The sequence below is a fragment of the Parasteatoda tepidariorum genome, chromosome 3 (assembly GCF_982258835.1).
Source record: "Parasteatoda tepidariorum strain Cologne lab strain chromosome 3, Ptep-v5.0, whole genome shotgun sequence".
Taxonomy (NCBI): Eukaryota; Metazoa; Arthropoda; class Arachnida; order Araneae; family Theridiidae; genus Parasteatoda; species Parasteatoda tepidariorum.
In genome coordinates this window covers 108,737,118-109,301,729 of record NC_141757.1, presented here as the reverse complement: position 1 = coordinate 109,301,729, position 564,612 = coordinate 108,737,118, and the positions used below count along the sequence as shown (strand labels likewise).

Sequence of the window (564,612 nt, the reverse complement as noted above, 5' to 3'; positions counted from 1 at the left end):
ATTTAGATAATTCAATCTATTGATGGAGATTCCTGCCGATCACCGATGTCTATGCCGATAATTTTTTTTTTCTTTTTCAAATTTCAATATCTCAACCTACATTTTTATAAAAATGTTTACATATTAACAGCTTTTTAAGTAAATTTAAACTTTATTTGCATTAAATTGTGAGAAAAACAGAAAAGCTTAGTAGACCGAAAATAATATTCTAATTCATAATTGCGTCTGCAACTACAGATGTGCCAGTATGTGACCACCGAGTTCATGGAATATATATACGAAATAAACTAGCATATTATGGGAATTCATACATTGGTTATTTATGTCAAAAGTAAAGGTTACATCGTCTTAATCGTTACACTTTGAATTAGTATATATTATTTTTATGACGCACTATCATGAGATCTTGACCTTACCTTCTGTTGTATTGTGGCATACTGACAAACACTAATGCGTAATCTCCAAAATAAAACAAACCCGGTTTGAGTTCAGTGGTGATAGCTGATAGATTCGTATACTTCTCTCGTCTCACACCGACCCAAGTACACAAGTACACAATAAAATGTCTACAATGGACTACGGACCAAGAATTAGAATCCCCTTTCTCCATGTAATGTAAGTATGGGTTATATCTATCAAAAAGTCCTCAGCGAAAGCGAGTTTGTTCATATGCTTGATACAGGAGTTCCCTTGTCTTTTGGGCAGGGTTCGAAACTACAAGGCCAAATTACAAGTACATTAATAGTAGCAAATTCACTAGGAATCAACTGTTCAACGACATATAAACTCTTACTCAATAAAAATTCAACTATAGTTTAAAAACACGGTGAAAAAAAATCATACTAGATGTTAATTCTCTAGATCTTAGCTCTAAACGGTTGAGAAGTACACAAGATTCAATTTGTTTTGTCAAGTTTTCTTTTCAATTTCAGCAGAAAAATCTTGTTTGTAAATATATTCGTCAACTTTTTTACAATTTTTAAAATGGTTACTCCAAACTATGTTATCTTACTAAGCACGTTTTATAGTGAATGGTCCTCTTCTGTAAAACTAAGGGAGAGTTTAACTTATCCTTCATTTCATTCTTGTTATTCAATGAGAATATTTTCCTTATTCATTAAGTAATTAGCAAATATTTATGAATGTTTATCGTTTTACTACAGTGATACGTTCTTATTCAATTTTGTATTTTAAATCTTTTAAAGATACTTACAATTTTAAAATTTGAGATCTGATATCAAACTTTATTCGAAAATATTAATTAGTAATTTAATTAAAAAAAAGAACTTTCTTTCCCGTAATTCTCCATATGTTAACGTTAACATAAAGGAAGTAGAATTCTTTTCTTTTTAAAAAAAAACTTTACATTTTTTTAAAACTAACTAATATCAAGATTCATTAGTGATAGAACGAAAATCAGTGAAGACAATACTGATCCGACAAGTAGTAAACATGTCAAAAACAGGCTGCTAATTTTTGAAAGAAAATTACTAATAATTACCATATATATTATAAAAGTCATCAAGTCAAAGCGTATAAAGTATCTATGTCACTCATTTCTATCAGAAGATTTCAACCTTACAAAGGTATTGACCTTCAACGAGCCAGGTGGTACTGAAGAGCGGGAAAGACCTCCACTTGATGACATTGAAAGCAGACAGTCAAAAATTCAGGATCAAATTTTTAAAAAAATAAATAAATAAATAAAAAAGTGCCGGCACTCAGGGTGCCTGTACTGTTTAGCGTAAAATTCATTTTTACCGGAACATGTTACGGAATAAACATCTGATATACTGTAATTTTCTCAGTAACAATTACCATAAAATCACTGAATCACTCGAATTTGATAAATATTACTGTAAAAAATATTGTACAATATTTTACAGTAAAAATGAATTTTACGAAAGATATTTCATACCGTAATTTAATTCAGGATTTCTTTACAGTGTAACTAACAAGAGAAAAGCATTTGACAGAATCCGCTGGATGGAACAGCTCTGGCCTGTAGTTCCAAGAAGATGTTAGGTATGAATATTTATCTCAAACGTTATACTTAATTACGACACATATTTTGCCGATGTACCGAAAATGATTTTACTCCCGTATCATTTTTCGAAGCCTTTTGTTCCTATGTTTACATTCTCTGCAACGACGATGAACTTTATGAACTCGTTACAGTAACCCAAATGAACCATCATAAAATCGACAATAGTCCTTTCCAGAACCTTAATGAATGCACACATGCTAGCACATCAAATTGCTGTGAAAGTTAGGAACGCGTCACAGGCAAAAGAATCCTTCGTTCCCTGATACAAGACCTTCACTTGACAAATCTCTTTCATCCTATCTGAAGATCTCTCTTCAGCCATCCATCCTGATTTGATGAGATTCAGGTTTTGATGATGACTCTTTATCGTAGGTTCCATCAAAAAACAAACAAATGTTCTTGGTTCCCTTGTGCGGGACCAGAACAGTCTTTTCCAAGTGAATGAAATGCTCGATTCCGTGGACAGGTCACGTGGGACATTTTCATTCGAGCATCTCATAATTAGATATTCGTATTCGGCGGTCGTTCGCAGTTCATTGTTTGGGGGAATTTTTATGGACGATGTGGTCTACACCGCAACTACTACTATTGTTTGAGATCCGGTGGATCTGCTTTGCTTTTGCCTCACTTTCCTTTAGGGGGAACCTCTCCTCGATGCTGGGAGCTCAATTCCAAAGGTTGAAATTGCTGTGCCCTCAATATATTCTTTACTCCTAGAACTATCATGACAGATTTTTAAATCGTGTAGTTAACTTTTCCTACAAACCATCAAAATACAAAAAAAAGAGCTATTCTTAAAACCTTTTGTTCTAAATTAGAACATTTTCTCTTAGAGTGCCGCAGTATACACAGTTCTAGCAGACTTACTTTAAGTTCGTGCTAGTTTGTAATAAGATTGCGAAATCAAACACTCAGAACTAACTTTGTCCTAGCAAAGACAAAAAAAATCCTAATTTCTCTAAATGAAAAAACTCGAAAGAGAAGTAATATTCAAAATTTAAAAATATTACTCCTCTACTTTACTCACACATACTGAAAAGTGCTACTTTTGCTTTTCGAGGCTTCGCAATGTTCAGTGTTGTACATTTATGGGTTGAGATGAAAATTTCTGTGAGAAATAGAAAAAATAATTTATCTGGTGAGAAATTAATATAAAAAGTAATTTTTAATATTGATTTGTTTTGACATGATGAATATCATCTGAAAGTTCATCAATTTTTGTCTTTTCTAAGCCTCTTAAGATTACATTGCGAAAGCAAAAAATTTTATTTGATAAAAAAAAAATAACGCTTAGAGTAGAAAAATATTGCTGTTTAAAAAGTATTGGTTGTACAATTCAATCCTTAGTCTTAATACTGAAGAAAAGGTATTTTTAATGAGAGTAAAAGGCGAAATTTTACATACATTCGAAACAAACGCAAAATTTTACACACAAACTCAATTGTAACATACATGATGGAATACTTCAGCGATAAAAATTGCATTTATCGATCAAAACATGAACCGATTTTGGCTAAAATCTAAGTTTTAGGCATAGTTTTCTAATTTTTATTAAAATTTCACATCCATTGATACTGCTAAGAGTATTTTGTATATTTTTATGAACATCCTCGAACAGCCGACCTAATTTTGAATTTACAACTGCCTGTGTCCAATGCCGTAGCCTTGTAATTTTGAACCCAATCCAGAAGACAAGGATCAAATATTGGGAGAAATATGCACTCATGGAGGACTTTTGATGGAACAAACTGTAACAAAGATTTAAAGGAAACACCCATTCAAAAAAGGTTAAAAGTTATTAGAAAAATACAAAATAAAATACAAAACTGCCAAAAGCAGTAACAAAACTTTTCACAAAAAAACTCTTTTTTTTTCTTCATGGCAAGAATTTTGCCGGAGCTACACAGCAATTTTCTTTTAATCACATTCCCTACGGTGTGGGGGGTGTGGCATAAACATTTTTGAAGTTAAAAAATTGCACAATTACATTTTTCATGACTAGTAATATCCATTAAAATGATTATAAAATTTATTTAAACTAAAAGAAAATTTATCGCTACTCAAATTAAAATGCTATTTTGAAAATACAGTGAAAAGTACTAAGTATCTAATAAATTCTTTCTCAGGTTATGGTATGCCAATCTACAGTATTTGTGCACACAATGTGGTAAAACAGAATTTTTATAGTGGAAGACTTAAAGAAGAATTAAAACAATTTTAAAAAATAATAATCTTCATCATCATAGTTGGCCAGAGAACCTAATGTGGGCCAATACCTTCCTCTGAAGATTTATCCATAAGGGCTTCCGATTTATCTTTGATCTCCAATTCTTTTCATTAATTGCAGACCAGACTCCCACTCCCCCGAATCAGACCATCTCAACCGCGGCCTTCCCCGCTTTCTTGCTTCAGTAGGTCTAAAAATAAATAAAAAAGCAATATCTTTTTTATTATATTATCATCACTCATTCAAATCACGTGGACCATCCAATTCATTCTATTTATTTTATGTATTTAATAGTATCAGGTTGTTCCTAAATCTTGTGCAGTTCAAAGTTAAATATCCTTCTCCTGTTAAAATAATAAAGTCCACTTAAGGAACTTTCAAAATCAATACCCATATGCAACTGAATACGACAAAACCGGAAATGGAACAGATTGACAACAATAGATCAACGTGATGAATCTAACCAGCACAACGAACATGTATGTTTTGGGAGCAAATATTTTCTGTTAAGAACATAGTGAAATCAAAATATTATTCAACACTATCTGAGATCTATACTTAAAAACTGTGCTTGCATCTTTGAGAACTAATTCTAATAGAGATGACTTTGTATGAACGCTAAAAATTCAAAAGCCATATCACAGTTAGTACTTAAAAAGCCATAAAAATACTGTTAAATAATTATTTAGAACTAAACGTTTCAAAATATACAATTTTATTTTAAGCATAATCTAACCGATAGAACTTTTAAAAATAATTTCAACAAGAATAATACCCAGGTGTAGACTTTTGTTTTATTTTTATATCATTTATTAAATCTCAACTACACTACCGTACAAAATTATTGTGTTTTCATGTTTTGAAGAACCTTGAAAGTGGCATTGTTTGATGTTTTCATGTTTTCTAGTGGCCACTACTGCCTTATAAGAACTTTGATTGAAAAAACTTGTTTTTTTTTGACAAATTCCTTTAAATCTTAAGGTAATATATTCGATAACATTAATTAACAGATCCTTATTTTATCATTGCGATGACTGTTTGTATGTGGTGACAATATCTCTACTACTTTGATTATAATAAAATACAGTTAATCGGACATTTAAAAAAAAAACGTACCCACTGCAGATTGAAACATTAAACTTCTTTTTTGTTATTCATCTATTTAACATTTATTGAGGTATTCACTTGCAATTGAAAACCTTCAATAAATTCTCATCTAAGAAGAGAAAAAGAGCCCCTATTTTATTTAGTGAAACACATTCTTAAAGAAGTAAAATTCATCTTAATACAACTACTTCAAGAATTTACTTCTTTTTGTTTCAAGCCTCATTAGTATACATTAATGAATCATACATTCTTTAATGTTAATTAACAAGTCAAAATTTCAACTTTATACTCTCAATCATTTTATGCATGGGCCCTAACACTTCCCCTATCACACTGTCTATTGATACAGGAAAATGAGTCGCATCCTCTCTGTCTTCCTCAACTCTCCTGAATGCTCTTCCTCCTCCCAAAAGATAAGAAGGATGTTTGGATTCTGATATCGCTTATATTCCCTGGGATGGCCATAAAAAAATTCACCACCTTCAAGCCTTTATGCTTTTTCACGAACCCTTTGCTTTTATTTATTCGTTCTTCCCATTTTTTCCTTCTTTTTCTGTACTTCCATTTTGTTTCAAGTTGTGAAAGACAATCTTTTTTCCACATCACCCATAAAATCTCTCGATTCAGTTGGATTCTGCGGTTTTCAGAGAGTAGATATTTTTTTTAAAAAAAAGAATAACTTTTGTAGAGTATGTGATAAGGAAATGTGGTGTTATCGAAATACAAATACAAAAAGGAATACCAGTGATGGGTTGGATAGGGGAACTTAAATTTCACTACTTAAGGCATTTTAGATTCTTTTATCACATCAATTTTCAGTTTGATGTATCGATTAGCATTTTTTTTAAATTGTAAACAAGAAATGATTGAAACTTTTAAGGCTTTCTCTATGTTTGTTTTTAAGCTTTAGTTTTCATAAAATGAAATGATTTTTGTTATAAGTACCTAAATTCTTTTCACATATTTAAGGATGTTTATTTCACTTCAAAAATGAAAGTTCCTCAATGACTTCTTACTGACTGTTAAAGTGCAATCTTTATGAATGAAATTTATTTCTTTAAAGTTCACAAAAATTTATACTACGAAATTAAAATATTATTTTAAAATGCATAGTTGTAAATATCGCAAAATGGTCTCATGAAAAAGACTTTATTCGGTTTTGTAAATTTACAGAAATATTTACAAGAATCGAAAAAACGCTGTGTTCTCTTTAACCTTGTTTTTAGCTAGGTACATGGTCCTATTTTAACAAGTAAAAAAATGAAATTTACATTAAATAATTTAGAAGAAGTTTCAAGTAAATTTATAGAAAATTAAAAAAAAAAAACGGAAGTTTCTGTAAAAATAGGCAGATATATCTACAAGAAACTCGGCTATTTAGAAGTAAAACTCTTAAATTGTTTATAAGCTCTTAAATGCCTAGGAACATGACTGTAGAGTAAAATTTAAACTACTAAGAGATGATCTAATGAGGTAGCACGGGATTTGAATCCCGTCCCAGGCGAACATCTTGCTATGCAAATAACTTTACCAACCACACTTACTGGAGATCTAAGTACTCATTAAATAAATAAAAATACAGTGAAATATTGAAAAGAAATGCCTTTTAGATAAATGCATTGAAAAAAATCGGAAAAAAAATTTCAGTAACTGTGTTAACAAGACACTCGTTTATGGAAGTTTAAACAGAAATTACTCTTTTATAGAGATTATTAAGAGCAGGAAAATAAAAATGATGTTTAATTTTATTTGCATAAATACTTGGTCTTAATAGAAAAATGAAAATTAAAAGAAAAAACTAGATCAATCGAATAACATATTATTTGCATTGCTGAAGTACTGTATCAACTGAACAAGTAATTTTGAAAAACTATTCTCAGCTCACACAAAAGTTTACAATGATCAAGTTAAACATTTTTAATGAACACACAATCTTTGTGAATTCTAATTTGAAATGCTATAAATTATGCTTATGTTCTATACGAAATTCCGAAAGGTGCTATAAATTATGCTTAAAACTAAAGACACTTATAAAGGTAACTGCTTATTAAGATATTTAATCTGAAATTACAACAGTGAAAATAATTAAATTATGCGTAATGATTTCAAGCAACAAAAGTGAAAATACATACAATGATAGAAAAATAATCTATGTTTACTACTGCAAAATAGACTATGGCACGTGACGCATGATACAATAATCAATACAATTTCCCAAATTGCGTAAGAAGAAAAAGAATAGAGAGAGGGGGGGGATTTCACTAATTAAGGGTATTATTACAAAGAGTTTGGCACATTTTAAAAATTTCAAAACTTTCAATATTTTTCCGACATTTTTAGAACCTGAAAGTACTCACTAAAACCAAAATATTTCGTGTAAGCTTTTTTTTCTTCAACATGTTGTCTTGTGTGTCTAAATTAAGAAAAATATACAAATGTAAGAACCTTTTTAACTTGTCCTGAAATACCCGTATATATGAGTAGTATAGAATTGCGATAGTATTAAAATGCACTAAGTTTTGAAAAACAGCCCATGTTCACAATCTGTATGGAATTAGATGAAGAAGAATTGATTAGTAGATTAAAAGAAGAATCTCTTGTTTTACATTCAACTACAATATTTTGAGGAGAAAACAAATATATTTTATTAACATAAATTTATAAGACAAATTCTTATAAAATAAAAAGTGCATTTTATTATTATTAGTATTATGTTATAAAGGAAAAAAATAGCATGAGATACATAATTTCTTATTAATTAAACAAGTACTACAGCATTCACCTGCGGTTCCAACAGAAAAAAAATCACCCAAATTTTTAAATTTTTAAAATTTGCTCATACCTTAATTTCAATAACTTACAAAATTTAATAGCTGTACTGAACGAGAGGGAAGTTATAGAAAAAGGAATAAAAGAATACTTCATCGGTAAAAAAGTCTGTTCTATAGAACATCCTGGTGTGACCCATTTCATAGGAAGCCTTCTAAAGAGCTCTTTAAAGTATGGAGAACTAAGGGGAAATCTTGACCCTTGATTTTCTTCAGGGACCATCTCAAAAATTCTGAACTAATATTCATAGATATTACAACAAATTTATATGGAACGAAATTTATAAAAGTGAAAATCGTATGTAAAGGCGTAGAATAAAAATAAAAAACATTTGTTTTCTCAATCACCTTTTTTTTCACTGTAAAATGACGTATTTTTATATTTGAATTGTGTTAATTGCCAATGATGAATCAATTTGAAATGAAGGGAAGAATATGACTTTAATATTTTACTTTATTAATTAATAAATTTTTATGTATAAACTGCAATAATTAATTTTTCAGTTCATTTAACCAATTTTGATTTAATTTAACCATACTATTTATATTTATTAGCAATCTTAGCATTCATTTGTACCTAACTTATAAAGTATGCCTATAATTTGACATTATTAAATTAAAATATTCAATCTGAATATTCACGAATAACTTAATATCTCCTATTGTTGAAAACAATGAATAGAAATAGCCTGAAGTAGCAATTAAGAAGGAGATTAATGATTTAGATTTTTTCACTCCATCAGGAAAATTTATTTTTCTATTTTCTACTTAACAATCAGACATGTTGTCAGACAACTTTTCATCCGAAGAGTAAAACTGTTTTGTAAACCTGTCAGAAGTTTTAGAGAAATTTTAACTGGAGAATAAACGAAAAATTCCAGCTGTCCACTTTAACCTCATGTCCGCATTATCCCTCTTCTACCCTTGGCGTCAACTCTTTTAAATAAATCGAATTTTGACTTTAAAAGCAAACATCTCACTTATATAATTTGTTTTGAATATAAATAACTTATATAATTTATATTTTATTTTATATCATAACCGTCGTTGAACAGCCGATCCAATTTTTTGGGTTTTACGACTATTGATGTTCAACTCCGAAGCCTTGTAAGTTTGAACCCAAAAGGATAAGGGAGCTCTTGGATCAAGTATTGGGGAAAATTTGCCTTCGTGGAGGACTTTTTGATGGAATGAACCCGCATTTGCGTTACATAGAGAGGAAGACCTCGAGAACATCCCACGGTTAGCCTGACGTCAAAGGGACTCTAACCCATTACCCGTCTACCACTGAGGATATTTCACGTCAGCACTGTGGTCGGCGCAAGCCGGATGCGGATTCTTATCGATCAGCCATCGGTGGGATTCGAACCAGGTTCACCTCATTGGAAGGCGAACGCTCTATCCCATGAGCCATCACGGCTCATATAATTTATATTATGTAATTTTATAGGTATAATTTCAGAAAAAGCGATCCTGAAATGGATAGTTTCAAGCACCATCCCAAACAAAGTACATCAATGCTCAATTAAACGAGTACTTCTCGAAGCGGACTTGAGTTTTACTCTTTAAAAATTTTATCGGCAGTGAAAATTCCCCGCAAATTTTTATTAAAAATGTTAGTTTTTTTCCTGTTGTAAAATCAGGAGAATCACTTGGAAAATCAGACAGTAGAGTGACAGTCACATTTTTCATGTGTTCTGAATTTAGGAAATTCTAATTTTTAATGTTCTAAACATGCTCATAACTGCAGTTGCTTTATAAAGAGATTTTTGCAATTCACAATGAAATCAAATCTGAAACGTTAGCGTTGAAGCAATTGGATGATGTTTCAAGATTGTTTTATAAAGAATACCTTTTTCACGACATCAATAACATCTTCAATTGTGACACGAATTTTGAACATGTTGTTAAAATGTAGAAATAAAAAATTTAAATCTATTTATTTTATCAATATATTTTATTTGAAACCTCAGTCCAATTAATCCGCAAATAGTGTAAAAAAATTGAAAATAAGAATAATAATATGTATTTTTAATAAATATTCAAGCCTTAATTCTAGTGTATTTGCTTTGTATCATTTCTATGTTTGGTATAACATAATCTGTGTTATAAAGTGGCAGTAATTTACAAACGTAATCTCGATTTTTAAATCCCTCTCTCTAGTTCAAAAGTCAATCCTTAAACATTAACCCTTTCACAATGAAAGTTTGTATTAATTTAGATCATAATAAGTGAAAAAATTAAATTTAGCATTTTAATAATTTATCGTTATAAGAAGCAGCATGAAACACCGATGCCTTTTTTTCCATTAATGGTAAAATTTTTCAAACATAGTTCCAAACAATGATTTTTCAATTTGCACTTATTTGCAGTTATTTGGATCTAAGAGAAACAGTTACTCATCATTGAAATTTCTTTAATTTACATATCAATTCTTGATAAATGTTTCAATATGAGCGGGGGAGGGGGGGAATTTAAACTTCTTTTTTATGGATTTTAGTACAAATATAATCACGATAAACTAGTAGATTTTTTTAGTAACTATTAGACTGTTTTTTTATAATTAAAAAATAAAATATGCTCTAAAGAGTTAATAAGTGAACGCTCACAAAAAATTGGGTGTTTTTGAGGTTGCTTTGAGGGTGACAGGTGTAAAAGAACGTATCTGAGATAGAAAATGAGGTTATTTTACGCACCAAAAATAGTCTCATCTCTAAACGTCACTTTCAACCTCATATGCACCTCATAAAATAAGTCTCATATTATAGCTCAGCAATAATTTTAGTCAAAATTGGGGGAAATTATTCATAACACAAATATAATGTAGCAAAAAATAATGTGGAAAAATAACCTGTCATGCAATAACCTTGTAATGTAGAGAAAAAAAAATGTGCACCTCAAAAACAACCTATCTCAGCTGGGTGCTCTAAGGTAGATTTCTATCCACCTCAAGACAACATCAAGTGTGAATAAAATAACTTCACGCACCTTGATTGTAAGTCTTTAGAGGTTTTATTTTTTAAGGTTGTTCTTGAAGTGAACCTCAAATTAACTTTAGTCATTCAAATCACCTCAAATTAACTTTAATAATTCAAAACACTTCAAATAAACTTTAATAATTCGAATCACCTCAAATAAACTTTAAGGGAAATAACGCTTTCTTCGGATAACACTGATTCCAATCATCAGCGAATTTTATAATCCATCCCCCTCAGCACTCTTCACAATGAACGAGATGGAAGAGTTCTTCTAAGTTTCTTCTGATTCTTTTCTTCTGAGGGGAATCCTATGGACAGAAGGCAAACCAATGAGGAGAAGAGATCTCATAGAATAGCGAACACAGACGAATGACAAAGTGAAGTGGTCAGGGGGGCCTCGGGCCCCATTCATTCGGCCAGGTCATTTAGGCTGAGTGCTCAAGCTCTTCTGAACGGAAAACCAAGTTCTCCATTTTTTTTCTCTCTTCCCTCTCTCTTCCCATTTTTCCAATGTCCGTCGACATTTTTTTCACAAAAAAAAAAACTTATTTCATTCAATAGAGAGAGGGGGGATATGGATGGATAATGGTCATCTCGAACTGGATCTTTTTCTCCTTCTTTTTCCTTTTCCTACGCAAAGTAATGATTTGCGTTATTATTCTATGACGTCTTTGCATTCGAATTTAAGATTTTCTTTTAAGATGCATCGTATCATTTAAAAGCAAGCAGTTATACGCGTTCAATATTTTATTCAAGCCGAGTCCGTCTCAGCCTGCACTTACATCTCTTTTGAAAATGGTACAATAGCTCTTAAAAAAGAGTTGCTTTTCAATTAAAAGGAATTGTTTCTAAATGAACCATGTGTTACACTTTTGTTTCGATTTTTTATATTTCATCATCTGAAACTATGAAGAATTATTTCGAAATTTTTAAAATGGAGCCTTTTTTTTGCATGCACGTATAAGCCAACCTCATCCTGAACTGGATTACCACATTAAATTTTATCGTGAAAATTTAGAAGTATAAAAAAAAACTTTAACTTGCAAATTTATTCGCTAATTTTTATTTATTTCTAATTGTATTTTTTTTTTCATTTTTATTCAGTTTTTCCTCAGAAAGATTCCATAATAAGCAAAACAAAGGCGAAACTCATCAATAACATGATGAAGAAATTGGCTTTGGAATGCTTAAAAATCTCTCAGAACTTTACCTATCTACTAAAGAAATTCGGAAACAAATTGCTTTATTTTTGCAAAGAAAATAATAATAAATAAATAAATAAAATAATATTTTCATTTGAAACTTAGCAACTTTATCAAAAAGAACTAGAAGATATCCATATTTGTTTTAAAAAAGGCAAAAAAAAAATGTTTTAGCCGAAAATTGAAAGCAAATTGAAAGTATGGATGTAAAAGCAAATTAATTTGTAGCATTGTATACTAGATAATAGAATAACATCTTGTTTCATTCAAACTAATAAAACAAATTATACTGAACTTCTAGTTCTGTTTTAAAAGGTTATATCTTTTAAAATTTGTATATAATACTGATGTATTTCAGTTAAATTATTGAACAAGTTTATATAGCAGCGTTAAAGTTTTCTTTAATGTACAAAAGTCTTGATTTTTACTTCTTTTTTCTTCTTTTTTCAACCATTACAATAAAATCATGAAAAATGAAGAAGGACATTATCCTTAAATAAATTTTATTTCATTTTATTTTGTAACCGAAGTTGAACAGCTACCTAAATTCTGAGTTTACAACTATCTATGTTGTTGAACTCAACCCAGAAGGCAAAGAAACGCTTGGATAAAGTATTGCGACAAACTAGCCCTCGTGGAGAACTTTTTGATGGAACTAACTCGCATTTGCGTTACATGGAGAGAAAAACCACGAAAACCTCTCACGGTTAGCCCGATGGCAAGGGGATTTTAATCCATGATCCGTCTACCACTGAAGACATTTTGTTCGGTAAAGAGCACTGTGGTTGATGTGAGCCGGGTACAAAATTCGTATCAACTTGTCACCGCTTGGATTCGAACTTGGGTCTCTGCCGAAACTGGGTTTTGGCAGGCAATTGCACTATCACCTGCATCATCACGGCTCCCCTAAATAAATTTAGCAAAACTAATATTTTTCTGCTTGTTTCTAGAATTAAAATAAAAGTAAAGTATTCCATCAACAGGCCACTGTAAGGAAGGTCATAAAGGTTAAGCCTCTATAATTTCGAGTCCAAAATCATGATTAGGGTCAGCATTATGCGAAGGCTACGTTTACTTTCCGAACAAGCTGGAACCCATCGATATGAAGGTGGGTTGAATTCAAATCGCCACTGAGGATCGAACCCCAGTCCTTTTCAATGACAGCACAGTGCCTTAAACCACTGAGTCATCGTAGCAATATCAAAATAGCTGTACCCTTTGGTATCAGTTCAAGGATTTTAGACACAGGGGTATTTTCTTTACAACAGAAAAAACAAGAAATGCACAAGGTTTTTTTTGTTGTTGTTGTTTTTACATGGGTTACTGGCTATTGATTTTCTATAAAACTCGATTGTACCATATAAAGTATTAAAAGATAAGAAAAAAACTTATCATCAAAGTTGTTATCGGACCTTCCCTTTAAAAGTTCACAGCGAATACTTCTGGTTTATAAAATAAAAGAAGTTTAGTAGTTAGTTAGGGAATATTTTTTTGTGCTGTCCCACACAAAATCTTTCGCAACCTATTACAGTATGACCTCAATCAATCGTTTCTCAAGGGACCCTTCATTACGAACGATAGATACGGGAAACGACAAATGCGAGTCAATTTAAAATAATAGACAATGACATAAAAATATATGAAAAATAATAAAGAAGTAATGGATTTGAAAATGAATAATTTTATAGTTAGTCTAAAAACTTTAATTGAAAAAAAGGTATGTACTTAATGCAAAAGAAAGACGAATAGAATCCATTTACTTTTTTTTTTTTAAATATTCGTAAATGTTGGTTTAAACATAATATTTTTTGCTTAGACAATAAAATTTCGACAAGCATAACTGATTGCTGTTCATTTCCTGTAAGTTCTTATAAATACAGAAATCTTATTATTAGTTCAGAAGCTTCGAGACTTGATGATGGCTAAGAGTCCCTTGTCTCCATCGGTATCACATAGCACTTTTTCAATTTCTGCAACCATTTTTTGAACCGCCAACGTCACAAGTTTCAACATTTTCATCAATCGATGCATGAACATTAAATGTGATGCTTGAAGAATTTGTTCCTTAATCTAACAAATCCCCTTTCTCTTCTTCATCATTATCATCAGGAGTTACTAATTTTGTTCTCAAAACGAATGAGCTCCAAAATCTTTGAAAAATGTCAGTAGAATTTCTGAACTATAGGAAAGGGAAACTGCTAGTTTCAAAAACGAACTAAACGGGTATTATTAACATTGGCGACGGTCTGGGAAACATCTCTGAGGATGATCTGAAGACATTCCATCGCAATTTTGATGTTCAGCAAAGGCGATGGGTCCCCTGCACGCAGAGTTTAACGATGACCGATACCGCACACCCTCGGTCCCTACGCAGGCTGATCAAAGTGGTCACCCACCCGCTTACTGACAGCAGTCAGTGATGCTTGACTTCGGTGTTCTACTTGGGAGCCGTGTCTTTACGATCAGTCCACTACTGGGATATTAACATTATAAGATTAACATTTGGGACGGGGTCGTTAAAATAAAACGATAGATACGGGAAAACGACAGATGCAGGAACGATCAATGGAGGTTCGACTGCAATGTAAGAGATTTAATTTTTCAACAATATTTTGAATATTAATAATTGGTGTCGTGAAATCAGTTTGACAATTACTGGAATAGAAACATACCTTTATTCTATTTTAGAAAGTTTAAATATTCATACACTGACAAAAAAATATGGTGAAAACTACCAGAATATAGTAAAATTTACCGTATTTCTGGTGGTATGGGAACACCAAAAAGCTCGGTAATTTTTACTGTGGTGCTTTGGTAATAATTGTGGTAAAATAAACAACGAAATATGGTTTTATAATAAATGATAAAATTTGGTAAATGTGATAAAATTTGGCAATTTCATCGTAATGCCTTAGAATATGGCATAAGAACTATTTATTCGGTTAAATTTATTTTTCAGTTTTCTATTTTTCACTAAGTATGTCATACTAGGTACTAAAATTTTGAAAACCAGAATTTCCAGAAAATTTTTATCATATGAACGAAAACAAAACCAAATGAATGGTTTAAATACCTCATAGTTTGATTTTATTAGCCTTAATTATGTTATTTTCATACCAAAAATGTCATTACCATACAATAAGTCATTTTACCAGATTTTTTTCTTCCTCCGTTTATGATTTAGAAACATGATGAAAAATATCTGAATACCATATGAATCTAAAATAATGTGAAATTCTCTTTAAAAAATATTATTTCCTTTCGTGATATTTACTAATATGTTTAGTGAAGATAAAAAAAATTAATAAATAATTATTCTAAGAAGTGAATACCCATCTTTTGGAGATTTCTAAGTAGCTACTTTTAAATTGGCAATGAAAATTAAATACAGTTCATTAAGTTTGATACAAATTCGGAAGCTAAATTTATAATTGAAAAACAATTTCTAAGAAAGCATTTTTAGAACGGTGTTACAATTTATATTATCAAGTTAATGGTAAAAATTACTGTTAGCTCTTTTTCACAAAAAAACTGTTTTTTGCAAGAAAAATTAATGACAAAAATAAATCACATTTGCAAAGTGAGGATTGTTTGTATAAATAAAATTATGCCAATGTATAAAGTATACTCTGATAAAGTACGGTCAAAATTATCAGAATATGGTAAAATTTACCATGTTTCTGGCTCTATAAGAGCATCAAAAAGCTGGTAATCCTTACCGAAGCGCTTTGGTAATGATATTGGTAAAATTAACAATAAAATATGGCTTTATAATCTCAGATAAAATTTGGAAGATGTCATAAAATTTAGTAATTTTATCATGATACCTTAGAGCATACCATCAAATCATTTATTTAATTAAATTTATTTTTCAGTTTTGCATTCTTTGCTAAATATGTGATATTAAGAACTCTAATTTTTAAAACGAGAACCTAAACCGTTACCATATGAACGGAAATATTACCAAATGAACAGTTTAAATAGCTTATATTTTGGTTTTATAAATTAGAATTATGATTTTTTTACAAGAAATTCCGTTAACATACAGTAAGGTAATTTTATTAAAAACAATTTTCTCCACGTAGAAAACAGTTGTTTCATTTTGTCAAAAATAGTAGTTATGAATTCCGCTTTCTTCAAAATCATAAATAGTTTTCTTAATTAACATTACCTGATAAAAAAAAGTATTAAAGTTAACCAACTGGTTTTCAATTAACAAATGATAACAATTAAGCAAAAACCAAATGAGTGTAAACAGGGTAACTGCAACACTTTTGCACTCCATTTTTTTAAAAAAAATACGAAAACTTAATTATATTTACTTTCCAAAAAGAAATAAATTGTATTTGCATTAAACATAAAGCTTAAATCATTTTATACTCATACCTACAGAAATAAAAGCAAAGACCCCACTGTACACTTGCACACAACTATATATCTTATCTTTTCCTAATAAGCTTACAAATGTAGCTTACAAGGAAATAAAGGCCAAAGACAGGACAAAAAAAGGCTAAAAACTTTTCCAAACTGGAGATTTATATATAGCCATAGAATCTCAACAGGAAGATGCTCCCCAAGAAATATGCCCCGCTCTTTTGTGAAAAGATTTGGGCAACTCATCCAACCTTAAAAATCTCCGCCTACGTCAGCAGCTGTCAAGCGGCCAAACTTCCGGTGCTTCTTTCTGCTTAGCATATCTGAACCTCAACCTCAGCCCTGGCATGGATGGAGCCTGCCACTAACTTCCGGTCAGAAATGTAGCCTCATTCATTTCTTTCTTTTCTTCTGTCGTTACGCAGTGGGTATATATTAGAATGAATGTCAACCATTTGATATGAAAATGCAATGCTATCTCTTTTGCAGAGCTACATTTTGGATGTTTGTGAGGGTTGAATAGAATGTTTTTTTTTCTTTTTCTCTTTTTGGTAGTTTGATTTTGCGTATATCAGTTGGTTTGTAATATAATGTAAATTTTAATTTACATAGGGTAATAAACTGATATCTAAACTTAACACAAAGTTTGAGAAGGGTTTTCAATTGACTCATTATTTATTTATGGACTTCAGAATCGGATATTAAAAAATTTTGATTACTTAAATCAAACATTAAGGTTTTTATAATAGGTGAAATTAAAAATTCGGGACAGAAAAATGCATATTATATAAAGTACTTATAGAGATGACGGGACACAAAGTGATTAGAATAACCTCAGCCCAATTTTTCTTTTGTTAAATATTTAAATGTGCAAACATAAGATGTAAATATTTGTTTAAAAAATACAATTCATTTCGATATTAACATGAAGAAATGAAATTAAATTAATTTCTAACATTTGAATTTATTTAATTTATTTCTATTTTTCGAAAATTAAGATAATGTTTATTACACAATTTTTAAGTACGTATTTTTACTGATTTTAATAATTTATTATATACTTTTTAAATACCAATACTAGTCATTAATCATCAGTCACTTAACCCTCAGTATGTTCATCTGCTTAAGACTAAATACATAAACCGCAACTCCAAAATACCCTAACATTCATACCTCACTACATTATTTTCCGGATCCCATCCTAGACAAAGTTTGCAGCACTGATAAACTTTGTAACCATTAAGTTAAATACATAACCGTTACTTTAACTTTATAATGTTACAAAAATTGTGATCACGAGTTTGGCGCAGTACAACTTTTGTGCCTTTAAAAACTAGCCAGTCAACCAGTTTTAACATTTCAGTAACTGATTCTTTGTTTCATTGACTAAGATTACTAAGCTCTTTTTATATGTTATAACTTGTAATATTAGAAGACTAATACTGTAAATTACGAACAATAATAAATTTTAAAACGGCAAACAAATTTTTTACACCACTGTGCTTAGACTTTTTCTTTTTGTGTGTGTACAAGCTAACTGTGGGAGATTTTCGTGGTTTTCCTCTCCATGTAACGCAAATGCGGGTTAGTACCATCGAAAAGTCCTCTGGGAAGGCAAAGTTTATCTCAATGCTTGATCCGGGAGTTTCCTTGTCCTCTGGATTGGGTTCAAAATGACAAGGCTACGGAGTTGGATATTGGTAGTCGCAAACCCGAAATTGGGTCCAACAACGGTTATAAAAATATCAAATAAGATAGCTATCCTATACTCAATTTAGTGAAAAAAAAGGACGCAAACCGTCCTTCCCCCCTTCATCTTCAGCTGTCAACTGTATAACCAGTATACTTTCAATTCGTTAAAACAAATATAATTCTTTTCCAAAAAATAAAATAATTTTTTCTGCATGTTTTTGTATAAATAACACTAAAAGTCTACATAATACATTTTTTGTTAACACAATGTTATTTTGTTTGTTGTGATGAATTTTACTTAAATACTGGAAAAATTTCATTAAATAAACTTTATCAAACAGTGACAACTGGCGCCTTCGTTAACGAACTTAGACGTGCATTTTACGTTAAACAAATCGTGTCAAAAATCTTTCGTCATCTTTTGCATTCAAAATAAAATATCCCAAACTAAAAAAATAAGAATATTTTAATTTAATTTTGTAACATAAATCCTAAGACACCTCGCCGTTGAATTATAAAGTACTCAAAGTATAATATTATAAACTACCCAATGCAATGCACATAATATTTATAAAATCCCTTCAAACATGATCACTTTTGTTATTTCAACATTTTGCTCTCTTCATCCATCTATCCCAAACATTCCCATTTCCTACTACCCTCTTGTCCTGATACTCGCATATTTTGAAGCAATACTCTTCACCCCAGTTTTGGCAGCATTGCGGTGAATCGTAATTTGACAGTTGACATGTATTGTATAGCATGGAAGAGCTTGTAGGGTGGGTCGTGACCAAGAGAAAAAGTGCAATCGACCAAAAGTTAGAAGTGGAGAATGCATTTACTTTTGAATATGTTTCTTTACATATTTCAGAAGTAAGTATCCATGGTGAGAAATAGAGCGTACACGTCACGTTTCCTTTTTTTTTTTTTTTTTTTTTTTTGCTTGTTTATATTTGGACGCGTCTAAATGTATGATTCGTATTTATATCTTTTATGGTGAAGAATACCATGAGAATAAATGCGTAAAGGAAATATTCACTTATAATGCAGCTTTAGAGACATTATTATGGTGCTTAATAGTTTAATATATAGTTAAAATATATAGTTGCTGTTACGTTTTATCTGTTTTTAATTATCATTGCTGACATAGAAAATCAATTCTCAATGCAACGTTGAATCTTTGAAATTCTTGTGACAAGGGACATCCTACATTATGTACCGGTACAACCTCCACTACCTGAATGACTTCTGCTAAATTATTTAATCTTGCATTTACTTTAAGGGAAAAAAGAACTCAACGTATAGAAGATTAAACGCATGGTCGTTACCTCTATTCGAGACCATTATAGGTCCGTGTGAAGACAACTCTTAGCTGTAACAATGTACGATTTCAGTTACCTCTGCGACCCTTTTATGTCCGTGTGAGGACAGCTCTTAGCTGTAACAATACACTATTTCAATTACCTCTCAGACCATTCTATGTCCGTGTGAGGTGAACTCTTAGCTGTAACTATATACGATTCCAGCTGCCTATGTCACGACATCGAATCAGCATCGTTGACTCGAAGCACCACTGGATGACCAAATTTATTAAACATTAAGTACATACCAATCGAAAAGTTTGCAAACATAATGCCCTATCTGCATTGTACACTTTCTGATAAGTTGCTTTTCATTGAATAGTAGTGCAACTTTTTGAACGAAAAATTAAACTGTAAAGCGTCTAGAATGCCGTATTCAAAAACATGGTGTATTTAAAGAGGGTTAATGTCATAGCAATTTGGAGAATTTGTAAAACGTGTGCGTCAAAAAGCTGTTTGTATAAAATCACCTTTTCTCCAAAGATAACTTTATTTAATCATGCAGAAAAACAAACTAATATTCTAAGTTTGCAACAAGTCTGCAACCGACCATGGCATGTTCTTCAACTCGAAAATCGTTTTTAAAACAACACTTATTAAATTTTACTACTCTCTCGGAATTTAAACTCTCGCCTTTCGCAATTCACCAATGCGTCAGCTGTATTTCGCTATTTTTGACAGAGTATTATTATTCATTATTACTATTATTAACTATTATTATTAACTATTATTATTAACTATTATAATAAATAATTGTTATTATTATTTTTCACATTTTGTCACGAAATCAAGTGATTCTTGACAAATATAATGTTTTTTTTAAGTAATTGGCGAAACATACATCGCATGTTATTTTTCACTGATTTAATTCCACTTGTTAGGTTTAACATTATTATAAATTTAACTCTTACAAAAACATTAAACCTTACAGTCGACTATATGGAAAAGGTAGTTTAGATTAATTTCACTATAAAACCATGTTAACCTCTCATAAATTTTGACATCAGGATGTTTTCCCAAGTTTTTTTTAAACTGTTTGGATTGTATACAGCATCTGTACAAGTATTAGTGCAGTCACTTGTGAAACAAGTCTCCCGATTTAGGTTCCTGACGAAGACAGAGTACTCATATTCCCATCTTAGGTTGTATTTCCTATTTAATTAATTTAATTAAATTATTTAATTAATTTATTTCCTATTTAACAATTCAATATGTTGCATTAGTCCTAATATTTTAGAAAACAAGCAAATAGTAATTTACTCAATTTAATGAAATGATTACTTAACTCGGTCATGCCGGATCACGCGACATCGCGAAATGAAATTCATCCTACAGTTTGCTTGTGGTAGCCAACAGACATATTATCATCCAACTATTTTTAAATAGGATGTTTTCTCATGACCATAACATATTTTTCATTAAAATAATCCAATTGCAGAATTTGAAAGCTAAAATCGCTGCTAAAATAAGAATTTTAACTCTATAAAATTATCTTTATAAACTATCACTCTTCAATAATATATATAGCATAACCCCCTGCACTCGGTTGGAAATGAACATTTTCAAGCCTTTCCTAGGAGACGGTTACGTCAAAAATGAATAAGATATGCCGAAATTTAAGCATTCACATTTCACAACAAAAATGATCTTAACTAGCTTAAAATTTGCTAAATTTTAAAATGTTTTCCCAAGATCTATAAGTATAAAATGATTAAATACTAACAAAAATAATTTTGAAAAAGAAGGAAAAAAAAGAAAAGATCTTCTCTCAAAAGAGGAAATCTCAAAAGCCATAATAGCAAAAACAATTTCAAATTCAACAGCCACATCTGACAAAATGCATTGTGAAAAATCTGCGGAAGAGATTACGTTATTTTTCTTTCCCTTCTAGGCAAAGATCTTTGCTCCATTTTCGTCGCATTTATCTTGATCTATAAAGAACCCTTCGCTTATATCTATTTCATCCACTCTCCAAGCACAGTACTGTACTGAAATAGAAATAAAACGAATCCGTCACATCGCCAAATCGCGATAAAGAACCCAGCCAATCCACTTTTCGTGTTACTTGCAAACGTCTTTTCATAGTGGGGGTACCTGGACTCAGGGAAGGGGATGAACGAAAAAAAAAAAAGTTTTCTATCTTTAAATCTAAGAGTCATCAGTCTTTATAGATTCGAGACACCGCAGATTTTAAGCCGAAGCACTATAAATTTTTGATGATTTTAAAGTGCAGCGCCATGTTTTTTATTTTTTCGAAACTTTCAGTCCGCAACAAACAGAATGGGTTTTTCTCCGCATATATACCCCCAAAGTTCTTCTTAGGTAAACCCTATGTTATTATCGGCATATCCGTCAAGATGTTTTACTTCTTTTGTTATTTACTGTGAATTTTTTTGAGTGTTTTTCTCTTCCTGAAGGTGTTTGAAGTTTAAAGTGTAAGTGAAACCTCTTTAAAGTTATAGGGTGAGACAGTGTACGGCATTAGCTGGAAACGTGATCCGACTCATATTGAAATAAAAACGCTGTTGTCCTAAATTGTTAAGAATAAAGTCCTCAAGGAAAATAGAATTGTGATAATTTATTGAGAAAAAGTGACCCTTAGGGAGTTCAAATTTAAGTGGTCTTTCTATTTTTGATCTTTAAATATCTTACAGTAATTGAAACGTGCTATATACAAATAGTTTAAAATAAACAGATTACTTATTTATTTTCAATTTAAATTGAGCTTACGGGAAAAGAAAGTTTTAGCTTGCGTAATTTACTTTTTTGAAATTATGAGAACAGACCTACACTAATTGTAGGCAAAATTTCAAAACATAGAATTATAATACTTAATTTTAATGCTTTTTTTGCTTTGTATTAAAGTTTCAAAATGGCGTATAATTTAGAATAGATTTTTTCAAATAGTGGGATTCATCCTCATTGGGTTGTTGAATTTCAATTTTTTACCGTAAAATCCGTTTTTACCGGAACATGTTACGAAACAAAAAATTATATACCGTAATTTTTACAATAATAATTACCTTAAAATCTTTAAATCTCTCTAATTAAATAAGTATTTCTGATAAAATTATAGTATACTATTTTACGGAAAAAAAATCTACTGTGAAAAGGATTTTACGGATCATGCACCGAAAGTGTCGGTACTTTATTCCGTAATTTGATTCGGAATTTTTTACAGTATAAGAAGCTCCACTCTCTGCTCGTTTTGCCCCCAGTAGATACTTCTCATTTATCTATCAAGATCAAGAAGGAAGCACGGTTTGACTCCCATTTTTACACATATTACTATTATATAGGACTCTGTTGCATTTTGAGAATTAATAAGAATAGGCAAATCTATAACGTGGAAAATCGGTTTACCCGAGAGTTATTACACAGTGAAGATAGGCCATGTTGTGGATACAGTTCTTGCCCGTGCACAAATTTGTTTTTTTTTTTCTCAGAATCAGCTTTCATAAACGTAAACTGTTCTTCCATCTTGATCTTTTAAATATTCTTTTTTTTTCTTAAATGCATGAAAAAAAAAGATTCTATTGTAGACAGGATAGCTAGATTTTTAAAAAATATCTACGGTACTTCAAAAAAAAATTAGGAATGCTACATATCCGACAAAATAGGAAGTAATGAATGAAAAGTAATTTTACTTAAATAACGATGACCTTATCAGTTCACATTGAAAACAGTTTTTATCTCACTTTAGTCTCTATATTTTTTAAAAAAAAAGTCTGATATAAATTAAAAGTTTGATTTAAATATCTCTTTCTTATTTTTTATTCCTTCATTTTTATTTTTTATTTTTTTGTTGCTATTGACATTAAGTCAAACACGAACTTATAAAATGAAATTTGCAAAGGAGATCAATTTTTCTACAACAATGGATAAAAAATTATTATTTAAGAAGAAATTACAAAAAGAAAATGCTTAAAATTGCAATAACTTTCACACAAATAGGAATTTTGAAATAAATCTCGATAAGTTTATTATTCAAAAGGGCCCTAATCAACATATGAAATTTCAACTCTGTGATTGCATTTTTGCTGACAGTAGATGGCGCAACATGGTTTTTTTTTAACTACAAGTTTAACAGTTAATAATTGTCAAACTAATAATCGAACTGTAGTTTTATCTTGTTCCGTCAAACTTCTGTTGTTGTTGTTGTTAATTTACGTCGCACTAGAGCTGCACAATGGGCTATTGGCGACGGTCTGGGAAACATCCCTGAGGATGATCCGAAGACATGCCATCACAATTTTGATCCTCTGCGGAGGGGATGGCACCCCCGCTTCGGTAGCCGGATGACCTGCACGCGAAGTCGAGCACTTTACGGTAGAACAGTTTAACGAGGACCGATACCGCACACCCTCGGTCCCTAAGCAGGCTGATCCAAGTGGTCACCCACCCGCACACTGACCGCAGCCAGTGATGATTGACTTCGGTGATCTGCTGGGAACCGTGTCTTAACGATCAGTCCACTGTGGAACCTCAAACTTCTGTAACATTTTTCTACACACTGACAGTTTCTGCACTGTTTCAAAGTCTCATAAATTTTGTGCAGCAAGAAAAAAAAAAAGTAAGAAAAATTCTCAAAAAAGCATCATTTTATAAATAATTTTCAAACAAATTGGGATTTTCAGAAGAAGAAAAACTCAGAGTCTTTGTATAAATTTATAAAGGTAGAATTGAAATCATTGTGAAGGAATCTCTGTGAGAGAATAAAATGTCTCATTTAAGAGATTGATACTTGACAATCTTGGCTTACTCGAAACAGAATGGAAAGAAAAGTTGCTATCTTACACAAATGCCACGGTTCAACAACCAATCAGGATCGAGACACCCACACTACATCACTCGCGGGTCTTTTTTTAACCAATAATAATTATGTTTGTATTCAATCAATAATACTTGACATATTTAATATTTCGGTTGTTTAAGTGAATTTGATTACGTGAAATGCGAAAAGAAAAATAGCAAAATTAATTTTTCAATATCAAATATATTGAATAAATTATGAAAAGATAACTCATATATAAAAAATTCCGTAAGTATTTCTCATCGAGTCTCAATTTAAAATGAAATAACAAAATTCAAGAATTAAGAATTATATGTTTCTCTGATAACTATTCTCAACGATTGCATCGGCTCATTTTTGAGAACCATCATTCAGCTTATTTCATTCATTTTAAGCATATCCAAACACCAAGAACAAATTCAAATATTTCATTTTCGTCACATTAAATGTTTTCAAAAAGGATTAGTAGACTTGCTAATATTTTTTTCTTTATTTCTTCCATTGGAGGGGTTCCGCTTAAAGAAGCTCGATCATTTAGGGTTCCATAGCTAAAGAAATAGGGAATCGCCATTCTAAATCAACAATCAATTCTTAATTCAATCAATTCCAATCATTTTTTAATGTAGACAGTTACTCTATATGGGCCATCATTTCAGTAACGCTTTAATAAACTCATCAGATGAAAAATCATGAATGAAGGTGCTTTTTTTTTAAATATGGATCAGTTTCTTTTACTCAGGTTTCACTTTTTTGCTGCTTTCTCTCACTATTTTAACATTCTGAATGTATCAGGCTTTAAATTTTAGTCAACTTGTTTATGCTGTTGATAATTCTACATTTCAAGATAGTAGCCTCAAAATTCATTGAACACGTGGCTAGTTCTACTAACACACTCTTCTACATCTCGATTGGTCTTCAAAACTTCATGACATGAATTAAATAGAAAGTCTGAGAGATATGATGCAGCGAATTCTTATGTGAATTCATATTCTAACCTAACTAAGCAGCTATGATGTCCTGGGTGAATTTACGTGATATTTAATTATGCTTTTCATAATTTCTCTTGGATGGTTTACTTATTGCTTCGTAAGCTTATCTTAATTGGTTTTATTGTTTTTAATATCACTAAAAATATCTTACCAGCAATAATGAAAACTATGTTTATTTAAATTATGCACCCGGCTCATACCGCAGTGATGACGTAAAATATCCTCAGTGGTAGACGAATCATAGGTTAGAGTACCTTTGTCGTCAGGCTAACCGTGGAATGTTTTCGTGGTTTTCCTCCCCATAAAATGCGAACGAAGGTCAGTTGTATCAAAAAGTCCTAAACGAAGGCAAATTTGTCCCAATACTTGATCAAGAAGTTCCCTTGTTTTCTGGATTGGGATCAAAATGACAAGGCTACGGAGTTAAAAGTTAGCAGCCGTAAACCTTAAATTGTTCAACGACGGTTATAAAATAAAATAAAACTAATATTTGATGAGACAAATTCAGGGGAGGAGTGTCTCCGTTCGAAAAAGTAGTACCTTTGATTTCAGAGCCAATAAATGATATAAAATTATTTTCTTAGACCTGCTTGTTCTAAAAAATGTCGTAGTAGCTGTAGATAGAATCATTTCTCTTAAATTATCTTTCATGAGCAATCTATCAATTGAGGAAGCAAATTTTCTTTAAAACAGAAATAAATCCAATATATTTTGAATCAAATTTTATGAATTGGCAAGAATAAAAGACGTTTTCAATTGAGAAAAAAATTAATTTGCTCCGTTGAACTAGAGAAATAAGGTCAATTGATCTGAATTTTTCATGAAGAATGATTGCTGATAGTTGAATCATAATTTCAAGCATATTTTAATATTTCTTTGTTTTGAAAAAATTGAATGGAGAAAATTTTTCTCATCTAATTTATTTAATTATGTATACGTTACAGAACATTGAGAATTGATGAAATAATGCAGGACTTGTAAAAAAATATAAAAGAACAACAAAAAAGCATCATTTAAAGTTGTGTCAGAAAGACGAAATTTTTATCAACTTGAATAACATTTCTAGTTTACGAAATATTTTCTTTTGTTTCAGCAAAATTTCACTTAGTGATATCAAGTTCAAAAAAATATGTCTTGAATTAAAACAAATTTGATGGTTTAATTTATGACGGGTTATATGGGTGTTAAAATTTGGAAACAAAGTGACATTACATCAAACTTTTATTAATTATAATTTTTATTGTTTTTTCAAAACATTTTATTAGGTTTTTATCTATAAAAATCAAAAATAATAACCAAAAGAAAATTTCAAGTTGTTACACATTTCATAGAGTACCTTTGATTCTTACAGAAGTTTATTTAGTCGATTAAACAGATTTTTTAGTTTTGCCAAGTATTGATTTAAAAATATGATTTCAGTCAAAAAAAATTTGTTTGATGTATCTGAGTACGATAAATAAAGACTGTTATTATTTCTTTTAAATATTCAATAGATTTCGATTTTTTAAGCTTTTTAAGTGGATATTGGAAGTTATTTTCGGAAAGTAAATCCAAATATATTTAAATTCAAAATATTCTCTCTGCCAACCTTTAATATTTCATCAACCAAGTTCTTACATTGAACAACATATGTATCATATAAAAATGAATTGCATAAAGGAATATTTTTGCTTAAAGGCCGTTTGAATAGAGCTTTCGTAAACAGGTTAATATTTTATTGAACTTCATGAAATATAAGAAATATATTCAAACGCAAAATATTCAATTTGCTAATATTTAATTCGTTAGTAAGTTATGAAATCGAAAAACGTATTTTACTGTACAGAATTTAAAAATGTAGAGAAATAATATTTTTACATTAAAACCATTTTAATAGGACTTGCGTAAAAAAGTTGACACATTTCAATAAATACACTTAAAAGTAAAAAATATTTACTCTGCCAATAGTTAATGCCTTATTGACTAAGTTCTTAAATCGAATAACCTGTGTATTGTACAGACAATCCTAAAAAAAAAATGGAGGTAAAGAACATTTTTACATAAAGACCATTTGAATAGGACTTACGTAAAAAGGTTGACACTTCTTAGACTTTAGAATGTGAGATTATTCACTATTTCAGTTCTTTCTCGACATGCGTGTTCTTTTACAGTAAGCCTACAAAATGATGAAAAATACTCTATCCGTATTTTACATACTTAAAGAATTTACACAAAGTCCTACGTTCTTTTTGGGGGTGCGGGAAGAATTTATGGGTACTTTACTTTAGCTTGGAATGGTTTTTATACGAGAAAGAAGAAAGACCGTGGAAGCATTTTGTTATTGTAGTTTACAAACCTACGAGATTTTTATTTAATTTAATGCTAGAAATATTCAAACTTTAATGCAACAGAAAAGTTAGCCTTAATTTTTAAATAAAAATTTCTTAAAGCATGGAAATAAATTACTAATTAAATTAGATTCGATTATTACTTTTTTTAATAAATGCTTTAATGATTCAGTCACACAAATAAAATTTTCCTAACTGCGATGAAATACATTATTTCTTATAAAATTAATTAATGCAATACAGTACAATTATTTGTTTATAAATTCTAAAGCTCCAGTTTCACAATTATATATATTTTTTCCATTAAGTAAAACTAAAATTTAAGACGCGTGTATGCAATGAGAAATAAATGCAAGTACAATGCACAGACATAAACGAACCATCCTGAATAACTTATGATCCAAAGATCGGATTTTCACGTTTTAGGACTCAATCTTAATGGTTGAAGGGGCTGATCTCAAATATGCTAATTAATTATTGCAGATAATATTTTATATTCCGAAATCAGGCCAAAACCCTTACTTACTCTGACTAAACATACCTTTTTTTAAACGTATTCGGATTTCTGGCTTCAAAAATATAGGGGGTAGTCACAATTTGGAAAATATGGCTCCTATAGCCCAGGGGAGTGATCCAAAGTTTGGACCCCTTAATGTTATTTCACTTTCTGAGTATTTCACCATATCTCGATAACATTTTAAGCGAGTTGAAAAAATTTTGCACAAAATTATAAAATTCGCTTATCTCAAGACAATTCCATGTTAAATCTAACTTTTAGTGAAAAATTATTATTTGATGTAATAATAGAAATTAAAATGAATTAATTACAAATGAAAAAATTAATTGAATGCAATTTTTACATCATTTTTAAAAATGCAATTTTGAATGTCAAAATTTGTGTGATATTGGTCGAATAGTTCTTGAAAAATCTAATTTTGAAAACACGGCTTTTTAAAATAATATACTATACAAATTAAATATTTAAAATTTAATTAAACTTTAACTGATTCATAGACAAACTGAAAGGGAATATGAAAGCAAAAAGAGGTAGTTTTTTTTTCTTTAAAAGAACTTCAAAAGATCTAATGAACACGAGTTATTAAGAAAGTACCTGTAAGGTTTTAGTACAATTTTTATTAAATTTGAATTTTTGTTACAAACTGATTAAAATAAAAGATTTTCGTACCGAAAGTGCAGATAACAATATCTTTCCTTTTTCAAATACAATTCCTATTTTCTTTTCCCATTGCTTCATTATAATTATAAGAAATAGTATCATTGCCAAAAACATTTTATACAAATTCTTTTTAAATTTAAAGTAACTATCTAACTAATCCATAAAATATTTTATTAAATATTTGCTATTGAACATTAAAGCTTACATACGATAAAATTTGCTTTTAATTTTGCATAAGAATGCTCATAGGTTAATTTTTACCTTTGAAGTGGTTTTATACACTTAAAAATAAAGAAAATACTGCTAGAATGCTAGCTGGAAACAAAACATTTGAAAGTTAACAAAGATTTGTTGTACATTTTATTCCTTATCTTCATTAGCCTTGAACTATTCAATCTTTTTCATTGCCCTTAAAATATTTACACTCCTTGTACATTTTCATCGATTACAGTTAAAGCATAAAGATATTATATAGGCGTTTTTTCCCCCCATCCATTTGTTCCATCTCGCAAAAATACGAAATCCGATTTTTTGTTATCAAAGCTACCCTTGAACTTTATTTATTTTTTAAATCATTTTCTGAAAAGATTTTCTTATTTAGCTCTGAAATTTCTGATTTGAAGAGGGTATAGATACTATTCAGACTTGTGACTCGTGGAAAACTGCATCGATTTCTGGAATCCAAGCAACGGAAAATATTTACCGTCAACTTTATTTGTGTTCCTTCAAGACTGAAGACTAACTCAGAGCTAAATCTCCGAAGAAAATAATGCCCTCACCGCAAAACGAGCAAGAAAATATACTTATAAATCCCAGAACCCTTTCGTTCTTCTCCAGGAACTTAATAAGAGAGGCTGCACTCTCCCCACATCTAAACCTCATTCATTTCCAAGGGAATATAATATCATTCTGGGCTCAAGACCTCAACATCGCTTCAACTACACCCCCCACGAGAAACGAGAGAGAATCTTATAACCCCTTTTCCACTTTTAAAAGTTCCAAGAAGCGTGGGCGAAATGGGGGGGGGGGTCTTCTCGGCTTTCGGCAATTTGCATATTTCCTTTGAGGGAAGGCGACGGTTAATTTGGGCTCGGTTTTAGCAGTGGCGCAGAGGCGACAATTAAGAGAGGTGCATGTAATTAAGGCGGCCTCCAGAGAACTTTCTGCACTAGAATGGAAAAGGGCAAAAGGAAGGGAGAAAATTGATGGCGGGTCGGGGGGTCGAAGATTACTCAACGGGTGAAAGGAGAGTATTCCACACCTAACGCTCCGATTCCCTTTTCGTATGGAAGAGAGAATGTAAGGGTTCTAAATCGACTTCAAGGTAGTAAACTTAAGTAAAGTGGTTGAGGTTAAAGCCAACACACTGAAATTTGATATCCCTATTGGGATTTTTTTTGTTTTATAAATTCTGTAGAATTTTTTTTGATTTTACGCCTAATCTTTTTTTTTCTCGAGATAAATAGTCTTTTATTCATTAAAATTTAAACGCGCAGTATAAAATTTGGAATAGATTACGCTCTAATGCCATTGTTTTGAATTCGTCGTTTATGAATTTATGTTGCTAATATAGATGAAAATGTAATCCCACTTGTTGCAGAAAAATATGGCACACAAGTTATTCATATCACTCATATTACGCATCTATTTCTACCAAGTTCAGAACAAACAACAAAAATATTTAGCCACTTCATAAAACGTAATGTCCTATCCCATACTGTATTTTACAGCTTTATTTTATATAGTTTGCCTATAGAAAGAACTCCCCCGGCACGAAGTCCATGCTTCTATGGAAACAAGAAACAGAGCATTTCAAAGAGGGGAGCATCTTTCAACCCTGACACCCTTTCTCACGCCTACCCGAGCCAACCCCTGTCTTAATGACTCAACACTCCTACTTTAAATGGTTAAACCTGGTAACCATAGTCACCACCACTACTCCAGACGAATGGCTAGGGGAGTTCTTCACATAGGCTAACTATAGTAGCTGAATACCCGTTCTTCGTATGGTTGAAAAAATAAATAAACAATCAATAAATCAGTATGGATCAACACTACGAAATCATGCACGAAACTGAAATGCATATACAGACACAATTAACTAAGCTAAAACGATTCCAATTTCTTTATTTTTATAATTTGTCGCCCTTCTCGGAGACTTTATGTTATCAGATTAAGCAAATCATATTTTTAGAAGTTCATCCCTTCAAAATTAATTCGTTATTTTCAATATTATTGGGCATAATGTGACTACTGTTCAATTTGTACCTATTACCAGCTTTAATGAAGCCTTCTTGAAAAGAATTAGTAACGAAACTAGTTTGATAGTCATTTTTGACAAATTAAATTTCTAAAAAAATCGCCAAACAATCAAAAATCATAAAACATCTTACACTATAATTGACGCTAGTACTATTTAAAAAATGTGGCATTAAATACTTTCGGTATTGTCGTTATTAGTACTGTGGTATTGAGAATCTATTAGTACTGTGGTATTGAGAATCTATTATACCAAAGTATATAATATAGGTACTGTGGTAATAGATATTTTTACCTTGCCTCCGAAATGGATAAGTACCCTAATAATACTATCCTACACATTTGTGGTACCTAATATACCATCTTTATCTTTTAATATTTGTTGTATATTTCGGTACTGCTTCATATTATTAGATTTACCATAACCTGACTTAGAAGTTCCACTGATTAAAAGAAAGATCAACTATACATATAGTATCATTCAAAATGTGGCATTGAGAATTTGCCATAATCATCGTTGCATTGAATAAATTTACTCTCATGTTATTGATTAAAATCATGAGAATAAAGTAAGATATTTCGACGATAATACTTTATTAAAAAAAACATTATGTGAAACATTCATCCACTAGTTCTCATAATATTCAAACTTAATACAGTCGTATGAAATCACAGAAGTTTAAAAGGAAAACAAATCTTCATTTATTGGCTTCATTGCTGACATAATATTAGCAATGTAATTCTAAATAGCAAAAAATTCATAAGTTGAGCAAAATTGTTTAGTCTATTTCTTAAAGTATATCTATATCAATTTTTAAAAGTTACATGATAACAATTTTATTTTTCAATGATGATTCAAGTAACTTCATTTAAGTTCTGAAATGTTTTTATTTCGAAATTGCATTTAAGAAAATATAAAACCCTGTATACCGTACAATTTTTAAAAAAAATTGGCGCAATTAAACTAAACAGTAAACAATGCTAAAGGTAAGGCAAAATGTATCTATGTAATTTTCCTCTAGCTGTGTATGTTCAAAAAACCGGAGCTGATACAGGAACATTTTGTACAAAATTAATGCAGAAGGAATAAATCATGTTTTCTGAAGTGTGTTGAATTTTGCTTATGTTCATCTATAATTTTAATAATGATAACTTCGAGAACTTCGCTTTAACTTCGAGAATAACGATAAATTCACTAACTCACTTAAGTGATTTAAAAATACCATATTGCAGTCTTCGTAGAATACTTAAAATTTTACAATTTCTTCCAAAAAGGTTCTGCAGATAAATATTATTTAAATATTGGAGTTTCAAAATGACGGATTACTATTTAAAACTTGAAAAAATGAATCAATATTTTAAAAAATTTGATTTTATGTTACTGTGATTTTAATAGTTTTATTTTCAGCATTATTATACCTCGGACACTTCACACAACAAAGGCGGCATTGATATGTACTGTTAATTAAAATAGTTTGAGATATAAGTCTGATATCGTTATGAACGCTAATCTCCTTCCCTTATAGCTTTTAACAAGAATTGGAGATTTAAATTAAAATATTACATATGCTGGTTCACCAGTGAATGATCTTCTATTATTAAACTACGAATGAAAAGATTGCAATATATTTTATGGATACACAAACCATTATATTTCTAATCCGAAATGGCTGATTGTATCGAATGTTTTTAAAATCTTATATGTTTAAAGAAATTTAATGGAATGCTTCTTCGATCATAGCTGTGGATGATTTTGTTGATCTTGGCTAATCACGAAGAGTGAAGTCAAGGCTCAGTGTGCTATTTTTAAGCATACTCGCTAAATTATTATTATTCAATCTGTTAAAATGCGTGCAAAATGCAATACCAGGATTCCACATTGATCACATGGACTGAATAAATGAAACGATATAAAGATAACATGTTTTCTAAAAGTATTTATTAAATTGTACACTTATGGGAATTCTACTGTTATATTCCTCTATAGAAATTTGCTCTAGCTGTAATGCCAGAATTTGACAACTCACATAAATTCCACATCACAGTGAGGTAATGAAACAGTAGAAGAAAGATATTGCTTAAACCATGTAATCGTTAACCCGAAATTTTCGTAACTTGGACCAACAAGCTTTCCTGCAGGAAAAAACGTATTTCTTTATGTTATTTACTGAGGAAATAGTGTCTAGCAGAGAAAATTTAGAATAACTTTTTCGGGGTTATAGCTTTTGGAATGTTTTAAGAATTGTCACACATATCAGTTATGCCACTAACACATTCGTTTTCATCAAACCTTCGAATAACATTATGGAATGAATCTTTCTAGAAGACCTAATAAAGAATTATATATGCCTTATAATTTTTACACAAATAGTATTCAAATTATAAATATTTACTCTTAACTTATAAGAAAATCAAAACCAAAAACAGTGCCTTTCAAAAATAAAGGCAAATACCACTGATAGAGATTATATAGTTATTTTATTAAAACCGTTTTGCTTCCTTATAATGAGAAGAATTTGCCCCACTTATTATAAGAGAGCTTAAGCTCCCCCTACTTGATTAAATTTTCAGGACATGCTTCTCCTTTTGGACTGTAATTTCTCCTAAGACGTTTGAAGGTGGAATTCGTTTAAGGCCTTCCACTTTAATTACCACAACCGCAATTAAACCCAACTTCATTTTCTGCCAGCGACTATTACCAGGGGAAGGAGGAAAATATCTCCCTTTTCTCTTCGAAGTTCTTCAAGAAAATACTAAAGGGAAAACGAAGGGATCTTGGCGAGGAATGGGAGGGCGACGGCATGAATTGTTTAGCCACGAAATCACCAAATTGATTAACAGTAATGGCTCTGTGGTCGGAAAGAACATAATGGACATCATGGTTTTACTTACTTTCTGGCGTATTGGGTAAATCAGTAGATTTCTTAGGATGGCAGTCGATCCGACAGGGTCGACTGCAAAGAGAATTAGTTTATTTAAAGAATAATAATAAACGCTATATAATTATTGTTTAGTCTATGTATATGTAAATAAATTATTTTAGAGGTAGAATCAAAGTAATGCAAACGAACAGAATAAAAGACAGCATAAAATAAAAAATAGTGTAAAAGAGGTACAATAAAAAATACATTTCCCCTAAAGTACCTAAATTTATTATGAATTTGTGTTTTTAAAATATTTTAAATGTTCAAAAATATTTAAAAAAAACTTTTTTATTGAAGTTTTTAAAAACTGAATGTTCAAATCCTGCATTATTTCTTATGCTACATCCGAATTGCATACAATATTTAATCGTTTCTTCGTGATGAGCTCAATTCTATCATTAAGAAAATAGTCTAAATCCGGTTGCTTAAAATCCATTACTTTATTTTCGAAAATATGGGGGTATTCTATTATTATAGTATTTGTGTGTATCCTAACAGATATAACAAATGTGCACTATAACAAAACAGTTGCTTTTGAAACTCTTTAGTGCGGCTTTTCTATTTATCCCCAAAGCTGCTTTTCACTTAATAAAAATATTTCTTAAGTAAACTCATTAAAATAATCCGTGTGAATCCAGTCACGTTTACATGTTACGGTGAGACATTCTTCAGAATTATCTCAAAACTTCCTTGCATTAACTTTATGAAAATGTTTCGTACTCAAATACAAGTGTATTGAACATCGCTAACACTTTAATTATTAGTTACTAGGAGGCTAAGTCCCCTGTTTGCTGCAGCTCACCAGCCCCGATGATTATTTCGCAATCCTTGTTGTTTATTGGAAGAAAACAGTTTTTATTATTCACTTACAGTTAAAATAAGAGCAGTTAAATTATTCACTTGACATATATATACCATTTCATTTAACATATACAATTCGCGATCGCAACGAACGATAGGGGGCGTTGTTGTATGAGACGCATACCTGCCGACGATTTTGATGGAACTAAATGAAAACGTGATAAATTAATGTCTGATATTTACAGGCTCCCGATAGAGGGCGTACTCGAGCGCTGCGATCGCGAATTCTGTTGTGCATCCACTTCCCTCGTCCAAATATTATTATCTATTAGTATTATAAATATTTAGATCTATTGGTGAGCAGAAGAAAATTTTTCTAAGTAATCATTTTTTTGTAATAACATTTATATTGTTATAACATTATATTGTTTACAAATTTTGCGAATTTACAACATTAATTTAATATTTTAGCTTACCAAACGGGTAAATATATTAAATACTATTTTTGCTTGCATCTTATTGTGCATGAAGCTGATCGTTAAGTTCTGAATCATTTTACAGATCTTTTTAACTGTAATTATGACAGTACATTAATGTTATTTGCAAAAAAAAAAAAATAATTGTAGAACTATTAATTAGATTAGACCACCTTTCTAAATAACTTTATCTTAAAATGTAGGGCAGAATTGCATTATAATAATAATAAAAAAACAATTACTACAATTCTCTTAGTTTTTAACTCTTGAATTAAAAACGTAATAATAGCAAATTTTGGCTATATTTCTTTTCCGTCGGTGGCAACGTTTTCTTTGTTTTGTTTACGTTGCTATTTCTCTTACACGACGACAAAAAAGACTCATTACAACTCCCCGAATGGCAACGCTAGAAAATCGACCAATGATTGCCGCTAAAAATGTCGCATGCCAAATCTAGCTGAGGTGGCTCAACATATAGCGCTTTTAAAAACGGAAACTGATATAATCAGAGAGCATCAGCTGCGGCAATCTCATACTATTAAGCTACGCAGAAGTGAGTAGTCTTTCTCGATAGATCTCTATTTTAGTATTTTGTCGAAAGCGCTTTTTTTTTCACGAATTTATGCATTACGAATTTATTAGACGATTTTTTATTTATATCACGAATTATACTATAGCACATTTCTAATAGGTTTAACGAATTACATGTCATTTATTTGAATTCAAATTTATTTTAATGACTTAGTATTTACTAAAAATATGTAATTTTTTTTTAAAAAAAAAGTTTTTATATGGATTTGAATGATTGTTTTGAATTCTTAGAATTTTGTGCATTTGCAATGTACCTAAGTTAGTAACGAGCGAAGCGAGCTTGGTTTGCGAAGCAAACTATATAAGATTGCGTAGCAATTTTCGGGGGTTGGCGAGCGTTAGCGAGCAGGGGGCGCAGCTCACTAGTATAGGAAAATAACTTTAAATTAGGGACACAAAAATATTTATAGAAAAACAATACCTTTACGACTTTTATTAATTTTATGCTTATGACAACCGAAACAAAATGGAAATGAATGAGAAAAAACTGTATACTATCACGTTATTTTCCTGCCAATAAAAATGCGCGGAACAATGGAAAACTGCGACACCATATCAGAACAAAATAAAAATGACAACAAGCTGTAGCTGGTAAGTTTAGTTGTAACATTTCAGCAGGCAGCATTATTAAAAATTATTTCCTTTTCACATGCATCTGCTCTCAATTTTGATTGGCATTTCTGTGCATTACTAACCACAAGTTATCTGTGATTGGCTATGTGTTATCATTTCACTCTCTCTTATAGAAGATCTAAAGATATAAGATTTCTATTTTTGCTTCAGCTGTAAAACTGACTTTTGCTATTGTTTTTAAATCTTACCTAAAGCGTATCTAATAAACTATCTGTAAAACTACAAAAAAATTAAGATACAATGAAGTTTAAAAAGCAACGCAAAAAATTTAAAATTAAATTTTCTGTTTTTTTCTTCTCTTTTTTTCTATTTTTATAAACAGGTTTAAAAATTAATGGTTGATTTAGAAGGTTCCAGGAATATTCGCATTCTTATCATTTACAGTTATCCACTGGAACGTAAATTTTTAAAACAAATGAGAAAGATCTCAAATATTTATTAAAGCTCAAATAATAATTTTAGAGAATGTGAAATTCCATCTTATAGTTACCTCCATTGCTCGGAATTTTAATTATTTAGCTACTACGATTCGCTGTGCTCACAGAGCTGACAGAAATGTTTATACATTCTGACTACTGCAAAAGATAAACTATAATCGCAAAAGAAAATTCTTTCAGAGATGAAAATTGAAATGAAATGATGGTAGAGATTTAAGTATTTTGGTACGTTCTTGATGACGATAATTGCTCAAGTCACATAGAACAATAACTAGAGCGAACCTCCCCAAGACGAGTTTCTTCTAAAAGTATCGCTTAAATCTTAGGAAACAAAACAGTAGTCTTTCAGATTGTCTCATGGGAGGACTAATTGCCATGGAAGAAAGTACTTTCGATATCTTTCTGTTCACTGCCGTATTTCTTCTTCCGCTCCAGGAGCTGTTTGTAGAAAAGACTATTTAAATCCAATTGTCCTGTAGGCAGCTATTCGAGAATATTTTTCGAAATAATGACTTTTATGTGTACTTATTCGTGAAGTTCTCCCGTGCGACTCACTCGAATGTTATGACACGTGCAACATTTTTCGAAAATGCTTCTCGATTTTTATTTCAGCCATTAACCCTTTCCTCGTGCCATGATATTCCCCATTGTAGAATGTTGTCATCTGCAATATTCTAAAATGGTCCCAAAAACGTCTTACGACACCCGACAGCTTCCGTTTGCCGTCTTTTATCGGCTTAGAGAAATGAAAAGGGGTAGAGAGGAAGCTGTAAGGGTGAGCTAGGGGATGGTTTTTCATTTGTTCACATTAAGAAGTAAACGTTATTTCCGCATTAAGGAATTCGAACCGGAAAAATCTGTACTTAAGAATTCTTCGTTCTTCTTTGGAAGATGAGAAGGCAGCTCGCAGTTTTGCCCATTAATTTCGAATAGGGCAGGGATAGGCAAGGCAGGGTGGACGCGTTAATGACAACGCATTAGAGTAGGTTTCCGAATGTACAGCAAAATCACTTGCCGCCGCCGATTAAAGCAGGGTGCGATCAAAGCAGAGAAAAACAATGAAGTGTGAAGTGCTACCAGCAGCTAACGACTGGTGAACAACGTAGAAAACAACCTAGGCCAATAACAATCCACCATTTATGCCCTCCCCCTTCTGCTGCATAGGTACTCAGTTAAAAATCCGATATATATATTTTAAAAGTTAAGAATTTCTTAAATGCTTTTCCTTCTCTATCCGAATGCGAGAGGCGGTTATAAGATCTGGAAGAAAATTGCAGAAACGCTTTAATTTTAGGGCCATTACAGTCGTGGAAAAAGAAGCAAAGGCCGCGAGAAGGCTTCCGCTCCATTTAGCTGAGAAAACATTAAAAACGTTAAAAGGGAAGTGTAAGGCTCAATTTAGCTTGTAGCTTCCAGTGAGGGTTTGGCCAAAAGGGTGGCTTTCCTAAAAGAAGTTTCTCCACCACCCCGAGAGCGGTTCTCCCACCATTTGTCACGTATCCGCAGGCGCCAAATCGACAATTACCGCCTTCAAATTAATTTTAATTGTTTGTTTGTTTTAATCGCTGTGCAATGAAGAGTGTGTCTTGAGTGGTTAGGTAGATTTAGATTTTTAAGTCTTGACTTCATTACGATTTCGAACAGAAAGGAAGAAATTTTATAATTTTTCTAGAATTATTTTTGTAATTGAGTCGGAAAATTTAACCTTTTTATGCTATATTTCAATCGTGATGAAGTATTAGTATATCATACCCATTGTGAGAAACTAAGTTTAACCCTTATTTATATCATTTTAAAGCGATTAATACTAAAGAAAGATAAAACATAGTGTGTGTTTGTTCATAGGATTCAACTTGAATGAAAAATTCTTTTAAATGAGAAAACATATTTCAGTACAGAGGTAAGAATAAAGTTTGTATTCTTAACTTTAATTTTCGAACGGCTATGCCCATAGCTCTAAAGCCATTAAAAAAGTATACAGTTACAGTGGAATGACAATAAGATACCAAATACTTCGCCTAATAAGTTACTAAAGCCTGCAAAATTTGGAATTGTCAATGTTATATAGTAGGTGACACGATTCTAAAAAAAAAATTAATTATAAACCGGGACAGTTGCAGATTTAACCAGTGCCATTTTAGCAGGAAAAGAAAAAAAATTCAATTTTCTTATAAAATTTTGAAAACAGAAATGTTTATGCACTTCGATTTTGAAAATAGAATGTGAATATGGCTTGTATTTTTTAAAGCAATTTCCTAAGCTAATTAACGAATGTTACATTAACCCTTTTTTAAATTTAAATAATTTCAGTGGGGTCTGTTTTGTCCCTCAAGGAGCTTCTAGAGTATCTGTGAAGAATACTGGTTGCAAGCGTATAATGCGCAAAATAAAAAATGGACCACCCTAAATAACTTTTGATCTAATGATCGGATCATCACGTTTTAGGACACATTTTTATTGGTTCGAAGGGGTAAACTCAAATATGCTAATTAATTAGTGCAGTCAATATGTTAAGTTACGAAAGCAGACACAAAAACGCACTTTCACTGAATCAACATACCTTTTTTTCGACGAATTCGGGTTTCTGACCTCCGAAGCATAGAGGGTAGCTGCAATCTGTGAATTATAGTCCCAATAGATTGATCAAAGTAGCGCTCCAAAATTTGGACCCCTTAAATTTAATTTTTTTTTTTTTGCGTATTTCTCCTTATCTTGATAACTTTTTAAGTGTACTGAAAACTTTTTGCATACACTTATAAAATTCATTTATCCAAAGATGCAAAAAATAGCTTTCAGTAAATATTTGTCATTTTCATTTTTTTGTTTAATATTAGTCGAAGACTTTTTAATTAAAAGGTATAAAAAAAATTTATATCATCCTAAAGAATATAATTTTGCATGACAAAATACAAAATTTGAATGAAATCTGTCAAATAGTTCCTGAGAGAATAAATTTCAAAAAATTCGTATTTTAAAAACTCTATTTTTCAGGCACCATTCAAAAACTTAACAATTACTATTCAAAACATTTTCACAACCTTACAGTTCAAAAGTTTTCGACTAATATTAAATAAAATGATAAAAAATGATAAATAGTTATTATTTTTTGCATGGAATTATCTTTGCGTAAATGAATTTCAGAATTGCGTGCAAATTTTTTTTAATTCACTTAAAAAGTTCTCCAGATTCAGCGAAATATGCAAAAAGTAATTAAAGGGTCCAAACTTTGGACCTTTCTCCTGACCAAACTAGTATGACCCTATTTCCCTGATTGCGGCTACCCCCCCCCCCCATGCTTTGGGGTTCAGAAATCTTAATCCGTCAAAAAATAGGTATGTTTATTCAACAAAAGTATGTGTTTGTGTCCAATTAATTATCATATTTAAGGTGATTCCCTTAAATCATTAAGAATGAGTTCTAGAACGTGAAGATCCGATCATTAGATTATTAAGGGTGGTCCGTTTTTTATTTTGCACTGTGTACATCTGAAAAATCTGAATTGAAACGAAACTTAAATGAATGAGCATTGTTTTAAATCATGGATAGGGTAAAAATTTACACTACTGCTGCTTCTGTGGTAAAATATGCCCTTCTTTAAAGTTTTAGTTCATTTACTTTTAAAATAATCGAACTTTTCTGCGCCAGGGAATTTTTGACAGAATGATTCAGCTGTCCATCTTCTACCTGAAAGACCTTATATTGCAGTTGAGGTTGCGATTGATTTATTCGATATATAAATAATTATTTTTTAATTTAAATTATATTTTACAAATTTTAAACTTTAAAAAGTTTAAAAAATTGATTGATGTTTTGTTGTTTTTATTTTTTTAATTAAAATAAATGAATTATTGAAGAAAATTTATTTGTAATTTATATAGTAATTTAACTTTTTAACCGTGTTTAGCCAAATTCATTTTGCATAACCACAAGTATTATAAGTCTTTATTAAATTAAACTTTTAAAATATAAACAAATTACATAATAATTCTTGTTCAAAAAGAAAGAAAGAAGGGAAAAATTGAAGAGAACTATGTATCATTGAAAAAGATAATGTCATTGAAAATACAAACTTCATTGGTAATACATAATTACTTTATAATAGTTATAATGTAATTTTCCTTCCGTTTTCATAATTAAATTAAATAAAAACTTAGAATATTTGTTACAAAATGAATTAAAAAATTTAGTTAATTAAGATTTTAAAAAGTAAATCAGAGATTTTTATTAATAATTAATATATTTTCATTAAAAAATAAAAATAACAAAGCATCTATCATTTTTTAGTTTTTAAAAGTTTAATATTTGTTTTGTAAAATATTAATTTTAATTAAAAAATAATAATTTATGCATTGAATAAAATATGCTAAAGAGTTATCAATCTCGTTAGATCAAAAGTCTTGAAATAAAAATAAAATATCTCAGATGAGATTTAAACCCCGATATTTCAGGTAGGGTGTGGATAGCTTATCCATTGCACCACCAATACACGGGAGTTAATAAGTTTTATTACTTTATAAGTAAATGAACAAAATATTTAGATGAGTATATTTTATCCCAGAGGCAGCAATAGTGGCAAATTTTTCCCCTATCTAAGGTTTTCAACCATGCTTTTTAAATTAAGCTTAGTTTCATTTCAATGCAAATTTCACAGACGTAAACTGCCCTTGCATGACTAAATTCACCACTCTAAATTTCAACTATGAAGAAGTAACTCGGCTTGTTTCTGGCTTTATTTTTTTCTCATGCTGAAACAACGTATTGCTAATCAATTGCGTCTTTTGTGCCAAAAAAAAATCCGAAGTTTTACTTATTTTCTTCATAGTTTTTTCTCAGTTGTTTCTTCTTTTGATTAAAATAAATACAAATATGCATCAATTCTGAAAGATGAACATACAATCATATCTATTGAAAGAATTATATTCAGTCAAAAGAAGTCCAATATGACAATATATATCATAAAACAAACAGCATCCGAAATTTAAAATAACAATGAACGAAATGCAACAAATAGAACGGATAACTGAAGATATACTCTACATCCTTCAAACGTATCACCAACAATTTTGAAGCAATATAAAAATTTGAATCCTTGAAAACGAAAGCAACTCCTCCATTCTTTTACCTAAAGTCCAAAGACATTACCCAGATATAACAAACGTCATGCAATATTTTCAGACCCTTCCACTTCAGAACTACATTCCCTTCCATTTGCCACCATATCTTTCCCCATAACGTCCATAAGTCCACTCTCTGGAAGAATCCAGTAAGGACAGAGTTGCCAACGGAGCGAGTCCAGTGACATCTTGCGCAAGCCGCAATTCCGAAACCCATGTTACTCAAGAGAGTAGAAGCTTTCCTGGTTGTCATATCCAATAGTTGGGGCTATAGGGACCACTAAGAGACCCTTCGGGGGTGGAGCGGGGAGGGGGAAAGGGTCTTTCAGTCGAGAGAGAGGCAAAAGCATTCACAAAGGTCCATCTTTGCTCTCTAGAGTAGACGAATGATGACTGGGGAGAAGGGAATGGAGTGTCCTAGGGGTTTGGGATGGAGAGGTACTAGGCAATGGATGCTGAAGTGGATGACGGAGGTCTGAAGAGGGCCTGGTGGAGTGGTTTTATATGCAAATGTCATATCGCAAAGTAACGTAGAGAGGAATGCAGAATATGGAGTGCAGATGTATCTGTGGCCGTTTAAATCGGTTTATTTGGGATGGGTGAGAGTACTTAATGTGATATCAGCCGGTAAAGAGCTTGGAATCCTGATCTGCCGTGTGAAAGGAATTAAATGAAAATAGTTCTGCAATATTCCAATGTAGTTCCGCAATATGTTATATTTTTAGAAAGTTTCTTTTCATCGTCAGGTGAACATTTTATTCTACTTTGCATGGTTATCTACAAACAGCCACTGCTGAGAAAGTTATCGAGGTTTTTACATTTTCTTAGTGATTTTGAAACTTCGTGCTTGTCTACGTACAGAAAAAAAACATGAGTATTTTAAAAGAAACAAAACTAGCTTCTTATAACTTTACAAGTAAAACATAAGAGTTTTCATGTTCTAGAAGAAAAGAAAATAATGAAATATTTTCGATTTCATACTCGAGCACAGCTGAAATAAATTTTTAATAATTAATTAGGCTATAATTTCATTGCTTGTCATCTTTAAAAAAATAATAAAAAAACGATGAAACAAAATGAGTTTTATGTATCGGTGACATATGAGGAAGGGATATTTTTCAATAGTTTTTAGATACATATCTGTATTAAATTAAGATTAATTATTTTCTCTGACGATATATGATAGGTAGAGATGAATATCATATGAAATATTTTACCAAATCTAATTACGAACATGAATAACAAGTAAATTTCAAAGCGTGGTAAAAATCCTTTTCGATAATTTGTTTTGCTAGTTACCAACTAAAGTTCCGCAAAATTCAATAAAAAATGTCGATTTTCAATTTCTTTAATGTTATTTAACGCAAACATTCATAGAAAAACTATTGAAATTGACAACTTAGTTTTTCATTTGGATGATGTTTTTATTGCTTTAAGATAATATCGAATCATAGCATGGAAAACAAGTTAAGAACTCTTATATTTACCGAAATCCAATTTGAAAATATTCTAATTCAAGATAAATTTCTTAAGATAAATAAAAAAAATAATATCCAAACCAATAATAGATTAGTGGGGAAAAGCATAAACTGCTAAATACTGAATTTGTAAAGCACTATAAATTTTCGGTAAAAAAGAAATTACGGTAAAAAATACTGGCACGACCCTAACTGCAACATTCGAAAAATCAACTTTTACATTAAAATTTTATGCAGTAATTTTTACTGTAATATTCAATAAATATTACTGTAAAAATTACAATATAATTATACGGCAAAAATGCATTGTACGTAAAAAAGTACCGACACGGCAACATATATTTTTATAACACTTTTTTTGACCTAACACCTTACAAACTGGAGTTTGAGTCAATCAAATCCTTCTAACTCTTGAAAAATTGACTTAGACTCTGACTATACTGATTTAAGAAAATACGTTTACATAACAAATTATTGAGCTTTAATTTGGAATTACTGGGCAATTTAGATACAACTTTAGCTAAATCTAAATGAATACTAAAAAGAATATAGGTGAAAAAGGAAATAGGTTGGTAAAATTTAGTATAAAAAGTCCATTGCCATAAATTTCGATTTTTATTAAAAAAATTAAATTAATATTTTAAATTAATAATAATTAATGAAAGTTAGCTTTCTAACCGTCAATTTTTTAAATTATATTCCTTTTTTTTATCATTACATTATTATTAATGAGTTATTTTTATCACAAAGCTTATTACTCATACATTATATTTTTATCCCATCAAAAACGTTTATAAACAGATAACATACCAACAAAATCTGAGTTATGAAAAAGTGATAGGAATATAGTAACTGAATTTTATATTATTTGGAGAGTTAATTTTAAATATGGTATCCATTGCTTTTTAGTCGCATAAGGATTTTTGGAAAAACTGGGCTTGAATATTTTGAGAAAGATACCTATTTTACACATTCTGCTTTAAGGGCTGAGGGACAAAATAAATTACTTCTATTTACTAGTGAGGCATTGTTTCTGATATATAACTTTACACTGATTTTAATAAGATCAAACTCAAATCGGTAGGTCTAATAATTTAAAAAGTTGTTAAGATTTCGTGAAGTAAAAGTACAGTTTTGTAGTCATAGCTTTCAATGCGTCTGACTCACGGAAGTGAATTTACTGTTTCCTATGATTATTTTACACTAAACCAAGTGAGGCCTCGTGGAGAAGTCAATGAAACTAATAGTTTAAAAATTATAACAAGTATTTTTTAAATTATTAGTTCCATTGCACTTTATGCAGAAATGCGATTTTGTACATGAAGTCAATTGTCAATTGCGTACTATGCACACAATTGACGCGTAGTTTCGAATAATTATTAGATTTTTATGTGTAGACGAGTATAAATCAATAATATTCATACATAAAATCCGTTTCTTTTAAACGATTGATTCTACCAACTTTGAAACTTGACTTGACTAACAACTTGAAGTTGAAGGTGTTTTTTATTATGAAATCCATTTTTACCGCAACATGTTACGGAATAAAGTATGAAATACTGTAATTTTACAGTTACAATTAGAGTAAAATCACTGAATCACTCTTATTAAATAAATATTATTGTAAAAATAATAATATAATATTTTACGGCAAAAATGAATTTTACGGTAAAAATGAATTTAACGGTGAAATGAATTTTACGGATGATGCACCCAAAATGCCGGTACTTTATATCGTAATTTGATCCGGAAGTTTTTAAGTGTAGTTGTAATTACTTATGGTAATAAATGCTGATCCCTTTCACAATTTAGAACAATAGCTACGAAAATCATAATTTTCGATTTGGGCAAAAAATAATGCGTGATATAATAATTTCACAATTTTTTTTAAATCAGCAGTCAAAAATATAGAATTAGTCATTGGTTTCTTTACACTTTTTTTTGGTTGCAGGCTTGCGTAATTTAATAGAGAAAATCAGAATTTAAAAGTAGTTTTGCACCCATCTGAACACAGATGGCGCTATGAACGAAACATACCATTTTAAGTTGAAAGAAAGATATTGGGGCATCGTGCAAGAGTTTTAATATTGAATCATGATATCAAGTGATATCCCCATTATAATACCTATTTTTGGACTATGTAAGAAAATCCTACTCGTATAGAAGCTCAGTAGCTTCTAATATACAATCTCTAAGAGAAAAATATTTTATTTAAGAATTATGCATATTTTATGTATTATATTATACGTATGAAAAGCATATAAAGATTAGAAAAAATTATATATAAGTGTAAGAACATATAAGTATTAGAAAAAATTATATATAGGTATAAGAACATATAAGTATTAGAAAAAATTAATAAAATATATAATGAAGTTAGTAAAATATATATTAATGATAAAATAAGAATAGTTTATGAAATTTAGATTTTTAAACTCAGAAATTTTTAAAAATCCTAATTTTTTTATTACTTTAAAAACTGGTCTGTAGTTTAAATATATTCAATTTGCTTATTAGTAGATAGCCCACAAAAAAGTGAAGAAAAAAATGCTTTGACATGATTTTTAACAAATCAACTGAATTCTTCATTAAAATTTAAATTCTTAATATACTATTTTGACTTTTATTGTTGTTTTCTATTGAATAAAATTAATGTATAATGACATTTTAGCTCGCTTAAAAAAATTGGATTTAGGTTATATTTGGAGAGCATTGTGAAACTTTTCATGAAAAAAATCACTATTTTACCCTCACTATCCTTATAAATACAAAACCCGTTGAAGATTTTATTGATTTTCTTCACAGTTGATTGAGACAATTGTGCGCATATAAGTATGATAGTTATTGGCAAAATTATGTGCCGTTTTCTACAGCGAATCCCTTTTGTTTAAGTTACAAGACGAAAAATGATGGTTCTAAATTATGAATATCCAAATCTTAACAGACAAAGAGAAGTTTTAATGTGAGTTTACAGCTGTTTATTTTCTCATGTCTCGTATACTGTTTACCAAGGAATAGTAAACTGCACCGAGTGCATAATTACCCTCTAGGAGAAAAAAAAGAGGTACGTCCTCTGATGTTTATAGGCGTTATCTATAAGCAGAGCAAAAAAAATGACAATGATTTAAAAGAATTGTAATTTCAACACTACTTTTACTGAAATACTAAAGTATTTACAGTTGTTTATTTTTAATATTCACTCGAATACTTTTCATTTTAGATTAATAAAAAGATAGTAAAATGCAAAAAAGGTAAAATAAAACCTGTCCGGAGAAATAAAATTTAAAATTAACCTGATTTAAAACCAATAAAGCTTTTGTAAATGATGTCATAGAACAAGAATTTCTCTTATAACCATGATTACAGAAAATAATTAAACATCAGGAGTCACCATAATTTATGCTTCATAATTTCAAAAAACATCCTATTTACAAAAACTTTTTCAAGTCGAACAGAGTGTAGAACATCAAGCGATTGTTTCATTAAATTATCTTCAATATAAATTATAAGTTCAAATTAATCGCACCTTTTTGCGTAAGCTATTGCTAAGACAGGACGTTAAGCGACGCATCAACTAATAAGTGTAGATTTCGCTCGAAATCTTTGAAAAGAAAATTACATTTCAATCTAGTAAATGTAGTTACAATGAAATCAGTTAGGAGACGTGCAGAAACTTAAGGTATTAAAGCATATCCGAAAACAGCAACTTATTTAAAATTGCAAGATCCTGAGAAATTCATTTTAACGAAGAAAAAAAAAACCTTCTCTGACTTTTACATTCTTTTAAAAAACCGACGAAGAGTCTTCGAAAAGGAGAGAAGCTGGCTTCTTATTTCTTCTACGGGGGGTTTCGAATTATTAAAAGAGAACAGTTGTGAGGAATCAGCAACGGAATACAACTTTTCCCTCTTACCACCTCCCTTTTCCCTTTCATTCTACTCAAAGCACCAGAAATCCCCCTTCAGCAATTTGTAAACGCTCTATATTGGGAAAGTACTCGAAGCTGACAGGGAATTTCTCAATTTAACGCGAAACTTAATCGAAAAGACGACGTTGAGCGACACTCTTCTTCTTTTTTGGAGTTTTAAGTAAAGAGAGTGGAAAAAATCAGGCTGCAAGTAAAAAAATTCCATCATTGGGGTGATGGCGGGTATCGTATTTTGATCCAATTCAATTTAGGCAGGGAACTGGGATACCTTACCTTCGACGGTTAATCAGGCTGCAGTGCCAATCTCCAGCGCACATGGGTTCCACATATTAGGTACTCGGGATCTTCAGTTGGAGCTTCCTATAGGTGGTATGGGTAGACTCCGCCAAATTTCTGTTCTGAGCCTAAATCTAATTCCGTAGAATTCATTCACTTACAAGAAGAAGAAAAAAAGTTTTTCATTTTAATATACAAATGCATGAAAAGCATATTGCAAATCGAATAATTTACTCGATATACTGGGTCTCTACTTGATCCAGTATTGTTAGACGTGAGAGAATATAGAATATTTTTGTCAGATACAATCGAAAAATCTTTGAAAAAATGTGGCATCATAAAAATTTAAAATGATTATTTTCAACTACCAGTTTATAAATTTTTTCCTTTTTGAAATTGCATGTATGATTTTTAATTGCCTTTCTTTCTTAATAATGACAATATCATTACCAAATATATTAAAGTCATATGACATCGTCTAACAAATTCATCATTAAGTCAAAAAGTAGGCGCGCACTTCTAACTATTATGCTTCTCTTTAAAGAGAATTGAGCACTCCAAAGTAAAATCTTTTTTCCTATTATACTTTACACTATTTGAACATTATCACCATTTAAAAATACGAAATTATTATCACGTTAAATTATTGTTATTGTTTCAATTATAAACGTAATTACAACCGTAACTAATTGAGCTAAAAGCTTCACTTAAAGCACGCTTAGTTTTTTAAAAACTCTTTTACGAACATAAAACACATAGGTTTTAAAGGAATGAAATAAATATAGGTTAATATATAATTATAATCACCAAAAATAATCATAAGAATCTTTATGAATTTCTTCTCAATTGCTTTATTGCACTTGCACAGCTACAAATTAGCTTAATTCAAAGAGTTCTATAAGAAATATTATTTATTCTAGTTGTTTTGTTTTTCTAGTTGAATGTGTGATTAAAAACCTTAAATCCACTCCATGGATTTTAAGTAATTGAAAATAAACGAGAAAAGGAAATAAAATTTCCAATTTCTTAAAGAAACATCATGATTTTAATTATTTTCCCAGCGTTGCACAAAATCAAAGATCTAAACCCAATATACATTTATTACAAGTTATGTTGCCAGATCGAAAAAAGAAAAATGAAAGAAAGAAAGGTTCCATAAATCAAACATTTCTACCAATGGAAGAAAACAAATGTAGCTCACGATCATTCTTCGACGTAAGTGACTTCTTCAGAAATGGTGTTCGAAATTCGAAGTGTCTAGAAATGGATCCTCGGCTAGTGGTCAGCTGTCAAAACCACAAACAATGTAGTATCGTTCTCTTCTAGTATGGACATTGAACAACTCATTCTTCTTCTGAGAGGGAGGAGAAAATGTTAGAAATGATGAAGAGACTCCAACGACTGTCAAAAGGAAAACAAAGAAGGGACTTGATTTCTCTTGCGAGAATAAAATTCTGACTTCTCATTCCCTGTCACTTTGGTTCGGTTAAAAAAGTTGTTTTCGTATGTTTTTCAATCGAATGATCTTTATTTCATCGAAAACTTATAGTTAAAGATGCCTCAACCCTCTCTTCGGAAATAAAAGAAGATTAACTGGCATTACTTGTTTAGGCTCTATCTGCTTCTAAGTTGCATTCCTTCCAATGTATCCATTTATCTTTGAGTAAATAATTAATAAATGTATTGTCAACTACGTATATTATTTTTCACAAATTTGTGGTTCATACGATTCTCGGTTAAATTCTAAAAATTGTTTACTCTTGTATCTATTGTGTTTTCATATTAAACTGTTAATCCTGAACTGCTCGGGACACAATTTCGCAGACATATTTGAATGCCGCTCAGACTCATTCTGTGTAAATTCTTTTGATGACTGAATAGAAATTGGCAGCCAATCGAGATCAATAAATAACATTTTCGGATTGGTACTATGGTGTTTGAAGGAGATTGTAAGCTGCATCATACACCCGTTACAGATTCACAAGTTCAAGTCCATGATTTGAAAGCTAGGCTTTTTTTCAATTTTATATGAATAGTGAATGAATCATTTATATTGCGTGGAAGACATTCTACAGTCTTGTACAAGTCATTGGGTACGTTGACAATGGATTGGATCCTTTTATCCCTAACAGGTGATCAACACCCAGTTGTCGTATTTGCATAAAAGGGGTTCGGAGAGCCACCATTCGCTCTTTGGTAGGGTTCAATTCTCTCAACCACTGTGGTACTTCTGTGAGGGACGAGCTTTATGCTTGCGTTTACGAACGGAATCCTTTCGTTTTTCCGTTTGTGTGAAACGCCTAAGGTATTCCCGTCTACGTTCTTTGGCTTAGGCTGCTTCAACTCTAACTTTTGGGACCATGTCAATCAGTTTGGACCCTCTTTATACGTGATATTCACCTGAATTAGTATTGAAAACGATCCAGTTTGACCTGTAGGTTAGAATTTCTGATTCTTAATTAAAACACTAAAAACAAAAATATCATTCAAATGATGAAGTTCTCTTTTATTCACAACTCAAGAAGTATTTATGGGATTTCTCTGGTCCCATAACTCAAAAATAAACTCATCAACTTAATGCGTAACAAAATTAAAAGTGTAAAAAAGAAAGCTAAAAAATTTATCAAACGGCAGCAGTCGCCATAGCAACGTATGCAATGACGACGCATGCGCGCTGTTCACTATTACTCTTGATTATTGCAACTGAAAAGTGTGAGGACGCCGTCAAATCCGAACCAAGACCCATTTTGACAATGGGTAATAAAATAATGATTGAAATTGAGAATTAGATTTTTCTGTATAATCAATTCTCAAAAATCAATTTAACGAAAATTACAAGTTTGCGGATGAAAGAGGAATGAAATTTATCGTAAACAAGACTTTTCCAGAATTTTTTTAAATTTTAAACCTTATTTTTAAGTATTTTTTAAACGATAGAAATTATTAATATAGATTTTTAATATGCACCATAATACATTTACAATTTTTTTAAAAGGAATTCGAAGGGAAAAATTTCAAACTATTCTTTGGCAATACGTTCGTTTTACAATAATATCTATGAATATAGGGGTTAGAAGTGGATAGAAACAAATTTTCTTAGATATTCTTTGTTTACAAAATTTCCGTAATATTTCGAACTAGATCTTGTACTAAAAGTTATCTTTCACAAATATACAACTTGTTTGAAAAAAAAAAAAAAAAAAAAAAAAATTGGGCTAAAAAAAATTTTTTTTTTTTTCAATTTTAATTTTAACCCGAATTAGGCTGAAATTTTTAATTTTACAAATCTCTTTACTTCATTAAAATGAAATAAAAATAAAAATCTTTTAATAGAAAGTGTAATAATAAGTGGTAGTTTTTTAAAGAAAAGACCTTCGTAATAAATATTCTTTACCTACTACAATTTGGTAAAGTTTAGTGGAAGAGTTCACTCTTTGACAAGTGGGAGAAGAGGGAAGTTAAACCTATTTATTTTGGCGAGTGAAGTGGTGGAACAAATATGCTTAAGTAGCCGTAATAAGAATCGGTAGAAAATGCTTATTAGTGAGAAATTTTTTTTTTAGTTGAAATGTGAAAAGGCGTGGATGAAAAATTAAATAAGATGTCTATGTTCAATTTCCCCTAATTCTACGATCTTTCGCTTCGACGTTTTTTTGCCTATTTTCCCTATAACTGCTGAAATAAACTCTACCTGTTCGCTTTACGCTCACTTTGCACACAAAGACTCGTGATGGGAGAAATATATAAATTATACGCTCATTAGCAAATTATGTATATTTTTATTTATTTTTTTTAAGAAATCGATCACAAGGCGAATCTACCACACTTACTTACTTTTTTCAAATTCCATAATAAAAATTTAGAAAAAAATATATGTAATCGTTACGTATCCAACAAATTTACCCATTGATAGAAGAAGGTTTCCTAATTCGTACAACTCTTTACATTTACTTTTTTATTTTGCTTGTGTGACATTTTATCTGTCACAAATCATTAGCAGTTAGATTTGAAATATTTTAATAATAAAGTACAGCTTTTAAACGACTTATATTGCTTTTTTGGTTATGATTTTGTTTGCAGGAAATACTAAAAATTGTTTCCACGAGGTCTACAAGAGGTATGATTTAGGAAACCGGTCGCTTAACTCGTATCGCCTGCTTCATAAATCTTACCAAACTCAAAAATATTGAGTATTAAGAGAATAAATTGAATAAGAAATTAAATTGAATATTTATAACGGAACAGTTGAAAAATAACAAAAATATTTAAATTTATAAGCCTCTAAAATGTTAATGAAACATAATGTTACCTGCTGCAAACTTCATTGTGACTTTTATAAGTGCTGCTTATTAAGACTGCATCTTTTTGGTATCTAAAACCAACTTTTTTCTTTTCCGATTTTAGAGCATTGATGCATGATAAACTGTTTTGATTGAATCCTTTAACATTAAAAGTACGGGATTTAATTGGTCAATCAAATCTAATTACTAACAAATAATTGCCCGATAATTACTTGACTAACTAGAAGGCTCATTACTTAGATGTTTTTCATCTCTTTAAAATTAAATGACGAAAATAAATCTAAAATAAAGATATTAAATCTCATTGAGTTTCTATGCATAATTTCGGTTCTGTAGATGGAGTTTTATTGCTATCAAAATAAATTTAAAAAAAGAAACAATTTTATTAAAGATTGACGAGCCAGAATAGTTGAATCTTTTTAGATTCAGTTTTCAAATGTTACTGTCTTATTATAAGCATCAAGAGATGAAAAATTTGGTATCACGTTTGGAAATTTGGTGAGATTTAGTCCAACAACTTTTCGACAGTTTGGGTGCTTAAAAAGACTTAAAAATTGTCCTGTTCAGTAGTTGAGGTTGATACATTAGTCCTAAATTATACCGGTACGACGCATAGTTGTATAGGTATGATTCAAGCAGCTACAACTTTTGTCATACTGCACAGCGTTATTCCTAGCCTCAAGCAATAGTCATCAAGCATTAAAAAAATTAGAGAAGTTTGCTAAGAATTATATGATGTATTTAATAATCAGTACATTACTTTAGTTCATATATATCCTTACACGAGTTGTTCAAAAATTACGTAGAAAACATGTAAAACCGATTAATTTAAATAAAAACTTAACGCAAATATGCAGTAACTTGTTTTCCTTTTTCTACATGGATCTCCTATTAAAATAAGCTTTTTAATTTACTCGCTAAAACGTTCCGTTTAATTTTTTTTTAAGAGAGATTAAAGGTGACGATTTTGGAGAAGAAATGATTTAGGTAACTTTTCTCGCATCACTTATTATTTATTTAATCCAAGCATTTTTTATTAGAATTCCAACCTAGGTTGCAATATATAAACAATACAATATATTAAATTTTAGAAAAATTTTAATTTTTTATATGAAGTTTGAGTTACATCCAAATTTACCATAAATTTCACTAAAACTTCTAATAAAACAAACTACCATTGTGTATGGATTTGGAAAACGGCATAACTCATACCACTAAATTGCTTTGAATCTCCCTAGTTTTATTCCAAACTATTTTAAGCGAAGATTTAGGCTTATTTCAATATGTAAACTCACCAAATTTTATAGAATGGAGAGAAATAACAGTAAATAAAAGTAGAAACTTCCCCCTTGGGAGAGTTTTATATGCGGTGCAAGCGGCTGGCCTTAATATGACAAACTCCTCGCCATAAAAACAAATCACGATTCATGTAAAGCCAAGCTGGCGAGTTATTTTCATACAATAGACAGGAGAGTTAAAAAGCTAGTGATAAAACACGGTTTTCGAAAGCCAGTTACACTTGATAGGATCCTAAATTTTGCATTTGGCGTGCTTTTTCAGGGATTTTCCAGTTTCCTTTCTTATCTTCCTGAGTTGGTTCGTTTTCCCACCTCAACCCATATATCAGAATTGTAAATGTGATGCCCTGATATATAGCAGCACGCGTTGCTATAATCTGAAGCGACCAGATAGGGTAGCTACTGTTTTGTTCGAGTCATTGCATTGTATTTTGAACTACATAAGAAAAGGGGTTTTGTATAGGCATTAATAATATTTTTCTTTCTTGAAGGCGTTTGCATGGAAATGTTCGTTTATTGTTTCAGAAAGTGGATTCTAACTCATACAAAAGCTTTGGAAGTAAAAGATATAAATAGAGTACGATCTGAGCTCCGGAGGATTTTCCTTGTATTAATATTTTGCATTATAAAGCATTTTTATACTCAATATATAGCAATTTATACATTTTTAAAAAGAACGTAAGGTAATAAAGGATCGTAAAATAAAACTTAAAGGATAATAATTTTCTTATTTGAAGAAGAATTATAAAAGATTATTGAATAAAAACCATATATTAATGTTTCACAATTTTCAGTAATTCTTACTTTTTCTTATTTTAAATATTTAATTCGATTTACATTTCAGATAAAGTTTTTGAAAAGTGTAATTTAGTTGGAAGTGTTAAATAAAAAGAACTTGTACAATTGCTTGTTATTTAAACAAAAAATATATAAATGAAAAAACATTTTCTTAGTGCCGCTCCCCTATTGTATAAAAATCGAATGCTAGTCATTGAAATTTTTTCAGAAAGTACCAATTTCATTTTTGTACTGATATAGCTATCACTCTGACCGACATAACCTTAAATTGTATAAATTTAATAAAAATATAGCAATTAAACAAAAAAAAAACTAAAATACGAAGGAAAAGAAATCACTAATGCATGTTATTGAAAATTTTAAGACAAAAATTACATTATTGATGCAAAATAGGAACATTAAGCAAAAGGATGCGTGTATGATTTTTCCTCGAATATTTCATCATATTTTTTTTAATTATCAAACTGATTAGTTTTTCCATCTTCATTTATATTATGAATTTAAAATTCCAAGTTTCACTTAGATTAGTTGATTATATCAGCTTTGTACCAGTAATCAGTAGTTAAGTTACATAAAATTATTGTTTCAAAGTCCCCAAAAAACTAAATTAAAAACATATTAAAAAGTACAGTTCTCAAGAACAGTAATTCTAATTTCTTAATTTTCATGAAATTTTCATGTTTATTTATCCAAGCCAAGCAATAAATTATATATTTTCTGCAATTGAAATATATTTCTAAAATCGAATATCGAAATATTAAGAGCAAGACTAAGAGCAATTATATGAATTCAATTATCAAATATTCCGAATTTCAGATTATTTGATTATATTATTAATTACCTTTACTGGTATTAATCCTTTATTTTAATCCTTAATTATAGGACTTAATCCTCTCAATCATGCATACTTAAATCATGAATAAACAACCTTTCACAAGCAATTGCTATATATGATTGTTAATACATAAAAGTCTCATTTTTAAAATTCAAATTCGCCAAACTATTCAACCGATTTCGTTCAAATTTTATAATTTTATATTTTGGCATATAAAATTGCATTCTTTAAAATGATGCAGAACTTTGCATACACTACAATTAAGTTTTTTTTAACCATTATTAAATATAAAAATAAAGTAAATTATTATAAAAAATAATTTCATGGAATTGTCCTTGGATAAACAGATTTCATAATTGCGTGCACATATTATGAGATATACAAAAGTAAAATTAATACACAAAAGTAAAATTAACATTAAGGGTCCAAACTTTGGGCCGTTCTCTTGATCAAACTATTGGGATCATATTTCCCAGATTGATACTACACTCTATATTTTGATAGTCAAAAATCCAAATCCGTCACAAAAAAGGCACGTTTTTTTAGAGAAAGTACTCTAAAAAAATTTTTTTCGCAGCTTACAATATTGTCTATACTAATTAATTAGCACATTTGAGATCACCCCTTTGAACCATAAAGATTGAGCCCTGGTACGTGAAGATTCGATTATTAAATCAGAAGTTATTCAGAGTGATTCGATTTTTTCCCCTTGCACACTGCACTCTGAGCATAAAATGAATATCAGATATTATTTATTTAGTCCACAAAGGAAAACTATAAAACAATATTTTCTTATATAGATATATTTGTGGGTTCAATTAAACACCCTATAATTGTATGCCACCGTATTTATTCGTACACTTACGTTACAATGTTAGTAGAAAATTTAACTGCTTAAAGTATAGTCGTTATAGTAGTTTGTTTCAATTTTATGAAAGTAGTTAAATTTATCATAACACTTTAAATTATCAACTTTGTTTTTGTGTAAAGAAAAATAAACATTGAAAAGAAATAGCTTTTTCAAAATAAAAACAAACTTCTATATAAAGTTCAACTATTCTTTACGTTTTCCCATCTGTATGAGATATGGAAATCTGACCCTCTTCTTAAGCGAACAATACACGACAATAAATATGCTTTTCCTGCTTTCTTCCACTTTATTTTTGTGACTATTATAATTCTAAAGTAGAAACTTTCTCCCTTTTTTTCCGGGAGATGTATTACGGTATTACTATCCTCGTTCTGTCAACCCCTGATAAGAAGCGACATCCCTTATTCCACCCCCATACTTCCACACTTCGCCTCTTCTTTTTCTTTTCTTTTTTTGGGAACCTTCTTTTTCTTTTCTTCCTTCTCTCTTGCTTTGTTTTGATTTCTTTGGAGCACAGTTATTTTTCTTACGGTGGCGACAAGAATGACCAGTAGGTTGGTCCATGCTCAAACCGCGATTATTTTTACACTCTGGAATCTTCGATGTCATGTGGCGGGGTATTGCGTGGGAGTAGGGTGGTCCAAGCGATCGAGGAGTCAACCGACTGAACTGCCGAAATATTTGGGGAGCGTGTATAAGGCTCTGTATCACATCTTTAACTGGGATGTCCAGGCTATTCTAACTATATTCTAGTAATTAAAATTATCTTTGCTTGAATCCTTTCTATGTGGTATCCTATAAGATAAATGTTATTTCGCTTCATCATTAAAACTCTGAATTTTTTTTTTTTTTTTTTTTGGGGGGGGGGGGGGAGGGAATTCTATAACATTATAATTAAAACACATTTTATTAATATTGTTTAAAAAAAAAGGCCATTAAAAACGAGTCTGTAGAATTAATTTTTTGAATACAGACACGATTCAAAATTAAACAATATCTGAGAAAATTGTTTCCTTTTCTGTTCCTCTTCCTCTCCTCAGTCACTTGGTTTTTGAATTCAACAACTTAACATAAAACGAATTTTTTCCCCTCTGTTTTACAAATCTTGAATATCTGTCTTAGTATCCGGTTCTACTACGTAAAATTAACTAAATTAAGTTATTAACTAATTTAAACTAAAATTATTGACTAAATTAATCTGTATTTTATTTAGTTACATCGGTCGAATTTTCATTCTCTAAATAAACACTTTTTCTAAACTTACTAGCACAAGGGATTGTGGATTCATATTTTTATTTTAAATCTTCAAATGCCTAACACAACAGTGCACGCCTAATAATAAGTGTGTGGTAAACACCTTAGCCTGCAATTTAGTTCCTTTTACATGTTCCGGGTTCATATTTTAGCCGAAAGGCTAATCTGTCAATTTCCTGAACGGCAGAGCAGAGGGTTCGAATCACAGCGTTAACACCGCAATATTTCCTTCGACACATGGCCTACACTCCTCAATGGGGGAGCCTGAACTACAGGAATACGACATTCTCATCCATGCAGGGATGGCAGCACCACAAAGCTGTTAAACACAAAGTCTAGTATTTACTGTCTCCCGCAATAGGTGGCACATCCAGATAAACTAATTAAGTCCCATTCTCCGACAACCTTTGACAAAACACAACTTAACCACAACCTAACTATAATGTCCATTGCCTAACATAACTTAACTCCATTATCTAGTTAAATTTTATTTTACAATAGTTTTATATTCACACTTTTTTAAAATATATATTTCTAACTGCAAATTTTACAGTTAATTGGACGGGCAGACTGCCCTCTTAACTTTCCCTTAATTTTAGAATGACAATTCTGTCAGTGTATATAATTTATCATAAAGCAAAGCTCAGTTATAGTTTCACTTTAAAATTATCATTAATTTTTTAATATTCTGTGTTCTATTCCAGAAAAATACATTTTATTAAATAATTACAGAAATTTTTATGAATAAATGCAAGTTAATTCAAATTTAATATGCTTTATTATATTTTAAAATTTTGACTAGAGCTGGTTTATTGCCAGTAAATTATGCTATAGTTATACAAACACTATTTCTGTTTTTTTTATTTATGTCTCCCAAAATGTAAACGTTTGAGAAGCTCTTTCGCATTGGTTCATGTATTCACGAAAGATCAACAGAGTCTGTAAGAGTAAAAAAATTATATAAATTTTATAAGCTATATATAGAATCAATAATTTTATATGCACTATGTACTGACGATACAGTCCCTAGAAAACGACATAGTCCCGATGATGTGTTTAGAGGTGGTGAATCATCGACTCTAGTCCGACCGACGCCAATATCCTCCCTATTCCCCCTCACCCCCCATGAAGGAAATAGGAGTGGGAGGGCAAGCAAAAGGGACAGAGGGACAACTAGACCGGCCAAGCGTGACAGCGGCGACACGGACTAGCCACATGTTCTTCCGACTCACTGCAGCCTCTATCATCCCTTGCGGACGAAGGATGCAAGTGTTTGCTCCTCCGCATCCCCATCCCTTATCAGCGGCTTCACACGCGCTCTCTTCAAGATGAGGGGAGGGATGGAGATTTTCAAAAGGGGGGATACTTTGAGTTGCTAGAAAGAGGGTCTTTCCTGTCTAGAATAAGGAAGGAGAGTAGCTTCTTTTTTTTCTTTACCCTCTCCTCTTCTTTTGGAGCGTGTTTTTATGTACTTTAGTGGAGAATATTTTCGGTAGAAATTGGTGACATGCAGTAACATCGTGTTTGTTGTTTTTCATGCACCTGATGAAAGATGGATGATTCTTTGACTCTATTTTTTTGGCGGCATCATAAAAAAAATATATCACATTAGAGTGTTGTAAACCTCTGAAAGCTTGAACGCATCCTGAGAGGATATTAAATTATTATTTTGATTTCATGGTATGGTTTGGTATCAAAATAATACATTAAACTATTCTTGAACCAAGCCGTGAACTATATGTAAAGAAATTTAAAAAAAAACATAAAAGGGTTAGAAAATAATATTCAGAAGGAAAATTGTTTAAGATTTTAGTATTTAATTATTTACAACAGTTTAAATATAAAATACTCACTATGCCATTTTTCACTCTTGCTTGTAATTTTTGCCTATTGTACTGAATAAACAGCATAAAAAATATTAGTAAATAAGTTGTAACTTTAAAATGGAAAATTTACAATACATTTGCAATTAGATTGCAATAAAATTTGTAATTTAATTTCAATGTTTAAGGTATGCCCATTTCATATATTTCATATCGTACAAAAGCAGTTCATTATCATTTTCTAGAAAATGCTCATTAGTCTAATTATCCATGTAAATTCATTTATAAATGATCAGTTTGTTTCATATTTATAAAATTGACGTTAGTAGAGTAGCTCAGTGTCTTGAGTAAAATGTTTAATAAAATTGATTCAAAATAATCTTAAATACCAAATTCATTCCTCCATTATTTGTTTTAAGCATTTTTGAAATACTTAAATACAAAATGACATTGTAGTTGTAAAGTAATTGAGTCACTTTCTAATCGTGTCTGACTAAGGAAGTTTCATGCATTTCAATTTTTTAAATTAATAAATAATAATCTTTCAATTAATGAATTTTGATTTTAAACCAATCGTTAAATCAATTCCTGTCAACCGACCATTAAATCAATAGTTTTTAATTCAAAATTTTAGAATTAAAAATGAAGATCAAAACCAAAGATGGCTAAATGTACAAAACCTAATCATTTAATAAAATATATAAAAACAATTTATTAAAAAATATCTCACAGCAAAAATAATACCTTCATTATTAATAAACATAGAAAATCAATGTAAATATCACATAATTGCCCTGAAGTCCACTAGTGAATACCATTAAACCGGCGTAATATGCACTAAGCTTGAAAAGTATGTGAACACAACCAATTTACTACGATAGGAATTTCCAGGAAGGCATTCGGCTACAGAGGAGAATAACGTAATCATTTGATAAGAATTCTCATCAAAAGAATTCCGGTGGAAGGAATTTTTGGAGAGAATTCCTGACACCGAGGAAGGGGAGAGAGGAGATGACATTTTTGTAACCTTCGGATCATAATTTCAAGAGCCCCCACTCTTGCTGCCGCACTAATTCATATTTGATATATAGCTTCCGATATTAGTTGCAATATATGAAATTGATCCGAGCGTTTGATGTCATTTAAGCTGATTTACTGGCACATACAGATTGAATGAAAGGGCCCCACCTGTAATGAAATATCCTAACGTACAGGTATCGAATGGGTGCAATACAGAGACTCAGCGTTTAATTGTTACAATTCTTAACGATGAAAAAAACTTTCAATTAAAAAGTTTTGACATAAAAGTATATCTCATGGATTTTTTTTCTTTTATGAAAGTTTAGAGGAGTAACTTAACGTTTTTCGTAAAAACGAAGAAAATATATAATTTATGTTTTATATTTAGTTTTTTCATACACATGCAAAAGTCATATGCGTATAATACATAAACTATCGTACTGTATTTGTTAATTGAAAGTATTTAATATTTATATTTTAAGAAATATCGGGTGTGACTCAGTGAGTTTGTTCTTACGTAATCAACATATGCTAAGAAAATACCTTATTAAAACTTTGAAAAAATTAATGTTAGTTATATTTCGACAAACAATTGGTCAACAATATCACCCGGCCTTTCATATTATGGCGTTTGGTAATGAAGACATCAAAAGTCATGAATGCGTACGATCTTTACATTTCATTACGATGCATAATTATTCTACATTCACACATAATTTAAGAATACTAATAAAAACTCTTTTTTTTCAATATATAAAATGTTTTTAAGGACATACAATGAAGCCATTGGATTTTTAAAAATTCGCATGCATAATCGATAAGCTTATGAATTTTATAAGGCATAAAAAAACTATTTGAAAGTATTCTGATAATATTGTTAGCAAAAACATTAGGAGAAAAAAAACATTTTCAACCATTTCCAAATCACAACTGAGAAATTACCCTTAACTTACTCTCAAATAATTCTTGAGCTAAATAATTTTTGAATCTAAATAAATTTTCAGTTATGAGTAATTTCCACGGGCCATATAGTTATTATACATTTTTAATTTAGAAATATAAGCAAACGAAACATTTAATGTTAGCTTTAATTTCTTGCACCTTCAGTGATAACAATTTTGTATGTAATGTCAGTAAAAAATAAATAAATAAAGTTTTAATAATATTTTTTTAATTCTAAAACAAAACTTCATCTCTAAAATGAAATCGCATAATTTTTTTTTTTAAAAATTGGAACTTTTATGTCTTTACACAAAGTAAGTCTTTATTAGAGTAATTTTAGTAATCATAAATTAGTATGTTGTTTAAAATATAATTATGTAGTACTATAACGCATAAGAACAACCTTTAGTGAGTTTAAATATAACTATGTCGAATATTCATTTCTGTAAAAAAATTTCAAACAGTTATCTAACATAAATTATTCAAGAAGTCCCAGCAACATACTTTTTTATAGCATATGGACATGCTAAATAATTGTATCTTGCATAGTGTTTAGTATAAAATTTTAAGTGCACTCAAAATTATTAAAACATCAGATCAAAATGATGTTGCTGCTGTTGCTAAACGTTACATCTAACCAAGCTAGACTAAATCCATGATGTCGTACACTCTCAGGAAGTCAATAAAGAATATATTATATATACAATTATGCAATTAATGATACTGCAACAGAGATTTGTAGAAAACTTAAAATTAAATTACATATATATATATATATATATATATATATATATATATATATATATATATATATATATATATATATATATATATATATATATATATATATATATATATATATATATATAGCACAATAAAAGCAAAACTGAACTAAAAACGGAAACAAAAAGAAAACGGAAGTAAGGTAATAGTAGATAATATCAAGCGCTAAAGCTGCTTTAAATATGATCACTATAACATAGCACAAAAAAACAAAGAGAAAAACGAAAATAATTAATAAGTTTTATTAACTGCGCATAAGCTGCAAGTATATAGAACTCATATAATAAGCTAAAATATTGAGAAAATATGGAAAATAATAAAAAAATAATGACAAGAGAAGAAAATTATTAACAATAATTTTTTAAAAGTATTTAAAAAACATAATTTACAATACCTTTAAAAAAAGTAAATAAATAAATAAATAAATAAATAAAATTTGGAGAACAAAACTAAGAAAAGAAAAGATATAACTTTTCTTAGTTTTGTTCTCCAAATTTTATTTATTTATTTTTTTTTTTATTTTATTTTTTTTTAAAGATATTGTAAATTATGTTTTTTAAATACTTTTAAAAAATTATTGTTAATAATTTTCTTCTCTTGTCATTATTTTTTTATTATTTTCCATATTTTCTCAATGTTTTAGCTTATATATATATATATATATATATATATATATATATATATATATATATATATATATATATATATATATATATATATATATATATATATATATATATATATATATATATATATATATATATATATATATATATATATATATATATATATATATATATATATATATATATATGATTAAGTAAAAATTAATGATACTGCAGAGATTTGCAGAAGACTTGAAATTAAATTTTACATTATGTGCTGTTTTAAACTTCGATAAGTTAATTGTTTGATAGGAAAAAAACTTGAAATACTTAGAGTAAATAACTTAAAATTATTCAATTATTAACACTTGAATGTAATATTGTATTAACTGAAAGTACGTAATTGTTAAAGTAATGAGTATTGTAGAATAAGTATTTTTAAAACATTATTATTGAACAATTATTTTATTTAATTTTGTCAAATTTTGATTTTTTTATAAATTGAAATATTTTTAACTTCGTTTTCTTATTTAGTTGTTTTTGAATTTTAAGCTGAATTTTAATTAAAACTATTTTTTCTGATATTTTTTTACAATGTTCTCTAAATTTTAAATTGATTTTTTTTCTTGTAAACTTAAAACTTCAGATTCCTAAAATTGATTGCGGTATAAAAATTTGAAAACTAAATTTAAACTTGAAACTAACAATTCATTTTAAATTTTTTATATTCATTTGATTTATTTTGTTTAATTATCTTTAGTAAAACCTCTTATAACTATATCTCTTTACATTTTACTGAAAATGACAAATTTTTTTAATATTCTTTCAAGTTTAGATAAGATATTTTGAGACATTCCGAGAAAAGTATGAAAAACTTAAAAAATTCTTGATAAGAAACAGTTCAAGTCTCTAATTAGTTAAGTAAGTCAAAACTTTAGTGCTTTAATTTTTATTTAATAAATTGAAGAGGTCTATTACATAATGAAGAAAAGCTATAGCATAAAGTATAAATTATGTATGGTCACTTTATCAAACACTTGTTGGAAAAAATATTTTAAGTTAACTCTTACGTAACTTATGCTTTCATTCTTTGATTAACTACTACATGACTCTTGTATGTCACATTCAAAATGTTTACTTTCAAGACTAAAATTTTCTAATTCTTTCAAAAATTTTATTTTTAGCTTTTATAAAGATGCTGCTACACTGTAATATCATTTACTACATGATATAACATTTTCAGTATATTTACAGAAATCCAATTTCTGTACAAAATGGGTGCGAGTCCTGTTAATGTTTATTAAGCTTTTATTTAGTCACAAATTCTTTTCAAATAATTAGGAGGTCGAACCCCTTTTTAATTTTTTTTCTTTATGAATATACTTTAACGTGAATCAGACTATGGGTATTTTATTTAGATTTTCTTAACCATATGATGTCGGAATCCAAAATTGGTTCCTAACTATATTTCAGAGTTTGCGTATATTTTTACACTCTGTATATAATTACAAAAAAAGAATCTTCATTGTTTTCAAAGGAACTTTAAAAAATTAAAAAACAGACTTATTTATTTTGTTACTTTATTATCCTTGATTTCGTTGATCTATCTAAAAATAGATAGAAATAGGTACGACTATTCATGGAAATGCATCAACTATTTAATTAAATTATAAATGCTAAAACACAATTTTTATCAACAAAACATTTTTACTTTTCAATTGTTACTTGAAATGAATATAAAATTATATTCTCAAGGATTTATTATTTTTCAAAATTTCTGATCAATAAGTTACATTTTAATGAGATATTATGAAATTATCTTTTTTATTCCATTAAACTAAAACTATAAAAATACAAATAATATTAAAAGATGTGTAATTGGAAGTGTTTAAGCAATCATTCACTTTCGCCAAATTGAGAAAGCCGTTTAATTAACGTCGTTAAAATTATGAATAATCTTATTTAGAATATACCGTTTTCAAAATGCAGTTTTTAATCTTGTATGCTTGGATTATTTGACAACTCCATCTAAGCTTACGAACAAGCAAAAAAAAAAATACTCTTTAAATAAGCACAAAATTGAATAAAACATTCCCTTTGAGTTATTTAATATTTATTACTATTAAATGGGATTAACTGAAACAAATACTGTTTGAAATAAATTTAATGAATCCATTGTAGGAGTTTCTTTCGTCGTTTTTGTTGCTCACTGCCAGGAACTTTCAATTTTTCTACGTCCCCAAATGAATCCAGTTTTATATCACCCCTGTGCATTAATAATCCTATTAAGAGTGTTAAAGAGGAGTTTAAAGTTAATTCCGACTTGTTTGCGAAGACGCTTTTTTTTTCAGTTCCTCAAATTATTTAATTTTAAAATAGGGAGTAACGTATTTCAGTCACACTCCTTTTTAGTTATTTATTTCTAATATAACAAATCTATTTTGATATATTATGAATATTAATTTCAGCATGAAAATATACAGCATTTTAATTATAAAATATTTATTTTTTTTATATTTAATTCTTAAAAACGCATTTTAAAAACGCATTCAGCTATTTTGCAGTTATTATACATTAAACGTAATGCATTCTTTTATAAAGATATTAAATAGACATTATAAATTAAAATATGTAAATGCATATATTAGCCCGAATATGTTCATTAATTATTGTATACATATATACTATTTACATACATACATATATGCATATATATTATTTTCAAAAATGATATTTTGTTCTGAAATACATCATATGCATATTTATTTTCATCAATATCTACTTTCACAATTTAATATTTTTTTACAAATTGTTTCATTTTTTTATTAATTTGTCAGTTAAACGTGAAAACAGTTACAATTGAAGTTTAAACCATAAAAATCACTTTATTTGTGGGATAATGTCCAACTTCTATCTTATTAGTTTCTATTTGCGCAGATAATTACACAAAAGACGAGTGGAATAATTTTTACTGCCAATAGATTGAAACTTAAAAGGGAATGTTAAGGGACTGAAATCTCAATACAGATTCCTTTTATTTTTTGTCAGAATTTCTCAATAGCATTTATGTTCATTAATTATGTTCATTAAATATTCTAAATGTTCATTAAATATTTCAACATTTTGAGTGTTGTATTATGAGTGTTGTATCAAGTGCTTTGAGAAAAAAGCCTGTGCGTGTTTTGTCACTGAAAAAATCCTTTTAAATAACAGATTTTATTTCGTGACAATTAAATATATTTAATTATATTTCGTAAAAAAAGAAAGTTAAAATTTTTAAAAGGACTGTTTTTAAGAATTTGTAATCAAACAAATGTGCCAAAATAGCTAAGAAACAAATGCAGTTGAATTTAAAAACTCTATAAACTCGTTGAGTATAATGACATGATCAAAGCAACATTTACTTACTTTTGGAACTATGCCTACTCTTGTTAAAACAAATTACTCAAAATGATTACATGGTATATCAGTTTTGAGAATATGCATTTTTCTCAAGAATGAGTAAGTGATATTTAGAGTATGTCACTATATTCAATAACGTGTACATGGGAGTTGGTTTCGGAGCTATTTTGACACATTTCTGCTCAAGTTTTAGAAACAATTTTTACATTACAGCAGGCCAGTAGGCTCACAGATGTTAAGGTTAGAACATTTTATGACTAATGGCATGATCGTGGAAAGTGGTCAGCATTGAGCATCGACCCTACCTTTACTTTCAAAACAAGCTGGTACCCATCGATTTGAAGCTGGATGGACTTCAAATCACCAACAGGGATTTTAACTATGTCCTTCATAACGACAACTCAGTGCCTTTACCACAGAGACATCGCAGCTCTTTTAAATTAAGACCCACATTATCTGAAGGTTGATCAAAATTTCTTTTCTATAAATTTCCTATTTCTTTTATTCCATTCCTACTTGCATAAAATTTCATAAAATGAGTTGAATAATCTCAAAATAGTATAAACTTTATCCATATTTTGCTTAAAATTCCTTTTCAAATGTATTATTTGCCAAATACAAGATTTCTCCGTCGTAACTATTGAAGTATATTAAGCATTATCGTATAAATTCCCTTCAACCTAACTAAAAACCCAAGTTAAATCATATTATCATGATTATGGTTAAATCTAAACATTATATGATATTATAAATTATTAGTTAACAGCTTATTAGGATTACAACAAATTTGCACGATCTTATATAGTATAACGTTGAACTGGTTTTCAAGGACAGAGTTAGGTAACTCCTTAAAACAAAACTTTAAAAAAATTTCGGTAATTATTTTTCCAATATTCAGATATAATTTGTAATCAAAACGTTCAAATAAAATTAATGCTAAAATTAGGAGGTAACTAACTTCTAATCATTGTAATAGGAGCTAATTATTGTGAACCATATTATTTTAACTATTTAAAATTATACTTTCTTACTGTAAAATGTAACAATTTCCTAATAAATTAATTGTAATTCAAACTTCTTAAATGACAAATTAATTTTGCTTCAAGTTTTAGATAAAAATATTTCTTTACCTTATTTGCACTAACGTATTGTAATTAAACGTTATTTTTTGAGAAATATTTAAAATAAAACCATTAATTTATTAATTTTTCAATATTTGCATAAAAACTCAAAAATAATGCTACAGTATATCTAGACGCACACTCATTATACTCATATAGCATAAATTTTATTTATTTTTCTATGCAACATAAAACACTCGTTTTACTACATAGAACTGTTTTAGAATTAAAAAAAGAGAGCAATATTCCAATGGAATCATTTTTCCCTTTAATCTTTAAAGTAGTAAAGATGTTAACTGCATTTCTTAAAGGACACTCTTATAAATACTGCGTGATAGGGCGATTTATTTTATTTAATAGTTAATAATAAAATTTATTTAATTATAAAAACGCTAAATTACTAGATTATGTATTTTAATTTATAAGGTAAAGCCTTACCTTCCGAGTAAACAAAATGATTTTATTATGTTAAAATTTAACTTTTCAGATATTTTCGAACTTCAGCAAATTTATATTTGTCATTTGACATAGATTTAAAAAACATTCTCAAATTGACATATTTAACATCAAAAATATTGTTCCTAAAATCAAATGCATTTTAACAAGAATAAAGTTATTCTTATTATTTGTTACATAATTACTACATTACAATATCTTATAAGAATTTCTAAAAGTCAAGAAACTGAGTTGACTAAAGAAACAAACAGTTACACATAATATCCCAGGAAAACTGTAACGAAACATTAAAAGAGAAACATACCTATAGGTTTTATAGGTTTTATAACTTTCCAGTTTCCAACTACATTTTGTAATTATTTTCACACTCAATTTTTTTCTACTTCTGCAAGATAATTCATTTATTTCCCAAATTCTATTTATTTCACAGAGAACACAAAATCTGTAAACATTTAGAACGACTTCATATTAACAAATCATCGTTTACCAAATCATCTAAATATCTTTTGCAAAATATTGTTACGTTCTTACATTTTATTAATTGGGTATATTATAGCCTACGTCACAGATCGTGTTATTCCTACTAAATTTAACTAGTAAACAGCATTTTCTGCGAACCTGATTTCTAGCAACAAGTAAAAGCATCAAACGAAGTGTCTTGTTTATAAGTAGCTACTCGCCAGGTTGGAATTGTATTAGTCTAGTTCTTTTGGAAATAATTTATATTGTTGTTTTACCGAATTTTATGAATTTAGTAAGCATATTTAAATCTCAGTTTATTAATTAAACTAAAAGGTAAATGTTATTCCTAGTAAGTGGAAGTAGTTGTGCTTTTTTCATATTATACCCAATTATATCTCACATTTTATTAATTAATTATATTAACTTCATTAATTACAATTATATACATTAATTACAGTAAAAAAATATTTTCAGATCAATTTATTTTAAGGAATGATATTAGTATTTTAGTTTTAAAAGGCGTTCGTAGTTGTTTTTGTCATTTTTGTTGCTACATCTTTTGAATAAAAATATTTGATTGTAAAATATCGCTTGCTGATTTAATTATTTTCAGATATTTAAGTTGCACACATTTTAAACATGAAAATTATAACTGAAAAATTATCGTTTATTTTTTAAACAAGAATCGTAAAATAAAGAATCGTTTTTGTTTTATTTTAAATTGGAAAGTTATAATTTTTCAAAGCAAACAAAACTATTTAAAAAAAACAGTAGTAACCTTATTGTGATTTTTTAGTTTGATTCAAAGTTACATATTTTAATCTTGGGTCTCTCACGTTTTCCAATTTTTAACTCGAAAAAGATCCCTGAATATTATCGATATTGCTTATCATTGAACATAACTTATCTTTGAAGGCATTTATTGGCTTTTCTTCCGTTATTCGGTTGCCGTTCATTTATTAGCAAAGTTATGTGAAGCCTTACCTGGTAAAATATCTCCCACTCAATATTTCCAAAATAACACTTTATGAGACCAAATTTTTTACTGAATTCTTTCAAAAACATTCTTGTTCAAATAAAGAAACATATATTCAATTTGATTTCTAATCTTCGACAAATACTGATACTAACATTTATTTATAGAGAGATATAGTTTCTTATTGCGAACATTCTTTTGAAATGATTGTCGAAATCATTTTACTTTCTGTATCAATAATTAAGCTTTATAAATTACTTGCATGAAGCATTTTTTAATATCCCATTTCTTGTTAATATCTTACAGTAAAAATGTTTGATTATATTTTTAGATAAAATCTTCATCTAACCATATATTGCCTTAAAATATATTTTTAAAAAAATTTATATTTTGAAGCAAAAATATAAAACATAAATTTAAAAACGTAAATTTCGTTTATGTATAATACACAAACAAATTAATGAAATACTCTGAATAGCTGTTGATTTAATGATCGGAGTTTTGCGTTCTAGGACCTAAAGGTTTGAAGGGGTAACTCCAAAGAAGCTAATTAGTCATTGTAGACGATGTTTTAAGTTACGAAATCAGATACGAAACCGTACTTTCTCTGAATAAACTTACTTTTTTTTCCAGAGAATTATGATTTCTAACCCCCAAAATATAGCCGTATTCTGGGAAATATATTTCCAATAGTTTGGTCAGGGGAGGGGTCTAAAGATTAGACTCCTTAAGGCGAATTTTACTTTTTGCGTACTTCTCCATTCAAATGCAATCACATATATTTTTTAATCAAATGACATATCGTTTATTCAAATATAATTCCATACAAAATGTAATATTTATTATTCTCATTATTTTATTTAAAAATGGCTCAAAAACTTTTAACTGAGCACAAATTTTTGCATAATTTTAAATATTGCAATTTTATATGTCAAAGTACAAATTTTGAGCAAAATCGTTCATATAGTTCTCGAAAAATTTAATTTTCAAACACTCAAATATTTAGAATTTAATTTTTCAGGTACTTTTTGACTGATTTTGCACAAATTTTATATTTAATCCTATAAAATTACTTTCTTCAAAATGGTATTTCATTTTTTGAAAAAAATAAGTGTAGGAAATATCGGGCAATGGCACTTAGTATTAAAAAACCATTAGTGCAGGGAATGCCAGGCAGGTGTATACCGGCCAAAGATTTTTATTCCACAGAAACATTAGATAGGTGAATACCGGTTGTTATCTCCACACGTGACCGGCTATCCAAATCGGATATTAGGATACCGAATAAATATTTAAATATTAATGACTAAATTAATATCAAATCATATCTAGTATATATTTCGTTCACCGATGAAAGTCGAGACTCATCGATTTCGGTATTATACAGTGACAGTTGTGTACCACTTATTACAAGAACGATTTATGTTAATGTTCTGTAACATACAACTATTTCGCATTTTATCAATGAGGACAATTCAACGTGAGTTCATACCTACCAAAGTAATTTATTAAATATCTTTGACGCTTAATTCTCAACAATTTCAAATTTAACTATTACTTTTCTATTGAATCATTCCATAAAAATAAAAATAGTTTACAAATGGTTAGTCATTTCACTAGAATGTTTAATGATCGAAAAGAAAACATGATTCTTCAACGTAAGCTATTTTCGAGTATTATCTGCAACAAACGAATCTTAAATCCCAGCTTTGAAAACATACAAAGTATTGGAAAGATTAAATCCAACTATTTTTCTTTTCACTTAAATTGCAAGGTGAGAAACATCTTCGGTTTTTCCTACGCATCCAACAACTCAGCATAAATCATGACAAACTTCATTTTACTGCACCAGGTATATTAATTTAAAACTTTCCTTAAGTCATTTCTTACCATGCGCTTGTGTGTTTACCCAAACCAACGTTGTATAGAAATTCAGAAAACAAGCTTTTGCTAATTCTCTTTTACCTGAAGCACTTTGCGTAATTACATAAAACTCGGAAAACTGAGCAAAACCGGCAGCTAATCCTCCATTATTTAATTTGCATTCACACTCCACGAATTAGTCTCTCTAGAAGGGACGGGGGGAAGATGTCACAATCTCTACTTCAGCAAACCTTTCCCCACCCCACTTACATTTCCTACTTCAAGGAAACAAAAGACTTTTTCGCGTTCATTACCAATTAAATTCTCCCGCGTAAAAGAATAGGATGATTCAAGAAAAGGGGATGGGGGATCTTTAACAATACAAAAGGAGAGACTGTTTGGGGGTCAAAAAGAAGGCTGCGAATGCTGATCCTCTTAGCTTTAGATAAGAAGGACTTGGCACAAAACGGACAGGAAAAGTCTGTCTTTCGAAATGTGGTTATCCCCAAGGGGAACTAGGAACCCAGCGTTAACGAGACAAATAACAGAAGTTGGCGAGGAATCGTGGAAGCGATAAAGTGTGAAAAGGATAGGATACATAAGCATCTTATTAAAGGAAAAGACTGGGGAGGAATAGAGGAGGTTTTTCTAAAAACCTCTTCTCTTTTCAGGATTTTCTCATTTTAAACGTGTGGTATTAAAACGAATTTTCGGGAGTGTGCCTTGTTATATTCATCTGAAGTAAGGGATTACGTTCAAGACGACGATGCAGTAATTGAGATGAGGCGCTTGAAGTTTTGATAAAGTTTAATCCACATGCTCCGAGTTCTCCCGTTTTAGTTTTTTTTTTCTTCCTGGAGCAGTTTCTGGAGCATCTCTCTCTCTCGTCCGTGTGCTCTGCCAGCTGGGTTTTCCAAGTTAAGCCAAAAGGCTTAGGAATACACAATTTTTATCCCTTTCTCCTTGCTTTGCTTCCAGAAAACCAAAGGTGATGATTCGGTGACCGTGTTTGCCGATTGGGGTGGGGAGGTGAACTTTTCAAACAGAAACAACAGGTTGTCTTCGATTTCGGCTTGTCGCCTGCTACCTCTTGGGGGACATTCCAAAAATGAGTTGACAACGGTACAGAATTAAAAAGGATAGTTAGAGTAGTGTGTCTTTCCATTTTAATTTCAATTGAAGCTTGAAATGTGTGAAGTGCTCTCTTTCATGCGGAGGATTACTAAATGGCTTAATATCGTTTAGGCAACTTTTTAATTTCTCGATCTCCTGCAAAAGATTATAAACATCACGTCTTCGCGAACAGCTATTGTCGGAAAGAAGAGTAGATATACTGTTACGGTGATTTTGTAGTTAAAAATTTAAGCCCTATAATGAATCGAGCCATTGGTTGTGATTTAATAAAAAGTAAAAACAAGTAAGCTGCTTTAAAAATGTAAGGAATACGACGTAATGATGAAATTTTTAGCTCGTCAATGAGGAAAGATTAGATATTTCTCATCTCTTAAGAGCTTTATGAGAAAATGCATAATAATACAGGTTTACATTTTATTTCAAAAGTATCTGATGTGTGACAATGTAGAATAAAAAAAATCAGGAATTTTGAGATTTTGCACTTTAGTTGTTATATTTTAATGGTATTTAATCTCGTAACTAAGTCAAAATTCCTAATACCCTAAAAAGTATTAAGGCTAAACTCATCATTTACAAAACTTTAGAAGGCTTTAAAATAATTCCATAACTCTATCTGACACGAATATTTAGAGAAACGAGCTGCATTAATCGCATACAAAAATTAAACTGTGCAAAATACAAATCACCATAAATGAATTGTTAAAGGTTCTTATAATTTTCAAGTCTGTTATATTACTTACTTATAATCAATGTGTAATTTTTAGAGCTGAGTGACAGATCAATCTTTCGGCAAATAACTATGATAATTGAATATTTCTATGAAAAAGTTTTAATAAGTATTCTCAATATTCTCGAGAATACAACGCGATAACTGTGGAATTCAAATTAATTATAGGGAATGATAAATATTGAATTCGATAATGAAGCAAAAATTTTGATAATGATAATGACTCGATCATTATCGTATATCATTATCGTTTTATAATTATCATTTTATCTTTTAGGTATAAACTGTCCTACTACTGTTCAAAATAAATATTTCCATTGTGAGCTCAAATAAGTTATTTTGACCAATTTTATTATACTTTGTTGAGAGCCGTGGTGGTTCAGAGGATAGAACGCTCGCCTTCCAATGAGTTAACGCGGGTTCGAATCCCAGTGATAGGTTGTCGATACGAATGAAGCACCTGGCACGTGCCTACCGCCATGCTAATGTAAAATATTCTCAGTGTTAGACGGATCATGGGTTAGAGTCCCTTTGCTACCCATTGGAGGTTTTCGTGGTTTTCCTCTCCATGTAACGGAAATGTGAGTTAATTTATCAAAAAACTCCTCCACGATAGCACATTCTTCCCCTATATTCGATTCGAGAGTTACCCCGTCTTCTGAATTGGATTCACGAAATTACAAGACTACAGAGTTGAAAATTGATTGTCGCAAACTCAGCATTAGGTCGGCTCTTCAAACACGGTTATAAATTAAAAATGTACTTTACGGAAATCGTAGTCACATTATATGAAGTTCGCTAGTCTCCATTTCGAAAATAGCAACCATACTGTCTACGTGAAATTGCCAGAGAGCAATTAACAAAATGTCCATCAAAAGTACTAGTTTTTTGCGCCTAAACTGAACGAAGAAAAAATTCTGGTAAAATTACCGCACTATATTGTAAAGTTTAAAAATATTAAAGAATTTATAAAAGCAGACGATTGTAAAGTCTAAAAATATTAAAGAAATAATGGGTTTGCAAAATCATAATTAAAATAAAGTAAACGCATAAAGAGATAAACTTAAAATAAAAGCAGACGATTAAATTAGAAGTCAATATTTAGAACGACAAAGTTGTTGATTCTTTTTTTAGATTAGTTTTATTGTGGAATTTGAGTTTCCTTATATCCCGTTACGGGTTTTCTAGTTGTTTATGATGTTTTCACTATCCCGTTACGGGTATTGCATATTTCTTAATGTTTGTGTTTGTTAATAAAAGTTTTTATTTAAAAGAAAAACTGAATAGTTCTTGATATAGCTTATGATACGTTACAGCTATATTTAATTGGTGGCAGCGGCGGGATCGATTTACCATTTGATTTAAAGGAATTGTGTTCCAAATATTATTCCTTATGGCTTTCTTGGGATGAGCAAAAAAGTGTGATTTGGTAGAATTATGCAAGGAATTGGGCGAAACTATTATTGAAAATTTTACAGTATGTAAGTTGATAAATCTTATAAAAAAATCTGAAAATTACGAAGTGAATCTAGTTAAAGAAATATTAGAAGCAATTAAAGAAAATCGTATCGAAAAAGAAGAAAAAGAAGAAAGAAAACGCCAAGAAAAAGAAGAAAGAAAACGCCAAGAAGAAGAGGAAGAAAAACTACGCCAAGAACGGCAAAAACAAGAAGAACGCCAATTTGAACTCGAGAAATTAAGGCTTAGTGCCCAATTAAGTGGCCCTTCAAATCAAAATATTGGCACTACTCTGCGGAATAAGTTAGATATTCATAAGTTAATGCAGAATTTTGATCCTAAGGAAGATGAAATCAGTCTTTATTTAGTAATTTTTGAGCGTCAAGCAAAACGAGCAGAAATACCAAAAGAAGAGTGGGTTACTCATTTATTATCTTTTCTTTCACCTGACATAACAAAATTAATAGCAAGAGAATCTGAAGAACAAACGTACAACTATGATCATGTTAAGGAAATTTTAATGAAGAGGTTTAAGCTAAGTCCAGAAAAATTTAGGATCAAATTTATTCAGCACCAAAAGAAGTTCGATAATAGTTGGAAAGATTTCGTTTTTGAATTAAGGAACTATTTAAACGAATGGGTTCAAGGATTGGAAGTAAAAGATTTTGAAACTTTGCTGGATCTAATGGTTACTGATCAAACTAAACGAAGAGTTCCCAATGAAGTGCGTGATCATTTTATAGACACTTGGTCAAAAATAACTTCATCTACAAAGCTGGCAGAAATACTTGACGAGTACGAGAATGTACGCGGAAGTCGCAAACGAATTGACTTGCAGGTAAATTCTGAAAATCGGAGATTTAAGTGGTGAGAAAAAAAACTGGTAAAAGAATATTGACATCTACAAAACAAAAGAAATCATGGCACTACGAAATTCGCCAATTACCCCAAATTTGGCTAACGTTTTAAGAGTAAAAGTAAAAATAATGATGAAAGTATGCTCTTTAAATCGCCAAACGATAGTAGTAAAGTATAACGATAATTAAGATATACGTTTTTGTTATTAAACTATAAAACTAAAACAGTTAAAATAGTATTCAAGATAGGTTTTATAAATTATTTCACTTCAAGTGATTTTTATTTAATTAATAAGATATTTTTGGCTATTTCTTTAATTCTTTTGCTTTGCTTTAAATCTTGTTTATTTAACTGTAAACAGTATGTTGTGATGTTTTGTTCAGATTAGTCATATTTCTTTATTCATATGTATGACTTACTTTTTTTTAAAAAATTAACTCGTAAAGAAAACAGTTGCTATTAAAATTTGAATTAAAGCTTTAATTAAGGTGGAAATAAAAAATAAAAATGTATTGAAGTTTTTGAAATTGAACCAGTTAAGTTTAATTTAAGAAAGAGTTTAAAAATGATTATATTGAAAATGAAACATAGGTGTTAAGCGAATTTGTTTGTAGAGAAAAGTGCTAGTGTTCTTAAATATGTTATTTTTTATGCACATAAATATTAACAAGATTGAGTAGAATCTAATTATGTGAAGCTTAAAAATTTTAAGTATATTGTTTGGATTTAAAAAACTAGTGATACCAAGAAAAAAAAATAAGCACTTTGAAAAAAAAATCTGGTTAGCTTCAGTTTTTAGATATTGTTGTATATATGTAAATAGTTATGTTAATTTGTATTTATTTTGTGTGAAGTTAAATTATAATATTTATTTACATTCTAATTTTATTTCGAATATTTTACTTTGATATCAAAATTGAGTTACAAGTGAATTGTCTATTAATGTTTACTGCAAGAGTCTAAAAATAATTTAGAAATTTTAAGTTTTAAAGTTAATTATTGTACATCACTTCTAATGTAAAAATTGTATCTTGCATTTAATTTGACAATTAGAAAATTTAAATTTAAAAGTGAAATGTTTTGATTATAACATAATGCATTGGTTTCAACCTAAAGTTTTAGAGGACACAAAAAAGTTCATAATAAACTTTTCCCCTGTTTTCTATGGAAAAGTTCTTCCAAGGGGAGAGGAGTTGTAAAGTTTAAAAATATTAAAGAATTTATAAAAGCAGACGATTGTAAAGTCTAAAAATATTAAAGAAATAATGGGTTTGCAAAATCATAATTAAAATAAAGTAAACGCATAAAGAGATAAACTTAAAATAAAAGCAGACGATTAAATTAGAAGTCAATATTTAGAACGACAAAGTTGTTGATTCTTTTTTTAGATTAGTTTTATTGTGGAATTTGAGTTTCCTTATATCCCGTTACGGGTTTTCTAGTTGTTTATGATGTTTTCACTATCCCGTTACGGGTATTGCATATTTCTTAATGTTTGTGTTTGTTAATAAAAGTTTTTATTTAAAAGAAAAACTGAATAGTTCTTGATATAGCTTATGATACGTTACAATATGCTGATGATATTTCTAATAATAATAAACGAAATAAAAATAAAATGAAAAAAAAAACAATGAACTAAAAAAATAAAAATGAGAACATAATTTTAGTTAATAAAACCTAAATATACGGTATTTAAAACATTCTTATAGTAAGTTTTCAGTTCATATGGTAACGGCTTACCAGTAATTCTGGGTTTAAAGTTCTGTAGTAATTGTAATTCTTATTATTACACATACAGTTAAAAAAAAAAAATTGAAAAGTAAATGTGATGAAATAAATGGTTTTCTGCAATGATCTAAGGCATCAAGAGAAAATTAACGAATTTTATCACATTCACCGAACTTCATCACATAAAGATTTTAACTTTATAAATTGTTAAAGGTTGAAAAAATACTGTAACTGTTTTTTAATGGCTGTAACAATTTTGTTTAACTGAATTTTTGAAGTAGAAAAAGGATTGAAACTATCCAATGCACACTTAAATTTATCCCTTGAAAGCTTAAACTAGCTTGGCCGAAACAAAATTGCAAATCATACTAAAACTCATTTCTGTTTGAAGTTAATATGAAATTATTTTAGGTAGAGAATGAAACATATAAATTTTTCTTCATATTAATGTATTTTACGCTATTTTTATCACTTCATTACTAAAAGTATGCATAAGGAATTACTATGCATAGGGAATAATTTTATTCACATTAAATTTTAAAAAATAAAGCGTTCTCTTAAGGAATATGCAAATTTTTTAATTAGATATCGAAATAAAATGTTATAAAAATAAGCACACCCACTCTCATTTCATTAACTAACATACATACATCATTTTATAAATACAGAGACGCAATTAATATTTATAGTATTAAAAATTTAAAATGCCACCTCGAAAGCAATTTATTTACATGTAAAATAAATTGCATTTTCTTTTAGTATATTATTGAAGACAAGAATGATGCAAATAATTAAATTTATCCCTAACTTAATTGTTCTCAAAGAAATCAAAGCTTGAATAGTAGTTTTTAAACCTTCAAAATAAATACTCAACGACAGAAAAGTCTGAAGAGAAAATAGAAGAAATAAAGGTACTTTGCTTTCTTATTATTTGCGTTTATTTTAAGTCCACAGATTAACATTTCATGAATTTAAAACTCTTCCGTAAAAATGCTTTGTTATTTTTAACGCATGCAATCTTCTTAACGGAAATCGGATTGCAATTTCTTTCCACAGAATTCGATTTTAGGAACTGGCAACGCGTACAATGCATTCCCAAGGTACGATCGAATACCTTCACTATTGATAGCGGTTAATTTATAGACGGTACCCTCAGGAGAGGAGAAGTATTAAAATCGTAGGTGACGTGAAATAAGGGGAGAGGGTAAAAGAAGGATACCGAGTAAATTTTCGAAAGGAAACAAGCGAGATACGAACTAAGACGTGGAAAAAAGTCGTTTACACGGGCAGAGATTGCACTTGGTTCGTGAGGTTGCCCGCTTTAATCCTTTCCATCAAGGGAGAAAAGATGCAAAATCTTCCAAGAGAAGATCTTCCTTCCAAGGAAGAATGTGGAATTTTGTTAAGGAGGCTTAACGAACTACATCTCGGAAATGTTCCAGAGATAGATAAGGGCACGTGGGGAAGGGTTGGAATTGAGAATATCTTCCCTCCCTTCATTCTGCTGCTTCAAAACCTTTTGTTGACTCGAAGAGGATATAGGCTTCCAGGAAAAGTATTTGTAAGGGAATCCCGGTGTAATTTCGCGGTGTTTGGGAAAAGGAAGCCCTGGAAGATTAAGGAGGGTTTCACAGTCGGAAGATTTAGAAATCGAGAAGATATCGCGGGAGGTACGGCGATTAGGAATCCTTTGTCAAATTAAATCTTCTCTATAAAGGTCCCCCACCGACAATTTTCATGGGTGGAAGCGGGGCCTACCGCTCCGGGACGGAATTTCGGGATCTCTCCTTCAGGAGAAATGAAAGTAGAATTTGAGAAACGTAGGTAAAGGTGCACATACCAGGACTCGGAAAGGCGAGTGAGACCGCGAGGGAGTTGGAACGACAGGAATCACTCCTGATTTCGGAATCTTAATTTCACCCAAAGCATAGTTATGATTCCCTTTTTCAATAATCCTCATTTTGGGAGCATCTGCTCTCTATGAATTCAAGGAATTAAATATTTTGGATGAGAATCACAGCAGCAGACAGAATCATTCCCTATCGGCACTACACTATTGAATCGTGTTCAGCCATGATATCAAACGTATTTCCGGTTCCCATTAAGGTTGAATCATATATTATCATACTTCTTAAACTTGATTGCATGAGCTGCAGCGGCTTCTGAGATATAGATGCGATCACCCAGGTTTGAATCGCAGCGATGGTTGGCCCATACGAATTCAGCTTCCGGCTCGCACCCACTATAGTACTGACGTAAAATATTCAACAAACGGATAAAGCGTTAGAATCCTCTCTCATCTGGGCTAACCGAGGGAAGTATTCGTGGTTTTCATCTTCATGTTACGCAAATGCGAGTTAGTTTCACCAAAAAGCTCTCCGCGAAGGCAAGTTCGCCGAAATAATTGATCCAAAAGTTCCCCTGTCTTGCTTGTTGGGATCAAAATAACAATAAGGCTACAGAGTTGAACTTTGATAGTCGTAAACTTAAAAATAGGTTGATTCTTCACCGACGGTTATAAAATAAATATAGAATGAAACTGGACTACGCTGTCACTATAGTTCAATTCAAGCGCAAGCATGTTTCAATTTAAAGTTGCGGCAAATTTGGTTTCAAGCTAGCGATATTATGGTTTGATTTAGAGATATTAATCTCTAAATCTAACCAAAATATTGGAATATAATCGAGTGTATCGGAAGTGTTTTGGGAGTGTTTAGATAGGAAAGTGTTTCAGAACTTCACCTAAAGCATTATTGACTACACTTTCTAATGATATTATTTACATTCTGTGATTTTATGAATTGCGCAGACAAGAAATATCTGTTTCAGAATTTCATGAAATCGAAATCAGGCCTAATGAGCTTTCCAGCCTTAATCTTTTTCATATGTGAATCAAAATCACTGATCAAATCACCTAGGCAACTAAATATTTTTATTTTAAAATTCAAAAAAATTCCCAAAAAGTTATTTAGTTTTCATTTTAGTTCAAAATTCAAATATTTTCCAAAATTATAATTTCAAATGTAAATTCATTATTTTTTAATTAGAAATATGGCATGCAGCATTGCAGATAACTGCCTAAAATTTGTACAATTTTTTTTCAAATTTTTAATTCTCGTATGCACCTTAAATATAAAAGATTAAATAAATTAATTCTTTAGTGCATATTTAACAAGAAGCCTTGTGTATCGGTAACTTGAATCATAATGTAGAGCGTATTGACTGAAAACTTAATAAAGGGTTAAATAAAATCACTTTTTTCCATATTGAAACCTACTACCGAGAAATCAGGATTAAGTAGAGCGATAATCAAGTTAAACTTTGAACCATGCAGCAAATTTGATAGGAATTATGGTTTAACGTACCCTTACAAAAAATCGAGGTGTTTTGAGCTTAAAATTGAAATAATGTTTGGTGCAAAATATAACCTCATTTTCAATCTCAGGTGTATTTTTTACACGTGTCATCCATTACTCATCCAACCTGTTAGATCTCAGGTTTTCTTTTTACACTTTAAGTAATTTTTTTACAATCATATATGTCAGTGGTTCTCAACCTTTCAGTATTCGCGGCCCAGTTTTCAATCATAATTTTCATCGCGCCCCCCACTTACAGTAAAATATATACAACAATAATGTATATTGAGTATTTTGAATTCTGCCTTTAAAATATTTTTAACTAACTGCCAAAACAAAAGTAAAGTAAAAGCCAGCAGCAATTGAGATTGTAGAAACTATGTTTGGGGTTAATTTTTCAGAAGAATTGCAGTCCTCTTTCAAATGATACTGTTGCTCGTCGAATTAGTGATACAGCTGGAAATGTAGTGTCAGCTTTTCTCGATGTTGCGTGACAAAATGTTTTCAATACAGTTTGATGAAGCATAATAAAGATGCTCATTTAATTGCCTATGTTTGATTTTGTGATAATATGTCAGTAGTAAAACTACTTTTCTGCAAATCAACAGAACTTAGAACAACAGCGCTAGCATTATGCTATTTCAAATGCAGTTATGAATGAGGCACACATAGAATGCAAAAATTGCATCGGAATATGCACCGATGGTGCTCGTTCAATATCCGGAAGGTTCGAAAGTAACAAGCACTTGTAAAAAATCGCCTCAATGCGTCTGGACACATTGCATGATCCACAGAGAAGCTTTGGCTTCGAAAGAAATGCGCCCTGGTTTAAATATTGTGTTAACTACGGTTGTAACGATTGTAAATTATATAAAAATGAGAACCCTGAGATAAAGAAACTTTTCCGCTCTTTGGGCCCAAGGAAGTCACTAAAAATTATTAATTTCTTTTTTAAATTTAGTATGTTTTGATCAAGTAAGGTGGTTAAGCCAAAGGTGGTCAGTGCTCCTAACGTAGCCCTACCCCCAAAGTAAAATTAAATTTATGATTTATTTTGAATCTTAAGACGTCCCTGCTGCATTGTAAATCTTGTATCTGAGGTGCACGAGGCTGAATTGGAAGATATTTCCTTGAATGGCCTCCATTGTATGAGGTGATTTAATTTTTTGCAGTTGTCGTTCTAATTTCCGGGAGAGAAGATATTGTAATTTATATGTGTTTAAATTCTTAGAACTTTGAAAGCTTATTTCTTTTTCTTTAACCACATTACTTTAATTCGAATTAATCTATCAGATTAATAGTTTTAAGTCGTGCAAATGGTGATCATATGCATGTTCCCAAGGTGGCGCGACCCCGGTGCCACCTTGGGGACACAGGGGCCACCTTCGGAAACAAACGTGAAATCTATAAAAGAGTTCATTATAAATCATTACGTAGCATGTTATTTCTCAAAGAGGAAGGATTGAATTGAATGCCAATTTATTTATTTCATTTTACACAAATGTGGAGCTTTGGTATTTTTTAAACTTTTATAATATTTTGACGTTCTCTTCACGATGAGTTTGCGATATTTTGTTACAAGTTTTTTGTATTGTTTGCATTTTAAAGTAATTTTTCCGGTATTTTTTTTCCTGGTAGTTATGAGTGTTTTTGTGGTCGATTCTGGTATTTTCTTGTAAATTTGGGTATTTTATACTAGTTATGGGTTAGGTTAGTTAACTCTAGTATGGTTATTTAACTCTTGATAGTTAATCCTTTTGAAAAAATTAACTCAGTAACAAAAATTAAAAGAATCGCTAGTGACTTCACACAAGAATTAACAATGTAAAATCAATAGACAAATTATACACTTTAAGAACAAATATCTTTTTTTAGTTCCTACTTAGAAACTTTAGTTCCTACTAGTAAGACACTTAAAGTGCCTTTTTAAAAGACGTTTGCCAGTCCAAATGTTTTTTCTAAGGATAATTTGAGTAAGTGAACAAGTGATTTCAATATATGGCTCACCTTTGGAACCTGTGGGAAACCTTAGGCGCAGAAGCTACAATTTTGAAATTGTACTGTAAAATAAATGAAATTTTATTTTACAATTAAAAGTATACGTGATGTATATTAGAGATAGGTGTAAGATGTTACAAAAAAATTTTCAGCCACACAGACTTAACCAGAAAATTAGGAAAAATCCTCAAAGCAAAGCCATTTTTGGCTCCCTACCTTAAGTTTTGATTCAATAGGTTGTTTCACTTTAATAAGTTATTATATATGTCGAAATGTATTTTGTTTTCTATGTGTATGTGCGTTTTCCTTTCATGTAGTTAATCAATTTTTTTAAATAATATTTTCTCTTGAATATTCTCGAGCCACCCCTCTAGTGTGCTCGCGCCCCCCTAGGGGGGCGCGCCCCACAGGTTGAGAATCACTGATATATGTTTTATTTTCCACTTTAGAAGTGATAAATAAACATCTTAGCATGCATTTTTACACCTTAAAAACAACTCTTTTAAATAGGTGATGAGACACCAGTGGTTGGATTTCTATCTATCTCAAACAAGCATAAGTATCAATAAGAAAAAAATTCCATCATCATCATCATAGTTGGCCAGACAGCCCATTGTGGGCCAATGCCTTATTCTGAAGATTTCTCCGAGACTTCCGATTTATCTTTGACCTCCAATTCTTTTCATTAATTACAAGAAAATCAGACTCCACCGAGTCAGCCCATCTCAACCGAGGCCCTCCTCGCTTTTTCGTTCCAGTTGGTTTAAAAAGCAGCATCTTTTTTATCGTATTGTTGTGACTCATTCGAATCACGTGTGCGTGCTATTTTTAAGTAAACAATATGCATTGCTTTATGCAAATCACACGCATTTCTGCATTGAAACTAATATGTGGACGCTGCTTAAGGAAAAACAGGTTTTTTATAATTTAAGTTGTTAGAAAAGTACTACTGGGGAGAACAATCTGATACTTCTAAGTATTTCTGAAAGAGAATTTCTTTTGCATTAAGAAAGAGAAATTTAGTTCAGAAGTTGAAAGTGCTTGTCAAACATTGGTAATTAATAGGCGTAAAGCGTTATTATGGCGTTTTTCGTTCAAACTTCTTTCATAATGGAATGTATGAGCCATAGCTACGAACAGTTAAGAATCGAATTTTAATTGTTCCTAGGCTGAAATCCATAGAAAAAAAAAATTAAACAGCTCTTTAATTTTCGCTAAAAAAATTGATATAAAAAGCAAAAATATATTTAGTTCTTAACTTTCTTTTGGCCGAAAATCCTATAGAAAAACGAAAACTGACTAAACCATCAAGAAAAGGAATTTGGTGATTACTTGCTGAAAAAAAAAGTTCCATATGCTCTCCACCGTTTTCTTGTTTAAGCTGTAAGTGCAAACAGCATTTTATTGAAGAGTTTTCATAATGTGTTTTCAATTTACCTAAATTCAGATTTTTTGCCTCTGACATATCTCCCAGCCAGTAGTCTAACTGTTCATGTCAGGTGAACGTGACATCTAGATTGTTGAAAAATTGCAACTCATAATTTTTTATTATTATTTTGCAGCATTTCTTAGAGGTGCATAATTTTATTATTCTATATAATATGAAAACATTTTAGTTTTACTCTACCAAACTTTACGATGTTTAGCACTAATTTTTTCATCTTGCTTTCCTAACTTCAACTTTAAGACAGTAGCTGAGTTTTAAACAATAAATTTAAACTGCAAAATTTATACTTTCTTTTGAGTATACCGTACAAAATATTACAAAAACGCACGCAACCGTGTATCATAAATAAAATGTAAATTAAATTCTCGTCTTAATCTACACTAAAGTCTACAAACCCTTATGGAATTTTTCTAGAATGTAATCTCTAATATACTATCACAAGAAGTAAAATACGTAATTAAACGTGGTAAATGGTGGATGGGAATTTACTATTTATTATAGACTCCAAAAAATCACGTTTCGAAAACTCTCTATTTTGTTGATTCTTAAATTAAGCAATGCGCATATCTTAAACGTGAATCAGCAAATATATTTTTCCGTTTATCACGAGATGAGACAGAATAAAAATGACATCCACTGTTTGTTTGTTTTTTTGTTTTTTTGAAACAGTGAATTGAAAATACGTGTTCTTAAAACAAAAATCTAAACATACACCTTTAGAAGGAGAAGAAGAAAAATAAATAAATATTCAAGTTGGAAAAAAAAAATCCCCGAGTGAATGATGGAGAGGAAAGACGAGACGAAACTTGAATCTACAAATAAATAGAATCCCGATCCGGTAGGGAGGAAAAGAGAATGCTCCCGAAATGGGAAAAGAAAAGCGTAAGGTTTGGAGGAAGGTTTAAATCACAATTTGGATCTTGATCCTGGGATGTGGAGGAGCAATAGGATCCTCAGAGGCAAGAGGCAGGCAAACCACAAAGGGACACCAGCTCACTGGGTTCCATCACAATAGATAAGTCCGAGGGAAATGAAAGCAAACCTCAAATCCCCAGGTGGAAAAGGAGGACTTGGAAAACCTTTCTATCCGGCTGCCGGATTGCATCCCTTTTTCCTGAAGCAGTCGGGGATCAAGAAGGGGGTCAGGATACAGGATTTGCCCACGAGGGAGAGCGTGTTTTCTGGTTTCCAAGGCAACCTCTTTCTTCAAAGCTAGCCGTCTTGCAATCCTGGTAAGGTGACATTTAGAAATTGAAGTCCAGTATCTGCAGGTGTTTCATGGTAGCAACAATACTGAAAAAAATGAGTTATAAGAATATAAAGAGACACCGGCGTGGAAGTTAAAATGCCTTGTCCTTCACATGCAATGTCCAAAAATGAGACATTAGAAATTTTCTGTGCGCTTTCCGTTTCGAACGTTAAAAAGGGTCCTTCTTTAGTGTCTTTGTGCTCCATTCATTTATTGTTATCAATTAATTTTAAACAAAAGTAGGCAAATTCAAATAGTTGCAATATAGTTTTTTAAACACAAACAAAGACAATGGTGGATTAAAAGTCATACTTAATTCAGCACGCTATTGAATTTATAAAGAACCTAAGTAACTAATTGCTTGAAACTCGATGATGGACATAAGCCATTTTGCTGTAAACTGAAATTCCTCAACTAGTGAAGCATGTGAATGTATTTTATTGAAAGTACCGTGCCTTTATTCAATGGTGGGAATTCAGGAGACAAAATTTTTCACATTTATAATTTTTGGTGGAAAATTCTATGCGCAAAATAAAGTCAAAACATTTCAATAACTTTTGATCCAATAGAAGGTTTCTCTCTGACTCAGATACAACCTAAATGATCCAAGAGGCTTAACTTATTTATGTTAATTACTTTGTACATACGACATTTTTTGTCTTATTATCCTTAGACGATGTTTTATACAGATGATATTTTTGCTAATTAATTTGTACAAGCGATACGATATACCTTTTTTCGGAATATTCGGATTCATGATCCTCGAAATATGGTAGTAGCTGCCGTCTGAAAACCATGTGGAGTCCTCTTGCCATCAGGTTAACCGTGGGAAGTTTTCGTGGTTTTCCTCACCATGTAACACAAATGCGGGTTAGTTCCATCGAAAAGTTCTCCACAATGGCAAAATTTCTCCCATTACTTGATCCAGGAGTTTCTTTGTCTTCTGGATTGGGTTCAAAATTGCAAGGCTACGGAGTTGAATATTGGTAGTCGTAAATCTAAAATTGGATCGGGTATTCAAAGACGGTTTTAAAATAAAATAGTTTAGCTTAGACAGTGGTCAAATGGTTGAAACTCCTAGCTTTAATTTCCCTTTTTGTCTCTCATAACGTACACTGCTGGTCACTAACTCATGCCTTGCGAGTCACTGTTTGCCGACCACTCACTTACATGATGCGACAGAACAATATTATTCTGAATCATGATTTGCAAATTTTATAGGGAAGACAATTCAACCCATTTATGCTTAAAAAATCAAATTTCGATGATAAATTTTATTTTAATTATAATTGTTGAGAACTATATTGGAAAATTATTTTTCAAAGTAGAAGTGAACACTTCATAAATGATTTGAAAAAATTACATAATTTTATGAAATTAAATTGTCAGTATTAATCAAACTAAGACAATGTGCTACATTCCTTTTTTATGTTATTGTTATGAAACAAATGCTGAATTAAAATTACTTAATTAATAAACAATCACACTAACTTTTCACTTTTCTCTTGGACAAAATTACTTTTGAGTCTAACTTCATTATGAATCCCATTTGAATGTCTGTTCCCTTTCATTCATGTGCTCCCTTTCAAAATTTATTCACTTTCGCTTTTGTTGTTTTTTTAAGCCGCCCTTAATTTAGGACTAATACATAAAAGGAATGGTTGAGCAAAATTTATATATATAATATTTTTTATATATATATATATATATATATATATATATATATATATATATATATATATATATATATATATATATATATATATATATATATATATATATATATATATATATATATATATATATATATATATATATATATATATATATATATATATATATATATATATATATATATATATATTATATTTATATATAATTTATATATATCAAATTTATAATAAATTTATATCATAATATAACTTTCAATTAGGTATACGACTGCAAATTACTTAGCAATTTTACCGAGTACATCAAAACCAATATCAGTAATTTCATAGTGATGAAAGCAGTGATATAATCTGTAGCAATGAACATATTAAAGAGAAAGATGGTATAAATACATGAAAGAGATTCTTAAAAAAATTAAAAAATTAATTTATAATAAAAAGGAAAGTTTGAGTGTCTGAGTTTCTCTCTTATAACATCTGAACCGTTTGTGTCAGATTTCTGAAATTCGGATAGTATGTGCAAAAGGAAGTTTTATTCATTAATAGCTAAAATTATTAAAATATTTTAATTTGTGTGTTCGGAAGGTACGTCCGGGAAAAAAAATTTCGCATAGGATTAGCATTAAGCAATTTTGAAAATTAAACTGCAAACGCTTATTCATATTAATTATTTAAAATATAACATGTGATGCTTGAGAGTTTACAGCTCTTATTAATCAGAAACGAATTCGACTAGGAGTTTATTGTGCTTATCTTTGGTATTTTCATCATATATATATATATATATATATATATATATATATATATATATATATATATATATATATATATATATATATAGAAACATTTACCTTCCCCCACTCTAACGCAACTTTGTGGGTTCATCCGAATCATTGTCAATTTTTGCCCAATTTTTGCCTTTGCCTGTGTATAATTTTTAAACAAAATTTCTCAAATTAAAAGTTTTCTAAACTCTTCTGTGAATTTTCCTATTAAGACAGTCATTATGTTTTCGATTATAGCATCTCTCTTCTTCTTTTCTGTTAAAAAATGAATACACACATTTCTAAAATCATAAAACTCTTCCAAAAGATGCTAAAAAGGATCAAAGTTATTGTGCGCAGATTAAAATTTCACTCATTTTAAATTATTAGCTGACTTTAATTAACGTCGTTTTTCGAAGCTCTGTCACCAAGGAAAATAAAAAATAAAAAACATAATTTATGTAACTTACACTAGAAGAAATGCAATAATTTTAAACTATATACAAATAATCTTTCCGTGAAGAATATCTGGGCTTTAGAACAGAGAAATAACTTAAATATTTTAAAAAATATTAAACTTTTTCGAAAATCCCCAATTTGGCGAAATTTTTCCACCTTGATGATAATTATCAAAATCACTGCCTTATTCTTAGTATTTGCAAATTTTTATGAGCTTTTAATGCTTTCCATTTTTACTAAACTGGGGATTTTCCAAAACAAGCGTAGGCAGCACCTGACTTTAGATAGGCTAAGTTAACCTAACAGCCATGAGTAACTGTTGCAAACCCACAGCAGTTATTAAAAAAAAGCATATTATTCGAAAAAAAGCATCATTTCATATTACGACGGAGCCTTCGAAAAACAGCCTTAATTTAAAAATAATTATTTATAATTTTCAATACGTAAAAAAAATTTTAAAATTTTTTTACCATTTGTTCTCATACATGTAATGTACACAACGAATAAGAGAAGTTGAATTTCTTATTTTTTCTTCCAATTTTATTCTTCACAACTCTGGTTTTCGAAGTTAAAATGTATCACTGCTCTCTGCAAACAATCGCTTTTTCAAGTTGAAAAAATTAAAAAGTGTTATGTAAAATAATGCTTTACAGAGAATAAAAATTTACTTATGAGCACCCATCAGAATATATCATCGAATGCAGAAGAAAAAAAGCAGTGCGTTGAGTCCCTCCGCGCGGAAGAAGCTAAACTTCGTAACCTGCGACGTTAATTGTAGAAGAATCAGCAGTCGTAGAGGGATCACTAGTTCTATTCAACGACTCTTTTTCCTGCTCCGCTCGCTTCCGTGCTCTGTAATAACGGTAATATTGTGCATCGTTCCCTCGTGGACCTCTTGAACCAGTGGAAGTGCTTGTGGTTGCCTCATCGTCTCGCCATGGAAAATGTATTTGTATTAATAATGCATGTGAATGCGTCATAATGTTATTTCAAAAGAGAAAACCTAACAATCAATTGATATCCACAAGAGACGTACCTTGACATAACCTTAAATCCGTCGCATTGTCCGTGGGATTGTATTCACTCATTTTTTACAATTGTTATCCAAAATTTGAAAATAAAAAATACTATCCTATTAAATTATATGTGCATCAAAACAAATTAAAAAAATATTTATAGAAAAACAATACTTTTATTATTTTTATGCTAGTGAGAACCAAAACAATATGGAAATGAATGAGGGAAAACTGGATCCTACCACGTGATTTCCCGGCCAATAAAAATGTAGCGTTAAGCGTTTAACGCAACATTGTTGAAAGTCGCATAAGAAGTATAACTTCAAAAAATTCAAAATTCAAAATTTTACACATATAATACTTCCCAGCATCTAAAAGTTCCGATAATCACTTATCTATTAAAATAATAAACCTTACTTATAACAATGAAGCAACTTTATAGTTGGCAGATTAACCTTCGTCAGTTTTACATAGATATTTTCTGCATTGTAACCACTGTTAGCATCGCAATTAGTGTTAGCATATTATCTTTTATTAGTGTTGTGCAGCCAATGTTAGTTTCGTGTAGCTATTGTTAGTATTATAACCCTTTTTAGTATCGTGTAACCATTGTTTGTTTATTTTAGCCATTGCTTGAAATGTAATCATTGTTAGAATCTTACTATCTAAGTATCTCATTGTTAATAACGATACCATTGTTAATATCGTATACATTGTTAATTTTTTAACCATTGTTAGTATTTTAACAAAAGCGTTTCTTAAACCAATTGTGCAAATAGTTTTATTAATTTTATATCTTTGCAACATAAGTTCTGACGAAGATCATACACAGAAATTAAATTTTAAAAAAGTCAGATACTTAAAATTTTATTTTTAGGAACTATTAGACCAATTTTGCTCAAATTTTGTATTTTGCCAAGTAAAATTACGTTCTTTAAAATTATGCAAAACAAGTGTATGCAATACAATTCAAAAATTTTTCGACCATTATTAAATAAAATAATAAAAAATAATTAATATTTAATAAGGGTTATTTTTTGCATGGAGTTATCTTTGGACAAACGAATTTTATAATTGTGTGCTCAAACTGTTCAATTCGCTTGAAAAATTCGCGAGATATAGCGGAATACGCAAAAAGTAAAAGTAACATTAAAGGGTTCAAACTTTGGACCGCTTTCCCGGCCAAACTATTGGGACCATATTTTCCGGATTGTGGCTGCCCTCCATATTTTGGGGGTCAGAAATCCGAATCCGTCGAAAAGAAGGTATATTTATTCAGAGAAAGTACGTTTTCGTGTCTGATTTTGTAACTTAAAATATTGTCTGCGCTTATTAATTAGCAGATTTAGGGTCACCTCCTCGAGCCATTAAGATTCCTAGAACGTGAAGATCCAATCATTAGTTCAAAAGTAATTCAGAGTGGTCCGTTTTTGTTCTGCGTACTGTACGTCAAAATATAACAGAATATTATCTATATTAAAGTATAACAAATTCCTCATTCCAGAAGATCGTATGGAGTTAATAACAATTTCTCCCAGTAACCTTTGTTTAGTCACAAAAAAAGCACTAAATCATTTTTTTTTATCTTTTAACAGTTTCGTACTTACCCATAACAAAATAGTGAACTAAAATATAACAGATCACTACCCACATTTAAACAAAAAATATTTCTTATCGCATAAGGTCCTATTTTTACTATTAATACTGCTTTAACTCTTCACAGAAATCAAATTTGAAAACAATATATTGGTACATCAAAATGAAACAGAATAATTTCTATAATGAAGTTTAACAAATTCCTCGTTGCAGATAGAGTATATATAATAATTTTACCCATCAAACTTTATTTCGTACCGAGAGATGCACTAAATAATTTTACATCTTTTTAACTCTATGCAGAAATCAAACTTGCCAACAACCCCCCATATTACATCCGTGATAAAAATCTGAAAGAACCCAAAAGAAAATGAAAGGCGAAATCCAGTGGCACCCCTACCCCCTCTCCTTCTCCTAAGAGCTCAGCCTTGCCGCTGCCGGACAATAAATTCGGCAGCGGATTACACACTCTCCCTCTCTTACTCGTCCTTTTTCTCCCGAAAACAGGAGAAACAGATACGGAAGAGGAAGATGGGGATGCAGGCAGATCCTAAAGGAGGCGCAAGAGCATAGGGATGTCGAGATGCATCCTTTCACCCCTAGGGGATAAAGATCTCCTCCTCTTGATTTTGGTCATACTTTTGGTGACGAGCTTCTCAACAACAAAGAAGACTAAAAGAAGGACTCTAGAAAATACGAAAGGAATGAATGGACATAAGAATATTTTTTTATTTATTTATTTTTTGTCGTCTGGCCTCTTTATTCCGCTTCTTCTTCTTCTTCTTCTGCCTTGAGAATAGGTATACACTTCTAAGATGCGTGTGTCCAGATTCTTGAGTAATCTGAAGTTGGTCTTTCTGTTGGAATTTAAGCCTCCAACCCTACCAATATGTCAAAAGGATTTCGAGAGGAATTTAAGACCTCACTGACCCCCCTTCCAAGGAAGTAGATATTATTTATTTATTTTTTTAAAATATGAAAGGGATTTCGATAACATAGGAATAACTCGTCTTATCATATCACGTCTAGCTGCCTTCTTCTTTGAATGTTATAAGAATATTTATTTAAATAAAATTTATCTTTCTTTAAATACACTAAGAGGTGCCACCCTCTGCTCGCTTCACCGACAAATCCCCGTAAATGCTTCCCATTCCTCATTGTTTCCTCCGCTTAAACGTCAATATTTTCCTCAAAAACGCAAAATATTTTTTTCCCACATATACATTTATCGTAGCATTTTACTAATTGACGTTATAACAATTTAACTAGAGATCGGATCTTATGACTCTGTTTTTACATTTAAAAATTTCAATATAAATATTAAGATTTCTAAGTCATATAGTTTTTTCGCGGCAAGACAAAACATAACGTTGCGTTGAACCTCCAAAATAGTGGCGCTGATGGCGACATCGCCGTTGGCCCTTACGATTTCTTAATGTAGAGAGACATTAAAAACATAGCGCACTTTGACTATATTAATATTTGGCTTCTGGGGCGTGATGGCTCAGGGGATAGGGCTTTCGCCTTCCAATGAGGTGAACCGGGGTTCGAATCCCCACAATGGCTGGTCGATATGAATTCAGCATCCAGCCTACACCGACCACAGTGCTGACTTAAAATATCCTCAGTGGTAGACGAATCATGGGTAAGAGTCGTCTTGACGTCAGGATAACTGTGGAAGATTTCCGTGATTTTCCTCTTCATATAACGCAAATGTGGGTTAATTCCTTCAAAAAAGTCCTCCACGAAAGCAAATCTCTCCTAATAGTTGATCCAGGAGTTCCCTTGTCGTCTGAATTGGATTCAAAATACAAGGCTACCGAGTTGAACATTGGTAGTTGCAAACCCAAAATTGGTTCGGCTGTTCAACGATGGTTATGAAATTAAATATTTGGCTACTGACTTGAAGAGAAGTATGACAAATTTGTTCATTTATTTATTTACTTATTCTATTATCTGAATCTTACGGAGTCTAATACATCATATATATATATATATATATATATATATATATATATATATATATATATGCACTCTGTTTTGCGGATATAATCGTGTGGGCTGAAGAAAAGATTATATCTTTTTTTCCGATTTTTTCCGGTTTTTTAAATAAAATTTCATCCTTTTTTTTTCTTTTTTTTTTCATCCTTTTTGTTATTTTTTTACTTATTTTTTCCCCCTTTTTTTTCATATGTCAACTTAACCTTTAAACTCACAGAAGGACGGGCATGCGCAAATTAGATATGGGAGCTGTGAGGTGGGGCTGTTGTCGATGTGTAGAGTGCAAAAAAAAGTCGATTAGCTTAGAAGGGTAGTTGTTGTGTGGCGTTAAAGTGAGGAGTTTCGTTTCCATCGCTCTAAAGCATGTTTTCAAAAGGTGATCAGCGGTCGTGGCTTACAATCGAGGTTGCCCGTGGCAAAAATGCAACAGAATGCTATCGAGGATTAGTGGAAGCCTTTGGAGCAAATGCTTTACCATATAGGACAGTAGCACGATGGATTCAAGCATCTCGTCTTTTTTCGTCATTAAGCCTTTTCACAACATGCTTTAGAGCGATAGAAGCGAAACTCCTCACTTTAACGCCACGCAACAACTACCCTTCTAAGCTAATCGACTGTTTTTTGCACTCTACACATCGACAACAGCGCCACCTCACCGCACCCATACCCTATTTACGCATGCGCGCCCTTTTGTGAGTTTCAAGGTTAAGTTGCCACTATTTAATTTACAACCCTCGTATATATATATATATATATATATATATATATATATATATATATATATATATATATATATATATATATATATATATATATATATATATATATATATATATATATATATATATATATATATATATATATATATATATATATATATATATATATATATATATATATATATATATATATATGCATGCAACTGTGTAAACTGTTTGAACAAAGCTCTGTCAGTTCAACCCTCGTCGTGTTTTTACCTTCCGAAATGCTTTTCGTACTCCCGAATATATTCAATTCATATGATCACAATTTTAGATACCAATAAAAGACTAACATTTGACTCTCAGCTTGAATCTCTAATTGTTTCACATGGTGGTTTTGCATAAGTGTTCCAGCACAACAAAGGACGGGGGACATTCCATCTTAATCAGTAAAAATGCAAAACATAAAAAAAAAAACTCGAAAAAATCCTTGGCAAACGAAAAATCGAACATATACGCCATACTAGTTGCGTTCACAAATGTTAAACTTATAAAAGTATGTTAAGAATTTGCATTAAACGTCAAAACTATAAATGGAATTTTAACTTAATTCCAAATTCGTAACTTCAACCTACAAAATCAATATTTTGAAGTTTAAACAGCACTGTTTGGAACGCGTAAATATTCATATGCAAAATGTAAATAGAATACAGTAGCTTTCTAAAAACAGCAATGAGTACCTCACGAAAAGCGTTAAATCTAGATAATTGGTTCATTTACTAAATCATTTGAACATGCTTAGAATATCATTAAACGCGATTTGCAAAATGCCATGTAACTTCAATCTATCAACGTTATTTTAACATTCTATATTTATTAAATATAAGAAAACGCTGCATTTATATTTTACTTAAAAAAATTATAAAACTAGATTTCAAGTTTATAGATCTATATTGCAATTTTTATAATTAAACTTTATGCGCATTTAATAAATTTATTTTCGATTTTTCTATTTTACATGCATTTTATTTCTTATTAATGTGTTATTTTCAAAATGAATACTAAGTTATTGATATGTGCTGACGAAATTGAAAATTGTTATGAATTTTTATTAAGAACTTGTTTCCTAAGCAGAAAGCGGCAAACTACATTTTAATTGATTTTTTAAATTATTGGTTATTTTTGAACACCCAGTATTTTTTGTAGCGAGGGGGATTTTAAAGTCCAGGAGGCAATCAGGAATAAAGAGAATCAAAATAAGAACAAAGAATATTGAAAGAGAGATACGTAAGACGGAAAAACTCTTTTCACATTTCTATCCTCATGTTTTGATGGATTATGTCCCTTATGTTACTCTCTTGATTCATTTTTCTCTCCATCAGCACTGAAGATGTATTAGAAAGAAATTTACGAAAATCAGAAGAACAAAAAAAAAAAAACTTCTATCTTCCAGAAAAACATTCGCCCATGTTTGAAAAGTCTTAAAGAAGTCTTCAGTTGGGTTTATTCTCTTTCCTTGATAACAGGCTTTCTGTGAAATGACCCGTGACAAAGAAATGAGACTCAAGACTCAAGTCTGACCAAAAGGCACTCGATCATGATTCTAAAGTGATGTGAAAATTGAGAACATTTCGGGGCGTGGAATAACTACAACTTTTCCTACGCCACTAGCTGTAACAATTGTGCGACTGCGAAAAAAAAGGGAGACGTTAGCAAAAAGAGGCGAGAATTTGTGAAATGAGGCAGAATCGTACATTCCTTGCTTCCCAACCACCGCCATTTTCTATATTTTTCTGAATGAAAACGCTTCCCGCTTTTTTTTTCCAGAGTTGAGTTGTTATTAGAGAAAGATTAGGGGAAAAAACTAAAATTACCTGGCTTTGGTCAAGCGCGGTTGCATGTGAGGGTTCAAAGCCAACCATTGAAGATGGTATGTGTTTGGAAGCATTTTTCCGCATCTGAGGTTCTGGCCAAAATTTTAGATCTACCGTAGTTTTTCTTCAAGAAAAAAATAAACTTTGATGCTTCCAAGTATTTACCATTTAGTATAACTTATAGCAAGCTTAGAATATTATATTTTTATGAAGTTCTCGCTAATTATAAGGTCTTTGTGTGCAGTGCGCAAAAAAAATGAACCAACCTGAATAACTTTTGATCTAATGATCGGATCTCCACGTTCTAGGACTCAATCGTAATGGGTCGAGGGAGTGACCTCAAATAAGCTAATTAATTTAAGCAGACGATATTTTTATTTACGAAATTAGACACAAAAATATTTTTTCTCTGACGCTTTCTCTGACGATTTTTCACCTTTTTTTTGACGGATTCGGATTTCTGATCCTTAAAATAAAGTCGTCTGGGAAATATTGTGCATATAATTTGGTCAATTGGGCGGTCCAAATTTTGGTACCCTTAATGTTAATTTCACTTTTTGTGTATTTCGTCATATCTCGAAGGTTTTTTTTAAAAAGAAAATTGAAGAATTTTTTCACACAATTATGTAATTCGTTGATCCAGATTTAATTTAATAGAAAAAATAATCTTTGAGAAAAAATGTTTATTCTTATTATTCTATTTATTAACTTTCGAAACAATTTTTAATTGTAAGATACACAAGTTTTTGCATTATTTTAAAGAATTCAATTTCCTATTTCCAATGCAATTTCCTACATCCTAATTTAAAATGATTTCACTGCGCATTATTATAATTAGTTTAACTTCCTCATTGGAAATATTATACATGTACAGTACGAATAAAACTGGACCACCTGGAAAACTTTGCATTCAATGATCGGATTTCCATGTAATAGGATGCGAATTTTAAATATTCTTTGAAATTCGATTTCACAGAAACTATTCGATCGATTTCGATCAAATGTTGCATTTTTAAGCAGTAAAAGTTAACTAATGGTTTTGATAATTGAGAGGTAATGATTGATCCAGGTTCGAATCCACCTCAGAAATAAGGGGTTGATTCCTATATTGATCTGGCCACCATCAGATCAAGAGACGTCTCCTTACATATACTTACGGATCATGGTTTAGACGGATGATGACTTGAAATATCTCAGGTCTACTTCCTTCGAGCCAACAAAGATAAATTTGCATATTAATAATGAATTCAGAAGAAATCATTCTAAATTTTACGCAATTAAAATTAATTTTATTTTATTTCATAGCCGGCAATGAACAGCCGACCCAATTCTGAGTTTACGACTATGAATCTTCAACTCCGTAGCTTTGTAATTTTGAACCCATTCCAAACGACAAGTGAACTTTTCTGGATCAAGCTGCTAACTTTTCGAGGGAACTAATCAACATTTGTATTACATGGAAAGAAAAAACACCAAAACCTTTCACGGTTATCTCGACGACCCATAATCGGTCTACCATTAGAGATATTTTACGTCAGCACTGTAGTCGGTGCGAGCCGGAAGCAGAATTTGAATCAAGCAGCCAACATTCTTATTCGAACCTGGTCACCTCAATGGGATGTGAAAGCTCTATTCCATGAGCCGACGCAGCCCCAATTAAAATTAATTAAATATTGGGGGAATAGAATGATGGGGGAATAGTGGCCCAGATTGTATCATATAGCTGATTGATTCGTGTATTTTATTCTGACACGCACCCACCAGTTGCTGACATGAAAATTTTCGGTGGTACTTGAATCAGTTCCATTACCGTCGGACTAACCATGAAGGGTTTTTATTGTTCCCCTCTATACCACAAATGCTGGATAATTTCGTAACTAGCTAATTAATACATTATACTTTGCAGTATGAAACCAGTGCAGGTAAAGCGTTCTCATCTAAAGATATTATACAAACTGAAGAAACATGCCAGAACAAATGTTTAAGAATTATTTTAAAGACCTTCAGGCCTTACACTATTTCAAATAAAGATCTGCTGACGAAGGAAAAATTAGCAGGAAGTTCGGAAGAGAAGATGGAGACATACGCTGCGTGTAAAACGGGATAGCCCTGATAACATCGCACTTACTTGGTCACCCTGATGAAAAACGCAAAAGAGGAAGACCAAGACTTACCTAGCAAAGGTGCATGAACCAAGATTTGTGGAAAGTAAATTTAAACGGAGGATCAGGAGGACAAGGGTGTCTGGAAAAAGAGACTTATTGTCTTAACATGCGCTAAGAAGAGACGTAAGTAGGTATATTAACCAACCTTCTCAAAATAAGCCAAGGAAGAATTGTATGAATGCAATTTCCTTATGTATTAAGTAACTAATTAGTATTTTTAAATAGTTTTGTTAACTGAAATGTTTTTGTTTGAATTTACATATCTTCCAAACTTTAAATATTCCGAATATTTTCAAAACATTATCTAAGCTCAATAAAGAAATAAGATGAAATTCTCTTTTTTGTTTATTGAAAATGGGGTTGAAAATATAGGTCAGTTATACTATCGAAACACCTGTACAAATAAAAATTGATCTTAAACCTGAACAGCTTATGCTACACACCGCGCAAATAGTTTTTTTTTTCTTTTAAGGAATAAAACGTGTTTAGAAAGTCTATAGTTGTCTTAGATGTCGGAGTTGGCAGAGTTTAGTGAGTAAAGATCATCGAATATCTGGAAATCTAGAAAATAAGTTATTATTAAAAAAAAATTTTATAGAAAATAAATTATTGTCTGCGAATCTAGAAAATAAAATAATATAAAACAGAAGAATTTTTTAAAAAATGCAAGAATATTTAAACACTGTATACTAGATAAGGCATCAATAAAACGTAATTTTTTTAATTTAATAAAAAGAAAAAATATTTTTATATTTATTTAATAATGATTAAGGACTGGGTTCAACGGAAACAAAAGACTATCTGTTCTTAACTCTTTAGATCTTAAAACTACCTCGAGCTGACCATTTTGAAATTTTATTGTACTGACTTATGTGTAAACTTTCTGGAAAATGCGTGTAACAAACAACCTACTTATGCTAAATTCTTGTAAAGTAAGATTTTATTTTTATTAAAAGAATTATTTTTAATCACATACCGGTAAAAAAGCTTATTTTAGTTCCAATAAAAAGTATTCCAACTATTCTGACTAAATAATTAAATCACTCAATACAAATTATGAGAAATAAAAATCAAGACCCTGTATATATATATATATATATATATATATATATATATATATATATATATATATATATATATATATATATATATATATATATATATATATATATATATATATATATATATATATATATATATATATATATATATATATATATATATATATATATATATATATATATATATATATATATATATATATATACAGGGTCTTGATTTTTATTTCTGGGGTCATATGAAAACGTTGGTTTATGACACCCCTGTTGACAATGCTGAGGAGCTGGTTGCAAGAATCACAGTAGCTGCCGGAGAAATTCGAGATATGCCTGGAGTATTGCAGAATGTTCGGATGTCCATGCATCGGAGATGTTAGGTGTGCATTGTAGCCGGTGGCAGAAACTTCGAACACTTACTTTGACCCATGTGCCTTATGCTTTTTTCAATGTATTATTAAAACGATTTTTCACTTACGGTCTCTTTTCTTTATGGTGCTTCTGTGTACGTCACCGCTTCAGGAAAGCATTTACGACTCCACATTGCTATATGATTTCGAGTTGTCAGGATGCCCCCTACCCCTCTTAGAAGTTCTGAAACGCTTAACTGAGATACCCTGCATATATATATATATATATATATATACATATATACATACATATATATATATATATATATATATATATATATGTATATACATATATACATACATATATATATATATATATATATATATATATATATATATATATATATGTATATATATATATATATATATATATATATATATATATATATATATATATATATATATATATATATATATATATATATATATATATATATATATAGTTTGCAGAATTGAGTCAGTTGTTCAAAGCCGGTTATAAAATAAAACATACTGTACGCTTATACATTCCCAATAACAGTACAACGTAAATCAGGGAGACGAGGAGGTTAAGTTTCTACAATTTTGTTTACCACTGCCATGAGGGAAGCACTAGGAACGATATTTAATTTTATGACCGTCGTTGAACAGCTGACTCAATTTTGGGTTCACGACTACTAATGTTCAACTTCGTAGCCTTGGAATTTTGAACCCAATCCAGAAGACAGGGCAACTCCTGAATCATGTTATGGGAGAAATTTACCTTCTCGGAAGACTTTTTGATGGAACTAACCCGAATTTGCGTTACATGGAGAGAAAACCCACGAAAACCTCCAACGGTTAGCCTCACGGCAAGGGGGCTCTAACTCATGACCCGTCAGCCACTGAGGATATTTTACGTCAGCACTGTGGTCGGTGCAAGCCGGATGCGGAATCCGTATCAACCAGTCAACGCTGGGATTCGAACCTGGTTCACTTCACTGGAAGGCGAACGCTCTGTCCCCTGAGCCGTGATGGCTCAGGGGACAGAGCGTTCGCCTGAGAATAATATTGAGAACTTGTCAGATTTATTTCAAGACAAGCTGGTACTCATCGATCTGCAGCAGGTTGTTCTCCTACCCTTTGCGAGGAATGCGCCTCAGTTTTTCATAATGACAGCTCACTGTGTTAACCCAAGTGCTATGCCTTCACCTCACGGCTCACTATTATTTTAACTCAAACACGATGCCATCACTTGTCTTAATCCTAGCACTATGCAATCTCTGCTCACTGTATCATTAAAAAAATTAATAATTCATGAAAAGCCTGTATTTCTTACTAAAAATAAATCTTTTCGTGAATTTTGGGATGTTCTATAATTTTTCTTACTCAGCAAAGAAAGCCACTAGTTGAAAAGTCACCAAAAGAAAGACATAGATTTCTTTTTAATTCCCATAAGAGAGGAAGTGTATCCGAAAAGCGCGAAAAGTTCTCTTCTTCTGCGGCCAGAGACACAACAGAAAGCACTTGGCTGTCCCTACCCCGTGGGAAGAATCTATCCTCATTAGAGTGGCCCAGTTGGGGACCACCGATCCCTCATCACGCTAACGATGTCTCGCTTCTTTAATGTCCAGGAATCAATCCGGAAGATCCATTCTCACTCCCGGACAAGATATAAATGGGAAGAACACTTCTTCAACAGTTGACATGATGGGTCGAGATGAGCAAACTGGATGTCTTGGACGAACAGTAATTATCGCTTTGAATGCAAACAAGCGTACTTTTAGCTACAATAAATCATAGATGTATTGGTGTACACAAAAGTACAGATATTTCAGAGCAGAAATTTACATAACTGAATTTGATTCAAAAACAATAGATGTAAGGAGCTTTATTAGTTTAGACTAGCGAATCAAATACGATGAAACTATGTAACTAAACAGGTAAGACTACATTCAAAATCAAATAGTTTCGCTAAATAATGCGAATTATAAAAAAATAATAAGTACAAAAAGTATTTTGTGGATCTTTCCCTCGATGGAAAGCTCAAAAGCAAATTGTTGTTTATGTTGTTACCCGTGCTATTGTTATTGTTGGTGTTTCTGCTGCTAGTGTAATTGTGGTTGCCTCGGCAGTTGATATTGCTGCAACTGTTGGTGCTGTTATTATTGCTACTGCTGTTGTAGTTAGTATTACCTACTAATTGTTTTACAATGTAATCAAATAGCTAAAAACTTATATTTTATTTCTAAGTGTAGATCTATTTTTTAAACAGATTTTGAAGCCCATATGATATTACAATTCGCATCATAACCTGAAAAATTTTTTGTCAATCAGCAAATTAGTTGATAATTCTCAAGTGAAACTAATCATTGAGACTCGCAAAAGTAACTAATGCAAGAAAATTATTCAATTTTCACACACTTTAAATCTAATAAATCATACTCTAAAAGTGTTCTGAATGCTTTATAGTGGTGTCAACGCAAGAAATAACTGTTAATCGCTGTTCCGTGACTTAGGGCAAAGACTAAATTTTTTGGTTTTTAAAACGCATTTTATTGTTTACGATTGCTAAATAATATTGAGTGCTTTATTGTTATATTGCTTAATCACTATATTATTGCCTTTCAAATTAAGTATCTTTCTATAATACTAAATATTAAGGGTTACATATGAGATCACGATATTTAAATGTGTCAAGTTGGGTAAATCAGTAACTTGTAAGGTTTGGTACAACACTGTAAAAAGTTCCGGATCAAATTACTGTATAAAATACCGACACTTTGGATGCAGCATCCGCAAAATATTATACCGTAATTTTTACAGTAATATTTATTCAATTATAGTGATTCAAGGATTTTATGGTACTTATTACTGTAAAAATTATTCCGATATTATATTTTATTTCGTAACATGCTCCAGCTAAGAATCGGCAGCTAATTTATAATTCAACGACTAGCTCTCTTTTTTTTGCAGATTTTCTTCTTGGATTTAGTTTGGTCGTAATTATGATGCAAACTTTTATTTCTTTAAAATTCCTTATCGAAACCAAAAAATAAATGAAAAATGATGTTTTTCTTAATTTAAAAAAATGCCAATCAGAAGAGCGGGTCGTTAAAAGCGGCAGGAAAGGAAAATCTTGTACCGGCACCCTGAGTGCTGGGTTTTTTTCCGGAATTTTTTTTACGGTGTACACACATCACAGTTGTGTCAGCATCTGCATGCTACAAAAAATAAATAAATAAATTATTAAACAAATGCCAGCCATTGACTATTAAGTCATTAGGCTAGTAGATCTCCAGTACTTCTTAACAACACAGTCAAAGTCTCTTAGTGCAAACCACGTGTTCAAATAAGCATAAGTCATGGCTTGTCCGGAGTTATATAAAAGACAATCTGATGAAGTAGTCAGCTTGAGGCGAAATAAATGAGAACGTAGACAATCATGTCCGGTCAAAAGTCTAAACATGGATAGCGCAGTAGAACAGGGTGAATCCGGAACACCGTGTCCTCAGGCTTTTTTGACTGTTCAACAGTAGAACGGGCAATAGAGGATAATTTTTTTAGAGGTGCAAAATTTTTCATTCCAGAAGGATTTTTAGTTATGCTGCTTTCCTCTGGGAATTCATTTTTTTGCAATATCAAAAACTATATATGATAATCTATCAAAAGTCTTGTCGATGCTTTCACTGGATCTACAAAAACTGGAAGTAGTGCCAAAAATAGATTCAAGTTCTAAAGTAAAACTTTTCCAGTTAGCTTTGGTAAAGTTCCATCTGCTTCCATAACATTTTGTTGGAGTGTTAAACACAGTGACAATCATACGGTGGCCAGAGCCAGGATCATAAATAACTTTTCTCATAGCTTCATCAGCGATGTCTGCAGATGCGAGTGTCAAGTTTGGATTAGTGCCGTTACCATTATAGTGTAGATAGGTTGGAACATCAGAGTCATTAAACAAGAGTTCATCAGAAGCATGAAGATCCTCCATCGGGCAGAATTCAGATCACTGTCATTCCAGCGTTGGCTATCAGCATTAAAGTCTCGTCATAAGATTGTGTTATGGTCAAAATTCAGGTGACTAAAGTCAAATTTGATGTTACCAGGTGGACTATAACAACCGTAAATTTTGAAACGCTTCTTCATCTTCCACAGATCTAATTTTACAATTTTCCTTCGGTCATATGAAGAGAAATTACTGATTTCATGGAAAACAGATATTAAACCATTCTTGACGCCAGCTAGAATACCACTAGAATTTCTTCTCGATTTAAGAAGAATCCTAGTGCAATACTATACAAAAGCATGAAATTTCAATGAATCATAAGATAAGTTAGCTTCAACAATGATAAAGACATCAATATCGTATGAGTTCAAAATCATCAGTATTTGAGTTCTTTTTTCGCGAAAAATGCCACCAGCATTCCACTGCAGTCATTTTGCGAATCCTTAGAAGGACGGTTAGAACTAGAACTTGAATGCATCATCAGAGTCAGAGGAGAGCTGCAGTCACTGTAGAAAATTTAGCATTACCCAGGGTGCACCAACGAGAAGGTCTGCTACATTACACCCCAATAAATAAATAAAAAGATGCAACCCGTTGAAAACGTAATGGCTCCTTTTAACTGTTTGTACTAAATAGTTCTTAATGACCGTCTTCGACATATGTTTTTAGAATCCTTGTAAAAAATGAAGCTACAATGTATGCACCTTAGAGATCACAAACTAATATTTAAGAGCGAAGAAAAATAAAATCCAACGACCTTGCAATTGAGGACAGAATGATGTTTAATTACGATGTAAACAGGGAGGAGTTAAAAAGTGATTATTAGAAAAAAAAATCTGTAAGTTTCATCCGCCATTTAAACTGATTTTGATTTTATTAGTCCCGCCTTTCTCAGTAGTAATTTGGGAGATATCTGTAAAGTTTTTATTATTTCTCACTAAAATATTAATTTACCTGACGCTGTATTTTTTTTCCAATCTTGACTAGGACTATAAAAGTATAAATTTAGAGCGGTGATTTATGGAACCCCATACATATTTTAATGACATTTCTGATACAAAACAAAAGTAACATAAAAAAAGAACCAAACCTTAGAATAAGCACTATGTAAAGGCTATAAATCTAGTGGAAAAGAGAAAAAAAAAATGGTGAAAAAACCACTTAATTTCTTACTTGTAATTCATAACTCTTCACTTTTTGTCAGGTGAAAGACGGGTTGGTATAAATGCTAAAAATGTTAATAAGTCGTACTATTATCAGTAATATCTACTCTCCCAAAAAACAAGCAAGATATGAAAATGCTTTACTTCCAGTTTTTAATTTTTTGCTTAAAATTCATACGCAACCCCTCTATCTAGATTATAAATTAAATAAAATTTGACCTAACTTTTTTTGTGAAAAGTGTACTTTTTAGACTCATGAAAAATAATTAAATCTCTATTTATTTTTCATCTACCATTTTTTGATATTTAATCAAACATAAAGACTGACGTAACTCTGAAACTGAAATACCGTAATCTTACACAACTCTAAATCAAAAATATCACAGATCATTTTTTATTATCTTTCATTCTCAATATTTGAGGTTTATGAGGTACAACTTTTTTTTTTCATTCCCCCAACTCATCAGCGTCTTATATGACCACTAACCCTGATCCGCAACTAACGGACAACTAAGGCTAAAAAGAAGCCCGTGAAGTAGTTTCTAGTGCATAGTAAATATTGATGCGGCGAAGCCATATTTACAGAGCACCTAAAAAATGCCCGCATAACATTCGAGAGGTAATCATTCCTCCGATGCTCTCGAATACGGTGACAGTTTTATCTGAGCATGAAAAAAAAAACTATACGGGAAAAAAATCTCTGACATTTCGGTTGAAAATAAGACACTACAACTCAAATATTTCTGTATGCATTGCTGTTCAAAAAATGGTATTTGTCGTGTAAAAATTACTGTTCTTATTTCGAAAGATTTATTCGTCTGAAAGAATATTTAAGTTGGGATTATGGCAGTAAAATGCCCTTATTTATTTTTAGAGGAAAAAAAAGTTTAATCCTGGAAAAGTTATCTGTTGAAATATTTGTTTTATGATAAGTTTTAACTTCAAAAATTATATTTCTTTAATAATAAAAGTAAGATATTGTGAATGACATTTGTAAGTTTTTTTTCTAACTTAGGTTAATAAAAATTAATGTCTTCCCGGAAAAGAGGATTAATAAATAAAACGATTGTAGAGCTTTTAATACATCGTTATCTAAATAAAATAGTCAAACAAGTATCATAAAAAAACTTAATTAAAATATATTATCAATTACTCGTGTAAGTTCATGTAGTCATTTAAAAATCTTAATTTGTATATTAATTCTAAATAAATGAATTGAAAGTATTCACATTATTAGAATTTTAACGATATGTTCAATAATATATTTTCCTGATCTATATCATTTTTTTAACACTTCGTATGGAAAAGGTGAACCTAAAAAGATGCAAGATTTTGTAACGTGTTTTTGTGATTTATTCTTTCAGAAGCAAATATTACTTTTTTTCTAATTAATATTCTTATACACACGGAATCATCCAAAACTGTGTATTTAATACAAAGAGTCTAATTTTAATATTACATATATAATCTTTAGAGTTAAATTGGAAATGCCTATTAAGCTGATTCAAAACTAAGAGTTTTCATGAATTCTAGATTACCAACCAATTAAATCTATATTCGAGAAAAATTTCTTAATTTAAAATCGGTTAATAATTTCTGACTTTGCGAAATTACCCCAAAATTCGCTCCAAATATTTTAAGCTTGAAAGATATTTTTAAAAATAATATTAGGCTAAATAATCCCAAGCCTCAGACTTTTTCAAGTCTAAAAATATTTCATTCGTAATAAAATTTCACATAATGTTCAGTTATTCATAAAACAGATTTTAATCCAGCGATTTTTAGTAAATTAAATTAGGTAAGTCCATTCAACTAAATTAAATTAAGTAAGTCCATTCAACTAAATTAAATTAAGTAAGTCCATTTTTCGCATCGTCATTCAATGAGAATAATTATTACCAATGTTAGATTCGTGGAATAATCTTTTATTATGCAAAATATAAGTTAAATTTTAACGAGTATTAAAAGAAATTTATCATTGCAAGACGTAAATTTTTAATTTACTCCGGAAATACTATGAAAAGTGATTTTACAAAAAAATAATAATGACTTACTAACAATTGGATACTTGCAAGCTACGTCACCCGAGCCGTGATGGTTCAGGTGATAGAGCATTCGCCTTCCAATCAGGTGACCCGATTTCGAATCCCAGCTATGGCTGGTCGATAAGAATTTCGCATCCGACTTGCACCGACCGCAGTGCTGACGTAGAATATCTTCAGTGATAGACGGATCATGAGTTAGAGTCCCCTTACCGTCAGGATAACTGTTGGGGGTTTTCGTGGTTTTAATCTCGGCAAATGCGGGTTACTTACATCAAAAAGTCCTCCACGAAGGCAATTTCTCCTAATACTTGATCCAGGAAATCCCTTGTCTTCTGGATTGGATTCAAAATTATAAAACTACAGAGATGAGCATTAGTAGTCATAAGCCCAAAATTGAGTCGGTTGTTCAACAGAGGTCATAAAATAAAATAAAAATCTTCGTCACTCGTGGGCCACCCAATCAAGTTTGGCAAACACGCGTAACGCCACTTGCTGGTACCCAATTAAACTAATCCATCATGATAATAAGCCCAAGCTTTAAAGCTGTAACGTCAGCGCACCAGGTATAACCACGTGATTGGACACAATCATGCGATTAGTTGCAAGAACTCAATTAAATCCTTAGAATAAGAGTAAAAGTATTCTAAAAAATTAAAATTAGCTTGGGTACTAGCAACTAATCGCATGGTTGTGTCTAATCACATGGTTGTGCATGGCGTGTTAACGTTACAGCTATAAGACTTGGTTTTATTACATCACTCTGAATCAATTTTCGGATGCAATTTAATTGGATAACTGGAAGTGACATCATGCATGTGTGTCGAACTAGATTGCCTCTACCAACTTGTGATGTTGCTTGCCGTTTTCCATGTCACTATAATTTCATTTTTTTTCTTCTTGATTTTCACTATTCATCTTCTGACTATAATTCAGCTAAATATAAAATTTTTAAATTTGTGCAACTCCAGAGTTAGTCAGAATTATGCTTGTGAACGTTTCTTAATGATTAAAGTATTTCTTTGCTTCTTTTTATTTATTTATTTATTTATTTATTGCACAAACAAAGATTTTTCAAACCGACAAAAACTCCTTTTCAATTAAGCCTGTTTCATGTAAAAAAAATAATAATAATTACTTACTTTTAAGTGAACGTGATAATAAAAATATAAAAATTAATTTAAAATTCGGATTTTTGCGTAGTTTTATGGAATTTTAATAGTTCAAGGCGCAGAATTGAACTATACATATAATTAGTACAAACGATATCAAATTTACGAAATCAGTCATAAAAACGTACTTTCTGTGTATAAATTATGTTTTTTACGTATTCTGATTTTTGGCTTATTTCAAAATAATGAAATCAATAATTCTTATGGCAATATACTATTTTTTAATTCTTAATTTCAGATTTTTTTGAAGTACAAAATCCAAATTTTGAATGGAATCAAATAGTCTTTTGTAGTTTTATTCCTTTCAACTTTTCCATTCATGTAAAACTAGAAACTCTATTTTCCTAGAACATTAGCGACATCTATCGCCATCTTTAAAAAAGAGTTTCTACCTCCACTCGAGTGAATGTTTATTACAATAAATATTGAGTGAATAAATATTTATTATTGAGTGAATAAATATTATATTTATTTAATATAAATATATAAACAAATATTTCATGTTTTAACATATTCATTTAGTGAAATATTCAATTTATGAATATCAATTTGAAGTATTGATCAATTGAAAGGCAATTTGAAGTATTTATAGAAAATTTTTAAAACAATTTAGTTTTGTCCAAAACAGTAGGATAACATTACACTATACTATATACCACTATCGCTAATATGCGATTCGACTTAATGTAAAATGTTTACAATTTTTTGAATGTATAATTCGTTTGAAATTAGCTTCTTATTAAAAGGAAAGCGTCAGTTTGATTTTAAATACTCATTTATGGAATAGAACAAGATTTATATTGAACTTCTATCTAAAACAAGATCGATTTAATAATATTTTTTATATAAAATACTATTAATAAATATTATTAAAAACTTTTTAAAGTGATCTTGTTTAATCCATACCATACCAGGTACCAAGACAAATATACCGCTAAAATAAGGATAGAAACTTTTTGAATTCTTTATAACTTTTTGAAATAGGGAATTCAGTTTAAACTTGTTTTATAAGAGAAATAAAGCTTAAATTTGTTTGAAAATAATCATATACTTCAGTTTGATTGAAACATCCATATAATATCAAAAAATATTTATAGAAAAGTTTTGAAACATTAATGTTTTTTTTTTTTTTTTTCAAATTAAGCTATGAAGAAACCATATATATAACTTACATAAAATCGGAAAACTTGAGAAGTTTGTTATAATATTTTGAAAAATGGAACTCACTTAAAACTCATTTAAAACTTGAGAAGTTTGTTACAATATTTTGAAAAATGGAACTCATTTAAAACTTGCTTCAAATTAAAAAGTGAGCACCAGTCTGATAAAAATAACCATATAATATTTAAAAATATTTATAAGGAATTCTAAAACAGTATTGTTTTGTCCAATTTAAGCTATGATGAAACCACAAAACATTTCCTTATATAAGAGATTTTTTCGATTTATTGCAAAGAAGAATTCCTTTGAAACATGTTCAATATTAGAAGATGAGCGCCAGTTTGATTAAAAGAATCCATATAGTATCAAAAAAGTTTTTATAAAAAAGTTTTAAAACGACATTGCATTGTCTAAATTAAGCTATAATAAAACCATGCACATAGATTATATAAACTCAGACAGTTTGAAAATTTTTAATAATTTTTACGAAATAGAATTCATTTGAAGCAAGTTCCATGTTGAAAGATGATCGTCAAATTAAATTAAACATCCTTATAATATCAAAAACTAATTTATGGAAAAGTTTTAAGACATTAACGTTTTTTCCAAATTAAGCTATGATGAAATCACATATGTGACTAATAAAAAGTCAAACAATTTGAGAAATTTATATAGCTTTTGCAAAGGGGAATTTTTTCGGCAATTACTTTATGTTAAAAAGGGTTAGGCTATGAAAATACGTTATAGATAGCTTATATAGAGCCGGACAATTTTAGAATTTTTTACGGACAATTTTAGAATTTTTTACGAACAATTTTAGAATTTAAACTTGTATCATTTCAAAAGGTGAGCGTCAGTTTAATTGAATTATTAATGTAATTTCAAAAAGTATTTATAAAAATGTTTTAAAACAGTTTTGTGTTGTCTAAAATAAGCTATGACGAAAAATATGTACATCGATAGAGTCGAACAATTTGAGAATTTTTTTTTTTTTTTTTTTTTTTGCATTTTTTACTTTATTTGATTCTTGTTTCATGTTAAAAAGAGAGCGTCAAATTGATTAAAATATCCACATAATATCAAAAAATATTGATAGAAAAGTTTTAAAATAGCATCGTTTTGTCGAAATTAAGCTATCATGAAACCATATGTACAACTTATATAACGTCGGAAAATTTGAGAATTTTTTATATCCATAAAAGTTTTAAAACAGTATTGTTTCGTCCGAATTAAGCTATGATGAAACCATATATATGACTAAAAAAATTCTGACTATTTTTGAAGTTTTTGTAGTTTTTTGCAAAGAGAAATTAATTTGACAATTGTTTCATGTCAAAAGGTGATCATCAGTCTAATTAAAGTATTCATATTTTTTCAAAAAATATTGATAGAAAAATTTTGAAACAGTACTGTTTTGTCAAAATTAAGCTATGAAAAAAACCATATATCGCTAATATAAAAGCGGGCAATTTAAGAATTCTTTACATTTATAGAAATGTTTTAAAACAATATAGTTTTGCATAAATTAAGCAAAAAGGAAACCATATATTTCGCTAATATAAAATTGGACAATTTAAGAAATTTTTAAAATTTTTTGCTAAGTGGAATTGATTTGATACGTTTTTCTATTAAAAATTGAGCTTCAATTTGATTAAAATATCCGTATAGTATAAAAAATATTTCTATAAAAGTTTTAAAACAGCATTGTTTTTTCCAAATTAAGCTATGATGAAACCATATACATGGCTAGTATGAAGTTGGACACTTTTATAATTTTTTATAACTTTTCGCAAGTTGAAACTTGTTTTATGTTAATTCCACTTGTTTCATGTTGTTCATGTTTGCTTTCATTACATTTAAAACTTACTTTTTAATTTCTAAAATATATTCGAACTTACGATGAGTATTTCTTTCTTTGTATATTGTTTAAAAAATATTCTCTTAAACAGTATGAAATAATGAATCAGACCAAATTTTTACTCCGCGGAATAAAAATGAAGTTTCTTTGAAAAAAAAACCTCGCCAATTATATCAGAAATGCAAAGATCAGAATTCTCGCCTATTCACTTTTGAAAGAAAAAAAAATCACTTAATTGTATTCATCAAAAGCGTTAAAACAATTCTTCCTTGCATGACAATTAAATAAATTTTTGAAACAATCACCATTTCTTAATTGAATCATTAAAAACAACGTTTGTATTCACAAATACAATCTTAAATAAAAGGCATACTAGAATTTATCGAAAAAAGTTCATTAAATATTGTAACGCTATACTTAAACACTTCAAACTTGCGCCAAATAAATCAAAATATCCGACTTTTTTCCCGGAAACATTTTCCCGAACCCGAGAAATCAAGAACAAAAAAAATAAGAACAAAAAACTTTAAAACTATGAAAAGAAAGGATTAAAGAAGTCAAATTAATTGAAGTTTTTATTCTTCATTATGATGACAAAAACAATGAGTTAAAAACGCTGTAATTAACAACGCGAGCTATTTTTAATTAACACTTGACTCAAATTTACCCCTACGCTCATACTTAAAAACAAAAGGTAAAATTAATGCAAAGAATAATTCTTTAGTTTTTTTTTTATTACTAAAATAGCGGGTCGGAAAAAGTAATGCATAAAAAAATATCCAGGTGTTTTAAATGAACGGAACAGTATTAGCAAAACTTTTTTGTGAACTTTTTCTATAAATATTAGCAGATATGAGAACAATGGAAGAAGGTTAAAAGAAGTTTTTTAAAAAAAATCTTTTTTTTCTTTTACTTAAGAACAAAAAAAAAACAATTGAACAATTAGATAGAATGTTTTAAGCGGAAGTTTTTAAAGATTGCTTTGAATAAAGTGGAAAATAAATGAAATATTTTTTTATAAAAAGCTTAGGAAGCGCAAAAAACACGTTATTAAAAAAGGAAGTTTGAAATAAGAAAAGGAAGCACTTGTAGGAAATATTATTAAAAATTTTAATTTTTTTACAATTTTTATAACATTTAACCAGAATTTTTTTTAAGTTTGTCAAAATCCTTAAAAAAAATGTTAAAAACAGACTATCGAACTTTTATTATAGTAATAAATCAAAACTTTTCCAAACGTGACGTTTTTGCAAACTTAGTATTGTTTCCAGATAAATGATTGGGTAATGATAAATTATGAATCATTTGATTCTAGAATTTCTACTAGATGCACAGAACTATGTATTATGCAGCCTATTGAAGTATTTTATTATTATTACGTCTACGTTTTATCAAATCAAATGTTTGCCGTTCAATCAAAATGTTTACCGCTTTCCGACTAGCTAGTGTGCCCAAACCTTCACTGGAGCTGCGTGCTGAATTACAGTACGGGTAGAATATAGTCATATTTGAGGGTGCCCTTTGATTCTCGCCAAGTTGTGATAGTGGTTGATCGCCAAGCTGGGCGATGTTGAAACCCAATCGTGATTTTGATTGGTTTAGATTTTATCGTTATTTTTAAATGTTCAACGGTATATGTAATTTCAGAGGTCCGTTAGTTCTACGTTGGATACCGACTGGTAAGGTTACTTTTGCTTCTGATCAATAAGATCGAAGGTATGTGGGCAGTCATAAAAAGAGACTTTAGAAAAAAGTGTCACCGCCAGTCCGGTACCACCGACGCCATTTTCGATGCGTATTTCGTCGAATTTATGTGGCGATGGAGATACAAAGATTCCATTCATGATAAATTTAGACAGTATCTAACTGCTATTAAAGAATTCTGTGCACCTAAATCTGAGAATATTCAAGCTTAATGAAGAAGTGAGTTGTTTTTTTCCTTTTCTTTTTGTGCTTACTCCATTAATTTTTGTTTCGATTCAAAATACATTTTATAAGGTTTATTAATTTTGCTTACATTGGGTTCGTTGCAATTTTATAAAGTTTTGGCCGATGTTTCGTTGAAATTTTCCAATGTTTTACTGAAATATCATTATGTTTTGGCCGCCATTTCTATTACCACGGTGTTCCGCGCAAACAAAAATGGCGAAAAACATAAGTCGCCAATTTCGCAAAGGGACACCCTCAAGTATATTTTTACCATTATGCAGCCTATTGAAGCACTTTATTATTACTTCTACGTTTTATCAAATCAAATGTTTACCGTTTAATCAAAATGTTTACCGCTTTCCGACTAGCTAGTGTACCCAAACCTTCACTGGAGCTGCGTGCTGAATTACAGTACATATACCAATACAATACATATACCAATCTTTTTCCTACAAGCAGAACTTATATTGCCATATTATCGACACAAGAATTTATTATTCATCAAAGATTTGACCACCTTTCGTGACCCCACATAATAATCCCCTCGTCTTTCGAAAATGATGCGTCCAAAATTTTTTCTTTTAGATATGGCAAGAACAATATTATTTTTCTTCTTTTTATCTATTTGAAGAAGGTAGTTTTTTAATTATTTTTATCACTGTAATTTTCGTATCTTAAAGGGAATCCCCATCATCAAAAAAGGTTTGTTTCTCTTAGTCAACCAGCATTAATTACGTAATAAATTAAAACGCATATACTGATACTATTTCAAAATATTTAAAATAATTTAAAGAAACTCGATGAAGTCAAAAATATTTAATACGTTGCACGGATGTTAATTTTATTCGTTTGAAAAATTTCATGATAGAGAATCCTCCAAATTCAACAGGTTTTCATCTGATTTACATTTGCGGCAATATAGGGATAAACCAAACTTTTTCAAACTCGTCGTTTCGGCATCGAACTATTGCTTAGCAATAGTTCGTCTGAACTATTATGCAGCCTATATGAAAATCGAGGTATTTTAACTAAACAACACTCGCCTGGACAATTAAAGAACCTGGTATACCATTACATAGTCCCAAGCTCATCATTTTTTTTAATAGCGGGAGCTTGGATTGTCCCATTGACCACAGAAATGCCAGAACTGCTACTCTCTTCTCTTTACCCTGTGGGCATCTGTGGCGAAGCCACGGCGATGGAGCAGCGTCGCCCACGTCACACAACCACAAACCCGTTTATAGGGCGGATCACATTCACACAATCACACACAAAGGAGAAAGGACATAGAACACACAGAAAGATAAAGAAACATCCATGCCCTGAGCAGGATTCGAACCCGCGACCATCGGCTACGCAGTCAGACACGCTAACCACTCGGCCACCTGGCCGGCCCAAGCTCACCATATACATATTTCATTTGATAGCTGTTTCATAATTTGTTTTGTGTTACTTACTTATTCAATAAAATAATATAAATGCTTTTTATTCAAGCTTAAGTGGTATATTGCATCATAGTTAATTTTTTTTATTGTCCAGTTGGTTTATATTGCATTTATTTGCGTCTCAATTTTTATACTCTAAGCCAGAACCTACTTACACCATTGGATCCTGTAGTAAACATTCATCATTTCTGAAATGTGTAGGGGCCTACTTTCTAACCTTGGTACTTGAGGAATAAATAGGATAATATGACGGAGGCCCAGAGGAAAAACGAAAAAAAAAATGCAATCTCTTTGCTGCGTGGAGGGTTTTTCAAATATTGTTTTGATTTTCATTTTTTTCCATTTCCATTCCATTTTCCATTTTTTTCGTCCAGTAAAAAAACGATTGCTGGCGACGTGCAGTGGAATTTTGATAATTATTTATTTCTGGATAAGAACAGACCTATAATTTCTCAAAATAATGCGGATGATCCTGAACGGAATATGGAATGTTTACACTTGCCCGGTATATGCCTAAGACACCATTGATTTTTAAATGGTAGCTACCACTGCCCGAGACAAATTTGCCCGGTATGCCCTACACTGATTTCTTTTTGAAGCTCAAGTGCCACTCTCCGGTATATCATCACCTGGTATACCCTACACAGATTTTTTTAATGTTAAGTGCGACTGCCCGGTACAAAGATTTCGGCGACAATATTTATGCAGGTAGCTATTGTAAAATGCAGTCACATTAATTAATTAAATGAGTAAAATTCCTTTAGTAATGATTATTTGTCTTTTTTATTATTATCTTCTTTATTTTTAATTTTATAGAAAATTCAAAAATCAAAAGCCCAACTGTCCTTATGCAATGTTATCAGAGTAGGGAATTTTCCATACAGCTTTTAAGCAATGCGCAAGCGCTAAGCTGGGTACATTAATTAATGCAGCTCCCAGAAATGTGTCATCATTTCTCGTGCCTCTTAAATAGATACATCAACTTCTTTATGTCTTCTTCTCAGAAAATTAATAAATAAATTAACGCAATATATTTTAGAATATGAAAGATCTCGAAAGCTAATTGTTAATTTACTAATAATTCCCAAGCATTATCAAATGTCACGATATATTTATTTGGAAATATTTAGCAATAAAAATCTAAAATTGTTGAGAAAATTGTGAAAACAGCCAGGCTGGCATAAGCATTTTAATGTTGAATTGTGCAAAAAGAATTTTAAGTTAAATCAAAACAATCAGTTCTATTTCATGGAGTTCAGTTTTATTTCATGAAACACTACAAAAATGCTGAAAAGGAAAACACGTACCAAAAGCGTGTATGAGCGACGTCGCCAAATAAGTGTAGGAGGTTTGACTGCCATAGGAGATGTAAGTTCTGTTAAAGCAACGTTTAACAGACACATCCATAATACTTTAATTAAAGACAGAAATGTCGCAACTATGAGAGATTATTACGATGCGTTGTCACATACAGTACTGGATGATTTAGCTGGAAATTGGATAAGAACTCAGCAAATGTATTACCATGCTGATCCAAAAAGAGTTTATTATTTGTCGTTAGAGTTTTTTATGGGGAGAACATTAACGAACGCGATGATAAATATTGGAATAAAGGATGAATGTGAAATAGCCATGTATGAGCTTGGTTTGGATTTGGAAGAGTTAGCTGATCAAGAAGCAGACGCTGGACTGGGTAACGGTGGATTAGGAAGATTAGCAGCTTGTTTTCTCGATTCCATGGCTACTTTAGGTATACCTGCTCATGGATATGGCTTACGGTACGAGTATGGAATATTTGATCAAAAAATAGTGAACGGGGAGCAAGTCGAAGAACCTGATAATTGGTTAGCTTACGGAAATCCATGGGAAAAAGGAAGATCGGAACATGTAAAGGAAATTCATTTCTATGGTCGGGTAGAGGGTAAAGGAAAACGTTATAACTGGGTTGGCACCACTATAGTGAATGCTTTGCCCTACGATTATCCTATTCCAGGCTTTGAAAACAACGTTGTAAACACGATGCGACTTTGGTCAGCCATATCTCCACAAAGTTTTAACTTGCGTTTTTTTAACGATGGGGATTATATTCGAGCTGTTTTGTCAAGGAATGTTGCAGAAAGTATTACAAAAGTTTTATATCCCAGCGATAATTTCTTCCAAGGAAAACAGTTGAGACTTCAACAAGAGTACTTTTTAGTGTCGGCTACAATTCAAGATATAGTACGGCGCTTTAAACAGTGCGAGTTTGGAACAAAAGGAAATGTAAGATTCGAATTTAATATGCTGCCACATAAAGTTGCTATTCAGTTAAATGATACTCACCCGTCGCTAGCTATACCTGAATTAATGCGGATCCTTGTTGACTTAGAAAACGTTCCTTGGGAAGACGCTTGGAATATAGTAACAAAAACATTTGCGTACACCAATCATACGCTTTTGCCAGAAGCTTTAGAGAGATGGCCGGTATCAATGGTTGAGAAACTACTTCCTCGACATTTACAAATAATTTATGAAATTAACCGCAGATTTTTAGAAGAAGTTGCAGCGATGTGGCCAGGAGATGATGATCGAGTCCAAAGAATGTCTCTGATAGAAGAAGATAATATTAAGAAAGTAAACATGGCACGCCTGTCAGTCGTAGGATCACATTCAGTTAACGGAGTCGCCTCTCTACATTCAGAATTAATTAAAAAAAACTTGTTCAAGGATTTTTATGAGATGACACCAGAGAAATTTCAAAATAAAACAAATGGCGTCACACCCCGTCGTTGGATTTTGTTGTGCAATCCTCATCTAGCTGCTGTCATCACGGAAAAAATTGGCGCTGAATGGATAAGATATTTGGAACAATTAAAGCAGCTAGAAAAATTCAAGCAAGATTACCAATTTATAGACTCTATCATGACTGTAAAAAAATCAAATAAAATGAGATTGGCCAGCTATCTATTAGAGTACTATAATGTTCGAGTTGACATTGAATCCATGTTTGACGTACAAGTGAAACGAATACACGAATACAAACGCCAACTTTTAAACTGTCTCCACATTATTACAATGTATAATTATATAAAAAATAATCCTCAGGCACCATTTACTCCTCGTACCGTTTTGTTAGGTGGTAAAGCAGCGCCCGGATATCGCACAGCTAAAACAATCATCAAATTAATTTGTGCGGTATCATACGTCATAAATAGCGATCCTGATTTAGACCAAAAACTGAAAGTAATTTTTCTGGAAAACTATAGAGTTTCTTTAGCTGAAATAATTATCCCAGCTGCAGATTTAAGTGAGCAAATATCTATGGCCGGTACAGAAGCTTCTGGAACAGCAAATATGAAATTTATGATGAATGGAGCATTGACGATTGGAACTTTGGATGGTGCAAATATTGAAATGAAGGAAGAAATGGGAGCAGAAAATATTTTCATTTTCGGCTTGACCGTTGATGAAGTCGAGGAGAAAAAAAGTGATGGATATAATGCATGGGAATATTACAACACCATACCTCCTTTAAGAGAAGCCCTCGATCAAATTCTGGAAGGTTATTTTACGCCGAATGAACCCAATGCATTTCAAGGTTTTATAAGAGATTTATTAAATAATGACAGATATCTTGTTTTAGCCGACTATCAAGCTTACGTAGAGTGCCAACAAAATGTTTCTGAACTTTTTAAGAACAAAGAGGAGTGGGCAGTGAAGACGATTATGAACATTGCTTGCTCGGGAAAATTTTCTAGCGACAGAACAATTGCTGAATATGCGAGGGAAATATGGAATGTAAAACCAAATCACAATGTATTTCCTGCCGCAGAAAAACTCAAACAAATTTAAGAATAATAGTAGTACTTATGATTTTTTTATAGTTGTACCTAAATGGCTACGTCAATAAAAAAAATATTCTGCAAATTTGATGTCCTTAATAAAAATTGATTGATTTAGCTCGCAATATTTCGTAATATCATAACCCTTTCCTTAAGAGGCCCTTCCTCTCCTGACCGAACTCAACCGTCAAAGGGGAGAAAAAAATTCTAAATATAGTTTTAATTCTCTTTACTTATCATTTCATTGTTTCATTGTTTTAAAGTTTTAAGGAAATATTCATGGAGGATCTAAAAATTATCCAGCACTATTTTTTCTAATCTAATAAATTGATCCCTTTGTTTACTACTTTTATTGAAAGGTATTGTGCTGTCTAATGATACTATGTCATCAAAAGTTTGTTTATTACAAAACAACATCAAGAAAACACAAATTTAAAATTTAACCTAAATTCCTAGGTGACAAGAATAGTCAGTGACAAGAAAATTTCGTGGCAAATTCTCTTTCGCAAATTGCAAATTTAAAATTTAAAAAGAAAGAAGTGAGTTCAGGCAAACCTAGAGTAGTATGTTGCTGTTAAAAAAATTCAAAATATAAATAAATATTATAATTTTAAATAATATTAATTTATAATAAATAAAAATAAATAAATGAAATTATAATAGGAAGAAAAAAGAGTTGGCTAATTAACTTCGCTTTACATCAGTGTTTTTTTTTTTTTTTTTTTTGATGGAAATGGTTAATTTTTATATTCCATTATCAAGGAGTCGAAAAAAAATGCAATTTTTCTCCATTTCTACATGAATTTTAAAGCACTATAATGACCGTTTCCAAACTTTTAAGTTAATGTTTGAAAGTCATTCAATAATAATTCATAATTCAATAATATTTCATTTTAGTTTTACAACTAGAATGAAGAATACTATATAATCTAAAGCATTTTTGATTGTCCTAAAATATAATTATGGTAAAAATATTATTAAATATTTACTAGGCTTGTCATGAATGATTTGATAACTTTCCTCAAAGCACCCGATCAAAATAAAATAAAAATTATTACAAATTTACTTTTTTCCTAACTGTCAGTTGAAGTTTCAGTAGAGTTGTGCCCGCCATAATGTGCATTAATAATTTAACCCTATAATTCTTATACTTGAGATGACCTAAAAAACAAAAGAATAAAACTTTTACAATTTGTATAATCATGTTTTTTAGCACTTTTAATTTGTATAAGTTTGGGGAGATCCAGTCTTCACCAAGTCTCATGTCAAAATTTAAACATTCATTTAATAATTTAATTAAATATTTTGGAATATAATCTATTCAAATCGTACGCTTTATTAAAAATTAATTTGTAGTAATTTAAAAAGCATATCTCGTTTCAAATGAAATTTACTACAATTACAGGTTCAAAATAAACACAACTAATCTGTCAAATTTCCTCCAAGAAATTATTGCTTCAAAAAATTCCGAAAATAAATCTCAAATTCAAAAAATGCTGTAAGTTCTGTGTACAAAACATTAGGAAACAAAATGGCAGTTTTTAAAAATCTTTCAAATGCGTATTAAAAAATTACACTTAATTGAAAATAAATTTTAATTAAAAATCTTGAGTTGTTTTCATAAGCTACATTAAATAACTACGAAATAAAATTACAATAAAGTAACTATCAAAATTTTGTCTGATTTAAATATTTCCTTCAAAATTGTAACAAATCGGAAAAAATATATATAGCAAATGGATTTTAATCTATCACTTATATGAAGGTGATATTCATGAAATTAATTCGGTAAATAAGCCAGCTAAACATTTAATCCATAAAAAAATAGTTTTAGAATTTTAAAAAAATATCGTTAAAGCAATTCAAAAGTTGTGAAAAATTATTAGAGGGTGGGCACACGACCCCTTTGTCTCCTCATTGTTCCAGCCGTATGGCCAAAGCTATTGAAAGTAGAAGTTATTATCCAAAAAAAGAGTTAAAAAATATTTAAAAATGGGTAACTTTTATTCACGATCGCAACGCTCGAGTACGCCGTCTAGCGGGAGCCTGTAAATATCAGACATTAATTTATCACTTTTTCATTTAGTTCCATCAAAGTCATTGACAGAATCAGACGCCATTTTTTAGCAGCAAATAAGAAACAAAATTTCCCGAAAGAAAAGGCCGAAGAACTTGAAAAAAATCTCCAGAATATTAGTAAATCTTTCAGGAACAGAACACGCCAAACATTTGAAGAAAAATTCCTCAATAATTTTTAATTTCTATTATCAACAAACTTGCAACTGATGACTTCCGATTTCGGATACTGTTACAGATGTGTGTATTAAGGTAAAATGCATTTCTTCTGTCTTCAATTCATTACGAATTAAAGTGAAGTCAACATTGCTTTCGTCATTCCAGTGAATAAATATGAATTCAGAACATACAGATTTGTAATAGTTATAGCATATTCTTCTTCGTTATAGAATAGTATATATTTCTGTATCCATATAATTCGGAAAACAACAATAAAAAATTATCCAAGTTACTTGAAATAGTGCCATTTGTGCTGATTCTTAATTAATTTTAATCGTTTTCTTGGTAAGTTCGTTTTAATTTTGAAAGAATAAGTTCAACTAGAATTCAGCTACTCGGTTTTTAGCTACATATTCAAATTCTTATCAATTATAAAATTTTGCTGTGTAGTATGTTATCTAAAAGTAATGAAGAGATAAACTATGTATCTATTATTTGAGAATAAAGTTTTCAAACAAGGAACTTATCATTTTGGAATTCTCCGGGAATTATAAATCAGGTAAGTGCAATGATTTTTACAATAAAAAATTTGCTTGTAAATATTTTTTTTTTCATTTGATGATGGTTCTCTACAGAATGGTTTTTTACGTCTGATTAAGAACTATAAGAATAATAAACAAAGAAACAATATGAAAGTTTTTATTTCAATGTCAAGAATTCTTAAAATCGTTTTTTTATCCTATGAATTCTTTATTTTCCGTTTTTTAGTTTATAATTTTTTGATAAAAATTGTTCTCAAAATACTTTTTTTGAAAAATTAAATGGTATAACATTATGTGTTTATGTATACTTCTTGTATATTCCAATGTTTAAAGTAATATGATTCAGAAAAATATGGAATAAAAATTCGGTACTTACGTATTAACTCCACCGCCGCTACAAATTTGGCCGTTTTTAAGTGCCGCCAATCTACACTTAAACTTTTTGCGACAATTCATAAAATAAAACAATTTATTTAAAATCAAAATAGTCAATCGGATTTCGGTGGAAAATGAGCCGATATATAGAGTTTAGCATAAATTCAAAACAATCATATCGCCATATGAACTCTGATAAATAAGATTCCAAATGAAATAACATTTCCAAAACGTACGTTTACCAAGATAAAGTTTCATGTTGTGGGAATTGGTACATTTTCGTTTTTTCGGTAAAATATTTCCCTCCTGAAAAAATAAAATTGCATCTTGTTTTGTTTTTGGCAAATCCCAAAGACGAATTTTCGTAGCACTAAAAATGGCGACAAAAAAGAATTGTTTTTTTGTTTTTGTTTCGTCAGCATTCTTTATTTTACGTTTCTTAGTTTCTAAATAATGATTTTTATTGAAACTTGAAATTTTTTGATAAAAATTGTTGTCAAAAAACTTTGTTTACAAAATTAAATTTCATAAAATTATGAGGCTTATGTATAATTTTTGTTCATTTTAATTTTTGAAGTAATATGATTCTTAAAACTATAGAATGTAAAGTTTAAATGGGCCTTTCATGTTATATCATTAAATTTAGTAATACTATTTCTCGGGTATTAGGTTTTAACTCTTATAAGAATATACATATTTTTTTCTGTTAATGTACAAATATTTTTCCGATGTGTTTTGGATATTCCTTCTCTAATAAAAAGAGATACCATTTTGTTTTCGATTGCATAAGAAAGAATATCAAGCATTTTTCTTTTTTAAATTTAATAAGCCACATTAAAGAAGGAACATTGCAATGCTACACGCTACATTAACGACGTCTCCAGAGTAACTGAATGACGGTTCATATAGAAATCGCAGGTATGCGTCTCATACAACAACGCCCCCTATAGTTCGTTGCGATCGCGAGTTGTATTTTATTTATCCTGAAGAGGTAAAGACGTGAGTTTTGTTTTCAATTTCACTGTAAACCTTTTTTCTCAATAAACACAAACATTTTCACTAGCATCTTAAAAAGATCAAAACCTGTTTGAATGCTGGAGAAAACAGAGAGCATATATTAAAAAACTTCTAAATGTTTCTTAGAAATCTTGTTTTTCATGTATTATTCCTACCTTACTACTGATTAAAAACATTTTAATTGCAATTCTTGGTTTATTCCTCGGTTAAATCTGTAGGAATGTCATACGTCACATGTCTGTTCATCTTATTTTTATGAGAGTTGCGAATGGCAACGAGAGAAAAAAAAACAGATAAAAAATAATTATAAAAATGATTGTTCTAAAAAATGTCTTCAGATTATTTATCCTATATTCCTGTCGCGTACAACTGGTGACCCGGATATACTACTGATACTAATATGAAAAGTATTCACAAAAAAACCTAGAATTTTCTAAGGTAAATGATGGAGGAAACCACATCATCTCTAGCATCCAATGAAAAGGAAGAAGTGTGCAAAGTTGGCGTTAAAATTCCACCGTTCTGGCCTAAAAAACCTGAGATTTGGTTTTATTAAGTAGAAGTGCAATTTTCTATCAGTGGAATTTCAGCAGAAGAAACTAAATTTAATTACCTGGTCTCGCAGTTGGAGCCTAAATATACAGAAACAATATGGGACATTATTATAGCCAAAAGTACCACTAAATACAGCAGCGCAAGAAAGAGACTACTGAATATTTTCAAGGAAAGTGAAAACAAAAAGATCAAACGACTCATATCTGGAAACGAGCTTGGCGATATGAAACCCAGCCAATTGCTTCAAACGATGAAATCTCTAGCACCAGATGACATATCGGAAAAAGTATTGAAAACTCTCTGGCTAGACAAGTTACCTGATGCAATTAAAAACATTTTAATTGTCAATGAAGAAAGTCTTGAAAAACAAGCTGTAATGACCGATAGAATCGCTAAAATAAATCCGAGAACGGAAATGTACAGCATTAATCAAGCGTATTCTACAGAAAATCTCATCGCCAAAATTTCTTCCTTTTAAGAACAGATAGCAAATTTGGCGGTAAGAAAACCTCGCGATATGTATCGAAGTTACAATAGAATAAATTATAGAAGTAGAATCCGTTCACGAAAGAGATATAACCCAACAGGTAAATATTGTTTTCATCATTTTCGATTTGGTTCAAAATGTTTTCCTGGTAAATGCCGCCAACCATGTTCTTATGATTCTGATGCGGAAAACAGGCAAAAGCAGTAGACATGGCAGCAGATTCTGCTGCTGAGGAAATAAATGATTGCCGTAAATTTCGATTGTATGTTCGAGATAGGAATACAGGAATAAACTTCCATATCGACAGTGGAGCCGATGTCAGTTTATTACCATTACCCGCCAATAAAAGTTATCAAAGTGCAAGTGATTATAAACTATATGCAGCAAATGGATCCGAGATTACAACCTATGGAATCAAAATATTAACTGTTGATTTAGGACTTCTTCTTATATTTTTAGCGAGAATTCTAAAAGAATATAAATAAAGACTAACATTACAGAACAACCTTTAAACTGAGGGGAAAAGAAAAAAATTATAGGAGATTTTTTTTTTCTTTCAGAAAACCCTTAAAAAAAAGAATCCATTTCAAAAATACAGTCTTTAGTTCAATTTTTATTATATTCCTCGCAACTGTAAACTGTATTATAGTTTTATCTTTGTTACAAGTGTAGTTTTTTTCAACAAAATATACCTAATAGCCGAAAATATTCTTTAAGTTATTTTTTAACTTCCACACTAGATATTATCACACCTTTTATAATCAAGTACATATTTTAACGCTATAATAATGATAATCCTCTCAAAACTTATTCAAAAACCTTTAACTTTTCCATCGAAAATAAAATTGCGCATCAAATTAATTTTCAGTAACAAGCTAAATTATTGAAAACATAATTGAAATTATATAGCAAACCTGAAAATAGGAAATTACCTACATCAATAATTCCTATTACAAAATGTTCTTCTCGTCACACTATTAATGTTTCACAAAAATAATAAAGCTTTAGTGATCATCAAAAATATTAAAATTTAGTATAGTTTGTATTATTAATTCCTAGCAATAAGAAGATTTAACACAAAAGATATCTTTTTGCAAAAAAAATCGTTTGAAATTTTTAAAAAAAATATATTAAATATGGTTATTTAAAAAGTACGTCAAGCAAAAGAATTTAAACTGGAGATACTTTTTAATATTTTATTTAAATAACTATATAGATTTTTGACCCTTTAATGTTTCACAAAATTCAATAATTAACAGAAGAAGAAAAAACATTTTGGAAATTTTGATGGAAGAATTGATCTATTTAAAAAAAAAGTTATTTATTATAAGAAAAATATGCGGATGAAGTTATTAATCATAATAATTTTAGTATTCCACCCAATTTGTTTTGATTAAAAACTTCAGAAATATATAACAGTGAGTTTTGCGGAATTTGTTGATGTTAATGAATTCGCCGTCTATGTAAAATGCCGCCAAGGACAGACCAACCTAGCCGTTCTCTCTTACTACGCTACTGGGATTTAAACACAATTTTTTAACTCCCAATTCGCGACAAGGTAAATAAACTTGCTTTTTTCTCATTTTTCTACCCTAATTTTCGCGAAAACATTGCGCAGAGCTTATCAACGCAAATGCGAAACTGATGAAAACTAAGACAAACTTAGTCAATATAGTGAGAATGTAAAATACTTGATATGAATGGGATACTTAGATCTCTCGGCTATGCTGTGCTTCAAACTTTTTAGATATATTTTTTTATTATGATGGCAACATTATATCAGTTCTGATTTAACTTTCGGAGATCGCCATTTGTGTATATGGTGTATATATCACGCGAAATATTGTTTTTTCACAATTTCTAAATTTAGTTATGAACCATGGTTTGCAAAGAGGATGTGTATTCGTGGTTTCAAAATTTAAAAGCATCCAAACGTATCGAAGCGATATGTGGCATTTTAAACATGTGCTATCCTATAGAATTGAGATTTTACGGAACTTGTATTGAAGATTTGGGAAGGAAAGATTTTTATGTTTTTAAAGAAGATGAACTGAAAGCTAATGATATGAATGAAATTATCAAAATTAGAAACATTCATGAATCTTGCATGCGAAGCAGACTAATAGTATTGCTTAGTCTTCTAAATTCATCTAATTTTATCTGTGCAAAAGAAATCTTTAAAGTTTTATGTGAAGAAATTAAAATTGAAAACTTGGCCATGTCGGGGTATCTCTTAGATTCAAAGGTCGTTGATCAGTATTTATTGTTATTGACAATAGCTCAGCATCATCCAGCATTTACATTCGAGCAGCAAAATTTTTTAACCGACTTAAGTTTAAATTTGGAGTCTTATGTAAGAGAGTTGGAGAACTCAAGGACTAAATATGAGGTATGATTCATGCGCGTAATCCTAACGTTGAACAAAATTGTGATCTGTTTTATTTTAAAATGTTTGTTAATTTATTTGTAAGTTAATACGTAGATGATTTAAGTCTTGCTGGGTAAATGTGCCCCTAAACCCTAGAATCTTAACCCTGTTTACCTAATGTTTGGTAATAAAATAAGAAAAATTTATAATAATGAATTTTTAAATGCATTAACCTTCAAGAGGTGTATTATTAAATTTGTCAAGTGAATATTATAAAATTTGTTAGAAATATTTTTCATTTAACTTGGTAAAACCCTGAGTAACTTTTAATTATCAAGGTCAAATTCAAGTTATTACAGAAATTGAGGTAATTGTCTGAGTTAGGTCTATATTATTGAAAACTTAAGTTTATAAACATTTCATTTTCCTTGATTTAAAACATGACTCTATAAATGTTGAACGTTTGATCTGATAAGTAAGTGTTCATATAACTACGACAGTTTTTCGACAAAATATTTTGCAAATAGTAGGAAATCTGAAGTGGATAGGGTAGTCTACTGTATTTAAAACAAAAACTGAAGGGAGTTAGGTGACATTTAAATTTTCCTGCTTTAAAATTGTCTTTATAACAGCTGTGGTTTGGAAAAGTAATATATTCTAATTAATCTTTGAGTTAAGCAATTTTAAAAAAAATATTTTTTATAAATAGCTTTCAAATCTTCTTATGCCTTAAGTTGATTTTCTTAGAGACGTTAAAATATCTATGAACAGGTTCTTTAACTAGTCTTCTGCTAGGTGTTTTCATCATCGGAGTAATTGTGTAAACATACATCACATTTAAAGGAAACAGTTGATAAAGTTAGTTGTCTAGAATCACTATTAGTTAAGGCAATAATATGTTTTCTATTTTGAATAAAATGTATTGTTTCTAAAAAGCAAATTTTGGACGAAAGAAGTAGTATAAAATTAATTTAATTTCACACTTGATACAATTAGGCTCTATTGCAAAATATTAGTTTATAATGATAAATGCATATAAATGAAGCAATTTATACTATAATTGACTAGGGATGAGACATTATGTTAAAGTATTACATTATAAATACCAAATTTGAACTTCTCAAAAATTTAACCCTAAATTGGGGTGCACAACCTGTGGACTGTAGATGTGCGGCCCGCAATTTCTGAAAGTAATGAAAAATTTCTTATAATTCGGTTTTTGTTTAAACATTATAAATTTCTTTAATTACAATATTTAATTCAAATTTATGTAACTCTATAAAATGTGTATATTTTTTGCATTTTCTTTCTGTAAGCTACTTTTTGGTTAGAATTTATATCCCCCCTCCCAATATTTATGAATATATATATATATATTTGATAAATTAATTATTCTGAAAAATGGAAAAAGTTTTTCAAAAATGTATCAGTTTTTTTAGTTTTAACTAAATGCAAATAATTAAAAGTATATTTAATTTTCTGCAAATATGTTACTAAGTTTACTGATAAAAATATTTAGTATTTAGAACACTTATGTTTTTATAACAAATTATCATATTTGCCACTAACAGGGCTAATGTGTGGCCCTTCATTAATTTAGGCTACTGTGCAAGTGGTCCTTCCCTCAAAAAGTTTGTGCACCCCTACCCTAAATGGTCATTTTTGTTCTGCTATTCAGCTATCAATTTTTTTTTTTTTTTTTAACATTGTCATATAATCAGTGTGAATTTGTACACATGAAAATTATAAAATATTTAATTATTTTTATGTATTAAAATATTGCTTACTTTGATGAATATCATGTATGAAGAGAAAAATATTTGATATATATATCTAATTCTAGATATGTTTTCTCACAGGTGAGCAAAAAATTTGTTCATTCGTTATGTGCTTCACTTTAATTATTGATAGTTATTTATTTTTTAAAAAATCTTTTTTCCTCAAAAATAAATGTGTAGTTCAATTTGATTATAAATATTAAAGGGGAATTTCCCTTCATTTTCCACTATTGACTCATTCACAAATTAAGTCTTTTTTTTTTTTCATCCAAAAATTTCACAAAAAATATATTCTGTAAATAAAGATGTATTTCATTAGCTCGCAGAATTATAATAGGTTTGAATTTTAGTAGTATTTTGTAACTTTACATTATTCATTGAAAATTCATTGCATCCTTAAAAAGTTTACTAATTTTCATGGAAAGCGAAAGTTTGTTTTCAAATGAACACAAAAAAATTTGAGGTATATTTTTTTTAAAAATAAAAGTGAAAAATTACAAGTTAAGCATTAAAGTGTTTTGGATAACAGTACGTATGGTAGTGTAGGAAAACATGTATTGTTTGATATTGAGGTTCTAATTTTGTGAGCATTTTGAAAGTATTAGAAATTTAAAATTTGCTAAATTATTTATTATCTTTATAGGTGTTATTTCTGTGGCTAGTGTTTTTGACTTTTGCCAAAAGGTCTGAGATAAGCATTTGTTAAAAGTATAGCTGACAGTTTTATTTAATTTTTCTGTAGACTTAGCAATTGATTTTTCCTGTTCCTAAAAATGAGAAAGTCAAAATAGATATTTTTATTGTTTATTGCTAACTTGAAAAAAGTTTACTGTCAATTTAGGTATACTTCATCAAATTATAAATTTGAAGCTTTTTTTTTAAAAAAAAAAAAATATTCTATAATTTATTTAAAACATATTTTATAATTTTTTTAATCAATTGAAGAATGTCAGAATTTATTATAAAGCATGAAAAATATCTAAATAATAAAATTTATAAATTAAAAAATCTAATTAGAGTATTTTATATTTAAGTCCAATTAAGGTGAATCGAAACTGGAAAGTATTGCACTCAACTTAAATTTGCAGTTATTAGCAATTAGCATTATGAAGTTTCTTTACTTTAGTGACTTAAAAAATCCTTAAAATTTTCTGTCGACAATATTTTAGATGTTAACATTGAGTTAATATCATTTCATACAAACTGGACTGATTTTTTTTCTTTCTCTCATGTTGACAGCAATAATTTTAAAAGTTTTAATCATTCCCCACTAATTGAATAATAAATTTGGAGTTTCATAACATTTTAAAAAGTTAATAATGATAACTACTGATAATAAAGCTGATAACTTTTTTGCCTGTAGATCTATATGAGAAATTAAATGTAACCTGTCCTCTCTCCTTTTTCATTACTTGTTAAACATAGAAAATGTTCAAGATTTTTATAAATAATTCAATAATAAATTACTTCTGTTTTTCTTATATGTTATGGTCATCCTTTTATAATATTTAAAGATAATTTTAAATATTATATAGATATATAATATGATAGATATATACTTATAATAGATAATATTATTATCTTTTATGTGTTTAAAGTAAATTTATTTAACTTTATTTTTCAAGTAAAATTGAGTTTTTATTTGTTTGTAATTCACAGTTTCATTCATATTAATGAAATTTTTTTAGCTATCAACTGGGCTACAACAATCTAATCTGAGTGATAAAGAAATACCTAATACAGCAATCTCTTATCGCTATAATTCTTCTCAGCAATTAAAGTCTTGTGATTCACCCTTTGAAGGTAAAATTCTTTTTTTTTTTTTTTTTTTTAAATTTGTGTTGGATATACACTGCTGGACAATTGCTAAGGACGGATCACAAATTGCATTGTAGCATAACATTAAGCGAGACATGAGGTCTAGTAGGATAAAAAATAGTTGCCACACTGTTCAGACATTAGAATAAAGAATATTTATTGTTCTGGAAAGTACAAAAGCTATGAAACATCTGAAAGAAAAAAACTGTTCATTTGATGCTGCGTACAGAAAAATGGAACAATGTATCTAAATGTCAGCAGGCGACTTGAAGAAAGGTGTCAGTACGGGATATGTCTGCGGTGGAGTGTGATGCAACATTCTACACTTCGTATCATACTTTGCACAACATTATCCAGCAGTTGTTGAGGCAATTTATCCCATTACTCTGTCGGTGCACGGATGAGGGTGTTCTTGTTTGTCGGAGGATAGTTTCGACCAGCAAGTTGCCTCCCCAAAGTATCCCAAACATTTTCAATGGGGTTTAGATCTGGAGAACGTGATTGCCATACGAGGCGCTGAATACCCTCGCTGTCTAGACAATCCTGAACAGCGAGCGTTCGATGACATGTTGCGTTGTCGTCCATAAAAACAAATTTATCACCGACAGCACCACGGAAAAGACGAACATGAGGAAGTAGAACTTCATCAATGCATCGTTGGTTCGTCATAGCATCATTCGCAACCACATATAGGCGCGTGTGGCCATTGATCATGATGCCGGCCCACACCATGACACTGCATGTCGGATAATGGTCCCTTTCCTGGATATTTTCTGGGCGATGACCAGTACCACTCTCGCGCCAGATCACTTGGCGTCTACAATCCGATGACAGACAAAATCTACTCTCATCTGAGAACAGTACGCATGCCCAGTCCTGTTCAGTTCAATTGTGATGCCCACGACACCTTTGCAAACGGGCAGTAAGGTGCTGTCTGGACAATAGGACACACACAACAGGTCTGCGGGTGCATAGTCCTCATCCCCTCAAACGTCTGGCAACAGTTTTTCGGGAGATCTGCTTTCCTGTGGCAGCAAGAAACTGATTTGCCACCTGCTGAGCTGTGGTGCGCCTGTTCCTTTTCGCTTATAGGACGATGTATCTATCTTCTGCAGACGTCGTACTTCTAACACGACCTCCCCCGTGCCGCTTACTACACATTCCAGTAGTTTTAAAGGATTTCCACAGCCGTGAAATAATGCTGTGAGCGATGTGAACATCTGTTATTTTTCGCCTTTCTTCGATCTTTCCAATAATTCTGCTACGCTTAAAATCATCTAAGTGATATCGGGAAGACATGCCGAAAATTTCAAGTACGTCAACTAAATCTTTCCTGTAAAACTTTGACTTGAAACAACAACTCTCCACACGCGTCAAAACCTTTAAAGCCCTTATCAGCGCTATCACGTGATCAGCAGACGTGGAAAAAAAATTTGCATACGCATACCTCTTCTTACTATATCCCGCACTTATTCTTATTTTCCACATTTTGCTTCCTTTCATTTTGTGGTTGCTATGGATGATAGTGTTATCCGTCCTTAGCAATTGTCCAGCAGTGTATTTATTTTTTTACATATTTGCTTACCTTCCCGCAGTTAAGTTTCTCTAATAGGTGGAAGGCACTCTGTAACAGCTCAACATATATTTATTGATTACATATTTATTAAATTTTTTTAATATTGAACAGAGTTATTCAGATAGAAAATAAAAACTGAAATATTAATCATTTGAAGAATAAAATGTTCTTTAGAGGATTTTTAGTTCAAAAAGGAGAATTATTTCATAATTTTCTAACATTTTGCTCTAAAAAATTTTATTATTCGTGTATAGGGTTAACATTGTTTAAAATTATAAACTAAAATATTTATAAAAAACATCTCGCTAACGCCTTAGATTGTCTCACTTGATTTTAAAAATTGAATGCAGAATGTGTAAAATAATTTCAATTTAAATGGTATAAATATATTAAATATATTTTTAAGAAATTCCATGTGATGCTTATACCGAGAAATATATACGTTTAAAGCAGGAGATCATTCTATGTCAAGGGTGCAAGTCTTCTATTCACAAGACTAATTTCTCTTTTGAAAGTGACCGCGGACGGAAGTGAAACTGAAACAAAAGTGATTCGAGGGCAGAAGAATTAACGGAAATGTTCGAGGGCGAAATATTTTTTTTCTCTTTTGTTTTAAAAAAACTAATTTTTAAGTGCCCGCAATATTTATTTTCTGTTGAGTGGGTAAATGTTAGTGTATTTTATTCGCTCCAAAAGATTTTCCTTCGTTAATAGAATGACTCATTCCTCCCTTTCCATCCACAAGTAAGCTCAGACCTACAGAGGAATCTTGCCGATCAACAGAAGGAGTCTAGATTTCCCCCTTCTCTCTGCGAGGTGTACTGAAAGCGAAGGCGTGTTGAACCTCAAAAGCTTGGGAGAACTGAGGAAAAAATTCAAAATTACACTTCCTCCCAGCTTTGGACATTCGGTGCTGCGGAGCGAAAGTGAACCATTACAGATTCTGCAGTTTGGCTAATTTTGCTCCTTTTCTTCTCGTTTCATCCGTATTCGCTTGGTGCTTTTTCTGTCATTTTCAGTACTGGTAAACAACGCTAGATTGTGTTAATTGGTCAAAACATAATTTCAGTTTGGAAATTTGTTTAGAGTGACACCCCTCCATGATTATATATGTTGGAGTTCTTGACAGAAAAAAATTTCAGTCTTTGCCTTTTTTCTAACCTGCACCCATTTTCTATGTCTCTTATTCAATAATTAGTCAATGTCTGATATTAATGCTCGTTTACAAATTTTGACAAACAAAATGAAATTCTTATGAAAGAATATATGAAAAATAGATCATTCTTCATATGTTAGGGCTTTAAAATTCTTCAATTATTCCAGTCAAAGAAATTCTATATGAACCATTAATTATTCCACTTATATTGTGGCATTAAAATTCTTCTGCTATCTACTTATTTCATGTTATTACATTCACTTATTTTTTGAGAAATGAATTTTTAGCAAAAAAGTTATTTTATCTTATTCTTTAATGCCATTCGTACTAATTTAATTATTTTAATTAATATAGCTCAAATAACAAGCTTAAAGGTTAAGCCTCCTCATAAAAGGATGTCTATCAGAATAAGGGTATGTATATACCATCGCAATGTTTCATAACTTGTCAGTATGTTTTATGAAAGCAGACTCTCTTTAATTTGAAAAATACTTTTCCTTTTCAGGTGGCTTGGGGAAGTACTAAAGTTACAGATGCCTTTAAAAATCCTCATGATTTATTTGTCTTCCACAAAGAGGTAAATATTTATCTAATTTTGAAAAGTTTTCTTCACTGGATCTTGAATTTATTTACCAAATAATTATTTTCTTTTGTAGTTAGTACGTATGTTTCCATGCGAAGCGAAGAGTACTAACCAAGATAAATGTATTCCACCCATACCAGGTAAATTTTATAGTTTTTTTTTTTTTTTTCTTTGTTGTAAATTATGCCTTAATTGTAACCCAAAATATTCTATAATTGATAATAATACTTTTCTTAATTCAATACAATAAATAAAAGTAAGAAACACACGCAGAGAGGGAAAAAAGTGAACAAGTTCCCTTTATATCTGTAGGACGTTTACAAAATTGAGTTTATATATTATGACTAATAAAATAAAAGTAGATTTCACTGCAGTGGCGTACGCAGAATTTTTTCAAGGGGGGTGTTCATAATTTTCTGAAACTACTAAAAGAAATTCGAGTCTGTAATAAAGCACTATTATTTCCCTAATTTAGACCGCTAGACAATTTTAACTTTTTATTTAGACAACATTGCTTAGTTAAATTTTGATTTGATTTTTTAAGTTTAAGAACATAATGCAATATCTTCTGAAAAAAGTCCAACATCATATGGGTGGGAAGTAACACTTTGGGGTCACTTTCACATTCATCAAGTTTTGTTATGCTAGAAACCCTTTCTTCAATGGAAGTATCACATTTCTGTACAACAGAAAAACTTACATTGGTACTAGATGCTGTCACCTCACTAATTTCAGGTCATGATTTTTTCGCAAAATAATTAAAAAAAATTTAAATTCTTGCGTTTTGACATCCTAAAGATCCAAGAACAGCAAATATATATATTGGCACAGAAATATCCGCTATGCTACGATCTCAATGTTTCGAGCTGGAATGAATAACTTCAACGAGCACAGTATCTCCAATGCAGGGTTCCCACCGTTCTTAAAAGTCCTTAACCCTTTCGAGCCGACTGTCACATATATGTGACAGCAAGAAACGCGCTCACTTCCCGGCCGACACACCCGCGTGTCAGAGAGTTTTTTCGTTCACCCCCGACCGTCACTTATTTGTGCCAGCGTTTCGGAACGTTTTAAAAAAATGAAATTTCTTCCAAAAGATGGCATTGTATGTCCATATGGTTTCAGATACATGTAGATTTGACCTTCTACTCAAGATGAAAGTACATTCACGTGGTTTTTAGGGGAAGGAGTGGAGGGGGGGGGAATGTTTTATGAGGGCTCTTTAAATTAGCACGTGATATTTATTTACAGTAAGTAAGGGAGTTTTTTTTATCTCTCGCTACTTTCGATTTTCGGATTAGTTTTTAGTGGATAATTAGATCTTGTAGGCTTGAATTTTTTTTCTTTTTACCGTTAGAATGTCGAAGCGTCGAAAATTTTTAACTGAGCTGGAAATAGAGGAAATTATGCAAAATATTTAAACTTATTAATATTTATATTACATTTAAACAAGAAATAACTTAAGTAAATAAAGTATCCATAGAAATATATATAAAGCATATGTCACTTAAATACTCTACAGAACAATATTAAACAAAGCGCTGATATTTCGGTAATTTCATGGAATTAGGCTTAACATCAAAAAACCCTCCGGCCCTGGGGAGACACACGCTAGAGAGACTGCCGGCCTCAGCGGTAAGCGCGCTTTCGCGCTTTGCGTCGCGAAAGGGTTAAAAACTGCTTAGTTTTTATTTTGGAAAATAAGGGCCCTTAAAAGTACTTAATTTTGGTACAAGATTCTTAAAAGTCCTTAATTTTTCTGCGTCACTATTACTTGATAGGAATAATTTTTTCAGTGTTACAAAAATATTTTTAAAAAAGTCATTCTTTTATCACCTAGAATGAGACCATGCATTTTAGAGAGACTAACTTTTTGGTATTACTTAATATTTGACATTATTGGCCCACAACTGAATATGTTATGCGTGCCTAACAGCGAAATATAAAAACTGGTTTTAATTTTTTCAATATGTTCCCAAATTTCATTATTTACTCTTTTTTTTTAAATGTGTGAAAAAATGCAAATTTTAATTTCTGCACTTAATTTTACGATTCAATTTCAGTGAAATCATTAAAAATGGAATACGGTTTTGCTTCATAGATGTTGTTAACATTTAACAATCTGAAGATACTTTTTTTAAAAAAAAACCAACTTGCAGAAATTACCTGGTCCTACTTTACTGAACTCTGTTAATTAATACAGTTATATCAGTACTTACATTATAATAAAATTGTTTCTTCTTATTTTTTTTTTATTACTTGATTTTTTTAAGAAAAGTAAATAACTGTCACTGGTGGTATATTTGATGAAAATTAATCATACTATTTTTAAGGTGCTTAGTTTTTCGAAAAAGTCCTTAATTTTTTCAAAAAAGAGTCCTTAAAAGTCCTTAATTTTTGCTTTGTTTAAAGAGTGGGAACCCTGCAATGGTACTGTTACTGATTTCTTCACTAGTCGAAATAGTGGCGACGACGCTTATGGCGATTGAAGGAGCTTTTTGTTAAGACAAAACAAATTTAGCGACAAGTTCCAAAAAACAAGAGGCAACCTGACTCTTAGCCTGACTAACTAACTCCATTGTACTCCGTTTCCCCTTTCATATAATTTGTCACTGCATCTCCAAAATTCTCGAATTGTCTCAAAGGCGACAGAACGTCTAGGATTCCAGAATCATCGCGTAAAGAACTCTCGAATGACAACCAGTTTCGTAAACTATACTGGCAGGACAGAAAGGAACCAGTCCGTAACAGTATCACGTGAATTTGGTCTTAAAATTACAACCCTATTATAGTAAATGTTTTTTCAGTATTCTGAGAAATACCGTAAGGGGAAAAAAAGAAGGCATAAGGTAAGTAAAAATATATAGTCTTAAAAAATAATAGCTTGCATGATTTCTACTAAAATTTTTATTTTTGCAATTTTGTCTGAGCTCAAGGGGGGTGTTTAAACCCCTCTCTAGCGTACGCCACTGTTTCACTGTATTTAATTTGCAGGCACTTCAATGTGTAGTAAGACCCAAACGCTACTCATTACTGCTACGAGTCAAAAAAAATTACTTAAATTGCATTATTTCATCCAAATAAAACAAAATTTAAATTTCGCACTTTGTTCTATAATTTATTCTCAATTAATGTTTCAATTAATTTTAATATTTAAAATAATTTTATTTCTGCCTTTTTAGTCCCAATTTAATCTGTTCTTTATATTTAGTTCGTGTTTTATATGTTTAGTGTACATTTGATAAAAAATAGTTATACTTCATATTAGATTGTATTTTATACTGGAAAAAAGTTATTTCTTTTACTTTCTTCCACCATATGTTACATCTACAAATATTGATTAGTTTCTAATCAATATTATTCTGATTATAATAAATGTGTATTTATATAACTGATAATATAAAATTAAACTTGTATTTTTAAGATTTTAAATAGGGTTTTATGGACTAAAATTTTTTAAACCACTCTCCTCTGCACTTAATTATAATTTTATTGAATTTTAACTACAAACAACTTCAATTTATATAAGTGTGTTATGGATACCATCTTTTACAACAAGCTTTAAATTTGTTATTGCAAATTTTATAGTATGTGATGTCCAATTTATATTTGTTTTTAACTTCAGGAAATTTTAATTTCAAAATTGTATAAACTTTTTGTATATTTCTATAGTTGCAATAGCAACCTGGAATAAGCAGCACACTCTAAATGAAAGTATTATAACGTGCATGGCAGAATATATACAGTAAGTTATAAAGCTTTTTATTTTGAAATTTTAATCATTTCAATGTAGTTTATAATGTTTGTGTTTATTTTTATATATATATATATATATATATATATATATGTTTCTGTGATTTACAAATGTTGATAAATGTCCACCTAAAATGAAAGAAAAGCAATTGTCTTTTTAAAATTTGAAAAATAAAGTATTTGTTTTCTTTTGCAATGTTATTATTACTCTTAAGGGTTCCTCTTTTGACAAAAATGAGATTCAATGTCTTCTTTGTACATTTTCAATTAAATTTGAGTCTGATGATAAAGAGTTATTTAATTGAGTTTGAAGTTGATAACTATACGTAATGTTAGTTGCATTTTATGAACAAATATGGTTAATATTGAAAAATAAAATATTATTTTTATACTTTTTTGTCATCCATTTTATTTATTTTTTCTTATCTACTAAAGTATAATAATGTATAGTAAGTTGAGTCATAATTGCTTCGCCTATTATTTAAAGACTTAAAAATAATTCATTTTAATTTTAGAATAAAAGTGGTAACTCTGTATTATGACAGTTTATATAAACATGTGTCTTAAGTATGTCTTCATTTTTATTTAATTTATTATTAGTTTTTGAATTAAATAACTTCATAATTATCAAAAAATATTTGCTGTATTTTGTTTTTTAATTTATAATTTTTATTTCCTTTGAATTCACTTTCTTTCCAACCTTCTATAGGCAGTTAAATTTGAGACTACCTGGATATGTATTGGAGAATGATTTTGTCCGAAAATTCTTCATGCCTTCTAGCTCTAATCGAGCATCCATCTCCAGAAATACCAAACATGTAGACCATAAGCAGGGTGAATTGCCTCCCAGAAGCTCTCGTCTGCGTTCATTAACGATATATAATTCTCAGATGTCTGAAAAGTCTCCTGGCCACCATCCGGAAAGTAGACAAAAAGTATTACCGAATTCATGTCCGAGAAAATATGCTGAAGTAAGGTGTGTCCTTTTCCTTGTTTGATGATAGAGATTTTAAACAGAACTCACATATGAGCACTTCCTTGGTTTTTTATTGGTGCTTCTTGGTTCTCATTTCTTGGTAACTGGAAAAATACCGGGAATTTAGTCTCTTATTTTGTAAAATGGTGACCACTCAATGCATAATCTATGGGATATTTAAGGATGATATTTCAATTATACTAAGCTATTTCATACACTACAGCAGGGGTGACCAAGCTCCTACATAGTCGAGCCATTTTTCAAAATAAGAAATTTTTCCCGAGCAGCAATTAAATACATATTTAAAAGGTATTGGATTTTTTTTTTACATAAATCATATTTATTGAAATAAATTATAAGTACATAATATGTGTATTGAATTTAAAATTAAACACACTTATTTTACTTACTGATAATTTTTTAAAATCTAATGAATAATTGGTGACAGCACTTCTCGGTAATTCTTTGAGACGCTGGTTAGTTAATACTGATGGGTATTTGAATTTCACGACTTTAAAAGTGGAATAAAATGATTCACAAAAGTATGTTGTTCTGAATATTGAAATAATTCAACAAGCAGCCTTTTTCAATTGAGGATACTTCGATTCTGGTACAAATTTCCAAAATTCAGTAAACGACGTCGACTTATTTTTAATTGTAGAGCTTGATCTTCTTGTATCTCTATTAATTCAAATTCTCCAGGTGCTTTTTGTGTCATAATTATATTGGAAATGGAAAACTCACCTTGAATTGAACAACGTTGCAATTAGTCTTTCATATTTGTTCTCAGTAATTTAAAAGACAATTTTAAACACATACTGATACAGAACGATAATAATTTTTTTGAAATATAATAGCACAAAAATGTAAGGGAACTCGGGTACATTTATCGAGAGTCACAAATAATCTTTCAAAGCGCTGCAGGTTGCCCACCCCTGTACTATAGCATTATTTAAGTATCTTCAGCTGTTCCTTTTTTCCCTAAATTAAAGCTAGTATAGTTTGCCCAATGTAGCTCACACAAGAGCACAGTAACTGTGTTTCCTCTTAATATATTGTGTATAATATGTACTGGGAAAACAGAGGGAGTTTTTTTTTCCAGATTTGAGTGACAACCCTGATATTTAAATGTCTGTATTTTATTCATAACAGTACTTCTCCATAAATAAGTAAAAAATTGTAAATTTGGATAGGGGACCATCCACAAATTCCAAGGTGATTGAACTAGTTTGTATATTTGAATCAATTTATTGTTTAAGAATTTTTAGGACTCTTAAGTGATATTATAAGGGAGGAAAAAGTGATATTATAAAGGAGGAAAAAACTCAGTTAATTAAACTTTTCTGTCATTAAATTTTGTCAGAGAGAATTTGGAGTGATATACTTATTTGTTATCTTCAAAAAAAATCTGAAAAATTTGTCAGAAGAATTTCTGTTTGCTCGGAAGAATTTGTTATCTTCAGAAGAAATCAAACCTTGCATAACAAAGTTAAGTTGCACCATAAATTTGAATTGATGTCTTTGTACAGTTAATTTGAAATGATTTTTAAATCATTAACAATTCATTTATCACAGAATTTTTAAAATGATGTACTGTGGAATCACATTTTTTTTTAAATATTTATTTTTGATTAAAAGAACATGTTAATCAAATTGCAATTAATATTCTTTTAGTAAAAAATAATTACAGTTGAGAATTCAATAGGTAATTGCATTTTAAAACAACCATCAATTATCAAAACTTTCATGTAACTAAAAAGGGGACTGTTTTAAAAAAAAAAATATTTAATTTAGCTTATGTTTTAGTCAATATGGTTTTTTTTTTAATTTTTATTGTTTTATTTGTAATTTAAATATCATTATTTTAAAGTTTTATGTTACAGTTTGTTTTGTTTTTTTGTCGTCCCGAAACTATCGGTATCATGCCTTGTAATAATTTCAATGCAGTTGCATTGTATCAATAGCAGTATAGTTATATGCTAAGCTGTCAGCTCTACTGGATTTTGCAGTAAACTACTGGATTTTTCCAGTTTCTTCTGGTCTACTAGTTAATTAAAATTCTCCCGATTTTTGTACACATTATTCCTTGCTTGCTTGAATATTTAAATAAGTATTACATAATGAAGTGAACCTCGTTTATAGATATCAGTTCAGAACTTTTTTTCGTATAAAATGTTCAGTTTATTTTTATTCCAAACTTTTTAAATGAATTAAAAAATATCTTTTAACTATCTTTGATGAATTATATGTGTTTTAATATTCAAAATTATGAGTATACATAACATTTCAAGTATGTTTAATGTCAATCATAACTGTAAAATATTGCGATTTTTCTATTTTGATAGCTATAAAAATCCCTTAAATACCCTATGTGTAAAATATTATGCAGCATGTGTAAATTAGTGCATTATGCACAATTATTATGAAATTTATACCTTCATGTGTTTATATCATATCTTTTATATTAAGTATTATACCAGATTTTAATTCCTACAGCAACTATACTCCAACATCTCCAGCCCAGTCTCCTCTATCTTCTCCTTATATGTCTCCTGAAAATTCTGCTACTAATTCTCGTGCACCATCTCCATGGAGCTCCTCCGTGGATCGAAGTACAATTGATGCTCCTACAGATAAATTCTTAACAAGGGAACCCATTATTGAACATTGTGGAACTGGTAGAAATTATAGGGAGGAGGTATTTTACCTACTTCTTTTATTTAAAAAGTTTAATACATTCTTTTAAATCCTGTATGCTTTGAATAGTAACATTTCTCATTTTAAAAAATTTTGGTTTTACTGATTTGGAAAATTTGGCCTTGTAATTTTTTATGAAGAAAATTGGTATCTATGCCTTGCATAATGTGTTCTGCTTTGTCTTTATGATATCAAGTCCTAAATTCCATTGAAGTATGCAGAAGTTATCTTTAATAATAAATATTTAACTATATGCTGCTGATGTTGTACGGCGTTTAAAACAATCCACAAAAGAAGGTATAGTGCGGCTCTGAGGTGAACTCCTAGATTGAAAGTCTGGGGCTGTCTGCTGCTATGGTAACAAGCAAGAACACATTTCTAATGGGGGTGGAATGGAGGAAAGAAGGTGTCATTTGGTTTACTCACGACGACCTATGCTAAGATTAAGACGAAACTATTCACCCCGCACCCCTATTCGAAGTGACCTTTCCTCGTAACCATAGTACCCGCCACGACTGGTGTCTGGGGGAGTTCTCCGGAAAGCCGCACTGTATCTTTTACGGATGGTTGACTGAATGTAAACAATTACACGCTTCTTAAAACCGGAAGAAATATTGAAAACTTCCGGTGTATCCCTCCGCTTATATTGTGCCTACGAGTCGATGTGTGAAGAGGCTTAATATTCTAGGAAGTTTTATTGATGTGATTTATGTTTAAATTTACGTGTAATATTACCATTCATAAGATCTTCCCATAGTTTATAAATTCTAAATGTTTGTGAGCCTAACACAAATTTAGGAAAATTAATATCGCAACATAAATAAGTTGTAAGGTTGGCTATGTTTTGAGTTTAATCCCTTGTTTGGCTACATTTGTATAAAATATTAACGTTAACTATTTTTTGAGTTTCATCTTGTAGGGCATAGCATGCTTATGAAATCTTCCAAATTCATACGTGGTTTGTTTTGTTGAAATTTAAGTTGCGAAAAGGCATTATATTGTAAGATTTGATGGGACTTTTTTTCAAGCTTAGGCTTAAAAATCTATTGGAAACAGTAACCCAGAAGTCTTACGTCGAATTTCAATCCCTACGCCATCTATGCTTAGTTTTAGGCGGTCAACCATCCATACTAGTAAAAAATAGTTAAAGTTTTCGGAATTCATCATTCACAGGGTTCCCGCGGCCTTGAAAAGTACTTGAATTTCATTTTGATTTTCAAGGGCCCCTAGAAGTACTTGAAAATGATATTAAATCCTAGAAAAGTATCGAAAACTCAGGAAAACAGCCCTATTTCCAGTATTTCTATGTTTAACTTTTTGACGCGCGTAAGTGTGAGAGAATGACTTCCCCGTCTTTCAGATGATGACACGTACTGTTTGATTTTAGGATTTTATGTACGCTTGACTGATTTTAGGAATTTTAAATATTGGGAACTGCGCCAGATTCTGACAAAATCTCGATTCTTATTCAGGCGATTTTAAAATCAATCATCGATCTTCGTATTAGACTTATTTAAAAATTATGTGTTGCAGGGATGAAAGACTTCCACAAAAAAGCGGAAATCCGCTTTTTTTCCCCAATTTTGAAAATTTCCGACCATGTTCCAAAAACTAAAATTTTTAGGAAGTCCTATTGGAGAAACCCAAGCCGCCCGAACGATAGTCGGATACAGCGACTTCTGCTATAGAGTGGAAAGGAGTCTTAAGCGTTTCGTTACGAGCGCCGATATTTGCTTTTTTTTTTTTTTTTTTTTTTTTTGGCTGATTTTTGGAATTTTAAATATTAGGAACTGCACCGGAATTTGCTAAAATCGCGATTTATAATCAAACGATTTTAATATCAATCATTGATTTTTGTATTTAACTGATTTAAAACTTACGTGTTGCAATTTTTTTACGCTATTTAAAAATCGTACTAGCAATTCCTATTCACTCAATTTCAAAATCCAATATCGCGATTTGTATTTAAGCGTTTTTAAAACCCAATATCGCGATTTGTATTCTCGTAAGTTTAAAATCCAACGTCGCGATTCGTATTCACGCATTTTTAAATCCAACTTTGCGATTCGTTATCACGCAGTTGTAATATCATATCGTTTTTCGTATTTGTACGCTATTTAAAAATTACTCACTGCGATTCGTATTCACATGATCTAAAAATTATGCATCGTGATTCTTATTTACGCGATTTAAAAATTCAATATCGCAATTTGTGTTTTCGTGTCTTTAAAATCCAACAGCGTGATTCGTAATCACGGGATTTTATAAATCCAAAATCGCGATTCATATTCACGCGATTTTAAAATCCAATATCGTGATTTTTATTTTCGTGTTTTTAAAATCCAAAATCGTGAATAATATTCACGCGATTTTAAAATCCAATATCGTGATTCATATTCACGCGATTTTAGAATCCAATATCGTGATTCATATTCACGCGATTTTAAAATCCAATATCGCGATTCATATTCACGCGGTTTTAAAATCCAACAGCACGATTCATATTCACGCGATTTTAAAATCCAAAATCGCGATTCATATTCACGCGATTTTAAAATCCAATTTCGTGATTCATTTTCAATCGATTTTGAAATCCAAAATCCCGATTCATATTCATGCAATTTTATAATCCAATATCAAGATTCATATTCACACGATTTTAAAACCCAATATCGCGATTCTTGAAAGTAGTAGAAGTAAGCTTTCTCTGGAATTAGTTACTGTAAAGAAGTGATATATTTTTCATTAGTAAGTAATTTAATAGTCTCGCCTTCCTATAATTGCTTAATTTTTTTTAATATATTAGTGGTCAAAATTTTAAAATTATATTTAAGAAAAATTTAAAGTTAACTGTCTAAATGCTTCTGCCACTTTAAATATTGAATAAAAGTCTCCCAGCATAGTTAAAAGTTGCTTTTATAAATCTCAGTATCATATAGAGCACTCCCCCCCCCCCCTCATCCTAGTGACCTGCATTGTAAAAGTTCAGCTTTTTTTATTTTTGTCCACTTTAATACCTGGTGTTGCACTTCGTTTTCGCGTGATTCAAAAATCGTACTCGCTGTTCCCATTAAAGCAATTTAAAAATCTAATATCGCGATTTGTACTTAAGCGTTTTTTTAGCGCAATTAGTTTTTCCGCGAGTTTAAAATCCAATGTCGCTATTCGTATTCACGCATTTTGCGATATCAAACATCGATTTTCGTATTTATACTCGATTTGAAAACTACTCGTTGAAATTCATATTCACGTGACCATGTCAAGTGCGTGTGATCGATGCTACTGAAAAAAAGTTAATTCAAGTATGAGTGGTTAATTAAAAAAGTCAGTGACCAAAATTGTTACTAAGAATCTATCAGAAGGTATTGAGGTTAAAGTTGGCAACTGTTTAAATTTAAAATGGTTGACTGGTAATAAATTTAAAATGATAATCAAGCCGCAACATCCAATAATTGATTAATTTTCTTAAATAGAAAAGTGGTCGAAATTTCAAAATTATATTTAAGAACAATTTAAATTTCACTGTCTAAATGCTTCTGCCACTTTAAATATTGAATAAAAGTCTCCCGGCAGAGTTGTTTTTAAATATCTAATTGATATCACAGTATTATATAGAACATTCCCCCCTACCCCGTCTTCTGCCCGAATCTTTGCTTATTCAGACTTTGTATACCTAGCTTAAAATAAGCCTTAATGCAAAATTCAAACCTGACGTTTTTATGCATCATGAATTTTATTCTCTACTTGATGCCAATCACCCTTGTTTTTTTTATATATGTACTTAGATCACTTTCCGAAATCAAGAGAGAGCAATGGAAGTCTTATTTTTCAGTACTGCTATTATCGACTAACATTTATCGTCAAAACATTTTAGTTTAAAATGTTAAATTTTAGTCTATCTTTAACTGAAATTTAAGTCCTTGAGAATTTTATAAAAAGTCCTTGAAAAGTACTTGAATTTTATTTTTATAGTAGAGCATGAACCCTGCATTCAGTACTTGATAATTGCTAATATTCACCTCGCTTGTATTTTTTTAACTGTGAGCAGCTTAAAAATTGTATATTATATTGCATTGCAAGTATGTTGCATTTTTATATTGATTATTTTTATGTAGCATCGAACTGTGCCTGTTGATGAACTTCAATCCTTAAATATATCTAAAGATAGTGCATCAAAGCTGAACAAAGCACCTGATTGCAAAAGGTAAATTATTTATTAGCTAAAATATAAAAGGAAAACGGACAGACTTTGTTTTTATTAAATCCATAGCTGATCACTACTGTCCTACTATTGTTTAGTAAATATTTCGCATAATTCATATTGTCAAATCTGTTGGGTTTTATTATAATTTAATTGTATCGTTTACAGGGCTTAGTAAAAAAATTTCCAATGATAAAGGCTGAAATTGAGAGGTCGCATATAATCGGCTAGAAGAAATGCTTATATTTTTGACGTGCATTAGCGATAATTAGTAAAAATCAAGAAACTTACTTACAACACATAAAAATACATTAAAGAATAGTTGGAAATGGAATGCCTAATTGTAAAAATTGAAAAGGGACAATTTTGAAAGAATACTTCTATTTTTTTTAATTTTATTTTTTTATCTTTTAATTATGCATTTAGAAAGTTCATGTTTTAGAACTGGACAATGTTAATATTTTGGCATCATTATATTTCGATACATTTTTAGATATGCTCAGAAACATTAATGTTTTACGTTTGGTATTGCATAATATAGCATTTTTGCTCTTTTTTATCAGTTATCAACGCTATATATTCCCCCCCCCCCTAAGAAAAAAAGAACTTGTGCAGGAAGAAAGCGTGTAGCCAAAATTGGCTTGCTGCAGCCTATGTCATTAAATAAGTAATTATAAAATTAAAACACATATTGAGCCAGCATTTATACAAATCTTCATAAGCAGAAAAATAAAAAATTTGCTGGTGGATTGAAAAACACTGAAAACTAAAAAATAGCTGGCATCAAAAAGCACGTGAATTGCAAATCTTAATCATCTTAAATATTGTTCATTACTATCATTATAAATATTATCATACCTTACTAGTCTCCTGTATTATACGACTATCTCCTGTTTGCCCGTATATTCTCAAATTTGTTGGAAAAAAATAATAAATTGTGAAAACAGGATTGCCACAGGTGACTTATTTACAACTTTTCGAATTTGAATAATCACTTTTAACAAGGAATATGTGCATATATATTTGCTAAATTATTGATAGCGGGGGAAAATTTTTAGGAAATGTATGTTTTTTTTTTTAGTAAAGTAATTTTCTGCAAATATACAAATTTGTTTGATATAAAAATTTAGTACTAGGACACTAACTTTTATTTAAAAATTATCATAAATTTTCGGGAACTATTTTCATTCTTTAGGCTGCTAAAAACGCCAATTTGTTCCTTTTTTGTGTGTGGCAGCCCTGTGATAAAATTTCCGCTGATGGCAAAAATACTTCTTTTATTCCTCAACAGATACTGCTATCGCCAGTACTGCAGTATGTTGAGTGTTAATGGTTTAAGTCCAGCCATACTGGCTCAGGGGATAGCGCGTTCTCCTTGTAATGAGGTGAGCCAGGTTCAAATCCCAGCAATGACTGGCATTACTAATTCTGCTTCCAGCTTGCACTGACCGCAGTGCTGACGTTAAAATAACTTCAGTTATAGACAGATCCTGGGTTAGAGTCCCCTTGATATCAGGCTAACTGTGAGGGTTTTTCTCTTCATGTAGCGCTAATGCTGTTTGGTTCCATCAAAAAGTCCTCCATGAAGGCAAATTTCTTCCAATACTTGATCCTTTTCTGGATTCGCAGTTAAACTTAGTATAGTCAGCCCAATATAGCTGACACCGGAGCACAGTAATTGTGTTTCCTTTTAATATATTGTGTATAATATGAACAGGGAATCTTTTTTCCAGATTTTAGTGGCAACTGTGTTATTGCATAATATCGGAATAGTAGCCTGGAATTATCAGGGAATTTTTTTTATACTGGAAAAATCATTGAAATATGGATAAAAACCTGGAAATTTTAAAGAAAAGCTGGAAATTTTTTCTTAGATATTTTTTTAATTTCACTAATTTAAGTTATTTGCTAATTTTCTTAATTTAAATTGTTTCATCCATTATATCCACATTTTTTAGAGGGAAATGTATCTCCAAACAGTTAAAATATCATCAACTTGCTTTGCTTTCATCAAAATTTGCTCCATTATAACCCTGTTAAACTAGAATACAACATAAAATTCTCCTATGGTTGCTGACCAAATGTAGAAACCTTTGATCTCTATGCAGACTGTGCAATTTAGGAAAGGCAATATGGTGGATGTGGAAGACGGGGTTAGGATTTGGTTTTTAAATTCTGTCCGTGTTCACACACTGATTCAAGTTTGTTCGCAATTGAGAGTGGTAATTTTTTTCTATTTTGACAAAATGAGTATAAATGTTTTTGTATTTTTAACTTTATTAAATTCTCTAAAAATTAGTTGGTTATAATTTAATAATAATAGATTTTATATTGCACTCTTTTTCTGAAAGCTTTTGAAGTCCCATTCAAAGAAATCTGTAAATTATTTTTTCTCAGCAAACCAACCAATCACGCATTTTTCCCCATCACTAACAGCAATGTTTGTCGACAAATTGTTACAATTCTTGCATTAATGCTGATTTTTTCTATTTCATTTTAACCTTTTATAGTATATTTTTATTTTGAAAAAAGTTTTTTTTTAAGAACTAACTATATATCAATATCAAATTTTACGGTTTTGTTGGTAAATATTAGTTTTTTGATTCAAAATTCGAATTGTATAGTTATCACAATATCGAAAGTTCGTAAATGAAATGTTGCTTGCATTCCAGAGATGATATTTCAAAACTATTCCTCTTTTTACCTAAAAAAGCTGACAATGACTAAGGAATATATAGGAAACATATTAAATGATGTATATATACGTAAAATATAATTTTTTTTACTCATATGTGTTTAGTCAGAAAGAAAACGAAACTTAGTGTTTTAGTTCTGCACTGTAAAAAATTCCAGTTGTTCAAACAAAAACAATTAACTATGCTAAACTGAAAAACCGCGTGTTTAGATTGGAATTCTTTAAATGTTTTAATTTCAAATAAGAAAAAAAAAATCAAAAAAGTATAAATTTTAAGGAATTTTATCTATTTTCTTTTTCTTCTATAGAGTATAGAACTAAAAATTAGACAATTTTACATTTCTGACATTTATTTTTTTATACTGAATTTCTTAAAATAAAAATGATATTTCAAAATACCATTATTTAAAAATTTGACTTGAGATATTGGTTTAAGGAAAATATGATCAGTGAATTTTATAAAAAGCACTGGTAAGATGAAATACAGTATAATGCTGTATACAGTACAGCTTTATATTGAAATGTAATTACAGTGATTCACAAAAGTGTTGATACACATATGCCAAAGGAAGCTCCACTAAATGTTAATTTAAAATCTACAATAGCTTTTAAAGGTTGAAAATACGTGTAACTATTGCAAATTTATGAATTTTTCCACAAAATTTATAATTTTAATCTCTGATATGAAGTTCTTTTAAGCATTTTATCACATATTGCACAGTTCAATTGAATACAGTAAACTAATTTAACATATTCATTACTGATTTACCTCTTATGAAGACGAATAATCAAATTTGGTCTATTTTATTACGACCACAAGTCATTTTTAAATGATGAAATAAAGTATTACGGAGCTAGCAAGCAAAAATTAAAATATAATTTTGCTATTATAGGTTTGATTCTAAATTGCTAATGAAGAAATAAAAAATTTAATGAAAAATAAATAAATAGAAAAAGCAATTGACGATAATTTTAATTTTGAGATCCAAAACATTTAAATGTACAATGACTTTCGTGGGGTAACATTTTTGTTACTATTTGATTAAAAAATTAACTTTTGCTTTGTTTTTAAAATATTCCGTGCAGTTTTGCTAAGACATTATACATCTTATTATCAAATACCCATTGTGAAATAGTCATTTTAATTATTGAATTTTTATTTCCTATTTCTATATAAGTTATAAGTGAGTGAGCACTTTTGGGAGCCACTGTAATTATTAAAAATTATTGATATATAATCACCTGAAACGGTTTTCTTTTTCTTAATGAAAATATATTAAACAATACTTATCCAAGGTTCTATTGGTTATTCTGATTTTTGTCATTTTGTAGGTACACTTTGATCAAATACTACTTAAAGTAACACATTAAATTCAATAAAAACAATATATTCTGCAAGCTAAACATATTATTTTCTCCACGTCTTAATTTTTTAAAAATTAATGTTGTACCAGAACATTAAAAAATAATAAAAAAATATCTTGTAAAAAATTTTAATTTTTTTTCAAGATATGTTTTAAAAAAATGACATTTTGAATAAGATATTTTATAATACACTTTTCTTGTACACATCCTACACTTTATAAGAAAAAAGGGTAGAAAAACACAATCCTGGAAATTTTAAGATTTTTACCTGGAAAAATCAGGGAAATTTGAAATCTGTTTTGAGTGGCCACCCTGTATAATTAGTGTTAATTTGCTTATAAATGTTTCTCCTTGAAAGAATAAGAAGACAGTAAAAATGCCTGAGATTAATACTTGATTTCGAATTTCTGCAGGTTCACAGAATGTCTTTTTTTTTTTTTGAAGATTTAATCTATTTTTATTTATTTAATTGTTTTACAAATATGGAGTATGTATTAAATTACATTTATCGCAGAATTTATATCCTATATGATAATGATTTAACAGCATGGTGTGGAAAGGTTATCTTGTCATAAGGCAGTTGATCCTCATTACATGTATAATTTTTTCATTTCCTTCAAATTGTATGCAATGCTTTTAATTACTTTTAATATGAATATGCTTAACGAGTAACATTTTTTTAAATAAACTAAAATTTCCTTTCCTTTTGACAAAATTAAATTTTTTTTGTGAGCAGGAAATTTATTTTGTCTTTATAAAGTCAGTCTTCACTATTAATGTGTCAAGGATTGGTGTAAGAAAGTAATTTTCACTCGTAAGGAAATCTGACATAAATTACCTTTGTCTTAAATTAATTTAAAAGTTATCAACTCAAGCATTTTTCTGATAATAAAATTATGATTGCTGGAGAACAACAAAAAAAATTTTGTTTGGTGGGTAAATGTTTGCATTTTCCAAAATTTTATTTAGTATAAAGTTTTACAAAAAAAAAAAAAAAAAAAATTCTCCAAATTTACATTGGCTACATAAAATTAGTACTTTTCTAAGTTGAATTTTATTCTATTACTTTTAGTCCCCCCAATGGCGTAATTGGATGTTATGTTCCTAAAAAAGTTCTCATGCAGAAGTCTATTCTCAACCAATCGAACAGCAACGATAGTTCTCCGATATGTTCAGAATATTCAAGTCCTCCCCAAAGTCCATCACCTGGCGACACATGCAATCAAAGTAGCTCTCTCAGTTCCAGTAATGATGAAAATGCTGATAAGAGTAAGTTTTTTTTAATGTAGGTTAAATTATATTCTCTGTTTATTCTGAGAGTAACCAAGTTCTTTTCAGTATTTTGCGGTTTTTCAATTTGAAATGATTTTTATCATATTTAATTTTAACTTTTGACAGGATCTTTGTCTAATTTGACATCAGAATTTGGTAAAAGTGAGGATTCCGAGACAAATACGTCAGACAGTTCTGTAATAAAGCGTGACGACGATGCGCTTAACGTGAAAGGCAGCGTAAACCGTACTTCTTTGTCTGTGATCCCATTGGCAATACCTTACAGTACTATTGTCACTCAGATGCCACCGCTTCCAAACGTGAAACCTGCATATTTACCGATTCCTTGTCGAACGAACAGTGCTCCTCAACATTTAAGTCCTAGTGCAGTTGTTTACGATCATCAATTTTCAAGAATTCCCTTGGCAAGTGCTCTTACATTCATACCTGGTCCAACAAGATCTCATCCAGACAGGGTGATGTCATCTGTGAGTGTTTCTCCATTCCCTGTGGTCACTTCTGGTTGTTCCACTTCTCCAAGTGCATCTTGTAGTATCACAACATATAAGAGCAACAATATGACTGTAGTTACAAATTCTGGAGTGACTAGTAACAGGATGACACAGAAAAATCCTCTTAGGGATTGTGATATGACTCCTAAGCCTCTGATACAGACTTCAGATACGCCGTATGTTACAGGATACATTTTGAATTCTTCTTCGCCTTTGACAGCCGTTTCATGCCCGTGCTATACTACAAACTCTGCAAGGCCGTCCCCAGCTCCTTCACCATCCATAGGAGCTGCCCCCCAGCCTTCTGCTGTGCCAGTATCTTTATCTTATCTTGGAATGCCATACTTATTTCATCATTCCTTACCGTTTCTCCAAACACAACCGCCATCTAACGGTTTTGTGCCACAGCCAGGCATAACGAATCACGGACAAGGCTTCACTTATACTTTGCCAAATGGAATAACTACTTTACCACCTGAGCTTATATATCCTGAGCAAACGTACTCTGTACAGTCCCCTTCAACTCAGGGTAACCCTAGCCAAACTGCTAGTCAAGGGTCTCAATGCTACGGGGCTTACTCTCAAACAACTGCTCCTCCTCCTCAAAAGTTAGCAACTTGTTACAACTGTGGAAAAGTTGGCCATAGAGGTCCAGATTGTAAGGAGCCAACCATGGAGGATCTAAGCAAGTCTGGTAATTTAATTTCTGATTTTTCTCTTTATTTTTCATTCATATGCATAACATGACAGTAAATGTTACAGATCATTATCGGGTTTTTCTTCTCATTCAAATAAACATAAGCGATATTCTGCAAATTACCTGAACTGCTTAGTTTTTAGCATGCAAATTTTAAACGTGCTTTTTCTATGGGTAGTGGTATATCCTCCTAATGTGTGAAAATGTAAATTTTACTTGATTAATATCGCACAAATTTTGCTGATAAAAGTTTGGTATTAATTATAACATATTACGTTAACAGTTGAAGTAATTTGAATGCCATTAAAATTATAGTTCATTCAGCCATTACAGCACCCTTCCCTTACAACCATTGCATGACCCTTCAATTGCAACAACCGTTTCAAAGAGACCTGTTTGCGATTACGTTGGCACGATGTACATCCACACTGAACCTTTTATTCCAATAGGGCATAGTGTTTTTGAAAAGTTCTTAAAGGTGCTTATTTTCGTTTTTTAAAAGCCTTTAAAGGTGCTTTTTTCATTAAGTGTTTTTAAAAAGTGCTTCATTTTCCCTTTTCGAAAATGAGATTTCTTTTCTTTACCATGTCTATTTTCGACACGTATTATCCAAAAGCGTGCTTTTCCCATTGTTCTATTCAGCGTTTTCAGAATTCATTCAGCCACTGTCTATTTCGGCCATGGGTGCAAGTCTTCCGTCCCCAGGACGGATTTCCGTCTTTCGAAAATGTCCGCGGACGGAGGTAAGACGGAAACAAGACTGACTCGAAGACGGAAATCGGAATTTTTTTCTTCTGTCCTTAAAAATATTTTTTGGGTCTACGTTATTGGTCTACCTTCTTATGTCCTGTTGTTATTTTTATCAAAAGACAGATAAATAAACATTTTTTGTACAGTATTTAATCTTGATGTATTATGGTAAAGCTTTCTTAGATAGTTTGCATATGTCGAGGGGGTATTGCGTATGTTAGGTATTTCAGTCAAAAAATTTTCAGTCTTGGCCTTTTTTCCAACTTGCACCCATGATTTCGGCGCACCATAGGCCCATAGCATATGAAGCCATCAATCTGCATGTGCGTCTACTGAGCTGGGATCGGGGTGAGATTCTTGCACTCTCATGTGCAAGTCTGCTGCATTTTTCAAGATATTCTCCATTTCAGGCTTTATTTTCCACCCTCTGAAATCGAACCGAAAAATCTCTTGACCTTTTTATAGTGGCTAATATTATCAAGAAAAGAGTTATTTGTCAGATCATGTACAATCTTTGAAAATTATTTTCTTAATGTATAGAGTGCTTAAAAATATTTTTTTGGTGCTTAAAAAGTGCTTATTTTTTATTGAAAGATTTCGCTATGCATCCTGTAAAGCAGTGTTTCCCAAAGTGTGATACGCGTGCCCCCAGGGGTACAGGAACAGTTTAACGGGGGTACGCGTTCTTATGCAAAATATCTTGCAACAAACGAAAATTTCAAAAAATTTTATTTAAAAATAAAGCTAGTCATGAAATGATTACGTATTTTTCTATTGGCTATTTTTTTCGCAGAGTTAACAGTTCATAATTAGTGGTATCAACAGCCAGTTGTGATTTTTAACTTTATTGAAATTTTTTTGTAGTAAAAAATGCGTTCAATTTTTTATTAGTGGTACACATCGTTACGAAAAATTTAGGAAGGGTAGACAAAAGTCATAAGTTTGGGAAACACTGCTGTAAAGGGACCGAAATTTAATCATTTGATTCTTAAAGTCTGAGAGGAAATTATTTAAATAGTTATTTCCTTGGATGTTGCCACACAATTACTGTGAAACACCTCGAGTGATCTGATCTTAATCTTAACCTAAATCCTAGGTGGTCGTATTAATTTATATCTCGTGTAAGTTGTATTATCTTTTTTTGAAACATTAGTCCACTTGTATGGCATATTTTCAACTTAAGGGTCTTTGCAGTTATCCTAATATAAGTTATTTATCAAAAATGACAGATTCGACCCAGTATTTTATTCTTAATGCATTTTTCACCTGTGAAGTATCATTTTAAAGGGTACTTTTGCATGTATTTAATATTGGGTAAAAAAAGGGAATGACTACTAATTTCTCCCAAATTCTTATTAAAATAAAGCATTGCTTTGTTAAAATTGAATTTAGCTATCAGTTAATATTGATGGTATATTTTGATGCTCTCTTAGTATAACAACCTCATATTGTAACATCCGTTTTCACCTGGTCCAGGGAGGTCACCCTATCGAGCATTGACTGTAGTACCTTTAAGTATGAAATTAATGTATCTATTTTTTGTGGCAACTAATACACTCCACAGAGAAAACCTAAAAAATACACAGAATTTTAATTAACTGGGAATTTCGTTTATTATTTCAATGTTTTAAAAAATGGTAACCTCTCAAAGTGCAATTTGGGATATTTAGGAATGATATTTCAGCTATATTAGACTAGTTCATTTATTATAGCATTATTTGTTTTAAGTATGTTCAGCTGTTCCTTTTTTCCTTAAGTTTTTTCAGCAATTATAACTAGTACAGTTAGCCCAATATAGCTGATATAAGAGCACAGTGATTGTGTTTTTCCTGTTAATATCTTGCGTATAATATGTACAGGGAACTTCTTTTTTTTTTTCCAAATTTGAGTGCTAACCTTGCTGCATAAAACAATATTAATATACACTGTATAGTAATTTTAACTGAAGAAAGTTTTTTTCTTTAGCAACAAATTTCTTTAGGTAAAAATTTATATTGTTAAAAATCTGCATTTCAAGTATATTTCTAATCTAAATGTAGTAGCTTTGTTTACTATTATTCATATTTTTCAAAATTTTCATGTGATTTATTGATTTTTAAATTTAATCTTTCAGGTAAATTTCACCTAAATTTTATTCCAGTCAAAGCACCTGATAGTCATGAATAACTTCTGAATCTGGAATGGTTACTAAATGTTAAGACTGTTGAGTACCAAATTGTTTGTTATAAAATGTTTATAACATTCGAATTATTTATTTGCTTTTTGTTATACTGAGTGAGTTTTAAGAAATCTGTTGCTACGTCTTTTGTTTACAGTCAGCTGTTTAGGCCAAAGTTCTTTTAAATGCTGAGATACTTCCTCAATTTTTTTTTTACTTTGTATGATGTTTGTTATATATTTTATTGTAAAAAGTTATTAAAAGAAGTGAGAATTTTAAGAAAAGAAATGTTTTCTGTCGTTATATTGTAAAGTGACCATTATTTCTGCCATGTCTGTAAAACATAGCGTACAATGTCAAGTGAATATGATTCTAATTTAAGTCTAGTCAAATACTTTACTAAAGTTAATAATTCTGTTGTTTTTTTACTGTTAATTGTCTTTATTTATTTGCAAATAGGTAATATTGCTATTTTTAATACAGTGTGTTTCAAAAGTACATTGACAAATTATAAGGGTTTGTCTAAGCATTCAAAACAAGTACAAACTATGGTTGCTGAGCAACCGCTTAAAAGTTTGTTCAAAAAATTATCTGTATATGGTTTTATTGTGAGAAAGTCAAGTTTAAGATGACATATTAAAGATGTAAAATATCAAATATGATGAAATTTTTGCACCATGTTTATCTAAATTTTTTCCCTCTAATACTTAAAACTTGGAAGATATATAGGTTACATAGTCTTTGAGAAGTAACAAAGAACAACGAAAAAAAAAGTGGTGGTAACGGAATATTACTTGAGAAACTCTGTAAGGGTGTCCTGCATTTGCTAGTGTGTTCTTTGATAAAAATTACTTGTTTTGCTGTCCTTTAAAGTCGCCTGAGTAATTCTGAATTATCTTATTTAGGCATTTTTTATTCAAACTTTTTAATCACTGTAGTTTCACAAGTGTATGAAATCCTATCGTAGCTTCAACTGCTTTTTAAATGGTTAAGGATTACAGATTTGGCTGGAATTTATATTAACTTTTGAAATTTTATTATATTTCAGTGTTCCATTGTCCGGTTTTTAAATTGAAAATGCGTTTTCCGTCATGTAGTTTTTTAATTATTCATGTGTAGTTTTTATGGGTTTGAAATGTCCTAAAATTTTTTTTTTTTTTTTAAATTTATTTTTATCTTAAACATATGATGAGATATCTTATCATACATATGATGAGATATCTTATATGTATGTATTTTAAAGAAAATTTTATCAATTTGAATAATAATTGTTTTAAATTCATTACTAAATGTTTTTGTAAAGTGAAATCTTATCCCTGTGTATCTAAGAATTGTTCATTTGAACTAAAATCATAGTTATTTGTCGCTAAATATTTTCAACAAAAAAATTTCAAAGTGTGGTACTTTGCATAGTTTGATAGAATAAAGAAAGAAATGATAATCTTAGAAACTGTTTGCTTAAAATTTATTATTTTTCTTAATAATCGATTTCTGGTATTTTTTATTGCACAGCTGCTGAAAATGTTTCTTATGTTAAGTAGAGCTGGGGGGTGTACCTTTAAAATATCAATATTTCTTAAATACTGTCGTAATAATATGTTTCTAAGTTAGTATTTTGATATATTTTGAGTGCCATGTCTTACTATGAATATCAAATATGATATTATACTGAGTGTTAATAAATTTTATTTGAATAGTAAATATATTGGTCAATGTAAAAATAATGCAAATAAGATTAATTGACAAAAATATTGCTATATGTGATATGTCGATATTTCCTGACTCTGGTCCAGCTCCACCACTAAGTTATCATTTCTCAAGGCCTTGTAAATTAGTTTCCGCTTCATCGTATTTTTTAAAAGATTTAATGTAAATCATAAGTGAGCAAATTTATGTTTGCAGCAATAAAGAAATGAGAAGAAGAAAAAAAGCAATAAACTTTAAATCTATTTTTATCAGAAAAAGTTCAAAGTTATTGCCTTGTGTAAAAATCGTGTGCATCAAATCAGGAAGCAATTGTAGTTGTATAATTCAATGTACGCAAGTGTTATGAATAAATTTAAGAGTTGATTTTAGCAAGACTTTAACTGTTAATCATATTGTATAAAAATTGTTTGTAACATTTAGATTTGTATATAATGATTTGTGCTTGAGTCTGTTTTAAATTATGAACTGTATATAAATATACAAAGGTTTTTGTGTGTTTGCATACTGTGACTCAGAGATGAATTTTTAGTTGCCAAATACGGAATGAAATATATTTCTAGGAATGCCTGACTGATATGCATGATACTTTATAATTATTTTATGAATTGATGAGAAACTGTTTTTATGTAACTATTATACAATCATTGAAATAAAAATATTTAATCATTTTTCATTTTTGACTTGTTCTTTCAAATTGGATTTATGGACTTATTATTTACCTTTCTATTTTTAAAAGAAATAAGCATACAAGAAAAGATATTTTTAAATTTCGATATTGATGCTCTTAAAATTATGTCAAGTGTTTAACAATGAATTTAGTTTTACAATGAACCAGTGGCTCCTATGGAAAATGTTTTTGTACTTACATAATTTTTTTTAAAATTTAGAATTGTAATTTTATCTGAATTATTACTTAATTAGCAGACACTAATGTATTAAATGGATTTCTTACTTTTCTCGAAAAATCTTAATCTACTAAAATTATATACACTCGTACCTCGATTTCACGAATTTTTCGATATCTCGAGGAAGAAAAAATTCGCTTCAAGTTTCCTATACACTCAATGTTTAAAAAAAATTGATTTCACGAAAAAAATTTCTAATCCCTCGATAACTTGAATTTTTTTCCATAAATAGTGTAGATTTTTTTTTCTAAAATTATAAAAATATTCAAAAAAAATACGAAGTTTTTAGAATGGCTGAAGAGGCATGGAATAATGTGTCTTCCTCTATGATAATGAATGGCTTTAAGAAGTCTGGATTCATTAAAGATCACGAAAGTAGTCAAACAATCAATATTGTTAATTCTGCTGAAAACTACACCGAAAATGATTGGAACAAATTGACCGGACTCATGAAACTTGATGACATCGAATTTCATGACTGTAAATGTAGATTATGCTGTAACTGTTTGTGGTCAGAGGGATGACAATGATATCAACTCTCAAACAAAAGCTTCTTGTGAACTATCAGAAGAAGAGGATGAGGAAATCGAAGATTTACCGCCCAATGTTACTAACAAACAAGCTCTTTCTGCAGTGGGCACTGTAAGGAGATTCATTGAGAAGCAGCGGAATATGTCAGAGGAGACATTTAAAGATATAGTCCACTTAGAAAGTGTTATAGACAAACTTTCTTACACATCTCTAAAGCAAACAATAATTGAATCTTTTTTTAAATGAAAGTGTAAAAAGTGTTTTTAGAATAAATATGGAATAGTAAATAATAAGGAATGTAAAGAGCATTTTTCTTTATTCTACCATCGATAACATACATTTTTCGATATCTCGAATTTTTTCTCCTCTCCCTTCAAGTTCGAGATATCGAGGTTTGACTGTATATTTATAAGTTTGTCTTTGTATTCTGGTAAAGAATAATGCATTTTATTTTAGACTACAGTAATTGCAAATAAGAAGGTATAGTACTAAATTGCCTTTTTAAAAAAATTGGATGAAATTAAAAAATTTCATTATCTATGTTAGAGATTAAAAAGTGAATGCATGTTTACAAAGTCATTTTATGTACTTTAATATGTAAAGTTTATTACATCAACAACTGCAAAATAAGTAATTTTGTCTTTTTTTTTTTTTAATGAAAAGTTACAAGCAATGCTGAACAAAGTTTCGACTGTTGTTAATTTTATGCTGCTGAAAATAAAGAATTCTATCTTCTTTTTTTTTATCATTCTTAATCGAATTTTAATTAAATTAAACCAAATATTTAATTTTTATTACATTTTATAAGAAGCTATTATAAATAATTTTATTCATTTCTTAAGAATCATTGTAGCGACTAATTTTTAATTTCAATACAAATGTAAAACTCATTAATTCACTGTCGCAACTAAATCGCTTTATTTTTTATCCACAAAAATTTTTCAGTTACATTGATTTTTAAGAAAAGAATAAAATATTTATATTAGCTTTTTATAAAATGTAATAAAAAAATTTTTTTTAAATTTAATTGAAATTCGATTGAATGCGACAGTGAGATAATTAATGTGTCATTTGGAAGAAATTGTATGTTTTAATTATACTTCGATAAAATGCTCAGTCTTCAAATCCAAATGATGAAAAATATATATAGCTGGGACCAAATTTAGTAAGTATTGCACATTGACAATCTTATTCATTATGATTTTAAATGAATATCATTGTGATTTTCAAATTCTAATTTTGTTTTTATGTAGTTTTCATATTTAGTTAAAATAGTTTTCAACATTAGATTTCTGAATTAGCATGTTTTTCTCCAAATTCAACGTTTGTCTTTTGTAAACACATTTCATCTTTTCTTAAGGTGTCCACTTCACTAAGGTTTTCCTGATTTAAAATTCTACACAAGATAAAATATGCTGTTCATAAACCAGTTATATTACTTGATTATTAAATTACGAAACTAATGAGATCTCCTAGACAATATATATATATATATATTTTTTTTAATAGTTTGAACGTTACTATAAATAGTAATGTGGTGGCGAGCATAAATGAGTTTTGCCCGGCACTAGATACCTGGTTAAATTAGCTGGTCCTGGGTAGTAAGATTCTTTTGTCAGGTGCGGGTAATAAAAATCTAGCCATGTAATTGCCGTGTATCCGATACATCTCTGACCTTAATTAATAACCTTAAATTTAAATCTCTTTACTCTTCATATCTACAAGCATCCTACTAGCGTAAAGTTCTTGCATAACTATTTAGTACAACATTGTAAATTAGTTCTTTGTGTTTCACAGTCATGCTTTCATTGTTGATCAACAGAAACTGAAAATTGGCACAAAGTCATTATCCAAAGTGCAATATTCAAAGTTATTGAGATATATAAATTGAAGTAAAACACATCTTTTGCTGAGTATAAGGTACAGTAAAAGTTTCTAACTGAAAATAAAATACGTTCATCTAGAATTAAAATACGTAATGCCCAGAATTTGCATGTTAATTTAGCTCATTGATAATATCGAAAATATGAATTTCATTGACAATCCTACCAAATTACCTTATACCAATACCTGGATTGGACTATATAATGTGACTCTTTCGCTTCAAATTGCGCATTATAACATACTCTTGCTTTATTGTATTGTGCCCACAGATAGAAAAAAAAAAAAAATGTTATTTTTTAAGATTTTTAAACATTTTAATTGAAGATTTATCACTTGTAATCGAAATTTAATTTAAAATTATAAACACCAGTCCCATTATTAACGCTTTCGCACTAAAATTATTCGTTATAAATAAGTTTTCTTTTTTTTAATTTTACAAACATTAGCAAAGAAATAAAATAAATTGATCAACAGAATAAGTTGTAAACAAAAATAATGCTGTTTTAGTTTGATTGTTTTAGTTTGTTAATAGATGGCGACACGACTGTCCTGCATTAATGATGAAGTATAATATTTCTACTGAATCGAAATGTGAGTGGATTAAATAGTTAATTTTATGTACTATTTTTTCAGTTGGAAGCTAAGATTTTGCATTAATTGCTAGCTAAAAATTATTAGTTTTTCTAAATTCTAAGCAAAATTTCTGATAATTTTTTTCAAATATAAAAAATATTACTAAATGTAGCAGATTACATGCTTTTAGTGTTAGTGAATTTTAAACACACTAGATGTCAGCATTAGAAAAATTTCTATTTGAAATGTCTTTTAAGCAAAAAGTTGTGCCTTCAAAAATAATAATATTTACTACATAAACAATAAATGCATAAAATTTATTTTTAACAAATTAATTGAAACCTATAAAGTCTGTCACAAATTTGCTAATCCACCGCCACAAAGTAACATATTTAGGTTTTGTTCGTATATAATTTGATTTATTTAAAAAAATCGTGTTTTATATTGTGAGGTACAATTTTGTTTCGGAGTGACATTTTTATTTTTTTCTGAATAAACTAACTTGAAAAATTTACTTGAATTAAAGATGACAATGGTTAGGATTGTAATGTAGATCTTGTTTAATAAAGGATTTAAAATATAATAATTTAGATAACATTAGCAATAATGTTTTTATCGAAGCAATAAGAAAAATAGTGCATCCCTTCAATGTTTTTTTGCAATAAAATGTAATTTTTTGCTTGGAACTTAGTTTTAAGATTTGGAGAAAAAAATCAAAGGTATGATATTAAAAAAAATTTTATTAAAAAACGAGATAGACCCGTAGCGACGAGCCAGCCAGGATTCGAACCTGGAATCTCCTGATCCGTAGTCAGGCGCGTTATCCGTTGCGCCACTGGCCCTTGATCTTCGAAAGTATAAAACTGTTTTTAAAAAAGAGATGGTTATGCTTGGAAGTTTTATCTTAATTTTTAATTTATTGTTTATAAACGTTAAAATAAAATAAAAAATCGATTGAAATGCTTCATAGTATTTAATGTTCAATTAAATAAGTTTGCTACCTCATAATGATCAATATTGGAAATTTTTATAATAAAAGAAGAGATTTTCCTTCCTTAAAACACTTTCACACCCTTAAACAAATTGCACACTTTAAAATAGCAGGGCTTTTGCAGGAGAATGAAAAGAAAACAAACAACAGCTATTTTTAATACTTAATTTAACAGAAGTCACTTTATTGAAATGACCAAGAATTTGTCCCAATTCTGCACGTGAGAACGCATGACGTCACTCTCTTTACAAACATACGGGACAGTTAATGGGTGCTCAAAGTTGTCTGCATTCAAATGTTATTTCAGTTTGTTATTTCGGATTAAATTTTTATATAAAATTACTCATCAATGATACAACAAGGCAAACATAACTGAAAAAATGTCTTTTATAGCACTTTTAAACACTTTTCATCAGAAATATATGTGAGAATCACGTTGTCGTTAAGGAAAAGAGAAAGTTTTTTCTTAAGGATTTGTTTTGTTTACTTCGTTGCCAGACCAACTGTTTCATAAGCGCGCCTAATATGAAGATATTTTCAAACTGTGATCAATTTTTGATGTTGTGTATTGAATAACGAGGAATAAAAATCAATGGAAGCTTTTAATTTTGACTGTAGAGCAAGAAAAAAAAAATTGTTTCAAGATAATATTCATTAAATTACTATTCAAGTAAGTGAACAATTATTTACATTTTTCTTTTGTCTATAGTAATGATTTTACAAATAAATATTTATGTTTTATAAAAATTAAGAAACACATGAAATTAAATTAAAAATTGTTTATTTTTCTTGAAATATAAATTTGAATTTATATTTTCATATTTAAAAACCGTGAGCTATTTGCTTAGGAGGAGTTTTAAACGCCTCTTTTCGAATTTAAATAATAAAAGGAAAATTGTTTTAACTGTTTCGTCAGATATGTCATTTTTCCATTAAGTTTAGTTACACAATGAAGCATCGGTTATTTTTATTTTGTGATTGCTCAGAATTTGAGGCTTTATAAAAATTTTAACAACTTGTTTCTTTTTCCAGATGGAAAGTTTATATAAAATTTAAAAATTAGCATTTTATTTACAATAAAAATTTTATATTTTCAAAATGTTTCATTAGAAATGGAAACTTGATTTGTGTTATTAACCGTGTCCAGCGGCATAATCCCGAAGTGCTGGCCCGGGCCCTCTGGACTCACGGTCTTTCACATAATTTTGTGGTTAGAACAAATTTACTTGTTACATTTTTAAAAGGCCCTGCTTGCTTCGCTCAGTCATTGCATAGAAGTCAATTTTATTTCTCCTCTCACAGCATAAAAAAAAAAAAAAAAAAAATTTCAATAGAAATTTTTTTCTATATATTATATTTATTTCGTAGATAAACTGCTTTCCGCACTTGTAATTTAATAATGATTACGTTTCATCTATAATATTTTTGAATTTGGTTGTAAACGTCCCACCCAGATCTATACTTATGGGTTATTGGCGACGGATAAACCTTATTAAAGATATGAAGACAAAATCGGCGCAAGCACACTATACACACACAATTTAAATCGGAAGGCCGATGATGAATGTTATACACTGAGCTGCGGTGGTTCAGGGGATAGAGCTTTCGCCTTCCAATAAAGTAAGCCGGGTTCGAATCCCAGCGATGGCTGGTCGATTCGCATTTTGCACCCGGCTCGCACCGACCACAGCGCTGACGTAAATTATCCTCTGTGTGCAGGCGGATCATGGCTAGAGTCCGTCAGAAGATTTTCGCAGTTTTCCTATCCATGTTAAGCAAATGCGGACTAGTTCCATTGCAAAGTCCTCCTCGAAGGCAAATTTCTCACAATACTTGATCCAAAAGTTCCCTTGTCTTTTGGATTGGGATTCAAAATGACAAGGCTATGGAGTTGAACATGAGTAGTTGTAAATCCAAAAAAATTAGGTCGGCTGTTCAACTACGATTATAAAATACAAAAAAAAAGAGAAGAAAAAAATTTATACACTGACCTCCGCATCACGCTCCCGTGTTATGACTTTTTTGGATGCGAGTAGTTTGCAAACCACTAAGACAAGATCGGAGTAGGTGCAACGCAAAAGTGAACGCAATATCGAAGAAGAAATTCTTCATGGCAAATTCTGCTTCACCTGCGTAAGTAATTTGAAATTTAAAGTATAAAAAAAACGTGTTCAGAGAAATCTCGAGTAAACCGTAAAGTTTCAAATGTTGAAAAAACGTTTTTAAAATATCCCAATGCAAGCAAAATATTTCAGGATCATATCCCCAATGTGCTATCTTAAGTTACAATATGACAGGATTATGCATTGGAGATAAAGTTCTGAAATATTTTGCTTGCATTAGGATATTTTAAAAACGTTTTTTCAACATTTGAAACTTCACGGTTTACTCTAGATTTCTCTGAACGCGTTTTTTTTATACTTTAAATTTTAAATCACTTATGCAGGTGAAAGAGAAATTGCCATGATGGGTGATGGGTGTTTGCCGCATTATAGGGCCTTTTTAACCTATTGCATGGGGCAAAAACTCTATCCATCCAAACAATTTTACGGTATACTATTTTTTCTACCATTTTCTCTAGGGCCATATACTACCATCTCTGTAATTAGTGCATACACAAATCCAAATCAGTGCAGAAATTAACTAAAACAAATGTGCACTTTGTACGGATATTTGACATTTCTGCAAGTTTTACGCATGCGATGTTGCTTTTTATGTTTTATTTATTTATATTTTATTTTTTCGTTATTTCAGCATTTTTGCATTAAAAAAAATTATACTTCTCGATACAATATCAAATTCTTTTTACTTTTTATACGAAAAAAGGGTGTTTAAAAGCTTTTTTGGAATATTACTGCAATAATTCAAATTTCTTACTTTTAATATGCTCAAATTAAATAGATACTTGAACTTATGTTTGTTAGATATTACCAAGTAATAGTATTATTGAAACTTTGTTCCCTTATTTGAATTAACTCTTTTTGTTAGGGATTTTAAAACTTTTTTTGCAATGTATTGCAATAATTCTTGTCATTTGACAGGATTATAAATTATCTTCAAACATTTTAGTATAAATTTGAACTGTGTTCAACTCCCACTTCCTCAGAACTGCCTTTATTTGACATTATTCTTTCCTATTGCATCAAGACTTTTTTTCCCCCATTTTATTCAAATTGTGTTCATAGAGGCCTTGAATATTTTTTCAAGGTCATGCCTACGTTATGATTTCCATTCGGCAGACAATAACTCTTTTTCAATCTTATGAAGATCTTCTCATCACATAAACTGGTTCAAATTTTTATAAAAAAAAACATAAAGTTTAATATTACTTTTACTATGCAAAGTGATAGGTCGGAAACAAATAATAAATGGTGTTTTTATGTTTATCGGTAAAATTAATTGGTACTTATTAATTTGAAAAATGAACAGCGACTGTTTGTTCTATTATAGAATTTCTATTACTTGCTTGCAATAGAAATTCTATTACAAGCAAGTTATAGAGCAGTGTTTACCAACTGGCTGCCCGAGACAGACGCCTTTATTTCTGACCAGTGAACTAAAATATATTAGTTGTAATTTTTTTAGGACAATTTTCGTAAAAAAATCTGTATGGGTTTTAAATACTTTTAAGTTTTATATCTTAACAATTTGATATCTGTTGCACATCAATTGTTTAATACATAGGTGCACATTAAAGTTATTGTAGCCAGAATTTTTTAATATGCAATAAAATATTTTCAAAAATCTACTTCTTATTTTTATTTGTAATTCAATACTTTTGTTTTGTACAACTTGATAAAAATCTGACACCAATATTCAATGTTCCTTCAAGCATAAAAGAGTCCTATATAAAATTTTGATAAAGTTGCGGCCCGCCTTTTGACTGAAGTTTTTATATGCGGCCCCCGGCCTCATGTAAGTTGGAAACCCCTGTTATAGAGCGTATTCAAATTGAACTAAAACTCTTTTTATAAATAACCACGGACTTATTTATACTAATTATTCAAATTATTTCTTAGTAATACTAGCGGATACGCCCCCTCTATCTGACAATAACTTTTTCAGTTTTTTTTTTTTTTTTTTCGTTTCCGAGGAACCGACTTTGTCCGAATCAAGGAAAAAAATTTTTAGAATCTTTACTTATACTAATACTTAGAATATACAATCCATTGTATAATCTAAGTATATTAATTTTTAAAATAAATGAGAAGTCTTCGTTATAATAAAATGCAAATTTGTATTTTCGAAATTATTGTAAGTTACAATGGGTTATTTGAGAATAAAATTTCGTGATCCTGTCTTAAATCCCATCTTCTCATTTTTAGATCTAATTCACTTAGATAAATATGTTTAAAAAAGTTTAATTATTGAATTTTTCCAAGTCTCAGTTTTAGTTTTTTAAAAAAAAATTTCTTTTATATCTTCTATAATTATATCACGCTAAATTGACACTTTTTTTAATAACTCAAAAATAGCTCTCTAGTCATCGATGCCTCAATAAATAAATATATAAATAAAATAAATAAATAAAAATAACAAGAATAATAAAAAGTAAAATGTTTTCACTTTGTTTGTGTTATGATTGATTAAATACGCTTAGTTTTCATTTTATGCAAATGAGGAAAACAAATGTACAGAGCGCAATATAAAAAACGGACCACTCTCTAAACAATCATATTATTCGTTTATCAATAGATAATTCCATGCAAAAAATAACCTTTATTAAATATATATTATTTCTTACGATATTTATTTACTAAGTGCCGAAAAAGTTTTGAATCGTAAGGTATAAAAATTTTTGCATCATTTTAAAGGATGCGATTTAATTCAAATTTTGTGCGAAATCGGTCGAATAATTCCTGGGAAATTGAAATTTTAAAATACTGCCTTTTTAAATTTAATTTCTCGGGAATTATTTTAACCTATATCGCGAAAATTTCGTATTTTTCCATTTAAAATTACATTCTTTAAAATGATGCCAAAAATTGCATACCTTACAATTCAAAATTTTTTCGACTATTATTAAATAAAATAATAAATATTTACTGAAAATTATATTTTGCATGAAATTATTTTTGGATAAACAATTTTTATAATTCTGTGCAAAAAGTTTTCAGTTCGCTTAAAAAGTTCTCGAAATATGGCATAAATACGCATAAAATGAAATTAACATTATGGGGTAAAAACTTTGGTCCAGAACAAACTATGGGGGGCCATATTTTCCAAACTGCGGCTGCCCCCTACATTTTGGGGGTCAGAAATCCGAATTCGTCGTAAAAAAGGTATGTTTAGTCAAAGGAAATACGTTTTTGTGTCTGATTTCGTAACTTAAAATATCGTCTGCACTAATTAATTAGCCTATTTGAGGTCACCCCCTTGAATCATTAATAAGACTGAGTCCTAGAATGTGAAGATCCGATCATTAGATCTAAAGTTATTCAAGGTGGTCCTGTATCTATTCTTTTCCATATTTTGCATTTATAATGAGTATAATTATATTCTACTGTTTGTATAATTAGATTACGAACAGCATTTCTTTTGAACACGTTGTCTTCCTATGTTGGATGTTGTTCTTGGTCATTTGATTATCGTACAATCAAAACTCCATAACACATTATTGATTATTTGTTTATTTCGCTTGTTTCAAAATCAATGTGGTACTTATTCGCACACTGACAACCTCAAATAAATTGACCTCTAGGCCTTTAGGTTTATTGTGCTGTCATTTGCAATGTTCTAATTCTGATAACGATCACCTTACCCACAATTTTATTTACCTCCTTCAACTTCTCATTTTCCCACTTTATTTACTTGAAATTGATTTTTTTACTGTTCTTATGACTAATAATATTCAAATATCCCATTTTAATAAATCTTGAAATTGAGCCTCGATAGCTCAGGAGATAAAACGCTTGCCTGCCAAAGAAACGACCCAGGATTCAATGGTTGGTTGATTCGAATTTTGCTTCCACTTGGCACCGAATACAGACGTAAAATATCTCCACCCTAGCAGACGGATCATGTATCAGAATCCCCTTGCCGTCAGTCTAACCATGGGAGGTTTTTGTCGTTGTCCTCTCCATTTTATTACGGGATAGTCACATCAAAAAGTATTCCACAAAGGCCAGTTTGTCCCAATACTTGATCCAGAAGTTCCCTTGTCTTCTGGGTGTGGTTTAGAATTATGAAGCTAAGGAGTTGAGCAATGATATGTTCAACGCCGATTATAAAATAAAATAGAACTTGCTATTAGCAATATATTTGATACGTTACTCCTATTACGTTTTACGGAACAATCCGTGGTTTCATATTTTCTTAAATTTATTATGTAGCATTATCTCTTATAATTTAATTTTCATTACTGCCGGCACCCTATAAAATAATATTCTATTTAAATATCATTCTTTTAACAGTGAGATAGGTTGATAAAATTAAATATTATTAATTCTGAATTCTCAAGCGGAGGAAAACGAAACTAACTGTACTTGTCAGTTTTCAAATGGCAACGCTCTTGATTTTGTTCTAAAAAAGATTAGAAGATTAGGGTCTGAAGTGTTCGTAAAGTAAGTAGAAAATAATTCTTAAACAGAAATCACGCATCAGAAAGTCTCGTTACGTTTAAAATAAATGGCCTTGCAAATCGTGACTCACGTTTTATGTTAGAACAGAATTCTAGATTGAATTTTGCTTCTGGTTTACCCCTCGGTCACACTTATAATAACATGAACTGGAGAAAAAAAAACAGGAAATTTAATATTTTTGTTGATTCCTTCTCAGAACTTATTATTATTTATATTTATTTATTTTATTCATCTTTTTTTGTATTTTTACAAACCATTAATAATCTATCTAGATGTTATGTACTTTTATAACTACATTGTAAAACTCCTGGAATATACTAATTTAAACCACTAACATTTTATTTCCCACTAGATTTTCAACCCATAGTCTCTTTATTTTTCTTTTTTATGTTTTTTTGTGACAGTTGTTATCGTTTTAAGTTTATAGGCAATTCCATACGAGAAATATTTCCGGAAAATTTCGAAATTTCCTGCTGAGAGAACGATTTTTAAGTAGTTGTTTTGGGTTAGAGGTATACTGTTCAGTACTAGCAGTTTTATTCATTGTAATATTAAGTAAATTTAAAGTAATTATAATATTTAGTAATTTTTACAGTCAGAGTAAATTGTAGAATTAAGTAAATTTACAGTTATTGTAATATTAAATAATTTTACAGGTCAACTTTTATTTATCTATTGTGTTGTGACAGACAATTATGAACGACAACGAAAATTATTTCCTCTCTAGTCTTGCTTGACTGTACAACGTTAATTTATTTCGCTAATCTTGAAATTTGACATATCTCAGTGAATATGACAATCATGAAGTTTTTTCGGAGTAAAAAATATTCCAAGTGTATTTGGCAACAAATAGTCACCGAGTGAACTTAGAAAGCGTCTCTTTTTTTCAAAAAACTAAAACGCAAAGAGTGCGAACGTCAAGTCGCGAACAGTTTGTCTGCTACGATTTTTTGATTTCGCCGATTACAAACTCCAAGAAATAAAGCCAATGCATAATCTTTATTTTTAGAAAGGTTGTGGGTTCGAATGCCGCACTCCTTTATTTCCATAGGATCTTAAATAAATCGGTTCATTTAAACCTTATTTGATTTATGACAAAGAGGCCGTTTTAATGTTATGTTAGCACATCTTTTTGTGATTTGCTTATTTTCGCCGGCAAGGTGGAAAGACGTTAGAATTCAGTTATTTTAGTTTTTTTTTTATTAAAATGCAAAAAAAAATTTAACTAAAAGATTACAGTTAGAAAAATTTCGAACTCAGAATTTGGGAAAAGAAGGAGATGGAAGAAAAATTTTTCGAAGAGAAAACGATTTTATAATGTTAATAAGTTCTGGATAAAGTTGCATCTTTTATTTCACTTTAATTTAAAAATAGATTATTATAATAGAAATTAAAACGAAAAATCATCAATGTTTTTTAAGGTCAAGTGCCACTGCCCAGTATGAATTTAACCGGTACTACGAACACTGATGTTTCTCCTAATCTATTCTCAGCAGATATTAAAATATCGAATAAATATATCAACGAATAAATTTATATCAAATCGGATATAACAAATATTTAGGATATTCTCCAAAGCGACTATGTGATTGTTGACATTCACCGGTGAAAGTCGACATTCTCTTGATTTCGAACACTCACGGTAGCATATGCACCGAATCCAATAATGTTACAAAATAGTATTCAATGTTACATGGATAGTTGATTATCACTTACTAAAAAGTTTGTCGTTTAATAAATTTGCTTTAAAGAAATAATAATTTCATTTAAAAATGGATATTAAATCTAAAAATAAAAATCTATGAATGATTCTTACTGCAGAAGTATTTTTAGAATATTCTTATTTTTATTTTAGGTCATCAACACCTATCCCCCTATTATCGTAAGTTTTTTTGTTTGATTTCTTGAAAGAGATTGCGTGCGCATAATTTCAAAACTATTTCTTCATCTGAGGTGGAAGTTTTTTTTTAAAAAAAACATCGCTTCTGAATAGTTCTTAATTACAACTCTTACTCGCTATCCTTAATGATTAACAAGGGTGTGAAACCTTCTGAGTTAATAATCATTTTAACACCTCTCTTTTACAAAAAAGATATGTATTTAGCTCTTGAAGACTTGTTGACAGATCCTGTATAAAGCTGTAATTGTCCCCTTCACTCGCTATGACCGAGTTGTTTTTTTTCTCCCCTTTATTTATCAATGGCGACGAAGAATTATAATAAAAAAATATGCTCACTTTACATGCTTCATTGGTGGTTGGGTGATAATCAATGCTCCTGATGACGTGATGATTGATACAATAAACTAAAATAAGAGAAAAAAAGAAACGCCCTGATATTTGTATTATTACTTTTTTTTACATTCTTAGAATTTTTCGGAATGCAATTAATGTGTTCGAGTCATACCGAGTTTAGTATTTATATAGCCACTGAAGCGCAAAAGCAGAATTTAGTTATTCTGCAGATTAAATCGGGTGGTCCGGAATCAGGAGTATTTTGCAATTAAAATGTGGTGGGTGACCACTTGGATCAGTCTGCGTAAGGTGTGCGGTATTGGTCCTCGTTAAACTGTTCTACTGTAAAGTGCTCGACTTCGCGCGCAGGTCGTCGGGCTACCGAAGCGGGGGTGCCATCCCCTCCGTAGAGGATCAAAATTGTGATGGCATGTCTTCGGATCATCCTCCGGGATGTTTCCCAGACCGTCGCCAATAGCCCATTGTGCAGCTCTAGTGCGACGTAAATTAACAACAACAACAGCAATTAAAATGTTCGATTCTTTGCATTATGGTTTTTAAAGTGATTGGTTATGGATTCCATTCACTAATGTGTCGAATGTTTGATTGAAGTGACTTGATTTTTTTTAGATTTTACAAAAATTTAATGGCATTGTATCAATTTAAGTGCGAAGAAACGTAGCTCTTGTTCAAGCAAAGATCTTATTTTCACACCAGTAAGAATGTTCAGTAGGTAATGTACAGATTATATGGAGATTAGATTTTTTTTCCCCCGATGGCCAAGGTTACAAAAGACCACTCATCACAAAGGGGGGAACAACAAATAAGCAAACACAAACAAAAACAAACGTGGCAAGAAAAGTCTATGAACCCAATCTCTTGCGCGCCAGTAACGGTCACACAAGGAGGTGTCCCCCAGTGCCGGGCAAAGAAGAAGGTGGTCTGCATTCATCTCCGCTTGAAGGTCACAGAGCGTACAGAAAGGGGCTTGATGAATTCGATGGATATGTTTGAGGAGGCAGTCGTGTCCGGTATGGAGATTAATTGAGTGATTTGAGAAAGGAAAACAAAAACCGTTAATGTGCATAGAATATAGCTAATTTACAGTTTTACTGAGGTGATCGGTTAAAATGCGGAATCAAGAATTTTCCACAGTTTATCTAAGTTATGTACGCATCGTCTTCAGTATCATTAAAGTTTAAAATTTTGTTTCTCTCATTTCCTTTCTCTACTCTTGCCCCCCCAAAAAAGAAAATAAAATAACCTTATCATAATTTAATCGATTGTAATAATATTTCTAACCGTTTGATACTTTTTATGATAGTTTTTTAATGGAATGATTCTATCAATTAATTTGCCGATTGTCTGATTGCATTAACGTGATTCTTTTAATAACGAAAATATATAACATTTTTCTTAATTTAAGCGTACAGAAACGTTGTGGTAGTTCCAGAAAAAGTTCTTATTTTCAGTTTAATCAGAACTTGTAGGTAATGTGTAGATTAAGGAGTGCCTCTGTTTAGTAGGAAATGTGCAGAAAAATGAAGCAATATTCGAAATGGATGAATCCTTACTTAGATAATCTCTCGAATAATCTGCACATCGGCTGCAAATTTTATATTCAGTGACTCTCATGACAAATAATTTTCTCGGGAAAGATTTATTTTCTAATAAACGAATGTAATAAAATTAAAAATATTTTTTATTCATTAAGAAAACTGTGAAATTGTATTTCTTGCACCATTCTATTGTGAAATAAATACTTTTTATTTTCAAAATATTAAAACCGATTAACATGTTTTTTTCTTTTTTTTTCCTTCTTTTTTTCTTTTTTCTTTTTTTTTTTGGTATTATTCAACAAGTAGAGTTTGTTCTCATCAATTTTATAATACAAAGCATTTAAGTTAAAACTTGCTATGGCACCAAGTATAAATTTATAAGGTAACTAGCCTCATTTGGTGACCAGTTTGAATACCTTTCAAAATTGTCTTGTACAACCAATAAACTTTAAACCATAGCACAACTGTATTTAAAAATTCACATTTTTCAACCTCTCCTCCAATCCTAACACCTTCATTAGTTTTAAGCAATACTTAGAAGTACAAACTTAATCAAAAGTTATACTTAGTCAAAGTACAAATTAAAGTTAAATCAAAAGTTAAACTTAGTCAAAGTGCAAATTAAAGTTTAATCAAAAGCTAAACTTAGTCAAAGTACAAATTAAAGTTAAATCAAAAGTTAAACTTAGTCAAAGTATAAATTAAAGTTAAATCAAAAGTTAAACTTAGTCAAAGTAGAAATTAAAGTTAAGTTAAACTTTTTTGTTTTTGGCTAATTTACTGGCTAATAATTTAGCGGGGGCCATGGGCCATGTTGTATACATTATATATAAAAACTGTGAAATATGAAATTGTTGTTCTCTAGTAAAATTGTATTTTAGAAATCGCTCTTGAATCGGATAAATTAAACTACGCTAGAAGAAAGGAAATGCGCTTTTCTATAATTCGATTCGTAACACATTTTAGTATCACAGAATGTTACCAATAATAACAATAATTTCTTTCTTTTTGTACAGATTTTACATCACTTTGTTGCAAACATTTTATCATTTGCGAGGGTCTCTAAACTGTTATCAGTGAGTCTATTATATCATATCTTTGAAATTTATCGATGTGTGTTAGCGATAGTCATTATTCTTAGATTTTGCAATCGGACAATCGCTTTCAGATAGAACTGCCCCACCCTTCAACCAGTATAAACATTTGGAAAAACTGTCTGACATTTCAATTCAACATAATTATTTTACGGCAACATTTGATTTATCACGTCAGATAAAATTTCCCTGGTTTCTGTTCATAATAGAATTCTAAAATTACGTTTTGTTTCATTCATCTTTGAACTTTTTCACGGGAATATTTAATATAATATTTTACAAACGATAAGCTGAAACATTTAAAACGTAAACATTTAGGACGGTTTTTTCTTTCTTTATTTATTTTACTTTTATCGTATTATCAATTAATGTCTGCTATATCTTCGCGTTAAAAATTTAGTTTAGGGTCGTTATAGAGAAAGTTTTGTACTTTACTAATGGATCAAATTTCAAAAATAATTACTGTAAAAATTGCTTTTCTCCCCTAACCCTTTCATTACTTTCGATTTGTTTTGATAGTGGAGTACTAAGCTGTCAAAAACTAATTAAAACTTATTTTGAAAACTTGCTTTTTGGTATAAATGTTTAACTATTTTTTGTAACAATAAATGCTTTATTAAATCGTTACTTCGATTGAATACGGAGATGCAATGAAGCAAAATTTAGTGTTTTAATTTCTTACCCAATAAAATTTGACTGTCTAAATCAAATCCCTTTGGTTTTTTTAAAATTTTAAATTAGGTTTTGAATTCAACATAATTTAAATGTTCCTTAAAACTCCTATTGCCAAAAAATATACCTTTTACCACAATACCAGTATTACCTATTACCCTAAATAATCAAGCATCATTGGAGTCCATAGTAGCAATTGGTCCCAATGCGGGTAAGTACCATTTTTCATTGACTTAAAATCACCTAAGCGATTCATTTTTCTTCAAATTTTATCTTTACCTATTTTTTAATGCTACCTCTGATAACATCTAATGTGGTGTAAAATATTTAAATAATTAAGAAGGAAAATAAAAAAAAAATTTCCGAGTTGTGGCGAAAGTAGAGAATAATTTTACTTCCATAACAAATTTATCTTGGACCCAGTGGGCCACAAAATTGGCTCAATAAAAGTACTTCAAGAGTACTTTGTCCCAATAGACTTGGATAAACTCGGGAAATTATATGTATGTCCTATTTAGGCTCAATAGAGGTGGAAGAACTGAATATGTGCTGAGTAATATCTATAATGTCTTTGCGTAAAGTCTGAGTAATATCTTTAAAGTCTTTGTCTACAGTCTGAGTAATATCAGTAGTATACACCGTTGTATAAGCGGCGGAAGTGACGTCACAGTCAACCGGAGCTTGTTTCTGCCCCAACCGGAAGTTGCTTATTTCTGCCCGCCCATAAACCGGAAGTGACTTATTTCTGCCCTCCTATAAACCGGAAGTTGCTTATTTCTGCCCGCTTGCTTATTTCTGCCCGCCTGAAAATCGAAACTTCGTCTGCAACGTCATGGGGAGCTTATTTCTTTTTTTCTTAAGCCTAATATATTTTTAGTTTCGGTTTCTGTTTTTAATTTAGTTTCGTTTTTTTAAATATTATTTAATTTATTAGTTTTTTGAGGGTGGCAACACTTATTATTTTAATATTAGTTTTTAAGGATGGCAACACTTGTAAACTTTGTTATTTGGGGGAGATATTGTATATTATGAAGTTATGACGTCATCTTTTATGACATAACACATAAATGATATCATGCTTTTGATCTAGTGGTGCCATCTATGTGGAGATTTTATAAATAAAATAACTTTATATCTATTTTAATATTTAAATCTGTTTTAATATTATTTATTAAATATAATTAAGGCTGAGGATCGAACTCGCGCCATTAAAAAGCCTTCGCGGGTCAGTAGTTGGATATCATAACCACTGACCCACGAATGCTTGGTTAGATATGTGTTAATAAGTTTAACTTTTGTATTTTGAACACGTGTATAAATAAAAACTGTTTGATATCGATATCTTAATACAGTTTAATCGATATAGTTTCACTTAACCTTTGATAGTTATTAAATAATTATTTCTGCCCCTCTTAATGTTATTATAACTTTCTCTGGATGGCAACGGTACTGACCATACATGTGGTTTGTGTGACGTGTTTTGTGTGATAACACAACTACTGATTACAGAGCGAGTCATTCTGATAAGGTATAACAAGTTGGATCTTGGTCTATGACGTGTGTGTTGAATTCAGTTCCTTTCACTTGCGCTGGTAAGTAGTTAAGCATGTGACAGTTTCATATTTTTCTGATTGGCTGTTAGAGTTATATTTCCTTTGTTGGCAACGATTAATACTGTGTTGATTATAATTTCCCTATCGTATATAACAAGTTCCTTTGCTCTGGCGTATGTAGTTACTTCGTGAAAATTGTTAATATTTATTTCTTAAGTGGAGTTTTACAGTCTTTAGATAGTTATGGAAGCCAACTCTTCATTAAAAAGAAAACACGATGAAATTCAAGTAAGTACTTCTATATTTTTTTACCCTTATTTTATCTTCATGTGTAATAATATTTTTATTTAATGTTAATAGATTTTCCAGGCTAAACATAATTTTTAACTTCTTTTACTAAATGTTTTTAACACTCCTATTCGAAACTTATCCTTATATTTTACTTTTAAACTTTACATTAAATATTAATATACAATTTGCTTAGAAATTATATTTTACTCTTAAACTTTACATTGTATATTAATATACAATTTACTTAGAAATAGTAGATCGAAATAATGTAGTTAATGTCTAAACAGTAATTAGGTTTTGCTTGTTTGTTGTTCTTGGTGACTCAAAAAAGTGTTTCTTTTTATTTTATTAGGATGAACCAAAGAGGAAAGGTTTGTTCCAGGAGGGAAACTTTCCAGAGTATTGCTATCCAATTGGTGAGGACTTATTCGTTTTGGCCAGCACGTATAACAAGAAATCAGCCATTCATATACGAAGGTTTAACAGATATGGAGACTCATACTATCCTTCAGGATATGGTATAACTCTACAGCCTGAACAGTATAATACTTGCTTCTGTCATGGTCCACCGACATGTATCTTCGGCATTGCAGACATCAACATGGCTTTGGAAGAGATCCCTCCAGCTAATCCCCGTGAAAAATTTTATGTGCTGATGAATGACGAGGGGAAGTATCTGCTAGTGGACGAATATACCTGCAGAAGTGGCCGCGTATACAAGCACGAGACGGAAATCAGTTTCAAACAGTGGAGAGAACTACAGAAGTGTCGAGATAGTGTGACATTCGGCTATATTAATTTAAAATACAGGTCCGTGGACTTTTTGAACATTTTTCAAGAATCCACCCATCAACAGTGTCCAGTGGTGCCAAAGAATTCAGACATCAACGAAGCGGGTCCTGTTATGAAAGATTGCCTGAAAATTGTGTTGTATAAACATATTGGACTGAAGAAAGGTCTGAAGCCAGTAGACAGATCTGCTGACTTTCTAGACCAGGTTGTGTGCAGTGTTCACGATTTCAATGAATCTTGTTTGGACTTACATGTGGAGAATATTGCTCTGGATTTTAATAATGAACTAAGTGAACGAAGGTTGTTTAGACAACCCCTTAAAGACTTTTTGTGTGAAGGTTTTTTAAAAGAAATCAAATTAGATACTTTATTAACTGCTGCTAAAAATGATTTTTGCAAATAAAATAACTTAAGTTTTAAAATATTTTGTTGTTATTTTTATATTTTGTAAAAATTACTGTGAACTTTTGTTTTCAGAGGAAACGAGATTTCTTTTTTTCAGCAGGCATGAATTTTCTTTTTCAAAATAATACTTTTTTCAGGTTCTTAAAATAGAAGAAGAAAAAATTATTGCTGCAATACAATAAGGAAAACTATTTTATACTTAAATAGGTATTATTATTTAATTTTATTGAAATTATTGTATACCGTTATTTTTTAAGAATGTTTATGAGAGTTAATTTTAACTGTTAGAAATAAAACTGTTATTAGAGAAAAAATATTTTTGAAATAGGTTATGGATCATTTACTTTCATCAGTTTATACGAAACCTGAACATCCAGGAAGTTTTGGAGGTGTAAATGCTATTTATAATTCTGTGAAAGGTAAAGTGAAGAAAAGTGACGTTAAGAAATGGTTAGAGACTAAAGATTCTTATACTTTGCATAAACCTGTGAGGCATAAATTTAAACGTAATAGAGTGATTGTTGGAGGTATAGATGAACAATTTCAAATTGATTTAGTTGACATGCAATCTTTAGCGAAATTTAATAATGGCTTCAAATATTTGTTAACTTGTATAGATTGTTTCTCAAAGTATGCGTGGGCTATTCCTATTAAAGACAAATCAGCCAAAAATGTATTGCCAGCTTTAAAAACTATTTTTAGAGAAAGAAAACCTGAGAAACTGCAATCAGATAAAGGAACAGAATTTACTAATAAACTTATACAGCAGTATCTTAAAAATTTAGGAGTTCATTTCTTTACAACGAATAATGAAACTAAATCAAGTATTGTTGAGAGGTTTAACCGTACTTTAAAAATGAAGATGTGGAAATACTTTACAGAATATAATACGAAAAAATATATTGACGTCATTTCTAAATTAATCCATAGTTATAATCATACCAAACACAGAAGTATAAAAATGGAACCAGCCTCAGTGAATATCGATAATCAAAAAGAAGTCTGGAATAATTTATATAGTGATAAGGTGAATATTGATAACCCTGTTTTTCAAGTAGGTGACACTGTTCGCATCAGTAAATCAAAACTTACATTTGAGAAAGGATATGAAAATAATTGGACTCGAGAATTATTTGTCATAGATAAAATAGTTCATCGAAATCCTGTAGTGTATAAATTGAAAGATTTAATGAATGAATCAATCGAAGGTACCTTTTATGCAGAAGAATTACAAAAAGTAGTCAACTCGGGCTATTATCCCGTAGAAAAAGTTATCAAAAAGAGAAAGAAAGGAGGAAGCACGGAATATTTTGTTAAATTTCTAGGTTATCCTGAAAAGTTTAATGCCTGGGTGAGTGATATTCAAAAAGTATAAATAGTGAAACTTAACCTATGAAGACTCATTCTCAAAAATGTCTTTCTATGTGACGCTACCCTCTGATAGCTCCATGCAGTTTTTTCCTAACAACAAAATTTCCCATTTTAAGACGCAGTTACCGATACCAGTGGATTTAAGAGGTGAATGGGAAGTAGGCCTATCTGAAATCATCTATCCGCATTCTTGGCTGAACGTAAATGAAAATAACAATTATTTTCATTACAAGATAAATAATGGTAATATCATATCGACTGCTAAGCAAACAATTGATGTGGGCTGTTATGAATCAATGTTCGATATTGTATCAGCTATACAACTTGCTTTACCTAAAAATCCTAGTCGATTTACAATAAATTACAATAAAGCTACGAAACGAGTTAAAATTAACGCCGTTCAAGGTTGCAGCCTTCATTTAGAGAAGTTAGGCGAATTGTTAGGATTTCAACGAGATGCAGTCATTACGGGTAACCAGAAAAGCGAATTTGTGGCTGACGCATGGTCTAATTTTTCCGTTTTTTACGTCTACTCAGATTTAATTTCACCACAAATTGTCGGAGATACGCAAGCTCCTTTACTGAGGATCGTTCGAATAAAAGGATATGATGGTGAAACAATTAGCCAGTATTATGATAGACCTCAATACTTACCTTTAACGAGACACTCCTTTCAAACTATCCATGTGGAGCTCAGATTGAATTCAGGTGATTTCGTACCTTTTGAAAGTGGTAAAGTGATTATAGTTTTACATTTCCGCATGAGACAAATACTATAAATAGTACGATGCGTTTTTTGAATCATTCATTTGAAGAGAAGACGTCAAGATGAGTGTACCGTACGTTTGTTGTGCTGAAAAATTCGAAGATCATTATGCGAGTCAAATTGGCTCGGGTTTGTCCTATTATAAAGGTGTTAATTTCCAAAAGGGCTATGGACTTGGTGGTATATTTCGTCGATTATTTAGAGCAGCACTACCCTTTTTAGTAAGAGGTGGTAAAACTATTGGAAAAGAAGTTTTAAAAACAGGAACTCGAGTAGCATCTGATGTATTATCTGGAGAAAACTTTGAGGAAGCCGTCAAAACAAGAACTAAAGAAAGTGGAAAAAATCTAGCACGAAAAGCTATTGATAAAGTGCAGTCTATGGTCGGGAAAGGAAACTATAAAAGGAAGCGTAAGAAGCAAAAACGATTCATTTCATCTAAAGCACGCAAAGTGAGTGGACGTGATATTTTTGATCCATAAAATGGCATTTTTGTTGAAAGATTCTCCTGAGTGCGTAAAATCGGAATTGGAACTTTTTACTTTACCTGGAACTCAAACAGTTATTCAAGATGGTCAATGGATACAATTTCATCCTCTTTCTAACGTTTTTGATAATGCTCCCGTAGAGTTTCATGTCTCTGGAAGTGTAGAAGATTACATAGACCTCAGTCAAACACAATTGTATGTGAAAGCGAAAATAGTAAGAACGAACAATACAGCTATCACTAAAGATGATGTTATAGGACCTGTGAATTTATTTCTACATTCATTATTTTCTCAAGTAGATGTGTCTTTAAACGATCGTACAGTTTCCAATTCAAGTAATACCTATCCCTATAGGGCCTATATTGAAACTCTCCTAAACCATGGGTATGATAGCAAAACATCTCAATTAACTGCTGAGTTATTTTATAAAGATTCTGAGGATGGTTTAAATAAAAGAACTGCTTTTTTCAAAGAAAGCGCAACAGTGGACATGATTGGCTGCATTCATTCAGATTTATTTCATCAAGAACGTCTTTTACTCAATTTAGTGGATTTGAAAATAAAATTAATAAGAAGCAAACCAGAATTTTGTCTACAAGGATCTGAAGGATTTAAAGTAGTATTGGATCATGTCTCTTTATTCATTCGAAAAGTTCGTGTGAACCCTGGAGTGCTTCTTGGACATGCTAAAGCACTCGAGAAAACAAGTGCAAAATACCCCATTAATCGAGTCCTATGCAAAGTGTATTCAATTCCTAAAGGGAGCATGTCTTTTATTCAAGATAATATATTTTCGGGTCAAATGCCTAAAAAGGTTATTATTGGTTGTGTAGATAATGAAGCTTTTCATGGAACATTGACAAAATCTCCTTTTGATTTTAAACATTTTGATTTAAATTTTATTGGAGTGTATGTAGATGGACAACCTGTCCCCCATAATCCATTGGAACTCAACTTTTCACAAAATCAATACATTCGTGCCTATCAAACTTTATTTGATGGAACGGAACGAATGGGTCAAGATAGAGGAATATTTATTTCCAGAGAAGACTACAGGAACGGAAATACATTATTTGGATTTAATCTCTCCCCAGATCTATGTTCAGGAGAACATTTAAATCTGATTAAGCATAGCAATTTGAGATTAGAACTGAAATTTGCCAAATCACTGGAAAAAACAGTATGCGTTATCGTTTTTGCCGAATTTGAAAATTTGATTGAAATTAACAAGTCAAGAAATATTTTATTCGACTTCGGAAATTGAAGAATGGATGGATTGCAACTATTCTACATTTTATCGCAAGATAAGATAACAACACCTTACTTTCAAGGCGTATATTCAAGAGATACGCTTCCGAGTCTCCGAGAAAACACATGTGCTATCACAAATTCAGATGACTCATCACAACCTGGAACTCACTGGCTAGCGTTATTTGTGAATGATCAAAGACAATTAGAGTTTTATGACTCATATGGGAAACCTCCCGGATTTTACAACGTGAATACCGCTTCCTACACGGACGTACTATGGAATTCCAAAGTGTTTCAATCACCTACATCCAATGTATGTGGACAATATTGTATTTACTTTTTACTCAAACGCTGTCAAGGCTATTCTATGTATCATATTTCAAATCAATTATATGTAAATGATTTTCAGATGTATCAATTTGTAAAGAAAAAATATGGTGTAAGATTTGTGTTTAGAAAATAAAAAAGGAATGAAACTAAATCTAGTGTCTCTCATGTCATTATTATAAAATTTTACATTTAAATATTGTTATGTAGGCAATAGTGTAACATTTTTAATTCTTTTTAACAAAATTTTCAGAAAATATTTTTATTATTGAGGAAAACTTTCTATCTTTTATGAAAATATTTGTTTTTTGCAAAAAATTTTCTCTTTTAAGATAACATATTTTTGTTTTTGTAAAAATATTTCAAACGTTTTAACAAAATTTTTCTATCTTTTAAGAAAACATTATGTTTTTACACAAAAATTTTTTATTTTAAGAAAATATTTTTACTTTTTGTTAAAAATTTGCTAGTTTCGTAAAAATATTTCAAACTTTTTAACAAAACTTTCTAATTTTTCAGAAAATATTTTTATTTTTATAAAAAAATTTAAGAAAGAAAGAGAAAATATTATATTTCTTTTAAGAAAATATTTATTTTTTGCAAAAAGGAAATTTCCAGTTTTTCAGAAAATTCTATCCCTCTTTCTAAAACTTTTTGTATTAATTAATAAAGGGTGAAATTTTTCCTTGATAATATAAACTTTTTCACCTGTGAAAAAAAATGATCAATAAAGACAAAATACATTTTAATAAAATAAATAAAATTTTATTCAAAGTTTCACCCAAGCACTTCTGCGGGCATACATCATAGGTTTCTTAACAATTTTATTTTTACTATACAATTTTTTATTTACATCTAAATGTGATGGTAATTGAATATCATTTAATGTTTTTAAAAATACATTTCTCCCCACTGGAGCTGATTTTCTATTTCGCAAAAAGTCATTGATAAGATTTACTATATTACTTCCAGGAACAGTTTTATCTTCATGAATAATTTCACCTTTAGCGTTCCAAAGGAGAGATTCATTATTTTTTAAGAATTGATACATATCTTTAGCTTTTTCTTGAAATCGAACTGGAACAGCAGTTAGAATTTTTCCCTCCAAGTCTTCAGTTTCTTTTTTGATATTTGAAGAGATCTCTTCTGTAGACTCTACTGGAGAATCGTCTATGTTCGTAATTTCCTCCTGAACGGTTTGAGGTTCTGGTTTTTTCGGTCTCGAAATTGAAAAGTGCGTATACTTCTGCAATATTTGTAAATACAGGGTTGCTTTCTCGTCATCTGCTAAGTCCTTTTTCCGTAGAATATTCTTCATTTGTTGATCCAATTGTGATAAGTGTTCCGCAACTTGCACTCTATCCTCCGGAACCAACACAAATTTCTTACTGTACTCCATGAATTAAAGAACTAATGACAGAAATAGCTGCAGGTAATAAAAATGATAAAAATCCTTCTCCTTTCTGTACAAGAATTCTTTTCTTCTTATACAATGGCAATTTCTTCTTAGAAAGTTTTCTTAAACTTTCTTTATGAGGAGCTAATTTATTTTTCTGAGATTTCGTGAGTGGTATATTACCACACAATACATTCAATACACACTCACACAAAGTTTTTATTTCACTTTTTGAACACTTTTTTAAAAGAGACTTGCAATGTTTAGTTTTAGAGATCAATTTCATGAGCTCTAATGTTCGCTCATTACATACAGACATCTTACTTTCAAATGATTTGAATTTCGAGTGCTTGTCCTATTTATAGGTGTTGATAAAAGTTGAAAACCTTCAAAAACAATGGTTAAAGTTGTCATCTAATTTCCTTGAAATTCACAGTTGAAATGAAGTTATCGAGGTTGGTACACATAATAAGTATCTCCAGGAAACATACCAGTACGCATGCGTAAAGATTCTTCCGTATCACACTTTAAATCAATGAGTAAATAACCATAAGATTTTGATGTGGCATCAGCATAACATTCTTGAAAAAAATTAACTTTTCGAGGGTACAATTGACGTCCTAAATGTGTAATTTGCGATTGATCTCTACGATTCTTAAATAATACAAGATAATGAGCATTTAAGGATATTTCTCTCATTTCCTTTCCTTTATGAAAAATGTTTTGAACCACAAAAATAATGCTAAGAGATTTATGGTGGGAAAATTTTGTAAATAATTTCGTCAATTGAGGATCATTTCCCAATTCACTCATGAGATCATCAATCACAATTAATGCATCTGAATATTGATTCAAATCGGATGGAAGTCCTTCTTGAAAAACAACATTAGGCATCTCATCATATAATTTTTGATAAACACCATAACACCATACTACATGTTTTGGGAAAGGCTGTATCATTTGGTTTTCAATCACTTTTTTTATAAAATAACTTTTACCACTACCTGTTGGACCTGCGAGGACAGCTGTAAAGGGATGTTTGAACTTCAAAAGATCCATGATGAATGAAAAACTTTACTCTCGTAACCTCTATTTATCGTTATCTCTTATCACCACATGAAGAGTTCAATCCTCAGCAAATAATTATATTTAAATTAAATAATAAAATAGATTTAAAGTTATTTTATTTCTGACATACCCTCATAGATGGCGCCACTAGAGTGAAAGCATGATATCATTTATTTATTATGTAATAATTAACGCGTGTATGGTCAGTACCGTTGCCATCCAGAGAAAGTTATAATAACATTAAGAGGGGCAGAAATAATTATTTAATAACTATCAAAGGTTAAGTGAAACTATATCGATTAAACTGTATTAAGATATCGATATCAAACAGTTTTTATTTATACACGTGTTCAAAATACAAAAGTTAAACTTATTAACACATATCTAACCAAGCATTCGTGGGTCAGTGGTTATGATATCCAACTACTGACCCGCGAAGGCTTTTTAATGGCGCGAGTTCGATCCTCAGCCTTAATTATATTTAATAAATAATATTAAAACAGATTTAAATATTAAAATAGATATAAAGTTATTTTATTTATAAAATCTCCACATAGATGGCACCACTAGATCAAAAGCATGATATCATTTATGTGTTATGTCATAAAAGATGACGTCATAACTTCATAATATACAATATCTCCCCCAAATAACAAAGTTTACAAGTGTTGCCATCCTTAAAAACTAATATTAAAATAATAAGTGTTGCCACCCTCAAAAAACTAATAAATTAAATAATATTTAAAAAAACGAAACTAAATTAAAAACAGAAACCGAAACTAAAAATATATTAGGCTTAAGAAAAAAAGAAATAAGCTCCCCATGACGTTGCAGACGAAGTTTCGATTTTCAGGCGGGCAGAAATAAGCAAGCGGGCAGAAATAAGCAACTTCCGGTTTATAGGAGGGCAGAAATAAGTCACTTCCGGTTTATGGGCGGGCAGAAATAAGCAACTTCCGGTTTATGGGCGGGCAGAAATAAGCAACTTCCGGTTGGGGCAGAAACAAGCTCCGGTTGACTGTGACGTCACTTCCGCCGCTTATACAACGGTGTATACTACTAATATCTATAAAGTCTGAGTAATATCTATAAAGTCTGAGTAATATCTTTAAAGTCTTTGTCTAAAGTCTGAGTAATATCTATAAAGTCAGGTGATTTGAACAATTCTATATCTAGAGCCGTCTCTGCTCTTTATTTGGCCAAAATGCATTAATATTGATTGATGTATATATCACATTGGTTGGTTGGTGTCGTATCCTCTATTGAATCATATTTCATGGTGTGCTTGAATAGTTTTTGTTATTTCTATGGCATTAAAAGAATACAAATCCTCTTCTGTGGGGTAGTTTAAGAGGTGAAGGCCTGCAGCGACTGCAGCGCAGTTAAAAACATGATATGGTGTCAGTTCCACATTAAGACAGTTGCCACAGTTTTGATATTTTCTAGTCTTATCTGTAGAAATTTTCATGTTTTTATGATGTTTTGTTCTTAGTCTGATGAGAGTAGTGGCTGTCTTCCTATCGATGTCAAGATTAGTTATTTGATCGTGGGCTTTGATTTTTAAAGGGGTGAATAGTCTTGACTTTGCAAAAGCATTTGCATCTACCATATATCACATTGATTGATATATATGTATCACATTGATTGATACTGGCCGTTATACTTCTTATTTGGCTGAGATGCATGAATATTGATTGATACAGATTACACATTGATTGATAACAGTCACTGTATTTTCCTTTGGCCAAAATTCATGCGCATTGTTTGATACCGATATCATTTTGATAGATACCGGCCACTCTACTTCTTGGCCAAGATTCATGCACATTGATTAATACCGACTATTTTACTCCGTATTCGGTTAAGATTCGTGAACATATTTGTCCTATGGCAGCCAGAGTTATACTGCTTCGAGGATAATTGAGCGTATTATTTTAGTTTTTCTTCTAACTTATTTAATTTTGCTCTCAAAAACTATGAATTATCATGTTAAGTTTTAGTAATAGAAAATGTTAAGTGTGGTCTGAGTGAATTTCAGACACGATATTTACAATAAATATTTTACAATTGTACTTGTGTTTCATAATAAGGAGATATAATTGTTGCAGGGGCATATAACTGGCATCTGAAATGCGACTATTTACGAGTAAAATCGAATCGGGGAGATTGTGGATACTATTTTTTTTTAAATAGCCAAAAAGAGAATGGAGACTCAGGAAACTGGTGACTAATTTTGTATGAAGGTGAATATGTTTAAAAAAATTGTGGTTGTCAAACTACTTACTCACGCCAAATCTAGTTTTCGAATTCATATAGAAGTATCGCATTATTTTTTATGTGGGCATCACAAAATAACGTAGATTTGCAGTGCAAACATTAGGAATCAAGCGTATCGACGACAAGTGAGACTCAAGTTCAAAATTCGCGTGCTGTAAGCCCGTCGTATTAAAAATATCAGAATTTGAAAATACCCCGTGGAAATTTTTGAGAAACTACGTTACAATGGAATATTTGCGAATCAAGCGCTTAAGAGAGGTGTGCCTGAATTGAGGTATCTGATATTTTGTACTTAGTATTTCAAAGTATCCGGTACTCTAAATGAATGTATCATCAAATTGAAAAATACATTTTATATCGAGATTCCTTTCAAGCAAGTAAAAAAATAACTTGCTAATCTTATAAATTTATCATCTAAATGCAGCACTATTCAGAACTTTGAATTTTGTTAGTTATTACGTACCCGCATTCATTTAGAGGAAATGAATCCATCGCTTCGTACCAGTTTAAAAAATACAAACTCGCAGAAAAATGGATTACTTCTAGGAATTGCATTCATTTGGAGATTTGGATCAACTTGCATTCATCTGCGGATTCTGATCAATTTGCATTCAGTTGGGGATTTGGATCAACTTGCCTTCATCTGCGGACTCAGATCAACTTGCATTCATATGCGGACTTTGATTAACTTGCATTCACCTGCGGATTCAGATCAATTTTCATTCATCTGTGGCCCCGGATCAACTTGCTTTCATCTACGGACTCGGATCCGCTTGTCTTTGTCTGTGAATTTGGATCAATTTGCATTCATCTGCGGATTTAAATCAATTTGCATTCATTTGCGGACTTTGATCAACTTGCATTCATCTGCGGATTAAGATAAATTTTCCTTCATCTGTGTCCCCGGATAAACTTGCCTTTATCTGCAGGCTTGGATCAAATTGCCTTCATCTGCGGACTCGATCATTATGTGGATTTCTATCAATTCGAGGATTAGTCCCGAACTAGTAGATACTTTTTTGAGCTGATACAGGGAAGTAGATACTTGAAAAATGATACAGGTATGATACAATGAAATAATACAGAGTCGATTTTATTTCTTCACAGGCTATCGTAATTCCTGATAATGACTTTCTACATGATTATATTTTCTTGTTTAAGTCAAATCTTATTTTATTTTCCAACTCTTAAAATTATAAAAGTATTTCCATAAATACTTTTAGCAAAACTAAATAAGATTTTTTTAAAAAAATATTTTACTTTAATTTCTACATGAACTTTTTTTTAAACATTTTGACAAAAATTACCAGCTATTTGTTTCAAATGTTAAATTACGAAGATGAGTTATTTTTACTAACATAGGCATTAGACATTTAGACGAAGAATTTATTTTAAACCTTAATATTTTCTCATAACTGACTGGATTAGTCAGATTCTCTTGATATTTGATAAAATTATCCAGACATAAATAAACGAAAAAATTTTTGTTAAGTATTTTATTTAGTTTATTATTTAGCCATAATAAATATATGGATTTGTGCTATTTATGTCCTATTCGAGTGCGTGGATATATTATATTTTTATAACTTCATTATAAGTAATACTAGTAAAAACATGTTAAATATGTTATGATTATAACAAAATATTTCTGATTTTGTATTAGATTTAATTCAACTATTGAAAATTACTTTAAAAATGAACGAAATTTTTACTTTATTTTTTTCATCTCTTGTATAAATTAAGACTGGTATGTATCTGACACTAAAAGTATCAGTTTATATTTGATATTTTAAAAAAAAATTGGTATTTACCCAGCTCTACTTAAAATCGAGGAAACTCAAATTTAAAACTTGCGTGTTGTAATAAAAGTGTATTAAAAAATATCAACATTTGAAAGTTTACGCAGAAATAACAGAAAAAAACGATCGGAAATCCACTTGGACCATTATTTATCTTATTTTATTTTATTTTCGAAAATGTTTCGTGTTCTTAAAGGTAGGGAGCAGTATTTGTAGAGGTTGTTTCAACTTCAGGTAAAAGATTTCATTGTATTGATTTCTCTGTATTTTTTACACTATTTATCGACTTATTTTTTTAGTACCATTATTTGTTTTTGATGAATGGCAAAAAAAATATTTTGCAAGTGGCGGCAATAGTTCTACTTGTGGGTACATTATGAGTCAAAGCAATATTTTTTTTTCTCTCGTTTTTTTCTTTCTGTGAGTTTCTAAAGCTACTATTTTGGAATTCGAACTTCAGTGGAGTACCTGTTATCGCCAAGAGTAAATTTAATCAGCGCTGTTAGATCATGTCCGCGTTCGATATATCGATGACGGCGATAACTCATTTTCAAAAATTGCTTATCTGTTCACGTAAAATAATTTGCATAAGCTGCAGCAGGTCGAGTAAAATTAGAAGTCTATGGTGTAACGCCTTAAATTTAAGCGCGTTAAGAGAAGTGCAAATGGCAGGAGGCGGTAAACAAGTGTCAAGTGTAGTTGGCGGCGGATTCTAATAGATCATTTAATTGAATTCCAATTACCTCCACCCTTAACTGCAATAAAGCGATACTTGTCACATTAACAAACTTTAGCACTTTCACGGATAGGTACTAAAAAGTATACGCACATTTAAATAGGTGTGTGATAATAAGATTTAAAACTGTGAGGTGAAACTAAGGTGCAAACGAGGTGTAATTGCTTTTCGGGCAATGGCTCAATAAAACGTAATTTAGGAATGTATTTCACAAATCGTTAATTATTTATTCAGACGAATCCTTAGAAGTATACGCACATCTAAATAGGTGTAGCATAATACAATTTAAAATTGCGAGGTAAAACAAATGAATATGAATATAAAATTTCTGGCAATAGTTCAATAGAATTCAATTTATGGGCACATTTGATGAATCGCTTATTATTTTTTTTTAATTCAAATTTTTGACTTTCTAAAAGTGTTAATAAACAAGTTTTTATAATTACAATTGCTAGATTCAAGAATTTTTAACATATATGTGAAGTATTTAAACAATCCAAAAACTTCCTACCAGTCATTTTGCTTCATAAGGATCTGAAAGTGAAACAACAATCTCCTTTTCCTGTCCCATTGTTTACCAATTGACCCTTTATAAAGCCGCGTGGAATATCCGAATTCACTAACTTTTAAATGTCGATTGGAAGCGATTTTCCCACTTATGATTTGAGTGATCTGTTCATAATTGCAGAAAGCGGGGGAGGGATATATGGTTGGTTTGTTCTAATGACACTTGCCACACGGGCAAGCCTGCTTGGTGAAACCGAGCAAATATAAGGCAAAGTGTGAGATTCTTGTTTTTCAGTGGCGCCATCTATGGCCAAGAATTCGACTTCACCACACCTGTTTATAAGGCGGACCCATTGGTCCATCCATTCATTCAACCACAAATCGTTATTTTGACCTGAATCAGAGAACGGTCGATCTCCAATCCAGTAACCCCAGAGGTATTGATTTGTTATGGGAACATGGAGGACTTTGCGACTCGACAGAATTTTGACGTGCATCAGTCACCAACTACAACACTTAGGCCGGCGGAAATAATATATGGGCATGGGAACAAGGAGAGAGGCTGACACTAGGGTGCTATTTTCACTTGTGTGTTATGCGTTCATTCATTTCATCGTTTCTCATTGAATTTATTTGTATTTATTAATAGAGAATTTATAAATTCGGTTGTTTATAAGTATAGAGGTTCAAACTTATGGTAAACTCATTACAGTTGGTAAAAATTTTGAAAACCCTCCACACAACTTCCTACCAAAAATGGTCTCAAAAATAAAATTAATATTAGGTAATGAGCTGAATGAATTTCTTTTTATAAATCAATCTCAACCTCAAAATTATTTTAGCATAGCAGTGTAAAAAAAATGACCCTTTAAAGGGTTAATATAGTTTCCGTTATATTGTTAATGTAGTTTTCGTTGTATTGCTAATGTAGTTTTCGTTATATAGTTTCCGTTCCGTGTTTGAACTAATAAATGATAATTTTTAAATGCATTTTGTTCAATCTCTGGAAAAAAATAACACTATACTTTCTAAAAAATTAACTTAATTAAAATTCTAAAAATTAAATTATTAATTGTTCAGAAAATTTGATAGTTTAAAAAGGCATTAAATTTTTTTTTACTCGGATAAACCTTTCAAACTTCGTGTTATTAAATCTTTCAAAAAATGTATAATTTTTTTTTATCCTTTTGAATTTTAGTTAAAAAAATGAATAAACAGAATAAGCTTTCTTTTGATTTTATCTTTGAATTGTTAGATTACTATGAACTTATTCAATGTTGTAGATTAAGGTTGTTCTCAAACTCTATAGAGGTGTGTGAATGCCTGGAGCATTCTCCTAGGTTAAATGTTCTTCAAAAACGAAAACGGAGTATAATCATTAGGAAAGACAAATAAAGACCTATTTAAATATTAAACCTATTTAAAAACATACTCATTAGCTAAATTTAATTTGATGGAACATCTCGATTTTAGTGTTTCAAGGGTGTCATGAATGGAATAAAAATAAATGAATTTTTTACGTTAGATAACGGGTTGATTTCCGACGCTAAAAACTTATGCCCTAGTTTTCTTGGCAACGAAAGAGTAAGAGAAAACATATTTTGGTATGTAACAGCATTGGTACGTTAATGTTATGATGTTTACTGAGAAGATAATAAATAGAAGAAAGAAAATAATAATAGACATTTTAAATTCGTTTTTTATGTTAATTCGAGCGAAAATTGTTCTGAGGTCAATATTTTAACCTATTTGTGATCTCCCGCTTCAGTATTTTGAAGCTCTAAAACTTTATTATTAAATTTATTTTAAAGTCATATGACATCCATCATAAAACTTTTGTCCTTTTACCGGATGCTTAACGTTATTTAATATCAATTAAGAATAATAGTAAATTTTTTATGTGTAAGCCATGGATTTGGATTAAGGAGTATCTTGCTTATTATAATTTTCTTTCCCCAGTTGTAGTAAGTGCCCTCGCATCACATTTATTTGAAATGGAAGGATGAAAAAAATAGCTAAAGAATCGATTGATAACATTCATTCCTAATCAATTGTTTTATTATTTACACTGAACCATGATATGATATATTTATAATTCAAATTCCGTTGACGTATATTTGAAATTATTTCATATTTATGTGGGGGGAAAGAGCTAAAATGTTCTTATCGCGCATATTACTGAACTAATCGTGAACTAATCAGTGGACTGATCGTTAAGACACGGTTCCCAGCCGAACACTGAAGTCAAGCCTCACTGGCTGCGATCAGTGTGTGGGTGGGTGACCACTTGGATTAGTCTGTGTAGGGTGCGGTATGGATCCTCGTTAAACTGTTCTACCATAAAGTGCTCGACTTCACGTGTTACCGAAGCAGGGGTGCCATCCCCTCTGCAGAGTATTAAAATTGTGATGGCATGTCTTCGGATCATCCTCAAGGATGTTTCGCAGACCGTCGCCAATAGCCCATTGTGCAGCTCCAGTGCGACGTAAATAAACTACAACAACTACTGAACTAATCTGCAAATTAACTAGGGTGATCCGTTTAAGTGTGGTATTATGGGTTCTCCACATTTTACAGTAATCGCAGTAATCGCTTCCGTATTGTTAAATTTCGGAAGTCCCTGCAAAATTTCCACACTCTTTCTCCCTCTCACACTTAGTTTGGTTTCGCCCAGTGTCTCGATCCGAAACGATTTCATTTCCATTTTAGTAAGTAATTTGCAGGTTAACGGATACTTAGCTGCTTAGTACGTCTTGTGCAGATTATCTACAGTTTGTCTACGGTAAGAACTCCTCCCTCCACAAAGCCTAAGGCCGTCTATGCAATGGAAACAAGAATAGCGCACTTCAGGGAGGGTAGCTTCTCTTCACTCTAGGGCTAACACAATAGACCGCAGAAAAAGATTCCCGTTCTCTCGCCGACCCGAGCCAAGACCCATCCTAAACAATGACCCCGCACCCCTACTTGAAATAGTTATACCTCATTACCATAGTCACCGCCACGGGTCCAGACGAATGGCTAGGGGAGTTCTTACTTTCGACACACTATAGGTAGTTTGCACACTGTCTGGCTAATTTGAGAAAAATAAAAAAATTTCGTTATTTTAAAAGATCACCTTAGCTGATACGCCTATTAGCTAAATAATCTGGAAACTGACTGATTTCTACACTTAAGCGCATTTACATTTTTATTCTTTGAAGAAAATTTGTCAAAATTGTATACCTCCTATGACTGTATATATCGGAGGAGACTGATAATAATTTTAGATTAGAACCCGTATCAGCATTTTTGCGTGTTCAAAGGCAATTGTCACAAATGTGTGTATTCATATAAAAAAAGTTAATTTCTTCCTAAGTAATACGATCCATTATTACTTACTTATTTCATAGGCAGCTCTCTCATTAGTTCGATATAATTATGTATCGATGAATCGATCTCCCATTTGATTCTGTAATACGTAGTAAATTCTTTTATGGATAATATCTCATTTAATAGCCTCTATAAAGATGTCGGTTGAAAAAATATTGCCTGCATATCTCAATTGCATTTTTCCTTCCCTATGATATCATTTTCCATTTGAAGAAAAGAAAAAAAAAAAGGATTTAAGGATTTTTTGACTCATCTCAAAAGTGTACGTGACAGGGGGGTTAACACCCATCGGACCGCGTTACCGATTTGTTTGTAGATAACGTTCTGCGGAATAAGAGGGATTTGCGCCGCTAATGTCTCTGTAATTTTAGGAAAATAATGCGATGTTTTCACACTAAGTAAATAGTACCCTTATTTTCATCAATTTAGTGTCTTTTTTTTATTAAACTGCAATGGCCTCCAATATTATAGAAACTATCTGCTACAGGGTAAAATTAACTGTCGCCACCGGCGCATTTTTTTTTTTTGGCCAAAAATGCATCCTATGTGCTACAAAAAAAAAAGTGTTTTCAACATCTCGTATTATTTTTTTATGCGGAAAAATTGTGATCAACATTGGAATGATCATGTTAGTTTACACTGGTTCAAAATTTCGGGGGGGGGTCTGAATAGGGTTAATTTATGGGTAAAATTTGATAGTGGTACGACTCTTTCCGTGTTTCTCACCAACTGACCTTTAGGACAGGGGTCGTTCATATGCGTAGGAGTGGAATTAGAGTCCTGACCCTCGATGTCCAAATTTCAGGATCTTATCAGAAACTGTTCTGGAGCAGAGAGAGACGTAGAAACTCTTCCTTTTATTATAATAAGATAAGACATAGAGTTCCTGAAGTAGATACGACATATCAAAAGTAGGAGCTTGTATATTGTTTATCACATTAAGAAACCAGATATTTATTTTGACCAAATTTCAAAATTAGTTATAAAATTTGTCAAAAGATAGCGCTGTTAATCTAAAAAAAATAAATGAAACAATGTTTCAAAATAACCACTACTCGCGACAACAATGGAGTGCAGTCTAAGGACAAAATTAACATTTATCCGTATAAATATTTCAGTAGGAACAGTTTTTGACGTGCAGCTGAAAACATTTTTTCATAGCTCGCTGATGAGCGGCTTTATCCAATGGCGAGAAATTATCTATTACCGGGGCAAAACTTCTCAATGAGATGCCTCTGAAAAGATGAGTGTAATAATACAGGGTGATTCTAAAAAGATGGGCAAAATTTTAGGAAGTGATAGTACACACCCAAGCAAAAAATTTTTATCAAAGAATGCATGGTCGAAAACAAAACGCAAAACCGCTAGAAGGCGTCAAAATTTATGTTCTTATATGAGACAAAAATACACAAAGAACGATGAAGTTATGTAATAAAAGCAAATTTAATGGCATGTGATTACAATAAGTGTTCTAAACAGTGGCCGGCAGTTGCTTTGCACGCAGTACAACGAAGAAAAGATAGGCGAACATTCTGAAACACACCTGGCATATCACGAACTTTCCCTGCAGCGGCCGAAAGCTTGGCGACAAGTAACGCAGCGAAGTAACTCGCAACAGGAATGGAGCGTTCACGTTTGCATCAAACAACTTTCCAAATGCGCCAGCACCTTTGCGTTTTGTTTTCGGCCATGCAGTCTTTGATAAAAATTGTTTGCTTGGGTGTGTACTATCACTTCCTAAAATTTTGCCCATCTTTTTAGAATCACCCTGTATATAGTCTCTGAAGGAGTGGGACGAATTGCTTAGTGATGTAAATTAATACTATAACTTAATTTTTAAATTTGCATAAAAAATCATTTTTTTTCTTCATAAAAAGGTTTGCTAAAACCAGAACTTTATAAAAAATTTGTTTTCCTGATAAAAAATAAGTTTAGTATCTAGCAACAGATTTAAAGCTGGGGAGAGTGTGGCGTAGGCAACGGTTCCAATAACTACACGCCAATAGCGCCATCTATTGACAAGTTAGTAACTAATTTTGAAACTTTTTGAGGATAAATTTCTGGTTTTCATAAGATGAAAACTGCAAATTATATTTTCTATCAGTTTATCTTAAACAGTTTTATCAAATCTAGCGTCATTTTTGAGAAACTTGATACCTTTTCATGTACAATAGAACCTCAACTATTCGAAGTGGGAGCCTCGATCAAATTCACTTCGGATAATTGGAATCATAATTCATAAAGGTAAAAGCCGTTTTCATACCCTATATACATTGATCAGTATATTTCTGATAGTATGTCAGTAAGTTTGAGAACGGAATATTACTTCATGCAGTCAGAAGGCTCAGAAGAAAAATTAACTTAGTTGCTTTTTAAAAAATTAAGCATTCCAGGAAATTTCACTCAATCAATCCTAGAAATCATCTTTATCGTAACTAAATGAAATTAAAAATAATAAACAGAAATATATTCGAGTTAATTAACGTCAACTTGAAATTCTTTGATGAAAAATATTACATTTGAAACAATGGTAAAAAGAAAAATTAAATTGCATAAGAATTCATCACATTTTTTTTTCTTTTAAATATCTGTAATATTCGCTACTTACTCTCATCTATAAAGTCTTGTCACATCGATCGTGATGGTTATCTTTGGGAGGGAGGGTTTCACGAAGAACAAAAGTCACTTTAATTAGTTGTCAGCAGTTAATTAAGACCTTATCTCTCTTTTTAATGACATGGCGATTATTTTGGCGATGGATTTTCTTGTTGTTACAACGATCTAAGAACATTGTTTTATTCGTTGTTCGTACATCCCAAGGTTTTGACGAATGAACCTACCTAGGTAATGAAAAAATAAAGATACGTGGAGGCATTTAACACTGTTAGATGTGCTGAAAGTATATCTGTTATTGATTAACTGTTTGTGGCTTTTGTTTTAATTACCCGAAAAATGAGTCGAACATTTATTATTATTTTGTCAGAGCCATCAATTAAGATACAAAATATTTCTAAATTGGATTCTCTTCGAAGTTTGAAATTTATGTATTAAATGTAACCATTGTAATTAGTCTTTATTTTAAATTCAGAAAATAGCAAAAATCAAATCAAATCGAAACTAAATAAAGAAAACAATAGCACGAAATTTTTAAAAAAATAAATTTTTCAAGTAGTCTAAAAAAGAGAAAATAATTTTATTTTTGTGAAACTTAAAATAAGAAGCATAGAATGCATCATTTTCATAACTATTAATGTCAACCCCTAAAAGAATTCCCAATGTCTTTGAAAAAAAATATGCACTCAACGTTAATCGTTTTAGATCTGAAAAAATACCTATATTTTCTCCTTTTATTTGAAAAAAAATGAAGTTTTTAGAATTTTTCTTTTATTTCCTTTCATTGCTTTCTTCTTTTTGTATTTGTTAGTTTGCTTATGCCAAAAAAATGAATGAATTTTTGATTCACTATAAAGTTTGCTTGTACCATTTAGGAAACAATTATAACTTGCAACTTTGTAATCTAGGAAACAATTGTAACATCAACCACAGTAGAGCACTCACTAGAAAGTGATCGAAATTTTGAAAGTAATAATAAGACTAATAAGAAAGTAAGTAATAAGACTTATGATCACAGACAGACACGAAAGCGAGTTTATGAAAATGTTTTCAAAATTGGTGGTAGTAGGTCTTATGACCAAATAAGTAATTTCGTTCACAGGGGCAGTTTGTAATAGGGCAACTTCAATTAAGTTTGTACTATTAGAATTTTATTTTATTTTTTATAACCGTTGTTGAACAACCGACCCAATTTCTGGTTGACGACTACTAATGTTCAACTCCGTAGCCTTGTCATTTTGTACCCAATTCAGAAGACAAGAGAACTCCTGGATCAAGTATTGGGAGAAATTCGCCTTCGTGGAGGACTTTTTTTTATGCAACTTGCCCACATTTGCGTTACACGGAGAGGACAACCATGAAAACCTCCCACGATTAGCTCAAAGGCAAGGGGACTTAAACCCGTGATCCATCTACCGCTGAGGATATTTTACGTCAGCAGTGTTGTCGGTGCGAGCCAGGTGCGGAATTCGTATCGACCAGCCATCGTTAGGATTCGAACTTGGTTTACGTCATTGGAAGACGAACGCTCTCTATCCCCTTAGCCACCACGACTCTGTACTATTAGATGGAGTTGTACGAAAGTTCTGGTATTTCCCTATAGTTAACTAGCTGATTTGAAGATAGTTTTTCAAACAAATACTAACCAAAATCTATAGCCAAAATAAGTTTAAAACATATTTTACTTTATCAAATGTTGTTATAATTACGATGCTGAAGATAATTATGATGAAAATAATGTTGGTATAAGATATAGTTTTTTTTTTTTTTTTTTTTTTTTAATTTTTTTTATAGTTTTCTGAATGCTTATTAATGGAAAATATAACTCCAAAATCCCATCACGTACCATTACGCATTTCATTAACTAGTGTTAAACTCCGTCATAATACAAATAATGAGTCAGGAGTATGACGGGGCCCGGCAGCTGATGAAACTTTTTATGAAGTTCGAATTTCAGCTTGTTTTGCAGATATACGAAAGAAAAAAGCTTTTTTAAATTATTATTTACTAAAATTATTACATTAAAATACGATTAAGTATCAACGTAATCAGAAACATCCTGTATGAAATTATGAATCCTAAGTAGTAATGAGAACTATGAAGCAAACAAATTTATATAAAAATGAAAAAACACAATATACAGAACAAAATTGAAAAAAAAAAAACACATTATACTAAACAAAATAAAAAATAAGAGCTATCAAACATACAAAATGAAACAAACTAGAATTTTCCGTTTTTACTAAAATTGTTATGTTTCTGCCAACCTAAGTCAGGACCTACACTGATGAGGCGAGCTGTAAGTATGCAACATAAGAATAGTAGATTCCCATGCGCACATCCCCGCTGCGCAAAAATATTGGAATTTGTCAACTGTATGCCTCTTCCTTACCGCTTGCTTCTTCAGTGTGTGGCCTGCCTAACACCTCAGGAAGTGTTTCATAGGTGGTTAGCATTGTGACTTGAATCAATAGATTAAAATTAGGAAGTTGGCTGAGGAATGGAAGGGGGGAAAAAACATAACTTTTTTTTTCTATTTTTCGAATTTTACCCTAAAATGAAGAAGAAAAAAAAATTTTTTTTTTTACGATTTTGAAGGAAGATTGCGCAACATTACGCTTGAAAATACCGAATAAATATTCAGAAAATTATAAAAATTAATTTTACTTTGATAATTGTTTAATGGTTCGGTTCGATCCTAGCGATGGCTGGTTGATACGAATTCCGCATCTGGCTTGCACCACAGTGCTGACGTGAAATATCCTCAGTGGTAGACTGTAACTCCTCCTTCTTTCGAGGCGGCCCTGGTTAGAGTTCTCTTGCCTTCAGGCTAGCCGTGGGAGGTTATCGCGATCTTCCTCTCCATGTAACACAGATGCGTGTTTGTTCTATCAAAAAGTCCTCCACGAAAGCTAATTTCTTCCAATACTTGATCCAGGAGTTCCCTTGTCTTCTGGATTGGGATCAAAATTACAAAGCTGCGGAGTTGCCTTGTAATTCCTTTAAAATATGTAATTTTTTTTAAATAAAAATTCTTTACGTGATAGAACAAAATGGATTTCTTTTTTGAAATAAGCTCTGAAAATTAAATTAATTATCGAAAAATGATATTTATTGATGTGCGTTATTATTTATTAATAAAATGAAAATAAAAACTCTTAAAATACACTGAAAGATTTGTAACAATGCGTCATTGCATCAGTATTTCGGTTGTGAACTCTATTTAATAAGGTGATGCAATTCTTTACTTCTTTAGGTTGTGTTTTCTTACCCAATCATATTTGTTAATCATTTAAATTAATCTGGATGTGTTGTTAATCATTTAAATTAATTAATTCAGGGAATAAAGCGTTCTCCTTCCAATGAGGTGAACCGGGTTCGAATCCTAACAATGGCTGATCTATACGAATCCCGCACCCAACTCGCACCTACCACAGTGCTGACGAAAATTATCCTCAGTGGTAGGCGGATCATGGGTTAGATGAGTTAGTCCTTTGCCATCAGACTAACTGTGAGAGGTTTTCGTGGTTTTCCTGTCCAAGCGTTTCGAATGCGCATTATTTTGAATGCGAGTTAGTTTCATCACAAAGTCCTCTATGAAGACAAGTTTCTCCCAAAACTTGACACAGTAGTTTCCTTGTCTTCTGGATTGAGTTCAAAATGACAAGGCTACGAAATTTAATATGAGTAATCGTAAACCCAAAACTGTGTCGGCTGTTTAACGACGGTTAGAAAATACGATGCGTCTTATCCACATTGTTAATTCCGCTTAATTTGCATGCTTTTTTAACATACTTTCCATGAAGTCAGTTATGTCACATCTCATTATTTCTTGAATGAAATTAACCCCTTAACGCACAGTTGAAAAAAGCAGGCCAAAGAAAATCAATTTTTTTAATGTAAAAAAACACACTTTAGAACATTGTCTTTTTTTTGTGGACAATTTTGATATACTGCGCTTTTTTTCCATGGAAAAAGGCTATATTCAGAGATGTCAACTGCTCCGGATACGTCAAAACAATTTTAAAAAAAACTGTAAGCAACTACAAAGTAAATTTTGCAAATATTTGACTATTTTTGCTTGCTTTTTAAAAGGTATAGCATGACATAAGTACTATGAAGTGGTGAATTATATAAGCTTACGAATTATTTAGAAATAGTGGTGGCTAAAAATCTACTCAATTGAATTTACTAAACCAAGAATCACAATTGATAACTACCACTTTAAAATATATATTTGCTGTCCAGAACAAGTTGGCATCTCTGTATATTTTATTCTTGAATAAATAAGTGTTATAGCTTACAATCCTATGTAAATATCAATAAAACGATTTTTTTTCCTTGGGTTTCACTTTGTTATTTTCAATTCTTGAATATATTCGAGTGTGAAAAATTATAGCAGCATAAAATACAACGACGCTCAAATTATCTCGAGTGTGCTCAGTTTGGCCTGTTTAGCGAGCTCGAATTAACTCGAGCACACAAAGTTAAGGGGTTAATAGCTTAAAATCCATCAAAAGTAAAGGAAGTAAACTTCAGTGAAAAGTAGGGATAACAAGTTTCTTCCATAGTTAACGAAAACCATAACTCATAGGAATCGACTTGATATAGTCAATTTATATATCATGATATAGTCTTAGTCATCGAATAAATTGTCAACTTTTCATCTGCTTTTTTCAGAAATTTTATAAGAAATGAAATTCTTACAACATATTTTAGGATAAATTTAATCTGAAATGAACACAGCATCTGAAAAATGAACTGAGACTATATCAACTCGATACTCCCAATATTTTATCCCGTACTTTATTTTTTCAGAACATAAAAAAGTTTTTTTTTTTTCAAATGATTTCATTAAATAAAGGAAAATTAAAAAGCAGCAATTGGGTATACTATAGCCTACGTCACAGGTCGTGTTATTCCTACTAAATTTAACTAGTAAACAGCATTTTCTGCGAACCTGATTTCCAGCAACAAGTAAACATTAAATGAAGTGTGTTGTTATAAGTCGCTATTCGGCAGGTTGGAATTGTATTAGTCTCGTTCCTTTTGAAATAATTTATTTTGTTGTTTTATCTAAGTTTATGAATTTAGTAAACATATTTAAAACTTAGATTATTAATTAAACTAAAAGGTAAGTGTTATTCCTAGTAAAAGTTTCGAAGTGGAAGTAGTTGTGTTTTTTTCATATTATACCCAATTGGAAAGAAAGATAAATTTGAAGAAAAATTCTTAAGCTATTAAAATTACTGTTTTTTTCTATCAATTTTTTTATAAAGAAAATAAATATCATTGAACCTAATTTTGCAATTTTATAAAGAAATGTTAAAATATCTCAATCGAATTATGTTTATGCAATTAAATTTTTAAAAAAAAATAACACACTTTAAATCACAACATACAAATAACGAATTAAATTCACAAATACAATATAGCATTATAATTTGTTCAATCAAGTACTGTTAAGCATGAATACTCATCCCAACTCTTAGATAGATTTTAAAATTCCGTATAAAACTGAAATAAATAATAAATTTTAAAAAAAATAGACGTGAAAAATTAACTTTCTATAGCTATGTTAAATTTTATTTTTTTAAATGTAAAATGTTCATCCCTCAAAATATTGTTTATTTTTTTTCATGAAATAATATTTTTATCATTTAAAAAATTGATTGCATTTTGATAATTTTTGTGATTGCAAGAATTTACCGAAATATTAAGTACAGAAGTGCTTTAAAGCAAGCCTAAACCGGACGATATCAAGATGACAAAATTAGCTTACAGCTTGCATGAAGAGATAAACTTAAGGGATTAAAATGGAAGTTAACAAAGTAAAAATGTTTAACTGAGTAATGGGTAAAATAAAAATAGGTAGAAGGAGAGAAAGTGTGATGACAACATCACATAGCGCTTACCATATTTTGAGAAATGTGTTAAAAAAAACTTCCTATTAATCATATCAATCATTTTTTCAATTTTTGTTCCACTTTTAAAAATAAAAACTTAGTGCTTTAGTACAGAATAACAAAAGCTGAATGGCTGTTTTCTGAATTGGCTCTAATTTGGCAGTAATATTCTATATCCATCAAGCTAATCATACTATTCATGATCGCAAGATTACTATTAGTTTTCTAACAAAATCAGTCAATGAGAATTATTTATATTTTTTATCGCCAAACTTTTGAGAGCGGCAACCATCACAAAGCCTTCCAAAATATAATGCTTAAAACATTCTTTCTCACCTTCTATAATGGCCAACTCACGCGAGACGTCAACCGTCAGAATAATAAAAGCTACGAGAGAGCGAAGGGTGCCTTCGGAGAATACGTGACTCCACTCATCTGCTCTCGGCAAACAAATAGAAAATTATCTTCGTTTCGATTACAGTAATTGCCACGGAATTAATCTCAACCTTCCTATCGATTCAACATTGATACTTATTCATTTGAATTTGTTCCATTCGGTTTTGGAAATGAAAAAGTGATTCTGTAGATTTAGTCGGCTACTTTATTTATTTATTTTAAATTTTGATTTTTTTTTAAAGTTCGATATGAGTAATCTTAAATAAAAATAATGTGAATTCATGTAATCTTTTTAAATGTGATTATTTAAAGAATAATAAGTTATAGCTTAAGTATAAAAATCAGTCATTCTACAAATTACAACGTGCAAATTCAATAGGAGATCCGTTAAAGAGCGGAATCAAGAGTTTTTCGCATTGTATTTAGGTAATGTGCGCTTTAACTGTCTCCGTATCGCTAAAGCTAAGCAGTTTTGTTTCTCACATTCGAATGACCGATTTGTTAATTATTTTGATTCGATTTCGTCGATAGTGAAAAATAAATAAATGACAAAATGTAATACTAGAATGAAATTATTTTCGGTAAGTGTTATTGTTAAAATAAAAAGGTTTTCTTTCTTTTTTTAATACCGTCTTGTAAATGAGAAGAGATTTATAGAAAATAACGAACCCTATTATTTATCTCGAAACTATTGTTTTAAAAGTTATTGGAATTTATAAAACTATTATATCTATAAGACTGCTAAATATTTTGTGAGGTTTGGTTATCATCTTCAACTAGAATTAAATTACTGACAAAAATAAATCTTGACAGAGTGACATATTCGAATATGAACGGGCTATTTATCTTTCATTTAATAACCGTCGTTGAACAGCCGACCCAATTTTTTGGGTTTACGACTATTAATGTTCAACTCCATAGCTTTGTCATTTTGAACCCGATCCAGAAGACAGGGGAACTCCAGGATCAAGTAGTGGGAGAAATTTGCCTTCGTGGAGGAATTTTCGATGGCAATAACTCGATGCAGAGGAAAACCACGAAAACCTCCAATGGTTAGTCTGACGGTAAGGGGACTCTAACTGATGATCCGTCTACCACTGAGGATGTTTTACGTCAGCACTGTGGTCGTTGCAAGCCGGATGCGAAATTCGTATCTACCAGCCATCGCCGGAATTCGAACCTGATTCACCTTATTCACGACGCTCTATCCCCTGAGCCAACCCGTCTCGTCGACGGGCTATTGGCCATATATATTGTACCCTGATATTCAATTCCATATATTTTAAGTACAATATTTTGCGTAGGTCTTTAAATGTATATTATTCCGCACTATGGGTTATTTTCAAATGAAAGGTATTTTCGGAACTGAAATCATTATAAAAATAAAATGGATCATTGTCGGTGATTAACATTGATTCTTGTACACGTTTTGCACTGGTTGCAATAATTAGCACCAAGATGGAATTTAAATTTAGACCTTTACTTACTCAAACAGCACTACAGACCACTTAATATGCTTTGCCAAACAATATTGTTCCAGACTTTTTTATTTGTGGCTTTCGACTTTCACCTTCAAGGTTTTTTTTATGGTATAGCCTAACTACCTCTTTTTCAGTCTCCCTCCTCGTCTCGAGTTTAAAGGTTTCTAATTTAAAAAATTTGGAGTAAATTAACAATGATTATTCCCACATACTGAATCATGAAAGCAATGGTACTATCATCTACTGAATTTTAAAAAAAAAATGATTATCTTTGGCAACAGAAAACCGGACACTTTTCTTGGGCAGCACAAATTAATTAGTATCTTCTACAACAATTAATTTACATTGGTTATGTTTAAATGCGTGAAAGTTATTTTACACATTGTAAAAAGTAAAATATAAAAAAGGAATTTGACTATGTCATTTTTAACTACCTATTTTCTTGGATTCTTCCTCTTATAAAAAATGAAAAGTGTGTGAAACTCTTATAATATTTTACATGATATCTCTTAATCGTATGTATTTCTTGAAATCACAAGCATCCAAGCCAATAGGCTATTAAATTCCATAATGAAAAATGTCCTTTTGTGGGTCATCAAAAAATGCTTCGAATTTGAAATTCACCCATTTGCTAATGAAAAAAAAAAACGTTAAAAAACCACAACTGAAAGTACAGAAATGAACATACTATAGTTTCGGTTCTATAAACAGGAACTCGGTGTCCAAACACCAAAGCTGTGTTAGACGGCCAATGCCCATTTCTGTACTTTCATTTGTGCTTTCTTAACGTTTTCTTTTTTTTTTTTTTTTTTGGTCTTCATAGCACAAAGTATAGCCAATAGATCCCCTACTCACAATTCAAATATTGGCTATGTGCAAAAGTGATACGCGTTTGTAATACAAAAGCATATAGAGATTCCCCTCTCGGTTCCTATTTATTCCCTCGGTCTGCGGTTCGCTATAATTCTTCTCTATTCCCAAGGATGACAAGTTTCTTCCACAGTGGCAAAGACGGCGGGGGAAGAAAAAAAAAAACAGTGGGAAACCTTCATGTAAAAAATAAGTTTTTTCTAACCAAAAAAATTGAGGAAACATTTGTTTTCAAAAAGAAGCATCTGCCGTCATCCTAACTATGGGAGGGTTTCGTGGTTTTCTTCATGTAACGCAAATGTGGGTTAGTTCCATCAAAAAGTCCTCCACGATGGCAAATATCTCCCAATACTTAATCAAGGAGTTCCCTTGTCTTCTGGATTGGGTTCAAAATTACAAGGCTACAGAGTTGAACGTTAGTTCGTAAACTTAAAAATTTGGTAGGTGGTTCAACAAAGGTTATGAAATTTTTAAAAAAAAGCACCTAATTATAACAATTTTCTAAACATTTTATAATTGAAATCTAGTTTAAATACTAGTGATAATTTCCCAAGCCATATTATATGACATCCATAAATAAGAAAAAAGCTAAAAAGCACAAATTGAACAAAAAAATGAAATTAATTTCTTAAGTATTTAAAATAACAATATTTCTTCAGTTTTCTTTTCTTTCTATTGAAAGGAGTTATAGTAAAGCCTAATCTTATATCAATTATTAAAATAGCATAATCAAATTTTATTACTTAATAAACAGATTATATATTAAACAGATTATATATTAAACACACATTAGTACAAATATCTTAAATATTAAAGTTTATACATTGAATTTAGAATTAAAAGCAGCATACTAATTTTTTCAATAACATTCTTTGTTCAAACTGAGTTCAAGATAAAATGTTACATAAATTTTAAATTTTGTAATAAACTAAAATTAATAATATGAATATAGTTTTTTTTAAAAATAGTTCCTGTAAAAAAAAAAAAAAACTTTCTAGTACTGTATTAAATTTTATTTTTTTACATTTAAGCTATTCTTATAACAATTATTTCTAAACAATTATATTGATCATGTTTACTTTCTTCCATTTCGTCCTGGTTTTGCCGACTTTTTTTCCGATTTCTTTCAGTGTTCTGGAAGAAATAGGTTTCTTCAGGATTAAATCGTTCCTGCAACATATTTCTAATCTGGGAGAGGTAAATCGTGATGATTTAAACATAATTGTGTTTTCCAATATTTTGCGCAGGCATTTTTTCTTGAAATTGTAAACGTGTAATTAAGGACATTGATCAAATGAGGCGTACTTTTCCTCTGAATATAAAAGCAACTTTTCACAGACTCTATATTTAAATTCGATATTATTCGTCAATTCACATTTATTTTATTGAAAGAATGAATGTAATACCTGATAATTTAATTTCAATAGCTCAATAAAATCCTAAACATGCGTAAAGAAACGAACGACTTTTATTAATTTTTTTTCTTCCTTTCTTCAAAAGATTTTTTTTTCTCTCTTTTGTAGTTACATGAAACCTCACCCAGTTTTCTAGTGTCGGATAATGGAATGATAAAAAAAAAAAACTTATTAGAGGGAGCAGATGAATTTTGGAATAGTCAATAGGTTATTGCGTGATTCTTGGAACAAACCAAATAAAAGAACCCATTACATTTCCGACATATACGTTTGAAAAGCTGTCTTCTCGATTCAGGTAGACGAAAGGAGAGTTGAGTTGCCCGGGAGAAAAGAGAAAAAAAAATCGTTTGGTATTTACAATAAGTGCACGGCGGCGGATTTTGCTTAATTCTTCTTGTAAGAACTGAAACCTGAGGGTGAATAATAAACAACAGAATTAAAAAAAAGGGTTAAGATACGAGTAGACAACCTCGTTCCGATGTCCACCGTCTATGTTTTTGAAGCTCAATAAAAGTAGCATGGGCGCCGCAGAAAAAGAAAGGCTTCAATCATGGGGCGTTACTACGACGTGTTGGCCCGGTCAGCCTAACCCACTGCCTTGGCCTACAAGAAAGGTATTGGTGACCGCAGCGGCACCCTGAAAAATGATTGCTAAAGCTCTGCATGTAAATTATTTTTCTCGCACTTGTTAATTATGCCTTTATTGATGATGCAAATTATGAAAAGAAATTAGAATTGTAATTAGATATTACATTTTTTTAAAGAATGTAAATAAATTTTCTACTTTCAATCGTTCGATTTTAAACTGGGAGTTCAACATTTACTAAAGTTTAAGAATTTTCATTTCGAGCATTTTCTCTTTCTCTCTACCTCCTTTATTTAACATTTGTAAACTTATACTTTATTCGTTTTTATTTTATATTAGACTTGCACCTTTAAGTTAATTTCTACTATGCAAGCTATAAGATAATCTGCAGTAAGTTCTAAGCTCTTCGATAAATTTTCAAAGCAAACAAAAAATAAAATTTCCGTTAGGAAACAGTTCTAGTTACTACTTTTCTGGATAATTCTAAACACGTTGTCTATCTGTAAATAGAGGTTAATATAAATAGGATCATATAAATATAAATAGGGGGAATAAATAGGGTAGGAGAAGAGAATTGAGTTTACAATATTTTGATGACATAACAAGTCAGATTTAGTTATTTTGCCTTAGATTTTGATTATATGAATACGATTTGATTAGAAAATGTTTTGTACAATTATGGTTTTCATTCAAAGTTGATGACAATCGTAATTAATCAATATTTTTCAATTTATTGGATTAAGTGCCGTTACTAGAAAGGGCAATTATTAACTATAAATAAAATTTTGCTGAAATCATGTCTTAGTTTTGTTTGAGAATCTTTTTATCAGCAAATCACAATCATTTGTATATAGCGGTTCTCTCTATTGAGAAATAGAAGAATAAAGCAATCAAATACTGATCTATAAATTACTGATCATGAATTACGACACTTGTTTCTTGGATTTGTCATTCAATCTTTATCTCAAGTTTCAATAATTTTTTCTATTTTTTAAAATTTTATTTTAGTTTTTTTTTTTTTTTTTTTTTTTTTTTTTTTTTTTTTTTTACAATAAATTATGTGTAAAAAAATTTAAAAATAAAAAAAGTTGCGGGAGTGAACTATTTTGAACACGTTCATAGGTTCCAAACTTTCACTCGATTTTACGAACTGCAAAAGTCGAAAAATAGACTTTACCTTAGCATGCTAGGTTTCCAAATAGCGTTTATTTTATTTTACTTGTCGAAAAAGAGAAAAATACTTATTGGTTTTAAAAATGACTCAATTTTTTTAGGTAGTGAAGCTAATTAAATAATATTTTTAATTCGAGTACTAAAATTGATTCTATTTAAGCGAAATGCTTACTTAATTTCAAATAGACATTATTAAATCTATTTGCATTATCGTCTCAATCTCTACAAATGTTTATAAAGTTTGCAATCTAAAAATGCTAATTTTATTCCCAATGATTTGCAACTAAATAACCTCATCATGCAATAAAAACTTACTCTTTTATGTTCAATCAATGCTTTGAGGGTTGTTTATTACTTCTCGTAAGATAATAATACGGAAATAATTCGCAAAAGATGAAAAGTGCTGAGGAAATTAATAGCTAATCGAAACTTTGTTAAAATGATTAATTGTAATTGTAGGCATCGGAAGCAAATAAATGAGTCTCCCATTGCTTGCTAAGGGTGGGGATGAACATTTTGTTCGATGTTCAATTAACGGAACTCCATAAAAAAAAAAAGGAGAACACTTTTCGAATGCTTTAGGGTAGTAAAGAATGATTAAAGGTTTTCTCTGTGTGCATTGATAGAGTGGTAAATGGTGAGCTAATTGGAGTTTAATATTTCGTTTTTCTTCAAACATGCCACCTGTACCTGGACTAATTTGATTGAATGCGCGATCTTGAACGAGCAAACGATTAGTGCAAAGTACGGGAAAGGTGAATGCGCTAACTGTTCCATATTATTTTGCTTTTCCATCCATTGAAATGCTCTTGAATCTCTAGGAGTTAGCAGTCTCTGTTATCGCTCAAGTGTAGATATCAGTTATTCTACAGATTACCTAATTTATGTGAAGATTAACCAGGATGATCCATTCAAGTGCCAAAAATTGCTTCATTTCTCGAATTAGATAATTCGCTAGCTACTTAAATAATCTGCGCATTGCCTACTTAGCACTCGTTAAAGTGAAAATAGATCGTCGAACAATAGCAATGTTCCTGTATGCTTACATTTATTTTTCTCTTCTAAAAAAATCATGCGACTACAATAAAACAATTAGCACATTAGTGGATAGAATCAATCTTCAATCAATGCAAAGACGCAAAGGGTTTAAAATATTACTACAATTAAGGAAGTTATGGGCCCATATCCAAGAGGTCGTGGGTTCGATCCTCGCCGGCCGAAGACTCCCCGTGTAGTAAATGGTGACTGATGCACGTTAAATCTGTCGAGTCTCAAAGTCCTCCATGTTCCCACAACAAATCAATACCTCTGGGGGTACTGATCCAGGAGTTTCCTTGTCTTCTGGATTGGTTCAAAATTACAAGGCTACGGAGTTGAACGTAAGTAGTCGTAAACCCATGAAATTGAGTCGGCTGTTCAACAACGGTTATAAAATAAAATAAAATTAAGGAAGTTAATATAATGCCATTTATTTATTTTTCAATAATTTATCAATAAATACAACCAAATAATCAACACATTAACAATTAACATCACAACTAAGATCTTACTTTATAAGGTATTAATCAAGTCAGTTTTGACTTATGCTTCAGAGACATGGACTTTAACAAAAAGGGAAGGAAAGTTATTAGCAACCTTCGAAAGGAAGGTCCTACGAACCATCTTTGGCCCTATACTCGATAACGACAACTGGTGGAAAAGATAAAATTTTGAAATATATAGGATCTTTGATGGCGATGATATCATTAAATCTATTAAATTAAGTAGAATGAGATGGGCCGGGCATGTAGTGAGAATGAGCCCAGAACGAACAGCATTGAGAGTCTCTAATGCAACCCCCTCCAATAAAAGGCCAAGAGGAAGGCCCAAAAAGAGATGGAAGGACTGTGTAGATGAGGATTTTGCCATCCTAAAAGTAAAGAACTGGAAAACAATTGCTGGGAGAAGGACAGAATGGGAAAAGCTTCTGAGGAAGGCCCAGGCTCACAAAGGGCTGTCGTGCCAATGCTGATGATGAATCAACACATTAATTGACACAGCACAAACAAACTTTTTAACTTAAACGATACGAAAACCGTTAATGTGCACATGAGTTAGTAAAATTGCAGAAAATTTTTGATTTCGTTTTCAAATGGTTTAACCTAGTGTTATTGTGCAGATTAGCTTGGTAATCGGCACAATAGCTTTAACGGCTTTAGAGCTTTAACGGTAGCATATAGTCTCATTTTATTTAACATTTTCATATCATTTGTAAAAAAATATATCTCAGACTCTTATTTTACAATATTTAAGGATTTTATCGAATGTTTAAACACGGTGAGGATTTTGTTATTTCTCCATCCTTCCCAACAAAAAATAAGCAAAACACAAATTTCTCCGACGTAATTTTTTTAAAACTATCTTCTTTTTTTTTTTTTTTTTAAATTTTTTTTCTTCTAAATTAAATTATTTTTGTAAATTATACGCGATTTTTTTCCTAGAAAAGAAATCTAATGTTTTCAGGAATTTCTCGAACTAAAAATTCAATCTTAATTTTTTTTATGCCATATTTTCTGCACGCCTTTATAATTTCAAGTTTCCAAGTCGTATAGTTTTGCGCAGAAAAGCGCAATATAAACATACAGCAAAAAAAGTAAGTGCAAAAATCTCAAAAAAGCACGGTAAATTGCAATAACTAAGGAATAAAATGTATTTAAAAGAGAAAAAATATAAAAAAGCTCGAGTTAAGTTTGTCGTCAAAAATGTCCCTTTCAACAATGTCAAATTTCAACCCTGTTGTTGCATTCTTGCAATCGGCAGAATGGACCGTATATTATTTTATCCTAACAAGTTTAACAGCTATTAATTCTCGAACAAAGTACAGAGAATGAAATTTTTTTTATTTCATCGTAATTTTTGTATATTTTTCTACACCCTTTCGTAATTTCTAAGTCTTATGGAGTTTACGCAACAGAACAGAATGTAACATTAAGTTGAATATCTAAAACAGTGGAGCGGCCTTTACTGCCTTTACTTTCTTATTACTGCCTAATTATTCTCTAATACAATGAAAATTCTAATGCTCTGATCTTTATAAGGTATTTATTAACATTTTATTATATTACATATTTGTTTTATGATTTTATCAACAAATTAGGTTTTTTATATATATATGATAGGGTAGCAGTCATGGTGAGTGATGTTAGGCCACACAGATAGCAGTTGGAAGGCAAAAAATATTTTATTAGCTTCACATAGTATATTTAAGACATTTTCTAGCAAAGGCGGAGCTCAAATTCGCCCTCAAAAACTGTGTGCTTAAGTTTTTATCTTAGGGAAAGTAGCAAAGGAATTTCCCTCTATTTTGTTATATTTGAGGGGAAAAGGGAAGTGATAAGGGTTACTATTGGTTTATGAAAGAAATCTAGCGTTTCCCACACAGAGCATAGGGAGATATGTCCTGCTCTTAATTAAATGCATAGTTGAGCCAAAAATAGATTTAAGAACAGGGTGTGGCTTTTAAAAGTGTGAGAAAGAATTTGGAATAGAATAATTAATTAGGAATAAAGTAGGAGTTGTTTTATAGCAAAGAAACTAACATAAAAAGATTAATAGAAGCTTTTTATGTTACATCCCCCCTCGCCGAAAAATTTTATCTAACATCAATAAATTTTAAAAATTATCCCTTTGCAAAACTTTCCTTATGATGACACAATTAAAATAATAATAATAATATTTGTAATATCAACAAGATATAAAGTAACATGAATTATAAAAAAAAACACATTTGCACACTATGCAAAAAAAAGTTTCATACAGAGTTAGAGGAAGAAAAAAAAATTTGAAGTAGCGCTACTATCGAAATGAAGTGTTAGATCTCCATTTTCAAAAATTTTTTGTGATTAAGTTTTTTCAGTCCTTCTTTATAATCACAGTAAATAAAGTTATTCCTCATACTAACACAATTAAAATAAACTTTTCACTTAAGACAAGAAAATCTATAAAAATTTCCTAAAAGATGTAAATATTCATATTCAATAACAAGAAAGATACAAAAATATGAAAATGCAAGTGATATGAGATATAAAAATACAAATTGACACTTTTTATCAAAAAAAATTTTCAATATAAAATGTAAAAATTTTTTTGACACAATGGTCTTTAATCTGAAGTTTAAGACTTCAGTATTTTTATTTCAATGAGAGAATAAAAAGTTTGACACTTGGTCTTTAATCTGAAGTTTAAGACTTCAGTGTTATTAGGGGAAATTGTTTTGTTGGATTAGGGGCTGTATTCCCCAAAAGGAGGAAAACAGTCCCTATTCTCAACAATAATGTGCTGGAAGATCCTAGATTCAACAAGGTGCATAAATATTTATTTTTTTGGTTTTCACCAGAGACAAAACTACCATCGCCCCATATCCTACTAGATTTGGGTAAACGTTGAACTTGAAGAAAATTTGAAAAGTCGGATCTTCCAGAAAAAAGGGGACCACATGTTCCATTGAACCATGTGTATTAATGTCATATTTGGTATTTATAATTTTATTTTCATGAAACAAAAAAAAAAAAATTGACACTGGTAAATTTGATGGTTATTTTACCCTTTGAGGTTAAATTTTTATTGTCTCTATAAACTATTTATTTTTAGCAAAAATATCTGAAAAATTTCTTAAAATTCCTGAAGCTTTTTTTTCTTCATTATCTTGAATTTGCATAATTCCGTCAACATGATTATGACAATGTTGTACACCATTACCACATTCAGTCTCGTGAACACTTGAAAATTCAAGATTATTTTCAGTTTTGCTATTTAAATCTTTATTTTCAGTCTATCTTTTGTTTTATTTTTCTTTAAACTCACTTTGTTAACATTTTTCTTTTTACTATTCTTTTTTTTATGCCCAAATTTTAATTTTCTTCCTTTCTTTTTGTTTTTCTTAGATTTGAAATTTTTTTCTTTTCTATCTACTTTCTTTTTTGGTACTTTTATTGCAAACATTAACCAGGATTTCAGGAAAAAAAATGTGTAAAAACAAATTGCTTTTATAATTCCGAAAAAGTGATCAGTTTTCTCCGATTTTACATTACAACCCGTTTAACACAATTAATTATTAATTGAAATCCAAAACAAAGCTCTCAAATTCAATATGGTATTAGCTAAATCAGTTTTTTAAAATTTGACTGACCTAGCTATTTTCCTTATTTTTAATTTGAAGTGCAAGTTAGGTTAATTTGCAAATTACATTTTGTTTGTTTTCATTTATCTTTTTTTTTTTTTCTTTTTGGACACATAACTTTTCGAAAATATTTGTTGGGTTTATTTTTAAAGTACCACCTGTGTTAGTATTTAACAAGATAGTTTTCTTAGTCACCATCGGGTAGTTGTTACTTTTATTATTTTTATTTTGAATGTATTTTGAGTGTATCCGGATACTATTCATTCTCAATTCGTGGTTTAGTCACTTTATGTTGGATTTGACTCTTTCTCTTATAAACTTGATCTGTTAATGGGATTGCCTGAACCTTCATTTAAATTTTAATTTTGAAAAATTTTGTATTGATTTTCAAAATTATTTGTTGCACTATTTTTGATTACCATCTTTTTTGTAATTTTTTCCACTCCGCATTCAAATAACCAAAATAAATTTTCATAATTAAATATAACATTTAGAAGGAAAAAAATTTAAATATATGAATAACACATATTTTGCTTTCTTAAACACCATAATTAAATAAAAATTTAAATTTTACTTCTACAATCAATATAATATACACTGTGATATATAATGCAATATAAAAAGTGATTCCTTAAATAATAATTAAAACTATAATCATACTGAATCATAAGTGAAAAAATAAAAATATGTGATAGCACTAAATTTTAATATCATTATTTAATTTAAACAAATAATATTATAAACCATTGAATAATAGCATCAATAAATGGAACTATTATCAAAATATAAATATCAATAGATAAATATAATATTACCGGAATAAATATTTGGAACAATAAACATTAAATTATATGTTCCTATTTCACTATATGAGCGTAAATGAATCAAAAGTATTCACGTTTAAAAACTTAAACTTTTGAGAGTAAATACCAATCACATCTGTAATTAATCACCAATAAATCACTTCTAATATTTGATGAATCACGCACACACGCGAGCAGAATCATAGCTACCACTTGAGATCACATTTTTGGTCATCTTCCGTTCAAGGAAACACAGAAGAACACTCGAGAAAATCGCCAGAAAACGAAATCAATTCGATCATATGCTGAACCTTTATCAACCCTCAATGAGACCGACAAGCAGCAAGCAAGAAGGGCAACACAGCAAGCACCTGCTGTAAATCCGCAAGAGGCTATTTGTTGATGGTAACACACGGTAGACGAAAATGAAACAAAACAGCGACAAAATCAAATCACTAACGGCAATTCCGGTACAACGGTAGAGGCAATGTCTGGACCCATTATGAAGGAAAGTCCCGAAATTCTCTTCTTTTAATTTTATGGCATCATATTCTTTTAGTCAGGATATCTGTTTCACGAGCAACGCCGGCATCTCCTAAAACTTCATTCCATTATTTTCTTCTTTCCTTTTATATTTATATATTTTTAACTTATTTGAAAAAAGCATTTTTTTAATGGAGCCAGTGAAAAAAAAAGTGCCAAACCAACTGCAAAATTTATCCTGCAAGGCTTGAAAGGGTAGCAGTCATGGTGAGTGATGTTAGGACACGCAGATAGCAGTTGGAAGGCAAAAAATATTTTATTAGCTTCACATAGTATATTTAAGACATTTTCTAGCAAAGGCGGAGCTCAAATTCGCCCTCAAAAACTGTGTGCTTAAGTTTTTATCTTAGGGAAAGTAGCAAAGGAATTTCCCTCTATTTTGTTATATTTGAGGGGAAAAGGAAAGTGATAAGGATTACTATTGGTTTATGAAAGAAATCTAGCGTTTCCCACACAGAGCATAGGGAGATATTTCCTGCTCTTAATTAAATGCATAGTTGAGCCAAAAATAGATTTAAGAACAGGATGTGGCTTTTAAAAGTGTGAGAAAGAATTTGGAATAGAATAATTAATTAGGAATAAAGTAATATATATATATATATATATATATATATATATATATATATATATATATATATATATATATATATATATATATATATATATATATATATATATATATATATATATATATATATATATATATATATATATATATATATATATATATATATATATATAAAACCTAATTTGTTGATAAAATATAAGGATAAAATTTGTTGACAAAATCATAAAACAAATATGTAATATATCAACGAAATAAAATGTTAATAAATATCTTATAAAGATCAGAGCATTAGAATTTTCATTGTATTAGAGAATAATTTTTGATATTTAAAAATTAGAAGGTCGCCTAATGTCCAAAAGGTAATCTTGAAAAACTTCCTTCAACATCATCATTTATTATTGGAAGATATTTAAAATAGCAAGATTCAACGCAAAATTTACACTAATTTACACAGAAAATTTTTTAATCCATAAGCGAAATGCTCTTTAAGGAAACGTATCATTTAAAAACGATTACAAAAAATCTAAAAGAAATTAAAGAATCTAAAAAAGAAATGTTTGAATAATGCCCTATAATAGAAAAAAAATAACTAAAAATATTACATTATACAAGAAAAAAATTTATTTATCATTAAGGTCTTAGTTTATTACATTATAAAAATACTTTTTAAAAAAAAATCCTATTATATTTTACATCATACATAAAGTACGCATTTTTCGCGAAGAAGTTTAGGGTTAACTTTTAAAGTCGGACATTTCAATTAATGAATTGAAAGATACAGCGTATATTTAACAAGTTGTTTCACCATGGCGAATTGAATAATACTTAAAAAAGAGATGAATTGGAGGTGCCGCGGCAGACGCCATGGTGTGTGCCTGGACGCGCCTTGCTCATTACCCTTATCCGAAACTACATCAAACGTGTTCGAATTGGTTTGTTTCTAGGGTCGCAGATCAGAGTGATATGTAGTCGAGATTAAATAAATAAGAAGAATAAAAAAAAAGAGTATTTAATTAAACGAAGCAGAAGATTTTTTTTTAGCGAGGTGAAGAACATGCTTGAACTCGTTTTTTAACAGTCTCATGAAGAGTTCTAATTGAACATTAAGTACGGAATAAATAATCGATTGATATCTGTTATTCTACAGCGTAAAAAACACATTAGATGATGAATTGAATCGTTACATTGCTTGTTATTAAATATAATAATTGATAAGATTATTTACTTTAGTCGGGGTGGCCGGAATTAAAATAAAGCCCTCTGGGAATTTCATGGGAAATAAACTGTTATATTAACTATTGCAATTATGTTTTTTTTTTTTCTTTTTATCTGTGTACCTAAAATTATACAGCAATCTTTTTTAGAAGCGCTAGAATCATCTGTTTTTATGCATAAAATGCCTATTATTTCATGGTATTTATCGGTTATAGAAACCAGGGTGTCGAGTTTGGAAATACAAACGAGAAGTCCCTGATTCTGGTGGTCAATTGTTCTTGTTTTGTTATGATTTTTACACAGATTAAGATATCGGTATATTAATTGTCATAATTAAGTACTAATTACCAGTTTTCAAATCTTATTAATTATGACATTTAAAATCTTCATCGTAGTTTCGAGAAATATATAGCAAACAATATGCTTTAATGTGTTGTAATATGCTTTATGTGTCACAAAAAAAGGTCAAACCGCACATTAGTATGAAAAATAAGATTTTAAAATAGTGGTGAAAGTTCTTCCAGTCCTATTTCTGTCACACGGATGCCATTAGCTGAGTCCTATTTACTCTATGTATTCATGCTTTCTATAATTGTTAGATTTCACTTTGCGGTGTAATATTATTGCAGGCAACAGTTAACTTTAACCATATCCTTTTTTATAAACCCCACTGGGGCAGCATTCATGATTTTTATTACAGGAAAACACTCAAGGGGAATTGCAAAAGAGGAGGATATTTAATTTTTTAATATTTCATAATTGTTGTTTTTTAAAGTTATGGTTTTTTTTATTATTAAAATTTTAATTTATAATCAATTATTTTCTCATGGTATTATGAACTTATTTGAGTATTAAATAATGGCACTTGACAAAAAGAGAAAATAAAAAGAGTGGTATCAAATTTAGGATAATGAAACTCGTTTTAGCAAGCAGTTTAAATTTAAAAAGCCATGTCAAAAGAATATCGAACTAAAGTTATATGTTTCGTTGCTAATTAATTTTCACTTTTATATCGCAGGAAACTGATAGCAGTTAAGGAATTTTTTCAGCTATTTCCTTATTCTTTTATGACGTATAAAAACATAAAAAGCGGCTTCGTCTTACTTATTTCCTTTGCATCTTTTATACATTGTATAATAAATAGAATTATGAACATATTCGTATTCTACACATTTTAAAACTATTTGTAACATATTCTCCGAAGGACATCTATACATAGTTCTTTACTAAAAAATATTTTTACTGTGCAGTCACCTTTAAATGAGTTTTTGGCGTTTTTCATAATAATAAAAAGCGTGTTTTCAGACGTTTTGTGAATGGTCTTTTTTTTTATGAACTTGTGAGAAATGTATTCATAAATTTGTGAAAAATCAGAAAACCAGTTGTTTGCTCGGACATACTGTATAAAGTTCTGTTTTTGCGAATTACGAAAAATGTCTTCACGATTTCCTAAATCTATAACTTGCCTAGACTCAGGTGATTTTTTAATGGGTTCTATTTTTGCGAATTTTTGAAAATAATGTCATGTTTTTATGGGGAAAAAAATGTCTTTCAAGGAATATTAGTTTTAAAATTATTCATTTAAGATGTCGTTGACTCCATGAAAAGTGTGTTTCTATAATGAAATATCCTGTGAAGAATTCGTTTTTATGTTAAAATGACTTGTTACGATTCTTCATTTTTACGATAATATATTTTGAGTGTTACGATAATAACTTGTGAAAGATCCATTTTTAAGATAAAATGTTTTGTGAAGGGTTAGTTTTTATGATAAAATACTTTGAAAGGAATCGTTTTTATGATAAAATAATTTGTTAAGGGTTCATTTTAATGATAAAATATTTTGCAAGGAATCGTTTTTATGATAAAATAATTTGCAAGGAATCGTTTTTATGATAAAATAATTTGTGAAGGGTTCATTTTAATGATAGAATATTTTGTGATGGATCTGTTTTTTTATTGAATTTTTAAACAATTTGTGAGCAAATAAAATAATTTGTGAGCGGTAAAACAATGGATAAAACAATTTGTGAGGGATCCATTTTTAAACGATAAAATCTTTTGTGAAGAGTTCGTTTTTATTATAAAACGATTTGTGAAAGTTTTTTTTTTTTTTTTTTTTTAGGATAAAATACTTTGTGAAGGCTCCGTTAAGAGTTAATAATATCCGTTCAGATTTAAATTTTCCCTAACCAGTGTTATATATAACATAATTTTCACAAATCTTTCACTCACTAAGTTCCCTGAACTATTTAAAAGTGTTGTTTTAACTCTGCCTGAAGCTAATTTTGTTGAGGAGAAATTTCATTATTCAAAAATGTCGAAATTTGCAACGCTATTAACTTTGCTTTTCATTAATCATTCCTTCTCGCAAATGGTGACCTAAAGTGCAAGTAGGGCACATCGCAGGGTGCCCCAACCACCGAACCAATAGCGTCGTCGAGAGGAGTCGACTTTCTGATTCGAAATGACCAACTGTCAATGTGGATGACCAACTGCCCAATCGGATGAAAGGGAGGTGATCTTAAACGGGGACACTTTGAGGTTGCCCTCAATTTGCCTATTATTATTATTTATTATAACTCGAGGGCTCTGAAAAAAAATCGATTTGGGCGCATTTTTATTTCTCCTTCCCTCCTCCTCTTCTACAAAGTACTCAAGAGGTCATCTTTTGCCGATACCCCTTTCCTCCACCTTTTTGTTTTGCTTCTCTAGGTGAAACGTGTTGCGCTGCTTATTTTTGCACCTTTTTTTTTCTTTAATCCTCGCCGCGTGGTGTGGCCTTTTATTTTTGACTTCATATCAACACCGCGAGAGAAATAATAGGTGTTACACAATATCAACTGACAGAGTGGAGTTAACGGTTTCTTTATCGTCCATCTTGTCACAATGTAGTGGCTACCCGTGGTGATGCCCCTAGATGAAGAATAAAAAAAAATACAAAATGAATGTCCGATTTATGTTGGAGTAAGCAATGATTTTCTTACTCTCTCTCTCTCTGGATTACCCCTTGCTGAAGTGTAATCGGTAAGATATCTTTTATTATTATACTAGCTTTTTATTTATTTATTTTTAAGCTTAATGAATTCTTTCCCGTGTGATTCAAGTTCAATTTAAATGAATTGTTATTAAGAAAGAAAGCTTGACTCCAAAAAAGTGATTGCTTTCCCAAAAAGTGTAAAGTACTTTTTTTTTCTTAAAATAAAATTTGGTTTAATTTTTTAAAAGTAATGTCAGGCATTGTGTTGTTTGCTTTAGTAAAAAATAAGCAAAGTGAAATTAAAAAAAAAAAAAATTAAAGCGTGTTAAGTGAAATTTAAATTAATTGCTGTTATTGAGTTGCCCTGTACAAACAAAAATTCTTCTAAGAAAAGTAATATAAACTCATTTAATTCAAATTATTTGTTTTTCTCAATGCTAAAAATATAGTATAGGGTCACCGCTGTTTTGGATGTTCATTGTAACGTCACATTTTGTTTTGGTCTGCAAAACAGAACTGAAATTGATTTGAATTAATTGTGAATTAATTTAGAACTGTGAATTAATTTGCAATTTTGTAAGAAAACTGTAAAGACTTGGAAATTTGAAATGACGGAGGTTTATAAGAAAAATGCACAAATAGTACAGCGGAAGTTAAAAAATTAAAATTCGACCCATAGTTCGAGAATTAACTGTTAAACTTGTAAGCAAAAGTACCCTGGTTCGCCGATTTGTAGACGCTGAAATGCAACTGCGTTGTTAAAATTTGACGTGATGAAAAAAACATATTTTATTTGTTAACTTAATGCTAATTTTTATTCGACGTTCTAATTTGATCGAAATTTATTGCGAATTTAAGCGCTCTTCGGAAATTTTTTTTAAAGCTTTTTGTTTATCCATTGTGGTAGAAAACTATTTTTCACTCACGAGATCTCTATTTCTTTATTTTATAAGCTCGCACTCGAGTAGATGTCAATAAAAAGTAGTGGAAAAAATAACCGAGAGAAAGTTGACACGTTGCCAGATATAAATCTTAACATCTATAAGGAAATTTTTAAAAATCGAAATAACTTAATAAATAGCGAGATAAGCCTTTCCCTATTTGAATCATCGTACCTAGTCAACGACTAAAATTACTTTGAATTTATTTCTTCTTATTGAATGACACAATCTACATTCCTGGAGCCGCGATGGCTCAGGGGATATAGCGTTCGCCTGCCAAAGAGGCGAATCGGGTTCGAATCCCAGTCGATACGAATTCCGCATCCGGCTTGCACCGACCACAGTGCTGACGTGAAAAATCCTCAGTGGTAGACGGATCATGGGTTAGAGTCCCCTTGCCGTCAGGCTAACCGTGGGAGGTTCTCGTGGTCTTACTCTCCAGGTAAAGCAAATGCGGGTTAGCTCCATCAAAAAGTCCTCCACGAAGACAAATTTCTAACAATACTCAATCAGCTCCTTTGTCTTCTGGATTGGGTTCGAAATTATAAAGCTACGGAGTTGAACATTAGTAGTCGTAAACCCATAAAATTGGGTCGGCTGTTCAACGACGGTTATAAATTATAAAATAAAATAAAATCTACATTCCTGTGGTTGATCTGCCTTCCTTAGGTACAAATCTGCTTACACAATCTGCATTCCTTTGGTACAAATGTTTTTTTTTTTTTTTTTTTCAAATCTAGGTTTTAACAATCTTCTATTTCAATACAATTAACATCTTAACAAAATGTTTTTACATACAGTTACAATAATTGTATATTTTGGAAACAAAATATTATGTGTTATTATTGACGTTTAAGAGAGAGAAAAAAATGATAAATGCGAAGCAGTTGCAAGGGCTGATGAGCGAAACCTTAAGTAAAAGAAATTTAAAGAAGAAAAAAAACTGAAAACGATTTGAAACTTAAATTAATTGTAACTGAGAATAGTTTTTAAGTAACTCCACTTTAGAAAATCGTTACGTCATCCAGAAAATTGGAATTCAAGTATGCCTATTTTAAAATGTTATTGGAATCTAAGTATGCCTATTTTAAAATGTTATTGGAATCCAAGTATACCTATTTTAAAATGTTATTAGAATCCAAGTATGCCTATTTTAAAATGTTATCAGAATCCAAGTATGGCTGTTTTAAAATGTTACTGGACACCAGAAAATGTTCTTTAGACAAAATGTAGTTTAAAATCATAAAAAAATGACATTTTGCATTTTGATTTAGATTAATGCAATGCAAGTGATTTGAATAAAAAAAAATATTTTAGCCGTTGTATGGCATTTTAAACTTTTTTTAAAAATTTGTATTACAAAAAAAAAAAAAAAAAAATAACTTCCAAATTGAAAAAAAAAAAGAAACAAAACATATTTATGTATTGGAATTCAGGGCAAAATACTTCACAACAAACAATTATTCAATTTAATTTAACCGATCAACAAAAAAAAAAATTTGTCGATCAATGTAATCAGAGATGCTGTAAATTTTTTGTAAAAATTCCTTTTTCTTTCATAGATATAAATTGAATAAGACGTGTGCAGTCCATCAGATAATACAGCATAAGGACTGTTAGCAGCAGGCTGAATTAAACAGTTTGTCTGAATATAAATAATCGGCCGGTTCCGCCTCGCCGATTATTAGAGTGACACCATATAGGCGTGCGTCTCCTTGAAAGCTTTTTATTAATACCTTAAGCACATGTTCTGCTCATTCATAAATATAAAGTTTAGTTGTTGCTGACAACTTTATAAATGTCGTTTGCTCGACAAGATAAATCAAAGTGTTACTTCTACAAGAAAAAGTTTCGATTTTTTAGTGACGCGTTGTTGAGTTTTAACTTTAAAAGTAAGTTTGTGATATAATTATGCATTTATGATTAACTAGACGAATTTATTTAACTTCTTCTTTAAATGTTTGTTTTTTGTTTATTCCTTGTCATCTAAAGAGATATTTTTTTGTGACATCTAGGTAAAATATGGCATTTATAATGTGCTTGTTGTAAACTATTAAAAATGTCAGATAATGCCGATTTAAGCCGATTATGCGCAATTTTTTTGAATCAATGTAGGTTCAAAAATTGCATATTTTTTATTACGTATTTCAAATCTGCAAATATTTTAGAGTTAAAATACATAGACATTTTTTGTAGAAGAGTTTTTTTTTTTAAATAGAATTCATAAAAGAAGTAGGGGAGAGTGGGGTCAATTGTAACAGGGTACGATTGTAACAGAGCAAAAATTTCGAGTGTCGGGTTTTAGATTTGGTTCTTAGGTGGCGCACAAGGTGTATTTAATAAATCTACATGTACACCCCTGCTGGCAACCATTTCTAGGTACTTTTGAAAGAGTTACATCACAAAAGATATTTTCAGGCTACGCAAGTAATTTTTTTGATATTAGAATATTATATTGCAACAAAGTAATTTTGTTTAAATAAATAAAAATTATTAACCGAATATGTAAGTGGACACCTTAATTAACATTTCAGAAAAAAAAGATTAGTTTAGTTAATTAACTAGCATTGTTTTTAACAAATGAAGCTGAAATGGCGTCTTGGGGACAATTGTAACAATAAGTAAAGGGACGATTGTAACAGCTGAAAATAAATAATCTTACGTTTACAAACCATTACTTAACTCTTTAAGAACCACCAATAGTTTCCTATATCATTTATATTATGTTGCATGTGTATTATTTTATTTGTCACCTTTCACAGCATAAATTAAAATTTTTAACCCCTTAAAGTTAAAAGTTTAACCCTTTAGGTCTCTGCTCATTATTATTTTTACTCCTAAAATATCACTACTATTTTGATCAATAAAAAAATATATCACAACTATGATAATATGTATAATTAACTATGTTTTAGTTGAATTTATGAACTGTTACAATTGGGACAAGTGGGGACAATTGTAACAAGTGCACGACTGTCGAAAATTGTTAATTACTAATATAATAACATTTAAAATAAGGTATTTATTTTTTTTTCTAGTAGAGAATAGTCTACTTTACTCGTCTGTCAATTAATACTGATAATATATTGGATTTTTTGTTAGTTAAAAATAGTTAAGTGAAAAATGTTACAATTGACCTCACTCTCCCCTACGTATTAAGAAAATTGAAAGCGAAGAATATTCATAGAAAAGCAAAATTTTGAAAAAATATTCCTGGTTAAATTATGATTTATTCTATGGAATTCAAAAATCAAAAGTTTTTATTTAAAAAATATGCATAATACTTGCAAAAGATTTTTTAGAAATGAAGTTTAGTATGATAAGTTTCGAAACAAGGTTCGAGGCGAAATCTACCTTGCAATCTTTGCGCAAAATTCGCTTTTCTTTGGGAAAAAATGTTTTTCACGAATTTCATTTTCTTTTCTGAGCAACGAATTTAAAAGAGCGCTCAAATACTACAAAATATGCTTGCATATTTCTTAATTTCGCAGAAATATAGAAAACTAACTCAATCTGTTAACCACTATTAAACATCACAGAAAAACTAAAATGAAACCTTGAACGGTAAAAGAGCGGGTTGCAAAGTTACATAGACGGTAAAAAGATGCATACCTGGGGAAATCGCAGATTGCGCACGATAGGGTGTTTTTCGAAAAAATTTTTACAAAGGAAAGTCACCGTTTGAGTCACCAAAGTTATAATTTTATGCTGTATTATGCCAGCATGCCGTGAAGAATTGTCGGAGCTTTAAAACAGAAAAACAGCTAAAATACCTAAAAAAATTCTTCAACTTTTTTAAAATTATTTTTAAAAAAACTTATTGGAGCATATTTTTCCACTAGATGAAAATCATAAAAATCTATTAATAATTCTTAGTTTTTGTATATATTTATAATTCCTGACAAGGCAAAATTGGAAAAAATATACATAAATGAAAAAAATAAAAATTAAAATATTATATTTTTAAAACTGTGACTTTTCTCAAACTCGTCGCTACACTAAGCAAAACCTTTTACGGGTCCCTTTTAATATTCTCTTACCTTATAATGTTTCCTTTATCCTTTAATATTCTTATGTATATTAATACAGGGATGGCGAACCAAAGGCACGCGTGCCATTTATGGCACCCGATGCAATATTTCGGGCACGCCACCAATCACATTTGTTATTACACAAATGGTATTACACTATGAAGCATATGTAACAATTAAATTAAAATTCACAAAAACACACCAAATAATAAACAATTATTAATAAAAAATTAACAATTAATTCTAAAAAAAAACAATTAATAGCCATAAAAAACAAGCTAACAATAAATAACTAGCAAAAAAATTAACAGTCCTGCTTAAACTAACATCTTACAACCTAATATAAGTTATTTGTCATCTAATCTGCAACAACAGAAGTCACACTGATGTTACTTGAAAGTTGAATTACGCGTATAACTGAGACACTGCAAAATGTTTTTTTTTTTTTTCAATGTAAATAAAGAGTTTTGAGTTGATAGTATTTAGTATTATTATTTTCCCAATAATCACGAAGTCAAATCTATTTGACGGCACGTCTATGACCTTATCAAACAATGTTTTAGAAAAAATTGAACGTTGGTGTGGTTCGCCACCCCTGTCCTAACATATCTTTGATTATATATTCTAATATATTCTTTTTAATATTCTTAAAATGAATCACTTTTAGCAAGATAAATATATATTTTTTCTTTCTACAAACTTCTTCCAATAAACCAACAACTTCAAAGGGTTTATTTTTTCTCCGACCATATTTGTTGTTTTGTTTTTTTATATTTCGTATACATAGTAATATAAAAAAAAATTTAATAACATATTTTATTAAATTGTTATTACAATAGACATTCTAAAATTTTTATGAAAATAAATTGCAATTTTTTAGAAAATGTTTGGAAAAAAAAAGTGGTTTTCAAGAGTCTTAAAATGCGATGCCCATGGCAAATGCCCCTTTTAAGTCAACCTTATGTTGGCTGAGGCTTTTCTTTATTTTGCACCATTTTCACTATTACAATAGAGGGCTCTGACTAAAGATGGATGAAACTTAACAATCAGGAATAAATGACGACACAAATGACTACTTTCGTCATATTAAAGCCCATTTTGACCTAGCGTGACATATACTTCGCGGGCATTTTGAGAATTCTATGAAAATTCTCCTGATTTTAAAAAGGACTGCTTTCACATCAATTAAATGTTTTTTATTCCTTTCAAAAAATAAGTAGTATCTAACAACAGAAAATATTCATTTAGTTAAAAAGAAAATCTCTTGTTTAATATTTCTTCCTGTGTCCCGGCATATAAAAAAAAATCTAATGAGTCAATTATTGCAGTCTTCTGCAATAATACCGATACTGATTTCCCAGCCTTCGAAAAACGCCCTATAAATACTTCTATCAGTTAAAAAAAAAAATTAATAAATGAAAATGAAGAAATCAATTAAAATATATGTACATAACGAATTCCCCTCGTCTTACGATTGTGATGTGGCCTACACTGTTTTAGGTCTGAAAAAAATATTTTTTTCTTTTTTGTTCACTTGAAAAACATTTTTAAATTTTTATTTAATTATTAATTACTATTTTATTCACCGAGATGTAACTTTGTAAATTATTGTGCTATTGATAAAAACTACATTTGATTTATAAATGTAAAAAAATCACGCTAAAAGTAACAATAAGGCCCTTTCTCACCCTATTACTTCACGCGTAGAACGATTCGTTTTCTACGACACGTATTTTATTTTGATGTTTATAACTGTTTATTTATTATTAAGTTAAGAGTTGCTCCAAATTATCTATTCAATATAAAAGGAAATATTTAAAATAAAAAATTAATTAAGGGTAGGTGCAGCTAGCAATATAAAAGTGTGGGACTCACTAGAAAGGAAGTGCCCTGAAGAATCAGGAAGACATTATCGTCAAACTTTTTCATGCTGGGCGAATGAAATATTATGAATTTCTGAAATGTGTACCTAACCAATTTGACCTTCCCTACTCGATTTGAATTTTCTGTCGTCCCCATTATTTTTAGTATAATATAAAAAATAAAGCATAGTTTATTTTCAAAATGAAAGAAAGATAAAGAAGCGGTAGCTTAGAGAGGAAAATAAAAATGTTTTGATAAGGTCCTACCTTAAATAAAAATGTAACGCAGTAGCCAACAGAGACGAACAAAAACCCAGCTGTGCGGATGATTGTGGTTAACAAAGTGTTGACTAAAATGTTCCAAATTAGTTTGAATCGGGCTTAGTGGGTGCGGAAATTGAACAATGTATTCCTTCTTTTATTAACAGAAAATACTGACATGATTTTCAGCTTTTGTTATGCGCGCATAAATTGTTAATGACAGGCTAGTAGAGGGTATTTAAGGTTATTTTTCCCTCCTGTCTAGTTTAATCGTTCCAGTTGTTTCTCTCAGCCACCTAAGTTTTATTTTTAAATTATTTTTTATTTTATTTTTTTACCGTTCCAGTCGTATGTTTGTTCTCAGACACCAAAGTATTTTTACTGTTCTAGTCGTATGTTTGCTCTTAGACGCCAAAGCTTTTTCACCGTTCCAGTCGTATGTTTGTTCTCAGACACCAAAGTATTTTTACTATTCTAGTCGTATGTTTGCTCTTAGACACCAAAGCTTTTTCACCGTTCCAGTCGTATGTTTGTTCTCAGACACCAAAGTATTTTAACTGTTCTAGTCGTATGTTTGTTCTCAGACACCAAAGCGTTTTTGCCACTCCTGTCGTATGTTTGCCCTCAGTCATCAAAGAATTTTTACTGATTCCAGTCGTATATTTGTTCTTAGACTCCGAAGCTTTTCTACTGTTCTAGTCGTATGCTTGCTCTCAGACACCAAAGCTTTTTCACCATTTCAGTCGTATGTTTATTCTCAGACACCAAAACTTTTTTGCCACTCCTGTCGTATGTTTGTTATCAGACGCCAAAGCTTTTATACTGATCCGGTCATTATGCCTATTGTCAGCTACAAAAAGTTTTTTTCTTCTTTTTTTGACCGTTTTAGTCGCATGTTTGCTCTTAGACACCAGAGCTTTCTTATCGTTCTCATCGCATGTTTGTTCTCAGACGTCTAAACTTTTTGAACGTTCCAGTCGTATGTTTGCTCTCAGCCACCAAAGCTAAGAACCATACTGATCTTAATTGCATTGGAGATACATAAAATTCGAAGTAATATTTTAAAAATTGCGTAATTACGTTTTTTTTTTAAGCTTAATGAGAATTTTTTCCCCTGCATTTTATATATTCTTTCCACCAAAAAGTAATTCCGACCGATATGATAACTACGTATAAAATTAATATGACCGCACAGGATTTAATAATCTTCTGTATCCCCAAGGATGTTTACGACTGGAAAGTTTAAAATAGTATGCTTTCCTGAACAAGGAAAGAGTATCTATTTCTTTTAATTTACAATAATTTCGGTATCTCTCCATTGATTACAATAATTTTTTTAATATTCATGTAATTCATCTTACATTTTAACATCGCCTGCACATTTTAATTATTCTTTACTATTTTAGTTATCTATACCGCTCGTCATGCATTTCAGGATCAACCATAATTTTAAATTATTTGCGATCTAATATTATTCGTCATAAATGTTAATATCATCTTTACGTCATTAGATAATAATAGATGTAATTACTCGTTAAGATTTTAGATATCAGTGTTGTTCGTCACACATTTTAATAACAGCCACGTATTTTAATTATTCGGTGAGATTTTAGATATCTTTGCAATTCCTCATACATTTTAATGCCAGCCATATTTTTGTACTATCTGACATCTATTATAACTCGCCCTACAATTTAATATCATCTTTCTTCTTCAGTGGCTCATCAGCTCTGAGTGGACCCTGATCTTCTCAGAAGATTTTTTCAGGCATCTCTACATCTGTCGATTACTCTCTAGTATGAAAGTTTAGGTCATTCTCAACACACTTGAGGATCTGCCCCGACGTCTTTTTTCTATGAGCTTTGCTAAAAAGAACTTTCTTACAGCCTCGATCTTCACGCACTCTTGCCAGATAGCCAGCCCCGTTTAATTCGCCACCTTGAAAATCCTCTAAATAATATCTTCTTCTTGGACCGTTTACATAAAACACACCAAGATTCGCAACATTTTTCTCTCTAAGCTCCAGAGCCTCCATATCAGGAAAATTCAATGCTCAAGTCTCTGGTGGATATGTCAGGATCAATCTTATAAGACTCTTTCTCGTAGTTTAGTTCTCAATTTAAGGAAGTCGGATTTTGAAAATTTCTTCAGGTGGCCATAAAACATTTGTTTGCAAGTTTAGTTCTTTTGTTAACTTTTTAAAATTTATAATTTTCAATTTCTAAGTGGATAATTTGTGGATCGGACTATAGGCTATCATCTTAAGATGTGGATTATCGTTATATATTTTAATTATTCATTAAGAAAAATGTTCTATTCGTCATATATTTTAATGTCATTCACGAGCCGTGATGGCTCAGGGGATAGAGCGATCGCCTTTTATTGAGATGAACCGGACTCGAATCCCAGCGATGGCTGGTCGATACGAATTCCGCATCCGGCTTGCACCGACCATAGTGCTGACGTAAAATATCCTCGGTGGTAGACAGATCACGGGTTAGATGCCGTCAGGATAACCGTGTGGTGGTTTTCATGGTTTTCCTCTCCATGTAACGCAAATGCTGGTTAGTTCCATCAAAAGCAAATTTCTCGTAATATTTGATTCAGTAGCTCCGTTCCCTTGTATTTTGGATCGGGAATAAATTACGAGGTTATGGAGTTGAACATTAGGAGTCGTAATCTCCAAATCGGATCGGCTGTTCAACGGCAGTTATAAAATATCAAATGCCATTCACATATTTTAATTATTCGTTAAGATTTTAGATAATTTTGCGCTATTCGTCTTGCCTTTTGATATCATTCACGTATTTTAATTATACGTTAAGATTTTAGATATCTGTATTTTCATCATACATTGTAATATCATCCGTGTATTTGAATTATTCGTTGATATTTGAGATGCATGTGCAATTCGGATTACAGTTTTGTGTCAGCCCTATTTTTGCCTTATTTAAGATTTAATATTATTTGCCATACATTTTAATGTCATTCACACATTATTCGTTAAGATTTTAGATATCTGTGCAATTAGTCATTCGTTTTAATATCAGTCATAAGTTTTGAAGGATTGTTGCTATTTGAGAAGAAATGTCGGTTTTGTATTTGTAAACAAAATAAGGAAGAAGAAAAAAAGCATAATGATGAATTATCTCTGGTCAGATTACTCTTCGAACTCGTACAAATCATCTTAATCGTAATGAAATGCCGCTGGCTTTCTTGAATATATGAAAAAAGAATTATTATTTATTTTTTCTCCAAGTGATACTTCTTTCCTTAACCTAAATCACAGGCTGCATACAAGATAAGGGGGTGCTGCATGCACCTTATCTTATTCCTATCGTTTGGTGCTACGACCTGTCCATTATTGAGATACTCGAATTCCGGGGTGTGCCGATGACAATATGTAATAATTGGTCCTTTGGAACCTTTTGATAAATTTGTTACGGTTGCTATATCGATGTTGAAAGCATGTATTTGCCGGTGGATGGTTACGCCCAAATTTTGATTTCAACTTAGAAATTGGAAATCTATTTTCGATGCAGATTAATTTATCATATCAATTTCTCTACTGTAATTATTAATAAATAATGGCAACATTGGAATGAATAGTTATATGCATTGACAGGTCTCTTTTTCTGCAGATTAGCATACATTATAGTTACAGGCCGTTAACATGTTGACACTATATGCAATGAGGGTACATGAATGCAAAATCGAATTTAAATAAATTAACTGTTAGAATGATTTTTTTTTTTTAATTCTAAGTTTTCCGTTGTGCTGTTTCTTAAAAGGTATTTTTTGTTACAATTAGATTAATGTTTTTAATTTTAATACTTGAAGAAAATACTGTGGTTGAGACCCTGATTTTTAGCGTTAATTTAGATGGGTTTTATGCGAAATAACTTATCAAATTCGAGACCGTTCAAATATTAATAAGAAAAAAGTTTTAGATTCCCCCTCCTCTCCGTCTTTAACAAAAATAAGTAAATCAGAAAACATCTCCCACGCTTACGCAAGGAAGTTGCAAACTGGGTTTTACTTTTATTGTAGTACTATAATTTTAATGATTGAGTTCAAATAAAAAGATGTAACTTTGCATAAAACAAAATTTACGTTTTAATTCATTTTATTGAACTTAGAGTAGAATCTTCTTTATATTCTTTAGGTGTTTGAAACCGTTGAAGAAATCTGAATCCTCTGAAACTGTTTGAAGAAATTTCTTCTTTTCCCAAATTCAACTTTTATTCCAAATTTAAAATTTTCCCACTCGTAAATTTTTGTTAAATTTCTTATTTTGCTTCCCAAAATTTTGAAAATAAAAGGGTTTTAATGTCTTACTTTAGCATTGCTCATATTCTTCCCCTTGTCAACAAAAATAAGCAAATCACTAACCAATAAGTGCTTTTTGAACGACCCCTTACTTATATACACATTATATAAGCTTATGAAGCGTTGACTATCAAAATTCGCCAAATCTTTAGAAGATTATGAATCAGACTTGAAAGCGATGCAATTCAAGATGAATCAAAATTTAAGGTTTTGTTCATCGTTTAAAGATAACCTGAAAAGACAAATCTTTAAGAGTTGAATGGAAGATATTTCGTCTTTTCCTAAGTAACAGGCTTATTTTTTCTAGCCTGATCATGTAATGATGACGCAAATTACCACTAGCTGATGCTCACTAAACTGTATCTTTAAACCACTCGACTGTCTCTTTAAACTTTAACCACTTGACTGTCTCTTTAAACTTTAACCACTTGACTGTCTCTTTAAACTTTAACCACTTAATTCGTTGGATTGTTAAAAGATTGTTGTAAGAATCGTGAGCGGCTTTATGCATCAAAGTTCTGGCTCAAAATTTAAGGGTGATATTTACAACATTTAAGGGCGATGCTTACGTCATATTCGATTTTATTCACAATAATAAAAAAATGGTTTGCCAGTGTAAAAAAAAAAATAAAGAACTTAGGGTTTTCAGTAACTTTGCGACGTCAATTCTTAGTCAGTAACTTAAGGGCATCTATTTACGATAATATAGCAAAATAGCAAAGCTGCGTTTCCCAATGAAACTTTCCAATGAAACTAAAGATTTCCTTATATACCCAAAATCGTACGGTATTTTAAGGTTCTCACCGTAAAGTATTCTTATACTCAAAATTTTGACTTATTTTTAACTTGCAATAAGGTCTTGAATATTGTACAAAATAAATGGAACAATAAATGCGTAAAATATAATAAAAATAAATAAATGAATGAATTAATAAATCAATAAATAAAAGTCATTCCGTTATAATTGAACTTATTCAACATGAAAATTAAGAGGATGCGTCGCACATAATATAATAAAAAGGATCAACTTATTGCAAGAAAATTGATAATCTCAAGTAAAAATGACATTTTCATTTCGAGAAGTTTCAATTGTTAAATTTTCAATTTAATCATGCATTGGCACTAAAATTGGGCGTAAGTACAGAGTTGGTTTATTTATATCATATTTATGGAGCAAAGGTTTTAAATTAAAGTATCGAGTTTATTGAGCAAAATCCAAAGTATTTCAATTAAAGTGTTTCAATCCTCCAAGTGTTTCAATTTACAGAACAAGGTATTAAGGTTAAATTTTACATTGCCTCAAGTCTAAAATGTCGATTTTATAGTGCCATGTACACAAGCTGATATTAACTAGTTTAACATCTAATGTAAAGCATCAAATTTAAAGTGCAAATTATTCTAGTTAACGTTTACAATTGTAAAGTATCAAATTTTTAGTTCAAGTTCTTCAAATTACATTTTGCAATCGCTCCTAATGCAACCAAGTTAAATTAGAAGCTTCTAAATTATAGTTCCATGCACCAAGCACACTTTAAATTAGAATGTAAATCTAAATTTTACAAATTCTTAAAGCGTTGATTATAACATTATCCTTGGTTCAAGCTTATACCGTGAATTTTGTTAAAGTAAATTTTATTAGCAATATTTTTTTTAAATTTAAATCAAACTCTTATACTTGTCTAACTATCAATTTAGAAATGGTGCCAATTGAAAACCAAGATTGCATTGAATCAAATGTAAAATATCAAATTTATCGTACTAAGTATTTAAATCGAATTGCACCAAATATAAAACATAAATTTTTATTAACAGGGCATATTATATTAAAGTTTGCATTGCTTTAAGCGTATACTGTTGAAACTTAGGTGCAATTATGTACTTCATAAAATGTAATAAGTGCAAGCAGTTTGAGTGAGACGTGGTGGCTCACGGGATAGAGCGCACGTCTTCCAATGAGGTGAACCGGGTTCAAATCTCGGCGATGGCTGGTCGATACGAATTCCACATCCGACTCGCACCGACCACAGTGCTGACGTAAATTATCCTCAGTGGTAGACGGATCATGGGTTAGAGTCCATTTGCCGTCAGTCTAACCATGGGAGGTTTTCGTGTTTTTTTCTCTGCGTGTAACGCAGAGGCGGATTAGTTCCATCAAAAAGTCTTGCACGAAATCAAATTTCTCCCAGTTCTTGATCTAAGAGTTCCCTTGTCTTTTGGATTGGGTTCAAAATTAAAAGACTGTGTTGTTGAGCATGAGTCGTCGTAAACCCAAAAAATTAGGTCGGCTGTTCAACGACCGTTATAAAATAAAATAATTTGAGTTTTCTCATAATAAGAGTCTCATAAATTTCACGGCCCCAATCGATAATGACACAAACAAAACAAATAGATTCGAAACATTCCAGTGTATAAAAAAAATCATTGTAATACAAGTTTAGAAGTAGTGTTTTTTTATTGTAAGTGGAGGGCTCATTTGAGACCTTTTGATAGCCAAGTGATATCGTGACGGAGTGGCGAATAATTAGGACGTCGTAAAGGGTGCTAATCACCCTTGGGGGAACCCCCCCTTCACTATATCGCTGAATGGGAGTGAAAAGCGTTTCCTCATGTCAATCAGCCTGGAAATTAAAGTCAGATAGAATTACACCAAACTTATTCAATGAATACAATTCTCCTCCGAGCGAATCTCTTCAAAGATGCCTGAACCACTTTTTTTTCTCTTCTTCCTTTCTGTTATAATAGCTTGTTTGTGAGAGGAAATAAATAGCTAAAGACACCAGATATTTTATACAAATCAGGGGTGCTTTCAACCTTTTGAATGCCCACAGCTCACATTCAAAAGAACAGAATATGGATGGTAATAATTTGCATTTTAAAATTGGATCAAATTCCCTGTCAAATGAATAATCTGTACTTAATAATAAAATGTAACACAGAAAAAATATTAATATTGATTCTCTGTAATTGATTTTATTACGAATGAGAAGAAAAAATACAATTTTTACTAACTGAGAACAATGCTTTTTTATTTTACTTTAATATATATATATATATATATATATATATATATATATATATATATATATATATATATATATATATATATAGGTATCCAATGGGCGCTGAATATTTACGTAGAAAGTAATGCTCTTAATTTATAAAGTTTGATTTTTGCGTTACTCAAATGTTATGCTTTTTAATAAATTTTTTTGGAGTATCAATTTGAATTATACGAAACGAATATTTTCTATTAATTTTCTCTAAATAGGCTGTTTATCATTTTCAGAATTTTAAAAATACTTGTCAGCAATACTTTTTATTTGGAATTTTTATGTTATTACATGGATAAGGGCAAAAAAAACAAGTGTGTGCGTGTTAGTGAAATACTAACAAGAAAATAAATACTTTGAAACATAATTAATGACTAGCTCCTGGTCATTAATATTTTATCACTCACTTGAAAGTTGGACCTTAGTATTAAAAGATCATCGCATCCAGCCAGTAAAGAAATTGTATTTTACATAAATTGGTTTAATTTTGAGGAATGGCAAGCAAAAATGAAACTCCGAATTTTTCCTTTAAAGTCAATTTACGATATAGTTCATCCCATTTTATTGGTACACACACGGAAATATTGAGCCGTACTTATATCATCAAAATAAAGTCTAAGGGAGTCGGAATTTATATGTTCTTCCGTAAATCTTAATAATAATAAAATCAACTTTAAGTCGGCGAGCATCAAATAAAGCGGTCAGCGGTCCAAAATAAATAGCTTAAATAGCGGATATATATATATATAAAGAAAAAAATCTTCAGCATCACCTCGTAAGTAATTCTATTGACCAAGGTGTGGCAAACATAATAATCATTATTCAGGACATTCGGCGCTGTTGTTCCAATGAATTTAGCTTCGAGCTCTAAGCGAAGGTATAAAATAACTGACGAAGACAAATCACTGCGGCTGATTACGGCTATTGAAAACACAGTGACTTAGACTGAAAATATTAATGAATAATAATGATGAAAAATAAAAAACAATAAGCGCGTTGATGACCGGTTACTACGTAAGACTGGGTGGCTAACTAACTCGAGATAATAATAATTTTCTAATTAAGCTGATTAAATGGACTACCAAGAATATGTTTTTACCTATCAAGTTTTTAAAAATCTATTTATTATCAACATTTTTTTTAAAATCTTTTTAGCGTTGATGTGCACAGCAGTTAATTACTAATATAAATCATTTCATATTCAGATTCTTATAATATAATTTTTATTGTTTGTCGTAAATACAAGCTAATGTGAAGCGTGCAGCTTTTGATTTGAAAATTTAAGCACTCCAATCTCTAAATCAGCAAATTTCCAGTTTTTTTCGGTTATGGAACTCTGAGTGATCTATCTATTTTTAAAGGAACACTGAGACTTTATGAATAAAGTTCATTAGGAACTAATTAACGACTACTAATTATTTTGAAAATGTTTAATGTGAAGATTTTATTTTATTTTATTTTATAACCGTAGTTGAACAACCGATCCAATTTTTTGGGTTCACGACTACTAATGTTCAACGCCGTAGCCTTGTACTTTTATTTCAATCCAGAAGACAAGGGAACTGCTACTGGGAGAAATTTGCCTTCGTGGTGGACTTGTTTTGGTGGAACTAACCCGCATTTGCGTTACATGGTGAGGAAAACCATGAATATTTTCCAAGGTTAGCCTAACGGCAAGGAGACTCTAACCCATGATCCGTCAACCACTGTTGATATTTTACGTCAGCACTGTCGTAGGTGCAAGCCGGATGCGGAATTCGTATTGACCCACCATCTCTAGGACTCGTAACGGTTCACCTCGGCTCTTAATGTGAAGATTGAAATTTTTTCTTCGTAAGGTTTTTTAAATACTAGTCCTTAAACAAGAGTTCATGCTTTAAAATAAGTTTAATTTAATAGTGTGGCTTATACACTAAGGTAAGTCTCAAAATAAGGTTTGTGATTAACGGATCTGGAGCCACTGCTAATTTAGTTCTGAATTTGATTTTAGCGCATGTACGAACTGAAAATCAATAAGATAAATTATAGTTTTAGTTTAAATTAATACGAAAATGGACGAAAATTAACATTGTAAATGGTTATCAGAGAAATATATTTTGCTACAGTTGAATTTGATTATTTTATTTTAAATTGAAAGGTTCGATGCTAAATACTAATACAATTCTTTTTACAAACGTGTGTTCTTTTCTTTGTTTATTCAATATATTGTTATTAGAAAAAAATTATTTTTAAGAAATTTTTTAAAAACAATCACAATATTAAGTAAATAAAGAATAATTGGTTAAATTAAATTTAGTTACAGGTTTCGGAAATCAAAACTGTTTAAAAAAGGTTCAAACTTTCAGAACCTCTGTAACTCTTCCACGGATCCCAGAGTTTAAGCGCATTTTTTTTGGGGGGGGGGACCACTGGACTAAGTAAGTTCGAGGATTAAACATGTTTAAAAAATATTCAATTCTTAATTAAAATAATTCCAAAACATTACTTCTCATAACAAACAATTTGGTTTAAATTGAAAGAAAAAAAGCTTTGGACATTTTGTCAAACTTTTCAAACTTAACTACAAATTCATTATTTTTTCTTAAATCTTTTGAGTGTTCTCCATTTTATGCTACTGTTCAAGAACTGATTTAGGAATGAGCATTTGCGGCAAGTGCTCACAGCTGCACGCGGTATCACGGTTGCCAAAATTTTGAAAAATTTACCTTACTGTCTTTAAATATTGTGTCTTTACGTCTCTGGCTATATTGATACACTATTAGAAAGCACTCCTTTTTGCGGATGTAATCGCTTAAGCTGATGAAGAAATTAGATCCTTCCTTTATTTTGTTTTCAAGCTTTTTTTTCAAAAAAAAAAAGAATTTAAATATTTTTAAAAATATTTTATTTTAATAATTTTTCTTCTTCTCTTTTCATTAATCTTTATTCTTTTTTCATATTTTCTCTATGTTTTTAATTTGTATTACTTTAACCGAACTTCATTTTAAAATCATGTGTTACATCAATATGCTTCCGCTAAAACTCGAAAGTCGTTAATGAGCCCATTGGCTAGCTAATCATCAGGTAATTAACCAGGATGAAGTTCGGAATTAAGATTTTTGCACATTTTACCTTAGTAATGTGCACATTAACGACTTACGTAACAATAAAATTGTTAAGTTTGATCTTCTCATTTCATTTCTCTTACTGTCTATGCCAGTATCTTGTCTTTATTTCCCACAATCTGAGTAAGCATTCTCCTCATTTGTTCCAGAAAAGATCCTATTTTATGTTTAACGAGCGCCTTGTTGATAATGAGTCGATGAAACTTGCGAATAATTTTCTTTTTTTTTTCTATTGCATGAGATTTTTTTAAACAGATCTTAGATACTTAAGTATAGCTGATTTCAAATCTAGAATCAGTTTCACTGTCCGAGCTACAGTCATTTTTTTAAAATGACATTTTTAGTCTTTTTTTTTGTCGAAAAATGTACAAGTTTAAAAACGTTACACATAACAAGGGGTCACATAAATGTTGCTACAAACTTTTAGGGGAAGGCACAACACCAGGATTAAAACTGCATAGGAACCCATACCCGGAAATGTCACCATACGCTGATAGGGATGCGAGGTGCTTACCTATCATGAACCCTTTCTTCTTGTGCTTTTGAACAGGTCATAAAAAGGAAACTACTCTTGCCGACACCATTTTCGGGCATGGGTTCTTATGCAATTGTTATCCTGATGATGTGCCTTTACTCCCCTTGACGTTTGTCGCATCATTTATGCAAGCTACTGTTATATATAACATTTTTAAGCTTGTACATTTCGACAGAAACTAATTTCAGATTTAAAATCAAACACCCGAATTAGGTAAGATTAAGTATATTTCTATGAATGCAACAAAACATTTGTTCCTAAGTCTTATCTAGGTAACTTCTAGAAAATTAGATAATTTTTGTCACTAATCACGAATTATCCTAGTTAATCTTCACATTACTTAGATAATCTGCAGAATAACTGATGTCTGGACTTCAACTCTCGACGAAATGACGAATTTTGTAACACTATTTATTAAAAAAAGCAAACCCAACCACGTTGTCGTCATAAAAAGTGATAAAGAATCGAAGAAAAATTTTCACATCCGTTATAATTGCCACCCATATCGCTTTTTTCTGGAAAATTTTCCTAGAAATGGAAAATTTTATGCTTTAGTATTTAATTTTGGGTTTCATATATTTGTTTTAAATAGATTTCAACCACCACAATTCATAAATAATTCAAATTTACGTTTAAAAAAAATCCCTAATAATTATGAAATTATAGTTTTTAGTGTTAACGGGATTAACAAAATTCTGCTTACTTCAATAAGTATTAATTGTTATAAATACTACTATTGGAAAAACAAATTCGCTTCAAAAATGTTGTACCGTAAACCGGGGCGAGTCTACCCATTTTAGTTTTATTTAATTTTCACTATTTTAAATTGCAAATAAAAAAATTTTTACCGACGGAGGACTTAGTTCAGACTCTAAAGAAGATGGCGCTGTAGTAGTTTGATCCGTTTTTATTTATTTGGTGTCTTTTTAACCGATCTGTTCAAACGTCTTTTGAGAGATTTGTATTGAAAATCAGCAAACTTTTAGTTGGTGCTCCGTAAGTATATTATTATTATTACTATTTTCACTTTGGTTAAGTGATAAACTTATCTAAGACTAAGATTACATTAATTTTATGTGAAAAAAAACAAAAAGAATGTAAGTTTTGCTGTTGTAAACAAAAAGCCAGAATTCGCGGGGCGAGTCTACCCATTCGTATTTAGTTTTAATAAAGCATAATAATATAATTTAGAACTTTGTTTATACTAAAATTAAGTCATTTTAAATGAATTTGAGTATATTATTTTAAGCATTGATAAATTTATCATTGATAAATTTATCATTAATAAGAAAATTTATAGGTTAAATATAAATGTAAATATAAAATATGTTTATTTTACCTATTTTTTCAATTTTTATATTACAAAATTAACTTTTTTTATTTAATGCAAGTTAAATAAATTATTATTTATTATTTCAGATGGTTCGAAATTATATTCGCAAAACAAATGGGTTTAAATGTTACAAAAAAATGCCACCTGAGATGGAAAAAGCTATCCAAAGGATAAAAGCCAAACAATAACAATATTAATTTTAATTTATTTTTATCAACAATAATCAGAAAAAATGTTATTTTATAATGTTAATGATTATAAAAACAAAACTGTGATCAAAATGCGATAATCGATCAAATACTCAATTTGTGTTATTTTATGAATAAAAAAATGGAATATATAATAAAGTTATGAATTTTACTTCATAAATATCCTATATATTAACTAAAATAACAATTTAATAGTAAAATTTTATTATTTACAATGTTAACATTCATTTTAGTAGAATGGGTGGACTCGCCCCATACGAGAGATTTGTCAGCAGTTCTATAAAAATATACAGTAACAGCGTAACTGTTAATATTTTCTAAAATCGATTTCACAGCTTTAAAGAGGGATAAATAGCGATTCCGAAACACCTATTAAAAGCCTTTTTTCTTTAATATTTACAAAAGTTTGACCACTTGAAAGTTGGCAAACTGAAAAAATGGGTAGACTCACCCCGGTTTGCGGTAAGTCATGCTTTATTTATTTTCGACAAAACATATGAAAAATAAATTACTGACTAACTATTCGTATAGTTAACTTCTTGTTTTCAGAAATAATTAGAATCTGATATTTAACGTTTATCGTATGCAAAATGAATGGGAATTATTTGATCAAATTAAAATCACAATAACTACACATCTTACATTTCCCTCTGTTACTGCTATTTATAACAGACAAAATAGCAAAACTATATTGTCTGTTACTTATAGCAGTTACAGATTGAAACCTAAGGTAAAACATAAAATATAATTTTAAATAATGAAAGATTATTTACAGTTTCATGAAAAATCATATGCTTCTTATAAGACAGAAACCTTTGAATATTGTTTACTGTTTCATTGAGATATTGTCTTGTATCTAACTTCGAAATAATGGGAATTTCCGACTAAAATTTAAAGAATTAATAGTAACCCTGAAAGAATGTGAATATAGATTATTTGTCACTGTGGCAGTCCGAATGGTCAGAACTCTGAAAGAATGCTAACTTCCGATTAAAATTTTAAGAGTTAATGTAGTAACCATGAAAAACTATGGATATGAAATTTATCTTACATTCTAAGTCCAAACTCCAAAGGAAATTTCTGCTAAAATTTTACAGAACATAAAATTTCAAAGGTTAAGTGTTACATGTTAGTAAGTAGTAGTTAGTAATAAGTTACATGTGACCATCAAACGGTTTGAACTCCGAAATCAAACCCCGATAGTAAATTAAATCCATAAAACAAATTTTCTTCGAAAATGAATAAGTAAATAAATAATAAATAAAAATAACAACGACAAAAAAAAAACCTTTGAATATTGTTTACTGTTTTATTGAGATATTGTCTTGTATCTAACTTCGGAATAATGGGAATTTTAAACTAAAATTCAAAGAATTAATAGTAACCCTTAAAGACTGAATATAGATTATTTGTTACTTTGGTAGTCCGAATGCTCCTAACTCCGGAACTATGTGAACTTCGTGCAGAAATTTTTTAGAATTATTATTAACCCTAAAATACTGTGAATATAGATTATATATTACTGTGATAGTCCGAATGGTCCGAACTCCGAAAGAAATGTCTGCTAAAATTTTGCAGAGTTTGGCAGATGTTACCATGAAAGTTCAAATGGTTTGAACTCCGAAATCAAACCCTGATAGTAAATTGAATCCATAAAAATGTGTTTCTTCTAAAAAAGAATTTCGAATTATCTTTTAAAATAAGCAATAAACGACTCGCGTGTCCAGTGTTGTATGGGTTCTCCTCGACGCGTGTTTCTATGAAGCAATAATTTGCTAAAAGTTTAAAAGATTAGTTCGGAAATCGCATGACCTGTCCTTCACCCAAAATCATTTAAGGGACGTTAAGACCCAATTCATCTCAATCATTACTTCGTGTTGAAGTCTCAACGTGTTTTGGTAGGCGGAGAAACTGTCTTGCACTGACTTTTCTAAAATCGCCCCAAACACTCCTCGGTCGCAGTTTAAAATTTTTCCTCTTCTTTATTTTAAACAAATTTATGGATGAACTCTGTGATAATTAACTTTGAAGTTTAATTTAGAGTATCAAATACATTATTTTTTTTTTAAAAAAAACTGATACTTAATTTGATAAATCAACTTATATTAAAATGGATCAACTGATTTCAATTTGATAGCTAGCAGTTTTCTAAATCGATTCATAGTTTTTTTTTTTAAATTTTTTTTAAATTTGGTTGTTAATATTGCCATGAAACAGTAAACATTTTAAATTAAGTTAGATCAACTAATTTCAATTCGATAGATAGCAGTTTTCTGAATCGACTAATATATTTTTTTTTTTTTAAATTTGGTTGTTAAAATTGCCATGAAACAGTAAACATTTTAAATTAAGTTAGATCAACTAATTTCAATTCGATAGATAGCAGTTTTCTAAATCGACTAATATTTTTTTTTTTTTAAATTTGGTTGTTAATATTGCCATGAAACAGTAAACATTTTAACTTAAGTTAGATCAACTAATTTCAATTTAATAGATAGCAGTTTTTCTAAATCGATTGATAGTTTTTTTTTTTTTAAATTTGGTTGTTAATATTGCCATGAAACAGTAAACATTTTAACTTAAGTTAGATCAGCTAATTTCAATTTAATAGATAGCAGTTTTTCTAAATCGATTGATAGTTTTTTTATTTTATTTTAATTTATTTGTTAAACATGCCATGAAACAGTAAACATTTTAAATTAAGTTAGATCAACTAATTTAAGATGATAGATAACAGTTTCCTAAATCGATTGATTGGTTTTTTTTTAAAATTTAGTTGTTCATCTATTTTATACTTCAAATACTATGAAACTCTAGAAATTTTAATGCAAATATTGTAACAATATTTTCCTTCGTTTTTAAAATAAAGATTCTTACTCTTTCGATGACTTATTGAAAGTTGCATAATGTATGTTAAAATAATATTTTACAGGGGATTAGTAACTTAACCTGAATAAATTAACCTGTTTTTTGAAGCAAAAAAATTTAATGTATCATATTTACAAAATCTAGGTGGACTTGGACATTAGAATGTAAACCACCGATGTTTAAAAATATTTAAAAAAAAATTTTTTTTTATTGAAGTGAGATCAACTTTTTATAAGAAATAGTTTCCTTTATAAATCACTTTCATTAAAGAAATCAGTTCAAGTATGATCTAGAATTAAATGTCTTAAAAAATTATACAGTCTAAAATTGATTTTTCTGAAGTATTTTCTACTTCAATTTGTACTATAATTATGCACAGTGGTCGGAAATAGCGCACTACACTACTACGTTTTTAAAAATAAGTAGTGTAGCGAGTAATACGATACAAAAAACAGTAGTTTGTATAGTGATTCATGGCAACTATTTCTTAAGTATAATTTAGTAAAGAAACAGGATTCAAACGCAACTCATTTTGCGAATTTGATGGGTGCAAATCTTCGCGGGCCAGTCAATGGATGCAATTTAAAATGCTCGTATGACTGACAGGAATTACGTATCGACACCTAAGTCACTGTCGTTAACAGGAATTACCTATTTAGAATCACGTAAATCTAATCATTAAGCTAGCAATTACAAATAATAGACAATTTATGACTGTGGTCGCATTTCACATGCGAATGAATATTGTATTATTGTTGTTATTTCAAAGGACGGAATCATATTTTCGATGTACTTAATTTTTTAGAGGAAATAAAAGAGCATTCAAAACTTAACGAAATTACAAGCATTTGATAATTTCCTAGCATTTCTAAAATTAAATATTCGCTTTCGAAAAGGGCATAAAAAGTTGAAGATAAAATTAACAAATTCGAAAAAAAAAATGCTTTAGAATAAGAAACCGGATCAGGTATACATGAATTAATATTTTTAAATAATTCTTCATATTTAATATGAGCTAATTTTTTATTCAAAACGATTTTGAACATAATCTGTAAATTAATTTCTCCAGCAGTGTAAATTATGCAGGTGTAAATTTATTTCTCCTGCTAAGTTGGATTTCTTAGAGTAGTGAAGTAGTCATTGCATTTCGTAAGTAGTTTGTAGTCAACTACAATTATAAAAAAGTAGTTGTCGTTAACTACATTTGTAACAAAGTAGTTGTAGTAAGCTACAAAAATAATGCAATTTTTCCGACCACTGATTATGTGCACAATGAAACTTTGTGCTTGCTGTATAATTTAAATTTTTCTTAATTTTCTACCTTTGAAATGTATTTGATAAATAATTAGTATACAGTGGGTCTTGAAAAGGTCTCATTTTGCCTAGGTTTTGATATATACGGTTATAAAGGAACTAAATCTTATATTATTTACAGTATTTTTTAAACTTGAAATAATTTTATCATCTGATTTATAAATATGTTATATTTTGTTTTAAGCATCACTTGAAGACCAAACAGGTCGCGCGAATAATGAACGAACATCGAAAAGTAATAAAAAAAAGAGTTAAGTTATGTATTTCTAGAAACTATCATACTGATCGTTTAAATGCAACACACTTACTCCTTTTTTGTTTTGAAAGTATATCGCAATAGAAGCAGTTCACTTATGTAACAAAAGTGCATAATTCGAAATCAAGAAATACTGTTTTTTTCTTAAATTCGATTTCCCAGGGACTATTCGACCGATTTCGCACAAATTTTGTATTTTGCCATGTAAAATTACATTCTTTAAAATGATATAAAAATTGCATACCTTACTATTAAAAATGTGTTCAACTCAAAAAAGGAATAAACATTTACTAAAAGTTAAGTTTTTGCATGAAAATATATAAGTGGATAAACGAATTTTATAATTGTGTGCAAATAATTTTCTTTAAAAAGTTATAGAGATATGGCGAGATACGCAAAATGTAAAATTAACTTTAAGGTGTTCAAACTTTGGACCACTCTTCTGACCATACCAAGGCCCTATTTCCCAGATTGCGGCTACTCCCTATTATTTTGGGAGTCAAGAATCCAAACACGTTGAAGAAAAAGGTTTGCTTATTCAGAAAAAGTAATTAGTGCAGACGATATTTCAAGTTACAAAAAATGTGACACAAAAACGTAATTTCTTTGAATACGTTTTTGTGTCAGATTTCGTAACTTAAATTATAGTCTACACTAATTAATTAGCATATTTGAAGTCATCCGCTCAAACCATTACGATTGAGTCCTAAAACGTGAAGATTTGATCATTAAACCAAAAAAGTTATTGAGTAAATCCTGTTTTTTACGATTTTGTTTAATAATCCATTGGTGTAATGCTAATATTTGATGAAGTATTTAGTATTTGCTGAAAAAGTTTGTCACTTTTGTTAGTGAAAACTACCGATTTTTAACTTTTTAAAAATGTGTGACAGAGGTTTTTCCAGTTACTTTCAATGTCTTGTTTTGAAGTGGATTTTGAAGTTGGAATCGAATGAAATTTTGAAGAAATTGAAAAATTTGCTTTTAAAAAAATTTGCTCGACTCCGGTAGGTTAAAAGTTAGGCTCTGTTTTTTTTCTTGCGCAAATTATTTAGTTAAATATTTATAAGTAGTATATAAACAAAAATATTACACCAATGAAAATTGTGGCAATTATTTAAATTATTATTTATCAAAAATTAAAATTTCGTCATTTAAACTCTTCTGAGCTTTCGTTTAATTAAACTTTTATGTGTACACAAATTCCAAGAACAAATTTACTTAGATCACTTTGACTGTTAATTAAAAAGATACGCAAAAGAATTTTGTATGCTTGTTTACAGAATATTACCAAAAAGATCTTTTTTGTAATAAAACGTTTATAAATTTGCGAGTGTGCGTGTGAGACATTAATTTCTAGCACTTTTTCTTATAATGTACTCGAAATATTTTGTACAAATATATTTTGTAAAATTTATTTCTTCACCTGTTATGTTATAGCTTGACTTTCTTGGCGACCAGCTTGTCTCCATTCAAAATTATATTGTACTACGAATAAACTTTAATGGTAACCAAGCCATATGCGCAACGAAACTGTATTTAAATATTCCTATTTTTCACCAAATTGTGTCTCAGTCTACTTGTTGCTCGAATGAAAGCAACAAGAGTAAGTCACAAAGAGTTATAATATAGCTCCCTTAAACAATATAAAATGTATTTTCCTCAACAAAACAATAAAAATTGTCGTAATAGTGGGAGGCTAGTAATTTTTTAGCTCGTTATAACCATAAGATTTTCGCATTTTTATAGAAACAATTTGACGGTGACTTGAAAATATGTGGTAATAATTGACATATGAATATGCTGTACTCGTTACATCGAACTTTTATTGTATAGCTATTAAAAATTTATCAAATGTTTATTAAAATCTTTGCTGAATACAAAATCATTAATAAACAATTAAATAAATTTAATTCCTTGGCAATTTTGAAAAAAATAATTGATACATTGTGTTTAAGAACTTAAAATATGTTTTCAAAACTAATTTATGTCAACGAAAAAAAAACTATTCGTGTGAGCTCAGCTTAAAAAGATCCTTTAAAGCTGTTCTTTAAAAAAGATCCCATCTAGAATTTATTTATTTATAAAAATATTTTGTAGAAAAATTGTGTTAATTAAAGTGAAAAGAAAAACGTTTTGTCTGAAGATGCTTTTAATTTGAATTATTTTGGTTCATTTCAATGATTAGATAAAAAAAAAAGTTTTTATTTCAATACCCATAATTTCTATCAATAAAATTCTACAATTGAAAATCGATATCCTACAATTGCGGGAATCTGTATATCCTCCATACCAGAACACCCACGCTTCTTTTAACCTTTAACCCGGTGACTGTTATTTAATGCGAAGAACAGAAACTTTTAAATGGAGATAAATGATTCTCAAGATCATAGTGTATACAACCTTTAGTCTCGCTTCTTATGAAACATGAGCTGATTCCTGTTGCGAAATTGTCAGGGCTGCTTTTTAAAATTCAGCTCAGATAAAATACGCTAAAATAGATTTATTATTTTTTTTTTCTAATTTTCATTTAAATATATAGCTTTAAACATTCAAAAATTCATCGCCTAAAGTTTAGACACCTCATAATATTAACACTAATAAAATATTAGGTGCAATAAACAATGCATATTTGCATATTTTTTCCCCCACCCCTTGATCACTTCCACTCCTGCTAGTCAATCTGTAGCCCGTTGAAATGCAACAAGGGAGATGAAATTTATTGCTCTGAAAGAACCATTTTTATTTGTGAACTTGACGCGAATTTCGTTTCAAAATTCCAATTTGTTCCCAAGTTATTGCAAATTTAAATGCATGTTCGTGTTTTTCCTTCACTTTTTTTGATTATAGAAATATTGATTATAGAGTCATTGTTGTAGAAAAAATTTATTTCGTTCCCTATTTTTAATTGTAATAAGTCTCTTCTCCCTCATCTGTATTTCTTAGATATTTTTTTTTCAAGTGCAGATAATTATTATTTAAATCTAGGTAATCGTCAATTTCGTCACGATTAAAATATTAATAAATTGTTCTTACATAAAGCTACAATAATTGTATATTTTGAAAAAATAAGGCTCTGAGTTCTTGAGAAAAATATTGACGCTTAAAAGAAAAAAACAATGATGAATGAGAAGCAATTACGGGGCTTGGTGAGCGAAGCCTCCTAGAAGACATAAAATTTTTTAAAATTAATTCGAACAAGTTTTGTCATTTTGAAAGAACGTTCCAAACAATTGCCAATACAATTTTCCCCCCAAAAGAACTTTTTTGTAATACATTATTAGAAATAATATTCAAAACATTTTCTAAAAACCAGAGCACTTTCACGATAAAAAAAATGAATTTTGTTTCTTAAAAAAATGTATTAACATCAAAGTTTCCCCGAGTCGCGAATGTAAATATTATGAATGTAAGGTAGGCAGGCCACATTTAGTCGACAGGGCTTGTGTTGACGTTCCTGCGTTTAGAGTCGTTGTAGAAAGGAATGGTAGAGTAAGGCCAGCTTAAAAATCTAAGAATATTAAACGAACATATGTTTAAAAATTTGTTTAATTAGCAAAAAAAGAAAAAAAAGAAAATGATTCATTCATTCCTGCGTTTGCAGTCGTTGTAGAAATGAATGGTAGAGTAAGGCCTGCTTAAAAATCTAAGAATATTAAACGAACATATATTTAGAAATTTGTTTAATTCGCAAAAAAAAAAAAAAAAATGATTCATTCATTCCTGCGTTTGCAGTCGTTGTAGAAATGAATGGTAGAGTAAGGCCTGCTTAAAAATCTAAGAATATTAAACGAACATATATTTAGAAATTTGTTTAATTCGCAAAAAAAAAAAAAAAAATGATTCATTCATTCCTGCGTTTGCAGTCGTTGTAGAAATGAATGGTAGAGTAAGGCATGCTTAAAAATCTAAGAATATTAAATGAACATATATTTAGAAATTTGTTTAATTAGCAAACAAAAAAAAAATGATTCATTCATTCCTGCGTTTGCAGTCGTTGTAGAAATGAATGGTAGAGTAAGGCCTGCTTAAAAATCTAAGAATATTAAACGAACATATATTTAGAAATTTGTTTAATTAGCAAACAAAAAAAAATGATTCATTCATTCCTGCATTTGCTGTCGTTGTAGAAATGAATGGTAGAGTAAGGCCTGCTTAAAAATCTAAGAATATTAAACGAACATATATTTAGAAATTTGTTTAATTAGCAAACAAACAAAAAATGAATCATTCATTCCTGCGTTCAGAGTCGTTGTAAAAATGAATAGTAGAGTAAGGCCTGCTTAAAAATATAAGAATATTAAACGAACATGTATTTAGAAATTTGTTTAATTAGCAAACGAAAAAAAAAATTATTCAAACATTCCTACGTTCAGAGTCGTTGTAAAAATGAATAGTAGAGTAAGACCAACTTAAAAATCTAAGAGGAATATTAAACGAACATCTGTTAAGAAATTTGTCTAATTAACAAACAAAAAAATGATAGCACATAACAGCGCAGATCGATTATTAAATTAATTAGCTGAGGAATACCTTGAAGCGAGAAAATCACGGATGTAAGATGAGATAATGAGGCTATTAATTTCACCATTTTTTTCACCTGATATTTCATTTTCTTGAGTTGATAATTGCTTTCGCATTTTTCGTCACGTTAGTCATATGAATATTTATTTTTCTTATTATTCATATTAAAAAAAAGTTTACTTGAATTTTATTAGCTTAACTTTTAATATTTTGTTAATTGCTTGCAAATATATTCGTGTTATTTTTCCTTTTTTTTGCGTCAAAATATTCCGAACCTTAATACAGTTACTGCTTTTATAATTAACTTGTTTTTGTAAATTGATTGTGATCTTTTTCCAAGAATAACATAATAAATGCATTGGTGCAAAACCTTAAAAATTTCACATTACCTTATACGTGAACTATGTGTATATAGTTTAATTTGGAAGTAATACTATTGTTAATACGGTAATTTAAAGTAAAAGTATTATAGTTCATTTTTTCAACAGTTTATTATTTTGGCTCACATGAAGAACGTTTTTTAACATTTTGGTACTAAACTTCGAATATTTTGTTAAACATTGTAATAGTTCTTTAGTTGCACTTTAAATGCAATCGTAAACTTTATTATAACACGAATAATTGACAATATTATTTCTACTATTATTATTACAGCGTTTTTATTAACTCACTAGTGCTGGAAAGGGTGGAAGCTAGAAAATTAAAACTTTAACCATTTCATATTAAGTAGAGCACTTAAATCTCGATAGTATTTACCTGCCTAATGACACTATAAGTTTCAATTGTTTACTGCAGAATATATGACTAAAAAGAATTTATCGAACAAACCAAATTTCGATCACTGTCTAGTCTTGAAAAGTCAATTTAGTCTTGAAAACTGAACTAGATCTTTGTGTTGGATGATAATTTTCTGACCTGTAGCAGAATTCCTAGCGCCATTTTATCTCCGAATAGAATTTGACTTTAAATCAAATTTTCACAATTTGTTTGCTTCCATAATTTAAAATCAAAGATCTTTTTATAATAAATATACACGAAAAGCACTATTTTATTTATTTATAGATTTTTTACTTTTCTCTTTTGCTGCTACAATACTCAATATTTTAGCGTTATTTTAGTGATAATTAAAAGTAGTCAAATGAAAGTAATTTATAAAACTGTTCAATAACCAATATTATCATAATTGCAGTATGCATCGTTAACGAACACGGCAATCATTATTAAAATAGAGAATTTCAGTGGTCGGAAGAACTACATTATTTTTTAGAGTATTACAACTATTTTTTTTTAAACGTAGTGACTACTAACTACTTTGAAATTTCAGTAACTACTTCACCACTTTAAGGAGACGAACCTAGCTGAAGAACTTAATTTACACTTATGTTCAAAATTATTTTTGAATAAGAAATCAGCTTACACTTCTTATTCAAAACACACAACAGAAGGTAATGATTATACACACAAATATGAGGTAATCATTAAGAAATATTTATTCATGTTTAAATGAGTCAGTTTGTTTTTCCAGAACATATTTTTTTCGTTTAACCTTCAACTTTTTACGCCTTTTTCGACAGCGAATATTTAATTGAAAAAATGAGAAACTATATTTTAATTGCTCTTTTATTTCCTATAAGAAATTAAGCACAACGTAAATGCATTACCCTTTTTTAAAAATAACATCAATGTTTCACGATTCGCATGTGAAAGTGTGACCAAAGTGATTAATTATCTATGTTTTGTAATGGCTAGTTTAAAATATGGATTTGTATCCATCAAATTCGAAAAATTAGTGGCGTCAGAGCCGTGTTTCTATTTTAAACTAACGTTAAAAGCAGTTTCCAGGAATCGCTATATACTATAGTACGGCTGTGGCTGTCTGCTGCTATGGTAACAAGCGAGAGCTCATTTCTAATGGGGGTGAAATGGAAGAAAGAAGGTGTCGATTGGTTTGCTCACGACGATTAAGGATTAAGACAAAACTATTCACCCCACACCCCTATTTGAAGTAACCTTTCCTCGTAACCATAGTACCCGCCACGACGCAAGACGGGTGTCTGGAGAAGTTCTCCTGAAAGCTGCACTATACTGGTTTTTTGTATCGCACTACTCGCTACTCTACTTTTTTTAAAACAGTAGCACACTACACTACAAACTAAGAAAAAAAGTAGCGACTACAAGTAGTTTGACAACTTATAGTGCACTACTTCCGACTACTGCAGAATCACTTCTCCCTATTTTTTTTATAAACATATATGTTAATGTCTTTTTACTCCCATAATTAACTTAAAACATGTCATGGACTGTCTAAAAACTTTAAAAACACCACAAACATTTTTTTTTCTTTACCATTTTCATTTAATTAAAGGATGTTCGCCATTTTTATATTGAATTATGACATTGTCATTGCAACTGACAAGAAGCAAATTCAGTCTTTTTTATCCTATAGTATCATGAAGCATTTACCCCACAACGTTTTCGAAATTAGATCGTGCAAAATTTTGTTCTCCGCAAGAATTTTTGGTGGGGTCAAATATCGAGAATGGGAACAAATTTCACAAAATGATATTCGAATGTGAACAACAATTCTTTTGGAAACTATTAATACCTGATTTGTCTGCCATTGTTGACGGTTAATGATCCGTTATTGTATTTCCAAATATCGTTTCAGTTTCATAAATAATAATTTAATATTCGGACCCTTAAATGATAACAGAATGTCCCTGAAATCAAACAATAACTATCACCAAATGCCACTTGCGATATTTTGGTGTCAGTGCCTGATATTTACACTGTTAAAAATTCCCGTTCTTTTTACAGACTTTCTTTCTCTGTACATTTGATTGTTTTATAACTGTTTTGTTGACAAAACGGTTTCTGTCTGTTTTTGATCTTAATCATTAAAGAATTAAACATGATAACTCTACCTTTTTTTTAAAAAATCACTTTAGAATTATTTTCTTTACTTACTCTTATTTTTCAACACTTATTTTATGGTTTTGAATATAGTTTAGGTACAACTGCGATTCGTCTTTATTGTCAAATTGATACTCTACCTAATTATTATATTTTCTTAAATACAATTCTTGATAAATCAAGTTTGCTAACATTTTTTTATACAGGTGGGCCACAATAGTTTTAAACGTTTTTACACTTTAATCATATTGAAATGTTTTGCACTAAACATTTCAATGTGAAAACTTTTAAGATAGAAACATATTTTTCTTTATACTGAGACACTGAGGTAAATGAGGTAAACTGAGTTTGAATCCCAGTGATGGCTGATCGATACGAATTCCGCACCCGGCTAGCACCAACCACGGTGCTGACATAAAATATACTCAGTGGTAGACGGATCATGGGTTAGAGTTCTCTTGCCGTCAGGCTAACCGTGGGAAGTTTTCTGCTTTTCCTCGCCCTGTAACGCAAATGTGAGTTAGTTCCATCAAAAAGTCCTCCACGAAGGCAAATTTCTTTCAACACTTGATCAATTAGTTTCCTTGTCTTCTGGATTGAGTTCAAAATGACAAGGCTGCGGAATTAAACATTAGTAGTCGTAAAGCCGAAATTCAACTACGGTAATAAAATACTGAGACACTAGACCCGCTGCAGCTCGAGACCGAGCGCTCAACGCCCAATGAGGAGACCCCAGTGTCGACTGGTCGTACGAATGCTGCAGCCAGCTCGCACCGACCATAATGGCTGACGTACTTATTTTAAAAAGTTTTTTGTTAAAAATTACAGAGTATGTAAAAATAACAGTATTTTTCTGGGAAATAAACGGTTTTATCCTTTCACACCAATTGAAAGCTTTTTTTCCATAAATTGACCACAAACATTCTAATTAATTAGTGCAGACGATATTTTAAGTTACTTTTTTAATTCGATTTCTCAGGAACTATTCGACCGATTTCGCTCAAATTTTCTATTTTGCTATGTAAGATTACATTCTTCAAATTGATGTAAAAAACTCTATACCTTAGAATTAAAATAAATTTCTACAATTATTAAATAAAATAATAAAAAAAATAAATGCTTGCTAAAAGCTATTTTTTGCATGGGGCGGGGAATTTTATTATTTTGTAATTTTATATTATTAAACAAATTTTATAATTATGTGCAAAATTTTTCAATTCGCTTCAAAAGTTCACGAGATGTGGCGAAACACGCAAAAATAAAATTAACATTAAGGGGTCCAAAATTTGGATCGCTCTCTTGACCAAACTATGGAAATGCGAATCCGTCAAAAAATAATAATAAAGGTTTGTTTATTCAAAGAAAGTAAGTTTTTGTGACTGATTTTTTAACTTAAAATACAGTCTGCATTCATTAAATTGCATATTTGAGGTCACCTCCCCAAACTATTATGATTGAGTCCTAGAACGTGAAGATCCGATCTTAAGATCCAAAGTTATTTAGGGTGATCTTTTTATTTATTTATTTTGCCCACTTCCATAAGGACATCGATTGGAAAACCAAAACTAATTGAAAGTAATAGTAAAATGTCTGGGACAACAAAATTAAGTACGTTCATCATCGAACGGGAGACCGAAGATTATAGTAGGTATAAGTGTACTTTTTTTTTCTTTCGCCCTTGTGTAATATTGTTAAATATAAAAAGAAAAGAAAATCCTAACTTAATCGTCTGCATTATTTATAAAAAAATATCGTCTGCATTCGACGTATTTAAGATCTATCAACAGAGCCACTAAGATGACATTTTGGTACCTGGAAATCCTATCATCAGATTAAAAGTTTTTTTTTAAGGTGTTTTTTGTTATTTATTTATTTGTCCACTAAACAGAGAGAACCTCTAGCGAGCGTTGATAAAATCATTCGGAAGAGAAGAAGAAAAAAAAAAGGAACGAAAATAAATAAAAAATGAACGCTTTTGATGTTTCTCCTATGGATTTCCTCAGGTGAGAAGATATCTTGTTTTGTAAACATAAACTCTCATCGTTGTCAATCTTTTTATTCGATTCTCTACGGGTGGCCATTAAGTTCTCGGTGCCTTCAAGCCCGGCGCCCAATTCCTCATGAGGTCAATTAAAATACCTCTCCGCGATTGAATAGTATTTTTTTCTTTCTTTTCTTTTTTAATTCTTCGGAAATAATCAGTAGAAGCGAGAATAAATGTGAGTGATTTGAAATTATATTGACCGGCAGTTTGTGCCATTGTTATTTAAAAGAGAAAAAAATCAATTGAAAATTCTAATCAATAGGAAGTTAACTATTATTATTTTAATGGAACGGATTTGACATTTTGTAGATAGAGCCCTAATATTTAAATACCATAACTGAATTACATTGATGCATCTCTGAAGTTTAAGTATCTTAATATATTCAGATGTGAGGTGTAAATTGAGGTGGAATTAAAAAAGGAATTCGGACAATATTTGTCGATTTGTTCCGCTTACGAGTGGTTTTTTTTTTTAATACCACTATTTTATTTGATTTCGATTATAAAAAATGTTGCACTTGTTAATCTGTTTTAAAACGCAGTACCTCTCTGAAAGTTACAAAAAAAAATCGAATTTAATTTACTTTAGTATTATTATTTTTTGTTTTTATAGTACATAGAACACTGTCTGCTCGATCGAGATATGATGGGGGTTTCCAACTGGCGGCTCGGGGGCCGCATTTGGCCCGTGAAGCCTTTTTTTGTGGCCCGCGAACTAAAATATATTAGTTGTCATTTTTTTGCGGACAATTTTCGTAAAAAATCTATATGGGTTTAAAATACTTATCTCGTTAATAAAAACCAAATTTCTTCATTTCTGTGAAATTTAACATACCAACGGTGCAAAAAAAAAAAATTTTTCTCAGGTTTTGCATCCAAGAAAATATTTATTCAAATACAAAAATAATCGCGTATGTTGCTCTTTTTTATTTCATTTTTTTGTATTTTGTGAATATAATTTAGCATGTGCATATTAGAAATTCTCTCGAAGAAATTCTCCGATTTAGCTTTTTGAAACCACTTATTTTGGACGAAAATATTTACACACACACTTGTAAATTTTAAATTTAAAATGTAAATATCTATTCTCTGGTGGTTGTAGCAAACAAACCTCAATTTTCTCATTAAACATTTTGTGTGCTACTATGTAAGTTTTAAAACCAACCTTTTTAAAGTTTTATGCCTTAACAATTGGATATCTGTTGCACATTAATTGTTTAATACATAGGTGCACATTAAAGTTATTGTAGCCCGAATTTTTACTATTTCATATTTTTAAAATTTGCGTTATTTGCGTTATTTAATTTATAACAAACATATATCATTCAGTCTGCTTTAATTTTATACGGAATAAATATTTGGACTACCTTCCATAAGGAACTATAACTTCTGAATGTTTTTATAGGAAGAAGGTGTTTCATTTTTAACTAGAAAATACACATTCCTTTTAATAAAAAATCTGATGGGCTAATTTATCTTCGGAAGAAATTAGCAACTATCAAACCAGCTCACGTAGAACGATTTATGCTTGTTATTTAATTTACCAACTTTTAACTGAAGTACCTGTAATACGCTAAATTTATATTCTCCTTTCTTTATTTTGGCCTTTTTTTTTTTAGGAAGAAAAAATTGTTGTTTGTTTGCATTATTGTGTTCTGTAGTAAGAACTGCTATTGTGTGATGGCGCTTTATTGATGTATTATTGTTTTGTTTTTTCTTAGGGTTAAGTAACTTTTTTTCTCTTAAGTTCCGGGTCTCGAAGGCGCTATTTATTCTTGTTAAAGAACAGCCTCCCAAAACCTGTTTATTGGATGAATAATGATATCAATAAGTGGATCAAATTACATTGGATAAAATGTTCTTTTTTTTTCTTTAGCTTTGGTTGAAATACCGTTACATTTTATGTTAGATTTTCCCATTGCATGAAAAAGAAAATGAGACGAAAATTTACAAAAATTGAAAGTCATTTCTCAAATTTAATGTCCCTTTATAACAGTTTCTAAGGTGCTTATCGTTTACAGATACAAGAGACTGTTTTTCTAAGTTGTCTACAGTAGTATTAATGAACATGGTATTGTCAAAAATAATCAATGTTTAATAATATATTGCGATATTTTTCCAATTTAACTCATTAGTATACTATTGTTGAATTAGTCAATATTTTTACTATTTGAATAAAAGTATTAATTAATACAAACGTTAAACAATAATTAATTATTAACACTCACAATAGTATCGTATTCAATATCGCAATATTTTTTTTAAAAAAATTTTATGTTAAAAATAATTATAGATATCAATAATGTTAGGGGCAATATCGCATTCGACAATTATTGCTGTCTGTAAAGATCGCGATATTTTGTTTTCGATATTTATGGTTATCATTAATAATTGCATTTGATACTCCTATGTGTATGACCTGTAGTTGGTCACAAGTGTATCTGTTACAACTGAAATAAGCACTGTCGACGAACTGAAGATAACGCATATGCTATAATCATTATAGTCAATAATTATGAAAATAAGTTAAAAAAAATAAATGAATAAAATGCTACTTTTCTGACAATTCAAAATAATTTTTAAGAAGGATGGAAAATGATTTGAAAAAGCAAGAAACGCACTCTCTACCTTAAAAACTTCCTCTTGGTTTTGAAACAGACTTGCTGATATTGGCAAGTGGCATAAGTAACAACTACTAGCTGCGGTGGTTCAAGAGATAGAGCGTTCGCCTCACAATGAGGTAACCCGGGTTCGAATCGCAGCATGTCTGATCCGTACGAGTTCTGCACCACCGACCTTAATACGGACGTAAAATATCCTCAGTGATAAATGGATCACAGGTTAGAATCCCTTTGACGTCAGGCTAAACACAGGAGATTTTCGTGGTTTTCCTCTTCATGAAACGCAATCGCGGGATAGTTCGAACAAAAAATCCTTTACGAAGGTAAATTTCTCCCAATGCATGATATAGGAGTTCTCTTGACTTCTATATAGGATTCAAAATTACAAGGCTATGTAGTTGAAGGTGGGAGTCGTAAACTCAAAATGGGTTGGACTGTTCACCGATGGTTATAAATATAATATTGTAATAAAATATTGTACCATAGTATCGTTTTATAAAATTTAGGAAGGATTATTATAGATAGATACTCTTAGGAATAAATATTTGATTATTTTCGAATTCCATGAGGGGAAATGTTAGTCACTAAGCTTCTTGTGTTTTGTTACCTTATTTTATTTTCTCACATTTCGTTTTATGTTTCGCAATGGTGGGTTATACATTCATAATATCAGCTATATCATTCACTTGCTTTTTTATTTCTTTCTTGAAGCATTTAGGCTTATGAAAGGCTTATTCTAGAAATTTCAGCTTCTGTTGCTAATAAAGATGAAATCTATTTCACAAATCACATTTTTTTTATTGTAACTTTAATTAAGATTAGATTAATTTTAGAACTTCTGCGGTAAATATATCCAATAAATCAATACAACTAGCCACATTTTTTTTATTAATTCTAAGTTGAGTTTCATAAATTTGTATCTGCTTCGTGTGCGACTTCTTTCACAAGCACTGGTTTTTCTGAAAATCGGTGATTGCTAATCGGTAATTAGCTCGCGTGAAGCTAATTTCAATTTTTTTTCTTCAAAATCAAATAGACTCTTTCAAACATTCTAATCACGATTGCATTAGATTTATAATAAAGGTTAAATTGAGATGGTTTGATTAAGTGTTACACGCATAATCACCTCTACTGATAAATCTTTGGAACGCACAGATTAAAAGACCGCTACTTGGTGACGCCCTGAAGTGTTTGTTGACCACCTAGTTGGTGAATCGAATCTCGTAATTTCGGCCAATCATTACGAGTTGCGTCCTGATTTGATTTATGACGTTTAGCCTGGCTATTTAAGAACGAAACAAATTGGGGTGGTGGAATAAGAAAACCAAAACTTTCTAATCCGAAAAGCGAGTTAGGTGGCTGTCAAATAATTAATTCAATGTAGTCTAGATGGGTGACCCTTTTTTCAATACACATGTCCGTATTCGTTAATTAATTATTGAGTAGGAATTAATTCTTCAGTATTGAGTTTTTTTTTATTTATTTTTTTCAAGAAAAAAGATCAACAACAGTGTTTACTTAATATATATATATATATATATATATATATATATATATATATATATATATATATATATATATATATATATATATATATATATATATATATATATATATATATATATATATATATATATATATATATATATATATATATATATATATATATATATATCTTTATATATATATTTCGACTGTTCGTGTGTATGTCACTGAACTCCTCCTAAACGGCTGGACTGATTTAAATGAAATTTTCTGTGTACCTTCAGAAGGATTCGAGAATGGTTTAGATTCACAATGGAATATTCTGCCACAAACCGTTCCAGCGGTATCAGCGAAAATCGAAACGGAATTTTCTGATTGGTTAAAAGTTAGCCATTGTTTTAAATTTTGCTGTACACGAATCAGTTTTCAAATATCTTGAAGATAACAACAGTGATATTTTCTATCTTATAGCTCTATTCTTTTAGAAAAGTAAATTACATATACTTTAATATTTAATCATAATTCGGTTCTTTATTTCAGGTGAGCACAAGCACGTAAAATCAACGAGAATAAGTTTCGTAATTATTGGTTTTATCACGGATTTAGTATTGTGAAAACTGTGTAATAAAAATCAAGGCAAAAGCAAATTTTATTCATCTTGCACGCTTTTAATAATTATTTATATTTAGTATGCAATTTTAGCTCAATTCAGTATGCAATTTTTCATTGCTGACAGTTGTCATTTGAAAACTATTAGATTGTTTATTATTACAAAGTTTGCGAATTCACATTCATTTTAATTATTTCATTTAAAAAATAGGAGTAGACTATATTTGAGGGTGCCCCTTGACTCTCACCAAGTTGTGATAGCGGTTGATCTCCAAGCTGGCCGATGTTGAATCCCAATCGTGATTCTGATTCGTTTAAATTTCAGCGTTATTTTTAAATGTTCAACGGTATATGTAATTTCAGAAGTCCGTTAGTTCTATGTTGGATACCGGCTTTCCTTTTCTTTCTGTGCTTACTCCATTAATTTTTATTTCGATTCAAAATGCATTTTATTGGGTTTATTAATTTTGCTTACATTGGGTTCATTGCAATTTTATAAAGTTTTGGCCGATGTCTTGCTGAAATTTTCCAATGTATTATTAAAATATCATTATGTTTTGGCAGCCATTCCTGTTACCGCGGTGTTCCGCGCAAACAGGAATGATGATAAACATAAGTTACCAATTTCGTCCACGGGCACCTACAAGTATATTTTTACCAAAAATAGATTTTTGTTTTAAATTTTATCATTATTATATTTCTTATTTAATTTATTTCATTTTTATTGCTTTTTTATTATTTAAAATAAATACGTGAATTTTCGAATTAGCAAATTTGCGACCACTGTCAACTTCTACATTTCTTTTTGTTTGAAAGAGAATATTTGCAAAAATATGCCGCCTAAACGAATCGCTCTTACATCTCAAGCACGCAAGAAGAGAACTAACCGTGTTTCAGAAAAATCGGAGCAACGGGAAGAAAGACTTGAAACTAATCGAGAACACAATGCTTTAGCCCGTTCCTTAGAAACGTCTGAGAAACAGGAAAGAAGACTGTTAACAAATCAACTACGCACTACTCAAGCCTGTTCCTTGGAAACATCAGAGCAACGGGAAAGAAGACTGTTAACAAATCAACTACGCACTTATCAAGCCCGTTCGTCGGAAACATCAGAGCAACGGGATGCAAGAATAAAAATCAATCAAGAACGCACTTCGCTATTCAGACGCTGCCAATACTCTGATTTGAATCTCAGTGCATTTCACTATGATCCGACAACCAACTATAGTCTTTCACCCAAGCGTCATCATCGGAAAAATGGATCAATTATGTATGTTTTGTAGTGCTCTCAAATTTAAGAATGAAACAGCTGGAATTTGCTGTTCTGGAGGCAAAGTATAACTACCAGATTTAACGTCGCCAGCCGAGCCATTATCAACGTTGTTATCGGGTCAAGCAAATCAATAGAAACTTTTCTTGGCGAATATAGGTCAGTACATTCGTGTTTCCAAATGACTTCATTCGGTGCTGCTACAAGTATCGGTGCGCCTATGGACAGGTAGAGTTATTTATTACATTCACATGCAATCCTGCTTGAGCTAAAATTAAAGAGCTTTAGTAACTTAGGCAAACATCATCGGATCTTCATGATACATTATCACACGTGAGTTAAAGCAAATATTAAGCTCTAAACTTGGTTTTATTGCGAAAAGTCATGTTTTTAGAGAGACACGGTGTTTGATGCATTTTATTGAACGGCAGAAAAAGAGAATTGCCATATGATTTGGCTTATTGAAAAACTCACACCAGGACAAATTGGTCAGCTCATATCAGCAGAAATATTCATGACGCCATTGATCCAGAATTATTTCAGATCATCATCCAAAATATGTTTCATGGTCGGTGTGCATCAAAATACATGTCTGTTTAAAAATGCACTAACGATATCCTGGAGAATTAACTGTTGAGACTATCACTGGTTTTTTCACCATTAAATAAAATTCTCTATTCAAATCATAATCACAAATCCACAAATCTCATTTACACACTTAAATACAAAATTTAAATTCAAACTGAAAGCGTTGCAACGCACGCAGGGTACAGCTAGTATATATATATATATATATATATATATATATATATATATATATATATATATATATATATATATATATATATATATATATATATATATATATATATATATATATATATATATATATATATATATATATATATATATATATATATATATATATATATATATATATATATATATATATATATATATATATATATATATATATATATATATATATATATATATATATATATATATATATATATATATATATATATATATATATATATATATATATATATATATATATATATATATATATATATATATATATATATATATATATATATATATATATATATATATATATATATATATTGTTATTGGCGATGGTTATTGGCGAGTAGGGATGGGTCATAACAGCTATATATAGGGAAAAAAATATACTTGGCCTGTTAAGATATGAAATCATAGCTGTTATAAATATTAACCACACTTGAAAAAGTAAAACTACTCATTCGTATATGAATTAGTAAGACAAAAAAAAATCTTTGGATTTTAAAATATCATTTTCTCATCTTGTAAATATCAACATTAACCGAAACTAAAGAATGTACTTTGGACTTTGAATAAAATTAAAACTAGAGAATATAAATAAAGCACAAATTAAATCACAAAAAAAAAAAACTTGCTGCATTTTCTGTTCGATTATCAAGAGCATTCCTCTGAATCGAAACACAGAGTGGCCTTCTTCAGCATCTGTGTTTTAATACTGATGAAGGATGTACAATAAAGGACCGAAATTGATATGTTTCTGTGGTTTTATTTGTGCTTTATTCAGGTTGGTTACCTTTATTTTATCTACGCACGTGCATTAATCCAACATCTACGCACGCATCTGAATCCATCAGCTATGTGATCGTTGCTCATTTCTCCCTCGGTGATACATATTCATGAAGAAAAAAAATTATTCGAATCTGCTGCTCTAAATTTATACCAGATGTTCGAATCAGCATTGGAATGAAAATAATAATTGTCGTCGTCGACTGGAGAAGTACCACAAACTATAGGTTCATAAAACTTTTTTTTCTTTATAAATATGAACTAATGGATCTAATATTACGAACGGGTAAATCAGATTATAAATAAATTTATAATCTGATTTTCCCGTTCGTCGATTCTCGGTTTCATTCATTTGCTTCGATTTTTTCCCCTTGTCTTTATCTTCGATGTTTCAAAAATCCTTCTTAATAGACTCGTTTATCATAAAAAGTAACTATGGTTAAAGCTAAAGTCTACATTCTGAATTTGGTTTAAAAACTTCGCTAAATCTGCTCTAAATTTTTTTTTCTTTCATAAAATGCTCTAGACTTGACTGGCATTGGAAAAACTGAAAAAGTATTGCTTATAAAATTGTTATCTAAAGCAGCACCTTAAGTACAAAGCTACTTCAAACTAATTGCCCGAAATCAATAAAACAAATCCGCTAAAATAGAAATTATTTATACTATACTATACTATACCATACTATACTATACTATACGATACGATACGATACGATCACCGCAGTTTTTGACATTTTTTTTTTTAATTTCTCGAGAATTACTTAAATAATTATTCTATAACGTTAGAGGTGTTTAGGTCATACGATTTTTCATATTTATGAATTAAGTTTAAAACTTTCAGAGGGTGTAAAAGATCGGCAATAAATTATGAACGGTAAAGAGCGTTTTTGTACACTCCATGCCATAAACAACCCTTTAACTCGTACCGATTACTTTGGTTATAATATTAATTTGGTTAATGTTCGTAAACTTAGCTTATATTTTCACGCAAATATGGACATTTTTATAAAAAAAGAGAGATTTTTTTTTTGTCTTTCATTTTCTCATTTTAACTGTAAAAATATTCAATAAAACTAAAAAAAATATTTGGAACAATTTTTAATTAAAAACAGAAATATTATTAAAATTTTTTTTAAAATATTATAAAAAATCGCTCTAGAAATGAGCATTTAAAGTTTCCCTTTCATACTGAGCATACGTGGAAAACATTAAAAAAAAAAAAAAAATTCTAATTTTGTTGTGAATTGTATTTGGCAACTTATGAGAAAAGTCCGATTTGAATATCCCGAAAATTTAAAAGTTTCTAGCAATTTTCTATAAGGTTATAAATAATACATTTTAAAAGAAAGCTCCAAATGATAAGGGGTTTTCTACCAGTTTCATTTTGCATTCTAAAATTAAATTCCATTGCCAAACGATACTACACAATAATAATTTATCTAACATCACGATATGATGGCATAAGAGACAAAAACACGTGAAACAAAACATAATGTAATAGGGTAGGGTTATCCATATGGCCGGTGTCATTTTTAATAAATTTTGTTTCCTATTATAGAATGAAATTTGTGAGAAAAAAAAAACTCTTATTATTCTGAGCTTCCTTCCAAAATTAACAAGAACAACTTTCTCATTTTCAAGATGTAGAATTTTTTTGTAAGTTACCAAATACGATAAACAACAAAATTACGGAAAATGTTTTTTAAATATTTTCCGCGCTTGCGCAATATAAGAAGATAACATTAAATAATTATATCTTGCGCAATTTTTAAGGAATTTTTTTTCAAATTTTAAAATATACTTGCTATTAATTAAAAACTTCTCAAGAAATTTTATTTGTTTTTACTGAAAATTTCTACAGTTATAGTAAGAAAACATATAGCAAAAAAGCTAGTTTTTTTTTAATATAAAAATGTCCATATCTCCATGAATACTTAAGCTAGGTTTACGAAATTTTGCGCAATTACTGCATATAATATTCGAAGTAGGGTAAACTAACCAGTGAAGGAACATTTCATATATATTGATTAAAAATGAGAATTTGAAAGTTTTTCTTTAGATTGATTGGTAACAATAGCTTACTGCCCAACAATAGGAAGTCATCTAGCAATGTTTTGGATTACCTGGTCAAATAGACTTTTCTGGAAAATTTTTTGAATTTGTTATTATCTCTGCAACACCTTGTTTCTTTGAAAAAATTATAAGGTGAGTGTTTGTATTTACATGTTTGAAGTGGAATTAATTGCATGTAACAGTTTTATTTTTCTCACTGTGAAAAAGAGAATTCAAAATATAGTTATTGAAGTTACGTTTTATTTTTTAAGCATCATAGCATAATAAAGTACTGAGATGAGGAGGTGTTTATTCACTGGATCACCAAACGATGAAAAACCAGTGAAGGAACAAGTGTTCCTTTACTGGGATTTTTTCCAAGTTAATGAAAATAAAAGAGAAACTTTAATTTTCTTGTACCTTTAGTGATGTTCCGCATCAAAAGTATGTTAAAAATACGAAAAACAACTTCTAACCAGTGAGGGAACTGGCATGTTCCTTTACTGGGTATAGATTTCCCAGTGAATGAACAGTATGTGTTAATATGTTGACACTTTAATTTTCAATTCATAATTACAAAAAAAAGTTAACATTTTCCAAGTATTTATTTGTTATAATTTCAAGAATAGGCTTGCTTTTGAATATTTGTATGACTTATAAATTCTTAAAGAGCATTAAAAAACAACCAAAATTAAGTGTTCCTTTACTGGGTGTTCATTCACTGGTAAGAGCTGTTCCTTCACTTGGTCTTCTTACTACTTGTTATTTGAACCTCCAAAACTTTAAAACAATATTATGTAAACTCTCTACAATTTTTTTTACATAATTTGCAATTAGTAAAAAATATGTTGACACTGTCATTTAACTGAAAGTACGAATTTTGAAATTAATATGATTTTTTAAAAGGCAAGCTCAAGTGTTCCTTCACTGGTTAGTTTACCCTAATTGATATAAGTTAAAAGCTATACTTTTGGGCACCCTTTTTCGTGTATTTTATTGCCGGTCCCTCAAGCCTCAAAAGCCGTATGATTGATGTGCATGACCTAAGCAACACTAAAGTTATAAAATAATTCTCAAAGTATCTCTAGAAAAAATTTAGTGAGGCATTTTAATTAAGCTTTTATCCCCGATAAAATTTTTTTAAGTAGCATTAAATTGAAAATTATTACCTGTAAAATTATTATGACATGCTGAAATACAAAACTTTACCTAATATGATATGAGTATGAATATGGGCTGGACTTGCTCCATTAAACTAGATTTTTTGAATCGTTTTATTTAAGATTTTTATCACCCATAAATTTTGGAGATTGCAATAAATTGAGAAATCATCGTAATATCACAATTAAAGTAATAATCTGCTTTCAAATAAATATTTTATTGTATAAAAGTTTCTTCAAGAAAAAACTTTAATTTTAAACAAAAACTGAAATTCCTATGACCGATAAATTGTCGCTAGCAAAAATGTAGTTTCAACTCCTCAAGTAAAAAAAAAAAGAAGAAAAAAATATTTTTACGAACGCCATAAACCAATTCTTATGACTTGCTTTATAACCCATGAAAATTGCTACTGCAAAACACCGTACATCATTGTTTAATCTATAACTTGTTCTTCTCTTTCGCATAGTTTAAAACGCGTATAATAACATTCTCCATGAATTGTTCTGACTCCTCCCCCCGTTCGATGTCCCGAATCTAGATCGTGAATGTCTAATCGTTCATCAAAGCACTCATCTCGCATTTCATCAGTTTTTATCCCTTAAGTATACCTTACGCTTAATTACAGAGGCGAGGTTATACAACCGAATTATAATAGTGATAAAGGATTAATACCCAATCATGGCAATAATAATAATGAAACATAAAAGTGCCATTCTCCGATATGTCAGTATTAGGCGCCTTCTGGGATACGAGTAATGGATGATACGGGAAAGGGTAGGGCCCGAAGACAGCAGAGTGCCCGGGCCCAACCATTTGTCAACCCATGTGTTTCATTTACTCACCCATCTACCTATGGAGGCGTGAGTTCTGGTAATGAACGTGTTCTTAAAATAAGATACGGATCTGTTTGAGGTTTTTTTTTCTTCTTCTTAATATAACAAAATTATTTTTATAGAACAAAACAAAAAAAGAATCCAGGTGTTATTATTTATCCTTGTTTTTCGGACAACACGCTCTGTTATCATGTTATTATTGGTGACTGTAATAACATGGAAGTTAGGGTTTTCCATAAAAATATAAATAAGACAAAAAAGTTTTTTTTTTCTATTTACGTTTAATTTTTTTTAAAATCTAGTATTAATTTACTATCAAGCGAGGTTAGTGTTTATTTTAACAGACATTCTTTAAAGGGATGTTTAAAACGGGATGAAATGTATTATCCAACATTTGTTATTATTGGTGACTGTTCATAAATTGTAGGGACGAAAGTTTAATTTGGATCACATGGAACTTTGTGCTTTCAATGAAAATATAAATAGGACAAAAAAGTTTTTTTTTTCCTGTTTACCTCTATTTTTTTTTTTAATCTGATGTTAATTTACTGTCAAGTGAGGTTAGTGTTAATTGTAACAGACATTCATTTTTAAAAAAAAATTTTAAAACGGGATAAGATGTAGTATCCAACATTTGTTTGACTCGGTGTCGGGGAAATAGAATGAAAGTATTCATTTATTTATTTCTTTTTATTTTATGTTTGCGTGGAAAAAAAAGTTAAACAACCCAGTCGCACTCCAGTATGCCAGTATTAAATCTATAAAATATTTTAAAAACTGAAACTTTAGTGATTTTTTTTCGCGTCCATTGGTCGGGTTAGCACTTCTTTAGAGCAGAGATTATAAAAAGCAGTAATACAAGTTCTGTATTGTTAAGTACGACAAATTTAGGCTTAAATTTAAATGAAGATGGAATAAAATGCATTGAATAAAAATCTTATGATAGAAATGTATTTTCAAAGAAATATAATTAAATAGTGCACACAGTACTGTTTATCAATAGTGTAAAAATGTAGAACAAATCACCAATAAATAAAAAGAGAACTTTTCTGCTCCTCCCAAGAGTGGACGGGAAGAGAGAAGGGTGCGAATTCGTTTCATGAACCTCTGCTGCTGTGCTAAAGGATATTCTTTCCTTTATAGGGATTCTTACACCCCTATAAAGGAAAGAACCACATTTGTTCTTATACAGAGATCACACCAAATGTTGGAGGACTGGTTTACATTATGTCTATGGCAGCTAGCCTTCTGTCTCTATGTATATTCTTCGCTGTAGATTGGGTCAGGTTAGAACGATAATTTGCGTTCAGTTGCATACCCTGCGAGAGTAACCAAATATTGTGTTAAGGACTGCATCAATATCAATCACATGAGTGGCAGAGCTCCAGAAAACAACATTGCCATCAATAATGTCCATGTCTATTTATTTTGGTATGTTTTTTTTCCACTCCGACCACAGCCATATGAAAGAATAAAATATTGCAGATTTCTTGAGATTAACGTTGGTTGCAGTTGAATTTATCTCAAATATTTCTGGGACTCAATCCGCAACCCCAACGATAGCGTTATCTTTAATATTGAGAAAAAAAAATTGTTGTTTAATGGATAGTTTGTCTTTTCAGGCTTTGTTGAACACCTTAGACAAATCCAAAAGAGCGGTGTGCTAGTTCGTTTGAAATTTCATGCTTGACAAAATTGGTGCTGGTACTGTGACCTTTCTGCACCCTTGTCCTATCTTGTTCAGATGGTATTTGACAATTGAAGCACGGAAAGTAACGAAATTTTGTTAGAAACATTATCTCCATTTCTTTATTATCAACTACTATAAATAAATAACATAATTAAGGAACGAAAAACAATCGTTCAAATGTTTGAAATATTTATTTACCCAATATAAGTTATTAATCGCAAATATCGACCTACATGTTTGGTAACTTTTGTCTCGTGTACTTTATGTTATCAAAATCAATGACGGCTAAATAAAATGTTATTAGATGTAATAGAATCATGCTAACGGCATTTCATTGTAGTAATCTTTCAAATAGTAACGAAAAAACTTAACTTAAATTACCTTAAGTTGACGTTTGTCAATAATATTTATATACCATGATTTATGTTCTAAATACTATTTTTTTTTCAGTCAATATAATACACAATTCATTAAATTAACAACTGAAAAGAAGCAATAACTGCATGAGTTGTTTTAGAAAGAATTCTGTATCATTTTAATTCTTAAGTTGAAAATCGATCTATTTTATGCGTGACACTCTAGGCAAGTGATCAAACCTAATCCATCTTTATACGCCTTTCTTCAAATACAATGTCATCCATCATATTTAAGCTTCATAAACATCAATTTTGCGTTAACGCATTATTTTGAACTACTTTTGGTTGAGTTTTCGAACGGTTCCACTGGGTTGCATTTAAGTACTTAATAATGTATCGTACTATGAAAACTACAATTTATAGAAAATATTAATTAACACATCTCTGTAACGGTTGTAATAAGGTGTCTAAAGGGTTTTTCCAAACAAAAATGTTAAAATTTAAAAAAAAAAATTTTTTTTGACCTATTTTATTTTGAAAAATTTGACACCAAAATAAGATAATACTCTAAAAATTTTTAAAAAAACAGCAAAAATAGTGAAACTCACTTATTGAAAACAAAAAATAACACGCCCATATTTTTAACTGCAATGGTCTTTAACCTCTAGTACTTTGTAAAAAGTTATTTATGCAAAGTTTTGTCTTTAAATCCATTTTCCTCTAATCAAATTTTTTTACCTGATCGTTAGAAATTTCTCGGAAAATTTTTTAAATAACAATATTTTTAATTATTATTTACCATACTCAAACAAAGCAGTCAAATAACCATAAATAAGAGGGTAATAAAACTGTCAACTATGAGAAAAACCATTAATTATACTGCTTTTCACTTTATAAAGTTAAACAAACAGAATTTTATCTCACCAACTAGACTTAGTTCTTTGCAGCTTGTACATATTATAGTAGGGAGGGCTTATCTGTCAATCTTTATGACCAACAGAACTGGGATTCGGGACCCAGCGTTGAAACAACAATATTTCCTCCTTTCCCTTCAACATATGAAGAGTTTCCAGCGTCTTACACTCCCCAATTTGTGACCCTGGACAATTGAAATACAATGCTCTTATTCACGCATAGATAGCAACACCATAAAGCTGTTTAACACAAAAAAGTTTAGTATTTTGTAGCTAGTTGTAAATGGTTAAAAAACCTTATACTTTTGTATTCATTGTTTTTTAACCATAGTAGTTGCAAACAGTTTCAAAACTGTAAAGGTAAAAAATGTTCTTAACCGTAAACTGTACTGTTAATTGGATGGACAGACTGCTGCCGGTTATTTCGCTGTAATTTTGGAATAAAAATTCCAATAGATTTTCATTCCAAAATTACAGTTAAATCACAGGCGCACGATTACTCGACTTCTATTGAATCTATTAAGATAAAACTTGGTAATTTGTTTGAGTATATCATGTAGCTTAAATTCATTCTAGCCTTTAATATTTGTAAATAATGAATGCTTTTCTTTGGTCAAAAAATTTTTTTTTATAAAAACTTCTAATTTTTTTTATTTTTTTTATTTTAAAAATAATTTTATATTCCAATTTCTATACGATAACATGGCTTTTAAAACTGCGAATTTGATTGCTAATTCCTGAAAAATTTTCAGATCCTAAGTTGAATTTTAGATGAGTTATGGTAAGTCAAAGAAAGTTATACATTGCTTTTTCTTAATCAAAATCTCTTGGATCCCTTAGAATCGAATCTTGCTTATTATTGAGTTATTTGATGATTTATACGGAAGTATTTATCAATTAGAGCAGTTTTCTTATAATCTTTTTTTTTTTTTCTTAAGAAAATTTGATTTAGGAAACTTAATTTTCGATTTCAATTCCAGTGGATAAAAGAATCTGGAACAAAGTTAGTTGTTTGATGCTAAGGGGTACAAACTTTAATTTGCATTCGAAAAAAAGAAAGAAATCTTTTCACCTAGACAGAAATGAAATAAATGAAAAAGAGAGATTTGATTATGTATCTGACAGAGGGGACACTTCCTTTTCTTCTACTGGGGAGGAAATGAAGCGGGTTTGTTTTGGGTGAAACATTCTCTCTCTGATCTTCTGAAAATTGGGTCAGAGAAATCAAAAGAAGGTATATAAATCAATCGCGAAATTTCACGCATTACATCACATTAAACATATTCAGGACAGTGATAATCGCCTCATGAAAATGATATCGGCGGTCCCCTCATTTTTTTTAAAGGTGTGGATATTTTTCTTTTTTACTCTGACAAGTAGGATTAAAAACAAAATTAGTGGAACATTTTTCTTGATAAAATATTACAATTGCTGCGATCGCCTTACGCGATGTAATCTATCTCTTTTTTGGCATGTTTTTAGATTAAAAAAAAAAAACAATTTTATTATGTATAGAAGAAAGGATATTTTTGTTCTAGAATATGAAGAAGTTGAAAAACATTATACATAAGCGCAAAAATAAAAATATTTAAAAAAAAGTCAGCAGTTTTGATACTGTGACAAGCTCCACTATCAGTGCCATTTAAGGCTTAGGATGAAAAATAAAAGTACAAAAGTACTATGGACACAGGTTGTTCTTCAAAGGTGTTGTCGTCACATACCCAACATCAGTGCCATAAGACACAAGATAAAAAATAATAATAAAAAATAAAACTACAGAAACATAATGGGATAAGATTGTTCTTCAAAGGTGTTGTTGTCACATCTAATATCAGTGCCATAAGACACTAAATAAAAATAAAAATTTAAAAATGAAATTCACTAAGATAGCTCTTCAATGACGTCAATGTTCATCAGTGCTATAAGACACAAAATAAAAAAATTATAATAATAAATAAAAATGTAAAAATACAATGGACTAAGATTTATTTTCAAAGGCACTGTTGTTATATTCAGCATCAGTGCCATAACACACAAAATAAAAATAAATAAATAAACAACAATTATTCATTGCATTATAACAACAAGGAAGTATATGTCGCTGCTTTAGGACATATATTAATTTCGCGTAATATGTAACGTGATTATATTACATGTGGTTAAAATAAAAGGCTAATTTTAAGAAAAGACTTCGAACTTTCAGAAACTAACATACCTTTTACTTAAATTCTGAAAGAATCAACTGAAAAAGAAAGTATTAAACTCATCTTTCTCATACGCAGAAATAAATTATAAGTTTTAAAAATAAAACATACACAAAGAAATTGAAAAGAAAAATGTTTTAATTACTGTACACAAAGTTTGAAGACCATATAGTGCAGAATTCTTTTAATTGTCTTTCTGTACTTTTTTTAAAAAATTTTTTAATGCATGTATCTATTTTTTACTACCTTTTTTTTCTCCCTCCTTTCAATTATTTTCTGCACTCACGCGATACTTTTTTTACTGTCCTTCAAACGCCCCTCCCCTTTAAATATTAACCAATCCTCTTAGGTTAAGAGTAAAGATCCAATCGAAAGAAAACTATTTTAAGCAAATCCGGAATTAAAAAGGGCAGCTCAAATGATCCGTCCACGCATTTAACCTAGCTGGATAAAAATTAACTAAAACCCCTTAATTGGGACTCTTCACAAAGTTGGACAGGTAATCTAAAAGGGGTCAGCAATATCGTCCCCAAATCAGGTGATCACTAAAACCGAAAATCTATTTATCTTAAATCTTAACTTTAAGTAAAAGAAAAAGACAATTAAATAAACAGTTGAATTGAAATAATAATTTGATTAAATAAAAGATGGAGGGACCGCGCTAAGAATTCGTCACCTCGCCAAATGAGATAAATTCGTAAATTTGGCAAATGAAATTGTGTTTTAGTGAAATTATTGGCGTATTAGAATTGGAATAATCTATTAGAATTGGATAAAAATAGTATAATCCTGAAACAAACTACTGTAAATTTGTTTTCATATGGAAAAAAATTACTCATAAAATTTTTTTAAGATTTGCATTCGACAATTGGCAAATACTTTTGATATTTGGCTAATTTACTGGCTAATAATTTGAAATCCTTAGAGCGGGCCCTGATTAGAGTATAAATTAAGTTACGATACGGTCAAGATCAACGATATCGTAGCGAAACATTATCTCGGTTTGGCAGAACCTCCAGCAGCAAAATAGTACCAGGAATAAATCAATACCACTGAATCTATAATCGCTCGAAAACCAACATCACGTTTGCAAAATCAAGTACTTAAGAAATAAATATCCCCACGCCATGGGTTTACCTCTATACATTAGAAGGATAACGAGCCGACTTTACCATTTCAATCGGGTATTGCTTTTTTAATGGGGTTCTCACAGTTAAATCTATAAATAATTATCAATTCTCTTGGAATCGGAATAACTGTAAACATACTCATAAAAACTCCTCCTTTTTAGTAACACGCAGTTTTATCTTTTCCAATGACTGCACCCATTTTACTTAGCTAAATAATAATCTTTGAGGAGGGTTTTGAATTCAGTTGCGTCACGAATATTTCTTGATGAGTTCATCGGCAAATCATTTCTTATTAAGTCTTTCGCGTGACACAGGAGAAAATTTTCCATTCATTTAAATTCATGAGTTTTTATGATATGGAAGTCTTAAAATAATATCCGTTTCTACTTCCTGTTCTGCGGGATTACTTTATTTTTTTAATGAAAACAAACATTTTTTTAATGATCTTTATATTTTACTAAGATTCATATTTTTGGAATCAAATCTCTTGGAATTCGAATAACTGTAAACAAATAACTTCTCCTTTTTCAAAAAGAATAGACATTTTTTAATGACCTTTATATTTTACTAAGATTCATATTTTTGGAATCATATCCCTTGGAATTGGAATAACTGTAAACAAATAACTTCTCCTTTTTCAATAAAAATAGAAATTCTTTAATGACCTTTATATTTTACTCTGAGATTCATATTTTTGGAATCAAATCTCTTGGAATTGGAATAACTGTTCTGTGGGATTACTTTTTTTTCAATAAAAACAAACAATTTTTAATGTTCTTTATATTTTACTAAGATTCATATTTTTGAAAGAGTAAACAATTTTATATTAATTTTTTGAGATCATATTTCATAAAATATGAAGTCTGTCCATTAATAAAAATACAGATCAAAATATTAAATTCAAAAATGTTAAATGAAAAAAAATATATGTTAATTTTAAAAAAAAATGCTCAAGTAATTTTTTACGACAAAACTGAGTAACTATATAAATAGTGATAGCATGATTGCGTTCTATAATATGATAATAATATGCTTTTATTTAACAAAAAAACAATAAGACATTTTTGTAGATTTTGTTTTTGTAGTATCATAACTCAATTTGTATATATCCAACCCATTGCGCATTCAGTCAACGGACTCAATCAAATATTAATGATATGAGATATATTTTTTCGGTTCTCAAAAAACATTACATTTTCAGATAATAATTAAAAATACAGGTTTATAATTCTGAAATAAAATTTTCTATTCTATTAAATAGTATAACATTTTGTCCAAAGACAAATATAGTAAAAATAAATAAATAATTATTGAAATTGTTTATTTACTGAATATACCAATTATGCCAATAAAATAATTTGTAATACGAGAATATCTTAATAGTATTATAGTTAAAAGAGAACCTAAAGTTAAAAAAAATATCTTATCGGAAATTACCATTGCTTCAAAATCGCTTTATGATTTTCAATTTTTAATATTGGATGTTTAACAAAATAAGGCATATCTAGGTATTTTTATTTAAAAAAATATATTATAATTAATATCTTATGAACTGTCTTAAAATTGAGAAATAATTTTAGTAGTTTTTACAAGCAAAGTTTTTCCAGGAAATGATTTTTTTGAATAGTTCTCTTCTTAAAATTGGTGAGAAAAAATTATTGTAAAATTTGAAATAAAATTGTAGTTTAAGAAACTCTTTTAGTTTTAATTTCTCACGATAAAATTGCACCGACTACAAACACACTGACAGCCTAAATAATGAACTCTGCTGAAATATTTTATGTTTAAATTATTTAAATTTGAAATAATGTAGTTTTCATATTTCATTACCAAGCTAGCTTTTACTCTTTAGCCCATTTAAGTTCGAGTTAAATACTTAGATGATATGTTTAAAGTTCCCTATTTTAGAATGAAAGGTTTTAATTAGATTTAAAATTTAATAAAATCTTTACTATTATTAATAAAATAATAAATGAAATATTCTGTTTCATTCATTCTATTATTCTGAAATGACTCATTTTAATCGTGCAAATGTTCTATTTCTAGCAAATACTTTTAGCACATATTATTTTACACTTTCAAACAGGAATCATTCAAATATTACGCACCAAAGTATGTGATTTGCTTATTTTTGCTGAAAAGGTGAGAGCAATAGTATGAGTAAAAAACTCATACAACTTCTCTCGTTTTATAAGTAAAGGGAGAGAAGTAGAAATGATTTGGGACACTACAAACCACCTTATTTTCAACAAAAAAAAAATATTTAAAATCTATACATAATAATAAACGCGGCTGTGCGTTTGTCTGTCTGTAATCACAATATATCGCCCCAGAAGCCTCGCCCAGGCACGAAACTCGGCACATAATTGTGTTTTGACATAATGAAGAAGTATTTTTTTTCTTTTTCAAAAATTTGGATTAGTTTTTTAGTTATCAGTCATTTTGTAAGAAAATCTATGCTTTTTCGTCTTCAAAGAGCCCATATTCAAAAAACTATTAAAAAATGAATATACTTTTCTCCACTCTTATAAATGTATGCTAATGCGAACCTTACAATTGAAATATTAATTTTCGACAACTTAAACCAATAATATACGAAGGAATTAATAATTTAATTATAAGGTTCGCATTAGTTTACATTCATCAAAGTGGAGAAAAGTTTAACTTTTGTATTAAAAATGTGGCAACATATTCGATACGTAAATAGAACGCTTCGCTTTGATATATTTGTCGCTGTTCATAATTGTTATAATAAGTTTTTCTTCTTCTTTCCACGCTCTATTTTTTTTTCCTTTAGCGAAGACGATAATTTTTGTAGCGATATAGAAATAGAAATTGATACCATAAAAATTTATATAGAAATTGATACCATAAAAAATTAATTCGTTTTCGTGTTCTTTTCATGTATTTAGCTTTTTAGTTTTTTTTTCTTAAGCGTTGTAGCTATATAATTTCAAACATCCTCAAGAGCTATAACACATCTGCAGCAGAACTGGATATGAAGACAAAATTGCAGGACAGAAACAGTTCAATTGTCCACTAATCTTCAGATTTCCTGCTATGTTTTAAAAAACTTTATTTGTGAAAACCTTTAGCGTGGTGGACAGCTGGCCGCCTTAGGCGGCTAGTACTAAATAAATGCAACAAAGAAATTTGGAAAAATAACATTCGGAAAAAAATTTTTTAATTTGAATTTAAAGCTTGGAATAAATATTTTAAAAAAGGTTTTTTTAAGGAGTTTAAGAAAAAAATTGTTTTTTGAAAAATAAATGAGAAATAATTTTTTTAAGTAAATTTTGTTTTTGCAAAGTTTTATCTTTCATTGGACTTTTATTACAAAACTTTTCAAATTATGATATTACAGTTAAAGTTAATGTTTAAGCAAAAACAAGGGGGTGGTTCTTCCGCAAGTATGGTAAGGGTATTGTTGTTTGCTTATTCTTGTTGACAAGTGTGCCAAATATATATTTAGGTAATATTTTTACGGCACCAAGACAAAAAGAAAAAAAAACTAGATTTTTTGAAAAAGTAGATTTTTTTCCTTTGAATTTTATCTGCTTCTAAAATAACTTCAATTTTAAACCTATGGTTATAAATAGTACAGTAATTTTTTCCTTAAAGTAAGAAATATACATATTTTTAATGCTTAACGAAGTGTAATGAGAAAAAAGGTATGTGGCAACTGCATACTTGGCAGGAACTGATGATAAAGAAACATCAATATTTGCTTAGGCATATCAACGAAGTTTGATGCCTCCGGCACAATTGAAATATTTTGATAGGTGACGAAAATTTCTTTTTATTTTCTGAATCAATAAGAAATGTATTTGACCCTTTAAATATTAAAATATGACCAAAACTTCTTTAATCTGAGTGCATATCGATTTTTCACATTTGTTTCTATTTTAAAACCTTAAAAAAATAAGCGGTTACATAAACGAAAGTTGAAGGGAAACGTCCATGAATCACGTGATTTCATTAAGAGAGTTTGTTCAAATATCATGCTTATTCACAGTGGGGAGAAAAGGGGTTTCCCATTAAAATCGCGTGAATTATTTTTTACTGATTTTGCAAAATATTATTTATTTATTTATTTGTTTTTTAAAAACTGTGAGTGCCAAATTACGTGATAACTCAAAAGGATATTCTAAAATATCAGATAGATCGCGTGATTTATGCGAAGCCCTTAGAAGGATCACGAGTTACACGGGGATCACGGGGAAGAATCAGAAATTATTGTTAACTCTCATTTTTTTAGTTTTGATTTAATACTTAAGAAATTTGAGCTAGCCCGACATTCTCACATTTTTTTTAAAGGCATTAAATTCAGTTAAATGACACGGATGCTATAAATTCAGGTGTAAGCATATGACACTTAGAAACGAAACGCACCAATAACTTCGAAAACTATTACAGCTGAAATATAAATAAATAAGAATACTAAAAAAAAAAAACACTAAATAAATAATGCAACTAATTAATACTACACTCATGTTTGTGAAAATTGCAACACCTGAAGGGATTATGCAAATTGCACCAAACTTAGATGGAATCTAATGAGACATCCAAAAGAATAGAATTACAAATCGCTCGTATCACTAATTGTGCATGTTTCTTTGTATCAATATCAGTAATATGTGGAATTATTAATTTCTGACAATTCCTCCATTATGATAAAATTTTCACAGTTAGTGGTTATCATAAAGGGTGGATTCAGTTAACTTATTGTTGTTTCTGTGAGGTTGTAATATTGGAATTGCAATAAAAATTTCTACCACTTTTTGAATAGCATTCAAATGTTAACTGAAGCGCCATGCATAATGAAAATTTAAGTTTCAATCGTCTCCTGTCAAAAATCAGAATTTGATGCCATGACATTTGACGCCATAATATCGTCAGTCAAAATTCCGACTAGTCCTCAATACTGGATCTTTGCGGGAGGACAACATTAGTTGTAGTAATTGTTTTCGAAATGGCGCAAGCAAAGTTCGTCGTCATTTTAACCCCTGAACAATCTTATTATTTTCAAGAAAACGGTCATAAAAGTGCCTATTTTTTGTTCACGAAAATTATATTTAAAAAATGTGTAAGTACAATATGTGCATTCATTTTTTATTTTTGGATTGTTTTTAATCTTGAAACAATTTTATTTCCACTTACTCACAGTAACTTAATCAAATATGTAAACGCACGCTTTCTTTTTTTTTTATTGGTATCTTGTTACTGTCCTAGTTCTTAATTTTTCCACCTGAAACCTTTGGTTTAGCAGGTTCAGGAACCTGCAAAATATATTTTATCATACAAACTTATTATTTTTATATTATTTATAAAATCCTGCATACTGTACTTTTCAATACATATTTAATTTATGCTATATATAAAATATCCCGCATACTATATTTAATTTTATATTATGTTTTTGAAATGAAAAAGTTTTGGAGACAGATTTTAAAATCAGTGAAATCAACGTACATAATAAAAACAAATCCTAATATTAATTTCTAAAACTCTTGACTTCTTTTCTTTTTTTTTTTCAATCGAAACATTAAATGTTTCGTCTTTTCTTTCTTTGAATTTCTAAAACAAAAATATAAGACTTTAATTTTACATTTGTATACAAATTCTTTTTCTAAATTCGGAAAATTTATCGCTCTACAACGGTATTTTAACTCGAATGGTAACACTTACAATAGGAATACCTACAGTAACAGGAAGGAGAAGGTAAAAAGCTAAGCAATGAAAAGATTTAAGGTGTGTCTTTTTTATATAAATGATAGATAAGGTAATTAAGTAGCTATAAATCGGCTGTTTAATAACCCCGATTATTTTTTTTTCTAGTTTCAGACTTAGCAAATAAAATAGTTGAGAAATTCAATCTGATTAATTCAAACGAAATTTAGCAGATTGAATTTCTCAACAAAATGTCTATTCGCAGATTTATCAAATTAGAAAATTTAGCAAATCAGCAGCCTTTAGCAAATAATGGAAAATATTCAAAGGAAATTAAACAGATTAAATTTCTCAACGAAATGTCTTTTGAGCAGATATAACAAATTGTGAAACACCTGCAATTTCATATTGGTAACACGGTTCGGAAGGAGAAAACTGAGCAAAAGATGCGTAGGAAGACCGGTCTTGTTTTCATTCATATGTTTTTCAATGACTTACTCGACCTAATGATAAAGTAAATAACGTATTCTTTCACATGTGTAACAATCCAATACATGACAGCAATACAAATATTATCATGGCCGCTCAATCGATTCTAACACGTGTTAGCCTCATTCAATTTATTCAACCGGTCCTCTGAATATCTCTCTATATATCGGTGAGTATTTGTTCTTTTCTTTCTTTCGTTTTAAAGGGAAGTGTTTGTTGAAATGAGGATTCGATGCAATGTTTGCATAATCAAAGATAACTGGGAAATTAACTGAGGAATGACAAGTTCTCATAACATTAAAAATTTGGAAACATTGGGCCTCGTAAAAAAGCACCTAAAATAGCGCCTAAGTGTTAGCCTATTTGACCGAATGTTATTTTTACTACTTACTAGTAGGAAAAAAGGGGAGTAAGTTGTAGTAGTTGGGTAAAACGTGGTACGTTGATTTGAGTAACAATTACAGTATTTTGTGCTGAGTTTTTATGTTGTAGTTTACTCTACCAGTCCTTAACAAACCTGTGTCGTATTTTTGTGTTGTTATTGTTTAATCCATGACATCGTTCAGATTCTTTTTTTTAAACAATTTCAATTTTTATCGCTCTTCAAGAGATTTGCTTTTTACGAGTAAACCCCGGTTTTAAAAATCCATTTTTACGTTTTTATAACCTCTTCGCAATTCGGTGCGCAGCCAGAAGATATAATAAACCTCGGAAGAATAACTAAAAATACAGACTTTAGTATTTCGCGTCAAATTAGCATTAGTCTCTCATAACTCCTCATCGTATTATTAGTTGTTTTTAATCACTTTCAAGTGCTAGTAACTCCATCTTACTCTAAAATTATTTGTCTCCAGTAGGCTTTCAAATATTAATCACTCCATTTTAATCCACTGTTTTTTGACTCTGTTAAGCATTCAAATGCTAGCCACCCTATCTTATCTCACTATTGTTTGTTGTCGGCTAGCATTCAAATGTTGGTCCACAAGTCTTCCCATCTTAACCCATTTTTGGCTCCAATCGGCATTCAAATGTTAGTAACCCACTTTAAACCTTTATAGTTTGTTTCCAGTACGTATTTAAATGTTAAGTTACACCACTTTAATTCTCTATTGCTTGTCTCCAGTAGGCATTCGAATCTTAGTAATCTCATTTTAAAACGCTATTGTTTGTTTTCAGTAGGCATTCAGCCACCCAAAAGGCTTTTAGGTGTGAGGTATTCCTTTTTACCCCTCTGTCTTTCACATATCTTACTTATGTTCTCTTCGGCAAGCATTCAAATGTTAGCCACCCAAAGGGCTTTTAGGTGTGAGGCATTCCATTTTACCCTTCTGACTTTTACATGCTGTTTTAAAGATAAGATTCGCACCGAATATTAAAATAATCCTCCTCTTTTTTTGTCGCAGAAGATGAAGACTAAAATGAAGAGAGTGAGCAGCATTTTCTGAAAAATGGATAAGTGGACTATAATCTATCATATCCTGTTGAAAGAAATGAGAATGAATATCCAAAGAACATGATGGATGTCTAACAATTTCTTTTGAATCTTCCAACACAATTCAATATTATTTTTTTATAAAAATGCTCACTATTTCTACACTGTGTCTTCAATATCTAAAGCAAAAAGAAAGTAATTAATTTAATATTTGGTGTGAAGTCTCGCAAACGCATGATTCCTATAAACCTTTCACTTTTTTTTTTTTTTTTTATGAACAGTGCGAGCAGGTTCTCAGCTTTTTTCGTCATCTCTGCAGATCAACTGCAGATCTTATTTCTGAAAACCTAACTATCCTGCCTAGTTTTTCTACATGTTAACATGACCATCCAGCGATCATGTTAGCAAGATTCTGTACCGCAGACGAAATACTTCATGGTAAATTCTTTTTTACTACATCGGCAATTTAAAATTCAAAGTATAGAAAAAAAAAGTAAATTCAGTTATACCAAGAGTATGCCATTAAGTTTCAAAATGCTTAAAATATTATTTTTTTTATATATAAAAAGGCTATCAATTTATGCCACAATTGCGGCATTAGGAAAGTAATCCTGTTTTATTAAATTGTTCGCATTTTAATATTGTGAAATTTTTTTTTAACATTTGAAATTTCGTGGTTTATTCTTGGTTTACCTGAACTCAATTTTTCTATGCTTTAAATACCAATGGAGTAAAAGAGAATTCACCATGAAGTATTTCTCTTTTTCTTAAGGCTGCTGTTTGAATTTTAACCGGAGACATTCTTAAAATGTGAGGAATACATTTTCTCCTTAATTTTCTTAATGTTATTTGTGAGTGACTCTCGTTACGTAAGCCTCAGTTTGGAGAAGTGGTTATGATCAGATTGTTTTTAAAAAATTTCTGAAGTATCTGTTTTTCCAACTTTCTAATTTTTTTATTTCGTTGTTTGACTAGTTTCTATTTTTCTGTTCCATAATTGTGTTCTTATTATAGATACAATTTTTAATCAGCATTTTCATCTGTTTTTAATAACTGAAATCAATAAAGTAATTAAGAATTAGTTATTTATTCCGAATAGTTCATGTAAGAATGTATCCGAGGGCATCTCTTTATGAATGTAAATCATAGCCTGCCGAAAATGGAGGGGAAACCGACAGGCTCCCCCTCCATTTTTGACAGTCTAGATTATGTTTATAATTTTTAGCACTACGGCCTACTACGACAAAAAAAAAAGAAGAAAAAATTATTTTAAACAAAATTTCAAACAAATGTATAATTAGTATAAAAGTAAAGTATGGTAATGTTTCCGAGCAATTAAATAAATTAGTATTTTTTATTGAAATTAATTTATTAACTATTATATTAATTACTTATTATTTTTTATTATAATAATTTTTTTAATTACATTTTTAATAATGGTTCCTTTTTTGTAAATAAGCGCAGTAATTTATATGATGTTAATAAATTATTTAAAGCGAAACATGAACTGAAACAATTTTTGTGTTCATAAAGAATTTTTAAAAAAAAATATCTACGAAAACAATCGCGTTGTTAAGTAATATTGATTAACATCTGAAGTAGAATAATATTTATACTCATAATTTCTCATAAAATATTTTTAAGGTGTTAAATAATAAAAATTAAGATTAAAGATCTTCTTAGAAGACTTTTAAAACGGGCTACACTGAATCATGTTATGCATGAAATTGAAACTGGTTGTACAGAGCGTAAAAATGTACGGACCACATTGAATAACTTTTGATCTAATGATCAGATCTTCACGTTCTGGGACTCAATCTTAATCATTCGAGGGGATGACCTCAAATATTTTAATTACTTAGTGCAGACGATAATTTAAGTTACGAAATCAGTCACAGAAACGTTATTTCTCTGAATAAACATACCGTTTTTTTTTATTCTTATCCTACAACCTAGATCGTATCCTACAGCCAACCTGAACACAAGGAAGGGGCGGCAACAATCTGGGAATTATGATCCCAAAAGTTTGGTCAGGAGAGTAGTTTGGACCCTTTAATGTTAATTTTACTTTATGCGTATTTTGCCATGTCTCGAGAGCATTTTAAGCGCATTGAAAAATCTTTGCAATCAATTATAAAATTCGTTTATAAAAATTTTAAAATTTAAATCTATCCCACCCCCTTTATTTTTATGTGTACACATTTTTACAGTACTTTATAGCATTACATCTATTAAACGGTACTGAGCCTTCCACCCTTTTCAATGAATTAGAAATTAAATATCAGTCCGACGGTTTTTGTTGAATTTTTCATGAATCATAACTCTATTAGGGTTTCCTGTGACATCAAGAAGAAGAAAAAAAAGGTATTTATCAGTCTCTCCCAGAAATGATAGAGTCTTCCGGTTGAGCAATCTGGTAGACACCTTGCGCATCTTAAGTCCAGACATCTCTCTCTCATTTAGAACAATTTCCTAACCACTTTCTCGAACATTATAGTAGCTTATAAAATAATTCCTTTGAGACCGCGCCTTAGCTGCACTTAAATTTTCTTTTCCTGTTGTGTAGGTGGGTAACCGAACTGAAATAGTAAAGAGCAACATGAGCATAATGATTGAATAAGACTCCAATCAATTTGATAATGCAGGTAGGCTTTGGATCTAATAATGTTAAAACTGAATTGTAAGTACTATAATGCTGAAAAATAACATTAATCACAAAAAGTAGCAACACAAAAATTATTATATTGTTACCTTCCATTTTGGAATGTAATAACTTCCACACAGAGTACTAAAACCCATAATGTAGTAAGAAAATAATTTCACTTAGGATCCAATAATTTCAACGATTAATGGCAAATCACATATAAGTAGAATAATGATAATTGTCTTAAGATCAAATAATTTTAAGCCAAATTATAATAATGTAATATCACATATAATTTATTAGTTCATCACATTAGATTGCAACATTATACTGGTTTTACTTAAAACTTTGTATAACTACGTATAACTTGAATATATAATCAAAAGTCGCAGTATAATTATTTCACTTATGATTCTGTAATTTCAACATTCAATGGTAAATCACGTAAGGTTGCAACATATTAATTTGACAAAGTATTCGTTAAATTTTAACTAGGAGTAATTCATATACTACATCAAATTCACTACTGTCTTAAGATACAATAATTTTAACATTGAATCGTAAATCACAAAATGTATAATAGTAATAATTTGACCTTCATTAATGAATCTAATAATTTAAGCACTAAATAACAAACCAAATAAAGTAGCAAGAAAATAATTTGACTTTGGTTTCAATAATTTTAACATTGAATCGTTAATCACGAAAAGTTGCATCAGGAAAATTATTTTGTTGTTACTTTCCATGTATGATTCTAATAATGAATAATAAATGCCAAAATGTAGCGGGAATATACTTTGACTTTGGATCCAATAATTTTAATACTGAATTGTAAATTCAGTATTAAAATAATGTAGTAAGAAAATAATTTCACTTAGGATCCAATAATTTCAACGATTAATAGCAAATCGCATAAAAGTAGAATAATGATAATTGTCTTAAGATCAAATAATTTTGAGCCAAATTATAATAATGTAATATCACATATAATTTATTAGTTCATCACATGAAGTTGCAACATTACACTGGTTTTGCTTAAAACTCAATAATTTCAATATAAATCTACTAGCTTGGCAAATATAATTAAGAAGAGGCAAATAAAGTTTAGTTTTACATAGATGATAAAATCTGTAGTTTATTTAATATTTATACATTTCGCCGGCTCGAAGTAAATTCTGCTGTTTTATTTATTTATTTATTGTTTTTAATTTTTTATTTATTCAAAAAGGAAAAACAAAAGCAATTAAAAAAAAAACAGTTAAATTTGCTGTTTTTTTATTGGCGACTTTATAGCTTGCACTGGTGAAATGAATAAGTACCGTTTATCTTGCTATAAATATAGACTCATTTACATGTATTTTTTTATGTTTAAGTAATTTTTTGCATATTTGTTTTTTAAAAGGAAAAATTTTTAAATCTGTTTTAGAAATCACGTATTTTTTTTTTAATTCTTAGAAGCAGATGTTTGCCTAAGACCCAATAATTTCAATATAAATCTACTAACCTAGCAATGCAGCACTAATATAAGATTTAAAGTAAATAAAAATAAATGTTTTGCATATAATATAAAATGATACGCCAATAATTAAGAAGAGGAAAAAAATTAAATTTAATTTTGCGTAGATTACGAAATCTGTAATTCATTTAATATTTATCCATTTCTCCGTCGCAAAGTGAAGCCCGCTGTCTTATCTGTTTATTCATTATTTTTAATTTTTTAATTTAAATAAAAAATAAACAGTTGAATTGGCTGTTTTTTCATTGGCGACTCTATTGCCTGTGTCTATGCCTATGAATAAGTACGTCCGTTCGTTTTGTTATAAATAAAAACACATTTACATGCATTTTTTTATGCTTAAGTAATTTTTGCTTATTTGTATTTTAAAATTATTTTTTTTAAATTCTTATTTTTAATAATCGTTTATTCTTTTTTATTAATAGAAACAGATGTTATAAACATAATCGATATAGTTCATTGTTCTAAAATCCCTTAATCGTAAATGGGAACGGAAACTCTTACTAGGAAGATTAAAAATATAAAAAAAACTCTATTAGTTTTTATTTTTTTAGGCCACTTTTTTATCTTTGTCATTACCTTTTCCTTGCCCCCGCATAAACATTTCTTTGAGGGTCAAGGCGAAGTGATTTTTGTTTTAATTCTTTATCACTCCGAATTATTTATGGATATCATCGCCTTTGTTGTTACGTTTTCTCTTAGCATAAAAAAAAATAATAAATAAATAAGAATAAATAAGGAAAAAGAAAAGGTATGGTAGATAGGGCTTGAGCGTAGGAAGGTTGCGTCGCGTGAAAGTGATGAGATTTGGCATATTTCCTAGGAAAAAAATGTCATGCGTCTTTTTTTGAAGAAAAAAAAAATCATTTCATGAAAAATTAATATTATTATTGGTGGCGCATTTGTTTTTTTCTTCTTATTATTATTTGAAAAAAGAGTTTTCTTATTCACATGGATAGATAGATTATGTATTTATAGGAAAAATAAATTGTATATTGATGCCAATAAATTATCTGTTCATCATTTAACGATGAATTAAGCTGCTCATACAGCTAGAAAGATATTTAAAAAATACAATAAGAAAATTATTTCAATTAAAAGCGTTTCACTGGTCAGAAAAAGAGGAAGGCCAAAAAAAAAAAAAAAAAAAAAAGCGATGGTCCGATTCTGCGAAATCGGATTTCAGAGTGATTGGGGTAAAAAACTAGCAGTCCAGGTTTAAAAAATGATTTGCTCTAGAGGAATCCACAAAAAAGGCTTTGGCGCACCATGAGCCGTCGTGCCAAGTATAATAAAATTTTCTCTTTAGAGAAAAAAATATTAAATAAATGCATGTTTATAAAAAAAATGCGATTTTGAAAAGTACATTCTTCATGTAGACTATAAGGAATATAAAATTATATTTCAGACCCAACGCTGAAAACCTGGGGCACTTCCCTTTAAAATACACGTACGTGAAGAGGTGAATACGATGGTGCCAAAAATTTATTACGAAGTTATTATTTATTATTGTTTATTATTCATTATAATTTGTTATTATTTATTATTCTCGTCATTCTATGATTTTAGTTTAAGGTCTGGAACAAATGAATTTATGTTCTCCTTTTGAGCCTAATTAAAAAATGTTCTTCTGGAAGGTTTTGTTTTCTTGTTTTCTTCTTTTTAGTTCTGCATTTTATATTGGAAAGAGGTCCAATCTTGACTGGCAATGAAATCGTAATTAGTTTTTATCGCTATTCATTTTGGAAACAATTTTAACTAGCATTAGCATGAAACATTGAGCTACAATTGAAGTCTGCCAATGGGTAATAAAATGGAAGAAAAAAAATCGCTCACTTTTTTGTCATACCTTCTATTTATATAATTTTTTAGATGCTATTCGTACTAAGAAAAATTCTTACTGGTCTAAAATTAATTCACGAAAGTAATTCGTGAATCTATTAAAAATCGTTCTCTCTAAAATTACTTTCTGAACTTTTTAATTCTTTTTTCATTGACCTGCATTTGTACCAAGCGTAAAACGAATGGGCGATACCGATAAAAAAAATTTTTTTTCTTCCTTCGCCAATTCTTCTCACGTGAAGGGTAGATAAGTAGTAGATTTCGTGATGCTCCTGTGTTAGTAGTGAAGTTACTACTCAGGATGATCTTCCTCCTCCGTTTCCGGTCCTCCATCCGACCTTGCGTAGGCGACCTTCCTCGGCATCTACCACAAAATGGTCGCTCTACTCCGCCCACGGCTCTCTGCACGTGGTTCGAACACTAAAAGCCAAATAACTTGCCTCGATTAAAAAGTTAACTTCTACTTTTGTAGTAAATGCATACTACCGAATGACCGGTTAAATTGTCAAACGGGTTCCTCAATTCATTGTTGAATTACGGCCATCAGCAATTCATGGGGTTAATTGAGTAACGATTTATCGTGGACAATACGATACTTAATTAAGAACTTGATTATCCACACATTGAATGAGAGTGACGGTTTGTCATTTATCATCTAGTTAAGTGTCGATTTCAACGCGTTGAAGCTTACATTTCGCGAGGCCGTTAGCTTCGCGATGAAAGTGTTAGTTTGACAAACTTAACACTTCTATGACGTAAAAGTGTTCAGTTGTTATGTACGTGTAGTGGCGTAGCGTTAATGTTTATATATTATGTATATAATGTAACATGAAAAGCTTCAACTGAATCTTTTTATGTTATTCCTTTTCTGTAAATCTTTTTCTTAATTTATTATTCTAAATAAAACGCTCCTTCCCTCACTTTAATATTCACACCCTGTCTTTTAATCTGTTTTTAATTCAAGTATGCATTCATTAACATTTTAACGTTTTTCCTTTTTCTAACGGGTGGGAAACATATTTTTCCCTCGACCTATCTAATAGACATATTATAATTATTAAGATTGCCCTTATTCCCCAAAACGAAATATTTTAAGAATTTATATCGTAAGATTTTCTCTAACTTTTATTGAGGAGCACTCCGATTTTGTGTCGCTTGCATATTCATTCTCTAACTATTGTGAGTCAATAATATTACAATAGAATTCCTATTATCCGAGTTAATGTGGACCACGACTCATTCTGATAACCGAAAATCTCGGTTAAAGCGATGTGTATTAAAAAGGAACGAAAAACAATAGGTATAAATGTAATAGATTTAAGAAATATTAGATAGGATAAATAATAATAAAAAATAGATTTATACGAGTACACCACATACATTTCATATTCTAATTAAAAGCTTACTTAAAAACACTTAAAGAGCATACTTCACGAGAAATAAAGAGTTTTTACTTAAAGAAGTCCTTAATCGTTTCTTGTTTTACATTACTGTGACGCTTTTTTGCAGCTATTTTTCGCCATTTTCTTAGGGATAACAGGAAGGCTGGTGTAGCCTCTTCTTGTTGTTCCATATATTCAATAGAACTTTAGACAGCTTTTCCATCCATCTGTATGAGAGATTTTAATAGGTTGATTTTCGTCGTCACTGTCTTCATCATCTTCGCTAGATTCACTATCTTTATTGACAATTAGAGATAATTTCATCGCTCATTTCGTGATGTCCGACAGCTTATTTTCCCGAGTGTTTGGTAGATATATTTCAGAATTTCGTTCGGTGGTAGTTTTAAAAATAAACTAGAACAAAAAAATCCTTGAAATATTTGATAGTTCGGTTAAAGCGGAATCTCGGATAATCGGGACTCAACTGAAATTTGCTTTTTTTTAAAATCTTTATGCCTGTTTGTCTTGCTTGCACGACTGCCACCCTTCGATATGTACACATATATTAAACTTTTAAATTACGAAATATGAATAATGAAAACTTTTTTTGTATCTGCATCCTACTTACATCGAGTTGATAAAAATGAAGAATAACGCATTTGTATGTAAATTTAACGAAATTTGGAAAAACAAAAATTTAGATTTTTTGCGGTGGATTGGAAAAGAGCTCTGGATTATAAAGCATCGGAAAAAAAGCTCCGAACTTTAATGTAAGTAAGTATTTATGCGAATGAAATTAGATACTTTTTTAAAAATTAATTAATATATAGTGATTAATTTAAAGTTTACTTAAAGTAAATTTCCCCACAAAATGATTAGGACTCTTAAGCAGTTCTGAAATTATTTTAAGCTTTTCTAATTACACCTATTGTATCGTGTTATAATAATATGCAAATAATACTTTTCCAAACCATTTTTTTAAAAATTTGTATTCAATTGAAATGCATTATAATTTTTGTTAATATTTTTTACTTATCGAAAGGTCAAGTTGCTGAGATACTAGTACTAATTGGCACGTTAATTTTATTTTTAAAAAAATATCGAATTACTTTCGAATAATTATTTTATTACATTAAATTTGGCTTCAACAGCCTGAGTTTATATGATAGTTAATGGGGTGCTTTTCCTTCAGGCTCTTTATTTATTTTTTTTTTCGTTCTTTTTATTCCAGGCCCTTTTTTTATTCGCGCTTCCTCCTTGCATATCGTGCAAGATCGGCATGCTCTTGTAAAAGTCTGTCTTAAATTCTGAGTTCGCATATATCTTATTTTGACCCGTGATTTACAATTGATTTTAATGAAATCTTTTCAAATTTTTATAAAAAATTTTCTCTATAAATGATTACATCATTTTTATTTCTTTCTAGCATCATGTTATTCACAGTTTGTTGCACAGTTTGTCGACTATGTTAAATTTTTAAAAATCTGGCGAATTTGGCACGGTTACAATAATCTAGCCATTTTGGTTCGTATTTCTATGTAAGAAACATTTTTTTAAAGCAGTTCATTTCAGACGATCTAAACGGTTTATAGTTAAACGAACCGTGCTTCAGCGATCTTTTTTCAAACGACCGATAAATCGTTTGATTTATCGGTCGTTTGAAAAATTGACTACAAACTTAATCGTAATAATCGACATTTGTTTTTTCGAGAGAAAAAGTGTAATAGGAGCAAATAAAATAATTCTCAAATAAAGCTATTACCCTTCAAAAACATTTAAAGGTATGAAAACTGCTTTCTCGTTTTGCAACATCGCTGTAATATGTATGATTGCTATACAACGAATACATTTGACATTTTTATAAAAAGGAATAATGATATTTCAAATGTCGTAACACCTAAATACAAATTGCACCATTTTCCGTTTTTCAAAACAAATTTCAAAGAAATCTGCATTTGGAAATATGACCGCCAATGCAAACATATAACACCTAACATATTTATTTATTATTCTATTTATCATAAATGGCTTCCCATTAAGCGTTCTCTTGACAACCAAACTGAGTGAAGAAATAATAGCTCTAAACTCTAAACGATATTAAGAGCGAAGAAAATAAACCGTACAGTCGAACACCTCCTAAATGATCTCCGTAATTTAATTTTTTTTTCTTCTTTCGCGTACGCCTTTCTAAAGAGGTCGTGATATGCATGGGCAGGGTCAAGGGGTCGTTACAGATTGCTACACCCACATCTCCAAGCGGGGCACCCTTATATCATTCCAAGAAGTGTTACTCGCTTTTTCATAGTGTTTTTTTGTAATGATGATACTAAAAAAAGAAAATGGCATGTAAGAGGTTGCGAGGAATGAAAATAATAAAAAGTGAAATCTCGTTACAGACTCAGCTTTTGCAATTGGTTACAGTCACAGTTAATTTGTGTGTTTTTTAAGTGTGTTGCAATCGTGGTTGGTTTTTGCTTAAAGGAAGAGCTGGGGTTTGTTTTTATTGTATGCAAATGCTTTGGAAAGAAATTATCCCTACGAGGATCCTGAAATGTAATTCAGCAATTAGTTTCGGTGTTAAGGCTAAGATAAAAAAGAAAACACTTTGCTAGTAAAATGTATCGTGATAGTAGTTGAACTCTTGATGAATATGCAATATGTGTTCTATTTCTTCTTAATGTAGAGTTCTTATGGTTAGAGTCAGTTGAAATCAAGAGTGGCTGATAATTATTGGTATCTGACTCATGCCCAAGGCATGATTCTCAACCTCTAATAAAAACATATAAAATAATTTAGTAAAATGATGCTGTTTTATTGGTATATACAGGACTATTTCAAAACCACTGCCGGGCACTTTATCAGGCCTAGATTAAAGAGAGCATGCTAAGGTTGTTTTTCGAAGTCTTTGTCTACACACGAAATAACAATTTTTTGCGAGTTGTGTGATATTTTTGTAACTGCTTTAAGTTTGCAACAATTATTCTTGACCGCTAGGCCGCTTCTTCGTTACACGACACGATACCGACAAAACAGACCCGTTTGTCGTCTGACGATACAGGGTCTAGTTAAATACATTGCAGGCGCATACAGGCTTTCTCACTCACCGATACGATAGCATTTATGTCAACTCCGACATAGCGATATCGTATATGGAGACAACATGCCGGATGAGCACCCACGTTGGGAGGTACTTTATGTACGTCTCACTAGAGCTGCACAATGGGCTATTGGTGACGATTTGAGAAACATCCTTGAAGATGCTTCGAAGAAATGCCATCACAATTTCGATCCTCTGCAGAGAGGATGGCTCCCCTGCATTGATAGCCTGACGACCTGCCCGCGAAGTCGAGCAGTTTACGGTAGAACAGTTTAACGAGGCTACGCTCACCCTAACTAATGCCGCTCACCCTCGGACCCTACGCAGGCTGATCAAAGTGGTCACCCACCCGCTTACTGACCACAGCGAGTGATGCTTGACTTCAGTGTTCTACTGGGAACCGTATCTTTACGATCAGTCCAGTGCGGGACTGATCGTAAAACAGCACCCACGTATCCAATCAAATCATTCCGATATTTATTTTTTTACTTTTGCATTTTCCTTTACTCTTTTGTCTTATAATTTACTAAGAAATCAGTGCCATTAAAAATTAACACGTATTTGTTCGTTTTAAACTTCATAATCCTCTCTTTAAAAAATAAATAATATAATAACAAATATTATAATATTTATTATCGAATTAGCCCGAAATAGTGCATTAAATTTTTGATAAGTCCAAAATTGTTTTAAAAACGCGTTAACAATTATTTTCATTTTTGGCACAACTATTGTAGTTTGTGTTTTCAACAAAATAATATATATTTAATAGTTTGCTTTAAAAAATCGTCAATAAAATCATTTTTTTTTCACTTCCCGAAATTCTTTAAGTAAGGTTTTAATAATAATTTTGTTTTAAGAAAAAATCACAATTCGTTACGGTCAGGAGTACTTTCGTTTTTTTTCGGCTTAAGCAAACAGTATAGGACAAATAAAAAAGTGTTTTCCGAACCATCTAACAACGATGCAATTGTTCTGTCATGTCATTAAATTTAATTTTATAACTTTCGTTGAACAACGACCTGATTTTTGGGTTTACGACTATTTATGCTGAACCAATCCAGAAGACAAGGGAACTCCTGAATCAAGTATTGGAAGAAATTGGCCTTCGTGTAAAACTTTTTGATGGAACTAACCCGCAGTTGCGTGACATGAAGTGGAAAACTTTGAAAATCTTCCCCGGTTAGCCTAACGGCAGGGGTATTCTGGCCCATTATCCGTCCACCGCTGAGGATATTTTACTTCAGCACTGTGGTCGGTACAAGTCGGATGCGGAATTCGTATCGACCAACCGTCGCTGGGATTCGAACCCGGTTGACCTGAATGCAAGGCAAACGCTCTATCACCTGAGCCATCACAGCTCGATAAACATTGACAGTTGTAAACCCAAAAATAGATTTTTGCTGTTTCATTGCCCATCGTAAATAAGCCTTCACTACTCTATGTTCATTGCAGATTAACTGCAATAAATCAGGTTAACTGAGCAATGATATATTTCCAAGCTCACGACTACAATGAGCCTTCAGAATATCCGGCTAAAAAAAAAAAAAAAAAAAATACTGGAATACAGAATAAACTTATTCAGTTAGTTTATGACTAAAATATTCATGTTTTCGATAAAGATCTTTTCTCTATCGTTTTGACTTGGACGAAACCCCTTACATGACACTTCGGCAAATGATAATGACCAGGTTGTGAGTTACTGAAAGTCATTTATCACATTGGTATATTTTCAAATTTATTCATTTCTCACTCCTTTAATAAGATAGTCAAAGAAACACACTAACTGTCCCTTCGCGTGTCCATATGTGTGTCTGTCTTAATTGATACATTTTGTGATGTGTTTTCTTTCACTTTCTACCACCTCCTGTGTAGAATAATAATGAGGTAGACTTGTTCCTCTCATCAACCTTCCATTTTCCCCCTGTTTTCTAATGTTAAAATGGTGCTCATATTTTTTTAAACGTTGTTCATTTTTTGATATTCAAACGGAAATAATTTTTCTTATTTTATTCGATCGATAATTGCGTGTAACATGGATAGCATATTACACGATTGATACTTATAACATAGTATGCAAAGTACGATAGCGTATTAAACAACGTATACTTATAACATAGATAATTTTAACACGTGTTATACACTTTCTAACTCCTGGATAGTATATTAACGAGTTGAATCTTATCTTTAGAATTGACGCTGTTGTTCAAATGAATGAATTGACTGCATATATATTTTCTTTAACCCTTGACGCAAACGAGACACCGGTGTCCTTTACATATATATACATTTTTTTCTGACTCTCGAATTCCAAGCAAACACATATTTTAATATTTTTTTTATGTATGAAAAACAGTCTAATATTTATTAAAATATCTGTTACGATTGTCGGAATTATATTTGTACAAAAATATTCTTAAAAAAATAAAAAATAAAAGAGTTTGATTTTTTTAAAAATTCATATTCAAAAATTTATAGATAAATGATTTTGTAAATTAACTAAATTTCAACGATGAATAACTGTTTCTCTTAGATTAAAATAACTGGTTAAAGATACAAATTTGAAAAATTGTTGTTGGGTTTGTCGTGTTTAGAAAATTGTTGTCGTGTTTTGAAAATTTTACCGTCAAGGCAACTTCGGTACTTCAACGGTAAACCTCTTCAAAGTGAAGTGACCATTTTTTTTTTCTACTCCTCATTCAGAATATTTATATTAATAAATAATTGGGAAACAATTCAAATGTTTACTTTTAAGGTTCAATTGTACTACAATAGGAGTATTTAAACATAAACTTTTTTTTCGGAAATAAGTACATTATATTTGTATGAACAAAAAAGAAATTCAGTTTTCAAAAAATTGATTTGATTAAAGTTAGGTTTTCTACTTGTGTAGAGAATTTTATTTTTGTTATGTAATTTCAGTCACGAGTTAATTTTATTTTAATTTTACTTTTCTTATATTTTATTCCACAAAAAAGTCAGTAAATAAATAAAAAATAATATAAAATAAATTTTTGATAAACCAGTATGTTTATAATTATATGATTTTAACCATGTAAAAATTCATTATTTTTTATTTAGAATTATAGAAAAGAAAGAGCGAAAAGAAAAAGAGAGAGAGAGAAATCTAATTTGTTCGTAAAATTTTAAGATTTGTCGAACAATAAAAAAAAAAAAAAAAAAAACAATGCTTGGCATACAAAATAGTTGAGATTCCTTCAGAGCAAGTATTCTATCATTTGCATACAATTAATTTGATGCCCCTTCAAATATGCACCCATTATTCCTTTAAGCTGAAAGAATGATCGTAGCACCAATGCTCTGTGGCGGCACCTAGTGAACAAAAAGAATTTCTAATAGCATAAGAAGTTTTTAATCCATGTTGCGATTGGTTAATACTAGGTTTTCATTCTCGCTGCCAGCCATCAGCAAATTATACTTGATTAATGATCGTTTGCTCACAATTATGTGGGCTTGTTCTGCGACCGACTCCTTCTCTCCTAATAATTCATTTCGCATTCTATTTAGGTTTCATGCGCCATTTTCTTTAACACTTATTTCCCCCGAGTAAATATATGTTTAATTTGATTAGAAAATTCTCACCAACGGTAGTTCTATTTTATCAACTTTTCTTAAGTTATTCTTTAATATGATTTCAATCAAGCAGAAAGCGAATTCAATTTGTGGTCTTGTGTTCTTTACTTTTTAATCAACACTTTGAACACTTTTCTTCGCAATTTATACCGGTAGCTTTATTTTGATGAATGGAGTAATAGTCGACACGATAATTTCATTCTCGTACCCTCTCTCCTTCCCCATAGTAAATTATAGAACTTAGTACTTGTCCTTAAATTGATTTTCTGAATTTTATTCTATTGTGTTCTGAAATGAGATAATTGGACCATGGTCCATGTTTCAATTAATAGAATTGTTCGTTTTGGACTCCATAAAAAAGGATATGCATTAGACATACGTACTATGGAGTTGTGAAAATTATGCACCATTATCAATTATAAAAAAAAATTTAAACAAAATTAACACAAATTCTAAAGCTTTTATTTGATTTTAACCAGCTACGAATTATAAATAAATCATTAAAAGGAATTAAAAAAAGTTACAATATTGTATTAAAATTGTGGTTATAACAGTTGAAAGTAGAGAAACATTGTTTTACATTGGGCTAAAAAGGAAGTAAAATAAATTTTAATAGTTTAGAAACTCATTTTAAAATGCAAGTATTGGGCAAAAAGAACCGATAGAGAAAGAAAGAACGGAAAAAGTTATTTAAAAAAATTAAATAAAAATGCTTTTATTTAGATCTAAACACAGAATAAGGTTGTTTTTATTTATTTATATAATACTTTTTTTTTTTTTTTTGTTCTGCAAATTTTTTTAACCCTAAACCACAAAATAATAAAAAAATAATCGGAAACAGTTTTATTCATCTTCTCTTCGTCTTATTACTGATTTTTACTTATTTTACTCTCCCCCCCCCCCGAAATTTAAATACACTTCTAATTTTATTTCCACCATTGTTAATATAATTTTAGATTTTTTGCTTAGATATTATTTAAGAATCGATTTTGGTAGTTAGTTTTGTGAACTGTAATTAGGTAAATGTTCCAATCAATTAAATTAAAATGGAGAAGGTGTATGAAATCAAAATTATTATTTTTCCCGTAGGAGCCCCAAAAAAATATCAGGCAGATAACCTCTAAGAATGTTTTATTATTCGTGAATTTTTTCTGACACACGACTAATTTAGAACGTTGTTTAATGCGTTGAAAATTAAACTAGGAATTTTTTTGATTTAGGTTGCAAAAAAGATACCGGCTTAAGTGAAAAAATTATAATGATTTAAGTCAATTAATTGTCTTCTATTAAAAAAAAAAAAAAAAAAAAAAATGTTTTTTTTTTTACGGTTACTCTCGCCAAATATGAGTGATCCATTAAGCAAGTTAAAAATTTCACTTAGTATGAGAAAAGTTTTAACCCTATCAAAGGTTCGCAGCATTGAAGTTTATTTCCTTCCCTTCATTTATTTTAATTTTACTAAATTTATTTTACTTCCCTACCCTCATTTAACTAATCTTTGTGACAAAACGAAACGCCTTCAACCATTCATTTCTTTAAACCACGTTTCCATTGAAATTTGACGTTTATTTATTCGTTTTAATTAAACATATCCGAAGACAACACTAGTCCTAGTAAATATTTATTTCATTTCATTTTTAAAGATTTAATGAGACTCTACCGGCTGTCGCCCAGACTAAACATTTTTTTCAAAAAGAATAAAAGTAAAGAATGTCAAAAATGAAATTTCTTCGTGGAATTGTTTTGCATTTCAAATGTTCTTTGCAATACTTTTCAAATGAATGGACGAAGATGTTGCCATTTCCCTCGAAGAAGTTTAAATAAATAATGAGATACACAACATTTCCCTTTTGTTTATGTTTCCTGTTGTGTTATGTCTGCTGGGCGTGTCTCAATTCAAACTAAAAATTTAACCTCTGTGTCTCAGTAAATAGAAATCGCACAAAAATTGTTTTTTCCCCCTCTAATTGTATCCGGACAATCTTTTTAACTTAAATTCTATTTAAATACTCTTATAATTTGCGGTGATTGATTTCTTAAAAAGTTCAGCCTACATCGTTCCTTCAGTACTGATTTTAAGTCGTATAATCACATTTATTACCAGCATTATTAAAAAGAAGAACGAAAAAGAAAAAAATGACTGAAATATACTGCAATAAGTGTTGCACAACGATATTAAAAAGTGTCTCCAAATTCAAGCAAAGTTCTAATTTTGTGCCATTTGTACGATAAAATATTCTCAATGATGGCGGGCAGATGACCGGGGAGATTTCCGTATCGTGATCTGTCGCGCCAACTACAATCGCCAAGATGCCAAATAGATTTTAAACTTGCAAATTTGAAAAAAAAAAAACATGTAGATGTTTGCCCGGGGGTGGCAACGAGTTATACCTTTCAAGTTGGTCCCTTTCTGTGATGTTTTTTTTTTTTTTAGTTTGCCGCGGGCCACTGCCCGGAAATTTCCAAGACTTGGCGATTATTCTGCCACAGATCACGATACGGAAATCTCTCCAGATGACCTCTCAGGGTTTTTAATGACACGAGCCAGTAATTTGAGCATAGCTAGTCATGCAATTTTTCATGTTAGTGATGATATGCTATTCCGTACATAACTCTATACTGAAAAAAAAATTACATTAAATTGAATAGAATTAAAATTACAAACTAGCGATCGCCAAGTTTGTGTTCTAAGAAATGGATAAAACTTCGCCAAAATCAAACATTTTATTTCCATTATGTTTTTATAAATGATCCTTAAGAAGGAAGCGTAAAGTCTATTGATTTTATTCCCTACTTAAAATAAAACAGTTTAATAGAACTTTCCTTTCTCTAATAATAAAAACTGTCCCGAAACTATCTGCTGAACTTGACATTTTAGAAATGAGATGTAAGGGCAATGGCATAAATAACATCCCCGCAACCCCCGTGATGCAGACGATGTTTGAAAGCACACTCGCCTTAAAAATAATACTATGAGTTCGATTTAAAATATATTTTAGTTCACTTTATACATAATGATAAACCTTGTCTAAACTTTGAATATAATTACTATGAAACAGTGAGTTATTTTTGCTTATTATTAAAAAAAATTTTTTTCATCGCAATTACTATTTTTATTTTCTTGAGTTAAAATAAAATTAATGAATATAAACATCCGAATATCTCTTAACCACAGTGTTTTTGTTTCATAATATTTCATATCTTTAGTCTAAGATAGGGCTTACTTATAAATCTTGAAGAGGGGCGTACCTAAGTCTATGTACGCTATTGTATAAGGGGTCGTAATGAACTACAATAGGCAGATTTAATACTTTCACTTAGAATCTCCCGCTCGTTTGCGTACTCATGTTCTGCACAAGTTCTGTAGAGCAGCACTATTGCTGTATAGTTGATACCGTGAATGTCCAAAATCAAGAGAATGTCGACTTTCACCGGTGAATGTCAACAATCACATAGTCGCTTTAGTGAATGTTCGAAATATTTGTTATATCCGATTTGATATTAATTTATTCGTTGATATTATTATATTTATTCGATATTTCAATGTCTGCTGAGGGTAGATTAGGAGAAATATCAGTGTTCGGAGTCCCAGTTAAATGCATACCAGGCAGTGGCACTTAACCTTAAAAAAACATTTTTGTTAGGGGTACCGGGCAAAGTTATACTGGGTAATGGCACTGAACTAGATCTAGTATATACTTCTGACATTTACCAAAGCGACAATATGATTGTCGACATTCACTGGTGGAATTTAAACAACCACCAATTTCGGTCATACACAGTAAGTTCATACACATAGATACTGCGCTCTACAGAGCACACAGACGTGAAAGCGTGGGATGCTATGTGAAAGTTCTAAACCACTGTTAACCATCTCGAAAAGAATAGTGAACAAAAATCATTCTCGTAATTTAATAGCTATTATCTTTCACTATTTTGTAATTACGCAATACATAGCCATAAATTGTTATTATTGAATATTAACCTTTTATTAATTTTTGTTGCATTTTTTTATGTTGTATTTTAACTTCCGACTTTTCTATAATAATTATTCGGAAAACTTTTATGTCCTATCAGTATGAAGTACCCAACTTCAAATGATTTTTAATAGAATTAAATAGTTTTAAACATATCTTTCCCTCAGATCTTTAAATTTTTGAATTGTTAAATATTATCGAGTTTGATTTCATAACTCATTGAAACATGCGTTGCTGAAATTAAAACTATTAGCAATTAAACTCCAAAAAGCCAATTATCGCTGTCACCTATAATTGTAAGCGTTATTAAGAGGAAATTGCAATAAAGATGTTAAATCAGAAATTATTTATTGCAGTTTAATGTAGTAAAACGTCAAGAGATGCAATAGTTAATTTCAGTGACCTAGTTACTTTAATTTAAATATTCATGTCAACCGCAAATTATTCTCTTGAAAAATACATAACGCGACGGCGGAAAATTATTTCTAATTAGTTACCTTCAGCGAAGTTTTTCAATATTTCTGCTCTTACAAAACCTTTATGACTATGTTGAAGTATGGGGAATTTCATCATATAGGTAATCAGTGGTACCCACAGGGGATTAACGAAGGGGGCAAATCGCCTTAGGCATTTTTTTTCGGGGGAGGGGCGGAGTTACTTTTTTTAAAAAACATTTTAGATACTTTGTTACTTACAGTTAACTTTGAAGTAGCCGAATTATTTGTATTGTATTCAAATTTAGCCAGTTGTGTAGTTCTGGGAAAGGTTTGGGGGACAAAATTTTCAGAATTAAATGAGTAATGTTTATTAAATTAAACATTACTTGTTCTTCCATCCTTATTCTACTTGTTATCCATCTACCACCGAGAACGTCAGCACCATGGTGGTCGGTGCGAGCCGGGAGCAGAATTTGTACCAACCATCCACCGCAATCGAAATTTTTTTTTAATCCATTGTTGAACAGCCGACCCAATGTTCAACTCCGTAGCCTTGTAATTTTGAACCAATTCTGAAGACAAGGAAACTCCTGGATCAGTACCCCCAGAGGTATTGATTTTTTTATGGGAACATGGTGGACTTTGCGACTCGACAGATTTAACGTGCATCCGTCACCGTTTACTACACGGGGAGTCTTCGGCCGGCTGGGATCGAACCCACGAACTACACATGGGCCCAGTGCCCTACCAACCAGGCTATCCCGGCCTCGAAATTTATTTTTTTGAGAAAACCTACTTTATTTCTTACGTTTTGTTAATTTATTTATTTTTGATAAAGTTATGTTAAAAATTATTCGCGTTTCGCCTCTCTCTGTAGTAAAATCATTTTTAAGACGGTTTATCATTTGAAATAATATATGAGAGTAAATACTGTCTACGAGTTTTTAGTTTTCTTTCAACCATAATGGGAATTTATTAGCCAATTATAACACATTGAATAATATTTCGAATATAAATCTTTGTTAGGTTATGCTTCCAAATGAAAGATTTAAAGACCATCCCTCCATTATTTACAATTGCTCTTTGCATCATTGTAAATGTAGAGAAGACTTTTAATTTTTAACAACTGAAAGAGTTTTTTTTTATCACTTATAACTCATTAAAAGTTGTGTTATTAATTTTTATGAGGATGCAAACAGATTTAGTGTCTGAAGAGTGTGATTGAACACTTTTATTGGGCAACAAATGACTGAGTCTAGTAATCATTCTAAGAATATCATAAATTCCACGTAACATTGAAGACATCAATCACATTGTTTAAAGTGATTGAATGAACTTCCTCATAGCAGAAATGACACTTATGAAGAAAAGGATGATGATTTTTATTCAATAGGTCAATATAAAAAAAAAATATCGATTAAATTAAGTGATGATTGCGCTTTAGATAAAATTAAATAGGAGAAACAAATTAACAAATGATTAACTCAGTCAAAATTATGGCTAAACATTTCAAAATACAAAATAATACATTAGAATCGCTTTTTCTTAACCTTTCTTTTTTCTGGCTTTTGTCGTATGGTCACTTTAAGAAGACAGGAATTAAGAACAGACTGAACTTAGATATTGGCGTCGTAGAGTAATTGGAAAAGTCTCCATTATGTTTCTATTCAATTTGATAATTATCAGGCTAATTACAAATAACCCATATGTTTTTGGGTTAATTAAAGAATATATTTAAATTTACTTATCTAGCCTGAATTTGCGAACAAATTGAAACTTTAAAGAAAAAAAAACTCATTAAGTTCATAAATGTAAATGGCTCTTTCAGCTCGTCTAATTTCAATCCATAGGTGAATTTTACCAGGCTGTATATCGGTATTTTTTACTCACAAGTTTAACAGTTGATAATTCTCGAATTAGGAATGAGATGTTTATTTTTTTTCATTCTGTCATACTCCTTGTACATTCGTCATTTTAAGTTTCGAAGTCTCATAGTTTTTGCATAGCAAGACAAAACGTAACGCAAAGTTAAACATTCAAAACAGCATCGGAGCATGACATAGAGAGTCAATTTTAACAAACGAAGGTCATTGTTTAGTAATATTTTATACAGTTAACAATTTGTGAAACAAGCGATGCACTTTTTATTGATATTCTATTTAAGTTAATTTATAAAAAAAGACGATTTCAAGTTTCTTTTATTCTTTTTTTTTTCAAAAAAAAAAAGCTTTTGTCTATTTTTAGGTGAATTTTTTTAAATGAAGCTATCAAATGACACTCCATTTTATAAAAGCTTCGCTATAGAATCAAACATTATATATTGAATTATATATTGTCCATTCGGGTCCAATACCTTTTGCCATCTTTCTGGCAGTAACATAATTCTTAGTTCATAAAATTTTCGCTCCTTACTGTCAAAGAAAAAAAAAAAGAAACTGATCCAGGTGATTTTTGACCTCTTCATTTAAAATAAAGGTAATGCTGTCTAAACATTTTTGTAGGACTCGAACAAGTATTTTATACAACCCATTTCTCATCCCCAGTGACGATGCGCTTCAAAAACGTATCTTCTTAATTCGTATCTTCTTAAACGTATCTTCTTCTAATAGCTCTTCTTAATGTTTGAGAAGCAGATTACTAAGAACTTGAGAAGCAGAGGACTTTTTAATGGAACTAACCCGCATTTGCGTTATATGGAGAGGAAGACTACGAGAACCTCCCACGGTTAGCCTAACGGCAAGTTGACCCTAACCCATGACCCGTGGACCGCAATTCTTTAATCTATCTCGTTGCCGCCGAAGCGCAGAGCATAGGTTCCTAACGTGGGCTCTTTGAAATTAGTAATTTCATTTTGTTTTGTTCATATTTAACTCTGCATACATTACATTTTATGAAAGCAGTTATTAATTCAGCAATTTATAGAGAAAAAATTACTTACCAACTTTATAGTGAAAGTAAAACTTTGGCTGTGCAATACAAAAAATATTGCATGTTTAGGAAGTTTGATGTGACTTTTTACCGCTTCTCTAAATTCAAATTATTCTTTTTAAATTTTTAGCGAAATATTTTTATTTATTTTTTTATAATGAGCATAATATTACAATAATTTAAGATTTTTAAAATTATTTGTTTAAAAGTTATTTTACGCTTTCCTTTAACGTTTGCAGCATGCAATTCTTCTTAAGATCTACTTTCAAAAAAATAAATAAATATAAAAGCTAAAAATGTGGAAACATAGAATCATTGATCAGTAGAAATTTATAATAAATTAATAAAATTATTAAATGTATACCCATTTGAAAATAAAGAAAGTAAAAAATGTTTTTTTTTTTAAAAAATGCTCATAAACAATTTTTAAGGGGGCTTTGAAAAAAGTTTGTTTTGATAAATAGGCGATGAACCAAAAAAGATTGGGAACCTATGCTTTAGAACGTGGATCTATTGCCCCACAGAGGGCAGTGAAGACTTAGTGGGGGAATGACAAGATTTTGGATATTTGAGGTTCATAAACAAACTATGGATGAAATTAGTATTCAATAAATAAATTTAAAAAAAAAATTTTTTGCATGCAAATTTTTTTTTTTGTTTTGTTTATTTGTTTACTTTTCTGCGTCAGCATATAATATTCGTCATTGAAACATTCGTATTATTAAAATTGCTTGCCAATAAATAAATAAATAAGAACTTTTTAACAATGATAGGCTTATCACTTTATGTTTTCAACATTAAATGATGGTGTCCTAATCTTCAGATGAATTCGAAACTTCAGTATACTTGTGATTTCTCTGAATATCACCTAAAAAGCCAATCTAAGCGTTAACTTAACTAAACATGCATTTTTCTTTTAAATAAAAAAACTTTTATTAGGGAAGTATAAAGTTTTTAAAATTTTGTTCACTTACTGGTTTTATTTTCTGGTTTCACTTACTGGTATTGAATAAATTTATTTGAGCAATTTATATCAAATTTTATGAGTTTCCTATTTGAACTGATGTAATAATGTGAAAGTCTCGTTAACGAGTAATATTAGTTTCTTTTTTTTCTATTATTTCTTCTTCCTGAGCCACATAATCCATGTTCCAAAGTTTTTTTTTCAAGAACATTTAATTATTTTTCAAATTCAGATAATTATTCATTTTGATAAGTTTAATACATATCAACAAAATGTTCTTACACAAAATTTTAGTACAGACATGTTTACTAACAAAATGCTTTTTGCTTTTGTGCAAAATATTGACTTTTAACAAATAAATAAATAAAATAAAAATACAACGGTGAATGTGAAGTAACGACTGAGTGAGTGAGCCTTCTATTTCTACTACGAAATGCAATACTTTCGACAGTAAAATGAATTCTGTACTCTATAAAATGCGACACTTTGTACATAGTTTCCTCTATAAATTGCGACACGAAAGACAGATATTTTTCACTAAAAAACGCTGTAGTTTCTATTATATTTTATGCGATATTTTTTACAATGAAACAGATATTTTCTGCCATTAAAATACGATACTCTCTATTGTTAAACGGTTATTTTTGTTATAAATAGGTTGATTTCTACATGAGATCTATATGTTTTCAGCTGCTTTACTTCATTAAATAAAACGAATATTTTCTGCATTAAACAAGTTACTTTCTTCAATGAAACGGATATTTTTTGCTGTAAAATAGGTTACTTTCTATAAAAAAAAAACAATAATTTTCTGCATTAAAAAAGTTTTTTCTTCAATGAAACTCATATTTTTTGCTGTAAAATAGGTTAGTTTCTACAATATAGCGAATATTTCCGGCCATAAATTAAGTTACTCTCTACAACAGAACGAATATTTTTTTACTGTAAAAAGGGTTAATTTGCTGCAATACAGCAGCAACCTTCCAATATAAAATGAGATACGTTCTACTTTTAGAGCATCAAACACATCATGAGTTACTTATTATAATCATCATAGGTGCATGCTGTTTATATAGTTCATTCATATCAAAATTTAAATACGAAGTGTTCGAATATTTATTACCTAGTTAAACCAAAATGCAATCACATATTACACATTTTTAATTTCCCTAAACTAATTTTCTTAATAAAATCATCATCCTTAAGTCCTCATAGATTATCCTAATAATGAGACTATACAAACCCCATTCATAAAAAAAACATCTTTTCTAATCAATCTACTCTAAGGAGGAAGTAATCAGCATATTAATAAGATAGCTTACATTTTCTGCGCCTGGATCTTTAATAGAGAGCAAAATTATTTTAAACGATCTTTCTCCTAACGATAGAAAGAAAGAAAGAAAAAAAAGGTTTGTTTTATATTATGAATGGCTGTAATTATGTGCTGTAATTACAGCCATTGGGTGACAACCTTTTTTCAGGTTAATGAAAAGTAGTTTGGTACGTGAAATTTCTCATTACTCAATATGCAACAGCCTGTCTCGAAGAACATGTCATTTTCACAAGATGTTGCCATTTGCTCGGATTTTATTTAGTAAGGCACGCTAGCGGTTCTAAATTCACTCAGAACTGCGTTTTTTATGAAGATTGATTGTATAGATTTTTATAGAAAGCTCGTTGCATTTTTCTTTCTTCATAGTAAATAATTTTCTCATAAATACATTTCAACACATTTTATGCATCAAAATACATAAATGTTAAATTTTTTTATTGTTTTATCATTCAAATTTTGTCCTATAAATTATAATGCTGAGTTTAGAACATGTCGTATGGATGGTTGGCTGAATGTAAACAATAACAAGCTTCGTAATACCGGAAGAAATTTAGAAAACTTCCGGTGTATCCCTCCGCTTATGTCATGCTTGCAAGGCTTAATATTCTAGGAAGTTTTATTGATGTGACTTGTGTTTAAATTTACACGTAATTTTACCATTCATAAAAGCTTTTTGTAATTTATACATTCTAACAGGTCGTGAGCCCCAAAAAAAATTTTTTAGCAAAATTAATATCACATCTTAAAAATTTTTTAATGTTAGCTATGTTTTGAGTGTTATCCCTTATTTGACTATATTTGTGTAAAATAGCACCGTTTGTAATTTTTTGGATAACATCATAGCAAGCTTGCGGTGTCTTCCGAATTCATTTGTTGTTTGTTTCGTTAAAAGAACGCGTTACATTGGAAACACGCGTTATATTGAAGTATAATTAGATTGGATGGTGAAATTTCCAAGTTTAGGCGTAAAAAATAGTCCCGAGTGGTAACCTGCCCAAAGTGGTAACCCGGAAGTCTTACGACAAATTTTAACCCCTAGCGCCATCTGCTCTTAGTTTTACACGGTCAACCATCCATATAAATATATAACTAGTAATATTTTATGTAAGCATATATTGCTAATGGAAACGAAATTAAAGATAACCGCGATTTGAAAAAAAATCAACTGTATTTGAAAAAAAAAATGTTTTAACTAATACAGAATGGCCAATATAATAAGGAACAATAAATAAGAAATAATTTTACTTGTTAACCATATCTAATAACAACCTAATAACGCATAACACTTCAAATTGGAGATCATATACGAGTATCGATGGTTTTTATCTTTCTTGAATATTTTATAGTTTTAAAAATATCGATATAAATGTTAATAGATATAAATGTTATTAGATATTTTGTTTGACATAAATGTTATCTGACAATAACATATAATTTCTCTCTCTTAATTTTTTCATTTTATTTATTTAATTTTTTGTTGTTGTTACTTTTGACATTAGTTGAACCCGACATTAAGTTGACATTAAGTTGAACCTGACATTAAGTCACATTAAGTTGAACCCGTTGACATTAAGTTGACATTTGACCCGTTGACATTTTGACATTAAGTTGAACCCGAGTTCATAATCCCTAGAGTGATAAATATTTCTACAACAATAGATAAGTAATTACAACAAAAAAAAGTGAAAAATAAAATATTCACACTTGAAATTAAAATGATTTTTGAACAAAAATGGAATATCGAAACAAAACTAGCATTAAGTTCTTAAATAAAAATCCCTTTTTAGCACGTCAAATTTCTACTGCTTAGTTTCATTTTAACAGGTAGTAGAACAGCCAACACTTTATTTAATTTTTTTTTATCAGTTTGACAGTTGATATTTCACAAGCTAATAATCAAGTTTATTCTACCGTACTCCTTCTGCATATTTCTACACATCGCAGTTTCTAATTTTTATAATGTTTGTGTAGCGAAACAAAATGTAATGTAGAGTTGAACACCCGAAATAGCGGCGGCGGCACTTATTTCTTGATTTAGAAAGATTAAATAATGAAAAAGTACTCCCACAACAGTTCGTTGTGGGTCAGAGGTGTCATTAGAGGTTAAAATTCCGCAATTTTGTGGCCAACGACGTTATGGTGCCAATGATGTCAGCATTTTGCGTCGGCCGCCTTTACTTCCCAGGCAATCGGGCACACTTCGTTCTGAAACTGTGTGGACTTATCTGTCGCCATCAGAGATAATAAATCTCCAGTCCTTCACAACTGAGCCGTGGTGGCTCAGAGGATATACGGTTGGTTTTTTTTTTATGGTTTTTCCCTTCGGGTAACGCAAACGCAGGTTAGTTCCACCATAAAGGCCAATTTCTCCCATTACTTGATCCAGGAGTTTCCTTGTCTTCTAGATTAGGTTCAAAATCACAAGGCTACGGAATTGAACATTAGTAGTCGTAAACCCAAAAAATTGGGTCGGCTGTTCAACGACAGTTATAAAATAAAATAAAATCCTTCACAACTGCAGTTCAGGTGCTTTCATAACTGTAGCATCGTGGCTGTTAAAATAACTTAAACACGTCAATAGTGAGAAAATGGTTTTTTTTTCTTCGGAGAACTTTTAAACTTTCATACTTAACATAATAAAGCTTTTTATAAAAAAAAATCTTGGGTATTAATTTTTTCAAAGAGAAGTTCTAATTGTACTGGACTCTTATTGAAACTTTGGATTGACGAGGAAGAAAATTCTGAATGAAAGCATTTTAGCTAACCTAACCTAATCACAACTATAATTAACATTTTTCGGCTAATTCAATTATTTTTTCTTAAAAAATAAGTGTTTTTTTCCCACTTAAATTATAAAAAGAGTCGAAAGCGTTTTTAGCTCTTACTTAATCTTTCTCTGACAAGCCTCATAAAAAATAGAATTTTTTTTTCTTACGAAAGTAATTTACAATAGCGTCTTTCATACTGAAATAGTTTTAGAGGTAAGGTGATAGTTTGATAGATTTGAAGAGGATTCTACGAACTCTGACGCTTTCAAATACCGTTGATTACTAAAAACTCCTACTCTCTCTCCCCCTTCTCTTGTTACGTAGCATTTATTGTAGTACTCATTTTCTAAATTCGAACTTCCTCTTTTTTATATTTTATTTATTAAAACCTATAGCATCGTTATAAAATAAATAGTTAGAAAAAAAAGAAATGAAAAAGTTAAGGCCGTTTTTAATATTCATAAAATGATTGACTCGCTGATTCTTACATAGGAACTTTTTTAATTGGAAGATTTCCAGTCAATGCATACTTTTATACTTAAATACTTTTTTTGTTATTGTTCTTATAGAAAAAATAATTCAAATACGTTTATTCTTTTTCTCGTTCATTATTTCGACGTCGAAAAGATTATAATGCAATAGAAGCGTATATATTTTATTTGGACTAGGAGGGATTGACCAAGATTGCATGGCTGCTATCGAAAATAAAAATAGGGCATATTAGAATATGCTACTAAGAAAGCATACTAGAACAACAGTGGATGGCTACAAATGTGCCGGGAAATTTAAATAGGAGCTCCATTAAGCAAAAAAGTAGGTTTTTCATGAGAATCTCCTTAAAGATGCTGAACATCTTTAAAGTAGAGAAGAGCAGAGTGTTTTTTGTTTTGTTTAATGAAATTTATTATGGACGAAGAAGTTTCAAGCCAAGAACAACACTTTGCAGGGGAAACGATGGCAACTAATGAGTGATAAATATGATATCCCATAAAGAACATCTAGATGAGATGATGAACTCTAATCTACCCATGATCTACAGAGAATAGTGAATCAAGAAACAGAAATCTTGAGGTTGTTGATTCCCCTTATTAAGAAACTAAAAAACAATAAATCCCCCTGATCTGACAGCATTTTATCTGAGTTAGTAAAAGCTTCAGGACGGCTTTCAGGAGAACTCCTCCAGACACCCGTCTCGTGTCGTGACGGGTACTATGGTTACGAGGAAAGGTCACTACGAATAGGGGTGTGGGGTGAATAGTTTTGTCTTAATCTTAGCATAGGTCGTCGTGAGTGAACCAATCGACACCTTCTTTCCTCTATTTCACCCCCATTAAGAATATGCTCTCGCTTGTTACCATAGCAGCAGACAGCACCAGACTTTCAGTCTGGAGGAGTTCTCCTCAAAGCCGCACTATAGCTGTGCAGAGCTATTCAGAGACAACAGTGAAACCTCTCGGGATTCTCGACCATTCTCCGTTTCACAGTAAAATGGTCGTTGATGGAAGCTGGTCGTTCTTAGAGGTTACCTCCATTGATTTCAAAATTGTTATCGAAAATACATGGTTTTTCCCAAACGATTTTAATTTTAGTCAGTGTCATTTTCTTAGTGCGGAAATGCCACTTCTGTTTTCGTCATGAAAAGACGTATCGATGGACAAAATTTAGATTCTATAAAAATGATCCAAACTGATATAATTATGTGTAAAAACAAATTTGCCAATTATGAATGATAAAGCTATTTTAATAATTACGTTTTTTGTTTAAGTTTGCATTTAATTTTATATCGTGAAAAATGAGTTCGCTTTGAAAGATGAGAAAAGGTGTGTTTGTTTTTCCTAAAATAACTTTTTTTTTCCAATTTTACTTTCAACTCTGGAAGTAAATCATTGATAGAATCGTTTTTACTGCACTCTGAGTGCAACATGGGGTTGTATCGTCAAAAAGAGCTCTCTAAATAAGAGCCTCACGCGAATATTTTGAATACATCTTCTTATTTGTTTTGTTACATTTTTTGTTTTTATATTTTTTCGTGTTTCCTTATTTGACCTTTTCCGCACTTAGTGCAGATGTTTGCCGGGTCGCTGGGAGAGGTTTTTAATGATCTCTCCTAGAGGTTTACTTCAACGCAAAGTCTATGTAAAAAATTCCGTACCTCCCAAAATTGGTAGTAAAAATGGTCGCTACATAGAAGCTGTCTTTCCTGAAAGTTTCACTGTATATGGAACACTAAAACACGACCCACTGAAACACTACCACCAAATAATCCCCTTTTATAATGGAAATTACCTGTTTTATGATGTAAAAAAATCAAGTTGTTAGTGGAATATATCTATTTTATAATGAAAAATTTTTGCCTTATAGTGGAAAGTAATTACCTGGTTGCGGAAAATATTTGTTTTATTGTAAAAACATTTAATTTTATGGAGATGAAACATTTATTTCATGACGCTATCCTATTTAAGACTGAAAAATAACTGTCTGGTGCTGAAAAGTACCCCATTTTTTAGTGAAATATGTTTGTTTCTGACTAGAAAATATCTAATATTATAATATCTAAAATCATTTTTAATGTTTTATTTCGTTGTCAAAGTAACAATATTAAAACAAAGCTGCAATTAATTGCCACTTTTCATCTTTAAAGTGGGCGTGTAGTGATTTTTGCGAAAGGCGCAGCTTTTAATCTGTTGCTTCCCACAATTTCACTAAATGTTCGAATAATTCAGAAAATGGTTACCTAGTAAGCATATCTAAGACATTATCTGAGAAAAATCTTAATCTTCATAAATCTTAGCACAAGTTGATTTAAATGTTCAAATAATTACGAAAATAGTTGCCGAGTAAACAAATGAAAAATTTGAGGGAAAATAACGGTTTGTGTTCATTTTTACGATAAAAAATGATAATTGATCGTCATTATGTGCATTTTGAGGATCACTAAGTTTTTACAAATCAATAAAGTGGAAAATCTGTTTTCCCGAGAGTTATTACACAGTGAAGATGGGCCCGGTTTTTAAAAGCACAAGAAGAACAAAGAGAAGTATAATGAGGAAGTATTGCGATTTTGAGGAGGAAAAAATGGTTTTGTCCAACCCAATTGTGAAATTTTGTTCTTTCTTAGCATCCAAAATTACAAATTTTGTTTTGAAATTTTTAGGGAATGTAAATAAATGCTTGTAACATTTATGTATATTTTTACGATTTCAATCGAATGCTTTCTCCTGAAAATCTTCGAAATTCGAAAATCGTTTTTCTTAGAATTAGTTTTCATGGAAATAAACTGTTTCTCGCTTGTTCTTCAAATACAAGATATTATCCAAGAAAATCTGCTGAATTTATATGAGCACAAAATGAACTAAATGTTCAAGTAATTAAGTGAATTGTTCTCATATAAGCAAGTGTAAGACGTTATCCACGAAAATCTTTTGAATTAATATGAGTTAAATGTTGAAATAATTTAGAAAATTGTTTTCATATAAACAAATGTAAGACATTACACACGAAGATTTTTTGAATTAATATGAACTAAATGTATAAAAAAATAAAGTAGTTGTTCTCATGTAAACAAATGTAAGACCCACGAAAATCTTTTGAATTAATATGAGCACAATATGAGTTAAATGTTGAAACAATTAAGTAATTGTTTTCATATAAGCAAATGTAAGACATTACACACGAAAAGTTTTTGAATTAATCTGAGCTAAATATTAAAAAAATAAAGTAATTATTCTTATAAACAAATGTAAGATATTGTCCACGAAAATCTTTTGAATTAATATGATCACAATATGAGCCAAATGTTGAAATATTTAAGTAATTGTTTTCATGTAAACAAATGTAAGTCATTATACACGAAACTTTTTTGAATTAATATGAGCTAAATGTTCAAAAAATAAAGTAATTGTTCTCATATAAACAAATGTAAGACCCACGAAAATATTTTGAATTAATATGAGCACAATACGAGATAAATGTTCAAGTAATTAAGAAAATAGTTGCCGTGTTAACAAATGTAAGATATTATCCGGGAAGATCTTCTAAACAAATATGAGCACATTATGATCTAAGAAAATAGTTGCCATTTAAACAAATGTAAGAGATTATCCGAAAAACTCCATGAGACTGTTTGCCGAAACTTATCGCTATTCTGTCAAAATTGCATAATGACTGAAAATGAAAACTTCATAAGATAATGTAGCAAATTGCTGAAGAAACTATTTTTTCTTCCTTCTTTTTTATCTCTGTGGTTCCCTTCTTTGCTGACTTGCGGTTGTTTTTTGGATGTGACAGCATCTGCGCTGATGTAACTTATTGCGTTTTCTCATTTCATCAACGGTTACAGGTAAGGGAAAAAATAAACTGTCCCAAATAACCTCCCATTTTTAACTAAATGAGAATGGCTTAAAACCTTTATTTTTTTTCGCAAGTAGACTCTAAAAAGGGTCGTTCAACTTGGGTTTTCAATTTACCAGCATCTCTTGTTGACAAGTTTTTTTTCTCTCACCTCAACTGTCTTCTTTAGAGAATTTTTTTTCTTCTAAACTCTTCACTGACATCACAGTAGCTCCCCCCCCCAACCCCTCACTTGTTTTTGAAACGAACGCATATCTTTTAATTACGTTTTTTTTCTCTGTCAAGTGGTGTTTTTTATTTTGTAAGTTATGAATTACTTACGTTATACACCTATTCTTTTTTTTTCTAAACAATTTTTCGAATTATTAAAGACAATTTAGAGCAGAGGATTCCTTGAAGTTCGGGACACCCTTTCCTTACAGTTGATTCTAAGAGGTAAAAGGACGTGCGCCCGCTTCTTGTAAAAATTAGAAATTTTCAATCATTAATAACGATAACCATATTAAGTTGAGTCGTAAATACATAAAACTCGGTGCAGTTCATTAACGAGTTTGAGAAGAATTTTTTAAAGATTACGTGCCGAAACCTGGAGCATAAATAAGTCTGCAGTATCGGGAAAATTAGAAGTTTTCATCATAAATAATAATAACCATATTAAGTTGAGTCGTAAATACATAAAACTCGGTGCAGTTCATTAACGAGTTTGAGGAGAATTTTTTAAAGTCCGTAACATAAGTGGATACATGAGTGGCACCTAACTTAGCTCTTATGTCCTATTCTGCGGTTTTACAAGTGGAAACACATCATCCCAGTCACAAATTGTAATCCTGAAATAAATTCTGGATCATAAAGGTTTGTGAAAAATGTCATTGTGTTCAGATCAAAAAGTTAAAAGCCAAAACTAAACAATTTAATTGCAGTTTAGAGAGATATCGATAATTTTGTGACAATTATTTTTTACTATTCTGTTTGAGGAACGTTATCCCAGGCACATGCTCCTAAAAAATAACTGTTATTATATCTTACTCGATTGTTTACGAATAGAAATGAAACCTTATAATCCTGTAATAAATTCTGGGTCATAAAAACATGTGAAAATATCATTATTGTCTTCATTCTGACGTTGTCTTCATATTAAAAGGTTAAAGGTCAGAAATAAACAATTCAATTGTAACCTAAAGAGAACCATAAAAACGGAAAACGTTAAACGATAATTTTGTAACGGTTATTTTTTATTATTATTTTGTAACTATTATGTTTAAGGAACGTTATCCCTGGCACATGTTCTTAAAAAATAACCGTTACTGTGTCCTACTCGACGGTTTACGAGTAGAAACACATCACAGCTTATAATCCTGAAGTGAATTCTGGGTCATAAAAACGCGTGAAAAATGTTCACAAGTGTATTCATGGAACTGTGTTGTAAGTATGAAGCAGCAGCGCGGATTAATTCACAACTTCCGCGCTCCATAACTCTCAGAAAAGAGACAATAATTTCAAATCATCGTCTCGCGTCCTCTAAAAACAATGTTTTTCTAACCTAACATTTAAAAACTCCTATTCCACGCTCGGAATTCTTCCGCCACGATGGTTATTTTCAGATTTTTCGTTAGTTAAATGCAAAGATTTTTCACTTTAAAATTTCGACATAAATCATTTCAATTTTCACGTTCTAGGGTCCTTGAGATGAATGCTGTTATACAATGCTAAAATTAAAACGACGAACATCTTCAGTAACTTTAGTTCTATGGATCAGATCTTCACTCAAATCTTAATGGTTCGAGGGTATAGCTTTAATAATGTAAATTAATTACTGAAGACGATATTTTAAGCTACGAAATCAAACACAAAAACTTTCTCTAACGAACATAATTTTTTTTCGACGGATTTGGATTTTTGATCCTCAAAATATAGGGGGTAATCGCAATTTGGGAAACCAATAGTTTATACGGAAGAGCAGTCGCATTTTGAATCCTAAAATGTTAATTTCACTTTGTGCGTATTTCACTACTTCAACTTTTTAAGCGAATCGAAAAATTTTTGCTCCTGATAATAAAAATAATTTGTTCACAGATGCAAAAAAAACAGTTTTTACTGATTATTTATTATTATTTTATTTAATAATAGGCAAAAAATATTTGAATTGTAAGGTATAAAAAGAAAAGAATGTAATTTTTATGAATTTTAAAGAACGTAATTTTAAGTGGCAACATTCAAAATCGGAATGAAATCGGTCGAGTGGAAGAAAATGAAAGTTCAAATATACTTTTTTAAACATTTATAACTTGGAAGCCATTAGCCCGATTTCATTTAAATTTTGTATATTGCCATGTAACTTTTTAATATAGAATTAATTATTCAAAAACTCAACTTCCATCTTTCTATAGTCCCCACTTTTTGATGTATTTTTTTTAATTTTATGCACGAAAGCTTATTTTTCTAACATTTTGTAATTCGGATACCAACCCTAATTTTTGCTTTCGTGTAACCTTATTTTATGGGTCAGACAAACCAATTTGAAGTAATTTTTATTCATTCGAAAATTATTACCTTAACCAAGTGTGATCCTAGCCTTTTACGATCGAATCAATTTTATTTTAGTTGTTATAAATGTTTTCGAAAAAAAATATTTGGGCATTGTATTTGTACTCTGACATATAAAAGTTTTGATATTTTTCCAGTCCTAGTGCTTAGTACAATACGTATAGTACACGTTGAGGGTCGAAGAAAGAAATGGGTACGTGGAGAAAAAAAAATTAAAAAATTCTGACTTACAGCACAAGTTTCTACACTACTTCAACATTTTTAAAGGCTAATTTTCTTGTTAAATTTCTAAAGATGCGTATGCTACTTTATTGCAGAATGTTTTTTCCGTTTTTTAATGTTTGTTTTTTGCAGTTTTTTTTAAAGTGTTATTTTCGTCCATGCTTTTTTAATTTTTTTCTTTCTTTTTTCTTTTTTTTTTTGTCCGATGCTTTTTTTTAGTGCTTTTTAAGTGTTTTTTCCTGACTTTTGGTGGTTTTTTCGTGCTTTCTCCACAATGACTTTTTCCAGTGCTTTTTTTGTTCGCTCACCATTGCAGAATACGTCGGAGTATTACAACGGAAAAAGGAGTCCCAAGAAATTCACGACTTCCTAATCCCCCCCCCTTTTTTTGAGAAGGGGACCCCGGGGGGAGGGAATAAATAAATCCTGATTTACGTCGCATGTTTTCACTTAATAGTTTTTCTAGCGCCTTATTTTCTCGGGCAATTTCTCTAAATATAGCAAAAATAAAGTCTTATATATAAAGTTGTCTTATATTGTAGTCAGACCGTTTTGGAGACGCTTTTATTGGCTGGAAGATCACGTGGTAGGATCCAGTTTCCCCCCACTGACTCCCATATTGTTTTGCTTTTCATCGGCATAAAATTAAAAAAAGTTATTTAGCTATCGCTTTCCTTATAGAATATTTTTTGTATCTTTAATTCAAAGGTAATATAATATTTAATTTTCTTATTTTCTGCTATTATTGCGTTTTTGATTGTTTTCTAAATTAAGGTGTTTAAAGACTAACGAAGTTGTTTCTTTATTAAAACGTAATTTTGTGATATTGCCTTATTACGCTAGATTTTAAGATAAACTTATTTGAATGGTTGTCTAAACTTACAGTTATTAACCGTTTCACATTTTGTTATTATTTAAGTAGTAAATTACATTAATACGCTATAATAAATTGCCGTTAATGAGTTATGTTTCATGGTGCAGAGCTTAACGATCAGCTTCATTCACAATGTATTTAATATATCAGTTCTCTTTGGTGAGCGAAAACATTATACGACGGTTATGAGTTCAACAAACCTTTAATTTGAAATGTTATTTTGAAAATGATTACTGAGCAAAATTATCGATGTTCACTAATAGAAGAGATCTTAATCTTAAGGGAAACGCTTGGAGGTGGGAAGCGTAAGCAAGCATTTTAGTGCATATGCAACTGAATAGTTTCAACTTTCGTAGGAAAAAAAAAACTGTTTCAGGTAAAAAATTCCGATAAAAATTATTGCTACACTGTATGCTGATATTTTTTACCTTAATTTTTACAGTAACATTTCACTGAATTGCTGTAATTAAATAAATATTATTGTAAGAGCTACGGTATAAGAATTTACAGTAAAAATAGATCTTACGGTTAAAATGAATTCTACGAATATTGCAGTCAGGAGGGTGCCAGTACTTTTTCTGTATTTCTTACAGTGATTAAACAACGATTATTGGGAAGCAATCTTCGGGATTGATGTGGGGCAGAGAACAGCACTCCAGAGTATAATAAGCATAAGAAGGCTTTCAGTAACTTTTCATTACTTTTCCGGAGTTTTTTATTATTTATTATAATTACCAATGCTTTTTTCTGCTGCTTTTTGAAGTGCTAGCGATGCTTATTATTAACGCTATTTAATCTGTTTTTTTTTTTTTTTTTTTTTTTTTTTTTCTTTCCGGATTGTTTTTTCTGATGCATTTTTTTGTACTTTTTTCCGATGTATTTTTTTTTTAGAGCTTTATTTCAGGACTTCTTAGATCGTTTTTTCAACATTCGATATTCCATCCACCATTGCGCACCTTGGAGTATAAGAAAGAAATCCTGAGAAAATCAGGATTTCTTTTTTTTTTTTTTTTTTTTTCGTGCATGAAAACGGGATATGAGGAGGGGGGGATTAAGATGTCTTAATTTATACCACACGTTTGTACCTTTTTCCTTGTTTTTCCTAGCTGCTAATTCTGTGGGGCGTTTTATAAGTAGGGAGGGGAATATGTATGAAGATGATATCCTTAACTGAGTGGAGACAAGGTTCTTTTCCTTCTGAAACGTCAATTATCTGTCTTGTCAGCCCCGCTTCTCCTTGAGGAATCTCTTATTTTTCTCATCGCCTGAAAATTAGCGAAACTCACCAAAATAGAACAAATCTCGATGGGGCTTTTCTTTAAAAAAATATTCTAAAGGTAAAACGAGGAACACTTCTTGCTACTGTTATTTAAAGATGTGATATCATTATTTTCAGTTGTTCACGATTGTTATTGTAAGTGTTTGAATGCAGTATTATTAATGTTTTGTTTTCTTTCTATTACTTGCAATTTGAAAGGTAAACATATTATTCAATTTAAAATAAAAATGGTTTCGTGTTTAGTTTTTTTTAAATATTCTACTGTCAAAAACTTATTTGGTATTTATTTGATATGCTTATAGATAGAATATTTACTATTATAAATAGTTATTGTGACTTTTCAAATTTGATTAAATTGCTTTAGAAAAGAAAAAGTTAGGAAAAAAATTTCGTTCAGAATTCAAGAGCTTTAATTTAAAAGAAAGAAAACATAAATTTTTCCTGAAGAATATTCTACGTGAAATGCATTGACGAAATGAAATTTTTCGAAAATTTCACGAAATGAAATTCTACGTAAATGATATTTTTTTTTAAATGAATTGACCAATACATTTGTTTTAGTCAAAATTACATTCTTTATTTAAATTTGAATGCGCACTTTTTTCCTTTGTGGTTATATTACATTTGCTCTTTTCTTTTTCTTAATTTTCCTTTAAGTTTTCATCGGTTTAATATTTCACAAACAAAATCTATTTGAATATCTTTTTTTTTTTTTTTTTGCCAATAGAAAATCATTATGATGTTGTTAATGCTTACACAATTTAGAGATATTTTTTATCCTATTTATTTCACTTCAAAATATCTTATGAACACAGAAATTATAGTAATTTTTTTCTCCCCAAACGTAATTATGCTTAAGGTTCTTGTTAAATTCGGTAGTTGTTTAGTCTATGATATAATTACTATTTTCTAAGAAGGTAATGATAGATCTAACTTATTTATATTTAGAACTTAACACGATACATTATCCAGTTTCCTTCTACTTGATTCAAAATTTTACACAATATGTATGGCAAGGGTTTCTTATGCATATAGGATTTGATTATTAATTGCGTCCCTAGCTTTATTTAACAAAAATAAAATAAACTCTGAGCCTTTATTCATTAAAGTTAAATTGACTTCAAAGAATTAAAGTTGTTGCATTAATGAAATAATCTTACACAGACTTCAAATGACGTTTTCTTAAAACAATTTTTTTTTTTTTTTTTTTTTTTTTTTTTAATGTTCGTAAATACGATGCATTATCCAGTTTTCATTCCTATTTTCATTCTTGTTTTCATTCTTATTCCAGTAATTTAGCACAATGTATGTTGCAAATGTTTTTTTTTTTTTTTTTTGCATATGCAGAAGGACATGAAGGACTTCAAATTATATTAGCCAGTAAATTAGCCAAATATCTAAAAAATCAGCCAAATATAAAAAATAATACCCAAATTTCAAAATTCTTAGTCAAGCAATTTCTTATGATTAATTAGAAAACTTACACTGAAAATATAAATTTACTGCAAATTGAATTATTTTATAAAATTCAAATCGAGAGTCATTTTACAGTTGGGGGTGGGGGAATAGTAAATGAGCAATGAATGGCAAATGCTTAGCGCCTGCTCTGCATATAGATTTCTTTTTGTCTATTGCTTTTCTAGTGTTAGTTTTATTAACTAAAGGAAATACTCTTAAACTTCAATGAATATTCTTAAACGTTTGGTGTTAAATTTAATTCTAAAAAAATACTATGCACACAATTAAAACTACTCTACTTTTAGCATAAACAAAATTTGAAAAATATTACATAGTGTTAAATTTTGAATTGAATAGTTATTTAAGTAATAGTTTAATTATAATCAAAAACTACGCACACGATCCTACTTGCAACAATTACGTAGTGGTTAATTTTGAATCAGATAATTAAAGAAGTTATCTACACCTATGAACACTACTGCTGGTTTTCAAATGATTCTAAAGTATTATTATTATTTAAATTTATCACAAAAATATTGTTTTGAATTTTTCTTTGGTCTTTCCTCTTTAGTACCGAAATCGTAATTTTTTTAAATAAAATTTTATATACTGGTATTAAATTATTTTATTTATTGATTCTAAAGCTGTCAGAAAATCGCTGAAAATAGTTTGCTTGATTTTTTTTATTTATTTAAGCACGATCTCATAATTCAAAATAAATTAAGTAAAAATATGTATTCTTACAAAATTAGTTTTTAATAAAATATTTCTTAAATGAAGGCATATTGATTAATATACACATTTGAACAAAAAAGCATTTTTTTATTATTTTGCATTGAAAAACTTTTAAATTTTTTTTGGATAAAATTTCTATTTAACCATGGGTGTAATGGAAGAGGTACGCGGGGAATCAGCATAACCCACAAGTTTTCGTTCAAATCCCATTTTGTTTTGTCAAATTGTAATTTTTTATTTGTAGTTTTTTACAAAAATGTAAGAAATAGTAAAATTTCATAAATTTTTGTAAAAAAAATATTTTTGAAGCTTAAACAGAATAAATGTGCAGTGTTTGAATTGTATTTGCAAGAATGTTTTTTTTTTTTAATTTTTTTTTTACTAAGAGTTAAATTTTGTTATAAATTTAAATTAAGTGCAAAAAAACCTACTTTGGTTATAATTTAAAGAATTCTAAACCAAATGAAACAAAATCGAGGAACACCAAGAAGAAATTAAAGCTTCTACAATACTTCCAAGTTTAAATTTCTACTTGAAAAAAAAAGAAATTGCAAATAAAATTTTGAAATTTTTAGCTTTTCCCTACTGAAAACAACCGATACAACATGGTTGCTAAACATTCGTGTCATTAAACAAAAAGTAGGGAAAAAAAACGAATGCTTAAAAATGATTTATGTAAATTGACCCTTAGGAAAATTTGCCATAGGTTTGCCATAAAAAAATGCCATAGGATATTCCTATGGGGTTTTGCCTATGGCAAAACGTTTGCCATACACTTTTGCCATATACGTATGGCAGAATTTTGCCATACATGTATGGCAAATTTTTGCCATAGGCAAAACCCCATAGGAATATTCTATGGCATTTTTTTGAATGGCAAAATTTTGCCATAGGCAAAACCCCATAGGAATATCCTATGGCAAAGTTTTGCCATAAGTGTATGGCAAAAGTGTATGGCAAAATTTTGCCATAGGCAAAACCCCATAGGAATATCCTATGGCATTTTTTTATATGGCAAATTTTTGCCATAAAACTAAGATGTGCTACAGTTTATGAAGAAATATTTTTCCATAGGTTATGGTACACCTTTGCCATACAGCTATGGCAACATTTCTCGTTGATATTTTACCATACGCCAAAAAATAATTACTTACAAGAATCTTTCGCAATGGATAATATTAAAAATGCAAAACTTAATAATTGTGGAATAAATATATATCCAGAAAGCTTTTTTTTAAATTTCTTTGATAAACTTCTCCTGTTTTACTTGCAGAATCCTTTTTGTATGCGGTTCTTATTCAAATAAATTTCAAACAGTTAGTACTAACCGCTAGAAAATGGATCCGGTGGACGAAGCGAGTGGGGAAAATAATGGTTATGTTGATTAGGAACAAAATATATTGAGTACAGGCAACTAATATTTGTTAAAGCTGTTAAAACAAGAAAATAGAAAATGGGTCCGGAGGTCGGAGCGAGTACAAAAAACATTAATTTGATTGATTGGTATCATAATTAGTGAGATAAGCGTCAGATATTAGAGGAACCTAAAAGAACGCGAAGCAAAATAACGGTCCGATGGTCGGAGCGAGTATGAAAGTTCTTTAAATTTCGATATGTGATACTAAACAAAAAATTAAACAGACTACTAAAACAATAAAATACTATTAAAACTGAAAAGATAAAGAGTGGGGCCGGCGGTCGAAGTAAAATTAGTTTAAAACAGACCAGACGGGACAAAAGCTGAATATGTAACGATGCAACCAGTGGTGGCATGTGAACAAAATTTTATCTATAAAAAAGAGATGGTATTAGACTATGAAAAGCTAAGAATAGAAAACAGGCTAAATTAATTGATCCCCTACTAGTGAGGAATATAAAACTCAGAAAATTTATGTTGAGTTGTGATAAGCACATTTAGAAAAGAGAACACAATATAGAAACATTGGTAAATACAAAACATGTTTAAGACATGATTAAAATTGGTAAAATTAATAATTGTTATTGACAAATTGACACTTGGTCAGGGATAGTAAATAAAAATTAATTGGGTATAGGGAATCACTATGACGAAAAAGTTGTAAACTTAAGTAACGATTAAATTGTTAAAAGCATTTTTGGTTACAGCAGCAGATGATATGGCCAGGGACTGTCCAGTTGATGATATTGAAGCAAAACAATTGTCAACCAGTAATCCAGCAAATCTAGTTAAGTGATGACCCTAAGCTATGTATAAACATGTAACAGAACATTGTACATATGTGGATACTTAAGAAATATTAGTTGTAAGATAGTAAAACACAGCGACATGATAAAAAACAATTTAATGGCAAGCAAAAATTAAACACAAAATATAAATATAAAGCCCTAACGTATGTAAGATAATGTAAAAAAGCATTGCAGGAACCTAAGTGGAATTAAAATAAAAAACTAATGAGAATGTAAACACTGATAAAAGTACCAGACAGCCGGAAATTCAAAAACTTAATAAATTCAGATAGATAATTGCATAGGCGTTTGCAATAAAATGTTTTTGACCAAGAATGAGATCGAAAAAATATTAAAATAAGTAGCCAAAGTTAGCGATCTGATACACTAAGCCTAAATCAATGGAACATCGGATTTTAAACACTCAAAAATGGAAAAATTGGCCACCCGGAGGCCGGAAAAGACTCACCAGGAATGCCTTGTGGGTTTACATGTTGAATTTAATTAACTTCGGGGTGAAATAATGGATATTTATTTCTTTTAGAAGATGTTTTTGAGGACTCCATAGAAGTTGTTGTTTCGTTGGTGGAGATCTAGATCAGCTCTTCTCTATGGTATACTGCCATACAAATCTTTAAGGTTACCATTGGCCTATGGTATACTGCCATACAAATTTCTGTGGTTGCCATAGGCCAATAGTGACGTGCCATACAAATCCTTATGGTAGCCATTGGCTTTTGGGGTTTTGCCATACAAATCTCTATGGTAACCATAGGCGTATGGTATCTTGCCATATAAATTTCTATGGTAGCCATAGGCTTATGGGGTTGTGCCATACAAATCTCTATGGTAACCATAGGCTTATGGTATCTTGCCATACAAATTTCTATGGTAGCCATAGGTTGCCATAGATTACCATAGGCTTCTCTATGGCAAATTTTCCTAAGGGGAAATTTTAAAATGAAAAACTGTCACTTTTCTTGTTAGTAATGCACTTTCGTAATCTCAGAAACAGCGCGTGGCAAATTGAAAGCAACGGATGAACGAAGCACTAAAATAGAAACTAAAAAAAAAAATGCGGGGCTGATTAACTAAAAAGAAAATAATACTCGGGCGATTTTCTTTCTTCGGAACCCGGAAGAAAACTAAGATGACATTTGTGTAACCGAGGGGAGGGGGGATAGAAGAAAAAAAAAGAAAGAGGGCAGCAGAAAAATCAAGCAAGAGATATGCGAGAGAGAAGAAAAAAAGAATCATTCCCAAGAAATTCTCGTGTTATTCCCGAAATTACTCTAATGAGCTTCAACTAACTGAGAGGGGGAAATAGAAACAAACAAATAAAGGTGGGGGCAAAAAATACACCTGTACTCGGGGACCTTCTTTCTTACACTACGTCTCATTACCGACAGGCTGGTTACTGGATAAAGCTTAGTTGCCGCATCTCATTCATCAAGCCCCCCCTTCCTATCTCTCTCTGTGGGTGGTTCTAGAATATTTTTTGGAGTCAAAATAAAGAAACAAAAGAATGCTCTCGTTGCAATTTACGCCTTTTGTCGGTGTCGAGAATTTTCAGTTAAATTGGATTTAAGGCCCGTTTAAATGAGATGTCCCAATTTGCTAGTTGTCAGAACAATCCTCCGCCGCCATACTGATATTTTTAAATAATGATCTTTTGATTCAGAATAGAGTAAGAGAGACAGTGTGTAACCGAACGGTTGCCATTTTTTTCTCATAATTTTGAAAAGATTTTCAGATATATATATATATATATATATATATATATATATATATATATATATATATATATATATATATATATATATATATATATATATATATATATATATATATATATATATATATATATATATATAATACAAAAAGTAAATACTTTTGTATTAATAAAAGAATTAAATCTCTTTTGGTTTCATAAAATGTCTTTGTTAAAGAATAAGCGTAGAGAGATTCTATTTTGGGAATTCAAGGCTGAAAACATACCATTGAAATATAAATAGATTTATATTTCAAGGGAAGAGTTATTTTTAGAATCGTTCCCTTTTTCAATTCCATATAAGGAAGCAGAAATGATTTTCCTTAATGCGTAAGGATACAAGGAATGTACGAATGTGCATTTTTACCTCAAATCTATGTTGGTATAAAACGTAAGAACGCATAGTTTTGCGTGTCCTTTTCATCTTGATGTGATCCCGATAAGCTGTTCCGGGATTGTCCGGAGTCTTGTCCACTCCCCCTCCTTTGCAGGAGTGGGGACGTGATTTTTAGCAATACCAGCCTACATTTCAATAAACCTGTTTAGAACGTCTGATGGCTTATGACTGCAATTATTTTAAGCTAAATACAACACTGTTAACAGGGTTGGAGCCCTGTAATATTACATATATATATATACTAACTTGGACAAACAAAAGAAAATTATAGACATATGAAAAAGAGGGGTGGGGGGAATAATAATTAAAAAAATAACAAACAACTGATTAAAAAAAGAATGAAATTTTATTTAAAAAAACCGGAGAAAAAAAGAGATATAATCTTTTCATTAGCCCATCCGATTATATCCGCAAAAAACTCCCACACTCTTTTTTGCGGATATAATCGTGTGGGCTGATGAAAAGATTATATCTTTTTTTCCGGTTTTTTTAAATAAAATTTCATCTTTTTTTTTTTTTTTTTTAAATCAGTTGTTTGTTATTTTTTTAATTATTATTTCCCCCCACCTCCCTTTTTCATATGTCTATAATTTTCCTTTGTTTTATCTTCATTTTGAACTTATCGAGTCAGTTCTGTTTCCTTGCAGCTTATGCGCAATAAATGAAACTTATTGTTTTTCTTAACTTTCTTCGTGTTTTCTTGTATTTATTTATTTTGTTTTATTTGTAGATATTTGTTTTATTTGTAAATATACGACCTGCAATAGTCGTTTTAGTCTAGTCTTGGATATAGTACACGCAAATAACACTTTAAAAAGTTCTTGAAAATAAATTCAACCCTTTTCTTTCCCCCCTTTTCATCCCCGGAGCGTAAACGATATCGATATGTTCGATTGTAAGGAAAAGATAATCCAAATATATTTTTCTCCCAAGGAGACTAAAAAACATCTCAGTGTGCATTATAACGTGGTGCTGCTAGCACATAAAATGTGATAAAACTAACAGCTATAATGTAAGCCTTCATCTCACTGGGTTATAAAAATAATATTTTGTTTATTTTATATGTCTCGCACGTGCATCAACACCATTCTTTATCTATCCTTTATTTACATATATTATCTATCGATGAGGTGTGAACTATTGCACTTCTATAAATTTTCTATCTCATTTTTTTTCCCCTTCTCTATCTAGATTTATCTAAGGGTCGCACGTTGTAACCCTTCACCCTTTTTTTTTTCAGTACAAGTTCTTTTTTCTTACTTATTTTCAAACAAACTTTTCGTGACGGAAGCTGACCATGTTTTTCATCAAGTACAGAATAAGAACCGGTAATGACCACACGATGCGAAAGCGTTAATAGTTTACAGAACTTGCATATTAAATAAAGTGGTCTGTCTTAATTCGAAGAATCTTTTTACATTTGTTATTTTAATGTTGCCATTTGCTTTGCCATACATTTAACTTCATAATATTCGCATAAAATTCTGTTATTTTTGCTTTAAAAAATGGATTTTTCTCTTTGTATTACCATGGCGCATTGTTGTGATTCAAACTACAGATTAATCTTAAATTTAAAAGATAATATCCGGGACATAAGTTAATCAAACTTCCAATCAATATTTATAAAAAAAATCTGTTTAATTGAAAGAGACCTTCTCTGAGTGTTACTTATATATACATATATTTACTCTCTGTTCGCATGTTATTACAGTGTTCATAGCTGTAGAATGGTGTTTTCTGTTTAAGCCTGCCTTCGAATAGATAGATTAAGAAGAACCTCAACACAAAATAAAGATGGAGTTATTACAGGATGTTAAAATTAATTGTGTGATTATACAATAATTGGCTGATTTAGTAAAAAAATAATAAACTTTATTAGTTTTAATTTAAAGTTATGATTGTCTGATTGCACTAGGTCTATAAGAGAGTAAATATTTTTTGGTTATTTGAAAATTGTATTTATCTATTTACAATTAATGTTGGAAGAAGTTTCTTTCATAACATCTTCTTCCATAGTAAATGTTTGTTTTGATTTTGTGAACCAAGTTAAGGTAAAATCTTTATTTTCATTCATTTAAGTTTGATGCGTATTTCACTAGAACTGTCACATGTGCACTTACTTCAAATCTTGGGGCACGGAATGTAAAGTAAAAGTTTTTGCCCTATTTATTCATTTTTGATTCTTTATGTCAGTTGAACGCAAGTTAAATCAACGGTACTAATTTTCGAACATGTGGGGGATATCGTCACCAAAATAATATTTTAAAAGCAAAATAAAACCACTTGTTTATATTTACGCTTTTAAAACTTGTTTCTATACCTCTCCATATCCTTGTCAATATAAAAAATCTATAGTCACCAAAAAGCATAGCAAATTATAATAAAAGTAAGGAACTTATATAATAAGTGCCAATGAGCACTCAATACTTAATTATAATCTCTGATGTCACTCAAATACCCATAAAATCCTTAAAATACCCATTATCCTGCTAGAACGCCCTTAAAAGCTTTCACCACCCTCTGGGAGTGGGCTATAGCTTTTATCTTTGAAATCAATATTATAGAGTAGAGGCTCTTAAACTTTTGATCACTGAATCCCCCTATATGTGTAAGCCAGGCATTGCTTACCCCCAAGAGTTTAAATATCTCTCCCTGATTCCCAACGCATGTCTCATCTCGATTTAAAAGTTCCTCAATAATCCCAAAACTGCCTCTGCTACTTATGCAGAATTTTTTAACTCTTTTTTTTCTAAAAGAAAGCAGTAAATATTTAATTAACTCTTTCGACCTGATTTTTGTAGCATTAATATTAAGTATGAAAAGCAGTTTATGTAAATGCTGACATAATAAAATAAGTATACTAAGGGCTTAAAGTTTTCCAATTTCCCCGTTTTCCCAGAAATCTTCTGAGACAATTTGTCCCAATCGTCTTGAATATTGTAAAAAAAAACTATATATTGCATGGGAATAAATAGTGAAAATAATATAAATGCATCGGATTATTTATTTTTACCAGAAGTTGTCTTACCAGAAGTTATCGAAACAAGAAGTTGCCGTCATAAAATAATCAAAACAAAAACTAAAATTTGTTCTTATAATATTTTTATTACTAATGGGATATATTGTCCCACTGGTAAGTACGATTGGGATGTATTGTCCCAACGGCAAGTACGATTGGGACAATATATCCCACAAAACGAAATATGTCAACATTTCTAAATCTGACACTAAATAGGTACAGTTATTGCTGGATAAGAACAAACGTAACTGTTTTTCACAGAAAATATAACAAAAATATATTTGAACTAACTTAAAAATTTAGAAAATACGCAAATTAAAACGAGATTGAGCTGCGTGCTCGCTAACAGAAATCCGCCATTTTGAATATGAGAATGTTTCCATGTTCCTTTAGTCATATTTTTATTCCCTAATGTCGAAAGAACCCCTGAAAAGATAAAATCTGATGCAAAATTGGAATCTTTTTATCCATTAGGGAATAAAGTTTAATCTTTGGGAAGCGGGTCGAAAGGGTTAAAATACTCATTTTTTTTAAAAAAAAAAATATGTAATGTATTTAACTGCCTCAATAAAAGTTTTTAATGAGAAGATGGATGATGTAGGACTTCATTTACAAGTGCTGCTATATCAGTAATATTAGAAATCTACAGTCTCAATTCCGGTTTTATGTTGTCCAGATGGTGTCTGTACTTATTTTAAAGAAGAGCTAAAAATGTTCTTTCACATAAATGTGTGCATAGTTTGGGAAATGCATCAGAACTTTCAGTTTTCGTGGACAACTCGGAAAAATATTTCTGACCCCGACATTTTCGAAGGAACTTATTTTTGTAAATCAATTTCAAAGCTCCATTCGTGAAAGTCTGTATTAGCTGTTCTTCTATTGATGTGAGGCCATCCCACACATCTATTGCAAATTAATTTCTAATGCAGTTATTTTTTTCTTCAGCTGAACTTGTAAGATAAATTCCATCGTTTATCATATTGACGCGCTAAGAATTCAGTTCCTAATTTTTGCCCATGTGTTTCTGCTATTTTTTTAAAATATTGTGTTTTAGTAATGGCTATGTAGTTGCAAGCAATAATAAAATTGAGTTAATATTCTTGAATGAAATACATCCTTTTTTTTGTGTTGTGCGTGTGTGTGATTACGGACAATGAAGTGATCTAGTCTAGGATGGCACATATTTTAATTTATGCATGAGACCTTTCGGAGTGTGCAAAAAAAAATTAAAACTTGACATTAACGCTGTTTTTTGAAGTTCTGCCGCGAAGGAAAATAAAAAGCCTTAGTTTAAGTGCCTTACACTTGAAGCAATGCGATTATTTTAAACTATACGTATAATCTTCCCGTGAAGAATTATCTGAGCTTTAGAACATACATATAACTTAAATATTTTAAAAGTTATTAAACTTTTTTAAAAATCGCCAATTTGGAGACATTTTTCCATCTAGATGAACATTATAAAAAAATCACTGCCTTATTCTCAGTTTTTTCAAACTTTTATGAACCGAAGTAATGCAGCATTGGAGTAAGTTTTTAAATATTAAAAAACTAGGCCACAAGCGGTTTTCTTTTTTGCAAAACTGTGGCTTTTTTCTATATTGACGTTTTGGGCCATTTTCAAAGTAAGCTTAGACAGCGCTGGCTTTAGATAGGCTAAACTTGACCTAACAATCATGAGTAACGATTGAAAACTCACAGCAATTATAAAAATAGCATATTATACGCAAAAAAGCATCATTTCATGTTGCGACAGAGCCTTCGAAAAACCTTCGCCGCCACGCAAGAAATTCGTTGGGAACCCCCGGGGGTCCTCGAACAACTGTTCAGAAAGGCTTCTCTAGAGTATCTTAGGAAGTATTGATAAGTTTCTAATTTTTTATTGTAAATAGTTCGGTTTTCTTGTGGATCATTAGCAATGTGACAGCAATTAACAATATAGTCATGCGGCATTTGAAATAAAATGATTTTAAATATTTATTTTGTAATTTTTATTCGCTTACACTGATTTATTTGCTTACACTTAACTCTGAATATGCCTTATCAAATTTCAAACGAGAACTTTCTTCTGTTACAGGTAAAAGTTAGAGTCCATATCATGTTTGTTGCTTTTGTTACAAAACTACATTTGCTTTTTGTCAACGTAAGTAATATTTTTTTCAATTTAAATAATTCAATTGTTATCATTGTGCATTGTTTTCATTCATTCAGAAATCTAATTTACGAGTAACATTCTTAGAGGTGTAAAATTGTAGAAAATTATTTTTTTCATTCCTATTACAAACACTCAACGAAAAAAAAATTTTTTTTCGATTTCCTAATATTATTTTTTAAAAATAAATCACTGATATTGTAAAATTTATCGGTTTCAACAATTAATAAGAAGAAAATTCACTCATCACTTTTTTAAGACCTGCTATTTCTTTATGTATTATCATTTTATACCAAAGGTTACACAGATATACAGGGTGTTTATAAAGTCCCGGACCCATTTTGATGTTTAATAACTCATAAAATAATAAAGATAGATTTAAATTAATAACATAAATGGTTAGATAGACTCAAAAAGTTTCATGACCCTTGTCAATGAACTTCCACGTGTGCCCCCTTCGTCTCACGGAGAATATCAAGTCGATAGTCAATTTCACGCCAGGTAGCGGCAAGCATGTCGGCATCCACAGAGGCTATTGCGGTTGTAATTCTGGCTTTTAGGTCATCAATGTTCGACACGATCCTCCTGTAAATATTGTCCGTAATAAATCCCCAAAGAAAAAAGTCCAGTGGCGTTAGATCAGGTGATCTGGGTGGCCAAGGAATTGAACCTCCTCGCCCTTCCTGGAAAATAGTCATTCAAAGAACTACGAACGATGATACCCCAATGAGGTGGTGCACCATCTTGTCGCAAAAAGACATGTGGCTGAAGCTTTTCTAGTTGTGGAAATACGAAGTTTTACAACATGTCTAAGTATACGACTGATGAGACCGTCTTTTCTGTAAGCGAGGAGGTCCAATTCCTTGGCCACCTAGGTCACCTGATATAACGCCGCTGGACTTTTTCCTTTGGGGATTTATTACGGACAATATTTACAGGAGGATCGCGTCGAACATTGATGACCTAAAAGCCAGAATTACAACCGCAATAGCCTCTGTGGATGCCGACATGCTTGCCGCTACCTGGCGTGAAATTGACTATCGACTTGATATTCTCCGTGAGACGAAGGGGGCACACGTGGAAGTTCATTGACAAGGGTCATGAAACTTTTTGAGTCTATCTAACCATTTATGTTATTAATTTTAATCTATCTTTATTATTTTATGACTTATTAAACATCAAAATGGGTTCGGTACTTCATAAACACCCTGTATATCTGTATTTCACTGTTTTAAGATAAATTGATTTAAAGCAATTAATTATTTAATTAAATAATGATTTAATGAATAGTTCAGGATGACGATTATGGAGAAATAGGAAAAAATATTGATAATTTTGGAATCTCTCCTGAGATTCATTCTCAACATGGCAGTTAAATGCAAATCATGTAGGAATTGTTTTTTTTGTTTTTTTTTAAATTTTTTTTTAAAGCAAATTATACCTTTATTTTTGTTGTTTATCAGTAAATCTTGCATTTCATCAGTGCCATATCACAGCCATTGGCATATCGAGCATAACTTAAACTTAATCCGGATTTACTTTTAAATTACGCATAAAAGTTTTGAATGCAGTACTCTTTAAAAAATATATATTTTTAGTGGTATATGTATTTTTATAATTTGTTAAAATGAAAAATAATTTCACTCTTAAAATATAATGGTCCGACAAATAAAACGGAAGAAATTTAACAAGAGTCTTAAGAGTATATGTCATACTTTAGATGCACTTATAAACATAGATGCCCTTTTCCAAAAAGAAGACTTTGACCCATGTCGTTTAATGAAGATATTACACATTTTCCATTAAGTCTTTGTTTGCAGTAGGAAATGATGTTCTCGTCTTCATTAAAAAAGTCCATTTAGCCTTGACTGATATGTTTAAACAACAGAAAATGCTAAAATAAGAAGGAAAAAATGAAAGATCCTTTATTTTGATAAGGTAGATGGCTCTTTTTTAATCCTCTCCAGTACCGAGAAAAGCTTTGAAAATGAAAGACGATGAAACTTCATTTCGTAGAAGAGTAACGATGCTTTGTCTTGAAGTTTTATTCAGCATGCACGGCATTCCAGTTCTTCATCGTAAAAAGCAATATTTCTGGAGGACGTGCAGCATTTTTCGAATTTCGTTTTTAGTTTTCGCAAACTTTTATGTCTCGTACCGCATCTACAAACTGGTACAACAAATGAATGTGATGTTTGACATATTTCCCATGATCAACGCTTGCGTTAGTGCTGGAATAGCAGACTCCATCGCTATCTACAGTTCCAACTTTCCCAAGTTTTCTAAGCGTCTGCATAGGTTGCTGGAAAACGTAAAAATTCAACTGTCTACGGGTACACTATGTAAGTTAGCGGCGACTTCCTTTCTGTTTTTGTCGTACGTCACAGTGTGCTCAACCATATTCCCGATGTACGCAAAGGACTGGTTTGATGCTGCTTCAAACAACGAAACAGAACCTGATTTTTTTCATACGAATGAGCAAATGAAAAACATATCTCACAATTTAATATTCCTAGTTTGTTCCGTAAATGTAGTGTCGAACGCAATGCTTTATTGTTTCGTTTGCTCCGTACTCCAGCAGATTCTGACAACTATTTGCAAAGACATCCGAAATTCTACTCCAGAAACGCTCCTCAACTTCCGATCTAAATTTATAGAAGCGGCAGAGGTTGTGAAAATCACAGATAACGTCTTTTCCTTATTTGGAATGGTTGGATTGGGTTGTGTGTTTGCTAGAGCATGCTCGTGCATTCACTTTTACCTGAACTTGAAGGACACCGTGCGGAGTTCGCTTCTCTTTCTTTTGGTGCAAATTGCGTTCGATTTCTGTGCACTGACGGCCATCTGCTGCTTTGCTGCTCGCGTCTCTGAAGAAGGTAAGAAGATTGCTCCGTGCATTTTTCACATCAGCCAAAGAGTGTCTCCTTGCAGCACTTCTTACCACTTGGAGTGTTTGGATTTCTGCAAGATCGTCATGTCGTCCGATGTCCACCTCAGTGCATGGAAGTTATTCCCCTTCACGCGGAAGGTTGTCCCAACTGTCATAGGAGCGACGGTCAGTTACGTCGCTGTCATTATTCAGATGCACATTGCCGCATCTCCAGCGAACAAAACTATGGGTGATTTTGCGGTCAACTCGACAGATATTGGATGAGCAGCTCTTCATTAATTTAAAGTATTTTGTCTAAACGGTATTCAATCTAGCGAACGTGTTAAGAGTTAAAACAAGTCACCAAAATTTGAAAAGTTTTAACGCTACGTGTTCGTTTGTATGATATCGAAAACTTTAAGTTTGGTGGGTTGTTTTATTTTATTTCATAATTAGTGACGAAGTTTCGAATTTGGATCAATTTTGGCTATCAATGTTCAACTCCGTAGCCTAATAATTTTGAATCCAACCTAGAAGGCAAGGGAACTCCTGGATCACGCATCGGATCAAACTAGCCTTCGTGGAGAACTTTTTTATGGATTTATCCCGCATTTCCGTTAAATAGATAGAACAGCCATTAATATCTCAAACGGTAATCCCGACTGCAAAGGGATTCTAACCCATGATCCGTCTACGGCTATTTTATGTCAACACTGACCTTTTATGTCAACACTGACATTATGACCACTTAGGCTATTTTATGTCAACACTGTGGTTGATGCAAGTCGGGAGCAGAATTCGAATGGACCAACTATCGGCTCAAACCTGGGTCGCCTCATTGGAAGATGAGAGCACTCTCTTGAGCCACTTCAAAATCTCTAACGTCTCGTAAGAGGAAATGCCGTCATGACAAAATACAGAGAATTATTAATATTTACTCTTGATTTTGTTCAATCTACCGTATTGTTTTAAAAAGACATTTTCACAAACTTATTAAAGGATATTTCGAGGGATTAAATTTTGATGATTTCTTGTTTGCTCTTTTCAGTTTTTCTTGCAAAACTAACCTTTCACGCATTTATGGTATTATTATTAAAAATGAATTGTTTGAACCATTATTTCATGTATTTTTCTTATTTTTATCTGAAGTTCCATTCTGAAATGTGATATTACGTGTAAAATACCATTTATATTAGAAAAGTTCAAAGCATGTTCAAAGTCAGAATATGTTCAATGTAAGCAAGGTAGGTAGGCATATTCAAAGCATCTTGCACTGTTAGAAACTTAAAAAGAATGCAGTTTATTCTTACATAACTATAAACTGACAATTTATTTTGTTCTGTGGTTACTTATGGTTACTTTATGAAGAAAAAAAAAGGATGACAAGATTGATCAAAGAAATCAAAATCTGTATGGAAAAAAAATTAGTTAAAATCGATTTGCAATTCCAAATTAAGAACAAGTCGGAATCTAGCTTCAGAGGGAAAGCAATTTATAAACGAAAATTTTTTTTAAATTCTTTAAATCTTAAAATTTTGATTGTTTTATAATAATATCTAAGGATAATACTACTAATTCAATCGGTAAAAATGTTTATAACTCAATTATAACAGGATAGATGTTAAACCATAGTTTTGTTTTTCCTCTGTATTAAACAAAGTAACTTTCTAAAATAATAATATTTTTTGTATACATTTGGAACAGTATATAACAGCATAAAAAATTTCAAGTTGATATTTAAAAGTTTTTTGAAAATATGTCCCAAATATCCTTAAATTTATCAAAATTGCTGTAATTAATATTTGTTATTTCAAAAGTGCCTGTAAAGTGCTCAAAAAAGTTTTTTTCTTTCCTTTTTTTTTTCTAATGCCTGCCTGGGGAATGACCTGCGTCATACAGGCATCTGAAGGGCAGATTTGTTGGCCACTCTTTCAGGGGCACCTTATTAGGTGGGCCAACGTTGCTCCCACAGTAAGGACAGATAGTACAGAGAAGGAAAGAACATCCATGCATTGTCCGGGATTCGAACCCAGAACCTTTCTGATGCAAGGGAAGTTCCCTAACCCTACAGAGGCCGGTCAACGTGCTCATGAAAGTGAATACCATGAATAACTTTCGATCTAATGATCAAATATTCACGCACTAAAACTTTATCTTAATGTTACGAAAACTCTAAACTTCATGTTACCTTAAATATGCTATTAATAACTGCAGACTATATTTTAAGTTACAAAATTAGACACAGAAACGTTCTTTATTTGAATAAACACTTTTTTTGACATATTTGGAATATTTACCCTCAAAAAAAGGTAGCAACAGACTGGAAATCTGGTTCCAATAGTATTGTTAGGAATGCGCTTCGAAATTTTGGAGGCTTTCGTGTAAATTTAACTTTTGTTGTATTTCGCTATGTCTCGAAAATCTTTTAAAAACTAATAAAATTATTTATTAATTTTGTTATTTTATTTAATATTACTCGCAATAATTACGAATTGTAAGGCACACAAATTTTTACATTATTTTAAAGAATCTAATTTTGAATAAGACATTAATTCATACGAACATTAATTATAGTTTCTGAGTAATCTAATTTCTAAAAACTCATTCATTTAAAATAGTTGTCAATCGTCTGCTCTAATTAATTAGCGTGTTTAAAGATTGACCTTTAAACTATTAAGATTATGAGTCTCATAACTTTTGGTTCAATCATTAGATCAAAAGTTGTTCTGGGTGTTCAATTTTGTTTCTGCACATTGTACATATTTTTTGCTGTATTTTATTACATTAATACTTTTTGACCTGCATCGTAAGAATATTTTTACAACCATGATTAATCCGAGAAATTCTATCTCAAAGGGCAAAAATGTTTACAAAAGAAAATTTATCCCCGGTTTTTGACATTCCAGTGCTATTTCCATTTTAGTTTTTTGCAATATTCTAGCTTACATAATCACCCAACTTGACGTTTTAAAGTTACTGTTATTGCTTAAAAAACTCGGTAAAGCTATTTATTTCTTTTTGTAGAATTCCAGCTAACATTTTTCTTTCTTCTTTTAGTGACCTTTTCTCAACAAAAAAAATTAGGCTAAATCCGAAAAACTTCATTAGAATGATCAATTTCTGTTTATTTAATCATTCAATTGATCAATTCAGGAAACAAACTATAATTTTTTTAGAGAATGTATCATTTTTATTTGAAGAAGAACGACTTCTCGTAAAAATTAGGTCTTTTTTCTCGTGTTTCTCTGAACTTAAATTATGACTTCGTGATTCGTGTTTCGAGTAAATAACAACTATTACTCCGAAGTCATTATTCGTGATTTCTTTTTTACTGGGAGATCAATGTGAAATTTCGCAGTGTGTCAACGTACGGAATGAGTAATTTTTGTGTTTTGATGTTTGTAAGTATATTATTAATCCCATAAAAATAATTTACAAAAGTGTTTTAAGGGCACAGTGTGAAAGTAATGCAATCAAAAATAATTTTTACTACAAGATTTGATTTAAGATAGATTATAAATAATTCAGGCATGATTATACGGGGGTACATGAAAGCAATAACTTATTTTTGAGTCATTTATCACATTTATTTTTGTTGCAAAAATGATATCACCATTTCAGTTTCATACATTTCTTAGGCGATTGTACTGATTCTATCTCTAATAAAAAAATTTATAAATAAATTTGCGTAGAACTTAGCAACAATTCATTGTGAGTCAGAGGGCCATGGAGATTAAGGCTCAAGTTTTTCTCGACCAACGGTATAATGGTGGCAATGTGCACCGACCGGCTTTACGTCTCAGACAAACTGATGCCCATCGATCTGAAGCTGGGTCGGATTCAAGCTACCACCTGGAATCGAACTCGAGTCTTCACTTCTGAGTGTCTTAGCCACTGAACAATCGTGGTTTCTAGAACTTAGTAAAGATAAGTCCAAATGATCCTTGTACCCGGTGATGCTTTCATAATAAGCCTTTCATTGAACTTATTGAGACCCTTAGGAAAATTTGCCATAGAGAAGCCTATGGTAATCTATGGCAACCTATGGCTACCATAGAAATTTGTATGGCAATATGCCATACGCCTATGGTTACCATAGAGATTTGTATGGCACAACCCCATAAGCCTATGGCTACCATAGAAATTTATATGGCAAGATACCATACGCCTATGGTTACCATAGAAATTTGTATGGCAAAACCCCAAAAGTCTATGGCTACCATAAAGATTTGTATGGCAGTATACCATAGACCAATGGTAACCATAAGGATTTGTATGGCACGTCACCATTGGTCTATGGCAACCACAGAAATTCGTATGGCAGTATACCATAAGCCAATGGTAACCTTAAAGTTTTGTATGGCACTATACCATAGAGAAAAGCTGATCTAGATCTCCACCAACGAAACAACAACTTCTATGGAGTCCTCAAAAACATCTTCTAAAAGATATAAATATCCATTATTTCACCCCGAAGTTAATTAAATTCAACATGTAATCTCGCAACGCATTCCTGGTGAGTCTTTTCCGGCTTCCGGGTGGCCAATTTTCCTATTTTTGAGTGTTTGAAATCCGATGTTCCATTCTTTTAGGCTTAGAGTATCAGACCGCCATGTTAACGTGTCATCCACTTCAAGTGGAATCTTTCGCTAACTTTGGAGACTTATTTTAATATTTTTTCAATCTCATTCTTGGTCAAAAACATTTTATTGCAAACGCCTATGCGATTATTTTTCTGAATTTATTAAGTTTTTAATTTCCGGCAGTCTGGTACTTTTATTATCTGTATCTTTTTAAAATATGTCGCGATTGGGTATAGGTTTTCGCTATGTTAAATTTTGCCATTTGTTGACTTTGTACACTTTAATTAATATCTTGCTGTTTATATTTTTATCTAAATTTTTTATATTTTTTCCCCCAACTGTTTCTGATTAAACGACACATCTTTCTTTTTATTTTATCCCCTCCCTCTGATTTTATATAAATTTTTAAAGTCACATCACTTTTCCATTATTAATGGTGTTCTATTCCCCATAGCAATTTGTAAACTATCTTCATGATGAAAAACGCGGTTAAGTGCTTATGATCAAGCCAGATCATCATTTCTTTAATAATTAAAATTTTTAAATTCTTTTAACTTGTTCGGTGATAATTTCATTTTATTGCTGTCATATATCAGTATCAAAGTCAATGTTTACATTCTCATTAGTTTTTGATTTTAATTCCACTTAGGTTCTTGCAATGCTTTTTTACATTATCTTACATACGTTAGGGCTTTATATTTTTATTTAGTGTTTAATTTTTGCTTGCCATTAAATTGTTTTTATCATGTCTCTGTGTTTTACTATCTTACAACTAATATTTCTTAACTATCCACATATATTTGTATAATGTTCTGTTGCATATTTATACATAGCTTAGGGTCATCAATTAATTAGATTTGCTGGATTACTGGTTGAAAATTATTTTGCTTCAATATTTTCAACGACACAGTCCCTGGCCATATCATCTGCTGCTGTTACCAAAAATGCTTTTAACAATTTAATCGTTCCTTAAGTTTACAACTTTTTTCGTCATAGCGATGACCTATACCCAATTAATTTTTATTTACTATCCCTGACCAATTGTCAGTAGCTTGTCAATATTGTCAATATTCGACTTTTGTCCCGTTTGGTCTATTTTAAACTAATTTCGCTTCGACCACCGGCCCCACTCTTTATCTTTTGAGTTTTCATAGTATTTTATTGTTTTAGTAGTCTGTTTAATTTTTAGCTTAGTATCACATATCAAAATTTAAAAACATTTCATACTCGCTCCGACAATCGGACCATTATTTAAATTTGATTTCTTTTAGGTTCCTCTAATATCTGATGCTTATCTAACTAATTATGATACCAATCAATTAAATTAACGTTTTTTATACTCGCTCCTACCTCCAGACTCACTTTCTATTTTTTGTTTTTTACAGTTTTAACAAATATTGGTTGCCTGTACTCAATATATTTTGTTCCTAATCAACCTAACCAATACTTTCCCCACTCGCTCCGACGGCCGGACCCATTTTCTAACGGTTAGTACTAACCATTTAAAATTTATTTGAATAAGAACAGCATTCAGAAAGGATTCTGCAAGTGAAACAGGAGAAGTTTATCAAAGAAATTTTTTTTAAAAAAAGCTTTCTGGATATATATTTATTCTACAATTATTAAGTTTTGCATTTTTAATATCCATTGCGAAAGATTCTTGTAAGTAACTATTTTTTGATGTATGAAAAAATATCAATGAGAAATGTTGCCATAGCTGTATGGCAAAGGTGTACCATAGCCTATGGAAAAATATTTCGTCATAAGCTGTAGCACATCTTAGTTTTATGGCAAAAATTTGCCATATAAAAAAATGCCATAGGATATTCCTACGGCGTTTTGCCTATGGCAAAATTTTGCCATACATGTATGGCAAAAATTTGCCATAGGATATTCCTATGGGGTTTTGCCTGTGGTAAAATTTTGACATGCACTTTTGCCATATACGTATGGCAAAATTTTGCCATAGGCAATACCCCATAGGAATATCCTATGGCATTTTTTATGGCAAACCTATGGCAAATTTTCCTAAGGGGAGTTCCGCAGGCACTTTTTAAATTAAGGGTGTTCTGTAATGACCACCCACTCTATATATTAGGATTCCTTTTTTTAAAAAAAATAATAGGACAAAAAAGTATACACGCCAGTTAGTATTAAAGCCAAAAACAAAAGCCTATCGAAATTTAACATGTGATTAGGTTTGATACTTTCCTCGCTCATGATTCAGTCATCGTAAAAATCCCAAGTAACAAAGCTGGTATAAAAAAAGATAAAAATTAGTTTAAATGTCTGATAAAACAAGGTGGCAATTTTGCCTTTTCTGGCAATTAAACGGGTTTTGATATTTTTATCCCTACTCCTGCGGTAATTATTCCTTTGATTTTGATTGCATTTTTATTTTCGTACAAATATTGTTCTTGGATGAAAACTAATGTGATAAAACACACTGAATCAACTACTAAAACATTTACAACTAAAACTAAAACAGTAAAACTAAAACATTTATTTTAAGTCTTAAATAAAACAAGTTATCGAAGGACTTATCCCTGGTAAATATCTGGAATTAAACTGGACGGTACACCCTGGAGATCCTGATCGAGCCATTAAACGGGGAAAAGAGAGGAAAAAAAAATAGAAGTAATTCATCATTAAATTCTATTAAAATTTGAAGAAAAGAAATATTTTTTATTTAACTAAAATATAAAGAAAAAAGTTTTTCATCTGCACTTTTCGAATATCACTTAATTATTAAGATTAACCCTTTGAAAGACTGTGGGATGTATACTTCCCTCTAAATTCATTCATTTTCAAATGTTTATGGGAAGCTGTTTTTCCGCCTGTATTAACTGAGATCGTCTGTTCATGACTTCGTAAAATAGAAAAAAATGCTAATAAAGAGTGCTAAGGTTTGCGTGGGGTCCAGAAAAAAGATTTGCACTAGGGGCTAATTAATCTTGTGCTTTATGCGTTCGTACATTTGACCATTACTTCTTATCTAGTTTATTCGTCGTTGAAAACCTATAAGTAACGTTACTTATAAGTACAAAAGGCAAATTCTTTGGCAGTAGTTAAAATTTTTAAATACCCCACACACTTTCCTCTTCCAAAAATAGTCTTAAAAATCAAATAATCTTAAGTCATAAGCTAAATGAATTTCTTTTTATAAATCAATCTCGATCCCAAAAATATTTGAACACAGCATTACGAGAAAAAAGTAGCTCTATAAAGGGTTAAACTCCCACAGCAAACAAAAAGTTCAACTTTGCGAGCAAAATCTCCGTCGTATTTTTTACTCTATAATTTAATGTTAGTAAGCCGTCACGTCAAACGCTCATTCTAATTTAATAGATTTATATTAGTCTATTAAGACTACTTATAAATAGAAATCAAGAATGGACCTACGTCGGCCTCCCTTTGAAGCCATGTAATTTAGATCCATCCAATGGGATTTAATGATGGTATTATGGGGATATTTATTTATGTAAAAAGAACAATTCTACTCTTTACTACACTGTAATTTTTCCTTCTCGTATTATCATCCGACCCTAAACTGCTCTAAAATATTGATTGAGGAGTAACTTTTACGGTTAAAAAAATAAATAACATGAATTTTCTTTCTCTAATTGGCTGTTCATGCATAAATAAATCTATTTGAAATGGATAACGTTACCTAATTCACAAATTGCTTTAAAGATGGGATAAATATTTTGTGTAATAAACCATTTTTTATTGTTTTTACTGTAATGTGTACCATAATACAAAGCATTTCTCTTCGTGTTAAATTATTTCAGATTTATTTGTCGTACAAATATAACTGTTCTGTTAAGTTTACTTACTACATATATATTTGAAATTTAATTTATCTTTTTCTTACATCTTGAGACTAAGTATTATTTTTCTCATTGGACGAATACATGCGTTCGTTTGATACTTTAGTTAAAAAAAAAAAAAAAAAAGCACTTTATTAAAAATGATTGATTTTTCTATATCCACTACTTCATTCCTTATAAATATGTTTTACATGTTTAATTATTTCTTTTAAAGAAATATTTCTCTGGCTATAAGGCAAAACAAATTATTTCAGGTACTGAGTTTAACTTTTTAGTTTCTGAGTCTATTTGTAATAGTATAGGACATTTAAAAAATAATCCCAAGAAACTGTAGTGGTAAAATATTTCCCGATTAAAAACTTCATTCGTTTCAAAAATACATAAAAAGTAAATAGTAGTGGTCAACATGTTTCAAGCGCATCAGAAACAGGCGTCCGTTTTCAAGACTAGCCAAACGTGAATGAGAGGAAACAAAAGTGATTTGAAAAATAAAACGTGAAGTTGCCAATAGAAAAAGGAAAAATAAAGATGAGAAACAAAACTGGAAAAACCATAGTAGCCGAGGAAGAAAAAAAGGCGAAGATAATTTTTCAAGAAAAGAAAAAAAGTACTTTTAGCACAATGATATTCCTGGGTAATTTCGAGAAATTATATCACCCATGTAATAATACTTTGATTATCGAACCCCTCTCTCCTCCGAAATAATTAAATTTTTATTTATTTGCTTCCTCTTCGTGCATAAAATAGAAGCAACAAACGAGTAAATGACTTTATTTCGAATAATTAAATTTTTTTTATTTTAAAGCATCAAATCACAAAAAATGTTAAAATACGAATTCTTTATTCAATTATGTAATTAGATTTGGAATGCATAGAAATTAGAACTAAATTTTTATCCGATTTCAAAAACTTTTTTACGAATGCCTATACGTTAGTTCGATGAGAAATAATTTTAATGTAGTCATGTTTCATTTAATAACATGCGAAAAACATATAGTAATAGCATTTATAGTTATTTGATGATATTTATTTTCTTGCAAGACTATCTTTGCTTAATATTTATCTACGAGTTAATTTCATAAATATACTTTTTTTTTTTAAACAAGCATTGTTTGGGAGTGGATATTTTTTGAACTGTTTACTTTCAATTTTAAATACTATCGTTTGTCATGTTTATCAAATATGTAAATCTTTCAAATATGTAAACAAATAATATCTATCGTGTCAATCTTATGTTGATATTACAATGACGTCTTCGGATAATATCAAGAAAAATAATATATAATAACTAAATATTTTGATTATCCCATGTAATAAGTACATATTTTGATTATCCCGTGTAATAACTAAATATTTTCATTATTCCTTGTAATAACTAAATATTTTGATTATCCCATGTAATAAATACATATTTTGATTATCCCATGTAATAACTAAATATTTTGATCATTCCTTGTAATAACTAAATATTTGATTATCTTATGTAATAACTTAATATTTTAATTATCCTATGTAATAACTAAATATTTTGATTATCCCATGTAATAAGTACATATTTTGATTATCCCATGTAATAACTAAATATTTTGATCATTCCTCGTAATAACTAAATATTTCGATTATCTAATGTAATAACTTAATATTTTGATTATCCTATGTAATAACTAAGTATTTTGATTATCATGTCCCCCCCCCCCCTGAAATAATGTAATTTTCATTTGTTTGCTTCCTCTTCTGGCATGAAATAAAAATCTCCCTATATTAATTTCTCTTGTACTAATATTGTTCCAAAATCTTGTAATAATTTGTTACCTTTCTAATCTTTTTCTTTCTCGTTAATAATTTGTTATCTTATTGAATGCATTTGTGTGTACGAAAAATTATTTCTTATAAGGAGGTTCCCGTATTGCATAAAGAACCCCAGAAAGAATTTTTGCGAAGACAAACGGTGACCCGCGTCATTCATACTAATTTGTCGCAGTTTGTGTTCGGGGGATGGAATGAAAAGTAATTTACTCTGTCATTCCTTCTCTAACAAGACCACAATCCACCTACATCTTCACCTTAACTGCCTATTTACACCTCTCAACCCCCTCCCTCTCTTTATTTTAGTCTCGAAAGAGTCATTGACCCACACTTCACTCCCTGTCTTACGAGCGGGGTAAGAAAAATGGAACAAAATAGAAGGAAAAAAAAATTTTTTTGGACGATTTTTTTTTCTTTTAGGGGTTGAAGGGACAAAATTGACATCTATTCTATCTTACCACTTATTTGTCTTGTCTGTTGATGCACTGAACTCGGGTTAAACGGACCTTCAATCCAATTTGTATCTAAAGAATCACTGATTCTGATCTCCAAATCGAACCAATTGACTCAAACATTCGTATCAATCGAATCAAAATTCAAATGGGTTTATTCGAACAATATAGTGAATTTTATATTCAAAGAATTTTATTTGAATGAAGTCATTCAAGTTAGAACATTCATATCAATTGATTAGAAACACTGACTACTCATTCAGTATCAAAAAGGTACTGATTTGGATCAACGAATCATTTTAATGACTCGAATCATTTCATCTGAATCATCCAATCCCACTTAACTCTAATATTCGATTGAGTTTAAGTTTCATAAGGTTTGTTATTTGAAGTAATGGTTTTATAACAGTTATATTTTTGAAATTGTTTTTAAAAATAAAAAGTTGTTTTTAAAATGACATACATTATAAAGTAACTTCAACTTAAAAAAAAAAAAAAAATTTACATTTTATAAACTAATATTGCAATATTTTTGAAAAGCGAAACATAAATAAAAAAAAGAACATACCGATACTTCCTAGCTTTGAGATTTTGGGTAAAATTTTACTGCTACACATTATCCTACACATGCGGAAAAAAAAAATTGATTTTTAAAGGAAAGCTTTTAGCTGAAAAGTTCGAAAAAACTTACACTTAAGGGTGAATATTGAACAGTTGCAATTATCTTTTGTCTAACGATTATATTTTCACGTACTAAAATTTTGATCTTCCAGTTAACAAAAAAAAAATAAATAAATAAAAAAAAAATTTTAAAAAAACAAAACATTTATTGACTTTTTATCTAACGCTAAGACTTAGGCTTTTGGTTCTAAAGATAGCTATTAAGCACTTTAATAACTCTCTATTACTTTGAATAAAACTATAAAATAGACTCAATAAAAAAACTTTGTTCTTTTAAAAAAGTTCTTTGTCCGAATAAACAAGCTAATTTTTTTTCAATGTAATCAAGCATTTTTAACTTCAAAATAAGGAAGGAAGAATATGATCCGAATAGTCAAGCTAGGAAAGAATTCGAATATTTGTCTCCTTTAGCATTGATTTTTATTTTTTACTAACTGAATTATTTTTTACTTCTGAATTATTTTTTACTTCTGAATGAAAATTATTTTTTACTTCTTTGTACGGGTTGAAAAGAAAGTAAACAATTCATAAATCAGTGCTGATAAACGCAATGATAGATCTATCTTACTAAGATAGTAAGATCTATCTTACTAAGTAGATCGTACCAAGATAATGTAATAAGTAAGGCCCGGATTTTGATGACATTTGCATTTTTTTGCATTTTTGGACATTTTTTGTCTTTTGGAGCATTTTTTTAGATTTATAGGGCATTTTTCTTTAAATTTTGGGGCGTATTTTGCATTTTAATGCATTTTTTAAAGTTTTTTGTTAATTTTTTCCAATTTTTATTATTTTTTATCAATTTTCATTATTACACTGGCTTCCAAACAATGAAGAAAATCTATAGAATATTAACAGGTGAAGCAAAATCTTTTCAAATTGAAGAATTGTCAGTAAGTAAGACCATCTTTTTCAAGTACGCACCTATAACATCAGTAGACGTTGAAAGAAGCTTCTGCAGGAATGAAAATTTACTTTCAGACAAGAGACTCTCGTTTACATTTCAAATTATCAAAAAACATTTAATAATCCAATGTAATTCTGATATTTAGTAATATTATGAGATGGAAGTTGTTATATCCATTAAAGTTTCTATATAAAATAAAAATATTTTGGTGTCAATATATTTTCCTTTTTTTGTTATTTTAGGATATAAAACAAATTTTTCAAACTTTTAATGAAAGCAGAACAATTATTGCATTGCTTTATATTTTTTAAATGACTCATAATAGTTTTAAAGAGCAAAACATTTTTTTAATTCAATATTTTTACTTTATTTAAGGCATTTTTTGCGCAATTTTTGGATTTTAAAGGGCATTTTTTGTCCTTTTTAAGGGCATTTTTTGCACTTTTTAAGGGCATTAGTTGAGATTTTTTAGGTCATCAAAATCCGGGCTCTAGTAATAAGTAATGTTACCAAGAGAAGGTAAGTAAATGTAAGTAAGTAACAGATATTGAAAGTGACAGATATTGAAAGATACTTGGTTCTGATACTTATATGATTTCAGTTAATTGCAGGTTAAAATCTGGAAAATCAATTTTTTTTTTAAAGTAACATTTTTCAGGAATAATGGTTTTGGATATTTAACTTCAAGTATTAACTACGACAATTTTAATTAAATTCAATGATTTGGTATGAAATGTTTTCATACTAAATTAATAATTCATACTGAATAATTAATTATAAGTATAATAATAATACCTTTAATAATATAATTATAAGTGAATTAATAAGTATAGGTAAATATCCTGAACTTTTATTTTTGTTATGAATCATGTACTACAATGCGCAAATAATAAATTATGATCTAATGATTTTAGGTTTTTGTACGACATAATGTTTACTGTTCAAGGGCTTCACTTTAAGAGGATAGAGATTTCGCCTCCCAATTAGGCATTCCTGGTTCGAATTTCAGAGGTGGCTGGTTGATAAGAATTCTACACCCAGCTTGCACCGATAACAGTGCTGAAGCAAAAATGTCCTCAGTGATAGACGGAACGTGGGTTAGAATCCCCTTGGTTCGGGCTAACCATGGAAGGTTTTCGTGGTTTTCCTCGCCATGTCGCGCAAATGCTGGTTAGTTCCAACAAAAAGTTCTCCACGAAATCTTTAGTTTGTCCCAATGCGTGAATCAGCAGTTCACTTGTCATCTAGGTTTTGTTCAAAATTACGAGGTTACACTGATAGTCGTAAACTAAGAATTAGATCTGCTGTTTAACTCTGCTTATAAAATAAAATTTAAAAAATTAATTAATGGACGACGATATTTTAAGTTACGAAATCTGACACATAAATATACTTTTTCTGACTAAACATACCTTTTTTCGACCAACGAATTTGGATTTTTGAATATCAAAATATGGGGGTTGCCTGTATGGTTCAGCCAGTTTAGTCAACAGAGCGATAGTTATTCACAAACTCCTACTCGCTTTTAAATATTTTCGCAAAAACTATGATACAGATCTTAAGCAATATCATCAACGATGATGAAAGCCACGTAAACTTTACATAAATATTTTTTTATTTTTTTTCTAATTGTTTTCAAAGGAAGCTTAAAATGTTCACAATGATTCAAAATTTTAATTTTGAAAGCATTTTTCTTATTTTAATTATCATTCAATCAGAAAATGAATAACCAGAATAATTAATATTCACTTTTCAGGAATACTCAATAGTTATCAAACACCACGCTTAAAAATATTGTTAATTCTTTTGAAAAAATAGAAGAAAAATAAAATCTCAAATTTAAAAACTCAATTAAGTTTCCAATAAAAGCGAGATTTTTTACGAACTACATGACAATTTTATGCATAAAATAACTGTCTTTCTAAACAAGCATGTTCATTTATTTCAAGTTGTAAACAACTTCACATTAATCCAGGCAAAACGATGCATCAATGTCACTGCCATTACTCGGCCTTTTTAATGTTTTCAATTTGTTCGCGGCTTAGTTTCATAATTCTTGAAAAAGGGGGAAAATAATTTCACTGAATCAACTTTTTGACAATCATAATCCCAAAAAAATAAGTTGTTCGTTGTTGGCCAACCTAGTAGCACTTTATTCCTTCAAAAAATAATTGCAGGTGACTATCATATGCGTCAGATCGCTTAAAGGTGTGAATCATTTTTGCCAGCAATTACCTATTTCTAGACGCCAACGCATTGGATAAATTATTTCTTGGCACAACTTTTTCTTGCCAACTGCATACATATTTGACACTCCTCTCTTTTTCTACCTATTATGAGGCAAAAATCACTTCTGTTATTTTTTCTACCAGAATTTTTTCTCTCCCTAAAACTTAGAAATTCTTTCTTGCACAGTTGGCATATGACATTTTCTTGTTCTCTATGTATTCTCCGGGTTTAGATGTGTAATAAATCACGCCAAGTCGTTAACTGCACATTTATCTGGCATTTTACTTCCTGTCGTTTCTTTCAGGGATTGCTCCCCCCCCCCTTAAAAATGGTCCAGAATTTTTTTTATATTTATATACCTGTATTTCTAAAAGTAACAAAAAAAATTACAACTTTATCTCTCTCACACGCGCGGAATTTGTTTGTTTGTTCGGGGATTTTTTTTTAAATGTGTAGGCGAGATTTCGAAGAACTGCGAACTTGTAAACAGACATGTCTTTTTTATTATTATTATTTTTGTTTTTATTAGGAGTGATGCATTACTTGACTGCTCTTCGTTTGTTTGGTGACATAACAATTCTTAGAAGAAAAAAATTATTTTGTTTAACTTCAAAAAAAAATCTAGAATTTTTTAAGTTAAATAGCATCTGTCAAATCTTGATACCACACATTTAATGAAATAACGACTGGAAAAAAAAAATCTGAATTCCAAACACATTTGCTATTATATCAGAATGTTTTCTTAACCGAAATCTCTCGTCAGCCCTCAATTTACAAGATATTTTTGAGCTAATTTTTTTTTTTAATTTAGGCAGATTTTAAAATGTTTTCTGTCAAAGTTTAATTTTTAAATACTATCTATTCTGCTATTATTAGGGAGACATTATACCTGAATTTTGGCAAAAGCCGATCAAAAAAAAAATTTTTTTTTGTTCAAATTATTCTTTACTAGCCGCCTTAAACGGCCAGCTGTCCGCCACGCTAAAGGTTTTCACAAATAAAGTTTTTTAAAACATAGCAGGAAAGCGATTATCATATCAAAGCGAAGCGTTCTATTTACGTATCGAATATGTTGCCACATTTTTAATACAAAAGTTAAACTTTTCTCCACTTTGATAAATGCAAATTAATGCGAACCTTACAATTAAATTATTAATTCCTTCGTATATTATTGGTTTAAGTTGTCGAAAATTAATATTTCAATTGTAAGGTTCGCATTAGCATACATTTATAAGAGTGGAAAAAAGAATATGCATTTTTTAATAGTTTTTTGAATATGGCTCTTTGAAGACGAAAAAGCATAGATTTTCTTACAAAATGACTGATAACTAAAAAACTAATCCAAATTTTTGAAAAAGAAAAAAAAATACATCTTCATTGTGTCAAAACACAATTATGTACCGAGTTTTGTGCCTGGGCGAGGCTTCTGGGCGAATATATTGTGATTACAGACAGACACACAGCCGCGTTTATTATTATGTATAGATACTGCTTTCTACACATTCACAAAACCGCGGATATACATTTAATAATTACTATCTTTATGTTAATGAAAGCTTTGAGTTCGGTTTTCCCTAAACTACAATTTTGCAAATTTAGCTGCCTATGAAGCATTAATGCTTCTTTTCCAAAGCTTTAAAATCTGAGATATGTTGGACTTATGTTAATAATATGATAATTAAGGGATTGTATGGATTTTTAAATTTAGCGCCAAGCTTCGTTTTTAAAAAACTGTGAAACTTGAATTTTTAAAATTTTTTTTTGATTTCTAATGTCTCGGAATTATTTGTTTTTCTTTAGAATTTTACATCATTTCTTAATTTACCAAATATTATTTACTATTCAAAAGAATAATCTATAGTAAAAGTTTCATGAAGAAAAAAACATTTGAAACTGAAAGAGGAGTGAAATTTTAAAATTTAGGTAACAAGTTTAATTTTTTAAATCTAATATTAAATATTTTTTCTCCCTTTTTTTACATTTTTTATCATCCTAACTATTTTGTTATCAATTTGTTTTATAATGATCAAGAATTAAGATTAAAAAACCTTGAATAATAGGGTATACAAGTTTTACGTGATTTTAAAGTATCAATATCCGACATTTGAATGAAAATTGCCAAATAGTTCTGGGACAATGAAAATTTAAAAATATGACTTTTTTTTAAAAAAACTATCTTTGATAAAAAAATTTTCAACTGATTACTAAGGTTTCGCATTCATCTATAGGTTATAATAGGTTAAGTTAATCGATAATCAACTACTTAATTTTAATTTCTTAACTGTCATTGAGCAGTCAAGCCAATATAGGATTTACTACTACAAATGTTCAACTCCGTAGCCTTGTAATTTTGAACCCAATCCAGAAGACAAGGAAACTCCGGGATCAAATTTTGGGAGAAAATTGCCTTCGTGGAAGAGTTTTTGATGGAACTAACCTGCATTTGCGTTACATGGGGAGGAAAACCACGAAGACCTCCTATGACCTTTCATATTTCGCCTGAAAAATTTAAGGAATTATTTCATAACTTCAGCTATGTTTAGCTCATGCGATTTTCATGCATATCAAGGGGGTTAAATATTTTAGAGGCTTGAGGGACCGACAATAAGTTACAAACGGGAAATAATGCTTTTGAACACCCTAGTCCAAAAATATACCAATAGATTCGTAACTTGTGGCAGTTATTTTAGTTATTATATGCAACAATTACACAAAATTTCGTAAGCCTAGTTTAAAGATTTAAGGAGATATGAACATTTTTATAAAAAACTAATTATTATTTTTTTGGCTTACATTTTTTTGCTATAACTTTAAAAATATTCAGTAAAATTATACAAAGTGTTTAAATCAATTAAAAGTTAATTACAAAATTTTTTGCTTTAAAATTTGAGGAAAATTCGTTTAAAATTGCTCAAGACATGAGTAATTAAAATAATTCATTTATACTGCTCACGCGCGGAAATTTTTTTCTTTTTCTTCTTAATTTTGTAGTGAATCGCGTTTAGCAACTAATAAAAAAGGTCGGATTTAAATATCTTAAATTTAAAAAGTTTCAATCTATTAAGCAGTTTTTAAAAGAATGCTTAAAATGATAAGGGGTTTTCCACGTATTTCATTTTGTACTATTAAACAAGATTTATTAAAAATGACGCCAGTATTGTCGAGATCATCCCCCATAAAAGTATCTTTTTTCACCTCATTAAATCACATTTTTTCTTTGATCTTTCTTGTTCTTTGTTCTTCTTTGTTCTTGTTGTTTGTTGTTCTTTCCCTATTAAATCACCATTTGATGTATGAACGTTTATTGTAAGGTATTGTCATTTCTTATTAAATATATGATACGAAATAATATTTGCAGAAACCCCTTATTTTTTGAGCTTTCATTTAAAAAGTACAAAATTTTTTCGAAACTTTTTAAATTTGTAAGCTATTCAAATCGGACTTTTTTCCTTACACAATCACTACAATTTTTTTTTCAAATTTTTCCTGCACATACGTAGTATAAAAGAATTACTTTAGTTACTCATATCTTGAGTAATTTTAAACAAATTGTTTTTAAGTTTTAAACGAATATTTTTATTATTAATTAAAAATTAGTCTAAAAAATTATTAAAATTTTTTTTGAATGTTTTTAAAGTTATATCAAAAGGACGCAAGACAAAAAAATTAGTTTCTTTTTTTAAAAAATGTTCATATTGCCATAAAAATTTAAGTTAGGTTTACGAAATTTTGCGTAATTATTACATATATAATTATTACATAATTATTACATATAATCAAAATAACTGGCACAAGTAACAAATCTTTTGCTATATTTTTTTGGTATAGGTTGTTACAAAACATTTTAAGTTTGCAATTTATTGTCGGTCCCTCAAACCTCTAAAAGCTTTAAACTTCATTGATATGTATAAAAAATCGCATTATTTAAATAATTTTGAAGTTATAAAAGAATTCGTTTAGTGTTTCTGGAAAAATATGAAAAAAATTATTAGTATAGAAGTGTTTCCATTATTTTGTCCACCCCCTGTACGTCTTTAAAGTAGCATTTTAAAAAAACTGATTTTCATCAGTTTTTTTTAAACTGATGAATTGTTTCTTTTTTACTGTTTGTATTGTTTCTTAAAGACAATTTTCTTCTACAGCCACAGAAAAGTAAAAATTCGTTATCTCGCATTTGATTTGTTAAGAGCATGTCAGCATCTGGCTGGTGGTCCAATCAGATCCAATGCTCTTGCAAGGTCATACAGTTGTTTCTTTTACAAGAACGAATGTTCTCCTTGTTTATCGAAATATTTTACAAAGTCTACGATTCCTGTAAGACTACGAAATTATAACCTATGTCATAAAAGAATGCTGTCATTAAATTTCTGTCTGACGTGTTTAACTTTTAAAATTTTTATATTGTTTTGAAAACATATGTGTGTCATTTGATAATGAATAAGAACGGAACTATGTCGTGGATGTTTTCTTAAATCCTATGCCCCAATGGTCTTTTCTTGACTTAAAACAGAGTATAATAAATATATTTAAAATTAGCTCTTCGTACCACTAACGTTAAATTTCAGTACGTGATAATGAAGAATTGAGGTTGATATGTTTTTTTTCTTCCACACTGTACTACATCTTTTTGTATTGTAATTCAAATTAATAGTTGCTAGCAATTATTCTAAATTATTATGTAGCCAGCTGTGCTGCCACGCGCATCCCAAATTATACACTGGGAAGACGTTCCACGTAGCAATTTTCTTTTTAAAAGAATTCATTAAAGGAAAAACTAAGAAAAAAATTAGGGAAAAAATGTGGTGAATACGCATTTATCAATAAGTCTATAAAACCATGCGCATAATTTACGCGTAACGCATCTCGCACATTTGAAATAAATCTACCATTTCAGAACAGTGACTGCTGAGTCTTCCATTTTTTGTTGAAAGTTCCACTCCCCACACACAAAAAAAAAGCAGCTTTTTGCTCACTTTCTCCCCCCAAAACTATTTTTATGTACTATTTACCCTCCAGTTGGAGTTGAGAGGTCTAATGTTAATTATGAAAATGTCATAACACTTGCCACTCATTGGAGAAATTTATAGGTTAAGTGCGAGTAACAAGCCATTTCAAAGCTCGCTTTTCGTTGGAATCTTTGTTTCCGCGTAAAATAGAAGGAGAGTGATTTTACAGTGAAAAATGTTCACCACTTATGCTGCTATGTGTTGGAAGTAAAAACAAGGCATTTTCACAGAAAGAGAAAATATATGGAAGAAACAACAACTGCTGCAGAAAAAAAAAATATTCTTAAAATAGGATCTTTGATGTGAGATTTTTGGGTCGACAGTTATAGTCAGTTTTTTTATTTTTATTTTTTTTTTTATTTATTTTATATTTCTCAGCTATAACGACTGAGTCTTTTAAATTTCTTCTTATATTTCTCAGTCTCTTATATTTTTACATATGATTATTTATTGATTTAATTAAAACTTTAATGAAATTAAATAATTGCCCAACATTTCCCTAATTAAGAAAAATATCTGCACTTAAGTAAAAACAACGCAATTGATTCATTTCTGTTTAAAATAATTTTTTTGTTGGTGCTTAGCATCAGTCTGTTGTAACTGGCTAATTGAGTAGTAGCGTCAGTATGATATGATTTGTAAACGTTAGTTTTTATGTTTCAAAATCAATTTTTTTTTCTTCAAAAAAGAAATAAATAAGAATATTTTTTCTTCGTTTTTTTCCAGTTGTATTTGAAATTATTTATAGTGTCATAATATTACCAATCAAATTTTTTATGACTCATAGTGTTATTACATAGATTAATTTCAATTCTATTTAAATTTAGTCAAAATAACAATAGTTTTCAGAACGTATAACTTGTATTAAACGAATGTTGTAAACTTATAAATAACTTGTAAAAATGATTTTAAAATATTTTTGAAACTAAGCCAGATTACAAAATAAGAAATTAAAGCACGGTGGTGGAATGTATCTTTAAGGCGAAGCCGCATTCATACTGATGTTAAGAACCGCATTTAATTTGTCTGTGACCCTGGATTGGCCCGAAAACAAGATTAGTTCAAGGTGATAAATTATTATAATGGATAATCCGAAGTTTATAATTAATAAAAGGTCAAATTTCAAAAACTTTTTAATTCCATGATTTTTATAGAAATTATTAACATTTTATAAAATAATATTAATTATTTATTTGATTGTTAAGGAGGCTGTTAGTTTGTTATTAAATTTTAGCCATACGTATTTGCCGAAATTGGATTTGTACATAACAAAAATATCAAATTATCAAACTCGATAAATAAAAGATTTTTATGTAAATATATTTTATTATTAATTTTAATACTTAATTATCTCGATGTTTTTTGTATAGAATTTAATTACATTTGTTGGATATCTGTTGTTTTTAATTGAATTTTGGAAAAATATGTCTATTTATTTTTTGGATAAATAAATACTAGTACAAATTCTTTTAATTCTATTTATTTCTTTTAAAAATAGTACAAAAACACAAGAATTCCATGCAATTAGTTTCTTTATATTAAACATAAAATCATTCCTTTTGTCGTATATGTCAACAATGCAGATATTTTCTTTTTCTTTCAAATCCAAAAAATTAAAATTAATATTATCATCATAATTATGAAGCAATATTTGTTTCTCGGGGTTAATACTTCTCCGATAAAATTTTGATAAAATTTTTTATTAGGATTTAATTTTTAAGGATAAAATCGTTTATCTCTGGTGAAGTTTTAATAAAATTTTTTGTGGGTTGGTTTTGACAAAATTCTTGATAAAATTCTATATCAATTTCTCTTCCTTTTTTGGTGCTCCTCATGCTATTATATAAATATATAATATGCTTCAGCTATATTGATACAGTAGCACTACTCTAGCTGACTAAATCGTATGAACTGATTACGAGGTTATATCTTCTCGTTGATAAAGCTTCACATTTTAATTAATTTTTAAGTTTTTATTTTATTTTTTACTGATTTTTTTTCTTCTTAGATACTTTTTCCCCCTTTTCTTTATTTTCCTCTTTATTTTTTGTGTGTGCTTATATTATATTATATTATGTGCTTTTGTGTGTATCTTATATTACGGGTTTTTCGTACTTATGAGCAGTTTATACATATTTGTAAGTAGTAAGTTCACAGCAGTTATATTTTAATTATTTTTTGGAATGATAGGTATTTTTAGGTTTTTGAGCACTTTGCAATTTTGAAAACAAAACTTTTGGGCAGTTTAAGGTAATATTAGGTATCCTTAACTACAGAAATGAAAAAAAATCATTACTTCAATGTAGAAATGATTTTCGCTTTTCAACTTAAAGCAATTCTAATAGGGTAAATACACCGAAGATTTATTACTATTATTAGTGAATATAACCTTTTTCTCGTTTTCTTGATGGCACAGGAAAACTACTCAATAATTACCAAGGGGTAAGTAACAAAAATATATTTAAATAGTTAACATGAACAATACGGTACAATGGTAGACGTTACTACTTCATTACAATGTGATGTGCTTGCTTTTTACAAAATCTTTGTTTGCAGTTACGGTTACAATCTAATGATAAACTCCGCCATCTATCGGTGGTTCAATAACATGTATTTCTACAAACTCCCCATCATGGACGGGGACGTCCATAATATCTAGTAAGATTAAAGGAAAAATGACAAATGGAAAAAAAAACATTAAAGTTCAACATGAATCAAATTTTTAAGCATTATTTAAAATTTCAAAAGGATATAACAGTTGAACGGGACGTCTGATCCGACTTCCATTCATCCTTACGAGACAGCTCCGGACTTTGCCATCCCGTCCAGGGTAGACTTCTTCTATTACTCCAAGGCTCCAAAGTAATTTATTCTTGTGGGCTCCTTCGATCAAGACAACGTCCTGGACTTGAAGGTTCCGTTGATTTTCTGAAGTTGTCAACCGATGCGAAGTTTTTAAGAGAAGAACATACTGTTCTTTCCATTTGGTCGAAAAATTTTGTAAAAGTCTCATCTGGAACAGTTTCCTTTTGATCAAGGAAGAACGATTTGAGTTTTCAAAAAGAGTTCCAGTGTAATATAACGGAAGCTCGATTTTCTTCTGAGGCAATAAAAAATGAGCAGGAGTCAAAGGTTCGGGTTCATTTAAGTCAGAATAAACGAAGCTTAAAGGGCGTTGGTTTAACACTGATTCTATGTCTGTTAAGATTGTTGTTAATTCCTCAAAAGTAAGAAGCGATTTAGATAGGGTCTTGCGTAAGCATTCCTTCACCGATTTCACTAATCTCTCATAGAAACCTCCCCACCATGCAGCTCGTTCCATGATAAATTTCCACTTGATCCTTTTATTTGCTATAAAATTTTGAATCTTTGGATCTTGAATCAAGTTAAAAATGAGTTGAAGTTCTTTATTTGCGCTTTTAAAGGTTTTTGCATTATCGCTATACATGGTTTGGACAATTCCTCGTCTGGAAATAAACCTACGCAAGGCTAATATAAATTTTTCTGTACTTAGATTTGAAACTAATTCTAAGTGTAACGCTCTTGTTACTGCGCAAGTAAACAAACATATATAGGCTTTTTCAGGAGTATTCGATGTTTTAGCATATATCGGACCTGCAAAGTCCACCCCGCAAACTGAGAATGGTGGAGATTCTGAAACTCGATCTTTAGGTAGGGGACTGGTTATTTGTTTAGCAGGGAGAGCTGAATATTTGCGACATATTATGCAATTCTTTATCATTTTCTTTATAAGCTGCCGACCTCTAGCGATCCAAAACCGATTTCTAATTTTAGAAAGGGTGGCAGAAACACCACCATGAAATATTCCTTCGTGTTCATTTCTAATCAACAGTTCCGTAAATTTACATTTATTAGGAAGTAAGATAGGGTGTTTTTGTTCTAGATCAAATTCCGAATTTTCCAATCTCCCTCCTATTCTTAAAACCTTTTTATCATCCAAAAAGGGGGCAAAACTTCTAATGGAAGAATTCTTGTCAATTTCTTTTCCACTTTCTAAGGCCAATATTTCTGAATGGTACGCTTTTCTTTGCTCAAATTTGATCCAAAACTCTTCTGCTTCTTCAATTTCTGATGATGTGAGTAGTCCCTTAGTGGTAGATTGTTTTCTTATCTTTGAAATAAAACGTCTAATCCATGCTGTTATTCTCAAAAATTTTAAAAAGCAACTATAATTCTCCGGATTAATTCTTAGGTCATTGGAAGATGTACTAAAGCAGAAACTTGGAATTTCCTCTTTCTTCTTTCTGAATTCCAGGAGATTTTCTTCCGGGGATGTTTCAAAAGTCTGAGGCCAACTGTCAACACGTTTTTTGAGGAAAGGGGGTCCTTCCCACCAAAGAGTGTTGTTAATCAATTCGGATGCTTTCAGTCCTCTCGAAACTAAGTCTGCCGGGTTTTCTTTGCCGGGGCAGTGGAACCAATGTTCAGGATCTGTTAATTGTTGAATCTCAACAACGCGGTTTTTTACGAAGGGTTTAAATCGGTTGGGTAAACCTCTAATCCAGAAGTAAGTGATGGATGAATCAGTCCAAAATTTTTGAGTAAGTTTAAATTTTAAGTTTTTTACCAAATTATTGCTCAATCGAGCAGCTAAAAGGGCAGCCATCAATTCAAGTCTGGGTAATGATAGACTGTTGAGGGGAGATACTCTACTTTTTGATGCAACAAATGATGTATATATCTTCTCTGAACTTGTAACAATTCTCAAATACGCCACACAGCCGTATGCTTTCAAACTAGCATCAGAAAATATGTGAAGCTGTATATCCTGTATACTATCTCCAAGAGCATCCCTTAAATAGTAACGTGGTATTTCAATGTCTTTTAATTTTTTAACACCATTGCACCAATCCTGAAAATCACGAGCAATTTCTTGAGGGAGTTCTTCATCCCAATCAATTCCAGCGCACCAAACTGCTTGAATTAAACACTTTATGGTTACTACAAAGGGGCTCAAATATCCTATTGGGTCGAATATACGACCAGCAGCTTTCAGCAAAAATCTTTTTGTGTGTCTCCCTTCAGATAAAAATTTGATAAGATGTTTAGTAACAAAATAAAAAATGTCTGTGTCACTATTCCACCCTATCCCAAGTACTTTATGCTCAGAAGGTATTAAGTCTGAATTTTCTATGGTGTGATCAATTTGAATGTTATTAGTTTCCCACAAGTCTATAAGAGGTTTCGAATTTGAATTCCATTTTCTAAGTTGCATACCCGCATCTTCAAAAATTTTAATAGCTTCCTGACTGAAACTAAAAGCTTTATCTACATTATCCTCGCATCCTATCACATCGTCCACATACAATGATTCTCTTATAATTTTTATAGTTTGAGGATATGTTTTTTCATAATTCTTCAAATGAAATTTTATAGTTGCCGCTAGAAGGAAGGGACTAGAAGTAAGTCCAAATAAAACACGAGTAAATCGATAAATTTTAATCTTACCTTCATCAAAGGGAGGTTCCATCCAGATAAATCTGGTCGCATCTCGATCTTCCTCCACAATTTCGATATTAAGGAAAGCTTGCTTCAAGTCTGCAACAAAAGCTATCTCTTTGTTCCTAAAGTTTATTAGAATATCAAAAATATCATTAGTTAATTTGGGACCAGTGTATAAACAATCATTTAGCGAACAGGATTCAGCTGAGTGAGACGATGCGTCATAAACAATTCGAAGTTTTGTAGTTTGTCGCTCTTCTTTAATAACCGCCCTGTGGGGAAGATAAAATATAGTTTTATCATTTGAATATTGAGTGTCAGGAATTTCTTCAATAATACCCTTTGCAAGATATGATTCTATGGTTTGTCTATATTCATTAAGTAACCAAGGGTTCTCTTCGAATTTGTGTACAAGATGGTGGAGTCTCTTAAGGGCAACATCATAATTTGATTTTAAGTTGTCAATCAATTCTAATTTCCAGGGCAATTTAATTTTATAACGTTTATCAAATGTAATGGAAGACTCAAACTCTTGAACTATTGTTTCTTCCTCGTTATCAGTAATAGGCGAATCAGGCAAAATTCCAATGGACTCAAGATCAAAAAATTGTCTAATTAAAGTCTCATCACCACGGTTAACAACTACGTTCATAGCGAGTAGATTGTTTATTTTATTTATGTGCCCATAAATACACCAACCGAAGATAGTTTCTACCGCTACCAATTTATTTTCGAGTCTATGAATTCGGCCAGTCACTATATCAAAATAAAAATCCGATCCGATTAAAATCATAACATCTTTAGTTTCGTTTTGAAAATCATCCGCAAGTTGAACTGTTTTTAAAAATTCGTAATCCTTAACAATGTTTTTGTTTGGAGAAGGCAGCTGAGTTGCACAAATAGTGTCAGTTTCTACGGCTTCTATATCTATTTTATAATTAGGATCTTCCCTATTTCTTAATCGGATGCTAACTACATTAAACAATTTAGTTTGGGGTTGCTCTGATCCAAAAGAATTAATCGACAATTTTTCTTTTCTAATTACTGGCAAATTTAATCTTTTTACCAATTTATTTGTTATGAAAGTCCGTTGACTTCCATTATCAAGAAAAATTGTAACATTTTCTTGTTTGTTTTTATTTTCCGCAATGATTGAGCAAGTTTGTAATAAAATGGGATTCGAACTTTGTTTATGTTTTAATTTATTCTCGCAAGAAGAAATGGCCGAAACAATTTCTAAATTTTCCTTAGAATTTTCTCTATCGTTTAAAGTGTTTGTTTGTTTATTTTCCTCTAACTTAAAGCAAATCGCTTTTGAATGTCTCCGATTACAGAAAACACATTTCTTCTTACTGTAACAATCAATTAATCGATGATTTGGTTTCAAGCAAAGAAAGCAAAGTCTCTGCTTAATCAAAATATTTTTTCTCTCTTCTACTGTGAGAGTATCACATTTCTCAGATTCATGGTCACCCCTACAAAATACACATTTCTTAATTCTCGTTGCGGTCGCGCATAATTCATGAGCGGATGTTATTTCTTTTTGTGGGTGCGGCCTTGATCTAAATTTATCTTCTTTTTGATTATTCGAACATTTTATATTTGTAATGGCGATGGTTTTTTCGCGACTTTTTATTTCTTCACTTAAAAATTTTAGAAGGGCTTTTAAATCCCAATTATCCCCCTTCTCTTTCCTACTAAAGTCTAAAGTTATTTCCGATGGGAGTACCTTTAAAATTATCGGCGTTAATAAATTTCCGTAAGATGCCGAATCAATTCCTAGCGATTCTAAATTTCTAATTTCGATTTCTACTCGATCGAATAATTTTCGCAATCCAAAAGTATCAGAGTTATGTTTTATTGGTGTAATATTCAATAATTGGCCTAAATGAGCATTTATAAGTAAGTTTTTCTGTCCAAACCGATCTTTCAACAAATTAAGGGCTGCTTTATAATTATCATCCGTTAAAGAAAATCCCGAAATTGCTTTTGAAGCTGCTCCTCCAACAAAACTTTTTAGATAAATTAGTTTTTCAATATTTGAAAGATACGGATTTTTATCAATTGAATTTTCGAACTGGCCGATAAATTCCAACCATGAATTTGGATCTCCGAAATATTTGTTTACAGTTAATTTTGGTAGTTTTATCGTGCATTTGTTTACTTCTGTTTGATTTACAGTCTGAGAACTAGTTACACCATTTAAATTAGAACTAGTTGAGGGAGTGGCACTAATTTGTTGAATCTTCTGTTTAATTTTACATTTATAGTTAATCAAATCTTCTACATACGTTTCAGAGGATTCAACTTCCTTTTCGATATCTTTAACATCTAGTTCCTTTATTATCTCTTCATTTATTAATTTTATGTTCAATATTTTCTCACTTAATTGCTCTAAAGATGTTTCTAATTCATATATTGTCAAATTATCAAAGTTTTTATCTAAGTTAGTGAGAAATTTAGTAGTAGAACTTTTCAAAGCTCTTCTTTTCATTTTAAGTTTTTCTATATCCATGATATATTCAAATATAATATTTCTCAATCAAAATAAACTTACCCCTTTTTTCTGGCTTTCTTTTATCCACTAAAATTCGATTCTATTCTTATCTTCAGTGCATTGCCTTTCTCGGCATCGATGCACCAGTTTCGCTTTTCAACTTAAAGCAATTCTAATAGGGTAAATACACCGAAGATTTATTACTATTATTAGTGAATATAACCTTTTTCTCGTTTTCTTGATGGCACAGGAAAACTACTCAATAATTACCAAGGGGTAAGTAACAAAAATATATTTAAATAGTTAACATGAACAATACGGTACAATGGTAGACGTTACTACTTCATTACAATGTGATGTGCTTGCTTTTTACAAAATCTTTGTTTGCAGTTACGGTTACAATCTAATGATAAACTCCGCCATCTATCGGTGGTTCAATAACATGTATTTCTACAATGATCATTAAATTATGGGAGTTGTACAAATTAATTGTATTTCGATATTTAGTTGTAGACATACTTTGTACACGGGCTTCTTTTTATTTTTTAGTTCAAACTTTTTTCGAAATACTTCTGCCGCTATTATTTTATTCATTATCATTAACTAATGTAATGAAAAAAAAACATTATTTTAATTAATGAGTAAATTATCATTAAATTAACGAAATTATTCAAATTTGATGCGCTTCGTAATTTTGCTAGACATACTTTTCACGTATGACTTCTTTTTATAGCATTGTTCAAACATTGTAAAATCTATTTCTTTCTTTTGTTTATACTTTTTTTTCTCTTCTTCAGAAATGTTACTCACGTGTTTATTTTGGGCAATCGTTGAGTTAAAATTTATCTTCTTTTTTTTTTCTTCCTTCACCCAGTGGTGCTGGTTACGAGACAGAGAGATTCTTATTGTCTTTGGATAGGATTGAATTTGCCTTTCCATTTTGGTCTGAGACTGGCGAGAACGTCGACAGTCAAGGGCGACATTTTATTTTGCCATAAACTTTCGCTTGCTTTAAATATTTCGAATTTTAAAAATATTTATTGCAATTTTTTTTAAATAATTTTGAAAATTTTCAAAGATGGGGACACTAGATGTGAGGGAGACACTAAATTATAAATCATAGAGTGTTAACTATTCAAATTTAACTGTATCAACTAACCGTTTACTTTAAGTGATGCTAGAGGGCATGCGGACTCGTTGGGCCAGGAGAATCCTGATGACGTCAGAGCCATACTGATGACATCAGAGTGGATTATTCTAAAGTATTACAATAAAGCAGTTCATTTTTGTACCATAATAAATAATAATACTAAAGACGGTCTAGTTAGATGTCATCACGATGCTTTTCAGGAAGTTTCTCTTCGCCCAAAGGACCCATTCGCCTTCTAACAAACTTATAGAAACTGTTAGTTGATACTGTAGATTTCAATAGTGGACACTCTACTATTTATAATTAAGTGTCGCTATCATAGTTTTGCTTATTTGTATACATTCATAACAATCTAAAACTTTAAGAAAAAAGCGTCGTGATGACGTCAGAGTCGATCGCCTTAAAGTGTTGTAGTTCATGTTCTTTATATTTTAAAGAAATAAATGAATGACATTTAGCTAATTTCCTTAATTACTAGCCGCCAAAGGCGCCCAGCTGTTCGCCAAGCTAAAGGTTTTCACAAATAAAGTTTTTTAAAACATAGCCGGAAATCTGAAGATTAGTGGACAATTAAAGTGTTCCTGTCCAGCAATTTTGTCTTCATATCCAGTTCTGCTGCAGATGTGTTATAGCTCTTGAGGATGTTTGAAATTATATAGCTACAACGCTTAAGAAAAAAAAACTAAAATGCTAAATACATGAAAAGAACACGAAAACGAATAAATTTTTTATGGTATCAATTTCTATTTCTATATAATTTTTTATAGTATCAAATTCTATTTCTATATCTGTTACGTCAAGCACTCAGGTATTATAATTTGATCTAGTTGTGCTTGTATAATTTTGATCTAGTTGCGCTTTCTACGTCATTTTGTTAACATCGTTTGGTTTGTTATTTAACATCGTTTGGTTTGTTATTTCTAAGTTAACTTTCAAAAAATTGGCTGGCATCAGCATTTTTATTCTTTAAGTTGTTTATTTTTTCTTTTGGAATTCGTTCCTTTTTAGCGAAATGTTTTTCAACCTAATCGAATTCTTTGCCGACTGTTCTCTGTATATATAAAGAAAATAAAGTAAATATTTTTAAAGTGTTGTGAAAAGAATTTTTAGTTGTACAAAGTACTACAATATCGCTATAAAAATTATCGTCTTCGCTTAAGAAAAAAAAAAATAGAGCGTGGAAAGAAGAAGAAAAACTTATTATAACAATTATGAGCAGCGACAAATATATCAAAGCGAAGCGTTCTATTTACGTATCGAATATGTTGCCACATTTTTAATACAGAAGTTAAACTTTTCTCCACTTTAATAAATGTAAACTAATGCGAACTTTACAATTAAATTATTAATTCCTTCGTATATTATTGGTTTAAGTTGTCGAAAATTAATATTTCAATTGTGAGGTTCGCATTAGCATACATTTATAAGAGTGGGGAAAAGTATATGCATTTTTTAATAGTTTTTTGAATATGGCTCTTTGAAGACGAAAAAGCAGACGAAAAGCATAGACTTACAAAATGACTGATAACTAAATAACTAATCAAAATTTTTGAAAAAGAAAAAAAGTACTTCTTCATTATGTCAAAACACAATTATGTGCCGAGTTTCGTGCCTGGGCGAAGTTTCTGGGGCGATATATTGTGATTACAGACAGACAGACACACACACAGCCGCATTTATTATTATGTATAGATAGATGTATAGATGTATAGATAATAAGACTAAATATTTTGATTCTTTGTATTACAGTTTGTAAAGTGATAGAAGAGTGATTCTTTCAACAAGCATGTTGATTGTTTGATTGTAGTCACTTTTCAAATAGGGGAAAGAGAAATAACATTATGCTCTTTTAAGCATACAGAAACGTTGCTCCAACACATAACCTACTAACATATATGGCAACGTTACTTTTAAAAAGTAACGAGTAAAAGTACAAGTATTTTTAAAAAAAGTAACGAGTAAAAAGTAAAAAGTTCTTATTTTGAAAAGTAACGAGTAAAAAGTACAAGTAAAAGTACAAGTACTAAACAAAAAAAGTAACGATTTAAAAGTACATTTCTAGGAAATCGAAAATTCAAAGTAACCTGAAATTTTATTGAACAATATTCTTATGTTCTTTAATGTTTTTGCAAAATTGTTGTTATTTATTTAATTATTTTTAATTTTGAAAGTTATGGATATTAATTTATTTTTAAATTCGGAGGAATATTATAATATAGTTTTATAATATAATCGTATAATATAATTTTAAAATCAAATATAATTTTAATATCAAACTTTTTATGGATTTGCACGAAAAAGAAATTTTATCTATTGACTTTAACTTTTAGTTTATTATTTTTGTTTAATTAAATTACCATTGATTTAAAATTGTTTTACTCTTTAGAAACGCGTTTTAAAAACACAAACATAAACAAAGCAAACACGGGGTTTCAGATAGCTTTGTGATCTTTGAGCTAGTAAAAAATAATTGAATGTGTGTATAAGTTGAAACAGAATGTATTTAAACACGAAGTTAGCTGTGAATGCATATATATTGCATTCACAGCTTTTTTTTTATTTATTTATTTATTTATTTTTAAGAAAGCTTACCAAGTTTTAGAAAAAAGCAACGATTTCATTCGATATTTCCGTTACAAATACTTTTACTTTTTCCCTAAAAAAGTAACGAAAGTACAAGTAAAAGTACTAAATTTAAAAAGTAACGAAGTACAAGTAAAAGTACATACTTTTTACTTGTACCGGCGGTACAAGTAACGAAAGTAAAAGTACTGCCATGTATGCCTACTAAGCACTTTGATGAGTGCAGATTAGTTAGGTAATAAAGAAAAAAAATTTCTGGCACTTCAACGAATCCCCCTAATTAATTTGCACATTAGCTAAATAATCTCGAGAATAACTGATTTTTACACTTTAAAGGTAACATACATATTTTCATGGTATACGTTCCTTTTCTTTTTTCACAGACTGGCTAATAAGAAGTTCTTTTCGTAGAGTTTTGTGATTTGATTTTTTTTTTCTTCATGTCAATACTTCTTTGCTTTACAAGACTTTTAAAACTCTAACATTTATTGCTATTGAAATTATTTTACAATAATTTAAGTTTAACGGAAGGATTATTTGAAAAATATGCCAACATTAAATTTGAAAAAGTCGCCTATAGTATGTATAAAACTTTATCAGGAAGCTGTACTTTTCCCAGATTAAAATTCCACCTTCGGTTTTAAATGAAAATTAAGACACTTGTTCGTTTAATTTAAAGTAAATTTGAACAAATAAATTATATAATTTATACATTATTACAGGAGATGTCTTTATACTAATTTAATACCATAAACATGTTCTTAAACTTGGAGGTTAGATCATTTAAAAAAAAGTTCTTTAACCACGTTCTTCCATTGTTTTCTTTAACAATTTATGTGAAGACACATCTCGCATGAATTGTAAAAAATAATGCGCGTGAAAGTAGAATTCACGAACTCATAAGACTTACAGATTACAAATGTCTGAATCATGCCAACCTCTTTAATCATTTAGTAGATTCTGTAGTTAAATTGAAGACATCGTGTTATAAGTTTAAACGCCATTGAGAAATTTTATTTTATACCTACTGCAGATCAGAAGAATTTTTTTTTTTTTTTAAATCCGGAAATGTGATTGTTTTCAAAGAGTTCCTTAACATGTTCCTCCTCTGAACTCTCCCATTGTTTTCCTCCGCAATTTATGTGAAGGTTAGGGAACATCTCTGCATTAATTGAAAAAATAATCAGCGTTAATGTAATCTTCAAATATGTGTGAAGGTAATCTCATTTTAAGAACAAAGAACTCTTTCATTCCAAAAAGTACAAGATCGACGCGTTTCAGAAAAAGGCATTTTTTGCTGTCCTTCCACTCTCTTCGTCTTCTGTTTATCCAAGCTTCAGCGCACATCAGGCTATATCGTCTCTAAAATTGGAACCATTACGAATGGAGACTGCGGATTTTGTATATGTTGTTTGCTCGTCGTCCGACATTTCTTTTTACCTTCACTTCTTCTACCTGGTGAGTGGCTACCTTTGCCAAGAAAACGGAGGAGTTTCTAGAATGCTTTAAAAAAAAAAAGGTTTAAAGTAATCCATCAAAATGGGAAAATTAAGAGTTTACATATTATCGGAGTGACCTAGATCTTAATTTATATCCAGGTAAACTCACAGCCTTGTCTCAATTTAATGTAGTCGGAACTGTGCATATTGAAATTCAGAGCAGCATTAAAAGAGTTCGAGATTTTAAATACTGCCTTATGTTTTTTTTAATCTATATATATTTTAATATAAAAATATGTGAATAAGGTATTGGCCACCGATGTGTCTGGGACTTAAAATAGAATATCAATAAACCTATGGTTAAGAACCAATACCGAATACAGGCCCAGGAGCGAAACGCCAAAGCAGGTACTGCGCAAGAAAAGTAGTACCGTCTATTTTCACTTCGTTCCTCTCTAACGACTATAGTACTTCTTTGAATGTATCGCCATTCTATAGATAATTTCGCTTATTCGCTAAACAATAAAGATTTAAAGAGGAAAATAAATAGTTTATTTATCCCTCAATAACGTTTCGTTTTTGAAAATATAACTATTTAACGAAACTTTTTAAGTGATATATTAAAATCGCTACAAATTGTTTTTCTTTTCAATCAAATGTGAATGCTAATTTTATTCAAAATATATAAATTAAGGTATGGATTTCTTTTTTTAAAGCTGCTTTTCATTATTTTCTATCCTTTGAAGTAAACAATAACCAATCGCTTTTAGTCATTACTAATATCTCCAGTTTATTTCAAAATATTAAACAGAAAAAAAACTCTTTTATTTCGTTTTTTTTTTTTTACTTTATTTGAATTTCTATATTATTATGATTATTTTCATCAATAAATGGATTTTAATTTTTAATTGTAATGTAATAATTTTTTTATAAATAAATATTTAAAAAAATATTATTTCTAGACTAATTATTATTCAAAGCCTAGAAATATTATTTCTTGGCTTTGTAGCCTAGAAATAATAGTAGAAAAATAATAAAAACAATATTCACTAAACACTTTTATGAATTCTCACTTTTCCACGCAAAATAAGAAAGTGCTTTTATTTGTACTTCCATTCAATTACATCAAAATTTGGCAATACTTTTTACTTCAAAAAAAAAGTTATACGTAGAAGATTCTTTTTGTTAGAATCTTATCTAAATAAAAGAAGGATAAATAACATTCAAACAAGGGATTTGTAAGTTATTTAGAAGTAGTTAAAAAAATGTTAGTGTCTTTTATTGGATTTCCATCAGGCGTATAGACTGAGGAATCCTGATAAATTTATATGCTTTCTTTGTAGTATGAACCTGTAAAACTGATAGACTTTCTCTTATGAGGTTCATACTGTTAAACTGAAGAAAAAAAAGTTTCTTAAAACAAAATAAAAATACAAATTTGATTTTACGTTACATCAGGTAAAAACTAATTATACAGAGAAGTTGTCAGAAGCATAAAACAAAAATAATAAATGAATTAAGTAAAAGACGTAGACAAGAAATATTTAATTTTAATAAATTCGATGTGTGATACGGCGTTGTAATTAATTAACTTCACGTTAAGTAACATTCTAACTTGTGGGAAGCACTTTAAACACTCCTTGTTTGTAAACGAGTAGCTGATGCTGAGGTCTAAGGTCACGTGTTTGTGTTTCAGTGATCCTCTTCTCGAGTTGAAAATACCCTATTCCATCACTTTAGGCAATTTTTTATGCGAATAACAACAGAAATAATTAAACAGCAGGATATTCTTTATCATGATATTATTACACATTCCTTTACTTTCTTATCCCGCACTGGTAGTTACATTTCTCAAAAAAAACTATATGCGCTATCTTTTCCCTTCAGTACATTTCTTCAATTCTTTTTTTTTTCTTCTTTTAATTTATCTCGTTGTACTGCACTTTGATATTGCTTAATTTAGCCTATATTTTTGATAATTCATACAGGACCAATGAATATAAATGAGAGAAATTCAGCTTTTCACAATAAACACTTAAAGGATTTATCTTTTTTAACATTGAGTTTATTCCTTAGAATATTTGGACCAGCGTTGAACCCATAATACAACGCTAATTTGCTGCAACCCGATAAGGTGTTACATTAAACCTTGTTTCTGTTCCAGTTAAACCACGGTATCGTGTAATGAATTGTAAGAAGAAAGTTTGTACAGTTTTACTTTGCTCTATATTTAACTTGCAACAAAATTGTAACGATATTAAGGATTAGCAAATTTTTGCAACTGCAACATGATATCAGATATATTATTATTGTAAAAAACAAATTGTCGACGAATTTTTCGGCTTTCAAATGCTACATCAAATTGCCTGAAATATCTTTCAAAGAAAACATACTTGTATAGTTGATAATTTTGAAAATAGCCAAGTATAGTTACAATTTTCTAAGCTCCATTATGATACTTCTTTAAAATAAATTTTTAAAAATTGCTCTTTTTTTCTGCTTATTTTTATTATTTATTGATTTGTTTGAAGAAAAAAAACATAAATGCTGGTTTGTAATAATAACTTGTGACTTTGAGCCTAAAAAAGATTAAATATACTCGTTACGAAACAAATGTATTGAAACTTTAAAAGTTCTGCCGAATTCCAAATTACCCCTAAATTATTAAAACTTTAGTCTTACTTTGTCACACACTGCGCTAAAAAATAAACGGGAAAAATCACCCTGAATAACTTTTGATCTGATGATCGGATCTTCACGGTCTAGGCCTTATTCTTAATGGTTAGGGAGTGACCTCAAATGTGCTAATTAATTAGTGCAGACAATATTTTAAGTTACGAAATCAGGCACAAAAACGCACTTTCTCTGAATAAGCATACCATTTTAATGATGGAATTGGATTTCTGACCCAGACTATATAGGGGGTAGCCGCAATCTGGAAAATATGGTAACCCACAATTTGGTCAGGACAGCGATACAAAGTTTTGACCCCTTAAGGCTAATTTTACTTTTTACGTATTTAGCCATATTTTGCAATTGCTTATTTTAGCAATTTCGATTTTAAAGGTATGATATTTTTTACATCATTTTAAAGAATGTAATTCTTCAGGGCAAAATATAAAATTTAAGCGAAATCGGCCGTTTCTGAAAAATTTAATTTGAAATATACGACTTTTAAGTATATGACGACTCTCGAACCACTAAGATTAAGCCCTAGAACGTGAAGATCATTAGATCAAAAGTTATACAGGGTGGTCCGCTTATGTTTTTGAGCATTGTATCTTTACATCGTTATGCAAATGTTTAAATCTATGCAAAATTAATTATTCTGAATTTAACTGAATATATTAACTTTATTATCCTTTTTCAGTAGCTTTATTGAAAAGATAACGCTGTTTACAGACACATTTGTTTACGCAAGAGGAAAAAAATATTTCTTTTATTTTTTTTAAAGAAATAACTCATAAAGTATATTTATGGAAACAACGTGTATAACTCCCGGAAGTCATTGGAGTCTCTTAACGCTAAGGTAAGAAATTTTTTTCTTTTTCTTTAGCAGATCTTTTATCTTCACTCGCCGAGTTTATACTTTGTTTTTTTTTTCTTGTTTATGTGTAAATCATATTACGTTGCTAACGTTAAATGAATAGGCATTTTTTTTAATCTCTTTTTTCCTTTCTTTCCGCGGATTAAGTTTTATTTTTTACCCTTTTCTAAGAAGGCTAAAAAACACTTCCCGCTGCGATGAAATAAAGGCGCTAACGCTTAGGCTAAAAAAAAAAAATTTAAAAAAATAGCTTGGTTTTTTTTTCTTTTCCCAACTGCTTATTTCAGGAGGATGAAAAGAATTAGAGCATCAGAAGAGAGAGTGAGGGCAAAAAAAATTTTTTTTCATTCTCTCTCACTTTTTTCAATGAAAATAACTTCAACAACTTTGTAAAAAAAATTTAATGCTACCGGTTATTTAACTGATCCACATTGTCGCACAATTGTGGCAATTGCCGTAAGCATAATTTCAGTGAATAAAGCTCATGAACTTGAGACATTTTTTAAGCCGAAATTATGAAGATTGTGTGATGCTTGCCCAATGGCCAAAGATAAAGTATCACACAGATCATTTAAAAAACTCCTTAATAACATAACATTTTATCGAATGCGTAATATATCGTACTAACATACAATGTAACCAGATTCTACAACTTTGGAGGTGGAATCTTGCAATCGAAATGTCGCCCACTTTTCAAGTAGCTAGAGCACTTAAATCTCTACTGAAACGTCATGTCTGATGATAACGTAAGGAACAATCTTTACCTGACTTTTAAAAGGAATGCATATCGTCTTATTTCTGTTCGTGGGAATGCATCAATCTAAATTTCAACTATTTTTCGATTAACTAGCTCACTAAAATTTCTACTGCTGCTCCATGCCAAATGTAAGTTTCAATCGTTTCCTGACCGCTACAAGGAGAACGTATCCTCCGTATCGACGACGTAATTATTCATGGAAGTACATTGTCCATCGAGATTTCGAACATTTTCCGACTAGCTAGCGCACTCAAATCTCTACTAGAATTTCATACTTGATGATAATGCAAGTTTAAATCGTTTTCAGACCGTTACGAGTAAATTTTTTCATATTATTATACATCGTTAATTTAAATTTCGATCGCTTTTCGAAGATAAATTTCAAATTGAAATTTTATCTTCACCGAGAAAGCTCCCCTGCGTCTTTCAAAAGTGATGCTCTCTATGCTTTACGTTTTAGGTTTTAAAAAATAAAATAATTTTCTCCTTTTTAATCTACTTGAAAAACACATCACACATTACTGCTGAACTAAATTACTTCACTGTTCTCCCACGTCTTTGAAAAGTGAGGCACGATTTTGCTTAGAATAAGTTTTACAAAAGTTAATTTTCTCTTTTTAATTTTTATTTTAGTTTAGATGAAAAATACATCGCACATTACTTTCATATTAAATTTTTATTTTCACCGTTCCCTTCGCATCTTTCTAAAGTGATGCACTCAAAATTTTAAATTTTACTAAAACAAAATTTTCTCCTTTTTAGTCTACTTAAAAAACACATTGCACATCAGTTTCACATTAAACTTCTATCCTCATTGAGAATCGTAGTTTTCATCAGTTAAGATAACTTAAAAGGCTTAGTTTTCAAAACTTTTATTTGAATAGTTCCAAGAAAGACTAGTTAATCGATATTTTAAATTATGAAATTAGTCACAAAAATATTCTTTTTTCGACGGGTCCATTTTTATTTTCGCCCTGAAAAATAGGGATTTCCATCAGTTTAGTTCGGAGAGCGGTTGAAATTTTCGCTTTTTTTCTTCAAAGGGAAATTGCTAAACTATTAAATTCCTATTGACCATTTTCCGAAAACAATCACCTAAGAGCTTAAAATATTAATTTTTTTGCATCAAAATTTTTGTTAAAAATATTTTCTACAATTTTTACAAATTTGTATTAGTTTTTTTTAATTCCTTAAATAATCTCTAGCTTGTTGAAGAGGGAAGAGATTTTAAAAATTGTGACAGTTTGTGACAAGGGGGAGGAAGGGGGAAAGCCAAGAACATATCGCACATTTTGGTTCGAAGTAAAACATTTGAAATCAGATTAAATATTTTTATATGATTAGTTTACATATTTTTTCATATTTCTACTTAAAGTAAGTACGCAACTAACCATTATTTTTATTATGCTCGCAAATATAAAAAAATTTATGTTTACAGTTTGAAAATGAAATTTTAAACGTAATGTATCGCATATGTTTTGTTTTTGAATTGTTAGTATTAGTGATGTAGACGATACAGACGCGTGACAAAAAGGGGGAGAATAAGATGAAGTGTGACAGGAGAAGAGGAGAATAATTGAATAAAAAGCGAAAAAGCATTGAAAAAAAGCGTGACAGAAGAAAGGGGAATAATTGAAATAATACTTTTAAAAAAAGTGTGACAAGCAAAAAGGAGAATAATTGTGAAAAAGTTAGAAAAAATATTGAAATAAAAGTGCGACAGAGGAAGAGAACAAGAATTGAAAAAAGAAATAAAAATTATTGAAAAAATATGTGTGGCATCATTTGCTAGCGGCCCCTCAAAACAAATTAGAACAATTTTGTTTTAATTGGAAAAGTCTTATTTTCTAACAATGAATTGAGGCAGTAAGGAAAATATAGTACCTGAAAATAATTTATAAATTGACTTGGAAAGTCTTAATTTGTTTTATTCTGGTAACTTAAAAAGAATAGTCAAGAATGATTTACTTAAGTGATGCAAGATTACGGAAGTTTGTCTCCCATTAAATATCTTCAAAGACTAAACTAAGTCGCTGTTAACCCGAGAGCTATTCATCTTAAATGTTTAAAGAAAAATAGTACTTTGCCGTCAAACATGAAAGGTTTTTCCGAATTTCTTGTGCAACACATTTTGTTAAGAAAAATTCTTGGGGAACAAAATAAAGAAACTATCCAAAGTAAGGATGTGCAATAGAATGACTGAAGTTTCAAAATAATGTTACAATCCATGACACGCGACATAACAAACAGACACAACGCAGAGAAGAAACTATGGACATATCAGACATGAGAGGACGAACATGAGAAAAAATTTTAAAACATGAAATGCTTTCTTTGTAATTTTTTATCCGTTTTTAACGGGTTTCTTTTTCATCACACTCTCTTCTCGTTAGTGGTCATGAAAAATGGCGATGCTAGGTAAAAGTCTAGCGTCCCAATTTCTTGTGTTAAAAATATTGTTCCAACTCCATTTTAGGTTTTTTAACTGTGAGGATGAAATGTTTCAGTCATAAAAAATGGGTGCTGCAATTTGAAAATTTCAAAATTTTGTCCCTGCAACTGTCAGAGCGACGCAATCGTTTCTAAAAACATTCCTGAGTGCATAGATCATAATACATATTTTTATTCTGTTTACTCTAGAGCAGGGGTCGCCAAACTTTTTTGATCATCGACCCCTACATAATTTTTCGAAATCTCCATCGACCCCCATAAAAGTAATTTTCTGTTACTTAAAATAAAACTCTATTAGATACAGAGTTTGTACATTTATTTTATGATTTTAAGCATTTATTGAAGCAATAGTACATTGTGTAACTTTAGTTTTATGAAAAATATATTAATTTTGAAATTTAAGTACTTAATACTCATTAAATAATAAGTAATTATGAATAAGTAGAAATAATAAGTAAAGTAACTAAAGATTTATTCCTTCTAAATCAATGAGATGGGTGTGCCTGGTGTTTTTTTGCAAGGTTCGCTATATTGGGTTTAAAATTGGTCAATTTTAGTTTTCGTCAAAATTGTTCAATTTTGTAATTTTCGTAAAAAAATACAAAGAGTGCTATAGTTTTGTCGCGGGCTGTACAAATCCATATTATTAATGCTTACCTTCTTTTTTTTACATGCATTGATAATTAAAATTGATATATAAACTAAACGAATGGTTTTATCAAAACAATAACTAATTATCCGAAACTATAAAAGTTTTAATAATGACACTGCAAATATTCTATGTTCACAGTTTGCATAGATAGTTGAAACTGCGTATGATATTTGCGTTTGTAACGTCAATGCTCGTCACACGTGACATTTGGACAAGCGCACATATGCATATGACTTATTAACTGTGCTGACTGAGTTCGTGCCACTGCGCGCTGGTACGTAAATACTTGTTTCACCCGAATAAATATACGTTTATTAATTTATATGTCTTATAAAGAAACTGATATAAGGTCAATTAAAGAAAAATTCGCAAATTTTACATACTTAATTAGGTATGTGTGATTTGCGTATTAATAACTGTTTTTTCTTAGACCCCCAATCAACCTTTCCGATTCGGATCGACCCCCATTCGACCCCCTGGCTCAGATCGACCCCCGCTTTTGTTAAATAGACCCCTGGGGTCTATATAGACCACTTTGGTGACCTCTGCTCTAGAGGTAGTCACTCATTTTCTCCACTAAGTCATGAGTCGGCAAAGTTATTTTTTTAACTACCCTGTATATATATATATATATATATATATATATATATATATATATATATATATATATATATATATATATATATATATATATATATATATATATATATATATATATATATATATATATATATATATATATATATATATATATATATATAATATAGCACTATAAATGAATACAAAATGGACAAAGAGAATATGAGCTTCATGTATATAAGCTTCAAGATCTTATTATTAACTTTTTTTCTTATTAATTTACACTTCAAAATTCTTAGTTTCGATCTTATTAAAGCTAAAATGAGTAAAATTTCCCCAAATAAAAAGAAAAATTTAGATAATTTATATTTCGTTATTAACTTTCAAAACCCTATTTTCGATAGGATCAAGTTTCATATTATTTTTGAAAATTTCAAAAGTTTATATGCATTAGAAGATTTTTACATAATTAAAAGCTATAAATATAATAAATCTCTTGATAGAACTATATTTAATTATAATAATTTTAGCACAAATCTAGGGAGGATTAATGTATCCGATTATGAATGTCACTGTGAAGAAGAGAAACATTTTGATTTTGTTGATAAACATCATAAACATATTATTAATGGTAATTTAAATATTATAGAAAACTTAGAACTTAGGAATTTAATGGTAAAAGGCACCTAATTTAGACCCATGTACCATATATCAATTCTAAAATGCTTTCTTAATGATCTCAATAGTTTTTGTTTAAAGATATAAAATAGATTTTCTTTACCCATAGTTATGTTAACAGAATGGAAATGGGATGTTCATTATTACTTTAAAAACTTTGTTTTCAATAAAAAGGAAAAATTAAATTACAGTAACAATTCAACAAATTTTTCTAAATTTGTTCAATCAATTAAGCAACTACAAAAAAATTTTGTAATTACCCCATAGACAAAGCTAATAATAAATAGGCAATCTTCTGTAAAAAATTCTATGTTGAACCTTTAAATAAGGAGTTAAAAAAATATTAAAAATTTTAAGATTAGTAATTTAAATAATAATATTGTTATTAAAAAATGTTTAGTTTTATATAAGAGGTTAAAAATTAAAATAAGCCATTACAATTATTTTTTTTAAGTAGTTTAAAGGACAGATGCCTTTTTTGCATACAGCGATTCCTTTGTGATTTTATCTTATACAATTTCATTTAATTTTCAGCGGGTAGATTTGACTTATTTTTCATTTCCACCTAAGCAGTGAAGGGAAAATAACCATTGAAGAAAAATGTTAAGCAGTAACCACCCATATGCTTTTCAGAATTCCAAAATAAAAGTTTGTCAATTTCATTCTATTATTTAAATTCCTTCATTAAATTTGTTTATTTTAGTTCACTAAACAATTTTTTAAATGCATGTTTTGCAATATTTTTTTAAATTCTCAAAACCTGTCGAATTTTAATCAGGTAAAGACAAATGTTTACTTAACAATGTCTTACTAACACAACTTGTAGCGAGAAGTAGAATTTTCCGGGAAGCAACCATACAAAAACAAAATCTCTTGGAACAGAATCTTTTATGTACACAATTTCTCGTGAGGGACAAAATCTTATTTCACCAAATTCTGACGGGGTACCCAGCCTCACTTTCGATTGGCAGAATGCGTATAAGAAATCTCACTGAACAGAATTTCACATAGACAAAACATCGCAGAATAGGACTTCAGATATTCAAAATTCCCCATGGTATAAAAATATCGCATTACAAAACGTAGAATCGGCATAATCTCACGTAGTCCAAATATCGCGGAACAAAACGGTGCAAAAATTCGCAGAATAGAACCTCGACTTAGTAGAATTTCACTTTATCGAAATTTCGAGACGCAGAATCTCGGATCTACATAGTCCCGCAGTGGACTGATCGTTAAGACACTGTTCCCAGCAGATCACCGAAGTCAAGCATCATTGGCTGCGGTCAGTGTGCTGGTGGGTGACCACTTGGATCAGTCTGCGTAGGTACCGAGGGTGTGCGGTATTGGTCCTCGTTAAACTGTTCTACCGTAAAGTGCTCGACTTCTCGTGCAAGTCGTCGGGCTTCCGAAGAGGGGGTGCCATCCCCTCTGTAGAGGATCAAAATTGTGATGGCATGTCTTTGGATCATCCTTAGGGATGTTTCCCAGACCGTCACCAATAGCCCATTGTGCAGCTCTAGTGCGACGTGTATTAACTACAACAACTTGGATCGACAGAACACCGCATGGCAAAACATCGCAGAATGAAATCTCAGCTAGACAGACTCTTACGTGGGCAAAGTTTTACGGAACAGTCTTGGATAGACAGAATTTCGCATGGTCAAAACAAAATGTCATGAGGAAGAACCTCAGATCTACCGAACAGAGCAAACAATACTTCGCAGAATAGAACCTCAGCTAGACAGACTCTTCGGAGATCAAAATTTCACGCGTATGGGCAAAACATCGCAGAAAAAAATCTCAGCTAGATAGACTCTTACGTGGTCAAAGTTTTACGGAACAGTCTTGGATAGACAGAATTTCGCATGGTCAAAACAAAATGTCATGGGGAAGAACCTCAGATCTGCAGAACAGAGCAAATACAAAACATCGCAGAACAAAGCCTCGTTTAGACAGACTCTCACATGATCAAATTTTGACGGTACAAGGTCTTATAGACAAAATTTTGCTTGATCAAATTGTCGTGGAGCAGATTCTCGGATCTACAGAACAGAGCATGGACAAAGCATCGAAGAATAGAACCGCGTCTTGACAGACTCTCACGTGGTCTTAAGTCTGTCCAAGGCTTAAGTCACGTGGAACAAAGCCTTGGACAGACAGAATCAAGCACTCTTACTCTGAACCTCAGATCAACAGAACCTCACGTGGTCGAAATCTGGAGCAACAGAACCTCAGATTTGCGAGTGGACAAAAACACCGTTTAGACAAGTTCACACATCTCGCCATCGTGATTCTGTCATGCAAATTTTTCCTAAGAAAGTGGGTGATCTGCTATTGTTTGACACTCTTTAATGGTGAATATCCACTCTTGAAGAAAAGTAGAATTGAAAATATCCCTTTTTCGTCCCGAAGTTAATCAGAGCGAAAACAAACTCTTTTCATTCACGGCGGATGAGGAGAGAAACAATGTCATCCTTTTTACTCTTCTTTTATTTATAGCCTCCCCACACACTCTTTTGTTTTTTTTATTTGCTTTTATAACTTCTGTACTTTATCTTTTGTTGGAAAACTGGTAATGAACGAGGTCTTACAGAAATAAAGTACTAAAGCCCCCCTCTCTCTTTTTCTTTTAATAATTTTACACTTATTTGATGATTTGTTTTTACTTATAATCGCAATCTGAATCTTGTAGATTCACGCACCATCATAAACTCTCATTTTTTATTACCTGAAAATGAAGAAGACACGTATTATTATTTCGGAACTGAATAGCGCTGTTATTACTTTCGTTTTTTAAACATTCTTTGGTAAACGTATAATTTAAAACAAATGATGCAGTTTGTATATATCCTAATGTAAAATTTCGATGACAATATTGAAGAGCTAAGTTGATAAAGTGCTTAAATAACATTTTAGTGCGTTTAAGTTCATTAGCTTTAATACGATCACTAGAGGAAAAAATATGTCTTGCTTATGTTTCTTATCATTAAACTTCCAATCGTCGTCCCTAACAGTCATTTAAGTTATTTACACCTTCTCTCGCACTCTTAAAGTTTAAATGTGCTTCCAAATGACAGCTTTTTCTAACGTTCTTCGTCGACTGAAGCTAAGTGCACTTGAAGCCTTCATTCACTCCAAAAATAAGGACTGTCACTCACTATCTTCATTCTCAAATGTATTTGAATTTAAAATACGTATGTCCGCGCCCTCATTGGCGAGATTGTAATGCGCCAAGCGTAGCTTTCTAACATTCTTTTCTCATTCAATAAAAAATTACCAAACGTTACAGTCCACTAGACTCTATTAGCTCCGACATCTTTGGTCCTAGCGACCTGGAGCAGAACTAGCCTCAATATGAGCACAATTAACTCAATAACAAATCTTAATCGCCAACGTGGGGCAATTAAAACAAAAATAAACAAAATCCAAAAATTTTTGGAAGAACATTCAACGCAGCAGGATGCAAGCGCCGCTGCCATCATTCTCAAAAAGAAACTGAAAGTAGCAATGGAACTACAAGCATCGATATCAGAACTGATAAAAGGATATACGCTACTTCCGGAAGAAATTGATCTGAAAGATAATCTAGATGTTGCTCAAGATATAGAAGATGAAATCGAAGAAATAGAGGTAAAGATTAATATTTTACTCTCTAAAATTGATAATAATAAACCTAATGAAACGGAATCAAATGCTTCATGTACCAATATATATAAAATTCCGGATTTACCCCTACCTTTCTTTTCCGGAAAATATGAAGAATTTCAAAATTTTAAAATTCAATTTAATTCTATTATTGGAAATAATAAAGAGTTGAGCGACACGCAACGATTGTGCTATCTTAAAAGCTGCCTCAAAGGCGAAGCAAAACGCCTTGAGTCAGCCCAAGATACATTTGAATCTTTATGGTCTTCCCTTGAAGATAGATACGAGAACAAACGAGCAGTTATCGATTGCCATGTTAATAAATTATTAAATTTTTCAAGAGTCCCTGACGCTCCTAATCAGCTCATGCAATTAATCGATAACACTAAATGTAATTTACGAGCATTAAACTTGCTTGAATTTAAATCAAATGAACTATCAGATACATTGATAATGCACATTTTATTCCAAAAACTCGATCCAGAAGTTAGAAAAAGTTTTGAAATGAAATTGTCGAAAAACGAAATACCCAAACTAGACAATTTTCTAAGTTTTTTGGAAGAACGTTCTAGAATTATGCAAGGTCTTAATATTAAAGAGGAAAGAAAGAAGCCCCATTTTAGTTCAAGGCCAAATACAGAGAAAATGTATTTAATTAAATCGAAAGTGAATAACCCATGCTTATTAGGTTGTAGGGAAAGCCATAAACTTTATAAATGCGATAAATTCAAACGAATGAGTGTAAATCAACGAATTGAAATAGTAAAAACTCATAATTTGTGTTTTTCATGCTTAAATAAGCACTTTCCTAATCCTTGCATGTCTAAATACACTTGCTTTTGTAAAAGCAAAGATCATCATTCTTTACTTCATGAAAATATGAGAAATGAGTCATTTACATTCGATACAGCAGTAGAAGAGAAAAGAGAGACAGACATCTTGTCACCCCTCTCCCCTCCTTTCATTCCTTCGAACACTTTGTTTACGAATAAAAACGAAAATGCTAATTGCGTGATTTTAAATACGGCGGTTGTTTATATTAAAGATGGGCAGGGCATATTTAGACCATTAATAGCCACTTTAGATAGCTGTTCAAGTTCGAATTTAATAAGCAGTAGAGCTGCTAATTTATTGGGTTTAAAGAAACAAAAAACAAATGTTCCGATTTCTGGTGTTAATGAGTCGTGCATTACAGCTAAATCATTTGTTCGTACCGAGTTAACAAATGAAGACAATAATAAATCTTATTATTTAGACTTGTTAATAGTTCCAAAAATTGCGGTTCTTCCACCCACATTTGTAAACATATCGAATTTAAGTTTATCTGAAACAATAAAACTTGCCGATAATAATTGGAATAAACCAAAACGAATTGATGCTCTTTTAGGAGCAGAATTATTCTTCGAACTATTGGGTACGAATAAAATTAAAATTAAAGATTCCAAATTAATATTAATTGAAACGTTTTTTGGTCATGTTGTATCGGGAGTTGCGAACAACTTTAATTCTAATTTAGAGAAAATTAACGATTCGTGTTTTTTACTTGCTGAAACCGAAAATCTTGATAAGGCGTTAACTTCCTTTTGGGAAATAGAACACGTAAACGAAAATAAACCAATGGTTGATGACGAATTAAACTATTGTAATGAGCATTTTTTAAATACTCACTACCGAAAAACAGATGGTAGATACGTGGTTGAATTGCCGATTAAAGAACAATATTCAGCTAATATTTCATTAGGTGATTCAAAACAAATTGCGTCTAAGAGATTAAAACAATTATGGAATCGCTTAGATCGTGATCCTAAATTAAAAGAATTGTACATTAGTTTTATTCGCGAGTACGAATATTTAGGTCACATGGAAGAAATTTGCGATGATTCAATTCCGGATGAAGGATATTTTTTACCCCATCATGGTGTATTGCGACCGTCCAGCACTTCAACTAAATTAAGGGTTGTTTTTGATGGGAGTTGTAAAACTACGAATGGAATGTCCTTAAATGATTTTTTATGTAAAGGCGGAATCCTACAGGACGATCTTTTTACAATTATGGTTCGTTTTCGAAAGCATATTTTCGCATTTACGGCCGATATAAATAAAATGTTTCGGCAAATCGAAATAAATCCGTTGCAAACTAAATATCAAAAAATTTTGTGGAAAGAGGGGAGGGAGGAACCTCTCAAGGTGTACAATTTGAAAACCGTTACCTATGGTTGTGCATCCAGTCCCTATCTTGCTACAAGAGTTCTACATCAAATTGCAACCGATGAAGAAAAGGATTTTCCTATTGCCTCTAAGGTTCTAATGGAGGATTTCTATATGGATGACTGCCTTTCGGGGTCAAGCAGTATTGAGGAATTTAATGAACTAAGACAACAACTAACTAAGCTCCTTCAAAAGGGACAAATGAAATTACATAAATGGCGTTGTAATGCCATTGATACTTCAACGGAATCATCTCAATCGTTTCCCTTCAAACAAGATTGTGCAGATACTACCATAAAAACTCTGGGAATACTGTGGAATAGTAGAAAGGATACTTTTCACTTCAATGTCACAACGGCTTTAAGCTCGAATTACACTAAGCGTGAGGTGCTAAGCCAAATTGCTAAAATCTTCGACCCATTGGGCCTACTTGGTCCTGTTATCTGCAGTGCTAAAATATTCATGCAGCAATTGTGGCTTTTAAAATGTGAATGGAACGAAATGATTCCACCTCACGTCTACCAAAAATGGGACAAATTTTTACGATCTCTTTCTTACTTAGAAACTTTGCATATCCCAAGATGCATTATGATCCTGGAACTAACGATTATTCGACTTCACGGCTTTGCAGACGCCAGTGAAAAGGCCTACGGTGCCTGCATCTACATACAAACTGTTTCCAATTCCAATGTGCCTTCCAGTCAGCTAATTTGCAGCAAAAGCAGAGTGGCTCCTATTAAGACCATAAGTATCCCCAGACTTGAACTTTCAGCTTGCTTACTATTGTGTCAACTCTTGCATCGAGTTATTTCATCTCTAAAATTTAAATTCGATCAAGTCATCTTGTACTCCGATTCCACGATCGCATTAGCTTGGATCAAGACCTCACCCCATCTTCTTAAGACTTTCGTCAGCAATCGAGTGGTACAGATACAAGAACTGTCCAAAGACTTTCTCTGGAAACACATTGCATCAGAATTTAACCCGGCAGATGCTTTGTCCAGAGGTCAAGATGCCTTTGTTTTTTCTACCAATAAACTTTGGTGGAAAGGCCCTGTGTTCCTGAGTGAGAACATAATTAAAAACAATGAACCTGAACTAGATTTAATTCCTGATTGTGAACCTTTTCAGAAAGAACTGAAACCAGTTCTGCTACTGACTTCAATCACCAACAATGACTTTATTGATGACTTTTTAAATCTTTCAAATAATTACATGAAACTAATAAGAATTTTAGCCTTTATTTTTAGGTTTCTTTCAAATTGTAGAAATGTGAATAAATTTAAGGGTCCTCTCAATGTAAAAGAATTAGATAAAGCCAGAAATGTTATTATAAAACAGGTGCAAGGTGAGTACTTTGTTGCAGATATCTCAGCCTTAAAAAAAGGTAAGCCTGTTCCTGTAAATAGTAAATTGAAATTTTTGAATCCCTTTTTGGATCAGGATGGTTTGCTTAGAGTTGGTGGTCGGTTGACCAATTCTAATTTGAATTATAATTCTGTTCATCAAATAATATTACCTCCTGGTCATAAACTTTCTAAGATTATTTTTTCTTATTTTCATTTTAGAGATTTGCATGTTGGTCCTCAAGGACTATTAAATACAGTACGACAAATTTTTTGGCCAATCAGTGGCAGAAAATTAGCTCGTCAAGTTGTGCACGATTGTGTGCAGTGTTTTAAAATAAGGCCAACAGTCTCTTCTCAAATAATGGGTGATCTCCCTCCTGAGAGGGTGATTCCTAGCCCACCCTTCTCGAACGCAGGACTTGACCTGTGTGGTCCATTTTGGATTAAATATCGTAACCAGAGAAAGGGGTTATATAACAAAGTATATGTAGCTATTTTCATATGCATGGTCACTAAAGCTGTACATTTTGAATTATTGTCTGACTTAACAGCTAGTGCTTTGATAGCTACACTTAAACGGTTTTTTGCCCGCAGAGGTAAAAGTTGTACTATATCTTGTGACAATGCGTCCAATTTTGTTGGCGCTTCGGCGGAGATAAGCAAATTCTTAAAGTCTTTAAATGCTAAAAAAGATAATTTATCTGGTTTCCTTTCATCGGAGCAAGTACTGTGGAAATTTCTACCCCCTCGTTCACCAAATTTTGGCGGATTATGGGAGAGAGGAGTCGGACAATTCAAGTATCACCTTAAAAGAACCATTGGTTCTACGAAATTAACAATTGAAGAATTTTTAACTATAACTATTCAAATAGAAGGTATTCTTAATTCCCGTCCTCTCTCTCCTATGTCATCTGATCCAGAAAATTATGAAATTTTAACTCCTGGACATTTTTTAATTGGAAGAGCAATTAATGCACTTCCTGAGCAAAATTTGATTGATTTTAAAGAAAATTTGCTTAACCGATGGCAGAAAACTCAAAAAATTGTTCAAACAATTTGGAAAAATTGGTGTAACTCTTATCTCAGTCATTTACAACAAAGATCAAAATGGTTGTTTCAAAAACAAAATGTAAAACCAGGTATGATGGTTCTGGTAAAAGAAAGCAATTTACCTATATGTAAATGGGTTATAGGACGAATTTCCGAAATTATCACCGGTAAGGATGATAATGTCCGTGTGGTTTTCGTACGCACACCTCATGGAATTTTCAAAAGAAGCATTTCAAATATTGCTGTATTACCAATTGTTAACAATACTTAAATTTATATGTTGAATTCAAAATGTGAAAAAATAATTGTATTAATATTGCATAAATTTGTATTTTTATTATTATTTCTATTATTATTGTTATTTTTATGATTATTGAAACATTCAAATGTCAGAATATTTCAATGGGGGCCGGGATGTCCGCGCCCTCATTGGCGAGATTGTAATGCGCCAAGCGTAGCTTTCTAACATTCTTTTCTCATTCAATAAAAAATTACCAAACGTTACAGTCCACTAGACTCTATTAGCTCCGACAACGTATAAAAATAAATGAATATTGTATTGATAGTTAAATATGGTTAAAATATGACTTTTTTCGTAAGATCTAATTTTATTTTTCAAAAATGTCACTTAAGTTCATTCAGTGACTCAGCTTTTCTATGTTGACACTTTGGAATACACCATATTCACCATACACAGGTTCGAAAAAAACGGATCCCTCTGAATAACTTTTGATCGAATGATAGGATCTTCACCTTCTAGGACTCAATCTTAATGGCTCGAGGGGGTGACCTCAAATATGCCAATTAATAAGTATAGACTATATTTTAAGTTACGAAATCTGACACAAAAACGTACTTTCTCTGAATAAACATACCTTCTTTGCGACCAATTCGAATTTCTAATCCCCGAAATATAAGGTGTATCCGCAATCTGCGAAATAGGGTCCCAATAGTTTGGTCAGGAAAGCAATCCAAAGTTTTGACCCCTTAATGTTAATTTTACCTTTTTGAATATTTCACTATATTTCGAGAATTTTTTAAGCGAATTGAAAAATTTTTGCACACAATTATTAAATTCGTTTATCCAAAGATAATTCTACGTAAGAAATAACTTTTAGTAAAGATTTATTATTATTTTATTTATGAATAGTTAAGAAAATTTTGAATAGTAATATATACAATTATTTAAACTATTTTAAAGAATGCAATTTTACATGGGAACATACAAAATTTGATCAAAATCGGTGGAATAGTTCCTGAGAATTTGAATTTCAAAAAAAGTCAGGTATTTACAATTTGATTTCTGAGGAGCTGATTTCGCTCAATTTTTATATTTTACCATGTAAAATTACATACTTTAAAATTATGTAAAATTTGTATAGTAACTTTATATCATATACATAGCTTTATATCATATTATAGTTAAAATTGGAAGAATTTCTTTTATCCCTCTTTAGCTTTTTATAATATTAAAAATTTATATATATATATATATATATATATATATATATATATATATATATATATATATATATATATATATATATATATATATATATATATATATATATATATATATATATATACCGAAGAGCCATTACATTATGACCACCCTGCTAATAACATGTAGGACCACCTTTAGCCCTCAAAACAGCTAGAACCCGCCGTGGCATTGATTCCACAAGGTGCCGATAGGTAGTCTGAGGTGTCTGGTACCAAGCGCTCATCAACTGTTCCTGCAATTCCCTCACATTGCGAGGGGGTAGCTTGGCAGCACGAACTTGGTTTTCCAAGCAGGAACACAAATGCTCTATTGGATTAGGGTCAGGTAAATTTGGGGGCCAAGACATGACTTGAAAGTCACTGGAATGTTCCTCGAACCATTCCATGACGATTCGAACCTTATGTCATGGTGCATTATCCTGTTGGTAAACACCATCCCCAGCTGGAAAAACTGTTGCCATGAATGGGTGAACCTGGTCTGCAACTATGTTCAAGTAGCTTACAGACGTCAGGGATTGTTCTATGAGGATTATGGGTCCTAATGTGCCCCATGAAAACATTGTTCCTGGGCGAGAAACCATGAAAATCTGGGCGAGCCCATTGTTATAGATGGAGGGTGGTCATAATGTAACGGCTCTTCGGTGTATATATATATATATATAACACAGATGTAATGATGACTTATATCTGACAACATCTAATGTCTTTCAACCTCTAATTTTTTTTCATTACATTGATTTTATTTTTTCCTTTATTAAACACCAAATCAAGTGAGAGCTTATAAAATGAAGGTCCAACGAGAGATAAATTTTTTACTGCAATGGATAAGTTGTCATTATTTAAGGTAAAAAAAATGACACAATTTACACTGAAAGTGCTTAATACTGTAATAACTTTCAAATTAATTAGAATTTCGAGAGAAAAAACTCTCGTTAAGTTTATAAATTTTCAGCACGTCAAATTTTAATTCTGTAATAGCATTTCTAGGGACTACGGAGTGATCAACATGGTATTTTTTACTACAAGTTTAACAGTTCTTAAATTCTCTAGGTAGTTTTCGAATGTATATTTATTCCATTGTATTCTCTGGACATTTTTTCTCCACATCCTCCTAATTTCAATTTTCTAAATTTTATAATTTTTTTCACAAGAAATTAAAATGTCGCATGAAGTTTAATCACAGAGATTGTGCGAATTCACTTTATTTTGTTGTTATTTTAAAACAGCACCCACATAAAATAAGTTACTTTAACTCATTAGAAATAAATCAGTAATGGTAAAAACTTTTTCATTTTAAAGACACAGCGTAAAACCTCCTTTTTTTCTGGCACTATGCCTTTCGAATGAGTGTTTTGAAGGTCAATTTTTTTCTCTTTTTTTGCATCGCTTCTTAACGGGGGAAATGTTCACTTTTATTTTTATTTGTTTGTTCCCAAATGTTTTATTTTAGATAGGGTGTGTGACTGCCGGGTTGAAAGACGAAGAGTTGATGTTGAATAGAACGGTGTTTTACCTCTGCACGCTATAAGAAAAAAAAAACAGTCTTGCCCCCTCTCCCAAAAAGTTCTAAAAAGAAAAATGAGATTATTAGAGGAGGGGTAATGTGGAACACTATTTACTTTAAGGGATGAAAAAACTTGTCTTTTCAAAAAATGACTGAGTTTAAATGATCCGTAGTAGCATCTATGTCTTATAAATCGCCTAACGCAGTGTTCCCCAACCCCGGTCCGCGGACCGGTACCGGTCCGTGGATTAAATGATACCGGGCAGCCCATTTCATTGAAACTGAATTTAAATTCCTAGGTGTATACCCCAAATTAAAAATATTTGCGTTCCATTAAAATTTTATTTATTTAAAAAAAAGGGGGGGGGCTCCGAAGATAGTGACGTAAATTTTTCAATGTTTTAAAAAGTAAAATAAAAAAAAGAAAAGAAAACCACCACAACTATTTTCTTTTTCAAATAGATTTAATTTTAAAAAAATCAATCATCATAACTGTAAATATCATAAATAAAACACGAAAGCGAGGAGCGAAATATACATTGGAACTAATGAAGAACTTCGTCTTCTCTCTCGATCGTGACTAATTGATTTAACGTTCTAGTAAGTTAAAATGTTAAATCACTTTATATGTATTTTTTGGTGTAACTGTATTTTATTTTGAAGGCATGTTTAAATACAATTGAATTAAAATTAATAATTAAAAATAACCCAAAATATAAACAATCAACGCCCCCCCCCCATCCAGCAGGCCATGGCAAAAATATCAAACATTGACAGGTCCGCGGAAATAAAAAGGTTGGGAAACACTGGCTTAACGTGTTCCGAAAGCGATTAAAATTTCCTTTTCTGGTGTTGGCAAAAAAAGAACTCAAACTATGAACCGGACAGAACTGAAATATTTAAAGTGAACTGTTCGTACAAACCATAAATATGTGAACTAACTTTGCTGTATTTTTTGTTTTAATAAAGGTTATCCATTTAAACAGATTGTATAATAATTTAGAGCTATATTTTATTGTTTATAATCCTGGATAATTGGGACAGAAAGGGAATCGTTTTGTGCAAAAGATAAAAAAAAAATCGAAGGAGATGAATCAAAAATACAACCGGAAAAAAAAATATTGGTAATAAAAATAGGTCTTCCTTTGGCGAGATTTTTTAATTCTGTTGTCTCCAAATACCAAAATATACAGTTGTACATCTTGGTACAATGAATGACATTACTCATCAGTTTAATCAATATTAACATTCATTGATTTACATATTCTTTAATTCTGTTGTCTCCATATACCAAAATATACAGTTGTACATCTTGGTACAATGAATGACAATACTCATCAATTTAATCTATATTAACATTCATTGATTTACATAGACGTGAAATTGATTGACATATTCTTTAATTCTGTTGTCTCCAAATACCAAAATATACAGTTGTACATCTTGGTAGAATGAATGACATTACTCATCAGTTTAATCTATATTAACATTCATTGATTTACATAGACGTGAAATTGATTGACATATTCTTTAATTCTGTTGTCTCCAAGTACCAAAATATACAATTGGGTAAATTTTAGAAATAGCCAATTAATATGATACTTACAACAAATGACGTTACTCGTCGATTTAATATAAATTATTAATAATCAATAATTTACTGAGGCGTATCATTTGTTTACATATTCTTTAATTCTGTTGTCTCCAAATACGAAAATATGCAATTAGGTAAGATTCAGAAAAAAACAATCATTATGCTACTTACAACAAATGACGTTACTCGTCGATTTAATATAAATTATTAACAATCAATGATTTACAGAGGCGTATCATTTGTTTACATATTGCAAATTTCAAATTTGTTTATATATTGCATGTTGCAAATTTCTCCCAATACTTGATCCAGGAGTTCCCTTTTCTTCTGGAGATTGGGTACAAAATTACAAGGCTACGTAGTTGAACATTAGTAGTCGTAAACCCAAAATTGGGTCGGCTTTTCAACGACGGCTGTAAAATAAAATAAAACAACAGAGATCACATATTAATATACTATTTTTGTATTATCAAATCTTGCATTATGGAGATTAGTTGTTTCAAAAACTTAAATTTATCTCTTTATGCAGTCAATTTTAAATTATTTTAATCCAATTAACAATTGAATAATCACAACATTTTTAAAATACTGACCTAAGGGTTCCTTCACAAACCAATATATTTTTAAATGACACTGATTAGTGACACTTATATCAAAAAATTATATTCTGATTTTAAAAAAAAAACTAATTTACAATTTTAAACAATATATCACATTTTCAAATAGGCTCTTCATAAGAATTGATTACATTTCTGTGTTCAAAAACTATTTCGAACATAAAAATAATTAGTTAAATATTTTATTTGATATATAATTATTTTGAATTGTGTTTTTTTTTCTCATTAAATTTTAATGTGTAGTTTCAAAAAAATATTTATGAAGTTTTAAATGACTGCTCAAAGTTCAGCTTTTTTTTACCCCAAAATTTCTGTGGCATGTCTCAGTTATAACAAACTAATCAACCACCAAGGTATATAACCTCAGTTTTCTTTCATTATAAATCAGAATTCCACAATACTTGATTATGTTTATCATTTTATTAACATTGAGTAAGTAATGGGTAATAACATTTAGATTTAACGTGGTATAATCGTGTTCGATTCTCGTGTCATTGAACATTCCACTTTCAAACTTTATTGCATTGAAACCAAAACTTATATGGGCTTTTGCGAGATAAAATGTATTTTTCCAAAAAAAAATTTTTTTTTAACGTACTTACTCATTTTCCTAATTTATAATCTGAGAATATAAAAGAGAACACGTGCATAGAATCCTGATCTACAGCATTTTGGATCTATGAATTTTTTCTGATCATAATTGATTATTATTCGCAATTATGTTCCTTATTTTTCTTGTTGTTGTTGTGGGAGACCTGTCAGTAAGGGCCTTTGCCCATTCATTTTAAAATGTTACGTTAAGGTGGAATGCATTATGGTATTCAATATAGTTTTGTTCGTGTAAAAAACTATCCAACTTTGATTAGTATTCTAGTAATTTTTTATGTAGTAAAATATCAGATTCATCTTAAATTGCTGATTTATGGGTTGGTTTGAAAATAATTGAAATTTTTTGAAAAAATGACGTCACTGCAGCAGAAGAAGGATCCTATTGGTCATAAAAAAATTTCTTCGGTAGATTTTCATATTCAAATAATTTATTGAAATTGCCATAGTGCTCTTTATCGAAGAAATGTTCATTAATTTTTGAAAAATGGTGATGGAAGAAATCAATTTTTTTGGTCTTTATTGATATTTATGCTTAAAATCTTTTGGTACATTACTGTGAAACCTAGTTCGTGTATCAAAATAACACATACATGTAATATAATTATTATATAATGCAATGTAATTACTATAATTATGTACTTTTAAAAAAAGTGGTTTCAGTTGCAAGGAAAAATCATTCCTAGATAAAAATATAATTGAAGATCGCGCAGCATTTCTTACAGATACATTGCTTATGTCTTTTTATAAGTAAATCTTGTACCTAAATATTATTGGTCACCGTGAAGCCCTACGGAGAGCACCAGTCTGGACAATAATAATCCAAAGCGTGTTGCATCTCGCAGTAGACTGATCGTAAAGTCACAGATCCCAGAAGAACACCGAAGTCAAGCATCACTGACTGCGGTCAGTAAGGGGTGGGTGACCATTTTGATCAGTCTGCGTAGGGACCGAGGGTGTGCTGTATCGGTCCTCGTTAAACTGTTCTACCGCAAAAGTGCTCTACTTCGCAAGCAGGTCGTCGGGCTACCAAAGCTGGGGAGCCATCCCCTCTGCAGAGGATCGAAATTGCGATGGCATTTCTTCGGATTATCCTCAGGCATGTTTCCCAGACCGTCGCCAATAGCCCATAGTGCAGCTCTAGTGCGACGTAAACAAAGTACCCACCCACGAAAACGTGTTGCAGAATGTTGAAAATATTTTTCATCGCTAAGCATGTCAAGCAACGCAATTAATTCGCAATTCTGGAGAAGAATGGGCTAACGTGAGAATTCTTTTGAATCTGCCAGGAAACATACTGATAATTATTTTGAATATGTCTGTATTTTTTTTAAAATTAAAATTTGAATATTTGTTTTCAATTTAAGTGAAAAATTAGTTAATTTGGATGTATACCCTTTAATATTTTTTTTTCAAAAATTTTTTGTTTTTGTCCACACTAGCTCCATATCGAGGGGCTAGTGTACCAATTATTTAATCTCTGTGGCGTACATAGAATTAGATGCACCCTCTGAAAGATTTATAAATGCATTCAATTTTACACATTTTAAGAGATTTAAAAAATGCTCTTAATGTGGCATATCAGAAGTTATACTTCTAAAACATGCAATAAGCTTATTCATTCATCTTCTATTCTTAAAAACAAACAAAAATAGTCTAAAGTCAAAAAAAATTAAAAACTTACTTTTCCATCAAAAAAAAACTGCTAAGTGTTCCTTAATTTGCATATAAACAAAATCTAGTGTTTTGTCTTGTAACTGCTTATGAAAGTGTAACACAGTTTTGCCAATCTGCCAACATTTACAGAGAATTTTGAGTGATAAATAACAGAAATGTTCCATTTGCTTACACTAGTCCCATATCTGACAGCCCTTTCTTTCCTATATAATAGCTGTGGTACAAAAGCATAAATGCTCAAGAAATAAATAAATAAAATTGAAAGTTGAAGTCTCGAAAAAAAGCATTTTTTCGTGAGATATTTATTGTTTTTCTAGTGGTATTTAAAATAAATTTGAAACTTTAAGATGTATATTATAATAAAATTCCATTAGTTACAAAAAAAAAATGACACTGTCACTAGTTCTGAAAAAGGCATTACGACATTCATGTGTCATTTTTCGATGTATAATCATAATCTTCAAAATCCTCGTAATATCCTTCAGATAAAATCGTTACTTTTATCTGAAGGATATTTGATTTTACACATCAATTTAGCATATAAAATTTCTTTATTTGAACAGAGGAGTGTGATATTTTAACGAGGGACCTGTTATTTATATTTATACCAAGTTGATGGTGCGGTTTAGCCATTTTTGGCTCTTGCACCCGAAAATATTAACTAACAAAAATAAAGATAAATGTAGATAGAGACATATAGGAGAGAAATATAGATGTGTTTAAAGGTATATTTAGAGATGTTTAGATATAGATAGTTTTACTTAGTTTTAGGTCCGTTTTTTTAAAAAGAACTTTTCTCTGAAATAACTAAAAATACAAACAAAAACACAGTAGCTGTGTGTAAAAAATGTAAGAATCAGTAACATAGATTCGAGAATCAGCTGTCCAAAAGTCTTATCTAGCCAAAATCCATGTCTATAAAAATCTATACAACTCTACATCTACCTCTTGTCCAAACATATGAGTTATCAAAGTTTAATAATTGGTTCAAAATTCTGTCTATCCGCCACAATGAAAAGTTTGAGAAGGGGAAAAAAACTCGCAAATGTTGTATTAAAAAAAAAATCCCCGAGTCCCATAAGATGAATCAGAGAAAGAAAGAAAGCCACAATCTCTAATGGATGGATCGCCAGGTCTGGATCTATTTCTGGATCATTCTCCGATCCTCTCTCTGAATCAGATGCTACACTACCTCTTCCCTGAAGCAATTCCAGACGATGAGATGAGGATGCTGGAGAGGAGATCTCCTCTCCCTGCTCCTTAAGCTTCTATTCCATTCCCCTTGTGTTCCACATTCTTGCAGATGCTCAATGGTGAAACATACACACACTTTGTCTTTTGTTGTTCTGCTCATCCACGTGTTTCTATCACCAGCGATCGACCAACGAGTGTGATTCACCGATTTAGAGTTCGAATCAGTGTTGATTTTTAGAGAGATTTGTGCCGTACCAATCATACATGAAAATATTAACTCCAAACAACAGTTTTACTTCCTTCATTGTATTTCTAAATAAGAAATATTTATCAATTTAGAGTTTGGATCGGTGTCGTTCTTAGAAAGATTTGTATCGTGCAATTCAAAACTCATAATTCATCAACTTGTACACGCTTGATTGTATTTCTAAACAAGAGACATTTATCAATTTAGTGATTGAATTAGTGTCATTCTTAGAATACTTTGTGTTTTGTGCCAACCACTAATTCTACATTAAAGAGCTCCGATCTATAGCTAATCAACTTGTACAGGCTTGATTGTATTCCTGAATAAGCTCTTTTTGTCCATTTAGAGTTTGGATCAATATCATAAGTTTTATGTTCTTTGCTACATGAAACATATGAAATATAAACTTTAATTCATCAAAGTAACTAGTTTGTGTTTGATTGCATTTCGGAACAAGCAACGTTTGACTACACAGTACTGCGTCTAAACAATAATTTTGTTTCACTTATTTCATCCCTCCCCGCCAATCACTAAGAAATAATCCGAGATCGCTTCTATAGTTTTAAAAGTTCTCAATAATACTTGGTAGTTGTTTTTAATTTAAAGAATGTATGAATGTTTATATCTATGAAGCTTTGTTTACGGCTATTTTAATTTCATCGCAATTTTGACAATTACAAAAAAAAAAAGTCAACCTAACCGCAGTGAATGGAATTTCTGTCATTTGTTTTGACAATTTAAAAAGAAACCTGATAATTTTGTTTGACGGAAACGGAAGTGGTACTGGACTATATGGAAGACACAACTCAATTCAAACAGCCGATGGTGGTCTTCAAAACGTGGTTTTGTGTTTTGTGATTAACTTATGTTACAATGATCTTACCTGTTAGGCGTGGAATCTATTTTTTATTATGTGTTGCGATCATATTTTTTGTTCTATCACTCTAATTTTACCGTCTTTTTACTGTGAAATATCGTCTTGATCATGTTCAGAATCATGTCGTAAAAAAAACGTTGTAAACATTCCCATTAAGTGGACCAAAATTCGAATATCGGACCTTTACTTTTTGGTTTTTTTCATTCACAACTTTATCTGTGACTTATTGATGACTAAACCATCTAATGCGAGATTGTGACTTGTCGGCCATGTTGGACTGTGAAGACGGCGAAAAAGAAGTGAACTCCAATTGCAAACATTGCGAAGGTGGGATTTAAATTCTTTTTGCACAATATTCTTACTATATTTATTCTATTTGTATCATATGTTGTAAAACCAGCCTAGTCGTTTTAAGAAATTTTCCACACAAGAAAAAAAAGTTAACATAAAAAATTATTTGAAACATAAGTTTATTATAATATTTTTGATATTTTCTAAAAAGAAAAACCACTCTTTATTTTTGTTAGAATTTTTTATGAACATTTTTGTTCCCATTTTTGGATACAAAACACCCTAGGGAGCAGTACGGAAAATATTTGGCACCGGGTTTTCGCATTATTGTTCAATTTCATATTATTATTCTGTGTTAATCGAAATATAAATTTAAGGAAACAAGTAGCATAAATAATTATTTAATCTTTTCTTAAATTTAAGCAAAATAGAAAAAAAAGATACTGCCATTAAAAAAATCAAAAGTTTTAGAAACTAAAGAAAAAATAAATAATAAATTAATTTTTGAACTTTAAAAAGTGATGATTGTAAATATTTAATATTATAATAGTTAATAATAGTTTTAATAAAATAAATTTACAAAATGTTACTTTCAATATTTCTTTTAAAAAAATCGCTTGGTACATTTTTTTGCAGAATGCAATTTTATGCAATTATATATGTGTGTATATATATATATATATATATATATATATATATATATATATATATATATATATATATATATATATATATATATATATATATATATATATATATATATATATATATATATATACATATATTCACGTTACGTTCAAATTTTTTCTATGTCTCTTTAAACTTAAAACTTTCTAAGTTTTGAAAAATAACTAGTATTAAACCAAAATGTTTTATCAGTTGAGTTTTAATTCACAAAAAATTACATTAAATAATTTTGTTTCGAACAAAAAGTCTTCTAACAAAAATGTAACATTGTTTGGAGCTAAGTTTCAATAACAATAATTATAAGAAATCGAGAATAATAATTGCAAAATTATAATTATAAAAATCATATTTGTATTCATTATTTACAGTCTTAAAAACGAAACAAAATCTCTCCGAAACAATTGCTTACCAATAACAATCCGTCGATTTGACCATAGATTTAATTGAAATTTTTCAGCTCTGAATTATTTTAAAACTAGATAGCCCTGTCCTCTGGTTGCTGCCCAAGATGTGCTAGCTTTCCTAAACCTTGAAACTGCTTTCGCAATTACTTGAGAAATGCTTCGAAATGAGAGTTCTCTTTAACAGCTCGTTGAATATTTATGTATTTTAGTCTAGATTTGTACGTCTAGCCTTGTATGTTACTCCTTTTTTTAAAGAAGTAACAAAAAATACAGAACAAATGCATCCTACGAAAATTTTGAATTTCAAACATTTTATTCATTTTTTATTCATTACAATGCTAGTTGAAAATTGACATAATACAGAATAACATAATGACAATAGCATAATTTTGCATAATTAATTTGTAGACTTTCCCTATGTACACAATTATAATTTTTACTATTTGGAGACAACAGATTTAGGTCCTTTCTTCGAACATAAATTCGTAGAATGTACAGTGCTCAAAATAAAAAACGGACCACCCTAAATAACTTTTGATCCAATGATTGGATTTAAACGTTCTAGGATTCAATCTTAATTATTCAAGGGGTGAACTTAAATATGAATATGCAAATTAATTAGTGCAGACAATATTTTAAGTAACGAAATTAGACACAAAAACGTACTTTCTCCGAATAAACATATATTTTTTTCCCGAAGGAGTCGGATTTTTGACCCCCAAAATATAGGGGGTGCCGCAAACTGGGAAATAATCTCCCCATAGTTTTGTCAGGAGAGCGGTTTAAACGTTGGACCCCTTAAAGTTAATTTTACTTTCTATCTCGAGAAATTTTTAAGCGAATTGAAAATTTTTTGCACACAACTATAAATATTATATCCTACGATAACAAAATATAAATTTTTATTATATAAATATGACTTATTTATTGTTTTTCATTATTTTATTTAATAATGGTCGAAACAATTTTGATTTTTTAGGTGTACAATTTTTTTACATCATTTTAAAGAATGTAATTTTAATGGAGAAAAATACAAAATTTGAACGAAATCGGTATAGTTCCTGAGAAATCCCGTATTTTTAAATTTTGATTTCTCAGAAACTATTTGACCAATTTCGCTCAAAATTTGTAGTTCACTTTTCATCCTTTAAAAAAATGTATACCTTCAAATTCTTTCAAAATTCTTTCGACTATAATGTAAAAAAAATAAAAATCAATAAATATTTACTTAAAGTTATATTTCGAATGGAATTACCTTTGGATAAATGAATTTTATAATCGTGTGCAAAAATTTTTCAATTCGCTTAAGTTTACGAGAAATGGCGAAATGTGAAATTAATATTAAGGGTTCTTAGCTTTGGATCGTTCTCCTGACCAAATTATTGGGTCCATATATCAAAGATTGCGGCTACCCCTATATTTTAAGAGTCAGATATCCAAATACGTCGAAAAGGAGGTATGTTTATTCAGAGAAAGTACGTTTTTGTGCCTGATTTCTTATTTTGAAATATCGTCTACACTAATTACGTAGCATATTTCAGGTTACCTCCTCAAACGTTAAAGATTAAGTCCCTGAATATGAAAATCCGATCATTAGATCAAAAGTTATTCAGTGGGGTCCGTTTTTTTATTTTGCGCATTGTACAAAAACCAGAAAAAAGGCTGAGAGACTACAAAATAATATAGGTATAATTGGCAAAATAATTTAGGGTTAAATTAATTTAGGGATGGAAAAATTAGGATTACTTTGGAAAATTTTTTCAAGACAATGAAATAACTAAAGCAACAGAAAAAGTCTTTTATCACTTAAAAAAAACTAGTAAACAAGTAAACAGAAAAAATTTTATTTTTCAGATTGCTTTCAATTTTTACTTTCTTACTACATTTTAATAATTTTAAGTTTAATATTTAATACATAAAAGGTGAGTAGATGAAGGTTTTAAGGGATATTTACGTTAAGCACAGTATATTTAAAGTTTTTATGTTGGTAATAAAATTAAATCTGCATTTTTTTATTTTATTTCTTGCTTGCCAAAAGAGAATCGTCGACAAATGAACCTTCACCCACTCCTAAAACATTTAATGATTGCCTCTTATTACCTTTATCCACTGAAATGATTCCCCTCATCAATGTAATGATTTGTAACAGAAATTGACAAAAGAATGTTGGAACCTTTTCCCCTTCAAATGGCATTTTTATAGTATTTATAATTTTTACTAGCAATTTTAATAAAAAATTGAACCATTTTTAAATTTCAATTAACTAATAGGTTGTTGTAAAATTTTAAATTCGCATAAAATTACATCGCTGATTTATAATTGGTATTCTTTCATTTTTATATATTGCTTACTCTGTACCATTATTATATTTTTATAACTATATTTTTAATTAATTACGATGTGGAGTTTAATTAGCATACATCCATTTTCTTATTCAATAAACGTCTTTCTTTTAAGTAATTATAAGATAGTCTTCTATAGTTATAAGCTTAGTATTTAATTTGTTTGGGCAATTCAATTAACATTTATACTATTAATTATGTGATGAATATTTTTCAGTCAACCAAGACAAACAATTCTCTTCTATAGATTATGATTGATATTTAATTTAATTAATTATGATATACAGTTTCATTACATATTATCCACTTTCCTGTTCCATAAACATCTTCCTTTTAAATAATTATAACATAGTTTTCAATCGATATAAGCTTAGCATTTAATATTAAATAATCATAACGTGCATTTAAGTTTACATTTATAATATTTTCTATTTTCCTTTCAATAAGATGAAAGAGAGATGGTTCTCAATAGTTATATGATTCATATTTAATTTAATTAATTACGATATACAATTTTCTTAGCTATTATCCAGTTTTCTATTAACCTCTTCCATTCTTATAAATCAGTGGTTACCAACTGACGGCCTTTTTTTGTGGCCCGCGAACTAAAATATATAAGTTGTTGTTTTTTTGTGGACAATTTTCGTAAAAAATCTATATGGGTTTTAAATACTTTCGTTTAAAAAAACATAATTTCTTCGTTTCTGTGAAATTTATCATACCAACGATGCAAAAAAAAAAATTTTCTCAGGTTTTGCATCCAAGAAAATATTTATTCAAATACAAAAATAATCGTGTATCTCTTTTTTATTTCGGTTTTTTGTATTTTGTGAGTATAATTTAGGATATGCGTATCAGAAATTTTCTCGTAGAAATTCTCCCATTTAACTTTTTGAAACCACTCATTTTGTACGAAATTATTTAAATTTGCACATTTTAAAACGTATAAAAGAGTGAATGAATATCTTGTTTTATTTAAATTCCTTGAATTGAATATCGCATCTGTGGAAACGAAGAAAAAAATTAATTTCAGATGCGCAAGTTTTTTTTGTTGCTATAATTCCTAATAAGTCGAAAAAAATCTTAATTTATCACTGAATTAAATTTAAAAGAAAAATCTTGTCACTAAGATTCTGATTAAGAGAAGATGTAAGTTGGAAACCCCTGGTATAAATATAAGATAATCTTCAATAAAAATGAAAGTTTCAGTCGGAAGCGAGAGTTTTGTTTGGGCTTGTTGTGTGTGCATTGTTTAAAGTTTTTTCTTCCGGACAAAAACGGAAGTAAATTATTAGTATATTATAAATATACTGAGGAGCATTATTATAGAAGTGAGTGTGCCAAGGGCGAAAAGGGGAAAGAAGATGACTGCTTAACGTCATGTTGCACTCAGCCGCTCAGACGCCGGACAGCTGGCCACATAACGTCAGCATCCTAAATCCTAACATCCTTTCAAAGGGACTCAATCCAAATAAAAACAGGATGGAACAAAAACAAACCTAAGTAGGATCATTTCTGATAGACCATTTTTTTTTTAAAAAATTAATTCATTACATATTTTAAATATTACCCTTATTTAAATCGGGAATTCGTTTCATTAAGATAGTACTAAATAAAGTTCAAAAAAACGTGGAAAAAAATCATATATAATGTCCTACTAACAAAAACGGACACTGTTGACCCTACCCCGAATTAGTATTGTTTCGGATCTGAAAAATGTGCTTCATTACAGAACGGAAACGATATTTTTGTTTGTATGACAATTTTTTGTTGTTTTAACTTTATTTTACTTTAACTTTATTTTACTTTATTATTAGTTTATTTTAACTTTATGTTATTATAACTTCATTTTACTTTATTATTAGTTTATTTTAACTTTATGTTATTATAACTTCATTTTACTTTATTATTAGTTTATTTTAACTTTATGTTATTCTAACTTTATTTTACTTCATTATTAGTTTATTTTAACTTCATGTTATTATAACTTTATTCTACTTTATTATTAGTTTATTTTAACTTTATGTTATTATAACTTTATTGTTAGTTTATTTTAACTTTATGTTATTATAACTTTATTTAACTGTATTATTGAATGTTCAACTTTGTATTAAATGTTTTTTTAATCTAAACTTGTTTTTCTTTTAGATAAGTATATTTAACATTAGTTGATAATCTTGATTTTGATTTATTTTTTAATCGTTAGGGTGCGTATCTAAAACGAAGTTTATTTTTTTTTTAAATTAAGTTTTAGTAGATTTTCCAATTTTTCTTATTTACGTTAAAATGAAACTAATAAAATAAGAAGGGGGGAAAAGCATTTTGTATTTCCATTCTTTAGTTATGGTTCGTAACAAAATTTCTCAACTCTTCGTCTATATCGAAAGCTTCAATTTGTAGATGGCCCCCTTATGGACAAGAGCAGAAGAATGGAAGATGGCGAGAAGCATCTCTTCATCCCAACCCTATCTTGTCCCTCTCCTCCTCATCTTCTTCGTTTTATGGATGATTATTAGCTTAGTCATGCTTTTCAATGCTTCTCTTAAGAATAAAAAAGATGCTGCACAGCTGTGTACCTGTTTTATGATGAGAGGGCGAATCAAAACAAAAAGAGACTCTTCTTCAAAAGATGATTACTTAACACCGGGTAACTAAAGATTGAATTGTCGTAATTCAGAAAATAATCATTCCATCACTTATAGACTAAGAACTGAATTATTTTTATCTTTCCTTTATTTATGCCGACTTAGCAGGGCTTAAAGGAAAATGCGCTAAAAATATCAAATATAGATAAACATGAAATATTGCATTTGCAATCTTTGAAGAAATTATTGTGTCTAGGTTACATCTCGAATCAGTCTGGGTAATATCAAAACTGGCTAAATTCAGTAGTCCGTCTATTCGATGAAAGTTTTATTTAAAGATAAATTGTTTCTTTTAAAGAGACTTGTTTCATTTCACGGTAATATCTCAAATTCTCAAAACTGGCAGAAATCGGTAGTCAATTATTGGAATGTTTATCTACTTTTCTTTGAAAGAGATTCGTTCAATTTTACGGTAGTATCTCAAACTATTAAAACTGGCAAAAGTTAGTAGTCTATTAGATGAATGTTTTATCTAAGGATAAATCGTTTCTTTTGAAGAGATTTGTTCAATTTTACGGTAATATATCAAACTCTCGAATTCATTCATTAAGAAATCGTTTAAAATATCGTTATCTTAAAAACTGAAAAAAACAATTTCAGTTAAAAAATTCTTTTAAATATCGTTAACGCGAAAATTAATAAACAAATGTTTAAAAAAAACGCTTTAGATATTGTTATCGTCATAATTGAAAAATTGTTAGTTGAAAAAGCGTTTTAAACATCGTCATTGCGATGTATTTCCCACCTTTACTATATGTACATCAGAACTGGATTTATTAACCATCACAGAGTGGTGGATGATAAAGGATGCGTTCTTTCGCTCGCTCTCTAAAGTGTAAATAAAACAAATTAATTGGAAAAGGGACCTGGAAATTCAAAGCTGTGTTATCTGCAGAGCAAATCTTCTTTTTTTTTCCTCACTCCACTGATACACTTGGCACACCTGACATTCTTCATCCACTTCCTGTGTTTGCGAAACATCTCTGTTTGCACGAGACAGAAAGGTATACGATTTTACTACTGGCAAAAGATTCCCGGCTGGGTGGCGACTCCCCACCCTAATAAGTCACCTTCAAAATAAGAGTCATACTTACTAATCCTGATGATTTAAAATACTTCCAAAATGTGAACCGTTTGCAGCAATAAATCCACTCTAAACGATGGTTCATTATATCCAAAATCCTTGAATTCATACAGACGAGGGATGTTTTTTTAAGTAAGGGTCGTTTGAAAATAAAAGCCAATTTTCAATGAAGCAAATTTATTTTTTGATTCTACATACGTTTCTCTTTTTTTTTTTTCAAAATCTGTTGCCAAGTTTGCTTAAACATGTATCACACCTTACACCTAGATATAGAATATCCTCTTTGTGGTAACTTGCCGCATGCTCCGATAGTCAAGAGGTAGCGACCGTTTTCACGTCATCGCTGTACTAGTTGACACCAACATGATGTTTGAAACATCGGAAAAAATAAACAAAAATCACTTAGCGCAAGGTCTGGGCTGTATGGAGGGGTGGTCCAAAACTTCCCAGCCAAAAGAGTGCAATAAAGCTCGGGACTGAGCTGTGGAGAGGACTAGCAAAATTTCCTGTCGGCATGCTTTGAAGTAAGAAGCTTTGTATAATTCACAAATCTGCCGGTGAATGTATGCAGCAGACAGGTTTTTGCCGACTAAAAACGTATCACTGACCTTACCTCATTCGCGGCGTACGGTTTGTTATACTTGAACATGCCAGGACACGACGCAGGCACTCGATGCGACGCACGCGTCACCTATTAGTGTAAGAACAAAACTGCCCTTGCTTAAAAAAACAGCCCTCGTATTTTTACACATATTGTTGCAGTTGTACTTAGGAAATAGGTGGTTTTAACACTACATAATTTGTTTTACATATAACTATCTAAATACGTAGAGATTCTTGTAGCCAATTTGTTCCTATAACGAAAATTTTTTTCGAAGCGTTAAATAACATTCAAAATGCTCTCCATGAAGTGGTAGCCTGTAACAACTTCTTTCAGACGTTTATCTTTACAAATTTAGTCATTTTTTAAATTTTTTTTGATGTGTATCGCTTTGATTATCGTCACTTTTGAAAAAAGTTGTTCTTTTAGGAATTTTTGTGAAACCAATTTGATCTAAAACATATCTTGGTTTTGGCATTTTTCGCATTATTCAGTTCAGCAGAATAATTCGTTTTAAAAAATCCTTTATAATGTGCATTACTTCATTTTTAATTAAAAAGTCATAATGAGTCATAATTTTGAACTTTCACATATACTGAAAAAATGTATAACATTTATTTAAATATCTGTAATAAGGTCGTTTTAGTCAATCCCTCATGTATTATTACTGACCAAATCTCTAATGCGATGTGTTTGATCTGTATACTCCTGTAAAATAAAAAATTTCCATCGACTATAAAAACTCAGAATTTCAATAAAGTGCAATTATTGTTTGACGGTATGTTTCCTTGATATTACCAACGGAATAGCTAAATATTTTAGATTTCGGGGCGTAGGGGAGCTCGCTTCCCGAAACCAGTTACATGCCCACGTTGCACGTTGATTTGCGTAAACAATTAGATTTCGTTCCAAAAGCTATCTCTTCCTCGCTTTTGAAGCAAGACTGAAAGTAAAACAGCAAAGAAAAAAAAGACTGGTAGCAAAAATATTTCATTTATAGTATATTTTTGTGAGGAGTAAAAGGACTATTTTTAATTATAAACTATTCATCACTATTTAATTTATCTTGGGTAAAAAATAAAAATAAAAAACAGTTCTATATATATATATATATATATATATATATATATATATATATATATATATATATATATATATATATATATATATATATATATATATATATATATATATATATATATATATATATATAGAACTGTGAATGACCGAAATTGGTGGTTGTTGACTTCCACCGGTGAATGTTGACAATCACATAGTCGCCTTGGTAGTTGTCCGAAATATATACTAGGTCTAGTTAAGAGCCCGGTATGCCCTACATTGATGTTTTTTAAGATCAAATGCCCAGTATGCATTTAACCGGTACTTCGAACACTGATGTTTCTCCTAATCTATTCTCAGCTGATATTAGAATATCGAATATCTAATATCTTTCTAGTAAGTTTTTCGCAGAATTTATAATAGGGCCATTTGTTTTGACGCGTATGCACCTCGATCCTCGAATTTAATTCCGTAACTTGTGTGAGCTTTTTAAAATTAAATTCCGCGATTTACTATTTAAGTACACACGATATTCAAATATAAGCCAGTATTTGTGAATACCGAAAAAATTAAGGTAAAGCTGGAAAACGTTTTAAAAGTTGTGATTTCGATGGGTATGGTGAATACCTGAAATTTGCTCCCTCCCCTGATGTAAACTTTAGCCCACCACCCCTATCGTGAATTTGTTGGGGAGGAGAAGAAATCAGAAAGAACTTTTATCTAGATAAGTAAGTGCCTTGTTTTTCTGCGTATTTTCTTACGTCGAAACGAATGACACAAAAATTAAGTCAATAAAACGAATAATTTAGAAGTTATAAGGAATTTAGTAAGTATAAAGAATAGAAAGTTCAATTTTTTAATTATATCTAAGTAAGAATCTGAAACTCTTATCTAGACAAGTGATTTATTACTTTTCTATGTATTTTATTTTATAATGGATTGATTTAGAACAAACAAAAATCTATAGGATTAATAGTTTAAATGTTATTAATGTATCCGTTTAAGTCCATCTAATAAGGTAAAAGCTATATTAAGTTATTAAATCCAGTTTTTCTCAGAAGATCTTTTACGAGGTAACTGGCTTTATTTCATTGTGAATTTTTTTTACTACCGATATATTGTGAACAGTAGATTTTAACCCCATTCTAGTGGGTTTTATATCCTCCAATCATCTGCGTTTTTTTTTATTTTCAAATTCTTTAAAAGAGAACACAAATTAATAATTTTGACATTCTTGCAATAAAAAAAAATTTGAGAAAAAAATCCTCCAAGCATTAGAGATTTTTTTGAAATTTGAAAAAAAAGGAAATGAAAAATACGGAAATTTTTTGAAATTCTTCCAATTATTTGCGATTTTTTGAAAGGAAGATTTTTGACTAAACGAAGATTATTATCTCTATGCAGATGTAAACGAGAATTAGTTGTGTGTAAAAAAAAAGTAAAAGTTCTTCTAAAGTATTTTTTGAAATTCTTTCAATTATTTGTGATTTTTTTTAAATTTTTTGAAAGGAAGATTTTTGACTAAAACGAAGATTATTATCTCTATGCAGATGTAAGCGAGAATTAGTTGTGTGTAAAAAAAAAGTAAAAGTTCTTCTAAAGTATTTTTTGAAATTCTTTCAATTATTTGTGATTTGTTTGAAATTTTTTGAAAGGAAGATTTTTGACTAAAACGAAGATTATTATCTCTATGCAGACGTAAGCGAGAATTAGTTGTGTGTAAAAAGAAGTAAAAGTTCTTCTAAAGTATTTTTTGAAATTCTTCCAATTACTTGCGATTTTCTTAAAATTTTTTGAAAAGAAGATTTTTGACCAAAACGACGATCATTATCTCTATGCAGACGTAGACGAGAATTAGTTGTGTGTTTAAAAAAAAGTAAAAGTTCTTCTAACTTGCCTGTGATTTGGATCGTGTCCAGAGCTCTGGAAAAATTCAGTTGAGTGATAAATGGAAGCAAAGAGAGGGCTGTCCCTGGCATTGAAATATCTTCCTCCTTTACAGATGTCCTACGATGTCCTACAATGTCGTCTGCTGCATTCTTAATAGTTAAACGTACATTAAAAATACTAACATTTTTTGAAATTCTTCCAATGATCAGCGATTTTTTTTCAATTTTTTGAAAGAAAGATTTTTGATCCAAACGAATATTGCTATGTCCATGCAGATGTGGACGAGAATTCCTCATCTTAACCCTAACGATTAATATCTTTTTCTAAATAATTAATAGTTAATCAATGTTTATGTTTATATATACGTTCATTGCAGATGAAATATATGTTATCGATGTTAATATGAATATTAACACGGATGAATGGAATAAACGACGGCATTCTATCGAATTTCTATTCTTTGTATAGAATGCCTGGTGTTTTTAATCAAATATGAAGCATACGAATTATTATGTATTTGGCTTACACTCTGTTGCAAGTTAAGAAAAAACCATTATTCTTATGGAGAGAGACTGTTTGCATAAGTGCACGCCAAATGGATGCTAAGCTCCAAGCGCGAACGTATACCAACATTGCCAACTCTTGAAACGACGTTGCACAGCCCTCGGTTTGCTTGCTTTCTTAAATTACGTGAAATGAGGATAATAAAACTTATTGAATAAAAACGATTGGTTTGTTAATAGCAATTAATAAAAGGTATATCTAAAAGTCGGAACAAATATACGCCTTCCTGTAAGCATTTAAAGAAACTGATGAAAGAATTTGTTTCGCTGCAGACGATTTTCTTCTAAGGCGAAACAAAAGTTTAAAAAAATCTTTATCTCACATTTGATTTGTTATGGGTATATCAGCGTGAGAAGCGCCATATTTAGTGGTCCAATCAAATCCAATGCTCTTGTAACGTCATATAGTTCTTTCTTTTACAAGAACGAATGTTCTTTTTATTTATCGAAATATGTCGCTAAGTTTAGGATTCCAGTAAGACTATGAAAACGAAACTATAACCCCTTTTTAATAATACTATGATATAAATCGTAAAAAATAGCACGAATTAAATTTATGTCCGAGGAGTTTAACTTTTAAAAGCTTTTATATTGTTTTGAAAGCATATTTATTTAACTTGATAACTTAATAAAATGGAACTATATGCAGTCGCGGATGATTACTTAAATCCTATACCGCAAAAAATCTTTTAGTAACTTGAAATGAAGTATAGTCATTGCAATGAATGTATGTAGGTTCTCCATTAGTCATTCTATAAAATGGTTAAAATAATATGTAATTAAAAGAGCCACCGTTTCTGCCTTAAGATTTTCAAATGATTTTAATTTAAAACAAAATATTTTGAAGGAGCTCTCGTGTTTTCCAGGAACCATTTAAATCTATTATTTTAATTATTTTCTTACTTTATTAAAATCGTCACCTCTGTGATTCTTTATTACTCCGATATTTGAATTTTTATTATCATTGCAATGTATGTTATTAAATAGAATTGAAAAAAATTGGTTGTTTTTAATCATAAAGAATGTGATTTAAATTAATAGATAAAACTGGTTAAAATAATGGGTTCAGTCATTTCTGAGAAAAAAAAGGAGTCAGATAAAAAAAGAAAATCCTCAAACATACCCATTCTTGTAATTCTGATAATGTAACTCCTTTGGACTTTCTGAAGTTTCCATGACATAGAGTTTTTTCCCCCTTTTTTTAAAATTTTAAGTCCAATTAATTTGTTGTTTGAAACAGTTTTGATAATCTGGTTATGGATGAACACATAAATATCTTTAAAAGAATCTTGAATTAGAAATTAATATTTTTTTTAAATTCCACATATATATTATTCATGTGTCTGTCTTAACTTTTTTTAAGAATTTGTTATGAAATACTTGAAAGTTCATGAACCTATGTGTACGCTAAGTAAAGTTCGTTCTTAATATAGCCTCTGTAATTGAAAAGTGTATTTTCCTTCTTTTTCTAGCCGCATGATTAAGCTTTGTCTAACCCCACCCCTCCCGAAACATATGTCAGGAATAGGAGTTACTAAAAAAATCGTCCATCATTCATTTTCTCTTCTTCTGTACTGAATATGTGTCTCGCAACTTGTCCACACCACCTACTGAACCAAACGTTCTTGCCAAGATTCTTTTTTTTCTTCGATTCTTTTATTTACACCTCAGTCACAAAATGGCACTTTAATTTATGACACCTACCTTAAATAAAACTCGAAAGGAACTTTGAAAGAAAGGTGCAGGTAATATTGACAGTGACAAAATGGCAGTTATTTACGTTAATTTTTAACTACTTTTATACTCAGAGCAAGCAGCTTGGTTGATCTGAGATTCAACTATAGTAATGTCTCTCTACTACGACATTTTTAGTCAGAACGTTAAAAAGCATTCAAACTATTCTCTAAGTAACAAAGTGGCCAAACAAATTTATCGTTTTGGTTTCAGTCATTTTTAAAATTTTTCAGGAGTTAATCTCTCTCAATTTTCGTAATTTTTGTTGAAAGTTGCAGTTGAAATTAGTTGGAACGTTAGAATGTCAGATGAATGTAACTCTCACCAATTTTTTAAAATTGAACGATTAACTGTTAACTGCTATATATTCTACAGATGTAGAAATTTTGAATAGTTTAATGCATAAGGATAAATGCTATGTAGTCCAGTAATTATAGTAAAAACAGGGGGTGTTCCTCCCAAAAAAATTTATATCCGAGATATTTTTTTAGCAGCTTTGTTATGTCATTATAAAATATGCTTCCCCTTATTTAAAAGAAATATGTTTAATTTGAGGGAATTGAATTTCTCTTAGACAGGCTGAGTTTCAAATGTATTTTTTCATGCTGAATTGAATGAAATCAATCGAGAGATGATGGGACTAATAGTTTAGAAATTATAAGGGTTTCATGTACAAAAAGTACAATTTTATATTTACACGTCTGACATAGCTATCTAAACAAGTGAGGCATTTTTTTCTATTTATTTTTTTACGCTTAATCGAAATTAATAAATTTATTGAATCGAGCTAATAGTTCAAAAGTTACAAGTATTTTCTTGCCTAAAATGTACAGTTTTTACTTTGCTATCTAGAAGCTACCTGAAGATATAAGGTACATGTTTCTGATACTTCATTCAGTGATTAAGATATAAGGTACTGAATTGAAAAAGTTTAAATTTGAGTTAATCAATAAGCCATAAGCTAATCTTCATAATAAGTACAATTCAAAAATAGTATTTTTTATACAAAACAGAAAACATAGCAACTTTTAAAATTTTAGCCCTTTTGACTCATTTTTTTGGTTTTATTCGATTAAGCGGAACAAAAATACTTAGGTTACAGTTTTTAAGTTTTTTGTATAGTAATGTATGATGCATAAATAAGTGAAAATACGAAATTGTGCTTTTTGTACATAAAACCTTTATTTCTTCTTAACTATTTATCTTTCCGATACCTATTTTTTCTCATTCAATTTAGCAACAAAAAATACATAGGAAACATTGACTCATTTACTTAGATAACAATATCAGATGCAAGTACAAAATTGTACTTTTTGCATTAAAAAAAATCATTTTATCTTCTAATCTAATAGTTTGATCTTATCTTAATTATCTCATTAAATTCAGCGTAACAAAGTGTAACCGTAACTTTTGAGTCAGAGCTAAAGTGAAAATTTAAACACACTAACTAATTATTATTATTTTTTTTTTTTTTTTTTTTTGTAAAATGACATTACTATTTGTTTGCAGCGGCTCAAAAAATGATTGAAACTCATATTTTCATCAGATATAGTGCTTCTTCAGTTGTAATTTGAGCACTGTAGCTTGTCGGAAAGATGTTGCAAAGGGTCTATCTAAAGACTTGAAATTGTTGATTTCTAGAAAATTAAACTTATGCCTTTGAAAAAAAGTTCTTTCTTTTTTTTAACAGTCATAAAACTGAGTTCTAGATAATTATTCATCTTTCATAAAGGAGTGTCTAGGTTGTTTGCTTCTTTACTAATGTTTCAGGCTGTTTAATCTTTTATTCTACACTGTAATTATGTATTTAAAATTATATCAATCGTTTAACTTATTGACCCGCTCATCGCCACCATTTAAGTTGACTTTATGTTTATATTTTCCTACTTTTAATCTCAAGAGATTGTCTGATTCCTTTCAAATTTCTTGCTACTTACCCCCGACACGACCCCATTTTAAAAAGAGAATGAACTCGACACACGCTTTGTAACAGTAAATTAAGTCCGTGCTTCATTGTTTGTCAGAAGATGGAAGGTTAATCTGACCCATCTCGGACATTCTGTTATTCTAATTTGTGAGCACAATTTTTCAGAATGACTCAATGTCTTGATAGTTATTTTTCTAAAGATTCCATGTTATAAAAATTAATGTTGTAGCTTTTATTCTCTGCTTAAAGGGGTGTCTAAAGATTGACTAGAACATTGTAAAACTTTATTCAGTTATAATACTGACTTTTCAGCAAAATCTAACAGGAAAAAGAATATTTTTGTTGTAAAAAAAATTAAATATTTTTAAAAAAATAGCCTTAGCGTACAAATAATTTAAAGTCTACAGCACCTTTGAAATTTTTTTTCATTTTTTAAATTAAAATTTTAAAAAAAATTATGAAATTAAAAGGTTTCTGTTGCCAAGATGAAATAGGAGTTCAGTTTTTAAGAAGAATGAACTCTCTCTCTCTCAAGTATTTAAGGAATGAGCTTAGGACATTCATTCATAATATTATAAAAGTTTTGAATGAAGTATTATAATCATAACAATATTTGCTTTTAATGCATTTGAATATCTCCTTCAAAATATATACATTAATTGGTAGCATAAAAGAGTTTCTAATACTTTTATTATACATTATAAATGTAGCATAATAACACAAGATAAATGCTATCGTTGACTTTTATGATAAAATAAGTGATGACTCGCGATTTTTTTTGAAGCAATTGAGCAGCCTAATGTCACTTTACCTAACGTACAATATCTGAAGCGTGTATTCAAATTCAATGCATTTCAAATTGGGTAATTAGGAAGCATGGTGTGGATACCGGGTGATTACAAAACCCCTATCTACTATTTAATCTAAATTGTAGTAGAACAAAACGCGCATGCTCCAGAATTATCAAAGAATCATCTTTAAACATAAGACCTAGATCGTTCCAAATAGCCCATGAGTTTAACTCCAGTTCAACGTTTGAATCCTGATTAATTGTCATTTAGCTGATAATTAAACAAATATTTGTTGATGTTTTGACTTTAGAGGACTGCTTTTTAGTTTCAATTTTTTTCAGTTTTATTGACATTTTACCTGCCATTAAGATCCAAAAACTAAAATTTGTATATTAATAACACTGAAATATTATATTCAAAAGCGTGTAAAAACTTTTCTGAATATCGTTGCTAATTTTTTTATGTTTTATCAGCAGAAAAGAAAATCAGAAAAATATTTATGCCGTGTTTTGGGGAGTGGGGATGGAGGATATTTTTTGTACCATTGATCCATTCAGAATTAGCAGCTGGAAAAATCAAATTTTCATTCACGTATTCTGAAGTCAGAAACTCTATTAGAAATGGCGTCAGTTCACGTCATTGGCGACTAAAAATAGAGTTTAAAATGTCATGAATTTACGTCAGTGATTGCTGATGTTTTAATATAGACAGAAAGAGTGAACGTTGTAAACACAGGGTGGGTGATCTCTTTTTTTTTATTCTCAGGAAATAAATTCTTCAGCAATTTATAAAATACTCATTTGCGTATTTAAGTAAATACTTTTCATTTTATTCATGTTTATAAATTTAGCATTCAATGTTACAAAGTTCAGCTCTTAATTTTAAGGACTGATGTAATAACTCCTGAAAATTTTATGTGAATTACATTCCCGTTTACTTATTTCTCGAATTATTAATTTTAAGGACTGATTTTATATCTCCTGAATATATTATGTGAACTCATTTAATATTTCCCGAACTGTTGATTTGAACTAATCGAAAACTCCTGAAATACCATGTGAATTACATACTCATTTAATATGCCCCGAGATATTAATTAATGGACTGATTTTAAAACTCCTGAAAATATTATGTGAATTACATTCCCGTTTATTATTTCTCGAATTCTTAATTTTAAAGACTAATTTTATAACTCCTGAATATATTATGTGAACGCATTTAATATGTCCTGAACTGTTAATTTGAACTAATCAAAAACTCCTGAAAATATCATGTGAATTATAACTCATTTAATATGTCCCGAGATATTAATTAATGGATTGATTTTAAAACTCCTGAAAATATTATGTGATTTACATACCCATTTAATATATTCCGAACTGTTAATCTGAACTGGACAGATCGAAAACTGCTGTAAATATCATGTGAATTACATACTCGTTTAATATGTCCCGAGATATTAATTAGTGGACTGATTTTAAAACTCCCGAAAATATTATGTGAATTACATACCCATTTAATATATTCCGAACTGTTAATCTGAATTGGATAGATCGAAAACTGCTGAAAATATCATGTGAATTACTTAGTATGGTTCGAATTATTAATTTTAAGGACTGATTTTATAACTTCTGAAAATATTATGTGAACTCATTTAATATGTCCCGAGACATTAATTTTAAGGACTGATTTTATAACTCCTGAAAATATAATGAGAATTGCATAACCATTAATATGTCCCGAACATTTAATGTAGGACTGATTGGAAACTCCTGAAAATATCAAATGAACTACTTACCCATTTAATATGTCTCAAATTATTAATTTTAAGTATTGTTTTAATAACTCTATGAAAATGTGTGAATTACAGACCCATTCAATATGCTTCGAATGATTAATTTTAAGGACTTATTTCATAACTCGTGACAATATAATGTGAATTGCATACCCATTTAATATGTTTCAAAGCAGCCTCCGCCAGTCGTGATGCTCTTCAGAACTTAGCCTTTCTGACTACAGCTCTTAACCTTTCTTAAACCTTGGTGCCTTAGAAAAAATTTCTGAAACAAAAATTCTGCAAAAGATTTGTCGAAAGAATATGATTCATCTCCACTACATCACAAATCAAACAACTACAAAAAAATTGCAACCAGGTTAAAGGATTTTGAAGTCATTAAGAGTACCCAGACGTTAGAATTAAAAAAATATTTCGAACAAATGGACCTTTTCACATGAAGTCATAAATACAGGGCGCAATGTATATGAAAAAGAACATCTTGAATAAAATTCGATCTGATGGTCGGATTTTTGCTATCAAGAACTCATTCTTAATAGTTCGGAAACATTTGATAATTTTTTTTACCCAGACAGACAAAAGCATATGCAATTTATACAATATTTTTAGAATTAGTCCAAGGAATTAACGGACATTAGTATTTCATACATTAATTTATTTTAATCTTAATTCGAAGATACATTTAGTATTAATGTATGTGAATGTGTAGGACACATGAAATAAACATTTTATTTTTATGCAAATGTTATTGGTTTTAATCGATTTTAAGACCTGATTTATTCTCATGAAACTTTTCGCTGAATCGGTGAACTCCCTAGTAATAAAAGTTTTAAAAAAAAAAAACAAGGTTGATATTAATCATAGCCAAAAACTCTCTAGAAAGCTTCTTTTTCTTTAGTATACACGTATCCCGTTAACTACAGGTGCCCTAGTAATCTATCCTCTACTTAAAGCTCAAAAACTATCAATTATTGAAAACTGTACAAAATTGATACTTTGGTGAAGGATTGCTCAAAAAACCAAAAAAAAAAAAATAATAATAACTACTAGTATAGCAAAAATAAGATTTAAACCATTTATAAAAAAATAATTATCGAAACCAAAAATAAAACACAATCCCATTCAGTGGCAAACTGTTACGCACCCTCCCCTCAATAAGTGGTCGAAAATTGCATGACCTAGCCTGACAACAGGCTTTGGCGGAAAGAGGCAAAGGGGAGTATATAATTATTGCTAACTAGACATGTGCTGTATTTTTTATATTTTTTTCCATTTATTTTTGAATGAGATCAAACCCAACATAATAGGACAAATAGTTTAGAAGTTACAATGGATTTTTTTAAAGAGTACTACTTTCGGCTCGTACCATTTACGCATCTGTACAAGTATTGTTCCCTGAATATTGTTGTTGTACTTGGAGTCAAATGAGGTGAAACCGGAGCAAATAGTTTAAAAGTCGTTATTCAAAATAGACAGATCTGTATCTCTTACGTAATTAATAACTAAATGCTACTCTTTACCGCTTACTAGAAAGAGGTTTGCCACTGAGTCGATTTTTTTTTACATATTTTTATTTATTATTTGTATTTGTTAGGATCTGGCAATGTTTCAGTTTGCTTTACTGTACAATAATTTAAATAACTCGACAGAAATCGTTGATAGTAAATATTTTAACGAAATGAACATTCGATATTTTGAAATAAATATTTCCAAAAAATGTATGTGCATTTTAGCATGCATATTACAAATACTTGGATGGACCATTTATAATATTTATATTACTTTCACGTTCTTCAATTAATTGCGGTCACATATAAATGAGCCTAGTAATTATTATTATTATTTTTTTTTTTACTTCATCATTGAGAGTTCGAAAAGTTCCCTTTCCACGAGAAAACCCATCTCAAAAGTTGCAGTTAAAACGAGTTGATTAAAAAAAAAATTTGTATCTGTCAACTAAACGAGTGAAAAGAAAACGGACAGAAATTGGCCGCTTGCCACGTCCTGCTTGACGTAAGTCACTGGCAGGCTCCTGCTGTCTTACCACATTCTAACTCTCTGACTCAGATAGTTCAATTTTATTTATTTTTTATTCTCAAAAAATGTTTTTTAATCATTGTGTCGTCTTCGAGAAGGTGCCAACATCGTCTACATTCGCCGTTTGGCTCCCCTCTCAGCCTTTCGCAAAAGTTGTCTCAAGGAAAAAGATTTATAAGTTTCATTTATCGCTAATCAGACTCTCCAATGTTGAACTTGGCGTTAGGATGTTCTCGAAATACCACCTTTAATATATGCTTTATTTTATAAACGTTGTTGAACATCTGTTTGCCCAAACTCCACAACCTTGTCATTCTGAATCCAACCCAGATGATAGCTGGATTTCTGGATTCAAACTTTGGGGAAAACTCATTTTCGGGGTGCGCTTTTTCAATGAGTGAAACTAGCCCGCGCTATACGGAGAACGGATTAAGGAACAAACGCCAAAAGAATTTTTAAAAAATGTACTCGAGTGAAGTAAGGGTATTTATTTTGGTATTTATGGGGTTATAGGGACCAGGTAATGGCGATTGCTTTTCCTAGTTGTAGCTAAAACGAACTTTGTTCCCAATATCCGATAATTACGAATTTTAAAATAACGATGTATTGCAAAGAAAAAAATTTTATTCATCAATATATCGCGATATTTTTCAATGTAACTCATTTATATCATTTTAACATAGGTCCATATTTTCTTAGCCCTAATAACAATTATCAACGCTTACTTATAATGATCGCGATATTATCGTTTATCGCGATGTATCGTTAATGGTAGCGAAATAGTCGCAAATGTGTACCAGTGACCTGCGTAAAGCAGAATATGGCATTATTCCTTAGCAATTTAGCTTGTGTATTTTCTCAAGTTATCAGCATAGGTGGAAAAATTGCTTCCCTTCGACAATGAAAAATTAATGAAATTGGTCACGGCCTTATAAAGGCTTAAATTATATAACCCTATTTTTCTAATTTTGCCTCATATTTGGTTTGAAATCGCGTTTGAAATAGCAATGAGTACGTAAAAAAATTTGTGCTTTGAGCGAATTTGTGCTTGTTTGAACGAATTAGTTTTCATTGCAAGAATCTTTTCTTGACAACTGTTCTGCAGATTTTAGGCATTTTTTTTCATTTAAAATTCAGTTACTTAAAATAGTGTAGCAATTTCCATACCTTCCAATTCAGAAGTTTTTACAACCATTATTAACTAAAATTATTATTAATAATTTTTAAAATTTATTTTTTATGGTATTATCCATGATTAAATTAATTTTATAATTGTGAGCAAAAATTTTTCAATTCGCTTAACTTTCAGAAATATACCGAAATTACCAAAAAGTGAAATTAACATTGAGGAGCCAAAACTTTTGATCTCTCTTTTGACTAAACTAGTAGGATCCTGTGTACCAAATTGAGACTGTCCTCTCATATTTTGGGGATCAATAATCAAAATCCGTTGAAAAAAATCGTAGGTTTATTCAGACGTTCAAGTACGTTTTTTTTTTTTTTTTTTTTTTGTCTGTTTCCGTAACTTATTTAATAGTTAGCATACATGAGTTCATCCCTTTAAACTATTAAGATTAGTTTGTTAAAATTTGATCATTGAAGCACAAGCAGTGGTCGAAAGTAGTGCGCTACAAGCAGCGAAACTACTGTAGTCGCAACGTACGAGTAGTTTGTAGCGTAGTGCGCTACTACTTTGTAAGAGAAGTAGGACAGTGAGTAGTGCGATACAACAAAAAAACAATAGTCATAGCAATTACTTTTAACGTTAGTTAAATTAAAAAAAAAGCAAAGTTCAAACGCAAAAAAAATTTGAATCTGATTGGTGCAAATCCTTCCCGGGCCCACCAACGTATGCAGTGAGAATGCCTCTGTGGCCGAGCGTTAGTAAGATCTAGTTTGATACTCGGAAAAATAGTTGCGAAATCGATCAAATTGTTCCTGACAAATCGAATTTTAAATATCTTTTTTAAAATTCGATTTCACAGCATCTATAAAGTACGTTTTTTGTGTCTGATGTCGTAACTTAAAATATCGTCTGCATTAATTAATTAGCTTTGTCACCCCCTCAAATCCTTAAGATTGAGTCCCAAAACGTGAAGATCAAAAGTTATTCAGGGAGGTCCGTTCTTTTTTTTCGCACTTTTCTTGGAGGATATAGGAAAGCATTGATCACTTAAGTCACAAATATTTCCTAGCTTTTCTTAAATCACTATCGAGAGAAGCATAGAGTTTGAAGGATTAAAAGAACAAATTCGTAAAAAATGCTTTAGAATAAAAAAGAACTATTACATGTAAACGTGAATTAAAACTTCTTAATATCTCCTCATATTTAACCAAGCCAATTTTTTTTATTCAAAATCATTTTAAATGTTGGTAAAAATTAAGTTCTAAAGTTAAGTTTGTCTTCTAAAAGTAGCGAAGTAGGGACTGCATTTCGAAAGTAGTTTGTAGTTAACTACATTTGTAATAAAGTAGATGTAGTTAACCACATTTGTAATAAAGTAGATGTAGTTGTAGTTAACTACAGTTGTATTAAAGTAGATGTAGTTGTAGTTAACCACAGTTGTAATAAAGTAGATGTAGTTAACCACATTTGTAATAAAGTAGATGTAGTTGTAGTTAACCACAGTTGTAATAAAGTAGATGTAGTTGTAGTTAACTACAAAGAAAACGTAGTTTTTCTGACCTCTGCATACAAGTTATTTAGGTTTTTATTTAATTTAAAAATTGTACTCCCGGAATTTAGGAACGTTGAGAATATGTTTAAGATTCCATGAAATGTAATTATAAATAAACTTAAAATAACTTTACCTAGAAAAACATTCAAATATTAATAACCCTAACATTTATATTCTAGTTTTTAATTTTTTATGATTACAACTTTTTGTTCCATCGTCAAATATTATTATTATCATTGTTCAAATATCTTCGTAGGTTAAGCTAAATTAAACACACATTAAACAACACACCTCAGCGTCAGAATAATATTCTATATTAGAATGTTATTGTTTCCTTGATAGCTTAAAGGCAATCTTTTTCCAACCTTAATCCGATTACGGTTATGAAATGATTAACTGCATGATTTTAATCTTGACTCGTGTCTTATTTCTTTATATTCACCCGAAAAACTCGGTGGCAGGTGCCTTAAGGGCCACTTACAGATTATTCACACATGTTTGATTTTTTTTTTTTAAATATTTAGACTTGTCCGACTTACTGCGGGGAAAAAAATTTTATTTAAAAAAATATTTATTTTAATAGATGCTTATAGAAATGTTTTGTGGTTTAAAAAAATTTAGATTTAAGGAACAAAAAAAAAAATTAATATAATCATTTTGATTTTAGTATTTATTTTCAAAACAGAAAAAAAGATTATATATTCGATAACTTTTATCTAACAACAATTATTAGAAATTTATTAAAAATGAAAAAATAAAAAAATAAATTACTCAGCATGTTTTGCATTGATGTATGCCATTTGTGGAATGTGCGTTCATAAATTTTAAATGGCTTTTTCTACTGACAGTGTTTTGAGCACTCACGTGCACGATAATTTCTTTAATTTCTATTATTAATTTATATTTAATTAAAGATTTTACGGCTTGTACATAGTTTTCATTGTACTACATTTATCTTTATAGCTTTTACAGTATTTTAGTTCATTTAATGATAAACTTTTATGCTATTTTCTGTTAATTGCGTGACTTTTTTGTTAATTTTTATTTCAAAAACATTCCATTTGTAATGAAAACAGTATACACGCGGTCAAATGTTTGATTATTTCGAATTTATATCAGTCCATTTGAGATGAAAACAATAGTCACGTGATGAAATGTTTGATTATTTCGAATTTATAAACATTCCATTTGCGATGAAGACAATAGTCTCCTGGTCAAATGAAAACCTTTTACGTAAACAGTTTCACAGAACATCTTTTATGAACTATTTTAAATATAAAAATGGATAAGTAAAAATAATCTCTCAATATTAAAAAAAAATCATAACGGCCACCACTATCTTGACCTTTCAACTTAACGTTACATTTGTGTTGATGAGCAAAAAGTATTAGACTAAAGGAAACTTGAAATTACGAAAGTAAAATGCAAGCGGAGAACAGTGAAATAAAAAAATTAAATCTTCAATGATTCGTTCTATAATTATTAACTGTTAAACTAGTTGGGGGAAAAAACAGCTTGCGGCTGCTCTATATTCCGCAGGAATGAATGCAACCAACCATTAAGTTGAAATTTGACATGCTGAAAAGGGCTGTTTTCTTATGAATTTAACAGTTGTTCGAAGTCATTGCAATTTTAAGTGCTGTTTTACGAATTTTCTCTCCTTTTTTTTCTTCTGCTGTACGTTACATTTTGTTTAAGTAACCAAAATCTATAATACTTAGAAATCTGAAATTACGTGGATGTGTAGAAAAATGTCCAAGAAATTCAATAGATTTTTTAAAAAATGAAAGATTTGATCTTAGTTCGAGAATAATCATCTATTTAAACTTGAAGTTTTAAAAAAAAGGGATACATGCTAGTGACGTAGCATGGGTATCTCGATTCTGATTGGTTGTTGAAACGTGACATTTGTTACTGTTCTTCCCATTCTATTTCGAGTAAGAGAAATCCATCAACTATCAATTCTCTTAAGGGACTCATTCTCTATTTTTTCACAAAGATTCGAGATTCTTTCACAAAGATTTCAATTTTTTTCACTATATACTTCTTATTTAACTTATAGAATATAAATAAACTAATTATGTATCGGAATTTTCAGGCACACAAAGCAAAAATATATCATGGTTACAGTAGAAAACATAATCAAATAATAAATCTTAAGTTTAGTAAAAGACGTAATCGAGAAAAAAATTATATTTCAACAAATTCCTATGTGAAATGCGGTCATTTAATTAACTTTCTAACTGATGTGGAGAAACGTAGCTCAACTTTAATACGTCATTTTTCTTATAAGCGATCAGTTGGCGCTGACGTCATAGGTCACGTGAGTGGGTATTTATGATCTTCTTTAAGTGCAAGTACCCATTTATAAACTTAACGCGAGTTTTTTTTTTTTTTTTTTTAAATTTTAATTTGTTTGAAAGTTATTAAAACTTCAGGATTTCTTTCGTAGATTTTTTTTAAAACTTTTTTTTCTTTTTCTAAAGAATATTGATTATTGCTTCAAATAATGGTTATTATTTATACATTGTTGCTGAAAATTTTATCTCTCACGAAATCTTCACTTTATTAGTTCGCGCTTGACATGATGTAAAAAGTAACCACACAAAAAAAATGGATAAAAAAAAATAAAGGAAATAAGGATCAGATATTACCATAAATATAAATCAAAACATTTTTATGAATTTTTTTTAAAAATATAAAAATCTCAAGAGTGCTGAAAAACCGTTTGCAATTTGAACTGTTATAAAATATAAGATTATCCTTATAGATTGTTAACAAATAAAATTACTTTTTATTATATCGCTCATTCTACATTCCTAAATTTAAATATTTTTTACAATCGATTATTTTTCATCTGTGCTTCCTATAATCGTTTATTTTATATGATTGACCTATTAACGAAATGCTCCTGCATTAAATTATAATAATTATATATTTTATGAACAAAATTATTTTTTTCTTTAACTCTCTAATTTTAAGGAAAAACACGGGGATAAATAAGAGGTCAGCACAAGGGATGACGAGCCTACCAAGAAGGGGTGTATAACAAAATACAGTATCTCAATATCTCAAACTTCTATATCTCGAAAACCTTGTTATGTCAAAAAAAATATTTTTTCTCTAGGCATTACATATCCACATAATGTTAATTTGAATCCTATGTCGAAGAGTTTCTCCTCAAAGCCTTGTTATGTCAAATATTTTTCGAAATAGAGCATGAATTTTTTCAGAAAAACCACAATGTAAGTTTATTTTAAACCAATTATATTCTATGGATTGCATAATTATTTTTCTATTTAATGGATAATTATATGTTACTTCTAAAAATAAAATTATCATTACTGCATTTAGACTTATAGTCAACTATCATTACATACATATTTATTAGTAGTTATTTTTATGTTGTACACTACTTTTTAGAGTACAACCTTAGAATATATTTTTCAACTTTTTAGAACATACTTAGTTCTGAACGTGTTATCTCAAAAACTAGCTATCTCGAAATTGTTTTAGCTTCCTTTCAATTTTGAGATATCCGTATTACAAAATAATTTTGCGTACACTGTATTACAATAATTTTATGAATTACGTTTTTCAAGTAAATTTAAAATGAGAAAATATTTTTATTTTTGTCAGATCTAAATCGAATACAGGAGTTCAGTACAAAATTATTGTACCTTGCGCTTTTCGTTTTAGATCTGAAAAGAATAAAATTATTTTCTTCGTTTAAGTCTACTTGAAAAACGAAATTTATAAAAATTTTATTTTATTATTTTCTGATCTTTAATTCTATATCTGTTATCCATTCATTTAATCTTTTTATAGGGTCGGAAAATAATCGATATATCGATGAGCGGTACATTTTGCTTGCATCTTTTCGAAAACAATTACAACGTATAGTGTTATAAAATTGTAGTCAAAGATATCGCATAAAAATCAATTCACATTTATCTCATGTATTTCTGCCGGAAATACATTTTGTACTCCACTTAAAAGTTAGCATTAACGTAGACCTAACGTGTAAGTGTTTAATTGTTTTAGTTCTTTAAGATTGTAAATTTCAATAATAGTTCTTGAACTCTGTCATTGAAGGTGGGGAATAGAGAAAAAGAATTTACGAGCTTCGACATGTGTTAGCAGTTCATCACTACCACCCTTTAAGTTTTCTTTTAAAAATGCCGCCTCATGCCATTTAGCATTTACGACACTGTGACTAAGTATCTAAAATTACAACAGTTGATGATCGTTAAAGCCACATTCTTTATTCGTTCCGAGAAGTTGAAAAAATAAACTTCATCTATCAGCAACTTTATAATGAAATCTTAATGCAACTGGATCGTTGCTCATTTTAAGTCTGCTGAAAATTCTTTTCTTTTTTTTTTGTATCCCTTTAATCTGTTTTCTAATTCGATAAAAATCTATTCACATCAACTTTAAAAGTGCCAACGCTTTTCAACGGGAAATTAACTTTTGTAGGGATTTTACAAAAGTTTGAACAATAGTAGTTCATAACACGATTTAAATCATTTTCCTGTACAACAATGAACTGATTTCTTTCAATGATATTTAAGACTGCAATAAATGTGAACGTTATTATAGCTCAAAACATTTATAGTGTCGCGCATCTTTGAACCGATTTTTCTATATTCCGTCGCAAGTTAAGAAAAGATTATTGCGATATGGGATTTTAAAAAAATCATCCACTAGATCCATTTTATTTCGTTATCAAATTATACAAATATGCTTTCAAAACAAAATAAAAGCTTTTAAAAGTTAAACACATCCGACAGAAATTTAATTCATGCTATCTTTTACGATATATATCACAGAATTATTAAAAATATATAATTTCGAAGTTACTGGAATCCTAGACTTGGCGACATATTTCGATAAATGAAGAGACATTCGTTCTTAAAACGAAACAACTATATGACGTTGCAAGAACATTGGACTTGATTGGATCACTAAAAATGGCGCTTCTTATACTGACATGCCTTTAACAAATCAAAAGCGAGATAAGGAATTTTTATTTTTGTTTCACTGTAGAAGAAGGTAGTCTGCAAGAGACAATATTAATTATTCTTTTATCAGTTTCTTTAAATGCGAAATAGAAAGATGTATATTTGTTACGATTTTTAGATATCATTTTTATTAATCTTTATTACTTGTTAATTGATATTCGATAAGTTTTGGTTTCCTCATTTCACACGATTTAAGAAAGAAAGCAAAAAGAAGACTGCAACGTCGTTTCAAGAGTTGGCGATGTTGATATACTTTCGCGCTTTTACCATCGATTTGGCGTACAAACAGGCTCTCTCCATATGGATAATGGTTTTTTCTTAACTTGCAACAAAGAATAGTGTTAAAGCACAATGATGTTTAAGATAGCGATGACAGTTCAACGTACAATAGAATAGAACCTAGATTTTCCGAATACCTCCGTTATGCTAGGAAAGTTCTGAAGTATTTTTCTGTAGCACGCTTAATTTTTTTTTTATCGTTTTCAATTATGTATTTCGAAGCTTTCGAAACAAATTATTTCTACTGCATTTCTTAGAACATGACAACATATGAGCGTGACAAATTATGAGTTTGTTAGTTGGTGGATTTTGTTTTGCTACAGAAATCTGAAAGTTGTAACTTTTGTTGTATCATCTGTTTTTTCATTATTTCTAGGATATTTAGGTTTTGTTATAGAAGTCTGAAAGTTGTAATTTTTGTTTTTTTCATCTGCCTTTTCTTTATTGCTTAGCGTAGTTCATTTAGATGGTCAAATCTTCCACTTCGTCAAATCTTCAATCCTTCCACTCATATTTTACGCAATCTGACCTAGGCCTAATGAATAAAATCGTGAAAGAAACACGTGAAGATAATCAAATTTGAAAATTAATGATATCCATTAACGAATTATCGAGGGTCTAAGATTGATGAAATTTGCCAACGATATAAATGGGTCAGTAAAAAAAAAAAAGAATACCGCGGTATAAGACAAGAGACAACACTACAAATGGATTATAAGATAAAGTATCTTTATATCTATTTGACAAAACAAAAAACGTTTCATCATGGTTTTGCTTTTATATATCCCTATTTTTCAAACAAAAATAATCGATTTTCAGAGTGTATAAATCAAAATACAGTGTAACTTCGAAAATGTAAATTTTTTAATTATCTGAAGAAGATCCGATTTTAATTACTTAGGATAATTAAGGTCTTACTGTACTGATAGCAGGGGAAAAAAATTAAGAAAATTTAATCATTGGTCCCTTGCTCCAGCGATTAAATTTTCCCGCACTATTGTCCAAACTAAAACACGAAATTAAAAATAAATAGATATAAAAAAAACACAGCATACTATCATTTTACACCAATTACTGGTCCGATGGACTACTGATATTTTATTTTATGGTGGTCTTTAATGGTGTCGGACCAACTGACCACTGCTAATTTTTAGACTTGCAGATAGTGTAGTTTATCTTTGAAATTATTTTCTAATAAGAAAACACAAGATACAACAAATTCGACTGATTCAAGGTACGATACTGGAAAACTGACATGCAATCTTGAATCGATTTTTCAATTCATAAAATACGTGATATTTACAATTGGAACGATTTTATTTCTTTAAGTACCCATTTCTGGTGCAGTCTGGAAACGATTTTTTTTTTATCAATTGAACATAATGTTCCCTTGCTTTAGACATTTTTGATCCTATTTAATGTTGGTACGTACATGCTTTGATTTTTAAAATTACAAATATTTTGCACTATATTATATCTCAAAGTACTGATATTATGGTTAAATGTTTATTGTGATGTGAATTTGGAATGTTTTTGTATAAAAATGCGGCACATGAAATTTACATAAGAGAGAGCTTGTTATTAGACCTTCAACTTATCTTATTTTCTCCTAAAAATAATTAAATATTAAACCATTGCATAATTATCTATGAAACAAAAGCAAATGATTGCGTATTCCAGAAGTGCAGATTTTATTGAACACTTTATTCAGATGTAAATTTGTCTTTTGAGTAGCAACGCCCCTTTTCATATTACGTTGCATGGCTGTTCTTCGATAATAAGGACTCAATAATTTTTATATTTATAAAATTAAAAATAAAGATTCAAGGCAAACTCAATTTGGTTTTGCTTAGTTTATTTCAATTTCGAAGTAGATTATAGTTTTTTTTAATTAACATTTTGAATAACATCTTTTTAATAAAGACCGTCAGTTTTGTCATTTTAAATGGTATGAATAGCTTGTTAAGATGCTATTTTATGAAATACAGTGGTTTCTATGGTAAGTATGAATGTCAGCCGACAGCGTCTGTCTTAAGTGTCTTTATAAATTGTTGTGCAAAATTAAAGAAAATTTTTATTGCGCCTAGGTTAAAGCGATAACATTTAAACCATGCATACTATAATATCTATCAAAACATCAATAAAATAAAGCCGTTAGGTTCATTAGGAAATATATTCGTATATCTTATAAAGTTTTTTTCTTCATATATTTAATATTTATTTGAAATATTATAATTGTAATACCCACATACAATATAAGGATAATAATAACGTTTGTACATACTCTTTTTATTGATTTTGATTGAAAATTATAGTTTATTTTCAACTTTGAAATGTTATGAAAAATTATTTAAGTGGATTGGTAACAAAGATAATTATTGTCTTACCTTATTTGTGATATTTCAGTGATATTATTTTGTCAATTAATCGATGTTATTTTTAAAAACGTTTATAACATTTTAAATTTTTGCATGCAATAAAAATTTAAAAAAGTAACTTTAATTTTCTAGGTAGGAAAAAAACTCTTACAGAACTCTATGTGTGAACTCTATAGAGAACTATTCATCTTTTAATACCAAATTGTGTTTCATATAATAGCAACGTAATGTTAGAGATTACTGAAAGGGTGCAGATTTTTTTTGTTTTTTAAAATAAATGCTGTTAATTTTCTTTCCTGTTGTTAATGTTCAAACAATATACATTTTTCAACATAAGTGTTATCTTGAGCCGTTGTGGCAAAGGGGATGGAGCGTTCGCCTTCTAATGATGTGAACCGAGTTCGAATCCCAGCGTTAGCCAGTCTATACGAATTCCGCACCCGGCTCACATCGAACTGACGTAAAATATCCTCAGTGGTAGACAGATCATGAGTTAGAGTCCCTTCACCGTCGGGCAAACCGTGGGAGGTTTTCGTCGTTTTCCACTCCATCTAACACGAATGCTGGTTAGTTCCATCAAAAAAACCTCCTTGAAGGTAAATTCCTCCCAATATTTGATCCAAGAGTTCCCTTGACTTCTGGGTTGGGTTCAAAATGACAAGGTGACGGAGTTGAGCATTAGTGGTCGTAAACTCGAAATTGGGTCGGCTGTTCAACGACGGTTATAAAATAAAATAAAATACGTGTTATCTTGACATGAAATCACGAGCTTGTTTAACCTCCACATTGAAATATTTTTCTTCTAGTAATTTAAAAAAAAAAGAAATAAATATATATATATATATATATATATTAATATATAATTAATATATATATATATATATATATATATAAATTAATATATATATATAATAATTAATATATATATATATAAATATATATATATATAAAAGAAATAAATATATATAATATATATATATATATCAAATCTGAACAATTTTCTAAAATAAACTATTTGGAACAAAATGCTAATAATCTGAGATTTCTTTGAGATACCTCAAAACAGTGGAATCTCTCAATTTTAATCTAGTTTGTTTTAAAATGTATTACCCTGAGCAATTGATGTTATTTTTCTTTACTAGTAGTATTTTTCGAAAAATTTATTTAACTGAATGGCTTTATATAGAAGAAGGAATACTCTTAAAGCCATAGTTCAATATTTAACGAAATTAAAACTCTTACGAAAGCTACATTAATTGTATGCGAAAAATTCAACCATTTTTGAATACCATGTTTGCAGACTTTAAATGCATTTAAAAAAAGTAGCTTCTTCGAAAATAATTCTGGGTGCCAGTAACTCTTACTCCAATTTTTGGTAAATTTTAGAAATTAAAAACATTTTAAAAATTAAAAACTGGCTACTACTGACGTAATACCTAGTTTTTACTTTCTAAAAAAATTTCAAACTTATGAAAGTTACTGAAAATCCTTGTAAGAATAAATAACCCTTTCACAAATATTATTATAAAACTGTTTGATATTTTTCAGTTGAGTTGTATGCGTGTAAGTTCTGCAACTACGACATTTGAAAATGGGGGGAAATAGAATTGCCATTTACTCACTGATAAATGTTTAAATAAATTGAAGAAAATCGTTAGTTACCGTACAAAAAATGCTGTTTTGAAACACCGTCACTTAAAATGCGTAAAATCTTATTTCTTTCATTAATTCATTGCGATTGAAAAGATTAAGTATTTCATTATATAAATAAGCAAGATAATCTTTTAATACGATGTTCTCACATATGTAAACTATTAAAGTTTTTCTTTAAAAATGAAAATCTATATTTCGAAAGTTAACGTTGTGTAAAGATTGTATTATCCAAGTTCCAGAAAGGAGTAGCCATTGTGGCGACAAGATCGGGAGTTTTACTGCCAAGGGGAACAATCCAAAATTTGCTTAATGCAAATGTATTCTATATTTAGCATCGCAAGGCTGAGGACAATGAAAAAGCTTTTTGTGATGTGCCAAGCACTGTTTTCATTCTTCTCACTTTTGACTGCAGATCCTATCGTCATTCATTTCACCCTTTTTGCACGCGCCAGTGTCAAAACGTTTCCAATTTGTGATTCTCATCATAGATTTGCTGAGAGTTTTTCAAGAACATTATAACAGAGTCTAATGAAATCGAATTTGATTGTTGTGTGGCAATAATTTTAAATGAGACGGGATAGCCTGGGTAGCAGGGCTCTGGACTCACGTTTGTGAGAATGGGAGTTCGAATCCAGGCGGCCGATGACTCCCCGTGACTGGTGCACGTTCAATCTGTCGGGTCAAAAAGTCCTCCATGTTCCCATAAACAATTATACGTCTGGGGGTACTGAATTGAAGACGGATCGTTGTCTGGTTCAGGTCAAAATTACGATCTGTAGATGAAAAAATGGATGCATGAATGGGTCCACCCTATAAACGGGAGTGACGTATGGATGTGGTAGATGTTAAATTCTTGGCCATGGATGGCGCCACTAGAAAGCAAGAACAATCACCCCTTGCCTTAATGGCCTACGACAGCAACAATAATTTAAATTTTTGACTTAAAAATTAGTTTTTTCCCCTTTATAGTTTTTTTTTTCTGGCACAAGTGCTTAATTTTGAAGAATGTTGATTTAGACTCGCTATACATGATTCTAGCATTGCACGCAGCATAAACTTACATGTGTCGATCTTCGTTATCTATTAAGAAAATATTTGATTTCAATTTGAATTGACGTTTGAAAAATTAAAAGGCTGAAACAGGCATTTAGCAATAAACATTTGCTACGATCAACTCTTAAGTTCATCCTTTTCTTCCAGAATACATTTATTTTATTCTCAGAATGCTGTTCAAGCTTCTACAGCAATGCTTTCACCGCTTAAAAGCGGGATAACACGTACTCTCGTGAAATGCAACACTAAAACAAAAAGTATTCTTATAAATCCTTTAGCCTCTTATGGATTCCTACTTCAAGTACAAATTCTCGTGTGTAAATGCGAAATATTAGATTAAATCCTAATTCACGTGATATATAAATCTCTGTGATAGCATCCGTACGAGATTTCATCGACATAAAACTTTGGCCCCTTGCCTTCATTTAAAAGGATTCTTTCAACTTAAGAGCAGACTTACACTATTTAGCATAGGTCTTTCTGACCAATATAAATTTCAAACATTGCTATTTCCTTTTATATGGGATTGCTTTTGGAAATGGCATCCAACTTTACAAACTCATTTAGTTTACGAATAGATTGAACTGCTTTGATTGAAGAAATTGAAGGCAGTCTTTCTCCAGTTTACAAAGGCATTCCTCGTACTCACACGTTAAAAGTTTGTACAGAGGTGATAAAAATGTATGTTAACAAGTACAAAGAGGCATAACACGTTTCTAACGATTGTGTTCCCAGAAATAGGTTTAAAAGATGGTGGGAGCATAATCCGCACGACGGCTATGGTTGAAATCATTGTACGTTGAGATTTCAAAGAGCCTGCCATCTCAACCATTCTATTAACAATCTTTATATAATTCTATTTTGTGTTGTGATCTCACAAGAGGTGTTGCAAGCAAGTTTTCAAGTAATGAGTATTCATATAAGTAGTTATTACTGTGATTTGGCAGTTTTACTTATCCTATACGTAAGTTTCGAAATAATGGGTTACAACTAATCACATGGTTGTGGCTAATTGCGTGTTTGTGCATGGCTTGTTAAAATTCTAGCTTTAAGCCTTGGTTTTCTTATTACGCTTAATCAATTTTCCAATCAAATTTAATTGGATGCCTGCAAACCACGTCACGCGTGTGTGAAGAACCTGGTTGACTGATTCGTGCATGGTATCGCTTGCAAGTATCTAATTAACCAATTTTACGAACAAAACAATCGATTGCTATAGCTTACATTACTATTTTATCAATCGTTTTTGTCTATCCAAATATTGCCATGGTGTTGGCAACCATCCTTTTGCCTGCTCTATAACAAACCCTAAATTTTGCTGTAATTTTTTTTATTATCATTATTTTTTGGCTTGATGGATACTAATAATCTAACCATATCATCTAAGCAAATTAGAAATACCTCATATTTATCTGAGGTAACATCAGACTGTACTCCAAACTAAATTAAGATAGATAAAACTTTATTATTGTAAATATATTCACGCTATATAAGTGTCGAAACAACTAAAAAAAAATTATAAAACTTTATACATTTTATTTGCTAAAGTGTTTTTGGAGACATATGATACCAAGTCCACTCTTAACTAAGGCTCCTATACTCCAATTCAGGGGCTCTACTCCTAAAGACATAGTAATTATACATCAATTATCGGTTACTTAAAAGTGACGTCATCGTAAGAAATCGTGACATTTGTCGATTCAGAAGCCAGTCAGTTTCGTTTACTCGCGTGACGTTGCTTACAGATATCTAATTAAATTCAATTTAAATCACATAGTTAGGCATAATCACTTCACTTTTTCTCGAGTTGCAAAGATCCAGTTTCTAGTGAAATTAACTTCAACGTAGCGTAGTATGCTTAGGCTAACCTTAAAAAATAGCATTTCTTAAGAAGTGTTGCCACAGATGAAATGGTTCATGTTCCCTACTTCAAAAAGTTACGCTCTAAATTATATTTATGTAAAAATTAAACAGTACTTAACGTTATTATTTTTCTTTTTACAGCCAGTGGAGAAAGTCAGAAATCACAGAGCTATTGGAACATTTCTCTGGACTTGGATCTGTTACAAACAATCGTCAATTTTTACCCAGAGTGGTTCAAAGATTGCAACATGAATGCGGTTGCTGAGGGCAAAGATACGGACTCCATGTGTCTCACCTCCGCTGACCTAAAAAATTCTATCAAATTACAAAACGGCGACTCTCTACACAGGCTTCTAGACAAGAACAAAGAATGTAAGAACACAACATATGTAGCATGACTTCACATTGTTCTGTGCACATTAGGAGTTCAGGCTTTGACATTTCGATTTGATAGGATTAGGATTGCATTTATTTGATGAAACTGTTTCTAAATAACTCTCAACATACAGAGTACAAAATTTTAAAAAAAAAGTGAATGCCCTGAATAACTTTTGATCTAAAGATCAGATCATCACGTACTACGACTCAATCTTAATGGTTCGAGGACCTAACCTGAAACATATGCTAACGAATTATAGCATACCATGTTTTAAAATCGAATTTTCGAAGAAATTTAATAAAATTAAATTTTAATGTTTGAATCCAATATACCTCAGAAACTATTTGAACTATTTCGTTCAAATGTTTAATTTAGCAGTTGAAATTATATTCTTTAAAATTATATAAAAAAACATACAGTGTATAAAATTTTAGAAAAAGTGAATGCCCTGAATAACTTTTGATCCAAAGATCAGATCATCACGTACTACAACTCAATCTTAATGGTTCGAGGACCTAACCTGAAGCATATGCTAACTAATTATATAGCACGCGATGTTTTAAAATCAAACTTTTGAAGAAATTTAATAAAATTAAATTTTAATGTTTGAATCCACTATACCTCAGAAACTATTTGAACTATTTCGTTCAAACTTTTAATTTAGCAGTTGAAATTTCATTCTTTAAAATTATATTTAAAAAAATTGTACATCTTGCAATTCATATTTTTTCAAATATTAGTAAATAAATGAATAAAAAAATAATAAACAATTATTAAAAATAATTTTTGCGCAAAAATTATCTTTCGGTAAACAAATTTCACAATTGTGCACAAATATTTCTCTTCTTTTAGGCTTAAATAGTTCTTGAGCTACGGTTAAAAATGCAAAAATTAACGTTTAGAGGTTCGAATTTTTAACTTTTCTCCTGATAAAACTATTGGAACAGTATGATGTTACCCCTCATTCGTTGAGAGTCAAAAATTCCGAATTTGTCGGGAAAAAATTTATATTTATTCAGAGAAAGTACGTTTGTGTGCCAGATTACGTAATTGAAAATATCTTCTGCTATAACTAATTAGCATAGTTCAGGTTGAGGCCTCGAACCATTACGATTCAGTACTTGGGAAAGATCCGATCATTAGATTAAAAATTTATTCAGGGAGTTCACCTTTTTATTTTATACACTTTTTTAGTATCAATGTCAAGGACCGACTAATGAAAGATGAGGTTCATAATCGGATTCAAGTTGGGGTGTCACTGTTTCAGGCATAATAGATATTTTATTTTCAAGATTTAGTAATTACAGCTATTGGAAGCAGTTTAATCATTAAAATTATGTGACTGGTGGAAGATAGTGAAAAGTTAAAATTTCTTCTGCATATTGTAATTCTTGCCATGAATACGAATGGCTTCATTTCCCTCCTTGGCGGTGTCAGGATGCTGTTAAAACGATATTAAATTATCATTGCCATACTATAGAAAGAAAAGATTGTCTATTAAAAATAAATTTATCAATCAATGTTATTCGGCTACAGAAAACACTTCTTTTTCGCCTCTGCTCCATACGAATTTTAAACGTTTGAAAAACATTATAAAACTTACCCATTTAACGAAATATATTATAAAATTTACACATTTTTTGATATATAAGTAATTGGTTTCTTATTTTATTTTAGCTCTAAAATCTCCTCCAGCATTCCATGAACATAGGCAAAAGTTAGTAAAAGCAAGAGTAAGTTATATTTATATGCATATAATGAAACAGAATAAAGCATATAATGAAATAGAATCAAAAGCAAACTAATCTCCAGAAATAATGTCATTACATTAACGTGTCAATATGCTTATTAGTACTTAACCATAAAAAAGTTGTACTACAATGTTGTCTACTAACAGTTCAAAATTTAAATGACTAATTATGTAGTACTTTAAAATTGAAAAAAAAGTAGTTACAATGAAAATATGTGTTGATTTGTTGCTGAGCAAAGCAAAAATTGAGTAAAGGATTTTTAATAAACTCTGCATTCATAAAATAAGATTTCTTGAATTTTATGTTATAGACTTTCCACACAATAAAAAAATGTATTAAAACAATATTTAATTGCATGAATTCGCTTTTGAATGCATGGAAACGCCTAGAAATTGTTTACAAAATATTATTTTTCTTTACAAATTGCTTTTGAGTTAGCAGAATAAATTAATATTCTGCATAATAAATTAACGTAACCTCTGTGATGAAACAGGGTTCTATCGACGTCCGAGGCTTGAAGTCCATCCAGATTCTGATCTATGGCTACGAGCTGGTCTTATCTTGCGCCATTAACTTGGCCGATGCTCTGTGCTGATCATATTGCCACCACAAAGCCGTTGGTCTCGAAATCGTTAAGTTTCAAGCATTTCACTGACAGACAAACTAGCTGTTGTAGAACTGCTTTGCTTTTATTTACATTTGATCATATATGTTTACAATACTAGAAATTTGAGCTTTCAAACTATATATCATGCTTCTTATCATGTTTTTAAGTTCTTCATTTCAATATCAGCTAAAAACGTCATGTGTCAAACTATTTTTCGTGGGTAACTTATAATAAATATGTAGTCTTTTCCATTTTGATCCGGGCCCTTGAGAGCTTAAGATAAATACAGGTTCTACGATTTTACGGTTCTTCTGCTTTATCTGTTTCCCCGTTTTTCCGTCAGATATTCCTTTTTACACAGTCTTGTTCTCTTACCTTGAACATAAATAATTGTAACACTTTACCTTGAGTTAGGAGCACGGATGCATCCGGCTCTTGCTTCCATCAAATTATGCATTTCAATACTTAGAGATAAAACGCTCGCTTGAAACTATTATTAAGGTTATCTGCAACAGTTACCTAATTAAGCATACAGATTTACTTAAATAAATAGACTAAAACTCCAACGGACACTTAAAGGTTGAAGATGAATTAAAAGTTTTGTAATCTGAACAAAAATAATTATAAAATGTGTATCTATGCATTTCTAAAATCATTAAGGCATAATTTTGTGAATTCCTCTCTGTATTGTCATTTTTCGAATTTAAAATTTTTTTTCTCCTTTAGATAGGTAGTATTTTAAAGCATAAACTTCCAAAAGAGCTTGACAAGCATGATATAATTCAGCAAGCACTTGAAGGTATGCTATTATTCATATTTGTACACTGATTTCGTTCGCAGTTCATGTTTATTTAAAAGAATCTTGTGTATGTGTTGTTTCAGAATCTGCCAATGATTCTAGTTTTCAAGAAAGACAAAAGCCCGTCAAGAAATCTTCTAGAACGGAATCTGTACACAACCGATATTCACACAACTCAGCAACATTAGAATTAGTCAAAGAAAATATTTTTTCTGATGAACTGTTGGCAAAAGCAGTTCGAGGTAAATGTTTGATCTTCCTTTTTTGCAGTTATTAAGAGAATGGTAGCTATTTCTATGATATTAATTGGATATAGCGTACAATACCTCAATAATAACGTACACGTTTCGTGATCTCATATGTCGAAGCTAAATTAAACTTTTTTCAAGAACCTTTGAATGGATGATTCAACCCGGAGCTCATTTTATTTCGCTGCTTTGCTCTTTATTTAATAAATCGGACTATAAAATGACTGATGCAAGGTTGCTTCATAGTTTGAGCTTGTCAACAAGCTCAAGATACGAACTGAGCATGCTTACATTGGAATATTAAATTTAACCGTTTAAAAAATTGGACTAATTTACTGTGCAGGCAGGAAAAATATACATTAAAAAAGAAATTGAAACAAATTCTGGGCGAATATAGCAGAGTCACAGTTTATTTTGGTATGTTTGTTTCAAATTTTTGTAATTTTCGTTAAACCATAACTTAATGACGAGGTTGTTTTGATGTACACAATGGGATTATATTTATCTCATAAGGCCTGGTTTCTTAGCCTGTCGTCCTAAACGTCGGCGTCAGCTGGAAATCAGCGCTAACCTCTGATTGGTTTATTTGTGAGTTTCATAGTATACGTCATCGAACGCTTATCTTGAACTTCAATTGCCGTCCAACTCAACTGCAGTTGGATTACAGCGTGACGTTAACCACAGAAGCAATGGCGGACAACATCCAACAGCACATTGAAATCAGCCAAGATTTTGATTTTGACATTAAACATAGCTTCTTCATTAAACATAGCACTCTTCATTTAGCTCAGCTATAATGTGTTTTTTCTTGAACAAAGTCATTATTTGTTCTCTAAAACACTGGTCGACAATAACAAAATCAATACAAATTCAAAATAAATATTTGTTTACGTTATTAACGCATGCGCAATGAGAGATAATGTCTGCGTTGGACCGACTGCTCACGCTGAGCTAACAAAAAAGTATTTTTTTGGCGTCAGATCTACGTCAACTTTCCGCTGACGCCCAGATAAGGCGTTAGTTCTAAGAAACCAGGCCTTGAGCTAACAAACCAGTATTTTGTTGGCGTCAGCGTGACGTTGACGTCCCGCTGACGCCCAGATAAGGCGCTTGTCCTAAGAAACCAGACCTATAGTGATATCTGGTATTACTTTTTGGCGTGAATTTGTTGTGAAGAATAACAGGAAAGAACGTAAGACATTAAATGCATTCATCCTTTTTATACACTTAATGTTTCAACTGAACAGTGCTGTATGCACACTGTAAGCGTAAAAGATCGTAAGATTTCTATATTTCTTTTAAGAAATATTCTTAATCTCTTCAATACGTGAGGATGCGATTGTTCCTTCATGACCCACGGTATCATATTTGAGAAGAACCTTTCCTACACCCATAACCACGCAGCAGCCCATAACATGATGCTACGGATGTGATTTAAATTTTGAGAGTTTTATTCCAATTTTCAACTAACGGCTGACGTTCGTTATAATTTCGAAAAATGCCTCACAGACCTTCAATATGCGCTTTCGGTTCGAGTATTTTTTTAATATTTGATTCGGGGCATTTAAACATGTAAACAACTGCGTGTTTTTGGCTCTTTCGAGAGTATTGAGCACGACTGCCCTGTGACTTTTTGTTTAGATTTTCTCTGAGTTGGAAAATAATGGAATTCTTATTGGTTTATATGGGCTTGTCGTTTGCAGTTTGTATGTTTTGAACCAGTTTTGATGTACACCAGTATTAAGTATCGCGAGCATTTTATTACAGTATATTCAAGTACTATCAATGTAGTGAATTGTGCATTTTGTAGCGGTAATTATTTTATGTGAATTTTTAAATGAAATGAGGCTCAATGCCCGGTCCACGAATATTCTCGGAGGGCGAGAGCTGTGGAAGCACTTTCCTTTTTTCACCAACACTGAATTTTTAAATATGTTGCTTACTATAGGTTATGCGTTTCAGATCCAACTTGTCTCAGAGCATTTGGGAAATATTTTATGAAGCCACTCCGTGGAACCTGTGCGCTTGATGGTACGATTAAGTTGTTAATGCAGTAGCTCCATTTTTATGAATGTAGCTACCATTGAATACTATAATTATGACTTGTCATTTACAAGTAAACCATAGCTCCCAACTAGGAGGGGAGAAATGTTTACACAGTGATAGTACAATAACGATTAAAGAATGAAGAAGTTAAGTTACTTCTCCAGCATTTAAAAGCATAACTACTGATTTAATAATATGAATCGTTTGTAAATACCTAAGGACTAGCTTTTTACAAACAGGTTTTTAGGCTAAGAAAGGTTTTATATTTATTTATACCTCAAACAAGCCGAAAATTCAATTACAAATATACTCAACAGTGATTGTTACCTCTTCAGCATATTTAAAAAAATAAAGCATTCGATCATTTTATAGAATTTTTTAAAGTTATTTTTAGAAAATAACAATGCATTGCAATAGAGGATGCATTTTAGATAGCTGCTGTTAATGTAACTTTTCTTTTAGTATAAACATCTGTATTATAACTGTAATGCCACACTAAACTCGTACAGTGAATCTTGTGGTGCAACAATCTGGCTGTCCTCTTAAACAAGTGACGAACTTATCAAGAAGGAAATTAATTATTTGTGCTAGTTTGGTACTTGATTATTAAGATAAACTTAGAGAGGGAGTTATGTAAACAATGGTGGTCATTTTTTCAGATATTTTAACATAATTCCAATGCATAAAATATGTATGAGTGTTTTTAGTGTATTCTCTGTTTCAGAAAGTGCATTGGCCTTCAAGAGACCATGTAACACACCTTCTCCGAAAATGAGGTTAGGCCTGGACGACGATAGCTGTAGCGACGATATATTCTCGCCATCTCCCCCTTACGAACTAAACGAACATTCCCAGGGCAGGTAAATATACTTTCCCAAAATTATTCAGCACAAAATATAATATCAGTTAGAAATTCTTTCGAAATTTTAGAATTAGAAATTTTTATTTTTTATGCAACAGGCACCATACATAATTGATCAAACTATAACAAAATTTTGTAGCATTTTTTTAAAACTTTTAATTTTGAATCGACCCGAGTACTAAAATTTTGTGGTACTTATTGATAACTTGCTATTTTGAACCTATTCAAGGTCACGAGACTCCTGGCAAAACTTTATAACTTGCATTTTCGAATCTATTCGAGGTTCTTTATATCTTATAATTTTGAACCTACCTTAGTTCATAAAATATCCTGCACTTTTTTAAAACTTGCAATTTTGAAATTTAAAAATATGTGACACTTCTATGCAACTTGCAGTTTTGAACCTACATGGGTTTAAAACTAGTTCAGTAACTGAGTTCTTTCTGAGAATACAGGGTGTCTCAAAAGTTCGTTGCCAAACTTAAAGTGTTGCTCTGTCATATCATGATGAACAAGGTTTAGATAGGAATTTGTGGAAGAAAATGCAAACTGTGACCGCTAGCGGCAAATGTTAGCAGGCTGTTAGGGAAGGGAGATCATTTCAAACGACATCGTTGCAGAAGTAGAATGAATCGGTTTACTAACGTAGAATTGACCGATATGATGTACATGCATCGTGCTGCGGATGGAAATAGACGAGCCGTGGAACGGATCTACCATGAGCGCTTCCCAAACAGACGTCAACTAAGTGGTGATTCTTTGGACAATTGTTTTTCATATTGCGAGAAGCAGGAAGTTTCCAGGTACGTAACCACATCTTTCGAGAACGCATTACATGCTCACCTGTCTTGGAGGAACCTCCAAGACCTCCAGGTTGTCAAATTTGTAGGTACATCGTTGCAGCATTGTGCTCATTCTACACGAAGACATGCTACACCCTACCACGTCCAAAGAGTACAGGCACTGTTCGATAACAATTCTCCCAAACGCGTTGCATTCACTCGCTGGTATTCGCAAAAAACTAGTCGCACAGCCGGATTTCCCAACGTGGATTTCGTTTACTGATCTTTTACACGGGATGGTGTCCTGAACCTAAACATGTGGCACGTGAAAACCCAAGGTGTACACGTGCCAATGCAAGTAAACAACGTTTCACCATAAATGCTTGTGGCACGGTATTATCGGTGGCATGTTAATGGATCCTTATCACATCTACACCTCGAATGAAATATTTATCGTATTTTTTCAGTATTGCCGGTTCTAATGGTTAACTTTCCAGCAGCTACACGCCGAAACATACGGTTTCAGTACGATGGAGCATCTGTAAATTTTAGCAATTAGCAAGGGAATATCTCTATAGGACATATCCTGATCACTGGGTTGGCAGAGGTGGACCAGTCATGTGGCCTCCACGATCCCCTGACCTGACACCCCTGGATTTCCACCTGTGGAGAAACATGAAGTCCATGATGCACGAGAAACCCATAATACTGGACACGAATCTCGTTTCCAGGATCGTGGAAGCAACAGTACGTGTCCGTTACATACCTACCCATTTTTAACTGCGCCGTGAATCCATGCGCTGAAGTACACAACTTCATTGCGAATGGAAGGAATTTCGAAAATTATCTGTAATCTAACCATATTCTTCAATAAAAGTCATATTAACACATCTTTCGACATCATTTCTTTCTCTCCCTCTACGCGTGCGAACATTGCCCGCTAGAGGTCGCAGTTTACATTTTTAAACGCAAATTCCTACGTAAATCTTATTCGTCATGATATGAGTGACCAACACGTTAAGTTAACCAATGAATTTTTGTGACATCCTGTATATTCATCACTGCGGATAAGAACAGCTCACTCAATTTTAACGTAACCTTAAATATTTAATATCTATGCTGGGGGAAATGGTGCTAGCATACTTTACCTGTCAACTTTTACCTGTCATACTTTACCTGTTAACCAAACCTATGAAACCAACAATTTTTAGTACTTTTTCTAAGAAAACAATATCAATGCACGAAAAGAATCTATATATAATTGGGAAATTCGTTTAATAGACTTGTTAAGAGTGAATCGTTTTCATTCCATTTGCAGTTTGCCGTCGCTGGAGGCAAGTGAACCCTCTCCGAATCCCAACCAGGGCTCTCCATGTTCCGGGATCACGTCCTTTTCCCTGTCACCTCCTAGCTCAGTGTCATCTCCACTGTCCATCCTTCCAGCCGTTGTTTCACCTCAATCGACGCACGACCACATCGCCGAATATATTGTCCACATGCAACAGCCACAGAATTGTGTGAAAGAGACCAACAAAAACAGGAAGAAGACGAAGCCAAAAACGCAGCCAAAAGCGAGAACAATCAAATTCCACGAATACAGGGTAAACATTTTCTTTTTTCACATTTCCTTTATTCACTTTGGCATGTTTCTGAAGCATGTCGCCAAGAGATGGGTACTTTCCAAAGAAAAGCCGCCTTCTTGTTTACCTCTTTTCGCACATACAGTCACAGAAAACAAATGATATAAATAATTGGCTTAAGCACAAAACTACGAAGATAACTGACTGGTTAATCCATGATTTTATTTAAAGCAAATAAATGAGAGCTACAATAGTATGAGTAACAATTTCATGTATTCTTTTTGTCCCCTATTGTGAAAGTATAGGAAGAAACGCTGTCTCTGTCTTTTCTTAAAAAATGTGTTTATTTTATGATCGCTTCAGTTTAAAGAGTAAAATAAAAAGTTCCAAGTATTTTGTGACATGTAATTGAAACAAAAGTTGAGTTTTTGCTATTTTATACTAAAAATTTGTTTTCAGGGTCCACCGAATGCGAAAAATGGCTCGTCCACCTCCAGTAGTATATCAGAGTCACCGCCTGAGCTCAACTTCCAGCAGCGACAACTTTTTCTAGAGTTACAAAGCGCATTCCACCAGTCCCGTCCTCAAGTCTTTGTTAGTCAGGTTAGTGCTTCTATAAAAATTAGATCACCATCTGAATTAGATCAGTTTAATCTATCCGTAAATGAAAAACTTTACGATCGCTTCAGTTTAAAGAGTAAACAAAAAGTAAAGAGAAAAAGAAGTACATCAATACAATAAAATAATTCAAAAAATTTTTTATGTAAAATGTTGAAGATTTAAACTAAAAGGATAAATTGAAAATATAATCATAATCTTGAATTGAAATTATTGTCTTAATAAAGAACCTACAACGATACTATACATCGGGGATCATCATTAGATTAAGCGAAACGCGTTTTAGTAGTTCATTCCATCAAAATAGTGATTAACTGTATTCACTTTATTTTGGAATGACATTATTGTTCGCGGCAAACTCATGATGATGAATTTGATGTTGTTTGCTTTTTATATTTTATAACCGTCGTTGAACAGCTGACCCAATTTCGAGTATACGACTACCAATGTTAAACTCCGTATCCTTGTAATTTTGAATCCGATTCAGAAGACAAGGAAACTCCTGGATCAAGTAATGGGAGAAATTTGCCTTCGTGGTGGACTTTTTGATGCAACTAAACAGCGTTCGCGTTACATGGAGAGAAAAACCACAAAAACTTCCCACGATTAACCTGACGGCAAAGGGACTCTAACCCATGATCCGTCTACCAATGAGGATATTTTACGCCAGCACTGTGGTTGCTGCGAGTCGGATCTGAAATTCATATCAACCAGCCATTGCTGGGATTCGAACCCAGTTCACCTCATCGGAAGGCGAATTCTCTATCCCCCGAGCAACACGGCTCGTTGTTGTTACCTATGTCATTTGCCAACATCAGCAAGCCTACTTGAAAACCAAGCGAAGTTTTTAAGGTAGACGGTGCGTTTTTTATTTTTCAGTTACGTCATCTATGGCCAAGAATACGATTTCTGCCTCATATGTACGTCACAGCCCGTTTTACAAGGAGGACCCATTCTTACTTCATTCATTCATCTACAGATCGTAATTTTGACTTGAACCAGAGAACGATCAATCTCCAATTTAGTACCTCCAGAGTTGTTTTATTTTTTACATGGAGAGGAAAACCTCCTACGATCAGTCTGACGGCAAGGATACTCTAACCCATGATCCATCTGCCACAGAGGATATTTTACGTCAGATCTGTCGTCGGTGAGAGACGGGTGACTAATTCGTGTCACCTAGCCATCGCTGGGATTCGAACCCACGTCACCTCTTTGTGAAGCGAGAGCTCTATCCCCTAAGCCACCGCGGCTCAAAATAAATGTATTATATTGATCTTAATCTCTTTGTTCGTTAAATGCACATGCTATCAATGATCCCTTTTATAATATGTCTCATTTAAAATTCATTGTAAGAACAGCACTTAATATATTCCGTTTAGATCCGTATTTGAAACCTGGTCTGTCCCTTCTAACTTTCACGCACGCTAACGGATGGAAACCAAAGCAGATTTAACGAGCCATTTTTGATTGTATAAAGCTTGGAGATTCGTGACACAAGCGTCTCACATTCCGTGGGCAAAATACAATCAACTAACAGGTTCTCATTTACATACGAAATTTCCGTGTACAGCAAGAATTATCCCGAGAGAATGCAAAAAAAACTTCATTGTTAACTGTTTTCTGAGCCTCAATCACTTTAACCGATTGCAACTCTTAATTTCAAATCGGTTTAATTATTTTATTTTCTACGATTGTTTCACATATTGTTTTAGTAATTTAATAACATATTTGTCTCTTGTAAACTAATAGCATATCTTATTTTATAGAAAAGTACAGGGGACCAAACAGGACAATCCAATCAAAAGCCAATTCCATCCAACAATCAGACCGAATCACAAAGTTCATCGTCGCAGAAACTAATTTCAAATTTTGAAGATTTAAAAGGTAACATATTATACCTTACTAAAACGCGTTTACAAAAGTTTATTTAATAATATACACTGCGAAAACTGTGTTGTACTATTTCGCTGAATTCGATGTTTAACAACCCAAAAAATTGTGTGAAAGAACAATTTTTTTCAAGTCAACACAAAAAGAAATGAGTAGAATATTCTTACAGAATCTTTTGTGTTTTCCTTCTGCCGTCTAAACTTTTAAAGTCTGAAATTCTTCGAACACATTCTTCTTCTACGACAAAGAAATAAAAAATTTTAGTAACAAATTTCGTTATCACACACCTAGAATTCTTTAAAAAAATTGTTTTGTCATTAATACATTAATCACTCCTGATAATTTGCGTATTAACGACATTTGATCTCTTGATCAATTGCAAAATACTCTATTTTATTTTAAATTTCCTTAACTTAAAAAAATAATTTAAAAAAAAACTATGTTTTTGAAACCAAACACAATTTTAATTATTATCCATATCTACTATAGATAATAACAAAAAAGCATCGAAATGCAGATAGATAGATAGATAAGTATAGATAATAACAAAAAAAGAAGACATGCTCAAAAATTATACATCGAATTCTATTTTCCGGGGCATATAATGTACAAATATTTATTTAGTTTTTCATTGTCTTATAAGCCAATGAAAAACAAAATGTACTTAAATCTTTACTCAAAATTGTGAGTATTTGTGTGATTTTCAATTACTTAGAGCTAAAAAACAATCTATTCAGTGATTCTTAAAGAAATTGGTGGAAAAATATGTACCAAGCCCGAAAAAACTTCAAGTGGACCGGTAACTTTAGTCCCTACCGTGCATTCTTGGTTTGCAATATGCACTAAGTAGATTTTCATTTTATTCTACAATAGATCTCCTTTTTAAACCCATAATTTTATTTAATCATTTGAGATTGATTTAAATGTCTGTCCTCGGACTGCAATAATGATGTTGTCTTTTTCAGTGAGCGACCTCAGGGCAGAACTGAAAAAGAGGAACTTACCCGTATCGGGATCCAAGCCTCAACTCATCGAAAGACTGAAATCTCACAACCCTTCATCAAACGACTTGGTGGCATCTTCAGGTCAGACGCTGGATCCCTCGGATGTGAGTGCGATAAGTGTCGACAGCCTGCTTCTCGACAACCTAAACACCATTCCAGTGTCCGGCACACCTCTCAGTGCCGATAATGTCAAAGACTTTTTGAGCGCCCTGCCAACCGACGCCCTCTCTTCAGCCCTCATATCACTGGAGGACGATGCCATAGACCTCGGAGACATCGGCAACTCTTTCACCTCACTCACCAACGAAGAAATAGTTCAACTTCAGCAGATCTGCATCGAGAGGTTAACGAGGGATCTAGAGAGGTACATTCAAAAATTTTTCCCAGCCTTTGAATATGAATTTATAGACTGTTAAAACTTTTTAGAAACCATCTTTGTAAATGCAATCAGTATAACTCCACTAAGATATTGATAAATAATAGAAATAGAGTATTCTTCATGGGTATGAATTTATTCACTTTTAAATACCATCGTTGTAAAAGTAACATCGTTGTAAGTGAAATCGGGATGACTCCACATTGACCTCGATAAATAATATTCTTCAGGTTCAATTTACTGACTATTAAACGTCTCAAAAACCATCTTTAAAAGTGTTTCAGGATATTTTCACATAGACCTTTATAAATAATATAATATTTTTTTAAATATATGAATTTAGTAATTATTAAAGGTTTTAGAAGCCATCTTTGTTAGTATATTGGGGAGGACTCCAAATAGACCTTTATAAATAATAGAGCATCCTCCAGATAGACCTATATAAATAATAAAGCATCCTCCAAACAGACCTATATAAATAATAGAGCATCCTCCAGATAGACCTATATAAATAACAACAATATATAAATAATAGAGCATCCTCCAGATAATCTATATAAATAATAGAGCATCCTCCAGATAGTTGTTGTTGTTAATTTACGTCGCGCTAGAGCTGCACAATGGGCTATTGGCGACGGTCTGGGAAACATCCCGGAGGATGATCCGAAGACATGCCATCACAATTTTGATCCTCTGCGGAGGGGATGGCATCCCCCGCTTCGGTGGCCCGACGACCTGCGCGCGAAGTTGAACACTTTACGGTAGCACAGTTTAACGAGGACCAATACCGCACACCCTCGGTCCCTACGCAGACTGATCCAAGTGGTCACCCACCCGCACACTGACCGCAGCCAGTGATGCTCATCCTCCAGATAGATCTATATAAATAATAGAGCATCCTCCAGATAGACCTATCGTGTGATCAAGAGCTCCTCCAGATACATCTTTATAGAGCTTTTTGGATTCTCTAGCAAGATCCTGATAATTTAAAAAAAAGCCCTCAAGATTTTTTTAAATGTATTCACAAGTTCAGCGCGACGTCCAGGTATTAGAGTGACCTTCTTTTTACCGTCAGATTTTTTTTTATATTTCAAATGGCATAAGAAAATCACTAACTCTTACAAAATAACAAGGAACACGAATTATACAAAAAGAGATACGGCAAGGTAAAAAAAAGTTAATGCCCCATTAGTATATGTTTAGTACTTTAATACCTTCAAGCCACGGAGTCCCCACGCAGAGCCGAGCATCCCATCAAATGGTTCCTGTCCATGACTTCGTCTTTCCCACAGAATGGGCAATTTGGACTCACAAAAATACCAATACGGTGAAGGTGGTCCACCAGGAAGTCCTGATCAACAGCTGGTTTAAATTCCGAGACAACTGATGCTGCAAGCCGAAAGTAGACCTCTTAGCTGTCAAAGAAGTTACTAGGATGCTTCGCGGGGAGATAGATCTACTATCGCACCCCACCGTCATACTGAATTTGTAACACCATGTCATCAAACTTAGAATACTTCATTTATTCCTGAAACAGTAGAAACGATTCTGGCTTTTATGCTATAAACTCTACCTTTATTCGAGAGTAATAGAAAATAGCGAAGTTTCAAAAGATAGAGAATTCTCTTGACATGCCTGGAAAAGAGAATAGTACATTAACTTAAAAACTACAGTTTTCTCGATATTTTTGTTTCATTAATGTTTATATCCTATTTCCTCGGCATCTTGTTCAAAAATTGATAATCAAATATTACTTTTTAAAATAAGTCTTGTTAGAAGCGAAGAAAAGTACTGGCGTATTTTCGTTTCAAATTTAAACCTACTATTTATTCTCATTTCCTAAACGTTTGATAATGTTAGATTCAATAAAACTTATATTCTGTGCACATACCACAATAGTACACTTTTTTGTATCTTAACTTTTTTACCTTCTTATTAGTTTGTAACAAGGTGAACGGGTTATGTATAAATGATTATTTTATTTCAGATCCAAAAGAAAATTACAAGAATGTCAACAACCTTTAATAACAACCACAACTGCAAAACCATCCCAAGCACCATCTTTGGTCACAAAATCCTCCTCCCAATCCAGCAATAATAATTTTAGAAATGGAGAAACAACAGTGGGTAACAATGAAAACAAAACAGCACAGAAGCAGATCATACAACAGCTCCTGCAACAAAAAATACAGAGACAAGAACTGGAACAACAGAAATCTCAGAGACAGCAAAGCACTTGTAAGTATAAACAGTTCGTAACATGTGTATGTACTTATGTCACATCTGATCGCCGTAGTAAGAGAATGAGAAAGTCATTGGTCAAATGGATGGTGTTTTCAATATAAATGTAAACAACAACAATCTCGAGCTCTACTTCCTGCTCTATACCTCTTTCTATGACCTGCTCTACTTCCGGTTCGAAAGTATACAGCTGTTTTTAATAGAAGAACTAAATTATATAATTTCTGAGCTCAAATCTGCTGTATTCCATAAGATATTAATAATATTAAGTAATTCTGGTGAGTTTGAAGTGAAAATTTGTTTTAGTTTTTTTTTAAAAGGTGACGTGGTTGCTAGATTTAGAAAGAACTCGCTTTTTTAGCTGTCCCAATTTGCCCTCTTTTTACTTGCTTATTGCTGTTTGTTCCTGTTGCAAGTCGTGCACCATTATGGGTTAGTGTTAGCATATTGTTCGAGCAGCGAGATTAGATTTATTTTACAAATTATCATTTAGGTTTAAATTTCGAAGTTGGTATATTGTTGAAAAGGTAAGAAGTGTTTTATGCTGTTTGTTCCTGTAGCAAGTCGTGCACCATCATGGGTTAGTGTTAGCATATTGTTCGAGCAGCGAGATTAGGTTTATTTTACAAATTATCATTTAGGTTTAAATTTCGAAGTTGGTATATTGTTAAAAAGGTAAGAAGTGTTTTATGACGATTCTTATGTCTTGAAAAGACAGGTCTTCAAATCATGATTCTTTTCTTTTTTTTTTAACAGATAAAATAAACCAGGTAACTAATACACGTATAAGAAATACTACTCAAGAGAATCTCAAAACACTGTGAGCCAAATGGCTTCAAAATACACTAGAAACAGTAACCCGGAAATATAGGTGGTAGTAAAGAGCTTGCAGGGCACCCTAGTGTAGGAAACACCATCCATATATTTTCCAGCGAAAAACTCATAAATCAGGTTCCTTTCTTCAAACGGCAATCGGTTGTGCGTGAATCGTACACACTTAGAACGGTCTTTTAGCAGTTTATGAATCATTCGTGGTCTTATCATTTATTGTATTAATTTAAATCTACTTAAAAAGAGCATTTCTTTTTTACCAATATAATATTGCCATTATACCCGAGCTGTTACTAGTTATGTTAGTCGACGAATATTTCCAAGCCAGATGTTTAATAATGAATCAAGATAAATTTTATTTAAAAAAATACATAATTTGATAATAAAACATAGCAATAAATTATTTTAGAATTTAGATATAAGACATCGTCTAAAATTCAATGAGCAACCTCTTTCTAGCTAGTACAACCAAAGAATCTTTCTCTTTCAAAAACTTCATTTGATAATCTCGTTCCTTTATCTTGAATTCATTCTTTTAACAATGCTCTCTTGCATTGCATCTTTTGCCAACCAGCACAAACTGTATCGGAGTCATACAAATATTTTACCTGAAAAAAAAATCTAGAATTAGATCTACCGATGTCTAGATGCTTTTTACAGTCTAAAGGTAACTTCTTAAGTCACGATTAATTTTCAGAAAAACTCAATTATCAATATTTCTCCTTACGTGGCACCATAAACTCGGGCAACACTATAGTTATTATTCATTTTATAAGGTTGTCTTAAGTAATAATTTAAATAGGATTGACCAGTTAGCTATACGTTAAGAATTTAGTTAGAATAATTTTGTATTTTCATAGGAATAAAAACTTAGTTACAAATTAATTATTTAAATTAATTTTTGATCCTTTCTAAAATGGCTGAAGTAACTTAAAGAATAAAAGCGATGGCATGATTGATACCTCATACCGTCCTTTAAATCTATTACAAAGATGGCCTTTTTCGAGCATTAGCATGCATATATATATATATATATATATATATATTGTACAATACTAAAGTAATGTCTTGAGAGGTGCGTGAGGAAGTAGTACAGCTCGTAACGGAGCATTGGAATGAGTTTTCTATTTTATATCACAACAGAGATGGAAATAATTTTAACACTGCTGCTGCCTACTATCCTGAACTCATACTTCCGGTGGTGTGTGATTGAATGGCTGCCGGACAGATTTTAAATTATTACTAAAATTCAATGCATAACATTAACGCACGTTGACACAATTGCGGGCATGTCTCATAATTAAATCAATGTACTTCCATGAGGGCAAATCCACGGGCAACACCTATATTCCGTTAGCGTTTTTAACTTTTCGCAAAATCTCTTATTTTCACTTACATAAGTTTGATATTTTTTCACGAGCACATGCGCAATTACTTGAAATTTTACGTATGGGAGCGTACGGAAGGTAACGTAAATTTGCGAAATCTCCCTAATTGATTTGTGTTTAACTTTCATTATAGCTAATGGAACTCCTGTGTCTTCTTCCTCCTCCAATCCAAACTCCACTTTGACCGCTCTTCTCAAGAGTGGACCCCTGAATGTCGACATTGATCTGGTCGCAAAAACTTTATTTCCTCCGTCATCCCCCGTGAAAAAAGAAAAGACTGATTTCCTCAATCCAGAACATACCTTCAATGGTATTGTGGAGGAAGATTATCCCGGTGTTATACCGATATTTTCCAGCACATCCGACACAGTGACAACAAGTACGACCGTCATCTCGCCACCTAACGTTCTCACAAACAGGTATGAATATGGATTTAAATATTTGAGTACAGCCGACCGGCCTGTGTAGGGGTCGGGGAACTGCCCTTGCATCAGAAAGGTTCTGGGTTCGAAGCGGCAATCGGTCCCGGGCAAGGCATGGATGTTCTTTCATTCTCTGTAGTATCTGTCCTTACTGTGGAAGCAACGTTGGCCCACCTAATATGGGGCCCCTGGAAAAGTGCCCAACAAATCTGCCCTTCAGATGCCTGTATGACATAGGTTATTCCCCAGGAGGGCATTGGGAAAAAAAAGTTTTTTTGAGTACTTGTTTAACTACTCATTAGTGTTCTGAAACAGCTGACATGACCGAATCTTGGAATAAACTGCTTTTAAGTAATCATTTCTTTAATAAAAAAATTATCAATGTGTGAAACATTCGGTTAAAAATGTGACTCCAAAGCAGTTTTTTTTCTAAGTATCCGATAAAAAGTGTTAAATCCAATCTTAATTTACTAAATAACGTAGAAAAACAGCGAATGATCATTACATTAATAATTAAACAGCTAATTAAGAAACATAAAATTCATCTTTTGCAAAAAAATTCTTAATGTCTATAAAGTTAAACTGAAAATAAAGAGCTACATTTGTAAGCATCGCTCTAAAGATATTTTAAAAAGTATTCTCCCGCTATAGCGTGAGTATCATGCATTACGATAATTACCAGCAAGGAGACTATTTTTTTTATTATTATTTATATAGCTTTTTATTTATTAGTTTGTTTTTGCGACACGCTTTTGCCTCTTAATTAAAGCTTTTGAACACATAAATGTTAAACATCAGATAATTTATTAACATTTTAGAAATAAAACCTGGTATTTACAAAAAGAATAAATTTTAAAAGTTATAAAAACTGTTTTAAAATTATTAATTTTAATGGCCACAAACATTCAGAAAATAAATTCCCTGACTTTCCCCTGATTTTTTTTTCAGACTAAATTCGTCGAATTTTCCAGGTTTTTCTAAACGGTGGCATAAATTTTATTGTTAATTATATAGTTATATTATTCTTATACATGAAATATATTTTAAAACACTTACATTTTTCAAATGGAATATAAACATTTTTTTAAAACATTAATACAAGACCAATATTGTTAAAAAAATATTGCAATTTTATATCAATTATAAATTATTTCCTTTTCTTGGCTTTTTGGGTATTTTTATGAAATTTCCCTGTTCTGATTTTCCCATCCCGTGTTATTATTTTACAAAGTCCTTTATTTAATGTTAAGCGTGTTTCTTCTTGTTAGTACTTGTATTGTTTACTATTTAAAAAGAATTTTTTATTTTTTATATAGTACGTAAAATTGCCTTAAAAAATCATTTTTATATTGTATCAGATTTTAATAAAAGAATTAATCCTCTCACACTTAAAAGCTGTGGGGGGGGGGAGGCGACCGTTCCCTCTAAAAAATATGTCCTCTAAATCAAACTAGAGAGGGTCGGCCGGCTGATTATACACACTTATTTCAATTATAATTGCAAATAATGTTTCATAACATGTGTCTTTTATTTAATTTTCATGTTTGAAACAGGTCATCTTCATTACCTAGTTTCTCCGCATTGTGTAAGCCTCCACCTACACGAAGTAACACCGATCCTCAGTTTCAAATATCGAGACCCCCTCCTGATTACGACGCAGCCACGAGGCACCTCAACAAGGTTAAACAGGTAAAAATATCATCTGTCTCTTCAAAACATTTGCGAGATACAGTGCTCGATTTGTTAAAATATTATTAATTATTTTGAAGTAATAAAATATGTATAAATAAAGTAAAATGATGAAATTGAAGATCTTGATCAATCGAACGAAACAAATAAAAAAGCATTCAATTTGATTGCCCGTTATCATTTCCAGCAGTCAGAAAAGGAAATCGATTTGCGTTAAGAACTGAAATTTTTTATATGAAGGTGAATAAAAATTTTAATGCGAGGGTAAAAGTTCGAAGGAATCTTTGAAATTTTTAATAAGAAGGTAAAACTGCGAATAATTGAAACTCTTTTATGTGAGGGTAAAAATGCGAGTTCAGCAAAGTTCTGCTGGCTACATGCAAGTCGTGTGCGAAGAAAACGATCGAATTGAAGCTCTTGCAAACAAAAAAGCATTCGAACAGTCAGAAAAGGAAATCGATTTATCATATTGTTTTGTGTGAAGAACAGAAATTTTTTATACGAAGGTAAAACTGCGAATGAATAATCGAAACTTATAATGCGAGGGTAAAAGTACGAATGAATCTTTGAAATTTCTAATAAGAGAGTAAAACTGTTTATAAATAAATTAAAACTTTTTACATGAAGTAAAAATGCGAATTCAGCGAAATTCTGCTGGCTACATGGAAGTCGTGTGCGAAGAAAAAAAAGAATATTAACGATTTTTGATTTGAATTATCATATTTTTGCTTACTAGTCTTCAATCTTAATGGTTCCAGAGGCCTCACCTTGCTTGTGCAGACGATATTTTAAGTTACGAAGTCAGGCGCAAAGAAGGAGAATGAAAAAACTTTTTTTTCACATATAATTATTAAGTATTTTAATGGAAAGAATTTTCTTTTTAAAATAGTTAATTAGCCTTCCAGATACTGGAAACATTTCCTTTGTAATGTCCAAAAATGCAGAAAATATTTTAAAAAAAGAAGAAGAAAAAATCTCGTTTGTTAGTTTTTTTTTTTCTTCTTCTCTTTGTGTCCCAAGTGTAAATTTTAATTGTTTTGTGGGGTTGGAATATTTGCAGCAGCATCCCGTGACGGGAGATGATGGAAATCCGCGCCATCCTAAAAAACACAAAACATCTGTCAAGAGTCAAGCCGTAGACGATGTCCTAGCAGTACTCATAGCGAGTGGAGGTATGTATTTTTAGATCGTATTTTAAAGACCTCCCGGAAAACAGCCTGATTCCTATTAACTATTGAACCTCCTACCTTTATTGTATATCACTGCTTTAAATAGCTGACTATTTGAAAAATGTAATTAAATGTTGTTTTTTAAAATACTTTTTTGACATAGAGTATGAATGAACGTTTTTTAGCAAATAGTAGGCTATTTTAATAGAGAGGGACTGTCGTAGTTAGTTCCGGAAAAAAAAACTCGATTTTTTTTCTTCTAACAACTGTTAGATTAAGTTTTGTCCAAACACCAGTCTGAGACCTCTGCGATTATGAAAATATAGCGTAGTACTTGTTAGAATAAAATATTTTTAACAAATAAAAAGCTTTTGTTTTCGAATTTAAAATTTGAAAAGCTTCTCCATTACTGCATTAATTAAGGCTCCTAAAAATATGCGTCGATCCAGACATTTATTTTAATGGTTTTCATTCATGTGGAAAAAATATCTAAATTGTTGATTTCTTTAGAATTTTAATAATTTTTTTCAAATATTTTTAATCAGTTTTATCAACAAAAAAAAGCTTAACTTTTTCAAATAAATATTTTATAATTTAAAAAAAAAATATTTGTTCTTTTATATTTAGACAAATAAATTGCAGTTTTGTGTAGCCGGGCACTAGTAAATGGTTGTTTAACCTCTTGGGGGGGGGGGAAATAGTTGTGCCCGGCTAACGAAGGAATACCAATATCTCTAACATAAAAATTCAATAGCATAAAATCATTTTCTAATGCTGTCTGCACATTCTCATTTGACAGATAAATCGAGCGGTATGATCCAGTTTTCTAGCATTAAAATCTAGATTTCTTTATATGTTATCAACATAATAGTATTTTTTACCTGTAAAATACTTTTTTTTCCGTAATTAAAAAAAAATCATACAAATAATATTTATTTATATCATTCATTCCTAGTATGGTCTGCTACTATAATGCATTCCAAATTAAAGGCTTAAACTAAAAGTGGTGGTGTTTCTTTATGCGAAAGAAATTCTATGATGATCTTGCGTTGCATACCTAATAATGAAAAATTTTATGATAAACATATTTAAATCGGTATTTAAACTTATTAAAAAGTATATCAAATAGTTTAAAAATGATAAAAGTAAATAGATAACATAAGCATTTAAGCATTCAAAACTGTGTAACATAATAAGAAATTAACTTTTCTAACTATTATTAAATAATATCTTTGGTGAAAAACATTTGAAAAGTTGACTCTTTGTCAATATTGACTAACATTAGCGTAACACTAACTATAATAAAATTGTGATTAAAATGTTAAAGTCAGTTTGACTTTTGAATGAAACCAAAAGACATTTCTGATAATCCAAGTTCACCTATATCTGACAACAAAACTAGCTTGATGCTTTTAGTCCTGATTTAATCACGCTTAGCCTTGATAAACGATTCCTCAAATTTTGTTACAAATTTTTCACATTATATATAATATTTTTATACATTTTTTCATATAATATTATTATGTCATATACAGGGAGTTTAGCAGAAAACTGACTGATCGCAAAATTAAAAATCTCAGGAAACAAAAGGCGATATAGTAATGAAACAAACAGTATATCTATGTATAACTTGGAATTTAGTTACACAAATTGCCAACAGATGACGCTGCATTAATAATCAGAGCGATCCGTTCTAGCATTGAAACATGAACAGAGGTTGTCATATCAGGTTAGGAGGCTTAACCTTGTATAGTACTGAGCAACGTAGTTTTTGGTACTGGAATATCTCAGGTTAAATTACAGTCTTATAACATATGTATGCTTTTCATGAATACTATACAACATACAATGCCATATGTTGGTAACTTGTGTAACTAAGGTGCAAAATTTATGTCAAAATGTTTTACAGCCTACACAAAAAACATACCATATGTATCATTTCACTTATCTTTTCTTTCCAAGATTTTTAATTTTGATATCATTCGGTCTTCTGCTGGACACTCTATACTTTCTAGTTTTTTAAAACAGTATTTCGTCCAAAACACACCAGGGTTATGCTAGCAATGTTTTGTTTTTCTTCTCAAAGATCTACCTCCCAGTGCAGCTGAAGAGCCAACATCAGCCTTGACACCCCTATCAAACAATGGAGACTCCATTCCACTGTATCAAACATCCATTGCCTCAGGTGATGTCTTTTTTTCTAAAGCGTCCACTTCCTACCTCTCGACAACGGTCAACTCAATGGACGGTCCCAACTCCCCTGACATCAACCTGGCACAATCTGTGATGGACATGACTCCACCCTCATCCGCTGGATTTGGGGAGACAGGATGCTCGACCACAGCCTCACTGGACTTTGGTCCCCTTCTGGACTTGAACGATATGGACTTGGGACTGGACGGTGATGATCAAGTATCCTCCACACTGGACCCAACTCTGACCATATCCTTGCCTCAAGAACTCCGAGCCTCCTTGGATTATGGGGTTAATAAATCAAGTGTCAACTGCTCTTTGAAATCTATAAACGACAAAGGTGTGTGAATTTCGCTTTTTACATTGTAATACCCTTTATATTATTTCCGTATGCATGAGAGCAAAAATGGCACAGTATATAATTAAAAAACCCACAACATAAAATTTATAAGCAAAAGGTGGAAAGTAAAGCCTAGGTCAAAACAAGCAAACAAAATCACAGAACATGGGACAATAAGCCAGTGGTAGAAATTAAGAAAATTTAATTACTGATCAGCAATTAAAAGGTATTACTAGTCCGAACACATTTTCACAGATCTGTTTACATGTCTATTAGATATTTATTTTTATAAAAAACTTAATAAAGTAAATTTAAATGAAAAATTACAATCCAGAGAACATGTAATGTTAATATGCTATTTTGTGACAAAAACACAGAGCGAAACACTAAATCAAAAAATTACAACAACTATTATCATTATTATTATTGGTTTGAGGAATCCCTGATAATTTATTTTAAGGTGGTCTTAGTCAAATTTGAATGGTCATAGACCAATGGACCACCATTAATTTTTGCTTTTAAAATTTTCAATACAGCCATTTTGGTGAAAATCAACAAAATTTTCTTATAGGCAACAAGATATCGATATATTAACTAGTGATAGTTCTGAAAAATAATGCTGAAGATCTTGATTTTAAAAAAAATTGCATTCGAACATGATCTGATATCTTTATAAACTTTCATATCTTCTATATATCTCTAAATAAACATAGTATAAGAGTGATGATTATTTCCTCAAGCTCATCAATTTAAGAGGTTAGAGAAAAGAAGAATGTTCAAATGTGAGGAAAATGCTCCTTTTTCAGAAAACATACAACTAAAGCAATGGCTGTTGATGTCATGTCACAGATTTTCATGACAATTTCTTGAATAAAACTAATCTTAATAAAAAACAGCTAAAATAATTTTTTTTTTTAGAATTTTTAGTAAGGGGGCCAGTTTGAAAGACTCAATTCATGACAGATGGTGGCTCATATGTTAAAACTATCTTCTGTTTTTAATTTATAAGTCAATTTTCTTAATTTTGGCATCATTAGAAAAAAAAAGTCAGTGTAATGTAATTAAGTTTTTAAAAAAGCTGAAAATATTAGTATAAAGTTTTAAAAAAATTATTTAAATAATTTTGCTGAGGCCGAGATAGCCTGGTCGGTAGGGCGCTGGGCCCATATCCAAGAGGTCGTGGGTTCGATCCTCGCCGGCCGAAGACTCCCCGTGTAGTAAATGGTGACTGATGCACGTTAAATCTGTCAAGTCTCAAAGTCCTCCATGTTCCCATAACAAATGAATACCTCTGGGGGTACTGATCCAGGAGTTTCCTTGTCTTCTGGATTGGTTCAAAATTACAAGGCTGTGGAGTTGAACATTAGTAGTCGTAAACCCATGAAATTGGGTCGGCTGTTCAACGACGGTTATAAAATAAAAATAAAATAATTTTGCTGGGAATTTGTTTTTGCAAATTTGAAGAATTTTTTTTAGAGGAAAACCACCTTAATAGTTTTTCTTGCAGTGTTAAAAACTAAAGGTTTTTTTTTTTTTTTTTGCTTTCGGACGGTAAAAATATAAAAAGTAGTTTTTAGCCAAAATAGGAAATTTTATTTTTATGCTAAATTTTTTAAAAATTATTTTGGTTATGATCCACTTAGTACAATTTTAAATTGATCTACAAATAACAGCTTTGTGACTTTTTTAATATTGAAAAACATAATATTTAACACTATGAGAAAAAAATTGAAGTCAAGAAACTGTTTTTGTGATATAAAAAAGTATTTTGGTTAAAAAACTTTTCATTTATTTATTTTTTCAATTACAAAAAGCACCCTCTTCATTCTTTTTATGTTGAAAAATATATTTAATATTATGTGTTAAAAATTTATACTTCCAGGTAAAAAATTCATAAAATTTTTAAAAAAAGTTTTAAAAGATTATATAAATATTTTCAACACTTTAATAGCTTAATTACATAGTGTTGACTTTCTTTTCAAATGACACCAAAATTAAGAAAATTAGCTCATAAATAGAAAAAGACATTTTTAACATATGAGGCACAATCTGTAGTTACGTCATTTTCTTAAATTGTGTCAAATTCAAACAATCGATATGATTTCAACAATTTTCATCAACTGATGCATGTAAACTTCAAACATGCTATTTGAGGTGTTTTGTCCTAACTGTAACAAATCTTCATTATCTTTTTCCTAATTAGTATCAAGAGTTCCTGTTTTTCTTCTCAAAGCGAAATATCTCAAATTTAAAGTTTTTGGAATTTCTGAACAAAAGATATGAGAATTTGCTAATTTCAAAAACGATCTACACTATAAAATTAGCATTTGATGACAATGGGATCACAAAAACAATGAAATACAAATATACATACATGAATAATGAAAATGAACAATGACAGAATTATGGATCAAGATTTAAATGCAAAAAAAAACTGCTTAATAGGTGTATGAAATTCTGAAGGAATACTTACTCAAAGTTAAAATGCTAGGTGAAAATGCAAGCTGTCTTATAGGCTATGGCATGTAAGACAGCTATGTGTACATGTAGTTATCTCCATATGTAACATGTAGCTATCTCCATTCATAAATAATGCATCCTGGAAAATAATTGTAAAACTTAATAAATTTTTTATATAATTTATGTAAATTTGTATATTTTTCCATCAAAATAGTAAATTATTTAACATAAAACATTTTTATAAAAAAATTCTTTCCTCCTCTCATTAAAATTTTTTTCGATAAAACCTTGATTATCTACATACTTCTGTGAACCAAAATTGATTGGCTATTTTTCACAAACATTTATAATTTTTTTTTCAATAATATGCTGTCATAACTCAGCTCCAAAAGAAAGTTTGTATCATTTCGATAATCATCTACCTTCTCTCCTATTCTCTTTGATTTTTTTTTTGTCACTGAAGAATTATTAACTTCTATCCAATTATCAACTTAGACGTTTTGCTTAAAATAAAATATCTTTCTGCCTATTTTACAAAACCAAATAGGTTTTACTGCTCCAATTCAAAATTACCCATACGAGCAATTTTGTAAGTCAGTAAAAATTGTGAAAATCTAGTTTCTCTTCAATAATTACGCTGTATATTATTCAATTTTGACTGACCGGTAGCGCTTGGCGCTGTCGTGCCACAGGTCCCTGGTTCGATCCTCGAGCCGGGCAAGGTTGACTCAGCCTTTCATCCCTTTAGTGGGTCAATAAATGAGTACCAAGCATGCTTGGGAACTAAACACTGGGGGTTCCGCGATCGGCTGACCACCTGACCAGAACATCTGCTCCTGCACCTATTGTATTGTGAGATATTCTTGGTGGTATCCAATCAAGACACATGATAACAAAGGTATAAGTTTAATAAAACAATAAAACATAACATAACAATAACATGCTTACAGCACGTAACAAGGTTAGCGATGAACATCTATTACGAATGGGTATATATACTCTCTGGAAAGGTAAGGCAGCGCCGCTATTCAGAAACTACAGGCTGTCGTCGTTGACTCGTAGTGATGACGGAAGGTGACGTCGGTTGACATCACAACAGCACCCCAGAGCCCAAGGTCAAAAAAACTGAGATGGGCACAGTAGGCCTTGGCCCTCTATGGGCTGTCGCGCCACTGAGTTTAGTTTAGTATTCAATTTAATTTGAAAATAGCTGTTTAAGAAATGTTTTATTTATGAAATAAATTTCATTTATTAATACCTTATTAATATAAAGTTAATTAATATTTTCAAAGTGTATTAATCTAATAAATTTTTTACTTATTAAATAGTTATTTTCAAATTAACTATACAGCACATAACTATACAGCACTATCATTAAAAACGAACTAGATATTCACAGTTTATTGATTACTTTCTTTAACCGCTTCTCCTACCAATTTTTATGAAGAAAAAAAAAATTTAAAAATCAACATATTTTTTTATTTCATTAATAAATACAAGGAACTGAAACACAAGTTCTAAGTTGAAATTTTAATTTTTTTATGTGTAAAAAATATTTAATTTACCATCAGTTTACTATCCCAAATTATCTTGGGCAAATAAAAAAGTTAAATATTAGTCTTTGTATATGTTCACATTTTCATAATCTGAAAAATCACCTGCATTGCTTTTACTTTCTCTCGCGAACGCCATTTTTTTACTCCTTTTTTTTATGTAAATTCAGCAACCATCGTATATACAATTGCACAAAACACGTCTGCAATCCCACAAACAGCAAAACTCCCAAACAAAAATAGGCAAACTTCCAATCACAGCAGATTATCATTATTTTTTGCTTTGCTTTCGGCCAAGTAAAAACGTGATAAAAACAAAACATATTGACGAATTCTGCTATGCCCGAGTTTATTCGGGATAATAAATATTTTTAATATATACATACCCCAGTTAACTCGGGATAATGAGGAAAGCGGTTAATGGAATATTTCGATTAGCAGGTCAAGCACAAGTAATATTGGATAGTCCAAGAATTCTAAAAAGGGCCTTTCATAAAAGCAACTTTAAATTAGAAATATGTACTAAATGTTTTCACTACAGCGCGAGAACGCAAGATCCTCGCATATTTTTTTCTTTTCTCGCATTAAAAAATTATTACCGCGAGAAATTCGCGCATTCTATATATCAATTTCAAAATTCGCAAATTTCTCGCATTTTGGAAAAAGCTTCGAATTACGCCATTTAGAATAAAATCCGTTTCACTTTTCTTCCTGGATCTTTCATTATTTTTACCATTTGCCCCGTTATCTAGCTTCCATATTTACCAGTATTGTTTAGAACCTTTTCGAACAACAGAACACAACCCTTCCGAACCACGGAACCCCTTTCAGAACACATTTCTCTGCAACCACGTGTTTACCGTAGGTGAGGTTTTTTCATGTAAGACGTTCAAATTTTTTATGCACTAATGTAAGATGGACAAATACCTAGTAAAGGCAAAATCTTCTATGATAAAGCAGCAAAAATATTCAATGCTTTAAAAAATAGAACTCCAAACGTTAAAACGTTATAACGTTAAAAATTTATAATAAAAGAAATGATTTTTTTTTCAAGTCTATTTGTGTTTTTTTAGTTTTTAGAAATCTCACTTAACTTTCTAAAATCTCACTCTGTTTTTGAGAAAGGGTGGAAAAATTCTCACCCACTTTTTTTCTATGATGAAAACACTGACTAAATGCAAATCTTGTTTTAACTTAATAGTTATTTTTTTCTTAATATAGGGACCGAAAACGACATCATCGATTGGCTGCCAATACACAGTGAAAGTTCCGCTCAATCATCAACATCAAACAACTTTCAGAATTCGTCTTCATCATACTCCCTATCTTGTGAACCAGACTCTTTATTCCCCAATGGTCAAGACACTTTGGACTTCCTCGGTGATGACATGGACTTTAATTCGCCGAACGATTTGTTTTTCCCTTGGGGGGAGAAACCAGACTTTACCTAAATGAATATGCCATATCATTTAAATGCTCGAGATCGAACACTGAATTCATCTTTTGCTGGCTTTTCGCTGATTCACCACAAACCTCTGTTGAATTGAAACTTCATAAAAATTATCGTTCCTCATATCAATCCTTTGATGATAATAAAGTTTATACTGATGATGGAAGAGAACCCATTTAAAGACGATGGTTTGTCATGTGCCATATTCTATTGTGTGCCTTAATTTATGTGTGGACAGCGAGGGGACACCAAGGACAGCATGTCCGTCGCTTACAAGAAAGATTGGACCAGATAAGATTCCCTCCTAAATTGTGCCGCCCTATGTGTTGTATTATTTTTGATGTGGTTTGCATCATTTAGGAGCTTGTGGACCAATAGAGCTTTATCACATTTTTTTTTGTATTTACAATTAAGTATAAGGGGATACTTAATTCATGTCCAAGAAAAAAAAATGCCAAATTTTTGAATATGATGTTTTGAATACTTGAAATAAGGCTTTTCTTTTTCAATGTTATTCCTACTGAATATGCCTTTCTGTTTGAAAAGTTGTTAAAAAAACAACACCTTTAGCAAAAGTTCTATTTCTTTTTTTTAAAGCCCACATTTATATTAGAAATTTAGTGTCTTGACAAATTTTAAAAACATACAGTAAGATTTTACCTATTTGACTGTTAACCGTAAATCACATGTCTTTAGACTTCTTAAATTTTCATTTGGTATGAGGAGTGACTAAGTACTCAGACCACAAACAGGAATTTTTTTTTTTTAATTCAGACTTACTAGCATCATTGTGGTATTTTTCAAATAATATAAATTATAAAAAAAAAAAAAAAAATTCTCCAAATAATAGAAACTTTTAACACTAACATTTTACACCCCTTGACGCATGCATGTTCTGATGTAATTCAGGTTTCCCACTTATTTTTAGATATAAAATTCCCTGACTTTCCTATGTTTTCCAAGAAATTCCACTTTACATTTTTGCAATATTTCATGCAAAAAAAGTTTTTTTTTTATTCAATAAGCAATGAAACTTACTTTGTCACAGAAAATATGTCAAATGCTACAGCTTTGCAAAAAACAAAATTTTAGTACTTGATTTAACTATTGATAAAATCAATATTTTGCACAAAAACTGGGGAAAATTTTAAAAAATTCAACGTATAGTTTATGAAGAGTCAGTTATAAGAGATTTTACTTACAATTTAGAACCAAAATTAATGTATACAGAAAGTTTAATAAAAAATTAAAAATTATAGTATTATTGAACTGAAAAAAGAAATTTGATAACCAAGTAATTTTTATTTATTAATAATTAAAACTTTATTGCAGATATAAAAAAAATTAACAATGTGTGCAACATTTTACAAGAAATAATAAAATTAGATGTCTAACTTGTTACTTTAAATTTCAAAATTGTTTATTTTCTGGGTTTGCTGCAAGACTTTCCCTGGTTTTGACTAAAAAACCACATTATTCCTTGACAATCCTCTGACCTTTTTTTCCCCCAAATTCTCTAACAATTCCAAATTTCCATAACCCAGAGGGAACTCTGGTAATGTGTGTGCGCTGTTTTCCGTGATCAGTGTTGTGGGCATGCACAGAGACTTCAGAACTTGTGTATGTGAATGTGGGTTAGTGTGAAAGGTTAATGCTAAAAGTGTAACTTAAAGTCTATTTGTACCTTAATATCATTTAAATTTGTTGTCAAATATGTAAAGCATGAACCCAAATTAGAACATTAGATTTTAAAACTGTACACTTATTTACACAAATAGGGTTCCATTTGTCATAATTTTTCAACTTATTGCAATTGTACCAAATTAGAGATTTTTTCATAAAATGAGGTTTAAAATCAACCAATTTCTTAACAGCAAAATTTCTAGCTTAAAATAATTTGTTAATATACTGTTTAAAAAAAAGTAGTTCACATTGATTAATAATGTAAAAATTTCTTGGAACTTTAGATACATATATATTGAGTAAGAAAGAAATATTACACAAAATTGATGTGTAACTATCGGCAGGAAACAAACTTATAAAAACAGATATTATGCATATATCTGGACGAATATCCTATGAAACTCCCCAGACCACAAAACACACTTTGAACCATATCATTCGATGTGTGAGGACCAAAAAATTTAGGAAATAGAATCATTAGATTGTGGTGAAATCCACTGTAGTTTGAACTCTCAAATTTTATGAAAGCCATTTATTAAAAAAAAAATTTTTTAGTTATTGACGTTATATGTTAGGAATTTATATTTTTCATACTATTTTTTCATTACTTTATGATTCACATTTATGAAAATATGGTCCCTTATTATAGTATTGTTTTTTATTTTGAAAATTTTAATAAATTAGGTTATAAATATTTGAATAAGAACCAATAAAAGAATTTTTATTTTCATTTTTACACTAAAACTGGTCTATTTTAAAGTGAAAATCTAACATCAACATTAAATTTCAATAATAATGTCATTAAAAGTGTTTCAAATATGGCCAAAAAACATAATTATAAAAAATTTTAAATAAAAATTAAATTAAACCATTATGATTTATATAGTAATTTACTTTTATGTGTATTATTCAAATTAAAAATAAAGATTAAATTTGAAATCTAAGTACAGAATTCAAAAGAAAACATTTTTGCTCAAACAATTTTGTTCTTTTTCTTAGTGTTTTTTAAATAAATATACAAAGATATTTTTAAGAAAGATATTTATAAAGAGTGAATAATTTTGTAAAAATTTAATACACATGTACAGTCAAATATATAATTCTAAATAGCTTAATTAAGAAACAGCAAAAAAAAAGTAACGTTGGAAATTTGAATATAGATTTTTACTTTATTACTAAAGTGCAATAAAAATCAACAATGATTTAAAGAAATGACACTATTAAAAATTAAGATTATACGTTTCACTTAATTACAAGTGTCGTAGAAGTGTAGTGAGCAATTATATATAATTTTAGAAAAAGTTCTATCTTTTACTCATTGTAAAAACTTCTTTGTGTCAAATAAAAAAATATCATTTAATAATTATCACACTCTTTGTAGTTAGTTGATAATTTTTAAAATAACTGTTGAATTTAATGAAATTCTAAAAGTGGTGAAGGACTGGAAAACTGGAATAGAATTGTTATCATTTAAAATTTGTTCTGAAATTGAATTTGTTAATGGGTCAATTTACATGTTTTGATAGATACCTTTTGACTTCAGATACTTATAATATAAATGCAGCATATTTATCTGTGTAAAATATAAAATAAATGCTGCATTTTATTTTGTAAAAATTTTGTACAGGCAATTAAGTTATAAAAATTTGTAAATTAGTTTATACAAAAATAGATTTTATGGTGCCTTATAATGTTATGACCGGTGAGTTTAAAGGCCGAAAATGAATTGAGATTCTCAATTGTTGGTATTCGAAAATGTATTTAGTTTCTTAGAAATGGAGATATAAAACTCAGCTGTGCCCTTGTTGCTTTGCTGACTTGAAATTGATAATTTTATTTTGTACATATTGGCTTATTCTTGTTCTGATATGTTTTTTTTTTTTTTTTTTTGTTAAAAGGCTTGTCGAATAAAAAATTCTAAGAGTGATTCTTCTTCTCTAATTTTTTATGACTTATTTCTGCATTACAAGAATCCCCAAAAGTTGCCTTAAATATATAGTGTCACATTTACAAAATTGTATCTCAGAATTTGAAAATACAAACTTAACATGTGAGAAAAAATAATGATAATTGAATTAATTAAACTTCGTATTGTATAGCAATTAATTACCTTTTATATTTACTAATGGTATAATGCTGAAAATTATATGTCTAAAAAACAAAAACCAATAATTAGAAAAAAGAGCTAACACTATAATTACAATATTGCGATTCGAATACGTTTGCAGTGCATATAGGATCTGTTAAAAGAAAAAGTGCTCAGAAAATTATGGAATTTTTAATCGATTTTTGACAAAAACATGATATTTTGAGCACCAGGAAATCTTAATTTAAATTTACTTCTAAAACTGATAACTATTAAGCTAAAACTTAAATAGTATTTTGTTATCTACATAAATTTCAGACAACTATTTAATTTTTCAAAAGACTCTTTAAATAGTGATTTTTTAAAATATTAAATCAATACATTAAAAATAAAAAAACAGAGTAAGAATTACAAGGTACCAAAAAAAAATTTTTGTGATGTGAGTGAGCAAAATGCTGATGGTAAATATTAAATACAGCATTTTACTCGCTCACATAAAATATTAAGAAAGAACGATAAAGAATTATGACAAGTAAATACCTTTAAATGATAAAAAATTAAATAATCTAAAAGTAAATAACTAAGAAACTTTCTTTTCAATGGCGTGCTTTTAGAGTCTATTTCCCATAGGCCTCAGAAATGCCAGAATTGCTACTCTCTTATCATTACCCAGTGGGCACCTGTGGCTCAGCCACCGTGGTCGAGTAGCGTCGCCCATGTCATACAACCACAAACCCGTTTATAGGTTGAGTTACATTCACACAGCCGAAAGGACATAGAACAGAGAGAGAGAAAGTTACATCCATGCCTACAGTGGGTTTCGAACCCACAACCACTAGCCCCGTAGTTCAGTGCAATAACCACTAGACTAGTGATCGGCATAACTAAGAAACTTTACCATTCTACTGGCCAGTAAGAATGTGCTGACAACATGAAAAATCGCTTTAGACCATTTTATTTATACGTTACATTGAGAAACAAAACAACTTGGATATTTGTTACACTTATAAATCGCTAATATATGAAACATCATTATTAAAAAATTAGAAATTTTCAAAGACCTAATTGCACTCTTATCTTCTAAAAGAGTTTATTAAGATATTTATTATAACAAATTTAAATAGTATTAAATTAAGCAAAATGAAAAAAAAGTGGAATGACTTAAAGTGCCTGGATGTGTGTGTGTGTTGGGCCTGTATTTACTTGAAACAGTACTTCATTTAACATAAGGCGACAAAGTTACAGAAAATCTCATGAATAACTCTAAATCAACTTTTTAACATTAATTTTTGTAATACAGTCGAACCCCGCTTTAGCGAATTCCTAGGGGACGAAGCAATCACTATGCAATAACGAAAATTCGTTATACCTATATTACGAATTTCAACATTAACCAAAATTATTTTGTTACATTGGAATTTTTTGCATAAAAAAATCATAAATATTGCATTTAATTACAGTTGTGATCTATTTGTACTCAACATTTAGAAAATATCAAATCAATATTTTAAAAGCTCACAAAAACAATTAAATTAAAAGGAAGTATGGATTTATTATCACTTACCTATCAGAAATTACGTAATCAGTAATTTTTTTCTGTATAAGTGATTTAGAACCAGTAGAAATTACAAACTTTGCCAAATAATGCACATTTTCAAACAACTGAACTGGAAATCACTCTTTTAGAAAGCCAAATGTATTCTTACTTCTTCAAACAGGAACGGGTTGGTTGGCTGAATGGGGTTTAGTCTTTTCAGGGTGGTCCCTTCCGAGAGATTTGTCTTTTTTTTTATATATATATATGTTCCTTTCATATCTGAAACTTTTTATTTTGAAGATGCAAAAATATTTGAATTCTGAGATCATTGTGAACTTTTGAAGAATGGAAAAGTGTTTTGATCATGAGAGAAATTGAGAATTGTTGCTTATTTTCAACTCTCTAAAATCAGATTATGAATTTCGTAATATTGGTATTTTTAATTCATTGTTTCTATTGAGAATCATTTTTGGATTCGGAAAATATTCGTCACATTGAAATTTCGTTAAAACGGGATTTGACTGTATACACTTATAAATAAACAATTTCATTAATAGAAGAAAAAAAAGGAAATTTCTTGGCCTAACTGAATATTTAGCAAGATTGGCTTACAACGGAGTATGTGGTGCATCCCTAGAAGCGAAATATAAAAACTTGTTACAAAGAATTTTTTTCAATATTTATTCCAAATATTTTTATTTTCACTTTTTTTTAATGTGAAAGAATTTGTGTAACTGAATTTTTGTACTAATTTTACCAACTGAGAAAAGAATGTTCCAAAACATAATTCAATTTCAATGAAATCATAAGAAATGGAATACAAATAAGTTTCATAGATGTTATATATTCAAGTTTACTTCCTACCAAGTGTAATTACAACTATAACATTAATTGTAATTTAAAAAAATTATAATTAAATACAAATTTATAATTAAATTAATTGTAGTTACAACAACTATAAATTATTGATTTTTGCTGTCAAATGTGTGGCATTCGACAGAATAAGTACAAGTGCCATGGCAGCATTGGTCCATTAAGAGCTAAATTACATAAAAGCAGTTTCTTAATTCTATAATAATATATAAACTTAATTTATAAATTCTATTTTAGAAGTTTAATAACATTTTCAAGTTATAAAAAATAACTTCATTTAATACAAATTGATAATTTTTCATAAATGAAGTAATTTGATTTAGTTATATAACTTAAATCCATGTAATCTGCCGAAACAAAGGCAAAATTATTCAATTAAAAGTTAAGCACTTTTAATGAAAATTTGACTAATAAAAACATAATATTCAATTATAATTTTATATAAATTAAAATATATTCATAAGGTTTTAGAAGTCCCAATGTTCTTATTTAAGAACAGATACTTAACTTTTTTATCAGAGCATAATGTTCCATCATAATTAAACATTAGTATATTCTGATGAAAAAATTAAGTATCTGTGTTATCTATATTAATGTTTCCTCATAATTAAACATTAATTATTGTCCTTTAAACATTACTGGACAATAATTTGCAATTATTTTGCTTTTAAAGTATTAGTACACAATAAATTTTTAAAAAATCCACCTTGTGGAAAAATTGATTTTTTCAAGCAGGCCCACACAAAAAAAAAAATTTCTTATCAGCAAACATGCGTTTGCACATATTTATCCGATGTTTTGTTAAAAAAGTTAATAAAGTGAATTTAAATTTAAAAAATCAGAATATAAAGAGTGTGAAATCTTCAAGATTATGATAAAATATGCTATTTTGTGACAAAAAACCAAAATCAAAACAGCATATCAACCCTTACATCGATTACCAGTCTTGGGAACCACTAATAATTATTTTATTGTGGTTGGAGTCAAGCTTCAGTGCCCACCATTAATATTAAGACCTGAATAATAATTTTTTGAAACAATAATCTTCAATGCTTAATTATGTAAATGTAACAATGAGAAAGTAAATTTTATAAGAAATTAAAAAAATTATCTCAATTTTATTGAAGAACAAATAAAAAAAAAATTTCTATGTAAATCTTTAGAGAACTCAATAGTTGTAGTGGAATGACTTGATTTTTATTTTTTACATAATATTTATAGTATTCCAGAAAAACGGAATTAATATTAAAAATAATGAAAGGTTTTTTTAAAGAATAATAGTAGAAAATGGGGAACTTAGTAATTTAATTTTGCACCTAGTTTTAAATCAATTTATATGAATGAAGATTCTTCTGTTTTATTTCTAATATATAAATTTATTCAATTCCAAAACTGTTCAACTGATTCATAAATAAAAATTTAGAAATAAATCATTTTTATAACAAAACATACCAACATTTCTTTAATAAAAGAAAAAAAAAACAAAGCAAGTTACATTAAAAACAAATGAATGTAAATATATTTATTAACTTTAAAAGAAAAGAAAAATAAACTACAGTAAGAAAGTTTTGTATTTGCTTACACATTTATAAAAGATAATTATTGACTTCCTTACTTCATGAAAGTTAAAGTAATTTAAGAATAAAAATGACTTTCTTTAATGGGTTTTAAAAAAAAAATTTATACTTAAAAGCGAACTTAATCTTAATCTTCCTTTACACTTTTTCCAAAGGAAAAATTTTGTAAAAACCTGTGCGAATTTTATTATAATTACACACAATACAAAAATAAATAAAATGAAGTACAAAAATATCATATTCAAAGCAAAAGTAATTTTCAAAAAAATATAAATTCACAAACATATTTGAGATGCAATTTGCAATTTAAGATTTGAGATGCAATTTTTGCAATTTAAGTAAATATTTTCAAATACTAAACTTAAATTGCAAAAGAAAAAAAATAGTAGTAAATTGTTGGATAAATGAATCACAATTCTTATAAAATTGATAAATAATAATGAAAGAAAAACTTACATTTGTTTATGACCTTTTTCATCCCAATTTATGTCATTCTAGATTGAGGCACAGTTTGATGTCCATCTTCAGAAAAAATCCTTTACTTTAGGGAAAAAGTCCTTTCTAATGAGACTGAAAACAAGAAAGTAAAAATTACAATCAAGGAGTTATCTACGGACATATTAACTGCGGAATATTTCAAAACAGGGTTGTATTTTGTCTGAAGGGGTCTGCTTAAAATTAAACAAACTAAATTTACTATACAAATTAAATATAATATAGCACCAGAAAACAAAAAAGTTTTTCACATCAAAAATATAACTCTCTTTGTATTATTTTTCTTAGTTTTATACGGAAATTTATAATCTAATCATATTATTTAAGGGTCAATTGGAGTATTCATATTTAACAGCATTTCATTATTAAAATTAGTCAGCTATTTCCTTTTTATAGGAAATTCAAAATATGAGTAGTGCATGTGTTATTTGTTATTTCAGTAGTATTAATAAAAATTGATTATGATATTATAACAGTTTATTTAATTATAAATCAACATTTTATTCTCATGAACTATTCATAGTAATATATTGTTTCAATTAAAAGTATTTGAAAATAATAGAATGATGAAAAGGGGTAAAAATGGCAATTGGTTTGCATAAATATATACATATAAAAAGTATGATTTAGATCTAATGACATGATAATAAATAAAAAATTAAATTCAGTTATATATTTAAGCATAAAGGAACAATAAGTATATGAACATGTTAATTAACATAATGCAGTATTAAATAAAATAATATACAACAAAAATATTTTTAATGACTTTGAATGCTTTCTTTGTTAAAATGCTTTTTCACATAAGTAATGTATTTTGAAAATATTGCACAAATAAATAAAAAACATATTGCATATACAGAGCGCACGCTAAGGATTTCAAATTAGCTAGTTAATCAGTCAAATATCAAAAGTATTTGCTTTTTTGAAAGTCTTCGTCAATGCAAATCTTAAGAATTTTTAACAATTAATTTTTTTCTCATAGAAAACTATTTTATGGTAGTTTGTTCCAGGCTTATATTATTTCGATCCAATTCTAATTAGTTATGCGGCACATCTACCAAAAATTACAGTAATTGAAAAAAATACTAATTTGTTTAAAAAATTCATTTTGAAGAAATTTTGAGAATAGACTTAGTTCAAAACACATTGGTTTAAACCAGCTGATTCTGATTTTTTTTGTTAAGAACAAGATTAACAAAATTAAAAGAAAATTCATTGGATACAAAAAGGATAAAAGTGGACAAAATTAATTACATAAAAAAATACCTAAAATACTTTTTTTTTCATACTAAAATTTTTTAACTGTATTGTGAAAAAATATCCAGTTTTTTTAATATAAAAAGATAAAATTATTAAGTTGAAAGATGAAAATACTTTACCCGTTATACTTACATTACTAAGTTGAAAGAGATGTTGAATAATTCTCTATACATAACATGTTCGTGAAAATGAAATTTATTCTCAATACATTTTTAAAAATATTTTTACGAACCTCAAGTTCCTGATGCTCTTAAAATGGAGTCGAGAACAGTTAGACTTTAAGACATCTTCATGTCATGAATCTCAGAAGTTAATAAGTCTCATACAATTTCAGAATTACCCATGTTATGAAAATGGGATTTCAGAAGAGAATAAGATTCATCCTGGCATCAGAATTATTGTTATCCCTATAAACAAAATATATACTTCAATTAAACAAAACTTTTCGTAGTTTTTTAAACACAAAATAAATCAGAAAATACCTATGAATAAATGTTTTCAACAAGGTTTTTTATTTGCATAATTGTTTTTTAAAATATAGGGTGACCTGGGGAAACTGATCAAAAACTTCCTGATCAAAAAACACAAACATCTATTTTGTGCAAAAACTATTCAAAATAGAATTTTAATATTTATTGGAAGTTTGAGGCTATATGAGATGAGTCCAATGCCACCTTCTTTTGTTTGAAAATCCAACTAGAATTTAAAACATTTTAAATTTTTAGTGATTAGGAATAACCCCTGGTCTTGATCACTTCTGGGGTAATTCCTGATCACTTCTGGGGTAATTACTGATCACCAGTTTTTTTTGTAAAGGGGCCGTTTAAAAATAATTATATAATGATAATTAACAAATAAGACATCAAGGTCAAACAAATAAACCAAAAAGATATGCTTAAGCAGCTAATAAAATGATTTATTTAAAAGCAAGAAGAACGATTAACACTTTAAATTTTCAAAAATCTTTGCATCATGCCATACATTTTAGGCAATCAGCCAACTCATTCTCATGTTCTACTGAAATATAAGAGAGTTCCCACATGGGTAACTTTTGCTGGATTTTTTAACTTTATTAAGGGAAAGTGTAAAGTTAAGTAATGTATGTCAACAGTCTCACACTGAAATTTTCATTTTCAATCATTAAAAGAAATTCACTAATTTTGTTTTCTAGAAGCTTAGTATCCTTTTTAGGCTTATAATTTCTCACCATATTTATACTAGGCTAATTTATAAACTTAAAAATTATTCTAACGATGTACACACATAAAATTAAGATAGAAGCAAGGTAAGACAAACCAGAAATGGTGCAAATCAGAATACAGTCTTGTATACAGTTAAAAACAAATGTTGTGATGACAGTTAAAATATATTTTATAGTTGTTCCACTTAATAAATATGAACTGTTATTTAAGAAAAGACAATTAGCTATTTATAAGCTATTTTATATACTATTTATAAGAAGAAATGACAATGATCAGGAATTACCCCAGTGATCAATAATTACCCCATCTGTAGGAGGTAACATTTGATATAGTTTCCTATAATCAATTATAATGTTTACAGTAGATGTGAAACAATTAAACAAAAGCTTACACTACTTTTATATCAAAGAAAAAGAAAGTGACTCAAAATATTTATTATTAAGAGAAGGAGGGGATCTTTGCAGAAATGTGCACATTTTGAAACCCATCTTTGAAATGGAAAATACAGAAAGCAGTTTAAAAGATACATATTTTGTTAGATTAAACAAAAAATTATTATTAAGTAAATGCAGTTATACTTTAGTAAAGTGTACAAGCATTCCTGTCCATGTCTTAAATTTAAAAAAAAATAATTTTTTTAAAATAAAACTTAGGTGATCATTATTTACCCCAGAAATAGAGTGATCGTGAATTACCCCAGGTCACCCTACTGAATAAAAACTTAATTTTTTTCCTAAATGCTGTTAAATTTCACCTTAATTTTTAGAAAATTTCAATTTGCGAGAAAAAGCCTCGTTGGAAAATTAATGATAATAATATAGCAGAAATATTTTCCAAGCAATAACAAGAAAAAAAACTTGAATGTACTGTTTCCTTTAAGTTGCACAGATCTGTCTGGGATATTTCCGCATCGTGATCTGTCATGCCAACTACAATCACCAAGATGCCTAATAGTTTTAATTTGCAAATTTAAAAAAAAAAAAAAAAACACGTACTTGTTTGCCCAGAGGTGACTACGAGTTGGCCTATTTATGTGATTTTTTTTTCGTCTTCAGTTTTTCGCGGGTCGCTGCCCGGAATTTGCCACAACTTGGCGATTATTCTGCGACAGATCACAATACAGAAATTTCTTTGATTTATCAACATAAAAGGAGAACAATTTTATACCTGAAAAATCACAAGCTTTAAGTTTTCAAAAATATTCCAAATAGCAGGCATTTCAGCAATATAAATATTAAAAACTAATTTAAAAACTATGTAAAATAAAACATTAAAAAAAGCTACTGTACAGGTGAATAATTTGCTCTCAAAGTAGATTACAATATTTTGTTATTGTAATTACAATTTCAATATTTTAATTGACACATAACTTTTGACACTTTATTGACTGGCAATTTCACACATAAACTATTCCATGTGACTAGTTATTATCTTCTAATTGAATATTGAAGTAAAGTAAGTAAATCACTTTAAAGATTGATTTCAAGCCAAAACATTGTCGACTGATGATGAGCTAACTCGACATTGCAAATACAATGACCAGTTGACATCGGTCGACAACTTTTGGGCATGAAAAGTTTGTCACCAGTTAGCAATGTGTTAAGATAAGACCTAGCTGATTTAGTCTGCAATAAAATGATTTTTTTTATAATAATTAGTTGGAGGAGAAGCAATAGTCGAGTGAAACTTTTTGCGCAAATTTTTTCTTTTGTTTTGACTTCCTAGTAGAGGTAGTAATGTCTGTTTAAGCTTACATTTGATTTCTTTATTTTCAACATATTCTGTTATTATTTTCCTATTTCATAATTGATTTTAAAATAATCTCAGAGGTAATTTCTATGATTAAAACTGTTGATAAAGAATTTAAAATGTCTCTTTTGGTGCAAAATTAGCAAAGCATCTGATGATTGAAAAAAAATATTAATAATATATTTGTTTCAGTTTAAAAACAAATGCATTTGATGGAAGTTCAGAAACTTCATTTACATGCTTTAGTGCATCAAATACGCCAAAAATTGTAGAGGGGTGAGAAAAAAAATTGTGAGGTGTCCTTTGAGATGCGCAATTTTCCATTAAGAAAAATAAGAAAATAACACACAGGCAGGTTTACCTGTATGATGGCAAAATTAAACAACTTAAAAAGAAAATTACAGCTTTTTCTGAATGGAAGTATTTAGTAATCAGTTCTAATTTAAAATTTTAACTTCAAACAGAGATGATAAAAATTATGATTTTAAATTATGTTTAAAAGCAATATTATAACTTAAGTACTTAATAATTTGAACCAAAACAGTTAAAACTATAATTATAACATATTAATCACTGGAAAAATAAAAATCATAGCTGGTTTTACTCAAGCTCAATACTCTCATGAATTTATAAAGTAAAAGACCAAATGTGTCAGTCAGGTATCAAATAAAAAATTTAGATGCGGAAAAAAAAAATTCTAAATTACTTTTATCAGAAAAAGTCATTCTTCTTTATTTTTCTATACATGAAGTGTTAAAAGTATTTTCAGTCATATAAATAAAACATTAAATTGGTAAAGTTGAAATTGAAATATGTTAATTAAATAGATAATTATTTTAAATGGAAAGTTATAAATTTAAAGTATCATTACTTTAATCCACACTCAGTTTTTTTATTATTATTATTAGTTCTTAGTCTATTTCGAACATCAAATAAAAATTTACATAAACTACCCTTTCATTATTTCTCTGATTAAAACCTTTAATTTTAATGAGGAAATATATATATAACATACAGGAACGCTGTTTGAAAATTTGTCACCATTGCGAACATTTTTTTAATATTACAATTATAAACAAAAACAAACAAAATTAAACTACTTTATCGTTATCCCACAGTCAATATTTTTAAATATTGAGGGAAATTTGTTAGTATTACTCATTTGCTCATTAGTATTACTCATCTCATCATCAAAAAAAAAAAAATCACATTTCTCTAATTTTAAACTGCGCAGATCAATTTGGCAAAGATTTATATGAGAGTTTCTTCTTGGTTACTTTTAAGGACAAAAACTGGACATTTTTTGAGAACAATTTCAGGATTTGTTAATAGGTACGAAATTTATCTTTACAAAAATAACAAACCAGTGATGTATCATCATATTAATGACATAAACTAATAAATAAAGTAATAATCTTTACTCAAACCTTATAACTTCTCTCATGAATATATTTACCTTTTATTGTGATGAATTGTGAACCCATAATTCTGTTAAATTTTATATATTTTTATTCATTTCATGTTTCCTTCTCAGCTCATAGTTTCCTTTCTTTGGTCACACAATAAGAACTATCCTCTGAATCATTCTTAGTACGATAAAATGCATAAGTAAAACCTAAAACTAATAAATTATTAGGTTATGGGCCATTCATAAAAGATGTTGGGAGTATTTCCACATCAATACCTGCAGAAAAATAATCGCTCCGCCCAGTTATGGCGCCTTCCAACCAATGGCCCGCCAGAAACTAAAATTAACACCACAAAAGGAAGCAACTTGAGGGGTAGTAAGACATAGCTAGCCCCCAAGCAAACCCTTATATAGATTTTTTATTTTATTTTTTAAAATTTTGCAAATTTAAAATTCTTTGGGCACCTTGGAGATTGTATATGAACAGGCATTGATACGGAAATATTTCCCTGCTATTATGCTTCAATCGGCTTCCTGAAATTGTGACGTGGAGGAAAAGGGGATATTTCCATATCCTGATCTGTTGCACCAACTACAATCGCCAGGGTGCCAAATAGATTTTAAATTTGCAAATTTTTTTCTTCAAAAAAACATGTAGATGTTTGCTTGGGAGTGGTTACAAGTTAAATATTTCGAGTTGGTTCCTTTCTGGGATGTTTTTATTTTTTATTTTCTCGCGGGGCGCTGCCCAGAAGTTTCCAAGATTTGGCGATTATTCTGCCACAGATCAGGATACGGAAATCTCCCCGAGGAAATGGTCATGAAGTCAAATATCTAAAAGATTCATTAACATAAAAATATTTAAAATCAGGAAATTAATTATATTTATATGGTTTCTTTTATATTAGCATTTATAATTATATTTTAAATATCATATATGACACATATAATTATTATTGTTACGCTCACAAATGCAATTAATAAAACATATTTAAAATTAAAAAACATAATTTGAAATACTTTATGTATCAAGAGTTTTGTTTCTAAACTACTAGCACATGTTAATGCAAAATAGTGTGACAAGGGGGGTATAGTGAAGTGTGCCACTTTGGGGCAAGGGAGCTGAGAGGCTCAGCAGAGGTGCAGAATATGATCCCAGGAACAAAGTTCAGAGAAAATTCAGGCAGCCCTGGGTAATTTTTTATCGTAAAAAAATAATAATATGTGTCACTTTAGAACATTTTTCTCGGTAAAATTTTTTTTTTTATGTCTGTTTGCTTCTCCCCTTTTTAAAACCTGAAAACATCTCAATTGTGTGAAAAAGTGCAAATGTTTAAGATTCGGACTCATGGAACAAAATCACTTCTAACGTAAGTTATTAACTAAACCATACAACTTTCAAATATGTACTTTTAAAAACACTTACTTTGAAAAAAAAAATTTTAAGGAACCTCTAAGATTAATACTAACGTAAAAAAAAATTACAAATGTATATTATGACTGTGATAGAATTAATTTATTAAAATCCCTGAATTCAGACGGACCGGTTAGTTGACCAAAGACGTCTGAGCTGCACTTTATGCATTATCTTCCTAGCTAGTTATAGCTCGCAAAGAATAAAACGGAGACTGAAGGGCCATTCTTACTTGATACAAAAATCTGGGGAGTGACCGGTTTCTCACCTTTAGCCCTTCTCCCTTCCCTCTCCTCCTCTCTTCAGTTGTATATACTACAATATTTTTCCTTTTTATTCATTAAAAATATTTTTTTAAATTTCCATGATACTTTTCTTTAGAACTATGTTTAATGTAGTTTTCAGTTCCATATAGTTTTCCAATTTAAAAGACTTGAATCTATATGAAAATAAAGAGAGAAACTAACGTACTTCCTTCCTCTATGACTCTCCACACGCTAATGGGGAAAGCATGTGAAGTGTTGCCATAGGTAGAGAGTTCTGTTCCACGCCCCCTGCAGCCCATTTTGATCGCCAATAATCGATATTTATAATTAAAAATGCTAGTTTTATTTATACTATATGCAATAAAATTTTACGAATGACAATAGTAATCATAACAAAATGTTCGATATTACCCGGATTTGATAAATAATCACCATACTTGAAAACAAAGTTAAACTTAGGAATACAGAATGTGGAACGCAATAAGGAAAACTGAATGATATCTAAGCTTGTGAAATCTTATATCATTCAAACAGTTAAAATTGTAATAATATTTTCAATATTGAATATTTTAAAAGATTTTTATATGAAAATTTTTACCTGGAAACCTTTAATCTCTCTCTCATTATTTTTTTCTTTCATATTACTTTTTTTTTCCTGTTATTATTATTTTTAATTTTTTTAACTAGTGATGTAAAATACCTACCGTTTTTGAAAGACGATGAAAAAACAAAAACAAAAAAAACACTGGAGTTGAGTTTTGGGAAATATGCGAAAGATTTTAAGGCAATCAAAATTGGCCTTATTTTAATTTAAATTTAGAGATCATAAAATTTAATAAAACAGCTGCAATATGAAAAGGTAGCTATTACATTTGAGCAGATATACAGTGTGTTCCAAAATTATCTTTACAACTTCAAAAATTCATAACTTCGAACATAAACAAGATATTTATATTCTGTCTTTTGCATGTATTACTGCAACTAATAAAGTTTTTTTTTTCAATAGGCTGAAAAGTTTTAAGTGAAGATGTGGACACCACAACAGAAAACTCAATGCGTCTCATGGCTGTATTCGCTCCACATTTTCTGGACTTGTGCTGGGTCGTCCGGCTCCACTTTTATGCAATACTGATCCGGTGCTCATGAAGCTTGTGTGCCATGCATGGATGGAGGGTCTGGATGGTGGGTCTCTTTGGAACGTTGTCCTGAAGTTCCGTTGAACCTGTGTATCTGATTTCGTCTCTATGAACCATGAGACGCATTGAGCTTTCTGTTGTGGTGTCCACATCCTCACTTATAACTTTTCAGCCTATTGAAAAAAAACTTTATTAGTTGCAGTAATACATGCAAAAGACAGAATAAAAATATCTTGTTTATGTTCGAAGTTATGAATTTTTGAAGTTGTAAAGATAATTTTGGAACACCCTGTACTTCAAATTAATTCCAATGTTTTCAAAGTATTTTTTAACACATTATTTAAATTGTGCAATATTTTATTAAAAGTCAATTTCAAATATCTTCAAATTTATTAATTTATTGAAATATTACTGAATAAAATAACTTTAGAATTAAACGTATTTTTTTAAAGGAAAAACAAATACCGTAAACCGGGGCGAGTCTACCCATTTTTTCAGTTTGTCAACTTTCAAGTGGTCAAACTTTTGTCAATATTAAAGAAAAAAGGCTTTTAATAGGTGTTTCGGAATCGCTGTTTATCCCTCTTTCAAGCTGTGAAATCGATTTTAGAAAATATTAACAGTTACGCTGTTACTGTATATTTTTATAGAACTGCTGACAAATCTCTCGTATGGGGCGAGTCTACCCATTCTACTAAAATGAATGTTAACATTGTAAATAATCAAATTCTACTATTAATGACTATATTATTAATTATTAGTTACTATATAGGATATTTATGAAGTAAAATTCATAACTTTATTACATATTCCATTTTTTTATTCATAAAATAACACAAATTGAGTATTTGATCGATTATCACATTTTGATCACCGTTTTGTTTTTATAATCATTAACATTATAAAATAACATTTTTTTCTGATTATTGTTGATAAAAATAAATTAAAATTAATATAAATTTACAATTAAATAATTAATAAATAATAATAATTAAAGATTATTAACAAAATCATGGCATTTTTTGTAACATTTAAATCCATTTGTTTTGCGAATATAATTTCGAACCATCTGTAATAATAAATAATAATTTATTTAACTTGCATTAAATAAAAAAAGTTAATTTTGTAATATAAAAATTGAAAAAATAGGTAAAATAAACATATTTTATATTTACATTTATATTTAACCTATAAATTTTCTTATTAATGATAAATTTATCAATGCAGAACTAAAATAATATACTCAAATTCATTTGAAATGACTTAGTTTTAATATAAACAAAGTTCTAAATTATATTATTATGCTTTATTAAAACTAAATACCAATGGGTAGACTCGCCCCACGAATTCTGGCTTTTTGTTTACAACAGCAAAACTTACATTCTTTTTGTTTTTTTTTTCATATAAAATTAATGTAATCTTAGTCTTAGATAAGTTTATCACTTAACCAAAGTGAAAATAGTATTAATAATAATATACTTACGGAGCACCAACTAAAAGTTTGCTGATTTTCAATACAAATCTCTCAAAAGACGTTTGAACAGGTCGGTTAAAAAGACACCAAATAAATAAAAACGGATCAAACTACTACAGCGCCATCTTCCTTAGAGTCTGAACTAAGTCCTCCGTCGGCAAATTTTTTTTTTATTTGCAATTTAAAATAGTGAAAATTAAATAAAACTAAAATGGGTAGACTCGCCCCTGGATGGGTAGACTCGCCCCGGTTTACGGTAACCTAAACAGATATATACGTGTTGTGACTATTAAAAAAAGTCGTATTGGTAATTGCCAACGCAAGATATTAAGAAAAAAATGACCTGAAGCAAAATGCTTTGAATTTTGCTTCAGGCATGCCAAATGCATTTGAATTTATTGCAATTAAACTATGCTATACTTAATTAAAAGTTAATTTCAAATTTCTATATTTTCAAATTAATGAAAAAATAACTGAATACAATAACTTTAAAATTAAACGTATTTTTTTTTAAAAAAAATTATCTAAAAATGTTATGATAAGATATTATAATTATAATTATTAAAAAAATATTTCATATTTTTATGAATTGCTAACGCAAGATATTAAGAAAAAAAAGGTATAAAGCAGAATGTTATTTTTCCAAAATATATTATCAAAGATAAAGTAAAAAAAAAAGTTGAAAAGTCTACAAAAAGTTAATCAACTTATCAACCACAATGTTTCGTGCAAAAGGTTTCTGCTACTTCCACTAAAAATGCAAATGCATTGTGTCAATGCCAAACTAAATTCCTCAGAATTAAAAAGAAAAGAAAAAAAACCAGCTATGAATTTTAAAGAAAAGAGAAATTTTTAAAATCATATCTCCCCCCCCCCCAAAAAAAAAAACTTTTATTTCTGGGAATAAATCGGATTTTTTCCCACCCACGTAATAAATTCAAAAAATATTACAATGGATAAATTGCTCGTTTTTTAGAGCAAAAATGGGGAATAAAATTCGTTTCTTAAACTCCAACAACTTCCAAACACATTGGAATTTCGAATAAATGAAAAGAATCCATTCAGCTCGTCACATACGTCATATTTCAACTTCGTAGTAACATTTTAGAGAGTTGTAGATCGGACCGCATGATATACCTTTTACTTAACAGTTGATAATTCTCGAGATATATATCAAATCTAAAATTTATTTTGCATGGTACATTTTTCTATATATCTTCATAATATTAAGTTTCCAAGTTCCAAATAGTTTTTGAGATATCCCTTTTTATAAAAACATAGTTTTGTGACTAACAAGCTGTCAAAGATAATAACAGAGTATTATTTCCATCGTCTTCTAGAATTTTATGAAGTCCTTGAAATATTATTATCAACAGTAGAAAATCGGGCCTGAGTATTTCAATTAATTTCTCAAAATATGAATAATTTTTTGACGAAATTTATTTGTAGTTCCATGCGAATGCCTTAAAACTTCGCTGATTTAATCTAAATTAAAATAAGAAAAATAATTTATCGCAAACTGCAAGACATTAAAATAAAATCTCATCATAAAACTATCCATAGTCCAACTGCAATATGTCTACATTAGTTTTAAATGATATTTTAAATAGCATGATTTCTCAACAACAACAATTAAATTACTTGCATTTAATGCATTTTTTGTTGCTTTCAAATTTTGCTGAAAATATCTTTTTTCAACTCATTTATTGTATACGAGGGAAAAAATGAAACTTCACAGGGAAGAAAAATTTATAAAAGTTGATAACAAATTTTAAGCAAAATTTTTAAATTCTTTCTATTGTTTGATATAGTTATTGCTTTATACAAGCCTGAATTTTATAGATGAATTTTCTATAAGCATTTTCTCCTGTTTCGATATTTTTTTTTAAAAAGTTTGAATCAATGAATTTACAGGAAATATAAACAACTTCTTTTTAATCTCATAGATGACATCACCAACACATCTGGACCAAATGGTAACTGATGTTGCTACATTTTGACATTTCTGTATATATATTCCTGTTTGAAATCAGTTACGAAATATAATAAAAAAGTAAGAATTGCATCTATTGTTGCTTTAAATATGAATAGTAAAGAAATGAATTCATTATAAATTTATTGATTTTATATTATAAACAACTATTATATTGCAAAAATTCATGAAAAATTATTAAATGAGGGGCATTCAAATTTTGTATGGTGGTGTCACCTAGTGGTATTAACCTGATCCATAATATAAGGGAATATTTCGTGCAGAATTGTTTGCTGCATTAAAGTGTCAACTTCCAATTTTTACGACCTATAAAAAATTTTTATAATATGAAAACAGTCTTGTTTGTTCAACTCTTTGATTGTTTTTGGTGCACTGGACATAATGAAAGAATAAATAAATAAAATAAAGTGATCCTTAAAAAATGACAATCCAGAAATCTGCCTATTATTAGCGAAAAAAGTTTTAAAGGTATCGTGATCTTAACCAATTAACCGGATAAATATTCATTTATATAATTGATGGACTAGATAAAATTTAAAACCCTGAAATAGTAAAATGACTGATTTTCAAGGAAAGAAAAATTTACTAATCAGATATCTATTTGTCATTATCATAAAAGCATGGTTGTCTTTGACGTGGGGTATATGTCCCCCTCTAAAATTGGAGATTTCTAAAATAATCCCTCAATATTTAAGACAAGTAAAGAAACAACAGCAAAGAGAAACTCTCTTTCATGAATCAACATAGATTTAAATTTCTCAAAGTTTAAAATAAGAAAGGGAAAAAAATAATTAATCTCATAGCAGATTTTTAAAAAAAGGTTTTTTTCCCGTCTTATACGTGAAGCTTAGAGAATTTTTCTGGCTGTGTCATTTAATTTCGTCCCTCTCAAAAATCGGGTCTCTGTGACGCCGAGCTCTGTGACGCCCGAGAATGCATGTATTTAAAGTTACAACGATATTTATCTTAAAGTAACCTATTGATACAGGCTGCGCTAAAAAAATATTAAAATAAATAAAATGACACGATACTTAAATAACAATGACGATCCAGATATTTATTTGTTATGAGCAAAATAAAAAATATCTTTACGTAATTATGAAACATTACCTTATTAGTAAAATTAATTCCACCAACTCTAAAAAAAAAAAAAAAATTAAAAAAAAAAAACATTTTAGATTCCCCTTCCCGTTTTGCTAAAATATTTCCAGAAGTTTAGGGTTACAAAAATTATATAAATTACTGTTTTTTTTATATAATTAAATTTAATTTATCTGCAATTTCAGACCAATACAAAGCTTGTAAATACTGTTTAGGTCTATTATCCAAAATTTCCGAGATAGAGTTCTTTTTATCTAAAAAAATTTTCAATAAATAAGTAAATAAAATAAAATTCTAGGTAAATTGTAGTATGATATCAACTAAAAAGTGAAATCTACTGCAGCAAAGTTTGACATACTTATAATTGTAGTGAAGGTAAATAGATGTATTTATGGGAATTTCAACCTTCATAGTTTCTCTAGAATGGATATTATTGTAATGCTGTTTTGAAGTTATGAAGAATGCATGCAAAATTATAGTTTGTCCACTCTAAGAACTCCCCCCGCCACAGTCTGAGGCCGTCTGTTGCTAGGGAAAAAACAATAGTGCACTTCAGGGAGGGTAGCTTCACTTCACTCTAGGGCTAACACAATAGACCGCAGATTTCTCTCGCCGACCAGAGCCAAAACCTGTCCTAAACAATGACCCCACACCCTTATTTGAAATAGTTATACCTCGCTACTATTTTCCCCGCCACGGGTTCAGACGAATGGCTAGGGGAGTTTTTACTTTAGACAAACTAATAGGCACCAATCAAGTGAGACCATTTTCTAAAAATGAAAAATAAGTTCAATGATTTAAGTTAATGTAAATTAAGACAAAAAAAAAATGTTTTGTTAAGATTAATGATTCAATTGAAAAAATTCAAAAAGTTGCCCCATATATCTTTATATATTTAATGATTGCGCAAAGATAAGCATTTCAATTTTCACTTGCAATGCAATAGCTTTCTTTCATTATCAATTGTTAAAAAGTAACCCTATTTCCCCACCTCTATCCTCTGTAATGTGTATATAAAATTATAAATGGCCATGCATACTCAAGGACTGCAAAGTAATATGGCTCGTTTTGTCTGGACCAAATCAAATTGACATGGATGAAAAGATTATTAAAAAAAACATTCATTAAAACCTAAGATGTAATTTTAAGTAACATAGAAGGAAATAAACCATTGAAAGCTGTTTCAATAAAATTCAATGATGCCTCCACAGCCTTAAAAGACGTGCGCTTAGCACTAAGTTATCAGTATGGTATTTTTCAATGGTCAGTTTGATTACAATTTGTAGAAGAAGAGAGAATGGGACTGTGGATTCTTCATCTTGCAACTGTCCAAAAAGTTTGACCGTTTTCATGAAGAAACTAAAGATTCTTTTATGTAAACTTGCTGTTGCCGTAGGCCATTTAGGCAAGGAGTGCAATTGCTCTTGTTTTCCAGTGGTGCCATCTATGGCGAAGAATTCGACTTCGCCACACCTGTTTATACCCATTCATACATCCATTCATTCATCCACAGATCGTAAGTTTGACCTGAACCAGCGAACGATCCATCTCCAATGCAGTACCCCCGGAAATATAATTTGCTATACGTACATGGAGGAATTTGTGACCCGAAATATTTAAAGTGCTTCAGTCACCATTTACTACACCGGGAGTCTTCGGCCGGCTTGATTCGAACACCCGTTCTTACGAACGCGAGTCTAGTGCCCTGCCTAAACAAACTTAGCACATTTGCAAGATATGTCGACATTGCCAGGGGAATAAATTTAGCTGAGATCCATAAAATCACCCACAGTTTCTGGATTTATTCTTTACGGCTAGAAGTTCCAGTTTAAAGTTATAGTTAAACTCCAATCAGCTATTTAAACCGATCAGATCATTGAAGGAGCTCAGATTTGAATGATCTGGTAGAATAACAAACATGTGGAGAGATAATTGATGGATGAAAAGAGAGATGATGGATGATGAGGATGAAGAGAGAGACGCTATTTCACAAGATAAAAAGATGAATGAAAAACTGGAGTATGAAGGTTCGAACCTGTTTAAAGAGGGTGCTATGCTGATATGCAGTGCAAAACGCGAAATCTTGTTTCTTACCTCTAAACTATAGATTAAACAAATTATGCAGTCGACTCACCGGGATGAATTCTAATCTAAAATAGAGACCAAATATGAAAGAAATAATTGTGTTTAAGATATACTAAACGGAAGGCAGAGGCCGCTTTTCTTATATTTTCTGGGCATGATTACTTGACTGCCAATTTGTATCGCATTGGCATTCTAATTGAGTATTGTTTTGTGTGTATATTTTTTCTCACATTTTATCGAATGAGATTAAGCACCGCAAATCAAAAGAGCTAATAATTAAAAACTTTAAATGTTTTTTTTTTTTTTTTTTGTATAAAATTTACGATTTTTTAATAGCACTTATTTAATCCTTGTGACTTTTTAAGGTGTTTGTTCTATCGTCTTGAGAGTGATCTCGTTCAATTCAGCGTGAAATATACATGCATCATCTGCCTGTCTAGAAGAAATTCTATATTCCCCCTACAAATCACCCCTATTTTTCAAGTTCCGTGGTGGCTTAGGGGATAGAGCACTCGACTCCCAATGGTTGGATGGCTCCCAGCGATGGTGGGTCAATACAAATACCGCTCCCGGTTTGCACGTTTCACAGTGCTGGCGTAAAATATCCTCTGTGGTAGACGGATCATGGGTTAGAGGCATCCCTGGAAGGTTTACATGAAAAACATGTCGAAACTAGCGGCGGACCGTTCGACCGAGACCACTAAAATTTCACTTGACCACCTTTAATTTTTAATGGTCATCCGTATAACCCACCATCGTAAGAAAATGATATTTTGTTATATTTTCTTTCTTTTTTTTAGATTTTAAGTGTTTTTTTTGGTCACAAGAAATTTTATTTCATTATAATTATGGCTACATTCTCTGTATAGTAAATTTTTTTCATTAACTAATTAATTAATTAATTATAGTATTTTTTTTCATTAACATTTTTCATTTCTTATTTTTCTTCATTTCAGTTTTAAAAAGTCTCATAAGAGACAGGTAAGCGGACCAGTGAAAATGTGTATGGATTAATAATATTTTTTTAGTTGCTGGTCTTTTAGACGAGACTAAATTTTCTTAATTTCTACCCTTAATGTTTTATAATGAATGTATGGTTGACTAAATATAGTAAGTGAATATTTAAAGCGGCTTCAATCCCCCCTCCCCACCAAAAAAAAATACTTTGCCTAGAGCCCCGTTGAGACTAATGATGGTTTTGAGCTTGAAATTCTCAATTACATGACCGTTGGAATGAGTTGTAACAAATTAGGAGGGCTGTTTATAGATGATTTAGCCAATGATATGCTAATTTTATTATTATTGTGTAACAGTTATTAAAGACTGTTAGATTAAAGTCTTGTCTATCTAGATCAGGGCTAGCCAAACTTTTTTGATCATCGACCCGTATATAATTTTTCGAAATCTCCATCGACCCCCACAAAAGTAATTTTCTGTTAATTAAAATAAAACTCTATTAGATACTGTGTTTGTACATTTATTTTATGATTTTAAACATTTATTAAAGTAATAGTACATTGTGTAACAATAGTTTTATGAAAAATATATTAACATTGAAATTTAAATACCTTATTATTAAATAATAAGTAATTATGCATAAGTAGATACACTAAGTAAAGTAACTAAAGATTTATTGCTTCTTGATCAATGAGATGGGTGTGCCTGGTGCTTTTTTGCAAGGTTCGCTATATTGGGTTCAAAATTGGTCAATTTTAATTTTCGTCAAAATTGGTCAATTTTGTAATTTTCGTAAAAAAATACAAAGTGTGCTATAGTTTTGTCGCGGGCTGTACTAATCCATATTATTAATGCTTACCTACTTTTTTGTGCTTTGATAATTAAAATTGATATCTAAACTAAACGAATGGTTTTATCGAAACAATAACTAATTATCCAAAACTATAAAAGTTTTAATAATGACACTGCAAATATTCAACACATTTTGCAAAGATAGCTGAAGCTGCGTATGATATTTGCATTTGTAACGTTAATGCTCGTCACACGTGACATTTGGACAAGCGCACATATGCATATGACTTATAAACTGAGCTGAGTTCGTGCCACTGCTCGGTGGTACGTAAATACTTGTTTCACCCGAATAAATATACGTTTATTAATTTATGTTTTATAAAGAAACTGATATTGAGTCAATTATAAAAAAAATTCACAAATTTTACATACAAATTTTACATTAGGTATGCGTGATTTGCGTATTGAGAACTGTTTTTCTTTTCGACCCTTCTGATTCGGATCGACCCCCGCTTTTGTTAAATAGACCCCTGGGGGTCTATATAGAACACTTTGGCGACCTCTGATCTAGATGCATCTTTCTATGCTGATTGTGGAAAAGGCGCAATATGTCAATATAAAGAAATAGAAGTTTTATGAAAATGAAATTTTTAGTAAGAAAAGTTCGTTCCTCTAACGCTGCATTGGGGCTCATACAAATTTTTAAAAATTTTCTAGGTAAAAAAAAAAATCTTTTTAAATTCGTAATTTTCCTTTTAAAAAATTTCATAATTTTTTAAATATTTAATCTATATGTCCGTTCCAAAACCTTTTTACCTGCAAGATGGTGCAATTAGTTTAAATCATATCTTTGCTCCAAGTTCAGGTACTTAAACTGTAACTTTAATCATTTCTTTGGCAAACAGGCTTGAAAAAAAAAAAAAAAACTCTAAGGTTGTTGTATTTAGTATTTTAAAAATATTTTAGGTAAATTTTAAGATAAAAATTAAAAAGTTATGTAATAATAATAGACAATCATTAAAGATGACATCTTTCCTTTTAGACGCGTTCTTATGTCATACAATATCAATGACAGACTATACCAGACATTGTAATTAAAAATATGTTATGCAACTAAAAAATGTCTTTTATAATAGCTATTCCAATAAAAAAAAGGTTGCTAAGAAATATATCGCCAAGGAGAGAACGAATGTTATTACGAGGCATTTACGTAACGTTACCAAATTCTAGAAAAGTAAAGCCAATGAAGTCGTAATCGAAAATATGTATTGTATGTGCTCCAAAACTAGGCGTAATTCTGCATTGGAGACTGCGCCAAAACACGTGCTGACAAGAAATAAGTAAATAAAATTAAAATAATAATAGAATAGCACTCACGCCAAAGAAGCTGAGAATAAAAATAAAAATAAATAAATAACAGATGATGAGATAACCTTGCGCGCGGTCGAAAAACAGTTTGAGTGTTGGACTGTTGCCAAAATAGGTTTCCTACTTTTATTTTATAGCGTTATGTCATCCTCCGGTTGCATAATATGTTTGATTTTATTTATTCATAGTTCCTTTTCCCGTTATCGTTTGACGGTTGATCCTTTAACAGGTTATTCTATTTTCTTTTTAGCGCGTGTGACGCGTTTAGAACAGAATGCAGTGATTCATTTTACTAGCTAATGGCCTAGTCCTATTTCTTTGTCATCTGATTTAAACATTTAATCAGGGCTTGTAGAAACTATGAGCAATTCTTTGAAGTATTTAATTAATAGGAATTTAATTAGCAAATTATCCCAGTGGTTCCCAATATTTTTCAACTGTGGAACCTTTTGATCGATTAGCTAGCCCCGACTTTATAAAATTAATTTGCAATTCTGATATTATGAACATATTTATTTTAGGCAGGGCCCGCTCTAAGGAATTCTAATTATTAACCAGATATCAAAAGTATTCGCCGCTTTTCGAAAGTGTTCGCCAAATGCAAATCTTAACAATTTTTTTATGCTTAATTTTTTCCCCATAGAAAACTATTTTCCTGTAGTTTGTTTGAGACTTATATTATTTAGACCCTATTCTAATTGGTTATGCAGCATATCTACGAAAACTACTGTAATAGAATAAATAATACTGATTTGTTTAGAAAAATTACTTTTGATGTAATTTTGAGGATCGAGTTAAACATTTTATGTGAAGAACGAAATTTTTATCAATAATAAATTTAAGATTATATTGTTATGTCAGATTGGGTCTACAGTAGCATCTAGTCTAGTTCTGAATTAATTTTTGGGGATAATGTTCTGAACTAATGAACTATTTTCATTTTAAGTGAAAATGAATAAAATGAGAAGAATTATAGTTTTCACTGAAATGAACACGAAAAGGAATTGATAATGGTTATCGAGAAAACATTTCTTTGCTCTTGAATTTGGCTATTTCATTTTAAATTGAGGAGCTCAATTCTCATTGCTCTCAATCTCTCATTTATTTTTAACAACTACTTATATTTAACTACTAATTCAATTAAAAATAATAAAAAGTAAAAATATGTTTCAAAAGTATTTATTTTTTTGTTGAAATTCACCTTATAAATTTAAGTTTTTATGTTCTCTTAAAAATCGAATAGCGTTCATTTGCTTTCGACTTCTTCAAAGTTGACAAAACTGCATTCCACAATGAACACAACATTTTAATCTTTCACAAAAGTAAAATAATCTAACTCCCACTTTACATTAAATGTTCTACTTTTTTCATATAAGTTTATTCTTTTGCAATTTGATTTGATTCCTCAACATCATATACAGGGAAATGCTAAGGGGAGAGGGTCATAGAAAGAAGAAAAAAAAGTATATTCTGTTTGTCTCTCGGAACAGCCACCATCTCAGTGTTTGGTGGTTGTTATAGCAACAGGGTTAATATATTTGTGTCACACACTGATGTTTTTTCAAGGTTAAGTAACTTGATTTTTTTTTTTTAAACATTTAATGACCATTGTCCCCCGGTATTCCACAGATACTGATCGTTGAGGTGGCCTTTGTGGTCCCGAATTCGCTCACCGCGGTTTTACAATTTTTTCACAACTCCCTTAAACGGGACAGAACCTATTTTTGTTATTAATCTTAAAGTTCAATTATCTAAGCTGAAAATATATATTTATACGCTAAAAATAATTTAACAATTAATATAAATTTTTATAGTTTTGTTTATTAATAATCGAAGAAAATTCAATTGTTAATCTATACAAATTTATACAGAGTCATACTATAAAATACAGAGTCATTTTAAATAGCAACATATATAAAATGAGAGCGAAACTGACCGAATAGATCTTAAGAAATTAAATTTTGAAAGTGCGAAATATTTTTTATTTCATTTTGAGCACGATATTTTTAAATTCGGTATCACCCTAAATAAAATGACTGCGATTTAAAAATCGCTATCATGAAGGAATGATAATTCTCATTATTTATTTCCTCTTCATTATTATTTTACCATCACGTTCATTATTAAGCATCAGGTTTCTTTTCGCAGTCCAGTTATCCAACAAATAGCGTAATAAATAAATAATTATCGTATTTTGACGAAATGAAAAATCACCCCTTTGAAAATGTAATATGTAAAATTCGGCCCAAGAAATCTAAATTAACCGCAATTTTTTTATTTATTTATTTTTTATGTCACGCAATTTGCTAACTTTATTTATTTTAATATGGTAATGGTTGTCTGAATGTAGCTTAAATTTCAAAGAAAAGAGCGAAACAACTATGCTTATAGATAAGAAGCAATAAATCTTATCTTGGGGAATGAGACACAGGAAGTTATTATGAAGTTATATTGCATTTCATTGCGGTCCCCGTATACAATACAATAAAATGACGCAAATGTCTTAGGTGGAAGAAAGCCACAGTTTTGCGTAACAGCTTTGATCTATTTTTTGAATATTTTAAGAGGACGCTGCACCGCTATGGAAACTATTCTTCGTTGATTCTCTTTCATCCCCAGTGTCTACGGAAGTATCTCAAGAATAGGGGGAGGGGTTGAGCTCGCTCACCTCTCCATGTTTGTGTGCATTACACACACATATATATATATACACACAGTCGGACCTCTATTTAGCGAAGTTTCTAAATACAGAAAAAAAGTTCGTTAAATAGAAAATCACCCTTTGAAATACTTACGCAACACAAAACAGGTTTTTAATTCATAAACCGTGGAAATAAAGGAGTATCAATTGCAATTTTAATTATCTTGCAAATAATTATCTATTATTTTATAAATCTTAGCCATAAAAAAAATCTGCGAAGAAAGTAATATAACAAAACATTATCCAGTGTTACACTATCATGCTATATATATATTTGTATGAAATGCAAACAAAAAGGGAAAGGAATTTTACTGCTTTCTCTAAAAAGTTACGTGGATGCGAAAATCAATTCAAGGTCATTTCCCCCATGAAATGCGTTAACAAGTTTATAATTTTCTCAAATGTTTTGGGAATTAGGAAAAGTAGATCTCAAAAAAAAAAATTCGTTAAATAGAAAATTCAGTTTGCTATGTTGAAGTTATTTTACGAGGAAGTTTCCAAAGTGCTCTTGGTTCCACGAAAAAATTCGCAAAATAGAGAAATTCGTAAATTGGAAGTTCGTTAAATAGAAGTTCGACTATATATATATGTACACATTAAATATACATATATTAAATATATATGTATCTATTTTACGATATTTAGTTTTATTCTGTTACACTTTTTTTAAAAAATCTATCTTATTCGGCTGAATGTGACATGAAACCAAGAATTTTCCTAAATGGGACAGAAATAGGGATTTCCTTTGCTGGAGTAAAGGGATTATTTGGTAGCAGTTTTTACCAAGGAAATGTTAAAGCTCACTTCAATTAGAGATATTTTTTTTTTAAATTCAAACACAAAAGAAATACCTGTTTTTTTTTAATTGTAAATTAAATGACACGAATATCGTGTCATTTAATTTAATAAGGCCGCAAATAAAATGAAATATTTTCTGCGGCCACAAAATCTCAATTAAAAAGCTTTGATTAACTCTGTTACAATCCGTTCGTCGCCACCTCATTTTCGCGAAATGTGTTTGAAAATCGCTGAATTTTTTAAAAAATGTTTCCTTTTTATCGAACTCTATATTGATTCATTCCACAGGGACGAGTTTGGTAAAAAAAAAAAAGAAAAAAAAGAAGCGGAAAATAGAAATCTAAAAATGTTATGCGCAAAAATATATTTTAAATAATTGAAAAAATACCTGAAATTGAAGCAAGAAAAAGGAGTATGTAGGAAACATTTATCCACAAAATGTTATCAATGTTTTAATAAAAATATGGACGCCAGATTCTATTTATTTATTTAAATCACGTGAATACGAATCTTGACATTTAATTTTAAAATCGCGTTACGAATCTCAGTGTTTTATTTTAAAATCGCGTGAATACGAATCTCGATGTTTCATTTTAAAATGGCGCGAATACGAATATTGATATTTCATTTTAAAATGGCCTGAATACGAATTCCGATGTAAAATTTTTAAGTCGCTTGAACACGAATCATGATAGAGGCTTTTAAATTGCGTGAATACGAAACTCGATATTTGATATAAAATCGTGAAAATACGAAACACGATGCGATCTTAAATTGCTTTAGTAGGAATCGCGATGTGTGATTTTAAATCATGAGAATGTCATTTTAAATCCCGTTTGCATTGGATGAATAGCATAAAAACGAGTCTTGGTAGTTCGAACTTTCCTTGAGGAGGCAGTCTCCTCTTTTAGTAAAAAAATGATGCGCGATGATGACAAATTTTTTTCGCTAATGGCGCCCGCCCGTACATTATACAGGTCTGTTCATAGCGATTTAAAGTATAGAAAAAGTGAGTTTAAGCTAGCCTAGAGTAAGCCGCGAAATTTCAATTGGCTGAAAAATAAAATTCAAAATATTAAAATGTAAGCAAATTATTTGTATAATAATATAACTTTCCTATTGCGTAATTCTGTTAACGCCACTTTACTTTAAATTACTTATAAAGGGCGAAAGAGAATTTGCGATGAAACGTTTCTCCCGTGTTATAGCGTTTTCTTAAAAGTTACAGCTATGCTACGTTACCTGTGCTAAGAAGATCACAAAAATGGAGAATTATGAGTTATTTACAAAAATTTCATCTTGGTAAGATGGTGTACAGTGCTCAAAATGAAAAACGGACCATCCTGAATAACTTTTGATTTTATTAACGGATCTTCACTTTCTAGAACTCAATCTTAATGGTTCGAGGGGGGTGACTTCAAATATGCTAATTAATGAGTGCCGACGACATTTTAAGTTAAGAAAACAGACACAAAAACATTCTCTCTCTGAATAAACAAACCTTTTTTCAATGGATTCGGATCCCCAAAATATAGGCGTAGCCACAATCTGGGAAATATGCTCCTAATAGTTTAGTCAAGAGACCAATCCAAAAGTTGAACCCCTTAATGCTAATTTTACTATTTACGTATTTCACCATATCTTGAGAACTATTTAAATGAATTGCAATTTTTTGCACACAATTATGAAATTCGTTTATCCAAAGATAATTCCATGCAAAAAATAACTTTTAGTAAATATTTATTATTTTATTTAATAATAGTTGAAGAAATGTTTAATTGTAAGGTACTCAATTTTTTACATCATTTTAAAGAATACAATTTTAAATGGCAAAATACAAAATTTAAGCGAAATAGGTCGAATAGTTCCTGAGAAATCAAATTTTGAAGAAGTCATATTTTTAAAATACGATTTCTTAGGAACTATTTACTGATTTCGCTCAAATTTTGTTACTCTTTGCTTCGCCTTTAAGGCATTCAAATTGCGACTATGGCACAGTTTCAGTTTCTACGTCACATTTCATAGCAGGGGGAATTTGAAATTTTAATGACAAAGATTCGAAAAACGAATAAAGCAAAATTACATTCGCGAAGTAGAATAAAAAATCTCCTAATGTGTGTTATTTAACACATAAATATAAAAATCATGGTCGATAATGATCGTTATGAAAAAAATATAGTGATCATTTTCAATAACGATTATTATCGTATACAAAAATATCGTGATTTTTATCGATAATTATCAAATACAAAAATATCGTGATTATTATAGTTTGCGAAAATATCACGATAAATATCGATACTATTGCAATCATTAACGATAACAAAAATAAACATTATCGTTCGTGATCCATTTTAATTGTGATTAAAATTATTGAAGACAATTTTGATATTCAAATTACTTTATTGTTAATTAGTAACGAAAATACAATGTAGTGTAAAAATAATAACGTTGGAAAGTATCACGATGTATTGTCAAATGTCGATATTTAATGATAATGTATCATTGCACTATGTAAATATTCTATTTAAAGCAGCGTCTGTACTAATTAATTAATAAAAAGGAATATAATATTCGAATATAATAACTAGTAGATCTAGCACCCTCTAACTTTTGAATTGCGAAATACATTTACCTTCAGTACTGAACAATAGCAGAAATTTTTAAAACAAATATGACTTTTCTAAAAGTTTTATCAGAACTTTACATGATCAATTATCTATTCGACCTGCTATTTATCAGATCCAGTTAAAATTATTTTTAGGTAGCTGTATTATAAATTCTTTTAAATCTTATTAATTAAAATATTAACACTTTGCTATCACTTGGAAAAATATTTTCTGAAACTACGAAAATTCCGTAGTTCAAGGTTATTGTATTTTATTATAGTACTGTATTTTACACATTGTATTATATTTTACACATTGTATTGTATTTTACACACAATTAGTTTAGTTTTTCTTCAATGCTTTTCACCCGGATATTGACTTTCCTCATTCGGGTATCATAAGAGCAGATTTATTACCAAAGTCAAAATTCTTAAGGGTCCTATCAAATCATTTTGATGGTTTATGTTGGTTTCAGTGCGATTCATGATGGTCCAACATCATTTGATGGTCACCATCATTCAACATTTTCCATTACGTGCTTACGGTTGTTGATATGCTAGCAAACTTCCATCATTCCATGATGGAAAATGCTACTTTAATACTACGATGGTTAACCATCATGAGAAGTTCTCATAGATCAACAATCCATGATGATCCATGATTTTCCTACTACACATTTTCATGATGGTTTAAAGAGAATTCTTGTTGGTTCTCAGGAATTAACCATCAAAACAATTTTTTTTTTATGTTGGCCCATCATAAATCAGTCCAAATTCCTACATTGGGATGATGGTTGTTCATGATCGTTCCAACATTTGATTTCTAAGAAACAATTGATTTCTGATGGTTTAACGTGAACAGACCATCGAAACAAGTTGCTATCAAAACATGTTGGCCCATCATAAATCAGTCCAAATTCCTACATTGGGATGATGGTTGTTCATGATCGTTCCAACATTTGATTTCTAAGAAACAATTGATTTCTGATGGTTTAACGTGAACAGACCATCGAAACAAGTTGCTATCAAAACATGTTGGCCCATCATAAATCAGTCCAAATTCCTACATTGGGATGATGGTTGTTCATGATCGTTCCAACATTTGATTTCTAAGAAACAATTGATTTCTGATGGTTTAACGTGAACAGACCATCGAAACAAGTTGCTATCAAAACATGTTGGCCCATCATAAATCAGTCCAAATTCCTACATTGGGATGATGGTTGTTCATGATCGTTCCAACATTTGATTTCTAAGAAACAATTGATTTCTGATGGTTTAACGTGAACAGACCATCGAAACAAGTTGCTATCAAAACATGTTGGCCCATCATAAATCAGTCCAAATTCCTACATTGGGATGATGGTTGTTCATGATCGTTCCAACATTTGATTTCTAAGAAACAATTGATTTCTGATGGTTTAACGTGAACAGACCATCGAAACAAGTTGCTATCAAAACATGTTGGCCCATCATAAATCAGTCCAAATTCCTACATTGGGATGATGGTTGTTCATGATCGTTCCAACATTTGATTTCTAAGAAACAATTGATTTCTGATGGTTTAACGTGAACAGACCATCGAAACAAGTTGCTATCAAAACATGTTGGCCCATCATAAATCAGTCCAAATTCCTACATTGGGATGATGGTTGTTCATGATCGTTCCAACATTTGATTTCTAAGAAACAATTGATTTCTGATGGTTTAACGTGAACAGACCATCGAAACAAGTTGCTATCAAAACATGTTGGCCCATCATAAATCAGTCCAAATTCCTACATTGGGATGATGGTTGTTCATGATCGTTCCAACATTTGATTTCTAAGAAACAATTGATTTCTGATGGTTTAACGTGAACAGACCATCGAAACAAGTTGCTATCAAAACATGTTGGCCCATCATAAATCAGTCCAAATTCCTACATTGGGATGATGGTTGTTCATGATCGTTCCAACATTTGATTTCTAAGAAACAATTGATTTCTGATGGTTTAACGTGAACAGACCATCGAAACAAGTTGCTATCAAAACATGTTGGCCCATCATAAATCAGTCCAAATTCCTACATTGGGATGATGGTTGTTCATGATCGTTCCAACATTTGATTTCTAAGAAACAATTGATTTCTGATGGTTTAACGTGAACAGACCATCGAAACAAGTTGCTATCAAAACATGTTGGCCCATCATAAATCAGTCCAAATTCCTACATTGGGATGATGGTTGTTCATGATCGTTCCAACATTTGATTTCTAAGAAACAATTGATTTCTGATGGTTTAACGTGAACAGACCATCGAAACAAGTTGCTATCAAAACATGTTGAACCATCATCAATCAGTCCGAATTCCTACATTGGTAGTTATTAATGTTGGTTACCATCAAAAATATAATGATTCATGATAGAATTATTGATGGCTACCATCAAGATTATGTTGGTCCATCGATGGAAAACCATCAAAAATTTTGACTGGGGTAACCACTTTCTAACTAGTAGATGGGCCAACGGTGCTTACACTGTAAAAATGACAGACCTTACAAAGAAGTGAAGAAAAGAACATCCATCCCTTTTCCGGGATTTGAACCCGTGGTCTTCCTGATTTAAGGTCAGCTCCAGGGCTCGAAAAACAGCCCGTCCGCCCGTCCTCGGCGGTCAAAAATTCCCCACGGACAACGAATTCCTCGAATCCGACGTCCGCGTGGACGGCCATTTTCCCGTTAATATTCGTGATACATTTTAAATTTTTCTTATCTTACAAGAGTCTAGCGCCTCACTTCTAAAATGATCCTGAAATGGAATTGATGTTTTCTCTGTCTGGGAGAACAGCAGCGGTTGAAAGGGGTTTTTCAGCAATGAACTTACAAAAAAACACATTGCGCACTGGTCTTAAACAAGAAGCGTTAAACACAATTATGAACATCTACCTAAATGGAAAACCCCTTTCAGATTTCTGTACTGAAACCTCTGTAAATCATTGGCTTGATTGTGGAACAGGCAACCGTAATATTTGATTCATTTAAAAAACGCAGTACCCTCTGATAAATTGACATTCCAGAAAACTTGACCTTTATCATTTAAATTATTTCAAAAAAGAAATAAATTATTTCATAAAAGAAATAAATCATTTCATAAAAGAAACAAATTATTTCATAAAGGAAATACTAGGTCACTATTAGTAACCTAGTAATTCTTTTATTACTGTACAATGTAATCCCAGTAACTACTAATTCATTGTACAATTTATATAAATGTTTGTAATAAATAAGAGAAAAATCATAGTTTTAATTATTTGGAAGATACGGGTTAGTTTCAAAGGAGGACGGGTAAATTGTTGGACAAGCCGTCCTCGGGGACGGGTAAAATTTCTGAGTTTTTTCGAGCCCTGGTCAGCTCCCTGACCACCGTACAATGGTCGGCACATGCAATAAGTTAAGGGCATGAAGCTGTTCTAACTTAGATGAATGCTCTGAATATTTTTAACTTTAGGCAACTTTCGGGCTTTTAATCCTAAAGCGTATTCCTTAATTTGTTATTAATAATATTCATAGTTTAAAATAATTGTACACAATATTGTGCCTGAGATTATTAATATTTGATTGGTATATTGCGACTAATTTCTCAAAACTATTAATCTACTCAAGATTTACGAGTATGATTTTGTTGAGCTGTATGCTGGTCGCGATTTCTGATGAATTTCAATTGCGTGATAAAAGAAAAAAAAAAAGAAAGAAAGAAAGAAGGGAAAAGAATAGCTACTTCATCATATGTGTGTTTCTTTTTTAATTATTTTTTTTATGTTTGAAAGGGAGAACTAAATACGAATGAGCAAAGAAAATTATCATCCTTTTTTTGGTATTTATTTTCTATATGAAAAATTACATATCCGAATGTGTGAGAAATAACAACAACAACAAAAAAAAAAAAAAATAGCCCAATTATTAAACTTTTTTTGTGTAAACAAATGAGTATTAGCAACTATTTTTGTAAAATTTTATTTATGATTTATTAGGTTGAAAAATTAATTTTCTTCCTCAAAATAACATGTGTAGATATTATTTTTGCTGAAAGAGATTGTATGAGTCATGTTTTTGGAGTATATTCAAAAAAGTTTCTATGCTGACGGAGTCATTGAACGAAACATTTTCCACCCTTGGCAGACGATGGAATTTGTCGCACCAGGGCCTATTGTGCAATATTTTTAGTTTGTTTGTCAATGAACTCGCAGCGAAAATAACTATTTAAGAACTAGTTTATTAATAGATACCAATCTTTTCTAAAAGGATTAGGTTACAAATAAAAACACCAGTAAAAATTTTCAGTGAATCGTTAACAATTATTTTTTTTTTTTGTAAATAATTATAGTTTTTGCAATTTAAATATCAATATATCTTTATTTAGTTATCAATGTATTTTCGTTGATTATGTAAATGTTACTGTTTAAGTGTAGAAAGCAGTTATTTTTCGAATTATCTAGCTAATGTGTAGATTGACTTGGGAGATCCGTTCCAGTACATTGTTTCATTTCTCAAAATACCTAGATAATCTGCACTTTACCAATTTACTTGATTGAAAAATTCATTTGTTTTTAAAATATACAAATTGGAAAGAACAGTCTAATTGTTTCAAGCGCTCAAAATCAGGCGCTTATTTTCAAGACTTGCCATACGTAAACGAAAGCGATGACGAAAACGACTTGCTAGACATGCCAACGAAAAATGGAATGATAAAAATAATTCCCGGTAAATTTATATTTACAATCATTTTTTATAATTCTAATAATTTTTTTATCCAATTTTTTTACATTTTAAATCGCATTTGTTTCTTTTCATTCCCGTCTGGCAAGTCTTGAAAATAGGAACCTGTTTTTTGAGCTCTTGAAACACGTCAATTGTTATTTCCAATTTTTATATTTTTGAGGCAAATAAAGTTTTTAATCAAGTAATATTTACACCCCTTCAGTTTTTTGGGGCTATTTATTTAAATGAACACAATTCATAAAATGAGAGAACCACATTTTTGACAGTTAACGACACGGAGATCATTAATATGCGCATTACCTTGGACAGTAATGGACCTTATAGCACGAGACACATTCAGTTTTTAAGTATTTTCTCAAAAAATACTTAAGAGAGTTATTTTAAAATTTTAGAGGCGTTTAGGTCATGTGATTTAGTTTATTTATCAATTGAGTTTTAAAGTTTTTAGAGGTTTGAGGGACCAGCAGTAAATAACGAACAAAAAAGACAATTTCTGATGCCCACCCCCATGGCAGAAAATATATTAATAAGTTTTAACATATATCGATTACTTTAGAAATTATATGGACTGTAACTGTATTAAATTTTATAACTGTATTAAATTTATTATTACTTGTATTAAATTTTATAAACTTAGCTTACATATTTATGGAGAACCGGATATTTTTATAAAAACAAATTTTTTTGTCTTACGCTTTCTTATTGTAACTTAAAAATTTTTAATAAAATGGATCAGAAATCTTGGAGTACTTTTTAATTCATTATAAAAATATTATGTATAAATTTGAAAGAAAATAAAATGGTTAAAAATTGCGCGAAATATTAGCATTTAAATGAGTCTTTTGATAGTGCACATGCACGGAAAACTATTGAAATTTTTTTTTCTTCATAATTTTGCTGTGAATCGAATTTGGTTACTTATGGACAAAGTCCCATTTAAATATCTTTAAAATTTATGAAGTTCCTAGCTTTTTTCAAAGTTGTTTTTTAAATTTTGAAAGAAAGCTCCGAAGGTTTTTCACAAATTTAATTTTATACTATTAAACAAGATTCTTTAAAAATAACACCGACATTGTGACAAAAATAACACACAGGGGACCCTCTCCGATAAAAGTATGTTTTATTTCCCATGCTTTCTTACTATATACCATCACATGACTATTATCCTGACTATTATTATAGGGTATTAATATTTATTATTAAATTTTGCTTTATAATACAAAATGAAATTTGTGGAAAACCCCTTAAAATTTATCGCTTTGCAAAGTTTACTAAAACTACTTTGAAAAGTGCTTGAAAGATTTTAAATTTTCAACGTATTTAAGTCAGATTTTTTTTTCAGTTACTAAATATGATTCTCAAAATGTATGAAAAAAAGTTATTAAAATGTTTTCCAAGCATATGCGTATGAAAGGGCTACTTCAATGCGCAGTTCCTAACAAATTTATTTCAAATCTTGAAATATTATTTTTTTTTTTTTGTTGATTAAAAATTTTATTGAATATTTTTACAATTGTAGTAAGAAAACGTAAGACAAAAAAAAAAAAAAATTATTTTCATAAAAATGTCCATGAATATTAAAGCTAGGTTTACGAAACTTTATGCAGTTATTGTACAGGGTTATTCATAATTCCCTCCGGGCAGGAACTGGACTATCGCATTGATGTATGCCGTGTGACCATGGGTTCACACATAGAACACCTGTAATATATGTAAGTAAAACTCGAATAGTTTCGGAATAATTTCATTTGTTTCTTATTTTCATATTCGTCTTCTTTTTTTTACTATAACGCTCCGAAACCCCGGATAACCCTGTATAGAGTAACCAAAATAATCGATACAAGAAAAAAAAAACCTGAAAGCCTTACATCTTATTGACATTGATAAGTATGAGAAATCACATGACCTAAACACCTAAGTTCCAAAATAATTCTGTAAGTATTTCTTGAGAAATTTGAAAAAGTGTCAAAAATTGAAAATATCTCTTCCATTATTATAGGATAATGTATATTCACTAAAGGATACAAAATTATATTTAAATGATGTCAAGATTTGGTGAATCATCATTTAGAACCTGCACAAAACCAGTTTAATTGTCGGATAAAGACATTCGATAAGTTAATAGAGTTCACTCAGTTAGATGACCCGATCCAAAATCGTTTCTAACAATGGTTTTATCACATACTTTTTGTTTTTATCGGAAAACCAAACTGGTTTTGATGCCTGTAATCCCGTCATAATATGCTATCAAAACTTATATAATTTGTCTACGGTAAGAACTCCCCCCGCCACAAAGTCTGAGGCCGTCTGCTGCTATGGAACCAAGAATGACGCATTTTAGGGAGGGTAGCTTTTTTTTACTCTAGGGCTAACACATTCGACAGTAGATTTCTTTCGTCTACCCGAGCCAAAACAATGACCCCACTCCCCTACTTGAAATGGTTATAGCTCGTTACCATAGTCACCGCAATGGGTCCAGACGAATGGTTAGGAGAGTTCTTACTTTAGACAAACTATATAATGATTAGTTTAATCTTGATAACAATTCAATGTTTTTCGTCACTTATATATCTTTATATTTATTATATATCTTTGATTACATCGCTTTTTACAATTATTATAAAATATTATTAAATGTATTAAGCATCTTAAATATATGCCTCAAAAAATTAATTTTCTTTGTCCTAAAAGAAGACGTTTCTTCCACCATCGCTCAAATATTAGGTAAGCACCTAACAGGGGACTGGATTTTCTACTTTTTGCTGACATAAGTAGTGCTTGGCAAGAAATTGATATCCCTTTATTTTATTTAAAAAGAATGACACCTGGAAAAATTTTACGTTTGGAATTGTATGGTGAAAGACAGAAATGGGGAAAAAATTTCTTTGACGTTTTTCAGGGGTCGAGAGTTTTGACCAGAGAGAGAAAATGTAAAAGATTCCTCTCGGATACTCTTCTAAAAATTTTATAAAATGAATTGAAACGTAAATTTTGTTCCGGGCAAAGTTACCTCTTTTCTTTGAATTTAATCCTAAGATCAGATTACTAGAATAAAATTCAAAGTTGAAGCAAAAAACTAGGGAGTAGCTATTTTATTTCGTAAACCTGGAGGAGCTTTGCGATTTGCGAGTCCGAATTCTAAAAAGCATTCTAACACAATAATGGGACAGTTCCCACGGCAAAAAAGTTTATAAAGTGGTTTACTAAAATACTAAATGAGATAAAATTTATAACTACTAGCATAATTTTTTTCGGCTTATTAACGTATAAATATCTGATTCGTTTTTATTTTTTGAATCAAAAATACAAATAATGAAATATTTTGAAGTATTTTTTTTATAAAAATTTATAACTCTAGTAAGTATTATAACTCTAGTAAGTAAATTTATAATTCTGGTAAGTATCTAATCGAATTGAAATTTTCACTAATTGCAATTAAATTTATAAACTTTAGCGAGTGTCTGAATAAAACATTATTCTTAACTTTTTTTTAATGTAAAATTAACTATTTTTCATAGAATAAATTAAAAGATTTGTATTTTTGAAAAAATAAAGAAATTAATATTTTTTAACAAACAAGTTGGAAAATTTATATATATAATTATATATTTGAAGTATAAATTAGCATATATATTCGAATATTAGCATATTTATACGCATACGTAATATTCAAAACAAATTTTTTTAAATTCAACTAGTAGGAACAAATTGTATTTATATATTTTATTTTCTTCAGTATTGTTTTTGCCTCAGAGCCGTTCTAAAACGATTCGAACATAAATCGTGGATTCAACAAGTTGACGTTTTATTTGTATTTATCGCTTAAGTTGGCGAGAATTCTGGAATCCTTGAAACATATTTTCTTCGAAATCGAGCCAGACCACAAGACTCGGACATAAAGTTGCGTCATTCCATTTCAAATGGAAAATAAGAAATTAGATAACCATTAGCGCAAATCAAAGTTTTATTCATAATAGAATTGTGCAAACCTGTTAAAAAAGCATAAAAAAATGCTTTAGTTTTTTTTTCCTTTTAAAATTTTAGGGGGTAAAATACATGAAAACAACTAAAACCTATACAAATTTCTATTATTTACAATCTATATGAAAATGTTATTTGCTTACATTTCAAATATAAAGGTTATAGAATATTCAATTCCTTATAACTTTTACAAAACGCAATTTTTGCGTAAAAAAATTTATAAAAAATCGATAAACAAATGAATTTGTTTTAGTAATTTATTTTTATCACAATAAACTTTAAAACTAACCTTATACTTTTTTTTATCTAAATTGATAGCTAAGAAGGCCATTTAACATTCGCCAACCCATATGAGTCAAATCCTAATTCGAATTCTGTGTAAAGTTAGTTGAATCAAACATTCCAAAGATATTTCTTTCTAAAATAAAATTAATTTTCATGATCTGATTATGTTTTGAAAAATGTAAATGATATTAAATGTTAAAAATAACGGAAATGCGGTCAGTAGAAACGGACTAACAAATTTCATCCAAACATAAAAAAAACAAGTCTTGAAACTTGACGATTAGGCTGAATTTAAAGAAAAACAATGCCTCAGTATTTTTCACCATTTTTGATGAGAAATTAGAAAAAAAAAGAGCTTATCTTTGAATGGTAGGAAAAAGTTAATAAATGAAGAAACCTTTTGTCCCCCTTCTCCCCTTTGTCACAAAGTGTCACACGCCACCATACTTCCCTTGTCAAGTGTCGTAAACACATACTTGCAAATTAAAAACAAATCACTATGTTATAGATCCTATTTCAATTTTAAATTTTATGTTATGATATTTGCGAGGAAAACAATGATAACGATTGCATGTGTAATTTTTTGATGGAAAAATATAAAAATAAATAAATAATTAATCTGCTGAATTTAATTGTTTTATTTTAACCGAAGTGAAGGGGGGGGGGTGTTTTCACAACCCTTGATAAACTCTCTTCCCGTTAAGGAAAGAGTGACATCATTTGTGGACGGCCCCCAAAGAAAATTCATCATCGATTTTTATGCGTATTACACGTAGTTTTTTTTTTTTTTTTTTTTTTTTTTCAAACACTTATGATGAAAATCGGATTACAAGCGTTTTTTATGATGAACATTTTCTTTCCGCAGAGTTGGTATAACGGTAAATTTTAAATAAAAATTCACTTTTAGGATGTACAGTCGAACCTCGATTTAACGTACTTTGATTTAACCAATATTTTTTCTGTCCCGACAAAAAAGGAAGCTAAAACGCTCTCATTTATTCGCATATAAAGCTAAAGCTTTGAATTTTTTGCTCTTAAAATTTTAAATATCTTACATCCTAATCCAAATGTGCAATTATATGTATGTATTAGGTATTAAATTTTAAAAGCAAGTAGAATGAAAGAATTAAGATCATTTTAAAGTCGATTTCCTAACGCATGACTTATAATTTTAAAACTCGTGGTAAACAATAATCACTTTTTTTTTCGTATCTGTAAAAAGGGTATTTTGCACTGACACTTCACAATCACAAAAATTGATATTCGATTTAACAAATTGCTTTGATTTAACGAACAGATTTGTCGGTCAAAATCTATTCGTTAAAGCGAGGTACAACTGTACCTAGAAAGTTATTATTTCATAGATTTTGTGAAAGAATTACCCCTTTTATATTTGCTATTTCTATCTACTTTCTATTTCTTTCAACATTTTACGGATAATTCAAAATGCAGATTATTGCATGGCCGTTGCTTAATGAAATTTTCAAATTTAAGAGAGAAATTTATGTTTAATAATAATAATTATAATAAAATAATAATTATAAAAACAGTATTAAATTAAATCAAGCTTATTCAACAACAACCACTGATTGATATGAAATTCAAGAATGCAATAATGCATATTAATTACTGATTAATTAGAACCGATAATTTCATTTTTTTGATTTGATCATTTAATTTGATATATATTAATTATTGCCCATATTTGTTGATTTTTGTTATAGTTTTGATATGTTATTAATTTAGGGAGCATTTTATCATTTTTTGATACTTTATTATTTCAGGACTCTTTTTTCTTATTTTAGTGGATATTTTTTTTCAAGATTAGTATTGTATAATAATAAAACGAAATACATTTTATTGTCACTTCAGGTTAAATGACTTATTTTTAGAAACATAAATAAACACCGTAAAAGTGATAGAAATGTTTGGAATAAAAAAATAATATATTATGGCGTAACTATTGCTTTATCGATATTAATTCAGCCTCACCAAGGTAACCGATAACAAGAGATAAAAAAGGTAACGTAATAATATTATGTAACTATTTGACATTCTAGAAACAAACGTGAATCATAAAGAAGCAAACTTCCCGCAAAAACCGCAAAACAAGTGAGGAGCGTGCTTTCAACGTCACGGCGAGAGAGTGACCTGATTGGTTGGTAGCCAAATATATCCTCCATCTCGCCAAGGCAGTGCAGCGGTCTCTCGCCAACAAACCTTTCCGCACTCGGCATGTTGACGTCTGCTGCAATTGACCTTCAGATGACCTACTTTCCGCGGGATGCAGAACTCTCTGAAGGAACATCCCACGACACGTGTCGGTCTTGTTATGTAATAAAATGAGCTGTTCCTCCTCAAGATTATTTCGATCTATTTTCAGTGTTTTTATTTTATTTCTCCTTTATATAATCCTTACACGCGCCGGAGTTTTTTATTCACTTACCTTGAGAGTTCGATAAAGTCTCAAAATACATACAACACACTGCGTGTGTTCGTGCTCGTATCCATATTTTTCTAATTGGAGAATCGGGTATATTACCTGAATAAAATTTGACTAATTTACTTTTTGTTACTAATTTACTTTCGTTGGTCGGTTGAACACTGCTTTAAATTAGGTCTCGTAATATTTTAAATTACCTGAATAGTTTTCCTATTACCAAGGCTTGTGCCCAACGAACTTGAAATCTGATCTTTAGTTAAATGCCCCCGTTTAGAAATGTGCCGTTTTTATTTTCAAAGTCAATAAGTCACACTTTTAAGAAATTCTAAAATGCTAGCAAAACCTGCATATTTTTCCTCCAGTGCCCCCCCCCCCGATTAACATTCGTTTTTCAGATATCGGTAGGGCAGATTTGTTGGCGCCACTTTGTCAGGGGCACCCTATAAGGTGATCCAACGTTGCTCCCAAGTAAGGACATATAGTACTGAAAATGAAAAAACATCCATGACTTATACGGGATTCGATCCCGGTACCTTTCTGATGTGAGGTCAGCTCCCCGACCAGCCCCGTCGGCTGTATAGAATATTAATAGCATTTGTCAGAAATAGATAAGAAAATCGAGTTCTAATTATATTATTGCAGCATAAGCATAGAAATAGAAAGATTTTGGTTCATTAAAATAATACATCAAACTAATAATGTTTTATAAAACGTAGAAGATTGCATATCAAATATTGATATAAACAACCTAATATTTAGTGCCTTTTAAGACACTGTGCCCAGGCCTTAGCGATAATAAGGCCCTGGGAAAGGCCGCATAGCCTTTGGTTCAGAAGCAGAGCTGAAATTATAAATTAGATGAGCACTACACAGGGTTAGAAATTAAGGAGCGTAATTTACCATGACATTGTTTACATTTCCTGAAAAAATAGGGTGTAAACATGCAAAGTTTAATCATATTAATGTACTTAAAATTGTTTACACGATAGTAAGGTACAAATTAAACCGTATCAAGGTACCGATATTATGATTCACGGTACCGATATTATGGTTCTGATATTACGGTCCATATTATCGTATACTGATATTACCGATCTGTCTGACCATAATATCGTATACTGATATTACGGTTATACAAACCGATAGTATTGTCTAACACTAGAAAGACTGAAATATCTACATTGCTCAAAAGCAGTCATTGTGAAAGAATAACTAATGTATAAAGAAATTTGTTTAAAATTAATTTGTAATATTTTTGATATTATTTTCAGTTATAAAACAAGTAATAAGTAAATATTAACAATAAAAAAAAATTATATGTTGTACAAAAAAAACACCAAATTCTAAGAAATTGTGTCATCATTGTTTTTCTAATTGAAATTAAAAACCAGTCAAAATGACTTCCTTAGACAATTTAGTGTTAAGGTACTTATATAATAGTTCGACGTACCGATATTATAGTTTAACGCAGAGGTCGTCAAAGTGGTCTATATAGACCTCCAGGGGTCTATTTAACAAAAGCGGGAGTCGATCTGAGACAGGGGGGCGAATGGGGGTCGATCCGAATCGGAAGGGTCGATTGTGGGTCGGAAAAAAAAACCGGTTCTCAATACGCAAATCACACATACCTAATTAAGTATGTAAAATTTGTGAATATTTTTTTATAATTGACTCAATATCAGTTTCTTTGTTAAACATAAATTAATAAACGTATAGCTGATAAAACAGTATGAAATTTATTGGAACGTGAAATTTATTGGGGTGAAACAAGTATTTACGAACCAACACGCAGTGGCACCAACTCAGCGCAGTTTATAAGTCATATGCATATGTGCGCTTGTCCAAATGTCACGTGTGACAAGCATTGACTTTACAAATGCAAATATCATACGCAGTTTCAGCTATCTTTGCAAATTGTGTTGAATATTTGCAGTGTCATTATTAAAACTTTTATAGTTTTGGATAATTAGTTATTGCTTCGATAAAACCATTCGTTTAGTTTAGATATCAATTTTAATTATCAATGCACAAAAAAGAAGGTAAGGATTAATAATATGAATTAGTGCAGCCCGCGACAAAACTACAGCACACTTTGTATTTTTTTACGAAAATTAAAAAATTGACCAATTTTGACGAAAATTAAAATTGACCAGTTTTGAACTCAATATAGCGAACCTTGCAAAAAAACAACAGGCACATCCATCTCATTTATCAAGAAGCAGTAAATCTTTAGTTACTTTACTTAGTATATCTACTTATGCATAATTACTTATTATTTAATAATAAGGTATTTAAATTTCAATGTTAATATATTTTTCATAAAACTATTGTTACACAATGTACAATTACTTTAATAAATGTTTAAAATCATAAAATAAATGTACAAACACAGTATCTAATAGAGTTTTATTTTAATTAACAGAAAATTACTTTGTGGGGGTCGATGGAGATTTCGAAAAATTATATAGGGGTCGATGATCAAAAAAGTTTGGCAACCCCTGGTTTAACGATTATCAGATTTTTTTGAGAGTGTGTTGTTATTTATGACCTGGAAGCCTGGGATAGTTTTACTAATCACGGACCATTAGGAAGTTTTATAGGAGCTTAGTTATGTGAGAGGTCAAAAATTTGATCCCTTATCTAATGGTTTTAATTTTTTCAGATTACATTAGATCTTCCGAACTTTTTACGGAATGTTTTTACTCACTTATTTAAACAAAAATGACTCACACGCAAGACTCTTTTATAAAAATATAATTTTATTAGAAATCATCTATTTGGAATCCACTGGAGAGAAAAAAGTTTAGTCATTTGCTAGATTAAACTGAATTGAGTCGTCAAACATTAGTTCTGAATGTGACGGAATGAATCCTTTTGTAAATTAAACTTTACATAGAACTTTATATCCTTTACATCAAACTTTACACCCTTTACATAATTTATACGTACTTATTTATGAAAGAACATTCCTCAAATGTATCTCCCGAATCATTAAGATAGCAATAACAAAGTAACTATCTAAAAAACCTATCATTAGATCAATCTAATGATCTTTATCCACAGAATATGTGAAACTGACGTCATCGCTGTAGCAACCTCATCTGTTTTCTTTTGCACATAATTAAAGGATTGATTTTCTCCTTAACGCGCTGTTGCAAAATAAGATTAATTGTTTAAATGGCAAACCAATCGCAACTACTGAAATTTTTCAATAAGTAAAATAATTTTTAAGATATCACTCCTTGTCTTATAATATTGTATAGAAAAGGATTTGAACCATTTAAATAGCTAAGTGATGTAATTGTGATGTAATCATATAATTAATCATATAATTATTATTTCTTAATTGGAAAACTATTAAAAATATAATCGACAAATCGAAGATAAAGGAAAAATATTTAAAGTGTGTTGATTACTTTACTTTGAAACTTGGGAAAACAATATAGAAACGACATGAACAACGACTAAATGATAATTTTAACCTACTGAAATAATTAAATTTTGTCACACATGTATTTTGTTAAACATAAATATATATTTCTTATATTTTCGCAAAAATTTATCTTATATTTTCCTTTAAAAGAACAACGAATAAAAATGTGACGCAAGGAAGATTTAGTTAAAAAAAAAAAATCTTGAGTAGTTTGTTAAATACCGGATGTCCAATAAACTCTTTAACCATTCTCTAAACTAAACTCTCGAACGACTGCTGTTGTAGTTATAAAAATGGTGTCTCTGTGTAGTAAAATGGCTATGCACTACAAGGTGAGACAGCTTACAGCACCATCTAGTGAGGAGCTGTGAAGTTAGCAACTGTCCTGACAAGGGAATTAATATGGGAAAACAATGAATTACAAAGTTGCAGGGCATCATCGATTTAGTATGAGCTGTCAGCTGACACTAAAAAATTAACGCTTGAAATTTACATAAATGCTGCATGACGTGTCGATACGATATTTTGAAAATGGAAGCTAACAACAACTTTGTACTTTCCTTTTGTCCACAAATCCATCTTACTAGACCTAAACACCACTACTCTTCTAATTCAGCTGCGACCAGTTTTTATTAATAAAAAAAAGCTACGTAACACTATATATATTCTACCGTCTTCCGGTGGAACTCCGACTTTAGAAACAAAGTAAATGAATGGAACGTATTAATCATTCGAAAACTTCTTTATAATTTGACTTTTTATATTTAAAATGAGGAAGGAATTTCTCTTTTATCATTGATACTCTTAAATTAAGTTTTATGCTATTCGGTTATCTTAAATGAAGCTTTATCTCCCTTTGCAACCCAGTCCCAATTTTCCAGCTGAATCTAGTCTAGATTGAAAATTTGTTTTTGTGTTGCTATGAAATGAATAATGAAAGGAACTGCATTGCAAGTGGTTATTAGGGAAACATAGTGCTTTATTAACGAATTTAGTTACTTTATTTTGATTTGAAAAGATACTATTGCAATTTTTTATAAATACATGTCCTTCATATAATTTATCTAATATATTGTTGTAAATTATATATATTTAAAGCATTTGACATTTCTCTCTCATTAGCATTTTATTAATTTCGTAAAGAATATCGAAATAATAAGTAAATAATGGATTATTGATGGAATCTTAAGATAATTACAGATTTCAGAAATGGTTAAAACTGTTCAAAGAAGTCACAACTTTCGGAATTTCGCTAAATCTTCCTGGGAATCCTATGAGTTCCGCGAAGCACCATTTGGGAACTGCTGTTCTAACTAATTAAGCCATTCAAAAGAAAGGAGAACGAAAAAACGATTTTACAGGGCACTCCGTAAATTTTGATGTTTTTAGTCCGCTTTCCTCCGTATTGATTTTTTAGCTTTCAAAAAAAGTTTTTGTTTCTTCCTCGCTTACAATTTGTGTTCATTCTTGCTTTACATATTTTTCCGACTGTGATTCTAAATTTATTATTATATTTCCAAATCATATATTATTTTTTACTTATTAAGGTCATTTTGGAACTGCTGTATGCAATCAACGTAAACGACAAAAAATTCAAAACTGAGATTTTATATTTTTGGCATTTTGTATGATAAATTTCCTCTATCAATTTTTTTTTTCAAAAATAAATTTTGTTTTTATCAGTTTTTTTAAATTCGATTTTAGCATTCAATTTTACATTAGCAAATAGAACGAAAATAGTCGTCAATCCTCTTATATCGAAATTTATCTTATTATCGTGAAGTTGTTTTTTCAATTACAAGGCAGTATATATTTTTTTCATTAATTAGAATGCAAAACGAGACTGGAAATAGGTTTTCCATAATTTCATGATCTTTAATTTCTTGAGGCATGATCATTAATATTTAAAATTATCTAAATTTTAATTGAATTTTATTGCTGTTGTAGGTAAATAATTAGATAGGGTTTTATGATGTTAGATTATCTAACATTATATTAATTTTTATTTAATTTTTTTTCGGACAAATTTATGTATTCGTGATAATAAATTAGATAGATTTTTATTGAAGTTAGATTATTTTAAATACTAATTTTAATTATATTTTATTCCTGAAAATGTTTTGTTGTAGATAATTAGTTAGAGTTTTATGATATCAGAATATTTTGAATTAAAAGTTTTTTTTTAATTCTATTTTATTCCTGAAAAATTTATGCAGTGGAAGATATACTAATCACAGTGTTAATGAACCGATTTGTAAAAAATTAAGTATAAATTGTTCAAAAATTGCTCTAAAACTATAAAAAAGTTTTAAAAAATACTTATAAAATTTTTAACTATTTTACACCATAATTAAGATTGCTTCAAAAGATTAAAACAGTTAAATCCCAAATTTTTTTTTAAAATTATTTATTCTGTTTCTTATAAACTGAACGTTTTAAAATAGTTAATTATATAAAAAAGACAGAGAAAGAAGAAACAAACGTCAGTTTATTTATGTTTCATTCATTTTTTATTGTTAATTAGTTATGTTAATTATAACTCTTGACAGTCTTACTCATAGAATTAAATTTAAAGAAATTACTTAACTTAAGATTACGAAATATTTTCTTCAACAGATCGATTAATATAATTATATCTTCAGAATTGAAACAGAAAATGAAAAATGTTTCGTTTTTTTTTCCTCCACCCTCGTGGAAAGAATATCCACTTGGAAAGTGTTACAAGGCCATTCACATGAAATATCATTCCAAATGATTTACAAATTTAAATTATTTTTAGAACTTTGATTGCGTATGTCTCAATAAATGTTGATTCTTAACTCTGTCCTGTACTGACTATTCTTTTTTTTTTTATTTCAGGACTAAGCAATGATTGAAGAAACGTTTTTTCCCCCTCTCTTTTTTAAGACTTAAAAATTTTTATAAAATAAAAAGTAATGACACATTGTGAAAAAGAAAAGAGTTGTTTAATGGAAGAAAATGTAGTGAAGTGTGAGTTGATTGCTTTAAAGAAGAAACAAAATACGGTAAACGCTTGATGTAGCGAGTACGGCATACCATAAAGAGTCCGTTATTACGTCACGTGTCCAAATCGCAGTCAAAATACTAATATTAAAGATACAAATTTGTTGTATATTTATGTATAACAAGCGGAAAATTGCTATATGTATGGGTGATTCTTTTTAAACATGACAATTCGGATCAAAAAATTTCTTCAAATTTAAAGTCTTCAAAATAATCTAAAATTTTTTTTGTATACTTCTTTAGTTACACTTATTAATTTCCTACAGACAACAGTGTAGTTTATTGAAATTTCTTCGAGAAAAAAATATATAAATTCATCAAATCTTGAATGCAGGAAAATGACATATTAGCTTAGAAGTTTAAAAAACAGTCATTTTAAGTTAATAGTAGGTAACTCAGCTTAAGCCTTCATGTCAGATGGACCATAAATTGCTTAAATTAATTCTTTTTATCCACTGTAGAAGGAATCAAAAAAAATTTTTTGTTGCTGATATGTACAGAATAAAATTGTGTATAAAAATCAATCATTAGATAAATAAATAACTTTGATTACATCCAAGCCAGGGCTCGAAAACCACCCGTCCGCCCGTCCTCGGCGGCCAAAAATTCCCTGCGGACAACAAATTTCGCGAATCCGACGTCCGTGCGGACGGCCATTTTCCCGTTAATATTCGTGATACATTTTCAATTTTTTTTTATCTTACAAGAGTCTAGCGCCTCACTTCTAAAGTGACCCTCTAATCTAGAAATACAGCAACATACTGCGCTCTTTGGAATTGATGTTTTCTCTGTCTCGGAGTACTGCAGTGGTTGAAAGAGGCTTTTCAGCAATGAGCTTACAAAAAACACATTACGTACTGGTCTTAAACAAGAAGCGTTAAACGCAATTATGAACATCCACCTAAATGGAAAACCCCTTTCATATTTCTGTGCAGAAACCTCTGTAAATCATTGACTTGATTGTGGAACTGGCTAACGTCATATTTGTTTCATTTAAAAAACGAAGTACCCTGATAAATTGACATTCCAGATAACTTGACCTTTGTCATTTAAATTATTTTATAAAAGAAATACTAGGTTTTACTATTAGTAACCTAGTATTTGTAATCCTAGTAACTACCAATTCATTGTTTAATCTATATAAATGTTTGTAATAAATAAGAGAAAATTATATTTTTATTTATTTAGAAGCTACGGGTTAGTTTCAAAGGAGGACGGGTACATTGTTGGACCAGCCGTCCTCGGGGACGGGTAAAATTTCTGACTTTCTTCGAGCCCTGATCCAAGCCTGTTACAATCATACATAAACTTGGTATTAGGTTAATATTTACTTTCCCTCCTTACAGTAGTAGCAGTTAAAAAAAATTCTGGCAACACGTCAATGCCCTAGCATTCAGAAGCGAGGAAAATGACAGTCAGGATAATGACAAATTCGTCATTTTATAGCACATAACTTTACTTTAATTTAATATTTTGGCCTAAGATGTTTATATTCTGCAGAAAACAACAGGATTTCTTAAAATATCTCAGATAATTCTAGTTTATGTTATTAATGATTTCAAGAAGTCAGGAAGATGACAACACAAAAACCTACTCACCTTGAAGTTTTTTGAAATAGATTTTGAACCAGAAAATTGGTTCTTTATTCATGCAACAAGACACGTTCATATAGGAGGGTATCTAATCAATCTATTAACATAAGATATTGATTGCTGGCTCTATCTATTTTGATTATAAACTGCTAAATAAAAGTAGCCAGGAAAATGAAGGATTTTCTTGGGACAAACAAATTATCGACAGAAAAAATTATTTTAAACGAAGTTTTCGACGAAACGAAGTTTTCCCTATATTCTAGAAATGCTTACATGCTATTGAGATAAAATGCTATTGAGATAAAAAAAATATTAGATATTGAAAAATTTATGGGAAAATTTGAAGCTAGTTATTATTGGAAACATTGTTTGTGACATGCCAGAAACATGAAATTTTGAAGTTCAATTAAATTTTTTAACTATACAAAACAGTCAATGCTAGTGCTATGTCATTTTAAAATGCTAACAGCAATGCTATTTATTAGTTTTTATAAAAAAAAAGTTCTTTTAGTATTATAGTATTAGCAAGGGACAATGAATTGTCATATTTCGTGAGAATCACCCATACATCTTTATATAATATCAGAAGGGAGTGAAAAAATTGTGTTCTGCCAAGAAACGACAATTATGCATATAATTTTTCTTGCTTCATAAAAATTCTTGTGAGTTCAAAGATGACTTTTTCATTATGCTTGCTCAGCATTTTCCACTACGCGCTCAATTATGCCAGCATAATTTAAAAACTCATATCTTGCATAGTTTTAAACAAATTTTTCTCGAATTTGAAAGCATAAATTTTGTAGTTTATTTTGAATTACTCCAAAAATTTTATTCAATTTTTATTAAATATTTGAAAAGTTATAGCAAAAACACGTAGATAATTTATTTTTTCTATTTTTTTAAATTTTTTTAAAATAAAAATGACCGTATATCCATAATTATTTAAGCTAGGTTTACGAAATTTTGAGCATTTGTTGTATATAATAATCAAAATAATTGCTACAGATTATAAATATATTGCTACAATTTTTGGCATAGGGTGATCAAAAACATTATTTTATGTTTATAATTTAATGTCGTTCCCTGAAACCTATAAAAGCCTTAAAATTTATTGATAAATACGAGAAAACTCATAATTTAAACATTTTTAAATTTATAATCTTTGAGTTTTATTTTAATTTTCCTACAGCTCAAGTGAGTCATATTATGAGCAAATGAAAGAAAAACGAAAAACATTTTTATTTACTTTTGGTACAGAAAAACAAAAACAAACAACCATTTACTAAACTATGTTAATAAAGTTGTGTGTGGTCGACCACTGGCAAAACTATCTCACTTCTTGCAAAAGACAAATTCTTCTGCTCTTTCGAAACGAGAGTTTCACCCATCAAAAGAATGAGCGTGAGCTGTGGTGGCTCAAGGGATAGAGCGCTCGCCTCCCGATGAGGTGAACTGAGTTTGAATCCCGACAATGACTGATTGATTCGAATTCCGCACCAGGCTCGCACCGACCACAGTACTGAAGCAAAATATCCTCAGTGGTACACGGATCATGGGTTAGAGCCTTATTTTCCTAAGAAATGATTTAAAAAAAGAATTGCGTGTGGAAGAGAAGGGTTTTTCCAAAGTACCGCATAACTTCATAATGTAATAACTCTCAGGGAGGTCCGATTTTTCACGTTATTAATTTGTCAAAACTTAGTAATTCTCAAAATGTAACAGACAGTCATTCAATCATCATTTCTGTGAAAAATGGACATAAACCGTACTTCTGATCTTTAAATGTCTTTGTTTAACCTAAATAAATTTATTTAAAAAAAAATAATAATTAAATTACCAGATATTTTCTTTTCTAAAGAAGTTTACGAAAGAGAATGAGATTTTTTGCGGTTAATTGGTTGAGCAGTAATGCAATTAATAATCTATAAAGCGATGAAAGAAATTACCTCAATTAGATACTATTTTTATACCTCAATTAGAACAGAAGGCCTTATTTTATTCATCAAATTTAAAAGATACCGCAACTTTTAAGATATTTTTTTATCCTCATTTATTTTTTCAAGTATTTTCTAACTTTAAAACGATATTCAGGGTGTATTATAAAAATCGCCTTCAATATAGATTTTTAGAATCCAAAAAAAAGGATGCACATTAGCCTCAAACTAATATTTAACTGGGCAAAACATAGCAAAAAATTTACTAAAATAAAATTTATGAAAGATATTAAAAAAAGAATAAAAGGGAAATGAAAATTTGACAAATTACAGTACATGATGCTGATGTATTTAATAACTCTACAGGTGGAAATAGGAGTAGAAAGACGAGTAGAAGAAACACCTTGAAGTTTCAAATTCGAATTAAAACTGTTTTGATAGTTATTACATCATCTTCCGCCAGTGTAATTCATTATTCAGCTTTTTTGTTTGTTTTTCTCATTAAAATATTAATTTGCGACCCCTACCACTTATATTTTTTGTCGTTCTCATTTTCGATAAGAATTTTGAAAATATTACATATAAATGGCGGTATTTAAGGAACACCTTGTGTCTCAAAATCAACGATAAATAATTGCATATAACTTGGTATGTACAGTGTGCAAAAAAAGGGAAAAAAAACGAACCACTCTGAGTAACTTTTGATCTAATGATCGGATCTTCGCGTTCTAGGACTCTATTTTAATAATTCGAGAGGAAGACCTCAAATATGCAAATTAATTAGTGCAGACGATATTTCAAGTTACGAACTCTGGCACAAAAATGTACTTTCTCTGAATAAACATACCTTTTTATCGACGGATTCGGATTTCTGACCTTCAAAATATAAGGGGTAGCCGCAATCTGGGAAAAATGGTTCCCATAATTTGATCGATCCACAGTTTGGAACCCCTAATGTTAATTTTACTATTTGTGTACTTCGCCATATTTTGAGAACTTTTTAAGCAAATTGAAAATTTTTTTAACACATTGAAATTTTTTTTGAATTATAAAATTCGTTCATTCGAAGATAATTCGATGTAAAAAAATAAAATTTTTTAAATATTAATTAAAATTTATCATTTTATTTAATAATAATAATCGAAAAATTTTGAATCATGAAGTGTATAAATTCTTACAATATTTTAAAGTAACTAATTTCTTATGGCTATATGCAAAATTCGAGCGAAATCGGTTGAATTGTTCCTGAGAAATCAAATTTTAAACTTACGACTTTTTAAAAATTTGATTTATCAAGAACTACTCAACCAATTTTGATTAAATTTTGTATTTTGCCATGCAGAGTTAAACACTTTGAAGTGATGTAAAAATTTTATACCTTACAATTCAAACTTCTTTCGACTATTACTAAATAATATTATTAAAAAAAATATTCACTAAAACTGAAATTTTGCATTGAGTTATTTCTGGATTAACGAATTTTATAATTATGTGCAAAGATTTTTCAATTCGCTTAAAAAAGTTCTTGAGATATGGCGAAATACGCAAAATGTAAAATTATCAATAAGGGGTCCAAACTTTGGATAGCTTTCTTGACCATTAGGACGATCTTCCCCAAATTGCGGCTATCTCTTGTATTTTGGAAGACAGAATTTTGAAACTGTCGAGAAAACGGATTGTTTATGCATAGAAAGTACATTTTTGTGTCTGATTTCGTAATTTAAAATATAGTATACACTAATTAATTAGCATTTCTGAGGTCACCCCTTAGAACCTAGAGCGTGAAGATCCGATCATTAGATCAAAAGTTATTTAGGGAGATCCGCTTTTTTTTATCTCTGTACCTATTTCTGTTCTTTTAATTCAGTGCGCATTCGGCATTCGAGAAATTTGTGAAGCATTTTCAGATTAAATTTTATATATATAGTTATTTTAATTACAATGAAAAAGAAATATACAAATTTCTGTCACGCCTATGAGCTATTTATTGGCGTTGTTTTGTTTTATAGACACGTATTCCAAAGTATGCCTCATTTTGACTAAATTTTCAAATATTTAAATTTCTAGCTGAATGCAAATCAGAGTATAGATATTTTCAGAAAAAATGAACAAATGAATAAAAAAGAATTCTAAAGAAATTACCAAACAGCAGCGGTAGCCACAGCAACACATGCGCACTGTTTACTATTACTCTTGATTATTGTAGTGGAAAAATGAGGACGCCATGAAAATCAAACCCATTTTGACAATGGGTAAAAAATAAATTGTGCTCGCCCTACAGCGATCACAGATTACCCATTGGCAAAATGGTTGTTGTCTAATTTTTTTTTTTTTTTTTTTTTGGAAAAGCAACTTTATCGTCTTTTCATCTTGGACATCCTTAACTGTTAATCCTGAACTGCTCGGTACACAATCTCGAAGACATATTTGAATGCAGCTCAGACACATTCTGTGTAAATTCTCTTGATGACTGAATAGACATTGAACAGCCTATCGAGATCAATATTAACATTTTCGGATGGGTACAATGGTATTTGATGGAGATTGTAAGCTGCATCATACACCCGTTTCGGATTCATGAAATATGATTTGAAAGATAGGCTTTTTTTTTCCAATTTTACATGAGTAGTGAATGAATCATTTATATTGCGTGGAAGACAGTCTACCTACGGTCTTGTGCAAGTTATTGGGTACGTTGACATTGGATCCTTTTATCCCTAACTGGTGATCAACACCCATTTCTCGTATTTGCATGAAAGGGGTTCGGAGAGTCACCATTCGCTTTTCGGTAGGGTTCAATTCTCTCAAGCACTTTGGTACTTTTGTGAGGGACGGGAGTTTGCGAACGGAATCCTTCCGTTTTTCCGTTTGTGAGTAACGCTTAAGGTATTTCCGTCTACTTTCTTTGGCTTTTTTAGCCTCGGTAAGTTTAGGCATTGGCATCATTTTTTTCTTGCTTCAACTCTAACTTTTGGAACCGTGTCAATCAGTTTGGACAATCTTTATTTGTGATATTCACTTGAATTAGTATTGAAAACGATCCAGTTTGAACTGTAGGTTAGAATTTCTGATTCTTAATTAAAACAATAAAAACTAAAATATCATTCAAATGATTAAATTCTCTTTTATTCACAACTCACGAAGTATGTATGGGATCTCTCTGGCCCCATATCTCAAAAATAAACTCTTACTTAATGCACAACTTAATGCATAACAAAATATAAAATTGAAAAAAATAATTCTAAGAAAATTATCCAACAGCAGCGGTAGCCATAGCGGTGGCATGCTCACTGTTTACTATTACTCTTGATTATTGTAATTGAAAAGTGCGGACGCCATGAAATACTAACCGAGACCCATTTTGCTAATGGGTTATAAAACAGTTAAAAAATTCATCATTCATAAGAAATGCTTCCATCATTTTATTTTATCATAAAATACCAAAAAGTAATGAAGCACTAAATTTTAAAATTAAAAATATTTAATTTTCTTTAACAGTTACAACATAATATGCTGAAGGCATATTAGAGAGCCAAAATAAACTAATAAAACTTTTATTTGAAACACAAATGTTCTACTAAGGGCTTCAAGAATAGTTCGAAAACATTTCCGGCAGCCAATAAAAATATTAGCTACTCACCTATTTTTTTTCTTCGAAATTTGAAATTTTGTTGAATACATCCATGAATAAATATTAAATACTTACATTTGGAATGCTTATTACAACATAATAAAAAATGTAAAGATTTTTTATGTAATATCGAAATAATATATAAAAATTTATATATAATTTTAAAGTATTATGTTTTTATAACTAAATCTGTATATTTTCTGAGAATTTGCGATTACGATTAATAATAAGATTCAATTTAGCGGGGTTCCTTTTACGCAAATTTATAAATGGGAACGCAACTTCGTCAAAACTTCTGAGTCAGCGATATCCGAAAAATTTCAAATCAAAATTCCGAAAACCCGATCTTTGCACTTGAATGACACGATTGCTGTGAGTGCAAACAATTGTTTCTTATTATTTTCCTAAAGTAAAATTAAATCGAATGCGTTTTGCTATCTTTTTAAAATGAAGAACGGAAGTTTTGAATCGTGTATTTAAGTTATAATCTTCCGACCGGCTCTATTTTGCCCCGATTTTTTCAGCAATTAATTATTAGTATAGATTTTTGCATGGTTTTCTGAAACACCCATATTTTTAATAGGGTTTCGAGACAACGCATTTGAATGACAACTTTTGACCTGTTTCGATTTGCGTATCGTGAATTCATATGCTTTTTTTTTATAACTTTTTCCGCAGTAATACCCTTGAATTTCTAAATAATTCTGAAAATTGAGCTATTTATAAAAGGAGCCAGGTATTTATATTCGACTCATGAATCTCGAATCACGTAATGCGAAATCAGAAATTTGAGGAATACGCGACAGTTAAAAGAGAAGGAAAAATCGGAGTTTTCTTCTGATGATGGTTGAAAACACGGACGAAAACGAGGAAATCGTTTCTCAGATCCAATTTAATAAATAATAAAGAAAATTCAAAGATAAAAATATTGCCTCCACACGAAATGTATGGGTTGCCAATGGCGACCGTATTTCACGAACCCTGGTACTAGCACCATTTCTACAAATATTTAAATTTTAAAAATAACAACGTGAAGAACTGGAAGCATTTTCTTTATACTTCTATTACATAAAATACTAAACCATAATTTCATCTTTAAAAGCAAGACGAGACAAAAGAAACAAGTAAATAATGTAACAATATTTACTTTTTTGAATGTTTTTAGTCTAATCAAAATGCCCGATGTCACTGTTCTTGTTATCCCTACCCCATTGTCATACGATGTCACAATTTCACAACCCCCCCTCTTTTCTTCAATCTGGACACTATTCGTGGACAGCTTATAAGTCACAGTGGCGTAGCAAGCAGGAGGCAAATGGGAACATCTCGCTGGTTCAAAACTAAAACGACATATCTGCTAGCGTATTATGCTTGCAGATGTGTCGTTTTAGTTTTGAACCAGCGATCTGTCCCGGGCGTAGCTTTAGAGAGACGCAAAATTTATGAAAAATAATTAAAAATAAATTCCAGAACAAACTGTTTTTCATTTTTTTAAAAATATCACCAAGTTCAGTCGCAAAAACCGCAATGACTCAGGGGCAAGAGCGCTCGTCTCCCAATGAAGTGTCCCGGGTTCGAATCCCAACGATGACTGTTCACCACAAATTCCGCACCAACCACAGAGCTGACGTAAAATATCCACAGTGGTAGACGGAACATGGGTTAGAGTACCCTTGTCGTCATGCTATCCGTGGGATTTTCCTCTCCATGTAATGCAAATGAGGGTTAGTTCCATCAAAAAGTTCTCCACGAAGGCAAATTTCTCCCAATACTTAATCCAGGAGTTCCCTTGTCTTCTAGATTGGTTTCAAAATTACGAAGGCTACGGAGTTGAACATTGGAAGTCGTAAAGACAAAACTGGGTTTGGGTGTTCAGTGACGGTTATAAAATTTCGTTTGCAAATTAAGGACCCCAGAACTTCTTCAAATTTTTATTCGATTTACCTATACATTGAACAGGATGTCTATTACTATCATAGTAATTCGCTTTACATGTTTTTTTTTTTAATTATTTGCGACAAATTTGCAACATATTGAATGAAAAATGCCTTTAGAATAAATATACTTATACTACAGCAGTAAACACTATCAAGAACATTTAAGTGGAATAGAAACTACATTAGTAACATACACCATTAAATTTTAAACTGAATCGAAAATTCATTGAATTATCAAGTAACGTTGTAGTTTTTTATAAAAATATTTTATTTAAAGATGAAAAATCTCATTCTATGTTAAATTTAAAAAGTCTAATGCCAAGTGGGATGTAAAAAGGGGTAAAAACTGAGCCTCAGGAACTGTTGAAACCGGCTGTTCCCCTTTAAAAAAACGGACGTTGGTCACCCTATATAAGCTTCTTTAATTGCTGGTCAACTGAAAAACAACGACTACAATTGTTAATTAAATGAAAGCAGTTAATTGATTCAGTAATTAAATACACGTCATTCATTGTTAAGAAGTTTATTTAAAGAAATCCATGAAGGTCGAAAGAGCTCCGCTTTACTCTATTCTTTTTTAACCTACTTAAACAGGAGATCTTTGTTAATATAATTTCTCCCTGTCAAGGTCACGAGTTACGTAACCCCCCCTCTACCGCACATGATACTCCTTTCGTAACAATTAAGAGTTACGTGATTTGTTCTGTCGGGAAGTTTCTGCAATAGATTCTTTCCTCGCCAAAATATCGTTCCCACTGATCGATAAAAGTTAGCAGTGCTGTATCCTAAAGAGTGATATTTCTTCGAATAGTTGTCTGACTAGATTATCGTCTCATGCTTTACTTCTAATCGTTATTATTTTTTTAAAGGAATATGTATGTCAAAAAATAGTTCTTTTTCACAAGAAATTTTTTTTTTAAAAAATGCGAACTGAAAAAAAATATGGAACGAGTCAATATTACATTTGAAAAATACCTACTACTTCAAATCAGAAAATCAAATAAAGGCGTTTTGAATATTTAAAAAAAAGTTAACCTGTGTTTTTCTTAAAATTGCTCTCGATCTTAGCATGGTTTTTCGAAGTTCTATCACGAAAGAAAGAATAAAGAGCCACAGTTTAAACTCGAAGCGAAGTTCTAATTTTAAATCGCATACACCATCTTGCTATAAGGAATTATCTGGGTTTTAGAACGGAAAAATACCTCCCCTAAAATATTTTTAAAATTATTAAACATTTAAAAAAAAAATCGCCACTTTGGCGCCATTTTCCCTCACAGATGAAAATTATCAAAATTAATACTTTATTCCCATTTTTTGCACATTTTTATGACCCCAGATAATGCAGCATTGGAATAAGTTTTTAAATATTAAAAAAATTGGACCACAAATGCTTTTCGTTACGTTTTATGCCATTTTCTATATGAACATAGAATGTGCTCTCGAAAGATAGGCTGAACTTGACATAACAATCATGAGTGAGTGTTACAAAACTCACATCACATTGTGAAGAAGTTTAAAAAATGCGTAGAAAAGCGTTTTTTTTTTGTAAATGTTTGATCTGAAAAAAATCATAATGCTCACATTATTATTATTTAAAAAACATACAAATCAAATTTGAAAATAAAAGAAAAATGTTGAAAATTGAAATGTTTAATTGAAAAGCTCGATAAGAGTAGCTATCTTTATCTTAACAATATTGTACTTAGGTGATTTCGGAATGAATAAAAACTGGAAAAAAAGGAAGGATAATTTTGAAATTAAATAATGCTTTAAAAATGAAAATAAAATATGTGAAATATTTTTTTAAAAAACATTAAAAATTGAGCTATTTTTAAATCACGCTAAATAAAAAATACATTAAAAACTGAAGTATTCTCAGGCATAGAGCTCCTTCAGAAATTTGAGTGCTGCAGTTATTCAGAAAATGGATATTTCGTTTTTCTCGAGAATACAGATTAGCACCAAAATCTTTCAAATTTTTAACATCAAAAGTTTGAGTTTGTAATTTAGGTGCCTACAATTTTCGAAAAATAACTTGAAATTAAAGTCCTAACAGGATTCATTTTTTTTTAATTTAATCTTTTTAATATCTAGTACTTCTTAAATTACATTTAAATAAATATTTACTTAAAACGAAAACTTTACTTTTATTTCCAAGGATTAAAATTTAAAATAAAAAAATTAAAAAAAGAGGTTCATATTTAGATTTAGGAGATTACTTTACATAAAAATCAGCAAAAAAATGTCAAAGATTTTTCTCTGCAACGCAAATGTAGCTTAGAAGTTGCAAGGATTTTCATGTACAAGAATTACTATTTTTTACTTATATTTTTATTTACTCGTTAGCTCGTTAACAGTGTTAATTTTTACTACAGAGATAATAGAGGTATTGTTTTCTTAGATATTTCTTGACGTAGTTTCGCTGGAGACCAAACACTAGTCAATGGGTCATATAGTTCAGTAGCTAAAAAATATTGATACTTATTATACTTCTAACATTTTTATCTTTTCGTTATCTAGACAAGTGAGGTATTATTCTCAATGTCATATTTGTTACGACAAATCAAATATGATAAAAATATTCGTGCACAGAACAAATAATTCTGAAGTTTAAAAGATACACAGTTAAAGCATCCCACCAAAATTTGTTGCCCTACCCATCCGTGAGTCCCATATGTCTGTAATTGATTTTCTCATTCTTAAAAGCAGAAGAAAAGGAATAAGACACCACGCAATTTTTAATTACAAAATGCCATAGGGACCTAAGAATAGTGGTACTAATAACAGTTCTAAGAATAGAATTTATTAATGGAACGTAGATTAAAAAAAAAAAAATATTTCGCGCGAGCAGCGTTGGATCTGGGAGTACAATCCCAGAAACGGCTGGTTGATACAAATTCTCTTTGTGTCTTGCACCGACCACATTGCTGAGGTGAAATATCCTCAGTGGTAAACGAATCACGGATCCCCTTCTGTCTAGCTAACAGTGGGAGGTTTCCGCGATTTTCTTCTCTACGTAACGCAAATACGAGTCAGTTCTGTGTTTTCTAACTCGTCAACGAAGGCTAATTTGTCCCAAGGCTTGGTCCAAGAAGTTCCCTTATTTTCTGGATTGAGTTCAAAACTATTAAGCTAAGGAATAGAACATTTCTAGTAGAAAACTCAAAAATGACTAGTCTTTTCAACTCCAAAAAATTGCACCTTAAGCATTTTTTTAAAGCATTAAAATTACGCTATATTACAAACTATATAAGTCTGAAATTTTAGTAAAGTAAACTTAAGGCCTGGTTCAAGAAGTTTCCCAATTTTCTGGATTGAGTTCAAAACTAGTAGGCTAACTATAGCTATAGTAACTATCAACTGTAAGGACATTTCTGGTAGAAGACTAAAAAATGACTCGTCTTTTCAACGCCAGTTATAAAATAAAATTATTTAGATCCAACAGTTTTACTTCTAAATTTATGTAAAATAGAAGAAATCCATTTTTTTTTTAAAAATAAAATAAATAAAATCTTTAAACCGGAGTACAATACACTTTTAGAATAATTTTTCATAAAACAAAATGCTTATTTACTGTTTCAATTAAATACTTCTTCAAATAAATAGTTTCGTGTTACGAATAGCAACATAGAAAGTGGTTTCATCAATCTACATTGACACCATCACACATGTGAAAGTGTTGCGGCAGCAGAAAAAAAGAAGCCCTTGACCTGCCTCTATGGATGAGTGGCCAGCCAGACCAACGGCAAGAAGTGGCCAGTCTTCCGATTAGGGCCAATCTCCATCCGCTTTCCCTTTCAGTAGAGAGTTGGGGAAAACTGAAAAAAGATACTTTTTCCCCTCAAAAAAAAAAGTTCTAACAAGTAGGTGAATGCCAAATACATGTAGGTCAACAAATCCTCTTTTTTAGTAATTTTAAAGAGATTCTTATCAATTCTTTTGTATTTAAATGATATCATCAATTGGGTGAACAAGACACTTTTTTGTTCATTTATTCAATAAAGTCTTCCGTTGGGAATTAAGATCACATACTTCCGTTATTTATTACTTTATTTAATGCAAAGAATGTGTTAAAAATTTTCAATTGGGGGAATGTTATTGTTTATTTGCTTTTCTTTTGCGGAATTAGGAGAGCAATTTTAAAACCGACCTATTTTTTTGTATGCGAAACTTTCTCCATTGGTTTCGAAGTGGTATTTAAATTGTTGTTTATCTTAACAATAAGAATAAAGTAAGTGGTTAAAAATATACAAAAAAAAAGACTGATTTTTTTTCTTCTTCCAGTTTTCAAGACAGACTTAATAGAACTATTATTTCTAATAGTCCACTAATTTTTTGTTGGAAAAATTGATATCCAATATGCACTTATAAATATTCATTTTTTAATACTAATAATTCATGAGATCAGCTCTACTTTTCAATGTTAGTTTCAGTGAGTTACCGAATTCTTAACTACTTTAAAAATTGGCCTAAAAGTATAATGGAAACTAAATGATACTTGTGGATTCAGATAGAAATGAAAATGCAATTACCCGTGGGAAAAAAATCTTTAAAACAATATTTTGCGTTGCATGAAGCAAAAGCTTCGCAGTTATTATTTAGCTTCGCAATGTTAGTCAATTACCGTGTAATTGACGAATTAATTTTTAGTGTTTTATGCTACTGCATCTACTTACCCTTATATATATAGATAGAACAAAATAAGATAGGTCAAATATAAACGAACAAGAAAAATCAAATGTAAACGGGTGAATTTTTTAAGGGGATCAGGAAAATATTTTTAAAACATTTTTAAAAACCCATTTTTCGTACTGTTGGATCCTTTAATAAATATTCAAAATTTGTTTACAGTTTTCTGAAAAACATTTTAAAACAATTAAAAATTTAAAAAAACGATGTTGTTTATTTTTGATATACTGAAAATATTACTCTATAATATAAACAATTTTCGACTTACTATTAAAATCCTGCGTAATATGTCTTAACTATTTTGCGATTAGTATTTAAATGAATTATGAATTTAAAACAGCATATTTTTTATTACTTTTTAAGAAACTGTTATCTAAATTTAAATCAGAATTTTTCGATTTCATGAAAATTTAATTTAAATCATCTAAACTATAGATAAACTACATATTAAATAGACTGACTTTTTTTTGCTTTTGAGATACAGTGCGCAAAGTAAAAACAGACCACCCTGAATAACTTTTGATCTAATGATTGCATCTTCACGTACTAGGACTCCATCTTAAAGGTTCGAAGGCGTAACCTCAAATATGCTAATTAATTAAATCAGATGATATTTTAAGTTTCGAGATCAGACACAAAAATACGACTTTTTCAAAATTCGATTTCTCAGGATCTAATCGACTAATTTTGTTCACAGTTTGCTATTTTATGTGTGTTTTGCTATTTAAAATTGTATTCCTTAAAATGCTGTACAAATTGTATATCTTATAATTCAAAAGTTTTTTGACTATTATAAATAAAATAATTAAAATAATAAATGTTTACTAACAGTTATGCTTTGCATGGTATCTTTGTAATATCTTTGGATGAATTATTTTTATAATTGTATGCAAAATGTTTTCCATTCGCTTAAAAAGTTATGGTGAAAAGACAAATTAACATTAAGGGGTCCAAATTTAGGACAGCTCTTCTGACCATAATTTCAAGATTGCGTTAACCCTATATATTTGGTAGCTCTTAATCTGTCGAGAAAAAGGTATGTTTATTAAGAGAAAGTACGTTTTTGAGTCTAGTTTCGCAACTTAAAATATCGTCTGCATTAATTAATTAGCATATACCCCCCCAACCATTAAGATTGAGTCCAAGAAGGTGAAGATCCGATTATTAGATAAAAAATTACTCAGGTCCGTTAATTCATTTGCACACTGCGCATCGTTTTAAAATTGAAAAATTGCGAAAAATAAAAATAAAAAGAGTTAATAAAAGAATTGTAATGTGTCCCACAGATGACAAAAAGAGGCCAATTTTACTAATAAAATTAAGCGTCCCACAAATATCATCCCTATCTATGTGACGATAACAATTCTAATGTATATACATATTTCTCATATGTAGCACCATAAAATCTGGTATTTCTTCATGTACTTGGTATAATTTTTATGAATGAGAAATATTATAGTCAGTTTACAAATATTTCTAAAAAGTTATCGAAAACATGTTTAATTGCTTTATTATTTGAGAAAAGTTATAAAAAAGGCTAAATGAATAAAAAAGCAATTATTTAAAATCAAACATTTTTAGCCCTTTTTTTTTTGCTTATCACACCGTTACTCTAAAAAATATTTTATGGCAGCAAAATATAAATAAATTAATTAATAAATAAATCCTTCGAGTATTTTATTCTTAAATCTGTCAACTGTTTTATGTTATCATCTTAGAAAATCGTATATCTATATCATTGACTTAGGGACCAAAATAGTTAAAATGAAATAAATTTTTTCCCATTCGTCCTTAAAAAAAACAACATACAAGAAAGAATATTATTTTCTCTTTTTCTGCAGTTCGAAACATGCGTGCTACGTAATATTAAACCCTCATGCGAAATTGCAAGCAATTATCACAAAATCAATACTATTATCATAATGGCGATGGCGTAAAATGTATAAATAAAAATCTGGTTTTGAGAAAACACATTCTAAGTTAGAAAAAAATGCATTGTGTAAAAAAGAAAATTTTTTTTATTTCAAAAATTCTAAATTTATTTTTAGGGGAAGGAAAAAATTTGATATCTCGGTTACCATGTATCATATAATGGTAACCATAAAAACTATTTGAATTTTATTTACATGAAGGAACAAAAAGACAACACATAAAATTGAATCGACAAAAATACAATGTATACAACAGCATACTATTGGTTAACACGGTGTCGTTCGATATTTGCATTCACTTTTCTTTGTGAGACATACAGGGAAAAAATTAGAGACGATGAATAACGATGTTGAAAGAGTTTCTCAACATGGTAAATTAGAATTCCTTTTAATTACCTTTTGAATGAGCCTTTGTTTGGAACGTTCTGTAAATAAGTTGGAATTGAGGATCTAAAGATATATATATTGTATAATATATTTTCCCGAGTTATCGGTATTTGGTACATTAAGTCCTCGTGGGTTAATATTTTCGCGTATTATACATTCGTTTGGGTTCATATCTACTATATATATATATATATATATATATATATATATATATATATATATATATATATATATATATATATATATATATATATATATATCAGAGGTCGGAAAAACTACATTATTTTCGTAGTTTACTACAACTGCAACGACTTTGCTACTTTGTTACTAATGTAGGTAACTACAACTACTTTTTTGAATGTAGTGAACACAAACTACTTTGGAAATGTAATAAGTATACTTCGCAACTTTAGGGAGACGAAACTGAAAGAACTTGAGAAATTAATTTACATCTATGTTCAAAATGGTTGTGAATAAGAAATTGGCTTATATTAAATGTAAGGAAATAATTAAGAAAGATTTAGCCATGTTTACAAGAGCGAGTTTGTTACCCCAAAACATTTTTTTCGAATGTGTTCACTTAACCCTCTACTTTTTATGCCGTTTCTGACAGCGAATATTTAATTCAAGAAATTATCAAATAATAATTTTTTTAACTGTTTAATGCTATTTCATTTCTTCTAAGAAATGAGGTACATCGAAAATACGTTCCGTTTCCTTGAATTAATATCAATGTTAGTGTGGCGGGGTTCGAACCCAGGAATTCTCGGACATGGGCCCAGGTCCCAACCGACCAGGCTATCCCGGCCTACTCATTACACTATTTTTTTTTTCTTAAAGTAGCACACTACACTTCAAACTAAGAAAAAAGTAGCGACAATAGTTTCACTACTTCAGACCACTGATGTATATAGAAACAAATATCATAAGAAAAGACGGAAACTTATTGATATTTATTGTATTATAGATACCCACTCATTAAATATCGAGAACAACTATTTTAAAAGCAATAATATATTTTTTTTTCTTGAAAGAGAAGCAAAATTATTTTTGGAACATTTGCAATGATAAGAAACAATGATAAACAATTGGTACTTTCCATGTTGGAAAGCCGTAAAAAACCTGTTATTAATATACCAGAAGTACCAATTATTACTATTAATTATTCACTATAATGTCAATAACAGATTGGTGACTTTTTTTATACTGTCCCCCGATAAGCTTAACTACCAAAAAAATTACTTTTAATGTCGTTATTTGTTGTCATGGCAGATTTAAAATAACAGTCTAAAAGCCTTTATTTCTAATATTTGAGTGAACATATGAATATGATTTATAAAAAAAAAGTAAATGTGGAACAATGTTTTTAAAAACAAAAAGCACAGAATAATATTCTTACTAAATCAATTTTTTGCTATATTAAACACAAATAAAAAAATTCTAGAATATTATTCTGCATTTAATGTTTCGAACAGTAACTTCAAAATGAACATAGATTGAGTGAGAAAAACATCACGCAGGTAATATTTAAAAAGCTCCATATGGATACACAAAGCTTTCATTTTTCATCATTAGTGAATTTTGTTTTCGAGTAGCTTTTATTTTGCTCAGGTTATGTAGCATTTATTTATTCATATATTTTTTGGAAGTGAAAATAAGACTGCAAATAAAGAAAAGAAAGAGCCAACAAAATATCAACATTGGCTAGATTTGATTGTAACCGTTTGTATACAGTGTTGCTCAATACCTAAATTTAATCAAATGAAATATCTCAAATCTAGAGTTCCAGGGGGCGCCATAGTAGCTTACCACTAATCGTTAACCTTTAATATTATTTGGGCATTATGTAACTTGTTTTAGTTGTTTTGGCAACAATAGAATGAGATAAATCATTTTAAGGAATTTAAATTAATTGTATACCTGCAAGTACTCAATCTTCGTAAGTAAATTGTAGCATTTGTTGATTCAGAAGCCAATCAGGTTCGACACACGCACGTGATGTTGCTTATCGGTATCCAATTAAATCTGATTGAAATCATGTGTTTAGGCATAATCACTTCACTTCCTCTCGAGTTGCAAGTACCCAATTGAAGTTTTCATATAGTAACGAGCTTTATTCTTTTACTTGTCTGATGTCTTATTTTATTTTATTTTATTTTATAACCGTCGTTGAACAGCCAACCCAATTTCATGGGTTTACGACTACTTACGTTCAACTCCGTAGCCTTGTAATTTTGAACCAATCCAGAAGACAAGGAAACTCCTGGATCAGTACCCCCAGAGGTATTGATTTGTTGTGGGAACATGGAGGACTTTGAGACTCGACAGATTTAACGTGCATCAGTCACCATTTACTACACGGGGAGTCTTCGGCCGGCGAGGATCGAACCCACGACCTCTTGGATATGGGCCCAGCGCCCTACCGACCAGGCTATCCCGGCCATCTGATGTCTTATTGTGGAATAAAATATTATGTACTAGAACATTCTGAAGGGGGTTGTCCGGGAATTATGTAGGTATTTTATGTTCGCTTAGGCTTAACGCACGCGAAAAAAATCCCTCTATTTAATTCTATTTGAAAAATGTAGATTTTAAAATTTTATTTCCTCCTATTTTAACAGAACAGCGATTATCGATCAGAACACAAAAATGTTTGAATTAAGGAAATTAACCTCAATTAACATCATGAATCATGCCGTGCACTTATTTAATGCATGCAGATTTTGTTCCTCCAATAAAACCTTCATTTTTCTTGCGTTGTTTCGCCAATTCGAAAATGATGCCAATACCACAATTTCGAAAGTTCAAAAACAATGTTTTTCCTTTTGCTAAAATCACTTTCCCGAACCTGTCTCAGGCGGAACATTTTAAAAGGGTTACTAAACTTAGGTTTCATCATGTTCTTGCCGCCGTCCTTGTAACCTAAGTTTGGTTATTCCTCACGGAACATTGATCAACAGATTTCATTTTTTTTTCTTCCTGAATAAATATTTTCGAAATAATCTAACCAATTTTAATCTATTACGGCTATGCACAGAATACGCACGCGAAACAAGATGTTGGAAAACGCAATGGTCGAACAGATTTGATGAAGTACGAATAGATTCTAAGATTTGAATAATGGTAGAAATTGCTATTTTTACCTAGAAACTGGTAGGATAGATGAGAGAATGATTTAAAAAATTCTGCAAAATATTAAAAAAAAAAAAAATCAACCAATTAAACCAATTTTTAAAGGGAAAAAAAATCGATGAATGAGAGGTCATCACGGGGGTTGGTGAAAGGTGCAATTAAAGGGAGTGGACCATCCCAGGGACGGAAAATATCCCATCATTTTCTATTCAATAAGCATTCTGAAACCAGGGTTTTAAATAGTTGCAGCAAATAAAATTTTTATTCAGAAATAGAATGTAGCTTAGAAGAAAGTATACTCTAATCAGATAGAATATTTTTTTTATTTTAAATTTCTTAGTTTAAATACGATTTTTTAGCTATTTTTAATTATTACATAAAAAAACAAATAGGTAACTTTAATTTTTGCAATTATTCTCTTATTGTTGAATGTTTTTACAGTGTATTACTTTAGATGATGAAACAAAATCAGTCAGATTTCAATAATAAGACATTTATATGCCACAAAACTACTTTCATTTTATTTTTAAAAAAAAGAAGAAAAAAAAGCTCTGACCACAGAGCGTAAACCAAATTATGTTTTTACAAAGACAATCGCCTTGTAAAGCCAAACAAAAACAAAATTAAAATATTATTTTTTAGAGATAATAATTTTACCGATTGTCTAATATATTGGACACTGAATTTTAGAAGGATATTGTAGGTCTACCATCATTATTAAATTTAATGAAAGCTATTTGCTCTCTAATGTAACAAATCAATGTTTTCTATTAATCTTTTTCAAATTAAAGCTTTCAAAACCTCATGCCTAGTAAAGTCATGTCCTTTCCGCGAAGATTTTGATTTTATAAAGCGGTCGATTTTATAAGCCTTAATGTCTATATTTAAGAACAAAAATTTCAAAGTTAAACTTCAAATATACGCTTAAAGCTAAGTTGATAGCTACATTTATACAGTTGGCGTTCGATATAACGACCCCCCTGTAGTTCGACGCGTCATATAACAAAAACGGACGTTATAAAGTCTATGAATACTTGATATATTTTTCCAAAAACTTACTACACTTTAAATAGAATTATGAAACTCACAAATAAGCATTTTTTTATGTCAATAAAATAAATGTATTATTTAGTAAGGAATTGAAACTCATTAATGCGCATTTTTTTTCTGTCAAAAACATAAATGTGTTATTTAGTAAAGAATTATGAAAATCGCTAATACGCAGTTTTTAAGGCCAATAAAATAAATGTGTGTTAATAAAGTACACTAGAGGTTAAAAATAAATGTAAATTTTTTTTAAATGACTTCTTTTAATATTGCGTATAAACCTTAGCCAATCATACAGTGCTTTTTTTACGTTTTGAAATTTTTGCTTCACAAGAATGATGTCATGAAATTAGAACATTTTGTTCCTCTGCCTTTAGCCGTTTTGTTCTTCTGCCGTTTTTTAATTATAGTAAACAAAATGCTTTTAGGAATCTTGAACTTATGTTGTTCTTCTATCAACTTCCTTTAAAAAATTTAATTCCTTTCTAAAAATATGACATAACATTGGTAAGGAGCAGCCATTTTTGTTTATGAAACATACGTCCAGAGAACGAGCAAAACTAAAATAAAAAAGAATGCGAATTATACCAAGCATTTTAATTCGAAAATCAACCACCTCTTGCAAACACTTCATAAAAAAGAGTGAATGCAGTTTTCGAACATTAATGAATGCATTTAACCCTCGGAAAATAAATTTTTGGAAGATTATGACTGTATAGGAAACTCTGATTTCTAAATGGCGTTGCAATATACACTTTAAATTCTCAATAATGGTAAATCATCCATATTTTGCAATTCTTTTGACCATAGATTGCACCAAGAGTCCCATAGGTTTAGAATAGGTGGTCCTGGCACTCTTTCTTCATCCACAGATTCATTTCTTCATTCAAGATGTTTCATGTTTATAGAGCGGTGAAATCAAAAGAAATAATAGTTTGAATAGTTTTTTCGAGACTTTTGTAAGTGATTGACTCGTTGTTAATTGAAAAATGCTGATTTGGAGAATATTCAAAAAATGTCTTAAGCCTAATTTTAGAGTGATTTTCTGGGAATTAAGAAAAATTAAACAAACTTTAGGTCACTATATTGGAATAAACTGTTCAGTTCGGACGTTGTAACGGGCGTTAAAATAACATTGCGTCTAAGAAACAGAGAATGAGATCTCATGTAGCTGAAGGGTCGTAATAAAGAATATAGACTGTACTTTATTTTTACTGAATCTTATTGATTTAATAATCTGCAATTAATATAAAAAAGGGTTTTAAAAATTATTAGCACATTTTTTTGATTATCAAAATTAAACATGGTTTGAAAGTCTATAAAAGTCTTTCTGACATCGACTGAAGATAGCTTTACCTTAATAATGATCAATGAATAATGATGAAAACAGACAGGATTCTTAAAATGTAGAAATTCAATCACATTTCAATCATCTTTTTTATTTTGTTATTCGAGCATAAACATTCACATAGATTGAGAATAGCCACTTTTCCTTAAAAAAGGAATCGCCGTCCAATAGAAATTGTTTACATATAAATGTATCCGTTATAGTTTCATTCGAAAATAACTAATACATCTAAGCAGTAATCGATTCTTATAACTATCTCTCTATATCCTAAAGATAAATCACACATCTATTGATAGATAAACCTAAGAAATTTCTAGAAAGAATTTACTGGAACATTTCCTTGTGACGGATATTTCCATTTGCTTACATCTGGAAAATTCTGGAAGCATTCAAAACATAAAGCTGGAAGATATCAAGATGAGAGAATTAGCTTATAGCTTACATAGATTGACTTAAGGGATTAAAATGGAAGTTAACAAAGTAAAAATGAAGTGAGTAATGGGTAAAAAAAAGAGGTAGAGAAAAAGAATATATGATAAGCAATATCACAGATGATAGGCATTTTCTTCGCACCTAATGTTTAATTTTGTTTTAATTCTCATCTCAATTTCTCTTAGAAGTATAATCCACACCTGCATCTTTGTTCTTTTTGATCGTAGAGAGTTTTTCACTATTTAAGATATGCCCTATAAAATTTGATTTTGCATAACGGCGGTCATGATTTTATAAAAAGGTGTTTTAGCAAGTTTTGTTAATGGAATGATTCCGTTCTCGCAGATTTGATTTTAAAAAGCTAGTGATTTCACTGTTTTCAGCTTAATGGTTTTCATAATAATACATCGTTGGTTTTCATAATAATTTTTCTTATCTTACATTCATCTTTCATGTTCCTATAATATTCCACATGATTCTTCAGTTACAACTTTCAAATTCAGTATTTTCCGATATTTATATCACACCATAGTCCCACCAATTATTTCCTATCCTAATGTTCGAAATTAAATAAATAAAATGGATTTTAAATTTGTATTTCTTTAATTAAGGGAAAACTTTTTCTTTTTTTAAAAATATCTTTTTTAATAAATTTAAAAAATAATAATTTTACTATTTTCCTGTAAACTGTAACTTCTAAATTTCACGTAACATGCAACGCCTGCAGGTCTTGATACGAGAAAGATTTCACAGCTTGTAGAATTATGCGGATGCGCGCTCTTTGTTATAAGAGGCCTCTGAAAAAAGTAATGTAGTCATTGAATTTTAATTTAAAAAAATTAAATTTGTATTTTTTAAATTTAAGGAAAACTTTTTCTTTTTTCATAAAAATCTTTTTTTTATGAATTTTGAAAAAACTAAATTATTTTACTATTTTTCTGCAAACTATAGCTTATAAATTTCACGTAATATACAATACCTGCAGGTCTTGATATGAGAAAGATTTCACAGCTTGTAGAATTATGCGGATGCTCGCTTTTTTTATAAGATGCCTCTGAAAAAAGTAATGCAGTCATTGAAGTTTAATTTAAAAAAAAGTTTGGAAAGATAAAAATTTACGAAAATCTGTATGCAAAAATTATTTCACGATAAAAATTTACTATTTCCCTCAACTTATTCTGAAATTTTGCATGAATCTGAAAAATATTTGAATTTTAATGAATTAAAATTTCATTATTAAATTTGTTACAAAATTATAATTTATTATTTATCAAATATTGACTTGTATTTATCAGTAGGAAATTCAAATTTCTTTTATAAAAACAATATTGATAGGTTTAAAGTTATAGTGTCCGTATTGATGGAATAACTGCCCCCTTGCCTGGCTGGATATCTGATCCAGTTGTCCCTTTCCCCTCCCTATCTGCTTGTTTCATTCAACAACATTTCAAAACTGAAAATTAGCAAGAGTAAAAAAGAAGAAAAAGTTTTGACATTTCTAAAATTGTTTGGCTAAAAGAATGATCGAGTTTTGTATGTTGTATGCACGCTTTTAGCGAATGTTTAATTTCATTAAAATATCTAACGTATAATGGAATAACAGCGTTAAGAAAGAATCGCGACTTGTTGCAGTGAAGAAAAGGTAGCACCAGATGGCACTGATAGTAGCTTATAGAAGAAGTTAAATTTATTTAACATCGGCTGTCTCTCTTCCTTATTTAGAATAGTGCATAGATATAAAGGCTGATCTCCTATATTAGTCCCCGGTATGGTGATAGTGGTCCCCAACTCCCTTTCCGCAATTGTTAGAAGCTCATTCCCCCCCTTTCCAAAATGACAAAATATATCCCTACTAAATTTATGCAGATTATTTCTTAACATATTAGTATAATAAGTTAATGAACCAAAAAATCGAAGAAACAGTGCTTTAATAATTATATCAGTGTAAAAATTTCAGGACGCTAATAATAATAATAATGAAATGAATAAGTGACGAAATGTTATTGTTTGTAAGAAGAGGAAAGAGATCCACGCTTTCACCATTTTTTTTTTTCACGGCTTGTTGAGCAGGCAACACGACGACGAACGCGAATAAACACGGTAAAAAAGATAAAGGATTAAATAGAAAAAGAGAGAGAGTTTAAAAATTATCAGCAAAAAAGCGCATCAGTACAAAACTAGGTGAATGCCACTTAAAATTGGGACAGTTCATTGTACTCGCAATTCAGTGAAAGTGGAAAAAATGTGATTTCGCTTTCTTTTTTTCACTTATCGAGGGCAAGCATTCGTTTGTGCTGATCTCCCTTCATTTCACTTCAAAATAAAAGAGATGCAAAAGATCGTTTGCAAGACGATAAAGGGAATTATTCTCTTTTGTGTCTGTTACTTTCCTAACACGACCAGGCAATTGACAGTTCAGGGTTTGCAGTATTAATAGTGCGTAAAATGAAAATAGAAATAAATAAATACGTAAATGAATAAACTTTTTCATCTTTCGCCAATGTAAATTAACAACGCGGGAATGTTTATCAAATAAATATGTCATCATCGTACGAATTATGTTATCTTTTTATTTTTTAAGGTGCAATTTTTTATAATTTGAGGGTTTAACCTACGATATGCTAATTAATTAGGGTGGACGATAATATAAGTATCACTATCAAACAAAAAGAAATATACTTTTTGTTTCTTACACATTTGGAGTTTGGACATTGACTGATTTAGTTCATCCCATTAATTTAGTGAGGTAAACATTTGTGTCGATTTATGTTATTTTTTGTCTCTTTCGCTATATATTTAAAACAAATAGCGTGAGTAAAAAAAAAAAAAACTTCTATAAACAGCTTATTTTATAAAACTTGTAAATCGAACTTGTACTTGTTATAATACATTTATAAAACTTGTTTATCCAAATACAGTTACAGGCAAATGAGGGTTAATAATAATGAATTGTTTTTCATTATTTAATTTAATGATTCTTAAATATAAAAATCAAAACTTTGAACAAAATCTTCTTCTTAGCTAATGAGTTCATCAATAAATTTTCTTGTATCAAAAATCACTATTTTTATTTAAAAAAAAACGAAGTTTAAGATTGTTTAAATATTCGTTTTTGCACCGATTTCAAGTGGATAATCTTTTAATCAAAATTTCGACATTTTTCAACTTAAAAAGTTAATCGTTTATTGATTTCTACAAGCAAAATGTATTTCCATTTTTATCTCAAATTGTAAAATTTCGATCAACTTCAACGGCATAAAACAAGTGCCCTGATTTTCTTGATATTTATTTTGTCTTTATTTGTCTCGATTCTTTGCTTTTTGTCCTGGCTGGCATTCCTAATTTTCCATTTTCTATGAACACAAATGACGATTATAAAATAATCGATATGACCTATCTATATGTTACTATATATCTAAACAAATATATATATATATCTACATATAAACAAATATATACACAAATATATATATCTACATATAAACAAATATATACACAAATATATATATAAACATATATTTGTGTATGCTGAATATCCCCAAATATATCTATATATTTGAACATTTTTTATACTATATGTTAATATATTTGCATATGTAACACTTTTCCCAAAAATGTCCGATTTTTTGTTGAAAAAATCTTGCTCTGATCTTTTCTTTGGTCAACCCCAAAACAGAAATGACGGAAATAATTAAGGAGTTAAACCGCGTTTTTTAAGTTGCTAAAAAATGAGAGAAAAATTTTATTTTGTACTTTCATTCCATCTAAAGCTCAAAACAACGAAATCATCATTTTCGCAGTAATCATCTAACACACCCTTAAAATCACCAGACTTTTTTTAAAAAAAATGTTTTTTGTTTTTGATGTGATAAAAATAAATTATTTACTCCACTGCTCCTTATTTGAAAATCTTATTTGAATGATAGGTACACGTTAAATCTGTCGAGTTACAAAGTCCTTCCTGTTCCCATAACAAATTATACCTCTGGGGGTACGAAACTGGAGATTTATCATTGTCTAGTTCAGGTCAAAGTTACGATCTGTGGATGAATGAATGGGTTCGCCCTATAAACGGATGTGACGTATGGGTGTGGCTGAAGTCAAATTCTTGGTCATAGATTGATTTCTGGTCCACTGAAAACAAGAAAAATCGCCTCTCTTGCCTTTATAGCCTACGACAACAGCGACAATTTTTACAATCACAGCTCTGATCTGATTCAAAATTTAATCTGATAAGAAGGAGAAAAGGAAAAGGAAAAAGAGAAAGAAGAATTGGGTCATTGCAGAGTCCGACGGTGAGCCCCCCCCCTCTCCTTTGCGAATTAAAAGTTAGAAATAAAGAAATGATTAGCTTAACTGATTAATGATTAGCTCTTAGCAAAATTTCCACTGGAAAAACGAGTTTAACAAATGAAAACATCGTTTTTTTAAATTTAATGCACAAAATGTAAATCAACATAAGGGGCCCCCCAACTAAGGTATTAAGTCTGGAACCATATCTTACAGATTGCGACTATCCTTTAACAAGATCAACAATTTCGATCGTCAAGAAAAAAAAAAGAAGAGAAAATTTATATGAATTTGAAACATTGTAAATACAGTTACTAACCTCATTTACAATTTACTGTTTGATTTTCTTGTAGCAGTTGAATATTAATAATAGAGTTAATCAAATTATCAAATTTCATAAGAAATCAATCGGATTCCTTATGAATTTTTTTTTGTAACAGAATATTTATTGAACATTACTGCTAGCAGGTAATAATAGTTATTTTTTTGAAGTTATACTTCTTATGCGACTTCCAACAAGATTGTGTTAAACGTTTAACGAAACATTTTTATTGGCCAGGAAATCACGTGGTAGGATCTAGTTTTCTCTCATTCATTTCCATATTGTTTTGGCTCTCACTAGCATAAAAATAATAAAAGTCATAAAAGTATTCGCGATCGCAACGCTCGAGTACGCCCTCTATCGGGAGCCTGTAAATATCAGACATTAATTTATCACGTTTTCATTTAGTTCCATCAAAATCATCGGCCATGACGGACGCCATTTTCTTAGCAGCAAATAAAAATCAAAATTTCCCTAAGGAGCAGCTGAAGAACTTGAAAAAACTAACCAGAACATGCCAAACATTGAAGCAGAACACGCCAAGCATTTGAAGAACAATTTCTGAATAATTTTTACCTTTCTATTACCAACAACATAACTTACAATTTCATGATCACTTGCTGTTACAGATGTGTATATTACGGTAAAATAATTTTTTCTGTCTTCAATTCATTACAAATTAAAATGAAGTCAACATTACTTTCGTCATTCCAATAAAGAAATGTGAATTCAGAACGTCAAGAACTGCAATAGAATTCTTCTTTGTTATAGAACAGTATATATTTCTGTATCTATATAATTCGGAAAACAACAATAAAGAATCAACCAAATTACTTGAAATAGTGTCATTTGTGCTCATGATTAATAAATTTTTTATCGTTTTCTTGGTAAGTATTTCTTAGTTTTGAAAGAATAGATAATTTCAACTAGAATTCAGCTGTTCTGTTTTTAAGCTACATATTCAAATTCATATCGAGATCTTACAATTATAAAATTTTGATGTGTGGTATGTTATCTAAAAGTAATAAAGGGATAATCTATGCACACATTATTTGAAAATAAAACTTTCAAACGAAGAACATTTCATTTGGAACTCTACGGATTTATAAAGAAGGTAAGTGTTATGATTTTTACAGTAAAAAATTAGCTTGTAAAACTTTTTTTTCTTATTTGATGATAGTTCTCTACAGAATGGTTTCTTACGTCTGATTAAGAACTATAAGAATAATAAGAAAAGAAACTATATGAAAGTTTTTATTTCAATGTAAAGAATTCTTCAAATCGTTTTTTATCCTAAGAATTCTTTATTTTCCGTTTTATAGTTTATAATTTTTTGATAAAAATTGTTGTCAAAATACTTTTTTTGAAAACATAAATGGTATAGCATTATGTGTTTATGTATACTTCTTGCATATTCTAATGTTTCAAGTAATATGATTCAGAAAAGTATGAATAAAAATTCGGTACTTTTGTATTAACGCCACAGCAGCTACAGATTTTGCTGTTTTAAAGTGCCGCCAATCTACACCTAAAATTTTTGTGACAAATCATAAAACGAAATACTTTATTTAAAATCAAAGTAGTTTATCGGATTTCGGTGGACAATGGGCAAAATATTTCGCTCCAGAAAAAATAAAATTGCGCCTTGTTTTATTTTCGGCAAATCCCAAAGACGCATTTTCGTAGCACTAAAAATGGTAACAAAAATCGAAGAACAAATCATTTTGGAATTCTTTTGATTTATGAAGCAGGTAAGTGTTAATTCTTATAAAATAAAAAATTTTACTTTTAAGTAGTTTTTTTCGTGATGATAGTTTTCTATAGAATGGTTTTCTACGTCCGATTATGAATCAAAAAAGAAAAAACATCAAAGTTGTTTATTTTAATATAAGGAATTTTTAGAATTGTTTTTCTTTTGTTTTGTATCGTAAGCATTCTTTACTTTACGTTTTTCAGTTTCTAAATAATGATTTTTATTAAAACTTAAAATTTTTTGATAAAATTACTTGTCAAAAAACTTTATTTACAAAATTAAATTACATAAAATTATGAAGCTTTTATGTATACTTTTTGCTTATTTTAATGTTTGAAGTAATATGATTCTTGACACTATGGAATGTAAAGTTTAAATAGGCCTTTCAGGTTATATCATTAAATTTAGTAAAACTATTTCTCAGGCATTAGGTTTTAACTCTAATAAGAAGATAAATATTTTTTTCAGTTTATTTACAAATATTTTTCAGATGTGTTTTGGATGTTCCTTCTTAAAAAAAACAGAGATACCATCTTGTTTTCGGTTGTATAAGTAAGGATATCAAACATTTTTCTTTTTTAAATTTAATAAGCCACATTAAAGAAGGAACGTTGCGATGCTACACGCTACATTAAAGACGTCTCCAGAGTAACTGAATGACAGTTCATTCATATAGAAATCGCAGGTATGCGTCTCATACAACAACGCCCCCTATAGTTCGTTGCGATCGCGAATTGTTTTTTCTATAAATATTTTTTTAGTTTGTTTTGATACACGTGTAATTTAATAGGATAGTATTTTTTATTTTCAAATTTAGTGGATAACAATTGTAAAAAATGAGTGAAAACAATCCCACTGACAATGCGACGGATTTAAGGTTATGTCAAGGTTCGTCTTTTGTGAATATCAATTGATTGTTAGGTTTTCTCTTCTGAAATTACATTCACATACATTATTAATACAAATACATTTTCCATGGCGAGACGATGAGGCAACCACAAGCACTACTCTATGCTCCACGCACTATTTTTTTTAATTTATTCTTTCTTCACATATTTACATTCTTTACATATTTAAATTCATTCTCTTCTTGGATTTTTGTTGAAAGTGGAATATTAGCATTAATTGTTAATCGCTTAACTTTCTTGCTTAGCGATTAACTGTTAAATCGTTAAGCAGAAAAGAAACGAAACGAGAAAAATAGTTAATGAAAAAATATAAGAAAGAAAAGAAAAAAGGATTGAAAAAAAGGAAAAGGAATGAAAAAAGTAAAAAATGGAGAAAGGAAAGAAAAAAGGAACAAAGGAAAGGAGTTAGAGAAATGAAAATAAATAGAACATAATACCACTGTTTATTGCTGTTTCGATGAAAAAGAAAACGAACTGTAAAGGACGTAAAAAGAATGAATTAATGCAACAACTTAATTTTAACTCATTCGAGAATTTTCCTAAACAAGTTTTGCATCTTAATGACAAATTTTCTTATCGAACTGATTAAAGAGAGCGAAATGTTCTTCAATGCTGTGTCAACTGTCACGCATCTCCATTGTTTTTGTTTTTCACATCACCTGCGATACAATTTTTCTCATCAACATTGTTGCAATGTTACTTAAGCCAATTTTAGAAACTTTTTCTTTAAAAAAAATATGCTTACATTCTTGCTATGCTTACATCTGGTGTGGAACTATCATCAATTGCGCGCGACTGCGGGGCTTTTCAAACTCGGACGACGCGACTACACCTGGATGCGTGCGCCCAGACGAGAGCAGACACGCGGCATTTCGTTAAGAAACGTTGGTTAAACTCGACCGTTTCCACGCAGATTGTCTACAAATTCTACAAACTCGCTTTGGTACACTTCTAAATTAATATTGAAGTAAATTTCAAAACTGTTATAAAGTATTTTTATTTGATTTAAAATAATAACCCTTTTAGATGGATAAATACGTAACTGGGTTGAAAAGAAAATTGAATGAAGCAGAAGCAGACGGCAAAAGAAGAGGTAACGAAAATAGCGGAACATCTTCGCAAAATAGTAAACCTAAATGTAGAAAATATGATCCAATGTACTTATCATTTGGATTTACATGTAAAATCATTAATGGCCAAGAACGACCAATGTGTTTGCTGTGTCTAAATACTTTGGCCTCAGACAGCATGAAACCAAATAAATTAAAACGGCATCTCGAAAACGTACATGCAGATCACGTTGGCAAGACAATTGAATTTTTCCAAAGAAAATTGGAGAATTTAAATAAACAAAAAGAAATGTTTTCAAAGACCATGTCTGTTACACAAAAAGCATTGCTTGCGTCTTATAAGGTTTCTTATAGAATTGCTAAATGCAAAAAAACCCCATGTAATAGGAGAAACTGTAGTACTACCTGCAGCTATTGACATGGTAGCTACGATGCTAGGTGAATCATATGCTGATCAACTTAAAATCATTCCACTTGCAGATAATACGGTGGGAAGACGAATATCCGATATATCTGAAGATCTTTGCGACCAATTAATAGAAAAAGTAAAACTATCTTCTTTCGCCTTGCAAGTAGATGAGGCTACAGATGTTCTTAACCCACTGACGGTTCTGCACGTAAAAAGTCACATTTTAACCTGCAGTCTTCTCTGCATAGCAAAACCGGTTTTCCCATGTTAACTGATAGGGGAACTGTGTGTAGGGGAGAAACATTCTCCCAATTTTGCCCATTTCCTTAACCGCCAGTGGGTTTTAAGGATGCACACTTGATTACATATGTAAGATATGTTGTGGAAACTGATGTTAGAGAAGACATGTTATTCTGTAAACCTATTGAAGGCAATACTACAGCAAGTGAAGTTTTTAGTATGATTGATAAATTTTTCAATGAATATAACATTCTGTGGGAGAACTGTGTTGGACTATGCACAGATGGAGCTCCATCTATGGCAGGAAAAAACGCTGTTCTACAGGCACTAGTTCGAAAGGTGGCTCCTCGGGCAAGTTGGACGCATTGCATGATTCATAGACAATCACTTGTTTCAAGAGATATGGGTGAAGATTTACTAACAGTATTTCAAGTTATTATAAGAGTTGTAAATTTTATCAAAAATAGCCCATTAAGAGGAAGGCTTTTCGCAAAATTGTGTAATGACATGGGTTCAGAATATACATCACTTCTATATTATTGTGAGGCACGTTGGCTTTCTCGTTCCAAAGTACTTCAAAGGGTGTTTGAGCTAAAAGAAGAGATCGCCATATTCCTTACTGATAATAATAGAGATGAAGCAAACTTGTTTTATGACACGAAATTCCTTGTAAAACTTGCGTATTTAGAGGATATTTTTCAAAGACTCAGTACTTTAAATAAATCAATGCAAGGGCCTCAAATTCATGCTTTTCTCCAGAAAGACAAGGTTACTGCATTTATGAGAAAATTGGAACTGTGGATAATAAGTTTGAAAAATAATAACTTTGACATGTTTCCCACTTTTAAAATTACCTGTCTTGCAGATGAAATAGAAGAAAGTAAAGTTCTTATTAATAAACACTTGACCAGTTTAAGGGAGCAATTCTCGTTTTACTTTAAAGATCTTGACATGTCCAAATATGAATGGATTAGAAACCCGTTTGTGATTGAAAAATATGATGATTTTGGCCTTACGACAGCAGAGCAAGAAATGATATTTGACTTATCTAGTGACAGCACATTAAAGCAGATGTTTCAACACGAAAATAATATTGTCACGTTTTGGTTACAAGTAAAGGACGAGTTTCCTACTTTAACAAATAAAGCTTTAGAAATTTTATTGCCCTTTGTAACATCTTACTTATGTGAAACTGGGTTTTCTGCAGTAGCTGTCTTAAAGACAAAGTATCAATCTTGCTTAAAGATTGAAAAGGAACTGAGAACCGCGATATCTTCAATGATACCACGGTTTGACAAAATTTGTGCTGAAAAACAAGCTCACCCTTCACATTAAATTTTTATAATGTTGTATTAATGTTGAATTCTATTTTTTCTACTTTTGTAAGATTTGTTTTTATTACATTATATTATTATTTCTTAAAATAGATAATTATTTTTTATGTATTTTTATACATAATATTGTATATTATTTTGTAGCCCATTGAATAAATTACAATATCAGATGAGTGTTTATGAAATTGGATTGTTAGAAAAATTAAGGGGGGCACAACAAATTTTTTTTCCAAAGAGGGGGGCGCAGGTACAAAAAGTTTGGAAAGCACTGGTGTAAAATATTGAAAACAAATATTTATTTTACCAGTTAATAAAAAAAAGTCAGTGTAATTAAAAAAAAATCGAAATTTATTCAAATTATTAATATAGCTTTCTAGAAGCTTATCAGTGAAAATTTATAGATTGAATTTCATTGTCGCATCGAAATAATTTTTTCATGAAACAGAACTAAATTTCGACCCGATGTTATTTTAAAATTTAATCGAAATTGCTTTTTTGAAAGTAGTTAGATAATAATTATTCAGGCTTCCGTCTGGTTACTACGCAAATTTTGTCTAAAAAAAGGCTCAATTAAAATTCCAATTTTATGTTTGCCAAACAGGAATCCTAAAGCTATTAGGTGAAATTTAATACTTAATAGTTTACTGTTATTTATAAAATATTACTACTATATTAGTTACTACAATTTATAAAAGATTTTTTTAAAAAAAGGGTCAACTTGAGCATAACACTATTAATTTTTCGTGTCATGGTAACAGTTTAACAAAAAATTGCTGTGCATATTTTTCAAATAAAATTTTTTTCTAGATCAATAACGTGAATATCTGTGTTTTGAACTAAAATTTAAAAAAAAAGAAGGAAATAAACACTGATAAAGACCTAATTACATTGTTTAATATCGAATTTGTAAAAATCTAAGTATTCTTACTTCAAGATAAAAAGAAAACTTACACCATAGCTTTTAGTTCAAAATATCGCTAACATTACACAAAAATTGCATTCAAAATTTCAAAGAATTTCATAATAAACTTTTTTGGTAATTTGTACTAGGTTAAAGAAATTTTCTCAAAATAAATGCTCTTCAGAAAATGCATTTAAAATGCAAGAAAATTCTAAAATGCAAAAAAGACAAACAAAAAAAAAATTAAAAATTCGAAAATTAATTTCTGAGAATAAATTTTATTTGTCCTAAAATATAATTTATTCTAATAAATAAGGGTTCAAACGAAAAAAAATAAATTTTTTTTTTCGTTAGTTCATTTACGGTTTCGTCTGAAAAGAAAATTTAACTTTATTTCTAAAAATTGGAGACAAGAATATTAAAGGATTTAGGAAAGCTTATGAAATAAAGTTTAAATATGGATAATAAAAAAAAAAAATCGAAATTTTCGCCGAAATTGCCAATTTTCTCCTTACCAGAAACCTTAAAAAAACAATTAAATTATTAAAATTTTCAAAATATCGAAAACACAATCTTTCCACCCTAAAACTCTTTTATAAAACGCCACTGAGATTTAAAAAAATTGAAAATCGTAATTTATTCAAAGTATTTATATTAGCTTTCTAGAAGTTTATTTATTCTTAAATGCTCAAATTATCGCATCGAAATATTCTTTGCCATCTAACTGAAGATAAATTTCCGACTTCATGAATAATTCCGATTAAAATTCATTTCGATTAAATTTTGATCGATATTGCCTTTTGCAAACTAGTGGGTTGAGAATTATGAAATGGTTAATTTAATTATTAAAATAGTTAAAATATCGAAGAAGATTTTAATATGTACAGAGCGCAAAAAAAGAAAGAAAGAAAAAAAAATGGACCATCCTGAATAACTTTTGATCTACTGATCGGATTTTTATGTTTTAGGACTCAATTTTGTGGTAGGGGGAGGTGACCTCAAATATGCTAATTAATAAGTGCAAACGATATTTTAAGTTACGAAATCAAACACAAAAATGTGGAAAAAGCACACCAAATTAAATTTTTTTTTACTTAATCTATATGTCCGTTTTAAAGTCAAGTTGATCGTTTGTGGCAAGATGGTGTACAGTGCTCGAAATGAAAAATGGACCACCCTAAATAACTTTTGATCTAATGACCAGATCTTCCCGTTCTAGAACTCAATCTTAATGGTTTGAGGGGATGACTTCAAATATGCTAATTAATTAGTGCTTCCGACTTTTTAAGTTACGAAAACAGCTGAATAAACATGCCTTTAGTCAACGGTTTCGGATTTTTGATTCCCAAAATATAGGAGGTAGCCGCAATCTGGGAAATGTAGTCACCATAGTTTAATGTCCATAGTTGTAGTCCCCATACTGTAAGGTATACAATTTTTTGCATAATTTTAAAGTTTGCAATTTTACATGGCAAAATACAAAATTTTGGCAAAATCGGTTGAATAATTCTCGAGAAATGGAATTTGAACTATGCGACTTTTTTGAAATTCAATTTTTCAGGAACTATTCGACCGATTTTGTTTAAATTTTTTATTTTTCCATGTAAAAGTACATTCTTTAAAATAATGTAAAAAATGGATTATCTTACAATTCGAAATTCTTTGGACTATTATTGAATAAAATAATAAAAAATTAAAAAATTTGATAATAAAAAATTTTGCATGGAAATCTTTGGCAAAACTAATTCTATAATTGTGAGCAAAAATTGCGAAATACGCAAAAAGTAAAATTAACTTCAAGGGTTCATTTCCTTATCGTTCTCTTGACCAAGCTGTTAGGACCATATTTCCCAGATTGTGGCTATTCCCTCCCTATATTATGGGGGTCAGAAATCCGAATCCGTTGAAAAAGTTATGTTTATTCAGATAAAGAACGTTTTTGTGTCTGATTTAGTAAGTTAAAATATCGTATGCACTAATTAATTAGCATATTTGATATCATCCTCTCGAACCTTTAAGATTGAGTCCTAGAACGTGAGGATCCGTTCATTAGATCAAAAGTCATTCTGGGCAGTCCGTTTATTTTTTTGCGCTCTGCACATAAATGTAATTTTATTTCATTCAATAATTGAATTTAAAAATACAAAATCATTACGAAAAAGCACAATTTTTGAAAGTTATTAGTTTAAAAATGTTTTATTAGTTTAATTAGTCTAAGATGTATACTTAGTTGAAAATGTTGCTCGCTTTTTTAATTCCCAAATATAGTTCCTATGTAGGATAAAACATAAGACACTTTTGATTGATTATTATAATACGATAATTTATATTTTGCACAAAATTTAACTATTAATGTTTGCACATTTTAATGTATTATTGTATGTAGTATTTTACTGTATTCTAGCATTAGGATATACTACAGGTTTAATCAGTGAAATCAAACTGGTTTTTATTGGATAATAAATTTAACGACGACTTTGTTAATATTATCTTAGTGACGCGTCGTTTAAATCATATTCATAAATTGAATTTTTGTTGCCTATGTTCTGTTTTTGTACCAATTTATTTTATTTATGTCCAAAATTGCGTCTTTTGAAAAGAATCGTAAACAATGACAACATAAAAATAAACGTATGACTTATTGACTAAAATAACAGTTGCTCGCATAAATGGCACACTAAGACAATGAAAAATCATATTTAGCCTGATTCTTAAATTTCTAAAAAGGTTTATTTAGTATTAGCCATGACCCAGTGCCGCATGCACCCATACACAAATCCTGGTGTTTCTTCATGTGGGTGAAAATAATAAAAAAGGAAACAAAGAACAATTTTATTTCAACTGCGGAAGAATCGTCTGCCTTTTATTTTGTTTGGGCTCATGAATTTCCCACTTGGAAATAAATAAATAAAAATCTCTTCCTTTTGTTTTGTTTGTTTACTTATTGAGAGTTAAGATAGTTTCGAAACATTATTATTTTATTGTCGCTTACGAGTTAAAATGTTCGATTTCCACTTACGTGACTTTTGTTCTGTTTTCCCTCTTTTATTCACAATTTCGTCAGGTGAAAATGGCAACAAAATGAGCAGCGAAATTCTTCACCCAATTTTGAAACTAATCTGTGGTTATTGTCTTTAAGCAGGAAGCTTAAAGCTTCATAACAAAGATCAAAAGATGTATTTTTAATGCAGACAATTATGTTGCCAGAAGTTCAAGTTGATGTTGAACAGAAATTCGACATTGAACTACATATAGAATGAAAAGGATGTTTCCAGAAATCACATTGTTATGGAATTAGAATTGAGCATGCACTTTTTATTCATTTCAAAATTTATTTAGAACATAAGTAACGAATTTTTTTTAAAATTCTGACTGAAAATTAGACATTGAACCAAGTTTTATTAACTAGCCTGTGACGTTGGAATCTTTCAATCTAAATTTCGATCATTTTCCGATTAAGCAGAGCACTAAAATATATTGAGACTTAATGTCTGATGATTATATAAGTTTCAATTGTTTCCTGACCACTACAAAAAGGGTGAGATCACCATTTTATCACCCAATAGAATTTATCGTTAATCGAAATTACGATCATTTTTCTACTATTTAGAGCTCTCAAAACTTCCCTGGAATTCATATGCCTGATGACATTATAAGTTTCAATCACTTGCTAACCACTGCAAGCAGAATTTTTCTTTAGATCAGAGTCAGAAAGAATTTTTCGTTAAACAAGATTTTCACCTTTTTCCGTTTATCTAGTGAGCTTAAATTTTAACTGGCATATTAGATAATAACACAATATTTAATTATCTTCTGACTGTTTAGAGCATAATTAATAGCCTTATAATTGATACAGGAATTTATCGTCACTAAAATTTTGACCATTGTTCGACTAGCTTAAGTCTTAAAACTTTATTTAGAACTTTTTGGGGGATGACAATGCGCATTTTCAGCATTTTTTTTATTGTTACAAGCAGAATGTATCCTCTTATTATTGACGAAACGGGGCACATTGTGATTGTGAAGAATTAGGTTTTCATTTCTACTGGTGGTTTGAAATTCACCCAGATTATGATTAATAGGTACCAGTTTGTCTGTTAAATGAAGGCGGCAGGTACGCAATGACGATCACATTACCATCGGCGTGCCGCTGGTCATAAAAATTGGCTTAATTTTATTTCGGTAACGAAAACATTAACTAGTTCAAAAATGATATGATTTAGTAAAATTGGAAAAATATCTCAATATATTGTTAAATATCGATATTTTTTGTCAATATATAGCGATACTTTCAGTTGTAGAGGCTAATATTCGTGTTGACAACGGCTCTGAAAAGAAGTCGCCAGCACACAATCCGTTTAAGCGTTAAGTACCGAATTTAGCGTAAGTCGTATACCTTTCCATTTTGAACCCAATCCAGAAGACAAGGAAACTCTTAGATAGAGTATTGGAATAAATTTTTCTTCGGGGAGGTCTTTTTGATTAAACTAACCCGCACTTGCTTCACATGAAAAGGAAAACCACAGAAATCTTCCACGGTTAACCCGACGACCAAGGGGATTCCAAGTCACGATCTGTCAATCACTAACGATATTTTATGTCAGCACTGAGTTCAAATATACCTGAAACTCTATGTCTGATGTCAATACAAATTGCAATTTTTTCTTGAATACAGCGAGCAACACTATCGCCGATCGAAATTTTGTCAACTTTCCAACCTAAACATACTCGAAACTAAAACGAAAATAAAAATTAAAAACTATGTTTTTCAAGTAAAATAAAAAAGGATGTATGCATCACTTAACAATGAAATACTATCACCATTGAAATCTCCCCACGTCTTTTGAAATCTAAAAGAAACCCCTGAAATTTTCGTTCGAAGTCTCACAAAAACGAAGCTATTCTTGAGTGAGCTTTTTATTTCGAACACAGTTTGGTACTCTATTTTTTTCGAAAGCTATTGCAATTCTTAGTGCTTTATTCGCGAATATTTTCGTACTTTTTGTTGCCTGAGAAAATGACTATTTATTCATCGTTGTAGAATATTTTATTTATCTCTATGTGTTATATAAGCTCACGTTCAAGCTGATGCCGAAAGCAGGGCTCGAAAAAACTCAGAAATTTTACCCGTCCCCGAGGACGGCTTGTCCAACAATGTACCCGTCCTCCTTTGAAACTAACCCGTCACTTCAAAATAAATAAAAATATAATTTTCTCTTATTTAATACAAACATTTATATAAATTGCACAATGAATTAGTAGTTACTAGGATTACAAATACTAGGATTACATTATACAGTAATAAAAGAAATACTAGGTTACTAATAGTAAAACCTAGTATTTCTATTATGAAATAATTTATTTCTATTATGAAATAATTTATTTCTTTGATGAATTAATTTAAATAATAAAGGTTAAGTTATCTGTCAATTATCATGTCAATTTATCCGATGGTACTGCATTTTTTAAATGAATCAAGTATGACGTTTTCCTGTTCCACAATCAAGCCAATGATTTACAGAGGTTTCTACACAGAAATCTGAAAGAGGTTTTACATTTAGGTAGATGTTCATAAATGCGTTTAACGCTTCTTGTTTAAGACCTGTAAGTAATGTGTTTTTTTGTAAATTCACTGAAAAGCCCCTTTCAACCGCTGCAGTACTCCCAGACAGAGAAAACATCAATTCCACTATGCGCAGTATGTTGCTGTATTTCGAGATTAGAGGGTCATTTTAGAAGTGAGGCGCAGACTCTTGTAAGATAACAAAAATTTAAAATGTATCACGAACATTAATGGGAAAATGGCCGTCCGCGGGGAATTTTTGACCGCCGAGGACGGGCGGATGGGCGGTTTTTCGAGCCCTGGCCGAAAGTAAGCTGAAGAAAAAACGAGTAAAGACATAATATTTTAACATTTAAGTAGAAAGTTGGAAAAGTATAAGAAACATTAGTTCTAGAGTTCAATTAAGAAAAATAAAAGCCGTTTATTATTTAAATGGTTAAAATGACGTAATATAGCGAGTAAAATTGCTACTCTTCTATTTTTACTTCTTATTGTGTCACGCATATTGTTTTGCTAAGTTTAATTCTTTTAAAAGTACAGCTGATTTTTTTTCTCAAATTTACGTATTATACGAATGACATATACGTTATGATTAACATTTCAGTAAAATTTTCATACATATTACATAACATTGAGACAGAATGTGTATTGTGACATATAACATTATAATATTTATATATTTTATTAACAAAATAATGGATGCTGTTTCAAAAAATATAAACTTGAAAAATGGATGAATGTGAAGCAATCACGGGGTTGGTCAACGGAGCAAGCAGGGGGTGGTTTTTTTCTTCAAAAATTTAAGTAACTCAATTCAATAGAGATAAAAACCTTTCTGATTTAAACTGTTATAACGGTTTATCCCTTCAATTTAGGCACTTAAAACTAGTCAAAAAGGTCGTATATTAACAAGTCTCTGCCTTATTCAACGTTATAACGACATAAACCTCGTAAACAAGTTAAATTATTATCATGCTACATAATAATTTAATATTATTATGTCCCATATTCTCTTAAAATTTCTTTCTCGAATATATTAAAAACCAGGTAATTATTTATTTCGTTACGATTGTTATCAAAATTTGTTACATATGATTATAATACAATTGCACCATTTTTGGTGTTGAGATAAACTAAATACATTTTTAAGTACAGAACAGCAGTTAGTGTGCAAAAAATTATATAAAATAGACAAAATGACAATTGTTTGAAAACATTAGCCGTTATGTGGATTCCAATGAGCACGAAAATATGTGTTGTCAGTAAACAAACAAACAGAACATGAATAAATAAATAAATGAAACTATAAGTGTGAAAAATAAATAAAAATGTGACGTCTCTGTAAAAACTGCAAAATGTCACTACAAACAATTTTAGTTTACCTCAATATCAAAGGTGGTAGAAACTGTGCAATAAAGGTTTTTGCAGTGCAATAGTCTCATACATTGAAAGCGTATTTAAGGGTAAAATTCTTTAAAACTATAGTTGCTCACTCTTAAAAAATTTCTGGCAGCTTAAATTAACATTTAAAAAAATTTATTTAAAAAAAATAATAATTAGATGGACTATTAATTGACAATTAAGTTGAATCGAAGTTTTATGTATCGATGCTCGAAACCATAAAATAAATAATGCAAAGTAAGAGCAAGTATAGAAAGCAATCGTAAAATGGTTTGAGTAACGTAACGATCAAGTTATCGTACGGTAAGCAAAACTGTATGTGTGAACTGACGGTTTTAATCCGTTTATAATTAGGGTGTAAAACGGTGAGAAATCGTTTTGTTAACTAAACTGTCAAATATACGAAGAAAGTCTGAAAAAAAGGGTATTTTTTAACGAAGTAGTAAAACTAACTTTTCACCTTGACTGATTCATCTCAAAAAATATACCTACTCATATTCTATATATATATATATAGATATATATTGTATATATATATATACATACATTAGTTTCCCTGATCCTTGACTTTAGTTGGTGCGACTATTGATATTAAAAGTTTTGATTGGTTTGATTGGACGAGTGCGATGCATTATGAAAAGTCCGCTGCTATGACACTATTCAAGTTACAGTTAACACGATATATAATATTAAAAATACAAAAAATGGTGAGTTTATAATGAGCTGAAAATTACGAGCCTTCTGTTATATCCAATAATTTGTTTAGAAATGAGCATAATTTTTTACTGTAGGGCAAAATGGACGATATTTTATTCATTTCTGACATCAATACAGAATACTAACATCGTTTAACCTTTATATTTAACTATTTATGCTTATTACGTTATGTGTGGAGGTTATTTACATTCTTTTACAATGTTGAAGAATTCTATTGCACAAAAGAATGAGCCTTTTTGTTGATCTATAATGCTCCCTTATTTTCCATCTCGACAGCTTATTATTGAAATGAATATATTCAGTGTTATGGAAGACTTCAAAAGCTATTGGGTTTCATTTACTACTACATACTACAATCTATGGGTAACAGTAGTCTACTCAAGACGTGCATTTTAAATCAAAATAGGTGTTCGAAATAAGAAAAAAATAGTAAATATGTCTATTTCATCTTTTAGTTTTTATTACTGTTGTATCGTTAAATAGGTGTATTTGTTTACACTGACTCCATCCCTCACCATAACGGCACTTCTATCTGATATTACGAATTGTCATTATAACGGACTTTTAATGTATAAAAGAATTGTCACACTCGAAATCTCGAAATGCGTTTGCAGACATATGCTCAAACGAATTTTGCCTTATCTCCAACAAAACATTTTCCATTTATTTAATCTAAAAAGTGCTTTTAATCTTTCTGCTATTTATAACAAGTTAGTATTTCCAGTTTTTGTCCGTTTAGTTTTTCTTTTTCGTTTGGTTCCTAATACTTATTATGCCATACTGCAAATTAGAGAAAATACGAGCCATACATATTTTCATGATGGTTCCACAATCTGCGTTATCTCGGAGTTTACATTAATGGAAATGCTACCTTCTTCCTTACGATGGCAGTGCAATGTTTAGAATTTTCAATGCAAGAATCGATAAATATTTTAATGTTTCACTTTTCTGAAAGTTACATTTTCCGAAAGTTAAAATCTGTGGAAATTCAGCGACATTTAAACTTTGTTGTTTTGTATAATTAATTCACGAGTTATAAGTACGAGATTTTCAAAGTCACCTTGCATATTTTAGGGAAGAAAAAAACTTGCACTAAAATTGATCCCCAACTTAATAAGATGCATATTTGTTCCACGCATCCTTCATATTCTTACCATAAAAATATTGGTTATTCTTTACTTATTTTTATTTAAAAAAAAAAAAAGAAAAGAGGGAGGGAAAAAAGTTCTTTTCAGTGATGCATTCATTGATAGGCTGTTGTAATCTAAAATATATAAACTACACAAGAGAGACGTTAATGTCATTCAGTTATTATGTCCTCATTTTTGTTCCATTCACCTAGATTTATCCATTTTATATATACCATTTCCCAATTCTTCGGAATCTAAAAGCGGCTAATTTGAGAGATATATCATCGTTTTTCGCAACACACAAAACAAAAGCTAACTCGTGATGGCTAACAATAGGGAGAACTTTCAAGTTATCCAAAGAGGGATCATAAATTTCGCCAAATTAGCGACGATTTGGTAATCGCGCCTTTTTGTCAACACTCGTTTGTCATTTTCTGACTTAAAAGATTATGGAATTCCACTTGTATTCAAGCGTCAAAGCACCTTCGTTTCATGGTTTTAGGTTAAATGCTTAGGAAAATTTATTTCTACAGTAATTTCAGCAATAAAATTTTTTACTTGACCATCTGATATCTAATAATGCTCAAAAAAACTTTTAGTATCCATTTTCAGGTAATAAGTTTGAAAACACAACATAAATTTTGCGTACTTAAATTAAAATACGAAATATAGTCGTTCTTTATGTTTAATGATGCTTCTAAGTTATTACGAAAGTTATTATTATTGCTGCTAAGTTAAGTAATTATATTCGATTAGCTTCTACATTATTGCAAAGTTATTTTGAAGATATATGTTAAGCTTTGCAGCATTTTTAAGTTATTGCAAAGATATTTTTTAACTTTTACGTTATCGTAGAACAGTAATGAATCGCCGCCTTTAAAAAAAAAATCAAAGCTCTTTTGTCTATAAGCTATAGCTTTTCCTAATAAAAAATATAGTTTTTCTTACTGAAAACTTAAGCTTTTTCTACAGAGAGTTATAGCTTCTCAAGCTGAGAAAAGACAGAGAAGCTATGCTACCATATAAATGTAAAAACACAATTTTTAGCTTCTGCAATATACTAAAGTTGACATAATATATATTATTGAAAGTTATGATTTTATAATTTTGTTTTTGAAACTATTACAGTTAGTTATAGATAAATATTATATTTTCTATGAAAAAATGAGATCAATAATTCTTGGGTGATTAATACATTTTAGATCGGATCGACTTACTGCAGAGATAAGCACTGCAGACTCATGTAGAAAAAGAGTAATGCATTTGTGTGGGGACATTTTATTTTTTGTTAGCTGTCCTTTTTTTATATGTAAAATTATGATGTATTTCATTGTTTTCAGATTCAAATATATTTCTTGATGTATTCAATATATTTTATTTAATATTGAAATTTTATTGAAGTTTTTCTTCTTTTCGATAACGTGAAAAGTGATGAAATTGAAATGTAAATTTTTACTATTTAGAAAATAATATATAAACTTCAAAGTTAGCATAGGAAATTTCGCAGTATGCCTATTTATCAAATTCATCCCAACAAACTCTAAAAAAACTTAATAAACATCAACAAACAAGTAACAATTGAACGCATTGTATTAGGAGTTTGTGTTTAGTTATCTTTATTTTTGCCACATTTTTTATAGCTTTTACGACTTATTTCAACGTGTTTTAAAATTAAAAAATAAATGTTTGCACTCAATGAAAGAAAAGTTTTTATTAAATGTTCGGAACTGAAATTTATAATTCAATTTTATATATATCACAATTTTTGTTGATTTTTTATTAAATAATTTAATTGATTCGAACAATTTTAGATTATTATTAAAAAGTAATTGAGGGATATAGCACTTTTATGCTTTAGATAATAAAAGCTGGTTCTGTAAGATATTACATATTTGACATTCATAATCTTTTATCACCACACTAATATGAATTTCAAACAAATATTGAGCTAAAATTAGATTTGCAATACGAAGTTTAAAATTTTTAAGGGAAAAAGTCAAAACGTTACTAATAAAAATAATACAACTGCGTAATAAATGCATATCACTAGTAATAAAAGACATGGAATTAATTCAAGATCTAGTAATAAAGATTGCTGTTAGGTTGGAAAAAAATGAACACAATAAAAATTCTCCTCAAAACTGTACACTTTGATATCATTTTTTAACGTTTTTCCTTTTTAATAAAATTTGATGCGGATTGCAGAATATACGAAGGACATTTTAAACTTACGTAAAATATTGAACTATAGTATATATGTGACCATGAGTGACCGAAATCAAGAGAATGTCGACTTTCATCGGTGAATGTCAACAATCATTTATTTGATCGATTTGGTGAATGTCCGAAATATTTGTTATATCCCATTTGATATTAATTTATTCGTTGATATTATTATATTTATTCGATATTTTAATATCTGATGAGGATAGATTAGGAGAAACATCAGAAGTTGGTATATCGGTTAAATGCAGTGGCACTTGTCTTTAAAAAACATTGATGTAAGGCATACCGGGCAATGGCTCTTAACTTGACCTAGTACATGTTTCGGACATTTACCAAAACGACTATGTGATTGTCGACATTCACCGGTGGAAGTCAACAACCATCAATTTCGGTCATTCACAGTAACATAGTGACTGCTCAGTCGTCATTTTAAAAATGATAGTGGAAACAAACTATATATATTTAAAAAAAAGGACTTTTTTTAATAATATTTTTTCATTTCGCTTTCAAAAAGACAAACAATTATAGATGATATTGGAGGTGAATAACAATTCAGCAGTGATGATAGGATAAATAATATCAAAATTATAAACCAATTTTACACTATCATATGAATTTTACACCACACTGAAAGTATGGTCACAACTACCAGACTACGGTAAAATTTACTACGTTTGTGGCTCTATAAGAACACCTAAATGCTCATTAATTTATACCAAACTACCTTGGTATTAATTGTTTGCAAAATTAAGGATTAAATATGGTTTTATAATCTGTGACAAAACTTGGTAAATGTGGTAAGAGTTTGCAATTTTATTATGATACCTTAGAGCTTGGCATAAGAATCATTTATTCGGTTAAATTTATTTTTTAGTTGTGAATTTTTTACTGAATGTGTTGTAATAAGAACTATAATTTTGAATACCAGAATTTCCGGTAAACCGTTACCATATGAACTGAAAAATTACCAAATCAATGGTTTAAATGGGCCGGTATAGCCTGGATGGCAAGACACTGGACTCGCGTTCATGAGAACGGGAGTTCGTATCCAGCCGATCGAAGTGTAGTAAATATTGGCTGGGGTACGTTAAATCTGTCGGGTCACAAAGTCATCCATGTTCCCATAACAAATCATACATCTGGGGGTACTGAATTGGAGATTCTCTGGTTTAGGCCAAAATTACAATCTGTGGACAAATGGATGTATGAATGAGTCTTCCCTATAAACCGGGTGTGGAGTATGTGTGGGGCAGGAGTCGAATTCTTGACCGTAAATGTCGCCACTGGAAAGCACGAACAATGGCGCCCCCTCTACCTTCATGGCCAACAACAGCATCAACAATAGTTCAAATACCGATATTTTGAGTTTTATTACCGGAATTACGTTATTATTATTTTTTCCAAAAATATTATCACCATACAGTACTGTAATTGTACCAATTTGTTTTCCTCCGTGTAGCAGGTAATTTTAGTGAAAGAGGTGAGAAACTTAATTAATGATAACTAAACAAATGAGATGTTGAGAACCCAATACGCTGACAATAGGGAACTAGTTCGAAAAAAATTATGGTTTTTATGTACGAAAAGTACAATTTTGCACATGTGCCTGTTTAATTTAATCACCTGAGATTGCTATCAGGGAAAGTGTAGTATTGACTTCTTTATACTTTTTGTACTGAAATGAATGAGACTAAATGTGAGTTTATACAGAAAGCAATTATTTCAGAAGCTGCAAGGTGTTTTTGTATTAAAAGTACTATTTTTTAATTGTACTTTGTTTAAATAAAAAACTTACAATTTCTTCACTATTTTTCCTATCAGCTGCAGTTTTGTTTCATTCAGTTAACGTAAAAAATACATGAATAAATATAACCTTACTTATCTAAGTAGTAAAGCCAAATGCGTAAAAAAGGCATCTGTTAAAAATAGTACTTTTTACACATGAAATGCATATGCTTTCTAAAATGTTTGACTGTATTGACTCATGTTACGTTTTACTCAATTCAAAGTAAAAAATACACTGAAAACAATACCGCACTTACCTAGACAGCAATATCAGGTGTTTAAATTGAGACAAATATACAACTGTACTTTTTGTTCATAAAAAAAAACATACAGTTCTGTGATCTCATACTTGATCTCATTCGATTTAAAGTGAAACCTACATCGGAAGCGAGGCCTCATACCCATAAGTATCAGTATTTAAAAATATCGCTTTTTTTACCCCTATTCACCTTCTTGCCGGATAATACTTAATAGTGAGACCAAATCTCAATAGGTTTGTTATTTTAAAAGTCCAGTTTTATTTTTTTAAACTTAATTTTAGTATAATGTTGTTGTTGTCGTGAGCCATTAAGACAGAAGGGATGCGATTGTTCTTGTTTTCCAGTGGCGCCATCTGTGGCTAAGAATTCGACTTCTGAAACACCCATACGTCACACCCATTTATAGGACGGAACCATTCATGCATCCATTCATTCCTCCACAGATCGTATTTTTGACCCGAACCAGAGAACGATCGATCTCCAATTCAGTACCCCCCCCCCCCAGAGGTACTGATTTGTTACGGGAACATGGAGGACTTAGTGATCAGACAGATTTAACTTTCACAAGTCACCATTTACTACAAGGGGAATATTCAACAGGCAAGATTCGAACTCCCGTTTTCACAAACGTGAGTCCAGCGTCCTGCCAACCAGGCTACCCCGGCCTAATTTGAGTTTAATAACAATAGTTATTAATACTAAAAAGTTAAGTCTATAAGTTGGGCTGAAATTTTCAAGCACCTAACTAGTAACAAAGTGAACCATGCAATTTCGCACTTTCATATTCAAGGTATATTCAAAAATAAACAGATAAATTTATTCATTTAAAATATGTATAAAAAGAAAAATGAAGTTGCATCGAAGAAGCGATGTTGAAAATAAGCTTTACGTAACGTGTTGGTTATTCTCTGGCACAAATGCCAACAAATCACGTAAACGATGAATTAATTCTTCTACTTGGATGGTAGCCAATGTAAGACTGGCTCAATAACCTTTATTTTAAGACATTATGAAATAACCCCTTTCTCAACCACATTTCTTTTCCGAATATTTTCTATTGTTTCAATTACTTAAAAGTGACACGATTATTTTTGAACATATTCACTTTTTAAAAATATGTATTATAACTCGTAGTTAAGAATAATATATTTGGTATAGAGTATGTATACTAAAGTATATCTATGCTTAATATATATATATATATAAATATTAGTTATATATATTTTACTTTATAACCGTCGTTTAAACAGTCGACTCAATTAACAGCCGACTACTACTGATGTTTAACTCCATTGCCTTCTAATTTCGAATTTGAACCCAATTCAGAAGATTAGGGAACTTCTGGATCAACTGTTGAGAGAATTTTGCCTTCATGGAGGACTTTTTGATGGAACTATCCCGCATTTGCGTTAAACGGAGAGGAAAACCACAGAAACCTCCCACGGTTAGCCTGGTGGAAAGGGGACTATTACTCATGATCCGCCAACCAATGAGGATATTTTACGTTAGCTCTGTGGTCGGTGCAAGCCGGATGCGGAATTCGTATCGTCCAGCCATCACTGTGATTCGAACCCGTTTCACCTCATTGGAAAGCAAACGCTCTATCCCCTTACATGTATAGTAGTTATATTATCTATAAGAATAAGATTAAGAGGTGTGTCTTTCTTAAAGCTCTACAAGCAGGGCCTGATAGCAGATTAAATTTAATTTTGAGCTTATATCTATTTCAATCTTTGTTTACTCGTAATTCTAACAGACAATTCTTAAGGAAAATCACAAAAAAGAAATTATTTGTAACATTTTGCCCCCTCCCCCCAGAAATAATAGGGGCCTGGGCTCTCAGGCCTTATTTTAAAACAGGCTCTGTCCAGAAGTGGTTGTGCTAGTGTCTTGTGATTTGGACATCTCATTTGTTTAACGTTAGGCAATGTTATAAATTGAACTTAGAAGAGTTTATTATACGTTCTTTAATATACAACTATTTTTTATTAGTTATGTTAGGTAAACTCAAGGATCCACATAAATGAAAGGGTTACGTCACCTAATTAATATTTCTAAGGTTATTTGAAACTAGGTGTTTATACTGTTTATAAAGAGTGTCCCAAAATTTAACCAAGGAAACAATTAAAGATTTAAATCGAAAACACGTTTTTGTTCAATTATATATATACGTATATACATATCTATTTATCTATCTCTATATATATTAAAATTTTCCATGACCATTCTGCATAATTGTGGTTAGATTTCCATCAATGTATGGGTAGGTTGGGGCTTGTTGACTTAAAAATGAATGTTAAACCACATGATTATAATGTGCCAATTCTGAGCACCGAAACATAAAATTACACAACCAGGAAAGGTCTCCTGTAGTAATAGGATTATTTCGTGAACTTTTAACAATGAAAACACGTTATTGTTAATTGTAGTACTGCATTTTTACAACTAACTAACTGTTTTTCTAAACTGTCATCTATCTACTTTCTTTTTTTTTTTGGTTCTCAACACTAAATATTTAATTTACAATTTAATTAAAATTTGGAAACATACTCTAGTGAACATACTGTTTTGAAACTTGTTCCCATAAAACTAAATAATTTAAAATCAACGGTAATTGAAATAAAAATCAAAATAAATGGAGAAGAGGTATTTAATTCTTTTGGAGGATCGCCATACAATTATTAACGCCAATGATGCTTAATTAATTTCAGGAATGGTTGCTGTTTTAATAGTTACCAAATATACTGATATAGGTACCAAAATACTTATTATAGATATTGTGGTTATATGTTTCCCACGCCCCCTAAAAGGGATAAAATTGCGTGATTGTAGTAAATTCAGACTGTTAGATCTCAAAAATATACGCCTACGCGTTTTACCCTTATCGCGCCCCCCACTCCACTTTGCATCTCTGTCAGAGAGGCAAGCATTCGTTCAATCAAGAACTTCGAACAAGGAAGTTCACTTGTCTGCTCTCTCATGAGCTATCTTTCATTGTTTACTGCTATTGCAGCAGTCATAATAATTTTCAATTTTCTTCGTGTATATAGTTCATTATGTTATTAAGTTTGTTTAATAAATGTTAAATAAAAACACTACAGTCCGCTTTCTGTTACATACAATGCACATAAATTTGGTCGCACACAGCCGGAGCTGTTACCATTAAAAATGGCTTCAAAGGATAAAATTACTATCCTAAATCGCAAAAGAGGCTCATTTAAGTCTCAATTAACAAAAATTGACCAATTTCTAGTTACTGAAACGGTCTTGGATATTGTGAAGTGCCAAACAAAATTGGAAGCTTTGCAAAAAATCAAATGCAAACTTGAAGAGTTAAAATATGATTACTTCGAAATCGTTGAAGATGATGATGTGGATACGATTGAAACTTCATTTTCGGAATTGGAAGAAGAAATAGAAAGACTAGAGGTAAGTCTCAAAACAATTTTGACCTCTAGTAAACAAACTATTTCAACTGAAAATAGTGTGCATAATTCAGAACTCTTGTCAAAAACAGAATGTGTCAACATTAAATTGCCAGAAATTCCATTACCTAAATTTGCTGGGCAATATCAGGAATGGCATAACTTTAAATCGCAATTTGAGAATGTAATTCATTCAAATTACAAATTATCAGATGCTCAAAAACTGTTTTATTTGAAGTCTACGTTAATTGGTCCAGCAGCAGACATAGTGACGTCAGATGATTCATATGATTCATTATATAAAGCATTGTCTGAGAGATTTGAGAACAAAAGATTAATTGTTAACAGTCATTTTAATGAAATATTATCTTTAGAAATACCTTTTCAAGAATCCGCAAAGGGGTTAAGAAATTTTGTTGATTGTATTCAAAAACATGTTAGAGCTTTAAAAACAATTGGTTTAGAGTTAAATGATTTTTCTGAAGCATTGTTAATTAATTTAATTTTGAAAAGGCTAGATAAAGAAACTAAAAAACAGTTCGAACTTTCATTGGTATCAACTGATTTACCGGCGTGGAAAGAATTCATTGAATTTTTAGAAAAAAGATGTTTAATGCTAGAGAATATTCAGGCTAATATAATAACAAAACCAAAACATTCATTTGAAAAGAATCAAAAGGGAAAAGCACTTTTTGTAAAAAATGATCATAAATATGTTTGCGTCTTATGTAAAAAAAACCATCCCATTTTCAGATGTGAGTCATTCTTAAGTTTAGACGAAGTTGCTCGATTTCATGTCGTAAAACAGAATAATTGCTGCATCAATTGCCTAAGCCCCCATCATAAGTTAGCTCAATGCCCATCAACACGTGCTTGTACCATCTGTAATGTGAAACACAACACCCTCTTACACCGAAAGGTTGATAAGAAACACGCTCTTCAGGAGCCCCCTTTGAAGTCGGAAGACTCAAAAACCCATAAATTCGTAGATTCCCAAACACAGTCAGATTTATCTTTTTCTCTTATCGCTGGGAAGGAAATAATTCCGAAACAAAGTGTTTTACTCTCCACATGTGTTTTATACATAAAAAATGCATCTGGTAACAGATTAATAGCGCGCGGTATAATTGACACGGGAAGTCAGCAATCGTTTATTTCGACTGAATTAGCTAATAGATTAAATATAAAAAAGGTTAAAAATCATATATCTATTTCGGGAATAAATGGATGTATTACGCAACTACATTCAAAGATATGTACAGATATTTCGAATAAAGATGAGTCCTATTCGAGGACTGTTGATCTTTTAATCACTCCCAAGATTACAGATTGGATCCCGTCGCATAACATAAATGTTGAAAGGTTGAATATTCCTTCGGAATTAATTTTAGCTGATCCAAAATTTTGGGAATCAAATAAAATAGATATTTTATTATCTGCTCAGTTTCTTTTTGAAATTTTGTTACCAGGTAAATATAGCACAGGTAGCTTAATTTTCCAAAATTCAAAACTAGGATATTTAACCAGTGGGGTTATTGAAGGAAATGTTAGTAAACAATATTGTGGTTTAATAGCTCAAATTGATCCAATTGAAGACTTAATTGAAAGATTTTGGGAAATCGAAGATATTAAAGATAAAAATTGTTCTTTAAGTGAGGAATCGGTTTATTGCGAAGAGCATTTTAAATAAACGCATAAACGGGATTCTACTGGTAGATTTATAGTTGAGATGCCAATGAAAGAGGAACCACCTAATTTAGGGGAATCAAAACATATCGCAGAGAAAAGGTTAAATAGTTTAAATAGAAGATTAGAGAAAAACCCTCACATGAAGGAACTTCATTCTAATTTTATTAATGAATATGAGAATTTGAATCATATGGAAAGAGTTAATGAGGATAAATTACCCTCTCATAACTATTATTTACCTCACCATTGTGTTCTCAAATCAGAATCTAAAAGCACTCCTCTTAGAGTTGTTTTTAATGCATCGTCTCCTTCCTCAAATGGAAATTCACTTAATGATGTATTAATGAAAGGAGATATTGTTGAAGATATTTTGGATCTAATACTCAGATTTAGAACGCATAAGTTTGCCTTTACTTTCGATGTCCAAAAAATGTTCAGGCAAATACTCATAACTCCTTCACAAAGGGACTATTTGCGTATTTTGTGGACAGATAATATAACCAATCAGCTTGTAACTTTCAAATTAAAGACTGTTACCTACGGAACTGCTTGTGCCCCATTTCTTGCAATAAGAACTCTTCAGCAACTTGCAACCGATGAAGCGACGAATCACCCATTAGCATCTGAAGTAGTTTTACGAGATATGTATATGGATGATTGTATCTCGGGTTCCAAAGACATAGAATCAGCACAAATACTTCAACAACAGTTGAAAAGTATATTCGCTAATTGTGGAATGAGTCTTCATAAATGGACATCTAATTCCCCAGAACTGTTGAATGATCTATCTAGTTCACTGAAAGAACATTCTTTTTCCATTTTTGAGCATGCAACTGCCAAAACTCTTGGAATGAACTGGTTAAATTTCGATGATCTTTTTGTTTACAAAATTGAATGTAACCAGGACACTACTTACACCAAAAGAACCATACTTTCGTTAATTGCCAAGTTGTATGACCCACTTGGTCTTCTGGGTCCAGTCATTAGCAAGTTTAAAATCTTCATGCAATCATTATGGTTACAAAAACTTAATTGGGAAGATACTTTGCCCCAAGCACTAACAAAGAACTGGTGTTCTTTAGTTTCGTCTTTAAAGGACATTGAACAAATAAAAATTCCCCGTTGGATTTTAGTAGATAACCCAACAAAGGTTATTTTACACTGTTTCTCAGATGCTTCTGAGGCTGCATATGGCGCAGTTATATACATTCAATGCATACTTCCAAACAATTCAGCTAGTGTAAGATTGGTCACTAGCAAGTCTCGAGTGTCGCCATTAAAAACCATTTCCATACCTCGCTTGGAATTATGTGGCTGCCTTCTGGCTGTTCAACTCAAGACAAGAGTCGAACAATCTTTGAACATTATCCTTGATGAAATAATCATGCATACCGATTCATCGATTTCTTTGGCCTGGATTCGGACACCACCGCATCAGCTAAAGACTTTTATCGCCAACAGAGTTGGAAAGATTCAACAATTAAGCAAAAACTGTAATTGGCAACATGTTTCATCGAAGTGCAACCCGGCAGATTTAATTTCCAGAGGAATGCTTCCAAATGAGCTCGTTGCTAACAAACTTTGGTGGCAGGGACCTACCTTTCTGCAAGAACCTGCTTCCTTGGCATCAAACCACTTAGATGATCCTTCATCAAATACAGACTTTTTGTGTGAACTAAAAGACACTAATACTCAGAACTTAATTGCTGTCAAATCTGACTTTATAGATAATTTTTTGAAATCAACTAATGATTATAGAAAATTAATCCGTGTATTTAGTTTCGTCCTTAGGTTCATAGGAAACTGCAGAAAACAAAAGAAATCAGGTGAGTTAACCGCAGAAGAATTGAATGGCAGCGAATTAAAGTTGATTTCCTTAATTCAAAAGGAAAGCCTAAATCAAGATTATGATAGGTTGAGCAACTCTCAACAGGTAAAAAATTCCAATTTAAAATTTTTATCTCCATTTATTGATGAAAATCAGAAGGTTATTCGTGTTGGAGGTCGACTGAGGAATTCAGAATTATCTTATGATAAAAAATTTCCTTTGATTTTACCTAAAAATCATAACATCACTAAATTAATTCTGTTAGATATACATGAAAGAAACTGTCATGTAGGAGCTCAAACACTTTTGCATTTAACGAGACAAAAATATTGGCCTATTGGAGGTAGAAATTTAGCTAGAAGTATTGTTCATAATTGTGTAATTTGTGCAAAATTTAATCCTCAATTCTCAGTGCAAAAAATGGGAGATTTACCCGCGGAAAGATGCATTCAATCTTTCCCATTTAATATTACAGGAGTTGATTTCTATGGCCCCTTTCAAATTAAAAACAAATTTCAAAGAAAAGGTCCATTGCAAAAAATTTACATTGCAATTTTCATTTGTTTTGTTACTCGCGCAGTACACTTTGAAATAGTTACAGATTTGACATCAGATTCTTTCATAGCTGCTTTAAAACGATTCATGTCTCGAAGAGGTAAAGTCTCAACTCTTTTTACAGACAATGGCCGTAATTTTGTAGGTGCGAATAATGAACTCAAACGCTTATTTAAACTAGTAAGCAAACCAGACAATATTTTGGTGAAATATCTCAGTTCTGAAGCCATTCGTTGGAATTTCATTCCCCCCAGATCTCCACATTTCGGAGGCCTTTGGGAAGCTGGAGTGAAATCATTTAAATTTCATCTTTTACGAGCAGTGGGATGTTTAAAATTAAATTTTGAGGAATTTTTAACAGTAACAAATCAAATTGAAGGAATCTTAAATTCCAGACCAATGGTACCTCTCTCTTCTGATGCAAATGAAGAACAAGCATTAACTCCAGGTCATTTTTTAATCGGAAGACCGATTTTGGCCATGGTAGAACCTAATTTGACCGATTTGTCAGATAACTCCATAAAACGTTGGCAACGTGTAACTACAATTGTCCAATATGTCTGGCAAAGGTGGCATAGAGACTACCTAAATCATTTGCAACAGAAGAATAAATGGTTTTTCCAAAAACAGAATATTTCTGTTGGGGATATAGTATTAGTTAAGGAAGATAATCTTCCAATTAATAATTGGTTATTAGGAAAAATTGAGAAATTGTTTTTTGGAAAGGACAATAACGTCAGAGTTTGTCTTGTGAAAACAAAAAATGGCATATATAAAAGATCAATTAACAAATTGGCTGTATTACCAGTTTCAACTAATTAAGCATTGTTTATTCTGAAATTATTATTTTATTGTGTTTTTTTCTTTTATTATTATTATTCTAGTAAGCCATTACACTTGTGAAATTTTAAATAATTTATGTCCATATATATAGCTTTTGTCATGCATATATTTGATTAGTTGTGAAACTTATAATTTTTACTATGTATGTTAATTTTTAGTTATTGAATAGTTTGTGCAATGTCTTGACAATCTGACAGACCTTGCACGGTGGGGCGGAATATGTTAGATCTCAAAAATATACGCCTACGCGTTTTACCCTTATCGCGCCCCCCACTCCACTTTGCATCTCTGTCAGAGAGGCAAGCATTCGTTCAATCAAGAACTTCGAACAAGGAAGTTCACTTGTCTGCTCTCTCATGAGCTATCTTTCATTGTTTACTGCTATTGCAGCAGTCATAATAATTTTCAATTTTCTTCGTGTATATAGTTCATTATGTTATTAAGTTTGTTTAATAAATGTTAAATAAAAACACTACAGTCCGCTTTCTGTTACATACAATGCACATAAATTTGGTCGCACACAGCCGGAGCTGTTACCATTAAAAATGGCTTCAAAGGATAAAATTACTATCCTAAATCGCAAAAGAGGCTCATTTAAGTCTCAATTAACAAAAATTGACCAATTTCTAGTTACTGAAACGGTCTTGGATATTGTGAAGTGCCAAACAAAATTGGAAGCTTTGCAAAAAATCAAATGCAAACTTGAAGAGTTAAAATATGATTACTTCGAAATCGTTGAAGATGATGATGTGGATACGATTGAAACTTCATTTTCGGAATTGGAAGAAGAAATAGAAAGACTAGAGGTAAGTCTCAAAACAATTTTGACCTCTAGTAAACAAACTATTTCAACTGAAAATAGTGTGCATAATTCAGAACTCTTGTCAAAAACAGAATGTGTCAACATTAAATTGCCAGAAATTCCATTACCTAAATTTGCTGGGCAATATCAGGAATGGCATAACTTTAAATCGCAATTTGAGAATGTAATTCATTCAAATTACAAATTATCAGATGCTCAAAAACTGTTTTATTTGAAGTCTACGTTAATTGGTCCAGCAGCAGACATAGTGACGTCAGATGATTCATATGATTCATTATATAAAGCATTGTCTGAGAGATTTGAGAACAAAAGATTAATTGTTAACAGTCATTTTAATGAAATATTATCTTTAGAAATACCTTTTCAAGAATCCGCAAAGGGGTTAAGAAATTTTGTTGATTGTATTCAAAAACATGTTAGAGCTTTAAAAACAATTGGTTTAGAGTTAAATGATTTTTCTGAAGCATTGTTAATTAATTTAATTTTGAAAAGGCTAGATAAAGAAACTAAAAAACAGTTCGAACTTTCATTGGTATCAACTGATTTACCGGCGTGGAAAGAATTCATTGAATTTTTAGAAAAAAGATGTTTAATGCTAGAGAATATTCAGGCTAATATAATAACAAAACCAAAACATTCATTTGAAAAGAATCAAAAGGGAAAAGCACTTTTTGTAAAAAATGATCATAAATATGTTTGCGTCTTATGTAAAAAAAACCATCCCATTTTCAGATGTGAGTCATTCTTAAGTTTAGACGAAGTTGCTCGATTTCATGTCGTAAAACAGAATAATTGCTGCATCAATTGCCTAAGCCCCCATCATAAGTTAGCTCAATGCCCATCAACACGTGCTTGTACCATCTGTAATGTGAAACACAACACCCTCTTACACCGAAAGGTTGATAAGAAACACGCTCTTCAGGAGCCCCCTTTGAAGTCGGAAGACTCAAAAACCCATAAATTCGTAGATTCCCAAACACAGTCAGATTTATCTTTTTCTCTTATCGCTGGGAAGGAAATAATTCCGAAACAAAGTGTTTTACTCTCCACATGTGTTTTATACATAAAAAATGCATCTGGTAACAGATTAATAGCGCGCGGTATAATTGACACGGGAAGTCAGCAATCGTTTATTTCGACTGAATTAGCTAATAGATTAAATATAAAAAAGGTTAAAAATCATATATCTATTTCGGGAATAAATGGATGTATTACGCAACTACATTCAAAGATATGTACAGATATTTCGAATAAAGATGAGTCCTATTCGAGGACTGTTGATCTTTTAATCACTCCCAAGATTACAGATTGGATCCCGTCGCATAACATAAATGTTGAAAGGTTGAATATTCCTTCGGAATTAATTTTAGCTGATCCAAAATTTTGGGAATCAAATAAAATAGATATTTTATTATCTGCTCAGTTTCTTTTTGAAATTTTGTTACCAGGTAAATATAGCACAGGTAGCTTAATTTTCCAAAATTCAAAACTAGGATATTTAACCAGTGGGGTTATTGAAGGAAATGTTAGTAAACAATATTGTGGTTTAATAGCTCAAATTGATCCAATTGAAGACTTAATTGAAAGATTTTGGGAAATCGAAGATATTAAAGATAAAAATTGTTCTTTAAGTGAGGAATCGGTTTATTGCGAAGAGCATTTTAAATAAACGCATAAACGGGATTCTACTGGTAGATTTATAGTTGAGATGCCAATGAAAGAGGAACCACCTAATTTAGGGGAATCAAAACATATCGCAGAGAAAAGGTTAAATAGTTTAAATAGAAGATTAGAGAAAAACCCTCACATGAAGGAACTTCATTCTAATTTTATTAATGAATATGAGAATTTGAATCATATGGAAAGAGTTAATGAGGATAAATTACCCTCTCATAACTATTATTTACCTCACCATTGTGTTCTCAAATCAGAATCTAAAAGCACTCCTCTTAGAGTTGTTTTTAATGCATCGTCTCCTTCCTCAAATGGAAATTCACTTAATGATGTATTAATGAAAGGAGATATTGTTGAAGATATTTTGGATCTAATACTCAGATTTAGAACGCATAAGTTTGCCTTTACTTTCGATGTCCAAAAAATGTTCAGGCAAATACTCATAACTCCTTCACAAAGGGACTATTTGCGTATTTTGTGGACAGATAATATAACCAATCAGCTTGTAACTTTCAAATTAAAGACTGTTACCTACGGAACTGCTTGTGCCCCATTTCTTGCAATAAGAACTCTTCAGCAACTTGCAACCGATGAAGCGACGAATCACCCATTAGCATCTGAAGTAGTTTTACGAGATATGTATATGGATGATTGTATCTCGGGTTCCAAAGACATAGAATCAGCACAAATACTTCAACAACAGTTGAAAAGTATATTCGCTAATTGTGGAATGAGTCTTCATAAATGGACATCTAATTCCCCAGAACTGTTGAATGATCTATCTAGTTCACTGAAAGAACATTCTTTTTCCATTTTTGAGCATGCAACTGCCAAAACTCTTGGAATGAACTGGTTAAATTTCGATGATCTTTTTGTTTACAAAATTGAATGTAACCAGGACACTACTTACACCAAAAGAACCATACTTTCGTTAATTGCCAAGTTGTATGACCCACTTGGTCTTCTGGGTCCAGTCATTAGCAAGTTTAAAATCTTCATGCAATCATTATGGTTACAAAAACTTAATTGGGAAGATACTTTGCCCCAAGCACTAACAAAGAACTGGTGTTCTTTAGTTTCGTCTTTAAAGGACATTGAACAAATAAAAATTCCCCGTTGGATTTTAGTAGATAACCCAACAAAGGTTATTTTACACTGTTTCTCAGATGCTTCTGAGGCTGCATATGGCGCAGTTATATACATTCAATGCATACTTCCAAACAATTCAGCTAGTGTAAGATTGGTCACTAGCAAGTCTCGAGTGTCGCCATTAAAAACCATTTCCATACCTCGCTTGGAATTATGTGGCTGCCTTCTGGCTGTTCAACTCAAGACAAGAGTCGAACAATCTTTGAACATTATCCTTGATGAAATAATCATGCATACCGATTCATCGATTTCTTTGGCCTGGATTCGGACACCACCGCATCAGCTAAAGACTTTTATCGCCAACAGAGTTGGAAAGATTCAACAATTAAGCAAAAACTGTAATTGGCAACATGTTTCATCGAAGTGCAACCCGGCAGATTTAATTTCCAGAGGAATGCTTCCAAATGAGCTCGTTGCTAACAAACTTTGGTGGCAGGGACCTACCTTTCTGCAAGAACCTGCTTCCTTGGCATCAAACCACTTAGATGATCCTTCATCAAATACAGACTTTTTGTGTGAACTAAAAGACACTAATACTCAGAACTTAATTGCTGTCAAATCTGACTTTATAGATAATTTTTTGAAATCAACTAATGATTATAGAAAATTAATCCGTGTATTTAGTTTCGTCCTTAGGTTCATAGGAAACTGCAGAAAACAAAAGAAATCAGGTGAGTTAACCGCAGAAGAATTGAATGGCAGCGAATTAAAGTTGATTTCCTTAATTCAAAAGGAAAGCCTAAATCAAGATTATGATAGGTTGAGCAACTCTCAACAGGTAAAAAATTCCAATTTAAAATTTTTATCTCCATTTATTGATGAAAATCAGAAGGTTATTCGTGTTGGAGGTCGACTGAGGAATTCAGAATTATCTTATGATAAAAAATTTCCTTTGATTTTACCTAAAAATCATAACATCACTAAATTAATTCTGTTAGATATACATGAAAGAAACTGTCATGTAGGAGCTCAAACACTTTTGCATTTAACGAGACAAAAATATTGGCCTATTGGAGGTAGAAATTTAGCTAGAAGTATTGTTCATAATTGTGTAATTTGTGCAAAATTTAATCCTCAATTCTCAGTGCAAAAAATGGGAGATTTACCCGCGGAAAGATGCATTCAATCTTTCCCATTTAATATTACAGGAGTTGATTTCTATGGCCCCTTTCAAATTAAAAACAAATTTCAAAGAAAAGGTCCATTGCAAAAAATTTACATTGCAATTTTCATTTGTTTTGTTACTCGCGCAGTACACTTTGAAATAGTTACAGATTTGACATCAGATTCTTTCATAGCTGCTTTAAAACGATTCATGTCTCGAAGAGGTAAAGTCTCAACTCTTTTTACAGACAATGGCCGTAATTTTGTAGGTGCGAATAATGAACTCAAACGCTTATTTAAACTAGTAAGCAAACCAGACAATATTTTGGTGAAATATCTCAGTTCTGAAGCCATTCGTTGGAATTTCATTCCCCCCAGATCTCCACATTTCGGAGGCCTTTGGGAAGCTGGAGTGAAATCATTTAAATTTCATCTTTTACGAGCAGTGGGATGTTTAAAATTAAATTTTGAGGAATTTTTAACAGTAACAAATCAAATTGAAGGAATCTTAAATTCCAGACCAATGGTACCTCTCTCTTCTGATGCAAATGAAGAACAAGCATTAACTCCAGGTCATTTTTTAATCGGAAGACCGATTTTGGCCATGGTAGAACCTAATTTGACCGATTTGTCAGATAACTCCATAAAACGTTGGCAACGTGTAACTACAATTGTCCAATATGTCTGGCAAAGGTGGCATAGAGACTACCTAAATCATTTGCAACAGAAGAATAAATGGTTTTTCCAAAAACAGAATATTTCTGTTGGGGATATAGTATTAGTTAAGGAAGATAATCTTCCAATTAATAATTGGTTATTAGGAAAAATTGAGAAATTGTTTTTTGGAAAGGACAATAACGTCAGAGTTTGTCTTGTGAAAACAAAAAATGGCATATATAAAAGATCAATTAACAAATTGGCTGTATTACCAGTTTCAACTAATTAAGCATTGTTTATTCTGAAATTATTATTTTATTGTGTTTTTTTCTTTTATTATTATTATTCTAGTAAGCCATTACACTTGTGAAATTTTAAATAATTTATGTCCATATATATAGCTTTTGTCATGCATATATTTGATTAGTTGTGAAACTTATAATTTTTACTATGTATGTTAATTTTTAGTTATTGAATAGTTTGTGCAATGTCTTGACAATCTGACAGACCTTGCACGGTGGGGCGGAATATGTTAGATCTCAAAAATATACGCCTACGCGTTTTACCCTTATCGCGCCCCCCACTCCACTTTGCATCTCTGTCAGAGAGGCAAGCATTCGTTCAATCAAGAACTTCGAACAAGGAAGTTCACTTGTCTGCTCTCTCATGAGCTATCTTTCATTGTTTACTGCTATTGCAGCAGTCATAATAATTTTCAATTTTCTTCGTGTATATAGTTCATTATGTTATTAAGTTTGTTTAATAAATGTTAAATAAAAACACTACAGTCCGCTTTCTGTTACATACAATGCACATAAATTTGGTCGCACACAGCCGGAGCTGTTACCATTAAAAATGGCTTCAAAGGATAAAATTACTATCCTAAATCGCAAAAGAGGCTCATTTAAGTCTCAATTAACAAAAATTGACCAATTTCTAGTTACTGAAACGGTCTTGGATATTGTGAAGTGCCAAACAAAATTGGAAGCTTTGCAAAAAATCAAATGCAAACTTGAAGAGTTAAAATATGATTACTTCGAAATCGTTGAAGATGATGATGTGGATACGATTGAAACTTCATTTTCGGAATTGGAAGAAGAAATAGAAAGACTAGAGGTAAGTCTCAAAACAATTTTGACCTCTAGTAAACAAACTATTTCAACTGAAAATAGTGTGCATAATTCAGAACTCTTGTCAAAAACAGAATGTGTCAACATTAAATTGCCAGAAATTCCATTACCTAAATTTGCTGGGCAATATCAGGAATGGCATAACTTTAAATCGCAATTTGAGAATGTAATTCATTCAAATTACAAATTATCAGATGCTCAAAAACTGTTTTATTTGAAGTCTACGTTAATTGGTCCAGCAGCAGACATAGTGACGTCAGATGATTCATATGATTCATTATATAAAGCATTGTCTGAGAGATTTGAGAACAAAAGATTAATTGTTAACAGTCATTTTAATGAAATATTATCTTTAGAAATACCTTTTCAAGAATCCGCAAAGGGGTTAAGAAATTTTGTTGATTGTATTCAAAAACATGTTAGAGCTTTAAAAACAATTGGTTTAGAGTTAAATGATTTTTCTGAAGCATTGTTAATTAATTTAATTTTGAAAAGGCTAGATAAAGAAACTAAAAAACAGTTCGAACTTTCATTGGTATCAACTGATTTACCGGCGTGGAAAGAATTCATTGAATTTTTAGAAAAAAGATGTTTAATGCTAGAGAATATTCAGGCTAATATAATAACAAAACCAAAACATTCATTTGAAAAGAATCAAAAGGGAAAAGCACTTTTTGTAAAAAATGATCATAAATATGTTTGCGTCTTATGTAAAAAAAACCATCCCATTTTCAGATGTGAGTCATTCTTAAGTTTAGACGAAGTTGCTCGATTTCATGTCGTAAAACAGAATAATTGCTGCATCAATTGCCTAAGCCCCCATCATAAGTTAGCTCAATGCCCATCAACACGTGCTTGTACCATCTGTAATGTGAAACACAACACCCTCTTACACCGAAAGGTTGATAAGAAACACGCTCTTCAGGAGCCCCCTTTGAAGTCGGAAGACTCAAAAACCCATAAATTCGTAGATTCCCAAACACAGTCAGATTTATCTTTTTCTCTTATCGCTGGGAAGGAAATAATTCCGAAACAAAGTGTTTTACTCTCCACATGTGTTTTATACATAAAAAATGCATCTGGTAACAGATTAATAGCGCGCGGTATAATTGACACGGGAAGTCAGCAATCGTTTATTTCGACTGAATTAGCTAATAGATTAAATATAAAAAAGGTTAAAAATCATATATCTATTTCGGGAATAAATGGATGTATTACGCAACTACATTCAAAGATATGTACAGATATTTCGAATAAAGATGAGTCCTATTCGAGGACTGTTGATCTTTTAATCACTCCCAAGATTACAGATTGGATCCCGTCGCATAACATAAATGTTGAAAGGTTGAATATTCCTTCGGAATTAATTTTAGCTGATCCAAAATTTTGGGAATCAAATAAAATAGATATTTTATTATCTGCTCAGTTTCTTTTTGAAATTTTGTTACCAGGTAAATATAGCACAGGTAGCTTAATTTTCCAAAATTCAAAACTAGGATATTTAACCAGTGGGGTTATTGAAGGAAATGTTAGTAAACAATATTGTGGTTTAATAGCTCAAATTGATCCAATTGAAGACTTAATTGAAAGATTTTGGGAAATCGAAGATATTAAAGATAAAAATTGTTCTTTAAGTGAGGAATCGGTTTATTGCGAAGAGCATTTTAAATAAACGCATAAACGGGATTCTACTGGTAGATTTATAGTTGAGATGCCAATGAAAGAGGAACCACCTAATTTAGGGGAATCAAAACATATCGCAGAGAAAAGGTTAAATAGTTTAAATAGAAGATTAGAGAAAAACCCTCACATGAAGGAACTTCATTCTAATTTTATTAATGAATATGAGAATTTGAATCATATGGAAAGAGTTAATGAGGATAAATTACCCTCTCATAACTATTATTTACCTCACCATTGTGTTCTCAAATCAGAATCTAAAAGCACTCCTCTTAGAGTTGTTTTTAATGCATCGTCTCCTTCCTCAAATGGAAATTCACTTAATGATGTATTAATGAAAGGAGATATTGTTGAAGATATTTTGGATCTAATACTCAGATTTAGAACGCATAAGTTTGCCTTTACTTTCGATGTCCAAAAAATGTTCAGGCAAATACTCATAACTCCTTCACAAAGGGACTATTTGCGTATTTTGTGGACAGATAATATAACCAATCAGCTTGTAACTTTCAAATTAAAGACTGTTACCTACGGAACTGCTTGTGCCCCATTTCTTGCAATAAGAACTCTTCAGCAACTTGCAACCGATGAAGCGACGAATCACCCATTAGCATCTGAAGTAGTTTTACGAGATATGTATATGGATGATTGTATCTCGGGTTCCAAAGACATAGAATCAGCACAAATACTTCAACAACAGTTGAAAAGTATATTCGCTAATTGTGGAATGAGTCTTCATAAATGGACATCTAATTCCCCAGAACTGTTGAATGATCTATCTAGTTCACTGAAAGAACATTCTTTTTCCATTTTTGAGCATGCAACTGCCAAAACTCTTGGAATGAACTGGTTAAATTTCGATGATCTTTTTGTTTACAAAATTGAATGTAACCAGGACACTACTTACACCAAAAGAACCATACTTTCGTTAATTGCCAAGTTGTATGACCCACTTGGTCTTCTGGGTCCAGTCATTAGCAAGTTTAAAATCTTCATGCAATCATTATGGTTACAAAAACTTAATTGGGAAGATACTTTGCCCCAAGCACTAACAAAGAACTGGTGTTCTTTAGTTTCGTCTTTAAAGGACATTGAACAAATAAAAATTCCCCGTTGGATTTTAGTAGATAACCCAACAAAGGTTATTTTACACTGTTTCTCAGATGCTTCTGAGGCTGCATATGGCGCAGTTATATACATTCAATGCATACTTCCAAACAATTCAGCTAGTGTAAGATTGGTCACTAGCAAGTCTCGAGTGTCGCCATTAAAAACCATTTCCATACCTCGCTTGGAATTATGTGGCTGCCTTCTGGCTGTTCAACTCAAGACAAGAGTCGAACAATCTTTGAACATTATCCTTGATGAAATAATCATGCATACCGATTCATCGATTTCTTTGGCCTGGATTCGGACACCACCGCATCAGCTAAAGACTTTTATCGCCAACAGAGTTGGAAAGATTCAACAATTAAGCAAAAACTGTAATTGGCAACATGTTTCATCGAAGTGCAACCCGGCAGATTTAATTTCCAGAGGAATGCTTCCAAATGAGCTCGTTGCTAACAAACTTTGGTGGCAGGGACCTACCTTTCTGCAAGAACCTGCTTCCTTGGCATCAAACCACTTAGATGATCCTTCATCAAATACAGACTTTTTGTGTGAACTAAAAGACACTAATACTCAGAACTTAATTGCTGTCAAATCTGACTTTATAGATAATTTTTTGAAATCAACTAATGATTATAGAAAATTAATCCGTGTATTTAGTTTCGTCCTTAGGTTCATAGGAAACTGCAGAAAACAAAAGAAATCAGGTGAGTTAACCGCAGAAGAATTGAATGGCAGCGAATTAAAGTTGATTTCTTTAATTCAAAAGGAAAGCCTAAATCAAGATTATGATAGGTTGAGCAACTCTCAACAGGTAAAAAATTCCAATTTAAAATTTTTATCTCCATTTATTGATGAAAATCAGAAGGTTATTCGTGTTGGAGGTCGACTGAGGAATTCAGAATTATCTTATGATAAAAAATTTCCTTTGATTTTACCTAAAAATCATAACATCACTAAATTAATTCTGTTAGATATACATGAAAGAAACTGTCATGTAGGAGCTCAAACACTTTTGCATTTAACGAGACAAAAATATTGGCCTATTGGAGGTAGAAATTTAGCTAGAAGTATTGTTCATAATTGTGTAATTTGTGCAAAATTTAATCCTCAATTCTCAGTGCAAAAAATGGGAGATTTACCCGCGGAAAGATGCATTCAATCTTTCCCATTTAATATTACAGGAGTTGATTTCTATGGCCCCTTTCAAATTAAAAACAAATTTCAAAGAAAAGGTCCATTGCAAAAAATTTACATTGCAATTTTCATTTGTTTTGTTACTCGCGCAGTACACTTTGAAATAGTTACAGATTTGACATCAGATTCTTTCATAGCTGCTTTAAAACGATTCATGTCTCGAAGAGGTAAAGTCTCAACTCTTTTTACAGACAATGGCCGTAATTTTGTAGGTGCGAATAATGAACTCAAACGCTTATTTAAACTAGTAAGCAAACCAGACAATATTTTGGTGAAATATCTCAGTTCTGAAGCCATTCGTTGGAATTTCATTCCCCCCAGATCTCCACATTTCGGAGGCCTTTGGGAAGCTGGAGTGAAATCATTTAAATTTCATCTTTTACGAGCAGTGGGATGTTTAAAATTAAATTTTGAGGAATTTTTAACAGTAACAAATCAAATTGAAGGAATCTTAAATTCCAGACCAATGGTACCTCTCTCTTCTGATGCAAATGAAGAACAAGCATTAACTCCAGGTCATTTTTTAATCGGAAGACCGATTTTGGCCATGGTAGAACCTAATTTGACCGATTTGTCAGATAACTCCATAAAACGTTGGCAACGTGTAACTACAATTGTCCAATATGTCTGGCAAAGGTGGCATAGAGACTACCTAAATCATTTGCAACAGAAGAATAAATGGTTTTTCCAAAAACAGAATATTTCTGTTGGGGATATAGTATTAGTTAAGGAAGATAATCTTCCAATTAATAATTGGTTATTAGGAAAAATTGAGAAATTGTTTTTTGGAAAGGACAATAACGTCAGAGTTTGTCTTGTGAAAACAAAAAATGGCATATATAAAAGATCAATTAACAAATTGGCTGTATTACCAGTTTCAACTAATTAAGCATTGTTTATTCTGAAATTATTATTTTATTGTGTTTTTTTCTTTTATTATTATTATTCTAGTAAGCCATTACACTTGTGAAATTTTAAATAATTTATGTCCATATATATAGCTTTTGTCATGCATATATTTGATTAGTTGTGAAACTTATAATTTTTACTATGTATGTTAATTTTTAGTTATTGAATAGTTTGTGCAATGTCTTGACAATCTGACAGACCTTGCACGGTGGGGCGGAATATGTTAGATCTCAAAAATATACGCCTACGCGTTTTACCCTTATCGCGCCC

General features: G+C 30.4%; 11 protein-coding genes, 1 long non-coding RNA gene, 1 other non-coding gene and 1 pseudogene across 18 annotated transcripts; 11 read left to right on the top strand and 3 right to left on the bottom strand.

Moving 5' to 3' along the window:
* The first annotated feature begins 114,439 nt into the window (after positions 1–114,439).
* On the top strand, positions 114,440–117,114 carry LOC107436541 (glycogen phosphorylase pseudogene; annotated as a pseudogene). The gene has a single exon (XR_015432295.1). The product of XR_015432295.1 is annotated as a glycogen phosphorylase pseudogene (transcript).
* A 6,913-nt stretch (positions 117,115–124,027) lies between these two features.
* On the top strand, positions 124,028–154,995 carry LOC107436542 (uncharacterized). Its single transcript, XM_043038902.3, has 12 exons — positions 124,028–124,649; positions 128,095–128,209; positions 131,311–131,369; positions 131,462–131,533; positions 131,613–131,679; positions 135,212–135,284; positions 136,002–136,268; positions 138,765–138,966; positions 143,081–143,169; positions 148,299–148,495; positions 148,625–149,704; positions 152,571–154,995. The coding sequence occupies exons 1-12, from the start codon at positions 124,140–124,142 to the stop codon at positions 152,621–152,623; spliced, it is 2,784 nt and encodes a 927-aa protein (XP_042894836.2). The 5' UTR covers positions 124,028–124,139; the 3' UTR covers positions 152,624–154,995.
* Positions 154,996–158,984: 3,989 nt separating this feature from the next.
* On the bottom strand, positions 158,985–159,057 carry TRNAR-ACG (transfer RNA arginine (anticodon ACG)). The gene has a single exon. It is a non-coding gene; the product is annotated as a tRNA-Arg (tRNA).
* A 402-nt stretch (positions 159,058–159,459) lies between these two features.
* Positions 159,460–448,285, top strand: LOC107443971 (uncharacterized). 3 transcript variants are annotated; one of them, XM_071184272.2, is made up of 18 exons: positions 159,464–159,876; positions 321,944–322,009; positions 360,884–361,042; positions 419,171–419,401; positions 421,086–421,141; positions 422,493–422,565; positions 422,649–422,807; positions 425,584–425,719; positions 427,822–428,104; positions 428,543–428,686; positions 430,471–430,588; positions 431,560–431,962; positions 433,962–434,212; positions 436,568–436,853; positions 438,410–438,545; positions 439,606–439,717; positions 441,801–442,247; positions 447,482–448,285. In XM_071184272.2, exons 4-18 carry the CDS (start codon positions 419,278–419,280, stop codon positions 447,709–447,711), a joined length of 2,958 nt encoding a protein of 985 aa, XP_071040373.2. In that variant the 5' UTR covers positions 159,464–159,876; positions 321,944–322,009; positions 360,884–361,042; positions 419,171–419,277; the 3' UTR covers positions 447,712–448,285. The 3 variants fall into 3 exon arrangements, with proteins under 3 accessions (XP_071040378.2, XP_071040373.2, XP_042894835.2); XM_071184277.2 differs by lacking the exon at positions 360,884–361,042 and having other exon boundaries at positions 159,460–159,876; XM_043038901.3 differs by lacking the exons at positions 159,464–159,876; positions 321,944–322,009; positions 360,884–361,042 and adding an exon at positions 383,135–384,578.
* On the top strand, positions 171,968–175,667 carry LOC147814155 (uncharacterized). Its single transcript, XM_087159910.1, has 2 exons — positions 171,968–173,186; positions 173,542–175,667. Exons 1-2 carry the CDS (start codon positions 173,142–173,144, stop codon positions 174,382–174,384), a joined length of 888 nt encoding a protein of 295 aa, XP_087016036.1. The 5' UTR covers positions 171,968–173,141; the 3' UTR covers positions 174,385–175,667.
* On the top strand, positions 177,007–178,438 carry LOC147814154 (uncharacterized protein F54H12.2-like). The gene is made up of 3 exons (XM_087160233.1): positions 177,007–177,346; positions 177,485–178,191; positions 178,343–178,438. Exons 1-3 carry the CDS (start codon positions 177,007–177,009, stop codon positions 178,436–178,438), a joined length of 1,143 nt encoding a protein of 380 aa, XP_087016359.1.
* LOC147814153 (uncharacterized) lies at positions 326,090–350,496 on the bottom strand. Its single transcript, XM_087160232.1, has 3 exons — positions 349,851–350,496; positions 347,179–349,688; positions 326,090–326,170 (listed from the first exon to the last, which is right to left on the bottom strand). The coding sequence occupies exons 1-3, from the start codon at positions 350,494–350,496 to the stop codon at positions 326,090–326,092; spliced, it is 3,237 nt and encodes a 1,078-aa protein (XP_087016358.1).
* LOC147814152 (uncharacterized) lies at positions 369,535–374,703 on the top strand. The gene is made up of 3 exons (XM_087160231.1): positions 369,535–369,810; positions 370,627–371,239; positions 371,342–374,703. The coding sequence occupies exons 1-3, from the start codon at positions 369,535–369,537 to the stop codon at positions 374,701–374,703; spliced, it is 4,251 nt and encodes a 1,416-aa protein (XP_087016357.1).
* LOC107441646 (uncharacterized) lies at positions 435,378–463,157 on the bottom strand. 3 transcript variants are annotated; one of them, XR_002376863.4, is made up of 8 exons: positions 463,010–463,157; positions 461,632–461,796; positions 459,422–459,593; positions 457,457–457,631; positions 455,923–456,036; positions 444,721–444,846; positions 441,762–442,232; positions 435,378–435,654 (listed from the first exon to the last, which is right to left on the bottom strand). It is a non-coding gene; the product is annotated as an uncharacterized LOC107441646 (long non-coding RNA). The 3 variants fall into 3 exon arrangements; XR_006224669.3 differs by having other exon boundaries at positions 441,642–442,232; positions 463,010–463,146; XR_011637465.2 differs by lacking the exon at positions 459,422–459,593.
* Positions 463,158–529,417: 66,260 nt separating this feature from the next.
* On the top strand, positions 529,418–530,587 carry LOC147814151 (zinc finger BED domain-containing protein 5-like). Its single transcript, XM_087160230.1, has one exon. It carries the CDS (start codon positions 529,418–529,420, stop codon positions 530,585–530,587), a length of 1,170 nt encoding a protein of 389 aa, XP_087016356.1.
* Positions 530,588–549,723: 19,136 nt separating this feature from the next.
* LOC147814150 (uncharacterized) lies at positions 549,724–552,888 on the top strand. Its single transcript, XM_087160229.1, has 2 exons — positions 549,724–551,353; positions 552,092–552,888. Exons 1-2 carry the CDS (start codon positions 549,724–549,726, stop codon positions 552,886–552,888), a joined length of 2,427 nt encoding a protein of 808 aa, XP_087016355.1.
* A 2,552-nt stretch (positions 552,889–555,440) lies between these two features.
* LOC147814149 (uncharacterized) lies at positions 555,441–557,230 on the top strand. Its single transcript, XM_087160228.1, has 2 exons — positions 555,441–557,108; positions 557,192–557,230. The coding sequence occupies exons 1-2, from the start codon at positions 555,441–555,443 to the stop codon at positions 557,228–557,230; spliced, it is 1,707 nt and encodes a 568-aa protein (XP_087016354.1).
* A 640-nt stretch (positions 557,231–557,870) lies between these two features.
* Positions 557,871–558,605, top strand: LOC147814148 (uncharacterized). Its single transcript, XM_087160227.1, has one exon. The coding sequence runs from the start codon at positions 557,871–557,873 to the stop codon at positions 558,603–558,605; it is 735 nt and encodes a 244-aa protein (XP_087016353.1).
* Positions 558,606–561,157: 2,552 nt separating this feature from the next.
* LOC147814147 (uncharacterized) lies at positions 561,158–564,322 on the top strand. The gene is made up of 2 exons (XM_087160226.1): positions 561,158–562,787; positions 563,526–564,322. Exons 1-2 carry the CDS (start codon positions 561,158–561,160, stop codon positions 564,320–564,322), a joined length of 2,427 nt encoding a protein of 808 aa, XP_087016352.1.
* Positions 564,323–564,612: the final 290 nt, after the last annotated feature.

Coding starts and splice junctions, on each gene's coding strand:
- LOC107436542 (XM_043038902.3), top strand. CDS start 124,140: ATGGTTTGCAAAGAGGATGTGTATTCGTGGTTTCAAAATTTAAAAGCA. Junction 131,534..131,612: donor TATTTGTCTTCCACAAAGAG/GTAAATATTTAT, acceptor TTTCTTTTGTAG/TTAGTACGTATGTTTCCATG. Junction 131,680..135,211: donor ATGTATTCCACCCATACCAG/GTAAATTTTATA, acceptor ATATTTCTATAG/TTGCAATAGCAACCTGGAAT.
- LOC147814155 (XM_087159910.1), top strand. CDS start 173,142: ATGGAAGCCAACTCTTCATTAAAAAGAAAACACGATGAAATTCAA. Junction 173,187..173,541: donor GAAAACACGATGAAATTCAA/GTAAGTACTTCT, acceptor TTATTTTATTAG/GATGAACCAAAGAGGAAAGG.
- LOC147814154 (XM_087160233.1), top strand. CDS start 177,007: ATGGCATTTTTGTTGAAAGATTCTCCTGAGTGCGTAAAATCGGAATTG. Junction 177,347..177,484: donor TCGTACAGTTTCCAATTCAA/GTAATACCTATC, acceptor CTTTTTTCAAAG/AAAGCGCAACAGTGGACATG. Junction 178,192..178,342: donor CCAAATCACTGGAAAAAACA/GTATGCGTTATC, acceptor CTTACTTTCAAG/GCGTATATTCAAGAGATACG.
- LOC147814153 (XM_087160232.1), bottom strand. CDS start 350,496: ATGAACGTAGTTGTTAACCGTGGTGATGAGACTTTAATTAGACAATTT. Junction 349,689..349,850: donor GGAACCTCCCTTTGATGAAG/GTAAGATTAAAA, acceptor ACGATGTGATAG/GATGCGAGGATAATGTAGAT. Junction 326,171..347,178: donor GCAAAGTCCGGAGCTGTCTC/GTAAGGATGAAT, acceptor ATTCTTTTTAAG/TTTCTAACAGTGCAAGATGC.
- LOC147814152 (XM_087160231.1), top strand. CDS start 369,535: ATGAGCACAATTAACTCAATAACAAATCTTAATCGCCAACGTGGGGCA. Junction 369,811..370,626: donor ATGAAATCGAAGAAATAGAG/GTAAAGATTAAT, acceptor TGCTTAAATAAG/CACTTTCCTAATCCTTGCAT. Junction 371,240..371,341: donor ATTATTCTTCGAACTATTGG/GTACGAATAAAA, acceptor ATTCTAATTTAG/AGAAAATTAACGATTCGTGT.
- LOC107443971 (XM_043038901.3), top strand. CDS start 384,497: ATGCGAGATTGTGACTTGTCGGCCATGTTGGACTGTGAAGACGGCGAA. Junction 421,142..422,492: donor AAAAGTTAGTAAAAGCAAGA/GTAAGTTATATT, acceptor TTTCTCCTTTAG/ATAGGTAGTATTTTAAAGCA. Junction 422,808..425,583: donor GTTGGCAAAAGCAGTTCGAG/GTAAATGTTTGA, acceptor TCTCTGTTTCAG/AAAGTGCATTGGCCTTCAAG.
- LOC147814151 (XM_087160230.1), top strand. CDS start 529,418: ATGTTATTCTGTAAACCTATTGAAGGCAATACTACAGCAAGTGAAGTT.
- LOC147814150 (XM_087160229.1), top strand. CDS start 549,724: ATGCCAATGAAAGAGGAACCACCTAATTTAGGGGAATCAAAACATATC. Junction 551,354..552,091: donor ATCAAATACAGACTTTTTGT/GTGAACTAAAAG, acceptor TTACTCGCGCAG/TACACTTTGAAATAGTTACA.
- LOC147814149 (XM_087160228.1), top strand. CDS start 555,441: ATGCCAATGAAAGAGGAACCACCTAATTTAGGGGAATCAAAACATATC. Junction 557,109..557,191: donor ATACTCAGAACTTAATTGCT/GTCAAATCTGAC, acceptor TTTCGTCCTTAG/GTTCATAGGAAACTGCAGAA.
- LOC147814148 (XM_087160227.1), top strand. CDS start 557,871: ATGTCTCGAAGAGGTAAAGTCTCAACTCTTTTTACAGACAATGGCCGT.
- LOC147814147 (XM_087160226.1), top strand. CDS start 561,158: ATGCCAATGAAAGAGGAACCACCTAATTTAGGGGAATCAAAACATATC. Junction 562,788..563,525: donor ATCAAATACAGACTTTTTGT/GTGAACTAAAAG, acceptor TTACTCGCGCAG/TACACTTTGAAATAGTTACA.